At 38.0% G+C, this 512621-nt stretch overlaps 60 protein-coding genes, 2 long non-coding RNA genes, 1 other non-coding gene and 1 pseudogene across 72 annotated transcripts; 34 read left to right on the top strand and 30 right to left on the bottom strand.

Annotated features, from left to right (window-relative positions):
* Positions 1–18942: 18942 nt before the first annotated feature.
* Positions 18943–20457, top strand: LOC114516244 (protein FAM136A-like). Its single transcript, XM_028535666.1, has 3 exons — positions 18943–19032; positions 19585–19725; positions 20203–20457. The coding sequence occupies exons 1-3, from the start codon at positions 18943–18945 to the stop codon at positions 20410–20412; spliced, it is 441 nt and encodes a 146-aa protein (XP_028391467.1). The 3' UTR covers positions 20413–20457.
* Positions 20458–27602: 7145 nt separating this feature from the next.
* LOC114516225 lies at positions 27603–30812 on the bottom strand. The gene is made up of 3 exons (XM_028535647.1): positions 30260–30812; positions 29035–29145; positions 27603–28204 (listed from the first exon to the last, which is right to left on the bottom strand). The coding sequence occupies exons 1-3, from the start codon at positions 30809–30811 to the stop codon at positions 27833–27835; spliced, it is 1035 nt and encodes a 344-aa protein (XP_028391448.1). The 5' UTR covers position 30812; the 3' UTR covers positions 27603–27832.
* Positions 30813–31541: 729 nt separating this feature from the next.
* On the bottom strand, positions 31542–34349 carry LOC114515871. The gene is made up of 3 exons (XM_028535191.1): positions 33468–34349; positions 32211–32321; positions 31542–31916 (listed from the first exon to the last, which is right to left on the bottom strand). Exons 1-3 carry the CDS (start codon positions 34011–34013, stop codon positions 31542–31544), a joined length of 1032 nt encoding a protein of 343 aa, XP_028390992.1. The 5' UTR covers positions 34014–34349.
* Positions 34350–35020: 671 nt separating this feature from the next.
* On the bottom strand, positions 35021–38124 carry LOC114516258. Its single transcript, XM_028535682.1, has 3 exons — positions 37572–38124; positions 36197–36307; positions 35021–35614 (listed from the first exon to the last, which is right to left on the bottom strand). Exons 1-3 carry the CDS (start codon positions 38115–38117, stop codon positions 35243–35245), a joined length of 1029 nt encoding a protein of 342 aa, XP_028391483.1. The 5' UTR covers positions 38118–38124; the 3' UTR covers positions 35021–35242.
* Positions 38125–39099: 975 nt separating this feature from the next.
* Positions 39100–41035, bottom strand: LOC114516070. Its single transcript, XM_028535434.1, has 3 exons — positions 40326–41035; positions 40026–40136; positions 39100–39699 (listed from the first exon to the last, which is right to left on the bottom strand). The coding sequence occupies exons 1-3, from the start codon at positions 40869–40871 to the stop codon at positions 39328–39330; spliced, it is 1029 nt and encodes a 342-aa protein (XP_028391235.1). The 5' UTR covers positions 40872–41035; the 3' UTR covers positions 39100–39327.
* Positions 41036–48651: 7616 nt separating this feature from the next.
* Positions 48652–55707, top strand: LOC114516089 (rho GTPase-activating protein 19-like). 2 transcript variants are annotated; one of them, XM_028535462.1, is made up of 9 exons: positions 48652–48950; positions 51836–51916; positions 52184–52393; positions 52631–52818; positions 53041–53193; positions 53672–53833; positions 54237–54287; positions 54394–54600; positions 55100–55707. In XM_028535462.1, exons 1-9 carry the CDS (start codon positions 48734–48736, stop codon positions 55457–55459), a joined length of 1629 nt encoding a protein of 542 aa, XP_028391263.1. In that variant the 5' UTR covers positions 48652–48733; the 3' UTR covers positions 55460–55707. The 2 variants fall into 2 exon arrangements, with proteins under 2 accessions (XP_028391263.1, XP_028391262.1); XM_028535461.1 differs by having other exon boundaries at positions 53041–53226.
* A 312-nt stretch (positions 55708–56019) lies between these two features.
* On the top strand, positions 56020–58157 carry LOC114516082. Its single transcript, XM_028535451.1, has 7 exons — positions 56020–56347; positions 56844–56891; positions 56989–57049; positions 57265–57295; positions 57361–57416; positions 57623–57753; positions 58088–58157. The coding sequence occupies exons 1-7, from the start codon at positions 56148–56150 to the stop codon at positions 58092–58094; spliced, it is 534 nt and encodes a 177-aa protein (XP_028391252.1). The 5' UTR covers positions 56020–56147; the 3' UTR covers positions 58095–58157.
* Positions 58158–58722: 565 nt separating this feature from the next.
* On the top strand, positions 58723–66729 carry LOC114516081. 2 transcript variants are annotated; one of them, XM_028535449.1, is made up of 18 exons: positions 58723–58815; positions 58920–59022; positions 59415–59629; positions 59761–59927; positions 60294–60482; positions 60692–60965; positions 61090–61689; positions 62146–62344; positions 62689–62765; positions 62856–63045; positions 63266–63375; positions 63497–63682; positions 64007–64090; positions 64188–64253; positions 64481–64561; positions 65225–65459; positions 65775–65966; positions 66169–66729. In XM_028535449.1, exons 2-18 carry the CDS (start codon positions 58938–58940, stop codon positions 66528–66530), a joined length of 3312 nt encoding a protein of 1103 aa, XP_028391250.1. In that variant the 5' UTR covers positions 58723–58815; positions 58920–58937; the 3' UTR covers positions 66531–66729. The 2 variants fall into 2 exon arrangements, with proteins under 2 accessions (XP_028391250.1, XP_028391251.1); XM_028535450.1 differs by lacking the exons at positions 58723–58815; positions 58920–59022 and having other exon boundaries at positions 59543–59629; positions 59765–59927.
* Positions 66730–68363: 1634 nt separating this feature from the next.
* LOC114515870 lies at positions 68364–69613 on the bottom strand (annotated as a pseudogene).
* A 1758-nt stretch (positions 69614–71371) lies between these two features.
* On the bottom strand, positions 71372–77602 carry LOC114515923 (WD repeat-containing protein 91-like). The gene is made up of 15 exons (XM_028535240.1): positions 77409–77602; positions 76226–76490; positions 75938–76060; positions 75411–75588; positions 74717–75213; positions 74523–74564; positions 74295–74329; positions 74094–74188; positions 73719–73812; positions 73516–73610; positions 73245–73431; positions 72905–73013; positions 72718–72830; positions 72267–72464; positions 71372–71979 (listed from the first exon to the last, which is right to left on the bottom strand). Exons 1-15 carry the CDS (start codon positions 77529–77531, stop codon positions 71818–71820), a joined length of 2316 nt encoding a protein of 771 aa, XP_028391041.1. The 5' UTR covers positions 77532–77602; the 3' UTR covers positions 71372–71817.
* Positions 77603–77839: 237 nt separating this feature from the next.
* Positions 77840–81471, top strand: LOC114515924. Its single transcript, XR_003686256.1, has 2 exons — positions 77840–77964; positions 79093–81471. It is a non-coding gene; the product is annotated as an uncharacterized LOC114515924 (long non-coding RNA).
* A 2533-nt stretch (positions 81472–84004) lies between these two features.
* On the top strand, positions 84005–88131 carry LOC114515948 (ubiquitin thioesterase ZRANB1-like). Its single transcript, XM_028535269.1, has 6 exons — positions 84005–85437; positions 85524–85595; positions 85941–86136; positions 86425–86669; positions 86814–87043; positions 87311–88131. The coding sequence occupies exons 1-6, from the start codon at positions 84360–84362 to the stop codon at positions 87491–87493; spliced, it is 2004 nt and encodes a 667-aa protein (XP_028391070.1). The 5' UTR covers positions 84005–84359; the 3' UTR covers positions 87494–88131.
* Positions 88132–88215: 84 nt separating this feature from the next.
* Positions 88216–93248, bottom strand: LOC114515947 (trichohyalin-like). Its single transcript, XM_028535268.1, has 7 exons — positions 92788–93248; positions 90579–92318; positions 89895–90274; positions 89223–89506; positions 88756–88944; positions 88493–88613; positions 88216–88418 (listed from the first exon to the last, which is right to left on the bottom strand). The coding sequence occupies exons 1-7, from the start codon at positions 93014–93016 to the stop codon at positions 88377–88379; spliced, it is 2985 nt and encodes a 994-aa protein (XP_028391069.1). The 5' UTR covers positions 93017–93248; the 3' UTR covers positions 88216–88376.
* Positions 93249–99555: 6307 nt separating this feature from the next.
* On the bottom strand, positions 99556–102053 carry LOC114516067 (E3 ubiquitin-protein ligase TM129-like). The gene is made up of 4 exons (XM_028535430.1): positions 101766–102053; positions 101275–101434; positions 100687–101164; positions 99556–100032 (listed from the first exon to the last, which is right to left on the bottom strand). Exons 1-4 carry the CDS (start codon positions 101965–101967, stop codon positions 99784–99786), a joined length of 1089 nt encoding a protein of 362 aa, XP_028391231.1. The 5' UTR covers positions 101968–102053; the 3' UTR covers positions 99556–99783.
* Positions 102054–102150: 97 nt separating this feature from the next.
* LOC114516033 (rab9 effector protein with kelch motifs-like) lies at positions 102151–104219 on the top strand. Its single transcript, XM_028535382.1, has 7 exons — positions 102151–102508; positions 102831–102983; positions 103060–103218; positions 103309–103458; positions 103597–103752; positions 103858–103956; positions 104095–104219. Exons 1-7 carry the CDS (start codon positions 102271–102273, stop codon positions 104199–104201), a joined length of 1062 nt encoding a protein of 353 aa, XP_028391183.1. The 5' UTR covers positions 102151–102270; the 3' UTR covers positions 104202–104219.
* A 694-nt stretch (positions 104220–104913) lies between these two features.
* On the top strand, positions 104914–112254 carry LOC114516099 (pyridoxal phosphate homeostasis protein-like). Its single transcript, XM_028535473.1, has 8 exons — positions 104914–105118; positions 105422–105529; positions 105763–105798; positions 106079–106151; positions 106270–106404; positions 106832–106983; positions 107426–107524; positions 111938–112254. Exons 1-8 carry the CDS (start codon positions 105029–105031, stop codon positions 112019–112021), a joined length of 777 nt encoding a protein of 258 aa, XP_028391274.1. The 5' UTR covers positions 104914–105028; the 3' UTR covers positions 112022–112254.
* LOC114516098 lies at positions 107519–110581 on the bottom strand. The gene is made up of 4 exons (XM_028535472.1): positions 110498–110581; positions 109720–110020; positions 108603–109180; positions 107519–108199 (listed from the first exon to the last, which is right to left on the bottom strand). The coding sequence occupies exons 1-4, from the start codon at positions 110506–110508 to the stop codon at positions 107917–107919; spliced, it is 1173 nt and encodes a 390-aa protein (XP_028391273.1). The 5' UTR covers positions 110509–110581; the 3' UTR covers positions 107519–107916.
* Positions 112255–113659: 1405 nt separating the features above from the next.
* LOC114515802 lies at positions 113660–122649 on the top strand. Its single transcript, XM_028535111.1, has 4 exons — positions 113660–113784; positions 115650–115748; positions 116034–116114; positions 122266–122649. The coding sequence occupies exons 1-4, from the start codon at positions 113734–113736 to the stop codon at positions 122611–122613; spliced, it is 579 nt and encodes a 192-aa protein (XP_028390912.1). The 5' UTR covers positions 113660–113733; the 3' UTR covers positions 122614–122649.
* Positions 119946–120052, bottom strand: LOC114516393. The gene has a single exon (XR_003686292.1). It is a non-coding gene; the product is annotated as a U6 spliceosomal RNA (small nuclear RNA).
* A 328-nt stretch (positions 122650–122977) lies between the features above and the next one.
* Positions 122978–127820, bottom strand: LOC114515801 (tyrosine-protein kinase SYK-like). The gene is made up of 2 exons (XM_028535110.1): positions 127593–127820; positions 122978–125992 (listed from the first exon to the last, which is right to left on the bottom strand). The coding sequence occupies exon 2, from the start codon at positions 125958–125960 to the stop codon at positions 124248–124250; it is 1713 nt and encodes a 570-aa protein (XP_028390911.1). The 5' UTR covers positions 125961–125992; positions 127593–127820; the 3' UTR covers positions 122978–124247.
* Positions 127821–128444: 624 nt separating this feature from the next.
* LOC114515939 (26S proteasome non-ATPase regulatory subunit 4-like) lies at positions 128445–132289 on the top strand. The gene is made up of 10 exons (XM_028535259.1): positions 128445–128907; positions 128992–129132; positions 129609–129720; positions 129811–129897; positions 130310–130378; positions 130852–131058; positions 131145–131335; positions 131529–131673; positions 131845–131980; positions 132158–132289. Exons 1-10 carry the CDS (start codon positions 128882–128884, stop codon positions 132205–132207), a joined length of 1164 nt encoding a protein of 387 aa, XP_028391060.1. The 5' UTR covers positions 128445–128881; the 3' UTR covers positions 132208–132289.
* A 1852-nt stretch (positions 132290–134141) lies between these two features.
* On the top strand, positions 134142–141052 carry LOC114515930 (alpha-adducin-like). Of its 2 annotated transcripts, none has more exons than XM_028535248.1 (9): positions 134142–134703; positions 134975–135214; positions 137199–137249; positions 137812–137904; positions 138053–138151; positions 138629–138787; positions 139124–139444; positions 139782–140175; positions 140609–141052. In XM_028535248.1, the coding sequence occupies exons 1-9, from the start codon at positions 134260–134262 to the stop codon at positions 140758–140760; spliced, it is 1953 nt and encodes a 650-aa protein (XP_028391049.1). In that variant the 5' UTR covers positions 134142–134259; the 3' UTR covers positions 140761–141052. The 2 variants fall into 2 exon arrangements, with proteins under 2 accessions (XP_028391049.1, XP_028391050.1); XM_028535249.1 differs by having other exon boundaries at positions 139782–140176; positions 140622–141052.
* A 1212-nt stretch (positions 141053–142264) lies between these two features.
* On the bottom strand, positions 142265–144901 carry LOC114516117. The gene is made up of 2 exons (XM_028535499.1): positions 144863–144901; positions 142265–143955 (listed from the first exon to the last, which is right to left on the bottom strand). Exon 2 carries the CDS (start codon positions 143890–143892, stop codon positions 142783–142785), a length of 1110 nt encoding a protein of 369 aa, XP_028391300.1. The 5' UTR covers positions 143893–143955; positions 144863–144901; the 3' UTR covers positions 142265–142782.
* A 1711-nt stretch (positions 144902–146612) lies between these two features.
* Positions 146613–148807, top strand: LOC114515869 (protein BCAP-like; the record flags this gene model as incomplete). The annotated part of the gene is made up of 3 exons (XM_028535189.1): positions 146613–146723; positions 147461–148033; positions 148401–148807. Coding segments are annotated over 3 exons (1056 nt in total), but the record flags the coding sequence as incomplete, so codon positions are not given.
* A 649-nt stretch (positions 148808–149456) lies between these two features.
* On the top strand, positions 149457–151734 carry LOC114515868. Its single transcript, XM_028535188.1, has 3 exons — positions 149457–150008; positions 150602–150712; positions 151227–151734. The coding sequence occupies exons 1-3, from the start codon at positions 149457–149459 to the stop codon at positions 151593–151595; spliced, it is 1032 nt and encodes a 343-aa protein (XP_028390989.1). The 3' UTR covers positions 151596–151734.
* Positions 151735–151938: 204 nt separating this feature from the next.
* Positions 151939–154258, top strand: LOC114515867. Its single transcript, XM_028535187.1, has 3 exons — positions 151939–152736; positions 153401–153481; positions 153887–154258. Exons 1-3 carry the CDS (start codon positions 152185–152187, stop codon positions 154256–154258), a joined length of 1005 nt encoding a protein of 334 aa, XP_028390988.1. The 5' UTR covers positions 151939–152184.
* A 1186-nt stretch (positions 154259–155444) lies between these two features.
* LOC114515956 (E3 ubiquitin-protein ligase Mdm2-like) lies at positions 155445–165164 on the top strand. The gene is made up of 9 exons (XM_028535279.1): positions 155445–156126; positions 156788–156862; positions 159481–159614; positions 160464–160705; positions 160824–160973; positions 161217–161402; positions 161741–161948; positions 162112–162176; positions 162546–165164. The coding sequence occupies exons 1-9, from the start codon at positions 155965–155967 to the stop codon at positions 162818–162820; spliced, it is 1497 nt and encodes a 498-aa protein (XP_028391080.1). The 5' UTR covers positions 155445–155964; the 3' UTR covers positions 162821–165164.
* Positions 165165–165535: 371 nt separating this feature from the next.
* LOC114515955 (TBC1 domain family member 12-like) lies at positions 165536–172434 on the bottom strand. The gene is made up of 12 exons (XM_028535278.1): positions 171577–172434; positions 171023–171096; positions 170649–170772; positions 169948–170030; positions 169725–169842; positions 169393–169499; positions 168654–168835; positions 167904–167975; positions 167360–167488; positions 166758–166867; positions 166199–166302; positions 165536–165936 (listed from the first exon to the last, which is right to left on the bottom strand). Exons 1-12 carry the CDS (start codon positions 172041–172043, stop codon positions 165707–165709), a joined length of 1800 nt encoding a protein of 599 aa, XP_028391079.1. The 5' UTR covers positions 172044–172434; the 3' UTR covers positions 165536–165706.
* Positions 172435–172630: 196 nt separating this feature from the next.
* LOC114515959 (serine/threonine-protein kinase 32A-like) lies at positions 172631–180847 on the top strand. The gene is made up of 11 exons (XM_028535281.1): positions 172631–172714; positions 173221–173276; positions 175013–175338; positions 175776–175813; positions 175892–175984; positions 176219–176322; positions 176623–176739; positions 177031–177156; positions 177818–177928; positions 179058–179140; positions 179296–180847. Exons 3-11 carry the CDS (start codon positions 175046–175048, stop codon positions 179888–179890), a joined length of 1560 nt encoding a protein of 519 aa, XP_028391082.1. The 5' UTR covers positions 172631–172714; positions 173221–173276; positions 175013–175045; the 3' UTR covers positions 179891–180847.
* Positions 180848–180970: 123 nt separating this feature from the next.
* Positions 180971–189952, top strand: LOC114515954 (BTB/POZ domain-containing protein 16-like). Its single transcript, XM_028535277.1, has 22 exons — positions 180971–181108; positions 181871–181937; positions 182281–182437; positions 182738–182894; positions 183411–183583; positions 184072–184227; positions 184432–184596; positions 184864–184978; positions 185306–185375; positions 185459–185521; positions 185916–185983; positions 186237–186315; positions 186433–186473; positions 186907–186943; positions 187062–187116; positions 187561–187643; positions 187777–187857; positions 188111–188209; positions 188400–188474; positions 188821–188881; positions 188975–189024; positions 189796–189952. The coding sequence occupies exons 1-22, from the start codon at positions 180978–180980 to the stop codon at positions 189862–189864; spliced, it is 2052 nt and encodes a 683-aa protein (XP_028391078.1). The 5' UTR covers positions 180971–180977; the 3' UTR covers positions 189865–189952.
* Positions 189953–196449: 6497 nt separating this feature from the next.
* On the bottom strand, positions 196450–198493 carry LOC114515865. The gene is made up of 2 exons (XM_028535186.1): positions 198431–198493; positions 196450–197277 (listed from the first exon to the last, which is right to left on the bottom strand). Exon 2 carries the CDS (start codon positions 197221–197223, stop codon positions 196450–196452), a length of 774 nt encoding a protein of 257 aa, XP_028390987.1. The 5' UTR covers positions 197224–197277; positions 198431–198493.
* A 2649-nt stretch (positions 198494–201142) lies between these two features.
* On the bottom strand, positions 201143–202252 carry LOC114515961. The gene is made up of 2 exons (XM_028535283.1): positions 201915–202252; positions 201143–201439 (listed from the first exon to the last, which is right to left on the bottom strand). Exons 1-2 carry the CDS (start codon positions 202050–202052, stop codon positions 201209–201211), a joined length of 369 nt encoding a protein of 122 aa, XP_028391084.1. The 5' UTR covers positions 202053–202252; the 3' UTR covers positions 201143–201208.
* A 1605-nt stretch (positions 202253–203857) lies between these two features.
* Positions 203858–208645, bottom strand: LOC114515960. The gene is made up of 4 exons (XM_028535282.1): positions 208493–208645; positions 205420–206075; positions 204543–204709; positions 203858–204406 (listed from the first exon to the last, which is right to left on the bottom strand). The coding sequence occupies exons 2-4, from the start codon at positions 206051–206053 to the stop codon at positions 204146–204148; spliced, it is 1062 nt and encodes a 353-aa protein (XP_028391083.1). The 5' UTR covers positions 206054–206075; positions 208493–208645; the 3' UTR covers positions 203858–204145.
* Positions 208646–220523: 11878 nt separating this feature from the next.
* On the top strand, positions 220524–223147 carry LOC114515958 (mast cell tryptase-like). Its single transcript, XM_028535280.1, has 4 exons — positions 220524–220814; positions 221131–221284; positions 221690–221903; positions 222523–223147. Exons 1-4 carry the CDS (start codon positions 220524–220526, stop codon positions 223100–223102), a joined length of 1239 nt encoding a protein of 412 aa, XP_028391081.1. The 3' UTR covers positions 223103–223147.
* Positions 223148–224082: 935 nt separating this feature from the next.
* LOC114516272 (coiled-coil domain-containing protein 186-like) lies at positions 224083–233821 on the top strand. Its single transcript, XM_028535698.1, has 18 exons — positions 224083–225003; positions 226068–226428; positions 226629–226826; positions 227119–227223; positions 227554–227652; positions 227756–227842; positions 228460–228602; positions 228834–229014; positions 229369–229443; positions 229521–229605; positions 229851–229930; positions 230056–230087; positions 230194–230368; positions 230857–230883; positions 231062–231255; positions 231447–231516; positions 231891–232040; positions 232883–233821. Exons 1-18 carry the CDS (start codon positions 224597–224599, stop codon positions 232964–232966), a joined length of 2553 nt encoding a protein of 850 aa, XP_028391499.1. The 5' UTR covers positions 224083–224596; the 3' UTR covers positions 232967–233821.
* An 80-nt stretch (positions 233822–233901) lies between these two features.
* On the top strand, positions 233902–243046 carry LOC114516271 (titin homolog). Its single transcript, XM_028535697.1, has 8 exons — positions 233902–234866; positions 234979–235060; positions 235960–236100; positions 236583–237325; positions 237704–239198; positions 239316–239376; positions 239469–239606; positions 239835–243046. Exons 1-8 carry the CDS (start codon positions 234772–234774, stop codon positions 242519–242521), a joined length of 5442 nt encoding a protein of 1813 aa, XP_028391498.1. The 5' UTR covers positions 233902–234771; the 3' UTR covers positions 242522–243046.
* Positions 242999–244626, bottom strand: LOC114516274 (arrestin domain-containing protein 3-like). Its single transcript, XM_028535701.1, has 2 exons — positions 244298–244626; positions 242999–244057 (listed from the first exon to the last, which is right to left on the bottom strand). The coding sequence occupies exons 1-2, from the start codon at positions 244529–244531 to the stop codon at positions 243290–243292; spliced, it is 1002 nt and encodes a 333-aa protein (XP_028391502.1). The 5' UTR covers positions 244532–244626; the 3' UTR covers positions 242999–243289.
* Positions 244627–249206: 4580 nt separating this feature from the next.
* LOC114516273 (arrestin domain-containing protein 2-like) lies at positions 249207–251021 on the bottom strand. Its single transcript, XM_028535699.1, has one exon. It carries the CDS (start codon positions 250923–250925, stop codon positions 249618–249620), a length of 1308 nt encoding a protein of 435 aa, XP_028391500.1. The 5' UTR covers positions 250926–251021; the 3' UTR covers positions 249207–249617.
* Positions 251022–252567: 1546 nt separating this feature from the next.
* Positions 252568–254734, bottom strand: LOC114515818 (arrestin domain-containing protein 2-like). Its single transcript, XM_028535137.1, has one exon. The coding sequence runs from the start codon at positions 254431–254433 to the stop codon at positions 253126–253128; it is 1308 nt and encodes a 435-aa protein (XP_028390938.1). The 5' UTR covers positions 254434–254734; the 3' UTR covers positions 252568–253125.
* A 595-nt stretch (positions 254735–255329) lies between these two features.
* LOC114515820 (arrestin domain-containing protein 3-like) lies at positions 255330–256505 on the bottom strand. Its single transcript, XM_028535139.1, has one exon. It carries the CDS (start codon positions 256372–256374, stop codon positions 255586–255588), a length of 789 nt encoding a protein of 262 aa, XP_028390940.1. The 5' UTR covers positions 256375–256505; the 3' UTR covers positions 255330–255585.
* Positions 256506–256523: 18 nt separating this feature from the next.
* LOC114515864 (nuclear pore complex protein Nup107-like) lies at positions 256524–277183 on the top strand. The gene is made up of 39 exons (XM_028535185.1): positions 256524–256802; positions 256885–257301; positions 257642–257721; positions 257975–258044; positions 258268–258313; positions 258627–258761; positions 259428–259477; positions 259552–259626; positions 259814–259885; positions 260251–260317; positions 260483–260574; positions 260851–260915; positions 261019–261096; positions 261286–261352; positions 261458–261523; positions 261777–261871; positions 262228–262300; positions 262774–262824; positions 263007–263069; positions 263241–263334; positions 267604–267692; positions 267849–267908; positions 268320–268397; positions 269077–269146; positions 269322–269389; positions 269643–269687; positions 269948–269986; positions 270424–270520; positions 270802–270908; positions 271012–271062; positions 271853–271955; positions 272062–272150; positions 272505–272576; positions 272765–272818; positions 272988–273062; positions 275217–275261; positions 275368–275433; positions 275913–276080; positions 276564–277183. Exons 2-39 carry the CDS (start codon positions 257191–257193, stop codon positions 276666–276668), a joined length of 2931 nt encoding a protein of 976 aa, XP_028390986.1. The 5' UTR covers positions 256524–256802; positions 256885–257190; the 3' UTR covers positions 276669–277183.
* LOC114515819 (alpha-1B adrenergic receptor-like) lies at positions 265217–266962 on the top strand. The gene has a single exon (XM_028535138.1). It carries the CDS (start codon positions 265241–265243, stop codon positions 266180–266182), a length of 942 nt encoding a protein of 313 aa, XP_028390939.1. The 5' UTR covers positions 265217–265240; the 3' UTR covers positions 266183–266962.
* Positions 277184–280742: 3559 nt separating the features above from the next.
* LOC114515984 (histamine H2 receptor-like) lies at positions 280743–302017 on the top strand. 3 transcript variants are annotated; one of them, XM_028535313.1, is made up of 3 exons: positions 280743–280989; positions 289273–289512; positions 299490–302017. In XM_028535313.1, exon 3 carries the CDS (start codon positions 299531–299533, stop codon positions 300743–300745), a length of 1215 nt encoding a protein of 404 aa, XP_028391114.1. In that variant the 5' UTR covers positions 280743–280989; positions 289273–289512; positions 299490–299530; the 3' UTR covers positions 300746–302017. The 3 variants fall into 3 exon arrangements, with proteins under 3 accessions (XP_028391114.1, XP_028391115.1, XP_028391116.1); XM_028535314.1 differs by lacking the exon at positions 280743–280989 and adding an exon at positions 289070–289156; XM_028535315.1 differs by lacking the exons at positions 280743–280989; positions 289273–289512 and adding an exon at positions 293590–293697.
* Positions 302018–302846: 829 nt separating this feature from the next.
* LOC114516103 (sushi, von Willebrand factor type A, EGF and pentraxin domain-containing protein 1-like) lies at positions 302847–309263 on the top strand. Its single transcript, XM_028535478.1, has 11 exons — positions 302847–303201; positions 303583–303780; positions 304244–304441; positions 304904–305101; positions 305334–305588; positions 305791–306030; positions 306416–306661; positions 307047–307526; positions 307826–307984; positions 308701–308878; positions 309087–309263. The coding sequence occupies exons 1-10, from the start codon at positions 302937–302939 to the stop codon at positions 308868–308870; spliced, it is 2409 nt and encodes an 802-aa protein (XP_028391279.1). The 5' UTR covers positions 302847–302936; the 3' UTR covers positions 308871–308878; positions 309087–309263.
* Positions 309264–309832: 569 nt separating this feature from the next.
* Positions 309833–322725, top strand: LOC114515883 (exportin-7-like). Its single transcript, XM_028535203.1, has 35 exons — positions 309833–309869; positions 309968–310114; positions 311074–311167; positions 311767–311837; positions 311969–312064; positions 312199–312264; positions 312341–312376; positions 312729–312836; positions 313028–313154; positions 313329–313402; positions 313526–313645; positions 313906–314052; positions 314177–314296; positions 314797–314849; positions 314972–315029; positions 315345–315480; positions 315948–316056; positions 316536–316578; positions 316738–316830; positions 317077–317150; positions 317245–317325; positions 317788–317851; positions 317943–318096; positions 318235–318305; positions 318402–318490; positions 318801–318991; positions 319123–319177; positions 319646–319805; positions 320304–320393; positions 320487–320535; positions 320937–321097; positions 321250–321300; positions 321386–321433; positions 321556–321683; positions 322046–322725. Exons 1-35 carry the CDS (start codon positions 309858–309860, stop codon positions 322137–322139), a joined length of 3270 nt encoding a protein of 1089 aa, XP_028391004.1. The 5' UTR covers positions 309833–309857; the 3' UTR covers positions 322140–322725.
* An 86-nt stretch (positions 322726–322811) lies between these two features.
* On the top strand, positions 322812–328286 carry LOC114515884 (ectonucleoside triphosphate diphosphohydrolase 4-like). Its single transcript, XM_028535204.1, has 10 exons — positions 322812–323048; positions 323581–323987; positions 324104–324358; positions 324654–324710; positions 325059–325159; positions 325473–325642; positions 326235–326541; positions 326957–327039; positions 327144–327305; positions 327929–328286. The coding sequence occupies exons 1-10, from the start codon at positions 323038–323040 to the stop codon at positions 328161–328163; spliced, it is 1788 nt and encodes a 595-aa protein (XP_028391005.1). The 5' UTR covers positions 322812–323037; the 3' UTR covers positions 328164–328286.
* A 4045-nt stretch (positions 328287–332331) lies between these two features.
* Positions 332332–339058, top strand: LOC114516072. Its single transcript, XM_028535436.1, has 11 exons — positions 332332–332416; positions 332859–333046; positions 333340–333488; positions 333982–334057; positions 334184–334357; positions 334511–334669; positions 336376–336690; positions 337408–337532; positions 337857–338032; positions 338427–338490; positions 338565–339058. Exons 2-11 carry the CDS (start codon positions 332875–332877, stop codon positions 338709–338711), a joined length of 1557 nt encoding a protein of 518 aa, XP_028391237.1. The 5' UTR covers positions 332332–332416; positions 332859–332874; the 3' UTR covers positions 338712–339058.
* A 508-nt stretch (positions 339059–339566) lies between these two features.
* LOC114516179 lies at positions 339567–358214 on the top strand. Its single transcript, XM_028535581.1, has 20 exons — positions 339567–339712; positions 339982–340056; positions 340437–340532; positions 344571–344715; positions 345083–345213; positions 345281–345420; positions 345699–345914; positions 346074–346113; positions 346470–346510; positions 346921–346985; positions 347248–347471; positions 347761–347837; positions 348023–348063; positions 348164–348259; positions 348378–348416; positions 349130–349249; positions 349820–349949; positions 350566–350645; positions 351635–351705; positions 356400–358214. Exons 1-20 carry the CDS (start codon positions 339648–339650, stop codon positions 356485–356487), a joined length of 1980 nt encoding a protein of 659 aa, XP_028391382.1. The 5' UTR covers positions 339567–339647; the 3' UTR covers positions 356488–358214.
* LOC114516180 lies at positions 351713–354891 on the top strand. The gene is made up of 7 exons (XR_003686277.1): positions 351713–352576; positions 352677–352758; positions 353179–353364; positions 353509–353583; positions 353895–354061; positions 354195–354283; positions 354371–354891. It is a non-coding gene; the product is annotated as an uncharacterized LOC114516180 (long non-coding RNA).
* An 8611-nt stretch (positions 358215–366825) lies between the features above and the next one.
* LOC114516096 lies at positions 366826–372879 on the top strand. Its single transcript, XM_028535471.1, has 6 exons — positions 366826–368077; positions 369940–370749; positions 371269–371346; positions 371498–371593; positions 371889–371942; positions 372106–372879. The coding sequence occupies exons 1-6, from the start codon at positions 367180–367182 to the stop codon at positions 372144–372146; spliced, it is 1977 nt and encodes a 658-aa protein (XP_028391272.1). The 5' UTR covers positions 366826–367179; the 3' UTR covers positions 372147–372879.
* A 106-nt stretch (positions 372880–372985) lies between these two features.
* On the bottom strand, positions 372986–377057 carry LOC114515848 (putative methyltransferase NSUN6). Its single transcript, XM_028535171.1, has 10 exons — positions 376871–377057; positions 376272–376418; positions 375481–375679; positions 374814–374970; positions 374498–374658; positions 374175–374215; positions 373935–374073; positions 373701–373858; positions 373410–373535; positions 372986–373261 (listed from the first exon to the last, which is right to left on the bottom strand). Exons 1-10 carry the CDS (start codon positions 376949–376951, stop codon positions 373091–373093), a joined length of 1380 nt encoding a protein of 459 aa, XP_028390972.1. The 5' UTR covers positions 376952–377057; the 3' UTR covers positions 372986–373090.
* A 50-nt stretch (positions 377058–377107) lies between these two features.
* On the top strand, positions 377108–386084 carry LOC114515846 (mitochondrial proton/calcium exchanger protein-like). Its single transcript, XM_028535170.1, has 14 exons — positions 377108–377343; positions 377677–377740; positions 377908–378517; positions 379499–379642; positions 380193–380333; positions 380604–380807; positions 381412–381531; positions 381717–381851; positions 382213–382383; positions 382982–383029; positions 383597–383740; positions 384172–384329; positions 384574–384715; positions 385027–386084. The coding sequence occupies exons 1-14, from the start codon at positions 377265–377267 to the stop codon at positions 385132–385134; spliced, it is 2268 nt and encodes a 755-aa protein (XP_028390971.1). The 5' UTR covers positions 377108–377264; the 3' UTR covers positions 385135–386084.
* Positions 386085–386194: 110 nt separating this feature from the next.
* On the bottom strand, positions 386195–389601 carry LOC114515845 (metabotropic glutamate receptor 3-like). Its single transcript, XM_028535169.1, has 2 exons — positions 389100–389601; positions 386195–388978 (listed from the first exon to the last, which is right to left on the bottom strand). Exons 1-2 carry the CDS (start codon positions 389569–389571, stop codon positions 386967–386969), a joined length of 2484 nt encoding a protein of 827 aa, XP_028390970.1. The 5' UTR covers positions 389572–389601; the 3' UTR covers positions 386195–386966.
* A 4193-nt stretch (positions 389602–393794) lies between these two features.
* Positions 393795–398677, bottom strand: LOC114516058 (metabotropic glutamate receptor 4-like). Of its 2 annotated transcripts, XM_028535417.1 has the most exons (3): positions 398337–398677; positions 396183–397122; positions 393795–395694 (listed from the first exon to the last, which is right to left on the bottom strand). In XM_028535417.1, exons 2-3 carry the CDS (start codon positions 397004–397006, stop codon positions 394122–394124), a joined length of 2397 nt encoding a protein of 798 aa, XP_028391218.1. In that variant the 5' UTR covers positions 397007–397122; positions 398337–398677; the 3' UTR covers positions 393795–394121. The 2 variants fall into 2 exon arrangements, with proteins under 2 accessions (XP_028391218.1, XP_028391219.1); XM_028535418.1 differs by lacking the exon at positions 398337–398677 and having other exon boundaries at positions 396183–397211.
* A 3797-nt stretch (positions 398678–402474) lies between these two features.
* Positions 402475–407828, bottom strand: LOC114515879 (metabotropic glutamate receptor 4-like). Its single transcript, XM_028535198.1, has 3 exons — positions 407677–407828; positions 404870–405809; positions 402475–404401 (listed from the first exon to the last, which is right to left on the bottom strand). Exons 1-3 carry the CDS (start codon positions 407780–407782, stop codon positions 402835–402837), a joined length of 2613 nt encoding a protein of 870 aa, XP_028390999.1. The 5' UTR covers positions 407783–407828; the 3' UTR covers positions 402475–402834.
* Positions 407829–410796: 2968 nt separating this feature from the next.
* Positions 410797–418692, bottom strand: LOC114515880 (metabotropic glutamate receptor 4-like). Its single transcript, XM_028535199.1, has 3 exons — positions 418534–418692; positions 412958–413894; positions 410797–412750 (listed from the first exon to the last, which is right to left on the bottom strand). The coding sequence occupies exons 1-3, from the start codon at positions 418637–418639 to the stop codon at positions 411184–411186; spliced, it is 2610 nt and encodes an 869-aa protein (XP_028391000.1). The 5' UTR covers positions 418640–418692; the 3' UTR covers positions 410797–411183.
* A 2546-nt stretch (positions 418693–421238) lies between these two features.
* LOC114515882 (metabotropic glutamate receptor 4-like) lies at positions 421239–423958 on the bottom strand. Its single transcript, XM_028535202.1, has 2 exons — positions 423404–423958; positions 421239–423055 (listed from the first exon to the last, which is right to left on the bottom strand). The coding sequence occupies exons 1-2, from the start codon at positions 423880–423882 to the stop codon at positions 421522–421524; spliced, it is 2013 nt and encodes a 670-aa protein (XP_028391003.1). The 5' UTR covers positions 423883–423958; the 3' UTR covers positions 421239–421521.
* A 3358-nt stretch (positions 423959–427316) lies between these two features.
* On the bottom strand, positions 427317–433133 carry LOC114515881 (metabotropic glutamate receptor 4-like). Its single transcript, XM_028535201.1, has 3 exons — positions 432938–433133; positions 429661–430600; positions 427317–429071 (listed from the first exon to the last, which is right to left on the bottom strand). The coding sequence occupies exons 1-3, from the start codon at positions 433035–433037 to the stop codon at positions 427511–427513; spliced, it is 2601 nt and encodes an 866-aa protein (XP_028391002.1). The 5' UTR covers positions 433038–433133; the 3' UTR covers positions 427317–427510.
* A 1714-nt stretch (positions 433134–434847) lies between these two features.
* On the bottom strand, positions 434848–439808 carry LOC114516325 (metabotropic glutamate receptor 8-like). Its single transcript, XM_028535764.1, has 3 exons — positions 439350–439808; positions 436802–437741; positions 434848–436639 (listed from the first exon to the last, which is right to left on the bottom strand). The coding sequence occupies exons 1-3, from the start codon at positions 439447–439449 to the stop codon at positions 435082–435084; spliced, it is 2598 nt and encodes an 865-aa protein (XP_028391565.1). The 5' UTR covers positions 439450–439808; the 3' UTR covers positions 434848–435081.
* A 779-nt stretch (positions 439809–440587) lies between these two features.
* LOC114516104 (metabotropic glutamate receptor 7-like) lies at positions 440588–448132 on the bottom strand. The gene is made up of 3 exons (XM_028535480.1): positions 447658–448132; positions 443548–444478; positions 440588–443193 (listed from the first exon to the last, which is right to left on the bottom strand). The coding sequence occupies exons 1-3, from the start codon at positions 447731–447733 to the stop codon at positions 441576–441578; spliced, it is 2625 nt and encodes an 874-aa protein (XP_028391281.1). The 5' UTR covers positions 447734–448132; the 3' UTR covers positions 440588–441575.
* A 10054-nt stretch (positions 448133–458186) lies between these two features.
* LOC114516165 (metabotropic glutamate receptor 8-like) lies at positions 458187–471701 on the top strand. Of its 3 annotated transcripts, none has more exons than XM_028535567.1 (4): positions 458187–458333; positions 468142–468289; positions 469296–469516; positions 470748–471701. In XM_028535567.1, the coding sequence occupies exons 2-4, from the start codon at positions 468214–468216 to the stop codon at positions 471597–471599; spliced, it is 1149 nt and encodes a 382-aa protein (XP_028391368.1). In that variant the 5' UTR covers positions 458187–458333; positions 468142–468213; the 3' UTR covers positions 471600–471701. The 3 variants fall into 3 exon arrangements, with proteins under 3 accessions (XP_028391368.1, XP_028391366.1, XP_028391367.1); XM_028535565.1 differs by having other exon boundaries at positions 458187–458386; XM_028535566.1 differs by lacking the exon at positions 458187–458333 and adding an exon at positions 464044–464183.
* A 2256-nt stretch (positions 471702–473957) lies between these two features.
* On the top strand, positions 473958–487324 carry LOC114516163 (centrosomal protein of 83 kDa-like). Of its 2 annotated transcripts, none has more exons than XM_028535561.1 (23): positions 473958–474250; positions 475153–475316; positions 475421–475561; positions 475865–475936; positions 478724–478764; positions 478841–478952; positions 479434–479532; positions 480714–480797; positions 481176–481235; positions 481413–481484; positions 481581–481636; positions 481965–482151; positions 482388–482500; positions 483071–483152; positions 483717–483794; positions 483869–483930; positions 484305–484384; positions 484649–484712; positions 485150–485261; positions 485619–485719; positions 485874–485922; positions 486297–486407; positions 487083–487324. In XM_028535561.1, the coding sequence occupies exons 2-23, from the start codon at positions 475161–475163 to the stop codon at positions 487215–487217; spliced, it is 2067 nt and encodes a 688-aa protein (XP_028391362.1). In that variant the 5' UTR covers positions 473958–474250; positions 475153–475160; the 3' UTR covers positions 487218–487324. The 2 variants fall into 2 exon arrangements, with proteins under 2 accessions (XP_028391362.1, XP_028391363.1); XM_028535562.1 differs by lacking the exon at positions 473958–474250 and adding an exon at positions 474392–474447.
* Positions 487325–488991: 1667 nt separating this feature from the next.
* On the bottom strand, positions 488992–501298 carry LOC114516168. Its single transcript, XM_028535570.1, has 3 exons — positions 501256–501298; positions 497187–497418; positions 488992–489695 (listed from the first exon to the last, which is right to left on the bottom strand). The coding sequence occupies exons 2-3, from the start codon at positions 497404–497406 to the stop codon at positions 489226–489228; spliced, it is 690 nt and encodes a 229-aa protein (XP_028391371.1). The 5' UTR covers positions 497407–497418; positions 501256–501298; the 3' UTR covers positions 488992–489225.
* A 5034-nt stretch (positions 501299–506332) lies between these two features.
* LOC114516166 (LRP2-binding protein-like) lies at positions 506333–510845 on the top strand. The gene is made up of 6 exons (XM_028535568.1): positions 506333–506692; positions 507101–507355; positions 508057–508108; positions 508880–509051; positions 509317–509482; positions 510539–510845. Exons 1-6 carry the CDS (start codon positions 506366–506368, stop codon positions 510602–510604), a joined length of 1038 nt encoding a protein of 345 aa, XP_028391369.1. The 5' UTR covers positions 506333–506365; the 3' UTR covers positions 510605–510845.
* The last annotated feature ends 1776 nt before the right edge of the window (positions 510846–512621 follow it).

Genomic DNA, 512621 nt, shown 5'->3' with positions numbered 1-512621 from the left:
AGTTACATCAATGAATAAAGATGCATTAATGAATAATATCATATTAATGAATACAAAATGTATAACAAAAAATCCCCAAAGTATGACAGACAACAGCTTGACAGGCAACAGTACAAAAAGCACCTCATTTTGTCACCTGTAGTGTTTCCTCACCTGCAGGCGGAGTAACGCCTTGAGCAGGCGTCTTGTTCTGTTTATGCTCTACATACACTTTAATAAGTTCATAGGAATTTATTCTTCGAAAATGACATACAGTAATCTTTTCAAAATGCCATACCGGTGTCCTGAACTTGTAATTAAATTATCTATAGCAAGTTTCCGTATGCGCCTTTAAGTACGGTATAGGTATAAAGAACCACCGCACCTTAGATCGATCGCACAATTAGTCAGCTTCAATGGTAGAGAAATCAATAAGCCAACATTTAAACAGCGTAATCAGACGAATGAAATCAAGATGAGTTTCAGGGGCCGGTTGTTCGAAAGGCGTTTAGCTTAAACGGTGGATAAGCCAAAGTTTAAAATTAGTCTCATACATCTTGTGAATGACCAAATCTGCATCTTATGCATTAATATGCACTCCCATTGACATGCAATTAAGCTATTACATCGAAATATTTCAGCTCAGTTGTTCAATAAATATATGTTTTCTTTTCCATTTTGAACTTATCTACCGTTTAAGCTAAACGCCTTTCGAACAACCGGCCCCAGATGATTACGAAGTTATGATACGCAATACGAGGTTTACGATATGGGGAATGCCATAATTTAATATTCACAGGCAAAAAAGGGTTTGAATTTTACCCATTCTTTTTACTTCTTGCATTTCACTAATAAATCAATTGCAAGGCATCAAGAAATGTTAAAAATTGAATAAAAATAATCCGAGATTCAGAAGTGGTACCTTATTGTATCAGGTGACGAGTGTAAATCTTCGAAGTGTGTTTGAGTAGGAATTTGGATACACTGCATTGCGACAAATAATTAATATATACTTTTTCGAAAAGTGAAACCTGATAACTAAGTAATACTACTATTGTTGATAATATGTTGAGCAATTTCAGCAGGATATTTTATCAGCAAGATATTTTATATTAAAAATTGCTAATATTTACTTCGAGATTTCGAAGTAAGCAGGTGCCCTAGCCGCAAGTATAATTAAATTGACATCGTTTAATTTATATTTCTGCATGTCTTTAACGGTTTTCATTTCAGTCTTGACTACGATAGCATAAGGCAAGTGTTACAAGTGGCAGTAAGCTTTATTTCTTCCAAAATGGCAACTGGATGTGACAATGGCAGGTCAAAGTCTAGGAACGCCGAAAGAAATCGTGGTAAATATTACTGCAATGATACATATATAATGCTATAGGAAAGTGGTTGATTTTTACGAGAAATAATTTTTCACGACATTATTTCAGCCACGCGCCGTAAAAACATCGGTGCCATACTCGTGGAGTGAACTTGAAAATTACTTAAGTTTCTGTACGCGCGTTTAAAAAAGGTATAAACTATAAAGAACCCAACGTCCCTTACGTCGATCGCACAATTTTAAATGGTAATGAGACGTATGAAATCGAAAGGAGTTACAGAACCACGAAGTACTGATTTTATTATATTTTTTGTCTGTCAGGACCAGAATTAGCTTTAAAAACCATGAGGGGTGTTAATATTAACAGGTATATACGAAGGAAAGACAAATGTATATATATATCGCAAATATATAGGGAAATTTTTGTATATGTTTCTTTATAATCCGTCGAGACGAATCCCATTATAAATTATTAAAGCTACTCCTTGAATTTCTCTCGTAACGTAATTCTAAAGCATCAAGAAAGGTGAACGATTTAACATTTTTAAATAAAACAGTTGACTGACGGAAATTGAGGAATAATCCAACCAATTTTTCAGGTTTTGAAGTGTGCTTTGTGATTGTATCATGTGACATGCATGCATTTGGCGTCCTTGTTTGCGGCAGTCTAGGTGTCTAACTCAAGTGGAACGAACATGAAACATCTCCGAGGCTATATAGTACTCTATTAATTTCCTCTCATGTGTACAGAAATAGTTGGACGCGACATACATATATACGGCAGGCGGCACCAATATATAGCTGCTTGCATGCTCATAAGTCGAGTCGTGCCTTGTTCGCTGTTTGGACACATCATAATAAATTTTGCTTGAAGAAGTTCCCTTGTCACATCTTTATTCCTCAAAGATAGCAAAGAGTCAGCACTGTCACTGTTCGCCATTCACATAATTTCCCTAAACAGAGTCAAGCTCAAGGATTCAAAATTTGTACTGCGCCATGAGTAATTGCTTTGTGTGGGTGGACTGAAAAACATCTCGAAATTACGACGGGAAGTACTATATAAATTCGTCTATAGGGCCTAGAATAAACTTAAGCCTAAGACCAGGAAAGTTTTTTAAAATGGCTGCGAGGAAAATAATCAATATGATACACTCTTTATGACAAATTCCTAATAGTAATCCCTTACAAACCACTATATTAACACACGTGGCATTTTCATATCAGCGGAATCATTTCTTTCTTATACTTCGAGAATTCGATGTAAGCGCGGGGTGCCAAAATTTGCATAATGCATTATTAAGTATTCAGAATGGTGTGAATTTACTGTATCCAATTTATTTGAACAGCTTACTGATCAAAAAGTCGCAACAGAGTAAAAGACTCAACAATGAATATTCGCTTCTTTTCAATAACATGAAGATCGTACATAGGTCCCTGCATAGAGTACACCACATCTGCTTGACATATCATTTGGATGTTAGATTAAAAGATTAATCATTTTTTCAATTTTGGGGATTATTTATAACACGTTTGATGAGAAATATCACGTACCCATGTTTCAAGATCCTGGCTGCATGACATTCCCCCAAAAAAGATGAAGTCACAAGGCCACATCCACATATATATGTTGCTTCTCTATATTCTCGTGTTTTGAATTTCATAGATTCAGAAAAAATCTCTCCGTTTATGGACGAATTTGTTCTCAACCATCTGGCAAAAAACAGAGAAGCTCGACATTTGATTACATTAAAAGAACCAGCCCGTGTTCTACGTTTTAACGATGTTGGTAGAATTATCCAGATCTACCATGACTACAAAACAGACTGCGGCAAAGCGAACAGCAACGATTACAAGAAAATGAAAGATAATTTCAAAAATACACTGGGGTTACATGTAAAAAGAGGGCTATTGGAAAAAGTTGGTGCTGGAGATGATCATGACAAAGAATTCTTAAAGTATGAAGTAAAAAATGACGAACTCTGGTATAAACTTTCACAAAATTATTCAGTGTCCAAAAAATCTCAGAAAAGGGTAAGAACTTTTACTTTTTTGGCCTATATTGCCAGTTATTTAGATAAGGAGCTTTCCAATTTAGCTATATATAATAAGTTCTACATTTCAGAACTGCATGTCATATCGTAATATTTTGTCTGAAGGAAAATAAGCTTTCCGCCTTCTTTGTTTGCTATACGCTTAAAGTCGCTACCTATATGCTCGGGACGCGGGGAAAGAATGGGTTGAAAGAATGTATGGCCAGGTGACATATAATCTGGTGTTCTTTGGCTATAGAAGTAACTTAAGCAGTCAATCTCGCAGGTGCATGACTTCATCAATAATTGTAGTTAAGACGTTTTGGAGAGTCAAAATGTTTCATGAGAAAAGCACGACGTGACAATTCTGGAAAAGAACTTATTATGAACATAATTCAAACGTCTTTTCAAATAATAGTTAAAGAATACAAATTTTGATTACATAATTTATGTATCCATACCCTTTATTTTTAATTCGACAGGGACCAGATATGTCCAATCAAACTTCAGATACAGGACTAGGTAATGTTTATAGTGACAATTGTTGGTACATTTTAATTTGTACTGTTTCCAAAGGAATGAAACTAGGAGTCAACCATACCAAGAAAAGAAGACACATGACTTAGAAAGTAAAATCGAATATGGCATGATATTCCTGAAAGCGCTGACTAAATACAAGACGAACTTACTCATGCATACATGTGTATATATATAACCCTAAATTTTAAGGTGTATAACCTCTGGTGGGGCTATAAAATTTATGAGTGGAATAGCACTAACAGGCTGGCTATATAGCTAATCGCGATATTATGTAATAATATGTTTCATATTATTATTTATACATAGGTACATCTCAGTCAGAAGACCAAGTCGATAATGCGGTACGGTATACAATATTAATATTGGAAATATAGTTAAGTATTATTTAAAACACGCGAAGGAGTGTTTTATCACATTTAATTAGATATGATAAAATGCGTGTTTAAGTGTTTTAAATTACTTCAAATACGCAGCATTGTTGACTTCGTAGGGTTGATTTCATAGGCTAAAATGCTTATGAATTATTAATCAGCGTTTATCAATAAAAATAGTTTATAATATTTGTCAGTGATGAATGTAGGCACTTAAGGCGGATTTCCATTCTGTGCAAATGTCATGCGATCGATCGATCGGATCGCTTTCTTTTAAAATACAAACAGTCAAGCGGAACTAATCCCATTAGATGAGCTTGAATGAACACATTTCAAAAGAAAGCGATCGCAAAAAATCGGTAGCGCGACATTTTGCCCTGATTGGAAATCCGCTTTAAGGCCGGTTTACACTAGCAAAGTTTCTCTGCGCACAGTGACGTCATCGTGTGTGAGCCACTAGCACAGTGTTTGAGCAGAACTGCTGACGTTTACACTGTCAAAGGTCAAAGCACAGTATTTCCTGTTGCAAATTAGGCAACAAGGTCAAACATGGACGACCGTAAACGGAAAGCGCTTCTTTGTTTCTTTATTTTTATCAGCAGAAATGAATGAAACATTGGTAGACATTTTAATTTTTTACTTACCCGCCACAAATACCGCTCTCATTTCCCACGCAATAGTCTCGCAAAATCCACGAAGTGGCGGCTTCTTTGAAGTCACAAAGTTAAGTTTACTACGCACAGAAACTTTGCTAGTGCAAACCGGCCTTAACGCTCATATAAAATTTAATTACGTTTGCAAATGTAAATTCTTTAACGAAATTGAGAATTCTTTAATCAACCATGAAATGCGGTTTCATCAGAAGGAAAATGCAGAGAAGATTTTGGTGAATATAGGAGCTGTAAAGCAGAAGTCGGTAACGCTGAATATCGTGATGGAGTAGATGAAATTCCTGGTAAGATGCATGAAAAGTATTTTACGATTATTCTTCCAAATATTATATACTGGACACTCTCTCTATATGTAATTTGCTTGTATATAGCTAAAGAAAATCCATAATCTTGAATGAGTACAACAGTAGCTATAACAGCAGGATATAATCTCCATATTTGTCTCATAATTGAATTGTTTTAAAAACGTCTGGCACCTGTGTCTCTGATTAGTGCAGAAATATGTATGCCAGGAATATGGTCATTCGGTTTGGAAATTGCATTGACCCGTCTTGTAACTCTTTATTCTTATAATGGAACAACAGTTTAATATTTGCAAGAACGGTTAATTTAACTGTATTAATTTTAATTTTCAACTTTATTTTAAATATAGTGCCTCCATCAGCAGATAAGCACATTGATGAGGTATATAAGGGATTCTAAATTTCTATATACTTCCATTGTATTTATAATAATGTATTTAGTACAATTTCTCCGGAAAAGTAATGGTAAAGTACCTGTTATATATATAACCCCCAAACCCCACTTATCAAGCTGCATGGGGACGTTGCTGATGAACTTCGACTGAGTAGCGATTCTTAATTTTATAATAGTTAAAAATGAGCCGTTATTTTTCAGTATTGAACACAGTACTCGTTGATATCTTATATAATTCTCTCTTGTTTTATATATGCATGTGTTTTTTTGTATAGCTTGTAGCAAGTGGTGATTCAAAAGTGAAAAGTTATAGTGAATCATGTTCCCGTTCAATAGGTATATTCTGATTTAATAAATAATATAATTTTATAGGCTATAAATATATAAATATAGATTGCCGAAAAGGTTGTCGTGTACGTCAATATATAATTTATGCGCCAGAGCGCAACCCTCCATAAACACATTAAAACCTGTGCATAATATAATATAAATCACAGCATGTCATTATGCCACTGATTTAGATTTTTAAAAATGGTACTTTTTGGAAGTTTCCATTTTCAAAACACTAAGCGCGAAAAGGTACTTTTTTGATGTATTTTTCTTATCACGAAAAAGGCTCAAAAAGTATCTTTTATCGTTGCAATAACATTTATAAGAACGTGAAAAGGTTTTCGATGATCTAAGAGAGTTACCTTAAAATTGTATAAAATTCAGCTTCCTATATTTTCACAATATAACGGAAAGCAAAATCGGGCAAATCATTTAACGTGATTACTCTCTTTTTTTAAATAAAATAAATCTCTGGTTCAGGCACCATCATGCTTTCTCCACTGAATATGCAATATAGGCAGTACAAACAGTCGCTACATGCACCCAACATGTATAACATTTGTTTTATTTTTATACTTTACAGCGAAACTCAGTGTAAATTGTGATGAAGAGAGTATGGCAGATGTTTTTTCTAGAGAAGGTAAAATATGTTTTGTGATCTTGCTCCCACAATTATGTAAACTTCATGTTAAAACTGCGTATAAACCTTTATGTTAGAACGATTGCCCATGCAACAGCCGTCCAAGGATTAAATTTTATACGGCGAACGTGAAATACACATGCCGGCAAACCTGAATTTGCTGACAACTTAACATTTTGTATAAACCAAGTGCTTCCAGCTGATCTGAGATTATGACCTCATGGGACATCACGACAAGTGAATAATCATGTGAGGAAAGGCATTTGTCAGTTTTCTTGCTCTTAGAAGTTTGAAGGGCACGAAATTTAATTTTCAGTATGCAATTGACTAAATATGGAAATCTTTCAGTTAAAAAGGCCTGGGGTAGATCTATTCAAGGTTTCGAAGTACAAAAGTTAAAAGATTTCTCTCTCAGATCGGCTGTCGCGCCCGGCCTCCTCACCGAACGGGTTCCCACCAAAATATTGTCTGGGCCCCAGATGAGCTAAACCTTTCGATGACACATAATCGTAGCATATCCATAGCTGTGTAAACCTAGCTAAATTGCGCGAAATGCGGGGGGGGGAAAGCTAATGTGAGTTTATGTATTTTAAGCTCCCCTCTATTCATTGGTGATGACTCCCGACCAATCCTCTGTGCAGGTACGTATGCCGCAATGCGGTGTTCGTTGCTTTTTAAATTATGTCAGGTCCTCTTTCCATCATAAAGGGTGTCCCAAGAAACCCAAAAGCATTGACATCACCATAACAATGTAATAGCTGGAGTTTGAATACCTAAGCACTCTGCTGGGACCAACAAGTGTATAAATGTTTGACATAAGCATTTTTATGCATGATGACAGTAAAATTTGTTTGTGTCCACAAATTACACACTTTACAAATAACTCAAGCACGATGATATTCGACATGTCCTTCTTCTCTAGCAAATTTTAAATTTTTGTAGGCCTATTAGGCATTTTATAAGTTGCGTTAATCCACAGAAAAACAAAAATCCAAATTGTAACAATAGGCGATTTCAATAGTGTTCGGTTTTTTGGGTACACCTTGTATATGTAGGCTAAGAATATAAAATTGAATTATCTTATGTTTGCAGTCTAACCGCATTTTGTAATTAGTTAATCACCAACCAGATATCAAAACCAGGGTTTTTCGGTGTGATTCTGTATCGTATAACATGCAGGGAGGCAGCACGTTTAATATTCACGACGAAAATAGAAAAGTTCTACAAGAAGGAAAATACAGGGTAGATTTTGGTACATATGGGAGCTGTAAAGCAGAAGGATCTGGTAACGAATATCTTCATGGCATAGATAAAATTCCTGGTAGGTTGCATGATAAGTATTTTGGGGAGCTCCAAACGATTTTATTACGATTATTTCTTCTAAATATTACTAGGCGCTTTATATTTGCCTGTATATATCTAAAAAAAGAAGGGTATTTTTATGTATCAAGATTAGGGCCCATATTAGGTGTTGCAATGGTCGTTATTGCAACTATATTGTAATATTGACTTTTCAGTGTGATTTTTTCTTAAGGAAACTGACATACCATGCATAAAATTAACACCTGTACTCTATATGCTCAGACTCTATCGTATGCACCTATATCATGTGTGGACAATAGTTGATTCAGGGTTGGGCAGAATATATTGCATATCTCGATTTTAAATTGTACCTTGTAGAAATACTATTGCATGGTTATCGATTTCTAAACAAAAGAAACGGGCTTCCCCGAATCTTAGGACAAGTGTGAAATAGGCGTAATGCTCCACTCATTCCAGTTTATTTCAAATATAACTTTATGCAGTTTAAAGAATAGATAATGTGATGAGTGATGACAAGCCTCGTAGCTATCACCAAGTCAATACATATAGCTAGATTTTATACGTTGAAGTTATATTTGATCAATAAATTGGAATAAACACTAATCGTATACATAATCATGATATTTTCTTATCTTTTAAGCCGCCAAACAGTGTGGCACACATGAGGTCGAAGTAGGGATATTCGATGAATCTGGAGCGATTATTGGTGTCACTTCATTTCTGTACAAAGATGACATTGTAGACTGCATTGTTAGCGAGTTGACCTCTGCGGATCAAGGCGGTTTCCAGTACGAGAGTCCTAAAAATGAACACACACAAGGGACAAAAAAACACCCAGGTATGACTTACAAGCATAATTATACGCTAGTCATGGGGAGAGGAGTCTGTTCTTTTTTTTGCTGACATTTTCATCAGTTAGAGCTTAGTTACCGAGAGGATCGGAGTTTAGGGGTCAGTAAATAGCGTGGAATTGGTCGGTAGATGTTATGTCATCATTTAATTTTATAAATACTTTAGAATTCAATCAACTATAAACGTTGATTTGACAGCTCTTTGCAATTTTTTCAATTAACAAGCTAGTACGTTTTATTTTATTTCCGTCGTTCCGTAGTGTTAAAACCTGGTTAGTTATCGTGTTTACAAAAATCGTCCATTTTTCATCATTGGGTGTGTCTGGTGTTCGTAACTATCGCGACTGCACATTCATGCAACACTTCTTTTGCTCAGAATAATTTGCTTAGTAATATAGGAAGGGTAAAGTTTAATGTTATCCAAAGTTAAAGAAAAACATTTTTTAGACTGCCATGTACACCCTTAAATTTAACTGACTTTGTTAGGTAAGACTACCGGAAATCCAAATTCTAACAAAAAATTCAAGAGCTGTGTCGTTGATATACCAATGCTGGTGTATTTGGGTGACAAAATGGCAAAAAGAGGCGATAGGCACTTTTTCAAAGCGTTAATCAACCTCGGTATTATGGCAAACGTCTTGAAGAATCGCAGTGAATATTTCAACGACTTTGCGGTGACTGCCAGAGAACGTGATCATGAAGAATTGGCTGAGATAATCGAAATGTCTTCAAGGTAGATGTGAACTTCGAGTGCTCTATTTTATTGTTTTATTCATGTACTGACATTAAACACTCCCCCCGGAAATATTTAAATTTTTGATGAAAGATTCTTGTTGATCTAAAATTTTTTCCCTTGTTATGCAATTTATCCGGACTGTGAATATAACATTATGGGTTTGAACAAATGATATCATCGCAATTATTATTTAAATGTTTAAATTCATTCACGTTTGTGTCGTAATATTGTGTTGGTGCTATTCTGAGTCACCAACAAGGCAAGCTGAAAAATTAGCTTTACCGCGGTGGGATTCGGACCCCCGACCTTTGGTTTGCTAGTCCAATGCTCTTCCAACTGGGTTACTAGGTCAAGATGGTTACATTACATTTACATATTAACCTTTTCATTCTATCCAAGCTATCAGTTATCAATGCATGAGATTCACCCTTCACGATATAAAAAGGTTTCATTGTTATAATTGTAAGGTAATATTGACCTTTTCAGCTCGTATGCAAATTAACCCATTTCAGATGTTGGAATAGCCAATAAAACGTCTATTCTGTTGTTTAAATAAGATTTTACGACAAAATAAATTTATTTAACTATTTTCAAAGTTTTTATAATGCACTTAAAGTTCAGAATAAATATAGTGTAATGTAATAGTGAATATTAGGGCTACACAATCCATTTTTAGTTTGCCCGAACACGGTCATTGGTCATAAACGTGTTCAAGTTTGCTTTTAGTTTTTAGTGATCATTATGTGATTTTGGCAAAAGAATTAATTTTACGATTCAAACTTAACTTTACACTTTTATTAATATAATAAATATATATCACACTAACCTTGTTAATATAACATTCAGCTTATCAATGACGATGCAACAATGCACTTGTCTTGTTTTTTAGAGATTTCTTAATTTTCACATGGAAAAAAATAAATTTAATCATCACGCACACTGCAATAAATGACTCATGCAATATTTGCCTCAAAGAGAACTGCTAGTAACTGATTGTATATTTTAGTGAGAAACCGCGTGAACATTCCACTGGAACACTAACAATTGGAAAACTCCTTGATGAAGTACAAAAGGAACGGTCAAATTCGCCCAAAGTTACAAATTATGGTAAGTGTTTTAAACGAAACTTTTTTTCACATGAAAATTTGAGACAATGTTTAAAAATTAGAAGAAGAAATTCACTACATTTCGTAATTATCGACACAATCTTTTACGTCTAGATTTCATTTCCGATTCAAATTCAGATGATGATTCTTGTACAAGTGGCTATATTGGTGATTGTGACTCTGAGAGTAAATATGATAGATAATATGCAATATGAATGAGATTTTATAAACTTACACTCTTCCCCATTCTCGAAATAAAAAACTTTTTCTACCTTTACCAAGTTTTTTCTAGATCCAGCCAGGGCCTTTTGAACTATATAATTGCCCAATGGACACTTAATTATTCTAAGCTTTGTTTAACTAAAGGCAGATCTGGACATATTTAACACAATTTTCTATGCCTAGGTTCCGTTTCTGACTCCGGATCAGATAATGATTCTTGTACAAATCTCAATAAGGATAACTGCGACTCTGAAGGTGAATGTAATGAATAATATAAGCATTATTTTTTTTCTCGCTGTCCGAATTCATATTTTAGTGTTTCCTGCAATCTGATTGGGACCTTGGGAAATATTTCCCTATACGGACCTCCAATCTGGTAAATAACATATATTTATTTTTTTTCATGTGTATTTCGTATTTTAGCGATTCCTGCAAGCTGATTGGCTACGCGAGCGGTCCGAATTCATATTTTAGCGTTTTAGCGAATTTAAAAGCACAGGGGCAATGTTTTTTTAATGCTTTTGCTGTTTTTAATTAGATTATTTATACATCTAAACCGCTTTTGTACGCATGGACCTTGTTTTGAAATAAACATGTCTTCCTAATATAGCGTCACTTAACATTCGCACGCATACACGAATTAAAAAAAATAAATCTATTATTTACCAGTTTAGTCGGTCCGTATAGGAAAATATTTCCCTCGATCTCAAAAACGTCCCTCGGCCTTTGGCCTCGGGCTATTTTTGAGACCTTGGGAAATATTTCCCTATAAAGACCTCCAATCTGATAAATAACATATATATATATATATATATATATATATATATATATATATATATATATATATATATATATATATATATATATATATATATATATTCCTATAAAGATAAGACGGGTGAGAAAACGGATGACTGAATACGGGCCAAAACAGGAGGTTGAATAAATCTTTGAAAGGGACATCATCTGTCATTTATAAGGACCTTTAATGAAGATAGATCCGTCAAAAAAGATTTCGGACGCCATATTTGGACGCGTTAAACATAGCTAAAATGAAACTTAGATTTTTTATCCGGCCCGCCTTTTAAGCTCATGCTTAAATGTAATTAATTTAAGCTCATGTAATGAATAATATAAGCATATATTCCTATAAAGATAAGACAGGTCAGAAAACCTGAATATGGGCCAAAACAATAAATAACAGGAGGTTGAATAAATCTTTGAAACGTTGGGAATATTGACGTTAGAAATGTTGGACGTTGGATGTTGAAAATATAGTCCTGATTCCTTTTGTTGAGGGATATATGCGTCTGTGCATAAACTAAAAGCAAGAATTAATCTCGGGATGAAGCCGGATCATACGTATGGACCGGCAATAATGTTGTATACCACAAAACGGCGAAATCGTTAATCATACGGTCTCTGCTCTGGGTTCCCTCGCAGCAGCGAAACACATTTTAGGGGATTATTAATATATAATAATTATATCCTTTATATTATTCGGTATTATATTATTAGGTATTTCTATTTTATTCTGCACCAGGTGTTTCTATTTTAGTAGATTCGTTGAGCCCAGACGATATGGGGTCCATTGGAGGCGTACTTGACAATCTTGATTCAGAAGCTTCATTCTTTCGATCCCGTGATACCTTCCTCGAATTAAACCAAAAACCGGATGTCTCTTGCACATTATTGCCATATCATTTTTATGATGACGATCGTCGGACGGAAGATAAGCGACAGGAGAAGCCTGAAGCGGAGAAGACAAAGAAGCGAGAAAAGTCGGAAGGTATACACAGGTTAAAAATGTATTTTTTAAATCTTTAAGATTTATTTAATTAATCTTTATAAGATAATATTAGACACTATTTGCTATACCTTTAAATAAGAATGATAATGGTTAGATAGCGCCCGACTAAATCGGTCCAAACTTCAAGCGAGTTGAGTCGTCTCCAGCGGAGTTCACACGAAGTTCTGTAAATTCTTAAGTCAGGCGTAAGCTGGGTAAATCGGTTTGCTCACTTCGGCTATCTTGAACCCACAACTCTGTATGACGTATAAAATTCTTTCCTGTATGACTTTGTTCATTTATTTAATGTCTCGTGTCACGGAGAATAATAAAAACGAAAGATAACCGACTGACAAAAACTATGTTTAAAACAGTTTAAAAAGTGTATTACTTTTATTTAGCTGTGAAGACTTGTTTCCATTGAATTTTTTCAAAACAAAATTAAGTAAATTAAGGATAAATTGTATAACTTTCTATCACTTGTTGTAGTGGACCACCTCTACCCTAAATCTCACCACTGGTGCACGGTAGAGGCCGTTTGAAGTGAAACTTTCACTGACAGGGTGTCGCAGCGCATTATAAACGTTTTGAAGATTGCCAAATAAGTTTGAGATTAAACGTCTTCAAGGACTCTCTCCCTGAAAAATGTACTTACCATTTTCAGTGGTTGACAGGGAGGAGAACAAGAGCGAAGGTGACTGGAACCTTTCATGTTTTGTTAATGCTTACGATTGGAAAAAAGCATTTTTGATGTCACCAAGAACACTTCAAACTGATGCCAAAGAGCTAGAGCTAGGTTTCACGAGAGCTAGGTTTCCTCGCATCTTATCATGCTACGGTCTAAAGAAGGATAAAGCAACACTTCAAACAGATGCTAAAGTTACTTCTGTATGGTTCCTGCAAAGATTAAATCAATTTATTCAAAGAAGAAAAGAAATTATGTTTAAATCTGAATCGTTTGTGCGTGCTGTTCGTGTCGTTGATATAACTGAAGGTGAGTAACCTTTTATATATAGGCTTAGCACAGCATAGGGAGGGAACAAAAGAACTACTGTACTGTGCAACCCGTATATTTTATCAGTTACTGGCTGCCGTTAGCAAGCTCGAAGCTCTGATTGGCTAGAAAATGCAATTGACTGGCTGTGCATGAATATGGTATTTATTGAAACATTGACTGCCTGCGTAATACAGTGAACTCTATATATATATATATATAGAGTTCACTGGCGTAATATTGATATGCGAGACAAAGATTTCTTTACTTGAGTAGTCCCACCGTATACGGTGCTTTTGGTGCTTTCTTAGTCGTTGGATCGATAGAAAAGTAAATGGAGTTTGCACCATCGCGCTTATCAATTGATGATAGAAACTATGCCCTTAAGTGGCTCTGAGGCATTCAGAATATTAATTTTAGGCGAAATTCAGGGACACGCAGTGAAGTTTGATCAATCGGAATGCAAGAGAATCAATAGTCACCTCGAAATTTATACTAAAGAGAATTAGTTTTCGGGATGTATAAGTATTAAAACGCGCTGTTAAAACACGGTTTGTGTGTTATTACCTATTCCTTCTTAATTAGAGAAAACATTTTTTTAAACCTGAAACGAGCATCACAAAATTGCTAAAATTTTAAAGTTCCTTAGAGAAAGGTTTTTAAATGTTGAAAAATTATATAGTCCTCATTCCTCTTGTTCAGGGACATTTGCGTCTTTCCCATTCTTGAAATAAAAAACTTTTTCTACCTTTACCAAGTTTTTTCTAGATCCAGCCAGGGCCTTTTGAACTATATAATTGGCCTATGGACACCTAATTATTCTAAGCTTTGTTTAACTAAAGGCAGATCTGGACATATTTAACACAATTTTCTATACCTAGGTTCCGTTTCTGACTCCGGATCAGATAATGATTCTTGTACAAATCACAATAAGGATCATTGCGACTCTGAAGGTGAATGTAATGAATATTATATAATAACTGCAATGAAACACGCAATTTGATTGGTTCGTTGGCGTGCAGTTTGAGACAATCCTGCACGGAAAGTTTACAATGCCGTTTTGCGCGGGAAATTTGACCGTCGTTTCATTGTAGTTATTTTATAATACGGCTCGTGCTTTTTCACGCTTTCCGAAAGTCGAGCAATTTCCCAAGTGCAGTATCACGCAATCTTGCACGGAAAACCATCATCATCATCATCATCATCATCATCATCATCATCATCATCATCATCATCATCATCATCATCATCATCATCATCATCATCATCATCATCATCATCATCATCATCATCATCATCATCATCATCATCATCATCATCATCATCACCTTTCTGTCCCAAGATACCATCAAAGAGTCGAGTCAGGAATTGGGTGCTTCATCCACATCGTTGAAACCACTTCTTACTGAAATTGGCTTAGATCAATCTAATGATGATAGGGAATTGAAAGTCACAGTAAACCAGATGATGATAGGAATGAATTGCAAACACTTAGAAAAGGTAATAGTATAAGGGTGTTTTAATTCAGATTTTTTAGCATTTGTATATAGACTGTTATAATGTTCTCCAAATGACCGCATAGATATATATTTTAATACTCCTTTCGCTCCGGCTTCTTTTCAACAACCACTATACAAAAATTGCTATTTTTAGAATAGTATTAATTCCGATGTGGGCGTGTCCGTGATACTTACTAACATTGCTATAACAGTCGGTAGCATCTTTTAGGGTGTTGGTGTCATGGAGGATGGAAATGAATTTGCGGATATGAGAATTTTGGGACAAAGTGAGGATAAGGCAACTGAAAAGAGAAAGGAATTCATAAATCGATTAAAAAAAGAAAACTATCGACATTTTCACCTTGACAAGACTGTTATTGATCCTATTGTTGATGATTGTCGGGAAATCTCGATGGGTGTTTGCTGTTTTGGGCATCTACAAGTCGCAAGTCAACGAATAATCAACGAGGAAGTTATTTTCGGACTTACTAGAGGAAAATTGCATAGAGATCTAAAACCATCAAACGTTCTGATTAATGACGAAGGTCGCATGAAATTGCCAGATACTGAAACAGATACTGAAGGTACCCTCGGATGGATGCCACGAGAAGTAAGTGAGGGCATGAACAAAAACAAAAAGAGTCCGAAAACAGAAAGAAAATCAGCGGAGACTGTTAAAAATGACGATTGTTGGACGCGTGGCTCACCGCGGGGGATATTTCAGGAGGAGTTGGTGGAAAAGCTAAAGAAAAGAAAAGGTAGTAGCATAGAAAATGAGCAAATACGAGCTCGATTAAAAACCTTGGCGAAAATCCTGTTTGGATTCTGTGAAAGAGTTTCAGTTGAGATTCAACACTAACTATTACCCACCATGTCGCCTTTTCATTTTCGATTTTTTTTATTTCATTTTCTTTATTTCATCAGCAAAAATTGTAAAGATCCTAAAACAAAGTCACTCAAGATTAAACTCGTTACGTTTCGACAATACGTTATCCGCCGGAAAGATACTTGACGACTTTGATTCAGGAACGTCATCCTCTCTGTCCCGAGATACCATCAAAGAATCAAGTCAGGATTTGGGTGCTCCATTCACGCCATCGACACTACTTTATGCTAGTATTACATTCGAGCAATAACTCCATGGAGCCGCTAGCGGTGATTGTTCAAAATGATGATTGTTTGACGGAAAAAAAGCGACGATTGGCTTTAGTACTATATAAAGAGCCATTTCAAAGTGAGCGCCTAATTCACAGTGAGCTAAACAACGTCAGTTTTCGAAGAGGATTATGGGAATGTATACAAATGAAGTGGGGTACTGCGTGCAGAATTTAAATATAATGTGATATACATAAGTTAGTATCTGCTCTGTTTGGGATCTTAACTTATTATAGTTTAAGATGTGCATTTAGAACCAGTCGAACCTTAAGTTTATAATATTGTTTACGTTTCTTGCAGTTTGCTCACTTGCTGAAATGGAAATGGAAATGAAATTACGTAAAATGGAATTGGAATTATTTTTTATGAATCAATACGAAATGCAATTTAAAGAGCTACAATTGCTCGCAACTTTGTTGTCTAAAATCCTGTACCAACGGTTCTTTGATACCGACATGTTAGTGATACAAGACGAGCGAGATGTTGAATTTCAGTCTTCAGTACCTGCCACTCTGATTGGAAAAGCTTGTAGCAATTCAGTCGAGTCGCAGATTTATCGATATTTAACACTCGAGTTACTTCGTCAAACAGATTATAATAAACGAGTATATAAACTTATGACTGAAAATATGCTGAAAAGCTTACAGTTGTTCCCATCTTCGTTTGAGTCGTCATTAACAATACTTGAAAATGTGAAGGCACAACAACGAGTTTATTCACTGGTCCTTGCAAGATTACATACGAGATTACAGCTGCTCTGTAACTTAATGTCTGTTGAGTTAGAAATAGACCACTCTGCAAGACACGTGTTACCTCGTCTACTGGGCTATGAAAATAAAGCTCCATTTATCGATTTAGATGCCAAAAATGAAAAAACGAATGACAATCCGTCAGTACTAATGGCTGTCGAACAACAAACTCTGGATGAACAGCAAATTATGAGCTACAAACCAATGTCTACGTTAACGTTTCGTGTTTGTTTAGCACCAGTACGTGTGGGGATTTTAAATATGATTTCACCCAGCTTCTCTTCTCTTGTTTCTCTCGCGAGATCCTTCAGCCTCGCCAGGGACGAGGCTGCCGATGTATCTCGAGTGACCTACGAACAGCTACTGGAGGAAATCCAAGGTGCGTTTAGGTGCCCCCAAATCACCCGGACACATATTGTTACACTCCTTTCCCAAGGGCAACATGATGCCGTTGAAGGAAAAAGTGACAATCAGTCTTCTCGTAATCCTTTTAAAACAACTTATAATAAGGCTATTGAGCCGCAGATGAACGAATGTGTGCGAGTTATTCAATCCCTCTCTAGAGGCAATGAAGCAAGATCAGCGACCCGCGTGTGGATAGCACGTAGGGATGACAAAAAAACTACTGCTGAATTAACGTTCTGGTATTACACGGAAACTTGACCGTTGTTCAACTATTAACATATACTTAACGGAAGAAGTATCATTATGAGGGTTGAAAGACTTTGTAATTGCCGAACATAAAAAACACTAGTTTGAACAGAAATTTAAAGTTGACAGTTATTGCAAGTAGACAGACTATTTTTAAATTTAGGCGTTTTTTGAAATTTTATATAAAAGTAATATTTCGGTATCATCTTTTTGATGCTGGAACGTCCAGGACAAAATGCGTACCTGGTATATATATAACACAGAATCTATATACGGTCTTCAGGAAGCCTTTTGTTTATAGTCTTTTTTTTATATATTATACATGCATATATAGTCAATATACATCAATATATATGCCACATGCATTACCAACAAATATTATTAAGTATATATTACTTCTATATCATTACGTAATAGCTATATATAGGCTATTATACAAACTGTTGCACGGTTTTGCACGTTTTTTTTTGTAAAATACACATATCATAGCTACATTTAAGCAAACTATCTAATTTGTATAATTTTATTAGTATATCTAAGTAATTTGTATATTAGTATATCTAAGTAATTTGTATATTAGTATATTTAAGTAATTTGTTTATTAGTATATCAGATATCTAAGGTTTGGGACAGTATGTATATTCATATTGCAAATCGTTGTAAACATTCAATTGTGAACATGTGAATTTTTTATACATTTTTAAAAACTATTCAGACTGCTGCTATAATAGAAACCTTATCGACCATAGAACATAAACACAAGTGTTTTTTACAATCCAAAACTTTGTCCCCATAACTAGCGTGCTATCTGTATAAATGTTACCACTGGTGAAGTCGATTTCCTCCCATGGAATCTAAAACATTTCTATCTACATTGTTCTGCCCTGTTTTAATTAACCCATAACAATCTGATAAAGAACGAATTTAGGCATTAGAGCAAGGGCCAAAATCACAATACGACGTGAGCAGCGGTGTGGACATCTTGTCACATCCAGCTCATGATTTCAGTTCATTCGTGCTCAGCCTCGTTCATTAGTATGGGTCAGTATTCAATATATCCGACGAAAATAAATGTAGCTATCAATATCTCGAACGAAAAAGCTGGCTTATAAACCTGGTTGATTAGACAATTTCACTTTCAAATCTCAAGCAGTACTATGGCAGTAACACTGGTAAGCAGGGGCGCACATTATATAAGGGTGTGCACAAAATATAGCATTTCACATGACGTATATGCTGTTTCAAGCCTGCACTGCTGACCAGATACGAAAGAAATCAAAATGGCGGCTTCCAAGGCACAATCTATGGTTCAGAGCGAAGCGGAAAATATGCTCACCTCTTTAGAGAAAGGGAAGGTCAGACCGATGCAGGTAAAGAAAACTCTTCCCGGTAAAGTTTATATCGTAAATTTCAATTTTACTCTTTAACGTTCCGGGGAAAGAATAAAATAGCTCAAGGCGCCAAGCGTGTCACTGTCATTTATACCGTAGGGCACTTCACTTGTGGTACAAAGATAGACTAAGCTAGACCCGTGGCTAGACCATGGGATGTATATTCGTAATTTCATGTTTATATACTATACAAATAATCGCTTTCAAAAGAAATCAGTCGGGCATAAGACGAATAATCGGATGTATATATATCCAATTAACTGAAATAAGCTTCTCCCTAGACCACTGCATGTAGGCTAGACCCATCACCCATGAAGATTATCCAAATCATATACTATAATACTAGACAGTAGATACGAAATTTTAACAGTGAAAAATTTTAATCTAAAAAATGTGAAAGAAAGCTCTTCACAGGAAGGGGGAGAGCATAACTAATAGAACAAGGGGATATATGTCACTTCATTCCACACCATTATTTTTCAAATTTGGCATGGTCTATTACCTAATCAGTAACCACTAGTTATTATTTAGAGGGATGCCCATTTATGTGCCGCACAATGTTGTGAAGATCAAATCTCAGGAACTCATAACATACAAAACTGCATCTCAAAATGTTTCCTTCCTCCGCAAAGAACCCAGGAGTATATCAATCAAGAAGTGAATAATTTTCAGGTACATAAAATTGGAGTTTTTTGGCAAGGCAATGTGACTGTAAATCTGTTTCGGTTACAAAAAGTTACAAAGCAACCCACAAGGCCTGCAACCATAAACATAACATATCATGCTAGTGATTCTTGTTGCACTTGGAATTCCTTGACAAAAATGCTTCTTGATGGGCCTTTGTCAGAAGAGTTGGTATCACCTGACGAGGGCCTTTGAATCAACACTTCAAGAAGTGCTTTTGTGTATTTTAGGCTGTTATTATACCACATTTGATGCAAAATTGTTAGGAGATGCTGACATGCTGTTTATATTGGGTCATACATGTAACCATTTACGTATTATAACATATTATAACGCAAATGAGATTACCTATGCATTCAAATTCTAAGCTGATGGACATAAGAGAACCATTTCTAAATTTCTCCCCTCCCCCTGGTGTTAGACCAGTTCTATAGCACGCGTTACCATTTGGCTTCTATTTCACAGGATCGTCTATCACGTTGTGCTAAGTCATGTCAGGATACAATTCAAGATAAAGTAAGCATTAAAACCACGCAATCAGAGGCTGGGAAACTACAAGAGGAGATGAACACTTGTGTTGACCAATGTTGTGATTCTCATCGTGAACTTTTACCCAGGATGTTTGAAAGAATGAGCGAGACATTGGCTCAACTGCAGCGCGCGCCGTCTGCCTAGTAAAATTACTGAAAATTTAGGAAATACATTAGTCATTATATGGGATCATGTTGTTGTCTTATTTTTCCTTCTTTTTATGTAAATACAAAGATTCGATCAGAATTTAAGAATTGCAAGTTATAATTGGAATAATCTATATGTGAAAGGCTTGTTTTCTTTATCTCTGTCCGCCGTTCTGATTTTTGAGGTGCTCTAATTGAAAATCTTGATTTTTCTGTTTTCTTTTCCCCATTTTCTGTGCTTATATATCGCGTGTTCCCAACCTACAGCTTAGAGATATGAGAGAGCTTAGAGAGGGTATGATGACCTTATGACCTTCGAGAAAAGGATAAAGTAAATTAAATAATCATAGCTGTTTAGCACAAGATCTCGTAGTCTAGTGGTGAAGACCGTGGTCTTCTAAGTGGTGAGTAGATGGTCGAATCCAGGAATGGTAACTGTTTTGATTATGACCTTTGAGAAAAGAAAAAGTAAATTAAATAACCATAGCCGTTCAGCACAAGATCTCGTGGTCAAGTGGTGAAGACAATGGTCTGCCAAGTGGAAAGTCCGTGGTTCGAATCCAAGCATGACTGTTTTTTATTATGAACTTCGAGAAAAGGATAAACTAAATTAAATTACAATAGCCTTTCCGTTCAAGATCTCGTGGTCAAGTGGTGAGTACAATGGTCTGCCAAGTGGTAAGTCCATGGTTCGAATCCAAGCATGACTATTTTTGATTATGAACTTCGAGAAAAGGATAAACTAAATTAAATTACCATAGCCTTTCAGTCCAACATCTCGTAGTCTAGTAGTGAAGACAATGTACTCCTAAGTGGTAAGTCCATGGTTCAAATCCAGGCATAACTGTTTTTGATTATGACCTTCGATAAAAGGATAAAGTAAATTAAATAACCAAAGTAAATTAAATAACCATAGCCTTTCAGTCCAAGATCTCGTGGTCTAGTGGCGAAGACAATTGTCCCCCAGTGCACGGTCGATGGTTCGAATCCAAGCATGAGTGTTTTTCATTATGACCTTCGAGAAAATGATAAAGTAAATTAAATAACCATAACCGTTCAGCACAAGATCTGGTAGTCTAATGGTGAAGTCAATCGTCTCCCAAGTGGTAAATCGGCGGTTCGAATCATACCATAACCCTTTTTCATTATGAACTTCGTGAAAAGGATAAAGTGAATTAAATAACCATAAACGTTCAGCTCAAGAACTTGAAGTCTAGTGGTCAAGATGTTAGTCTCATGTGTCGACAATCGAAGGTTCGAAACTCGTTTTAGATGAAAATTTTCGTTATTTAATAATACATGTTAAGCTTATGATGAAGAAGTTGGTGTGGGTTTCCAACAATCACCAGTTAGCCTTGTGGTAAAGTCGTGGACTATCAAGTGCAAGACCGAGGTATCAAGAACAGTATGGGACGTTCCTCATGGCGGTAGCAAAAAAAAGGTAGGTATGTTACTCGGGAGAGGTTTGTATTCAGTTAATCTTTAAGAATGAAAGCTAATCTTTAGGGAAATCAGGGGATAGTTAGGGTGAATGAGGGGTATATGAGTACAAAAAGACTTAGTAATTGGGCGGCCTCGGCTCCCGGGGCAAGTGGGAGGTGGCCTCGGCTCCCGGGGCAAGTGGGAGGTATAGGTGAGAAAACAGAATATAAATAGTTTAAGTCTTTTTGTACTCATTTAAACCTCTTTACCCCTATTTATCCTTCTATTTACTCCTATCTATCCCTACTTTTTCCTATCCTCACATACCCCCAACGATCCCCCAACACAATTAAATGTTTGAAGAAAGCTTGCTTTGAAAGTCAGGAAAGCCGGGGGAAAGAGAACCCCCCTCACTCTACTCCTCGCCCAAGGCGAGGGCATATTCGCCCTCTCGCACTACTCCTCTCACACTCACAAATTCTCACTTTATTACCTTGTTCTTTTTCGGTTTATCCAGGGCTTGAACCATCGACTGTATACTTGGCAGATCATCGTCTTCACCACTACACCACCAGTTCTTGTGGTGAAAGCCTACAGTTTTTTATTTTACTTAATCCTTTTTGGAAGGATCTTTGATGAAATAGAAGAAAAAAAATTCCCATCTGGGGCTCGAACCTTCGCCTTTAAACTCAGAGAGCAGTGCCTTCACCAGTAGACCGCACGATCTTGCAATGAAAGGCTATACTTTTTTATATTACCGAATACCTTATGGGTAGATTCTCAAATGAAATAACAATTTAAAGGAATTCCTTTTAATGTTCATGATTTACTTTCTCTTCTAAAACACGCACACAATTGTATCTTATGCGTAACTTGTAACTTAATAGTAGCCATTTGTTTTCTTACTAAAATACAAGTATCAAGTGCCTTAAAACAATATGTTTTATAAGTTAGTTGTTATATGCAGCCCAAGTGAAGCTAATGGTTACGGTGCGATTGTTTTGTATTTTTAATGAAGTGAAGTCAAAGTAAGTACTGGAATTAACAATGCATTTCAAAATAGGTTAAAAGAAAAAAAAGTACAAGAATTAAGAGTAGCAGAATTCATACTAGGGTTGGGAAACTCATCTTAGAAAAGATGAGGTAAAAACCCGTCTGAATATGAATTGGGATAGGGATAAATTTATACGTATATGATGGGTCGGGTATATAAGTAATCATTACGATAATAATGTTGTTTATTTTCGCTTAGCCTTGTTCTGTTAAGATGGCAAAGTTAGACGGGACGAGAGACCCGTCTGTGATTCACGTCAGACGAGTTCCCGTCTTCGATGGGTTTTCGGCCGTTTTCGATGAGTTTCCTGTCTTCTATGAGTTTTCTGTCTAAAACGAGTTTTCCGTCATGAATTCGTATATAACGTATAATGTATATAACGGTATAGTCATGAGGCAACAAGCATTACATCTGAAATCGCAAATGAAGCAATTGACTATGTATTTCAAGACTTTGTTGTATAAAAAGTCAAAATACTAGTTGTTCTAGCCGCTTCGTCGATTATAAAATACGCCAATCTAATACTTGAAGCTTTGGACTCAAGAGACCAACGTCTTAACTGCTTGACGACCACATCGTTTGTCGATAAGCTATTGTTCTTTATCAGTTGGCTTAATCGTTTCTTCGAAGAACTTTTTAAATGAAATAATTATGAATCGTTGGCGTAATGTTGTTGAGCTCGTGAACCCCACAGACGGGTTTCTCGTCCCAATTTTCCTGTCTAAATTAAGAGACGGGTAAGTTAGACGGGAATCCCGTCTGGAAGAGAAACTTGTCTTAAATCCGCATTTAGACGGATCAGTAAATCAGACAAGTTTCAGAAATATCAGCACGGTCAAGGACGGAACAAGGCTACGGAAAATAAACACAATTATTATCGTAATGATTACGCATTACCCGAACCATGCATCACACGTATAAATTTTCCATATCCCAATTCACATTCACATTCAGACAGGTTTTTACGGCTATCAACTTTCCAGTCACAGTAAGATGTGTATTCGGCTATTCTTAATTCTTGTACTTTGACTTCACTCATTAAAAATACAAAACAATCGCACCGTAACCATTAGCTTCACTTGGGCCGCATATAACAACTAACTTATAGAACATATTGCTTTAAGGCGCTTGATACCTGTATGTGATATTTTAGTGAGAACACAAATGGCTACTATTAGGTTACAAGCTACGCATAAGATACAACTTTGTGCGTGTTTTAGACGATAAAATAAATCATGAACATTAAAAAGAACTCCTTTAAATTGTTATTTCATTTGAGAATCTACCCATAATGTATTCGGTAATATAAAAATGTACAGCCTTTCATCGCAAGATCGTGCGGTCTACTGGTGAAGGCAGTGCTCTCGGAGTTTAAAGGCGAAGGTTCGAGCCCCAGATGGGAATGTTTTTTCTTCTATTTCATCAAAGATCCTTCCAAAAAGGATTAAGTAAAATAAAAAAGTGTAGGCTTTCACCACAAGAACTGGTGGTGTAGTGGTGAAGTCGATGATCTGCCAAGTATACAGTCGATGGTTCAAGCCCTGGATAAACCGAAAAAGAACAAGGTAATAATGTGAGAATTTGTGAGTGTGAGAGGAGTAGTGCGAGAGGGCGAATATGCCCTCGCCTTGGGCGAGGAGTAGACTGAGGGGGGTTCTCTTTCCCCCGGCTTTCCTGACTTTCAAAGCAAGCTTTCTTCAAACATTTAATTGTGTTGGGGGATCGTTGGGGGTATGTGAGGATAGGAAAAAGTAAGGATAGATAGGAGTAAATAGAAGGATAAATAGAGGTAAAGAGGTTTAAATGAGTACAAAAAGACTTAAACTATTTATATACTGTTTTCTCACCTATGCCTCCCCCTTGCCCCGGGAGCCGAGGCTGCCCAATTACTAAGTCTTTTTGTACTCATATACCCCTCATTCACCCTAACTATCCCCTGATTTCCCTAAAGATTAGCTTTCATTCTTAAAGATTAACTGAATACAAACCTCTCCCGAGTAACATACCTACCTTTTTTTTGCTACCGCCATGAGGAACGTCCCATACTGTTCTTGATACCTCGGTCTTGCACTTGATAGTCCACGACTTTACCACAAGGCTAACTGGTGATTGTTGGAAACCCACACCAACTTCTTTATCATAACCTTAACATGTATTATTAATAACGAAAATTTTCATCTAAAACGAGTTTCGAACCTTCGATTGTCGACACATGAGACTAACATCTTGACCACTAGACTTCAAGTTCTTGAGCTGAACGTTCATGGTTATTTAATTTACTTTATCCTTTTCACGAAGTTCATAATGAAAAAGGGTTCTGCTAGGATTCGAACCACCGATTTACCACATGGGAGACGATTGACTTTACCATTAGACTACGAGATCTTGTGCTGAACGGTTATGGTTATTTAATTTACTTTATCCTTTTCACGAAGTTCATAATGAAAAAGGGTTCTGGTAGGATTCGAACCACCGATTTACCACTTGGGCGACGATTGACTTTACCATTAGACTACCAGATCTTGTGCTGAACGGCTATGGCTATTTAATTTACTTTATCCTTTTCTCGAAGATTATAATGAAAAACAGTCATGCTTGGATTCGAACCATTGACCGTGACTTGGAAGACAATAGTCTTCACCACTAGACTACGAGCTCTTGTGCGTAACGGTGATGGTTATTTTATTTGCTTTATCCTTTTCTCGAAAGAACATAGTGAAAATAGCGATGCTTAGATTCGAACCCATCGATTTGCTGTTGGAAGACTATTGTCTACACTGAAATGACAACAAAATCTTCTCCTCAACGGCTGAACTTGCTCTTTAATTTACTTTTTCCTTTTTTCGAAGGTCATAATGAAAAACGGACACGCTTGGATTCGAACCATCGACCAACCACTTGCGAGACCACTGCCTGTACCAATAGACCACAAGATCTTGAAAGGCTATGGTTATTTAATTTAATTTATCCTTCAGCACAACATCATTTGCTGAAATTCGGCTATTGTTGTTTATTTCACTAAAGTAATAATTCGGTGGGAAAAATTGAATCGTTTCTTCCTTGCCCGAATTGGAACCTACAACTTACCAACTGAAAGACCGCGAGGCCACCAGGGGCCGGTGGTATGAAAGCCGGATAGCGCTATCCACCGGAGTGTTTTTTTATAATCGCTTTAAAATCACCCGTTGTTTGGTATAACTTTGATTAAATCTTAGTATTCCTAAATCGAGGATCATCTTTGATAATTGTTGGTCCCAAAGATCAAATTTTATCCGCTTTTCGAGCATTTTTAGAACGGTTGAAAAACGACTATCCGGTGGACAGCGCTATCCGGCATTCATACAACCGGGTGAACCGTCCCAGAGCTTTTAGTGAATGCCTTTGGCCATAGTTTTTTTATTGCTCCTAATCCTCTTCGAGTAAAATACTGCAAAGCTTTTGGTCCGTCAATCCGGGCCTTCATCATGCAGTAATAAATACTTACGTGGTGTACCTACAAGCTAATTTACTTATTTGATGTAAACATGCAAGGCCCTCGGGTCGAAACGTCGAGAAGTGTTTTGTCTATTCTAGGCAGTTGTTTTACCACATTTGAAACTTACAACACTATTATATTCCGTAATTCTCGCTCCGCACGTCGTAGCTACCACATGAATTTAAGCAATTACTTTCTACATCTCTTTTTTTCCTTAATCGTTACTGAGACAATCAGTAAAAATTAATCCCCAAAAAACGAGATTGTTAAATGATCTGAGGCTTTCTCCCAAATTGGATAATCGTGGCGTGAAATGATTTGTCCAAACCTGTCTTATGCAAGGAAAATTTGCCTCAACATTTGATCGCTTGTTTATTTGTTGAAATGTTTCCTCGGTTTTTCCGTTAAATACGTCGTTTTACATAAATCACCGGAGTATCCTGGCGGGCAGACGCACTCACAGTCAGTTTGTGTGGTTTTGCAGACACCGCGGTTGAGACAAGGATACTTGAACTCGCAACTCAGAACATAATATCCAGTTTTAGGATCGCAAACGCACGAAAAACAACGATATCCATCTCGACAGATGCCCTTGTTCTAAAATCTTGAACTGCCGCAATCCTCAGGGTCTTTCGAGAAGAAATGAAGATCTTCAGACGATCTCCAAGCGCTGTAATTCCTATGTCTTGAAGCTGTTGTAATGTCAGACTGCTGAGCACATGTGCAGTTTGGTCGATTTTGTGTTGTTTCAACTTTGCGGGATAAGATTGTGCGCTTGTTCGTTATTCCTGGCTAACTTGAGAAGATCTTTCACTTTGACTCCATAAATGTAGAGAGAAACCTGAGTGACAACACGACTAATACAACCGAACATTTCTCCATCGCGATGAGCGTAAAATGAGAGGAGAGTTACGTCAGAACACGTTATATATACTGCCTGCTGACGTGCTTGATGACGTCTCCCAGAATGAATAATAATACTCTAGAGTAACAATACAAAAACATTCGTTTCTTTTTGGGATATTATGATGGCTATGATGACTAAATCACTAAAAATAACCTTGCATGTGTAGACCATCTCACCATCACTGGCTAACTAGTTGAGCATCCTGAACAGGTTGTACTATCCTGGAATTGTCTTAAATATCAGAAATCTTGATAATTTTTCGTACATAAACGGTTCGTTTCTAATAAAAGGACACTGGTTACCACAAGTGAAAATCTGCGGACTCTGCCATTTATGACTCTGTCATTTATTCACAAATCATTTCAAACATTCAAATTTTTCATTAGGTACATGTTATGTAATCTCTTGACTGAAAAGTCCATCCTAGATATCGTTTATACTGAAGATTTAAAACATTCAAGTTCTTAAAATTGTTCTATAAAGTCTCTAGTGAGCTTTAATTAATCCTAAATCATCAACTCCATAAACTTGCAATTTAGTCGTCAAATATTTGTTTCATTTCACGGCGAAGTTATGTAACCAACCAAACGCACGCGATACCAGTTACGTCTGCCACCAGTGAGGTACGAATACGTCACCCTGAAGACCAACTCATTGGGAAGAGCGGTGTTCCAAGGTATCATTTGCTCGTAATAGAATGTGTTGGCGTGGACATCGTAATGAGTGTTGTAACCTTCTGCTTTGCCACCTGCGTTGTCGTTGTCTCTCTGGTAAGCGAGATAATTCAAATATGCATGACCCTGGTGGTTGTAGAAATGGCAAAATATCGAAATAAGAATGGCCTTGGTGTCCTTGGGAAGGGCGATTGGCACCCTTTGTGAGTACGTGGGTGCCTGTCTACTTATTTGAATCTGTTCCAATTGGTTTAGAATCTGCAAAATAAAAGGCAAAATAAACCTCAGATAAACTAAATAGATAGAATGCGTGGAATTTACCTTAGCTCTGAATATTTGCCATGTGCTGACGAGAGCATAGCCTTGCGCGCTAAGTATACATGGTTATGTTTTGGCAGCACATGCAGACGAATGATTTCAGCAAAAACTATGTACCCGACGCATGAGAATTCGATAAAAATTTGCCCAATTTTACTGTTGACGAGAGTTTTTAACTTAACTAAATTTCACGAAAAGGCAAAACATAAACACGTCATAGAAGCAAGTATTCCTATTGGCTATGAACATATTGCCAAGCACACATAGTTTGCACCACTGACCTGCATATATCACTGTTATTAGTTAATCTAGATTGAGCCCTCAAGGTAAAGTTCAATGCTAAAAGTGCCCTCGCAAGCGATGACAGATATAGGTGCATGCGCAGGCGGAACAATAGCACCACGGCTTGCCATTCAGTAACATTCGCTGTCGTTCGCCATGGGCACCATGGCTTGCTGGTTTTACAGCCTTTGAAACGCTTTTAAAAACAACTTGCCCGCATGCAGAAAGTGTTGGTATGTCGTTTATTTAGACATGTATTCGTCATCTCTCGTAAGTGCTCGAGGTCAAAATCTGTCAGTAGCCCAGATAAAGAACTCAAGACGCTAAGAGAAATATTGTTTAAAAGTATACCTATTGAACCATATTCTGTCATGGACTATCACCGTAGCCCCATCCTAGTTCTGTGTAGGTTGCGAAGAAATTCGCCCTTACAATTTACAGTACATGAGATCAGGATTTAGTAATCAGAGATATAGAAATTATCATACCTCATTTACGCGATGAAATTGCCAAGTTCCTGTAGGTCGCGATTGCAGATTTTTTATCAGAGCATCCTGACTCTTGACTTGCTGTTCGCTCTCTTCCAGCCTTGTTGTGACCTTTAAGAGATCAGAGAACCTTAACGCTTGTGACAGTGCGCCAATCTTTCTTGTTCAAGTCGACAATTCATGCTTTAGAATTGCTTTATTTTCGCTGGTTTAACTGATCCTGGGGTAATTTAAACTACGCGACCTTAAAATAGCTTTCTTATCCGTCCTCAATCATTAAATTATCTGATCCGTTTACTAAACGAACTTGTGAATTATGTAAAACACGGAAATCCTACTCATTCACAAAGATTATATGCTACGAAGAATAGAAAGTACATGTTTAAGATAAGTGGATAAAAACGAATTATAACATTCCTAGATTTCACCAAATGTATTTATTTATATCAGAGCTAGTCTTGGGATCTTCTGGGAATGAATTCCAGCGTGTAGTTTTCTCATGAAGCAAACTTAATTGAAGAAAATTTGTGTTAGTCCTGGTGAAAGATGAGGTTGAATTCAGTTGATCATGTTTCCTTTACTATTCTAATAATGCCGTATTCATGCGAGAGATCACAAGACCACGATTGTGAATCGTTCTATACATCAGGGTGTTTTTTTCGCCCACAAAAACAATCGATTTTCCAGTTTTGGCGGCGTTTAGAGGATCTAATCTTGTACCTAAAGTGGGTGATTTTTGACGTGCTCGGACAGTTAATATGGTACATATTGGAAAGTGGCCCAGGTGAATTTAAAGAATGAAGATATTGGAGACCTTTTATGGGACTAATCGGGTTAGCTATATTCCATGCAACGCAATTATTAAAAATATGTGTTTTTGATTTCCCATTGCGTGATCGCTTGAACGCGCAATTGTTTTTCCAAACAGACTAAATACGACCGGAATGCAAGAAAGGGTTTTAAAAATGTAAAAATATATTTTGTTTCATCGCGAAGCTTGTGTTCTTTGGCCTTCTTTGTTCACAAAGCTTCTTTAAGTTCTACTTGTTTTTCAAAATCGTCAATGAAACATTCCGGAAAAAAAACTCGAAAACCAGATTCCTAAGTAATATGACGTTACTCATCAATTTTTCTCAAGGAGATGATCGTGATCTTGGAATGCATATTTGTCCAAACAAGTCCCTATGCAAGAAAAGGCCGCGTTAATGTGTGACCATCTGTTTACCTGTTGCAAAGTTTTCTCAATTTCTAAGAGTCTTTCTTCCGTTAGATACTTATTATGACATTTATCACCGGAGTAGCCTGGTGGGCAGACGCACTCGTAACCGCCGGACTGAGTTGTCTTGCAAACACCACTGTTGAGACAGGGGCACTTAAGCTCACAACTCGGGCCATAATATCCACTCTTAGGGTCGCAAGCGCACGAAAAACAACGATATCCATCTCGACACGTGCCTTTGTTCTGACATCTTGAACTGCTGCAGTCGTCCGGGTCTCTCGAGAACAAACTCAAGATCTTTTGACGATCTCTGAACGCTGTAATTCCTGCGAATTGAAGCTGTCGTGTCGAAAGAACGCCGAGCGCAGTTTGGTCGATCTTGTTTTCCTTCAACTTTGCGGCATAATAGCCCACGTTTGATCGGCTGATTCTGGCCAGGTAGAGAAGATCTTTCACAGTAACCCCATAAATGCAATTAGAACGCCGACTAGCCGACGCGCAGATTTGCACAGCTGCCAGGGTTAAGGTAAGAAATAATAAGGTTGAACTTTTCTCCATCGCGATTAGCGTAAAATGAATGGTGAGTTGCGTCAGATCGCGTTATATATAACCTGATGACGTGGCACTGATCTATGCTATATGCTCTGGAATACGAACATCTAAATGGATGAAAACGAATTTAATTCTGATTCGTAAAAACTGGACAGGGGATTATAAAAAACAAAACAAATATAATTTCAAGACTACCAGAGCCTGCATGGATACGTGTATTCCTGCAAAGCTCTCACTCTGTTAACCCGAGCCTTCATTAGTGCAATAATAGTACAATTTATAACAATTCAGGCGAATGTAGATAACAACTATATATATGCAGCCACTGACCTGTATTTGTTACTATTATATATACAAGTCCGTGGTTGGGCTACTTGGGCACAACTTGTTTACTTCTGCACAAATCCTGTCCTCGTCAACCAGAAACTACTCAGGCTATTTTTATCCGTGTGTATTTTAGATTAGTTCGACACAAAAGACAACTGAAGCGACTGACTCGATTTATTTTTAAGTTTATTAGGTACTTCCCTTGCAATATCACTCGATATTAACTATTAACGTATTTTAAAATCTACAACGATTAAACAATTAATGATTATATGTTTATTATGTTATCCCAGTTTGCATTACTTCTTATATACTTTTCTTCACTTTATGGTCGCTGAAATCTAAGTATATTATGATTATATTCGAATAAGTAAGTAATATACGTTTCATGAAATTTTAAATATTCATTTCACGGAGAAGTTATGTAACCAACCAAACGCACGCGATACCAGTTATATATTCCACCTCTAAATTTGGACCATATCACCTTGAAGATCAACTCATTGGGAAGAGTGGGGTTCCAAGGAATCATTTGCTCGTACACGAATGCGTTGGCGTGGACATTCCAATGTCTTTCCTTGCCTTCTGCTTTGGCGGTCGCGTTGTCGTTGCCTTTTTGGTAAGTGACGTAAAACAAAGCTGCGTCACCATTATGGTTCTGGTAGTTACAAAATATCGAAATAATAATGGCCCTTGTGTTGTTGGGAAGGGTTATTGGTATCGTTTGCGTGTATGTTGCTGGTTGTTGATGCGATTGATCTATTTTCTCAAGTTTATTAAGAACCTGGTAAAAAGAAAAACGCAAGGAATTAATGACCAGGAATAAAGCTGTAGTCGTTAAGCCTATAATGTGTATATTATATCATATTGTGGGCTGAACATTTGAACAGAATAAAAAATACTATTTGTGTTGAATTGAAGTCCGTCTTGTGGAAAAGGGGGAAATGCAGGTAGTGAGTTACTAACTATTAAGCACATTCGCAAAGTACCAAACATAATAGCGAACAAACTGTCCTTCTACTGAACGGGCTGGCCCTTTTATTGAAGGGTGTTAAGTCTTCTCGCTCGTATACCGTACCTCATTTGCACGATAGAGTTGCCAGGATCCTGTAGGACGGGATTGCAGGTCTGTTACCTGATTTTGCAGATTATTGATCAGCTGTTCGCATTGATCGAGTCTGGCTTTTAGCTTTTTGGAAAAAAAAATGGTATATATTTAGTTACTTACATGACATATTGATAACCCAAATACTGATATTAAGCAGTATTTTTTTAACCAGCCAGTGCGGCACCGTTCAAAAAATACGACGCGACACCCTTTCGCCCATTTCTTTATACCCCGCACCCCCTGTCTGTGATGTTGTGTTACCAATATACCTTCCCAAAAATTACATAACCCTGAACCATATACACCTTCCATAATTTAAAGTGTTTTCTTTGTCATCAGCAGATTGTCATCTCAGATTACGCGAAGTCACCCAAGTGACACCTTCTCGCTCACCGTGACACGCTCCCAAACACTCTCCCCTAACCCCTCAAAGAGTCGCGTATTTTTGTGGACCGCCCCCTATAAGGTAGCTGGTGGTCGAAGGTGGTTGGGGGAGTACTATAGCTGTACGTGGGCTAAACGCAAGGGAAGTCGATAAACGCAAGCTGAGACAAAAGATAGAGGACATGCATGGATTATAGGATGTTCATATAAAGCCACATGTACCCAGACCATCAGTTCAGAACTATTCACTTGTCTGCATCTGTCAAAAGTAGAAAATCGCAGCACACTCGCGTCTGTGTAAACCGAATATGCTGTTGTTCATCGTTGCCTCCAGATGGCAAAAGCTTTCTGTGATTATGAAACATACTTTTTGACAACATGAGTGACTTCCTTGAACGTAATTACATCTTAATTTGCTTAATTCTGCATTTTGCACTTATGGCTTCAGCAAAGCACTTAAATTCCAACAGTATGTTATTGCAATAATTTTTTTTATCTCCGGGGCACCCCGTATCCATCTCTTTGTCGTGTCCCTTTATACGTGTATGTAATTAACTCACAACAGATGAAACGTGCATGAAAAAACAAGAATTAAATTTAGTTTGCATATTACCAAACTACTTGTCGTTTTTACGTTTTAAATGCTATATGTCCACGCAGCGTCTTTCGAGGGTCCTGTTTCTTTGGCAATCATTCCCCAAGAATACTGTTAGCCTGCAGCGGCATTGTGACTGTATATATACACCATTATATCCTGATGTATGTTCTAGATTTGAAGCATTCAAATGTATATTTAATAGTCACATGCTCGTTCGAATACATGTATCTCGAGAATGCACTTACCTCGTTTGCTCGAGTCTCAATGTTAACGATCCTATCTTCGGTCAAATACTTCGTTTTACACAGGTCACCAGAGTTGCCAGGTGGGCAGACGCACTCGAAGCCAGTTGGTTTTGTCTTGCAAACACCACCGTTATGACACGGGCATTTCTGTCCACAGCTCGGTCCATAGTAACCCTTTTTGGGGTCGCAGACACATGAGAAACAGCGAAAACCATCTCGACAGATGCCGTTGTTTTGACAACTTGAACTGGAGCAGTCGTTGCCATCTTTCGAGAAGAAATTGAAGATCTTCAGACGGTCACCAATGGGTGCGATTCCGATGTCTTTGAGTTGCTGTAGGGTGAGTTTACAGAGCACGCTTTGATCAACATTGTGCTGTTGAAGTTTTCTAGCGTGTGACTGAATGTTTCCTCGTCTAATCCCAGCCAACTTGAGTAGATCTCTTAATGTAGTTCCATAAACGCAGTGAGACACGTTTTTACCCGAAGCGCGGTTACAAACCGCGAAGGTAATAGTTAGGACGAAAAGTGAAGCAAGTGTTTTCATCGTGACAACCGGCTGTGAAATGACGCGTTAGCCGTATGGAAAACGTTTTTATGCTAAGAAACGTCATCGTTTCTTCACTCGTCATCAAGTTCTTCCTGGTTTTTTTACATCCGGTATGGAGCGGCAAAGAGAGCGATCCTCAGTGAAAAGCTTGTCAGCACTGTGAGTTCTGTACCGGCTTTAGGCTGCTTGGTGAGCACTATAACAATCGAACACAACGTAGAGCTAAGGAAGAGTTGCAATGATTATAAATCTATGAAGTTCCTCACTGCTTAACCTCCAGTTTCTACGAAAGAGTTTCCTGCCCTTTTGTAGATAAATCTTGTTCCCTAAACCTACGATCCTCCAGCGAGGAACTAGAGTATGGCGACTTCATGATGTAATGTCGGTGCCACTGATCTGTATAATACTGGATCACGCATGCTTTGAGCAGATTGAGCTAATTTGTCATTTCATTCCTATATTGAATTCTATACAAACCGAATTGTCCATATCTAAATTAACTTTACAATTAGGCAAATGTCTTTGCAAATAATGCAGCTGGCTGCATGGGGCGGTAAAAGATTACACATCCCTTCGAACAAGTTTTAACTTTTGATTGGACAGCCGTACCATGCTCATGTGACCTCGTTTATTATTCACAGGAGAATGCAAAGCAAATAAGAAGTAAATAGCGACTAATTTATATCCAGATATTACAATAAACTCTTTTAAAACATCTGCAATGACGCTCTGCATCACTTTTTACTAAGATTATGAACACCAGGTTTGTGATCCGTTAGTTTTCAGATCACTGGTAAGTAATGTCCGGATGAAGCTAGAAAAGTCTTCAAACGGCTGAGTCTGCCTCATTCATTAACAATAAATCGTAGTTGTGCTTTGATTATGAGGCTGGTTGTATAGCACAGCATTTTTAATCCTTTTTTCACCAATCGAAAACAGCAATGAGCAGTTTTTACCTGTGTGTTGTACATTAGAATAATTTAACACTACAGTCATGTGCCTGGGGTCTAATCATATTTATTTGCAACTTCCTTAATTATTTTCTAATCACACTGTTTCTTCAAATAAATCTATACTATCCAAAATTACCAGGCCCTGTGCGCCTCATTGGCGCAATAGGCCCGCTAGATGATGATGATGATGATGATCCAAAATTACACTGTTAATTATACGTTTCTTATTATTGTAATCATTTAAAGTTGTAGATCTGTTAAAATAAGACCATTTCACAGAGAGGTTACGTAACCAACCAAACGTACGCGATACCAGTTATTATTTCCACCAGTGAGATAGGACCTTGTCACCCTGAAGATCAACTCATTGGGAAGAGTGGTGTTCCAAGGAATCATTTGCTCGTACAGGAATGTGTTGGCGTAGACGTTGTAATGAGTGTTGTAACCTTCCGCTTTGGCGACGGCGTTGTCGTTGTTCTTTTGGTAAGCGACGTAATTCAAATATGCGTGACCATTGCCGTTCCAGAAATGACAATAGATCGAAATGAGAATGGCTCTGGTGTTCTTGGGAAGGACAATTGGCAGCCTTTGCGTGTACGTTGGTGTTTTTCGATGTAATTGCATTTTCTCAAGTTGATTAAGAACCTGCATGGTAAAAATAGACGAGAAAGTAAGAAGGACTAGTCAACGAACTGTAGTCACTTTACTTAGCCTTGCATTTATTATATACTGTGCTGAAAAATTTCATAAACAGACCGTATTAGAAAATACACTAAGAACTGATACACGTTTTGAACACCTTTAGGTTGAACATCATAAACAAATTGAAAAGCAAATAGATAAGTGGGACAAAAATTATTATTTCCTGTGGTCGACTGCAGGGGTGGTCCAGCACTAGTGCACTAATTCGCACCACAAAACAAAGTGGTTATTTTTAGCAGTTTTCTTGTGTCATGCAAATTAGTGCACTAGTGCTGGATCCACCCCTGGTCGACTGTGACCATTTTCGTAAGAAAAGGTCGATCCTGAACGCAGACGTTTTTTAAATGCGCGAAAATTAAGCAGATTTTGACAAAAAAGGACGTAAGACACTACTGAACACCTTTGCTGAATACTGAAAAAAAAAAGAAGCAAACTAACGGTATCTAAGTTCAAACGAGTGTGGCGGTTGATCGATTTTTTCGTGTAACAAAGAGGGTCTTAGGAATTCTCTCTCTTATCCCGTACCTCATTTGAACGATGAAGTTGCCACGATCCTGTAGGACGGGATTCCAGGTCTGTTACCTGATTTTGCAGTTTCTTGATCAGCTTGACGCTTTGATCGAGTCTGGCTTTTAGCTTTTTGGAAAAATGGTATTATATTTACTTACATTACGCATTTGTTCTATCGTTTCCATCTGTTAGAGACATAAGATCATTAACATTTATGTAAATTTGTAAATATCTCCATATAAACATGCAGCAAAGCGTGAAATATATATTTTTAGTGCATGAGTGTGCAAGTATTTGTGTGATCAAGTCTTGGCTCATCTTAGTTTAAGGGGCAAATGTAAAAGTTCCTTGGCGAACATAATGGACCTTCGAACCGGATATGTCCTTCGGGTGTCTAGTTGAATATGTCTGCAGTGAGTATATAGAAGAACAAATCGAAAGAGACGAGCGTACAAGACGAACAGTTAATCCGCCAGAAAAATATGCCGAAGGAATACGAGAGGAGAAAATTTGTTCTACAAAAGCCACCAGAGCTGGCAAACTTTTTGCCTTGACCGTGAAGAAAAATAAATGAAGCAAAAGATCTAATCGTACAGAATTACGTTTAATACCGAAAGTGATAACCGAGCGTTTATTTCCATTAAGGAAACTAACGAAGCGTTATTAAATTTATATGTTCTAGAAACTGAAAAATAAAAAGCAGAATGGTTCATGAACGTTTGCGATGCGAAACATTATGTTCACCACGGAACTTTTACATTTGCCCCTTTAACTAAAATGAGCCTAAACTTGATTACACAAATACTTGCACACACACTAAAAATATATTTCACGCTTTGCTGTTTATATGGAGATATTTAAAAAATTTACATAAATGTTAATGGTCTTATGTCTCTAACAGCATTTGTCAAAGGAAGTTAATCGCAACAAACATGTGTAAACAGTCAGCGACAACCATGTAATAGTATGTTATACATTTACCATTTAATCATGATGCCTACTCTTCGCATTAAAACTAACCGGTATAATATTATTGAAAATGCATGCGTTCTCCCCTGTGGATTTGCAAAATCGCAAGATTCCTCTTCGTGTGGTTGCTTAGGTAAAATGAATGTGCCTTTTTTAAAAACTCTGCCCCCGCCGCCCTAAACTAATATTGTTGAGTATGAATGGATGCGAATGAAGGTGTATAAGGTTGCTCGATTCGCTATGTCTGTTGAGTATTGGCTTTTTTGACACTTAATTAATTCAGTCTTTTGCACTTGCGGCTTCAGCAAAGCTCTAAAACACTTAAATTCCAACAATGCCGGCTATTTCTTTGTCGTCTTCCTTTATATTTATATGTAATTATCGGTAAATTCGATGAAATACATGTCGAGAATGCACTTACCTCGTTTGTTCGTGTCTCAATGTTAGCCATCCTATCTTCGGTCAAATACTTCGTTTTACACAGGTCACCAGAGTAACCAGGTGGGCAGACGCACTCGAAGCCAGTTGGTTTCGTCTTGCAAACACCACCGTTATGGCACGGGCATTTCTGTCCACAACTCGGTCCATAGTATCCCTTTTGGGGGTCGCAGACACATGAGAAACAACGAAAACCATCTCGACAGATGCCGTTGTTTTGACAACTTGAACTGGAGCAATCGTTGCCATCTTTCGAGAAGAAATTGAACATCTTCAGACGGTCACCAAGAGTTGTGATTCCGATGTCTTTAAGTTGCTGTAAGGTGAGTTTACAGAGCACGCTTTGATCAACATTGTGCTGTTGAAGTTTTCTAGCATGTGACTGAATGTTTCCTCGTCTAATCCCAGCCAACTTGAGTAGATCTCTTAATGTAGTTCCATAAACGCAGTGAGACACGTTTTTACCCGAAGCACGGTTACAAACCGCGAAGGTAATAGTTAGGACGAAAAGTGAAGCAAGTGTTTTCATCGTGACAACCGGCTGTGAAATGATGCGTTAGCCGTATCGAAAACGTTTTTATGCTAAGAAACGTCATGGTGCAAGTGCTTCCTGGTTTTTCACATCCGGTATGGAGTGCACTTTTCAGAAGGCAAAGAGAGCGATTCTCAGTGAAAAGCTTGTGAGCACTGTGAGTTCTGTATCGGCTTTGTGAACACTAACACAACGTAAAGCTAAGGAAGAGTTGCAATGATTATGAATTTATGAAGTTCTTCAGTGCTTAATTGCCAGTTTCTACGAAAGAGTTTCCTTCCTATCTGTAGATCAATCTTGTTCCCTAAACCCACGATCCTCCAGCGAGGACTAGAGGATGGCGACTTCATGATGTAATGTCGGTGCCACTGATCTGTATAACACTGGTTCACGCATGCTTTGAGAAGATCGAGCTAATTTTTCTTTTCATTCCTATATCAAATTCTATATATACAAACCGAATTGTCCTTATCTAAACCAATGTTTTTGCATATAATGCAGTTGGCCGCATGGGGCGGTAAAAAATTACACATCCCTTCGAACAAGTTTTAACTTTTGATTAATATTGGACAGCCGTACCATGCTTATGTGACCTCGTTTATTATTCACAGGAAAATGCAAAGAAGTAAATAGCGAGTAATTTATATCCAGAAATTACAATAAACTCTTCTAAAAACATCTGCAATGGCGCTCTGTATCACCTATACACTAAGATTATGAATACCAGATGTGTGATCCCGTTAATTTTCAGACACTAGACAGTGCTGATATGTCAGGATTAGGCTAGAAAATCTCTAATGGCACTTCAAGTGTTTTAATTACTCAGTCTGCCTCACTCATTAACTCATTAGGTCGTGTTTGTGGTCTGGTTACGAGGTTGGGTGTTAGCATAGGATTGTTCAATCCTTTTTTAACCAATCGAGAAACATGAAGCAGCGGTTTTTTTCCTGTGTGTTGTAGCTACATTAGAATCTCATGCCTGGGTGTAATTATATTTTAATTTGCAACTCCCTTTAAGTATAAAGATATCAACAATTAATATTTTTTCTAATCCAACTGTTTCTTCGAGTAAAGCTATAACTATCCAAAATTACACCACATTTGAATTCGAATCTTTCGTCTCTGCGAGAGCCTTTGTATCAGCCATAGCACGAAACAAAAAATGACGTTTTATTTTATTGTAAACATTTAAAGTTCTAGATATATTTCACGGAGAAGTTACGTAACCAACCAAACGTACGCGATACCAGTTATTGTTTCCACCAGTGCGATAAGAATTTGTCACCCTGAAGATCAACTCATTGGGAAGAGTGGTGTTCCAAGGAATCATTTGCTCGTACAGGAATGTGTTGGCGTAGACGTTGTAATGAGTGTTGTAACCTTCTGCTTTGGCAGCCGCGTTGTCGTTGTCTTTTTGGTAGGTGACGTAATCCAAATACGCGTGACCATTGGTGTTCCAAAAATTACAATAAATTGAAATAAGAATGGCTTTCGTATTCTTGGGAAGGACAATTGGCAGGCTTTGCGTGTACTCTGGTGTTTGCTGATGCAACTGGATTTTTTCGAGTTGATTAAGAATCTGTGATAAAGGAAAATAAGGAGTTATTTCACAGCAGTAGATTCCTAGCTTAAAATACGCCTGAGAAAGGCGAATGCCTCCTCTTTCTTTGCTCAGAACGAAAGGCATTTTGCTTCCAATGCCAAAACGATTTGTACTGAATAGAATTAGTAGGTATTGGTGATTACTAAATGTATAGGTATTTGTAATGATTACTACCTATGGCCACACCCATACTAGGTACCAAACAAATAACAGATCAACATGTAACAAACGTCAGAAGAAATTGGTTAAACGCCTTCATTGCAAACACTAAAAGGGCCCTAAAGTATATTTTTCTACAGTACCTCATTTGCACGATGAAGTTGCCACGATCCTCTAGGACGGGATTGCAGGTCTCTCAACTGATCTTGCAGATCCTTGATCAGCTTGACGCTTTGATCGAGCTGTGCCTTTATCTTGTGAAGAAAAACGCTATTTATAACCTACCAAACTTAATACAGTAATCCGCATTAGCGCGGTTAAAAAAAACGCGCTCGTTTTGAAAGATTTAAATTTGTATTTCGTTAAATTTTGGTGGGAAATTTTCAGCGAATATGGTGAATCAAACTATCAAAGGAAAAACATGCATCCTAAAATATGCTTACATCATCTGTTCGTGTCTCAAGGTTGTCGATCCTATCTTCAGTCAAATACTTTGTGTTGCACAGGTCACCAGAGTAGCCAGGTGGGCAGACGCACTCGAAGCCAGTTGGTTTCGTCTTGCAAACACCACCGTTATGGCACGGGCATTTCTGTCCACAGCTTGGTCCATAGTAACCGCTTTGGGGGTCGCAAACACACGAGAAACAACGAAAACCATCTCGACAGATTCCACTGTTTTGGCAGCTAGAACTCAAGCAATCGTTGCCATCTTTCGAGAAGAAATTGAAGATCTTCAGACGGTCTCCGAGCGCTGCGATTCCTATGTCTTCGAGTTGCTGTAAGGTGAGTTTACCGAGCACCGTTTGATCGATATTGTGTTTCAGAAGTTTCTTTGCGTAAAACTGCGCGTTTCCAGCTCTTGTCCCAGCCATCTTGAGCAGATCTTTCAAGGCAATTCCATAAACGCAGTGAGAAGCTTCATTAGCCGATACACAACTACACACCGCGAATGTAACAGTCAAAACGAATGCTAGCGCAAAATTCTTCATCGTGAACCACTGAAGTTAGATGATGCCTCAGGTGTAGTGAAACGCTTTTATGCCATTCTTTTAAGTGTCGAATTACCCCGCGTCATGTATTTTTGTCCTTTTCAAGCGTCATCAAGCGTCTTTTTACCATCCGGTATAAAAACGGTAAAAAAACCTGCCCTTTCGGAGGCAATGCGCTATTTAGTGTATTTTTTTGGATTTACGTTTTTACATTTCTCGTTTGAGCTAAATCACGCTAATGAAGACTGAAAAACAGTTAGCTCTAAGATTATTCAGGTTGGTCTGGAATCATTTCGGAAACCCACTTCTCCTTGAAGGACCTTCCTCCAGATCCTGCCACTGACCTCATTTAAATACGTCTTTCCGGTCATTGTGATTTAAAAGGTTAATTAGTGCTTCAAACTAGGTGTAAATGATGAATCCTTTTATGACAAATCTGTGGATAATCCAAAGGCATATTTTTGGAACTGCGATGCTTCAACAGATTTGAAACCACATCCTCCCACGTATATTGACGCATTTGCCGCTCATCAATCAATGAGACCCTCTTGTATGACTGATGCTTATATTAAATAAGATATTAAATATTTGCTCTGCTGTTGGTTATTGAATACTCTGTCAAAATGCGTTTCTGCTCCGTATATAATAAGTGTTCTTCACGCAAATGTGCGTCTTTTGGTACAAATATACGCGACTGCTGCGACTTCTGGTTTCGAAAGATAACAGTGCACTGGGAATTTAACCCAGTAACCGTGTGTACAGTTAGATTCCATTAAGCATTTTAAGGGCCGTCTACGCTACAAGGTAGAAATGCATGCATGCTAAACTATACAAAACATTCTTAAAGTTAAGACTTAACTTTGTATCAAGTAAGGTTTTCATAAAGTTCGCCTTATAAAGACTTTTGTTTCACATGATTTCATGTATGGATGCTATAGATCAATGCTTAACATGATCTTAATGAAGAAATAATTTCGCTTGCGAAAGAGTTCAATGTTTTAAATGGAAAACCAACCATAAAACGCGGTTCCGAACACACGGACACTGTTTTTATTACGAGGGAAACCAGAGTTCCTGGAGGAAAACCCTCGCCGAAAGCCGCGGAATCAAACACAAAATACCAAGGTTTTAGATTTTATTAACACAATATATCATGTATTACAAAGCGTGTGTGTTTTTTTCATGTGTTACAAAGCGTGCGTGTGTTTTTATAACTATGGAAATCAAGAGACATGAAACCGGATAATTATTTTCCCTACTTTTATTATACTTCACTGCGCATATGTTACAAAATAAACATATTTACATTTGATCAATTTGATAAACAAACATATATGATAAGTGCATATTCAAGACGGTTGTAAAGTAAACAGGTTTTAAATTACAGAGAAAACAGGCTGTTGTGTTTTGTGTGTGATAAGTATTATGCCTTAATGTTTCTTAAAATGCTCAAGACAATCTTAAACTCTTCATACGTTTGTTTTGTACAGAATTAACATGTAACAATAAACCATGCATATATTATGTTTATGTATGCGAACTATCGAGTATCGTGTATTTTTTCTATAAGGACTATATATATATTGAGAATAGCTAGTGTAATAGCTTTCGTCTTGAAAACGATTGGAGTATCTAGTTACCAAGTTCAGGACATTTTTATACACATCCTGTTCGTCGAAAAACAAATTATTCTGACAAATCACAGGCAGTGTTTCTAGAGTTTTTTTTTTCGTTTCTAGTCTGTGCAGCTAGTTCGAGAATTGGTTCAAAATAATTCAGGATTTTTTCCAAAAATATACAGCCTATAAACCAGCTGCCCTAAGAGAAGGAACATTAAAGTAAAAACTATTTTGCTTGAAAATTTTGCTGCACAATTTTTGAGCTAAGGCATATAGCCAGAGCAAGCTAGCCCAACAAAAACAGCATTTAATTGGTAGAAAATTAAATATTTTCCTAAGAAACGGTTTTAATTTTTAGGGCCTATATACCCAAAGTGACAAGGCTACAGATAACGAAAATTCAGCTCTTCGACTTCGTATAATTTTTTCTCACTGAAAACTCGACTCATGCACTTTTATTGCTCTATATGGCATATAGCCAAAGTAAGCTGCCCTTATAGAAACAGCACTGAATACAAATATTTTTTCTCTGAAAAACTGATTAAACACTTTTAGAGCCAAGGCATATAGCCAAAGCAAGCTGCCCTTATAGTAACAGCAATGAAAATAACACTGCAACGTTATTAGATATCCCAAGATACCTGCTAACACTTCGAACCACCAGCAAGGTCAAACAGTACAAACGAAAAGTGGCGCCTTTCTTTTCATAAGCACTGCTCGACGATGCTAAATGATCGGAAGTCTCACAGAGACCTTGGAAAAATAATAAAGTTACAATGCCACTGCCCATGATCGTCTTAGTTTATACTATATAAGAATCATGCATATATCGCCATGAGGATGACATCACACCCGGATAACATGCATGTATTAGAGATTTTTTTCATTAATATAAAATGTTATACAGATTCTGGCATAGTCATATAGATGTGTGTGCGTGTGTGTGTTTGATAGATATTGTGCAAAGAATGTAATTTAGATCGAAATAATAATAAGGTAGTAAAATATTATGTTAAATCTTAAATACCAATTTTTGTCGTACTTAAAGCAAGGAACAAGAGATATAGAAATATATGAAGCCTACTGGATTATGTGATTTATGCATGTCTGCCATTGAAGGCTATTGTTTGCATAGTTTGTATCAGTGTATACTTGCGTATGTTTGTCTCTTAGTAATGCAACTGCAATAACATGTGGTGATATCTTATAATGCGGTAGTTTCAGCTATTTACATTCTTTCTATTTACAAAACGTGTATTTTCCATATACAATGGTATGTACGCTAATTTATCACAAAATATAGAAAACAAGGATAATTGTATATTTACATCAACGTTTCCTACGAGGCTTTACAATTATTAGTAAATTTATAACCGAACCTAATATTTCGAAAGCCGCAATGGACCCGATCAGGTCAAGTTTAATAAGGACAAGAGAGAGGAGGAAAAAGAAATGGAACCAAAGAACTTAGAGGAAAGGTTTGCCATTCGAGGCTGTATTTTTTGTATGTATTAATACATTCATGTTTGTCTCGTACTTTACAATCTAGATTCAGAGCTGCTGTGACCCTAAGAATATAGAGTTCCGAGAGATGGAACCAAGGAAGAACCTATAATATGGAATCAGTATGTTTGCCATTCGAGGCTATAGTGTTTGTACATATGTACACATATACATGTTTGTCTTATATTACATAATTCAGAGGCGTAGTGACCCAAGAGTAGAGTCCTGAGAGAAAGAAACAAGAAAGAACCTATGGGATTATGCTTGCCATTCTAGGCTATAATGTTTGTATGTATGTACACATCCATGCATGTTTATTTTATATTAATCTATATTAAGAGCCGCAGTGACCCAAGAATAGAGTTCCGAGAGATGGAACCGAGGAAGAACCTATGGGATTATGTTAGCCGTTTGAGGCCATATTGTTTGCATGTATGCACATATTTGTCTTATTTACTATAAATCTATAATATGCACATGTTAATTTTTCTTATATTACAATCTAATTCAGGGCGGCAAGTGGCCCAAGATTTATATAGCGTTTCGAGAGTGAAACTAAGGAAAAACCTATGGGATTATGTCTGCCATTTGTGGCTCAGTTTTAGGCTTATGTGCATTGCTTTTTAGCAATTTCTTATATGAAATGATGATGTATAACAGTTGTGACTAATAAGCCTAGTTAGTGATGCAATTTGTTTTTACCAACCCAAACTTTAATACGTCCTACGCGCAAGCGCGCAGCCCTAAACGCAAAGCCGGATCTTATAACCGAATAATTTTGATACTTGCATGCACACAAATTCATTATACATGCATCATGCTTAGCTATGTTCCTGGTGGCCAGAACTTACAACTCTGATTCTAGAAAATTGTTCATAGGTCTACAGTTGAAAAACCAAGCAATTTTTCGTGTGAAATCACACCATGCCCTGCATGCACATTTTTTGACCACCAGGCTACTCTAACCTGTAACGATGTCGGCGAACATTGTCGTAGCGCTGTCGTTTTTGGCGTCGTTTTTGGCGTCGTTTTATGGCGTCGCTTTACGGCGTCGTTTTATCGCGTCGTTTTATGGCGTCGTTTTATGGCGTCGTTTTGATTCATAGGTAACAGCTTAACTGAGCATTGGATTTATAATATATCATCAACCTGAAATAGAATGAAAGATAAAAATAAGCAAACTATTTTTTTTGTTAAATAGTCGCACACGTAAATGCCTACACGAAGCATGCAAATTAAGCCGAACCTATTTTAATAATTAGGAATGCAGCGTGATGAAAAATAACTTTATGATAATTGCAAACCAACTTCTAGACGTCCCGCATTAATTGTTAATACAATTTTAGTGAAATTGAATTGAGGGCTACCTTTAAGGTAGTTCTATATTTTCAACCGTAGTCTGATTTCAACTGTGTTGTATATAACTTCTTCCGTCTCACAGTAGAAGCATGCATTTGCAAACAAATTTGCATGCGATTATGCATAAACTTTGTCCTCGTGTATAAACTTATCGACTATTAATTTTTTCATTTTAGTGCATGGTATTTAAGCATATTTTACTATTGTTGTAACTACCCATTTTATCGCTTTATCTTAGATGTTTAATTGCCTGATACTTACATTTTATTCATGAACAGGTTTATCGTCAAATGGCTTTCTGCTGGACTCGCTAAATCTCAACCTGAAATAAAACGAAGAGTATAGCGATGAGTTAAAAAGTTCTATTCAATAAAAGAAGCATGCGAAAACTCGCGTTGAAGCGATTATTCAGCGGAAAGCACGTAGTCCGATCAACTCAAGCATGCAGACACGATTATTTATAGACATAAATTACCTGTTCATTTAAGCAATACAAGTGTGAAAGAGCAGCTTTGGACTTGCTGTCTCCCCAACGCGAGTCATCTCGGACAATTAATCTCATGGCGGAATCACAATCTCGTAATTTTGGGTGGTGAAATTCTTGCGTATGCCTGACCACCGCATTTCCTCTTGGCTTTACAGTGACTCTTAAACTCAACCTGAAAAGCATAAAAGGCAACGTCAGTTTTGCTAAGGCCTAGCTTCAGAAATCAATTCGAAGATATTACTAGTTTGTTTGAAACTAAAAAGCGAAGGTAGGTGGCCAGGATGTAGGTGGCTAGATTGGCTAGATGGCTAGATTGGTAGGTGGCTAGATTGGTCGACTAATCCCATGCACGATTAAAACGCCTGTAAATTCACGAACAATGTAACGTACAATTATTACCTTTTTCATTTCACCAGTAAGTTCTGAGAAGAAGCTAGTCGTGCTCTCTCTTCAAAGGCGAGTTATCTCGAGCCATTCAAAGTCAGCCACAATTTATCGATCATTAATCCCTTGTTCATAAATTTCATCGCCTGGCTTGGCTTTACGTCGTCAGAATTCTACGTAAAATGAATAAAAAGACAACGTTAATGTTATAAGGAATTCTTCAAAGCGAACACAAGGCAAAACACGCCTTTCAAGGGGCATTTTACACGAGGTGAAATCGAAGCATGTTCAGCGGAAATATTTCCCCACTATTTTGATAAAGCAAGCAGATCTTCGTAAAGCAAAAGATCATTACCTGTTCTGACACCAACGATTGCGCGGAAAAGATACTGAAGCTCTCTTCTGCAGGTATATAGACGGACGGGAACATTGATAGCAATTTCAGACGAAATTTTCGAGCGTAAAAGCAATTTGTCCTTATACTTCGAAGACCAGCGCTCATATGATGCCTCAAGTTTGAGACAGCGCTAGATGCATCATTTTACCCGCTCTTCGGTTTGGAAAATAAAGCCATGCTATTGGCTAAGCACGCCTGTTCTGACAGCTCAACTATGCTTCTGATTGGATAAATCGTATATTTTAAATAATATGATTAATTCTTCTCCTGAAGTGAGGAAAGATTGACAGTGAGACGTGAAGCCTTTTGAAATTTTAAATGCCTGCATGAGCATGATTGATGAAGCCAAGTACAATGGCTTTAATTCTTTTGTAAGGGGGCTCAGGGCTGTCAGTTCCAAACGTCGGTAAACAAGTAGAAACAATAGATAACCATTCCACTAAGAAGCCTGAAAGATACCGTACTTCACATGTTCTTATACAGGGTGTATCAAAAAAAACGCAACCACTTAATATTCATGAATATCTTCTTTGTTCTACAACACAAAAGACGTTTGGCCCCTGGAATGCGAGAAAGCTTATACTGATCATATTCTAGCGGCACAATCGTCGGTAAACAAAGTCGGGTGCGTAAACCAACGAGCTGAATTGAAAGTATTTAACGAGTAAAATTTTATTTACAATTTATCTTACAAGGTCGACAGTTAACATTCAAGTTATCATGCACGACAATAAAAACTCGTTGTTCGGTTGTTAGCTACACCATTATTAGTTTAGCTGATTTGACTATTAGCAGTTGAACTGTACGATTAGAAGCCATTTTAAAATCCCAGGGGCATAAAATCTATTGAGCTTATAAACAATATGAATTTTAGAATATTAAGTGGTTGCGTTTTTTTTGATACACCCTGTACATGTATATTCTTCAGTATCGGCAGAGACCGGCGAGACCTTCTTTGACTTTTCTTTCTTTCTCGATCAATGTCATTGTATAATGTAATATATAAGAATAAGCTTCATAACAAATGTCATACAACTCGTATTGATATGCAAATTTTAGAATATAAGTAACTAATTTCAGCGCGCTATTTTGCGTAAAGTTTCTTGACTAGCAAGCGCAATTTTGCAAAATTAAGATAGACCAGGCTTTTCTCTGTTGAATGATATGTTTTTTGGACCAAATGGAGAATTAACTAGCTGAGACGTGCTGGTTTGTTTAAATATCCTCAGTGAAAATCGCATATCTCTACAGTCTGTTCTAAAGCTAAACAAATTAAAAGAAAAAGGGCCTCCTTTTCTTAAACAATGCGAATAACAATGAACTATGCAAAGGCTACCGATAATAATGAGTGTTGAATTTCAAGAGTTTTTTACCGAATCTGCAGAAGTGGAATATGCGATTTTCATCATAAATTTTAATCGTTCCTGAATATAACCAGGAACCAACGTGGCTGCCGCAGCGTCTTCAAACAACTTCGCTTCAAATGTGGTATAACAACTGCCTAAAATAGACAAAAACACTCGGTTCTCGACTTCATGACGTTTCGACCTAAGGGCCTTCGTCAGGGGAGACGGTATCACTGTCACACACTAATTCTCCTGACGAAGGCCCTTAAACATTGTCAAGTTAAAATAAAAATCGTTATAAAGAAAGCAAGAATAGTTGAAATTGCCGAACTATGGCTTATTGTAATGATAAATACACATTTGCGTACAACTTGGGTCACTGGATAGCATAAACAACGAATGTCGCTTCGCCAGTGCGGCGTAGAACTAACTTATGGTGTGTTCCTGTCAGTTAACTTTTCGTGCTATTCAGTTTTTAATTTCCTTCTCAAACGGCGGTAATCTCAAAAAGGGGATAAAAAATGAAAGAAAAGGGTGAAATAAATTTAAAATGTCACCCGCTGAGGGGGTGGCTTGCCGTCCTTTGTTTCTATTGGTCGCTCAATTTGAAGAAGAATTCTCTTTGATCTGATTGGTCGATGAGAAAATTGAATTTACCCGGGGGATAAAATATTACAAATGGCGATAGAAGAACAGAGCGAAGGGCCGACGTAAAATGGAGAAATTTTCGAATTTGAAGGCCGCGAAAAGTTAGAAAAGCTTTGAAAATGAGCAAAAGAGAGGCTAAGGATCCAAACGCTGTGGTGTTGATCCGCCGGCTGCTACAAATCATTGATTTGGGAATGATTGAAGATTTACAAAGTGCCGAACAGACGATGAACGTGTCACGAAATCTGGAAATTGCTGGAGATCTTGGCGTCAAGAAGGGCAAGAACTTCTTCTCGAAATCGAGCGAAAAGATCAACAAAATCTTGCATAAATCAGGTGAGCTGTCAACAGCTTTTGAGAATTCGGAAATTTGACACCGGAATGATTGCATGATTGCAATACTGAGGGCAGATATATTTAATGTCGGTGTCTATAGTCAATTGTATTATCAACAATTTGTGTCTTTTGTTGCCTTGTTCAGTTGAATTTTGAAATGTTTATCTACATAAAAAGTTCATCATATTAACGGCTGGACATTGTACATATATTTCATATTTGTATTCAGATGACATATTTTGTTTGGTTTTATCGTGATGTTGGCTCGCGTGCAGTAATAATTATTGACCGCTTGACTGACTTCTGTAGTGGAACCATGCGCTCTATGCAAATCTAATTGTTTAACTCTTGGCAATGATTGTGTTGGTCCAAAGATCTCTTTAACACTCTTTCCTGTGAGGAGGGTTCATGCACATTTTGCTCTTTAAAATTCAAATAATATTTTTAAAATTTATATGAAATTAAAATGTTTTATAACATAATCAATAGATAATCAATGGTACCTGAATTCCTCCACTACTGTCAGCTATATCAGCGTAATCTGAAACAGTAAACATAAGTAATGCACAATCACTAAGTTTTGTGTTTTGCACTTTTTGCAGCAACAGTCAGAAGGCAAAACTGTTGGTTTAAGAGTACTGTACAAGTTTGTATCAGTTTACAAACAACCACTCATGTTTTTGACACCTGTAAACACTTAGGCCCCTTCAATCAACACCAGTGACAGATTTTTCTCATAGGATTGAGAGTTTGAATTCAAACTTGGGGTGGCATGAACATGCAATCACCTTTTTGTCGCCAAACTCCCAGTTCGTATTTTGCTTTTATACCACCTCAATTTTAATACTCAAAACTTAAAGTGACTTGTGTTGTTGTTAAATCAATATACAGCTTTATGGAGCAGTTCATGATGGCTGTCATCACAAAGATCACATCTTGGTAAATTTTAAAGCGATTGCCCCATTTTTTCGATCTTACCCCTGCAGTGTATTAAACTACTTGGCACATTAGGATCCTAATTTTCTTTAAAAGAACCGCGAAATTTTGCCACGTTAATACTTAGTAATAAACGTTTTTAGCCAAAATCTAAAACAGACAATAACCCATCCGACAACAGTAGAAACAATGCATTTCAAAACATTTAAAAACACCAGGGTGATTCCAGATCATAGAATTTCCTTCCTGGACATGTTTCTACAGGAACCTGAACGACAAACATTAAAGCGTGGCCTATTGTTCAAACCTTAATGGTGTATAGTCGCATCTTTATTGTTTTTCTAAATTACCACTCTTTAAAACTGCGTGCGATTATTGGAGCCAATTAGTATTCTATAACCGTCGTTGTAACAACATGTCACAGCGCCGTCGCAAAAATTCTCTATTGTCCCTCAATGATGACTCGAGGAAACCGGTTTACAAGCATAGAAACGTTTGGAGAAAATCTCGTGGAAAATATAGCTTTGGAAATGTCCATGAAGCCATTTACAGTGAGTATGTAGTTGATGGGTGGGGGAGGACGATTAGCGTGAGAAACTTCAGTAAGATTTACTATATACGATGTCTAACTGAGACCGCGACGTTTCTTGTGCAACCTTACAGCAGTTTAAGTGGAACGTGTATTGTGCAGTTTACGCATTTTAACGTATTTTTTGGTAGTGCATTTTCATTTTACATCACATGCGTAGTGCGTAAATGCTGATGGCGGTTCCCTTCTTTGAAGCAGTTAAAAGAAAAAGATGTTATCGCGAGTGTCTGACGAACTCGTTGCAAACACTGTTTCCTAGCTTTGTATGATTCTATAGCCTCCAGCAATGTTGCTATCTGTACCGTTGCTATCTTGCAACTTGTTGTATTAAAACCTGTTAAAATAAACAACTGTTGAACCTCATGTCTGGGTTCAAAAATTAGCCTCTTTTTTACGCTACGCAATTAACTATACGGCAGTTAAACCATGCCCTTGGCATGTCAGTTTTGCCTATTTGCTATCTTGCAACTTGTTGTATCGAAACCCGTTATAGTCAACAACTGGTGAACCTTATCTAGTTTGAAAATTATCCTCTTCTTTACGCTACGCAATTAACCAGGGCAGTTAAACGAAGGCCCTCAGGTCGAAACGTCGAGAAGTGTTTTGTCTATTTATAGGCAGTTGTTATACCCCCTTGGTATGTTAGTTTTGCCTAGTCATAAACATGTTCAACACGAGTAACTTCTCGTCAGATACGAGGCAGAACAAATAACAATTCTCGACTTTTCGAAAAGGACCTCAGGTTGAAACGTCGAGATTTTTTTCTGTCTGATTTACTTTTAGGCTATAATTGTTATATACATGTATGAATTGAAGTACAACTTCAGGGGCCAGTTGTATAAAAAGCTAGTTAACTTTTAACTGTAGTTTAGGGCAGAATTAGCCAATCAGAGTCGTGTATTTCTGAGTTAACTAGTATTTAACAATGCAAAATGTAGTTAAAGAGTTTTATTGCGTACGACATTAAAACACACGTGAGTGACAGTTACAATCAGCGCGCGGCCCCCTGCCAAGTTAGCGTGCTTTACAACGTGTTAATGGCACGTAACAGACCTTTCTCATATAATGACGTCAATAGCCTGATATAGCACAACGCTTTGTTGGCCCGTTAGTTTTGCGCGACCAATCAAAGCTAGCTTCTTCACGTGCTTGGCAAAGGATGCTTGATAAGTTCTCTTCAGTGATAGTGTATTCAGTGAAAGGTCTTTCCCGTAAGCTGTAACTAAAACTCGGAGACCTTGTTAATCGCTGCATGGCTTCTGTCGCGAAAACCTTGAAGATTACGTGAATCTCAAAGTTTCACGAATTCTTCAACAAACTCACTGCCTGCCTCAATTCAATTATCGTTTTCCTTCTTCAGGACCTTCGCCGATTTTTAATCAACCGTTGAGCGAGGCCAATGTTCACAGAGTCTCCGTGCTTATCGACTACCTAAAGAAACGTAAGTATCATTCGAACTAAGTTTCTTAATAAACGATATTCCTAAAACTCGATATTGACTCAAACGTACGTGGAGAAGTTGATTGCTGCATGGATGTCTCCTTTCGTGATCTTTTGAATGAACCAGGATGCATTTCTCTTGTTTGATCAAGTTGAAGGTTTTCTAAACCGTAAACAATGCTTTTCCAATGAATTTATCTCGTTTGATCAAGGTGAAAGTCTTCTAACAACAATGCTTTTTCAATGAATTTCTCTCGTTTTCCAACAGACGTAAACGCCGAAGGAATTTTCCGTATTTCTGGCAGCAAAAAACGACAGGATGAACTCAAACATCTACTCGACAAAGACATGCAGATCAACTTCGAGAAAGATACTTTCACGGAGCACGATGTTGCCTCGATATTGAAGTACTTCCTCGCGGAGTTACCTGAGCCCATCATCACCAGCGCTCATGTGAGAGTGCATATGCAAGTTGCCGGTAAGCCAGCTAACATGCAGCACCATTTTAAAATGTTCTCAATATGCAAAGCTCAAATGTCATTTTTTTATATGATATCGCTCATATAGTAAGTGGTCATTTTCAATGCATGGATATTTCGGGGCCGTATTCGACACTATTTTGAAACTTTTTAACCATAGCATGATTGGTTCGTTAGTTTTTGCGTAGCCAATCAAATGTCATGACGAGAAACGGCTCTATTCCATTCCTCTGTAGATCTTGGTGACGAGGAGAAACAGATCAAAGCATTGCAGTTGTTATTTCTCCTCATTCCGCCCGCGAACCGACATCTTCTCCAGCAGCTGCTGGAGTTACTTCATGAGATCGCGAACATCAAGGAGAACAAAATGAGCGCGTGCAGCCTCGCTCTCGTGTTCGCCCCAAGTGTCATTCAATACAAACACGTAAGTGAGATTGCTCTCTTCAATCCAACAACTTGTTATAGACTACACCAAGTAACTGCCAATTGGCAAACGTGTTTAAGAATTAACCGTACTGTGATGTTCAAGGTTTCAACTGATATGCATTTACAGCGCTATCCTAGTATCCAAAGGTATCCCAAGTATCCATTGGTACTCCAAGTGTCCTTCGTATCCAATAAAATAGCTTCGCTTTAAAATTTTCAGAAATCCTCGTCTTGTCTGAGCGTAGTTCCTGAGGATATCACGACGTTCACAGGTGCATTGGCCTTCATGATCGAGCACGTGAAACATTTGTTTCTGATACCGGACGACCTCCTGCAAGAAATCGAGCTTCAGAAATCGAAGAATTTAGCTCAGGTAATAAAACCTGCAACGCCGTCTTCCCGCAAGGTAAAGATAGTTTTAGACTCCCGCTAAAGTTACACCATGGGGAAAGACGAATCAGGTTAAACCTTTGATGTGATGGGCTTTTTACCTCGCCTACCCGGGATAATTCGCTCCATGTAAACAGGCCTAAACTATCATGAATAAGAGGTGTAAATGAGAATTATAAATGAAATCAAAAGAAACTGAAATGGACTATTTCCTCATGGCGTAACTTTAGTTTTGTAGTGTAGTTAGTGTAGCCGAGTTTTGACTCGTGTTAAGTTTAGTTGAATAGCTAGACGCTAGTTTAATTGTATACTCCTGCAGGAAGTCAACTTAGTTAGCCCCTTAACATTTCTCATGCATGCAGGACTCCTAGGAAAATCATTTGGGTGTTCCAATTAATCATTACTGACCAATCATTGGTCCATGCTTTGAGCTGTGTGTAATCGTTCATATTTCCATGCAGGATGTCGACACAGCGGTAGTTCGTAAACCATTCTGTGCACAAATAGACGCCAGGTTATACAGCACTGCAGGGAGTAAAAACACAGCAGATGCGTTGGTCGATCTCTACACTCAAATGGCAGCCATGGAAGACACGCCAATGAAACGGCAATTCCTTCAAAAGGTAAGCTAACTTGCCCCCCTTTGTTGACTGCAATACAACAGCTGAGTACGTGTCTTTCTGCAAACCATTACAATTGTTTAACTAACAAAAAGTGGAATAAGGTCAGGATTATCGCTCATTTCATTCGCACAAACGTCTGTTTAAACGTGCGATTTCCTCCGGGTTTTTCTTCTTTTGATAGATGTGAACCAGTCGATGAGATAAAGATACTCTTATTAGGGCACTTAGCCACTTATACATCGGAGTATTCATAACTACTCGCTCGTTTGCATCTACCAAAAGGATTTAAACCGGCCTTAATACTGCACTGAGGCTGCTGAACGGCTTGAATTGTTTTCAAACTTTTCTCCGGAATTGAGGTACAGGATTTACTTGCTCATGCAAGCTGTGCTTATGTTTCTAGTTTGCACAGGTGTATCCAGGAACACCGCCTTTCAAACCGAAGACAAAAAAGGTGATTAGTGCAGCATCATTATCAATATAGTTCAATTGGTCACGAGCGCCGGGGGATGGATGATTTTAATCAATCGATATAACTTGTCATTTCTTTTTTGCTCCAGTCAACAGACGAAGAACGTAAAACGACCTTCACTGCTCCAAAAAGGCTCTCGCCTCGCTTGCGTAATCCACTGCAGTCTGTAAATCGGACTGAAACAGAAAGTCTTTGCGACAGCCCGACCGGAAATTTCAGGCCATTTATCACCCCGGGCAAGGAGAGTTGTTTCCAGAGAAAGACGGGAGATTTGTCACGAAGGGATCTAGCCCAGGTGGGTAATCTTCAGTTTTCCACGTATTTGGGCGGGAAAACTTGCCAGCTCATCATAGTTTTTATACGACTACAGGACAAATAGAAATGTAGTTAACTTGAATGTTTTGGGAATATTTCAAATTGTGGGTACGGAAGAATAATTTTCTATAATTCCACCGATCTATTTAGTCTAATGGTGCACTGAATCTGACACTCAGTTCGGGGGTAGTACATCAACTTGCATCAGCCCGCGTCAATTTGCATTAACTCGTATCAATTTCCATGCATCAACTCGCATCACCCTACATCCACTCGCATCAATTTGCATCATTCTCCATCACCTTGCATCAACTCGCATCACCCTACATCAACTCGCATTAGTCTCCATCACCTTCCAACAACTTGCATCATCCTGCATCAACTCGCACTAATTTGCATCAATCTCCATCACCTTGCATCAACTCGCAACCTCGGGATTTAAATCAAACTAACGCAGTTTTCATTTCGTGAACTTGCAGACACCATCAACGCCGTCTGGTAACTTCCATCGTCGCTCACCATCAACAGGCAGCTTTCGAAATCCTTTCAAACGAAAGAGACGTACAAAAACTATCGGCAGTTCCAGCGAATCTTCGTGCGACGACCTCTCAAAACAATTCACCCCCAAACCGAGGCGGACATCGTCCAGTTCGGAACTGGAAAAACCTGTTTCCGTCCCTATCCGAGCAGCTACGGCGAAGAAGGCGAAGAAAAACGCGCCAACAGTTATGCCTGTTATTAAGAAAAGCCTAACAGCTGGGGACAATATTAGAAAGCTATATTCCACACCAATGAATTCAAAACGGATCAAGCCTTTTCCAGCATCGGCTGCGAAGTGAAATCCCATTAGCAAATTGTAAAAAAGTTGTAAATAAATGTAATCGTTCTTTGGGTATATGATTATATCATAAATTAAGCCTGGTTCTGCCTTGGTTAAGAACCAGACCCTAATATATATACACATATAAATACTTCTTAAAAAAGGTTCTTTGTTTGATATTCCGATAACTCTGTTCGAATAGATGTTATTTGATATTGTTTGAAATAATATTTAAAGGAAAATGTGAAAAAATAACTCAGTATTATATCGGGCTATCTTATTTTGATATTTGTTATGAATTTGAAATTTGATAATAAATATCTTTGAATACTTTTTTTGTGAATAAGATCTCGCGGCTACCTAGCCCAAAGAGTGGATAATATGGCCTGGCATACCAATTCTTGTCGCTCTCGTCCCCCAAAATTCCCTGCGCGCTCGCTCTGCTTAGCCACTGATCTATGAAAAAGCCTGTAGTATTCCTATATTTTTATTTAAAGCCCCTGGGAACGAGGCTGGCCATTGATATGGCACTTTGACACACACTGACCTCTATAATTGACCTCTGTGCGCCAGCGTTACGTGATCCAGTATCCACATTTTAATCGAAATTCCCCTCCAGAAAAACAAGATCACAAGACAACATGTTGTGGTATTATGGCAGTGTCACTTGATGTTTTCCTTCATTAAAACCAACACCAATAGCAAGCATGGCGAACGATGCGCCTTTTGTATCTAGGCCAACGTTAACGGACATCGACCCTGAACTACTGAGAAATATTTTTGCCCAAGAAACGAGATATTTTCAGCAAAACTGCACGGCAGTCGATAGCTCTGCTAGCCGACCATGCACGTCGCCCGAGGAAGAGGGCGATTCTCTTCTTATCAAAGTTGCAAACTGTTTGTTGAGGTTTGTTGAGCATTGTTTTTGTTATAATCAATGTAGCAAATTTGTAAATATTTGAATGTAACAATTCATTCGTGCTTTATCAGTAGTATCATTTCATCACTTATTTATCATAAAAATATAGTTTCTGAAGGTAAACCCACTTAACTGCAGAGTTGCCCTACTTTTAGTATTTTATTCTGTCTATAAATGCCAGGGATTTTACGCAAGTTAATGATCATTGGTGATATGAGGCATCCTTTATATAAGAAGCTAGTCTTCATTTTCATGATGTCAACCAAAACGTGAATATCCAAATTTAGTCGCATTGTTTTGACAACTTATGAATGGAAATACTGCACCGTATACAATCATAGCAAGCCAAACTAATTTAAATATCATATTGGGTAGCTTGTGCCTTGTGGAGTACAAATCAGTGGTATCCCTTCACAAAATTATAGTTATTAATTTGTCTGTAATTAATAAATAATGAAATTATTTCACTTGTACTTTTATCAAGACATGGAGATGGGATTAAAAAAGTTCATAGTTGCTTCAAACAATTGACGTAAGTTTATGTTTTTAAAAATTTTGTCCCCTCCTCTTTAAATCCTTTATATAAAAAGTTTCTGATTCTTTAAGCATAATCTCACAATTTTGTTTAGTCCTAGGCAATATTTGGTGCATGTGAAACCATGTCAAATGGAACCAGATAATTTCACAGTGGTAAGAATGTTAAGGCCAGTTCACACAGATGATTTTTGCCAAACTTTTCAGTGGAATTTTCTTTTGAATTTTAATAGATGTAATCACACTGAAATCTAAGCAAAAATTGACAGTGTGAGCAACTAGCTTAAATTTGTGGTTTACTACAGTAGCACCATGTCAAGTGTTTGCCATAGAAGTTCTTGATTATCTGAAGCAATATTTCATTTTTAAAGGTTACAGATGATTATAGAAGACCTTATTCAGGTATTAAAAAATTAGTATTGATCAACCTTAAATGTTTCAGTAAAAAAATGGCATCCTGAATTTAGGGAGTGAAACACCGGAAGTTACAAATAAAGAATCAGGCAGTCAACTCCATCCTCAGGCAAGTCTTCACTGAGAAGACCCTGCATGTTTCTTACAAAACATTATTGTTGCCAAATGCACACATTGTTTGTCAAAAAAATCTTGTGTATGGTCAGACTTGCTAGCCATAAGTGATGCAGATGTGTCCAGACATTTTCCAGCATTAGGGCTGGTTACAGTCAATACAGTGTCAATGTGTCATGGTATTTATTTGTTGCTATTCAGGAATTGGAAATTTATGAATGTGCCTTATTTGCTGCACAATACCCTGTCTTGGCGAACCCTGATGATTCTCTTGACATCACCGTCCGGTCAACGCGAAGACCAAGTGAAGTTAGTGATCTCAGCGGTGAGAGGTAATGCAATTTCCGTTGAACTATGTAAAAAGCTGTTGGAATCTAATAATAACTATTATAATTCCTGGGTTTTTTTCCAGTTTAAGTCCAGCATCCAAGGAATGCATGTCCTATGGAAAAGACCAGATTCGGAGATCCAGTGTGTTTGAAATTGAATCCGAAGATCTGATAGAGTTGGTTAGACAGGCATTTTGTCTTAGTCACAGAAGACATGAGTATTATTTGAGAGAAATGGATAAAATGGTCAATGGTGACCCAGCCAATGTACGAACAAAACATACTGGCGTCAATGTTAAGTACTTGTACTACATCCATTCCCATTTTCAATGTACAGGTGTTAGTCAAAGAGATGAGAGAACTCCAGTTGATCTTCAACAGCGACTGCCACCCGTATTTTAACGTTGATTTGTTCCGTCGGCGAGAAGATTACGATAGGTGGTTGAAAATGGAGAAGGAAACCCTGGAGAATATCATCAGAGATCGAGAGAAACACGTGAAAGCTGAGGTTCCATTTCATCCAACCGAAACCCCGCTCGTCAACAAGGATAAACATGCGTGGTTTAAACAACTAATAGTAAAGTTATTCAGGTTAGTTTAAGTCGGGGTTTTGGTATTTTGCTGTCCAATGCAAACAAAAGAACTATTCTTTTCAATTGTGATGAGCATTTGGACAAAACATTAAGATTTACTTGAGCAAAATACCCGTCCAAATTAATTGAAACATGCATTTTTATCGCGAATTTTCTTATTGAAATCTCACGTGTTCCAGAAACTATTCCTTAGTATTTTGCAACCAAAAATGGCGGACGTACAGTAGAGCCGGGTGACATAGCAAGAGATATTGTTTAGGTGTTTGTTCTGGATTCCTTTTATAACGTGCGTGATGGCTTTTTTCTCCCGCAGAGCGGAATCTGTGAAATGCAAAATAAACGTCGGCACGGGAGAAGCCATCCCGAAGCAACCTCTCTCTGCAGTTTCGTTACGACTTCTTGACGAGTTTGGTGAACGATACAGAATTGGTTTTCTATACAGAAGAGTTTGTCTCCTCGAATATATAGCAAGGTGGGATAACTTGATGGGATGCAAGATTCCAAAATGATATCGCGTTCACCTGGGGCCGGTTGTGCAGTAGAAAGTTGATGGCAGTTTTCTTTTAAACTTTTCAGGAATACCGAGTGTACAGAATGGTTTTGCAGGTACGTCATCACTGTCATCGAATCAATCTTGGAATTTGGAAAGAGAGAGGGATGCATTGTCAGGAAGGACGAGGTGTGTGTTTAGGCCCGTTCACATTTGCTATTTTATTTGCCATTTTTTTCTTTTGATAGATACGAACGAGGGAATTAGTTACAGATGTTCAAATAGGAGTCGTACACATCAGAGCATTCGTGACTAATTACTCGTTCACATCTATCAAAAGACGAAAATCGCAGCAAAACTCGCAATTGTAAACGGGTCTTATAAGTTGCAAGTGAAAGCATGTAATATGTCACCTTCCTATACCCCCTGTGGTAAATAATGAAATTTAATTGCTCACGTGACACGCTAAGATTCGGATCGGATTTGCACACCTCTATGTAACAGCCTTTGTAGTGCCCTCAGATATGCCCAATGAACCCTTTAAAACCTCCTCTCACAAACTCTGCTGAAACAATTTTCAGATAGAAATTGTAAGGACTGCAATGACGTATCTCCATGGTTACGTATAGAACACATATTGAGCAGAATCAACAAAGTATTTCAGAGGAACATGCCGGAGGGAAGGTTAAGCGAGCTTATCAGGGTACTGGAATGGTTGGTAATTGTGGATCATGATGATACATTCGGTGAACATAATGGAGTAACTGTGCGACAATTCCTGAAGAGATATTGTGAGGTGAATTCTCCCTTATTTTCATCACATTTGTGAATATCGTACTGTAATATCGTATTGTAATATTGTACAATTCAACCGTATTCAGTAGTCCGTTGTGGACATCTTATAAACTCGTTGATAACTCGTTTCAGGAAGAAATGCAGAGGAATTACGAGAAACAAAAAATCATTATCGCTTATCAACTGAGATTGGCTTCTTTTGGTCAGCAGTTAACGCCACGTATGGTCAACCGTTTAATTTTAGACATCAGCCAGGATATACGCAACTACAAAATGTACTTCAAAAAAGAGTTCATTGAGTAAGCTTTCGCAAATTTTTATCGCATAGCGCGAAAAGTTTTCCACTAGCGATATTTTTTGCGCGAAGCGACTTTATTCTTTTGTATTTGGGCAATTTGCGGTTAACAGCTCTGAAGTAAAAGTAAAATGTCGCTTGGCGCATAAATTATGGTTTGTGGAAAACCGGCCTTATTCTCCCTTTCTTACTCGGTAGGAGATCAGGCTTTATACGTTGATGCGTCTTTAAACGTCTTGCGAATAGAATTTTATCATATGTTTATGGCAGTGATATTTCGATATCAGTACGAATCAACATTGGTTGCTGGTTATCCTATGTTTATTGTAGTATTATGTATTTTGAAAGAGTTTTGTTTTCATTTCGCTAGTTATTTTGACATCGTACAGATAGCGGTGGAGGTATTTTACCGCCTTTTAATGGAGGATATTCTTCGACTATGCGATATTCACCCTGTTAATCAACAGCATCAAGATATCGATTATCTAATGATTGCATTGGCCTATCGATTAACTACGTTTGATCAAGATCCGACGTGGGAACATTATCTGACACTCGAGTAAGATGGTTTAACATCTATTTTTATCTTAATTTTGTTTCAGTTTCGTATTTGATCAGATCAATATGGTAGTATAGTCAAACAATTGTTTCCTCGCATATTCCCCACCTCTCTGGCATGTGAACAGGGGGCAGACCCCTCTCCTACCTCCTCCCGCTCAATCCCTTGAAAATATTTTCAAAAATCTCTCTCGTCTATGTCATTTTTAGGGGTCAAATATGGCGACCGGCATTTCTCAAACATTCTCTCGTCTGGATCAGTTCTCTCCACAGAAATCTTCAGAATTTGATCTGCAAAGCATTACAGGACGATACTTGGACAGGCCTGCATGTCGACGACTCCTTCACCTTCGTCTCTGCTGAGTCAACGGGTTCTCAAAGCTTGCGCCGGAGTCAACAGGGAAGCCGCCCACGGGAAATACCCAGTCCTCTCACGGGACCCTCCCGCGGTATCACACCTTCCCACAATTCCGCTTTTGTTCAGGTACAAAGAACTACTTTGACAAAAGAACCACTGTATTGTTTTTAGCTAAAGCAGTTAATCTCAATGCAACTTATTTAGCGGTTAAAAAATTTCAATAAACGCCTTCAATTTCAAATCTCTTTAGGTCCCTGGCCGAAGTGCGAGTGCCATTGAAAAAGAGTTTACAAATAAAGTTATCATTGGAGACACCTCAACGTCTGGTGCCGTTCAGCAATCATCGACAGCAAACGATGACGTCGCCAACCAACCGGGCCGTAGCGATATTGAGGTTCCCAAAGAAACGAACAAGACAGAGTCTTCAGAAACGACGAGGCCTAAAATTCCCAGCAAGTCTAGCACGTCAAATCTTCTAAAATACGTTCAAAGTACGCAGTATTTAGCAAGCAGCCACGCTTCCCTGTCTTCCGACAGTGTTTACACGGATGCCCGAAGCAATACGAGCGATGTCGAAGATTACACGTCTTGCAACGAAGACGAAGAAAATGAACAAGTACTGGAAACTAGTCACCTGGGCCACATTACTGTCCCCATTTCAAGTTCTCTCGTCGATACGCTCAGCGGTGTCAATCGTTTGATAGACGTTGTACGTCATTTCTTACATTTGTTGTGTCCTAAGAAGACGTCGACGCGTTGCGACTCGCTTCGAATGTCTCCCGAAGACGGTAACGAGATTTACGAAAAATTAGAACAAGGCCGTGTTGACATGGTCAAAATGCTGGGTGATGTATGTATAACTATCCTTGTGTGTAACTTTCCATTGCCAAATGCTAACTCTACCCAATCTAGTCCTTGTTTAATCAGGGAACTACAATCGATAGAATTACCAAATGGCAACACTTACTAGTCTTTGTTCACCAGGACACATCCAGTAGTTTATAGATCTGGGGCCGGTTGTATGAAGCCCGTTTAGCTTAAACGGTAGATAAGTTCAAAATGCAAAGCAAGTCTATCGTTTCATTCAACAAGCAAACTAAATGCTTTCAACCTTAATACAAAGATACTGTTTACAACTACATATTCCGTGTATATTCAAGTTGACTCATTCAAGAGAGATGTAAAAGTGTTATTCAATTTTGACTTATCCACCGTTTAAGCTGAACGGGCTTGATACAACCGGCCCCAGTTTTCCCAAATATGGTAAACTCGTTTCTGACTAGAATTATAATTTCTAATCCCTAAGATTATTGAGTCGCTTGCGCTTTTCTACGGTTATTACATCATCAGTTGTGAAAGTTGCGGAATGAATGAAGAAGTCCTGGAACCCATTATCGGACAGCGTTGCTCGACAAGATCATCTACTCTTTTTCAAGACCTTGGCGTCAGACCTTGTCGTCATCGTACCGCTGGCCTTCAAAGATGTAACAGTGCGGATTCGCAAGGTGATAAAATGGACACTTATCCTTCCGTTATGTCATGATTGTCGTGAACAAGTCTCTTTCATCGATGTGAAATAGTCCTAATGTAAATTCGCTCTTGATTTTCTTATGATTTTCTGTATTCAAATCGGTCATTGCTCACCACCCACACATAACTATACTTTATTCCATCAACCACAGTGACATGTTCATGAAACCTACAAATAAGTGAAAACATGCTTCAAGTAACTGAAATACACGTACATGTATCTCCATTGACAAATATATCAAGTGAATTGGAACCTGAACTTCTGAAGCATGAAGAAGCCCCATAATATAATATTATTTATACTATGTTTATTTTTCAGGAAATTGTGCTACATCTTGTGTTTCGATGTCACGGATTGAAAATAACACATCGCAAAGCGAAAGGGTTGTCGAAGAGGTTAGTTTTTTCATGAAAGCGTGTATCTTTGGTCGGTCTGTTCATTTTTAACTGAATTTTTAACAATGTTGTGAATCTTGCTTATTTCAGATGTGTGTCCGACTGAACAATGTGCGAACGATGAAGAACCTCCTCACAACTTTGATTGAAAATGCCGTTCAAAATGTTCTCTTCTCAAGCCCCGATGTAGAATGCAACCTCATGTCTGTTTCCGACATGTCAAACACATGGTCGAGCGTTGCGAGCACGAGCCACGAAAATAACCCGCCGTCATCGCCAGGTTAGTCCTTTGGTGTTTCATCAGGCCCTGATCGCTATTAAAACTGGATAGCGCATTAACGCGCAAAGAACAGCCTGGGGCAAGACTAGACTATATTGGAGAGTTGCAACAGAATATGCTTTGATGTTAAGGGAGGGGGGTGTCGAATAATGATTGAAGGATGTGGTTTAATATGGGTGCATGCATGTAAATATTGAATACTCTTGTTTTACACGCATAGCCTCATTAAACGCCATGCCAACTGATGTCATCGATAAAAACTCCATTGAGAGGACCTTAGAAGAACTGCAGGAAATTGAAGATGGTTTGGTTAAGATAATGGCATACCGGGTATGTATGCTTTGGTACACGCTATGTTGTTTATCACAATTTCGACCTGAATATTAGGACAGTCGATGCCGCGGCAAAGGTTTTTTTATAGATGGGTGAAATTTTGTTTTTGTTGACACAGGCAAATGATGTTATCAAAAAATTACTCCAACTTTTGTTATCGTTAAATCTACGAAGTTTCAATGCTCGAAAACGACTGCGGCCCGTTCTAAACGCGACAAGGAAAACCCTTCACATGTTGTCTTCGAACTTATATCCTGACTGCTACGCCGCTGTCCTCCGACACTTCTGGCTCGCTATCGTTGAGGTAACATATATAGCTGTGTGCATTGACAACTTCCAAATGACAAAGTTCTTTATTGCTCGATAGGCATGAAGCAACTTAATATCTAGCTCGTGAATATACTGTATTTCGGTTTAAAATCACTGATGTCAGCGCTATAGTTCTTATTACTAAACATATTCACAAAATTTCGACTAGGTTCATAAAGAATATGAAAAAGATGTAATCGATTAAGTACTGCAGAATAGATTTCTGTTTCTTGCTAAAATATGAGCGCGAGTTGTATGTCGGCGTTTATCAATATGTAGTATCACGTTAATTGTATTTTGTTTTTCCCATGTTTGTTAGGATTTTGCTGAAGAGAAAGATAAGTTAATTTTCCTAAGTGTTACTGCAATGGAACAAGCCAAATTGCAGCTAGAAGCAATATCGGTAAGACTGAGCTATCTATAATACGTTTCTTGAGGTATTTATAAAGGCAAACTTTATGTCCCATTCACTGTCACTTTGTTTCGTATTTTTTTGATAGTATTTCATTGAGATATTTCGTGCAGAAGAAGACTCAATACCTTTGGCGTTTGTTTCGACAACTATTGTGAGTACGACGGCTGAATGGAATAATATTGGGTTGTGCTAATGTTAATATAATGTTAATCTAAGACTGTCATGCATCCTCCTGAAGAAGTTTAGCAATTTTTTATCCAATTCTACCGAAATTCGGGTAAATTTACTGAAATCATTCCCCTACTCTCCAAAAATCGATTGCTTGATTGCTTCACTAATCGATTGAATTCTCAATTAATTTTGTTTCTCTGTTCTTAGGAACCTATTCAGAAAACATTGAATCACTACACGCTTCCAACAGCAAACCTTAGGACGATGTACGAAGCGTTAGAACAGCGGGTAAGATTATAAAACAGGCTTCATTAGATATCTAGTATCTATAAAGTTCAACACTCGTTGAAACCTCAAAACTGCATGTGAGAACATTTTTACCTTGTCAACAAGATTTGCTCGTGGGGCCAGATTACGACGTCTGGCATTTCATGTGCTGAACCTAATGTTAATAAGCTAATAATATCTTTGCTTAAGGGATCTATCATCACACGATCCATCTTTATCGGATCCAATGCACCTCTGATGCATAGAATGTAGTTTGTTATTGATAAAGCAGTACTGTATTGGCTTTATATAGTTCATTTCCTGTCCATATATACGTTTCAAGTTAACAGACTATAAAACATCTATCAGAAGTGAATTGGATCCGACAAAATTGGATCGTGTGAACAAACCTTAAGCTTATTTGCAGTCGATTCGTCACATGAAAGGTTCGTCGTCTAAAACGGGCCTAAGCCTAAGGTCTGTTTTCGACTTCAACCGTATCGTAGTGAACTGTAGCGTATACCTTTGTTTCAAAGTCATAAGTTCTATCCGAGTGCTTAGGAAAGAATGATATACTACTCTACGTGTGTCTTGAAGTGGAAAACAGTTCTAAGACACAAAGTTCTAGCGTTCATATGTTTTCTAGCATTTTTACAAAACTATTTTCATATTTGTTTTGCAAAGAACGCAAGCGCCGTGAGGATCTCGGACAGCCTTAGCACAAGATATCGTTATCAGCGACCGCCCTCGGGCATTCTAATTCAGCGATTACGCATCGAACTTCATTCCGAGAATCCGCACTTCAGTGGACAACGTTTCGTAGAATGCGTTTCAGACCGTATCAGACTCGAGGGAAATTTAAGTCTCGGCGTCTGCGCGGTTCCTGATGGTGGTGATGAGGCCAGTGGAAAAGCTTTGGGTGAGGTTCTGTTTTAGCAGCCTTTTATAAGAAGCCTTCTTAGATGTGTGCCAATAATAATCTGTTTCCAGTTTATAAAAACTAGACAACGATGAACATGGTTGCATTGAGAACAATGTTGTTATGTGTCGGACTTACGAATTACGACTCAGTTTAACGCAAACTGTTTGATAACCATATTCGTGCGTAATGTTTGATTAACCACATGAGTTTTGTTTTTTCCAACCCTAAATAGTCACTGCAAATCTATCTTAATTCGACTTTACCAAAAAGTCGGTATATGATGATTGAACATCGTTTTTCTCTTCTGCATAGGCGAATACTTGTTGCATGAAGAAATCTTGGTCTACGTCGGCAAACTTGTCGCCGAAACGGAGAACGAATCTGACGATGAACTCGATGCGGAGGTAGGACGTTACGCGCCCGAAAGGGGGATAATTATTCCCGGTGGGAGAAAACGACCTAAAATCTTTAATGGTGTTTATATTTTTGGTCCCGAGTCGGCAGGTAAGCAAAAAGCGAATTTACTTTTGAATATGTTGCTGTGTTTTTCTGACAAGTACTTACCAAGGCATTTCAACCAACCTACTATTTTAAAATACTTCGAGGTGCAACATCCTCCCCACCTTTCAGTAGCGACTGCAGGCACCCCCGTGGGGAATTTATGGCCTTTTTTATTCTAACGCAACGCCTCGCTGTCTTTTTGAAGAAACTCGGTCGAGTCTGAGCGCGGATGGATTAAAAAGCGACAACAAAATCATCACGCGAGAGGAAGGCGATACCCCGCAACATTTTTGCGATTCCGAGAACGTTTTGTACAAGTTCAAATCGTCAGATTTCGAGGAATCCTTATGCAGCCTCGATCCAGAGAATTATATAGATCAGGGCGACAACGACGATCAGAAAGACATCATCACGGTGCTGTTCACACGCAGGAACATCGAGCGAGATGCTAAAACGTTTTTAGACACGCACGAAACGACGTGCGTGGTGGAAGAATTGCAAGACAAAATAAAGAGAAACACGACGAATTGCTGTTGGCCGTCGGCGCCTCTATTGCCTGTCAATTAGTCTGGTGCAGTCTACCATTTAAGACGGGGGGAGAGTCACTGGTCCATTTGGGGTGAATTAAGGATGGCGGCCAAATAGCCGTCATTTATAAACGTCCAGTCTGAGTGAAATTAATCAATGAATCAAATAAAACAAGACGCCTACTAGGCGTTATATGATCGCGTCGTTCACAGCGGCGTAGCCAGCCCAGCTATGCAAATTTTGTGTCGTAAATGTTCTTAATAATAAAAATGAACAATATACCGAACTATAGTCGCATGTTGAAAGCAGGAGAAACACACAACAGCCCATTTCGAAACTGCTTGAAATCCTCTAGTGCAGGCTTACTCTGCTCGGCGTGTGCAGTTAGTTGTATGTGTAATGAGTGTAAAGATAAAGATAGCACTTGCTAGCATTTTGATCGCTTTATGGATTCTACTTTACTGCTTCGAAGTTCGAAGGTGAAACGAAATATGCCCAAAGTAGTGATGGGCGATACTTCGATACCAAGTATCGATACTCACCGATATTTATGATTTGCACTAAATATCGATACTTGACCAAGTGGTCGCAAAATTTCGATACTGAGCCTACAGTATTTTAGGTCAGCGTTTTCTACCAAAAAGTATAAAAATTTTTATTTATTTTTCTTTTGTTCGTCACTTTTTTGTTCTTTAGTTCTTTAATTATATGCTACCAATCAAAATAATTTCTGCCAATTTTTCATTTGCGAAAAACAAAGGGAAAAACCAAAAATGTGAGTGAATAAATGCACATTATGGTATGGTATATGAAATTACAAACGGTAAAAAACGGCTCAAATTTCTGGTATCGGTATCGAAATTTGGTATCGATACCACTACAAATTGTCTGGTATCGAAGCGGTATCGTATCGATTTGAAAAAGCTGGTATCGTCCATCACTAGCCCAAAGTGAATACAACACGTGATATAACTAGCAACTTACCTGTGCGCAGGTTCCCGATTAGGGTGATATGGCCCGCAGCTAGCGACGCTGGGGGTCGACCCGAGAGGAAAATAAAAAAAAACAAAAACCAAGCCGAAACTATAGATCGCTGTCGCTACGCGACGCGATCAATAAGAAAATTAACTGATTTATACTAGCTGCAAGCATTAATACCACTGATTTAGTGAAACAACCATTACTAACAGCCAATTAATTGACAAAATTTTCATTATAAAGTATTAAAGAGAAAAACGGTGGGAACATATTTTTTGTAACACTTTATATAGTTGGTTTTTACGCAACACATGACGTAAATTTCTGTTCAGATTCTTAAAAAAAATGAATATAGATTCCTTAAACAAAATTATATACACAAATAAACAATCAATATGTATATATAGTAATTACTCCGGCGCCAGCGACGGAGTTGAAAATTCGCCTCGGTTTTGTTTTGTTTTGTTTTTATTTTGTTTTTTTTCGTCATCGCAAGTCTGTAATGGCGCGAAATATACTATTGGAAATATGTATGTGACCATATTATCTACGTCACAGTTTTTTCTCTTAAGAGTTACGATTTGTGGTGCAAAGCTATGGCCTTTGGCTAATTTTCCGATGCGCGATTTGATTTCGCTCGCATGATACGGTAATTCCTCCAAGAGGAACAAATAAACCGTTCTTTTCATGCTGTTCGATTAAGTTTAGATTGAATTGGGGTAAGAATATATTTGATACATGTACATTCTGCTATTTCGCCGTTTAACAAGATGGTGTGGTCGTGTATGGGCGCGTTGACACGTCGTAGTTTGCACAGGATTGAAGATTTAATACAACTATATAAGCGCGAATTCCAAAGGCAAAGTGTAAGACAAAGCGAATGTATCATGCGGTTTATTTACATTTTTGAACAATTGAACTTCTATACTTTTTAAAGTACGATGTGCTTCTGAATTTGGCCTAATGGCTTACTGATAGATATCTACAGATTAGCTTTAATAACAAATCTGTCAAGCACTTCCGAAACCACGACTGTTTTTCATTGCAAATATGATAGCATCTTTGAAATCTTCGTACTCTTTATGAATGACTGGGAGATAAAGAATGCAGGCGTATGTCTTTGCCTTGGGAAACTAAGAAAGTTCGCCGTTCTCTTCAGGATCATGAAGAAATGCTAGTTCACGCAACAATCCAAGAGGGGGTATTTGCCTGGAAGCGGTGGTGAAAAAAAGGATTTCGGAGAAGCTAAATGGAGTCGGATCTTCTTCAATATCTTGCAATAGCTTCTTCCAATGTGAAAGGACGAGGTTTTTACCAGTCGTGTGTTGGAGCCCTCGGAATCGCGTCGAATACTTCCAAACAGCGCATCAAAACGGCTAGCTGTGCTCAACTCGGAAGAGTAGCAAAAGACATCAAGGAATGTACTCGGATGCTTCTTCATGGCTTCGAGAACTCGAGAACGCCTGAAGTCCATCAGTAAAACTGTTGTAAGTCGGCTGAACTCGGCCTAAAACATACTAATCGATCGTTTTTTTAACTACACTCTTGATATCATCTGTGTTTTTCATTACTTGTGATGTGCCAGCCATATCCAGAACAACACGGAATGTCATTCAAATCGGCATGAACGTTCTGAGATCCGGTTCCTTCAATTAAGGCATGATAGCAAGATTCAGCAAGACAGTGGATGCTAGGGCCACCTTCTCCTTCCTCCAAACTGTTTGCGTTTAATGACAAAAATTTGGAATTTTCGTTTCCGAAAAAGAGACGGGAACTTAGCAACCATTCCAAAATAAGCGTGAAAAATCCTCTCGTCTGTCCACCAAGGTCTACAGCGCCTTCGGACATGCCAATGTTGTCTGTAAATTCGACGGATATTTTATTTCGAGGATCAAAACTTTTTCCGTTAAGCTCTCTCTTCGTTCCTTCCCAGATGTGATTTCTGCTTATGGTAAACTTTGAAGTGCTATCACATGTATACGTGCTTGCGATAGCTCTTGGATGATTGCCTTCAGTGAAACAGTTTCGACTGTAAGCGAGTTTTTAATCGTTTGAGGCAGGACCTCAGGAGGGCAAATGGGTTCTTTTTCCGAGTCTTCGGGTATATCTGAGTTGGCTTGATTGAAAAAAACTGCTGCATACATCTCACCAAAATCGTGATTGTTGTTTCTTAAAAGATTATCACTCATCAGACGTGTCTGTTTCCTATAAAAATAACAATTTTGAAAACAATGAGCACCAGTCTTACATTACGGGGAATTACAGAGTCACAGCGATACATTGCATAATAAATAAGCATTATATAATAAATAAGCACTATATAATAAATAAGCATTATATAATTAAATAAGCATTATAATAAAATAAATAAGCATTATATAATAAATAAACATTATATATAATTAAATAAGCATTATATAATAAATAAACATATATAATAAATAAGCATTATATAATAAATAAGCATTATATAATAAATAAGCATCATATAATAAATAAACATTATATATAATTAAATAAGCATTGTATAATAAATAAAAATTATATAATAAATAAGCAATATATATTAAGTAAGCATTATATAATAAATAAGCATCATATAATAAATAAGCATTATATAATAAACAAGACTCCGGCGTGCCATGCAATTGCCAGTCTTCAATATAAAGCTCGTTTGTTCAAAAATGTAAATAAACCGAATGTAAATGATACATTCGCTTTGTCTTACACTTTACCTTTGGAATTCGCGCTTATATAGTTATACTGAATCTTCAATCCTGCATGTGCAAACTATACGACGTGTCAACGCGTCCATACACGACCACATCTTGTTAAACGGCGAAATAGCAGCGAAATTATTAAAATAGGACCAGAATCTACATGCATTAAATATATTCTGCCCCCAATAAAATCTATTATTCTAAATCTCCTCTTGGAGGAATTGCCGTATCATGCGAGCGAAATCAAATCGCGCATCGGAAAATTAGCCAAAGCTGTGCACTACAACTCTTAACTCTTAAGAGAAAAAACTGTGACGTAGATAAATACGGCCACATACACATTTCCAATACTAGTATATTTCGCGCCAAAACACACTTGTGACGACGAAAAAAAGTAAAAAACAAAACAAAACCAAGGCGAATTTTCAACTCCGTCGCTCACGCCGGAGTAATAATCATTGAAAATAATAATTAAAATAATAATATCTCATATACACTGATTGTTCTATGAACAAGTCAAAAATAAGAATTGAAAAATACTTATACCTGCGATCTATTATTTCCCAATATTATTTGATATTTTTAGCCGTCATTTTGTAATTTTTTCTGATTTTTTCCGCTGGAAACGCTTTGTACAGGAGGACTGGGTTAAATAATCACTTTTGTATTTTGATTCTATAATAAATAGATAAAATAATCATTCTAGCTAAGATTTTGTTTGGATGCGGATAAATAACCCTTTTAAGGTTTTATCATGTCATAAAATTTTTCTGTGAACGTTGAAAATCTTTTTATATTTAATTAAATTTTCTTTTATTGAATTATCGTGAAAATCATCTTATTACCATCTTTGGCAGAAATAAACTCGTAGCCGTACGTAGGCATTACAATGGCGCTTTTTATTCCCGAAAAAGAACCAGAGACTTCCTGCGCTTTCCTGTAACTATAAGTAGCTTATTCTGGTTCCATATGGTGCATGGGCTTAGCGTCAAAAATTACCAATATACATCAGACTTTGAATTCGTTCGTCAACTTCGTCATGCAACTTCTAATTTCGTCAACTTCGTCTAGTAATGAATGCGGTTTGGCTGTTTAATAACTGGGTTTTCTAATGTGATCTAACGATACACGCTGATCTGACCGTGTACGAAGAAGAAACCTGGAACTAAAGGAGTAAAATAGAAATTTATTTTGCTTCATTTATTCACTAGTATCTTTCGTTATCTTTCATCAAATTAGGTTAAATTACTTTAAAGTTATGTTTTATATTTAGCAATAAGATATCGATTTGGAGACAAGATAAAGTGTGCTAGCTTCAGGAGTTATTAAGTATTTTTTATCAAACGATTCTAATTTAAAAGCTCCTTCTGCTGTACAAGTTGTTTTTCAATAAAGAGCCTTGGTACGAGGTTAGTACCAGCGTGCAACAGGCCTATTACTCGACTGATTCATTTGGCTGCTAAAGAGAGAGATATTCTTAATTGTAGCAATTCCTTTTAGAATACCTACGAAGACTAAATAACATTAAATTAATTGCCAATGCTTTTTATAATTTAATTAATAATTTTCTGATTACTTATTTCGTTAAAAGGCTTCGCACGCAGAGCTGCTAAGTTTAATGATTTAGTTTAGCGTTTCATCAATGTCGTCATTCGTATGAGGCCACTCTGGCAACCCGTGACACAACAGGTAAAGGAATCCCCCGCGTTATTCCAATCAACGCTGGTCACGTGAGATTTCGATTCACCAATAGAAAATACTTGTGACAGCACGTTGTCATTCTCGTTGTACTGAAAACGAATGGAAATATCCATTAGTGACCAGACCAGACCTTTCCTTCGGCTCATGCGACGAGGCCGTTATGGCCAAATTTTTTTTATGGCCAAAAATTGCATGATCAGGTTGTCGCATCAGGAGTGAACAATGTTGTGCTGCATCTCACTTCTGTTTCAAACAACGTGCGTCAACATGACGATTTTTACGCGTGCATGCAAAAGTCTAGCGGTAACTGCATTTAAAAAATGCAGATACTGCTGGTCCGTAGTATGGGCATTGATCCGGAAATCAGCTTACATACCTTGTAGATTATCCCTGATGTCGGGGCGCAAGTTAACAAATGTTCTCCCTTAGAGTCGAACGTGAACAATCGAGTAAACAACGCTGGCCTGGTTTTTGATGACGTCGCCACTACATGATCACGTGGTCCACACATGCCGTCGTGTGCGGCGATGCTCGCTGTTATGAGACCCATTTTCCGTAAGCTCCACTGCAGAAACTAACAAAGGAGAAATTGTATACAGCACTATACAGCAACAAGCAACGCAACAAGCTTTTGTTCTCAATTCTAAGCAAACTACCACGAAAAGACATCTCAAACGCCGCAGTTCAGTTGTAGCATTCTATGTACATCATACTGTTTTTCGGCATGTCTTCGTAATTCAAAGCGTTTTTTTCGGGTAAAAATATATCATTACAGGCATTAGGTAAAGACCATAGCTTCTTTTCATATTCAAAATAATTCAACTCACTTGATTATCTCGACCTAAACTGAACACGGATGTTTCGTCTACACTGAATTGTACGGATTTCACTTGACTTGTATGCGCACGCCAGTTCATGAGACAATCGTATGACCGGGTATCTAAACGTGAAATACCATTACATCAACATAGTGAATCGACTCGCTGATGGGAAAAGTTCCCCATTTGTACATACCATATACCCTTATCATTCCATCAGCTTCCCCAGTGACCAGTAACGTCCCGTTGTGATTGTAAGCTATGCAGTTGACGCGAGTTTTATTGATACCCAGTGGTAAATGGCGCTAAAACAATCAAAGGATATCGTTAACTATTCGACAAAATAGATAATTTAGGTCATGGCGCATGGCAAAAATCAGAGTAGGACTGTATCTGTTACTGGTGTAATCATGCAAAGCACACGTGTACTGGTTTTTCAGAAACGGAAACATTGTCATCAAGTCAAAGTCACCATTTCTATTGGTCATCATTTTGCGATCGCAAAAAATCGAATCAAGCAAAAACGCAAAACATACTTCTAATTTCATCGTCTTTAGGTCCCACAACAGTAGCGTTCCTTGACCTGGAAGGTCAGTTTGTCTATCTGGTTCGGTGGTTAACGCGTGTTTTAACACAGAAGTCATGGTCAGTGAATGTTTCGTTTCGACCGTGGCAGAACACACAAATGATGTGCACGATGGACTGCAAGCCAGGGAGACAACTCTGCAATGTGTAAACAGGCAGGATCCTTACTTCGTTACTTGTGACGTTTTACTTGCATATGGGTTGCAAATAAACGTGAAATACCTCGAGTTTTGAGTCTCCGTAGACAATTCACTATGAGCGGTTTTTGTTTCTGTATTGTACAAACGAATCTTCCCATTGCTTGTTCCTAACAACAACTAAACAAAGACAATCCGTCGGATCACTTTAACTGCTTATGGTTATGATATCTGCCTTCATTTTCGTGAATTTTTCTTCTTTTGATAAATGCGAACGAGCGTACTCACCAGTCTATCATTTTTTGATGCCCATTCTGTGCACAATATTGCTGACTTTGACATAATCGTTGCCACTGTTGAGAGCGGACGATGTTTCCACACCCTATGATAGTATTCATGTGAGGTTTTTTTAAACTGCGACAATATTACCTCCCCCAATCTTCACCCCTACACTGATCTCACTACAATCAGCAGATAGATCTATCAACGTTCAACTGATTCAGGAAGACAATTCGAAATTTCTATAGTGAGTAAGGGTACCATAGTGGGAGTGCAAAAAGTGGGGAGCTTAGAATGGGGTAGGGGGTGATGTATTGTTGGGGTGGGACGGTGGGGGCGTGGCGAGTGACCCTGCTATAGACAATAGGTGTGTATCAAGCATACTTCACTACTCCATCCAGATCAACACTTGACACCATATTACCACTATGTGAGAAATCGCACTGCACAATAGGCGAACGATGTTCGGAATATACTTCCTAAAAATATGATGCAAACTAAATAAATTTATCATGATTACAAGCACAAAGTCGACGTTTTGAATCACGACGCTAAAGTAAGCCATTAAGTAGTGAAAAACCTTACCTCGCTAAGAACAAGGAAAGGATTTTCAGAGCTTTCTGTCAAACAGAAGCAAAAATTTGAATGACTATTAAAAAGTTAAATTGACGAGTTTAACTCAACAACTTTTGTTTTTTCATTTGCACAGATATCTGTTAAACATTTTTCATATCGAAAAAACAACAAAAGTCAATGGGTAAAATGGTTATCCAAATATCAATTAGTCGGCTATACAATCACAATTGATGGTACCTTTGAGTGTGGCACTTCTACGACCCAAGAGCGACATTTCGTCTAAAAATAAGTGGTCATCATTAAAATAAGCTGACGCTTAAAGCCCTTTTAAGTTACAACGAATTAATGTCACATACAATTACAAAGCTAAACCTACTAGGCTCTCCACTCGCACCGGTTCAGCGTTTGTGAGATTCATCATTGTAACTTACTGTAGTTACTAAACTGTGTGTTGCTGTTGGCCCTCTTTATTGGTTCAGGTCGCATTGTCGTCTTTGCTGACAACGAGAGACTTCGCTTGTCTTTGATCACTATTTCCGACTCATAATTATCGTTTTTAAACGTTAGGTTGCCATCATCTTCTGGAATCGAGCCAGTTTTTGAGTTTTGTGAGCTTTTTTCGTCTTGCTTGTTTATAGCAAGGCTACTTTCTTTTCCAAAACTCTGATTGGGATCGAAGTCTTGAGGCTGAGTGCTCTCCGACTTTGTTCTCCCGGGTGGCATGTCGAAATCTTTATTTTCTTCCTCCAAATTGTTCGTTTGCAGGGCCGGTTTTGATTGCGAGTTCTCAGTTTGCGATGTTGCATCTTGTTCCAAAAGCTGTGATTTCCGTTTCATCTGGTTATCCGCCTTGTTTTTACGGAATCGCTTCGGAATAAGTGTTGTCAGTTCCTTTCCATTCGTTTTCGGTTCCTTTAACACAACTTTCCTGCAAAAGAATCGATTTGAATTACAGAATTGTACAAAAATGCCACACGGTAGCATTTCAATTCAGTGGCAATTCCATTTACAGTAAACTGTTAAACATGGTGCTAAAACTTTATAGATAGACCTACTGAAACTCCGTCTTACAAAACACGATACAATAACTATTTCTAAAACTGACAAAAAATTATGCATTCGTACTTTGGAAGTGAGTCGTTTAACTCTTTGAGAGTTCCATTGAATTTCTTCTCTTGATTTTCTTGAAGTATTGATATCTCCTGTTGTAATAATACGATCTTCTCGTGCAAATGGTTGTTATCTCGCTTCAATTTCTCAGAAATAATCCTCTCCGCATCAAATTTAAGCAAGCGAGGTAATGCTTTGTGGTTGTTGTCAAGAAAAATCGAGGTGGTTATCTTGCGTTTTTCTACATCAATTTTGACCCTGTTTCTCAGCAGGTATATAAAATCTGCTTGAGCACTTGAGGTGCAGCAGCTAGATTCCCTAGAAAATCCCTGATTAGTAAGCCATTATGAAAAGGCCAATCCGATAGATCTTTAGTACAGAATTAGATGCATCTGATCTCTACGCTTATGAAAGGAACAACTTTCTCTAAAGTAATAATAATTTGTTGATAGTAGATTAATAAATATTTTAGTCAGCTATCTACCTCAATATTATGCACTGACTAAAATATAAAAGTGTCTACACATATTTAAAAAGGATACGCATACTTTGAAAAATTGCATTCAGAAAATTGTGTAATGACAATGGAAATGTCTCTTGCCATAATGGTGAGAAATACATTTCCAAACTTGGATTTTGTTCTGGATTTTTCAGGAATGGTAGCACTAAGATAAAAGTATTCAAAGTAGATAAGAAAATATTATCTAAAACTCGAAGATATATTAATTAAATTTCCTGATATTCTTTTGTTTTGTCTTCTGCTTAAAACAATTATGGTTACTAACTCATCACAATAAGGCTCAGTGACTGAAAAACAATTAATTCATTACCAAACCATTCTTTCCAATCAGCCTGATTTTGGAGTTCTGACGCCATCTTCTCAAAAAAATCAGTCACTTTATCAGGTCTCGATGTCTGCACTGCATTCACCAAATAAAATCGATATAAACACTTTTCTAGTTTATAAGCATTATGAAGATGAACACTATCCAAGCGTGAAAAGAACCGTCTCTTTAAATAACTCCAATACTCCCGAATGCCACCAAGATCATATTGTTGCACAAAACTGGTCAATTGTTCTACTATTTTGTGCACCTAAAAATGAAGTGCATGCTCATATAAAATGTCTATTAATATACCATGAGTATACTAATACTGTAGTCTATCATACCCTTGTCTCTTGCTATGCCTATATGCATGTAAGTTGTAAATGTTATACTAAGATTAATGACACATAGTTTAGTTATATACAGATTTTTTTTGTTGAAAGGTCTGTTCACAGGATCTACTTCTGTCAGATTTAATTTACTTTTGATGAATCATTTGTAGTCTGTTTAGGAAGCAAATAAACTAAATCAAATGCAGTGCTCCTTTTATTAATACATACTACTTCCTCTACATCAGAAGTGAATTGAATCCAATGAAATCAGTCCAGATCCACAAACAGACCTTACTGCCAGATCATTTCATATCAATCATTAAATGGTATGATAGTCAGTGACCAGATGATAAAACTGCTAATTTCCCTTGTTAACCTGCTCTCTCTCTCTTACACAAAATAAAAAACTAGTATTGGTAATTTAATGGAATAACTGATCAGTCATCAGTCTAGCCAAGTAAGTACAGATAGCAACATGCAATAATCACAGCTTTCAAATTTGTTACAAGTTTGGAATGAGAATTAATGTTTCAATTCGAGAACAAAGGCGAAGAACTGGAAACGTTCCATCCTAAGTCAACAATGTCCCAATCTCCTGACCTGCTAACTACGATCACTTTCATTAGTTTCCTATGCCAACAAAGCTGGCTTTGCAAGTTGCAACAACATTTACATAAATGATAATACTTTTCTAAACGGACAAGGAAAACGTTTCGCAAACAAGATTAAAGCAGATAACACAATGAATCATTATAGTATACGACGTATATAGAATTTTTCTACCAAACAATCATCCCGTCTGAGATTTTGGTGAAAACATATCACATTCTAGCGCGACCTTTATATGTACTCACTCGAAAACTTTTGTCTCTGTCATTTTTCAGTTCAGCCTCGAATATCTTCAAAGTGTTTGCAAAGCCGCGAAACAGCAAGTACTCTCTGATTATTTCATCTAAAGCCTGCACGGCAGCAGCCATATCTTTTTTCTTCTTTCGTTTTTACGGGAAAAAATAAATTACTTATATAAAAACATATTGCATTTCCTCACAACCGGAAGTTACATCTTCATTCCAAAGTTAGGCTACTTCCTTTATCCATATAATCGAAAGTTTACTCAAGGAAATGCGAGGAAATGGGGTTCAAATGGATTAATCCTATATACGTATGGCTTTATGTATTGCTTTTGAAATTGTTTTTATGCTTTTAAGCTGTTTTTTCTGAGTGTTTTGTGAAGTTTTCGGCATCTGATCAAGCGAGAACTTCTCCCTATATCGTATTTCGTCCCAGGTCTAACTCTAAAATTGTTCGGCCATGTTGCAAAGATAGTCGAAGAAAAACCACAGTTCTACGAAAGGAAATACTAAATTTGAGGGACGAATAGGTCAAATTTGATTGCCCCATCATGCTAAAGTAAGTATTTTAATACTTCTATTTCCTTGAGACAACTCACACATGCCGATCGGTGATGATATGCTGGAAAATTTGTCGATTCAATTTGAAAACGAAAGTTGATCTCAAAGTGAAAATATTTTAGGAACATAGCGGTATTTAGTTCATTTTATCATCCTATATGTATGGTGTGGTTTTTTCACTTCAACTTCTCTTATGCCCTAAATCTTCGTAGCTTCGAATTTGTCCGTAAATCTTCATAATTTGTGTCTTTGTGTCTGTGAATTTTGAAATCTATAGAGTTCATGTGTGGCTATGGCAAGAATAAATCCCCCTGGGAGAAATTTCTAAGGTTTCTAATAATACTAATTCAGTATTTAATTCAGTATTTACTTATTTTAACAATTTTAAAACTTAAAATTACTAATATATTTAAATATTAGTTATATTAATACCCAACAACATGTTTGAGAATGGGATAGTTCTTACAAGCAGCTTGTATTATCAAAGTTTCTGTAATCACAGTTGAAATTCTCTTTTGGGAAATTCTTGGTGATGGGTGACTACCAATTACTGAGTAATCTATACTACTCATTACCAGGCCATTAAGTAATCAATACCAGAATGGTATCAAAATATTTTCGATTACTTGTTAGATTTATTACATTTCTTTTTTTATCATTAAGGTTATTTTATAAAGCACGTATAATGGTGTACTAAAGCGTCATATTTATCACTTTGATGATACTTTTTATTTTTACCATCATTACACTATGAATCTTCAAATTATTTTAAGGGTGCCAGTCTATTTGCATTCGCAGTTTATTAAAGTAAAAATGGCCGGAATATTAGCAAAATGAAAACCAATCAAAACAATGTGGCCATTTAGTAAATTATATGTTGTAATGATCGTAAAAAAATTTGTAAAAAAGTTATTGTTAGAATGATGCACACAACTCAAGTTTTTGTGACAAATGTATTTTGGGAGGATTATGCAATAAGTAGTTTGAGTAATTGATACCATGATACTTTTTTCAAACAGTAATCGTAATTGTAGTTGAATCGATATTCTTGGTGCTGTATTTGCCATCACTAATTCTTGGTGGGAATTCCAGGACCAGTCTTATGAAACAATTTCGTGCATTTTAGGTCACATGATTGGTCACATGTTCAATGCATATCACCAAGTTTGGTCTCAGTCTCCTATTGGCTTTTATCCACAGCATCATTTCTTACTTGAATTGTTCTGACATGCTCTGCAAACATATGTTATGTGACCTTAACAGTGAGAGCTGCTATGGTTCATCTGGTATTAGAGTTGCTTTTGCTAAGAGGGATTTGACCAACCATGTTCCATTAGACCCAGCATAATAATAAGTACAGTCATATAGTCCTCTGCAAAAAATGTTGTGATTATATAAGATCCATGAACAATTCTACATAAAAAATTCTGTGCCTTCCCGAATCATATCTACATTGTTTGGCCACCTACCACTTCATGTCTTGAAACCTGCCTTGCTAAACTTCATCACCATTCCAGAGGCATTGTTTGAAGATGTCTGCCTTAAATGATCACAGAAACTGACCTGAAATACTCCATTACCAAGAATCTGAAAACCTGTGATCCAGCTGTAACTGTATATGCAACTAGTCTGATTATGTTAGCACTCCTTTAAAGAACGAGTTTGGCCTTCAAGGCACAGCCCCTTTCTTAAATATCCCGCAGGGTAACCATGTGTTGGTTAAAGGGCTTGACGACCCCTCGGCACCCGAGTCAAATGGCAGACGGGTAGGGACCGTCTGTCAAGAAACCAAGATTTTACATGACATAGACGAATATACAACGACATTATGGCGTGGTAAAACATGCTTATAACGGCATATACTTTTCTTGAAAAGGGGATTCCTTTGTGCACTGTTTCCCCCAGAAGAATCTGGTGGGCAAAAGCAGAGGGTCGCAATAGGTAATTCTACCGAAAACGACAATAACAAGGACATAACTTAGACAACAGTGCTGTGCCTGTGGATGTAAAGTATACATTTCAGGAGTACAAAACAACAGCACGATGAAATGAGAAAGCAATACACGATTTACATTGTTTACTACTTTACTTCAAGTTGATTAAGCAATGCATTCAACAACTATGACTGATATACAAAGACGGAAACCAAATCGACCAACTGAATTAGTTGAAATTTCGAAAAAAAAGTCGTGGCCCAAACTTTAGCCAAAGGCAAAAAAAACAAGAACTTCACAACGAACAAACGAAAACAACTTTAGTAAAGGGGAAGTAGGTAACTCACGAACGGCGGCAGAAAGCGTTCTGCTTTGTAAACAACGATTGGGATATACTTGAAAAAGCAAGAAAATTACCGCAGTGGTTGGTGCGAGGCATCTCCGAAGAAGCGATAGAGATGTTAAGATGACAGTTTATATACCGATTGTTGATTATAGAAGATTTGATGAATTAACATAGCTATGCAGCAAAAAGGTTGATACATTAGTCAAGTTTATTTTACAAACTGGAAACTACTTGAGCAAGTTAAATTGTGAATTACATCGACTGTAACCGACGTATAATTGGCCACTGAATTTGTCGATTCATGATGGCATTCCCGGCATTTTGTTGCCAGAATTTGGTAGCATTCAAACATTGTAAACCTAACAAAACAACGAACGAACAAACGACAATTCCTTGCAGAAGATCGGCAATGAAAGTATTTCACGCGGATTATATTCCGTGTTGCTAGGGGACAGAAGTTAGAAATGGTACAACATGGTGGAGAAACGAGCATTTGTTAGAACAGCGACGCAGTAAAATGACGAAAATGATGATGATGAAGAATGATGATGATGAATGATGATAAACAAAAAGAAATTATTTTAAAGAAGCGTTATTCCGCTTCAAATATAAACGACTCACATCCATTTATTTGGAAAACTATAAACACAACACGACGTACAACGACTGTTTAAACTCGGTTCCAGCGTGCGTTTGGATTGTCAAAACGGCCCCAGAAATTTTACGTCTTGCCTTGCAGCAAGCAGATTCGATGTTTTCTTTGCGATGAATGTCAGAGCATGCATTGCACTGGGATATGAAGACATAAATCCAAATGCAGCTTGAAACGGAGGGCAAGAAAAAGAAAACGAAAGAGAAGAAGATGCAAAAGAAGAACAACTTAGATATGAAGAATATATTTTTCTTTGTTTTGATGTTTAAACCGGCGTGTTTCTTTTTAAGTGCATTTAAAACTCCACAAATTGATGCCAATGAAATGCAGTTCAGTTTATTCTACATAACTCGCTGTTTGATCATCTAAAGCAAAGGAGAATGAATTAAATTAAACGACACTGACATTGACATTGACTTTAAACAATAGACTAAATGCAGTCGCTGGTGCATGTATTTAAATCAGGCCGAATGTAGAGAGCGGGCAGAGTACGAACTTCGGAGAAAGATTGTTGATTTTCTACAAGGAACGTGCAATCTTAACGATTGCATTAAAATTGAATATATCGACTTATAGTTACAGATAAAAAAAAACTTTAACTTAACGAACAATCATAGAACTTAATTGTAGCTTGCATGTGTAAGATTTGTGAGAAAAGCGTTTTAACCAACCTCGTTGCTGTAACTGTGATTTTCAAAAGAAAAAGAAAAATGGTTTGAAAAAACAGTTTCCGTGTGTTTTTATGCATGTCTGCCGGATTAATTGTTGTGCACTGCCAAGCTAAGAAAACCCGAGTTCTAACTTCTTTCTTAGGGGCAAGTAGCTAAGCCTTCACCGGCCAGTGTTTCGCATTTCAGCACCCGCAGGGTAACCATGTTTTGGTTAAAGGGGAGTGACGCCCCCTCGGTCCCGAGTCTTTTGACAGGCCAACAAAGTCTGTCAGAAAGAAACAAAGGACATTACATCAGACGAACTATTGGACAACAGAATTGGCACGTTGGTACGATAATACCACGTGTTTTGTATCCCTGTAATTGATGGTTCCACCGCTGACTGTGCTACAACAGAAGGATCGCTGTCAAAATTGAGGAGAAATCTCGGATGGCAGATGATTGGTGTGGCGGAATTGAATCAAAGCAACTCACATAACTCAACAAGGACATTAACTCGAAACGACGGTGGTCATGGATGTGAAGAGCAATTCGCAGCAACAACAAAAAACAACAACAAACAGCAACAGCAATTATGCAACAACAATTTAGGTCAGAACATTGCTTACCTTTAAAAGCAACGAAGCAACCATACGAAACATAGACAGTAGCAACATCAAACCTACGTAATGCGTTGGGCAAAAACGGAATTATATTTTGGCCGAGAAATGAGCCGAAGTAAACAAGGACTTGACTGGAACCACGAACAATCGACGAAAACGACTTTTGAGAATTGAGCATTGAAATGCGGACGAATGCAGGAGATGCAGTCCTGCTTCGGAAGCAATGGGTTGGAATAACATCAGAGTAGAGGAACAGAAATTGTATCTTCATTAAGCATGGTGTAAGTATAGAGAGAGAGGAGATTACGATAGAATTACATCATGCATGCATGACTAATAATATAAATAGCTTGACTGCAAGTGGAGGTGGATACTACGAAGCTATAGTCGTGTTACAAACTGTGTTAGCGAACGACATCGAAGTTTCTTCGACCCTTTTGTTTACTTCACAATTTCTGCACAAAAGTGCTTACATTGGAAACTAATGTACCTGGCAGTTCTAAGTTCAAAAATATAGAAAGTGTTCCATACACAAATGTATGACTGAAGGTGATTTTACACTTGTGTATATTATAGTACTTGCAAAGTAGAACTTCCTAATTCCGAACGAGTCTTAGTTTTTCAATGACGCATGCATTTTAAAATAGTGCACCATCATACTTATAGGCTAAATATTTTGAATTTATTTCTTAACTTTAATGCACAGACTTCTGTTATTTCCTGTTCAGTGTTTCAAATTCAAACGGACAAAACTTAGACGTTCATTCGCTGTGCTAAAAACGTTTTTTAAGGAATCACAGTTTATAACAAAGGCTTGGTTTTGCATCTTCACTTGCGAATACAAAGTAAACTAGTCACTTTTTGTAGTAAATTTTTCAGTAATAAGTTTTTTATAAGTTTTTAATGCAATCAACTTTTATGAACAGTATAACGTTTTTTAAGCCGGTTGTTTGAAGCTCATTTTGTCTTTCATTATTTATGGGATGATATAAGTGGGAAATATTGGTCTGAATTCTTTTCATTCATGAACTAGAATATTCTACCTTAACTGAATGCATCAACTACAATACGGTCCCATATAAAGTATACGTAAATTTAGTTCAATTATTCAATGAACTGACGTTCAGCTAAATGTGGTTCTCGGCTTCTCGCTTAACCGACATTTGAAACGGATTACTGCAGGGGCTTCAGTTGACGAGGTCTTAGGAAAGAATGAAATTACGTTACGTTCTACTTGTAAAGTTTGACATCACTGATGTTATGAAAAGGCCCAAAGTTGTCCTCTTAAACTGAAAGGCTCCAGATACATAGAAAATCCGGACGTTTCTAGTCTCATCAGACATCAATAAAGTTGTATTGTTAATACTGGTACTTGTAGTAGGAAGAACATGTAATTAAATAGAAAAATATAAATGGTTTCTTTTCTTTTTGTTTTGAAATTTGAAACTGCTCTTTTTTGTCAGTTCCCGCCCCTGCTTTCTAAATGCTTCCGTGACTGGTGGTCAGGTGATGGTTTTGTTCTCCACGGTTCCCTCCCCTGTTCTGACAATGGCCCACAGCCAAAATATTTCCTTTTATAGGCTCACATCACTCATAGTATGTCTTAACTCTTCGTAATGCGATGTCGAGTTTTGACATATAGACAGAATATATGACAGAATTTGCAGTTTATGGAACACTGGATGGATTTTAAGGGGTAAATTTACTCTATATTTTCTAATATAATCTGCCGTGATTACGGCCGCCATATTGTCGTCTGATATGACGTCACAATGCTCCTGCCTTCTGCGCATACTCGAATATATTAAAGAACATTCTTAAAAAAAACAAAATATTAAATATCATGGTGACGGGGAAGCGTTTGGCTTTTCTTATTTCCCGTTTGTTTTTGCGAAAATGATGACCGCTTTGGGTTCTTCATCGTCCTGACTACGTTCATGAAACATTCGGTAGTCATCCGGTATAAAGATCGGGCTAAAAAGAAACGACAAGGACAAACAATAGCCACAATACAAATTGATGTGTTGACATTTTTTTATAATATATTGTTATATTTGCTGTTGTAAAACTTGACGAAGGTTTTCCAAGATGGTTTCTTCTTATCACTTTCAATTTGAGGCCTAGTATCAATTGTCTTGTCGGCTACTCCGGATAGTTTACCTACGGACTTAAAGGTAACCGCAAGGATATGCCTAAGATTGAACAGAATGCAAGGTGGTCGTGTAAATATTGTACTTACGACAATTTTCCTGCTTCTACAAAATGTACCTTGTGTAACAGCAAACGGGTTGATAGTTGTTTAAATGAAGATTCCATGGACAGTATTGACGGGGAAGCAGCTCCTGAAGATGAGAAGAATAACTGTTCTGAAACGTCAGACCAAGCAGATTTGCTCCAAGGCCGTTGGGCTTGTCTTTCTTGCACTTACCTTAATTGGGAAAACTCTTTGAAATGTGTTATGTGTACGAACGAAAGGCCAAATGATTTTTTACCACAGGCTACAACCATTGACTCCTTGGCAAAAAATCAGGCTGATGATCTTACTGTAAATAACAATGAAAAGAACAGAGTGATTTCCAAAAGCAAGCCAAAATGGACATGTCCTCAATGTACTTTTGAAAACTGGAATAAATCCAAGAAGTGCTCTTTGTGTTCATTTCAAAAGTGGAAACCTGATGAATCGGCTATTCTGAAAACAAAAAATTCACATAATGTTTTAAATTTGAAAAATAGCCGTCAGAGATCCAGACCTTCGGCAGGCAAGTCCGTTGCAGCTGCTATTCAGCCTATCACAAGTGAGGACGAGGAACAATTGATATATGGGCTTTCGGCCACAAGCATATCCGCTGTTTCAAAGCAGTATGAAATCAAGAACAATTTACAGGAATCTGATTGGATGTGGCTTAGTGCTTGTATTGGAGTGGTCGAAGGGGAGCCTTCATCTGTCAAGTTGTTTTTATCATCTGGTGGTAGTGCAGCTCGGAAATTGACTCCGAACGAAGTTTTGGTTTTGAATCGCCCAGGTGTATTCGAGGTTGGGGATACACTGGTGCATTTGTCCATACGTTATCATCGAGATGATCTACTTGCTATCATGTTGCCCCATGATCATGTTTCAAGAAAGACATTTAAACGTATGCCATGTCATGTTAGTCCAGATCTTGCAGCAAGCGTACGGAAACAAGCAATGCAAGGCTTAAGGCAAAGGAAAGGAGACTGGCCATGTTATTTCTACACAGATTTAGTGACATTTACCTTGCCCGGGGGTAGGTGCAGTGATTGTTTTCCATTTGAATACTTTTGTCCCACACATTGGTAACATGTAATGGGCAATCTTGTTTCTTTAACACAGAGTTACAAGACCTGCCTGGTGCTGTTCAGCAATATGCACTTGAAGAAGTTGTTGACCAAAATGCTCAGAGAGGTTTGTATTACCGGTACTCCAAGTTAACTCGTAGAATAGAAAATCTACAAAACTATTCTCTACAAACAGTAACAAAGATGTATTTGACTTCCTCCCACCACACATGTTGATAACACTCGCCCACACCTTTTAATCAGTTTTGAACTCGTGTTCTAATCCTTGTGTGCCAAACTAACAACAACAGATGGTGTTTGTTACGTGATAAGATTTTTTTTAAAAACATGTTTTAATGCATCATTTTGAAGTAAAGTATTGTCTTATTTATTAAGCTCTATCCTTTACATATAGAATTAGATAGCAAGCTAACTTTGCTAGATATCATAATGTGTATCGTTCTATATTTAGTTTTGGAACTAGAATCGATTATCAATTGGAGTGTAGAGATCACCAACCAGCTGGATAGTAGAGTGTATGCCTTATGGAACAGATCAGCTGGGGATTGCCTTCTAGACTCAATATGTCAGGCGACTTGGGGTATTTTTGATCGAGAAAATGCTCTAAGAAATGCATTGTATGTTAGCTTGAGTGAAGGTGCCTCAAGGTACTGTTATGATAAAAATTATTTGTCTGCTAGATATACAATCCCATTCAGAATGAGGTATGGATTGGAGCATATTAGGAGATTGGCACATTAGGAGACCGTTGGGTACACTTAGGTACCCACAGAAAATTCAGGGAAAATTGAGTACACTTCTGTACAGATAGGCACACTTGGGTACTGATAAGCACACAGAAGATCTCCATGCATTTATTTGTGTTCTAAAATGTTATAACTATAATTCTTGAGGTCTTAAAACTCGAAATCTCAGTCAAAATCTTGGTCCATTAGGTTTTTCCCTCGTTGGAAAGAGTGGGAGGAGATGCAAGCCACAAACATGCAGTTCACGTTGGATGAAGACCAGTGGGAACAGGACTGGGCATCAGTCCTCTCTCTTGCCAGCCAACCTGGGGCCTCGTTAGAGCAGATGCACGTATTTGCTTTGGCTCATATTATCCGCAGACCGATCATTATTTATGGAGTGAAATTTGTGAGGAGTTTTCGTGGGGAGACCCTGGGACTAGCACGGTTTCAAGGTAAGGTCCACGTACGTGGCTATACGTAAAATTCAGTTGATAGCTAGAGTCATACGAGGGATTGTCATTCCTAAATCACGTCAAGTTACCACAGTGCGCTAGCTTGAAGGTGAAAATGACAAGACATTTGCTTCTTTTTGGAAGGTGTCTATTTGCCTTTGCTGTGGGAGAAAGGTTTCTGCTGGAAGAGCCCGATCGTGCTTGGCTACACGCGTGGACATTTCTCAGCACTCGTTGCTATGGAGACCGAACAGCATGGCGCAGTCGGAGCTGGTGCTCATACGGATAATAGCGACGAGAGTCACGTGACATATCTACCTTTGGTCGATCACGAGTGCAAGTTGTTACCAGTCCACTTTCTGAATGCTACCGAGGTGGGTCTAATACAATGCTCAATAGCTAGGCAAATTAAGCTTTATTTTTGAGCAACAGTATTCTACCGATCATTAAAATCGCTTCGTGTTAGACACATGCAAACTAGGTTATAAAAACGGGATTCCCGGATAGAAAAAGAGTAGCCTGGGAACAAGTAAAATCTTTCTGGCTTCAAACAAAATTTTTGCCAATATGTAGAGCGCAAACTAGTTGGTTATTAGGAAACACTAAAGTTTTCTTAACCTCTTCATGTAATCTACATTCAGCTTGGGAATGAAGATCAGTTGCTTCGTGAGTGGTTAGACTGTCATATCACCAACGCTGGCGTACTGGTTGCCGAACAAAAAGCAACGCCAAGTTCTGCACTGGTAAGCCAATTGATGGACGAATGGCTGGACAGATACAGAAAGATGAACAAAGAAATGGTGTCAGAAAGGCGTAAAAGATGACTGGGCAAACGTATTGTGTGTGGACGCCTTGTGTAGGATTTTTCAATTAAACACTCGAAATACTTCTCGAAAATAACTTCATGCCTTGCCTCATGGGTGCAATCCTGCGCATGCGTTAAGTCTGCAAGCGAAGGCCTGGTACATTTTACAAATCTTTCTCAGTGAACTCGAAATAATGATAAAGTTCACTGATGTCTTAAATCGCGCGATTTCTTTCTTTTCAATATCGTCAGCAGACTGATTTAGATTTCAACATTAGTTGTAATATGACCGGTTTATTCATGGGAATACCAGCTTCGAGCGTTGCTTCGGCTCGCATTAAGGCTTCCTTATTTTCTAGTGAAGTTTCCTTAGATTGTGGAAACCCAGGCTTTTCCTCTTAATTTCCATTCACCTGGGGCAAAAGCAAGGCAAAAAAACTTTTACTCTGGGATGTTTTCAGCAGAACAGGACTTGCTGTGCGCTGTTTTCTAGTTGGTTTGAATCTTGAAGAATTAGTTTACACGATCGAGCCTTCCTCGGCTCGTAGGGTACAACCATAAACAGATATTTTGATGGTTTTTTGGTTAGTGTTTACAGCAATTAGGTTTCTTCAAACATAAAAGTAGTTTACAGTTGTGTACATAACTCTTTTGTAAATATTAATTACGATAATTCAGCTTTGTTGAATGGTAATATTAACACCAAAAAACTGTGACCCCGAAAGTCTTACGTATTACAGTATATCAGTTTTTACCAGTGGTTTTTACATCTTTATATATAAAGGTTCATAATGGCATATGCGATTTGAAAACTGTCGGCTCCGAAATTCGAAGATGCATGACGGTTCAGCACCCGCCAATCTCGAACTGACCAGAGCCCGCGATGAAACCGTTTTCTCTTGTTACCAGCCTCTGCTCGATCTTTTGGTTGCATTGAAGGATGTCTGTGAAACAATACGACTGTGTTATGGCAGTGAATTTTAAAACGCTTGCACATAATTTTGCAAATGAACCTTACCATAGCTCGCGTCACTCCAGAAAATGATCGAGATCTGTTTAATTTTGGCGGCGCAATCACAGGTTGAACTTTCTCCGGAATTAGATTGCTACCCTTGGTCAAACCACCAGGACACCAGGCCCTAAGAATACAATGATATGACATTGTGCAACAAATCTTTTCACAATCGGTTTGAGTAAAAATTATAAAGTGTTTAGTCCTTAACTTTGTTGTGAACACATTTTTATACTTAGAGTAACATAACTAAAAAACAACTATCTTACCTTTGTGAAAGGGTTGGACTAGGGGGTGGTCTTCTGCCTGTGCCCTTCTTGCGAAGAAATTCCTGAAAGGTTTTTTCGCGCTCTTTTAGTTTGTCGAATTCAGCTTCCTTTTCATATTTTGTTTTCAACTTATCTGCCTGTCTGGAACTTCGAGCCTCTTCTTTAAGTTGTTCGTCTTTTCGCGATTTCCTTCCAAAGAAAAAGACACAAAATGTTATCCATTCGAACCCGGCATGCTTACCTTAGGAAGCGATACTGTGGAAATTGCAATTAGTATTGATATTGTATACTTCCATACTATTTCAAACTAGCATCCATACTATGTCCATAACATGGACTTTTTAAAAAAAAATTCGAGTGATTTCTTCAGGCAAAATATTTTTTTCTGATTTATCTACTTTCGGAAAAGGAGTCTAGAACATAATGTTTGCCCTTTGAAATAAGCTAGTCCTAAACATTACTATTACCATTTATCGTAAGCTTTCTTTGCAATGTCTATCTTTTCTTTGTGATCATCGATCTTCTTTTGTTTTTCTTCTTGCTCTTTACTTCTCTTGTCTTTATAACTTTCTTTTAACACTTCGTCTTTCTTGCTTTTCCAAGACTCGAAGTACTTCTTAGCGTCTTGTTTTTTCACAATTTTCTCTCGCTTCTCTTCCAAATCCTTGTCCCTGATTTCTTTCTTCTTTTTCACCTCGCTTTTTATCACCTCCTCTTTCTTCGAACTCCAGGCTTCGAAAGCTTTTTTTGCCTAAAGTTAAACATCGCAAATACAAGCGAAGATCAGGTATTTGATTGTCTATTTCTTATTTTGTGTTTTGTAGATATGCAAAGTGTAACTCTGAATGCTTTTGATACGAGCACAGACGGATTCATAACAGTGGCAGGACTTGTTTTGCAAAGGTAGGAAAACATTTTATCTCTACAAGACCCAAAATGAAACTAGAACATAGTTATTTTTACACTTGCTGTTGAAAAATATTTTTAAGGCGTTTTTGATTTTCTTCTTTTGATAGATGTGAACGAGTCAATCAGTTACTGATGTTCAAATAAGAGCCCTTATACATCAGAAACATTCGTAACTAATCACTCGTTCACATCTATCAAAAGAAGAAAATCACACATAAAATCTTCTATACCATTATTTCCTTTTCTTGTTTTTCCTTCAGCTTTTCCTCCTCTTTTCTCTTCTCTTCCACTTTCTTTCGGACATCTTCCTTCAACTTTCCCCGCTTCCTCTCCAGCCAATCGGCATACACGGCGTCTCTGATGCCACGCGAGGAGTTGAACCCAGATCTCGAGCTCTCCAAACTCTCTTCCTCACGATAGCCTTCGAACTCTCCGTTTTTCCAGCCATTCAGATCAGTCATCGAAGACGAACGTCCCTTGCTTCGTGCAAAGCTGTCGTTCAGAGGCGAGTCTCTGCTTTCGTACTTGAAATTATACATATCAGGGGATTTTGCCATTTCCTCCAGACCTCTGTGGGCTTTCAAAGGCGTTCGGGATTTGTTTTCGTTGCCTTGAAAAAACATAAAAGGCCAAGTTTACACTTGCAATTTTTGCTGCGATTTTATGTGCAATTTGTCTTCTTTTGATAGATGTGAACGAGTGAATTAGTTACGGATGTTCCAATAGGAACTTGCACACATCAGAGCATTCGTAATTAACTACTCGTTTGCATCTATCAAAAGAAGATAATTGCACATAAATCGCCTAATGCAAACATAACTTTGACAACAGCTACTATATAGAAATCAGTGGGTTAAAAAAGCTAGAGCGCGACAGAACTATATACTAGAGACTAGATAGTGAGAGAGACCTACCATGCGGCCGCCAGCCATGTTCGTTGGCCCTGTCTTCATCGCTATCGCCTATGACAATATCATCGCTCGCCGGTACGTGGTCTTCAAACATGTCAGTTCCGTTTTTTCCACGATCTTTTTCATAGCCGTGGTTACCTCTGGAATACCTCTCGCCTTGCCTGTTAAAACTATTTTCGTATTTTCTCGATTCTCGCTTAAGGTGTCTTTCCTGTCCAGGAGAACCATGTTCATCTCGTCTGGGAGTTCCTCTCTTCTGTCCAAGAGAGCTATCATCTCTCCCGAGGGTTCTTCTCTCCTGTCTAGGAGAACCATCACCTCTTCCCAGCTTTCTTCTCTCCTGCCCAGGAGAACCATCGCCTCTCCCAAAGGTCCTTCTCTCCTGCCCAGGAGAACCATCACCTCTTCCCAGGTCTCTTCTCTCCTGTCTAGGAGAACCATCACCTCTTCCCAGGTTTCTTCTTTCCTGTCTAGAGGGACCATCACCTCTTCCCAGGTCTCTTCTCTCCTGTCTAGGAGAACCATCACCTCTTTCCAGGCCTTTTCTCTGCTGTCTAGAGGGACCATCACCTCTTCCCAGGTCTCTTCTCTCCTGTCTAGGAGAACCATCACCTCTTTCCAGGCCTTTTCTCTGCTGTCTAGGGGAACCATCACCTCTTCCCAGGTTTCTTCTCTCCTGTCCAGGAAAACCTTCATCTCTCCCCAGGCTCATCCTTTCCTGTCTAGAAGAATGGTCATCTTGCCTGACAGTTTTTCTTTCCTGTCTTGGAGAACCTTCATCCCTCCTGGGAGTCCTTCTTTCTTGTTTTGGTGATCCATCATCTTGCCTCAAGGCTCTTCCATCCTTCGCTCGACTTCCAAAGACGGCATCAACATCTCTATTTCCTCCTCTAGCATTCTCACCTCTTGAAATCACTTCTTCATCAAAGTTTCCTAGATGCTGGGTAAACATATCATTGCTCCTCTCAAATAACTCATTCCCCCTCTCAAATAACTCATTTCCATCCTGTTCCAAATGATTTCCGGATTTATGACCATAACTATCATTTTCAAACAATTTTCTATCGTGATGCCTTGGTTGAGGCTGTGGACGTTTCTTACTCTCTGAAGTTTTTCGAAGTTCTAAATCCCTCTCTTCCGAAGTTTTTTCTCCCTTATGACTTGGCTTATTTCTAGGACTTCTTGGTGCCTTTTTTGGTGCAGTTCTGTCATTCTTAGAATCCCTATCATTGCTAGATACTTTTTCATCTGTTTTCAAATCCTTGCTTGAATTCTTTCTTTCTTTGAAATCACCAAAGGAAACGCTTTTACTGCTTTTTCCCATGGAATCAAAAAGCTTATCAGCACTTATCTTGTTTGAGTCTGTGGTTTTATTCTGAAAGTTAAATCTTTGGTATTCACGTTCGTGATCGTCTTCCTTTTGTTTTGAACGAGGAAGGGGAACTGGCCGGGGTGATGTGATTATGTCATCACTTTTCTCTTTTGTTTTTCCACCTGAAAATAACTTGTCAGCCCTGTCCTTTTCACCAGCAAAAAGGTTACTTGCCTTGTCTTTCGCACCAGAAAATAATTTATCTGCCTTGTCTTCTCTGCCAGCAAATAGGCCCTTGTCTTTTCTGTCTGAAAACAACTTACTTTCCTTGTCATCAGCTCGTTGATTTTCTGCATTTGCAAATCTTGTTTCATGCCGAGGTTTGGGTTTAGGTTTTCTTGATCTGTTCAAAGAATTATTTTCATCATCACCTGAAAAAATAGGATTACATAGTATGTTTAACCACTCTTTAATAATCTTAAGGTTAAGTCATTCAATCATTACAATAAAAATTGTTCCTAGGTCGACCACAACGCATGTGAGCAGTAAGGTTGGAGACTGAACATATGCTTCAAGGCTGGCAAGGATGTAAGTAACAATCAATATAATATAAGCAATAGAAAATACTATATTAAAAATTACTGTTAGGAACACCTTTACACTTTTATATACCTACCCGAGTAATTGCATGCATACATTATTAAAGGCGTAGAATGTGTGTACAAACAGTTAGGATTCACAAATACAGGATTAATCTTGCATGAACAAGTCTTATATTTTTAATATTATATATACATTATAAAAAGTACGTAAAAACCATACAAGGTTAACCCCACTGTCTTAACAACTTGACAGTATGTTTCTATGCTCAACTAGTATACCAAGCCTTTTGCAACTCACGTTTTAAATCTCCTTCTATTAGCCTCGACAGCGATTCATCATCTAGTGTCATTTCTTCTTGATCGTCTTCAGATTCCACTTCACCAGACTTTGTATTCTGTGACATCCACGCGTTCATGTCAATATTTTCCTTGCTCGAGCTCCGTTTCATCGTCTTAGAAAAAGTGTCGTCCGCATCTTTTGGGAAATCTGGTCGTTGCCAAGTTGATATGACAATTTCTTCCTCCATTTGTTCATAAACTACCCCCTGCTTACAAAATTCTAACAAAATCTTCGTTCGAAAGAACTACGGTTACTATATTAGGCGATATATTTCCTCTGAAATCTTAGATCGGTCATATTCTTCATTGCTTTCATCGCCAGATGTGTTGGATATGCGTAACTGTTGCTCAAAAGCTTGTAAAATATCCTAAACTATCGTATTTTCCTTCTATTTTGTTCATACTACACGTTAACAACAGACTTGTATATTTTGAATTTTAAAAATGTAAACAAACAGCATCGGCGCATGATAACACTATAATGTACCGCTGTGTGGCAGGACCGCCGTGCATTGACACTGACCGATAAAAATGTCCCGGTGAGCTCTATAAGGCCAGTTGTAGTTAAGGAGAAAGGACAGACTTGGCCAATCAGAGTCGTGTATTTCTGAGCTAACTAGGATTTAACTATGCCCAATGTAGTTAAATAGTTGTATAGCCAGGGATTATTTTAGTGTGCAGTGATAACCAATTTGTGCAGTGATAAATGAGATTTGTGCAGTGATAAATGAGAATATGTGCAGTGATAAATGTGGTATTTTTCGACAAATTACCAATATTTTTTCATAAATAATGTTCAAAAGTACAGCAACAATAATTTAATATTGTTAATGTTATAAAAATAGAGGATGGTGATATAGGCTCAGCTGGGATTTTGGCTCATTTGCTAGCATGTATATAGTGTAATGCATGGGTTGAAGAATCAGAACAAGTAGGTCAGTCAGAAGTTTTTCTGTAATGTGGGGAAAATATTACAAATTTTATCCTTTTTGCGCTTTTGTGCAGTGATAAAATTTCCTTAAAATAATCCCTGTTGTATACAACCGGCCCCTGTAGAATTTGCTCGCGAGTCGCAACTAAAGCTGTCTCAGCATTGATAGACCATTACTATGCGCACTTCTCTTCTTCAATGCCATTTTCATAAGTTGCTGACGCAAATCAAACAAAAATAACATCTAGTGAGACTGTCTACTTTGAAGCTACATATACAAATCAGTATTGCCAAATAATCAGTGACTGACCATCGCAAGGACCATCGCAGATATACTGCACGAAGTGTGCAATACTACTGCAGGTTGAAGTTGTATACTAATGTCAACAAATGCGCGTAAAATACAGTAACGAGATATCAAACGGACACCGCGGAAATTATTATCTCAATACTTAGACTTCAAACTTGGTGAGAAAAAAGATTTATAAATATTCAAGAAAATATGTCTTGCGCGGCAGAAGAAATATTTGAAGCTTGCACACGATAAAAACGAATCGTCTGAATTAATAACGTTATGCATGTATACCTTAAGCCTCAAAATGGCCATTTCACAGCTGTCATATGTGTATGATGAGCTTTCAAAAGATTGCAGAATGCGTATTCAGAAGAAAAATTGAACTGACATTTTTAAGATATTCAAAAGGTTTCTCTTTGATAGCGGTACAGAAATGCACAATTGCGTACCAGCGATTAGATTTTCGGGTTTAAACAATGGGTTGAAACGTCTTAAACACCAATTTCTGCGGTGTTTGTTTTGTTTTTCTACCTAAAATTAACTCAGTTGTCAGCCCTGTCCTATTCACCAGCAAAATGGCTATCTGCCTTGTCTGTCGCACCAGAAGATAATTTATCTGCCTTGTCTTCTCCAATTTCTGCGGTGTCTATCAAACATTTTAGGTATGCACGGCGAATGCTAATGTGAAACGCCGTACTTTCTGAAAAACAACGATCTTGTATAGGATCCGGTGTTCCTGCATTTCAGCATATTTGATTTACTTCGTAAACTTTTCTTTTTCACTACGAAACATCCTTAAAGTTGTAAATGTCAACAAATGTGCGTAAAATACAGTAAACAATATCAAACATTTTATGCATGGCTATATGCACGGCGAAAACTATGCAAATATATTAAACGCTGTACTTTCAACAACAACGATGACGAAATTAGTGTTCCTGGTCAATTTACAGGTTGTACTTAGAGAGTAAGAGATCTTAGTGGGTTGAACAAACAAACATTTAATCGGCTTTGACCACCTAATCTCGCGTGAGAGAGAAATATTGAGAAAAAAATAATTATTTACCGACCATCGACATTCACACTAATCAAAGAAGTCCACAGCTTCGCGAAAGGACTGAGAAACAGTATTCAAAAATCAGTCAGGAGGCGCTTATAGATGCCTGAAAACGGGCATCAACATCGAGAAATTAATTCAGTGGCATAGCTTTCAAATTGTCTGGTCTGTATCACCAGGCTTCGTCACTCGAGTAAATATTAGTTATGTAAACGATGGGTAGAATCTTGAAAGTAATAGTGAAGTACCCTTAAAGGCATGACCAAACGACGTTCGTTGCTGCATGTTTGTGAAAGATGCGCAGTTATAATAGGAGCTACAATCATGTGCAAAAATTATAAGACTTTACGTATTTTAAACACATTTTTTTCATTTTGACAACTATTTTGTCACGTATTTCGTTTAATTATTGACTATTTCCCCCCCCCCTCTCCCATTGACAATGTTGAGAGTGATATTTTCGGCAAATCAAATGGCTTGGTATCATAGAAACAACATTGTTTTGGGGGGAGAGGGGGGTAGATGCTAGGTGTAATGACCGTGTCTCAATAATTTTTGCACATGCATGATTGTATGGAAGATGTGCAGTTGTCATAATAGAGCTAATAATGCAGATAGCGATTTAATCAACTACTTTGTAGTGCCTAATGGAGTTTTTGATTGGTGGCCATGGGGGGTGAATACGTCCTTTGCTCTGTAGAAAATATATTCGTTTTTTACATCATGTTTTAATTCCTGTCCCCCCCCCCCCATGTACGGTGTGCATCAGTGCATGTACGGAGTTTTAGCAGTTTCGTTGTAGATTCCAGTGGGGATAAATCTGAGAGGGTTAGTCTAGATGTTGTTCATCTTAATTATTGACTTTATTCTAGAAGAGAATTATACGCCATTTCAAATGATTTGCCAACGCTTGTGTATGGCACACGCCTCCATGCAGATATTTGAGTAAACCCCCACTCGATTTATGAAATTGCCTGATGAAGTCCAGATAAACTTTCCGCGTTAATTGAGAGACGTGATGTTACAAAAACCATTCATAGCACTTAAAGGTATTGTTGTTGTCGGACATACGAATATGGGAAATACAGGAAAGTTTTCAAAGTGTCAATCATGAGACTTGTAGTTGTACGTTTCTGCGATTGTTAAGCGTCTTCAAATTCAACTAAGGTTTGTTTCAGACGTCGAACTTTTCATGTGCCGAACCTAATGTTAATGAGTTAAGCCTAAGTTTGCATTCGATTCGGCACAAGGGTATAACACAGACCGTTTATCAAATCTTTTATTCCTAGTACGGCAAGGAATGGAGGTGTCGAAGTGGCATATTGTAGTTCATAGTTCATTTTATTTTATTAAAGCATCTATCTATCCATTGAAACATCTATTTAAAATCAGTGCTTCTCACATTCAATTCTGCATGAACATGCACTTGAATTTCAATACGAATTAGTGTGCAATGCTGCACGTTAAAGTAACCCCTGGATTTCCTTCTTCTCCAGGAAGTTTCGATCATCAAAGTTAAAAACAGCACTGAGATTTTAGATAAAACAGATGAAGTTGCTTCCCGTATCTGAATGGCAATATAATTTATCAATTTTGCGCAAATTGTATAAATGGTTCACAAACTTTTGTTTATGAAGAGGAACCTATAATTTCCACCTCTGTTGTTGTGAAACTGTGGAAATTAGATAGTGGATTCTGTTAAGTTTTAGGGCAAGAAAGAAGACGTATGATTAAATAGTCTGCATGTATATAGATCTCTAGTGTCGATAATATCTGAAACATATTAAAACATATTACTCAAACAATCATACCACAAAAGTTCAACAAACTCCTCAGTTAACATCAAAACGCTTTGGTATTAATAGAGAAATATTTGATATATTTTAAAGAATACGCGACTTGTATATATCAGGAAAGCAAAAATAGACAAGTTAGGAAACGGATGTTGTTTAATAGGCAAATGTGAGCTACGCGTCCGTTGGTTTCGTCTTAGCAAACTATATTTTCTTTCTTGTGAGTCAACTGCCACTTCTATGGATAATAAGAAAATATTCTATCAACAACAACGTAATCATGGAAATAGCATTTTACCTGTTACTATATATATATATGTATATAAGTATATGAAATTAACCGGTATAAAAATGCTCGCCTGTTTTCATGCAGCTATATAGGAAGATATCACGGTCTCCATGACTAAAATAAACTCGTGAAATGTTTAAATCTTTGCAAAGATTTGTTGTATGAATCAATTAGAGCAAATTGTCGACATGCATGAAAAAATAACAAAATCGCAAAAAGGCCCCCAAATGCAAATTTACTGACAGTTAATTTACTGTTATTTTTTGAGATTATCAAAATAACATTCTTTGGAGAACAATCAGTGTAAAGTCAATAACACATTACTCGAAAGGTTATCTATGTCTTCCTGAGTTAAGTGGAGTGGCAATGCATGCACCTCCGTTTCAGCAAATTGCTTTTCCTGCATGGTCAATGTTGGAATGAAATGAGAGTCGATGTAGGCGATGACGTTAGATACAAAAAAGCCATCGCATTGCACGATAGCACACAATCGATCAGACGTCCAAGCAGCAAACATCTGAATCAAAACAGCAAGACTTAATTTCAAGACCGAGTGCCAGTAAGTATGAAAAAACAAGTAACGAATCGAATCAAGTTGCAATTAATTCCTATGCAATACCGAGGAAATGGATATCACTAATAGACGAGTCATATTTTGTCCGTTTTGCTTTAGAACGAGTTTAAGAGGGCATGGCAAATTACATAAACCTGACGGTTTTCACAATTCTTGTCAGTGGTTGGTTAGTTTTCATGGCAGAAGCATGCGTACAAAAGAAAGAGTACCACTGCTGTGGTTGGAAAGGCTGGTGGACAGGTCGCCGTTGTAATAAATTTTGTGGAAAGTGGGTCTGGTACTGTTCTGGTGAATGCAAAAATTCTGGAAAACGATCGCAAACATTCCAAGATACAATCGAATTTCCATGCAAGTTTGCCGCCTATGACCTCAATGGCGATGGTAAGATTACCTTCGAAGAGTTCGTGAAGACTCAGAAACTGAACGCACATGACAAGGGTATTCAAGAAGCCTTTAAATCGACCGACAGAGACGACGACAAAGTTCTCACATGCGAAGAGCTTAGCGAAGCACCGCTCAGGTTCGCTTGCATACTTGAGTGTCCATCCAACAAAGGTCAGCAAGATGTTGAGCAAGTTGAGGAGATGATAAATTCACTTGAAAATTGATTTCGACGCAAATAAAAGGAAACTGTGGAACTTTATAATCAATAATGAGAACTTTCTCAATTGTAGACTAATGCTTTATATAATCACTAATGAGAACTTTGAGTCTTTGTATAGACTTAGGCTTTATATAATCAGTGAAGAGAACTTAATGTATAGACTATCGGTATAGTAAAAACTTTGACTTTGTTAAGTTATAGGCTTATAGTTATGCGAGCATGTATTTCGCACAATTTTGTAAGAATCCACAAAATAAAATCCGTTAACAGCAACAGTAAACATTTCTAATTCTATATATCTTGCATGTCAACGATTGATATTTTAAGCTTGTTATAATTACTCATGCATACTGGAAAACCTTGTACAGTTTTACACCAACTATATATATGTTCATGATACGGAAAAAGAGCCTAGTTCAGGGCCAAAAAACCCCGAATTTCTTGTTTTTAAGCGAGGACTATACTCTATAGGTTTTCGTGTTATCAGAAGCAATTAAATTTGTTAGCCGTATAATAAAGGTCTCCTTGTTTGTTTGGAAACAAGACGTATATAAGTAATTTAGCTTGTAGGTAATTTAGTAAGAATATATTAAGGTATTTCAGGCCTTGGTGGTAGTATAATTAGTAAGAATATTAAGTAATCGGTGATTCTCCATCACACAGTCATAGTCGAAATTACGAAATATATCTGCCAAGGTATATATTTATCTTTTATGATCTTATCACAAGCGAAGCAATTATTAAATGCATGAATATAAAGTAGTATACAAACGAATCTAAAATTAACTCCCGTGACTGGTATATACTGCATGCAGTTTAAATTTTGAAGGTATCGCGCGATTAAATCCTCATCATGTATACATGCATGCATATATACATATCAATTAACGCTTAAGTATGTTTTAGACCAAACTTGGATGTAAAAATGTTAGAAATGGCGAAACACAATTTTTAGTTGAGCCCACTGAGGTTGAGCCTCAAATAAACGGTCATTCTTGGGAGTAGGCTTAGTTTTGCCGCTGTGAGACTCTTGGCGCTGATAAAGCGTTATCCAACGGCTCTGGAAGCTACCCAGTGAAGGGACCTCGTACTCAGTCGTCTCAGGTTTTTTCCTCGTAGGGACGAAGTAGAATATGAAACAAACAACACAGCTTGCTAAATAAATGAAATATGTTACTTTTCTCAACTTCAAATATGCGTTCACAAACAGATTTAATATAGTATAAACATACAACATCCACTGCTATTCTGAATGAAAAATTACCATTTCAAATTTAAATTACTTTGACTATCCTGGCACAATTAAGTTCGTCTATAGATGCTCGTCTTTTAGATGCATACTTGAGCCGTTTTGTATAGTGTAAATATAGTGTCATTGGCGTGTTAAAGTAGGAGCATAGTCATAGTCTTGTCTAAGTTATTAAACTAACGTCGAGAACACAAAATGTGGCTCTACACGTGGGGCAAGGTGACGTGCTGGACATCCAGGTTCCTGGCGTACTCTGATCTTGGCGACTTGCAAACCATTTTCCCATGCAATCTAAACACCACATCGGCCGACAAAAACACTGTATGCAAGTGCCGACATCTGACGATGCGCACAGTTTTTGAAGTTTGATGTTCGACTCCCGTTGCATACACCCGATGCACGACTCGGGAACCTAGGAAACACAAAACAAATTCGGATTTTTAGCAAAAAAGAGTTGCTGGAAGTGTTCAACTTTGGGAGGATTCAAAGCGATATGCAGAAGCTATATGGCCTTCCTTGATATTATGTGATGGTATTGCGCTAGACATCTTTTTTGATCATTTATTTAACGTACTACCAAAAGAAAACTAGAAAACTCTTTTTTAAGTATTTCAGTTTTAGCCAATGTTTATCCAGTCACCCCTGGCTTGCTTTGCCAGATTTCGTTGCACAAATTTGTTTTCGCTTCTGTCTATACCTACTACTAAATGATGTCTTTCATTTAACATTGAACCTTCCTCGAATATGGGAAAATTTTCCTCCAGAGGTAAATGCATACATTCAGCTATTTTGTAACTCTAGAACTAATGTTCTAAAAACATAGTCTCAAGGTCAAACTATAGAAAGCCATAAAATGATAGACGTAAATTACACCAGTGAAAAATACTAGTAGATACTAGATAACACTTGTGAAAACAGAAGACTTACTACAGTGACTACACACACATTTTAAACAGAATACTAGCTTTGGTGATCTGATCAGAAATAGTAATTAGCTTTCATAATTATATTGTTAAACATTATAGCCCGCTTGAGCACCCAAAGGAATCAATCACAGACAACACACCTCTGTACTTCGATCAATATGATATCTTTGATTTTGTTCAACTTGTTCTTTAAATGCATTCACAAACTGATCGCTGAGCGACTGGCGTATGACAACATTTCTTGCATTCACTATAGGCGCCTGAATCTTTTCTTTTAGCTCAGAGTAATCCAATGAATTTAGCCTTATGGTAAAGGATTTCACAGCTAAGTTTATACTTGAGACTTGGATATTAAGGAACTGCACAGAACTGTTTGTTTCAATCGATATCTCATGGTTTTCTGCTTTTAAAATATTCAAATGAACATCAGGCTTGTGAGCAATGTCCACTTTGTATGCAGAACATTTTATAATCCATGCATCAGTAATGTAGATGCTTGTTCCACCAATGTGACTTGAAAATTTATCAATACGACGGAATTCAATGTTTATTCTGGCAGCAACATCAATCCAAGGGCTACCATGATGACGAAGGGTGTTTACTAAGGGATGATTTTTCCTGGGAATATAACAGAGGAATAACTTAGTAAAGCAAAATTGAGGAAATGCAAATTATTACATACCAGATAGATGATATGTACTGAGATCTCTATTCAACCTCAAAATTACCAGTTATTTCGTGACCAATATAGAATGATCAACACAGCAGAAATAAACACAGTTAGAGAGAGAAGCAAGAAAACTGGAGCAATAAGTCTTAATCCATGTCTCTCCTGTAGATTGAACAATTGAAGCTCAGGCGATGCTAAACCCAAGAAAATGTAATAACCTAGAAAGAAAACAAAGACACAATGAAACAATCTGGATTTTTCAAGATGAAATATGACTTTTTAGGGGAGCAAATTAGGCATCTGGGGGGCATATTTCAATGCCCTGAGCGTAATTGGCCATGTATCTCTAATGTATTTCAGCAGGTAGTAATTGCATCTCCCTAAATCTCTGGTCAAAACCATCGAGGCAGACAACTAGTAGAGGGACTGAAGTAGGAACTTTTAACTGACCTTAATATTTACTGAAGTATTATACTTTTGAGTGATCAAGTGTTCACCTTTATTGATATTATTGTAATGTATTCAGACTCATACTACAATCAAACTCACCAAGAGGTAGCAATGAATGAACGAGTATCGTGACGGATGTTCTCTTCAAATGGAACGGAATAAAATGAAGATCTTCAACGCCAAGGTAAGGTGAGAATAGGTTCTGTACAGTCAGACCTAGACTTGCAATCTCCTTGGGTGGAACAACAAGACAAACAGCTACAATAAAATATCCTAGGCTGAACAAAAGCTCCTCTTCCATTCTTTTTCACAAACGATTTATACGGTTTTATCAAAACATGGTAAAAGTGTCTTCATGCAAACGCTACGTCATCACTTTTTCCCAGATCAGATCACAGTTCTCATCTATACACTATACAGATCAGTGGCGATTATACTTCGGAAATATTCGGATTCCGTCGACTTCGGAAACGAGACATTCGAGAGTGGAGCATTTATTTACAAGTCATGGAAACACGTTGTTTTTGTTTACAAACCTAACAGGCGTTCATTATACTTCATATTTATTAACGTCTTTCAAACAAACGGCATCATGCGATAAACTATGGAAATAAATGCAGTTCTTGACAGACATGGGCTGGCTAAGTCGGGACTTTGGTATGTTTTATCTCCAGAAAACGAAGGACCTTCTGCAAGAGTCGGTCACACTTGTTGTGTTCTGAGAAAAACTGCGGGCATTTTGAAGGACTGTTCTGGTGAGGAACAGGACTCTGAAAGTTTGCTGATCATCGGTGGAGCTAATCCTGATGGAGCATTTAATGATGTTTTTGTCCTAAATCTCGGTGCGTTTTATTAGGTCCAAAAAATGTTACCTGCAGTTTTAATATTTAATGATATAATATTAAATAATATAATAAAAGTTTATCTAAAACTCATGTTGCATGTTCCTTGTCTTGCTAATTTGTCTCATCGCGTAATCTATTTCACATATATAACTTTTTTAAGATTTGTTTTGCCCAATCTGCTTGTGAATCAATGTATATATTAAACCTTTGCAATCTCACAAACAAATTTGTAAACTACAAATTTAATACCTATAAATATTTAGTTAGATATTGATGTGTTATTGACTTAGTAATGCAAAGTACATATTTGTCCAAATAGAACAAAACAAGTGGTTCAAATGCGAGTGTGAGGGTTTGCCGAAGAGATACGAGCACTCAGCCTTCATACCAGAGAATGCATCGAGTGAAATCATTGTATTTGGCGGAGCACAGATGGATAACAACCTAAATGATGTTCAAGTTTTTGACACAGGTATAAACACATTTCTGCGCAAGAGAATCATGTATGCTGGTGGTATAATTAATTGTATATGATTATGTTAATTTAGATGCAAAATCATGGTGTTTGTCGGTGCCATCAGGTGAAGCTCCATCGCGAAGGACCTGTCACTCAGCAGCAGGCATTGATAACAGATTGTTTATTTTTGGTGGGTGTCAATCAGGGGCAGAGCCTGTTCATGATGATAAGTTGTATGTTTATAATGCAAGTGAGGAAAACTTTCTGACAGTGCAAAATTTTTGCAAGATAAAACCTCATTTAGGTGAAAATGTTATACATTGCAAATGTTTACTTTCAGAGGAGAATCATTGGTCTCACCATGATGTGAATGGTGACCGTCCTAAAGTTAGACATGGTCATGTCATGATTGCTGTCAAAAATAGCATTTATATTCATGGTGGGATGGCAGGGACAGAAATATTTGGTGACCTCTGGAAATTAACAATAGGTATGGGTGTGATTAAGCACGATGATTTCTGGATGTCATGCCTGTTGATTCTAACCATCTCTAGTGATAATACTTTGCCATTTTTTATGGTAACATAATGTGTTAGACCATTTCATTTATACTACTCTATTGGTTTAGATGATGGAGGAATGAGTTGGTCTCAACCGGCAGTCACTGGGGATGTGCCAACCAGACGTGCTGCCCATGCTGGTTGTTTTGCTGATGGTACACTGTATTTGTTTGGTGGAATGAATGAGAGTGGTGCATTGGATGATCTTTATTCCCTCAATACAGGTACCAATAATACACATTTAGTTCCAATACATAAGCAATGGCAAATCAAATGGATTTCACATTGCAAAAAATCAGCTCTGAGAATATGTAACTAAATTTGTATAGAGTCCAATGTTTGGCGGAAGATCCAATGCGATGGACCACCACCTCATTGTCGTCTTGACCACACCATGAGTTGTGTGACTGTTTTAAGAAATGCAGACGGTAGGAAAACTGATATATATATATATATAGCATAATATACCATAGCATATATTTTCATCTGTGCATGGAAAGCAGTGGATTTAGAAAGGGTAGAATATCCATCCATCTATACTATCCATTTTTCTGTTTCCTTAACAGATAATGATGAAAGGACAGTCAAACAAACGCTTCTAGTTGTTTTTGGTGGAATGGACACAAGTGGACAAATATTTGATGACTGCCTTGCCTTTCTTGTGACAAAATAAAGAAATATTTTCCATCTATGCAGTGCATTTCCCTGAGATGATTTGAAATGACAGATTTGAAATGTGAGATCCAGTGTTTCAAAACCTGCATTATAGATGGCTGGGAATTGCTCAAATGCCAATGAAACTGCAAGGAATGACTGACAAGCAAATATTTTCAGACTTCCAGTGGAATGCATGTTCATAAAAATAACTTGTCCTTGGTTAAGGCTGTTTACTGGAATTAAAATTCTGGGAATCTTGCCTGAATGGCAATTAGGTGACCAGGCCCTTGGAATAGGGGGGGGGGGGGTGTTGTTTTATAATTTGAACTTCAATGATACATCTTATCATATCATATGTTTTAATTCTACCAAACTCTGTCTTAGTACTAATTTATAGTTAGCACAAAACCATTGATACTTTCTTTGCAAATAAACGGGGTACAGTTGTTTAGAAATGGAATGAAAATAAGCATTAAGCGATGTTCAGATTTGACTACCACTACGACTGCCACAACCTTTGAGGGAATATAAACCAATCAAATGCGATAGGTCTATCAGACTAACCAATCACGAGCTTAATAGATTAGCGAGAGGTAGTGGTAGTGGTAGTGGAAGCTAAATCTGAACCTCGCTATTTCTGAGGTCAGTGCCGTCACTGCCGTGAGATCTTGGAAGTTGGAACTTACAGTGAACATTAACATGAAGTAACTGAACATTCGATAGTTTCACCAATTCCAGAAATTCTGACATTTATTTTATCTTCATTCGCTATTTTTGTCTAAATTGTGTGAGAAAAGATGTATTGATTATTATTTGGTGATTGAGAGGGGTATTTTTCCCCATATGTTTCGCGTCATGGTAGATTCTCCACTTGGGCCATCGCTGAAACTGATTTTAGGACGCATTGAAAATGCTGTGCAGAGAAGGCCCCCGGTAAGTTCGTGAAAATTCTTTCAACCAACTAACCCAGTGGCCAGTTCGATAGAGTTATTATATATAAAGTCTTTTTTACTAGGAATTTCAACAAAAAACAAGTTTGAAAAGTCATTCCAGATATTATAAACCAGATCAACCTCCTGAGTCCTGACTTCTATGAGGCCTTTATGTTAGGGTTAACTTTTAATATTTTGTTAACGTTTTACTTTTGTAGGAACTTGGCTCTTTTTTGCCACAATTAGTTGCAGTTAGTATGGTATGGTTAACTTTTAATATTTTGTTAACGTTTTACTTTTGTAGGAATTTGGCTCTTTTTTGCCACAATTAGTTGCAGTTAGTAAAACAAAACCTGTAGAGTCCATTGTAGAAGCTTATAAGTGTGGACAAAGACATTTTGGTGAGAATTATGTAAGTTGATTATTTTATAGTACCAGAAAGGTAAAGCAGTCTAACTTCTCATAGAAGATGGCTCTATGGCAGGGGTGGATCCAGCACTAGTGCACTAATTTGCATGACACAAGAAAACTGCTAAAAATAGCCATTTTCTTTTGTAATGCAAATTAGTGCACTAGTGCTGGATCCACCCCTGCTCTATGGGACAAAAGAACTTCACAACTGCATGTGTTATATTTACATTTTAGGTCCAAGAAATTGTGCAAAAAGGGAGTAATCCAGAGGTAATTACATGCTATACTTGTATTAAGCATGCAAGTGGTACCAAAGCTGCTGCAAACATTTAGGAATGCTTTTTCAAAGGATACTGAATCAGGATGTGTTCCTATATAGAAGTACAGCTTGTTGTACAAGTTTGTCAAGTTGACAAATTGAAGTTGATTCATGCAGTTCCTTGAACTTCAGAATTGAAACAGATGCTTGGTTATTAATACAGCTGATATATTTGCAATAATTTGTGGTACAGTTAAACATACTGCATGCTAATCATGATTTTTTTCAAAGATCAGCAACTTACAAGACATTAAGTGGCATTTTATTGGTCATCTGCAGAGGAACAAATGTAATAATCTGACAGGTACTGTCTCATAACTAAATTAATTTCCCAATAATTCATTGGATCTTGCACCAAGGTACACATGGTGTACAACCATTAGTAAGTAAATTACTGATGAACGTTTTCCTTCTTCATGCAGCTGTTCCAAACTTGCACATGGTACAAACGGTTGACACACCAAAGTTAGCGACAGCTTTGTCCAACTCTTGGGAGAAGCAAAACAAACCCAACAGATTGAAAGTTATGATACAAGTTAACACCAGCGGAGAAGAAAGTAAGTGAAAAGCAAGTGAACTATAAATTGCACACAAACTTTTTGGACACATGTAGACAGCTTTGTTAACAGTTAACGTGCAGGTATATATATACATGAGACTAAATGGTATAAGTTAACTGAACATTAACAAAGCTGTCTACATGTGTCCAAAAAGACTGTCTGCAATTTATAGTTCACTTGCTTTGCACTAACAATTTGATTCATTGAAATGTAAATGTGTGCATGGCTAACTAGCAGATAAATGCTTGCAATCAGGCTGAAAGATGATGTATACCCTGCTCTCTGCCATATTAGACTAAGTTCGAAATCAGTGCAGTAGAAAGCATTATTTGGAGAATTCCAGTGAATTCTTTAAAAAGGCCACCAAAATACTATTGCAGGCAGGTTTAACATCAAGTATTGACTGTATTGTTTTTATTCACAGATAAATCAGGATGTCCTCCTGGGAATTCAGTAGAATTAGTTAGTCATATTATAGACAAGTGTCCTGGTCTTGAATTCTCGGGGATTATGACTATCGGAGCCTTGGCACGTAGTGTACAACATGCACCAGGGGAAAGAAATGAAGATTTTGAGGTATACATACTCCAATGTTTCAAATCTCTAATAAAAAATCACACATTTTATTATCATAAAGTTTTGGCTAAATTATAAAACAATTATACCATTCACTCTCATATATATATGGCTGATAATCTCAGTGGCAGTTATAGGGATAGTCAGAATAAATTATGCAGCACCTTAATAACAACGCTATTGGGATTTCAAAAGAATATTTTCAAATAAAAATCTACCAATGCAATTGCAATTTTAAGCTGTACTAATATATTCTTACTGCTTCTTGATCCCCCTTGCCTACCAGCCCCCTTGTCTACCAGTCCATATACGGCTCAAGCTCATGTGATATAATTGTAAATTATAAGTTTGGAATTTTCGAAACTGCTCCAAGTATACTCAAGTAATTTGGAGCTTGAGTTTGCTATTTAATTTTCATATATTTATTTGCGGATATCTTTAGTTGCTACTTGCGTGCAGAAGAGATATCTGTGAAAGACTTGGACTCGATGTTGAGAATGTTCAGCTAAGCATGGGAATGTCTTCAGATTATGAACATGCGGTAAGTGAGAATAGACCTTTGGCATTTTAGACCACATTTTGATCTATGCGAGAAAATGCAATCAATTGATCACAGCTGAAAAGAGCGTAGTAAGATTGGTTGCAGAGTGTTGTAAAACGAGGTATATACAGCCTTGAAAAGTTTGCAAATTTTCTATAGCTACTCCGGTCTTACCCACGGAAATTATTACCCACGGAAATTATTACCCACGGAAATTATTACCCACGGAAATTATTACCCACGGAAATTATTACCCACGGAATCTTCGGTCCGAATGTGCTCCTATATAAAGTTCAGTAGCTAAGGCAGCCTATCGCACCCATGGCCCGCTCTCTTTAGCCACAGATCTCTATACAGTACCTGAATACATCTTTGATGTTTTTACTCATTTTCTACCCTCCTAACCATGCTGACGTCAAGGACGCGTTGTGCGCCGAGCAGCGATGTTTTGTACTTCGGCAATCGAAGAATCCGAAATCATCTTCTCCGGATTTTCCACATTTTTTACTTCCATTTCTGGCGTTGTGTTCGCACGAGAACGACGGCCCGAGGAACGAGTCGAAATGGAGACCCATGTAGTACGGATTCACGTTCTTGTTATGCGACTGCAAGACGAACGCCGTACAGTTCGTGCAGTTCGTCCCACGAATATCGATGTAGTCGACCTCAACACATCTACACCGATAGAATGATAGCACAATGTTTAGCATTGGCGTTCTGGGCCCGGTTGTTCGAAAGGCGTTTAGCTTAAACGGTGGATAAGTTAAAAATGGAAAACAAAAATATCTATTAATTGAACAACTGAGCTGAAATATTTCGATGTAAATAGTTTAATTTTCAATGAAAGTACATATTAAATGAATAAAACGCAGGTTCAGCCATTCACAAGATCTATTCACAAGAGTATTTTTAAACTCTAGCTTATCCACCGTTTAAGCTAAACGACTTTCGAACAACCCTCAGAAAAAAATAAGAATTAGCAGGAAATGGTGAATTAAAAAATTTCATGCCAAAAACTAGACGTGAAGCTTCACTTAACATTAGTGAGCATTGCTCCAGGTATGTGTATAGGTCTCACCTGTTTCCGTTGAATGTTAAAATATCCAGATTCGTCAGCGATGTTTCCACATAATCTATGTATGAAATTTTCTCTCCTTGTCGAAAATCACACGTGATACGCCACTTAGTGCAATTCTTTGCAACCGACTGCATTCTGGCTTTGGACATTCTGTAAGCTTGAAAGTTGGGTGCGTCCTGGTTACGAATCCTATCCAGTACAAAAGAAGGCTTGAATCTCTTTCTTTCTTGAAATGCAAAGCTCTGTATTAATGTCCAAGATCGCTCTTCATCGAAGTCGCAAAATACTGAAAACAAGTTATCATTTTTGTCAAATACTTTGAAGATTTTCCCAACCCGACTGCTGTTCTTGTATCCGCTGCAGGATCTCGCTTTTGTTTGGCATAGGTGACCTGTGTAGCCGTCGGCACAATCTTCGCATCGCTCTCCCCCGCGGTAGTGCGTGCATTTGCAGGTGAAACGGTTCTTGTCGACGGTGGAGTATTGTGGGACACATGTGCCCCCGTTGAGACATGGTTGTGACGTAAGACAACAGTCGACGCCTCTTGCACAACCGCTGTGACATTGCTGCTCGCCTGTCTGGAATAGGGAATTTCTTTTAATGCTACGTTCTTTCATCTTACCTCCTTGTTGTTAGAATAGATTTGGTGTACATAGATATCTTATCACAATTGATTGTTTCCTTTTAATCCTCCCCCGTTCGTCTATGCGTTCTTCATTCGTACATCCCCTCCTTCCAATTTCCCACTTTCAGCTTCATTCCCTAACCTTCTTCACTTCATTCCTTAATCCCTCCTCCTTACAATTCTCTCATTCCTCTCTTCATCCCTCCCTCCCTTCCACATCCCCTTCCCTTTATTCCTTGATCCCTTTTTCCTTATAATTACCCATTCCTCTCTTTTCCCCCCGTACCTTCCAACCGCTCTTTTTCCCTTCATTCCTTGATCCCTCATTCTTCCCAACTCTAACATTTCTCTCAGTATTCCTCCGTATTATCAACATTTTTCTTCCCTTCATTCCTTGATCCACTCCTTTCAATCTCCCCTCACACCCTTCCTTCATCCCTCGATTTTCTTTTAACTCTCCATCTTGCCTCCATTATCGACTAGTAATACTACCTGCTCATCACTGGCTGTGAAATTGAAATACGAGCATCCTTCTTGATCACCCAACATCCCAAGTCTCTCCTTGTCTTCAGAACACAGCTGACAAGAACCGTCGCAGATTTGAAATGACGTGCACAAACAGTTGCCAAGGCAATGTTGAAAGCAATTCGACATCGAACTTTCTGTGATGTTTTGAAAGCACGCATGTCTATCTTCTAGGGCTTTATTGCGATAACCATTTAATTTGAATTCCGAGAAACTGTTTCCGAAAAGAGGAGTGAAAATAAAGCACGCATATGCAGCGACAGCAAGTCTAAAAAAATTAAACAACACGTATTCCATGGGTCGAAAATATAGTGTAAGCCTTCAATATGTCCGTGTGTTTCTATCCTATTCCAACAATGTAAGCACCTATAACTGCCTGCCGTTGTTCGATAGGGGCTAACCTTAATTTGGATAGATTTTTTTTTACTTTTCCGGGAGGACTTGTACTTTCTAATGGTCTTAAACACAGGTATACAATCGAGTGTATTGCGTCCCTTTTCGCCTGAAACATAAACCATGTTTCCCCAGCTGGCTGAAAACAAACTTAGGCCGACCGAAGATTTATTCACAGAGCGATGATGCAATAGTGATTTAGCACTCGTAATTTTTTAAAATATCTATATAATCTTGCTTTTCATGCATTAAACGCCAAGGAACTGCTTGTTCATATATATAGCAGAGCTTTCATATTTAAATACATTAATTAAAACCCATGCAATGTATGTTTGTCTTATCATACACTTACTTTAATATCATTTCGTTGCCGCCAGCTATTCTCGATGACTTTTCACATGCAATGTAATGAGAATGTAATAAAAATCCTGGAGCTACATATAAAAGCTCATACCGTGCATAGGAGGCGGTCGATGATTCTTTGTCAAGGCTTGATTATTTTTTCATTAGCATGCACGTTAAGATTAGAATGCGCGGACAATTGAACAGGTGCGTGTGCACCTGTTCAATATTTTATGTATATTTTATGTTTTATATATATATTTCAATATATGACATGGGGAAAATACGCTAAGATAGACTGCATAAGTTTGGATTATGACCTGCTGGAGGGCGAATTTGTTGCGAGTTATATAAGATGTAACCATGTCTGGTTAAAATGATAAATTGTGAAACGACATTCAGACGCGATACTCTGTTTTAACGCTTCTAGGAGCTCTCCTATTTTGGCCTAATTAAAACGTCTCAGTTATAATTGGAAAATATACATTTAAAATCGAGAAATCTTATCAGCCTTTGATATCACAGACAAAACGGCCCGGCTTATTCACAGCAAATTAGACGCCGCTCTTAGTATGAATGAATATATAAATGCAGGTGATTCAAGAAAGTTGCCGACAAAAAATTCAAGTACTATCGTATTCAGGCTAATGAATATTTAAGTTCCAATATAACCAAGGAGCAGCGTGGCAGCGTCTTCAAACAACTTAGCATCAAATGAGGTATAACAACTGCCAAAATCGACAAAACACTTCTCGACGTTTCGACCTGAGTGCCTTCGTCTGGAGAGTTATATACCGTGTATATTATTGTATGTTTATCACAAGCTTGGAAATAAGAATTTTTTCCAATAGGACCAATGAAAATTGGAAGTTACCCATTCTTTAGTTTCTCAACTGAAGACAAAGGTTTAGGGTTTCAAAAGGTCTTATATATCAAGTACTTATATGTAAAGGTCTTGAAGAATATTGAGACATTGTCTATTATGAAGGTTCGTGATATTAACGGGAAACATTGAGCTGTTGCATATTATCGAGGCATGAACTCCAATTTCCCCCTGTGCCTGTGGTTGTATTTTATACAAGCCCTGTATAGCTCTCGTTAAATTTAACGTTAATTAATATTGACACCCCGCATCCAATCTATTGCGAATGATTTCAATTTCCTTATAACGGACAAGTGACAAACATAATTTACACGCCTTAACTACTATATGCATATCTACTTCAATTAGTTCTATTTTAACACCTTTATTGGTGTTATATATATATTAACGTGAAAGCTGAGGTTCTTGTCGGATTCAACCCATCATCAAGCATATGCATACGTTTCACTGGCCATTATATAAACTGGAAGCATATATGTTTAATTTCTAAAGGATTTCCCGTTTCTTTCGCGGCATTTCCATGCATGCACATTCCGACAATTTACTTGGTATCTTCTGCGTCTTTAGATTGAAATGGGCAGCACCCATGTCCGCATTGGCAGCTCAATTTTCGGTGCAAGAAATAAACCTAGTAAGGAGGGAGGAAAATAGATGTATTCTGGCCCACAAGACGAATATTATGGCCATAACATCATGCAAGAGGAACCGAGGAAGACAGAAAATAACTTTGACTCAATATTCTGTCATAAAAGGCAGAGATATCATTATAATAACCTCTGATATACTGCTAGTCTTTACGCAGAAAAAACGCTCAGTTTATCATGTGTAGTAAATTTGTAATAAGATTAAACAAGGTTGTCTTGTGATTTGTAACTTAACTTAGCTGTATTTAAATGTCAAGAGTATTTTTCCGACCGGTTGCCCATAAGCTTTGCGTTTCTGCTTTGAACCAAAATTTATTGTGGAAACAAATTTTTCTAAACGCGCTGTTGTGAATATACCTATTCCCCCTACTATATATCCAGCGCGAACCGTTGCGCTGAATATGCTAATGCTATTGTCGTTGTCGCGGCTAAATTAACATAATATTACGCGTGTCGGAGAACCAATCATAATCAGTCTTTTGTGTATGGTAAACTAACAATGATCGATTAGAAATACCTGACCAGTCAGGGAATGGTGTTATTTGCTTGGCCGAATACACCCGCGTGACCGTAATTTTAAACTTTTAAGAAGCTGGCTGGAGAAGAAGAGGTACTTAAGTTCTGTTTGAGGGCTTTGTGAACAGGCTTTGCTCGCCAAAACCAGAAGTAAGTGAATGTTAACTATATAGCTGTGGTTTGTTGAAAAGACGTACCATTTTTGATAAAGTCTAAGATTTAGCGGTTCAAATTGGGTTGGCCGATTACTATTCTGGCTTAATTCTCTAAATACTTTTGCCAATATATATATCTCTGGTTTTGCCAAATAGTAGCTACTACCACAGTGTTTTGAGAACATTTCTAGTAAATGAATTCGACCAGAAAGTTTATTCAAATGTAGTTCATGATAAAAGCACGCTCTGGTGAACACATAGTCGATCTTAAATGCTTAGGCCTGTTTCAAACGTCGTACTTCCTATGTCCCGAACGTATAAAAAACAATAAAAAGTCAGCCAAAGATGTGTCTATCTGTTGTGGTGAAATTTGATTGCGTTCACCACATGACATGAGAAGCACAACGTTTAAAACAGGCTTTGCTGACTATGTCTCTGATATTTCAACCATATTTTTTTGTATCAAGGTTACAAAACATCCAAAGTTCTACCTAAGTAATTCCTATGATGGTCAAACGGCTGAGATATTTGCAGTTCACTATATTCAGTCAGGACATCGTGACGTAAATAAAACATTTTTGGCAGGTTTTACTTTACATTTTAAGGTCTACATATTAACACGATCCAATTTTGTCGGATCCAATTCTGTTCAGACCTGTAAGTCTGTAAGATACAGTTTGCTATTAAAAAAGAAGTACGCTCGTAACTGATTTGCTTCGCATGTTCTAGACTCTAGAACATTCAATTGGATCGTGTGAACGGATTTTTATATCACTTCAATGTCAAACAAACTTTTTCGGTGGCTTGAGGTGGATTCGTGCATCAGGTACAGCTTCTGTCATGTTCTGCGCATCTGGTTCTTGCATGTACACTCTCATTCTCTCATATATATTAATTATTACTCCAATATGCACGTGCTTGTCCATATTAATTAAGTGCCATGGCGACGGTAAACAAAAAAGATAAAATGACAACAAACTAATTCCAACGAAGCGTGCAAACTTCTTGACCAAGTAGAAAGCATATTTTTTCGTGTGTTTGCAGAGAAATGGCTAAAGGAAGAAAGTTTGCGCCCTCGACTAAGACTGGCAAACATTGGGTAAGTTCGTAGGAATTTTTGCTTCGAGAATTTGTGACATCAATTGATGTCTGAATATGGACTATAGTCTTTGCTCTTAATGAAATATAATGATCTGTGTTTACACTTAATATAAGCCGTGTTCACACAGCAAACTAAGGCCGGGCTTGTTGTATAGACCCAGGTTTGAACTACATTTTCATTGACGTACAGTGTAAATTCATTACGGCGAGTGCTTGCGCAGGAGACCAGGATTGCCTGTTCTGATTTAGGCCTAGCCTACATGGTCGATGCCTTTCTCCTGCAGAGATCAAGTTCGAAAACAGGATATATAGGCCCGTAGGCTCGTAGCGTAAACACGGCTATGTAGTCGAATCAATCGAGTAGTTTGCTGGCTTAAGAGTGACAATGTCATAAACTGATTCGTCAAGCCTTTCTGCCTTGTTATATATAATGCATAACGGCTAAAGCGCTCTTTATTCGTATACTGATCATGCATGTACTGACTGTCCCGAGAAATAGAATTTCAAGATTACCACAGACAGACCGACCGACCGACCGTCTAGACGAGCTGGTACGGCCACTGAGAAAGGCTCGTCAGTCCAAACGTCTGTTCGTCTTTTCGGGTTATTCGCCTTTTTACAATAGTTCATAGATTATACATGGACGTATATCGTCAAAGGAATTGCACTTTCCACTTGTCCACTATGAATGATCTTGTCTCTATTGTAAACTAAGCCATCAACAGACTTGCCGGCATGCATCTCCCAAATAAACATCGTAAAAAGTTAAAAAGATTTTTTGTCTAAGGCCGGGTTCAGAGTGCCCGGCACTGATGCCCCTTCGCTTTTTCTGGCGCCTAAGTTGTTGCATATGACGCTTCCAAATGAATTTTAAGAACGGGCATTACCTTCAGAGGTAGTACTGATTGATGAGACAAAAAACTATACTGCAGCACCTCTATATAGGAGGTCCGTTTTCGGTATACTTTCGACCTTATAAAATATTTACCGGTATATTCGACCTTCACTATTTATACCTTTCCATAAACTAGTTACCCGATCGAGTGTACTATACAACCAGGGGAGGATCCAGCATTTTGACTGACTGATGTGACATAATTCATAACACTATGCGCATGCTGCATCACCTCTTGGCCCAGAGCCTTAGAGTGGTCTATCATTAGTCCGTTATCACATTCCGGTATATTCGACCTTTACAACTTTTTAATGTGTCAGTCTGTTTATACCTAGGCCTTTCCAAAGATTAGTTAATCTGCCCGAGTGTACTCATACAACGGTATCTCAACCAAGCAGTTTAGCAGAAAACTAGTCTTCTTATTTACTGTCCATTTCGTATAATTTTCAGTTGTGAAGTTTTGACTGATGCGTTTTCATCAGCCAGTCACATCAGAAAATCATAAAACAGCGTGGTTATCCATATCAAAATATTTGACATCATAACCAAAGCATGGTACTCATGGTTATATTGTTTAATGTTCGTATATCATCACCAAATATGCTTGTAACTTTACATAGGACAAGCATTTGACCATTAAAACAGCGTGGTTATCCATATCAAAATATTTGACATCATAACCAAAGCATGGTTATATTGTTTAATGCGGCGCTTAAAGAGTTCCGGTAAAAGTGTTGGAATTGTTCACTATATGACAATTGGGGACATGATTACCATTGAGCTCGGTTACACCATCATGAGACAGGTGTGTGCCAATGAATGAAGTTATTCAGTTCTTCACCCCCCTGGCCCGTACGTCTATGCAACCGAAATGTCTCTGACTCTCTGCGTTTTAAAAGGGGTAAAGGTACCGTATAATTTTTTGTTTAAACTGATGAATCATTCCTACGGGCTTGTATTGCTTTTAGTTTTGCGTAAGACCGTGGGCGGAAAAGTTGGATAAACCTCGATCCAACACTTTACCATCTGTTTCCCAGCCAAAAGGATTGCCATCCACAGCTAGCGAGGTCAGTCGGAGAATATTCTATAATTATATTGTATAGGAATGTTCGTACTTGTTGGCGTTGAGTGGACTGCTCTTTAGGCTTTATCGCGACAGATTGTGGCCACGACAAACCGCAAAGCATCTATGGACTGTTTGGAAGGACAAATGATTTCAGACTTACATTTTTTGTCCTTCCAAACAGTCCATAGATGCTTTGCGGTTTGCGATTAGACCCAGTACCTTGCTCAATTGGGAGATGGCTCATTAACATGCACCGACTTCTGTAATCTTGGTATCATTCCTTTAGATTTGCCGAGGTGGATTTCCTTTTTCAAGACACGACAACCGCAATGCATTTCAAAGTCATGGAATCAGTTTTTTTGAAAATGTACGTATTTCTGTACCTAGTGATACCACGGGTTCTTAGAAAGCACTCGTATTCGAATTTTCTGCCTGCCTTGCATCTTTTATATTAGCGCGATATCCTTAATAGCGTCCTAATACGAAATTTTACTTGGCGGCAAAGGGAGGAAGTCTGGGAGAATAACCATGTATCCCCCTAGGTCAAATAACTTGAACTTCCTTAATCACGGTCCACCCTCTTCAATTTACAATATAGTAGTCAGTGGCGTAACCAGCGTCGATAATATATGGATATGGGATAGCTGTGGGATAAATTATGGGATGATGAGTTTTAAATTTCAATAATGCGTTGCGGAACCATTTAAGCCGTGTTTACACGAAGGGGCTGACATTTACCTGACATTTACCCGTACCTGAGAAGTACCTAACCAAGTTTTACAGGGTGTGTTTACACCAGTTACCTAACGGGACTTATATACATACACGCAACATAAAGTACTCCGAGGAGAATATTAAAATAAGCTTGCAGTTCTTTGTTTGTTTATTTCGTACAAGCTACAAAGCCTCGTAAAAGATTACGACGTATATAATAGTGATATTACTGGGATTACTGGCAAACAACGATTTCATGCAAAATTAAAAAATATATGATATAATTTATCGGCAAGTTCCGAAATTCGCCATGTAGCTAATTTATCAACTCTGAATTTCCCCCTAATTATTGCAAAATCGCGCTGAAATTCCAAGACAGCTAAATGCTGACATCAAAGACTCGAATTTACGTTTGTTGTCATGGAAATTAGCTTCGATCACATTTAGGTCAATGAAAATGTGTTTACACCGCCAGACTGACCTGAGACTTACCTAGGACTTACCTAATACCATGTTTTCAGGCCACCTCTAATGCTTGGCCTGAAATCATGGTCTTAGGTCGGTCCTAGGTCGGTCTTAGGTCAGTCCTAGTGCGTTTACACTACAGGACTAACTGCTTAAGTTAGGTCTTAGGTCAGGTATAGGTCTCTAGTGTAAACACTGCTATAGAGTCCGACGGTGGGGGAAGGGCGGACACCGAGTGTGTAGGGTGCGTTTGGTCCACATGAATATTTGAGTAGTGGCAACAGCTATGTGCCTACACGCAGGTTGTAGTATGTTATGGCACAGTCCCGGGGAATGAGTTTGATCCGGCTCAGGGCCCCCACCGAAAACTCACGGAAAGTTATAGAGGTCAGTGTGAGATAACGCTATGACGTCATAAAGGTAGCGGTCCTGAAGTATTTTTACGTAATTTGATATTCTGCGTTAATTTCGCCACAAATGACTGTGGAAATTTAAAGCCCCGAATGGCCCGAAAATGGCACTTTTACCGAACACAGCAAAGCTTTTTCAAGTGAAATATTTCACCGGAAGGTATGATCATTATTTTCTTTATAAATAAAAGCTTCCCGGGGTCCAAACAGATGCGCATTTATTGCTAAATTTAAAGGTCGTGCCCTCGTGGTAGTGTTATGCAAATACAGTTTGTTACACATGTTTTAAATGGTATTTAAATTCCCACATTCTTAATATTACAACCAAGAAATGAGCTTTGTTTCATATCCTCAAAGTCTCAAACAATTGGGGTTAACGAAGCATAAAGCATGCTTTAATAATATGGAAATATATTGAGAGAACTGAATAATAATATTCAATATTTTGCCTCAGGGATGGAGCCCCCCAGCTGTTCCATTGAAAATATTGTATTTGTTCCCAGGATAACCTCTGATTCCCTTTATTGTGGACTGTCTTTTGAGTTGGAATTCCTCTCCGGTTGTGCTTAACTTTATGGAAAGCGGTGCTTTGGGCTTTGCTCTATTTTTTTGTTAAATTTTGTACCGGTACCTATCCCGAATTGTTTGATGATTGATCAAGAATTGCTATTGGGAAGTCACTAAATTATACACATAAGCTCTTTTGATTATTTCAGACTCTAATTCACTGTACTATTTCTAGAGAATGTGGGCTAACGACTAATTGCCATATGTATGATTATTTTAAGATGAAATTCTTCTCCTGTTGTACTTTATTACTCTTTCTGTGCCTTACAATGGTATATTGTAATAGTTTTCTCATTGATCAAGTGAGATAACACTTGAGAATGCCCCACTGGTGTAGTGAAGCATCTATTATGAAAGGAATAGGCTCATCTAATATGTGACAAACATTGGCTTCTGAGTGCTTCTGTGTGTGTTTGCCTTGTGGTGACAGCTGTGGAATGAGTTGGGTCATCCTGTCGGAAAGTTGATGTCCCAAAAATCCAAGTATAGTTTGTGCTCCATTTTGCTTACAGTGCTATCCTACCATACAATGGTACATTTATTAATGTTAAATATATATTTGAGAACTCTTATCACATTTTGTACTGCGGTTATCTATATTTCTTACAATCATCTGGGAGTTAAGGTGCAATGAAGATGGTTTAGCCACTGCCTACAATCAATGCTTCAAGTTGTAATGCCTATTACTGCAAATACCACACTGGCTCTTGCTTATATTCAGATGTTTTACACTAAAGTAAATTGGACTGAGTCTTAATCCTTCTTCGATAGCACTCAGGTGTATGCAATGTTTTTCAACAAATGTGAGCGACTTTATTGTTGAACAGTATCTGCAGCCATGAATGGATGCATCTTTGACACTAATAGCGACTGGCTTTATTATGGCTTTGATCATCAAATGACACATTCAGATTTTGAAAATATCAGATACCGCCATACCTGTACATCATGGTATCAACCCACCTGAAACGTATATTAACTATGCTTGAAATGTGAAGTCCTTGAAGTTAAAGTCTACTGTCTTGGATGGTTCTTGTTTTAAATCTTAAAGCTTGATGCTTTACGGTCATAGACATGCATAAGCGTTCGATGTCCGATGTCTAGATAGCTACTTCATCAACATGGTCTTGTCAAATATTCTTTCAAAACAGTCTGTTTTGACAAGGCTGACAAGGTGTTAATTTTCGCACTTGAGGTTTTGCAGTGGGAAAGTGTACGGCCGAAGTGAACAATATAATCGACGTTTCGTAGAATGCTGGGTCACACTCATACGGAACAGCCAGAAAATGAGGATCTGGTACAACTAAAGGTGTGAACTGTGAACTGTCAGCGTATCTATAGTCCTTACTTAGCAACAATTAAAGTTCGACTGCATCGATCCATCGGAGAAGACCATTAACAGCCTTAAAGGCTCTAGCTAATGCCTTTCTCGTTTTTTTTACGATATAAATATCTATTAGGTATATAAATTTTACCATCAAATTTTCTTTAAAAACAGTCTGTTTTGACGAGGCTGACAAGGTGTTAATTTTGGCACTCAGAGGTGTTGAGGTTGGAAAATGTATGGCGGTAGTGTTCATGCAGTTCGACTGCACCTCGCAATGAACGATATAATCGAAGAATGCTTCGTAGAATGCTGAGTTACAGAACAGCCGAAAACTAAGATTTTGTACAACTAAACGTGATCTGTCAGCGTATAGAGTCCTGAGCAACATAGTCGATGTTGAATTATATCGATCCATGGGTGAAGACCATACTGGCATACAAGCGTTGAAGGCTCTTTCTGATGCCATTCTTGTCGCTTCAAGATATATATCGATTAAGTTTTAGTGTCCTCAGTAACTCTGTTCATGGCTCCGGGGTTATCAGATCCATACACTTGATCATCTTGTTGAAGAAGACTTGGATCCATCCATACACAACGATCTCGAACATCTCGTTAACGCTCGCATAACCGAAGAAAACAACCTCAAAAGAACTTTCTCAACTTGTCCTGGGCAGGCCATACGTCGAGGCAAACCTTTCCCGAGGTGGAAAAGTTTAAAAATTTGGAACGCTTCACGAATTTGCGTGTCATCCTTGCGCAGGGGCCATGCTAATCTTCTCTGTATCGTTCCAATTTTAGTATATGTGCTGCCGAAGCGAGCACGTCTTACACTCTTTTTGCTCGGTATTTATCAACGTGGTACCCACGGATCCTTAGAGTCGTGGGTCGAGTGTTTCCTATGCAAATTAGGCTCCCCCGATGAATTCTAAACCCGTATTTAACCCCTGAATTTCCTAAGCACGATCACCACAAATCTGACCATTTTTACTTTGAAAAGTTGGTTAGGGGTATCCCTAGTCGATTGAAGTGGTAGGAATGATAGATTTTATCAGAAAGAAGGTGATTTTTCCATCTTTCTGTTCAGAAGTTTCTGCGCCTGCTCAGTGCGTCGTTTTGTAAAGCATCCAAGTGCATAATGTATGCATCGTTACGCTGACAACGCGTGCGAAGGCTCAGAGGTACGTATCGGGAACGTTTGGTCAGCCGTTCGTGATGATATCGGATTTCCCAGACCCCCAACCAAGGACGATTGTATGGAAGTCTCGACTACATTTCGAGGTAGTCCTTATCGTTGTTAACTCCGAAATGCACGTTTCTATCGACCACTCGCTAAGCGTAGATACACTGAGTTACCTATCTTTTTATACAACCAGCCCAGAAAGTTAGTTTCGACCTGGTTTTTGCGATCAATGATTTGTTTAGCGACCGGTAGGCCGGCGATCGGTTTCACCTTCGAGCAAGTTGAAAATTGACAAATCATGGTACTGCCATGCATTAGTAGTCTTCAAAAATGAAGGAAAGCGATCCATAAGCTTCTTTGAAGCCAGCTCAGCTATGTGGGAACACTGTCTTGGATGTGGATTTCGTGAGGCAGTTTGCTTTACCCAGTTTGATTTGGTATAGTCAAGAGTTCGTGTTAGACAGTTTTATACTGTGAGACTACCAGACTACCGAAAGTATTCTATACGATAGCCTGTAGTTACTAACATTTACAATACAGTTTTGCTGCTTGAGGATTCGCAATGCCGACACTGCAGGGTTGGGTATAAGTATAACTTGCTGTTCAAACTCGTTAGAAGCTGTTTGGCTGTGAAGCTTTGATATTTGCGAACAGAATTTTCCCCAGGACTACAACAGAGCTACTAATTACGGAATGGAATAAAATTTATTCTTTTTGATAAACTAAAAGAATTATTGATTTATGTCATGGATACACACGATTAAGTGATATTGACTCTGAGGTAATTTAAGGGTTTGACAGGTTCCTTCTTGCATCGAACTTCGGGGGTTAATTATAGTTAATATATAACTAGGCGGATCGATAGCCTGTGAGATCGCGGAACTTGCTCGTCTTGGGAAAGACGTGGTGAATGTAGTGTCGAAGACGTGTTTGCAAATTTGCATCACAATATGGGCAATGGTTAATGTGGGCTGATTTTGTCTCATCCAGTATTGTGCAACCGGGAACCCTTACTTGGCATCATTTCAACAGTCCTATATATACACATTGTGAAACGTGACTTGACTGGATGCGGAAAAGCCAGGGTGGGAATTCTACATGCAGACAATATATTGTTTATATATCGGAAGACCGTTTTTGCCGATTTTCTGTGTAGCCTTTTGACCCCATCCATTGTTTTGGATTCTGAGTTTGCAAAGCTAGCAATTATCGCACACGGATGTGTTCCCATAACACACCCAAGTGGATACGCATTCGCTTCCTAATCTGTGAATGTGAAACTTTGCTGAATAAGTTACTATGCAAGAACTTTCTTTTTAAACATTTCCTAAACCTGTGTTCAAGATTTTCTCCCTTCATGAGCTAAATCAAGCCTTCTCGTTGAGATGTGGGATACCGTTTATTTGTTCTGCTATACCCACATCAGCATCGCAAAGACATTTGATTGATAGTTAAGCTAATTTTGATAATTTCTATATATATAAGCTCGTTTTTGTAAATAATTTACAGGACTTAAAACGTAAGCTTATTCATGTTAAGACATTCTGACTTCGAATTCAATAAAAAAGGCGTAATCCAGTTGTAGTTTTCAGATCAGCAGCGGCTGTAGAAGTAGTAATTGTAGGAATGTTTTGAATGGATACAGATATAAAGATATAGGCCTACTTTCGGACTATTTGTCATGGGTAAAAATGACTTGCCCGCGACAATTGCGACCAAATGGAACCAGGTTTTTCTCTCCTTCGCTTCTCGTACCCAGTCCCTCGTTGTCGACAATAACTCTGAGAGATTCTTACGTGTGTACATGCAGAGCATTTTGACTCAAGCTAAGTCGCATTTCTCATCTCCTGCACAGGTTTCCGGGAAGAAAATGCTACCAGCCTTGAAATACAAGTGTTCCGGAGACGGCTTGCTGCCTTCGCTGATGACGGAGACGCCAAGATCTTGCTACACTGCCTCGTACGGTAAACCAAGACCAAAAACGCCTCTAAAACATGTTAGATACCCGCACGAACACACGGTTAGATCCAGCGACGCTCAAAGACGATATGATCCAAAAAAGTCGACTATTTTGACCTCGTTCGGGGCCCCTTACACAACCCCATTGCACGTTCTTGCTATCACACAGGAACCCTTCCTTAGAGCAAACACCTGGGTCTATTCACACAAGCCCAAAGTATACAATAGATTATTGGGACCCTGATTCTTGAAACTGAAATAAAATTTTGTATTACTCAGACTCTTACTTAGAATGATAATAGTAAAAAACATTTCAAGATCTAACCGCACCAAGACACCGACCATTCTTGCGATTTTACTGCGATTTTATATGTGCGAGTTACCGCTTTTGATAGATGTGAAGGTGTGGACTACTTAACGATGTTCGGAAAAGAGAACTTGAACATCCGAACGTTTATAACTATTCACTCGCTTGCATCTATCACAAGGAGAAAATTGCACCCAAAACCGTTTCAAAACGTCGAACTTTCGTGTGCCGAATCGAATACAAATGAACTTAAAGTTTAATATAACATTAGTCATTAGGTTCGCCCGAACCCAGTGCCCGAACCGCGTTTGATTTCCCAGCCTTTCAGATACCAGTGATTTACTATCGGTCAAATGAAGTAACATAAAAAAACTATAGTAATCCAGTCATGTTCTTCAGTCATCAGTTTCACACACTTTCAATGTATATACAATATTAAATTGGTTTTAAATTCAATACTAAACTACACAATATTACTAATATTAGTGACGTTTGATCAAGCGTTCAGCTGGCCTATACTTAAAATTATCTACCATATGCACGATACTTGATAAAAAAATCTTAAAATTTTATTACACTGTTATATTCAAGCTAGCGTATATATGTCGTATGCCTGACTCCTCAATACGTGTACCCGCTCATGGGTTCAACTTTTAGTTGAATCGAGCAGACTTTTATTAGGAGACGAAACATGCAAAATAGCAAAGCCGTGACTTCTGCATGAGGTATTTATCTTATATATTTCACGATTGGAGAATAAGTTTTCTAAAAGTACTATGCTGTTCTTTCCTAAAATCCTCAATTCCCTATCTCCATTTCTTTTCAAGGATTTAATTGTATGATGTATAAAGTCTAAAGCCACTAAAATTAAAACAGGTTGCATGTGATATATACAACCTATGCCTATGGTAATTTCCGTAAACAGTCCTTTAGTTCGTATGACCCCAAGTAATTTTCGAAAATTGAATTACTTCTGACTCGATCAAGGTAAAAATCATTTTATATCATACAATTATGAAATTTTAAAACAAGTACTCGCGCATTTCCGAATGCTTCACTAGGAAACAACTAAAATATACCTGCCAGCTCAGTGATATAAATTGCATTAAAATATATATAATAACTGCATTAATTTTACCTAATTGTCTGTTTCGGTCTGGCTCGCACGAGTGAACTGGGGAGAGACATAAATAACTGGTTATATGAAAAAAAACTTGGAAAATAACCTCGGAGTTCTACAACAAAGGCTGGCAAAATTTGAGTATAATTCAACCAGCTTTTAATGTACTGTATTTCACAGCACGATGTTTACTACCAATTTAAATCATCGATAGACGGATAAGCCAAAAACATACATTTCGTGCCAGATCGAGAAAACTGGTTACAAATGATCATAAATCTGCCGCGTTAATAATATTTTGACTGTAGTGCGTGTATAAATAATGTTATGTGTTTAATAAATATTTTTCCTGAGTTTTGAGGTGCATGATACCACGCACTTTATTATATGTATATTCAATGATATCTGTTCGTAATACACTCGTGCGAACCAGCCGTTTCACCTCAAGCGCCTATTGCATGAAGTGTAAAATAATGTCGGACAGAGCTTCCTTAACTAGCGAGAAATCTGGTCGCTTAACTGGTTCGAACTCCCAGCACGCACGCATCAGGCTGTACACGCTCTCTGGACAATGCAGAGGACACGTCAACCTGTCTTCTTGCTCCAAATACTGAATAACCTGCTGGCCCTGCAAGCCGTCGTAGGGTTTCCCGCCATAGGTGAGCGCTTCCCACAGAGTGATTCCGTACGACCAGACGTCGCTCTTCGTTGTAAACTTGTAGTAGTAAATGCATTCCGGCGCGTACCACTTCAGAGGCCATCTTCCAGCGGCCTCCGCTTTGTAGTAATCGTTTCCGACGCCCATCGCGCGGGACATCCCGAAGTCGCTGATTTTCACGAAGTTCACGTCGACCACGAGCACGTTTCGAGCAGCTAAATCCCGATGGACGAAATGCTTGCTGTCGAGGTACTCCATGCCTTCGGATACCTGAAGCATCATGACGAGAATCTGTCGAATGGTCACCTCTTTGTGTTTGCGAAGGAACTTGTGGAGTGGACCATTGATGGCCAATTCCATCACCAACATCATGGTGGCTTGATGAATCATGCCGATCATTCGAACGATATACGGATGATCCAGCTTCAACATGATACGCGCCTCGTGTTCGATCTCCGTCTTCTGAGCGGCCGCATCCGTCTTGAGCTGCTTGACGGCGACCTCAATCTTTTTTCCATTCGAAAGCGTATAGACTCCTTTCAGGACGGACCCGAAGTTTCCTTGCCCGAGTTTGTTCTGCAGTGCCAGCCTGTTAGAGTCGAGCGCCTTGATATCTTTGAACGCGTTGAGGTACACGGGCGACTTCTTGATGGCAACCGTATCGTAGATGGTCTCGGTGCGAGGGGCGGATTCCCCGGCAGCACCCGGGGGAACGGGGAGCGGGGCCTTCTTGTTGAACTGTGTTATAGGAGAGGGTTTTAAGAGCTTGCAAACGAGCCCATCGGAACGGTTAAGGTAGTATTCAACACACTCCATCAGATTCAAGAATTTCGGCCCGGATGGAATCGACAACCTTCCGCTGCTGTCAGCACTCAGGAGGTAATGGTAGACCATGTTTTCGTGACAGAGTCCGATCGCGTAAGTCCCCTGGGCTTTCTCCCGTTCTCGCACTAAAAACATTCCGTTCTTGCAGCCGGATTTCTTCAGCCGCGATTCCGCCTCTTCGCGCGAGATGACGCCATGAAACCAGGATTGCTTTGCGTGGAGTAACATGCCCAACATCTTCTCGAACGGAATGTGATTCTTACCAAGCGACCGTCGATCTTGGATCCCGAGTTGACTCAAGGCCGCCTCCTGGACGGCCGCAACTTCGCTGTAATTCACGTTTGTGAACACCTTGGGTTCCACGCCTGGCGGTCGGTTGCAGGGTTTGGTAAGGTTGGTGAGAAGGCCACCCTGGTTGGCACGATGGTAGTCGATAAGCTCCGTAGGACTCGAAAAACGAGGACCATCTTCGATGCCGTACTTTCCGTCCGAGTGATGCTGGATGTGATAGTGGATCACACCGCGTCCGTGGCACAAGGAAAGCGCAAAACTTTGCGATTCTGTCGGACGTTTTCGTAACAGAAATTTACCGTTCTCCCGTCCACCCCGTTGAAGATATCCTTCGGCTTCTTCACGTGATATTCTGCCGTAAAAGTATGGCTGTTGTACTGGGTCGTCCATGTTTTCACACAAGTTTCAATGAGCTTCTTCGTCTACATTCATAACAAGGAAATTCATGAAGTTTGTTACCACACAATCACTTATTTTTAGAGTACTTGGCAATCATTCAGGGCACGCCTGTAGTATTGCATTATGGCATGCTGACACAGAGGTGGATCCAGCACTAGTGCACTAATTTGCATGACACAAGCAAACTGCTAAAAATAACCATTTTGTTTTGTGATGCAAATTAGTGCACAAGTGCTGGACCACCCCTGTATTAACACTACATTAATGGAACAGAAGGCCCAATTTTTCCATTCAAAGGCTTATTAATGTATGTTAATGAAAATCTGCTTTAAAGCCAGGCTTGGGCAAGTAGTGTAAACATAGCTTAGGTTACTGTCTAGTGACAGGCAGTTTAATTTGTCAGTGAAACAGTATTCGGAAATTGGTATCTGGCTCATAGTGAGTGTCTTTGTTTGGTACTTTCATGAACAAATTGACAGACTTGACTTTGTTTAAAAATTTTAGCAGGTTTGCCCAAACATGCAACCCTCCGAATTATAAATTGAGACAGATTAGAATATTTTTTTAAGGTAATGCCTCTTGTTGCTGTCTACATGCCCAGATGCATCTACCTGAGTGGTCAAGTATACTGAACTTTTCACTCTAACATCACCTGACATACCCATCTTAGAATACACTCATTGGACATTAGGATTACTAAATTTGCTCCAAGCCCATTGTCTTATGTTGTTGAAAAGACAGTTCATAACCACCAATTTTCACAAAAGTTATTGTTATTAAGAAGACAAATCAAGAATACAATATCATTTTCAATGTTGTTTACTTCAAGTATCTGCCTGGCTTTAATATTACACATTTGGTTGGAATGTTGTAACAGATTACAACCATGTTCACCACCGAAAAACAAATGTTCTTTACGCAATATGGCATAGAAGCACATGGGGACAGGGAAGGCATTGTTTCATCTTGTTAATGTTGGGGGGTAGGTTTCCTGGATGTGTATGTTCATAATCCCTGCAATCATATGATATCTAGGACGTTCCCAGGTATAGAGCTTTTTTGGACAATTGCCTCAAATGATAGCTCATATAGTTGTCATGGTGGGAAATAAATGAGTAGAAATAAATATGATATATTGATGTAGTCTGTAGCAAGCATACCATATTAAGTTCAGCTCATCATAGCTTCTAGTCGCACATTGGTTAAACAATATAAATAATTAGATATTTGCGTTTCCTTCAGCAGGGGGGAAAACATTTATTATTTTATTACGAAAGTAACACGCAATTTTATGGTCCAAATCGTAATTACTTGGGATCCTTTAGCGTACAAACTCTGGGCTGTTCCCCGTTCTCCGACTGTAAATAATCCCAGGCCTGTCGCCGGCGAAACAAATTACCCACAAGACGCATACGTTCACGTTTCAAATAAAAAGTGAAATAGATTCTAATTTCATCCGGTACATTTTGATTTAACTTTAAAAAATAAACTAAGTTAAATGCAACTCTCGCTCAATGTCAGTATTGAATATCTTTAAAATCTAGCGTGGACCATGTATTGTCCAGCGTGTCGGTATTCATTAAAAAAGCCGATCGATAAAGTCAACAATCTAAAAACACATACCTTTGGGAATTTAAAGCATACCAAAGAATACGCAGCAGCGATAGTCACTATTAATTACCCTGTTAGTTTCTTTCTAACATTTACCGAACGTCATTATATTTTGTAACTATTTGGCTCAATATTTTTGTAAATAGACAAAAAATATCATATCATTCATATGTGCACTTCCTTGATCGTATTTTTTTCTCTTGACCGCGCAATGTGGAGACTGGGTCGAGATACCGTAATGAGTAATGCATCAGTCAATTCCAGCTGCGACCATCCCCCCCCCGGGACACCCCCCGGGCATTGGTAAATTTTTATTTTTTCGCTGCAAATGCCCGGGGGTAGGGCAAAAAAGAAGGAACAATGCCCCACCCATGGGACGAAAAAGCAAAACAAATGCGCAAAATGCCCTACCCCCGGGCCAAAAAAAATATTAAATTTCAAAGAACGTACTATATTAATTACAACTTATAAAGGACAAGCTTATTAATTACAACTTATGAAGGAACATTTTTAATATGCAGATATATTTATAAATATTGGAAAAACAAGACAGCCTACCTTTAAATACATTCACCAGCTTATCCAAGCCTTCATTCTTCAACCAAGATTCAACATAGTCCTCGTCTTTTCCAACGAAGCCGTCCATTTTGGAACGCGACAAAGGAAACTCGTTGATCATAGTCTTTTCTCCGTGAGCGACAAATGCCCGGGGGTCATAACCCGTGTTGACAAATGCCCGGCCCCCGGGAGAAAATGCAGCTGCAAATGCCCGACCGTGGGGACAAAAAAGTGTGCAAATGCCCCACAGTGTCCCGGGGGGGGGATGGTCGCAGCTGGAATTGACTGATGCATAAGCAAAATTTCCAAATTTCACTCCAAATATTCGAATAATTTCCGTATATAGTGCAAGCGAATACCGAATAAGGATTACCAAACGCGATTTTAACAAATTTGACTTTCGTACGAAATGATAGAGCGTTTCGATTTTTAAAAAAATTAGATATATTATCATCCATTTAGATAAATTCCTGCAATTATATAACAACGGCAACTTGTGAAATTATATAATAATACGGAAAAAGATCGTGTAGTGTCGTATTTGTAGTACTGTAGTAATTTTACTCTGAATGGAAGATTAAATAGATAAATTGATACTTTCAATAAACTTATGTTTATCCAGTTAATATAAATATCAGTAAAATTATAATTTATGACGTCATAAAGAAGGGATTGAGATTAGGAACCTGGGAACAAGAAAGAAAAAATAGAAAATTTACCAAAATTTAGAAGTTTGATAGAAGATGGTGTTGGAATCAACCGTGATTTGGTAGGTTTTTGACATCTTGTTGACGTTTTTGGCCATTTTATGTGGTTCCGTAATATCTAACCTTTTTCCAAACTCGTTTTCCAGCGTAGACAACAGCGAGTACATGAGAAATGGCGATTTTTTGCCGACGAGGATTCAAGCACAACAAGATGCTGTGAACTTAGTTTGTCGCTCAAAAGCTCGACAGAATCCGGAGAATAATGTAGGATTAATGACTCTGGCAAGGTAGTAATTATTCTCAGAAGACAGTATCGTCCGTAATTTTAATATAAAGTTTGTACAATGGCAAATAGCCCCATGCATAAATACATCTGTAACCTGTTGTATTAACTTAGTGATGTCTTCTCCCCCCGGTTTGTCAAATATGGATCACTAGTGACTAGATGGCTGCATGGCCCAGGCTGAGTTAATCAATAGACTCAATACTGTACCATATTACACTTCAGCCTGCATCTGAAGCACCATTTATACTACACTGAATTGGTCCTGCATAACTAATAAACTAAATAACACATGTACCAAACATATCTTTGCTCAGCCTTTTAATATGTAGCTAGCCTGAGCATGGATAGAAATTTCTATAATTTTAACCCACATCTAGACTTTCTTTGTACTTTTCCTTGCGGTGAAAGCTATTCTACTTTGGGCTCTTTTCATGTTAGAACCTAGAAGACAATCTGTTTTGCTTTTAAATTTTATAGTCTTGAGGTGTTGGTAACATTGACAACTGATGTAGGCAAAGTTCTCTCAACGTTGCACAGTGTTAAACCAAAGGGTGCCATCAATATTGTCACAGGCATTAGGGTTGCACATGTGAGTACAAAATCTCATTCACATAGTGGTTGCTTTTCTGGGGATCTTTGATTTCCTAAAACCATTCATAACCTTTCTGCACATTTGTAGCTTGCATTGAAGCATCGGCAAAGTAAGAATCACAGAATGAGAATTATAGCATTTGTTGGAAGTCCTTTAGCTAATGATGAAAAGGAGGTAATTCATTTACATTGTATTTGAAGTTTCATCATATGAAAGCGACATTGCCAGCACAAAATATAAATACCATAAGTGAGAAATTTGAAGCATCAAGCAAACAAGAGGAAAAAGGGGGACTGTTTTTTATACTTAAAGCTGTAATCCACCATAAACATGGAGTGACCAAGTTTGGAAAAAAATGTAGTAGGATAGATTGAGTTAACCCTTGCACACAAATGTGAAGCCTATAAAGTCCCTAATAACTTTGTTCCAGACTGGAAAGTTTGCAAATTGAATGCACAATGTAAATCACATGTCACACTGCCAAAATTTTCTCAAAAGGATAATATTTTTGTTTAGGATAATAAAAATGTGTTTATTAGCATATTGAACTTGCATATTTATTTCATTGTGTTATTAAATGTTTTAGCTTGTTAGATTAGCAAAGAAATTGAAAAAAGAAAAGGTTAATGTTGACATAGTCAACTTTGGAGAAGAGGTAATTAGATTATTACTTATAATTAGATTAGATTATTAATTAGATTATATTCACTTTCAAATTGTCTTTAATAGCTTATTTATAAGAGCAGCAGTCTTTAAACCCAAAGATTCAATAATAATATGAATAAATACAGGAATTCCCTGTCATATATGCATAATAAAAAGAATTTCGTTTTAGACCAAGCAGCAAGTTTGTTTACATTTTCATTAACCCAATCAGAATGCATAAATTTTGACTACTTTCAGTAAAGGGTACATGATTTACCATTTTACATGAAGTATTAAAATTTTAGGCATTCTGATTGGCTTAGCTTGAAAAACGTAAGCAGTTATGCTGATTATCTCAAAACAAAATTCCTCCTTGTTTATGTGCGTACAATATAAACAACCACAATTTAATGATGAACAATATTTGATAAGAAATGAATGTGAGAATTGAGCAAGTGAAAGATGGTTGTTGCTCTTTTGTAGGAGACGAACACAGCAAGTTTAACAACTTTTATAAACACTGTAAATGGTAAAGATGGTACATCTAGTCATCTTGTGACAGTACCTCCTGGCCCAATTCTGGCTGATGCTCTCATTTCATCTGCCATCATTGTTGGGGAGGAGGGTGCCCCGCCTTCTTCTGGAGGTGATGGCCTCTTTGATCCTTCAAATGATCCTGAATTAGCCTTGGTAAGCTTCGTTGTTTTAGAGGAAGTTGTCCGAGTATTGGGTAGTAGAAAAAATGGAATTTGGAATGTAGAAGTATTTTTTTACAGGCCATTCGGGTTTCCCTGGAGGAACAGCGTCAACGCCAGGAGGAGGAGAACAAGAATACAGATGCAGAAGGCACGGCACCATCTGAAGAGATACCAGACAGTGAGGAAGCTTTGTTACAACAAGCTTTGAGAATGTCTGGGGCTGTCTCAGACACTTCTGTTGGTTCGACACCATTTCCAGATGACGTCAGGTACTGTAGGACATGACAGAAACCCTCAACGTTTCTCTTGGAGGATCACTGGATCCCAAATTATATTTATATTAGACCTTCTTTAAATTATGTAATTCATGTGCTCTTGCCGCAAGCTCATATTTTAGCTAACCAGCGCTAAAAAGGCTTTTTACAAATTTTACATGCAGCATCTTCGTTCATTTTCCTCTAGCATGATGTCTGAGGCAGACCAGATCGCATACGCAATCAAAATGTCCCTTCAAGGAGACGAGACGGGAAGTGAAGCGGAAACACTAAACATGGACTCCTCAAGAGAGACCACACCCATGGAGACCGACCCCACACGTACAAGCATGGTGAGGCTTTGAGAAAGTCCTAAGGGGGAGGGGCTAGGGGTGGCTGCTAATCACCCTTTGTGTCTGAAATCATGCAATAATTGACCGTATATTATTCAACACTGATGTCACAAACAGTTCATGTATTGAATTCCTGCAAGTCTTATTTGTGTCTGGCGTATTTACTTATAGGATGCAGACATTCAGGATTTCAGCGAAGAAATGGCAGATCCTGATTTTCTTCACTCTGTGTTGGGCTCACTTCCCAATGTTGATCCGGATAGCGAGGCTGTGAAGGCAGCCATTGGACAGGCGACGCAACAGAGAGGTAATGGTTGAATATTTGATCGTGCCACTAATATATATATATATTACTCTAAAGTTTTTCTTCTTTCTCTTGGGGTAACTGTGGCTCACTCGGCACAGCAAACCCTAGTACCGCTATCGCAATAATATAGAACTGCCCAGTGATTTAAAGTAACCCTATCGGTTTTTTCTCCATTAGATTCCAAGAAAAAAGACGATTCAACGGACAAGGAGGGTGAAGACAAATAAACCGACTCACGCAAAAATACATAGTTTATTATTAAATCGCTCGTCAGTAATTCATGACAGAAATACTAAAGCTCGACCATCATGTGCCTATGTCAAGATAGACGTTTATGCATGTGTGTTCAGTTTGTGTTTGGTAGTCAAAACCACCTCCACGTGGTCCGTGGTGAATGCATTGTGTTTACAAGTTCTGTATTGTATTAAAACTGTGATCAAGTCCTAGAACTGCATCGTCTGACAGTTTTGACAAACTTCTGTTCGTTAATGGCGAATGTTGGTTGATGCAGTTTTAAAATCATCAGCGTGCAACTATCTCGGCTTGGCAATTTACCGCGCGAAAACACTGATCACACGTTGATTGACCCAGTGTCCTGGCTTTTGCCCTTTTCTGATCCCTATAATCACTGGAATACGATTTAGGTGACCTTATACGCCGGCTAGGGTAACTACAAAATACCATCCAATCGTTGTTTATCTTGACTGGCAAAAGAGAAGCATTTGTCTATTTCCACGGCGAAACCTTTTTTTTCAGCTTCCCCGTGGGATACTTGATTATACTTGAATCAAGTATATTTACCAACACACATTTTAGCCATTTTAATTGCATTTAATACGATGAAGCTTAGGTTGTGCTCTGAAGAGCAGTTTGGATTAATTTTCGGATCTTCTAAGAACTTTTTGTTTACTTTGAGATTAGTTCATAGAAATTCAGACAGCGTCAATTTCCTTACAAGACTTCTCGTTTTTGATTCCATAGGAAGTAGGTCAAATGATGATTAGAGATTTTCACAATGGTTTAAGGAGTTTTCACAATGTCTGACTTGACTTGTAGTTTCAACAATTTCTGGAACAGGCGCGTTTTCGACAAGAACTTAGCATGCTAAGAATAACGTTCTTATAAGCTGATAAGAACGGAATAAACTTTTTACACACTGCGAGCAAATTTTCTTTGATATGAAAAAAATCCGATCTTTTGCCATAACAAATTTCTCACAGATTCTTCATTCACACGGAGAAAATATATTTCCTTACATAAACTCATCAAGTTTCTCAAAGAAAGTTTGTCCTGTGGACCCGGTTTAAGTCTACGTTTAGTTGTTCACACGGGACCTGACGAATTTGGTATCGTGCTCGAATCGCCCGGTTTCCTCGTGTGAACATGAAAAACTGTCAAATAACTCGATCCATTTCTGCCGTGTAAACACCTGAACCGAACGATTTCAATTGAAGCATCATCATAAATTGTCGGGTTCGTCGTGGGTGTAGCCTAAATCGCTCCAAAGGGGACTGCTTTTAGTGCTTTAGATTTACCCTAATTCTGCAAAAAAAGAAACGCGTGGAATCGCTGCTAAATAGCAAGGTGATGTGATCTGGTATTATTCTTATTCTGGTAAATATCTACCTCCTCCGCAGGCCCTTTTCAGGCAAATATGGCGGGCGGTGATAGGTAGATATTGGAGGTGATCAGGTAGATAAATATTATCTTGCACTAGCGCCGCTAATATCGTAAACGAATAAAGAGTCGAGTTGTTTGTCATTGATATTGCTCACAACCAGGCAAACCAAATACTCGACCACGATTTCCCCTCTTCATGCGTGAGTACGTTTTCAAGCACACCAATCAGAACAGAAACCTTGCACAAAGCTGGTTCCTAATCGTCTCGGCGCGGTTCATTTTTTGTGGGAAAAATATAAGCCGGAAGCGAGAATTGCCCCAAGTGGGAGTCACGCAAGGATTACCGATTATAAAGTTTTGCTTCCTAGCCGAATTTGACGTCCAAAATGCCTAAAAAATATAGATAAATCCCAGGTAATTTGGATCCCTCGAAAAAGCGAAGATAGAAATCTCAGAAGCTTATTATCGTCATCGCTGTGAACCAATCACGTTGCAGGAATCAAAACCTCAGTAAAACCCGCTCATGCGCATCGAACACAACGCATTCTAATTTGCACAGACTGCTTGTGGGGCGTTGGAAACGGTGTCGCTGCGATTCAGTTTGCGAAGTAAACACTTTTTACTCCCTGTTTTCGAGCAGTTTGAAAGCGAAAGAGAATATGCCTGAGCCTACGAGGACCGGTGGACAACATTTGACCGAAATGAAGGCGAGAAGATACTCTGAGCCGGCTATGGGGAGACGAAGTGTACGTCGCCCGGAAGATATACAACGCGATGTTCGTGGCTTGAAGCTTCGCCAGCGAGTCTCTTTGGTCTTGAAAGACGAGTACCTTCGACATGAGCTGGAAGATACTGTTAGGAAACACGGCGAGGAAGGCGAAGAGCTTGCTTCAGTGCGAACCTATCAAGATTTTCTTGTCCCTACGAGCAATTATTACGGCGCTGCTTCGGGCTTATCGGCTGTGCATCCTATCAATGATATACGAGGGACAGACATGCTGAATTATACAAAAAGCGAACGCATTCTTCGCTGCAAATTAGCTTCTGTTTACCGTCTTATCGATCATTTTGGCTGGACAGAGAGCGTTTGGAATCACAGCACGGTAAGCACCAGTTGATCGTCTGATTTGTGATCTACTTTTACAAACGTGAAGAGCTTGTTTATACGCGCGACGAAACTAGGTCAACAACATGTCTGCCTAAATATTGGCTCGGTTTTAGAGCGTTGTATCGAATTTTTAAGCACAGTAAACAACGAAATCTCCATATATGAAGCTATGGCTTTCATGTTAAGATATTCTGGTAGAAATTGGATGAGAGCTTCGGGATTTTAGAACGTAAAAATAACAAACAAAACTACTCCAATTTTTGTAGGTTCGGTGTTCTGGTGAACGCGGGCAGGGCGAGAGTTTTTTGATCAATCCTTTTGGATTGCTCTATCACGAGATCACCGCTTCTGGCTTGGTGAAAATCGACAGCGAAGGAGAGGTTTTGGACCCCGGCAGTACAAATTGCGGCATAAATAAATCTGGATTTGTCATACACTCTGCCATCCATCAGAGTCGAAAAGATGCCAAGTGCGTCATCCACATCCATGATCCAGCAACAGTAGCCGTAAGTTTTTGCGATCGCTCATTAATTTTGCATGGCTTACATCTATCCAAGTCTTCATGCAAATCTTAGTGTGTGTGAGAAGTATTTCTCGGACGTTAATGCTCCAATGAACTTAGAAATTTTCTTGTTCAAAAGCTGCAAACGCTAACAAATTACGTTACATTTCCGAGTTTGGCTACATCAAAAAATGTTCCAGAGACAGCGAAATGTAACATGATATTATATACTTTCATCCTCTTCAGAAAAAAATCAATTTCGTTTTGTTTCAATACAATAAACTAAGTACTCTCTGTAAAGTATGTTTATTTCTCAACGTCTCGTCGTATTTTTTTGGCGAGCGCGTGGTTAGCATCTAGCCGCTGCTGTTGCTATTGTATTATAATCGCGAATTGTCTGCCACATCGCAAGGCAACAATTATCTCCTATGGCGTTGAGAATATGCCTGATATGATCCCTCGCTTTTAAAGTTTTTCGTTTTGTCCGGAAAACAGCCAGCATTTTGTGATGCCACCGTCTCGATGGTCCGAGAAAGGTTCGTGTTTACATTTGTTTGCTATAAATGTGCTATTACGAGACGTGGTTATGTAAGAACTTAAGAAATATGAATATTTCGACATAATTATAGGCTGTCTATAAAATTAAAAAACCCTGTCGATTTAGAGTCGTTCTAGGTGTCATATGGCTGCTCTGTTGATAACAATTCCTGTTTGTTTGTTGGGGGACTATATTACACAGTAATGCTATTAGGAGTTCTTCTGGAATCACCCATAAGATGGTTTAATCCAAGCTGACATAATATCACTTTTAAACGTTTAGGCTGCATATCTTCATATTTATAATTGCTTTGATATGAATGGTAATGGTAAAATGTAATTTTTGTAAACAATCCAGCAGGATTTAGGCACATAGTCATAGCCAGCTAGTCTATACATATTTTTCTAGTTTTCTGCTTTCCATTAAGTGATATTAGTATTAAATATTTATGACATTTATGCAGTTTGATCCATAAAGCTCATTAAAAATTTACCTATTTAAACATCATTACTGTGACTTCCTGCCTGTGTTAGGAGATGTTTATATGGGTAGACCTGACCAAGTTTGCTAAATGCTCACAGGCAGGAGTGTGGAATGAATTGGCCTTTGTATAAATTTGCGGTGAGAACATTTGCTCTCAATTTCTAGCACAATCCTTTTTTGAAGTGTTTTGATGACAGCTCTCCACAATATAGCATCTTGACAGCTGAGAATATATTAATACCTGCAAAATAGATCATGTCAGTTTCACGGAGGTCTCATCCATGGAGCCTAGCATCTATATAAATGGAGACTAATGATGCACTTGATATGTTTGTTAAATTGGGTGTAAAATATCATTGCCTAAAACAAATTCTGATGTTGTATTGTTTTTTACATTTTGCAATATAATATCTAAGCTATTTGGATTGGGGCAAATAGTTTTTGTTTGTTTTCATGAATTGCAATCAACAAATACTTCAGTTTTAAACCACTTTTTAAGGAGAGTACTTCATTGACAATGTTTTTTGGCAATTTGGCCAGACAAAGCAATATAAGTGTAAAATCTTGTTGTTAGAATTGCTACTATTAATTGGACACTTCTCTGATTTCAAATATTTTAATTTTCATTAGGATAATAACTTGTTTGAAAGATTATGCCAATTTATACTGTACACATGCAAAACTATTTATAGGGAATGCAGTTGAAGCAAAGCAAATACTTAGGAGTTAGGATGCTTTCCTTTTATACAGTAGAAATGGCTAGACTAGTCCAGTTGAATTTCAAAACAAAATATTCTGACAATCTAATTTGACCATTTTGGCTGCTTTAAGGAAAAGTATCTTTAGACTCCATGGTGTCATCATCATATCAATATTTTGCATTATCCTGTAATATATTTGTATACATTTATCCTATATGTAATTTATCACAAACTACTGATCATCACTTATTTTTCTATCCTGTTAGGTTGCGTCAATGAAACAAGGTCTTTTGCCTCTTTCAATGGCGTCTGCTTTGGTAGGTTTTAATGCTTATTGATTATCATCAACATTTATGAAAAGCTATTAAAGGGGCTGATGACATGGACCGGCCAGTTTTCGAGGCTGGAACTAGCAAACTATTACATGAGTGATTTCAGTATGAAGTATTTCAGTACAAATTTTTAAAGAAAATTTATCATTTAGCTGTAACAATTAATGTTACCATGTAATGAGCAAATTTATCCTTTAGCTGTAACAATTTTAGTCCTTCTTGGGTTTAATAGTATTTAATACATGTTTGTGCTTTTTCAGTCATGCAAATTTCTGCCCCAGCTAGCCAAGCTAACCTGGGTTTGCATGTAATCCAAATGTTAAAATTGACTATAATTACTATGGGAAATAGGCCAGCCTGGTCTGTGTAATCAGCCCCTAAATGTAAGATGAGTTGTTGAAAAATCATTTTGCTATTGCTTGTACTAAAGATAAAGCTATCAGCTACTTTTTCTTGAATTCTGCGACATAAATGTTGTGTTGTTAATAAAGAAAATAAGCATTGTTTGACAGTATTTCACATTTAAAGCATTGACTATTCATTGTAGCTTGGTCCAGTCTCATACCATGACTTTGAGGGGATCTCTGTTAACCTTGAGGAGAGAGAGAGATTAGCTGCTCATTTTCCTGCACCATCCAAGGTATGACAAAACCTAACATCCCAGGTTCCCAGTTCAAATGTACACATGCGTGGTTGATCTTAATTAATGCCAACATTTAACATCAAAGATTTGTTACGTACCACATAATCTCTTCATTTACAGTATTTTCTGTCTCAATTTCTTCCAGGTTTTGTTTCTGCGTAATCATGGAATACTTTGTGTTGGGGAGACTGTTGAGGAAGCTTTCCTTCTTACGTTCTATGCAACAAAGGCCTGCGACATTCAGGTATGCCCTTTTCATTTTAACTTGTTGGGGCTTTGATGATAAAGATCTTTTTAAAGGCAAGAAGTTAATTTGCTTTTCATTAAGTATTTTTTAAAGATGCTAATTTTAAAAGCTAGTGCTTTGTGACTGAAGGGAAGGGGAGATATTACCTCTTCATGTTCACGTATCTTTTTGATCAAGTGAACATTAAAGAATAAAAACTTATAAGATCATGTCTAAAATGCTCTTAGACTCTGCCAAATTTCATTTGAAGTTCATTTGTTGTGTTCATTTCTTGTGAAGTTCATTTGTTGTCATTTCATTTGTTGTGTTAAAATTAAGAATTGAAATAGATACGTAAGTGGAGGGCACCATTGTTGGGCAAGTCGGAATGGACTTTTGGATAAGCTTCAGCCTCATTTTAGATTGTGCTTCAGAATATGCGCTGATACGCTCCGAAACCTAAGCTAAAGTTGTCTTCACTACCATTTAATTCAGATAAAAGCCATGGCGGCCGGTGTTGATAATCTGGTTTTGCTTGACGATGATGTGCTCAAGCAAGTTTACGAATGTGAAGATTTGGACACTAAGAAGAGGGAAAATATTACACCAGGAATGCATGAATTTGAAGCCTGGATGAGGATGCTTGATGCACAGGTAATGTGATGGAAGATTCAAGACGATGCAGCTCTTTATCACAGCCACAAAAGAGCGGCAAAATCGGGTACCCCTCTCAGACAAATTTCATTACATTAATGGAAGCTCTAGTGTAAAATGGTAGCAGCTGTATAAATTTGAACTACTAAATCATAACAGCTCCAGTCAGATAACTAGTTGAATACAAGTGAGTGACTTGTAAAAGAGTTTAATAGCTCTTTTGCAATTAAATTATTAATGACATATTTAACTTAACTCAACTTAACTTAATTAACGAAGTACACTGTATTACGTCTTCAAATTCGTTTCGTTTGATTTCGCATCCTCGTTACTTAGGGTTACCGAACAGGTTACGTGTACCGTCAACCTGACATTTACAACAGGACGGTCCAGCAGCCGAAATGCGAGGCGAGGTCTCCTGCAACGATGACGTCATACCGTTACGAGATGCTGCACGGGGATAACCAGACCACGCCGGCATCGCGGCGCGCCAGGTCCCAGGGCAAGGGCAACACCTACAAGAACCGCGCCAAGTGGTTGAACTCCCCGGTAAAGGCCACGGAGTACAGAAAAGAATTTATCCACGATAGCCACACTGAGCCTGCCATCCTGAAGGACAGCAAGCCTGAGAAAGAAACAGTCGTGAAAATCTTGGAGGTAAATTTCTTAGAATTCTTTAGAAAAATAAATTTCTTAGAAATTAAACGTGCAATTGTCGAGACATTCGTTAATGTTTAAAAAAGTATTTTTTCAAGAGATGAGTTCTGAAATAATCACTTTAACAGGTATACAAATAGAATTATAACTTATCACAAAGAATTTAGAGTCTCTGATTAAGTTATAGCTGTGTGTACAATGGTCATGTTCAACCAGTTACGCCATAACTCGGGATGAGACGTTTTTCATAATATGAAAAAGAATCAAGCCTTAGTTTGTCGTTTTCAACCCGTATTCAATAATTGTTGATTTGCGCTTTTATTCTGGCTTCGAAAAGGAATCCAAGGGGCCGGCGCTAAAGGAGAACTATGTCCAGGAGACGATCACGTCCAGCAAACCAGCGGAACAGGTGATGAGCGAAATACCTCTTGAGAGCATTTTCAACGAGGAGCCAACAAACGAAGTGTTTATCGAGAAAGGGTCGAATGGTGGCGAGACGAAGGAAATGAAGCTTTCTGATGATGGTGATGCGACAAACGTGGTGACATCCACGAGTACCAGGGTTGTGACCACCAGTCGTACTGTGGTGAAGAGTGATGGTGGCGCTCCCGTCACGACCATCGAGAAGAAGTTGATTGTGAACGGCGAAGAGCAGCCCGTGGATAGTAATTTGCTCAGCCCACCTCCCGTCGAGGTTGAGGTTGAGGAGAAAGAAGATGTCAGCGAAGAAGGTAGGTTACGTTGCTATGTCGTCATTGTCGTGGCGACTGGTATTAGTTAAAGAAACTTGTTAGGCTTCAATTTGCCCCAAACTTGATATAATAACATTGTTCATCGGGTGCAGTACAGCATTGGGAGCCATTATAGAATATCTGGCCAACCCAACTCTTAACAGTGAATGCCATATAGAACTACCTTGTTTTATCTTACTTGATGCATGAATCGGACTTTTACAGAACAAGAATAAACACTATTTGTAAAGAACGGGGCAGCTCTTTACATTTTAATTGATCCTCTAACAGAACTTTAACATAATGTACTATTGGGTCTGTATTTTATAATTTTACCCAGCATTGTCCTGTTTCTTTCCTCTGGGAAACACTTAACGTTTCCTAAGCGTGTAGTGTGTTCTCGCTCGTTCCGTTGAAAAACTTTTTTTTTTAGGAGACAAGGGTGAAGGTGACAAAGACGAGGGTGAAGGGTCCGGAGGCAAAGCACGACAGAAAGTGAAGAAGAAGAGAAGCTTTAAGAAATCCTTCCAAGGAATTATGAATAGAAAAAGCAAATCCGAGAAAGACGATGACGACAAGAAATGAACTTAATTGTATTTTGCTGCATAGCAATTCTTGGCAAATCTTGAACTCTAGAGAAGCGACTGACCAATGCAATACTTTTGTGAGGTGGCATGTGTAACTGCCTTTAATTGACCTGCATGCCTGTGCGTTTATTGGTTACCTCTGTGATATAGGGAAGTGCATACTGTATACGAACCGTTTTTCAATTTGCTTACGAAAAACGAATCCCGTAAGTTGGCAAACTGATTTTACAGATCGTGCGATCTGTGTACATGTATCATTAGTATTTTTGGTAAAACTTCAGTTTGTTTAAGACGAAATTCATCTTCCAGTAAGAAAAGCAGTACGAAGATTGTTAGTGTACTTTATAATTTCAATTCGGTTGCAATATGTCACTTTATTTACCACTTTATTTTTAGTATTTTTTGGTTCAACAGAAAATAGTTTTCTCTATGGGGATAAATAATACTACACAAGTAAAACCGATTACAATGAGGTTGCAAAATTAATTTTTTGAAGTAATTTTTTTCTCTTACTTCTTTTCTCTTAATAGAAGTGCCGTTTAATATGCGCCATCTTGAGTTAAAAAGTCTATAAATCACCTTCAACAAACTGAAGTGCTTTTTTGTTTTTTTTTGCAAAACGTACAGGTAGTCGTTATGACGTCGGCGTATCTTTTGAATGATTTTTTTTTCTTATTGGGTTACTAATCCATCGGCAAGGCCGTCTTCTGATAGTTAACATAAAATTTATGAATATCTAACAAATTGCCTTGTTAGTGGGTTGTCGTGTAGTATTATTCGACTTAGCACTGTAGTATATATAATATTAATTAAATATTTTAAATTAACGAGTTGAGGATTTTGTGTGAGGTCCTGGGAACGAGGTTGGGTGGTGAATCGAGCAACCGTGGTACTAGGTTTCTGCGGATTATGTTTCTGCGCATCGCTGGGCGAAGTAATCTGTAGCATAAATCACGCATTGCTTACAAACCCAAGGCCTAATTTCGCTATCGCTATTTTGTAACTGCTCAAAAAAAGGGAGTTGTCGTCTTCACGGTGACCATGATATTGGGGAAATAAGATTTTCCCCATTTCGACTATACTAGAGACTTTTGTTACAGCAGTGAAGTTAGTATGCTATTTGGTACAAATGTTGTTGTGAAGATTTGGGTTAAATTTCGTGAAGTTTTGGGTTGAATTGCAGAACTCTAATTTTAAAGCTATAGGTTAACTCACCGTTAATAGAATATACATGGTTTGGAGACTAAATAAAAGTACAATACAACTCGTTAACTATGTTATTGTCCAGGTTTACGCAAAAAATGGTTCCTTTCTCGTCACGTGTCTATTGTATTTTAGCCAAGCGTACCAATGGCATTCGTCTTGCTAAGCTCATCAACCTTGACTTGAAAAAAATTAATTTTCAGTATCTTTATGGAATTCCTTGCCAAATGGTATCATCGATAAAGTAAATTATTTCACACTATGTTCTCGAACATTTTAATATATTGATTGTAAATATTCTTAATATAGTTTAATTAACATTCTTGATCTGAAAAATCAAATTATTATAGTTCACATGGACTACAACTAAAACACACCGGTGGCTAAAATCGCACAATTTGCTTTTCCGGAAAATCCAACTGATGACAATGGCTCCAAAAAGCTATAGTGAGCATTTGGCCTGTTCACACGACCCGATTTTGTTGGATCTAATTCACCTCTGACGTATGGAATGGAATGTGTTACTGATGAAGCAGACCGCAGTAGCTTTTGTTGAATTGCTGCCGCGCCCATGACATGTACATTGCAAGTTCGAAGACTATAAAACATCCATCAGAGATGAATAAACCGACAAAATTAAATCGTGTGAACAGACCTTACAATACAATACAATACAATTAATTTATTTACTGATATGGTAGTAGTAACATGACTAGGTCGATACTCGTATAATGTTAGCTAGCTTTTAGTTATGCATGCAACTAATGTTTTTAAAGTTGTGAGAAATCGCACACAATGTTGAATTTGTTTATAGCTTCTAAACAGCATATAAATCGAAATTATTTTGGTTAATAAAACAGGCTTGATCAAATTTATCCCAGCTGTAATGCGGATTATTCCCGATGTACACGCCATCATCCATCCCGCGTCTTACTTTACCGTTATCAAATGGACGAACAGAGAAGTTTTCCCCTGTACCATAGTGATGAGGGAAAGCCAGTTGTAGCAGGTCATCTCGGGTATCCTTCACAAAATCGACAAGGCGTATGGCAACTTCAAGAATCTTTTCTTGAGTGTAATCTCTTCTCGGACCAAGAGGAGGAACTGTAATCCAACAACCGGGATTACTCGGAAAACTTTGCCAAAGTTCCGGATTATTCTCTCTTTCGGGTATTTCGCCTGGCTTAACTTCGTGGTATCCTTCCCGACGGTTGAAATATAACTTACCGGGTTTGACATTCACAAAAACCAAATTACGGTGAACTGCAGTGTTGCGTAGAATATGGAGCGTGTTGAAATCCCTCGCTGCATCATTTGGAGTGCCTTGTTGATCGCATAGTGATCCACTACCATCAATCTTTGTCTTTATTTGACAGCGTAGGATTATTTGTTTAAATTCATTTAACATATTTTGATTAGGCGCTGGACCTCCTGCCTCTGCTCCAGGCGCTGGACCTCCTGCCTCTGCTCCAGGCGCTGGACCTCCTGCCTCTGCTCCAGGCGCTGGACCTCCTGCCTCTGCTCCATCCAAGGGACCGAATATTGTCTCGAACCTTTTCTTTGCAAAGTTGTTTGCTTTTTTCTCGCAAACCTCTCTCTGCCCCCCCGCAGTAGTTTCCCGGAGGATTTTATAAGGAAAGTTCACATTTCTTGCTTCCTGGGAATAACTAGGTCGACCTTCGTTCTGGTAATGGCAATGACAAAGGTAACATAAATAGTCTAGAGCTGAATAAAGGTCTGTCGCGAAATATCGCAATCTTTGCGGTGCACGATCTTGGATCATCAATGCCAATGGATCGACACCGGCGTTTTGAGTTAACATGAGATGTTCTCTCTCGAAAGCGAACATTCGTAACTTGCACTTGTTAATCAGATTATCTATATTTGCTATTGCACTTTTTTCCCACTCTGTTATATTCACTGCCATGATGTCAAGCTTTGTTTACGGTAGCACAGCTTAACGATTACTCTGTGGCGGGGTAGTGAACAACTGCAAATTGAATGTAAAGTAATTTATTATTCATTGGTTTCGTATCACCGTCACGATTCCCGTCTTCCGTATCAGTTGCCTAACTACATGCAAGGAGGAATTAAACCACATGGAAATAACATTCATGGGAAAAGCAAAATGTAGGTTTCATCATATTTTTTTTTTTCTCAACTACTGCATACAACAGCTTTTCTCCACAATAAGTATAGTGAATGTGGAATAGTATATGACCCCCAATAGTGCAGGAGATCTAGTACGTTGCGATTAAGATCTCGGACTGTTTTTAAGACATACTTCATCCTCCCCATCGTTATAATAAATGAACGCACGAAGTTGGACAACATTTTGGTATTCGGCATTGAAACCTTGTAATTATTATTGTATATTATTGTGTTGTGACGCGAAATAGCCACGTGGCCATGAATTAAGCACCATTGCTTCGTTCTGACGAACATTTCGATACTACATTAAAGTGGTTTGATGGGAAAAATGTGGCCAAATTCAAATGTCAGCCCGCCAACGTAAGCGCATTCGTACGTTGAGTAAGTCGCTGATATTATTATAATGCATGGTCAATTCGTTAGGTTATCCTGAAGTAGCTACATTTCTCGCGTTTGCAACGCTACGAATCTCTTCAGGAATAATAGATTTGTTGGAATATTTAGCGCGCATACCAAGCTAAACTCTCCAGTTTAAACTTAAAACTTATATAAACATGTATTAACAACGAAGTCATCAAATTCCTGCTCGCCCACAAATGTAAATTGATTTTCTTTCACTAAATCGTATGTTCTCTGTGTGTCAAACCGAGAGTATAGACTGTATTTACTACATTCGTACTTCAGGTTTCATGTTTGGAAAAGACTCACCCGCTGCGACAGCAATTAGGATCTGCAATAAAACTTACCTTCGATCAACGATATGAATAAAAACCTTTCGCCTGAACACACACCACGCAAATGCACGAAATCATCATGGTATATCCGATATTAAAATGTCAGGCCGAAATGCATGATGGTAAAAGTAAAATGGAGAGTTTAGCTTCTTTGTTGGTATAAGACTAGGTTTCCCATGAGTAGAATGCTGGTTGAAAGCATGCCGGTCAGTGTTCTGGTTGCCATTTTCGTTCCCACGGGAATTCTCTACGAAGGCTGTTTAGGGAATTTTCTACGAAGGTCATATTGACACTTGACAGTTTCCCAAATCCCAGTGTTTGCTATTTTGGTTGCTATTTACTTATAGCGTAGAAGGCAACGAAAACGCGGGTGGCAGAGCAGAGCCAGAAGGCTCAGTAGTATAGTAATGCTCACAAGAGATTTCGATATATTGCAATGAAAGAAATTACTGTATGTAAAGCAATTCTACTAGTATAGCCGTATAGGCCATTTTGCCAAGACGAATACAAATATACATACATAATACTTTATTTAAACACGCTAGCCTCATATACAGCCGATTGCTATTTTTGATGAGAGGCGTATTTAAATTGAACATACTGTACAGGGATAACAAACAGATTATACAACAAACATGCAGGCAATAGACAAAGAACGATATGAGAATGAGGACAGGTCAGCTTCACCTCAAAATAGATTTTATTATCCGTTTAAATGATTGACTCGAATATAAAATCGGTAGTTTTTGCTTCAAAAGGTAAAATTATTCCAATGGAAAGCTCCATTGTATTTGAAAGTTCTTTTCAGAAATTCTTTCTTAGGTTTTAATAATACTAAATCCGTTTCACGATTTCGAAGATCATAGGGGGAATCGCCCTTATTACATCGTCGAAATAAATGTTTTAAATTTAGAGCAGTATATGATGATTAATTATTTTATACATGTAAATGACGTCTCACGTCTAGAGACTCCCAACCTAACAAATTCAGCACATCATCATTCATCAACACGAATTTACATCACATGCATGCACTTTATGTCTTTATCAAAAGAGAAACACAATAGAAAGTGAAATGTGCTGTGCTCATTTGACAGTTTAACGCAATGAAATGAAATTGAAATGTGTTTTAATTTCATGAAATCTGTTTTAAAGATCTGTAGCCAGTAGCTTCGTTTTCATCTCGGTTATACCAGTTTAGGAAATGAAACGATATTTTTTATTCGTTACTCCAGAACATATGAAATAGTTCAGTGGCACGCACGTCACCAGGTAGTATACATGACACATTCTTATACGTAAACTCACCTCTCATTTCGCTCATCGTGATGGAGAAACCTTCAATCGCATTTTTTCTCCGCTTAGTCTTTGCCGTCGTGCATATTTGCGCGACGACTGGTGAGGTTTCTCACTGTAATTCTGGAGTTGCAGTTAAAGATCTTCTCAAGTTAGCCAGAATTAACGAAGCAAGCGTAGAAACTTATGCCGCAAAGTTGAAACAACACAAAATCGACCAAACTGTGCTCGGCAGTCTGACATTACAACAGCTTCAAGACATCGGAATTACAGCGCTTGGGGATCGTCTGAGAATCTTCAATTTCTTTTCGAAAGATACTGACGATTGCGCCAGCTCGCCATGTCAGAACGAGGGCTTGTGTCGAGACGGCCATCGTTGCTTTTCGTGCACTTGCGACCCCAACAGTGGATATTATGGCCTAAGTTGTGACCTAAAGTGTCCCTGTCTTAACCGCGGTGTTTGCAAAACTACACAAACTTCGAGTGCGTCTGCCCGGCAGGCTACTCCGGTGATTTATGTAACACGCAGTATTTAACTGAAGAAAGATTGGTGAAACTTGAGGAAACATTGCAACAGGTAAATGTGTATTCCTTCTTGTATTGGGAAACGTTTTGGCACGTAGTTGCACGCCAATCAACAGTCTCGTTTCCGAGAATTTCATTTTCCTGCCTGTTTCAGTAAGGAACCGTTGAGCACAACTAAAACTATTAATGAAACGAAAAAAGACCAAAGGAACGCATTCTTTACGATCGAACAAAATATATTTGCGCAGCTCACAGACACATATGTTCCTCGTAATAGGATGATATAAAAATATGTTTGTACAGTATATCGCGCACTCAAAAATACATATTTCAAATTCTTGCGTTGCATGAGATGGCTAGGCTGGTTAGTTCTACAGTTGCCGATAATCAGTTATTTCATGTGGGACAATCCATAATTTTATATATAGTAGGAAATGCTGTTTGAGAATTACAGATTACAAATGTTACCAGAGAATTCGGTCCATCGGCGCTCTATCCAGAAACTTCGCTTAATTGTGGGCAAAACGAATTTTATAACTTGTACGTTTTTGTACTTTTTTCAAAAAATTGGTACCTTCAATTTTCTTAAACGGATTTAAACAATGAAAAAGCAATCTTTTCAGTACTCTCACTGCAAAAGATCGCCACGCGTGTTTGCTGAAAATAGGGTAGAGATGAGTAAAAATGAAACAATTTTAACTAGATATAGTTGCCTAGTAGTCTTAAAATTTGATGTGGAACACAATACTGACATTTGCGTTTCTATTTTCTGACCTTCTCATATGCAAGCTGACAACAAGACTAGAACAAAGTGAAGAACAAATTAGGAATCAGGGAGTTCAAATCAAGAATCAGGAGGCTTTGATAAAGGCTCGGGATGCTAAGATCAAGACTCAGGATGCCGAAATCAAGGATCAAGATGCTCAGATCAAGAATCTAGATATTCAGTTCAAAAATCAGGAGGCTCAGATAACACGTCAAGATACTCAGATCAAGGCGCAGGGTGCTCAGATCAAGAATCACAAGGCTCAGATCAAGAATCTAGATGCTCAGTTCAAGAATCACGAGGCTCAGATCAAGACCCAGGATGCTCAGAACAAGAATCAGGATGCTCAGATTAAGAATCAGGATTCTCAGATCAAGAATCAGGATGCCCAGATTAAGAATCTGGATGCTCAGAATAAGAATCAGGATGCTCAGATTAAGAATCAAGATGCTCAGATCAAGAATCAGGATGCCCAGAACAAGAATCAGGATTCTCAGATTAAGAATCAGGATGCCCAGATCAAGAATCAGGATGTTCAGATAAGGGAGCTACAATCCCGTCCCACAGGATCTTGGAAATTCTATCGTGCAAATGAAGTAATGTAGTGACAATTTTTATGCTTGGCTCTTTATCCATATTTTCAATGTTTGTTTCATGTACTGCATGAGACAAAGGCAAAGCTTTCGGACAAAGAAAATTAAAGCTTCTCCTCAACTTATTACTTGTATAAGATGGAAACACCAACATTTCTCAACAGATATATTTCCCGGTTCTTCTCCTATTCAATATTCAGGACCCAAAGGGGGTAGGGGGGGGGGTAGACCTAACAAAAAGCAGTCAAGAACATCAATTAAACAGCCACTCACATTCCGCAGTGGGGATTTAAACACGCGACCTTGCGATCTCAGCGCAGTATTCTTTCATATGTGTGTGAGTTCTTACTTTTTTGCTTTTTTTATGCAGGTTCTTAATCAACTCGAGAAGATGCAATTAAATGCACAAACACCAACATACACACAAAGGCTGCGAATTGACCTTCCCACAAACACCAAAGCCATTCTCATTTCAATATATTGCCATTTCTACAACCACCAGGGTCACGCATATTTGAATTACGTCGCTTACCAGAAGAACAACGACAACGCACGTGGCACAGCAGAAGGTTACAACACTCATTACGATGTCTACGCCAACACATTTTATTACGAACAAATGATTCCTTGGAACACCACCCTTCCCAAAGAGTTGGTCTTCAGGGTGACATATTCCTCCCTCACTGGTGGCAGACGTAACTGGTATCGCGTGCGTTTGGTTGGTTACGTCACTGCGCCGTGAAATGAAACAAATATTTGATGACTGAAGTTTGAAGCAGAATTTGAAACACAGATTTAATATTTGAGGATTAACGCTCACTAGAGATTTTATACGATACATTGCTATAGGCCCGTTTACACTTGCGATTTTTGCTGCGTTTTTTTGTGCAATTTTCTTCTTTTGGTAGATGTGAATGACTAATTGTCTACGAATGCTCTGATGTAGAAGAACTCATATTTGAACGTCAGTAACTAATTCACTCGTTCACATCTATCAAAAGAACAAAGTCGCACATAAGATCGCAGAAAGAAATATACTATACAGTATAGGCTATTTTGGCAAAGAAGAATTTGCATTAAATGTGACAATGAAATGTGATTTTTATTTGACTGAATCGGAAATAGCTGTGAAAACCAGGATCTTCTCATTTATCAAACCAAACTCCTGATATTCGCAACATCATCAAGCAATTATTATTAAGCCGAGATGTTTGAAGCTGACCCTGCATAATTTGCGATATATGAAATCCGTTTTGAAGATCTTCAGCCAATAATGAATGACTAGTTCGTTTTCATCTCGGTAATATCAGTGAGAAAATTGAAACGAATCTTTTTGTTTTGTTACTCCAGAGTATATAAAATAGCTCAGTGGGTAGTATATTACGCGTTCTGACGTAAACTCACCTCTCATTTTACGCCCATCGCGATGGAGAAACGTTCAATCGTGTTTTATCCCAGCTTAATCTTTGCCGTCGTGCATATTTGCGCGACGATTGGTGAAGTTTCTCACTGTAATTCTGGAGTCACAGTGAAAGATCTTCTCAAGTTAGCCAGGGTTCACGAAGCAAGCGCACAATCTTATGCTGCAAAGTTGAAACAACACAAAATCGATCAAACTGTTCTCGGCAGTCTGACATTACAACAGCTTCAATACATCGGAATTACAGCGCTCGGAGATCGTCTGAAGATCTTCAATTTCTTCTCGAAAGATACTGACGATTGCGCCAGCTCGCCATGTCAGAACAAGGGCTTGTGTCGAGACGGCCATCGTTGCTTTTCGTGCACTTGCGACCCCAATGGTGGATATTATGGCCTGAGTTGTGAGTTAAAGTGCCCCTGCCTTAACCGCGGTGTTTGCAAGACAAGCCAAAGTGGCGGTTTTGAGTGCGTTTGCCCGCCAGGCTACTCCGGTGATTTATGTAACACGAAGTATTTGACTGCGGAAAAATTCTTAAAACTTGAGGAAACATTACAACAGGTAAATGTGTGTTTTTTTGCGCATTATAAGTGCATGTGTATTTTACATGCTTAGGCAAGCAATTACCCGCACAATACCTGCGTCATACCACTTAGCAATCTAGTTCTCCAGAATTTTATTTTTGCTGACTGTTAAGCAACTATTTTCTGAGCATATAACTAAGTTCAAGAAACAGACCATAGCAATTATAGGAACGCATTCTTTACGATCGAGCAAGGTATATTCCCACAGGTCACAAATATTCTTCGTTTGGACTTTGGGGTCACTATTAATAGTCTGCTTGTCTCAGTAACACGTACTTCCTAACGCGGTCAAAGAAGCATTTTCAACATTTTTGCATGGCATGGGATGGCTAAACTTTACAGTAAGCTGTCTAAACAGATCGGAAAAGCAGGAAAACGATAAAATGAACGATAAAGATGTCTTCTCTTTTCTCTTTTCTTTGGGCGTGGAGATCAACAAATTATTGTAAACAATCAGAATGAATTACAAGATATCGTGATGCATTTGCTATAGTTATCTCTATATAGTTTTGATGCGGGTGTCACACCTTCATTACCCGATTATTTTCCGATTTACTTTAATTTTGAAAGCTACAAACAAGACTAACAGAAAGCGAACAACGAATCAAGAATCAGGATGCTCAGATAAAGGAACTACAATCCCGTCCAACTGGATCTTGGAAATTTTATCGTGCAGATGGGGTAATGATTATACGTGTTAAAACAAATCTATTGCGCAAACTATAAGCAAGCTGGTGCCGTCTGCAATGCATACTTTTTTGGACAAAGGCAGCGTTTCTCTTCGAACTAAACAAAATTTAAGACGAGGCCGTACGGTCAACGCTTACAAATGCATTGTTCAAAACGCATATAACGCAGTAAAAACAAGGTTTTTTTGGGGAAACTTGTTAGCTGCGAATGATATTAAAGGATCTTCTGGAAGAGTTATTTTTCCTATCACAAAAAACATGCAATTCGTTTGAGTGTTTTCTTCATCCTATCAAAATGTCTTTGTTTTGATTTTCATTAAAATGCAGTGAGCTTGTGAGTGCATGGTTTTTGAGATGAGTTGAAAAGAAATCGGACATGCGGTCTTGTGCATGATTCTATAGTGAAGCTTTTTTATCAGTCTAAAACATCTATATTGAACTGTGGTGTAAAATGCATGCTTTATATATGATTGATCTGAAGTTCTTATTATACTCTTCTTATGCAGAACCTTGGCCCACTCGATAAGATTCAACCACATATACCAAGACCGACCTATATCCAAAGGTTACCAATTGACCTTCCCGTGAACACCAGAGCCATCATCATTTCGGTATTTTCGTATTTCTTCAATGGCAGAGGTTACAACGATTTGAATTACATCATCCACCAAAGAGACAACGACAGTCCGACAACCAGAGCACGAGCCGAAAATTACCATCACAACATCCATGGTAACTCATTCCTGTACGAGCAAATGATTCCTTGGAACACCTCTTTTCCCAATGAATTGGTCTTCAAAAGCTGGAGGTCAGTCATTTCTGCTGACGGAAACTGGTATCGCATGCGTTTGGTTGGTTACATAACTTCTCCATAAAATGAAATACTTTGAAACAAAATCACTTAATGTATGTTGGTATAATTGAGGAGTATAGCTCATTAAGGAATTTGCATGTAAAATTCGTTCCATAGTTAACGAACTAATACTACGAATAGAAGCTCACTCACTCTCACTCATTGAGTATAATTTCATTCACCTCGTAACGATTCCATGACAACGTTTTTTCGCACGAAGAACTTGGTTTTGAATGTTTCATAATAAAGCCATGCCATTGCATGTGAATGATGATTTCTATTCTTTTCTTTCGAGCTGGTTTTCGTAGATCCATATCACCAAACCTGCTGATATATTGGAGTTATTAGTTTGTTGTAGATATAGCAATTCTGTGGAGCAAATCTCAAACCACGATTTCAGAGTGGAATATTGATGAGATATCGAGGAGTTTTTGAGGATTTTTCAGTTGAACCTTTCTACACGCAATGCCATCAAGATCCCTGTGGTGTGAAATGGATCTTTTCCTTTTGTTACTCCAGGCTATATAAACCAGCTCAGTGGCAAGTCAGATGATAGCTAGTATATATAATGTGTTCTAACGCAACTTTCTTTTTATTTCACACTAATCGTGATGGAGAAACGTTTAGTCGTATCATTCCTCAATTTATTAATCTTTGCCGTCGTGCAAATCTGCGAGTCGACTGGTCAGGTTTCTCACTGCATTTATGGAGTCACAGTGAAAGATCTTCTCAAGTTAGCCAGGGTTAACGAAGCAAGCGCACAGTCTTATGCCGCAAAGTTGAAACAACACAAAATCGATCAAACTGTGCTTGGCAGTCTGACATTACAACAGCTTGAAGACATCGGAATTACAGCGCTCGGAGATCGTCTGAAAATCTTCAATTTCTTCTCGAAAGACCCTGACGATTGCGGCAGCACAAGATGTCAGAACAAGGGCATCTGTCAAGATGGATATCGTTGTTTTTCCTGCGTTTGCGATCCTAAATCTGGATTTTATGGCCCGAGATGCGAGTTTAAGTGTCCCTGCCTCAATCGCGGTGTTTGCAAAACTACACAAACTGGCTTCGAGTGTGTCTGCCCGCCAGGATACTCCGGTGATTTATGTAAAACGAAATATTTAACTGAAAAAAGATTTGTCAAACTTGAGGAAACGATTCAACAGGTAAGTTTGGGGTCACATATTGAAGCGACACTTCTTTGCATTAAGGATATGTTTGGACAAGTCTTGCATGCCACGATTATATCTAATTAAAGTGAATTACAGGAGTAACATAAAAAAACTGACAATGATCTTGTTCTCTGGGGGTTAAATTTTCCTGTTTTGAGCACAAGAAGTTTTCTTATAAAAAAGTGACCATATATAGGAATCCTTTCTTTATCATCGAAAAAATCTAGTTTACTTTCCACAGCTCACAGCTATTTTTTGTGTAAGAGTATAACTGGTCAGTTTGGACAGGGAATTGCATGTCCCATTCAAAATGATTGCTTGCAAGATAGCTCATCTGATTACATAAAAAAAGGTTTTCAATAACGCTGTTTCCATTCACGCTCGCCTGATCCTAAATTGTCCGAAAATGGCGGATCGAGAGTTACTAGAATTAAAGAACTACGGAGAGCTGATATGAGCGACAAACTAAACAAACGAACGAAAAAATGTTTTCTTAGCCTTAGGACAGCAAATTATAACGGTGTCAACTAGAATAGGTTAGGCATCAGTATAATTAAGCGATTCTTTCACAATATACACCTGCTAGGCGTCTTCTTAAAATTTAATGCAGAACACATTGAGATTTGCGTTTATATTTTCTGATCTTTCATATTCAAAGCTGACCACGAGACTGCAGCAAAGTGAACAACAAATCAAGAATCTACAATCTCGATCTTGGCAACTTTATCGTGCAAATGAGGTTTGTAGACAATGATGTCTATTGTGTAAGTCTTGGCTCGGTGGCTGCTTTGTCTATATTCTCTATTATACGCTAATTTCGTGTACTGAAAATTTGTCTTCGGTGATGACAAACGTATATCCTTTGTGACGATGTATAAGAAATAATATATGCATGGAAACATTAAAACAATTTTTTTCAAAAATGAGATTGTATCTATACGAATCTACGATCAACTGTTGTAAAAGCTTTATGCATGTATTCTGGTTTCAGCTAGATGCAAGGCGAAGAAAATTTGATATTATATTCTTCAAAGCCTAACCAGCAGCCGGCCCTGTACCATACATGCACGCAGTTCATCTATTTCGCAAAGCGTCCACCGGTCAATGGTGCAAAAAAACCCTTTCAGTTTGTTTTTTTTTGCAGATCCTTAATCAACTCGAGAAGTTGCAATTAAGCGGACAAACACCGACATACACGCAAAAATTACCAATACTCCTTCCCAAGAACACCAAAGCCATTCTCATTTCGATATTTTGTAAATTCGGAAACGGCAATGGTCACGCATATTTGAATTACGTCACCTACCAAAAAGACAACGACAACGCGGCTGCCAAAGCGGAAGGTTACAACACTCATTACAACGTCTACGCCAACACATTCCTGTATGAGCAAATGATTCCTTGGAACACCACTCTTCCCAATGAGTTGATCTTCAGGGTGACGTATTCCACCCTCACTGGTGGAAACTATAACTGGTATCGCGTGCGTTTGGTTGGTTATGTAATCTCTCCATAAAGACGTTTTCACGCACTAATGTAATAAATATACTAAATGTTTAGAGCAAAACGTACAGGGCAATTATTGTTGTGCAATAAGATTTCCTTCGCAATCTGTTCAGGGGCTGAGCCCGTGGATACGTCAGTGATGTTGCACAGAATGTTTCATAAAACGAATTTTAACTATATTTTATTCATTTCATCCCGCTTTTTGAGGTGCAAATTACACATTATATACATTCAAAGATTAAAATACTTGATAAGTTATAACTCATTAAGCTTCGATTTTGAGCTGCTGCGCGCTTCGATTTTAATAAAACTAGACTTTCTACTATAGAGGTTTTCTCCCAAAAACTGACGTAGCTCTTCTCATAATCATATCGTGAACATGACGAGTTCAAAAAACTTCCTAACATCTTCATAATGAGAGAGAGTTGCGTCTGGGCGTGGTCGTTAAGGGACATGGACGAGGTTTGGGCGTGGTCCGAACATAACTCTCCGAAGTTCTAAATTCTCCAAGATTACTCTCCAGGGGCCAGTTCAGTTGTTCAAACCTGGGTTAGCGCTAACCCATGCAGGGTTAAATTTCAATCCACTGTTTCGGTTTAACTGCTTTTGAAGCGCTGTTCGTTTTAGAACCTTTACCAAATATGTCTTCTGTCGGTCCAAAATTTTTTAAAAAGATATTCAACTTTGTAAACAAGCGATTAAAAAAAATGATGTAAAAATTCGCTTTAACCCAGGGTTAAGCTTGGCCTGTCAGTCTGTGCGTAATACAGGCTGTGGACAGGCTAGGTTTAGCTAAACAGCTTTTGAACAACCGTCCCCAGTTGGTAACTCTCTTTCGTCACCAGATTCGGTGAACATTTATCGATAACTGGCTATTAACTGCTGAAACGATGGGGGGAAATCTGAGTATTACAGCGTGCTGCAAAAAGTTCCGTTTTCCACGAGGACGCTTTCAGTTTCCGACATGCTGTCACTATTTACGTGCGACCTTGAATAAAGCTGAACGCGAACGGGCCTCCACGGTATAAATTTCACGTTTCTTGCACACGACCACTTAAAGCGTGTATCTCATGACTGCGTTTTGTCAATATTACCGAACAAACAACGTAGAGGATTTATGACGCTAGAACGTAGCGTGCCGTGACTTGCGTCTAAGTTTCAAGCTACGGCGATGTTTGTTTTGGGTTGTAAATCATGCCGCGTACAGTTTGAACAATGAACCATTGAGGATTATATGCTGATTTTTAGCGGGAAAGAAGCGACTTTTTTAAGCACCCCACACTGATTTACAAACACGTTTAACCAATGAGAAACATGCCTGGCCACGTTTTCATTGATCTGTCGAGACATGTTCATACGAAGATTAGCATCTGTAAAGAAGACTAGAGAGAATATTGTTGCTGATCATCAACCCGTGACTGTTGATGCACTTTTTTAATGCTTTCAAGAGCAATTTACGAAATATCATACGTATAATATCTTTCTTATACAGGCTTTGAAGTAACATTTTTGTCTTTAAACAAGACGAAGGGTTTTGTAGAAATTGTATTTACTCTACATTGAAATACGGTCGGGAGCGAAATTCTCCTCACGTTGTCATTTGTATATGAGTGAGTACTCAACACGCTTACTTACAAAAGGCAAAGAATTGAACTTTCGTCTCCTAGTAAGTTCTTTAGTGTTAAGTATATCGCGTTGTTTTTAAATTCCTATTAAATGGAGCAACCATTGCAATGCAGACAAGACGTAGAACCCGTGCGAAAGAGGAAAAGAAAGCGCAGACGGCGATGCAAAAGGCACCCCCAAGAAGGGCCACATTCACCGACTTGTCGTGGACAGAAAGCCAGCGCTAGTGCTGTCACAAACGGCCCAGCATTGGTAATTTATTCTTTGTTTCTCTGAATTTTTAACCGATACATGTTAGTTTTTTCGGTTGTTTCTCGGCTGAGCAGTGCGAAAAAGTTGAAATATCGAAATCGTTGCATGCTATCGTTAGAACTGTCCGACATACATGAACCAAATTAACGATTGTATAAAATTACAGTTGTTAGTTTCACAGGAATGATTAACGTGAGAAGTTTGGGAATGTTTAAAGTATATTTACCTATTGTAGTTTAGTCGGTTTTGCTCAAACAATAAGGGGTTTATTTTTTTATTTCCACAGAAGAACCAACGTGATTACATGATATAGCCACTGTAGTATAAATTTTACATTGCTTGACAAAATTGTGAACAGAACTTAATCTTTCTGTATGACATGTTATGCTTGAATTAAAGTGTGGCTGTGGTTCATTATATTTACCTGTGCATGCTTGTGGGTTAGGTGTGGTTTCTAAGTACCCCCAAAATAGTTGAACTTGGTCGAGCTACACCATATACTCAGTTACAGGTTTAACCACAATTACCAAAAAAACCCCCAACTCCTTGAGCTGTGTGATGATTTATGAATCTTGATTAGATGTCAAACAGCGTAGGTTCACTATGTGAACACTCGATAACTAACTTCACCAAATAAATATGATTTATTTTCTATTATTAGGTAAGAATATTACCACAATTAAAACCTGTTCTCGATTTTCTTGAAGTCAAGGGTGACACATTCACAAGAGCTCAGGTAAGACTGCAAACCATGCCTTGAAAAACGTATTTTCATCCTCTAGGATTTACCATAGCTGGCCGGCTTATTCACAAATTTGCCGGCAAAGTCACCTAGTGACGTTTAATTCTGTCACATTTTTGTCATCACAGACATTGTAAGAACATGCTGTATTAGCCGGTTTTTTGTGGTAATTGAAATCCATTGGTAGCGTGAAGCCTAGCAATCTGTTGGGAATCACATTTGCAGTTGTGGTTAAAAACGGCTTTAATTCCATGTCCATGTTGACAGAAATGCTGCTTTCTCTTTTAAAATCCCGCCTGACAGTGCATGCTTCATGCACGTAATGACAAGCCATTAGCTAATACTACATATTGAGCATGTTTTGCTTAGTAAGGACTGGAGGTGAACCTATATACCCTGTAATACTAGTATTCAATAGTTAATACCAACCAAAGTTTTCCAGCAAAATAAATGTTCGGTCCAAGCAAATGCTAGAATTTGCTGTGCGTTGCGATGGAACCTGTGCACAAAAGCGTGTCAAACAGGAAGTAGATTAACATTTCAAGTGTTCAAGCACAAACATGTTCCCTAAAGAATCCTAAAAACATTTTCACTATTCAGCTTCTGTTATGGAAGGACCTTGTATGGTTGAGCTGATCTTCTTTTGTGTACATTGGGAAGCAAACAAAGTTGTTATCTTATCATTATTCATAATTAGACAGCATAATTGTTTTCATTTGAACGGTCAATGTTCATAGATGTGATATTGTAGTAAAGTACCTATTGTCATGTGATGACAATAATGTATGTTTTGCCTATAATGTTACAGATAATGCCCTTACTCGAATATGTCTTCAAATGAGGGAAATCCCCTTACATATTTCATCTCACTAATTAAGAAGCATATTAGATTAATCACTTAGAATTCGCCGCTATTTGACCTTCTTAATCAGGAAATTAGAGCCAGTTTCAGATTTCTGTATGCGGAATTCAGTTTCACAATCGTGCCTGGGCTTGCAGTACTCTGGAACAATCTCTGTCTACAGTTCACAGTTTTGTTTTGTCTACAAAAATTTTTGTTTTCATATCTTAGTTGGCATGCCTGGGCCTGTCTTACTGCATGTCTGTGAAATGTTGAAATATTTTATGTATAATAATTGACTTATACTGGGTGTATCATACCTTTGCTGCATTAACTCATTGCCTGCTAAATATTTTAGTATATTTAGACTATAAGGCATGAATGTAACTGGCATATTAAGGGTTAAACACAAGGGCAGGCACTGCATGATTTTATCTCTTAACTATCAGGTTTTGAGGAGGTAAATTTGTGGCATGAATATCTGAAATATTCTGCATATTATCCTTAATAAATTTTTCAAATTCTTCTTGTAATAAATAAATACGCTTTGCTCTATTAGGATATGTTCAATATACACCATATTCACTATAATATTATACCATTCATATAACCTAGTATTTGTTAGTTCTTAATTTGACTGCATAAAGTGCAAAAATAATCGGGGGAAATTCCTGGTTATAGTTATTTGGAAATAATCGGCAATATTAAAATAATAAAAGTGTTCATAAATTCACATGGCCTTTTATGACATTTTCAAGTGCTCCATACGAAATGTCAATTATTCATCAGTTTGCAATAAATGGGCCATAATCACCTCATTAAAATTGATATTTTAAGCAAAAAGCTCATAAAAATTACTATTTCCATATTAAATGGCTTCAAAAGCATTATATTATAATAATTCTTTCTGCTATAATTGACAAACAACAACTCAGTAACCTTGGCAAGTTCACATTGGATTGGGACTGAATTTGTGATGGACATTTGAAAGCTTTGAACAAGGTTGGGTCAATCTTTTGAGTCAAACCTTAACCTCACAGGTGGCTGTCTCAAGTGATGTTCCGAGTACCTAACCAAAGAACCTTTGCCGAGGCAACCGATAATTAAGCCACTTAAATAACTTAATGCCTCATAACTCAAGATAATTAAATGTTAATCACAATAAGGCCGTACGGAAAGATGAAATTGAATATTTATAAGGTATTTTTCCCAAGCAGTATGCATCGCTAGGTATCAAAATATGTAAAAAACCCATCATAGTATCATCAAGATTGACTTGCTTTAGCTATTTAGGGTCTCATAAATCTTATCACAATTACTGTCTGATTTATATAGGCAATTACATTTTGTGGTCCATTGGTTTTGCACTTTAAAAACATTGTTATAATGAGAGGTTCTACACAAAACATCCATCCCAATTTGATCGATGTTAATGCATTTCACTTTAGATAAAGCCCTAATCCATTTACATCTAAGATAAATGTTTTCAGAGAGACTTTTTATTATATAAATGCCTATTAAATTAAAGCCTAATAAAGGCTTACACAGACATAAAGGATCTTCATACAAATGTTGTCTGATTTTCCTAACATCAATATTCATTACAAATTGAGAAGCAAAACAAATTTTTCCTGTTTGATATCCAACATTGTGGGCATATTCTATATGGCTCAGATCTTGCAGTTATATCTTCCCAGTGTGGTAGTTGCTAGTTTGCAAGACAATTTTCCTTAAATTACTCTAATATGAAATTGTCAAAAACCTTCTCCAGATAATGGGTCACCTCACTGACTATATAAAAAAGAAGTCATTATACGATCCTGTTGACCCAAGAAAGGTGTATTGTGATAATGATCAACTTGGAGATATATTTGGATGCAAAGAATTCTCAACTGCTAATGCATGGTAAGCTTTGTGTGTTTTATTTACGTACTACAACTTTAAAGGTCCGTTCACACGATCAAATTTTTTTGGATCCAATTCTTTGGATTCCGCTCTGTTCTGTCACAAGACACGGGTGTAATTACCTGGGCAAATTAGTACCCCTGTTATGTACGGCACTCGCTACTAGAGTATTTAATTAATACAGTGAACATATAAAAAGTGACATATAAAAATTTTGTCTTTGGGTTGGGGGTGCAACTACCCAGCCGCCCCACCACCACCTGTCTATGGCTCTGCTCGAATGATGTGGAAAATGTAAGCAACAACAGGAATACCCCCTGACAATCTGGCAACCGTCACCCTGAAGTGTGTAAGGCTCTGGGACCGGTTGTGTGAAGGCTGGATAGCGCAATCTAACGGCATCGGATAGTGATTTTTTCAACCTTTGTTCACATGCTTGAAAAGCATTGAAATTATAGATTTAGAACTAAAAGTTATGAAAGAAGATCCCTAATTTAAGAATACTGTACTAAGGTTTAATCTAATTTATACCTAACAACGAGAAGTTAAATAGCGATTGAAAAAACACTATCCGATGGATATTGCTATCAAGCTTACAACAAGGCCCTTAAGGAATATACAATTACTTAATGGTTTTCGTGTTTGGATGGCCTGATCCAAACAAGCGGGAATGTTGCGAGAGTTAAGAAAAGCGCGCGAAACACGAGCCAAAGGCAATTTTAAAACTTTAAATTTCCGTGTTTGGATGGCCTGATCCAAACATGGGCTTCGACCAATCAGAACACGTGTTATATACATGTTATTTTGTAATGTATATGACACTAATACTGTGAATGTGTTCTCCTCCAGTGACCTGCTTTTGCAAAACCTCGAGAACGTTTCCGCGGCAACAAACAGTACGGAGTCCCATTCCTCAAAACGGGCAAGAGGCAACTACCCTTGTCCACCCAGGCCGCTGACATCCGTGTCTACCACTGATACGTGCTCCTGCAGTGAAAGCGACCAGCAGTCGACCGGTGATTTCCCGCTCTCAGCCATATCAGTATTCCGGCCCCCCGGTGTCAAGCGAAATGTTGAAAGTTCCTTTTCAGGTGAGATTCGATTTAACCATGCACTAGTGGGGACTTTGGCAACATCACGGGGGGTGGAGCCAAAGTCTGAAAAAGGGGTCTCTTATGTTTCATATTATATCTTTATCGTTTATTCCAGGAACCGGCAGTACATCGCCTTGTCTGCCAAGTACCTCTTGTGTGGAAACAACAGAGAGCTTGACAATATACATGCAACACTACAAGGCAATTTCCGAGAATGCAACAGACGTTGTAACAGATACTTCGGACGATCTGTTCTTTTTAAATGGTACGTTGCTTTAATAACTGACATTGCATTCCATTTAGTCGTGAGTATCGTGAACATGTCAAGGTGGCTGATGTGATAGAATATGGATGCATTATGCCAGAGACGATTTTTTCAACTCGCTATTGGCTGATCGCCATTCGACAACGTAGCCATTTAGAACAGAACAGAGCATTTGCGATAGTATTCGACTAAGGTTTTTACATTGTTACCTTCACTGATAATTTTTCCTGCAATATTATTTAGAAACGGACGAAGAGCGTGTCGTGAGACAATTTGTGAGCGAAAGCGAAGTTAGTTTGACCGCTGATACTGATGATGAGAATATTGTGAGACGAATTGAAAGCGATGGAGGAAGGTTTGCCGTGGAATATGAACCGATCTCATACAGCGAGGAAGAAAGACTGGTAGCAGTACATGGCTTTGACACAGGTCAGTATTATTCACTTATCTACTGTGAAAATTCTCTATACAAAATAGCAAAAACACAAATCACGGGTTGCAAGCTTGTTGTCCGAATCGAGTAGTGTGTTGCTACCTACAAACTTGGCAACACAGGATTGTAGCAATATTGTTAGATCATGTTTCTACCAAACTTGTTGTAACCGCCTTGTAACAAGTTTGATGATTCAGGAAGTTTGTTACAACTTTTAACCATACTTGGCAAACACGAACAGAACTTTTTGACAGCGTGTTTTGAGACTTGTTACAAGATATTTTTACGCGCGTAGCGTAGAATGGGCGTAACCACATCCCTGCTGTCGTTTCAGAAGGAACAAGCGACTCCATGGATACGGAGGTGGACGAGGGTGAGGATGGGGGTGATGAGCTGGGGAATGGGGATAGTTCGGACTCGGAGATTGAGGAAGATGATAAATGGCAATGTGAATTATGTGAAGAACGAAATCATCCTATGACGAGACGATGTGTCCGTTGTTGGTCTATCAGACAAGATTGGTTTCCTCCTACTTTGAATAGGTACGTTGTGAGGTTACCAGCTAGCTTAAATGGTGAATGCTTCGTCCTGTCTGAATGCCTGGACCTACGTGGTCTTAAAACTCAACCAATCCCAAAGTTTAACTTGACTTTATGAGAAAGGTCTAATTGCTCAGTCGTAACAAATTATACTTTCTCTTAACAGAACATCGTCGGATCCAGGCCGAATTCAAACTGAGACCTCGCAGCCCCAGATAGACCCAGTAACCGGTAAGTTAGTTTTTCACACAATCAAAGGCAAATTCTAGTTAAATGGGGCGTAATAGTTTACAATTTATCATTCCTTAGTATTGTGATTGCTGACAAACCAACGGTCACGGGTTCGATTCCTACCGTGATCAGGCTAGTTTTTCAACTTGCCCGGTTGGTAACTCAGGATAGCACCATCACATGTAGTGTTTATTCATACACCTTATATAATTTATAGTTATATTATATGCACAATCACGACAACAAACTTACTAAATTATCTCTAAGAATAACATAGCTGAATGGTTTTTGAACTTGGAAAAATATATAGTCTTTTCTACACGAATGAAAAATTCGATGAAAATATTCCAAACATACCGCTGTTTTTAGTATCTGACTCGGCATCTACCAGCCAGAGCCGCGTTACTCCTGTTGTACCAGCGGCAAACGATGCTACGGACTCAACTGCATCGGAGACGAAGGATAGTTATGGTCGGTTGAAGTGTATGCTTTGCCGTAAGGCACCACCTGATGGCTGTATCGTTCACGGAAGGACTGGACACCAGGTATGCTGCCTTGTGTGTGCGCAAAAACTTAAAGATGACAATAAACCATGTCCAGTGTGTAGGAAGAAAATCGGCAAGGTGATAAAGAACTTCATGTAGCATCCGCTTTTAATCAAAGGAAGATGTGGAATTTGACCGTTACGTAACCCAATTCACAGCTTGCAACTACACGGTCTCTCTCTATTTGCATCACGCGAAAGTCTAACCACGTCCATAGACACCAAATGCTGCTTGGCTTTTCAGAAATGTTGAGCGCGAAGCCTGGGTTAAATTTTAACCCACTGTTTTGGTGTGTGAATTTTTGCAAAGTCACGTGGTTCGATACTTTCGAGAAGAAAACGTCAGTTGACTCCTGCCTGAAACCTCAATTCGAAATTAGGCCAAATTGGTCCCAATTGTGCGAATTTGTAAATGCAAATACTTCGATGACACAAGATTATTAGAATCACCTTTACGAGAGACCAATCTTCAATCGAAAAGTTTGTGATTCGTGTTCAAAAAGAGAGTTTCTAAAAAGAGTCCCCCCCCCTAACATATGTGAGGATATATAACTCTACTCTATATCATTCGATGACTGACCGGGGGTGACCCTCTAAAGTGGTGGACGTTGTGAATAGCGTTTAAGAAATTTCTTGTTATGGTCCCCACCAACATTCACTTGGGCGGGACGAACATCAAAGTTCTACCAAAGGTAGTAGTGTAGTTGTGTTTGAACTAAGTTTGAACTCTATATGATAATATAAAAGCATATATATTTATTGACTAGGAATTTAAATAGATCATAATATAAAAGAATATACCACCCTGATATGGCCCTCGAACTACGAGAGCTGGAATCTCTCCACATTCACAAAATGCACACGATTGACATCATCCCCCCCCCCCATTGCAGAAGCGCTAATATTTTATTTGGTACGTATTATATTTGTAATGTATTATGGATTTGGCGTTTAATAATTTCTATCAGGAAAATATACAGTGCTCATGTTTATGAGCAAAAAAAGAGATATCACGGTCAAAATACAAGATCCTTTCGGCTTATGCCACCTTTCTGCGATTCGCTGTACTTCATTTTGTTTTTTTATCCGTCTATCAACAAGGATATTTATGGCGGTAGTTACTCGTAAATTCGATAAAATAACGCGAAACAAATGACTGGTAAATCGAAAGAAATTTCGCTCACCCCCCTGCGCAAGCCCGTCCAAAGAATCTGTCCATGTCACAAAAGCGAAGTTAAAAAGGTCCTTGTATTTCGACTGTGAAAGTAATGTGTATGTTTTAAAACATATGTCCAGGACACATTCGTTATAGAATTCATAATATATTTCGCAATTTGAGTTTTCGGCTGCAAAGAAAACAAGAGCCAAACTCGAATTTTGTGTGCATAGTTTTACCATAACTTGTGATAAAACCTGTTTGTTTTCGTAATTTCAATCATGGTTATTTCTCATAAGTACAATGCCTCGTTTACACTACACTTAATATTGACAGAGCACAGATAAAATTGGTACCCTAGCTCAATTTTATCCATCCTCAGGCTACCAGTGTACAAAAGCTGAACACAACTTAGTACCATAATCATTTCAGTCTTGCCGTGCATATAAATCAAGTGTAGTGTAAACGGAGCTCTCTCTATATATACACCTTAAGTCAAGTATACAATACGCATGCGTATTTATGTCTATGCCTCTTAACTAGTTGAAAAGAATATAGAGAGGAAAATAATACATTACGATGCTATGTAACATAGTTGGTTATTTTGTGGATAAGGCCTGATTATTCCAGGCCAGTTAAAATTACCTTATTTTGGTAAGGAACTTAAGTATTATTGTGGTGGTGGCCGGAAACTATTAAATTGGTTAGCCACGAATACTAGAATTTGGGTGTGTGTGTAACTGCGGGGGTGTATTGGAAAGAGGGTCAGGCATGTCCAGGTGGAGGAGGTAGCCCAAAGGGAGGTGACCCCCGCCTGCATAAATCAAGATAGATAAGTTTTCTGAATCTGATTATTGAATGCGATTTTTAATTCGCAACAATATGGCATTATTTGCCCTGCATGTGACATATATTAGGGTTTTTGTTTAAATTTTACCAATACACCCCTGTTTAAATGTATATTTTATCTGTATTATTCAAGGCCCGGTTAGTCCCAGTTACTGGTTCAGCCTGGGGTGAAACATTAACATGGTCGAATCCTAGCATTGTAGCTAAGGTTTCTGCTTTATGTAATTAGACTGTAGTTTGCAAATGCACATCGCACGAATATAGCGAGGGTTAGGTTTATATATTGTATCATTATTGACGTTTCGATTGCATCCCAATCGCATTTTGCTATCGTAAATAGCTTGCTGTAATATGACGTTATATTGTATTGTGTTATGTTGAAATGCTCATTATTTATAAAGGAAAAGTTAACCTATTTTACACTTGTATTTTTCTCTCTGCGGTCTTAGTTTTCGTCTCCTGAAGAATGTGAACGAGCGAATGTTGAATGAGTTATAGAATGCCTTTTTGAACGTTAACATCCGTATCTTTTTCATTCGCCTACAAAATCAAGCAAAAATCGAAGCGAATGTTGCAAGTGTATGCTGGCCTTAAATGAGTTTGGATGTTATAAAAAAAAATATACATTGCCGTCGTATAAGGATATGTATATACCCAGTGTTTTTTTGGTAGGCCGGTTGTGTTGCATTTTCTTCGTGCTCCGCACCTGTTCTTACAACTTGTGTGAATTATAGATGTAAGCTGCAAGCATCTTCGCAACTATGCATAAAATTTCCACAAAAACGCAATTCAATTTGTTTTAATGTTAGTAAATCACTCTTATTTTACACAAAATTTGATCGCACGGCTCTAAAAACGAATTCATAAATTCTATAAAATGCATTGTCCGTGAATTCATGCTATATACGAATGTCATCAATTAAGGCCCTTTAATAGGCGTACAAAAATTTCTGCATAAATCTATCTACATTCTTAAGGACGTTATTTACGAAGCGTTGGATGTTGTTTCAGCTTATCTGCTGGGTAAAGTTGTAAGACTTTCTGTGTCTGTTCCATGAGAGTCTCACTGAATTTCTCTCTAGAGATGGTTATATTTGAAATGCTTTGAAACAGGTTTTCTTCCGAGATATTTTCGGGTAGTTTCGTAAGAAATTGTGCTAATGTAATGAACTCCATTTTCATCATCTCGGATGAATACATTTGAAGAATTCCTGCAAAGGAAATACAGAAACCATGAATTTAACATCTTTTAACTTTGTATTTTTAAGTCAGATCGGTATGCAAGGAAAATCTTAAAGTCTAAAAATCTTAAAGTAAGACATCTTAAACTATATTTAAAAAATTCAAGATAGCAATGGCTGGTTTTAAGGAATATCTTCATATAGTTTTTATAATTTCCCCGGAGGAGGAGGAAGGTCAAGGACTTAAAGTCTGTGGTTAGGCAAAAACTACAAATGCTACAAACATATTTACCTAGCGCAGTCCTAAACAAAAATTCGTCCCCATCTCTGCAAAAAAGATCCCACACTCTGCTTGCTACGTCCAAAGGTAACGACTTACTATACAGCGTGAAAATCCTGCAAAAAAATGGCGTGAATTGGATCATCATGGAATAACGATTAGCCTTAAGACCTCGAATTTTTGTAAGACTTGTAAGGGCCATTCGTTGGAACCCATTCATTCCCAGACCCACAAGATGGTGTCTCGACCAGGGGCGCCGGAAGCAGTTTAAGGCGACGGCGGCAGAGTTTTAGAAAAGGGCACATTCATTTCACCTTAGCAACTACACGAAGGGGAAACTCAAATTTACAAGTACATGCGAACTTGCAAATCCACGGGAGAACGCATTTTCAATCATATTACCGGTTAGTTTTTGTGCGAAAAGTAGGCATCATGATTAAATGGTGAAATTATGATGCTTTTACATGTATGGTAGCAAAGGGCACAGGGCTGTTCCCGCTCGCCACCGTAAGCAAAGGGCAGCGGGGGCAGCTGTCCCCGTGGTTCCGGCGCCCCCAGTTATCGTACATACCAATCAGTAAGGTAAAGATCAGGCGTCAGGCCTTGTTCACTGAAATGGGATTGAAGTTTGGGAAGATGATCTTGTAGATGGACTTCAAACGCAAGAAAATACGCCCGCATCTGATGAAAAAAAGGAAAGACGTTTATGAGGAGCTTCGCCCTGAACAAGTGATTTACACCAAAATAAAGTAGGTCAAATATTTTGTCATTAATACCCGCTTCAGTCTGCATCGACATTTTCATGAGCCAAATCCAATGTAAACGAACTTATACAAAGACTTTAGCTCATTAACCGCATTAGTTTCCGCACATGAAAAGTCGACGTCTGAAAATGGCCTTAGTTAAAGAGTCTTTTTGAAGACCAACGGGTATTTCATACAACGAATATATTAATGATGGATGATAATTCCAAACGCATCCAAAAACCTCTTCTTTGCATTTTTACATTCCTGAAACGTTTTTACATTCCTGAAATCTTGTTTTGGCGAATTCCCAATCTTTAAAAAATACGGTTAAAAGTCTGGGCGGAACAATATTTCGGAAAAAAAACTTCCTACTCTACACTCTGCGCGGTCAAAACTCCCTACTCCATAAACGGAACATGTTCATTACCATTGGTTGATCAACGCTAAAAAACGCCATTTGCATTGGCCTGTTTATTAGATTCGCAAAACATATGAAAGCGTCGATTTCCTCCATGTTGAGCAAGAGAACCGCAGCTAAAAAAGCCATTCCTTGTACCTGCAGATAAAGATGAGTCAGACTATGTCTCCACTCAAGGTAGTAGACGGGGGGGGGATATTTACTCTACCAACTATGTATACTTAATAATGCCTGTGTGCGCCCCCCTGGCAAGGAATACCGTCTATATATAAGTCGTTTTATACTCCTTAAAAGTTTGGTCTTAACTCTTAAGTAGGGTGGAGTGTGGCCTTGAATACAAATGTTTCATAGTATTGCGTAATAATGATATTGCTGTTTGTCTAAGAAGTTATAACATGGCTGTGTGCTGACCATATTCTCCAGTTAATCTATGTTGTATTAATAATATTCGCTTTAATTGGGAGCTTTTTTAAATCAGAAGTGATCATGATAGAAATTCAATACGAGTAAATACAACAAGATCATTGGCAAAGTGCACCGCCTCCTTACTTACATAGCCAATGTCAGGTCTGTAGCACGAGTAGGCTCCGAGTACTTTATATAAGACGTTGTGATAAGGACCACCCTAAAACAAAACAAGTGATAGAATGAGTGGAAATTCCACCACGCGTAATGCAAACTTTGCGAACATTATAGCCAATATAGGGCTGCATTTTTTTCACATTTCGCAACTATACTATGTATATAGTTTCAAAGCTAATTTATACGTGCGCGACTTCATTTTCTATTTTCTTCTTTTGATCGATATGAACGAGTGGATAAGTAACGGATGTGCAAGAAAGGCATTAAACAACATCACAGCATTCATAACTGTGCACTCGTTCACATCTATCAAAGGAAGAAAATCGCAATAAAAATTGCAAAACGAGACTTTATAATCTTTCAATGTTGGCCTTCTTAGGTTGTGATGTTAGTCTTCAATCTGGCCAAGGTAAAATGCAGTCTATAGCTGGAATGTTCCAAATTATAAACCAAGGAGCAATGTCGCAGTGTCTTCGAATAAATTCTCATCAAACACAGCATTTCAATTGCAAAAATAGACTCCTAGACGTTTCGACCCATAACTGAAGGCCCTCGTCAGGAAAGTTATTTTGAAGTTAAAAACTTTACTCCCTAGGAAGGCCATTCGGTCGAAATGTCGACATGTATTTTGGTCTATTATAGGCAGTTCTACTACATCTATTCAGCCACGTTTGATGAGAAGCCTATATTTATACATGCAGCTGAAATCAATTTCTATTACTTTTTGAAAGATTCCAAGCGAAGGAAACGTTCTCGAAACGTCCATGGTGATAAGGTCCACGACAGAATCCGTGACAAAATTTTGCGACTTCGCTGCCAGATCTTCAGACCGCATCTTCGACTTGCTGTTTTCATTATTCAACAGCTTCTGTTCGGCGTGACAACGAAATATTTCGAACAACTCTAATATGGTAAAAATATGATATACACTTTATAAATTTCCCTTCAAAATTGCACGCATATTCACAAAAATGAATGGTTTTCAAATGATCTCTTGTTTCAGCGTTTTTGCACTGGTCGAAAAATCACTCTATCGAACTTTAGAACTGGGGCCGGTTGTATCAAGCCCGTTAAGCTTAAACGGTGGATAAGTCAAATTTAAATAACACGCTTACATCTCTGTTGAATGAGTCAACTTGAATATTATGCACTGAATATGTAGCTGTGAACAGTATCTTTGTATTAAGATTAAAACATTTAGTTCACTTTTTGAATAAAGCGATATAGACTCGCTTTTTAACCACAGTTCAAGCTAAACAGGCTCGATACAACCGGCCCCTAAGCGGCCCCGAATTGATACATCATGCAGTCATCAGGCTGGTCACACTACAGGACGTGATGCCACCGGCCAAAAGGTCACGAGAATTTTTTGTAAGAGTGCGTGCCCCACTTAGCATTTCTATAGTACCCAGAGTATTGTGGGAATAATTCAATCTCTGAATATCGAGATATAAACACACCTTGTGTTATATGTAGATCATTTCCAAAAGCTAGCTTCCACACTCTGCCTCGGACGCTTGGCGGTAAACCCAACCACCACAACTCCTGGACTTTCTTGGCGTTTTTCCTACAATTGAAAGCGTTCGAGTGAAAGAAACAAAAGAGAGATAAAGAACCTTGGATGTTAGTAAAAAGACGCGTGCCCACACAACAGGTCAAACTATATCAAGCAGTTGGCGTGATTTCCATGTGTATTATATATTGAAGTTGTTGCACCGAGATATAAATATACAAATAACAAGGTCAAGGTGAGAATATTGTACCAAGTTACAATACTATTATGTAAACATACATATTATCCCAGTTAGGTAATATTTCTTTATTCCACGTTGCCAAGGCATTCACAACAAGAGTTTCATGATGACTTTGATCTTCTTGTTTCTTTTGTTGTTCTTGAAGGTCGCGAAGTTCTGCGTTGTAAAGAGGGCAATTTGTAAAGCTCTTTCAGCCCACAAAACTCCATGTTCTTCTAGTTTTAATTATTCAGTATTGGAGCCAATATATTTAAAGCTTACCCTTCTTTTTTGCAACCTCAATCATTTGTTGGTAAAGTTGTCTGTGTCGTTTTTCCTCTTTTGGGTCTTTTGCAGGGAGATTTCTGTGAAAATACATTCAGAGAAGAGCATTTTTTGTCTCTAAGAATCAGCAGACCCTAATTTCATGATATTAGACATATTGTGCCAAGTGAACATTTTTTTTTGCCAGAGCAATTAGGATAAAAAACAATTTGACTTGCTAATCCAATGCTCTAATGCTTTTGAGATTGCATAGCCTGCTGTTTGTAGTAGATGATATTTATATCATATTTTTTACGCTTTTCATATGTAATCCTGAAGTTTGCAAACATCTACTTGGTCACTCTTTACAAAACTGAATTGTTTTGCCTATGTACTTTAGGCAAAGTGTAGAGCATACATTATATTGAGGGGGGGTGGAGGATCTGCTTCAAACATATTGAAAGGAGTAGATAATTCTAAAAGGAATACTGCATGTTAGTCCATAAACTGAGGGCACTAAAATATATAAAAAGAAAAGAGTTCGGTACTTGAGAAAGGTGTTAGCTAGACATTAGGTCGTGGTTTAAAAAGTAGCAATATATGGAAAGAACTATATTTGTCTATTTATCGCATGTTGGGTACAAGATAGTGAGTGAAATGCACTTGAATTGTCTGAAGTGGTCAATTAAATATCTTTACACCAAGAGGACTTTACGCACCTTGGTCTGTTTTCGAATATCAGACCAGTTGTTGATAAAACAGGCGCAACACCTCTTGGCCTTGTACTTGATACTCTGGGTAAGGTTGAGCTCCTTTCTATAGTCACTGGGGGTGGGTATGGCCCTGTGTTAAAAAGATTTATGATATGAAATGAACTGAGATGAAAATGTTGAAAGCATTCTCACTTGTCACCAACTTTTGAACTTTTGAATTCATATGAAAAAGCTTTCTTTAGGTGATAAAACTAGCCTGCCTTTTCATTTGTTTAGTCACTGTAATACATGTTCACTTGCTAAACTTAATAAGTAGTCTGTCTAGGAAATTACTCTGTTAGGAATGGCATTGATAGCAGGTATAGTATAATGTGACCAACCTTGACTATCTAATGATGTTTGTGAACCATTGTTGGACATTGCCTTTGGTGCATTTGAACGACTGAATAAATTTCTATAAAATGTAAAACCATTGAGTGTATTTGATAAACAGCTCTTCACAAGTAAAGTTGTCCAGCATTTAGCACCATGTTCAATACCATGTACTAAAACTTTTGGCTACCACTTAGCATGGATGAAGTATTTATATCTTCCATGGTCAGACTATTATACCAAGTTTAGGCCCGGGTGAAGGTGGTATGGTACCAATTTTATCTGTGCCATAATCCATATTAAATATATTGTAATTTAATGGGATCTACTTTTAATGAAAAATACAGAATTAAAATTAACGTTTACTTAAGGGTTTACGCAGGATAAAAAACTAAAAATACGGTGGATTAAGAGCAAATGAATTGACAGGGGCCATTGGCAAACTGTGGTTAATGGGTTGACCAAAAAGACTATTTGTCAGATCTATTAATAAACCCATCCATCAACGATGGCTGACGCAGTCCAATATTTACCAAAATGACTATATGATCATCATTACTACCTTAACTTTCCACGTGTCTTCTTTCCTTCAAAATTTGACCCACTGTCGCCATCCATCCGCCTTAATTTCTCACTTAAAGAATCACCAAAATTAGCAGCATCCACCTCATCGCTGACATCTATACCAGCATTCAAAGGTATATCTTCAAATCCATTTAGATCCTCCTCGTTATGAGGAGTCGAGCAAATGCCGCTGTCGGAACAGCTAGCCACTGAGCTCGTGGTACAATTTTCTGCATCCCCTGCCGCATCGTAAAACAATGGCGGTGGGGATAGCCCATTGGTCATCACCCCTTGGTGATCCACGGCTATATCCTGAGGTTTATGTTCATTCATTACTGAATTATAGCATTTTTCCTGCAGTTGGGCAGATGATGAGTGAGGCTCTATATCAAGGCTATGGTCAGTAGCCCCATCTGGTTCTGTTCTGTCTTGCATAGGCAAGGAATTTGACTCTCTTTCATCCATAGATCTCTTGTAAGATTACTTCAAATCGAATTCACTTAAAAAACAGTATGTATATACGCCAGTATCGGACATCAAAACTACGACTAACGGCACTCACAACAACAAATACGATCAAATACGATAATATAAAACGCGATATAAAATCTCCAATAATTTCGATACAGTTGACAGATGCTATTGTTCCATTATTGTACGTAAAAATATCCTTTAATATTTGAGAGAAACAATTCTTAAATAAACGAGAATTGTCTAATATATCCAGGTGGGTTTTCTTTCTCCTTTCTGTTTTTATTTCATTGCCATTTTTGTACAATATCTTTCATAATTTGTTTCCTTGTTATGCGAACCGTATTGTTTTCATCCATCCAAATTGAAGACGGATGTGCTTCGAAGCCCCGGCACATCGTGCCCGCGCCTCGGATATCGTATACACCGTCCAGTCCCGGCTTCCGGCACTTGTTTCCTTCTGCTCTTCTTCAATATCGCAAAGACAAACGGGTGTAATAGATTTGTGTTCGAAGTCGTGCGATATTTTCCATTTCTTCTCTCGTTGTGACTTACATGGAAGCCGCGAGCGGCTTAAACAGGAGCCAAAATAGGCTGTCTTAATAGTGTCAGCGAACGCACGCCCTCTGTCCATAACCTGTTGAACGAAACAGCGGACGCTGAAGGTAAGGCCATCGGTCGACATACAGTACACTAACATCGGCTGTTTTTTGTATTACACGAAGGTCATGCTTACAATGGAGCACCGAATGATTAACTATGTGCATAGTTAAAGACCTGGGGAGCCTGTCTTCTTACCTTCGTTCAAAAACGACAGTATATTGATCGTGATAGCTAATGCAGGCTTATAATAACACCTTTTTACCTCTTTGATTAGGGGAAGGGAATTGCCGTGTGCACAGCCGCCAGCCGGCCGTGTAATAATTTCTTCATGCAAATGGGATTTGCCAAGGAGAGATTCATTATTTTTCAACGAAATAGGATAGTGAAAATAATATATACAATATCATACGACTTTTACTTCATCGCATCCTAACGTAGCTGAGAAATGTCAGATGTGCCCAGATTGTTACATTTTACAATAGTAAGGGGGGCAGCGCGGTTCCGACAAGTGAGATGTTGTCCCTAACCTTAAATATTTCATAACATGTCTTAATTTCTTTCCTTTTAGTCGGGTTTGATGACTTTAGGGTACTCAGAGCGATCGGACGGGGCGCATTTGGGAAAGTAAGTTGGCTGTCAATTATTTTGAAGTACTACTAATTTCAGTTCCATCTCTTATCTCCCTCTTGCATAAGTTATTGTGATTGATATTTTTTTTGCCCACTTAAGACTGTCTTCTAAACGTCTGCACACTGCACACAGCCACACACACAAGATTGGTCACTCTGTGATTACTTTTAAATATTGTACCCAAAACATTAACTATAGAATTCATGGTGGGGCATCTATTATTCATCAGCATGCAATTGCTGTGTTGCACTCTTAGTGTTAAGTGTACTTTTAGTGTATGTGTAATAAATGCTGTTCATTTCAGACATGTCTAGCTAAAAATAATGCTCAAATTGTTTCTTGACAAGGAGAGGTTGCTCAAAGCCTGTCTGGCTGGGCAGGAATAAAAAATGCAATATTTAAAAAAATGTTATCCAGCTGCTCAATGAACATACATTTCTTTTATTTTTGACCCATGTACTGACTACAGTTTGTCCTAACAATCTGGACTAATTTACCCTTAACAGAAACCATAATGTTAACAATTAAACCAAAGTCGGTTTTGCAAGTTTTGAGGCAATTCGGCCTGTTGGATTAGGCTAACCTATCTAATTCAAAATATTTTAGTATTTTTACATAAACAATGTACATTACAGGCTATTTTTTATCTTGGTAATAAAATAACATTTCTATTTAAAAAGCCTTATAACTAATGTTATTGAAATTACATGCCTTGGTTGTGAGATGTGAAAATATTGGTTTGTAAAATTTCTGAATATTGTATACTTTGGTATTACGCACAAAAAATTGTTAACACATTTGTGCCATAAATGGTTGCAATTTCTGTATGCAATACCGAAGTGTGTAGACCTTGCAAGTCTATATTTTCCCAATTTTAAAAACATATATCACAGCAGTCTTTGCAGTTTTAATAATTTTAGTATGCTAATTCCAGCTGTTTTCCTATTGATTTGCAGCTTCCTAGCCAAAGAGATAAATAGTTTATAATGCAAATTGTCCATTCAATATGTGTTTACTGTTTCAATAAATATGACAACATGTTTTTGACATTCTAATATCCATAGGTATATTGGAGTGTCATAAAGAATGTCCATATTAGCTGTCTGTCTTATGAAGGAGGCAGCATGACATAACATTATTGTTTGAGTATCTCATTCACAGCACCTCCTACTGTTAGTCTCTTTTCACTGGATGCCAAGAAAGAATTATAAAAATTAATGGCATTCCTTTGTTGTGGCACAAGTGATATTTTTTTTAAAAAAGTGGTTTCTTATTAAGGAAGGAGCATGAAATGAACCTACTGTATAAATCTTATCTAAAAGCACATAAATTAGTGTGGGAACAAAGCCAGCTTCTTTGATGGCAGCAATTCTGCCACTGAACAATACTAGCAAGTGACAAACCCCTTGGAAAATTATTTAATTTGAAGTGGTCCAGAGTGGACAGTGATTTTGTGACAACCGTTGTTATGAAATACAACTATATAGAAATAACTGTTGCTCAGCGAATTAGAATGTGGCAGTGGAACAATCATGGTTTTATTCTAGAAAGGCTTTGGGGGAAGTTCTAAACATTTTTTCAATTAAAATGCCTAGCCTGTTTCTGATAAAATAGGTGAAGGTGGTAGTAATGCCCTAAATCATTGATTTGGTGTTTGAAGTACATCCTTTACACAGGATGAATGAATATTTTGGTTCATTAATATTAAACCTTTCTTTCATAAATCCTAGGTATGTATCGTGGAAAAGAAAGATACAAAGCAAATGTATGCAATGAAATACATGAGCAAGGCAGTCTGCATCGAGAAAGATGCTGTTCGAAATGTGCTTCGAGAAATGGACATCTTGATGAAGTTGGACCATAGTTTTCTTGTAAATTTGTGGTTCACCTTCCAAGATGAGGAAGATCTCTTTGTTGTTGTCGACTTACTGCTTGGAGGGGACTTTAGGTACCATCTTCAACAGGGAATCAAATTTAGCGAGGATGTTGTGAGGTTTTACATAGGGGAGATTGCATTGGCGTTGGAGTACTTGAGAAGTCACAGGATAATCCACAGGTACAGTTTATATCTCATCTTGGTTTAAATTGACATCTCTCTAATGGTTTGAATTAAAATATTTATGCAGTTATGCCTGGTCTTCATCACTTGATCATCAGCGATGCTCTGTGATCCATTATCAATGACAAATGAAGTAGAGTTTTTTTTCAATACGCAAAGCATTTTATGCATCAATAAGCACCAACAATAGCAATTAACAATTGCTGTCTGCGAGTTTTAAAAACAAGGCTGTGTAGACTCGCAATGTACGAACTATGAAAACCATTTTCATAAGAAATTGTATTAAACAGAAGCCTTTAATGTTGACATAGAAAACTCTATTGTCAAACAAATTTCCTGTTAAACAATATAGGAAGTTAAATGTTGTGTAAATTATGTCCAAACTAAACTTGTTCAAACTATAATATTTCTGTTTTTGCATGGACATATGTTAGGGACATCAAACCAGACAATTTGCTGCTTGATGTGAAGGGTATGTACATTATAGTTTATCAACACAGACTATTCTGTGGTAGCAAAATCTAACAATGAAGATATGCTTGTGTTTTAGGTCATGTACATCTTACAGATTTTAATGTTGCTACGGTGATGGAAGATGACAACACTCTGGCAACATCAATGTCTGGAACAAAGCCATATATGGGTATGTTGAAGTGGTGGTTTTATTTTAAGTGTGTTTTTTATAAATAGAAAAAGCTGCAGGCAAGGATGGATCTAATTTGGATTTGTAAGAGGGAGGGATATGGGCCACCCCCTGGCTATGGGGTGATGGGGCCATGCATGGTTTGTAGGGGATATACTAGAATATACAGGTTTTTAGTAAGAATTTACGTAATTAAAGTAAATTTCTTTTTTCCACCCAAATTCATGCTTGAAGCTCCTGAGATTTTTAAAACCTCGCTTGGTAAACAACGTGGATATTCCTATGAAGTTGATTGGTGGAGTCTCGGGATCTCAATTTTTGAGATCTTGAGAGGAAAGGTGAGATGTCTCTGATTAAAAAAATGAAAGAGGAAGACTTTGAAAAGAAGCAGACTTCGAAAAAAAGGCCATCTTTAAAGAGAGAAAAGTGAATTTTCTCATTTTATGTACAATTTTTCGACTTCAAGTCAAAAGACTGTCGGTCAAAAAGTTGCCAAACATAGATTCGCATTTCTTGACTTCACTCACACCTTGAATTGGAAGATGGCTTTATTCAGTTCGGAATTTATATGTCTCTGTTTATTAACAATGTTTTTTTTATGTCAAGAAATTTCGGCAAATCTGCGTCTATTTATTTAGAGACCTTATCACATCAATTCGAATACAAATTTATCCGACGTCATTCAGATGTTTGAGTCGTCTTGTCTGATGTGCCCTTCTTCTTGGACAAAAAACTTCAAAAATCTTATTCAAAAGGTAAAAGCTTCAAGAATCAAATCTTGTTCAATTATCAGAGCATCTTGATCAATATGACTTCCATTGGAGTATTTTGGATAAGGCCCGATTATCTTCTTTTGGTAGATGTGAACGAGTGGTTAGTTACGAATGCTCTGATGTATAAAAGCTCTTATTTGAACATCCGTAACCAATTCACTCGTTCACATCTATCAGAAAAAGAAAATCGCAAGTGTCTATAGAATGTGTAGAGAAAGGACTACAGGAGAATTTACAGTAATTTTTGAGTTATTGTGTTTTTGCTTTCTCTAGCTTCTACACATCGATCCTAAGATAAGGCTGAACACTGTCGAGCAACTCAAGGAATGTGAATTAATGCGGTCGCTTGATTGGGAATCATTGTCCAGAAAAGAAATCAGCGTTCCGTTTATACCCTCTGTAAGTGAATGCTTCAGCAGTTGAGTGGGGAGGAAAGGGTGATGGGGGGAAAAAAGGCAATGGGGGAGAACTTTGGGGCAATAAGGGAGAACTTTAGGGCAATGGGGGAGGAATGGCAATGGGGGAGGGATGAAAGGCCGGTGAATTGGATATAACTGAGTTAATGGGAAAAACGTTTTCTAACTCCTTTTGCGTTACAATAAAAAAGAAATTAAGAACAATAGTATATCGAATAATTTTAAGAAAAGTTTTCATATTGGAATGGAATAGGCTTGAAATACTCTCGAAGACTCTTTTGTATAGTAATTATTGCTGCGGTTTTCGGTGAGATTTGAAAGATGTAAACGAGTGGATACATCAGAGACCCTAAGACTCCCCCAAATTTATCAAAAGTAGGAAATCGTATATAAAAACGCAACACTGAACCCTCAGACTGCCAAAGGGCAGGAACAGCACAAATCTGCATTTTTTCTTAATTAACAATATTTATACGGATTTTCTAAAAGCCCTTTAGCAATTTTGAGTGATACTCCTCGTCCAAAGACTTCTGTCTGTACCGACCGCCTGTTGGTCTAGGTTTAACGGCAGCCTGGCTAGGACCTGTGCATTGCTGTGATTTTTCTCATTCGTTTTCTATGATTCAACATTTTCTCAAAAACAGAAAGACCATTTAAACTGTGATCCGACCTATGAGCTCGAGGAGATGATCATCGAGCCGAATCCACTTCACAAGAAAAAGAAAAGGCTGGCGAAACAAAACAGCAATAAAGTTGTAAGTCGAATCGATGCTCTGAAGTCTCCTATTAATGGACCTGCATAATAGACCAACTTCTAGATCTAGGTAACAAGAAGGAAATAAATCACATAAAAGAGCATACCGAAATTGTATAATTGCCAAGTTTGACTTCGCATGGTTATATTTTCCGACTTTACAATAATTCGCGGCCAAACTTTGTAAATTTAGTATGCACTTTTCGGAAATTCCCTTTTTGTTGCCAAAAGCAAAAGTAGGTCTATTATGCAAAAGGTCATTTGATTATTTCAGCTTCAGAGTAAAGTTTTATCCTGGTAAAAACGAAATCCAACATCACAACGAGAGAAAGAGTTGCGAAATATTGTAAAATAACTCAAATTTTTCATGATTCTCGTTCAATGAGGTAAAATTGCCGGTTTTTGATCCTGAATAAGTTTAAATTCCAAAGCCTATATTTTCCAAATTTTACAATATTTCGCAGCGAAAATTGCTTTCGTGTAGCGACTGCGCCGCAGTGTATAGCCAGCCTGACGATTTGTCCCGCTATGCTAATATTTTGGTGTTCGCTGACTGTGGGAACAATGAATTTCTAAAAACATGACTTATGATATTATGATAGGTAACCTAAAATTTGCATGTTTGGATTAAATTTTTAGGCTGGCTACGCTACTGGGCAGCCCAGTGTGGCTGTTGACTGAATTTCGTTCTTACCAGAGTAAAAACTTTCGACTGTTTATCTATAGCTGAAGCAGTGATGGATAGTGATAAAAATTCCTATATTTGCCTAAAGACAAAGTTTTTCCAATTTATGAGCTGAATACTTACAATATATTGGAATTAAAAAACAACTCCAATTTGTCAAAAGTTGCTAATTATTTTTTACTTCCCTCTTCCCGCTAAAGTCTTAAAATTTCAACACTAAAATAGAGTTTTCATTAGCTTTTGTAAAGCGTTAGTCTTAAGTATTTCTGCTTGTAATTCAGTGGAACTAAATAGCAGTAGTTTCACTCTCTCTCGCCGCCTAGGTACAAGGTCTCCTCTGGGTTAGCCCTCCAGTTTATCTATATAGTTCAGTGGAGTGAAATCATTCGTCGCGCTCTAAGAAACCACATCGCTTGATTGATGTGACGTAATTTCACATTTTCAGTGTACTGGTAATGTCGTGTTAACTCCGATGCAGATGAAATTGGAAACTCTGAACCGAAAGTTTATACCATATAACCGTGAAAGGTAGGTTGGATTCTAATTAATGTATTGTTCATACCGGCGATTTGTACTCCCGGCTATTTTGAATGAGGCAAGAGAAACTGAATGTGCTTAATATAGTCCATGCAGGCGGATAGTCTCTGTTGCCTTATTTTAAACGGCTGTGTTTGCATGTATAGAGAGAAACATATCAAGGAACAAAGGAATTTACATAATTTTGACGATGACAAAATTCCGGAGGAAAGTGAAACTGTGGAGACGGTGGAGTTGCAAAATGGAGTAGGCACGAAAGAAAAAGCACAAACAAATTTTCTAGAGGAGAAAAGTTCATGTCATGAAGATGAGATGAAGCTGGTTGCTGATGTAAAAGATCCCGAAAAGGTGAGTGAAGAGACTAAGGTTAAGGGAGAATGTTTGTCTGAAAGCCAAGCGCCGGAGATCCCTGGAATCAACGGTAAAAGTTTGGCGGGAAAAGTAAGCAAAGATGCGGAGGTCGAGAGGAAAAGTTGGCCGAGGGAAAGCGAGCGAGATGAACTTAGATTTAAAAGAAAAAGCTTTCCCAATGAGAAAGCGAGGTTGATAGAATTAGCCACAGAGCGGGCGAAAAGGCAATCAGACATTGTCATTGAGCAATCAGAAAACAATGAAAATAAAGAGATTGTAGATAAGACTATGGAAAGAAAGGAGTCGGTGAAAGAAGACAAGGAATCGTTGTTGCAGAACGACCAAGTCGATGCAGAAAGTCAAAAAAACCACACTGTCCCAACAATCTAAAACAAGATGTACCGATATTCTGATGAGAAATGTCTTGCCAAGCTCTTTGACGTTCCTGGTTCCCCAAAGAATTGTAAATTTTATGTTTATTTCTAAATTGAATAGTTTAGTCGTTCTATACATACGGACCCGTACCGGGCCCAGTTTTAATTTAAGATGATAATTATTTACTCGATATGGCTGTACAGCAATACTCTGCCTCTGGTCCATGTACTTTAGTCTTTACGCCACGAGCCTCATTCTTATCAAAACCCCTAGTTGTATGAAATCTGTGGCGTAATCCTATGAGAGAGATGTATTGTAATTTTACTTGCAAATACTTTTATGATAAGAAATGTAGCTATACACGGTGTTCTAAAAAAGGACTAAAATTTCGTGAATCTTTCTAATGTTATCATTTTATTAGTCGCTCCGCTAAGCTTGGACACAAAATTCCGTGAAACATTTTGCATTACCACTGCAGTATTGCATATTTAGTGCGATAACTGGCAATAGTCAATAGATTGATTTCAAATGCCTTTTCTGGGACACCTTGTATGGATGGGTTAATAAGTATGAATCTTGATATCATGCATCGAATGGCAGTCAACTTCCAGTTTTCAGAACGAAATAGTAAAGAAATTGTTTAGTAAAATGTAAAGTAATTTGAAAACCCGGAAGTATATACGGAAAAGATGGTAAGTGGACCTTTTTCCAAAACGTGAGTCGTCCGAAATTTAGTTAACTAGGCACTAAATCACCAAAATGACTTGTGTATATCGGCCATCTTTACTGTACTGAATACCTGGGATATACATCCCCATTTTCGGCTGGGGAAGTCGATAACCATTCGTTGTAAAAAGCTCGTGAATTTCACCTGACACCTCGACTTGAAGAAAGCACTATGTGCTAAAAAATTATTCGAGCTGTTACATAGTAAAATGAATTAAGAAATTGAAATAAAAGGTTAGTAAATGCCATGAGTAAATGTGAGTCGATAAAGTATTTTTGTGCCTTTTCTTGGGTGCCAATGTCCTTGCTAACGTGACCACTGACCAGAGATGTGGTTGTTGCTATGGTTACCAACGCTTTGGAGATGAAAACAAATATGGCGGCCGCTCTGAGGTGTGTTTACGATAATTCGAACATGTTTCTTCAAGACGGTTCGATTACGCCGCTTCCAAAGCCTTACTTACCTTCAATACCGCCTGCAAAAACGCAGAAAAAGTCTTACAGCAGGTATGTATGGCTTGTGCCTTGGTGTTTTTAAATTCAAGCACTGAGCACCGATTATTTTAATAATAAATAAAGATTTGATTCGAATCAAATCAATTCCGAACAGACCTAATGTTCCCGGTTTCCATATTACAATTTGTTCTAAAAACATGGAGTTTTTTAAAAAAATAATGAATGTTTTATCACCGAATTATGTGTATTTATAATACATGATTGTGCGAGTAAGAATATATTAGAGACAGTCTTTCAATATCGCTCTCTCGTGCCTTATTTGCGAGGCTGCAGTTTATATTACCAGATTTTCTACAAATATATAGGCTTGATTGAACTCATTCTCAAATCAGCTTGCAACGCATGCAAATAATGTATATTAATTATTTTAATTAAAGCCTGTAACATGGATGCCAGCTGACAGTACAGAATTAAGCCATTATATATAGAGCAGCATGTGGTGACATGGCTCTTTGTAAAATGAAAGTACACTAACTGTCAATTCTTCACTTCAAACTGAAATAGCTGTTGCCATTATACAACCACTTATAACTGCTTGATTCACTTCCAGCTGACATTGCTTGTAGCTCAATCATTGCCAAACTCTTACCCCAAGACCGCTGGATTAATTTGTGCTATAGCGTTGCCAAAGGCAGTAAAACTGTAATAACATCCCCTCAAAATAGTTATTCAATCCACAAAAATATGAGCATTAATGCATTAATTCATTTAACAATTAACTGCTTTGTATTTTGATTGCTTGGTTTTTACAAGGTTTATACATGAAGCACCTTGGCTGGCTTTATCTGGGACAAAATATGACACTAAACCTCCCCCTAAGGTACAGTATGTCAAATGCATTAGGTATGGCTAATTCAGGGTGAATTGGATCAATGAAGGCATTGCGTTTTAAATCCTAGATTTAGAATAAATTGCCCAAAATTCACACCCGAAAAGGTTTCAATGCATATCTCAGTCATAGACAGCACAATAAAGACAACCTAAACTTCCTGTGCTTCCCAATCCAAAGCAAACAATGCCTTTGATTCAGTTTCAAGCAAACGATTTTTTAATCCATTGTACTCCACTGTTGTTTTCTATCAACTTATGATGTTAAGCCCCCCTGAAATATTTGTCATCTTGTTAATGAAGCCTGCAAAATATATATTTTACATCTTTTCCAGGCCCCGTCTATTCCAAAGTGTCAAAAACGGGCTCTAGTTGGTCTGACCAATCGTTGGCGAATACCCGAGAATGTTGCTTCCGATTTACTCGGCTCTTCACAAGCTATGAAGTCTGTGTTTGTGCCTTACAATGAGAGTTCAGAGTCGATACTTTCCGGTACAGTCATGAGAGATTGGAGTTACATGTAGCACTTGGCGTTTCTGCAAACGCTTGCCCTTACTAGTAAAAACTTTCCGGCTAATTTTAAATTGAATCTGAAATAAACGAGACTCGTTTATGTCATCCAACCTGTTTTGAAATAATCATTCATCGTAGAGATGACTAAAACGTTTTTATCATGACGTCAAATATTCGTGTTTGGAATCGCATCAATCTTTTTTCATTCCCTTTTTTCCATATCTCAACGTAAAAAATAGCGATGAATCGTTTGATATTCTATTCTTTCTCATCGCTCAGCGGATTACACGAGAACTTCTTTTAACCACACGGCACCACAACTGTCGCGATCTTCACACAAAGACGTGGCGATGACCGACGTTCCCGCCATTGGAAGCAGGGACCATCTACGAACGGCACCAGCTGACATGTTAAACTGTGAACATCGAAATTCTCGGTTGGTATTCTCTGCCCATAAAGTTTGTTTGCTTTAGAAAAATTTGATGTGCACAGGAATGGATTTACTGGGGGACCAGGAGGGGGGGTAAAAATAAGGGGTCCACTCTCCAGTTTAGGTTTAGGAGCATGGGTACAAATTATGCTAGCAATTCAAATTTGAAGGACTTGTTAATAGAATGTGGTACGTCCAATTACTAAAAGTTTTGTGACTAAGTAGCATCACTTTTCTTCTCAACTTCTATGCCCCTCCCCCCTTACAAAACCACACTGAACCATTGAGACTATGTGCACACGGTAACGTTTTCGAGCGTTTTCATTTTCGTTTTCATGCCAAAACGGTTCGAAACACCGTCAATTTACAATAGAAGTTGAAGCTAACTTATAAGATAAAGCATATTTTTCCTTGGAACGTGTGGACAGGGCGTCAAAACAATAAAATGGACAAAAACGATTTTGAAAACGCTCGAAAACGACGCTCGTGTGCACATAGCCTCAATCCACGATTTATTTTCAGTTGGCAGGCAAACAATCGTGTGTCGCGAAGCCAGGGGAGGAGTTCAGATCTCAAGACTCAAGTTCAACAAGTTCGTTTCAACAAAAGTGTTCCTCCCTTAGCGGCTCACGAACCCACTCCAATGGAACTGTTCCTCTATCACTCACAGGCCACGACGTGTGCACGAGGTGCAGGTGAGTCGATCCAGACTTCGCGCATCGAACTGACGTCCTCTTGACGTTCACGTCCTCGATCTAAAGCCGGTTTTCCACTAGCGATATTTTTCGCGCGAAGCGACATTATTCCTTTGTATTTGAGCAATTTGTTCCAGATGGTTGCAGTTGAGAGCTCTGGAACAATAGTAAAATGTCGCTTCGCGCGAAAAATATCGCTAGTGGAAAACCGGCTTAAGTCTGTCTAATATCGCTTCCTAAACACCACGCGATGATTGTATCAATCAGTATCAGGCTGCGATCCAATGGACCCCCGTAAAAACCCCCGTCTATCCTTTCGGCAACTCCAAAAGGAGGCAATGGCTTTATTCATGAGCTATAATATTTATTCAAATGTAGAATTTTACCAGCACTCCAGTCCATTACCGACTTTAAACGGTTTGTCCCGGGATTGGTTCTCTCGCAACGTTCAATCTTTCTCAAATTTCATCACTGGTGACTGTTTTTAGATGTGATTCTGTACGCGCTGGGCACTGCATGGGAACTGCACAAGCCATATTTTCAAAAGTCCGGTTTGCTAAAGAGAATGGTAAAGGAGGCAAATGAACAATCTTTGGTTGCGGAAATGATGTCAGACAGCGACAACGAGACATTGGAAAAACAAGGTATATTTCACTGACAGTGCTGCGACATGTGCACTAATGTTGACTGGAGTGATAACTCTGAGGGTGTCTCCCAGTTGACGTGTGCACTAATGTTGACTGGAGTGATGACTCTGAGGCAGGGGTAGCCCTCTTTGTCTTAGGGATAGCGTAATCTCGGAAAATTTCATAATTAGCATTTTCATCATTGTTATCATGCCTGCCTAGCACCAAGTCGCTCAGCAGTTGATCTTCATGCGGTCAAGAGTGCCGTGGGGGTGTCCATACCCACGGAAGAAAAGGCCTCGGCGTTAAAACTTGTACGTACACCATCGTTTGGACATGCGATGGTTCTTAAACTGAAGGTGAAAGACCCGCTGTTGACGAAACAAGGTAGTCACAACTAGTCGCGCTTTTCAACATTTTGTCTTGCGGAGAATCTTTGCTACAAACTGAACTCGAGTCTAAAATTCTCTGAATGCATATTTAACTGAAAGTAGTTTATGAACTGGAGTGGTTACGCATTTCCAGGACTTCCAGCAGTTTATTCGCATATTCATAGGAGTCAAATAAATGAAGTTTCGTTGTGAAAAGTTGTCTGAATTAGTAAATGATTGTTTGTGGTTTATTTTAACGTGTATTAAAACGTCAACGTTATAGCTTTTGCTTTGGCGCTCGGCTCGTTATACGTGGATCACGTGAAAATGGACGACACAGATGTTGTTGGAGTGCTTGCCGCAGCTAATCTCTTGGAATTTGGAGAACTGAAGAAAACGTAAGATTTCTTGCGAAAGTACCTTTCCGTGATCACCGAGATTTTCCGTGATTCCGAGTGCTCAGTTAAATATAGGCGAGCCGCGAGCATGCTGCATGACTTCAAAATCCTGGTAAAGTCCGAGTTCAAATCCTTCAAACTACAATATATAAGATGCACTTTGGAAACCTTATATGTACATTTCAATGTGTCCTAGTATAGGAATTCAATTTCCATGCAGATCCTAATTCATGAAGTTTCAGGAATATGCAAACTTTGCAAAGTGTAAACAATTCCCAACTAACTGTGCAAGAAAAGTTTTTTAACTATCTTTTCAACTTTATTTAGTTGTGTCGACGCAATGCTGAAAACGATTTCGGCCTCGACTGTTTGTGCCTACCACAGCGTCGCCACAAAGGTATTGTATAGGATTATGTTTCATCAGTTCAGAAACCAGTCTTTCCTGAATTGCCATTTATGAATTAGCTTTCATCTTTTTAGTACAAACAGCTCACGGTGATCGATGCTTGTGAAAGATGGCTGGAGCTAAATCTTGTACCACAGGTGGGACTAGATCAATACGAATTCCATATTTCATATCTCAGCATGGCTCTGCAATACGTTTAATTATAAGACTAAGGGGCTGTTTACATGAGCCCGGTTACCCGAGATTCAACGAAGCATGAGATGATTTTGAGGTATTGAAATGAGCAGATAACATGATCATGGCAGTCGTATAATCACCACAACAATAGCATGTTCTTTTTTGGTGTCATAAAGACTTATTTCAATACCTCAAAGTCCTCTCACACTTCGTTGAATCTTGGGTAACCGGGCTCATGTAAACAGCCCCCTACATTATTAGAATAAAACGGATCATCCTTGTATGGGTCGCGTGTGATTGGTTGAAATGAAACTATAAACATGTCCCGAAAACCTTATATATTTTCCTCTACAGCTCTCCCTGCAAATCTATCTCAGTCATCTTCGTCAGGAAGTCCTCGAGAAGCTGTTGAAATCAAGCAGGTGCGCTGTGAAGTTATTTAAAATGCTGTTAAAGGGTTTTTGAATCGCGTATACAGGGACTTGTATGATTCCATATTTATGTTAAAATTATAAACTAAGAGCAGCGACGGAAATTTTAACTATAGATCCTCTTGAAGGAATAGAATCTTCGACCTATAAATGCCCTCTGCATGTAGTTGTCGCTGTCTGTGTGCACAGGAAATTTCTAAGGGTTTTTAGATGTCATGAGCGTTTCGTTTTTACTCCTCAAAAGGTTGTTCACTTGGAATGAGTATTCGCTGTACAAAGTTCTTGCTTTTTGGATCTTTCTTCACCAACATCCAAAATTACGCGTAAGTAAATAAAACGAATTGATCTGCAGAAAAATTATTTCAATAAATGGACAAACTGCATTCTGAATGGCAAGCTCGGTCGACAGAAATATTCATAATGTAATTCTTTTATTCAAGGTTATGCCATCCTGGGGCAGCGTAGTAACTTGGTTTATGAGGTAAGTTAAAACGACTGTGAAACGAAGAAACTGAAAAGTCCTTGAGAGTCCTCGAATTGACTAGTATAGATCCTGGTCCTTGATTGTGTATATAAATATTAGGTGCTTGAAATTTCAAATACCTCGAATTTTTCTTTTTAATATTGTATTTATTTTTTTTAAACTCGTCGATATGGTTCAGAGCGGTAAGCGGTAGCCCGTTTGCCGCGATCCTTTGGGAAATTTTCAGTTAAAGGAAAGGCCGCTACGAGACTAGAATCCTGTCTCAGTATATTAGTCAAAAACTTTAAAACAAAAAACTCAATTGGATAGACCTTTTAGGCGGAATGAAGTCTTAGTCTTTCCAAAGCCCATAAAATTCAATTCCCTTTGCACCAATCGCACCGGGCAGAAATACACTTCAAATAAACGAAATGTTTTTACTGTCTTTCAGTCTTTCGAAGACCAGTGCATTTCTTGATCGAGCTGAGGTAACTGCAATATCCTAGCAACGTTTACAATTCTATACTGTTTATTACAATTCAAACCGTTCTATGTGGAGTTGGTAAATTTTAATGATATATAAAGCATATTTTTATGCCATTTTAGGGTCAGGGATACACTGGCTTACTGCGGTCTCTAAGACTAATATCTATCACTGATAGTAAGTGCTAACAAGAGGCGTTAAATATATTGCATGATGCCAGTTTAAGAGAGGTTACACGGGAAAAGTTAAAATTTCGAATCTCAAGTCTGGAGTGCGCATTGCATCTTGGGCCATGTATATTCGTTTTAATGATTGCCATTTTAAGAGGGGGTTACAGTCGTTTATGCGCATCAGTTCTGCCCATAACACTGGATAGTCTCTTGTTTCAAAATTGCTCAAATTTTGCATGTTTCGTATATCTCTGAACGTAAACTCATATGTTCTCTCATATTCATTTGAAAGTATAGCGGAGTAAAAACGTGTCAAATATTTTAAAAGTTCGTGATATTTTAGGAAATATACGGATTCAAAATATAAACTAAGCGTTTGTTTATATTACACACTGTACCCCACCTTTATTATGACGTTTTCGAATCGTTTTAAAATGTTGTTTACATGCAGGTATACATCTTGACGAAATTTACAAGATGAACATCATACCTCATGCCTGGCTTCTCCATATTTACAGTCAAAATTACCACGCTGTAAGTTGTACACTTGTAGTTTTATACAAGCCAATTTCATTCGCAATTTTTGCCCCGTTTTTTCAGGTGCGATTTTCCTCTTTTGACTGATGTGAACGTCGTAGGTTACGATAACCTTTTCTTTTCTCATAAGCTCCAAGGCGGTGGTGGTGATATGTCTTTGTTGACAAAATTCGATCAAGGTGCTGTTCGAGCTGGGTTCATTTTAGACCAGGTCTGTGATATTTCAAATTCAGTTAACTTTCAAATTCAGTTACTCGCAAAGTTTGGGGCGAAATAATGCCAACATAGACCTCTAAACTCTTTTGTATAATTACGCGCGGAAATTGATCCCTCTGTAAAATGTAGCAACTTCTCGCGCGTAAAACCAAAGTTTACAAAGTTTGCTTATATTCTCTACATGCGCTACGAATTCCTGCCAAACGTAACGAAACGAATAAAATCGAAATGTATTATTGCAATTGCAGCACATTCATTATCATTCAAGTATGTTGTCCCTCCACGGTTTTCACTTTGAACTAAAGGCAACCCAAGAGGAAGATGGCCGACATTTGTTTTATCTACAGGTCAGGACGACAAATCTTCACTACTGACATATTAAGCGAAAAATATGCCAGAAAACGAGTTATTAGTCGAGTTTACCTCGCCTGCAATCGTTTTCTGGTACTTTGTGGTCGTTTATGTTCAAACTGAATCGATATAATATTATTTACCTACGATAATTTTGGCGCGAAATGTTTTCCTGTGAATTTTTAGAGGTTACGTCCCGATGATCCGATGTCCTACAGTACAACCGCGCGTCATACGTTCTCGCTAAGACAAGACAGGGAGGTGAGTTGAAAAGCGTTTTAGTTCATGCTTATCATTCGGTCAGTGGTAGAAGACTATGTTTGAACTCTCTTATGGCAAAACATCCTGCGTCCGGAATATTTTTAGTTAAATAACGATGGATAAATACCTACCTTCAAAGTTATGAAAGACAACTTCCTCAATAAACTCTTATCTACAGGCGAAGTCGATATTTCCCAAACAGTAACTAGAGACCTATAGAAAATCGTACTAACACTATCGCTTACCTATGATGGTCAACCAATATGGCCGCTATTAACTTCAGTTATGAGGGAGACCACGGCTGCTGCATGCATCCAGTGTTTTCAGGTCAACGTCTTATGTTTAGGTTCGTTACAGTATTCGCGTCCAATGGGAAGAGGACAATGCAACGCAAGTTTATTCCAGCGGTACGATTAAGTTCTCGTAGATTTTGAATGTGTTTTTTATGTATTTTGTTGGTAACATGCTCTTGAACTTATTGTATTCTTCTTTTACCTTAGGAATACTCAGCCAGGCGTTCGGTTTTGATGCAAAAACAAATAGGAGTGAGGTATGGTGAATATTTAGAACGAAATAGCGCCTAAAGTGATAGTACAAAGCGTAATTTTCGGCTAAATTTTTATTTTCAATGACATTTGCCGTCTCGAAACGTTCACCGGAAAAAACCCCGTCTTCTTCAATGGTTTTCAGTGATTTTAGTCACTGATAGAGAACTCCCCGGTCAATTTACTTCGTGTAATCTAATAGAATTTTACTCCGTTTAATACAAGATGATTTTATTTGTGATTGGAAAAATACTAATATTTAATATGATAAAACAAAGATATCCGTCAACAACCTTTTTTGTTGCCTGCAGCCAATGGCCTACACCTCCCCCCCCCCCGACACCGCGGAAATTGGTATAGGCTTAGCCGCAATTCTCGATACTTAGACTTCAAACTTGGTGAGGAAAAAGATTTATAAATATTCAAGAAAATATGTCTTGCACAAAAGATTTGAAGCTTGCTCACGGTAAAAACGAATCGTCTGAATTAATAACCTTGTGTATACTTTAAGCCTCAAAATGGCCATTTCACAGCGGTCAGATGTGTATGATGAGCTGTCAAAAGATTGCAGAATGCGTATTCAGAAGAAAAATTGAACTTTTTTAAGATATTCAAAAGGTTTCTCTTTGATAGGGCGATACAGAAATGCACAATTGTGAACCAGCGATTAGATTTTCGGGTTGAAACGTCTTAAACACCAATTTCTGCGGTGTCCCCCCCCCCCTTCGGTGTAGTATGTTATCAGTGTATTTTTTCATTTTAATCTTTCTTTGAAGGTGATAACTTTACGTGATCTTCCATCGCCTGTCTATGTTACCTTCTCTCTCGTGTTTCCAACGTCATAACAGTAAAGGGACTAGAAACGAGTTTTCTAGCAAGCTATTGTATTTATGTACATAACAATATATATATTACTGTTTCAAACCATAATTTACCGTGTATTCAGCCGCTATTTGCAATAATTTTTCAAGTAATGCGCTTTGTTCTCGAAGCACAGCGGAGTTTATTTTACTAGCATTTTAGGGGCTGTTTACATTAGAGTGGTTCATACTGGTTTCATTGTATCACATTCAAAACATTTTGCTCACTAGTGTGCTCGGAGCCTCGGACAAAGAACTGTGGACAAAGCAAATCCCAGATTCTTAGGGCTTGTTTAAACCAGCCTTAAGCCTGGTCCATACTTATCCTAAGAATCTGTGATTTTCTTTGTCTGAGGTCGCTGGTGCGCAAAATGCTTTGTCAGGCTGTTGGAAAATAATACAATGGATTCCCGGAGCCAGTGTGAGCCAGGCTTTAGGCCTGTTTCAGACGTTGAACTTTTTACGTGCCGAAGACTTTAGCTCATTATAACATCAGGTTCGGCACATGAAAAGTTCGTCGTCTGAAACAGGCCTAAAGCCTGGTTCACGCCAGCTCCTAAGAATCGGGGAGTCGGGGACCCATTGTGTTATTATCTGATAGACAAAGGATCTTGCGCACCAGTGTCCTCAGACAAAGGGAATTCCAGATTCTTACGATAAGTGTGAATCCTAGCTCTTAAGAATCGGTGATGCATTGTGTTATTTTCCGATAGACAAAGCATTTTGCGCACTGGGGAATTCAAACAAATGGAGAACGCCTTAATCCCGCTTACCCGAGAAATAACGAAGGGAAAGGAAATTTATGCATTGCATATTCACGCTGCATTCTTGTTTTCTTCATCAACCCCTGCCTGTGGGATTTGAACCAATAAATATTTTAACAAAAGCCAGTCACAGGATAAAGCTTCTTTGAAATAACCAACCAGAACGTCAAAGTCTGCCTAATGATTCAATTTTATATAATATGCATGTGATTGGTATGCAAATTACTTGCAAATTCTAGATGCATGCTGCCAGCAAGTTCGAGATGAAATCTTGCACGTATTCGGCTATCATTCCAGCAGTTTTCGGGTAACTTTTAAAACTTTTTGGTGTGAAACTTTACCCAAATGAACCTGGCTAAATTTAACAGAACATGGTCATGGTCATCTCAACAGGTTAGTGCTAAATAAACGATTCTTTAAGCACTTGGGGTTGTACGAACGCTGGATAGCGCTAGCTACCGGATAGTGATTTTTCAACCGTTCTAAAATGCTCGAAAAGCGATAAAATTTCATCTTTGGAACCAACAATTATTAAAGAGGTCCTCGATTTAGGAATACTAAGATTTATTCAAAGTTATAGCAAACAACGGGCGATTTTACAGCGATTATAAAAACACTATTCGGTGGATAGCGCTATCCGGCTTTCATACCACCGGCCCCTGATATTTGTTACCGAGGTTTATTATTTATCCCTAGCTCTGTGATACGCGGTCACGATTTGAATATTTGTGTCTTGCTGTCATCAAAACTCGGCATTCTGCCTAATTAACTTTGTATTTAGAAACTTCAGAGGCTGGTCTAAAACGCGTCCGATTTTATGTGTATACTGACCGTTAGGATTAGCTTCAAACATGCTGGATTGATGGTACCCTTTCACTCGGTCAGTACAAAAATCTTTCGACTGAAAAAGTCGCGTCGTGTGCACCTGGCTTACGGTTATCAAAGACGAACGTTTCTTACGATCGGCTGACGTTTTCATAGCATTTCGAACACTTTTTACAAATAAACATCTCTAAAAATTATAATTGTGTTGCAAAGAAGATTGCATTGTGTAACAAGTGATAGATAAAAGTTAACGAATTCAAGTCATTTTCCGTCAATACACACAGGTCGAAGAAACTTGTGGTGGGCAGCCTTCTTTGCTATTAGAGCGGTTTCGCAAAATTAATTGCTGAGCACTTCATTTGCACCACGTGAGCTTCATTGTCCAATCGATATTTGACTACGGTAGTGACGACTTCCAATACAATTGTCCTCGGGCTTTTTGCGAGCACAGCGCATGCGCAAGACTTGTTGGTATTGGTATCGGAAGTCGAACTTAAACTCTCCATTGAACTTTGTAAGACAACTGGTACAACAAATCTGGATCGTGCTGCTGATTGGCTAAATTGGCCACGTGGTCCAATCTGAACATTCTTTGTCAACAAACTACGTGATAACGCAAATTTTATAAGAGGTCATGAAAAATAACACCCTCCCCCCAAAGAGTAAGTCCTTTCAAGCTGACGAATGCACTGTTTATTTATAAAGAGATGGTGTCTACCGTTGAGCTTATTTTAATCGCCTTAACTGTGTTATTATATCTCTTTCTGGCGGCGTTCATTAATCTGTTTTTGAATCGTGAGTCTTGGCCGCTTGTACCATCTTTTTAAAGGAAACTGGTACTAAGATAGATATAAGAACTAGAGGGAAAATAAGAGCCCACGATGTTCCACTCAGCGGTCTTCCTCCGGAAAGTAAGATGCCCGCGAGCGCCATGGCCATTGATAGAATATTATGCTGACTGCTCCAAAACGGATTGTCGAATTTCCAAGGGCGAATGAAGACGTTGCGTACCTGGAAAACAAAAACTAAAATATTACATAATTTATATTCATATATTCATGTTTATATACCGTAGGAACAATAGCGTACAAAAGAAATCAGTCGAGCATAAGCTTCTAGCCACAGCCCTCAAGTCAATTTTCAACAGTGATTTGAAACGAAGATTTTTTAGATACAGTCATGCGATATACATTTTTGAAACATCGCTTTTTGCATGCAGGCATGGTCTAAAATCTCATTATGTTGCCTACTGTCGCTTAAAGCAAAAAAATCCGCAACCAACTCTTCGACGGACGTTTTGAATGTATGGATTATACATCTGCAAGTTTGCACTCTTGGGAGACCAAATATCAAATTTTCTCTGGCATTTTTTTAAAAATTGAAAACGTGAATCAAAGTATCAAACTGGCCCTTATTCATACCTGTCGTAGTCCAATCAGGGCAGGTAAAAGCATGAGAAGAAATACGACTGTAGAAAGATATCCATAAATATACAACCAGACATGTAAGATGTAAGCAAACACGATACCAATGCCATGAATCACACACGATAGTTTCATTCCAATCCTCGCGACCAGCGTAAGTTTCCCTATAGCATGAAATGGTTGTACGCGAAAATAAGTTTTGTTGATAGAAGTTTATGAAAGCGTATAGGTGCAAGCCTGGTCAAATTCCAACTGAAAGATCTTAGTTCATTAGCAATAGGAAGTCGACAACTTACCTGTAATTTTGTCAGGTTCCAGGTCAGCCATGTTCATGACCATTATTCGAACATATTGTATTGGCAACAGCGGGAGTAATATTGGCCATAGCAACCTATTACCGAATGGTGAACTTGGATCATGTGAATGGTAACCAGCCAACGGTACTAGAATATTCAGAACGAGGCATACGGTTGCTTCTCCCAGACCTCTACGCGAGGTTTTAAGTGGCCAGGCGCTGTAACCATGACCAAGAATGACACCAAGTACTATAATGATCGTTGCTGGGATATTTCCAAAGATTCCATGATAAATGATCGCGTTTAACAACACTATCAATGCCAGTAGTCTTCCTATCACCAACGAGACTTCCGGTTTGACTTTTGTCTCGACCAACACGCGCGAACCGCCAGTCCAGGGGCTTGGGTTCTTGTTAGCGCAATCAGCCTCGTAGTCGTAATATTCGTTGAAATAGTGAGTCATCGCGTGGACAGCGTGGACCAGGAGACAAATCCAAATGTATGACCAAAGATGAAAAGGCAAGGTGGGATTTGATTTATACGACGCTGCTACACCCACGGTGTAGATGACGTTACTGTACATCAAAAATTTCGGCCGTCCCAAGTAGAACATATCTTTTAAAGAAGGTACCATGATGCAAATCGAATTCCTCGCTCTGAAAAAAAAATTATACTTGGCAAGTCTTTGTTCCTACGGTTAGGTTTTTTATCAACCAGATCAGTTTTTTGTTCCACGTCTTTGTTGTTTGACTTGTTTATGTTCGATGAGTGTATTGAGTTACGATGGTCCACCCCAGTCATGGCACCGACGTCTCGATCGTCTTATTGAACTAGCATTCGTATTTGCTCGTGTATGAGTCAGTGATAATTTGAACAAGCGACTGACGGCAAGCAGACGTTCTTTCAACAGATACGCCGGGAATATACACGTTTATAACACAGTGCTTATAAAAAGATATAATTATGTTCGACAAGTTAGTCAAAACTATAAGAATGCTCAGCGTTTGCATATGATTATCCTGCTATCTTACGATATTGATACGCTATACACTTTTCAAACAATATAAAAGGCTGCTTTTCGCAATAATGAACTATATATTTTACAGTGGAAACTCATCTTGTGTTATCAGATATGGACAGGAAGTTTAGGATTTCTTCAGATTTTCTTTTATTTATTACATTAAGACTTTGAACTCCGTAAAACTACTGGTACAACCTTTAAAACAAGTCTGGGTCGTGCTCCTAATTTGGCAAGCGCGTTGTCCAATCAGAATCATTCTTTGTCAACATATACGTCATAACACAGATTTGCATCTGATAAAACATGGACTCACACAAGTAAACGTTTTTTATAAGATTCTTGTAATTGTACAATGACTAAAAACGACGCATTTGACGCAGCCGAAAAGGTATAGCTTTTTTCAAGCTGACGAATGCACTGTTTTTTTTAAAGAGATGCAAGATGTCTACGGTAGAGCTAATTTAATCGCCTTAAACTGTTCCATTATATTCCTCCCTGACGAAATTCATTAATTTGTTTTTGAATCGTGAGTCTTTGCCGCTTTTACGATCTTCTTGAAGAGAACTGGTACCGAGGTAGAGATAAGAACTAAAGGGAAAATAAGAGCCCACGATGTTCCACTCAGCGGTCTCCCTCCGGAAAGTAAGATGCCCGCGAGCGTCATGGCCATTGACAAAATGTTATGCTGACTGCTTCAAAATGGTTGTTGAATTTACAAGGGCGAATAAAAACGTTACGAATCTATATACAAACAATCAGAAATAAATATAACCATTATGTTAGCTGATTGACTATTTCTGTCGCAAGCTTACGGTTCGCGTTCTTTGCGAACCTGATCATGCAGGAAATAATGAATGAATCAAATAGCCTTATGCATTCATACCTGTCGTAGTCCAATTGGGGCAGGTAAAGGCATGAGAAGGAATACGACTATTGAAAGTATCTACAAATATACAACCAGACATGTAAGATGTATGCAAACACTATACCAGTACTATGAATTACACACGATCGTTCATGAAGCGAATTGACATTTCTCTCTTTTTTCAATTGATCTTTCCAGTTTTGGGTCTAATTTCTGTCGATTTCCAATGCTTTATTGACAATTTAGAAATACAATTTGCGTACCTGCGACTGTCGTCCTACCAGCAACAGCATGCAAATGCAATACCAACACGAGTCATGATCAGAAAGGCGCTAAGTGTGAAAATTGTTTTTTCAGTTTCACATTTTCATCCATATATTTTATAAATTGCATATTTCTTGCTAAATTTAATGAAATTTCACATAGAAATATTTTGCAATGTCGACTCCAGTGAAGCTATTCAATGCTACTGCGGGAGGTATAAGCCCTGCTAAATTCTTATTGAAATGAAAAATCTATTATCAGATCTGCCAGAAAACAAATATGACAAACTATATCTTCACTACAATAGTTCACAGGCATTCCGAAACGAAAGAAATAATTTCTGCGTGTGTCGTTAAATTAACTTTTAAGGGGGGAATATTTTTTATGCAAAATTTCATTAAAATTTTATATGAAGCAATGCTGCATTGCGAATGAAAGAAATATTTGTAAATGTGAATGCCTTTAAATTAAGGCTCAACAATTTTTGAGTGCATGATAGTCTGTAAACTGTAGCCTAGACGATCGCCTTGTACTAGTAGGTAAACTGTAGCCTAGTGGATCTCCTTGTACGAGTACAAGTACTAAACTAAAGGAATGAAAACATGATGAAAAAACAAATTCGCAAATTTTTTTTAAAAGTACATCAGCGAATGCTGATTAGGAACATGTGTATTTTTTTGTTAGCTCTTCGTTAGCAATTGAGAAGTTGATACATGCACATAGCTTTTTATATAGCCTTTAAGTTGATAAAATTGCCATCATGCAGGTGAATGGCTGTATCAAGTTTTCCTACATCGGTCTCCTGCGTTCGACGAGCTGCTTTTTCTCCAAATACAATTTCTCGTCGCGTCGTAAATGACAATGATGTCCGGAACTGCTGAGCGAAGATGAGCAAAGATCAATGGTTTCCCAGCTGAATAACATAGCTGGAAGGAATCTCTAACAGTATCTATGCGCACTATAAACAATGATTTTATATTATGGAAAATTACGCTATTCAGCGCCTAAAATATAGATCAGGCAACTGCATGTACACTAATATATGGAGTCTGCATTCAACTATATTCCACATGCAAATACTAAATTACTATATTTGTCACCATAATGGTTGCTACTTTTTGTCTGGAATGTCTGGTACATTATCCATTTCATCTTCTAATTGTTGTACCAGGTTTTGAATATGTTTAACCGCGTCCGGAATCGATCCTTTGTGAACCTCAAGAGCCGTTGCAACGATTGTATGAATATCAATTGGTAACGTTATAAAGCTGGTAACGAGGCCGGCAACATGAAGTACTCTTGATGCAGTGCCCAATGTCTTAAACAAAGTTTCTCCTGCCTCACTCACAATTGATTTAGTCAACTGTACCGTTGCACCAATCACTCTGCCAGTTTGGAATCCCATTTTTACACATGGCTTAGCGAAATCCTTTCCCGAGAATTTAAATTTCTCTGCAAATTCGTCAATTTTTTTTAACAGATCCTGTAGGTTTTGGGTCTCTTCCCTGTCGACTTCTAATACTTTGTTAACCATTTTCACGTTAGTAGAACGCAACAAATGATTTGCAATTTCTGCACCAGCGACCGTCGTCCCACCAGCAACAGCAACAGCAATTCCAACACCGGTTAAGACCAGAGAGGCGCCAAATGTGAAAATTGCAGCAATTCCACCTCCGATGGCTAGACCTGTACCAACAATCGAAGTTGATGCGCCCGTTATCTTCGCAATTCGGCTATTTTTTTCATGCTTGTGTATCACATTAGCAATTTCTCTCAGAAGAGATATTAGTTTCCTTCGCTCGCGTTTCCATTTTTGACTAACTTCAGCTAACTCTTTCTCGTATTTGTCGAGTTGTTTTTTCAAATCCTCGGGATTGGTATCCATATTCAACTTATCACGACCGTATCACGAACAATTAAGACTTTCGTACCATCATTTCTGTCAAGTGAAAGAAAACAATAGTAGCCTAAGAAATACAGAGTTTATACAAAAACTGGCTAAATGACTAATGACATTATGAAAATGACTATATTGTTCACGACAATGTCGAATAATTAGAGCCAAGCCGGCTTAACGTTAACCGTATGCGCGTGCCATTATATAATGCACTTACCATTTACCGCTTATATATTTATGCTAAAAATCTAGGATAGCTCTGAATAGAAAACTGAACAGAAGAATCTATGATTCGCACTGTAGGTTTTCTCAAGACTGTATAAAGGAAGATCAGTGTTGACCGAGATTCAATATGCTTAAATATGGATGTAAATAAAAGCAACTACATATGAATTGTCAATCAAAATTAGTGAACATACGCGTAGCTACAATCTATCTAGCCACCTGTTTAGCTACCATCGTTATTGCAATGAATACTTTTCATTGAGAAATAACTATATATAGTTCAATTTTGCCTGTTTTAGCAGTCTAATTTGGCTTGCAATTAATTTTACGTTAAAGCCTCGTTTAAATGCTTAAAGTGTATGCATCTCCAATAATAGGAAAATGTTAAAATATCTTTATTAAAACAGTAAATACGGAATAAACAAAATAGACACCTATATATATCCGTTTAAAACACTTGGTAGATTATATAGATTATCACTTCTTTTATCGCTAAATCTTTAATTTTATCCTCTTTTTAAAAAAGCTTTCCCCGTTTTAGACAACATCCATAATGATCCATAACGTGAATCCGCTTCGATTTGATTATTTAATTATAAAAAAACTCATGCAAAAAATTTCGTTTGAGTTCGAAGAATTCCGCCTAGAAGAAACTTCCATGCGCCTCAAAGAAGTAGAACTTGAAAACAAAATTTTTGAAACTGTAATGGCAATAGTCCTTTTACTGATGAGCAAATATCAAACAGAAATAGTTCTAGCTATATATACCTTAGCTGCATGTGCAAGTGGTCTATAGGTATTTTGTAGTCCTGCCTGCATGTAAATCTATACTCAATACAGTCCAGAAATAACCTAACAACCAACAACGGTTCGACCTAGGTTTCTATCGGTCGACCGGAACCGCAGTGTTAGGTTATTTCTGGATAGTACTGTATCGTGAGTATTAATTTTCATAACCTTTCTTACTTACCATCAATGTTGGCTACAATGGCCTGTATTGAAGAACTAAGGCTTTGAGACTGACTTTGCGTACATGAGAAACTGTCTTTTTATCAGCAATGCATGTCTCCCATAAAGGCGATTCAATTCTTGCAGAGGAGGTATAATAATTATGTAAACGTGCTGATTTCTCATTGAAATGGAAATCCATTATCAAATCTGAGAGAAAAGGACAAAAGGTACATTATCATAAATTATCTTTACTATTCCGACGGGAGAAAAATAATTGCTTCGTGTGTGGTTAAAATTTGAGTGAGAAATTTTTTCATACAAAATTTCATTAAAATTCTATTAATAATATCAAACAGAACTGCATGTTGCATTAAAAATAAGTCCGTGAGGCCGCGGACATGCGCCCGCTGTCCACAATTTGGCTGGGTCAACCTAAGCAGAGGCTTGAACTAACATCAGTTCAACGTGATGTGAAAAACTGTAAATACAAATTGAAATGCATAATTGAACTAACAAAAATTAAATCTCTGTTGGTGTCCGTTGTTCTATATTATAGCGTTATAGCTGAAGAAATAAATACATTATAAATACATCATAAATACATCACCATCAAATGACTGACTATATTGTAAACGGTATATTACTTCATCACGAAAATTAACCAATTGAGGTACTGTACGTTATAGTTAACTGTAGTAAGTCTTAATATTTATTAACTGAATTACTTAACTGGTATAAAGGCTATCTCCACGCAGTAGATAGTAGAATTACCGAATGGTATCCAATACTGATGAGTTCCACCCATTATACCCTGTATTTCACTGCAAACTATTGCTCTCAAGGACATAGCAACACATTGCTTCCCAGCATTTTGTCCAAATCTGACTTTATATGCTTGGCTGAAACCAGCACAGACAGTATTAGTAGCATCAGCAATGTCATACACATGCATTTGGCCCTGCATGGGTTAGTTTCAATATCATTTGATAGCCTGCATGAGCAACTCAGGTACATAAACTTGGTTTTTAATGAACCAAACAACTACCTGAAATTGGAAGAGATAAAAATATCAAGAATCGAGCAACAAGTGAGGCACTCATAGAGTGCTTTAATCCTTAAATATACTTGTAGCACAGGAGAACAATAAAATCTTGTTAAGTGGGTTATAAACAGAATCCAGCCGTTTTTTAAAGATAAATATCGTCGCACTTATAATTACCATTGAAAGAAGACTTTTCCAAGTCCGTATATAGCATATTTCCTGAAAATACTACACTACAATGGAAAAAACTGGTCGGTTATATTCGGTTGTATTTATCAGTGGTATTTTACAGAACATAAAATTATGTACGTTTACCATTCTTTTTTTTCGAGTTTATTTAGTAATTTTATTTATTTATAAAACATGCAGTAGGTCGTCACAAATAATTTAAGGTAATTGTTATTGCCTGTCTGCTCCTGTAGTACATGTGGCGGTACTCCATGCACAATTCTGGTGATACATTTGTTAAAGTATTACTTCTGGAAAGTGGTAGTCGCAACCGTGTTGTCGCCAACGTCACATGGTCAGGATTGCATGATCGCGTTTCCCTTCGATTGTTAGCATTGGCGGGTGAAAATGAGGCAGGAAATTTTCATATCAAAACGGTTTCAACCACCGTCAACTTAGAATAGAAGTTGTATCGAATAGATATCTTGTCTAATTCGTCATTAATATTCATATAATTATTCGCTCTGTCCGATCCACAGATTCACGGAACGTAGCTACATGCGTTTCCAAGAGAAATCCGTCGGGCAGAACAAAATATATATGAATGTTCATCCCAATGAATTGTCACTCTAGTCAGCCTTACCTTCATATTGGTCTATCCACAATCCTGGCCAAAACCATTGACTACACTCTGAATGATTTGTACTTTTTTTACGCAAAACATTAATATTTCTGTTTCGTTTCCCCCCCTCGCCCCCCTAATCAATGTTGAATCTATGCTAAATGCTTGAATGAGTTCTGACACATCACTCAACATTGATTTGTGAGGGAAAGGGGGGAGAATTTTGAAATAAATCCCGCGACTGCTGACTGTAGTGTCAATTAACACGGAGTGTCGTCAATGTTTTGACCAGGATTGCAGATATTAAAATGAGCTTTCATTTTAGTTTAGAATTACGGAGGAGTAGATTATGCGCAACTTTAATTGAAGATATGTTTCGACCATGTGCAAACTCCATGGACTATTTCCACAAGGAAAAATTTATTCGTGTGATCTGATGAAAATCCCGTAACTCGTTTTTACAAAATGCTCTTCCGGAGAGCCCTGAGGGAATAAAAATAGAAATTTAAAAAGACACTAAATACTACTGACTGCTCCAAAACGAATTGTCGAATTTCCAAGGGCGAATGAAGACATTGCGTACCCAGAAGACAAAAAAACTAGCTAGACTCCTTAATTGGGGGCCCTCCTCACCTTACAATTTTCAACAATGATTTGAAACGAAGATTTTAAGATACAGTTAAGCGATATACATTTTTGAAACATCGCTTTTTGCACGCAGGCATGGTCTAAGATCTCATTGTATTGCCTACTGTCGCTTAAAGCAAAAAACTGCGCAACCAAATTTTCAACGGAAGTTTTGAATGTATGAATTATTCATCCCACACATACCGCACACAGCCAGAAAGGTATAGCTTTTTTCAAGCTGACGAATGCACTGTTGGTTTCTAAAGATATGGTGTCTACCGTAGAGCTAATTTAATCGCCTTAACTGTGTTCATTATATTCTTCCCTGGCAAAATTCATTAATTTGTTTTTGAATCGTGAGTCTTGGCCGCTTTTACGATCTTGAAGGAAACTGGTACTGAGATAGATATAAGAACTAGAGGGAAAATAAGAGCCCACGATGTTCCACTCAGCGGTCTTCCCTCGGAAAGTACGATGCCGGCAAGCGCCATGGCCATTGACAAAATATTATGCTGACTGCTCCAAAATGGATTGTCGAATTTCCAAGGGCGAATGAAGACGTTGCGTACCTAGGTATAATTAACTTAATCATCATGTTAGCCTATACTGCCCTCTAAGAATTAGGTGAATTTATCGGCATGCACGAACCTGAATTTTTAACAGGGCGCTTTCCTAGGCTTCAACTGGTCTGGGGGGTGCTAAGCTATGCAGGAAGGATGAAACTTCAAATATTTTCCCGACAAATAAAAGCAAGAAAGCCGACCGTTTATTACAGTATTGTTCTTACTTTCGCACTGATTTAAGAGTATGATTGATGCAGAAAAATATTGGTGAAAAAACATTCAACTTTAAAAAATAAAGATTGATTGAAAGATATGCACTAACCCAGGGTTAAAACTAACCGGCGCAGCTGCGAACAATTAACCGGCCCATGAAGTCTAAGGCGTAAATTGAACGTCAATTACGTCTAGCTACCGGGCCATGCATGCGCTCAGCCTCAGCAGATTCTGAAATGCCATAGCTTTATGCATTCATGATTCATACCTGTCGTAGTCCAATTGGGGCCGGTAAAAGCATGAGAAGGAATACGACTGTAGAAAGATATCCATAAATATACAACCAGACGTGTAAGATGTAAGCAAACACTATACCAGTACCATGAATCACACACGATAGTTGCATTCCGATCCTCACAACCAGAGTACGTTTACCTATGATATGAAAAGGTTGAAAAACTGGTCGGCTTTAGACAAAGTTCAAAAACAAAGTATGCGTCTTGGCTGGAACTCATAACTTGTATTCGAGCGAAAATCAAAAGTTTATACTTTACACTGATTTAGCTGAAGGAAGGAATACAGACTGTAGGTTCGATTTCTCCCGGAGAACCTGGATCGCATTTTCCACAACGTCCGCTGTTTGATTCGGATAAAGACTCATTTTAAATGGAGTACATTTTTTTGACTGTACATGGAACATTTTGTTTACTGTACATGGATACTGTACATAGAATTGATACACAATTAAGCTGATTTAGAATCAAAATCCCGGCCGTCATCTTGCCTGAAATTTTATCAGGTTCTATGTCAGCCATGTTCATGACCATCATTCGAACATATTGTATTGGCAACAGCGTGAGTAGTATTGGCAACAGCAACCTATTACCGAATGGTGAACTTGGGTCATGTGAGTGGTAACCAACCAATGGTGATAGAATATTCAGAACGAGGCATACGCTTGCTTCTCCCAGACCTCTGCGCGAAGTTTTGAGTGGCCAAGCGCTGTAGCCATGACCAAAAATGACACCAAGTACTATAGTGATCGTTGCTGTGATGTTTCCAGATATTCCATAATAAATTACCGCGTTTAAAAGCACTATCAAAGCGAATAGTCTTCCTATCACCAACGAGACTTCCAATTTGACTTTTCCCTCGACCAACACGCGCGAACCGCCCGTCCAGGGGCTTGGGTTCTTGTTAGCGCAATCAGCCTCGTAGTCGTAATATTCGTTGAAATAATGAGTCATCGCGTGGATAGCGTGGACCAGGAGACAAATCCAAATGTATGACCAAAGATGAAAAGGCAAGGTGGGATTTGATTGATACGAAGCTGCTACACCCACGGTGTAGATGACGTTACTGTACATCAGATATTTCGGCCGTCCCAAGTAGAACATATCTTTTATCGGAGGTGACATAATGCAATTTGAACTACTGATTCGCTATGAAGAACAATAAAAAGTCGATTGAAGTACACTGAAACACAGGAACTTCCACAGCAATTTACTGATGATTGTTCACTAATATTCGCTTACGTACCGTTCGTTTACGAAGTTCAAGTGTCGTTGCGTGCGAGCCAGTCTTCGAGTAAAATACACGACAACCGAAGCTCTTTGATTGCCCGGTTATAAGGCAAGTCCGCGCTGCGCAAGAAAAACAGGTGCAGTTGAACTCAGCGGGCAAAATAAGCTGCTGTTTACACAGCTTAACTAAAACTTTAGTCAAATATGAACTGTAAACAAGAGTGACTTTGTGACGCATTATTTTTTTAAAAGACTTTTTATTCAAACCTGCATTAATATGGTGTTAATGCGCGTTCCATGGGTTAAGTATGCTCATTAAGACAGATCAGATCATGAAGATTGATATATTTTAAGGTTAATTGCCTTAGGTTAATTGTTTTTGGTAAAACCTAGCTTCAATGTGAAATACCTGGATCCACCTTCTGGCAAATTTATTGCATGTAAAAAAACAGGGGTATGAAAGCCGGATAGCGCTATCCACCGGATAGTGTGTTTTTCAATCGCTTTAAAATCAAATAGTTGTTGGCGTGGTATTTAATCATGCATAATTTCTGATCATTCAAGAAGTCATTTCAAGCACTCGAGTTCAACACAGAAAAGTCTCAGTGTTGTTTACGGCTGTTTCGATATAAAGAGTGCTGTAAATGCGAGCGCATAAGAACTTCAATCGTCCAAAGTTCAAGCTGATTTTTTTTTTAAACAAATAATATATATAAATTATACTATTTCGCACCTATCTCCTGGTCATTAAAATTCCTTTCCATGAGAAATTTCAAGTTTTTATCAACTTTTATCAAGTATAACACTGTTCTCAATTCCGTTCCTTCCTTTTATGACAGGATTGTAGAGGATTGTAGAATTCAGTTTTAAAATATACGACGATTTAAATAAAATATAAGTAAATAAGAATGCATAACAACTATCATTACAACATTTACAATTTTTTGTACACCTTTCTAAATATTCGGCTTTTCCATTATTCCTCTCTTGCAAATTTCACTATATTACGCTTGAGAGAATCGTGCGCCTTGGCCGCTTCCACGATCTTCTTGAAGAGAACTGGAACCGAGATAGAGATAAGAACTAAAGGAAAAATAAGAGCCCACGATGTTCCACTCAGCGGTCTCCCTCCGGAAAGTAAGATGCCCGCGAGCGCCATGGCCATTGACAAAATGTTATGCTGACTGCTCCAAAATGGATTGTCGAATTTCCAGGGGCGAATACAAACGTTACGAATCTATAATACAAACAATCAGAAATAAATATAACCATGCATTATGTTAGCTGATTAACTATTTCTGTCGCAAGCTGTTCGCGTTCTTTGCAAACCTGATCAGGAAATCACACAGGAATCAAACTGTCTTTATTCTTACCTGTCGTAGTCCAATCGGGGCAGGTAAAAGCATGAGAAGAAATACGACTGTAGAAAGATATCCATAAATATACAACCAGACATGTAAGATGTATGCAAACACGATACCAATCCCATGAATTACACACGATAGTTGCATTCCAATCCTCGCGACCAGCGTGAGTTTCCCTATAGCATGAAATGGTTTGACATCAGTCCAAGAATGTTTTGAAAAACATATGAATACACCGTATACAGTGCGTTTTGACATAGTTTTTGTATACGAAGTTTGAGACCTTCGAATCTCTTCGACATGTTCGTAGGTCGATAATTGAAGGTGTATGTTATGAGGAAGACGATAACCTTGGTTTAAGAATGTTGATATTCCTTGTTCTGCTTGAATATAATTGGCTTGTTAACTCCTCAAGCTGTGATAATTGTGTGCTTAAGTCAGGCGTGAAGGGTACGGACGTGATTTTGTGGATAAGGTTTGGCTATCATTGCGGAGATTTTCCCATATTCCCCTCGCATTCGTCTCCCGGCCAGAACCGTGATAATTTGTCAAAAATTGGCTAAAGATAAGCATTTGGTTTAATATATTCCTGCAATCAATTCTTTTGATGAAGGTCTAAACGTGTAGACAGGGCGTGACGCAACTATCTCAACTGGGGGCGTGTGCAAACACCTACGTTTTTACACACTGTGTGTGTGTGAACACCCACGTGTGTTTAAACACTACCGACAAACCCATTGCACTGAATATGTAGTTGTAAACAGTAGGATTATATTAGATTCGCTTGTTGAATAAAACGATAGACTTGAGTTCTGATTTGAGGTAAACGGGTTTGACACAACCGGCCTCAGAATGTTAGTATATCTAAAAGGAATCTACAGCTTACCAGTAATTTTGTCAGGTTCCAGGTCAGCCATGTTCATAACCATCATTCGAACATATTGTATTGGCAACAGCGGGAGTAATATTGGCCATAGCAACCTATTACCGAACGGTGAACTAGGGTCATGTGACTGGTAACCAACCAATGGTACTAGGATATTCAGAACGAGGCACACGGTCGCTTCTCCTAATCCGATACGTGAGGTTCTGAGCGGCCAAGCGCTGTATCCATGACCAAAAATTACACCAAGTACTATAGTGACCGTTGCAGGAACATTCCCAGATACCCCATAGTAAATGACCGCGTTTGACAACACTATCGCACAGATTAATCTTCCTATCAGTAACGAGACTTTGGGTTTGACTTTTCCCTCGACCAACACGCGCGAACCGCCAGTCCAGGGGCTTGGGTTCTTGTTAGCGCAATCAGCCTCGTAGTCGTAATATTCGTTGAAATAATGAGTCATCGCGTGGATAGCGTGGACCAGGAGACAAATCCAAATGTATGACCAAAGATTAAAAGGCAAATTCGGATTGGACTTGTACGCTGCCGCGACCCCAACGGTGTAGATGACGTTGCTATACATGAGAAATTTCGGTCGCCCAAGGTGGAACATATGTTCAAAATGTGCTACCATGTTGCTTTTTAAAATTTTCTTTCTAAAACACAATAATGAAATACATAGAAATGAAGTGAAGGAATGAGAAAAAGTGAGGTGAATCTTTACAGTGGTGACCTCAAAAATTCAAAGAATATCGAGGGACGCTTTTCCTTGATTATATAAGCGGCAATAATGCCCAAACCGCGTTAAGAATATATAGCGGTGAAACTGCATTTCCCGAGTTAGGCAGACGTAAATAACGATATACTTGAATGCAGAGCTCTTGAAACACTGACTGTAAAACACCAGTGGAACGGTCTAACAGTTTTTACTGTGTAAAGAATAGCTCCCTATATGACTGGCATTTTCATGTATAGTAGCTTGTTTTAAAAGACTTACAAGCTTTTCAAAATTTGAATCTGTGAAAAGAAAGGTCTCATTTTTGTTTCTTACAAGAGTATCAGGGCAACTGAGTTTACTTTCATCCACACACCCACGCCACATATATGATAATTGTCCAAAGTCCACACTATATCATTCTATCTCGAAACCAATCATACATAGTGATAATAGTGATAATCAAGTCTATAAAAAGTTTTTCTGGCTATACTTTGAGCTGGTATTTCAGTTCCAAGAAACAATATTTACATGACTGACGCAACATTACTATAATCGGGAAGGTTTACACCCATCCGGTGCTTGAGTTCGTTACTATTTCCAGCTTAAAATAAATTGCATCATTCGTACAGCCGAGAGAGACTGGGCAAAGCACATGCATTTGCAAAACCTAAAGCTCTATAAGGTTGGTTTCCCATGCACTTAGCGTGATCTATAGACATGCACACATGGCGTGATTTGGCGTCAAATTCGGTAGTTTAATTTAGTTCCGATCTGCATAGGGAAATACAATATGAATAATTATATATATTGGCTTTCCTATATAGCGCCAAACTTTGGGCTATGTATAAATATACTAGCATGTCGATTGTATGTATAGTTCGTAATGATTATTGTTCATATATGAACCATTAAAGTTCTCTGGCAACATGGAGTTGCAATCTTTTCAAAACTCTATCAGATCTAAACCATTACCTCAATAAAAATATAGATTATATAACAATGACAAATATATATCGTGACAAATTTCCGCACGGGGTTATATAACGTTATAATCACCTTATATGACAATTACACAATTTTTAATCGACCAATTATGCTGTCAAATTATCACGATAATACACGCTTAAAACGCGATATTTCTAATTTTAATCGTAGTCTGTACAAACAATTTATTGAGAGTCTGCAAGTTGAACAAGCTGTTATTTCGTAGCAAAGCTGGTTATTTATTTCTGAAATAGCCTTGAAATTACTGAATAGCCATTGATTCATAAAGATAATTATATATTTGCCACACTACTCTAGTTAATTCAGATTAAGCATGCAAATATAGAAATACGACAGAGCTGAACAAATATATCTGAAAAGTGAAAACTTAGAGAGTCAAAGTCCAATTATGTCATAAGCTGGCGTAAATTACTATTAATAGCTGTTGCAAGAGTTATAGCAATACATCAAAACGCTGAAGGCTTTGTACTCACAAAAATTTCATGATATATTTTATATAATTTTTGGTCATTCCTCTACATTTAGTCATAACACACAAGAGGACGTCAGAACCGAAATATCCATCTCGAATTCATTTTCAAACCATAGCCCCCATTCCGTCGCCCTCAGCTGTATCAGGATGTTCACTGTTCAGAATGTTCAGCAACGTGTAACAGGATGTTCCATGCATCCATATACGTTTTGCTATAGCTACGACACCCATGCAGGCATCGATCGATAGTTGGCTAGTGTCATTGAGACAGTATATATGTGGGGTTAAAAATACTAAATTAAAGCCTGTAAAACGATGAATTCACGTCATATAGTTTATATAACCTAAACCATACGCTATAGCTTAATTATTTCACACAAACAGATAAGACGTGTTACGACTGTATGCTTCATACAACCGACTCGTCACAAGTAGGCTATTCTGCATTGCTGCTGTTTTTCCAAAACGCTTTTATTTCTCAGTTAAATCTACCAGACATGAGACTTCTTCCTTCTAGACGTCCAATGCCTAGTTACATGCACAAATAGCTATTTTATGCTGGTAAATTTTTTAAAACCTCGAACCAGGAACCGTTTACATGAAAACTATATGGCTATATTAATTTGCGAAACACTTTTCGCTAAAGTCTGTACTTCGACCAGCAGTAGCTAAAATTTTACTTGTTTCATTAAACCGCCTGCACAGAATCACTTGAATTTCCTATAAAAACTAAATATACGACTTATAATATAAATATGTATATATATATATAGGTATCATGCAGTGTGAAGACACATGCCGTATATTGGTACGTATACCGAAAAGATTTCGCTTATAGTCTGTTATTCATAGAAACGGTTCAGTTTGCAACAACTCACCTGCAAGATTACTTTGGATTTTCACACCAAACGCCTCACGGAAAATAAAGTTCTTTTGAGTTAGATTCAGACGACGAAAATCGGTATAAGCTTGCTTGGAGTTCCGATTAAATTTAAAGAACTGCTTTACCGAAGTTCGTTGCTTGTTCCCGCTTCAGGATTCCAGACGAAAATGCACTCTGCTCAGTTGAATCGCGGCTATTTGAACGGCAGAGAATGAATTTAAATATTCATGAGATAATTCTCGATGATTTGTTGTTGGGCGTGCGTGATGCAGTGACCACCACTGAGTTCGTCGCCGACCTAGATAAACAGGCGCGTCCTAAGACTTCCCATTTTCCGAATGCACAGTTCTAATTGAAAATAGATAGTTTTAAAACCTAAAATGATCAGCTCTGAAGAATCCAGCTTAATATTTTTTTGTATGACACTGATCGGCCGGGCGATGACTCAGTTTCATCCAGTATAACTATTGATACAGAGAACCTTTGATATATGACTACGACAGGAAGATTGAGACCGGGTTTGTACGTGTGTCGGTATACCGTGAGTGGGGATATCCCTAGAAACAGGCGCGTCCCACGCTTAGATGGCTGTGTAGCTATGCAGAATCACGCAGTCTCAGTGCGGAGCTATAAGTGTCTCGCGAAGCTATGGCAAATAATTTCAAAAATAGGCTTCATTTTAAACAATGGTCTGAAATCAAAATTCAGTCACCGAGTTATATACATGCAACAGATACGACAATCTTTGCATGCCGGGACTTCGCTGGATAATTAAATGAGAATTTACCTATACGAAATTAATCATTAAATAAAGACCCATAGACCAATTGCGAAACTTAGTAACCGCGCCTTCGCATAACATGGAAGCGAGGCTTATTATGCAAAAAACAATATTTGTATTTTTTGCCGTACAAAGCTATCCGCCGAGTTATATCCCGGTTTTCGCCTTTGGTTTACATATTTTTCGATACCTTTAAAGCTCGGTTTCATCGTTGTTATCATAGTTTTAAGGTGAGGGAGTTTTGCCTTTCATTTGAGGCGTTTTTGTGATGTTTTCATTAATTTTTTCGGCTGCTTTCGTCGGGGAAATATGGAAAAGGCCGACACAAACTCAGGTAAAAATTCAGTTTTTTCCAAACTATTTCGTCTCAAGTCTTGAAAATTTATTTCATTTTTCTTCCTTTTATTTGTGCAAAATTTGGCGATATATATTTGGTGCAAAATCTATGTTTTTGTGACAAAAATTGTTGAAAACTAAATGAAAAGTGACAGTCAGATTTTATAATTTCACACCTAATGACTGAAATGGTTCAAATTTATTCACAAATATCACTATATTTTTTATCTTTATACCAGAGTAATACTGTGAAAATGGCAAAAAGTAACTAACTGAAATGTTTTTGTTTATTTCGTTTTAAAAAAGTACAGACGATGCATGGCTTGCATACCGACATGAAGGCCGAATTTTATTTAAAAGTCGAATTCGAACGCATCTGACGTTCTGTATATTTTGTGTCACTACAAAACACTATTCTTTCTATCTACTACCATGCAATAGATGTTTTAAATAAGGGTTAACCAGGAATACTTTAAAAGGAAAGGATTCCGTTCACCATCGCATTATAAAACGGAAAACACTTCCGAACTTCGGGGTTGTATATTTTTTTCGCCTTCGGCTTTGCCATCATGTAAAGGCATATCTTAAAAAACGCTGCTGCTCGCATTGTGGCTACCTTTATAGTATGATATTGTGGGAAAAGAAATATTAAATGGTAATTCAAAATAGAGAATGATATTATGTCTTGGTAATAAGTATTTTACTATCCATGTCATGCATGTGTGCCAATTTGAAGAGTTGTTTTGCTTTGAGTCGGCATGACATCACATGTACTGTAGTCTATATACACAGGGAAAATAAACCAAAAAACTCCGTTGTATATTTTATCTCCGATTGTTTCTGTCAACAGAGTTCTTCTAATTTTTCCTGAGCTGTAAAATTGCTGTGAAATTACAGCTTATCGATCGATAAAATTGGTGTAAAATAATTTTAAATGAGAAATGTAAACATGGTGGTGGTTCGACCGTGACTTTTCAACAATTTTTGTCACAAAAACATAGATTTTGCACCAAATATATATCGCCAAATTTTGCACAAATAAAAGGAAGAAAAATGAAATAAATTTTCAAGACTTGAGACGAAATAGCTTGGAAAAAACTGAATTTTTACCTGAGTTTGTGTCGGTCTTTTCCATATTTCCCCGACGAAAGCAGCCGAAAAAATTAATGAAAACATCACAAAAACGCCTCAAATGAAAGGCAAAACTCCCTCACCTTAAAACTATGATAACAACGATGAAACCGAGCTTTAAAGGTATCGAAAAATATGTAAACCAAAGGCGAAAACCGGGATATAACTCGGCGGATAGCTTTGTACGGCAAAAAATACAAATATTGTTTTTTGCATAATAAGCCTCGCTTTCATGTTATGCGAAGGCGCGGTTACTAAGTTTCGCAATTGGTCTATAAAACCATATATCTCAGGTTTTACGCCGTGCATGTGTATATAGAACGTTTGCATCTGAAGATGCAGAGAGCGGCGAGCACTATATTTAAAATCGGGCTCCATAGAATTTCTCCCAAACATAAACCCAATGTTTTCAACGTCTTATACCGCATTACGTAAATTCATACGATGAGAGTTAGACAGGGTGTCTCAAAAAAACCTCCAACAGATTGCTTAGTCATTCAAACTCTAACAATTACATTATTATGGGTAATTTCAATAGTTTTCGTTTTTTTGAGACACCCTGTAGAACAACTCTTTTAAGGGTTAAAACTCAGTCTTAATTACTATAGAATCTTCCGTCGCGTCGCCGTCATGCATGCATATACATACATCCTTGTGCAAGGACTGTCTTCCACTGTCGCGTTTTTTTTAAGTAAAAGCTTAAAGATAATTTTATACACGAAACAACTTTCAACATCAACTCGCAACGCAAGAATGTTTTGAAAAAGGTTTACGCGTCGAATATGATATATGCATGAGCTAGTTTGTAACACAGAAATTGTACTGGAAACAAGTTGAGAGTTTAAGAACTGTTTTATTCCACACAACATTATTGTTTAGATTTTTGCTTATTGTTGCGTTGCGAGTTGATATTGAAAGTCGTTTCGTGTAACATTACCTTAAAACTAGCTTCTAAGTTGTTGAATAATTGATTTTATGCCAGAAAAAGCACACCAAATCATCAACAGAACCCAACCCTGTGCGTCTATTCAATCGTTAATTTTCATAAGTTTAATTAAGCTTTACATAATTATACGTATACGTGCAAAAACGCGACAGTGGGAAACCGCCCACAGTCTCTTACGCAGACGACATGTTTGATTGTTTTTCAAGACTTATTCTTAAGTCGCTTGCTATATTAGTCTTTTGTTTCTCCTCACGTTCCTCTCATCGTCTTCCTCGCTGCACGCAATGTTAACAAGACCACAAAGCGTAGGCGACGTAGGTGGAACTTAATTGCTTCCTGACCTTGAATATAGAGTAAGCCATGTTGCCATTAAGACCCCGTTTACACTAGATCGAAAGTTTTCGGATTCATCACGAAAGCGGAATGTTTTAGTACCGGATTCATGTTGCTGTTTACACACGCAGCAACGAATCCGATAGAAAATGTACTCGGTTTTAAGCGGTATCCGGAAACTTTGAATCCGTAAAAGTTTGTGGAAACTTCGTATCCAGAAACATTTGAATCCGGAAAATTTTCTTGTGTAAACGCTTAGCACGACGAATCCGAAGAAATTCAAACGTGACGACCAAACAATTCTCCAAGAACAAGTAACGCGAGTGTAAACGGACAAATCCGCATACAAAGACAACTAAAGTGTGGTGTAAACACCTGACGAATCCGATACATGTGTGTAACAATGAATCCGGATAACTTTACAAATCCGGAAACTTTCGTTCTAGTGTAAACGGGGTCTACAGTCGCAACTGTTGTTACTATTAACTGTGGTTGTGAACATGCATGTCAATGTGCTGATGTAATAGATTCTTTGCTACGTGTATACGGTCATGCGTATGACAATTTGAATACAAAAAGTGAGACAAATTAGCATCCGAAGTACGACAATCACGTTGATAAAATGAAAACCAAGCGACATTTATCATAAACCGAGCGTCAATCTGCAGAGAGTTGCCGCTAAAATCGAAATCTAAACAAGTTCTACCTGATACGACTTTCTTCAATTGTAGGAAGTCTAGGAAGCGAGGCGTTTCATCCAATTACCAAACACATCTTTGTCGAAGAAAGATCGCTTTTTGTTAATCAATATTTTGAGGTTACGCGGAAGAGTCCCCGCAAAGGGTTCTCAGTTTTGTGAACCGGTAAACACTAGTTACCGGAAATGAAAGATATATTGGTAGACAACCACAACTTTGTCTTTGTATACGGTTTGCCAGCAATCATTTTCACAGAAAAAAGGCGCGTCTATATTTCTCGCTCATCCGTTTCGAAACTTTTCCTGTTTTTTATTTTACGACATTATAGTCACAATGTGTTACACGTTTTCGCAGTCTCTTTATACTGAGTGACGGATATATTTTTGCACTCTTACAGAGCCGTTAAAGCATCCTCTGTCCTTGACAACGTCTGAAAAAAGATATGTCTATAGCCAAAAATAATCTACTTTGGGTATCAACAATTATAGCTGCATCAGCTCGAGTCTCGAGGCAAAGCCTAGTTCGCTATCAGCCATGGTTATCACATATGGTATATTTGTTTTATGATATGGCCAGAACTTTATGGAATTAAAAAATGGAAACTTTTATCAAATTCTCACCACAAATTCTCACTGTATCATATTGGCTGTTTTTACCACCCACCATATACGCGTAGATAAGCAATTATAGTATGCACGGTGGGTATATAGCATTGAATATTTTGGTCGTATAATATCAGCTGTGAATATTTTCTTCAAAATAATAACTCGAGTCTGTCTACTGATGAAACTGAAACTGTTCTACAAGCTATATATCTTCTTACGTCTATGGAACGATCTATAAATATACTAAATATTATATATAGAAGTGTAAAACAAAACGTTTCACCACAACTTAATCATTATATTCAATATTGTATATAATCAATGTTACGTAACTACCTTTAATATACGCATATACTTGACACACCTCTGAATAATAATACTCCGCATGACCGATCACATGACACCAAAACATGTTTGTTTTGCTATTCTAGAAAACTATTAATACTTCTCAGAAATGAAATTTACGAGAAATGAATATTCAATGCTTGTACATTGTTATCGGTTTCACAAGTAAACGAAATGAATCATTAAAGGCGATTCATCATCACACAAAAGTCGCGCAGCATACTGCTCCAGCCTCGTACCCGCTTTATGGATCATAATCGACTGCCTCATCTACGTATAGAGATCAGTTGCTGATTAGAGCAAGCGCACGGGGATGCTTGGGACTCATATTAGTCTCATGTACACACGTAAAAACGCACGAGTTGTAACAAGCCTGCAGCACAGTTTAATGATATACAGTTATGGAACTCGCGGCGGAACCCTTTGATGTTGCTGTCCCCCTGCCTACGCCATTCCACGCGCCACGCAAATTGCTCTGGCAAGTGTATTTTGACTCTAAAGTAAGGGAAAAAGGTGTTCAAAAGACGAAAAATGTTAATATTTTAAAGCTGGCTCTATCGATCTCCATTTTTGCGCCTAAATTTTAAAAACAAACGGTAAATGGTTGTTTTTTTGTAAAAAATATATGCGTTAGGTTAAAGAGGTAAGAAATACAAGCGCGAATGATTTTCTTTATAAATATCAAGCTGATTGCCAACATCGTCGCCGATTATAAATTAGTCAGTTATTTTTTCATCCAGAAAACATCTGAGCTGATCTTAAAAAAAGCATGATTGATGTGTTAATATTACAATTCAAACACACGAAAAAAATCTTTGAAAATAATTTATTGTGCCATAAAACTAGCAAAAACTACATGTTTTTTATTCGAATCTTGAACTTGAATTCAAAGGATTTACAATAAACAAATGCAACTTTTACCTTTATATACAATACTTTTTACATGAGTATAAATCCAACTTCACACACAAAATGGTAAATGCTAACAGATATTAATTTCAGTTCATACATGATTGTAATATTCATGAAGGACTTGCAAATCAATTTCCAATCTAATCTATGCAATTCTGTGTGGCTTCTATGAGAAGATTGAAAGCTATTTTACAATTTTTGGATGTGAATATAATGAAAAATATAAATATTTTTTGCTCTGAAACTATAATATGGTGATGAACTCAATATGTCCTAACCTTCCCTTAATCCCTTTTACATGGAGTTTTAATGTTGTAGAATGTGCATTGCATGGATAGATTCAAAAACAAGGCTTTTGTTGAGATTAATTACATGAATGAATTTAGACCAAGCCTAAATAATTTGAGCAGTTAATGCATAAGAAGGGTAATATAAAAGCTTACCTATATATGAATAACTGAATAACATAAATTTCTTATACTAATATGCAAGCTATAATTCTAGAACCATTGTCTAACCTTGCTGCTGCTGCTAAATAATTCAGTTCTAGAATTTCCATTGGTACCAGCCCGAAGAGGGTCTGAAGAGTCCAAAGTGAAATAATAATACACATATATAGAGACATAATAGGGTTCACAAATATCAGAAAACTGCGTATGCGTTGTAAAACGTTTTTTAATAGCCATCTAACTTGCTATCTTCTTGAACAGTAGAAGTCAATGTCTTGATATGTCGTCTGCTCAAAAGTTAACTGAGAAGATTGTTTCGCCATCTAGAGAAAAATACGACTGCATGTTGGCGAAATATAGTCAGATAGACCTACATTTATTAGATGAAATACCAAACTTTGAATTTTTACCTGGCAGTTCTAGAAGCTTCGTGTGAAAATCGCACTCCTCGTAGTTGTATTTCCCTTTTTTTCCCGTTTTAATTCGTATTATCGCAGTCATTTTTAATCCAAAAGGAGCAATGTCGGATGGATAAATAAAATTTGTCAAAAAAACGAAGAGCAAAAGACCCTTGGCTTTAAAATTGCATTTTTTCTGCTAAAAAATCGAATTTTCCTTATTAAAAAGTGCAAAAACACTTGCCAGAGCCTAGCGCGTGCGCATTAAAAACAGGGGGACAAGATTTGCCGCGAGTTCCACCTCTGTGTAGTACTCTGTGCCTGCAGCAAGCTTGTCGCAAGCTCGTTTCAACAAGCTTGTTGCAAGATTTATTCGCACCGCTTGTCCCAAGTTGTTGTGACGGACGTGTAGCAAGTTGTTGTCAGACTTGTAGCAAGTTTGTTGTGACAATGCTGTACCAAGGTTGTTGCCAACAAGCTTGCTACAAGTCTGACAACAACTTGCTACAAGCTTGTTGAACTTGAGCTGTTCCAAGCTTGTTATAACAAGGCCGTTACAAGCTTGTCGCGACAAGCTTGCTGCAAACATGGCCGCGCATTAAATCTCGCTTGAAAACACGCGTGTTTTCCCGGAGATTGTGAAACAAAGAACAAACAACACAAAGTTTGATGTAAAAATCATATTATTTTAAAAACAAATTCAAAGGTTAGCAATTAAATACAAACTTCACATTTGAAGTACCAAGATTACTAAAGACTCAGTACAAGAACATATGTATTTTCCTTTTTGAGTATATAGCCTAATAATCAGTTCGTAAGAAAAGTTTCTTTGCATTCATACGGTAAAAATTAACTGGTGCATGAATATTCTTGTATAATACCAGTATTTTCAGTCACTTGTTGAATTGACTTCGTCATCCCAAGAATCAACAGCTAGCTGCACCTCTTTCCTATAATTCACTTTGTTTGATACGACTTTCCGGCCAATACCTCAGTTTAGCTCCAGTTTGATAATCAAATTCCTATAAAGTATAATATACAATGGCTTCAGGAATCAGTTACTTTAAAAAATATGCAAATATTTTTGAGGAAACTGGTTTGCAAATACGTTGAGGAAACTCCATCCTGTCTGCTGTGGCGAGGGTCTTGCTTGCCATCCAAGTCTAATGTCAAATAAGTAATGTACAAATACTTTATTACCATAATACGTAAATATATATTATTATTTCTAATCAGAGCATGCTAAAAACATACGCACAGATATTAAAAATAGGAAATTTTGCACTTTACCGTACACCTACTCGTCATTAAAAATATTTGAATTATTGAATACAAAAAACCGGCAAAGTTTCGATTTTGATAAATATCCACAGAAACTAACAGTTCAATGTTTATAAAAAAGCAATAAATTCAACAAATATTTTAAAAACTATATAGTTTTAAAAGGCTAGCTTGTGTACTATAATATTAAAATTGTGTTGCCGGCGTTGTGTACGCCATATCAAATATAAACGCACATACCTTTATTAAAACGTCGAACTGTAGTATTCTTCAAACTTTTTTAAGTTGCCCATCCGTTTTAACTGATATTTCAACGTTTATTAAACTTTTAAAGGCTTAAAAAATCAAAGGTTTTCGCACAAAGATAGCTCAATGACCAGGTGAATCAGTGAACTCTTGAAAAGAGCAGGGAAATTTGCAAACATACTGACGTATATTTCAACCAATAAGATCACTTATACATAGTTTAAACAGAGTCTGAACCAATGAGATTACTCCGTTGAAATCGTCACTTCCTCAACGGTTCAACGGTTATAGATATCCTTGAAACAAGGAAATGTTCATCTGTAATGTTTTTAAGGAATTCGGATTCTTTTCAAATCTTATTACTAAAAGAAGTTATGAACTTCGTTGCAGAGTGTTAAAGTGTTTAAAAGCTCGTTGATCTTGCTTTTGCCATTTGATGAATGGCAATGATCAATAAAATCATATTTGGCCCAGTTCAAATTGATTTTGTTGTTATCGGAAAACTTTTGCCGTTAACAATGTCGCTACAACTTGTTGGAACTGTCTTGTTACAGCATTGTCACGCGCAGACTTTGTACAAGCTTGTTGTGACAGGCTTGTTACAACTTGATGACTATAACAACTTGTCATCAAGTTGCTCTAACAAGCTTGGTACAGCTTGTTGTCGACAAGCTTGGAACAAGTTGTTCTAACAACTTGCTACAAGTCTGCAAGCCAACAAGTTGTAGCAAGCTTGATGTCAACAAGCTTGCTACAACCTGTTGTCTCAACAAGCTTGTTACAACTTGTCAACAAGCTTGCTACAAGCTTGTTGAGCTAACAAGTTGTCAACAAGATGTGAGATTTTTAGGTGTGTACAGCTTCGAATCCTCGTCGCGCACGTGAACAATGGATGACAGACCGTGCAGACCAATATTACGCATAATATTTGACCAGCAGTCAGCATTGCGTTTGCTTTGCGTAATCAGAAGTAAACCTTTTTTGATTATCTTCGACGGTAGATAATTGGCTCATTATGAAAATTTCTTATTATTCATCAACAACAATTAGAAGCCGATCGAGGTAAAATCTCTGCTCACGAGTCACGACCGAGTTTCCATGGCAGACCGTATTCATCGTAATTTGCACGAAGTCTATTGGAAGTGTGAAACTTTGGCCAAGGATATTTCAATGAAAATGGTTGTATACTCCATGGTATGGCCGGTACATTTTGTAACTGAATCAAACTGCGAGACTGAAGAGATATAGACAAACTGTAGAGTCCACTGTCATTGCGAAAGTTCCTTCTGAATTGTAAAACTTGAAGGGTGAAATAAATACTTCAATATTTTAGAGACACTTTTGAGTGATCTGAATTCCAACGGCGCATTTGCAATGAATTGCAAAATATAGTTGTACATTTACTACTCGAGCTCAGAGTTGCTGGAACTAGGAAAAGAGGGAAATTAAGGCGAAAACCTAAATTTTTCAATTTCATAATATTGTTGCCATTCCGAGATTAAACATTCTACAACAAAAGACAACCTTGTTTTTTTTACGAGACAGCTGAATAAAAGGGTTCCCGTTCTGTCTCTTGAATGAGTTGGCACTATGCCTACAAGATGAGCATAAACACAATTGTGAAATAAAAATACATCATTGAAATGAAATTTCATTTATCATTATTGCAAGGAAATTAAACAATTGGGGGCAGTTGTATAAGCGTCAGTTAACTTTTGACTGCATGTAGATATAAGGACAGAATTGGCTAATCAGAGTCGTGTATTTCTCGGTTAACTATAGGATTTAACAAAATGTAGTTAAAATTTTTATAAAGCTCGCCCTAACTTCTTAGGGCAGCCTTTTTTCTGTATTAATCGAGATCAAAGGATATATTAGATACCAACTCTACCAAAATACAGGTGCCCTTGCTATAAAACTCAGATGCGATGATCTATAAGCGGTTGGTTTGATTCCTGCCTTAAAAACCATTATTGTCCTATTCTGTACGAACAGTTCATTTCTTGCAAGTCCGAAACTAGAAAGATAATTCACATTCACTCGGGTCGCGTAGCATTTGAGGTAGAAGGACTATACGCTAATACAAGTCAGCCAAAGCACCAAACTGTTTCTGCAAACTGCGTAAAAAGGCAATTTTGTTTCGATTGTTCTACCAATCTGCTCCGTTTGTACAGATTTGTTGGCCTAGTTTTCAAAACAAACAGGCTGAGATTTACTCAGCCATTTAAGCGTAAACACTTTAGAAAAACGAGCCCGGATATTGTTGTATGTCAGTGATAACACCGCAGCGAATGCCGGACATATATAATTTGAAAGATTTGTCTTCAGCTGATCAGAACTAACAACGGGTCAAGATGATTTGGTTCGCAGTATTTTGCACAGTTTTGGCACTTTCCGATGAGGTTGTTGATCAGACACAAGGTATATCTTTTTAGCCTAAATCATTGATTAATATCCTATATAGTTTAAAAGATTAAAAGTAGCATTTTTATACTCTTAAGTTAAGTAAAACTTTGAAGTCATAACTTCACTTCAGATAAAAGAGATACTCTTTACTTAGTTTACGTAACCGTTAAATATCAAAATAAATAGCGAAACTGTTGATAATATATGATATTTCCGGGCCCAGTTTTGCCTTGCTTTCGGCTGTTTCTTATTTCTCCTTTACTTCCATTTTAATTCTTCAGCTCTGGATTGATAAAATAGCGAAACTGTTGATAATATATGATATTTCTCAGCCCCAGTGTCGCCTTGCTTTCGGCTGTTTCTTATTTCTCCTTTACTTCCATTTTAATTCTTCAGCTCTGGATTGTAACTTCGAATCGGACGACTTGTGTGGTTTTACATTCGATCTGACCGCAGAGTACAACTGGACTCACAGCAATTTTACACCGAGTCCGAACACTGGTCCTTCGTCTGATCACACCAGTGGAAACGGTAAATTTCGAACACCATTTGTACATTGCATCTTTATCATGGGACCCGCCCGATAGGCCTGTAAAAATTCAAGATAATTTCAAGATTTGAAGCATTGCAGTCGCTAAAAGATTTTAAAATTAGTCAAACGAGGGAGAATATATACATAAATGAGTTGGCTTGGTTGAGTCAATTTAGGCCATACATTCAGACAGAGTGCCTGGCGCTACACGGTGGGTGCGCCTTCTTTTTGGCGCTGAGGTTGGACACAACGCTTGGAAATGAAGTTGGGCAGGGCGCCCAATAACAGGGATTACCTCTAGACGTATAGTACAGGAGCACTGTGCTCCCCACGTTTTACCACTGAGGTGACGCTCAGTCTGAACGCAGCCTTACACACAGAAAATGGTTTTATCACCATCCGCGCGCATATTAAATTTGACCCGGTTTGTGTGATCTTGCACATTCAAACTAGAATCGATTGGTACAATCGGTACAACAAGAATCTGTTTGAAATTGTTGAGTTGCATGGATATAGTTAATATTTTTGTAAGCTAGTGCGTGTACAAGCCTAACCAGGAATGAACAGTTCCCTAAACTCGACTGTTGCCAAGATTTCTCGTTCTTCTATCAAGATTTAGATACTTATATGAACGTCAGTTCTCACCTTTTCTCAGGATGGTTCATGTATCTGGAGACCAGCGCCCCAAGACTCAACAAAGAGAAGGCTCGTCTTGTCTCCCCTGAACTCAATAGTTCCAATCACAACTGTATGCAGTTTTTCTTTCACATGCTCGGAGATCACGTGAACACACTGAATGTGTATTTGAAACGGACAGGCGTGAATGACAAATTGATATGGACACGATTAGGGGACCAAGGCAATACTTGGCGAGAAGCACAGGTGGCTTTGCTGCAAACACCTGGTGAGACATTTCAGGTACGTTTGCTTGCTTTTTTTTCAAGCAAGAATGAAATCAGCACCGCGTGCATGAAATCAGCCCGGGCTGTGAAATTTAGCATTTCGAATTCAACTGTGGCATAGCGCGTGATCACCCCTAGGAATAAGGTTGCGTTGCGTTAAATGTGGGTGGATTGTTTTTGATAAAAGTGTTTGCGTTTGAATTCCACTGACAACATTATTTTCCCCCTGCAACGATACCGTTATAGTTTGACGTCTGGTCAAAATCAACTATAGTGTTTTTATCCTCGGTATCTCCATACTATAACAGTGACGTGATATTTCACAACTTCAGGTAGTATTTGAAGGCGTCGTTGGCCCTGGTTACCGTGGTGATATCGCGATTGATGACGTCAGCACTACTTCCAGTTCGTCATGCGCAATCCTTCCTATTACAGCTGATCCACAGATACCAAAGCCGCCTCCAACAACAGCTCCCAAACTACGACGTAAGTACGAAACCTAGTTTTGACCAGATAATATGAAAACATAGAAATGACTTGGAGCAAGTTGTCTAACAGATATTTCGGTTATACTCGGTAACAGTTGTATACTCGACCATGGTAGAATGTACCGAAAAACGGTATACTCGACCATGGTATAGAATATACCTAAAAACGGTATACTCGCGACCATGGTCGAATTTGCCGAAAAACGGAATACTCGACCATGGTCGAAAATACCGGAATATGTCGCGTTGATTGAATGATTCACTTGTAACTATGAAAAATTGATTGTATGCAAAGTGTCTTCGAAAACTAAGTTCAAGCAGTATACTAAAAGTGTGTCAGAGAACTTGAAACGAGTTTCATTGAGTATCGACAGTCGAGACTTTCGTATCTTTTAATGTTTAGCTCAACCGAGATTCTGTGGCCGCAAACTTGAATCTCGTATTGTCGGTGGGAGTTCAACCAGGCCTGGTGACTGGCCTTGGGTCGCCATGCTGACGAACAAAGACGTGAATGGCACCTCTCGCCAGTATTGTGGTGGAACACTTATATATCCAAATGTTGTTCTGACTGCGGCTCATTGCGTGGTGAATACGCTTGACGACCTGGGAGGTGTCCGGTCAGTGTTTTTACCATATATGATATATAATCTTATCAGAAACGTCGGGTTTATCAGTTTATGCATGAGCGGGAATGAGGTTAAGCCTATCAGTTTATATACTTCCTCATTTTCTTATGGTAGAACGAATCAAGCTTTGGACAATCGGCCGTAGGCAGTTGAACTAATTCTTTGTAAGATATCAGAGATTTTAGGGGAGGGATTCCGCTAGACTGCTGTGTTTGTAGCTTATTGGACGCTGCTTTTCTACCGTTTTGAAAAACAAGTTTATAAACTCCATCCACCATGTTTGCCGGACAATTCGTTTTATGAAAAATGAGCCGTGTTCCCTCCAATGACCTCTCCTGATAAAAGCAGGCTCACTGTGCGTTCCTGTGGACGTTAAATATAAACTGCACTGAATCTGAGGCTGGTTGTATCAAGCCCGCTCATTACTAAACTAAACGGGCTTGATACAACCGGCCCCTGACCTTATATTGATACACTGTAAATACGCGACTGTCCGCGCGGAAGACTGAGCCCGCGACACAAAAAATAATAATAGCGCGAATAATAATCTTCTCCCGGCGAGGTTTTAAACACTTGCTAGAGATACAATATCTCTGCTCTTTTTATCTAGCATGGGGGCGTATTTCAGGGATACAACAAAAAGCATTGGGAGTGAACAAGATTTTGATGTGGTTAGGATCTTGTATCATCCCGATTATAACGCAGGGGCCCGTTTCAACAACGACATTGCCTTGTTGCAACTTGATAGAGACGTCGTGAGAAATTATAAAGTTAGCTTTGCTTGTCTCCCCAAATCCAACAATGATTTCCCCCCCGGAACGATGTGCTATATCGCGGGCTGGGGAAGGCTGAAATCCGGGGGGAAAAGCCCCGAGCATATGATGCACGTGGAAGTTCCCATCGTATCGAATGAAGAGTGCACAGCGAAGGACTCTTATCACGATTCGAAGATCACGCCCGAGATGCTTTGCGCGGGGTTAAAGGCAGGCGGAAAGGACACGTGTCAGGGGGATTCCGGGGGACCGTTAATGTGCAAGATTGGATTTAGCTGGCACATCGTGGGCATCACAAGCTGGGGCTATGGATGTGCTATACCTGACTATTACGGTGTCTACGCAAGAGTTGCAAATTTTCTGGACTGGATAGCAAGTGGCGTTGAATCAATTAAACAATCGTCAATAAATGCTTAAATTTATTATAAAACTGTCATGAAATAAATATACGGGTTAAATAAACACCACTGATGTATTTGCATACTGAGTCTATAATCTGTGTGTTGCCGAAATACTTTAACAGCAGACGATGAATGAAATAAAACGAAGTAAGTTAACTTCGAACAACATCGTCTTGGAAACTCAATATTTGAGTTATTAAAAACACAAGACGCAGATTTCTGCTGATATTTCGAGTATACCCTAATGTTATTGTCAAACCTGATTACTTTGCATGATGATTTTGAAGTAAAGGACGCTTTCTAAGATGATTCAGTATTCGGAGTTTGTTTCATTTTATATTCGTGTGTTTAACTTTAGGTGTTTTTTAATCCCCGCGATCAAAAGAGAAAAAGAAGAACCTAAGAACAGGGCCGTCGCTAAGCGGTTTAAAGTAGTGGGGGTGAGTATCGAATTTGCCGACAAAATGGGCGTGATCAATTGGTGTGAATTTTCTAAATTGACGACATTATTACATTGACTACTAGTTACAATGTTAGGGTTAGAAATCGTTTATTTGCCGGCAACTAGTTTTCAGGGGGTATCACACCCCCCACAACCCCCCCTAGCGACGGCCCTGCCTGAGACTCATCCAGTTTAGTTTATGAGACTGTCATGAATTTTGAATCTCTTAGCTTCAGCGATCTAACCATACTATCATCGCTCCAGATATGTCTTTGTATGCGCTTTCATTCCATCATACAATTGCAGGGGCAAGGGGACTCTAATCAGACTATCACTCTATAGTAGCTTTTTCCAACATTGTGCTTTCCGCCTGGTTACGAGTTTGTTACAGTAATGAGGCATTGACCATTGAACTGTCTATGACATAATGACAAGCGGCCAACCAAGCGGCCGGATATTTAACCCAAAATGCACCAGGATTCAAGATGGTGTAATCACCGTTGAGTTGATCCATTCACATTTAGCTATGCGTGTAACCCACGCGCGGAGTCCACGTTGTGCTTTGGGCATTTCGTTCAGAGACTGAAACTTTCACATCAAAATGTAAATTTTGGACTCAATTTTGAGTCATTTTTTGCCATGATTTCGCTAATTTGTCAACAAATATGAACGAAGCTCTTCTTTCCATTACTACAGCAGTTTTTGTTCACCAGAGAGAAGAAAAAAGAGAGAAATCCCTTGTGTAGTTTTGGTTCCAGACGTTCTAGCTGATATCAGTGGTATGATTCGAGGTATTTAAACCACGAAGATTAGTGTCAAATTTAAAGACGTGGAAATTTATGTTGAACGCCATCAACAGTTCGATATATTAACTTTTCATTACAGTATACTAACTTTGAGTCTAATTTACGTGAAATCCGAAGGATTGGAGTATTACAGCTATGCAAAGTTAAATATTACTCAATACAGCAAGTTGAATATTTCATCTTTGTTTACGTTTTACAAAGATCTGTACAAGAAGCTCATCGGCTTTTAGCCGTATTCTAGTTGCCTTTCCTAGCTTTACTCATGTCAGAGGAGGTTATAAATGATATTAATTCCAATGGATCGGACGTACAAAAAAATTGTACGGACAAAATGGATTCTGATATAAAAGTCAGTAAAAAAGACCAAAGTTTTGATGAAAATATTGATCCAACAGAACACAACAATCTATCAAATTGCAATGAAATAACCTCCTTGAAAACAGACGAGCAGACCTCGGAGAAAGAACATGAGTTAAAGAGAGAATTGATAAGGATCAAAGCCGAGTTAAAGGCAAGTTCGGAACGGGAAAATGAACTCTCGACAAAATTACAGAAAATTGATTTTCAGACCGTCAAAGTTGCTGAATTGGAAATCCTGAATGAGGAGCTACGGGAACAATTAAACGACTCCTTGAAAGAATGTGGATGTTTAAAACGAGATTTAGAAAAGTAAGTTTATAAATGTGTAATGTGGGGATTTGCAGCAAATTCTTACAGCATGCCACGTTTATATTATTTTGAAGTACTGCTTAGGTTACACAGTTCATAAGTGTATGTACACTTCAAAAGGTACAACGACGCGAAAGAACTGTGTTTCTATGTATATGAACTTGTTAGTTAACTATTTCTCAATGTTTTCTTTAAACCCTATTCAATTATTTAATTCTGTTCTGTTTGGCATAAATATTTATGTCTAGGTAACCACTGGGTATCACAAGAGACTCTGTTTCTCATTATAATTGACATAATTGATCCACTTCCTCTTTCATTACCAACTTCATTTGATCTGTAAAGTACAATGAATGCTTTGAAATTTGTTCTGTATCTGATTTCCTGGTGGGCACAGACAAAATAGTACCTCAAGGAGATATTCTCCAGCAAGCAGCATTAGAATATTGTGTTGCAGCAACACAAAAACAATTCACAAATGGCTTGACAATTTGTAACTAATTTGAGTTGCAAATTCAATAGATTGACAGCCTTTTTTGTATGTAAAACTATGTAGTTGTGCAGCTGTGTTTTTTACATTTTACATTATTTTGCAACCAAACTTTCCAAATATAGTAAATTTCAGTTATTTCTAGTCTTGCAGTGCAATATTGGTACATTTCTCATGTTATGACAGGCCAATTTGTAAACAAAGCCTACCATTGGTTGAGCATCAAATTTTGCTACAGATATAAATTTTTAATTTACAATTAGCTTTCCTGTGCAATACTGGTAAATTTCGTATTTCAAAACTGGCCAATTTGTAAACAAAGCCTATATTTGGATACTTAAAGCACAAATAAGCAATATATTTTGTTATAAATATAATTTTTCAATTGGCATACATCCATTACAACTTGTCCAAACAGTCTGTAAGCCAGTGTGGCACACCTGTTAACTCTGTCAAAAATCAGACAATTTTTCTCATTGCTAGACAAGCATTGGTAATTTAATAAATTTATTATTTGGAAAGGGTACCTGTAATACAATAAAGATGGTTAATTCACGGTAATTTCTTTAATTAGTGTTATTCAGGAGAAGAAAGATCTTCAAATTAAAGTTTCATCGTCTAATGATGAGAACGATACAAATTACAAATTACTTGAGGAAAAAGTAAAAACTTTAGAGACAAAACATGCCGATTGTGAGAAAGAATTAACGGTCACAAAAGATAAGCTTTATGCTCATGATATGGCAGCGAAGAAAGCGATATCCTCTCTTAAGAAAGAACTGACACTCAGGGTTGATCAGGTGACCAAAATGTATGAAGATTGTTTACGAGAGCGGGATGGTTTGACGCAGAAGGTCTCTCAACTTACTGAAGAAAAACAAGAAATTTCCAAGATGCAAGATGCAGTTGATAAAAAAATGTTGGAAATGGCAAAGGTGAAAATAGTAATGCATTAATACTGAGAGGGGCAGTTACATGTCTTTCCATGGGTGTACAATTCAACTAATCTAGATCAAATTGCATCTCCGATTTGCTTTGAATTGTGGTGGAGAGTGCTGGAATTTCCTCATAATAATCTCTCCATAGGGTGTCAATGATATCCCAACTATAACTGTTTCCATGTGTTTTTCTTCAGGAAAATGAGAAACTACAGCAACTTGTGAAGAAAATACAGGCAGACTACAAATCATGCCAGGCCTCGCTCCTTGACCAGGAGAAAGAAATCATTGAAAAACAGAAGGAAGTGGACAAAGTTCAGGAAGACATCAATGCACATGTTGTTAAAGTGAAATGGGCCCAAAATAAACTGAAATCCGAATTAGATGCGCATAAGGTTAGACGCGAGGCCCTTTTAATTTTATTTGTGAAGCTTAGTGGCACTTATTTGAGAAAATTATCAATATTGAAAACTGTCAAAAGTGGCCCCTTATATAGTGCCACCCCAGTTGGCAAGATCCCCTGTTAGTTCACTTAAAAAACAACAACAAACTCCTCATTCAAATCTTTTGGTGGATTTCCCAACACCTTGGCAGTCCAACACTTATCTAAGCACAGAAAGGAACAGAACATGCTACTCCTTGCTTTAAGATAGTTTCAACCTTGTGTGATATACTCTTTTCTCTTAGGAAACAAAAACAAAGTTGACGCAGACTTTGCAGAAACTGAAAGAGGCCAAGGAAGAAGGTGAACAGATACGAGCAGATTGCCAAGCAATGATAAAACAGTATCAGGTAATGTTGATTGTGGAAGGGAAGAAGTTTGCCTAAGTATTATAAAGATTGCTTTCAAGTTTGATGCTGGGGCGTAGGATTTCTGGGAGCAACCCCTCCACCTTCTAATAGTGTATTCCGGAGGCGAATGAATATCTTTTTAGCCCCCCCCCACAATAGTACAGTACTACCTAAAAGAAAATGGTTTCAAATTGAAACGTAGGAGACCTACAACCCCCGCCCTCCCAATCCTCAACATCTTCCTACGCTTCTGATGTCACTTTGTGTACAGTGGAATTTTGAAGTAAACAAAAAATATTAATGTAAACATCGTGTATGTTTGCCTTGAAGGAGTCAGAAGAGATGAAATCAATCTCCCTCGATCAAGAGTTGAAACAGAAAGAGTCAGAGCTTCAGAAACGTCGGATTTCCAGCGCAACACAAGACGAGGTGCGGTATAATAGGATTATCGCCTCAAAAGAGGGCGGTGAGAAAACTCCAAGTATAACAAAGAAATCGCGTGTATTTTGTGCTACATTTTTATTCTTTTTAGAACAATAAAAATCTTTCACAAGAACTCAATAAGAGGAAAGAAGAAGTTAAGAACTTGACCGAAGAGAAAAACAATCTGAATGCTAAGGTTTGTGTACTGTATTAGGTCAATCTGTCGATCACAATTTAGTACTATGACCGAGTCGAATAATCGGTGACTTAGGGACATCCACACCCGTCAATACAGGACTACTGATGAGATTTTACCAAGTATAGTCTTTTAGAGCAAGTAAACACTCCCATTTTGAAAACATCCGCAGGCTATTTCTCAGAGTGTCTGCGAGGAATTGATTGTAAAAACAAAAGATTGTATTCACTTGGCGCTACACCTTTGTAGACCTTCTCGCCTAGTTTGGCTTGTTAAATCTCACTTTGTTTAACTGTATATGAATCTGACATATCTGTTACACAAATTATCGCTTTCAAGTCATTTCCTTGTTAGAAAGGGCATTCCCCCTCCCCCCAGTGAAAGAATTGCCAGACGCCACGTATATAATATACATTGAGTATTGGAAACAACCCTATTTCAACTGAGGATTGACCCAAACTCTGTCTTCTATATCCAATATTATCATATGGACTCTTTTCATTATTGACCTCGCCTGACTAAAAAGCCTCGGTCTGATATTTCACAGTACAGACCTCACGCTTGGTCAGTAATCAGTTGTTATATAATGCATGTGTAAATCTATATCAAATATGTAGTTAAAAAATTTGGACGAGAAAGTTGCCAAGTATGCTCTCGCCATCTCAACGTATGAGAAGACGGTGGTGAATCAGAGGAAAGAGATTGATAACCAGATCACGAAGATTGAAGAGTTAGAAAAGTTAAGAAGCCTTCTGTTCAAGTAAGGATGCGTGAGAACTCAGCCAGTCTTGTGTTTGATAAAAGCATGCAGCTATTCCGTCCCTTCTAAAGATATGCCAAAGAATCTCAATCCTTTTCTTCTCAAACCCTTCTTTGCCTTTTCATTTTACCCTCTGCATACACGATAAGGGAGAAAGCTCTTTGAATTTTACCAAATCCCCTAGAGATATTTAGATAGTCATGACTGTGTCTTCCCTTATTTTTGCGCTAGTTCTGATGAAAGCAATCAGAAACTGATAATGGAAAAATTGCAGCTTACGGACACAGTTAATGAACTTCAATCGGAGATGGCGGCCGTTCACGCGAAGGAATCGGAACTGCTCGACTTCATGGAGAAAATGACGGCAAAATGTACTCAATTACAGTCGACATTGTCCGTCATTCAAGCCCAGGTTCGTAGAAATCCAGGTTTCTTTCATGGTAAATCAAAAATATGTTCAGCCCCAAGCTCAGGGAGAGAGAGTTGTTCGACCCATATTACGCAATCACCGTGGGCTCATACCCAGGCACCTCAGTACTTCATCTACTGTGTGAACACTTAGGATATTTATGTGATACACGGGAATTTGGCTATACAAATGGTGGTTTTTGTGGTGATCACCACATATTAAGTGAGACTGACTGGTTAACCGTTGACTTCCCTTTCTTGGGAATTACACTCTAAGTCACTAAGTGGTGTGTTTATGCTCTTGGAAATACTAACAGCAAAGAGGTTGGGAATAAATCTTGTTTCTTGTTAAAATTAGAACGAAGCAATGAACAAGGAGAACGAGGAATTGAAGACAAAATGCAGCGATCTCGAGTCGGACAACAAAAGATTGGTGAGTGCAGTCGCGTATGTGCGTAGCATGGTACTTGATGTTATACATCGTCATAAATAACTCCTCTGTTTTTGCAGAGTTCGTCCCTGAAGAGCGAAACTCAAGCCAAACGTGTTCAAGAATCTGAGCTGCAAGGAAAACTGGAGGAAAAAACGAAAGCAGGTATTTTACATGACGTTTCATAGATTTATGAGCCATGAAAATGGCATATAAATATATAAAGAGTGTTGCTCGGTTTGCACATACTGAACTATGAACACACTCTTTCGTTAACAAGGTCAATGGACCATTTTGAACACTAAATTTAAAACGAGGAACATTTATCAGCGTATATAGCCGGAGGTTAGGGTTCATAGGGGCTGAACCCAAGGCAATTGCCAAAATCTAAGTGTCCATATCTCCTCCAGTGCAAGAATTGGCGACCAGTTTGGAAGACGTAAAGAATGATCTCAAGGTGACGAAGAAGAAAAACGCGGCGCATTTAAAGGTATAATTTCGCGAGCAGGCCTCTTTTTAAAGGTGTAGAAACTTTACAATCTTTACAATGTCTTATACATAATGCATTTCTTACACTCATTTCCCTTCCTGCTAACTATAAGTTTATGGTTTTAGGATATCACAAGACAACTGCAACAGTCCAAAAGGTGAAGTATTCAGAATGTTATCAAGAAATATTTCTCGTGTATACCATGGCTCGTGTACTATTGCCACAACTTGACTCAATTTCGCTGTTTTTCATTTTCGAAACAGGAAAGTTGATTCTCTGGAGAAGAACTCAAACTCCAAGGATCGTCTGGATAGCGATTCTCGCACGTCGTCCAGCGGTTCACTTGATAAAGCTGACAATGTGACGCCACATTCGTCCATGAATAACACCCATTATCCTCCTGCGTCCCCTCCTGCTTATGGTATCAACAACGGAGGGGTGAGATATACATTGGAAATATGCTTTTCCGTGATAGAATTTCCGTGCATTTATCCTTGTACAAATATTTCATCCACGCCGGTTGTACGAAAGCTGGAATGCTGGATAACTCAATACACCAGTGACGTACCAGCATCAATAATTGGGGGGGAGGCGATATTCATATATAAGTGTTCTGCCTTATCAATTTCTTTTGAAATCTATTGTCTTTACCATCACTTAACATGAATATATAAATACCCCCCCCCCATATGAAAAAGAATCACAAATTTAAGGAATCCCAATTTTTAATCCAGGTTACACGGAACAACCCACAATTTTAGAGCGATTAAAAAACACTATTCGGTGTGTTGTGCTATTTAGCTTTCGTACAACTGACCCCAATACTCCAGTTCCAAACTTCGTCCAACGGGCTCCAGTAATTGCCTGTAATAAGAATATGAATACTTCTACATGCGTCCACTTGACTGTATTTTCTTTTCTTACAGGTTTCATTATACAACTCGAATGACCTGGTTAGTTGAAAATTTATTTCATTCATTTCATATATATTCGCTAATTTTGTTGGGAATTTGAACCTAATTTTCAGAAATGTATATATACCTGTTTGATTTAAAACTTTGCGATAAAACGAATTCTGCCCATATCTAGATTCAAATATATATTTTAATAAATCTTCTCTTTTTCATGAAGATGTCAACAGAAGTGGAAGTAAAAACGAAATCGTCTCATAACAAGATAAGCAATCATGAATTAGACCACGAGAAATCTATCATGTTGTCCAAAATATGTGAACTGCAGAAAGTACACGCGAAGAAATGCGAAAAACTCGATTTCTTAACGGAGCATAATAACACTTTGGTCGACGAAATAGCGAAAAAAAATAAGTAAGATTTGAAACGAAATCTATATAGTGAATCAAATCACTTCACGGCCCATGTTTATTATTAGAGGGCTTTTGCAAATTAGGGGCTGTTAATTTTGGTAGTATCTGATGATTTTAGAGAGATTGGAGTGGCTGAGTGGAGATGGAAAATGGGATTCGAAGACTTGAAAATATGTTGTTTTGCTTCTCTAGAATTATTCAAAATTACATGATGAAGGAGGACAGCGGGCAGCTAACATCCACCGACTATGATGAAAAAAAGGTAAACAAAGAAAACCTGATACGTCTTCTCTCTGTAGGGTAGACTATTGCCTGTATTTGAAAAGCTCACTCACACTCAAGCACATTGAGTGGGAGATCTCATAACTTTCCCATGGCGGTATTTCGAATAAGAGCATTTTGAAGAGAGTATTTTACCTTTAATCTTTTGATTAAAAAAATCTTTCTCATTGACCAGCATGAACGAAATTTATCTGTCACACCATAGACAATCCAAAAGACAAAATGTCTTTTGGATCGTCTCTATGGTCACACTCAATGAATGTGAGCAATCTTCTTGAATACAGGCGATTGTGAACAGAAGTAATGATACATGGACCAGTATCAATGACATATCTATTTCATTCCTCAACCTAGGCTAAACTCGCGAAGAATCGTGGCGTAATGTCGTCAGTGTATTCCTCGAAGGCCACCGACTCGACGATGACCCTTGAACTGTCTCTGGAAATCAACTCAAAACTACAAGCACTTCTCGAAGACACGATTCTGAAAAATATAACTCTGAAAGTAAGTTGAATTTGTTTGTTTGGTGTGCTCTTGGACCTAGGTAACCCCCTTGTGAAAGCGTTGAGATTGATGCTTCAGCGTGGGTTGCAAAATACCATATCAGATGAGAGGGAAAGCATGTAAAAATTGTTAAGGATGTTGAATTGTAATTGAAATTTTAAATACTGTATACTCGCCATATGCATGAACTGATTTCGTCTTCAACCCGTTTGCTTTCCTTTACATCCTACACGTGTCCCAATACTACGTCAAACCGTCTTCTTAAAATATATCGATACGTACCCTAGTCGGCCCATGCTGTGTGCTATTTTAATTAACCCTCATTTACATGGGGTTGATATTTTTCAAGAGCGACACGTACCCTACTTGGCCCATGCTGTGTGGTATTTTAATTAACCCTCATTTACATGGGGTTAATATTTTTCAATAGCGACACGTACCCTACTTGGCCCATGCTGTGTGTCAGTGTGTGAAATTTTAATTTCCCCCTTATTCACATGGGGTACGTACCCCACTTAGGGGCTGTTTACATGATCCCGGTTACCCGAGATTCAACGAAGCGTGAGAGGACTTTGAGGTATTGAAATAAGCCTTTATGACACCAAACAAGCACATGCCATTGTAGTGGTGATTATACGACTGCCAGGATCATGTTATCTGCTCATTTTAATACCTCAAAATCATCTCACGCTTCGTTGAATCTCGGGTAACCGGGCTCATGTAAACAGCCCCTTAGCGCATGACATGTGATTGAACATGTTGAGAAGCACTGCCAAATATCGTAGCACCATTCATTCTTTTTGTGTTTGTTCTAAAAGTTAATTAATTGTATCAAATTTCAGGAGAGTATCGAAACGCTGGGAGACGAAGTAGCCAGGTTAAGTACAGCTTTAAGCGTGGAGCGGAGCGAGGGTACAAACAGATAGCAGAGGATATAATGATTACTAAAGAAAAGTATATAATTTTAGATTTATAGTGTCGTGTGTAGGTAACCAACCCCCTTCCGCTTGTCCCATGAAGCATGTAATTAGCATTCGAAATCATTAATTATGCATGCAAGATGGCGTCGCATAATAATGAGGAGCGTAGGCAAGAGATTTTGCGTACAAAGAAAAGCATAAAAAGCCGCGTTCACTTCCCGCAGGCCAACGCATTCTCGCTCGTTATGGACCGAAGACAACGCAATGCCGAACGCGCCCGGTTGAGTCGAAAAGTTCGTCGAGAACGCGAATTAAAACTGCAGAGATTTCACGAATTTGTGAGGGACAACTATCCGCAGTTATTTTCTGAATTCGAGAAGGTTTTCGAAGCAAAGAAGAAAGATCTCGTACCGTACCAATACCCGACGGAAACTTTAGCGGAACTAGAGCATGGCTGTACAGTTGCAAGTGGTGTTTCCAACGATTACCCTGTCGCTGGCGAGCCAAAATATGGAATCAAGCTGGATGATGGGACAGTATTACACAACGTTGGGTATATTACGTTCGAGCAACCGAAAGAACAGTCGTCGCCAGATGACCAACAGGGTGTCATAACCTTAGCTGGTTGCAAAGAGGCGCCAAAAACAGAAAGCAGTCGGGTTATCGAAATTCTCGATGACTGAACGGCGGACCACGAAGAAGTGGAAGATGTCGTGTGCAATGGTATCATCGCTTACGTCGAATTCACACGAGAGGTCGGAGAGGACAATCTATAATCAAAAAAGTTAGTTAATTGAACGTGTATCTGTATTGATACGGTTCATCGGCTTTTGACTGTCATGCACTTATTGCTTTTTAAGTTATGAAATTGTAAAAACACGTATACTATGTCTCCGCATCTTCGATGTGAAGCCCAACAGTTTTCCATTGAATGGATACAATTGGTATATATATGTCAATGGGTACAATACCAAGTAACTTTTCGTAAAGTATCGGTACACTCCTTTAATAGCCGAAAGCACGCAATAATCACACCGCTTCAATAGCTGTCAGTGAAGAAAACGTTTAGACAACCTCATTCCAAGCCCTGGGTTTCGCTCTGTCATCATAGCGAATATCCGTGGAAGTGGAACGAGTTGGCCCATTTCGATACTAATAACAGGCTTGAGTGGGGATGGAGTTGGGATTAGTTGCCTACAGCCTACTTGTATAATACCTGAATAAAATTATACCTAAGAATCGTGAGCAAGTAATTTCTAAATCGTCAGCGAACTATTTGACTTTGAGAGGGCTTTTTATTGCATTGATCTAGATTATTTTTAATTAAAGGGTTACTTCTCAAAGACATTAAGTTATATTATTGTAATTCACGCTTCTAAGTGTAAAAAATGTTCATACTTTGAAATTTGAATGTAGAATGATTTTTCTTGCTAAATATATTAGAATGTATATATTTCAAGGCTATTTGACGTATTTTTACTAATGACAATAATTGAAACTTGAAATATATATTTATAAACTGGAAACACTTTCTGGAATGCTGAAGTTGTATTAAGATCAGCGTTAAATTCCAAATTCCAGTGTAAAATTCCCAAAGGAATAAATTACCCATATTGACCAATAAGGAAACGAGTTCGTGATATGAAAACTTTGAAATATTTTGGCGGTTTGTTTTAAATTTGAATAGGATTCGTTAGAGGAACATTGAAGAATTCCCTCGGGAATTTCGACTCTTTAAATTTCGGCTTTTTTCGGACATTCGAATGAAAAAATAAAAGACATTTGGTTTAATAAGGAATATAATTGCCGAGATGAGCGAGGATTATGCAAGTATTGTAATTATCAAGCGAACTGGAGCTGATGGTCCACGATTTCCCCTGCGACGAAGCGATTGCTTGTTTGGAAGGTGTGTATATAAACGTCCTTCCTTTATTAAAAACGTCGTCGAATCTTGCACTTCTTGTAATGTTTAGTTCTGTTTTGAGTGTTGAATTGGATTACTTTCTTTGATATTGTAGGGACACTACGTGCGATTTACGTGTCCAGTTACCCGGAGTTGCTTTGGAACACGCGAAGGTGTCCCGCTCTGAAAACAATAAAGTAAGTTGAAGTTCGTTGTAAAATGTAAATATTATACAAGCTTCACCTTCCTTGTTTAAATGTTTTGGTAAATACTTCATCATTTGCTCTAGCAGTTGTACTTAGTAATTGATCGCTATCTATGAGCTTAGCCAGTCAAAATTATATTCAGGTTTTATATTATATTCAGTGCAAATTATATTACTAGTAACTAAACTGGGCGTCAAAAAATTATCTATGATTGATAAATAGATTATATCAAAAAATCATAGATTATACAGATAACGTTGGTTTCTGTTGCCAGAGTTTTTTGGGCCAAATAAAACGTAGCAATTATTTCTGCCCCTGCTTATGCAGCCCTTTGAAATTGCTGCTAATCCAATCTTGGATTCCCAAAAGTTCCAGAATATTCTCCTAATTGGAAATTAAGGTCTGCATGTTATATTACTGTGTATAATAAAATTCATTGTGGCATATGTTTATACAAGACAGCCTGTGAATTATGGCCAGATTTAGATTAAAGATGGGAAAGTCAACAATCAGAAAATAGTGTTGTACATGGATAAAGGCTAAAGCATGCTGTTTGCTATTTTACGCTATCTTTGTTGTTCCTGTCCTTATTCTAAGTCTGCCTATAAACTGACAGCCCAGTGCAAATTTCTAGTGCAGTAAATATCTGTGATGTCAAAGACTGATGTATAGATTTTATACTTACATGATTTTACTTATACTGTTTGTGCTTCAACTTTGTCTCCATAGATGATATATGCCATAGATCTCATTGCTAAATCTCCCTATAGTGTGATTAATAACGTCCAATTTTCCAAAGCTATCCCCTCTGAATATAGGACTGCCACCTATACAAGCAATCTTAGAATTGAATTGGTAAATTTTCAATCTGCATTAATTTATTTTTCTAGTTTTACTTGGAAAATCTAACAGATAGTGAAACAATGATAAATGGTGACCCTATGAAAGAATCTGTTGGCCTTAGCAACATGGATGTTTTCTCGATTGCTGGCAGGTCATTTCGATTTGAATGTGAACAGCCGAAAAGAAAGGTGCGTACCATTAAAATGCAGAAACCCAGTTATCACATAAAGTTGAATTGCATGTTTCTTTAAAACTAACAGGCTAATCAAACTGCATTGATTTACTTTTTAAAGTTAGAAATTTTAGAATTGGTTCATTTTCATTTAAACATGCTGTATGCCGTAAAAAAACCTCAAGGGGGTGGGTGGTTGGTTGAGATAAGATCTAATGTAATATACTACAGGTATAAATACTAAGCTTGTTTTAAGAAGTTTTATTTCCAGTTTGTTAGGAGCTGAGCATGATAATATAATATGGTAATAATATTGTGGTGTTCATTGACTGTGAAAACAATGAATTTCTAAAGAAATGAATAATTATAATCATTGGAAATTTACATAGCCGGACAAAATCGTCAGGCTGGCTATGCCACTGTTTAGAAAGTATAAATGCAGACAAATTTATACCTAGAAAGTCTGGTTTTAGTGACTTAATTTTCCTTTCAAAACAGAGCTTAGGGAAGAAGAGGACGTCCTTGAATAACCCCGCCATCGGGCGCCTCGTTTCACCTTTGAAGGAAGCCAACCGTATCGTGAAAGACAGTCCACGTAATCCTGTGCAGCGTCGAGCGTCGCTGAGAGAAAGCCTGGGAAAACTCAGACGATCTTCCACTACATTTCAAGAGGTGAAGGAACCAGTTGAAAGAACTCCTGAGAAAGTGAACGAGCAACCAAATCCACCACTCCCGTGCCGGGCATCTTTGAGAGAGAGTTTAGGCAACTTGAGAAGATCTTCCGTTGCGCTCCTCGAAGTAGAAGAACCTTTGGAAAACGAGAAAACTGAAGAAGACTTCCTTCCCGTATCGCGTCGCTCGTCTTTACGAGAAAGCATTGGAGGATTGAAACGGTCATCGGTGTCTTTACAAGAAGTAGAGGAACCTTTGACAAATACACCTAAAGAAGAACAGGCCTTCGTCGGTATGGTGAACTCGGCTGTATCTAACTCCAAGGCTAACACTCCATTATCCACGAGGAAACTGAGGAAACGCGTGTCCTTTGGTCCAAAGTTAAGTCCAGAGCACTTTGATAAGACCCTGCCCGTTTCGACACCGATCAAGAAAGGTTCCAATCCACGGAGACTGTCCGCGCCGTTGTCGAAACCTTGCATTAGTCCAGCAAGAAGAAGATATAGTGTCGCCACGCCGTCGTTCGTCTCGAGGATCGAGGAAGAAGTTGAAGAGAGTGATGAAGCTAGGTAGGGAAAGGATTTGCATGCTTCGGCAAATCGTGTGGGTGGGAGTTGCGTTGCGAGTTGATGTTGAAAGTTTTTTCGTGTAACATTACCTTGTAACATTTCGTGTAACAAGTTAATTGTAAAAATGTATTAAAAGGTCGCTATTATCTCTCTTTCAAATCCCTCGACACTGAGTTTTCTAAACCCGAGCCTTGGATAAAATTCGTGAGCTGTAAAATTGGATTTAATCCTAGTCCCCCCCGTCTCACTTTCAAACAGGCACCGAGGTCTCAGCTACCACCACGGCTTACCGGGGGGGGGGGGCATGATTTGGCTGTTAGCTGTTAATATTTTTAAAATCCAAAACTTTATTGTATTAACCACTTGCATTTTACTTAGTGATGAAGAAGAGCATCCTGTGAAGCCGGACAGTCCTGCCGTCGAAATCGTTGAGGTATTCCAGACCGATCGACCGAGAATGGCGACCCCTTTGAGAGATGAGATCAAGCAAGGAAAGCAATTACGTGGGAAAGACAAGAAAATGGCGACACCGTTAAAGAATGCGATTAAGCAAGGTTTCCGTTTGAAAGCGAGCAAAAATAAGATGCATACGCCTTTGAGGGAAGAGATTCGGGCTGGTCGTAAGCTAAAACCTACCAGAAAGCGGTTAGGCACTCCGGTTCGTAAAGCCATCGAGTCCAGGCCGAAGTTAAGAACCACCAGAATGAGAATGTCAACACCACTTCGGAAAGAGATCGAAACGAGACCGGCGCTGAGGGAGACCAAGAAAGTGATGGCAGAATCTTTGCAAGATGAGATCAAGTCTGGAAGGAAATTCTTGAAGATTAAAAGAAGAATGAAAAGCGAGGTACAAGATGAAATCGTCGCCGGGAAGGAATTGAACCAGACGAAAAAGAAGATGGCGACCGAGCTTCAAGCAGAGATTACAAAAGGCGTTCAACTACGACCCACCAAGAGGAGAATGCCGACGATGCTTCAAGACGAGATCAAGGCCGGTGTCAATCTTTCCAAAACGAAGCAGAGCTTGAAGACTCCGTTAAGACAAGAGATTGAAACTGGCGTCAACTTGCGAAAGACAAAACGGCGAATGGGAACCATGTTGCAAGACGAGATAAAGTCCGGAGTTGAACTGTCTAAAACAAAACAGAGCTTGAAGACTCCGCTGCGAAAGGAGATTGAGTCTGGCGTCGACCTCCGAAAAACCAAACGACGAATGGGAACCATGTTGCAAGACGAGATAAAGTCCGGAGTTGAACTGTCTAAAACAAAACAGAGCTTGAAGACCCCGTTAAAAAAAGAGATCCAGGCTGGAATTAATTTGCGAAAGACGAAACGACGAATGCCGACTATGCTTCAAGATGAGATAAAGTCCGGAATCGAACTGTCTAAAACAAAACAGAGCTTAAAGACTCCGTTGAGAAAAGAAATTGAAACTGGCGTCGACCTCCGAAAGACCAAGCGACGAATGGCGACCATGTTGCAAGATGAGATAAAGTCCGGAATCGAACTGTCGAAAACAAAGCAAAGTTTGAAAACGCCATTGAGAAAAGAAATTGAATCTGGCATGAAGTTACGACCCACTAAGCCTAAGGAGGAAAAGCAACCTGACACGTCATCAAAGACACCCAAACGTCGCTTTTCCAACATCGATGATAATCCCACACAATCTGCAAGAAAGAAGATAAAGACTCCTTTGAAAATTCCACAGCGAGCGGGCTTTTTCCCCAGCACAAGATCCAAGACACGCTCCATTTCCCGTCGTAGAAAGTCCACGAAGAAGCCAAGTTACGCGGAAATAGTGAAACGTCAGAAGCTTGTTGCCAAGCGACGAATGTCCACGAAGAGTGTCCTCAACTTTGAAGCAGAGCAAAAGGTACGTCAAAAAATTACTTTCTACCATGCCGCAGCGAATCAAATTCGATGAAATTTGAAGGTATTTTATGTCAGTGATAATTAAGTGTTTAAAAGTTTTTATTATACTTATTTATAGGCATCGTCAACTTCAAATCAAAATACAAAACCGAAATCAACTACAACTGCAACTGAAAAAAGTAAGTTCTTCAATGTGTTGAATGGCAAATCAATCCCAAAGCTTAATAAAGGAGTGATGGTTTATTAAAATCGCAATTTTTTTGTTCCACAGTCAAGAGGAAGAGCAAGACCCCTTCTCGAAGAAAGAGTCTAGCCAAAAACGCTAAAGTTTTCGATGGTAAAACTGGAGGAGAATGGAACGTTGTGGTGAACAAGAGGAAGATATTAAGAATTAAAAGGCAAAGAGCAGGTGTGTATGTGAATTCACTTAGAGGCAGGCCAAGTCATTGTGTGAAAATATTTGTCCGACTTGCGAATAACCGCATATTCTTGATTCTGAAGGCGGTGGTTCTCCACTGGGCAGAATTTTTCGATTGAAGGAAATTTTTCGCTTGATTTTCTTAACAACGGTCGAGTGAATACGTCGACAAGTGATAAAATTTCATGCATAAACGTTGTATTCGTTTGAATTTTACAGTCAAGTTGCAGCAGCAACAAAACGATGAACGCCGCATCGGGACAAGATCCTCTTCAGGCGACGAAATCTTCTATGATATAGCACAGCTTATGAAGACGCCGAACGTGAAACAAAATCAAGAACCTGACATCGAAGGCGTTGCAGAGTTGTTTGAGGCGTTTGAAATGGCTTCGCCGATAGCGGCCACAGGTACACCATCCTTGAGAAGAACATCTGATCGTGTGAGCGTTGTCACTCCTTTGTCCATCGACAAAACGCCTTCGTTGCGAATGAAAGAAAGTGGGTGCGATGTCGTTGTCCCGTTACAACTTTCAAGCACTCCCTCTCTGCGAAAATGTCCCGACGTTTTGACAGTTGTGTCGGCAGAGGAGCCTCAACTTACTCCGTCACTTCGAAGAGTCTCGGAGACTTTGACTGTGGCGTTCGCAGACGAAGGAAAACTGACTCCGTCGCTGAGGAGAGGTTCGAATAATCTAACCGTCGTGGCAGCCGAGACACCAAAGCATACCCCGTCTCTGAGAAGAGCAGGAACCGCTGAGAAGGTAGTGCTGTCATCCCCACTTCACGTGGCTGTCACTCCGTCATTAAAGAAAAGTCCAGCTGCAGTTGTTGTCGAAACGACACCGGCTCAAGAGACATCCGCGACCATCCCTACAGAGATTGTCAAGTCTGGCTCCACACCTAAGATCGTAGCTGTTGTTTCCCCCTTCCCTGCAGTACAACCTACCTCCTCCGCACCTCAACTCGCGTTCCCCTTAGCAGAACCCACGCCATTAGAGATGGTAACCGCTCCTGTTACATCAGAACCTTCCCCAACAAAAGAAACCCAGTCCACGGAAGATTTATCATCCGAACTGCTCGACGAGGAACAATTACCATCGAAGAGATCCACGCGATCCGTTAAACGCAAAGTTCAACCCGATTCGCTTCCTCCAACAAAACGCCCTCGTCGCGCAACCTCGCGGAATACTGCCGCCAAAGTTGGCGAAGAAAAGTCCGAATCTAGAAACGTGCCCGTTGATGATGCCGTGGCGCCAAAACACCAGATTCCAAAGAGAACCAGTGCACGATCTGCTAAACAGCAGCGCGCTGCACTTGATACGAAAGAGAATGTTCAGCAGAAGATTGTTGAAGTTGTGGTCTTGGAACAAGAAGAGGCTGAAGGTGAAGTCGCACCGAAGGTTAAAAGAAGCACGCGTGCCTCTCGCAATCGCGCAATACAGCCCACACCTTCGTTACCAGACGTCGTCCCGAGTTTAACTCAACCTCCTCCTCCTGAGATGAAACCCTCTCCAACTATGATGGAGCCTTCGCTTCAAATGGTGCCCATCCTCTTCGCAGTCGATTTGAGATCCAATCCAGTGAAAAAAAGTGAAGAAATTTCAAAATCCAAGAAGACAAGATCGACACGATCGAAACACAGTGTCGAGCCGGATACCCTGGAGACAACGACACGCACGCGCCGTACCACAGCACGCAACAACAACACGGATCCCGATGTCGACAAAAAGAGCGAATCGCCAAGCGAGGTGTCGAATGGTAAGCGAAGTACGAGATCTCGAAAAACCGATGACAAAAATACCGTGGCATCTGGATCACGGTTGCGTAGGGGCACCAGAGAAAGATCACAACAGCCAGAAGTCGATGAGTCCGAGAAAATGGTCGAAGAAGCCGAAACTAAGCCAGAAAGAAACACTCGTTCCAAGCGTGGCAAATCCGCTAGTGGAAAGGGGAAGACGGAGACGCGGGGGAAGGCCAACCCAACATCTAAAGTCGCCACCCGCTCTGGGAAGAGCAAGAATGTTCCCGGGATACCAGAGACACCTCAGCCTTTGAGATTCACTCGAACACAATTGGAACCCATCGTTGAAGTACCGACACCGCTTCCAACACCTGCTTCGTCGCTACGCGGCAGCGCCTCAAAGAAGTTGTTCGTCCTGGCAGAAAACAGCTCATCGCGAAGTGGAAGGAACATCACTACAGTCGTCGAAGAACAAGCACAGCTAAATGACGAGATTTCGAAAAGCAATGCCGCATCAAAACTGCGAAGAAAACGTGCTGCTCCTGAAGGAAAAGTTGATGAGAAGAACGAAGCATCAAAGGAAGAGAACGCTCCGTCAAAGAAGCGTGTGACGCGTTCTAAGAGAGATAACGACGTGGTCGCTATCGAGGCAAGCCTGCCTAGCTCAAAACGACAGAGAAAGGAAAGCGCAGAGCGTGATGAGAAAAAAGATGACGAAGAGACTAAGAAACGTGTGACTAGACGGAAACGAGGTGCCCAGGAGAAGAAAGTTGTGGAAGAGATAACCATCAGCAACGTAAAATCGACTCGGAGAAACAAAGCCGCCGTTAAAGAAGTTGAAATCTTGGAGGAGACGGTCGTGAAGTACACAAGAACAACGAGACAGAAAGGAAAGCTCGTGCGGGAAGAAAATGGCAGCCCACAAGCACCGGTGGAAAAGGGGAGGAGAACCCGCAAGGGGAGCAGCAGTCAGACAACCGAGGAGAGCTCTGGTAGGAAAACTCGTGGAAAAAGAGCAACGGTAAAAGAGAGTGAAAATGTTGAAATACCAGTCGAGAAGAATGCGAAAGGTGGTCGAAGACAAGCCAAAGGAAGTAGGAAAACACCAGAAAAGGTAACTGAGCTGGTACCAAGAGTGACTAGGAGCCGTCGAGGTGCTCAATGAACTGTAGGTTAGGGACAACTTAACCATTTCCCCATTTGAAATTATTGGTTATCAAGCCATTAATCATTAAAACAACCTCGCAAGCTTCAAGCAATTTCATATTTCAGTGACTAGACTATTACAGTAATTGTTGACTGGGTGTTTTATTAGTATTCATATGCTCTTCTTGGGACCAATAGTTATTGAATATTTTGCCATGAAAGTAATCTTTAGGACTATAAAAGACACAAATAGTAACCAATAATTTTCACTATGAGGATATCTTCGGTTGAACAGATGGACATGCAGTTCTTGTCCAGCAATTCCTAGGGCTGTACAAAAAACTTTGTTCTTTACAATATATCTCATTCTTACCATTTTCAAACATCACTGTATATAAGTTCATTTAAATCACAGTAGGGTATTGTGGACTTCTAGTTGATATAATCATATGTAATATATACAAAAAAGGGGGAGAAAGGAAAAGGCTTTAAATATATTGAGCTTTCTGTTTGTAAATTGTTCAAATATAAGTAAAGTTTCTGATTCTCACTGTGTTGTATTCCTTTATTTCTAGGCCTAGTTTACAACTTCAAAGTTTCAGTGCTCTCAGGATTAGAGCATTGGGATTAGGATTAAGAGTTAGGATTGGGATTAGCATTAAGTTAGGAAAATGTTTGGGATTAAAATTAAATTCGGTATAACAGTTTTTCTACTTTTGGATTTTAATAGCCACCAAGTTTAATGATAAACATGGCTGTCACTCTTTCTGCAAATCAATCATTGCCTTCAAATAGCAGATACTATTGCCATGCCACTACCAAATTGGCCTGAAGGGTCAGTTGGTGGGAACTGCCCTTGGAATGGTTGAGCATAGGTGTACCTTGGCACATAGCTTTGATCTCCAAAGTGTGATCTGGCGTCTGCATCACCAACATTCACAGGCAAACCTCCAACTGCGACGGCATAGCTTGGTGGGGGCATGTCAGGGTAGCCAAGGGTGGATGTGGTTGGCCCAAATTGTGGTGCCAATGGCTGTACTTGGTGTGTGTACCCTGCTTCCATCACCTGATTTTCAGCCAGCTCATAGGAACATTGTCTGCCAAAGGTTCGTTTAAAAGGTATGGTACCCATAGTAATACCAAGAAAAATTTTTGGGCTAAGCCCCATGGGAACTTGAACATCAAACTTGATATGGTAACTGACACTCACAGGGTTGGTGTTAATTGTTGGGGCAACTGGTGGAATTAGGAATGGTTGGTTATTCCATAAGTCCTGGCCTCTTGCTGGGATTTTACCACCTTCAAAACGTGTAATTGCTATTGAACTTCCTGTTGTATGTCCGTCTGCTGCACGGAACAAAATATTTTGTATAAGTGTCGCCCTCATACAACGCATTTCTCGAGTTGACAAGTTCTCACACAGCGCATTGAGGAAGATTTGCTCACCAGGACAATAGCCTGCTCTATCAAGACTTGCTTGCATGTCGAGGTTGCCAGATACACAACAAAGGCATCCAATTTGCTTCTCTTTGCTTCCAACAGGAACTGTTGAATACTGAGGAAGATTAATATCGATAATCTCATTGACAGTGAAGGGCTTTCGAATTTTATGATCAAACTTCCACGGTCGATCGATTTTTGCTTCTATGTAATAGCGAATGAGACCAGTGCCTCCTTCGAACGAACTGGGTAAAGGCGAGGGAAGTTTAAATACGAATGGATAAACATGTCTTCCAGGAGGATGCTGCACTGCTCCGGTTGAACTTCCTCCGAAAAGAAGACCTTGTAGACTTACCAATAACTGATGGCCGGTGTGATGATCAGTCTGTGTTCTGGAGTTTCCTCTATTATCAGTGGTCGTCGTTGTCCAGTGGCAGTAAGAGGCTCCAACCAACATGACGTTTATTTGGTTGCATTTCATTGACTGTAAAACGTCGACGACAACATTGCCTCGTACATCTTCGCCTGCGTAGAACACCTCTTTGTTACCGTCAATTTCGACTTCGAAATTCTGCAATTTTCTGACCATTTTGCCCCCCTGCTTGTCAAACCAGAAACAGTCAAGTTTTTACACGCCTAAACCGGCAGGCAACTATAAAAGGCACATTGTGGTAAGTTGATTCGCATTGATCCGCATTATTCGGCGCCTCTTATTTTAACATATTCGACACTTTATTTTCCACATTTCGATTTTCGAACACTCATACGTGACAATCATTTATATTTATTTACATTTTATATATTATTATATATTCATTGTTGAACGATTATGGCTGTGGCAGGCGAACTCATGCCAAACAGATGGCTTGTTTTTTGTTGTGTTTCATAAAATGAGTGCGAAGATGGATAATTGCTCGGAATATGAACGTTTCTGTCATGCCCTGCTGAATCTGATAGTAATGATACCGGTACTGATAAAGTCTGAAAGCGCGGTTCATTCATTTTTTTGGATTCCAGTGATTCCAGGCAGTTGCAGTCCAGGCTTTATTAGGGACCTTAAGCACGTACTTAAGTTTATTGTACAACGTTCTTGCATATTATCAACTGTACTAATTTAATGAGATATAAGACGTTGAAAACATTGTGTTTACGTTTCGAGGTAGCGCTCACTCGGTCCTGAAATGCCAACGTTCTACATAGGACGTAATAAACGACGTATTGCCGTTGTAAACAGAACGTAGATCACGTCTAAACCTCCCATAGGTATTGACCGGACCAGTTCAGTCCAGTCCATATTTTGTACTATACCGGGAAAACAGATGCAAAGCTATCAACTACTTGTGCTTTTAAAAGGCATCTTGAAGCCTAGTTTGATCAATAACCGTGTTATCTAAGACCTTCTAAGAAACCTTCCATTTAAAGTTTTATTTTTTTGTAAATATGTTTTTATCTCTGTGACGCTTCTCAGGAAGAACATCAATTTAATGATGATGAGAAATTTGCATTAAATTGTTTATGAATGTTATGTATGTATGTATTGCCAGAATTTCGAGTATAGAATACCCGGTCACCGGCTGCGACGAATTCTGTCTTGTCCGGGTGGGGGAACGGCGTAACCTTCCACTCCAAGCCTCATAGTGTTTCACCCTTTTTAGTATTCTCATGATTTAAGAAAGAAGTAAAGTCTTTATGTAAACTTCTGTTCTTTTTTAAGTACTATGTCTATGTCCTATGTGAAAATATAACGCTATTTAGGTTTGCTACGCTTCTAAACGAATAGGAACTAAATCTTCTTTTCAGAAAAATTCAACTGACCTTGCAAAATTCGGATATTTTTTCATCAGATAGCCTTCGCATTGTTTCGAACAGAACCGATGTAATAAAGCTCATTTGATGTTCAAAGAGTGGAAAGATAGTAGGATTTTACGATCTACGACGTGGTCACGTCGCCAGTCGAGTATTTTGCTTGGAATAGCTATAGGGAAATGATTATGCTGGTAGGACTTTGAAATAATCGTACAAACGTTTCATTTTGCTAAAAACCTTTGATGTCTAGCTGATATTGCAGTTTCATAAAAGCTTTAAAACAGCTATTAGGTTGCCGCTGCTTCATGTCATCGAGAGGCCGTGAAAATGCCTTATTTGAAGGCGTCGTAAGAATGACAACGCTGTCGTGGGACCACAAATTATGCATACATATTATCTTGCGTGTGGTGTTTCTTTGTTTTGGAAGAGCGTCGTCGAGCTGCCCGCGTCGTGAATCGTAAACACGCTATTTGTGGCAGGGGTCAGACATCCGAACGAAGAATTCTGGCAGAAAAGACTAGGGCAGAAATACATTGTAACATGTTGAACACCGTTACACCGGTCGAGGACGAGAAGGTTGCGAGTAGCGGTCCAAGAAAAGCCAACGGAGACAGAAAAACACCATATAATGCAACTGAGCTGGTACCATGAGTGTTTTATAATGAAGTTTTAATAATTTAAATAACCATACAATGTTCAAACAATATCATATTTTGTGGTCAACTAAACTTTTACAGTAATCAGTAATTGGTGATTCAGCGTTTAGTTATTACTCAGTATACTGTTCTTGGGACCAATAGCTTTTTGATATTTGCCATGAAAGGAATCTTTAGGTTGTTTACATGCCCTGTTCTTACCATTCGTTAAATGATGTTTAAGAAAAGCAAATGTACTAGTGCCTTAATTAATGAATTAATGCCTTCAAATAACAGAAACTAAGTGTGCTTGAAAGGCATTTCTCTTTCAGCAATACCACGGTGGGGAACATACAAGTGTTTACACAAATCTTGTTGACTAGAAAATACTAAGACTGGTGTAACTTGTCTTAGATATATTGTTTAATTTATAGAAAAGCCGTGAATGAGGTGAGATCACTGAGATGGTATGTAATTACAAAATTAGACGTATAACAAATGTTGTTTGCGTACTCCCCAGTCCTCCTCTTATAATGATTTAAATATCTTTATACCATTTGCTATGTATTTCATGTGTGGTTGCTCAGGTTGTTTATAAGAAAGGAAATTAAGTCTGGGGTTTAGTGTCAACTATCAAACTTCTTTGGCACAGCTATTGCTGCAGGGTAACTAAGAGCAAATCACGAATGGTGTTCCAAAGGACTGCTGAGGTACTGTGCCAATGGTAATATCAAAATAAATTGTAGGGTTGATTCCCCATGGAACCCTAACATCGAACTTGACTTGGTAGCTCACACTCACGTGGTATGTCTTAACTGTTGGACGAACTGCCGGAATCCTTAATGGTTGGTTATTCCAAGTAGCCCGGCCTCCTCCAGGAATTCTTTCACCTTCAAAACTTGCAATTACTTTTGAATTCCGTCTGGTTCTTCGATCTATACGATACAAAACATTTTGTAAAAGCGTGGCTCTCATACAGCGCATTTCTCGTGTGGAAAAGTTCCTACATACGGCATTGAGTAGGATTTGTTCACCCCGACAATACCCTGATCTATCAAGACTGGCTTGTATGCTGAGGTTACCAGCAACGCAACAAAAGCATCCGATTTGCTTCTCTTTGATGGCAAAAGGAACCGTTGAATACGATGAATGATTAGTATCGATGATCTCATCCACAGCCAAAATCCTTATCGTTTTATGATCGGACTTTCGCGGCCGAACAACTTTTGCTTCAATGTAATAGCGAATGTATAACCAGTGCCTCCTTCAAACGAACTGGGTAGAGCTGGAGGGAGTTGAAATCGAAATCGGTACATATGTCTGCCAGGGGGATGTTCTGCAGCTTCAGTTGACCTCTCTTCAGAAATAAACTTATATCGATCCATGAGCAACAACTGACTGCCAGCGATGTCCGCTTGGTTTCCAGATCTTTCAAATTTACAATAGGAGAGCCCTGTCAACTCCACGACTATTTCTTTGCATTTAACTGACGTGGCTGCGTCGATGACAACATAACCATGTATCTCTTCACCTGGGTGAAACACCTCTCTGTTTAGGTATATTTCAATTTTTAAATTTAATTTTCCCATCATTTGCCTGGTTTTTGTCAAACTAGCAACGAATAGAAGAAACCTCGCCGTATCTGTTGGAACAAGCAAGCAGTTCAACTAAACTCAGTCTCAGTCCAAATGACCAGTATTTGCATCGGAGGCTGCTATCTCATACTTGAATCTTTGATATTGGCTTCCCTCAATGAAAATAACTTTCAAAATTCCAGCCACTCTGAAACTGGTAATTGAAAGACATGTACTGAAGTGAAGTACAAACTCAAAGACAGTTTGACATATCTAAGAATAAAGAACTTCAAGAAAAATTTAGGAATATTAATAAAAAGAACAAAGAAGACACAATCACGATTATATTGAAAACTACTGATTCTAAAAACTGAATTGATCATAGTGTAAAAACGAATAAAAATCGTACGGATGAAATTGAGCGATTGGACAGTTAGAATTTCACCCGTGCCGTCGGTTTCTCCGAACCAAGTTTTAATTTACCACGAAATGCATTGACGAGACACAAGAAATGGCTGCCCGGTGAATGGTGATTAGTTATTTATCGTGTAGACTCTATAACACATTAACGATTTCAATTTTTCTTAACACAGTGACCATAACTGATATAGGCTATATGAAAAACGCAGGCGACGCGTTTTTTATATATAAGGTAATAGGTGCTGGCCACGTTACTGAGCAGATATAAAAATTTATTGAGTTTTTGCACTGTGTGCTTGAGGGTGCAACCCCCCGCCTCGTACACACGTGGTTCGGTTTAGTTTTCACCTATGCCTATGGTTCAAACGTCATGTCGTGATAGTTTGTTTCGTCCATTTTCAGTTTAATTATGCTCAATGCGTCTCTCGATCTTTCATTCAGATTAATTTGAGCTGCAAAGGCGCAGTTTTCAAAGAATGGGTGGCCGGTAGGATTGGAATGAGGTGAAAGACAAATAAATCATTACTTTAATAAGCATTTTTGTAAATTTTTTTGGGCATGGGCGTAACTAGAACGATAATTGGGGGGGGGGGGGGTGGGGGGTGAATTTTCATATATACAGTTCTGCCAGACGAAATCCATCCGGTAGAACTTGATATATGAATATTAACCCCCCAATTATCGTTCTAGTTACGCCACATACTCCAGGGCTGCTGCTGGACATCTTAATTCGGGGGGGAGAGTGTACATTCATGTATTCATGTTTATATGAAAGGAACAAAGGAAATTAGTCAGGCATAAGATGAATATATTATTAATACAACCTCCCAATCAAGCTTCTAGCTATGGCCCTGGGCATTGTAAACACCCACAACCTTTATGAAATTGACATATTCATAAAAACATCCTATGTTCTATCCTATGTTCTATAACTTCTATTTACCCTTTTGTAAACATACACAATTCCAAAACATCACAGCATTTAAAATATATACTCCATTATAAATTATTAAGATACAGATATACAGTTATACCCAAACCATGTCTTACATAAACAGTTGCTTGCTGATACCTTGTTTCTCTTCTTATTGACTAATATGTGAATTAAATTATTTGGAAATGTACATCCTAGCTACAGCATTGATTGTTTATATTGAAGGGTCAAAAATGTAGAGAGGATCAACAGTTATGACAGCATGTGAACTGAATAATATAATATTACTAGCATAACTGGTGCACCTTAATGGGGTGCCTTTGACCAGGATGGCCAGTTTTCTGAAGATGTGCCAGGATAAGCACCAAAATGTGGTGGTAGATTTGCAATGTCACTACCAAATTGGCCTGAAGGGGCAGTTTGTGGGAACTGCTCTTGGAATGGTTGAGCATAGGTGTACCTTGGCACATAGCTTTGATCTCCAAAATGTGATCTGGCTTCTGTGTCACCAACATTCACAGGCAAACCTCCAACTGCCACGGCATAGCTTGGTGGGGGCATGTCAGGGTAGCCAAGGGTGGATGAGGATGGCCCAAATTGTGTTGCCAATGGCTGTACTTGGTGTGTGTACCCTGCTTCCATCACCTGATTTTCCGCCAGCTCATAGGAACATTGTCTGCCAAAGGTTCGTTGAAAAGGTACAGTACCCATAGTAATATCAAGCAGAATTTTTGGGTTAAGCCCCATGGGCACTCTCACATCAAACTTGATATGGTAACTGACACTCACAGGGTTGGTGTTAATTGTTGGAGCAACTGGTGGAATCAGGAATGGTTGGTTATTCCATGAGTCCTGGCCTCTTGCTGGGATTTTATCTCCTTGACAACGTGTAATTGCTATTGAACTTCCTCTTGTATGTCCGTCTGCTGCACGGTACAAAATATTTTGTACAAGTGTCGCCCTCATACAACGCATTTCTCGATTTGACGAGTTCTCACACAGCGCATTGAGGAAGATTTGCTCACCAGGACAATAGCCTGCTCTATCAAGACTTGCTTGCATGTTGAGGTTGCCAGATACACAACAAAGGCATCCAATTTGCTTCTCTTTGCTTCCAACAGGAACTGTTGAATACTGAGGAAGATTAATATCGATAAGTTCATTGACAGTGAAGGGCTTTCGAATTTTATGATCAAACTTCCACGGTCGATCGACTTTTGCTTCTATGTAATAGCGAATGTGACCAATGCCTCCTTCGAACGAACTGGGTAAAGGCGAGGGAAGTTTAAATAGAAATGGATAAACATGTATGCCAGGAGGATGCTGTACTGCTTTGGTTGAACTTCCTCCGAAAAGAACACCTTGTAAATTTACCAATAACTGACGACCAGTGTGAAGATCAGTTTTAGTTTTGGAGTTTCCTCTATTATCAGTCGTCGTCCTCGTCGTTGTCCAGTGACAGTAAGAGGCTCCAACCAACACAACATTTATTTGTTTGCATTTCATTGACTGTGAAACGTCGACGACAACATTGCCTCGTACATCTTCGCCTGAGTAGAACACCTCTTTGTTACCGTCAATTTCAACATAGAAATCCTGCAATTTTCTAACCATTTTGCCCCGTCCTCATCAAACCAGAAACAATCAAGTTTTTACACGCCTAAACAACGAACTACAAAGGCACATTGTGGTAAGTTGATTCGCATTGATCCGCATTATTCGGCGTCTCTTATTTCAACATATTTGACACTTTATTTTCCGCATTTCGGACACTCATGAGTGACAATCATTTTTTTCTTTTCAGGGAGATTGCAACGAATTCTGTCCGGCTTGTCCGGGTGGGGGAACGGCGTAACCTCCCACTCCAAGCCTCATAATGTTTCACCCTTTTCAGTCATTTCATGATTCAAGAAAGAAGTGAAGTTTTTATGTAAACTTCTGTTCTTTTTTAAGTACTATATCTGTGTCCTATGTAAATATATAACGCTCTTTAGGTTTGCTACGCTTTTGAATGAATAGGAACTAAATCTTCTTTTCAGAAAAGTTCAAAACTTGCGAAATTCAGGTATTTTTTCATCAAATAGCCTTCGTATTGTTTCGAGCAGAACCGGTGTAATAAAGTTCATTTGATGTTCAAAGAGCAGAAAGATTTCAAAGATAGTAGAATTGGAGAAGGTCAGGAACAAAAAAATGATTACTTGTATAAGTGGAGAGAAACTGGTGAAGATAGCAGAAGAACGCGCAATGAAGCAGCGGCAAGGAGTAACTAATGTGGCAGGGGTCAGACATCCGAACGTGCAGAATTCTGGCAGAAAAGACTAGGGCAGAAAGACATTGTAACATGTTGAACACCGTTACACCGGTCGAGGACGAGAAGGTTGTGTTTAGCGGTCCAAGAAAAGCCAACGGAGACAGAAAAACATATCTAAGAATAAAGAACTTCAAGAAAAATTCAGGAATATTAATAAAAAGAACAAAGAAGACACAATCACGATTATATTGAAGACTGCTGATTCTAAAAACTGAATTGATCATAGTGTAAAAACGAATAAAAATCGTACGGATGAAATTGAGCGATTGGACAGTTAGAATTTCACCCGTGCCGTCGGTTTCTCCGAATCCAAGTTTTAATTAACTACGAAATGCACTGACGAGACACAAGAAATGGCTGCCCGGTGAATGGTGATTAGTTATTTATCGTGCAAACTCTATAACACATTAACGATTTCAATTTTTCTAAACACGCCTACAACACAGTGACCATAACTGATATAGGCTATATGAAAAACGCAGGCGCACTCGCGTTTTTTATATATAGGTAGTAGGTGCTGGCCACGCTACTGTGCAGATATAAAAATTTATTGAGTTTTTGCACTGTGTGGTTGAGGGTGCAACCCCCCGCCTCGTACACACGTGGTTCTGTTTAGTTTTCACCTATGGTTCAAACGTCATGTCGTGATAGCGTTATCGTCCATTTTCAGTTTAATTATGCTCAATGCGTCTCAAGATCTTTCATTGAGATTATATCGAGCTGCAAAAGCGCAGTTTTCAAAGAATGGGTAGCTGGTAGGATTGGAATGAGGTGAGAGACAAATAAATCATTACTTTAATAAGCATTTTTGTAAATTTTTTTGGGCATGGGCGTAACTAGAACGATAATTGGGGGGGGGGGGGTGGGGGGTGAACTTTCATATATACAGTTCTGCCAGACGAAATCCATCCGGTAGAACTTGATATATGAATATTAACCCCCCAATTATCGTTCTAGTTACGCCACATACTCCAGGGCTGCTGCTGGACATCTTAATTCGGGGGGGAGAGTGTACATTCATGTATTCATGTTTATATGAAAGGAACAAAGGAAATTAGTCAGGCATAAGATGAATATATTATTAATACAACCCCCAATCAAGCTTCTAGCTATGGCCCTGGGCATTGTAAACACCCACAACCTTTATGAAATTGACATATTCATAAAAACATCCTATGTTCTATCCTATGTTCTATAACTTCTATTTACCCTCTTGTAAACATACACAATTCCAAAACATCACAGCATTTGAAATATATACTCCATTATAAATTATCAAGATACAGACATACAGTTATACCCAAACCATGTCTTACATAAACAGTGGCTTACTGATACCTTGTTTCTCTTCTTATTGACTAATATGTGAATGAAATTATTTGGAAATGTACATCCTAGCTACAGCATTGATTGTTTATATTGAAGGGTCAAAAATGTAGAAAGGATCAACAGTTATGACAGCATGTGAACTGAATAATATATTAGTAGCATAACTGGTGCACCTTAATGGGGTGCCTTTGACCAGGATGGCCAGTTTTCTGAAGATGTGCCAGGATAAGCACCAGAATGTGGTGGTAGATTTGCAATGTCACTACCAAATTGGCCTGAAGGGGCAGTTTGTGGGAACTGCCCTTGGAATGGTTGAGCATAGGTGTACCTTGGCACATAGCTTTGATCTCCAAAATGTGATCTGGCTTCTGCATCACCAACATTCACAGGCAAACCTCCAACTGCCACGGCATAGCTTGGTGGGGGCATGTCAGGGTAGCCAAGGGTGGATGTGGTTGGCCCAAATTGTGTTGCCAATGGCTGTACTTGGTGTGTGTACCCTGCTTCCATCACCTGATTTTCAGCCAGCTCATAGGAACATTGTCTGCCAAAGGTTCGCTGAAAAGGTACGGTACCCATAGTAATACCAAGCAGAATTTTTGGGTTAAGCCCCATGGGCACTCTCACATCAAACTTGACATGGTAACTGACACTCACAGGGTTGGTGTTAATTGTTGGAGCAACTGGTGGAATTAGGAATGGTTGGTTATTCCATAAGTCCTGGCCTCTTGCTGGGATTTTACCACCTTCAAAACGTGTAATTGCTATTGAACTTCCTGTTGTATGTCCGTCTGCTGCACGGAACAAAATATTTTGTATAAGTGTCGCCCTCATACAACGCATTTCTCGAGTTGACGAGTTCTCACACAGCGCATTGAGGAAGATTTGCTCACCAGGACAATAGCCTGCTCTATCAAGACTTGCTTGCATGTTGAGGTTGCCAGATACACAACAAAGGCATCCAATTTGCTTCTCTTTGCTTCCAACAGGAACTGTTGAATACTGAGGAAGATTAATATCGATAATTTCATTGACAGTGAAGGGCTTTCGAATTTTATGATCAAACTTCCACGGTCGATCGACTTTTGCTTCTACGTAATAGCGAATGTGACCAGTGCCTCCTTCGAACGAACTGGGTAAAGGCGAGGGAAGTTTAAATAGAAATGGATAAACATGTATGCCAGGAGGATGCTGTACTGCTTTGGTTGAACTTCCTCCGAAAAGAACACCTTGTAAATTCACCAATAACTGATGGCCGGTGTGATGATCAGTTTCAGTTTTGGAGTTTCCTCTATTATCAGTCGTCGTCCTCGTCGTTGTCCAGTGGCAGTAAGAGGCTCCAACCAACACAACATTTATTTGTTTACATTTCATTGACTGTGAAACGTCGACGACAACATTGCCTCGTACATCTTCGCCTGGGTAGAACACCTCTTTGTTACCGTCAATTTCGACATAGAAATTCTGCAATTTTCTAACCATTTTGCCCCCTGCTTGTCAAACCAGAAGCAATCAAGGTGATTACGCCGAAAAGCAAGCAGTTACATCAGCCTACATGAATGACACATTGCGAAAACGAGTTTGATTTCCGGATTATTCGAACTTCTTTCATGCTAATTCTTCCGCATTTCAGACATTCATGAGTGAAAACCATTTATTTATCTCAGGGAAAATCACGACGACGTGGCTGGGATACGTCTTTAAATAAATGTTACGGCAAAGCGGACGTTATATATTATCCTATGATATTAAAATCATATTATCAACGTATGGTAGAGCCTGATTCGAGGTAACGCTCGCTGGGAGTGATGAAATGCAGACGTTCTACATAGGACGTAATAATGATGTTTTGCCGTTGTAAACAGAACTTAGGACGCGGCGTCTGAAACTCTCAAAGGTCTTTAATTATTCATTTCTTTTGAATGAACCATGGTATTTATAGCGCCTACATGCTTAAGCTGCCTATTACCACATGTCTCTTCACCTGGGTGAAGAAAAAGGTGGTGGTTTCCGTCCATTTCTATTTGGAAATTCTTCATCTTGTGACATTAACCACAGTAAAGGTTCACGAAACAAAAATTACGGCTTGAAGCCTTGAACTAATAATATAAGGTCACTTCCGGGGTTATTCCCAGGGTTGGTAGATTTTATGAATAAATAAGCCAAATATATTAACATAACATTTGTTTTCTTTGTTTGAAACAAAGGAATCAAAGGGCCGCCAATAACAATGTTTGGCTTATTTATTCAGTAACTTACCAACCCTGGTTATTCCGAGAAACTTCAAAAATTGCATGCGAAAGCAACTTTTCTGTCCACCAGACACACCATGGGAATTTACAAATCAGAATTATTTAAAATCCGCTTCGACTTCGTACATGCGTTTACGCACGGAAAAGCTCATATCTTTTTATGTATTATACTACTAGGAAATACTTCAAAACACATTGAAGGATAGCCATGTCAGGGTAGCCATTTGTGGATAAGATTGGCCCAAATTGTGGTGCCGATACCTGTATCCTGCCGGCCAAGCCCCCTTCCATAAATTCATTTCCTGATGTCTGATATGAACGTTGTTGACCATAGCCATGCTGAAAGGGGACTGTACCCATAGTTATATCGAGTGCCGAATTTTTAGGTTTTCCCCCATGGCCATGGAACATTGACTTCAAATATGACTTGGTAACTGACAGTCACAGGTTTGGTGCGAATTGTTGGCGGAACTGGTGGAATAAGGAATGGTCGGTTATTCCATAAATCCTGACTTCTACTTGGGATTCTTTCTCCTTCAAAACTCCCAATCACATATGAAACATCTACTGTATGTCCATCATCGAGGCGGTACAAAATTCTTTGTACCAGTGTTGCTCTCATACTGCGCATTTCTAGAGTTGAAACGTTCACACACAGGGCACTAAGAGAAATATGTTGACCGGGACTGTACCCTGATCTATCACGACTCGCTTGCATTGTCAAGTTACCAGCAACACGACAGAGATATCCAACAATTTGCTTCTCTTCGGAGCCAAAAGGAACTGTTGAATACTGCGGAAGATTAATATCAATAATCTCATTGACAGTGAAGGGCTTTCGAGTTTTATAATCAGACTTCCACGGTCGATCAACTTTTGCTTCCATATAGTAGCGAATCTGACCACTGTGCCCTTCAAACAAACTAGGAAGAGATGAGCATCGATATGCATGTCTTCCAAAAGGATGTTGTGAAGCCACTGTTGAACTTCCTCTAGCAAAAAGACGTGCTTGTTGATTTACAAGTAACTCGTAGCCATTGAACTTCTTGTTACGTTCTATACGAGTAAAAAAGTTCCCATGGCTATCTTTTTCCGGCATTTCCAACAATGCTTTCCCGCTATAACAGTAAGAGTACCCTGCCAATATAACGGTGATTTCGTTGCGTTTCATTGACTTGGCAACCTCGACAACAACAGCACCACGTATTTTTTTCACCTGGATAAAACACCTCTCTGTTTGAGTCTATTTCAACTTGTAAATTCTTTAATTTTCCTACCATTTTTCCCGTTTTGGCCAAACTGCAAACAAGTGAGAATTTAAAGCGTTATTGTAGTGCCGTGGTAAAAACAAGCGCTTTTCTTTTGGCTAATGTCAATTCATATGTCGCCTGTTATTGCCTGTATGACATAGTAAAGTTCTGGTGGCATTTCACTCTTCAGTGACTTTCCAAGCTAATTTTCCAAATTCCAACCATTCTGAATATTTTTATTCTAATTTTAAATCTAGAACTTTTATGATAAATAAGTAATGCGGTCAGATTAAAATGATGGGCTGGAAAGGTGCAAGAAGAGTAGGAAAGGCCGGCGGGTTTGGAAAAGGTAAGGGGCAAACAAATTATCACTTTTGTAAATAAAGCTAAATTAAAAAAAGCACATTTGTAAATTTTCTCCTATTCCTAAGGAGCAAAGTTCAAAGTTGGACGTTTTCTTCGCTTCTTTTGCTGTTACAAGTGAACCGCCGTGAACGACTGTCCAACAAACCCCAACAATGGAATGAATGAAGAATTCAAGAGTTATTTTCCTTGATAAAGGAATTCATTAATAATTTCAAAGACAGTTTATGGAGGTTAAAAAGGAGAATTGGAACGGAATTTTTGTGAGGTGGAAAACCTGGAAATAAAAATGGCGGTCAAAACGCGTGTAAGGTATGTTTAAAATGTGTACTTTTTGAAAAATTATACGCTGCGATCTACAAAGATAATACAAGATGCCAATGACAAGAAGCGCTGCTGCAGGTCTTAGAAAGTCTCTGGATAAATCAAGAAGGAGCGAGGATTTCGCTAATGGAGCAGACACAACTGTTAAATACATTTGGCAGGTTCGATTTTTTGTGAAATCTAAATTATGTCATTTTGAAAGTAGCGTATTTAAACATAACGAACTAGTTTCATTTTCTGTATTTACACTATCTACACACTATACTTATTAATGTGGTGATCACTGGTTATAGCATCCACTTTGGAAATTAAGCAAATTGCGTTTTTTTCTCTGAGATTTACAATAGCATGCAGTTGTGAAAGTGTACAGTATTCGTTATATATACCAGACGCAGTTACTCAGATATTTGCCCTAATGCAAACTTAACCTTAGCTAGGCATGTTTATCTTAAAAATATCACCTAGATTCATAGTTTGATGCAGTTTAATTGTGATTTTTAGTATTCTGAAACGCATCAACGATTCAATCCAGCCGAAATGAATGAATATATTGATACAAAAAGAAAGGAACGAAACCAAAGGTATATGCCACTTTAAACCAGAAACGTTTGATGGCTTGTATTCTAAATCATGCATGCCCATCTCTTGAAAAATGCCTATCTCCTTACAAAGTATTTAGGCACCTCTCTCTTATTGTATAGGTTATAGAGATTATAGAGGTTATAAGAACAGAAAGATAGCTGCTTTTGAAATGCACTTAAATGTAGTGGTGATTGATAACTGTGCTTTGCAAAGGCTAATGTTTCATTTTTAAAATAATTCATTGTTCTGAAGATTATTTAGCAAAACTCATCCACCTGAAGCAGATTCTAATGATGCACCTTCCACAAATGGTTCTGAAGAGGTATGTATTGTAAGAAGTCTTGTCTTATACTGAGATTGCACTTTTATTTGGTTGGCAACTGCAGTTAATATTATGTAATAAGACTATCTTGACTGCATCTGCTTAATTTTACAAATAAACACCACAAATTTGTTCCACAAACTGATGCTAGCCTTAAAAGCCTTGTATTTATTGGTTGCAATGCTAAGTCCATTTCACTGTGTTTATATTCATTCAACATCAGGTAAGCCTTGGTAGAAATGAGCAGAGGAAACAAAATATAAAAAGATGTATCCTTTTGCACTTTACATTATTTCAAAGCTTTGCATTTTGGTTGACAATTTGATCAAACCGACTGTGTTCATCACTGCAAACGCAACCAATCTGATGCGATGCCATATCAACTGTTATCAGAATTGTTATGAATTCAGTTACACTTAGCAGTAAAGCCTGGTTGAGATGTAGGTTATTGTCCAAACATTCGTATGGGAACTGTTTCTAGAATTGTTATGAATTCAGTAACACTTAGCAGTAAAGTCTGATGAAAATATAGGTTTGTTGTTCAAACATTTGTATTGCCATTTTCTTAACCTGGTGTTACAGCACTGAAAATGTTGGATGATGCTGTCGGCAGCCCCAGGCGAATGGGGTCACCCTTGCATCGTACGGTTGGCACTCCAGGGTCAATATTGAGAGGAAATCATCAACAAACTTTACCTACACTCAAGCACAGTTCCTGTAAGCATCCTGTTCACCATTCTTAGAATCTACAAAATTAAAATCATAACAACTCTTTGATTCAAGCACAAAACATTGTGGCAGACTTGTCTCTAGGTAGCCCAGAAGTATCAGTCATATTACGGTCCAGTGTTGTATATTGCGATCAGTGACGCACGCATGCAATTAGAGTGTATGTACCAGGCCTCATCATATCACTATAACTTTTTATCAAATGTGGTCTTTGTCATATTGGGGTCCAGTGTTATATATTTCGGTCAGTGACACACTCGCAACTAGAGTGCATGTACCAGGCCTCATCATATCACTATAACTTTTCATCAAATGTGGTTTTTGTCATATTGCGGTCCAGTGGTATATATTGCTGTCAGTGACACACACTCCCGACTAGAGTGTATGTACCAGGCCTCATTCTATAACTGTAACTTTTCATCAAATGTGGTTTTTTAGCGTTTCCCCTAATACATAAACAAGAGTTAAATCTGATGTTTTGGCCTAAGGACCTTCATCAGTAGAGTTATAACAAGTTACAGATAGCGTTACAAATAGCCTTAAAACTAATCTGCACAGACGTAATGAAGAAGCCGCCACCTTTTATCGATTACTACCGCAGAAAACAACTTTTCATTTTTTCAATTGTGCCGTTTCTTGCTTTTGTTTTCTCAGACACTCCAAGTGGTCGCTCGTCCTTAGCCGAAGGTAGTTTTGATATTCAGGTATGGCGATGTTTAGTGCTAGTAAATAACGCTTTGGTAATTGGGGAAATAACATTTAAAAAACCCTTTTATAGAACACATCGTATTTGAATATGGTTGGAACGACGCCAGGACGCTCCAAACTCGGCCATTCTGGAAGACATTTTGATGTAAGTCTCCTCAAGGCTGTGAACGAACGTTTCTTTAAAGCAGCACATAAATAAGTCGGAGAATATGATCATTAATTGACTGTGCTACCATCTTATAAACAATTTCCACCTCGTAATAAGAGGCTACGTGTAGCTTGGTACTATTTCTTGCACGTCAGTTACCGTGGGCTTTTCATACGTATTTCAGGCCAGTATTTCCCTCATGGATGACAGTGGTTACACAAAACCGGTTACTCCAACTGGTCAATATTTCATTGAGGTAAATGTGCTTTCCCTTAACTGTATTTTGCTGTTGATAGAGTGACAAATTTGGAGCAGGGGGGGAGGCTAGGGGGTAAGGGTGACAAACACTGGGTAAAAGTGGCAAACTGGGAGTAAAGGTTGCAAACTCGGAGAAACCATGGAGACTAAAGGGTATGGGTGACAAACACGGGGTGAAGGCGGCAAACAGGGACCAAGGGTGGGAGACTATATGGGGTAAGGCTGGCAAACACGGAGTAAGGGTTAAGAAAAGGGTGAGACTTGATAAGGTTGTTGGATGAAATCCGTTTAAATTACTGTCATTTTAGCATAATTATTCTAAATCATGTATTTGTATCAATGTTGAAATGCAATGTTCTCCAGGATGAGAGAACGACTGATATTACGAGATCGACGACGACTTACGCAGAAATGGATGCGGTCGAAACAGGTAGAAATATTGTTGGAATTTCGTGGAAAGCGCCTTTCCTGAATCAATTTCTTTTTTCATTGACATGCTTTTGTCCTGTATTAATTACTACATAAATGAAACAAACATTTAAACTGTCAAAAGGTTTTCAGCGAAATTTTGCAGTCAGCTCTTTCATTCTCGCAGCATTTGACGTCCTACTGGAAGGCTTCACCAAATGCCTCACGACGCTGACACATTCTTCTCAAGTTTTCCAATTGGTAGATGAATATGAAAAGGTTAGATTCTGGAGATGTTTAACATTTAATAGTAAATTAGGCCAGTTGGTCAAAACTCGTTCAAATCTGTAGTTTATTGAGTCGCAATATACATCATTTTAATCTGAAAAAACAGTGATGCTTGCAACATCGAATTTTGATTGTAAAATTGAGGTTAACTAACCAACAATGTATTATTTAATACTTGGTTATTCATGTGTTTGTACATTGTTTTCTAAGTTTTCGCTTTTCACAAAATCACTATTAAACATGACAATGCTTTTGTTTATGCTGTAGTTGTGTAGCGATACTGCGTCCGCTATTTACAATTTTGCCAGGAAAAGCACTCCTGGAAGAGCAAGGTATCGTGTACTATCGGATATCTAATGCATACCCCAAACGTAGCAAAGGTAGCAAAGCAAATCAAGTTCATTTTAAGAGTTTTTGTTTTGAAATTTCTCGCAGATTTTCCAAACGAATCAAACATATGGATGCTACAAACCAGGAGAAATACACATGGCGGCTTATCGGCTACTTATTCAGGTTAGCGTTTATGGGGAGGCCAGGGTCTTGACGCATACAAGAATGTAGTTAAAACTATTATAAAAGTTCGCTCAGTTCAACGCCTGTTCACACTTGCAATTTTTAGTGCCATTTTAGGAGGGATTCTCCTCCTGATTGATGTAAAGAAGGCCATATTTCCTTATAGGCATTTTCCCGCTTTTTATTTAGGGACAGACTAGAAAGAACTGATAGTAATGACGAAGATTTGTTTTCGGAGACCGTGAGTAAAGAAACTGTAAGTTGTCAAGCTCTGCTTAAATTCAACTTTTATAGAATTGAACTAGTTAGGAATGATCTATATACATTTATTTGAACGATTAATTTTCTTTTTCTTGTGAAGAATAAAAGCGAGAGGGAAATTGTTCTGGAATTGTACAAAAGAGAAGCAAGCACACGTCGTAATCAGGTACTTTGTGTAGCTGGTAGATAATGTGTCGTTTCATGAGAGTGTGTATAAACTGATCTCCTAATGCCCACTGGATAGACCAATCAAAAGCCAATTTGGGGCAAGGCTTTCACATTTTTCAACGTTTTTCAACATTTGCAAACTTTCACATTTTTCGACGATTCTGTTCGAAATCAAACCTGTTTGCTGTGAAAAGCAATGGATTTGATACAACATCATAATATACAGTATGTCTATCTTCGTATAATCCTAGTTGGTCATCGATTGGTTGGAAAAGAACAGCGAAGATTGGCTGGAAAATTTTATCGAGTCTGAAAATGTCGAATACTTTGGGAACTTCTATAACTGGTAACTAAATTAAACAAATGAACATGTATCCTATGACTTCCAGCGAGAATGCCAGGCACTACTAGTAATGTTAGGGTCTGTTCACACGATCCAATTTTGTTGGATCCAATTCACTTCTGGTGGATGTTTTATAGTTTGTTGCGTTGTAATGTATATCAGCAGCAAATCCACCGAAGCCAATGCAGTACTGCTTTATCAATAACTGACTATATTTCATACGTCAGAAGTGAATTGGATCCAACAAAATTAGATCGTTGAACAGATCTTTAAGTATTGATGTTACCATGATTTAATATACCTCTACTTTACTTTGTTTAACACAAGTTGATATCCATCGAGCACTTCTTTCCTTTCAGGGAAAACACTCTTCACTCGTTGGAGCAGTCTGGTCCGACGACCGCTCCAAAACGTCCCTTTGTAACAGAAATGGTAAGTGCTCTGCAGTGTTGTACTAGAAAACTGACCCTATGGAGATGAGATTTCTGTTGATAAATATGTTGGGGTCAAAAATATCTCTGTGCGTAGTAGTGTACTCATAGTGTATCAATAGTTGATCGAGGCTGACGAGGCATGTTCTGGAAACTCGGGTAAAGTCTTGTTCATGTTTATGAAAACTCGTACACGATTAAGGCATGCCAAAAGTGAAGCAATATATATAATATGTTGGCTCAGTCGTCCTAAAAAAAATTTAATTTTAAAAAGTTTGTGCAACTGATATGCTGTTAATACTCCTTCTTAGTTATTCATGAATGTTTTAAAAATTTACCGAATTTCCAGGTGCATTTTCTATAATATGAAACGGTTGATTTTAGGATAGAAATAAAGAAATTCCTCATCGATGGATGTCTATATACGTTATCAAACGTTTCTGATTCTATGTTTTGTTGGTTTAAAATGTTTAGGATCCAGACGCTCCGGTGAGACAAAACCGAGCAATCGCTGATCTGGACATAGTAAGTTTCCCCATTATATGTGACACCGATTCGTTGCAGGAGAAAAACTTCAGAACCAAAAAATTTTTATGTGCGAGTATCATCGACAACGAGCACTCCCTTGAGTTATTGCAACCATACACTAACATGTTAATATGACTCAACCCCCCTGACAGGCCTGACTTAAAATTCTCCTATTTTAGGAAGACGAAAGGCGTCTCTTGAAGCATTTGTTCGCTTATATCCGTGCTGGTAAACTACAGCAGGTAAGGGAGTTTTAATTTCATACTACCTCTCTGAACGAATCCCCATTATCTGACCCCCCCCCACTTTACTCTCGCTGACTTTCGCCAATGGTCGCTAACTCCCGGCAACTGTTGCATATCCTTGTCTAATATATGTTGTCTAATAATGGCTTTTTAAAAATCGTGTCGTAGGCTCAAGAACTTTGCATCAAGTGCGGTCAAGCATGGCGAGCGGCTACGATGGAGGGCTGGAAACTATATCACAATCCGAATTCCAACAACAAAGGTTAGTGTAAAAGCTTGCTCGGGGTACTTTAGGATCGAAAGGGGACGGGAGAGGGACAATAGATAATAGTTTGCTTTCGAGCAGACAATAAATTATAGTTTCTCCTTTTTTATAATCTTAGTTTGTACCTCACTAGTTTCAAAATGTTTCTGGTGTTGAGTATGACTTATATGCTGTTTAGATTTTGATAATTCACTTTAAGATTGTTTTGTTCAAAATTTTTAACTTTTGGCGGGAAAATTTCCTAGCTTCTCTACGGTTACGCGTGCTAATGTTGTGTTATAAAATCATTTGCCATCTAAAAGCTAAGACTGTAGATGAATGCCCGAGATTAATAATATTTAAGAAAGTCTTTCTAGTCTAGAATTACGCTCAACATCACTATATACACAGCTGTGCAAATGATCGTTTACTGTAGTATGCATATCAATATAGCTACTATATCTCGTATTATATTGTCACTGCAATTGGACTGAAAGATTATTTAAGGATGCTTGATATTCATGCGCGTTTATATCGATAACGTGGCTTAATTTGGGGCGAAATCTATCTTGACTCTTTTAAAGAAGCCACTTAAAGCATCCTTAATTTTCAACCGAGATAAACAATCCAATGGAAATGTTTTCAGAGTGGTTAGTTTATCTTCGATGGCGATAAAGCAATCTTTCTGCGTTCAAAAATAATAATACTAATTCATAGTACTTACATAATACTTAGCATCAAATGTGGTACAACAACTGCCTAAATAGACAAAACACTTCTCGACGTTTCGACCTGAGGGCCTTCGTCAGGAGAGTTAGTGAGGTTAGTAAGTTAGTAACTCTCCTGACGAAGGCCCTCAGGTCGAAACGTTATACCACATTTGATGCTAAGTTGTTTGAAGACGCTGCCACGCTGCTCTTTGGTTATATTGAAACTTAATTCATAATACATTAAGTCATTAACATTAATTTAACGTTGAGCACTAAAAATGATCGGCTTTTTTCCTAATATTGACTTTATCGTTTTTTCCTCGTGTTTCAAATTCGGCATCTTCTGCATGGCGGTGAAATTTACCTGGTATTATACAAACAACGTAAACTCCTGGTAAAATACAGCAATATTAAGTAGTGAAGAAACTTTGCCGTTCACATAAACCTTTGCCGTTCATAACAATTAATTTTTGTAAGACAAGGACTAAGGGAGGCATCTGGAAGACAACTGTTAGAGATCGTGAATTAATAGGGCAATGGAGCCTATATTAGGCTACACGTGCCAATATACTGTAGTTGTCACCCATCACAATTAATTGAGGAAGCTGTAAGTTGCACACTCAAGCTCAAATCTTGTACACACAATTTACATGCAAGCTATCGATAAAAATGAAACTACGCTAAAAACGATTAGTGATTCAGATTTTAGATTAAAGATTTATGTGGAAAGTCATAATTTGAATAGTTTTACATTCGGTTTAGTGTTTCATATCTCTGGGATAGTTTGGAAATCTAAGAATCCTCCTACTTTCTATATATGAGCTGTCTATCCAATTGGTTTTATCCAGATTGTTCGGAATTACTCAACCATCAAGATTTAGACATTAGCATTAACATATTTCCATACTATTTGCCATAATCTATACTACCATGGCGACCTCGAACAGACAGTGTTTAAAAATATTTCTTATTTATAATAGCAATACTTTTGCATCGCCAATTACAATGAAACATTGACAGCATAACGCGAGACTTTGAGCAAGTTATTTAACATTTAACACCTCAAGGTAGAAATGTTTACGTAATACTGCATCTATTTTAATCGACTTCCTGTCATTAATTGTGCATGCATTTATAATGTATACGATTTCAATTTTAATGTATACGATTTCAATTTCCTTGTTCCTCTGAACAGTGTGTTCTCAACCTGTACTATGACAAATGTCAACGTATCTTCGACGGCCTGCACATGGTCTTGGGATTTCATCATTCCTGTCACAATCTTATTCACAATAACATCGTTTCTTGTTTTGTTTGAAAACATTTTAATATGCGTAGCCGTGGTGTGCTCACCTTTGCGGGAAATAAAATCAAACTGGTTCCTTGTTGGTTTATCGGTGGCCGACATGTTCACGTCCATTACGATAACACCTTTGCAAATTTTAGAAGTTTGGGCTTCTCCCCACTGGCCACTCGGTGCCATTGGTGTGGACACTTATAACTCGCTGTGGAATTTCTGTCTGATTGTACCTTTCCTCACAGTCCTCGCCATAACAATCGACCGATTCCTGGTAATCGTAAAAGAACGCAGCGTGTTTCAAAAACTCAGTTTAAAATGGGTATTTATCTCATTGACTTGTATATGGCTATACAGCTGCCTCATTGTCGCTTTGCTCGCGTTGTCTTTCGACCAAGCACCCAGCAATGAATACGCCTGGAACGTTCCCTACGAATATTATTACCCCTTCCTAGCAATACATGTCTTGCTGCCATTGTTGATAATATGCTACTGTTATATACGGATTCTTATGACTGTTCGCTTAACTAGCCAACAATTTTCATCTGTACTAAGCTCTTCGTTCCCCTTGCCGAATTCAAAGCGTTTGTACGAAATCAAGCTTGCAAAGACAGTGGGTTATGTCGTATTGGCCTTAGTTGTTGTTTGGATTCCTGTGCTAGCAATGGAAGTTGTTTACGCTTTGGAAAGCGGCGACTCCTGTCTCGTGAAGAAAATCGGCATTTTCAGCGTTTGGTTAACTTGCACGAATGGCGTCATCAATCCGCTCATATATTCCATGCGAAGTAAACAGTTCAAGATCGTTTTAAAGAAGTTGTTGAAGTGCGACATCAGTGGTGTAAAAAAAGATAGAACATAAAATCTAGAATATTTTTCATCGGAAGAGTGACTTAAGCCTGGTGGTTTCCATATGACGCGGGCCTGTCGGCGACTCATTGTCTGTAATCATCCAAGGAGAAAATGATTTCAGAAAGACAAAAGCTAGATTTCACTCCAATAATATTTCACTCATCACTAATCATCGACAATAATACTTTGTCGGCGTCGCATGGAAGCCAGGCTTAAAGCCTGGTTTCCATATGACGCCGACGTCGGCAAAGTATTATTGTCGGTGATTACTGATGAATGAAATCTTTTGTCTTTCTGAAATAATTTTCTCCTTGGATGATTACAGACAATGAGTCGGCGACAGGTCGGCGTCATATGGAAACCAGGCTTTAGTGTATTGGTTAAAATTGTAATTGTTAGCCGTCATAGAAAATAAAGATTTTCCAGAAACTTTGCAGTTGAAAACTTTTAAGTTGAAAGCATTTACACGATGAGCTTATAATTGGCGAGACTAAAGATAGCGTTCAGCGACTATGTAGAGATCTGTGACGAAGAAGATTTTGAAATTTAAAACCTCATTCTCCAGAAGACGGTCGACGGATATCCTTCTCTGCTTGTAGCCCGTGAGAAATCATGAAAAGTTATGGGTAGATGAAAGTAGACAACAGTTTGAGACTTCTATCTTTTTGTGGAAAGTGATCGATTGTCATTCCAGGAACGCGGACGTTTTTCCAATTTATTTTTTTCCATTTTATGTAGGCGGGGGCCAAGTTGGCTCTCATAATATTGCAGGAACTTTATAACTATGAAAATGTGCAAAGTTTTATTAAATTCTTAAAACAAATTCTCGCTGTATTGCTGGTTGTTTTGACTGCCGTATTTGAGCCAATCAGAGTGCGTAACAGCTCATATACAGCGGGTAGCTATATTATTTATTATAAGTACAAATAGCCTCCACATTTTATTTACCAGGGAATTTTAGAATGGCATGCTATGTTTCAAGGCTTGACATGCGCCAAAGAATTTGTTTGTTTCAGGAGATTTTTTCTTGTAATTAATTTGACGTTTTCAAGAATTTGTTGCAATATTTCCAGGAAAAACTAAAGCGGCGATTGACACCGAAGCACTCCTAATATTTACCAAAAACTCTTCAATCTTCATATTTGTCTGTAAACAAGGGGCCAGTTGATCGAAAGGCGTTTAGCTCAAACGGTGGATAATTTAAAAATTGGAGACCAAATTATCTATTTATTGAACAACTGAGCTGAAATATTTCGATGTAAATAGTTTAATTTTCAATGGAAGTACACATTAAATGCATATGCTGGAGGTTCAGTCATTCACAAGATATATGAGAGTATTTTTGAACTTTGGCTTATCCACCGTTTAAGCTAAACGCCTTTCGAACAACCGACCCAGCTGGAAGATTGAGCGATCCATCTTTGTCTTTAGACATAACTGACAACGGAAAAATAGAACCTATAGTGGGAAATCCCAATCGTGATATTTGGAAAAACTGCTGTTGGAATTTAAGTGAACAGGTATAAAAAGTCCATGTGAAAAATCTGAAATTGAATATCGGTCGGCTTCGCTTTTTGACAAACATGAGAATAACGTGAAAATATCAGGCATTTCTGTGGCTTTGCTTCTGTAAGAAACTCATCCAACTGACGAAACATTTTTTACTTCGTTCAAAGGATTGCTACAATGTCTACGAGAGGGCGATCTATTCAACTCTTGGAGGAAATTTACGTCAGGTAATATTTTACGTAATAGGATCTTCACAGCCGTCACTCTGAAGCTGGATTTCCACTTTCAGAGAAATGGTTAGCCAGTGCAATATTTGCATTTTTTTCTTTGAATTGAGATCAGTCAAGTTGCGCGCTTTTTTATTTGAAATTTACAAGTAAACATTGAATACCAGCAACCATTTCTGTGCAGGCGAAAACAACCCGACATTCGGGGGAGAGGGAAAAACATTCGGGGGGGGACAAGAGAACGCGAGTAGTTAAGATAATCAAACATTTCATTTTGTCAGCGAGCTCAGGAAATTTTATCACTTTGCCATTTCATTCTATCAAGCTTCATCCCATTTTTATAACTCCCTTTAATTTGCATTCCTTTATTACCTTTTTTGTCCCCTGTTATTGATAATTCCTTTTTTTCAGATATTACCTGCGTGCATTTCGTGGGAAGATTATTTGTGGGCTTATTTCAAAGTCATGGTGGACGTACGGGTGGAACAAGTAAGTTTGATTTCTTGTTTGTCAAGCTTTTCAGTAGCCAAGAACTTCACCATTGTTTAACACGGATGAAAAAACAAACGCGTCCTGTATAAGCATAACGTTTCCTTGATAAATATTTCGAATATTAGTTGTAGAGAAGTGTTTTTAAACTATACCGTAAAAAAATAACGTTTTAAAACATTTTACATACTTGGCATTTCTACTTCAACAGGAATTACCGAGAATTGTCCTACGCGTATTATTATTTGCTGACAGCTTTTCCTGTTTTCAAGGCAAATTTCTATGACAAGTGCATTTGTTGACAAGAAAAAGCTTGACAAATGATTGTGTATGGATGAGCCGGCGAAAATCGCCTGAAAAGTCAATGAAAACGTTTTGTCGTGTTAGAAAAGTTTGCTCGCCTGCATGTAAAGACGGCAAAAAACGGCAGAATTGCATTCGCGAATGTCTTTAATTGAGGTTTCGTTTCTCAGTCACTTAGTCATGTAGCGCGAACATATCGCTACCATTGCATGGTAATGTAATAAAATCTCCATTTCCAGACTAACTCAGGAGAAAATATTTAAAGAGCTTCATGGCAGCAAAAATGAGGTACAGTTCTTTAGAGTATTGCTTTCCTATTCATTTCAAACGCGAAAATCTATAGCAAAATCATTTCATTGTCGCTTCGTTTTTTAAGGCCGTACGGGAAGCGTCAAACACACAGTTTCATGTCATACAAAAATACATCATCCTCAATGATATAGATGGTAAAGATAAACTACTTGAAAAGAAAGTTAGACGAAAATTCTCGTTCGATCAATAAATTCCGCCTAATGGCAAACGCTCTGAGTGCATATTCTGTTCTATGCCTAAGTGCATTGTCTGTATAGGAAAATATTCTACATAACCTGTAATAAAAACAACATAATATTCTGTTCTTAGGACTTCTAGAGGAGGTGTTTGAATGGCTCAATGATCAAGCATTGCCTTCAGACATGCTGAGGTTCATGGTAAGCCACCTTAACTATGCTTGTATAGCAGAATGAATATAGAATCTCGTTGAAAGTTCGTTTATATACGATCCAATTCGCTTTTGATGGATGTATTGTAGTCCGTTGATTTGTAATGTACACATGCAGAAAATCAGTAGAAGCAGATAAGGTGCAGTTTATCTATTAACAGACCACTTTCCATACGTCAGAAGTGAAGCAGAAAATGATTTGTACTTTCAACTGTTTGAAGTTTTTTATTTGCTCAATTTAGGCTCATTTTATATTGTTCCTAAGGACTGTTGGCATGGAAACAAAAGTATGTACATAGTCTGAAATAGCATTTGTTCTTCTTTCCTGTTCCTTCAAATCGTTTTGAGACTTCGAAGTAAATAGTTGGCTCATAGTTATTACAGTAATTCAGGCTTTTCTTAATTAATACTTGCTATTGCTGTTGTTTTGACGGAGTCTGGCTGATCCTCACTTACTTTACAATGTTTCCCTTCCACATCCCAGTGTCGTATACAGCTCTGTTAAGTTAAAAAGACTATTTTGTAAATTCTGTATATCCTTCTCTAGGACACTATGTGTGTATCAATTTTGCAGTCTTTTGTTCAGGTGCGTAAATGATAAAGCATAAGGGTGGATTTCCACTTACAGCGAAAGAGTTCGCTAGCGAAATACATGTATTTGCATGTTTTCTTTTGAAATAAATGGGTCCGTACGTACCTATATATGAACAAGCTTTGCTATTGGTTGATGATAACAATAAAACACAATGAACTATAGAAATTGTTTTCTAAAAGAACGAATCATAAACACTGTTCACTATTGTTACCAAAAGCCAATCACAAAACTCGTTCGTATTTTAGTTCAACTTGACCATTCTCACTTCAAAAGACAATATGCAAATATTTCGCTAGCTAACCATTTCTCTGCAAGTGGAAATCCAACTTGGAGTCGATCAGCATCATAATATGCGCGATAAATAGGCATTCTTTCACATGGAAGTTTAGCCATATTCATTTCTATCACTTTCTAAAATCTCCCTCTAGTTACTGATAAAAGGCAGGCATTTGAAGTTAGTCGCAATTTATACGAGTCATCTTCCAGCTGATCTCCAAGTCACGCTTTATGCACAGTTTTTGGAAGGTATGGTGGAAATTATATTCTCGAAAATTTTCCTGTGAACTGAAAAATTGAATCCGTTAACCTAAGACAGCAGGTGACAGTGGGTCCAATTCAAACCAGGTGTCATCAACCAACTTCCAATGCACTTAAGTCTGACAATTGCCACAAGCTTTTTAACAAAAAGAAATTAAGATCATTAAGGCAATTTAGGTAAAATGGGAGGTGAAAACATTTGAGGGGGTCTTTTGAACCGAGCCTAACCATCAATTCTTGAACTGATCCGGAATCATCGATCGCTATAGATATCACTGATAAAAATGAAAGAAAACTTTGCTTCGAACTGGCTGAGTCCTCTGGCCTGGATATTGCAAGCATCACCAAGACTGTCGTGGAGAACATTCGTGGCAAGGTCAGTTCTGACATTATAGCTCTGTAATTTTTGTTTTTCTATTGATTATAATCCGACGGTGAAATGGCGAAATAACCAACAGGATATCTGTTTATCGTCGTAGGATGATTTTAAGATACAAGAAGACTCCGCTCTTGAGGCTGCTACAACTCAGGTAGGAACTGTATGTGCTTGGTTTGATCCAAGAATCAAATCACTGTAATGGTGTCCTGATTTATTGTAAAATACCTCGCTCCATAGCAATTTCCTCTTGTTCAATAATGTGTCTCATTCTGATAAGTATGTCTCCATGTACTAACTATGTACTAACTTTTGTTGTAATGTACCAACTTTTGTGCTAATGTACCAACTTTTGTACTAATGTACCAACGTGTGTGGCAATGTACCAACTTGTGTGGTAATGTACCAACTTTTGTAGTAGTGTACCAACTTTTGTGGTAATGTACCAACTTTTGTGGTAATGTACCAACTTGTGTGGTAATGTACCAACTTTTGTGGTAATGTACCAACTTTTGTGGTAATGTACCAACTTTTGTGGTAATGTACCAACTTTTGTGGTAATGTACCAACTTTTGTAGTAATGTACCAACCTGTGTGGCAATGTACCAACTTGTGTGGTAATGTACCAACTTTTGTTGTAATGTACCAACCTGTGTGGCAATGTACCAACTTGTGTGGTAATGTACCAACTTTTGTAGTAATGTACCAACCTGTGTGGTAATGTACCAACTTGTGTGGTAATGTACCAACGTTTGTGGTAATGTACCAACTTTTGTGCTAATGTACCAACTTTTGTGGTAATGTACCAACTTTTGTAGTAATGTACCCCTCTTTAACATGCATTGCCTTCTTTAATAGTACACACACTCTTACACTAAATACCTCTCTCTAACGTTTTGGAAAGAGGGATTTCATGTTCAAACCGTTCTCCTTTAACCCTGCAGGAGGACAGAAGAAAGATTGAGGCCATAGAATGGCTGATTTTCGATCCATCTCAGCGGGCAGAAGCCATCAAACAGAGCAACGCTATAATGAGATGCTTTATAGGTGGGTATTTGCAGCCTCTTTTGAAAGAGAACTATCTCCAGGCTAGAAAAACGCATCTCAAGCCACCGGGATGGTGGTAACCGAAGACTCATGTTGTTTTTTGCAGCGCTAAAAAAACACGAGGCAGCTCGAAGTATATTTGAAAAACTTCCCGAGGACTCAATCGATGTCGTACATCGTCGCTGGCAAATGAAGGTGAATGTCTAGAGATGTGGAAATCTTAGCTTTTAAGTCAGAACACTTAATAAACTGACATTTTCTAAGGTGTTACCCAAAGCTGGTATTCCCTACCTTATCGTTCCAGTTTTTATAGAGTTCAATGGCAGCAGCTCAGATCAGCTGAGATAAGATAGCATGTTCTAAGGGCCTGTTTACATGGAGCGGGTTATCCTGGCTAGGCGAGGTGAATACTGCATATGATGAAAGACTAATCAGGTTAAGCCTTTGATGTGATGCGCTTTTTACCTCGCCTAGTCGGGATAACTCGTCCTTGTAAACGGGCCTTAACCTAATCTTTGAATTGCGAACGTTTGAATTGTTGTTTTCTAGGCTGGTGACTCGCCCCTTACTCCTCAAGATAGTAATTCAGTCCGCGAATATCTTTGTATAAAGGCGTATCTGGTATGTTCTCTTTTCTGTGCTATGTTTTTAAAGCTGAATACCATGCAGATGTCTCGCGCTCATTTTTTACCCAATCACTGGTCAGAATGATTGTCGAGATGGACTTCACAACCTTTTCCCGCGGTAACAAAATGCCCATTTTTGAAGAATAAAATATGCATTTATTTTGATAACTTCGTGTTGTTAAGGATGCCTTAGAAACCTTCGATGCGTGGTTTGAACATTTTCATCGGAATGCTCCGGTGAGTAATCGTTATTTTCCGTTCAGAACTCGTGAAAACGTAGCCCGAAGGCAGGCCTAGCCTCCTAGGTTTAGCCGAAGTCAAGAGTTTACACGGCACGAGGAAAATCTAGGCCGGAGGCAAAGCCTTTTACAATAAATAACTGACAAACTCGTATTTACCTCGCCAGAAAGAACCAAAGACGAGAGGGGCCGTTTCGTTCACGCAGAAAGTCGCTTTTGAACAAGAATTAAAACATTACCAGGTTTGTTGAAGTTGAGTTTCATCTATATTTTCACACATGGGATGACAAAGGAATGTTTGGCCCTCTCTCATCACTACAGTCCACTATAAGATGTTTGCAGTCGCTTAATTTAGTTTATATGATTTAGTCCGTTTTGTTGGCTTTCTTCTGATGCTTGAACAACAGATTTTAAATCACATGAAATCCGTGAATTTTTAGTGCATACAATTTTGTTAGCAAACCACCCTCGTTAACTGAAAAATTCTGTCGAAAGATCGTCTATAAGCTGATAAGCAATAGGCCTTTGGGCTTTATATTACAAAATTCGGATCGGTTAATCGCTACAACTATAGGCAATAGCTTTGAGAATGGTTTCCATCAGGCGATATTATTATACGATGAAATAAAATTTTTCGCTCTATCTTTTCAATTGCAAGAGCCGACTGAAGCTAAGTTACATTTACTGGGTCGGTACCTACCTACACGAACAAGCTTTGCTATTGGTTTATGATAACAATAAAACACACGACTTTCAAAAGAACGAGTCGTTAACACCGTTCACTATTGTTACAAAAAACCAATCACAAAACTCGATATTATACTTACTTGATTTACTTGGCCGACAGTGTGTGGTAAAGGTTTTAATTAACAAGATCCGAGCGAATGCACATATAGATAGCCCTCACCTGATTTTAATAATTACTACATTAAAACCAGGAGGGGGCAGTCGAACTTGATTTGAGCGGCTTTGGTTATGCATATGACCGATAACAATTGAAAAGAAATTGATCGAAAAATGTTGTCTAATGGAACCCGCCGTAACATAAACAACATTATACAAATAAATTCTAAGTTGAATATCGATAGAAAAATTACTTTTTGGTGTTCGGTTAAAGCGCTCGCGATAGCAAGACGGTTATTTAAACTTGTGGTAAATATTTGATGCTCCTGCATAACATCTTTGGGAACTATTTGTTGTTCAACAGTGCACAGTCTAACTAACTCTGTCTATCTCAGCGGTGAAGCGCTCCGCGAATTTTTCCATATGGTCAATTTGTCTTAATTAATACGTGGGATGAGCGTTTTATTGCTGTGAGAACTCAACAGCTAGCGGAGAGATACACTTATCATGTCTGCCATTAATTTTGCAATTATCCACTGAGGTGATGGAATAGATAGTGTTGTAAAAATAGAAGCGCTTGCTTCGAGAATTCTTTTGTATTTCAAATCCGAATTTATCCATTAAGATAACGCAATTGCGCAATTCAGTCCGTGGAATGACAGTTTTCCGTCGTCTGACGCTAGATTCACGAGATCCAATAAAAATACTACCAAGATATTAATGTTCTCCAACTTTTGTCATGAATTGTTTGCGTTTGCGTTTGTTTTTTCGTGAAAACACAAATGGAAACGTACAAAAAGGCTGCCGTGTGTACGCGTGGTCTGAATTCTCAGGCACTTCAGATGTCATGTTGTAAATGTGATAGCGTGATTGTTATTGCCCTATTTAGGTGAAATATTTTCGGTTGGTTTGAGGCTTGAGGTTGGTTTCCATTAAATCGTGATTGCTCGTGAACAAGTCATCTTCACCGATGTAAAAAGGTGTGAAGAAAATGTGTTGACTGCAAACACGTACAGGGGCAGGCCGATTGAAAGTTCATTAAAGGGGGGGGAGGGGTTGTGTTCACAAATTTTTGCCCCCTCAAATCTCATTGGGTCTCCCAATTTATGGGTCAAACACATAACTTCATGTGGGTCGTGGGACGTGGAGTTAAACAAAAACATCCGAGAGATAACTGCTGCCAACTGGAAGATGTTTCATAAAACTAATTTTCACAATCACAACTAAGACAGCTGTTTACACGCTACCTGATCTTCTCAGCTTCGTTTGCCGTTATAGAGCAACGATTAGTAGAAAATACTTATTAATTTGATGGATTTAGTTTATTTTGTCAGGTTTCTGGCATTTAAAGCACTTTTATTACCTGACACTTTTATTGACCGCTTTCGATAGCAATCTGGTACTTTGTAAAAAGACCTAAATGAAGACCAGCCCTCAGAGCCTAAAGCGAACCTCGCACTTCTCATGCGCCAAACGCATTAAAAAATAGATAACGAGTTATTTTTCAGCTTATTATCTATTGTTTTTAATGACTTTTTTGCTTTGCAATTTAGGCGGAAAGAGACAGATGGGAAAGAGCTTTGGATCTGCATACAAAGGTATATTAAAATTCTGCGATTAACGATATGATATGATCAACTTTTGTATTCTTTCGACCACATGAAATCTTAAATTGTGTGAGTATACTGCAATTTTTTGTTTCAGGAAACGTCCCATCGAATATACAACGTTCTTTTGTTCCCTGGTGGTTGGATGATAGACCTTGATGAGGTGGGTTGAGTAGAGGTAGAAGGTGTCGTTTTTATAGATTTACCTGATTGAAGTAGGATCTCTAGGAGTAGAAGGTGTACTTTTTTAAATCTGTCCCTTTGAGGTGGGATATGTATGGGGTGGAACGGGAGTTTTCTCGATCTAAGAGATATGAATTTTAGCGGGGGGGGATAGTTTTATAGATCTAGCCGCGACTGAGTTGGTCGTGGGAAAACTATTAAAAAATGACTATCATCAGGTGATATAGTGTCGAGTTGAGAAAAATAAATCTGATCTGATTTGATTTGGGTAGAAATGTCTGCATTTATATTTATTGATATTTCATAAGTCACAAAATTATTTAAGCAGAGCATTTCATCAGTACCGCCCCGTACCAATAATGATCGCTTCCTTAGTATTTTGGGTTAGTGTTACCTGCAAGAACCTAATATTATTAGAAACTAGCTGGCCGAATTGCGAGAAAATGCTTGTCGTTTCAGGAGGACACTCCAAGAGAATCAAGAGCACGTCAACTTGGTTTACTTCGCCAGCTGTGCATACCTTTTCTGACATTCCTATTGCAAAGCGTTCTTTCCTCTGCCAATGAGCACAAGCAATGCCTGCAACTGGCAGATATTATTGCATCATCAAAAACCGCCTTGTATCAGGTAAACTTCGTCATTGGCGTGTTATGATGTTCGGAGTCTTTAAGACTGGTTTCCTCTCAGGAAATTATCCCTGGATAATTTTCTCAGGAAAAAAACAGCCTTCACACGGTTGTAATTGGTTTCACCAAAAGCAATCCGATAATACACTGAATATAGGCGAAATATCAGTTTATTTGTGAATCGTTCAAACGATTACTTGAAGCATTTTTTTTCTCTAAAACCGAAGATTGATAACTATGAAGTTTTTGAACCGTGAACGTCTTTGACCATCAGATTTAAAGTTCCCTATAAGGCTATAACTGAGCTCATCATTTCCGGGGGTTGATATTTCGTTAAATTCCAATCCCATTTTTTATAACATTAGATACTTTCTAAATATTCCAATTTCCTATTAACCTCCGGGATAAACTTTTCCCGCCTTTTTCATGTAGTCTAATCTGTCTAAATTTCACAACACTCGAATCCAAACGATATTTTTTTCAGGTGTTTCGCAAAGACGAACTACGCAAGCTTCTCTCTTTGCTTCGACAATCTTCGATTGAAATCCTGGAAAACCAGATTGATCCACTGGGATATGAAATGAAGTGAACAAAACAGGAATTGACGGTTGTATAATATACGTACTTTATTGATACATGTAGTTTCAAATACTTAATATCTAGGCTATTTTTTATAAGATCAATTTAAAAAGCACTGAATGACCTGGTCTGGACGTACTGTTTGAGAACTGCAAGACCGCGTTCTTTCCGCGTGTTAAAAAAGTAATGAACGTGTTCTAAACGCGTGTTAACACAACACTCCGCGTGTTCACGGGGCATTGACCGTGTCTTAACTGCTGGTAATGACCGAGTTCTTGGAACGTGTTTACACGAGATAATGACACCTTTTTTGCTGTGTGCTGACGACGTTTTCACCTCGTTCTGCCCCCGTGTAGGCGAAGTGATGTACGAGTTTTTATCGCGCTTTAGCGAAGCACTGACCACGTTCTTATCCCGTTTTAACGAAGTACTGACTTCGTTCTTACCGTGGCTGTTGACGAAAAACTGACCGTGTTCTTTCAGCGTGTTATAACTGCGTTTTTGCTGCCTATGGTTTTGAAACTTTTTATACAGTGATGAGAGTTATAGCCTAACCAAAGTTTAGCAATGCCAGACAAATCTTTTTGTGGAAATATTTTTTTACATGGCCATGGGGACAAAAAACTTGAAAACATGAAATGTTCATATTCCTCAGCACATGTGTTTATATGCATGAGTGCACTCAAGGTGTGCTCTGATCTACAGGTGAATATTACTGCTGGGTTCACAGTCCACTGGGTTCTCAACAATTTTATAAATACTAATGCAAATACTAACCAGGTTTTACTGGTGTCCCATTGAAGCATCTACTTTGAAGTAAAGGAATCTTGTAATGGTTGTTGATCAACCATTTCATTGTGATATGGTGGAGATGTTTGTTATCAGGTTCTGACTACAAACCTGAATTCACCTATATTGTGGACCTTGACATTATTTTTATGGAAGTGAAGAATTTGAGTGTTATTTGTTTTTTTTCACTATTCACACAAGAAAGTGCAATGATGACTGATTTTGAACACAATCATCCAACAACTAAGCTAAAATGTATGTACTGTTTAAAGCCTTCAAAATTAAAAAAAAAAACATAGACACTGAATAGTTTCCCCACACAACCAGTTGCCAAGTATAAAAGTTTAAAAACACAACATGGTAACTGTTGAACACCAAGTTTGAAGTTCGACCTTATTTAGGCTTCAATAACTGCATCTTCTCAATCAACAAACTTTTCTCTAATGCTCATAGTACTTGGCATAGATCTGTCTTCTCATTTCTTCCTTGACTTTCTGCCATTCCTCATTGTTGCTTGAAGTTGGTATGGTAGGCCCAATTATCAGTTTGTTTTCACGCCACCAAAACAAATAACTTGCAACCTTGTCACCATAGTTACTGATAGAGTTGCTGATGAAGCGATGGAGGAGCTCATCAAGTTTATTAGATTTGTATGCTTTCTGCAGCATCTTTTTAGACATGCCCATAGTATTTCTTGGTGGCTGGGAGCGAGTTGGGTCTTCAGCTAGAGATACATCAATCCTTATGGCTTGATAGAGTCCAAGCAATATTACCAGAGCTGTATAACCTTCTCTTGGATTAACGTCTTCATGGTAGTCAGACATGCTTTGAAAACCAAATTGCCACCAGACTGGATTGGTTGAATCTGGGAACAGATCTATTGCACAGAAGTGGAATAAGTGGTGAACCTCGCTACCTGCTGGTAGACAATTCCGTTTGTGCTGCGGCCAGTGGGCTGTTTGACATCCAACTGAACAGTATTTGTTAATCTTACAACGACTGCATGTTTTCACATCTTCGCGATCTCTTATGCAACCAAAACACGACATCGCATAAAACAAAGTGAAAGTAACAACTGACAATAGTAAGTATATAACAATTAACAACTGTATGACATTATATTTTCATCTAAATGAAGTACCCCGGTTGTGCACCTAGATGGGGACGCTAAATAAACTGGAGCAGTAACTATGCATGTAAACATGCTCATACTTGCCTAAATCTACTTATAAAAGCAATTCTGTATTCTTTGAACAAATGAAAACTGAATTAAGCGATGTACTCCGCTATCTATTATTTTATTTGGACCATAATTTTGGCATTACAACTTCTAAACCAGTTCATGATGATTTGTAGTAGTAACAATTATATTACATTCATTTGATTACGTGGTTACATTTTTTCAAATTGGTTCTGCTTTGCAATAAGAATTATCTTCTTTTTCTAATAAAACATTTTGTTAGACAAGAAAAAAATTTGTTCCCATCCTAAAAAAATATACTTTGCTTCATATCCAAGCGCTCATTATCAGAGGCAGATTGGTAGTCAAAAGATGGATAAAGTCACAGTATAGCGAGAGAACAATAGGGCAACTTCACTATGCAACCCGGTGATCAGTTATTATCTGTTGATTTAATTGATAAGTTATGGCTGCCGTTAGCCAGCTCAATGTTTTGATTGGCTCGACATGCAATTGACTGGCTGCGAATATGGTAATGCCATGCCTAATAATATATGGGTGAGACAATTTTTTTTCTTACTTAGAGTGGTCGTACTGTTTATTCCCCATTCCTTATACTTATCTACCGGATAGCGTTTGTTTGAAACGTTGACGCCCCCGAATGACACGCACGTATTTCATGACCACTCCCTTTCGATGGTGATGCGGTACGGTTGTACCATCGAATTTGAGATATCTACCTACCCGTGGGTTTCTCAAAAAGATTTTCGTATTTTGGATGAATTCACGGTGGAGATGTACCCGACACGCCCCTCAGGATGTGCGTTGAAGAGGCACTTTACTTTCACGTTGGCAAACAATATTTCATTTTGTATCTTTGTGTATTTTTGTTCACCATGAGTGATTATGTTAAGGCACTTGAGATAAAGGTCACCAACGAAAATAGACATTCCTCTTTGAACCGTCAAATAGAGTGAGTACTTTATTATTATATTTATAATTATCGTTCTATGCTCTTGTTCAATGTTGGAGACTGGTTAGATCTAGGGATTCGATATCCACATTAACAATATGACTTGACTAACAAGTTAATCTGTGACATAAACGCTGACGCAAATATCATCTTTCGACTTTCCTGCCACAGCTGGCCACATGAATGCTGTTTCCGAATTTAGCTTTAAATTCCGGTTCTTGAGCATATTGGCACTATTTATAGCAAAGTTGGAAGTGAAATCAGCTTGATACTGCCGAATATGGCCATTATGATAGGTTTTGTGGAAGCCTAACTTCGGCTCTGAAAGCCCCACGAGTCGCGAGTTTCCATCTCGTGGTTACACGTGATGTGATACACGTGTTCTTGCGGCAAAATGAGCTTCATGGTTCTGGCAGTCAAAGCACGCAAAAACACAACTCAAATTTTCCTGTTTGCCGTTTGCGATATTGCTTTCCAGTGATATTCGAGGTCACATTAAGGTGCGCATTATTACCTCTGTAAAGCCCCTGCGGGGGAGAGCGGGGGTTTTGATATCCTCCCATCTGTTAGTAGACTCCTTTTTGCGAACCTGCTTGACTTGCGTTGACAAGAAACGCCTTTGCAAATTGCGTCAAATGTTTGCATAAAGCTCATTCCATAAAGTTTGTTTTTAAAAACATTCTTCTAACATTAACTCTCAGCGCGCATTGGGTGCTGGGTCATTTCTTGCGAAAAGAGATAACTTGCGTAAGAAAATCTACTTGCTTTTGCCCTAAAGGCTAAAAGAACTTTCATGATTCAAAATCCCATTCGTTCAAAGTTGAAGGTTTGTAGTTTTGGAAGGGCAACTTATTGAATTACCCCGGCCACTAGCTGTGTTAACATAACAAAGAGCTTATTGTTACATTGCGCGCGTTAACACCCATAAATCGTGCGATTAATTAATTTATTTTTGTAAACACTTGTCCAATATATGAAAAAATCCCTGTTCATCGAACGTCCGTCCAGTCATCCGTACGTCCGCTCGAAGTGCATGCCGACATTACGAGCTAACATTGTTTATCTCTTTAAGCTGGTTTTACTTCATACGTGTTACGGTGGTCGATATGCAAAGGTTAAACATTTGAAAAATTCACCAGACCCGAGGACAAGGACATTACCAAAACCTGCCATCTTTACTGTCAGCACTTGGGCAAATATTTCAAGAAGAATTTCATTAAATCTTGATTTGTACACTCGCTTTCATATTTACACTCTCTCGTGTTGCGACAGTTACATGTGGCTGTTGTTGTTTGCCGAGAAAAGGCGAGCGTTTTACCGCGGGAATTTGGCTGGAAAAGAGCTTGTTGCCAGAGTGTTGACCAAAGCCGGGGAAAACAAACTGATCAGGTACGTCATTAGGTAAGATCGTCGAGATTAGGAGCGTGAAAAACCGTATTTTACTGGACGCTACCTAATTTGATGGTCGCAAAAGCTTATCAGGGCTCCCTGACATAGCGGATTGTCTTGGGCCTGTTTTTCGACCATGGCGACTCGCATGTGGCGAACGCGTTAAAAACAAAACTGATAACGGTGGTATTTTGATTTACGATCTATTGTTTTTGTCGCTTTCGAGTCGAAAATTTCGACACGCGGAAAATGCGACGGTTGAAATTCGTCTTGGGTGACCATGCAGGGAAACCTGATGCATGTATGCACTGATGGCTGGCCAAGCACCAAACACAATTCTACTCCAGTGAATAAAGAAAGCAGAAATGCAGCTAACGGTGCCCACCTCCGTGCCAAGCTTAGTTTAGCCCGCCATGTAAAGTTGGTCGTAAAAACCGGTAGTATTTAAAAATTAATTTGATACAGGCATTGTTCTATAGATAAAATGAAATCCGTGTTGAAATAAGTTGTTCGCTTACAACTGACGTTGGACAAGACACTCGGAAGCGGTTTGTCAGCCGCAAAAACGTTTTCTTTCTTCAACTCTGTCATTGCATTTAACGCAACAACCTAATCCCGTATGCATGATTATTAATTTATTATGAGGGCTCACGCGAGGTAAATTAAAATTCTCGGAGACTTGTCTTGTACCCTTCGAGTAATGGCCCCATGCCATAGCTATGGATGTGCTTGAGTTTACTACAACGTCAGTGATAGGAAATTAGGGAGCGTGATATAAGGATGTCTGCGAGAACACATTAAGATCGAGATTGGCGCTATGGAATTATGCTTAATAAAAAATGTCATGATTTATAAGGACATTAAGGGTCTTAATTCGGCTTTGCCATTTCCACTGACTAGGGGGTCCAACTGTGTAGGAATGCCAGGAGTCCAATAGTATTCGCCTCGAGGTACATACCGGCTAAAGACAAATTATTTTCCGTAGACACAAGAACAAGAAACCCTAATCAAGTTATCATCGACCATTCAAACGCAGTATAGACTACAGTGAAATCATCTCTTACCACTGGTTAATATATCGAGAGTTTTTTTTCGAGACTGTACCCTAACGATTAAAGAACTCGGTTCTGTTGAATTCAGCGAATCAGCGTGAAGCTCTCTTGGTTTAAATCGATTAGGCTAGGTAAGCAGATATTTTTCTATATGCCCTCTGTGAAATTACTGCAATATAGTTACGTTTACCGCTCGTAATATCACTTTAGAATAGTTTTGAATGCTGCATATAATATGGTCTATATGGCGGCCATTTTGAATTAGTCATTCACAGAAATTTAGGAAGAGTATAGGATGGTATTGATGATAAATTATTATCAGGGAAACAATTAAACTAAAGAACCACTTTAGACATCTTCAAAACAGCAAAAATAAGATTTAGGTGCACGGGACCATTTAAAATGGCCGCTATTACAGCATTACTTATTCGGTATATTCAATTATTCGTGATCCAGTCTTAGTATATATATCAGTGTTTTTTTTCGCCTCCGGACAATTGCGAGGACAGTTATGATGCTTGCATGGCTTTCGATTTCAAAAAATATGTTTACATCAGTTCATGCCAAAGATAAAATCTGGTAGAATTCCCCCATGCACTTTTTTAGACACTCGAAGCTTTTATGCTTTGACATGCTTTCAGATTACCCGCAAAATCTTGTGAATGGGAATATTATATTTCCAAAATACTTCTGTCATCCGCGACTTGATGGTATAAGTGCATGACGCACCATTTGAATTGAACACTTGTGTAAGGACTCGCGAGTGACGAGGGTATCATGACGCCTCGTGACCATATGCGACATTACTTATGTCAATCGATTCGACAATAATAAAGTAATGACGGCTGGTTTTTACTTATCAAAATTCCTAGTATTTGCTCGCAATTCCTTGTAATTTGCGGTTTTTAGGTGTCGTATCATGACCGTACGGGACATCACTTTACTTGTGTTAATCGATTCAACTATGAATCGTGAGGGCTCAGTGGTTTTTACTTGTCAAAATTCTTAGTATTTCCTCGCATTTCGTTGTAATTTGCGGTTTTCAGAAATCAGATTATAACAACGGTTTACAACGTATAAAATTAATTATGATTGAAATACGAAAGCCGACAGCTCTCATTTTTATGAAATGTTTTATCGTAAGGCTGTAACCGTTCGTTTTGCGTATGCGGCAAATTTATATAAAAGGGCTCCCAGTGTCCTTTATAAACTTTAAAGTTTTTGAAAATTTTAAGCCTATAGCCGGTGAATATTTCAGGAAACGATGAGGGGATTGCTTTAATTGAGAGATATTCATAATTCAGGTCTTTCAGAGATAGTCCTATAACAAGTTTCCACATTGAATGCATTTGGTGCGCTTGGAGTCTGGTTGAAGGTTGAGAGTTAAGTTTAAACCAGCTGTGAACTGCATGTAACTGAATCAAAGTTTTAAAACTAATGCACAATGAAGTGTATAATCATATATGTGTATATATATATATATATATATATATATATATATATATATATATATATATTAATATATATATATATAGCAGGAAATGGCTTGTTCTTTCTCAAGATATATAAAAAAATACAGTTAAAGAAAAAATGACAACAATGCCATACAAAAAAACTCTCGAAGTATGATTAAAAGCTTACCTATAGCCGGCCCTCGGGTAATGTGCTAATATAGTATTTGGATGGTAAAAGGTATTTCCGATAATCGTGATTAGCTGGGACGAAAGTGTGAAACGATCGGGTTTTCTCGCAAGATCATGTTATTCAGAATTTGTTTCGTTTTATATACTGACATACATGGACAAAGTTGACACAATTCTTTAGCGCAAGTTGTCGGACTAGAACCAGGCTGCTTATCAACAGCCGCGTAGCATTGTCCACCCAATCGTTCAAAAAAATCTGTTCAAAACGTTGAAATTCTTTCAGAAAATTTGAGAAGTGTCGCTAAAACGCCATGTTCCCTGCCAGGGATGGTGTCGAACGACCTTAAATGACGCACGCCCCCTTACCCCAAAGTCAAGGGCGTGGCTACGCCCCTGCTTATTAATATATAACCTCACGTCTACCTTCTACTAACCTCTCACGTTTACGTTCTACTAACCTCTCACGTTTACGTTCTACTAACCTCTCACGTTTACGTTCTACTAACCTGTCACGTCTACTTACACAAACATTAGGAACGATTGATACGTGCCTTGGACACCTGGAAACGGGCTACTTTTGTTTAGTTTGACACTAACCTTAAAAATATACCGAAAAAACCTTAGGATGGTCTCTCTCGTCTGTTTTAAGTATGTCTTTAAAGTTTATAAGATGAAACATTAGTTTGTTATTGAAAGTGGAATTTTATGTCATGCGCGAAGAGATATATAGGGAGTAGTTTCTCCTCTAAACTACAAAGTTCTATAGTACATATATCGGGAGTTTTAAGGATGTTTTAATTTGAAGCGGTGAAGATGGAGTGCATGAAGCTTTTTTTTTTATTTCAGTCACAGAGTTCCTGTAGGAGGGTCTTTATCCGAATTCGTGACAGTTTTACTTCATTTTATATTCAAACACGTTTCCTAAAAAATTCGGTAAAGTGTTTTGTTTAGTAAAGTCTTTAGTCTGTTTTTGATGTTGAAGCTGTGACTATGAAATGTTGCTGACATAGGCTGTATAATACTTTAAATAAATGCCCCTTATATTACTATATGTCTATGCACTTATTATACATTTTGCCGCCGAAATTTCACAAGAGAATAGTCATACGATTCACTGTTTAGAAGTGCTGACAAAACGAACAGGATACAGCACTGTCACTGACAACGGAAACGTTTAAACGTGCAGAACGGAGGATAAATGTTCTTGTATAGACCCGGTGAAGTCTAGTGAGTAATACTTTCGGCTTTGCAAAAATTAGTATAAAATACTACATAACAAACACAATCATTTGATTTTATACTGCATGCATGCACTAGAATATTGAGTATACATTCAAGCCAAAAGTTGTTCGAAGTATTTTATAATCAAGTATCAAGCGGCCTAGCTCTGCTTCCCACATACAATGACTGTATATATATGTAATGGCATGTCAAGACAACTTATATATATAGCCCTGTTTTGCGTAAGGCAGATGCAATGCGGTCTTGAATTGGTTCGCATTGGATGTGAGAAAGTGCACCTGCTGTTTAAAGAAAAGTCAAAATAGATCACGCATTCATATTTTTATCGTTTAATGTTATAAGGAGGGAATGAGGAAATTAAATGACTATCGACAATTTTCGTAGTATCTGTTGATCTGAATTATTTGAAACTATAGTGCTTGCAGATTTCCTAAGTTAATATCATGCATAGCTATATAGATTAGGCTTTACTATATATACATGCGTGGAACAATTATAAACGTTAACGTACGCTCGCCTATTTTTGAGGCTTTCCGGCATAGTCTAACAGGGGCGCCGTGGGTGTGCTAATATAGGGGTGGCCAAAGGCAACATTATTCCGACCAGCACATTTTTTTCCCGACATCTTTATAAGAAAAAAGTAACGAATATTGATAAAACTGACAGGGGGTTTTGGGCAAGGACGCGCATGCATTTGCTATGACAAAGATCACGAGCTACGTCTGCTAATGAATATGACCGATAAATATTCACGTTTTACATACGCTTTTCAATTGAGTAGTTGAATAATTTTTGATACAGTTAACTGTTTGTGGGAAAACTGTATTACAGAGATTTCTAATCCAAATGCATTAACAAATAACGCGATACGTTATTTCACGATACTCTATTATAGCTTTGTAGTCTTAGTGGATGAGCATACAGCGTATTCTATACGCAACATTTGTTTATAACTAAAATATAAACATATTCGCAATTGCTTCAATCCTCTCATCAGTTTAGTTCTTCCGCTGTACTGTCGTGGTACCTTATCTTTGTATAAACTTCAGGAACCGTTTGACTAAAAGTACTAACTTGAAAAGGATTTGCTGTAGCTCCAGCATTCTGATACGGAACATGCGACACCGCGGAAATTGGTAGACTTAGCCGTAATTCTCAATACTTAGACTTTAAATTCGGCAAGCTAAAAGATTTATAAATACTCAACAAAATATCTCTTGCACAAAAGATTTGAAGCTTGCACACGGCAAAAACAAATCATCTGAAAATGTCTGAAAATGTCTCAAAATGGCCATTTTACGGTGGCAGATGCATACGAAGAGCCTTCAAAAGTTTCCAAAACCGATATTGGAAGAAAAATTGAACTTGTTTTCAACTTATTTGATAGTATTTTCTTTGACAGCAGTTTCTGAATACTAGGATTCAAATGTGAGCAACTGATGAGATATTTGACTTCCAACACCAATTTCTGCGGTGTCGGAACATGCTGGTGTTTCTTTAGACGGTAACCATATAATGCAATAAACTGTATAAACTCATGCACTGAACAATACTATGCGGTCGAAGATACATCGCCATTCATGATTTTATCGCGCCAATCTCCGGCATTTCAAAAATTACATTCCTTGCATGCATAATGTTATATTAATAGAAACTATGTTTATCGGAAACCGGAAACGTTCAGAAGAAACAGCTAGTTTAGCCTGCGCGACAACAGTAGCTATAATAAAAAATTGGGGTAGTGATCGTCTATTTTCTGATAGTTCAAATACTTTTGGGTTGTTCAGCATAGCACAGCCACAAATGCAAAAATAGCTTAGTCTCTGTTATGATTGATATACTCCGACAACATGCAATGTTCGTAAATTTCCGACAGGTTTTAATCCTGGGGGGGGCCATGGCCCCCCCTGGCCCCCCCGGCCACGGCGCCCCTGTAGTCTAATATATATCTCCACAACGGAAGGTTTACAAATTGTCTGTGAAATACATGTCAATATTGCACCCATTTAGACATTATAATGTACAAGTAAATAGTTCGACTCAGTCACTTCCTATATTATACATACAATATATTATTAAACGGAGTATTCATAAATACATTGTTATATAGTTGTAAATAATATAATATCGTGGTAAATGTGAAAAATAAGACACGAATTCTTAGTCTTAGCAAAGGTTTAACATATATTCAGATTTATCTAGGATACTTATCCTAAATGATTCGAGAAATGTTCGGCGTTTTTTCGTCGCGTTGCATGGGTGACGTAAAAGTTTTTCGGTTCGTCAAAAATTTTCGACGGGAGGTATATTTTTCGCTACGTATACAACATAAGTGTGAATGTATCTCCCGTTGACAATATATACGTCTTTCCAATTCTGTTGTGATGCAAATTTAAGCAAATCGAACAAGATTGCAAGCAGACAGGTGATGTCGATGGACATGCAATTTTACGATTTCGGCAACCCGGCTCTTTAGATCAGATGCATGCATGATAAAGCGAAATGTGTACTATCAGATACAACGAATATAAAAAAAACTTAAAAAGCCTTAAATAAAATAAAATTATATAATTTTCAAAGCCAATAACTCTTTATATTTTTTGTATTTTAAATTAACCTCTACTTCGCCATTTGAAAAGTTACTGGCAAGAATTACAGCAAACATTTCGGTTGCATGAGCTCGTTGTTAAAATCACATGCAAACATGATGCGTAAAATTCGCACATGCATACATTGATATCAGCAACGCTTTGAAAATTGCGCTTGTTATCTGCCCTCAAAATATCCTTTGTTGATCGCAGGCAAACGGTGCCTTTTGAACTGTTGCATAGATAAAGGCAGGATACATATAAAGACATGCTCCGGCATGACGGGCCATAATTTCACGATGTTTCAACAATTCCAACGGTTCCACCCGAAATTGGCAACATTTGATGAGGGAATTTGTTGCCCGTGGTCGACACGAAGACAGATTTGATATGCCGTAAGCATATAATATTGTAGTGAACAGCCAAAACAGGTGCATATTGTATTAAGATAAAATCTTCTTGGAAACTTCTATAGCTTATTGACAGCGCTATAATTTCCCTTCTTATCTGATCTGCGTGAATAGCGACTTCGGCAAATATAGTCACGGCACAATATAGATATAATTCTTTCCCCCACTCGTTATTGCAATTAATGCTGTATGTATACCGTGTTTCGATATTGTTGTTCACCGTGCGTTTAAAAAAAAAGTGCGCAGTTGTACATGTAGATCTATTTTGCCGCTGTCCTGAAACTATAAATAAGCAGTTATATCTATACGAATTAATTGTAACCTTATGCACATCCTGAAAATGTAAAAATCTTCTGGGCACTCATATTTTTCTTTCAAAACACTCAGTATGTTAATCCTTCTCCTTAATTTGACAGGAATAATGGGAAATATAATGCTATATATAGCGTTAAAAAAAAAGTATATATATGTAGATATTCCGATTCTTTGCTTACCAGGTTGCTATTTTGAGCTCAAAAACGTGCCGAAACCTTTTGTTTGTTTTTGAATGTTTCATATTCATGAGCACTTGGGCAGTGTAAAATACCATGCAGTTGAACGTGCGAAATGTTAGTCATTCAAACATTACATAATCTGGCCATGCATAGTGAAGCAATATTTGGTCATAAATCGCTAGATACTCTTTGTCAAAACAAGCTGCCTAGCAGCGCTTTTTCGTATTGTCCAAAATCATGTCCAAATCAATAACGAAATCGTGTCTCAGCTGCCTAATGTGTGTACAAAAAAACGTCTTGAGAATCTTGACGTTTCAATCAACCCGTTTGAGGGCTTTCACAAGGTGGCTCAATTACCCGATTGCATGAATTAGTGTCAGTCATAGTAACTTTCCTATACTTGACTCGAAACGTCGAGAATTTTTTTTGAATGTTTGATATTGCGAGTTGATGAAATGGATATTTAATCATAGCCTTTATTAGTATTTCACCGGCAAATTTAGCACGAAAAACGGCTACAGATGATAAAATCTTATCTAGACAATGCTTTTGCTTCCACCACTCAAGTACCTATATATAGACACGTTAAATTAAAAGCCTTTCCAAACAAATATTTGGACATGTATACATACAGCCACTGAGCCATGATGGATTTGGGGTACAGAATGATTGCGTCCATTTTCCGCTACGCTGTCCAGTCTTCGTTTCCAGATCAGTGGGCATGCCCCCGATTCGTGGGTGCGTGTACGCCCGCATTAATTGCATGGCAGACCATATTTTATGTTGTCTAATTGTCATAATTGTCATAATATGTACGTGTAGGTGTTGAGTTCTGCCTGCTTATATCCACTTAGGTTTCATCCGACGCTGTGATCACATGCAGGGTTGCGAGTTTCCCTTGTCAACACCAACTATATACGTCGCGACCGGCTCGAATATAAACGATATAATACCTTGCCTCGGATAGTTTCACTGCATCACGACCACTACGGCGAATCTAGCACCGTCTGTTTCCATTGCCCTACAGGAACGACACACATTCTTCAGTCAGACGCCACCAAACCTCGTGGAATTCTAGGGTTGAACGAGTCGAGGTAAGATGTTTGCGTGTTTGCATGCATAGGAATTATTACGAAACCTTGCTCTCGTTCGTTCTTGAAGCTTCGAACATCACGCGAGATTTTGCTTTTGCGCTTTCGACACGGCGTGCCGTTTTAAATGGACGGAAATTATACCGGAAGATACTCGTAAATGGGTAATTGATTTCGGCAAAACTTTACGCCGTTAGAAACATTGTTACTGTAATAATCTCTAAACTATTTGAGCTCAGTCTTTTGTGTATATTCTGGGCATTTATGGTCTACAAATATAAATGCATGTTATAAATTAGGTATCCTTACTGATAAATGAAACGGGTATATCTAATTCTAAATGAATTTGCTTAAATTGTACCAATGTACATAAGTTTTGTTTGTGTCACCTAACCTGCCTAAATTCTATCGTATCTTGCATGCTTCGGGCATGAGAGGTCAATCCATTGTTAGGTCTCCACATGCAAGTAAAAGCGAGCTCGAAAACCTCAACGGTCCTTTAATTTTAGCGAACCCGGAGCTCTTTCAATGCAAACAAACAAACTTTCTCGTGTTGTAATAATGAATTTTTCAAACGTTTCTATTCCATAAAAGGCCGAAGCTTATCGCGTTGACGTTCATTCAACTGCAGCGGCCGTTACCTTGTCAATATTCAAAGGAAAAGTGCATTTGTTTTGAACCGCGCAAACATCCGCCTTCCTCTAGACTAACGGGAAGCCTGACCAGTGTTTGAAAACATTGCAAAAAAGGTAAAAACAGTATGACGCAGTGGAATTCATAATACCCTGAGCATATGGGCAATCCCAAGCGGAACGAAACAGATTCCAAAAGTATCAAATAAAGATCTAAAATCCAGATTTTACTGTTTTCATTGCTTTTTCTTTTTATCGTTATTGTGATCTCGGAGAATTCGCCAACTTCACGATTCTATTACGACTTTCATATATAGTCATATAGAGCCATGATGTTTGAGTTAAGAATCAGTGGCGGACCAATGGCAATGGCAATGTTTATCGTTACATCTCAAGGCCACTGTTTTAACAGTTTCTTCCGCGAATGTTCTCCTCAAATATACGTGTTCTATCTTGGAATTCATACCTGATTTGCATGAATTTTCGGCCGCAATTGGATCTGCGTTTAAGGTATATACGAAGCTATTAATTGACATGCAATTTGCTTTGGTTTTGGAGAACTTGTAACCACGTTTTAAGATGAAATAGGTCGGTTTTAATCGCTGTTTTGGTTCCATAAACTCCAAGCAACTGCTTCGAAACTTATTGTTTACCTAGGCAGAACGTAGGGCTGGTTGTTAATTTGAATTTCTTTCACGTCATGAAAGTCTATCAAACAAGCAAGTTCTGTAGGGTAGAACATTGTGGACATAACGTCAGCACCTACATAGACACATGATATGTATTCATTGCACGAACATTAAGTACGGTCATTCACAAAATGCGCGAAGCTGTTATTTAATACCGCCTTATCCACAGCTTAAGCCATAAGTGGCTTCGAACGATCGATTCCTGGTGGAAATACAGTTATTTACATCTCACTGACATGCCGTGAATATCCGTGGTTTCTGTGTATCTTTATATAGCTATATATAGGGCAAGAATTATATAATACCTTAATTCATTTAATAAGCAGGGCTAAACGAGGTTTTTGTGTTTGAAAAAAAAGGGAAAAGGATCTTGCACATCAGACGCGCATCTTTGACGTGCTATAATCTTTAAATGCCCTGGAATATATTTAAATACTAAAATTACTTCTGTGATTTTAATTTAAAATTACTGCTGGTTTAATTGTATCATTGACTCTAGTGCATGTGTTCGAAAGATTCAGCTTCCAAGACTCAGAGCTTCTTTTTTTCGCAAGGAACAACTTTTCAGCTTTATCTACGGCACTTCATTCTATAAATAAAGGCGCATTTTAACATCCCATTAATCTGTATATCGCGTTCCCTTGGGATGATAATTCCGTTTCTCTTCAGACACGCACGCCCTGACCACAGTGACTGACGTGGAACACTGAATGCTCAGTAAACAATGCATGACTGGCCGCATCAGTGTCGCATCCTGAGTACGTCATTTCCTCATTCTTGATCGTAATGTTTACTGTTTACTAGATGAATTTAGCTTCACACATTCGCAATACTGTCAACACGCGACCCGTGTACTTTGGAGGTTATGCCAATGCAGTATATAAAGATATGACAATATATCATGATATATATATATATATATATATATATATATATATATATATATATATATATATATATATATATATATATATATATATATTAATTCCGGTTTCGACGACTTATGAAGGGGACTTTACCAATAATTAATGCAGGCAAAAGGGTGATTTAGTAGCTATTAATACACTGGCAAAATATACGCTTGTCTTTCCTTACATCTTGTGAAAAGTGTATAGTAGTTTGAAAATGCAATGCGAATGCGTTTATGGTTAATCGATTTTGAACGAAATATACACAGCTGGTTGAAGGATCGATATGCTCCTTTTCTAAACGTCACATCGTTTGAAAACCTCGCTTGCATGCGACAAGTCGTTCAACGACAAAGCGCTGTTCACATGCATCATATTTCACCCGTCAGAGTTGATTCGGATCGATGGCTGTCAAGCGTCAAAAAAGTTGTGAACAAAAAAACCGCAGCTGGTTCACGCAGTAACGACTTTTAAGTCGTGTTTTCTGCAACTTTACGTGGGCAGATTTATATATTTATGAGAAAATAGCAAGCAAAATAAACTTTATAGGATTTTTCCTTTTTAAAAAAGCAAATAAAAAGATAGCGTGAACTGCTTATTAAGGATAAATTATAGATTTTAATTCAATACGCCAACCCTATGGCGACGAAATTTAGTGCCATTACGACGATATGCATTGCATACACATTTTACTTAAAACAAAATTATGAAAATTACATCTATGTAAGATATATAACGTTTTTCTTGAAATGTTTATTAACGAAAATTATGTATATAGATTTAAATTCAATCATCAATAACATATTATACAGTTTCCGCTACGGCCATGTGGCGTAACAGTTTTAGTAAAAAAATAAGTTATGAAAAATATACGTATAGCTACAATAGCTATAGGATTATGAAAATGAAAACAAAAATGATTAAAAAGCTTTTAAAAGTGTTACCCAATGATATTTGTGTCTGTCGGTTCGGCTATTTCGAACAAATGATTCGTTATCTGTATTTGTCGATGAAAAAACTTTCCTACACTCTAAACCCTCATAAACTAATGGTGCATGTATAACACTGTATCCGTATCGCTATTTTATCAATCACATGTGCATTAAATACAAAAAGCATGTGTGAAGCACAAAAGTTAAACGTGGTTAGTTTGAATTTCATACAAATATAACTATCGACTTTGGATGCGGTTTCGCCTTGTCCTTATCTGCACAAACGTTCATAAAATATCCCCCGTGTCGTATGTTTACATAGCTAGAAGTTTCCAATTCAAATTTTCTCTCTGTATAAATATGCTCAAAGCGGTGGTGAAGTGTACTTTTCATTTGCAACAAATGACTGGAACGATAAATTTTTGTTTAGTCATTCATCTCCGGTTAATTGCAGTGGCTTTTTAAAAAAGGTCCTTGATGCTTGCATGCATGCATGGATTAAAGTCTGAGAATATAATGATCAGTGAATGCTTGTGGGATACGCTTTCGCGCATATTACATATACATCTCTTTAAGTCTACAGCAGTCAAAAATGCCTGAAGAAGATGGCAGAAAACTCCGGTGAAATGTCGAGTGTGGGCATTTTCGCACCATCCCAACGCTGTCTCCACTCCAGGTCTGCAGATGAAACAGAAATTTAGCGCGTCTGCTTCGAGCGTAGCGGCAAAGTCAATGGGCTGATAAGATCCAAATCAAAATGTTATCGTACTAATTTGAGCAGTAATCGTGTAGTTAATCTGTTTCATATATACACACAATTTAGACATGCTGTTTACGTGCGGAAAAGCTAATCTGATTAACATACGCGCTAGATGATTAAAGCCTGACCTCAGACTAAAACACACGCCAACCTCTGTTATATATATAGACAGACGCATTTTCCTCCGCGCAAAATAGACTCTTTGTGCTCGCAAATTATACCGGAGAGACATCGTATCGAAAGGTAACTACACACGGATCCTTACTGGTGAGTAATTCTTTTATTCCTCTCTATCAAGTATCGTCAGATTTTTCGATTCACGGATGTATGAGACCATTTATAATCATACCCATATGTTGTTTGGCGTGTTCACCATTAGGCGTACGCCAACGTGTATAATGGCTAATAAGTTTTTACTGTGACTCTGTGAGTTCACAGATAGGCGATAGCCCAAAGAACCTTGGGGATTGCACCCTGAAACTTAAAAAAAAAGATACTTAACATAGATTCTGCATGCGAATAATCCTTGTTTATAAATATAGTACATATATATATTTATATGTATATATAGATGTATATATGATATATCGAAGCATAATATCGTAAACTAGTAGCTATATTGATTGGCCGGCGCGTCACAGCTTCATGCAGTCTTCAGGAGTTCAGGCCTTTTTTTCGAGTCAAACAAGATTTTCAGTTAAGACTGAGTTTGATCGTTCTGATTCTCAAATATCCGTTCTAAAACTTCTGAAAATACCAGTCTTGAGTTATTTAGCACCATCGTTTATCTACGTTTTAAACTATTTCAGTAGCTAATACTGCTCAAAACTATGCTGGTAGCTAGAGCTACATAGCTATATATACTGTCGTAATGATCTATCGTAAACACGCGAGCCTTGGCTTGGGTAATTATTTTATTTATCTCCGGCATAACAACTCGCTGGCTAAATTGAATCCACTTCTCAATGCGATTACGAGGCGTTGAGTGAATAACAAGAGCTGTTACGAAACCTTTTGAAACGTTTTGCTCGTTAAACATATCAAAACATTACATATAAAAACATAATAAGATTAACAACGATTCCTCGATGTCATTCAATTGTTCATAAAGCAACCAGCGTTAAACGAATCAGTCGAAAATTATAAAATGTTATGGGTCCTTCGTTTGAGCTCTTGTTTATTAAAAATCCTACTTGAATATTGTATGATAAGGACTTCGTATTTCCTCAATGAAGTTGCTCGTTAAAAACACTTGACACGCCTGGAAGCTTAAAGCGTATAAAGCAACGTCATACTCGGTATAGCATGTTTCAACCGAACGTTTCAACATTCAAGCTAAGGCCGGCTGCATGGCATGCCACGTCAGAGTTTTTGTGGCCCGTATTTGCAATGCGGACAGGCCTTAATTGTGGCCGCGGCTTATAGAAAATATAAGCCGATTTTAGCTAGAATCAAGCCATAAAAGAATTATGGCATAAAAATAATTATTTTCGAGGCGTACTTGAGTGTTTGGGATTTAGTTCGAAATTCTTCAATACCAAAAGTTCAAACCGAATTTGATTCGATATCTTGGATCGAATTGGCCCGATGCACGATTTGGTCAGCTGGACTGCGCGGTCAGCGGTGGGATTAGAAAAGAAAGAAACTGTGGAAAGTAATCGATTATTGCACAACCGTCAGAAATATATAAAAAAAATCGAGCAAAAAGCACTAATCTTGAGGTTTAGATTTTTGGCTGAAGCCTTTGGAGCTTTTTTTGTTCAAGAGTACCCCTTGAATGACACAATTCATGCTTTTTTAAGTGAACTTCCCTCACTGAGAATACTTACGCGGTTTTTTGTAATATTTGTGGCTAACGCTTAAGAGTAGTACAGTAAATTGAAAACATATTGTGAAGATTGTCACTTTTTATGAGTGATTATGAGGTGTAAAATTTAGCAACACGGTTGGGCACATTCCACCATGTTTTTTGCCATGCATAGTCCCCGTTGAATTCACTTTACAGTGATTTACAAGTCGCTCATTTGATGACAAAGCTATTGGTCATTGACTTCCAAAGAGATTTTCAAATCAAAATATACCAATGCAAGTCAGGCCGACTTTGACAACCCCCCCCCCCCCCCACCCATGCATTAAGGTCGACTTGTTGCATATGAGAAGCCAGAGCTCTAAAAATCCGAATATTTTTCACGACAAAAAACAGCTGGGTTTTTTTCTTCGAATAAGCTCGACTTTTCCGAACGTTATTTTGATATCATTATGAACTTGGGAGGGATGAGGGATGCCAATTCCCCTATTTGGTAATAGGTCGCAAGGCTCTATGCATTACTTGTTCGACTCATTTACTTGTTCAACTCATTTACTTGTTCAATTATTTTCTGCTAAACTCCAGGCTGACGAAGCGCATTCGATTTCCCACACTCCACCCTTAGACCTGTCACCCGATCAGCTTCGTTGATGACCTTTGTCGACAGGACTGGCGCAGGTGCTTTAAACTTCCCGGAAATTATTTTCTAGGAATAACTTGGTGTCGTCTAGAATTTCCACTGACACACAGTCACGGCGACGACTTGTACGGTTTTGAAATTTCCCTCTCGCTTAACGATTTTGAGAATTACCTGTGAATCTTGACTATCTGTTGTGAATTATACAAACTTCGAAGGTATAAAATCGTAATTAAAAACATATGTGGTTTAAAGTTACCGAGGTGAGGTGATTGTCAGTCATCAATCACGTACTTGTTGCTCATGCAAGACTCGTATAGTACAGTATAGTGCATCCATCAATTTTTGGGATTGTACACTTCAGAATCGCGATTGGACTGGGCAGGCAGAGCAGCAGGCTGGGCAGCAATATCAAAAAAAGCAACTCTTTAATTCTCAAATGTGCAAAAATTTTTATATTATTTTATGAGGTCCTCACGTAACATTGAGCCTTCTTCCGGAATATTCTAAAATTTCCCCCGCGGGTATGGTCACTTTATTCCCGCAATTCTTTCGCAACTTTGACTGCATGACTACGTGCATGGGCTGACAAGAACCATTAATCCATTTTCAGCTCGTGTTACTTTTAGTGACTAGATTGAAAAGTGACAACGGCTTAAAACGAGAACATAAATCAATATCATACTCCCGCAAACTGTATTCAAAAAGTGTCAAGTGATTTCAAACAAGACTACCATAAATCAATGCCTTAATGTATTTCTTAATTTCTACATTCTGGATCTGTTTTCCCGTGTCTAAGCAGTTCACACGATTTGGCTCAAGGATTGAGAGAACCGGTTTTACTCTTCCCCAGGAAGTATTTCACAATTGACCACAATTTTTAATTCTCAAACTGAAGCACGCGAGGCCTACTGGGTGGCAGAAGTTGAAACAGTTGTTAGATTTCAAAGTGCTATATTAAAAGTTAATTGAATGGAAACAAGGCCACATATGGCTTTGATTTTATGTTTACCAATGTGACTCATTTTATTGATACAACAGTAATGAGAAGTAAATATATCTTAAAACTCATTATACGCCATTGTCAGCTTTCCATAAAACTCGTCGCTGTTGCTATGGCAGTTCTTTTTCAAAATATACACGAATGTTATTTTTATTAAACCCTGTCGGATTGCAAACGTGTTGATGGGCTGTGAAATTCCCCACGTTCCGTCTTTCGAATTCGATGAAACTATTAAATCTACAGTATTTTTCCTGTACGAGTTTCAGCCAGATGATGCTGACGTCAGCACGCAACTGCTTCGCTTTGCCTTTGAAATTGGAAGCCAATATGGCGGGCATGTCGAAATACGATCTCAACTTAAATCTAATTTGTGGTTGTGGAGATGTCTGAAGAGGTTATTTAAGTTTCTAGGTGTTCATGAGAAAGAAAGAATGGTTCTCAAATGATAATTTGTCATCAATATCCTCTTACTACTCATAGTTGTGCGGATGAATCGCTAATTAGTATAATTCAACATGGCCGCCATATGCCTCACTTGGCCGTGTTTTAAAACACGTTTTAAACTAATATTGCGAAATATCGGTATTTACGTAAGTCACATAGGAATATGTATGTGCTTTGTAACTAACTTAAACTACTAACTTAATGTTAAAAACGCAAGGATTTACGTTCGTTCAGTATTTGACACATATATAAATCTGATCTCATAAAGAATATTCCGGCTTTGATTTTTTATTGTGGTCAGTGGGTGTGATGAACCTCAACTTGTACCTACGATATTGACCCTGCTAATGATGTGGAAAAAAATTCGAGCAATTTGTTGACATTTGCGAATTCATTTCCCCCTTGACACATCGCGAAAGGCTTTGAATCATGATCCCGTGAACCTTGAATCTCGGGCTTCGAAACCAGTGTCGTTGTTTTTTCGAGAGCTACAGCTCTCTCGCTTTAGATTTCATCCCAATTTTGCTCAGTGTTTTCGAGAAAGTATCTTTTAAAAAAATAGAATGCGCACTTGAAAACCATATTGCCGCACCTCAACTTATCTTCAAGATAATCTTTCGAAGAAATCTTTAGATCTCATCCCAATTTGCGATTAATAATTTGAGCTTCAAAACATCGTCCGAACTCTCGGAAATCTCTCGTAAATCGCGCCCAGATTGTCTCAAATATCACTGGAAGATTTCACAACTCCTCCAAAAACCACCTCCTTGCGACAAAACTGTTGCACTTGAACTTTCATTTGCAATAATCTGGAACATAACAAAAAAAATTAGATTACGAGAAAGAATGAAATTACTTCGCCTAACAAGTATTAGCACATTGCTTCCTTTGAAAATAAAATCTTTCCTGATCGACGCGCTTGAGTAGGATGACTTATATTCCCTCCATAAACTAAAGAACTGGCCAACATTTTCAATGCTACTTGATCTTGTTGATGGAAAAAAAGCGTTTCTCGCGATTCAACTTCATTATGTCTAAAATTGCATCGCAAATTACATCCTTTCCCACTTAGACTCTTAAGTCCACTACGAAAAAGATATAATCCGTAACGTTATCATGATGTACGTGCTTAAGCGAACACAAGACGTAATATCTTGCCAACTTTAGTCTGAAGACTGAGATAAACAATCGCTCAATTCAGCCTAAAAAATGCTAAACGATAATTTTTAACAGAGGCTCTTCCAGTGAACTTTATTATCCCGGTCCTAGATACAGTAGCGAAGGCGTGCAAGTTGACATGTGTAAAAAACATGTTTTCTGATGTAAATTGTAGTTGTAGCTATATCTTAATTCTTATTTTTTTTCCAGATTATCGAATTCCAATTGCATTTTAAAAGCTGGTTTAGTGCATGGTAAATAACAAAACAAAGATAAAATAAGTAAATCTTCCCGGTAAAGCGTGCGTAATATAAACGTAGATTCATACACAAAATTTGACTTTAAAATCCTAGTCGAAAGCTCAGTTATTTCTACGAGGAATATGATACAGTGAACAGTGCAAACGTACATTCTTGGGTTCACATGATGTCATAATTTAAAGTGGGGTCAACTCGAAATCGAGGCACGAGAATTGCAGTTAGTTGTTCGCTAGTGTTGACATTGTATTTGGGAGGAAATGGATGTGATTTCGTATCATATGCTCACATATTTGCACCGAAGCAAAACCGAACAAAGCTCCTCGCTCAAATCGCTGATTAAAATGACCAATAAAACCCCGCAATGAGACCACAGACTATAGATACGCGCAAAAAGATTTAAAAAACTCTAACGAGTCTCAAAAGAACTTGAGGATCAAAGAAATGCGCCGTAATATAAAAAAATGCTTTCATAAAGTACATTTTCAGTTTTGGAAACACACCAAGTCACTGGTATAAAATAAGACTTTTACTTATCTTTAGAGAGGGTTTTTTTGGATTAGCTGCAGCGATATTGTTTGAGATTTTCACACTGATTTCGACTTGAAATTTTCTCGCTTTTCTCGAGAGTTCCCGAGCGAGTATTTTATAAGACGTCAACGGTCCATACGTCATAGGTCGCGTGCCACAGTATCCGGGCTTCTCAAGGTTGATATTTTGTAATATGATGACCCTTGTTTTCCATTTCTTTAGAGATCACCCCAACAGTATCGCCGTCATTCTCAACAACAGGCATGAATACGACAGCGATGAATCTCAGTACGCCATCTGGCTATGACACCATGAACAACCCAGATGGTTTTACAACGGGTGGCATTATGAAAGCATTTTCTTTGGCGATCTTGATTTTCGCCTCCATCATCGGCAATCTTGTCGTGTCCGTCAGCTTCATGATGTTCAGGAATCTTCGATCCATGACGAATTACTTTCTGGTCAGCCTAAGCGTCTCGGATATTCTCGTTGCAATCCTGGTTATACCTTTCTATCTGGTATACCAACTGTACCAGCCACGTCAGTTCTTTACGCCGGACAGGATGGCGCTTCTAAATTTCTGGAAGATCATGGATTTCTTCCTCTGCCTGACAAGCGTGTGCACGTTGACTGCGATTTCTGTGGAAAGAAACCTCGCGATATCTCAACCGTTTTATTACACGAAGTTGATATCTCCGATTCGCGTCTACGTGACCATAGCCTTTCTCTGGATGTTCGCCATGACTGTCTCCGTTACAACCCGGCTCGATCCTTTTGGAGAAAAAAGCAATTTGAGTGTATTCATAGTGGTCACCGGGTACATCTTGCCTCTGATGATTATCCTGGTGATGTATGCACAAATCTGGCTCGTTGCTCGTCGTCAAGCGAGGCGCCTACGTCAGGACGGGGCCCTAGCAACCGACTTCAAGGCAATCAAGACGATCGCGATTGTCATTGGAACTTTCTTCTTGTGTTACACACCGAATATGGTTCTTGTTATCTGGTTTCATTTTTCTCTGAAGCCGGCTCCATCGCCCTATTTTGTCACGACGGGAAAATGGCTGATTTACTTAAACAGTTGCGTTAATCCTATCATATATTCGTGTTTTAACAAGACATATCGGAGAGGCTTTAAAAGACTCTTTCAAACGATCCTGGCGAAACTGCGCGAGCTTCGAACGCGGGCAGGCGATGAGCGTGCGCGCAAGATGAGACAAAGTCGGCTGTCGCTGAACATCACGATGCGAAGTAGCGCGGGCTCGCTGCTAGATGGTTCAAAACTGGTCACGGCGAGTTGTCATCAACGGGACTCCCTCCAGTCGCGTGCATCCACGCAGTCGTTCTCACTGAATGCGGCAAACAGCGTGGACGTCTGTAACAACGAGCACATCGCTATTAAAACGTTCACCAACGGCGTGGGACACGCCAGCGAGCCTGTACGACCAGCGGAAAGCGCAGTCGAGAATACACGGCAATAAACCACCACGTCCTTTTGGTCGAGCAATTACGACGCAACGCTCTCCCTTAGTTGCAGCAGACGCATTGTTACGTTGTTATGTTTTTTGGCTCTGGCAAGTTTGAAATCCAAAACACACAAAGTCTGCATGCACAAAATGGACTGTCGTATTTCGAGACCTGCCATTTTCAAGTTGATTTGATGCCTAAACTCGCAAGAAATGCGTGGGCAGCAGCAAGATATGGATCAAACATGCAGTCTAAATTGTATCCATTATATGTAGTAGCGATTTGGAACGAGAAGATTTAGCAAGAACTTAGAACTTGAATGCAGAACATTAAAGCCCGTCATCCACTAAGCGAAGAATTTATTCGCGCGACGCAAAGCGATGTCTGAGATCCGGTGATGTGATTGGTTTGCGAAAAAAATTCGCCACGAAAAAGTAGAAACGCTTCCTATTTTTTATATCTGTTCGCGCGAATAAATTCGCCTAGTGGAAAACGGGCTTAACATATTGTGAATATATAGATGTTGAGATATTGTGAAAATGAATCCGGTGTTGATATTTTTTACCAAAACATCTCCTGAAGATGAAAAAAACGGAAACGACTTTATCGTTGGACAAAGACACGAGTCATCATCAACATGGCTTTCGCTAATCCCTTCGCTTTAAATTTTCGCTCAAATTATGTATAAACATGTTTTTCCTGAGCATTTGTATCATTAGTGATGGCAGTTTGTTGCGAATTTCATTCCCGGAGCCGGTTGTATGACACTTTCAACTACATTTTGCGTAGTTAAGTCGTATGTAACTTAGAATTTCACGATTGGTCAATTTTGTCATTAACTGATAAACAAAAAATCTGGGGCCGGATATACGAAGGCTGGATAGCGCTATCCACCGGATAGTGATTTTCTCAATCGCTTTAAAATCGTTGTTGTCGGGTATAACTTTGGTTAAATCTTAGTGTTTTTAAATTCTCTTTAACAAGTGTTGGCTCCAAAGTTGTAATTTTATTGCTTTTCAAGCAAGCTGTCCGGCTTTCATACAACCTACCCCAGCCCCAGGTGTATAACCTTCACCATACCATCGCCCCGTCAGCCCGTCTTATCGGTGAGATATCTATGCACATAGATTATATACCAAGTACAAATCTCAGGTATAGAACTTTATCATGCAGGAATGTACTTCCTTCCTAGCTATATTTCGACAGGAATCATCAATGCATGACTGCAAAGCCAATTTATCTGTATAGTGCTGCTTTTGACTCAGTCTAATCTATTTTCACTCTTTGTACATATTTGTGTAATAAATATTATGTAAATACTATTTTACTGTGTCAGAATTGTATATTAAAAAGTTATAACACTGTTACAAACTCGTTGTAGCTTTCTCTTTAACATGTCCTAAAATACTATTTATAGTATTTTTTCCCCGGTTCTTTAAATATTTATCAATTTTATTCTCCCGAAGAATCTCGCCTTGAACGTACGTTGTAAATTGTAATCAGATATTTTTCCTGTAACTTGCAACGATCATTTATTGTCTTTATTTGCTCTTAAAATTACGACTTCAAAAATGCAATGGGAATTCAGGTTTTTCTCTAAAACTTTACAGGAAATTCCTTTTGTTGTTCTATAACATCCCACAATAAGGATAAATTTATCTTTTCTCTTAGATTTTGCAGTTCAAAACATCTCTCTTACCTCGTCTTGCGATAATTATTGAATTTTACAAAATCGAAATTAATGCATAATATAAAAGAGTACATTTTGTATTACTGTTCGTCTAGCTTCTTTGCAAATGGCTGATAGCTATAATTATCGTTTTTTAATGCGTACATAAACAGCGATATTGCCGCTTCATTATCATATTATAATTTGTAGTGATTTTGACGCATAAAATAGGTACATCTTGGCGGAAAACTACGACATTTTAATGGCCATTCTTCACATCAGCTGGCACGGAGACATTTCGGAATCTCTGTGATAAATTTGAGGCAGAATGGGGCCTTTTTGAGGTACTCTTGGCGATTAAGCGTTGGCCATTATTTGACCACCAATTACGAGACGAAACAGCTAAGTAAACACCTATTATAGATCTGATAGAATGAAAAAGACACTAGATTTATACTGTGTCTGTATTTTGAAGTGAATGAGCCAGACAATAAAGTGTGTTAGCTTCAAAGTTTTCGCGATATCCTCGACCCAAGATGTTAAAGGTTTTTTGGATTTGCGTATTCGTTCAGGTCCTAGCCCGTGTACAGTGTTGCTCGCGACGTCGTAACCCACCACCACGGCCTTGTTCATGGCGGACGTGCTACCACGATTGGAGAGACCCCTTCACTCCGGGCGTTCGTCAAGGGCAATGCGTTTATCAGTCTCGCTACTCTACGCATCTTTACATAACGAATCACGGCACGGGATCTTGTCCGGCTTCTTCCTCGTGTGATTGGAGGTGTCAAAGACGAACCCGATGTAAGTATACTTTTCAGTATGAGTTTTAAGTCTTCAGTAGTTTTGATTCGTGCCAACCTAACTCAATCTCAAATCTCATCTTTTATCGAATGAGATTTCAAGGAATATTAGATTATCTTTATTCTCTTCAACTAACTATTCTGACGAAGGCCTTTAGTCAAAAACCCAATACGTCGAAAAGTGTTCTTTTTAGTCAAATTGCGGTCGAAGTGTGGTCAAATTTATATAGCTTGATTTACACTACAAAAAGATGAATCATCGCTTTAAATATTTAAGGTAAAGCGCTAGAAACCAAGTTCTTATTCGAATGGAACTAAGATTATGGAATCGTTATGAGAAGATTGAGATCTCCCCCTCAATGAGTTTTTATTATTCATGCAGGTTCATGTCGCGAGGTTCAAACGTGTAACCGAAAAGTTTGGAGCTCGTGGTCCGGTCATATACCTACCGGTCAGTGCGCTCGACAGACTCGACATCGAGGCTGGAATGAACTCAACGTAAGATACAGAGAACAAGATAACAATTGCAACGGAATAAGAAGCAGCTGTGGAAGCACCGAATATGACTACAGGACGCTTTGTAAGTTCACACTTTACTGCCTATATGGACGCTGAGTTTGGGGAAAACTTGTATAAGTAGAACCGTATAAGAAGAAGGTTTTCTGGGAAAAATTCTTGTGCATTTTTAGCCTGGTTCTCGTTGATAGCGACGTTGAGTATTTATACAAAATAACAAACGTTGAGTATCAGGCTTGCAGCGTAATGCTTGGTTGCCATTAAATCGTGAACTGTCTTGAAAATGTCAAGGTGGCTGATATGATAAAATATTTCTATATTTGTGCAGTCAACAATGACCGATTTGAATACAGAAATGAAGATAAATTTACATATGGGCTATTTCTCATCGTTGAAAATGAGTTGTTCACGACAATAACGACGAAATGAAAACCTGGTTTACGCCTGGTTAAGCGCGGTTGCACTCACGACTAAATTGAAACCAGGCATTAAAAGGTCTTCGCTTACAGAATAACACTGTTTTCCAGGTAGCTGTCCATACGCCCGGTGCGAGACTCTGCCGTGGACGGCCTGGAGCACAATTCAAACCAGGCCTGGTCATTGTATCACCGTGGCGCGTTACCAACGACAGAGAAAAACCATCGTTTATAAAACTCAAGGAAGTAACTGTAATGGCGTCGGGCCACAAACATGTCCTGACGACGTCACTCAAGTGCAGGAAAAAGGTAACTACTAAAAAACTGACTCCGGCATCTGCAGACAAAACACGTCTGGTATTGATACGTTTTTATACATAGCAAATGAATTTATACGAATCGATTTAACAAAACTCTAAAATGATATAGCGGGGCTAACTCGTCTAGCTGGCAACGCCATTGGCCCATTAAATACAATGATGTATAAAATTCTGCGAGAAATGTCATTCAGGGAGCCGACTTCATTTAATGTCAATGAATTTAAGATCTTGATTTCATGTTCATGCAACTTAACTCACTGGCAAAATAAATCTAACCTAACGTCTTGAAAAAACATAGTATAGAGAGAAAGAAAAATACTTTTTCTAATTGTTCAAATCTGCGAAGAAGTTCAACTTCAAAGTTAATTTAGTCCTCGCTTTTCTATGTCATAAATTAGTTGTAACTGTCTGCGTGATGAAAATTATTTCTGACTCTTTTTCAATTGTAAAGTGGTGTACTGTCAAGCATTGCCAATTCCCGCGGCTGGAAGCTGGGACCGAGCTGAATGTTCACAAGGTCAACAGCGGTGCAATTCCCTCTGCACTCTGGAATGCTCCGGACTGAAAGGATATAATAGAATTGGAAATAATCCGACAAGAAAGTGTTTGAGCAGTGGATCATGGTCTTCTTCGAATGCCTATTGCAAAGGTAGGTTGCAACAGTCTTCACCCGGCAGTTTTCACTTTGCCCAAATAGCGCAGCAAATGCCAGTGCAAACACAAACTATCATTGGGGTATAGTTAAGAATGAAACATTGTATAGTATGTACAAGGCTGGATCAGACTACTATAGGTAGGAAAAGTCAAAAGTTTCAGGAAAAGTCCAAAAACCTTTCAGTAAGAAGGTTCGGATTTTCAAGCCTGGAATACCTTCTTTTCAGACGAAGAAGCACCGGTTATAACATGTCCATCACCATCAACGTTCGGGACCGATACAGGCAAGAAATATAAAACAGTCATCATGCCTCAACTGGTTTCCGCAACGGATAACAGTGGCAAAGCTCCGACTGTTACAACCAGCATCGGTAAAACTCAGCATCAATTTGCCATCTCCGCGCATGCCTACGAAGTTGTTTTCACCGCACGAGATGAAACAGGAAATACGAGAACCTGCCCTTGGTATGTTACTGTTAAAGGTGAGTTGTTGGCATTTCATGTTTTTTTACCTTTGCTTACGGGGACGAGCCGCAAGCGGCCTAGGGCAGCCAGGCACAATATATTACTGTGGTAATAGTAATATACATTCACACGATTTAATAATGATGCCCTGTACTCTTTGCATTAAAACCAACCGGTAAATTGATGTCGCACACATCATCAGTGCTTCCACATGTTTAGATATGGAGAAACCCAAGGTCCTCGAGTGTCCAAAAGATATCACCATCATTAGCACGAAAGACAAGGAGAGAGTCAGCTGGGATGACCCAAAATTCCAAGATAATTACGATCCCACGCCACGGATAACCTCTAATCGAGGGACTGGAACCTTTTTCAGTTTTGGTAAAACGTTGGTTACCTATAAGGCAACCGATGAATCTGGAAATGAGGCTATTTGTCAATTTAATATTATCATATCAGGTACAATATTAGTCTACCTAGCTACCTACCTACTTACCTAGCTACATACCTAAATACCTAGCTACCTACCGAAATACCTAGCTACCTACCTAAATACCTAGCTACCTATACCTACTTACCTAGCTACCTACCTAAATACCTAGCTACCTACCTAAATACCTAGCTACCTACCTAAATACCTAGCTACCTACCTAAATATCTAGCTACCTACCTAAATATCTAGCTACCTACCTTAATACCTAGCTACCTACCTAAATACCTAGCTACCTACCTAAATACCTAAATACCTAGCTACCTACCTACCTACCTACCTAAATACCTATACCTACCTATCCACTTACTTGCCCTTCATTAAGTTCATTTTATCGGTTTTATCTTTTTCTAGTTCTCAATTGCCCAGTGTTTGTCGCACCAAGAAACGGTGCACATACCTGTAACATAAAGGTGGATGAGAAATATGAACATCATTTATACTGCAGCACACATTGTCAAAAAGGTTACGCATACATCTCTAATGATGTCTATGAGATTTATCAATGCACGGCAGGAGTGTGGACTGGATTTGATAATTTCCCGCCAAAAATGTACAAATTCGTTGATACGTCAATGAGGCCTTGGGTCGATTGTGCTGGTAAGAATACTACACAACATATATATAGGGTTACCAAGAGGTCCCACGTCTGCAGGGACGTAGGATGTAGTTAAAGTTGGGGGAGGGTAATGATAAAGTTGGGGGTTAATAATTCCATGATCGGAATCCATGAAGTTAATACTTAATCTAGGCTAATCCTGCAGGGTTAGTGGTTGGGCAAGGATTAGAGTTAGGTTAAAGCTAGGATTATATTTGTGATTCGGACATTCAGTTGAATCAAATTTCTAAACAAAATTTCTTGGTCGGCGAATCGTACATAGTTAACTTCAAAATACATGAATCTGATTGGCCAATCCTTTCACTAGCTATAGTTAAAGTCAACTACCTTTTTGATTAAACGAGCGTCTGATCTTTTTTTACCAAGGTGAGGACACAGCAGAGGGCGTTAAGAAAGTTATCAATGCCTACGTTGGAACTTGCAATGAGAACAACAAGGAGGCCTTGGAAGCAATCAAGCGAAGGTTCATAGCAACCCTAAACGAATTCATGCTATCCAAGTTGATTTTCTGTGGAAAACATCAAGCAAACTGCGATATCTCGAACGTAAAGGTGTATTGTGGAAAGAGCAAGCGAAGCGGAGACGTCTCAAAACAGGTCGTCTCCGTTGAGATTGTGATTCGTGATGAAATGTCCTGGAAAGACGCTGCTAAAGCCTTAAAGCAACACGAGATGATGAAGATGGACCTGGATGCCACGGAAATGGTGGCCGACCACAAGATCGTCTCAAAGATGGGCATCGCAGGAATGCATTTAGAAGGATACGAGTCGAAATTAGCATGTAAGGCTGGTGAGATTCTGAAGGTTCGTGAAGGAGATGGTGACGAGTTGACCAGATCTTCCTGTGGTAAGATATTTTCAAGTGGAGTAAAGAGTTAAGACCTTTCCTTTAATTAAGTCATAGCTTCAATATTGTTAGCTTAGGACCACTTTTAAAATAGAGTTTATTTCACGTTTGGCAATGTAGTCTATATTCAAATTTTAACGATGAATGTGGCATAACGTAAGAGTTATGTTGGCGGAAGATGTTTTGAACATAGCTCGTCAGAGTAAAACGAGTAATCTATTTCAGTTTAAGTTCTTCTAAGTTGAAAAGTCTATTCCATGCATCAATCAAAATCTCTTTCATTTCTTTCATTTTTCCAGTCAAATGTCCCGAAGGCACATTCTTCAATGACGAAGAGGAGTGTATCCCGTGTCCCGAGGGGACATATCAGGACGATGAGGGTAAAATGGCGTGTATACACTGCCCTGAGGGGACATGGACACTTGGTAATCAAGCAACGAACCAAACCGAGTGCATAGGTATGACCAGTAATTATATTCACTGCACGATCTTACAAAAACAGTTATTTGTTGGTATCTGATCGAACACATCTCCCCTATATCACTTGGACAGAAATGTGGATTTCTAGCAAATTATATGTCGTGTCCGATCCATCTGACCCGAGATATCTGTTGGAGATATTCTGTATGCGTGTATGTAGTAAATGTGCGTGTTTGTCAGTGGGTATATGTAAATCATAAATAATATATAAAAAATTTTCCTAAAAATATACATATTTACTGTATAATGCATGTAACAGGTAGTAAATAGGATAAATGTAAAATAACAGGAAGCTTGGAAATGACCCTAATGGTAATTAGTTGTTTTTGCCAAAATCGATCGTGAGACGGGTATGATGGCCAAAGTTGTTTGGTTGTGCCAAATTAGTAGTTTTGAGATAAATGAAAGTGCGTCAGAACCGTTTCCGAACCGGGAATATATGTAATTGTGTATAAAACTGTTTTATGGTAATTGGATTGTCAGATAAAAAGTGGGTACCCATGCCCATTTCATTTGTGTTCGGCCTTTGTTTTGGTATGAATACAAGTAAAATTGGTATGGGTACCCATTTTATGCGTACAGCGTACCGTGCCAATAAATTGATTGTAGCGTAAATGGGGCTTTCAGTAGTCACTTAAATATTACCCAATTATGATTAGTAGCGTTACATATTCATTTTATGAAATTCTACTAGATGTGTGTGGTCCTGGGGAATACTCCCAACTCGGCAACGGTTTGGCAACATGCATCGCCTGCCCAGCAGGAACATTCCAGCCAAATTTTAGACAGTCGAAATGCTTGAACTGTCCTTCTGGAAAGACCACATCACTTCGAGGCGCGGCTTCTAAAGACGATTGCCAATGAACTAGACGGTGAGTGTTGGCCTAGGTTATACGTCGCATTTTGGTCGTGTCGAATGCAATTAAAACAATAGATAATGAGATGGTAAACCTCATTAAGCGTCATTATCATCTCATTATTTATTGTTCGAATTGCATACGACGCGACCAAATTGCGACTGCGCTTTGCAATCTATAGTTGAGAATGTCGAATGAATAATTATCTCTACGTTTTCCCCAGGTTGATCAAGACAATTGTCAAGTGGTAAAACTGGAGTAGTCATATCAAATATTATCGTAGAAAGCGAAATAAAGTTTAAGAATCACTTACAAGTTACAATCTTTCACTTTCATCTTGTTTACAATCGATGTCGCTAAACGAAACTTTATTGTTGATGATTGCCATGTTTCTCATTCCAAATTACGTAGCTGTGTCTCAAGAGCCATTGTTGGACATGTTTTGCCTGTTCTTTCACTGTTTCACACCTTTAATTGTCGTTTCAGCAAATGAAACATATAGTTGAACTAAGTCTGTTCTGAGTTTCCGTTATGCTCACAACAATGGGAGCCGCGCTAATGCTCAAATTTTTGCTAATTTTGAAATTTTTTGACGCGACCCCATACATTTAGAAGCATAGCAAAATTATATTTAGACCAATATTTACACCGGTTTATCTCAGTGAACCAGGGATGCTCTAAGATGCAATGACAACCATGATTTTGAGTAGTGATAAAATGCAATATATTTACTATAACGTACATTGCGTACATTATTTATACGTGTTTATTTGAGAGTATGGTATTACTACATGTTTATTACTGCGTTTAGGCTGCCGCATACAATTAGCCGCAAATTTCGTAAATTAAAAATTGCAGAAACGCTACATGTTCAGCGGTTTTTTACTGTAGTGAACTCACCTAACTCACCGGTTTAGCCCGATAAACTGGATATTACCCTGCAAAAACCTGTGTTATTTCGGGCGGGGGCATCGAATACTCAGGCAGTTCCAATATGGACGACCAGGTTAGTTGAAAGTGTAAAAGAAACAAGTGTTTTCGACTTCGTTTTGCTTCTTTCTTTTGCGATATACTGCATTTTATCTGTATTTCCTAAACCTGCAGGAACTTGGGCAATTAGAAGTACTCTGCAAGCAGCTTTATGAAAGCACCGAACCAGCGGTTCGAAGTCAGGCAGAAAAGGCTTTGATTAGCTTCACGGAGTCACCAGACTGCCTGCAGAAATGTCAGTACGTCCTAGAACGAAGCACTGTAAGTGTTTACATGCTGAAAACCTACATGCATTGCTTGTTTTAACGCTGTATAACATACTCAAACTTTGCACGTCATGCTCTTCGATCCATATAAACATCAACCCGAACAACTTTCGTGCGTGTTTTGTTTACATAATTTATGACGTGTGGTTAATACCTCGAAGCGAAAGTAGGAGAAATGGACTTTTAAAAGAGTACAAACAAAAATTGCACTTTTTAACCGTAGTATTGTGTCATGTGGTATCTTATGTCATCGATATACCCTAGTAATGACCGTTGAAAGTTTTTTTCAAGTAGCGCTGCACTACAGCGAGCACATGTACACGAGCCTTGCAGATTAACAGATCAGATGCTATCAGGGGACTTTCATCTTAGTTTCCTAAGAATGGATGAAAGTTTCTGTAGCTAAAACACAATCCTAGTGACATTTTGGTAACATACTCCTGCATCCAGGCATTTACCGCAATGCTCCTATTAAAATTCCAGCCCCAGTAAAGACCAATGTACATGGATATACACCCCCAATCAGACATCTAGTGATGGCCTTGGTGTCATTATTTTAGAGATTTTAGGTGGAGAAAAATTACTTCTCTGCACAACCTTGGAATAACTTATAAGCCTGCAAGTTTGACAGAACTCCAGCTTTTATATGCTAGCAAATCACTCCATAATGGCAGACCATTTCAGTTTTGTAGACAAACATTTCTGAAGCATTGTCATTTTTGTTGCTCAAGATACAAGTTGTTTAAATTTAAGATATAAAATTCTAAAGTGATATCTGGACTGTATTTTGAAAAACAACATGCAATTATGTGTTCAAAATAATATGCATGTAAACACAGAATTGCTGACCTGAAACATGTTCCTGGAAAGCAGCAGTATGCGCTGAATGCCCAAATTATTTCACTGTTACTAATTTCAAACAAGTGATACTTTTGGAAAATATTTTACATATAGTCCTCCTATTCGCAACTCCTGGCTGCTTCGTCCTTGAGCAAACTGATTTCAAGAAACTCTGGTGTGTTAACTGTTCAACAAAAACTTGATATTAGTAAGTATGCATCATCAGTAGCCTAACCAGCACGATTACATTTATTCCTGCTTATGCAAATTTTATGTTATTTTAATTATTGAATTCTTTAAAAATTGCATGCTTGTATCACATGTAATAAATAGCAAAATATTACTATATAGTAGGACTGATTCTTAAGGCTAGCTATAGCTAGACCAATAGTCTAATACTATCCACCATAATTACTTTTATTACAACTTTTATATATTAATTAATTATTGTTTCTTACCATTTATTTTAATACAACTGTAATTGTCCTTAGAGAAATTGTTGGGCAACAAGGCTGATATTTGTGGGACTGTAATTATTTATATTTCTGATGTAACAATTATTCTAGCTGATTTGACTTCATAGCTCACAGGGGGTATAGTTGGGCAAAAATAAGGGGGGGAGGTCAAAAGTCAAATAAGTAAACACTACAATGACAACCCCCCTCCCCCACGGCTATGCCACTGGTAGCTCAGTTGTAAAACATGAATTAGTAAACCATACATTGCCTATACATGACAGGATACAAGCGATCATTTTTCTTGCCTACTGGATTTGACTTAAGTAAACTGCACAAATGATGTTTTTAGGAAATTATGTGCTAAACTATTTGGGCTCAAGACCGAAACTACTCCCATTTGTGAGACAGTCTCTCATACAGGTATTGATAACTGTAAACAAATGTTTAAGTGAGAATATAGAGCAGTTATAAAACAATACTTTTTTAGTGACATGGGAAAAATAAAACCTAATTGTCATTTGTCAACAAAATTGATACTTCTATACGTTTAGTTACTGGCTAGGATAACCAAACTAAGTTGGTTTGATAGTCAAAAAGAGGAGTTTGTATTCCGAAAAATCACAGAAGAAATAAAAGAATTTCTTAAGGTCAGTTTTCAAACTGTGAAATATTACCTCGTGCATTTGGAGGTAGTAGCAAAGAACTGCGCATGCGCGTTGTGTCATCCGAAAACAACACAGAACGAAGTTCATGTTGAATTTTAAAAGTTTTTTATGTTTAGGGGTCGATAGAATACTGGATTATTGGTGTACAAATCTTGTCTACCACAGTGTGTGATATGAATCAGGTATGATTGTAATGATATCAAAATCTCGTGTGTTTTAGGCAAAATTTCTGATTTTTTGTATGCAATTCTTGTTCAGGCCAGTTCATGTCGTTCATTAACCAAGCATAGAAAAGTGAGTACCATATATTCATATTAAATATTTGAAGAAGTGTGTATCTCATGATGACGTCAAACGCGGAAAGACTGATATTACACGAAGTTTCATTGGCCCAGCAAAACCAGCGGACCAATGAAACTTCGTGTAAAATCAGGTTTTCCGCGTTTGACGTCATTATGAAAAAGGTCTATCAAGGCGGCGAACTGGGCGCAATTTTAAATCGGCATATCCATGCTGGATAGTTATCACTATCCAGTTTTCGTATAACCTCCACCAGCCTATGTACAAATGGATTATATATATTTCTAATCTAATTGATTTTCAAAGCCGTAACCAGCTGACTGTTTTTCTTGCTTTCGCGATGCAGATTGCTTCCTCGTTTCGCGACGTTGCGTTATACGACATATTTATTATGTCTTGCTCGCTGTTGAAAGAAGCGTTTGAAAAACACATCAATCTACAAGAACAAAATCAGGTGCGTGTTTAGACTTTACAGCGATTTGAAAACGAGGTCATGGCGTTAGGCAGATATAGTTTACGAGCCTTCTGTACATTTTACAAAAATTTCCAGAGAATAATCCTTTGAAAATAGCCTCGACCAATCAGAACACGTGTTATATTCATGCTATTTTGTAAAAATGTTATGTGTCACCATCCTTCTTATAGCACGTGTTGATGAGCGAGTTACTGCAGCTCACGTGCAATTGTCTTACGTTCGATTTCATCGGCACGGCCTCGGACGAGTCAGCGGATGAACTTGGAGCCGTGCAGATACCAACCACGTGGAGAGAAAGTGAGTTTCTGTAACCTCTTGCTCGAGCATGCGAGCGTGCTTCACTGACCGCAATATAAAACAGGACGCACTTACTTCTGAGCTACCTAGGCATAAATTTATAGCTACAGTTATGTTATCACCTTGCGGTCCTGTTGTTGTTTTTCAACGTATCTTTTTTTGTAATTTTTTCAGCTTTCCTCAATTTTGGATCGCTCCAACTGTTTTTCGACCTTTATCACGCTCTACCTGCAACACTCTCGCCTTTGGTAAGTAATTAGCTTACTGCATGGTTAAATTGTTTGAAACGAAGCTTTATGGCTTGCTTCCCCTCCGAAAACCATTCTCGATGTTTTAATATTTAATGATTGGCCGATTTTGTTTTGTTCCAGGCTCTGGGTTGTCTGATTCAAATCGCTTCGGTCAGGCGATCGCTTTTTAGCAATGCCGAACGATCAAAATTTCTGGATAAAATTGTCAGTGGAATTAAAGGAATACTCGATTCTCCGCAGGTAATAATATTCACGAGTATTATCTAGGATTTTATAATGTGCCTTAAACCATCTTTATTCAAAAAGTCTTTGAAAAAAGCCTTGTGAGAAAAATATAAAGGCTTCCTACTACACAGTAAATCACCTTGATGTTTGATAATTTCCTAAGGGTTATATTAATGGTCTTAATTTCCACTCGAAGTTAAGACCCGTTATATCCCTTCTAACGCATGCAGTAGATGTAACAAAGCTTGTTTTTCCTTTCTCTTTACTGTCCCCAGTCTTTGGCTGAACGGAACAACTACCATGAATTCTGTCGTCTACTCTCCCGGCTAAAATCAAACTATCAGTTGGCAGAACTGGTCAAAGTCGAAGGCTATTCCGCGTTAATTGCAACCATCGCGAAATTTACTGTCACCAGCTTACAGGTATTATTACTGCAAACATTGGTTTCATTTATATGCAGAGCTGATGGCAGATCATTTCCCCGAATTGTCTCAAGGTACGTACTACATACATATTGGCTTATACTTCATGTTATCTCTATTTTAGATGTGGCAGTTTTCTCCCAATAGTATTCACTATTTACTTGGTCTCTGGCAAAGAATGGTGTGTTCAACACCTTATATTAAGTCAACTGAGCCACATCTCTTAGAAACATACACACCCGAGGTAAGACCTGTCACCTCCCCCCCCGGTGTTTTTACAATCAATCTATATTTGATCGCAGGGAAGGGAGCCCATTTCCTGTAAAATGAGATGATTATTTTGTGCTAACATTTATTACATTATTCACGTTTATTTTATAACATTTCGAAACTAAACTTTGCAGTTTTACTTCTTCTAAGATATTCTTTCCAGTTGCGATGTCAAATTTTATAGTCTATATCGTAGGAATTCGAATAAATACTATTTGAAATAATGAAAGTTAGTCCTGTTTTGCTGTGAGTTCAGTGACCTCAGTGATCGCTAAGCATAATATATAGTTTTTTTATGCTTCGCGATCACTGGCGTCACTGATCTCACAGCGCAACTGGACCAACTTCCGAATAGTATTAAATTTTATTGGGATTCCTATGTCTATATCTGAAACCACTCATTCTGTGACTCACGGAGTTTGCTCTGTGAACTTTATAACCAATGTTTTCAGTGTGTTGTCCGTCGGTTTTTAGATAACCAAGGCATACATAACGTCCAGATTAGACAGCGTTCAAGCTGTTATAAGGTATTTACTGGGTCTCCTTGAGTCCAGCGCAACACTGCTTTTGGTACACACTAGAAATTCAATCTATTGTGAGGCACCGAGTACCATTCAAAGCTAAAACCAGAAGTAATTCTATTTTTTAGCGATAACATAGAAGATCCACTCGAAGACCTAGGAACGGTTTCACAGCAACTTGACCAGGTAACTGACGGCCTTGTGGATAGCCGTTTTGTTTTTTGAAATTATACAAAGTACATTCAGTTACTATGTAGATATCAGTGACAAAAAAGAAAGAGCGCGCGGGGGGGGGGGGGGGGGTACTTTGGAAAGTTGACAAAAAAAAACAAAACCTGCGGTTTCCTATCTTTCCCAACCGAGCTAGTTTCGCAGTCATCTCAGAATCAGGTCTGGATTTGGTTTTGAAAAGGTCAGGCGGGAGGTTTTGTTTTAGTGAAAGGTTCATGTTCATGTGGTTCATGCTTCAAGCTTCTTAACGACTTTTGTTTCCTGCTTTAGATATCGACTATTGGTCGATTTGAATACCCGAAAACCTGCACACTCCTAATCTCAACATTCGACCAGAATGCACAGTCTTTTGAAGAAGCTATCTTACCCGGTTCCTCGTCGTCCTCAAATATACCGCTCTATGAAGGTTGGTCCTTTCACTTTTAAATTGTACCTCGTGAAAAAAAACCTTACTAAAAAACTTATATCCCCGATTGCCAAGCCCATGAATGATACAAGCGATGAAATAAAACAAAATAAAATATTCCTCTTCTGACTTTAGACGTACTGAACGCTAAATTTGTAAATTTAATCCCGGTTTCCATTTAGTCGTAATTGTCGTAAACAAGTCAATGTCACCGATGAGAAATAGCATAGAATTTAATATTTTGTTTATTTCTCTATTCAAATCGGTCATTGTTGACTGCACACACATAGAAATATTCTATCACATCTGCCACCTTGACATGTTCACGACACTAAATGGAAACCGATGTGTAATATTATTCTTAAATTTTTGCATGGTGAATTAAGAACTCAAACAAGTATGTGCATATAGCAAATGCATGTGGTGTTTTCTACAAATATATGATTTAAGTTAAACGATATATTTAGGTCGGTTAACATGGCTCGTGTACATTATCGGAGCGGTTATCGGCGGCCGTGGTTCGACTTACACAACGTTTGAGGAATACGACGCTTTAGATGGAGAATTAGTTTGCAGGTATAATGACTAACCTAACACGGGGTAAATTTCGTTTTAGACCAATCAGTGAGTTGGTTTACATTTTCCATAACCCAATCAGAATGCATAAATTTTGATAAAAAGTACAATATATATCATTTTATATGAAGTATTTAAAATTTAAACATTCTGATTGGCTTTGCCTAAAAAATGTAAACAAATATGGCGATTAGTTTAAAACGAAATTAGTTTAAAACGAAGCGTATTTTTTGACAACGTCAAGATTTCAACGAATACTTTCTATTGGAAACGATATTCGAATAACCCAAAAAGGCCACAGTTGTGAAAACATGAATATGTGGGTATGTGCATACTTCCCATTCTGCCATTTTCAAGGAAGATTTAATGCAAAGAGAGGGACCAAATCTCATAGTGAAAATAAATAATAGCAAACATAATTTAAGAAAATATCAAGGGCAATCGTATAATGTTTATTAATTCCGATGTTTATATTGAAGGGTGTTGCAGTTAATGACTCTGACGGATAGTAAACTTTCTCAGGTACCTTTTATCGTTTTCTATAATAAAGTTCTTCCACCCCATGCCCAAGAAACTCGACCCAACCCTCGACTTAGTACCCTGGATCCTCGACAAAAAGCTAAACAATATAAAATCCGTCGCCTTGATACAAACATTCATTAATCATTCCCGTTTCCGTAGAGAGGGTGCGAGAGAATGGAGCTATCATATTTAAGCTTCTTCGACCAATTCAGAAAAATCTATGTTGGTGACCAAGCTCAGAAGACCTCCAAGGTTTGATATGCGACTATTTTCGCGATGAGTTTCGCTTACATGGGACATGTCGCAGCTCTCGGAAGCTTTCGTCCAATTGGATAATGCTTTTCTATGCTTTCTAATGAACGAAGCTATGCTATTGGTTCAAACAGAAATGTATTGTGAGGTTCAGCCAATGAAAATCTTTTTGCGAGGAGCTGCGACACTACCCGCTTACATGGCATTCATACGCGTTTATTGTTCACGGTTTTATTATTTTTTCAGGCGTACAGAATTGTATCCGAACGTCTTGGTCTGCACGACGAGTCGATGGTCTTGAGTGTTTTCGTAACAAAAATGTTAGTTTTCGATGCACTTTCTTAATGTTTTCTTTAACGTGTCGTGATTAAATTCAGTTTCTTGTATGTATATATCCATATTGCTCTATTTCAGCGTTACTAACATCAAGTACTGGATGCGAAGTGATGCCATTATTCCCAAGACTCTACAACTGCTCAGTGACCTGTCCGTTGGATATCCTTTTTAAACTGAACGAAATCCTAGTCTGACTTCCCTAGTCGCTCTTTATAGAGGACCGTAAATGAACAGCGCAGAAATTGGTGTCTATCAAATTGTGCATTTCTGTATCGCGCTATCAAAAAAGAAAACTATTGAATAACTTTAAAAAGTTCAATTTTTCTTTTGAATACGCTCCTGCAATCTTTTGACAGCTCATCATACACATCTGACAGCTGTGAAATGGCCAAAGTATACGCAAGGTTACTAATTCAGACGATTCGTTTTTGCCGTGTGCAAGCTTCAAATCTTTTGTATAAAACATTTTTTGTTGAGTATTTATAAATCTTTTTTCTCTCCAAGTTTGAGAATTGCAGCTAAGTCTTACCAATTTCCACGGTGTCCTGTAAATGCCAATTATAATTTTTCTTGCCTTTTAAATTGTCAAAAACAAATGAAATTTTCCTTAACCAAGTTCACCTACAGCAGTGTACGAAAACTACAGAAGCTTGAGGCAGTGCAGTTCATACTTAGAAATCACACTGTAAGTGAATGACCGGTCTCTTGCGAGGTCCAGTATAGGTAAAGAGATCAGTTTTCTCCCTATATCAAGTATCTATCTCCATATACTGCAGGCTGAACATTTTCCATTTCTTGGCGCCCACACTGGTGGACAGTATTCCGAGATGAGATGTAGAACGACCTTCTACGTTGCGCTAGGAAGATTACTGATCGTGGATCTCGGAGAAAACGAAGAAAAATTTGAAGAATTCATGATACCTTTATCAGGTTGTACTTAAACACCACTGGATATGTAAATGAATTTGACAGCCAAAATTCAAATACCCCAGTTTGGTTTTTAGTCCCGACTTCAACACTCCATCAACGAGAGATCTAATGTAAACACATCGTGTTTCTTATATTTAGGCACATTTCGTACGATAACCTCGAGACTTCTTAAAGGAGATCCGAATGCATTTCAAATTGACGAAACAAAGGTACTTCATGTCATATCGTGTGTCACAAATTTGCAAGTCTTTAGTAAAGTCATTCATTGGTAAAATTATTCAATTCCTTTTCCTCGGCTTTCTTAGAGAATTCTGGTCGGGATTTGCCGGGATCTAACTGGATTAACTCTTGCACTGACGAGTAAAACTAGTTATATGATGTTGTTCGACTGGATGTATCCTTAACTTCTACTATACTGCCCTTGGTACACTAGAAGTATTTTTGTCCAATTTAATATTGCGATCTATTAAGCGCATATACTACTACTGACCGCAGGATGAAACTGGACAAAATATGACAACTAGAAATGCGATTCTTATATAGGATAATATTTTATGTTTGACCCCACCTCCTCAAAGGGTGGAGGGTTTTCCCTGTAGTTCTGACGATTACACCCTGGACTCTTCAGTAGTACGTGATCATCGCCTTCATTTATTCATTACGTTTTCATTTATTCATCATACTACTTTAACACGAGATCCTAGATACCCCCAGTTCACCCCTGTTTTAATTCGTGCATTGGAACTCTGGTATCACGACCCAAACGTCACCACTCCAGTTCTAAAGCTCATGACAGAACTGATGCAGAACAGATCTCAGAGATTGCATTTCGGCGTCTCCTCGCCAAACGGAATACTTCTTTTTCGAGAATGCAGCAAAGTCTTAATCGCATATGGTAAGCTGACCATGGTTTTGCATGCTCTATGTCTATACCCAGAACTAGAGAACGTTCAAAGCTACCTTGTGCAAAATATGTTATAACAAAAGTTACCTGCTGATAATTACTTGCTCTGTGCCTCTTTTCAGGATCGCCTATTCTGTCAATCAATGACGTACCCGCGGACAGAGCATATACTTTGAAATATCCTTTTTCTACTATAAAAATTAATTTCTTAGTCCGGTTGATCTCTTTTTAAGATGTACAGAATAAGCGATTATTGTGAACTTCTTTGTTCCAATTGGATGTGCTAGAAACGGGGGGGGGGGCGGTTATGTTCTGTGTGTTTTGGCGGGGTGTAGCAGGGATGGGGTGGCGGAAAGGCGGCAAGGGGGGGGTAGCAAGCGGAAAAAATATCTGATGAAAGTCATGCATCACACTGCAATACATTACATTTGAGTTTTCCACCATTTCAAAGGCACATCCCAATCCCCTCTAAAACGGTGGTAAATGTTTTTTAAATAGATCGGGATGAAACCTTTTCAAACTACGAATTTTAGCTAAGTGGGAAAGAACTAACCATCGTGACGATATTTCCAGCTTGCTATGAGATATGTAATACGTATATGTATTTATTTATCTTCTCTGTGCTCTCCTTAACCATTTCTCTACGTTCAAAGGTATTTCGATATGCTTCAACATGCTAAAGGCTGCATTGTCCGGAGGATACGTTAATTTTGGTGTATTTAATTTATATGGCGACGAAGCACTGAATAATTCGCTCAATATGTTCGTAAAACTCGCGTTTTCAATACCAAGCAAAGATATCTTGGTGAGTGAATCGTGGACATCGAATATTCAGGCCCTCTGAGACTGTATACTGGTGGAATAATTTATCAACGAAAATTGACAAAACAAATCTGCAAAAAGATTTTGTAACATACTGAACTTTAATAATATTCCTGAAAGTTTGCATGTTAACATCAAATAAAGTAAAATAGCTTGTAGGTACACGACGTAAGTATTTGATACTGCAAAGCTTTCGGTGGTTTTCGCTTTATTTCACCGATGAAGGCCCGGGTTAACGGACCGAAAGCTTTACAGTATTGAATACTTACGTGGTGTACCCACAAGCTATTTTGCTTCTACTGAACTTTTCCTAAAAACAACATGATTCATGTAGTCAATGTTATTGCCAATGTCCTTTAAAAAGGATCTAACTAGGCCTGTTCTAATGTTGAAAATGCTTTCAATGCTGAAATTGAAATGATCCCCAATCCTAAAACGTGGCTGGTAATTGTATTTGTTTCTTTTACAATTTGTTGTACAGGATTATCCCAAGTTAAGTCACGCCTATTTCAATCTAGTAGAAGTTGTCACGCAGGATCATATGAAATTTTTCAGCAACCTCGAACCAAATGTAAGTTCAAAAACTGTTGCCTTTCACTGACACCGACCAATGATGTGCTAATGCTTGGACTATACATATATTAATTTGTTTTATTATCTTTAGATCTTCTTGTATATATTATCGTCCATTTCAGAAGGTCTGGTCGCACTAGGTTAGTAGCTATAGATAAGTAAATATTGGGAACTATTTAATTTTTTTCCATCTGGTGGAAAACCTCTCTTGCAACTTGCAATGCAATTCTACTTTTGAGAGATGTGAATTTGGCAACTACGAAACTTTTATGCTTATTTCACTCCATCAGTCTCCATGTACGTTTCTTACACTTAAATTTTAAATACTCTGTACTAATTTGCATATCTTAAAAGTAGGATTGCATTGCAAGTTGCAAGAAAAATTACACCGTGTAACATGGCCTTTAGACAGGTTTTCATATATTTTTGGGTTGTATAACCTCACTGCAGATTGAATAATGTATTTATTTGTTTCACATTGAAGTATTTGCATTATGCAACTCGTGTCATTCTCCACTGCAACAATTTTGTTGATTTTTAGACTCCATGGTCTCGACGAGCTGTTGTGCGACCTTAGATAACATTGTATCATATATATTTAAAATCCTATCCAAACGAAATAAGCAAGCATCTCAAGTAACGGCGACAGAGGAATTCTCATGTTTGACAACACTTGAGCTTAACCCTGACGTTTTACGACAGGCAAGTTTTACTTTAATCTAAACTGCACGTTGATTAGAACTGACACGTTCTTACGTCAGACCAAAGTAAAATGGTAAATTGCAATGCAATTTCATTAACAACATATATTTAGTGTAAACAATTTCTTCTATGGATCTTCTTATTTTCTTTAGTTACTCTCCACAGTTCTCAATATAATAATGTTCGAAGATTGTAAAAACCAGGTAATTTGATTGAAAATTCAGCGTTATTCGTTAGTAATATGCATACCATATATAAATTATATCTCCCCCCTCTTTATCTTCGCAGTGGTCAATGTCAAGGCCTCTACTTGGTTTGATTTTATTGAATGAAAAGGTAAAACTTCATGTTGTTGGTATTTAAATGTATCTGCACACTCGGCAGAGATTCAAATATACTAAATCATGTATGTAAACTTACTTTTCAATCTTTGTTCTATCCCTTTTTACGTTCAACAGTACTTTACCGAGTTGGAACAAAATATCGTGGCTTCGCAAGCGATGAATAAACAGCAGCCGATGGTTGAATGCTTCAAAGCTCTTATGCAAAATGTAGAAAGATCTCTGAATGGAAAAAATAGAGACAGGTACATCGTATATGCCACTATTCATCACTCGCTTGCAAAACTCTATCATTTATGAAAAATTGCACGATATTCTTTTTGCCAGGTGTAATGTGTTCGGTTTTTCCGCACAAATTTCAGCAGAAACTTGAGAATGATTGGTTGATTTTTTAACCAATTGCGAGACAGGTTGCAGTTTGGGACGCCACAAAGCAGGCTTAACTTTGCCATGCAGTTTCATATTTTAATTGCATTGCAAATTGTAAACAAGAAGTGTTACTAATCGACTGGTAATACCAACTATTGCATCGTGTGGCATTTGCCAGCCGTAGCAAAAATTGCGACGTATAACATGTTATAAGACATCTTTCATCATCATTTCCCAGATTTACCCAAAACCTGTCAGTATTTCGTCGTGACGTTACCAACTTGTCGAAAAATCCCAGCGAGAATCCAGTCAACACGGATATGATGAATTGAAAGCAAGTCGAACTTGGCGTTAGATCGAGCGAGCAGGATAACAGGAAGAGCCATTCGTGCTAAAGAAAGCCGAAATATGCATGAATGAGGTTAAGATAAAATAGAGGGTCTCGTCGAAAGCAGGTAGTATAAAAGTTTAAAAGTCAGTGCAAATTTTAGGTCTACTTAGAAATTTGCACAAAACGCAAGCTGTTTGGATTGGGATGAATGGTGGATATCGCCATCTTTGACATTGTGTTTTCTGGAAGTAGCTGCTCAGACCAGATCTCCGTTCCCTTTAATGTTTTTCCTGCAAGGAACTCAGTAGAATAAAAAGTAGAAATAGAAGGTCCTATCTATACATTGCAATTTATTTCGTCGAAAAAGCCGAAGCATGTTTTCTATAAACCAACATTTTTACGTAACAAAAATAGGCAATGAAAGAAAGACAAAAGATACAATATCTTACTTGTGTCAAATATTGAGACACTAAACTTCGCATATATTGACAAAGGACAGCGCACACGTTGACATTGTTACCGAGTACAGGTGTTTGCATTTTGTAATCCTGCAGGCTGCAGAATAAATCCTATCATTTCTTTCTCGATGCAATTCATTACCATAGTTGTAAAGTAAGCCTTTATTAGTCAAACTTTGAATATTTTCCGTCCATTAGACCTTATGAAAGATTTGTGGTTGAATTCAGCTAACCAGCTTAGATTACCGGTATATATCTTATTGTAGCATAATTTGATCTCCTTTACCCAACATTGTACCTTCTCCCAACAACCACGTACCCTAGTTATCCCTAATTCACCTACGCTGACGTGTCTTGTTTATAAAGTTGTACACTTTTTAAAATGACAACGTGAAAAAAATTATTTATAGTTTTTTCTAGCTGAGCAAGAACTAGTCGCAGATGCCGCGACGGTAAGCCTAAAAAGGAGTGTTTGAATCTATTCCGCTTTTTAAACAAGCAACTTAAGACTAGCATTAATAAACAACAGAGTTTTAATAATCGTAAAGACTTTCACAAGTACTTCGTATATATTATACAAAAGGTTTTTGTTCCAATATTCAATCTTTTATTATATACGCTGGTGTAAAAAAGCGATTATCGTGAAATACCATTTATGTATTAGGAAGATAGAAAATGCTTGATTTCTGTACTTTAGAAACGTTGTTTATGGTTTTCTCACTGCCTTGGTCATGATTCCAATCATGTTCCAATATACCTCTGAATAGCAGCATTATTTATAACGTTTCCTATTTGACCTTTTAGTACGTTTGTGTAGGAAAAAACTCAGATGCCCTGGAAGAATATTCGTTGAAAATATTTTTAGTTTTAAAACTTTGAACATGTCGCATACAAGTGAATTGTCTGATGGATAGAATTGTATGTGTTGGAACAAAATCTATTTGTTAACACAGCTGTTGCAAACCTTTGCAAATTTGTTTTCAGGTTTTTATGTCCCTGGACAAACTTCCCTGTGTCATTCAATTTCAAAATGGCATTCACCCCATCTCAGAATCAAAGTGCCACAGATCCAGCAAAGAAAAACAACCACAATGGGAGGTACCTTATCCTTGTAGCAATTGCCATTATCTTTGTGATAATTTTGATGATAACAATGGATGTTCATAAAGACAAGTCAAGACCAAAGTTTAATGTTGTTGCGGGAAACAACTTGTGGATACACAACAAGGACTCTAAATATCATTATGGTATAGTACTAGACTGCGGAAGCAGTGGAACAAGAGTTTTTATTTATTATTGGCCTGATCACAATGGCAACCCTGAACACTTGTTAAATATTCAACAAATGATTGATCGAGATGGAAGACCTGTTCGGATGAAAGTCCGTCCTGGTGAGTGTATACATGCATATTCTATACGATAACAAATATTTGCCAAATTCTCTAATGCATTCAGTCCCAACTGCCCTGAATTGGATGTGAATTTGATGTGTTCTTTTTCTTTCAAGGCATTTCAACATATGAAGACAAACCTCAAAATGCATCGAGTTACATCTATCCACTGCTAAGACATGCAGCAAATCACATACCAAAGTCAAAACATTCAGAAACACCTCTGTATATCCTAGCTACGGCTGGCATGAGATTGCTACCCAAGAAAAAACAAAATGCAATCATCAATAATCTTGTCACAGATATTCCTTTGCATTTTGATTTTCTTTTCTCATCCACTCAAATTGAAGTGATAACTGGGAAACAAGAAGGTAAAGTCTGTGTATTGGTTGTGTATTTCACTTGTTGACAACTTCATGTCACCTCAACTCTCTTCTGTGCAGAAGTCTCTCAGGGCCTAGTAGGCCTGTTTCAATAACTATATGTTACAGACAAGCAGGCTTCTGCTAGGAATAATCACTGCAGATCGAGGAAAGAGTCACTTGATTGAAAATGTTCTCTGTTTCAATCATGATTAAATTCTAAAATTAATGACACTGATTAGCTCAATCCGTGTAATCCTGGTTTGGTATCTCAATTGGTGTTCTAATATCATAATTTTAATAGGTATTTATGCCTGGATAACCATCAATTATGTTCTTGGAAGATTCAATCATTCCAATGGTAAATATCCTTTGCATAAAGGAGATTTTGTTATGATAATCCAACTAGATCCATGTAGCAGTCATAATATAGTTCAGTAAATCCTAAATATGTGAATTATTCCTTGAGATTATAGGGTCAGAATTAGGAATTTTAGGATTTGTGAATCTTAGATTAATCCTAAATCTAACCATGATTCTAACCTAATCCCAAGGATTAAATTCCTGTATATAATTACGATTTACTGAACATTTACTGAATTGTTATCATTTACAAATATATCCTACTAATCCTAGATTGCTTAATATGGCATTTAAAGGAAAACTGTACTGGTTTTCCTGTTCTAAGAAATTTCTGTATTTATTGCAGATCGTCATCATGGCAATACAAGTTCTACACGAAAACGAACTGTTGGTTCTCTTGACATGGGTGGTGCCTCAACGCAAATCACTTTCGAAGTACCTCAGTCGGTAAGTATTTTAAAAACTCATGTTTTTTTTTCAAAACTTCATCCATTGATCGATTAGAGCATCTTCGACTTCGATATTTGCTCCAACGTACAACGTCATTTCGGTTACGTTTTCGTCGATTTGAAGAGCAGATGTTGGAAATGTAGTTTTGTTGTCAAAGGTTTTGGGTGAAAGTTTATTTGACGTTCAAATGTACCTGCCTGGATTGCTTGTCGAAAGAAACACGAAAGAAATGAGAGCTTATATAGATTATAGACTACGACCTTGTCGGTCAGTGTACAACAGTAACAACATATTCATTCTTTGCGAACAGGAGAAGCTTCCAGCTCACCTAACAACGCAGGTGAACCTAGGATGTGATTCTCATATGACCACTCATAACTACAAACTTTATGTCGCGACGTTTCTCGGCTACGGCGCAACCACTGCCCGAATTCGATATCTGGATACGATCCTCAGGAAAGGAAATAATACGGTTCACAGGTGAGCTTTTTCCCAAGCCTTTTCTATTTAAAGTCTTTTTTTAAACAAACGTGAGAACAAACCACTGGAACAAACGGACATTGAATGTTATGAAAATTAACTGAAACTCTCTGAATTGACTGGGACTAATTCATTTCTTATTTTAAATATCTCAATTTCTCTTGAAATATACTTTATTTCTGTTTCAAATCACGTCAGAGCTAAAATTTTTATAACTAAACATGATCACAAAGTTCCAACCAGTTTGAAAAAAATAAGAAAATGGTATAATCGATTAAATTGCTACTGCAAAATAGATTTCCTTATCAAGAACACTTCTGAGCTCTGATTGGCTAAAATATTCGCGCGAGATCAGCTAGTTGTATTACGCGCGTAATACAAGTATGTAAACCATGTAAACATTTACCAACTTTGCATGGCTATAATTTTTTAATTTCACGATATTTCGAAACCAACTGACTTTTTGGTGTCACTCATTTGAAGTTGGTCGTACTAGCTGTGCTGTTTTACTTCCTTCTCCTATTACAACATGCAAATAAAAATAGTTTTATATAAATAAATAAATAAAGCAAGTCTTTCCTTTTCTTCCAAGCCATTCCCGGATCTACCACGATCCGTGTTTACCAGCGGACATTCGGATAAGAGGCAACCACGAGGGAATACGATATCATTTGAAAGGCACGGGGAACTTTGAAACCTGTCGGGAAAGGCTGCTGCCGTTGCTAAACAAATCTGAACCATGTCGCTCACCTCCTTGCTCTTTCAACGGCGTTCATCAGCCCCAAATTTCGTTCAACACAACTGAGTTTTATGGATTCTCGGAGTATTGGTATTCTGTTAACGATGTTTTGAGGTTGAAAGGTGTCTATAACTCGCAGAAATTCGATATAGCGTCCAAGGTATGACATCACATATATAGTTTATGTTTTTATAGTTTTAGAATACTATATGATGAAAAACCTACTCCGACGAAAAACAAGTTCTTCAAGAGAAGACATAAATTATTAGGTTAATTTATTACCAATTATAATTAGCTAATTATTAGTTTAAATTATTATCACGATTCTGGTTCATTGACAAACCAGCAATTTTAATTTGAGTCGAAATATCACTGTAAACTTGCTGTCTCAAATCTCAAATCTTGCATCTACAGAAAATCTTCTTTTGAGTATGTTCTTTCTTTTATTCCATCCAACTGCTTGTATTCCATCCAATTTGCTAGGAATAACTTTTTAAACTATATATTCTAATATAATTGTCCGTCAAGAATAAATATGCTTCTATATATAATTGTCGAGTTTTGTCTTTCTGTAGGACTTCTGTAAAACGACCTGGCCCGTTTTGTACAAAAGATTCAAAAGTCGCTTGTATCCATTTGCTGATGAGCATAGGTTTATGTAAGTATATGATTGTCTTGTTGTATTTCAACGGAGGATTTACTTAAGTAATTAAAGAAATAAAACAACTGTAAACAAAAGGTAAAAGCAATTGAACGTTTTAGGTATCAGTGCTTCAAATCAGCTTGGATGACGAGCGTTACTCACGACGGTTTTAAATTTCCGCGAGCGTACAGAAAATTACATCCGACGTTTATGATTGAAGGGAAAGAAATTCAGTGGACTTTGGGCGCCATTTTGTATCGAACGCGCTTTCTTCCATTGAGGTAAGCACCATAACGGTCGATAATCATATTGCTGCTTCTTCGTCTCAACTTCACGAATCTTTTAGTATACTTGAACCTCAAAACTTTCCATTAACTTGAGAAAAAATAATGCTATTATCAAAAGTAATTATAACTACTGCTGCTGCATGGTCCAAACTTAATCGAAATTCCAGCTTTAAAACAAATGCATTATCTTTTAACACTATATACACTTTTAGACGAGTTATATTAGTTTAGAGCGTTTTAAAAACGGTTTAATGAATCTTATGGCAGCAATGTTGAAAAGAGTCCCCAATTAGGTGCTCGCTCTTTAAATTGATATTTAGGAAGAATAAGAGTTGTTCGGTTGTAAAAAAGAGGTAATTAATCTTCACCACTGACCTATATTAGATAATATAGGTCAGTGGTCTTCACCTATCGTCTAAAACGTAAAAGACCTCTTCTGACATCTCCACAAGAGCGAATTATAATCAAGTGGGGCCGTTCAACGTGGCCCCTTTTAACTTCAGTAATTAATGGCATGCAGATGCGCGAGCCAGTGTCAATATTCATATCAGTGCCAGCAACCCATGCGTACGCCAGTCGCGCCATAAGAGGAGTTTGTAAATCTATCTTGTTTTTAGGGAAATGCAAGTGCAATCCAAAGTTGCATCGAACTCTTACCAATCTTGGGTGAATATTGGCGACTCCGGTTTCAAAGCAATTGTTTTTGTATGTTCCGGAGTCGTTTTGTTTTCAATTTACATCATATTTACTAGACCCAGACTCCTATCGCCTTCAGGGCGAGCTTCGTCTTCGTCGACCAAGGTCGTTAGTAGAACTCCAAACTACCCGACTGACTATAGGATATCATTGTAACAGTAGAATATCATAAAGAAATTACGAAATGTTTATATAGAGAATGATACATGGATGCGCGGAAATATGGAATTTATTTCGAGTGTTGAGAATGATAGCGAACAAGTGAGATATCTTTCTCAACACGAGAAATAAATTCCATATTTCCAAGCATCCATGTATCATTCTGTTTATTATACAATAAAAAACTGTGTTTTTTGAAAAGTTTTTTATCCCCCTTCCTGATTCCAGATCGGTGGATCAAACACGATAATCGCACATGTGTTATTATCATCAATAATCGCGCATGTGCTATTATCGCTTTTCAAAATGGCGGATTCGTCAATAAAACACTGCATATTATATAATAAATATATTTATAATACTTTAGCAATAGTTTGTAGGTTTATTAAAAATCATCCGCTGAGAATCAGAAAATTTACTAAATGGTTCAAAAGAGATTCCAATTTTAAGTATAACAATATATTTCAGGCACATATGCACGGCTTTTTACAGATTTTTATATTTGAATAATGATTCTGTATAAAAGAGACTAAATCGTCATGAAATATTTACAGATTATAAATAAGATAATCAAATTCTTTGCTTCCAAGCAACGGCCAATGTCACATTCTTGATTTATTACAAATATTTCATTAGCTTATCGCTTGTGGACTGTTCGAAGAATTCTTGTCCTTTTCCAAGTCATCAACAAAATTCTAAAGTAGAAAAATAAGTTTTCACTTTGTGTGCTTTTATGTCTTTTAAAATTTTAAATTACACCCTCCTTTCTTTCATATAATTAGTAAAGCAAATTAGTTTCTCGACCGAAGGTTAACAGAAAATAAGAAAACGTTTATTTTCTATTTTTGAATGAGAAATATATTTCAAGCTTTGGATGTTTAAAGTGGCAGATATACCTCAAATTTTTCATCGAAATTCATAGCCACATGTATTTTGAATTAAAAGAAATGGGTGTTTTAGTATTGTATTGTTTATGACTTTGAACAATTGCTTTCCTTTGAACCAAGCATAAACCCATTATATCTATAGAGTGATCTTTTATTGTGCACAGAGAATATTAAGCATTGGTTTAATGTAATACTTTCATTTTCAGAAACCTAGTCAACTATGAACGTAAACCAAGACCTAATCCTTAATCTAATCTAAGACTAATCCTAAACATTATTAAATTCGTGGATTTAGGATTTACTGAACATGGAATTATTAACCAAAATATCGCATACCTTGTCAATCACATCCATGCTGGTGCCTAACGTCTCCTTGATGTAGGTGAGATAAGCTACGGTCACCTCGAGTATGTTTGCTTTATCCGTCTTTAGACTACCGCAGGGAACTAAATTTCGTAGATAGTCGTAACATTTCGTCTGACGCAACCTACAATGATTTAAATTAACGATTTACAACATTTTCCAATAACACATTGAATGGCGTGAATGCTCCCTTGTCTACTGGGGGGATTAAAATTTGCATTAAGTGCGCTGTTAGCTTATATTGATCAATAGAAATATAAAAAGAAAGCATGATGGGAAGATTAAATTGGAAAAGTTGAGGATACTCTTCACTGGTGCTTTGAATTATACTCCCCTCCCTGCCGATAAGCCAAACACGAAGCCTGGGACTTAGGCAAGTTAAAATGGCTAAAATAAAAGTATGCTAACTATTTTGGAAATAAGAAGTCTCACAGATATTAGCGAGCTTTAGCAATGACTACGAGTACGACTACGAGTACGAGATTCGTCATTCTCGCGCGTTGTTTGCTTACGCCATCAGCCAAAACTCGTAGTCGTTGGGCTTTCGAGTACGAAGTTTATCAAAAAACTCGTACTCAAATGCCCGGCGACTACGAGTTTTGACTGATGGCGTAAGCAAACAACGCGCGAGAATGACGAATCTCGTACTCGTAGTCGTACTCGTAGTCACTGCTAAAGCTCCCTATTAAGAACTTGACTACCTTCTTTCTTTTTCCTTGTCCAAATGTTCCATTTTTCTTTGAAACGCGCTTTTGACGCCGTTGCTGCTCGTTCGTTGTCTCTTTCGGCTGTTTTCGCCAAACTTTAGCGGCAGTGAAATTCTCTGTGTCCTCGGGCCGCACAGCTTCTCGTCCTTCGTCATATCCGGCACCTTCTTCGTACTGTCGTCGGATTTGGGTGCGACCTCGTGAAATGACGGCGCTTCCTTCAAAACCCGTTGGGGCTGAAAGTATGACGTATGTTGGCCAGCATGTGGGTTGAACGTACTTTGAATTGCCTGTTCTTGGCTTTGAAAACTCAGGACGTCAGGCAACATCAAGCCTACATCTGGCTTTTTCAATGCCTCCTGCAATACCAAAAATCGCGTGTCATGAAAATAGGACACTTATTAAACTAAAGGCCCTGTTACACGGTGCAATTTTTCTTGCAACTTGCAACGCAACTCTACTTTTGCGAGATGTACAGGGTGTCCCAAAAAAAAGTCCCCGCTATTGAAATGAAGCTTTTGTTGGAATTTGAATGCATGATCAACGCAGTAGTGTGTAAATAGCATATTTATTAGGTTGAGGCATTCAAATAAATCGTCTTGCTTTCAATTGGGTTTATCATAATACTAAGGCAATCAGATTCGAACAAAGGCTTGATTTCAATAGAGGGGACATTTTTTGGGACACCCTGTATATTTGGGAATAATGAAACTTTTGTGTTTATTTACACTTCATGCACTTTTATTCTGCAAGACTCTTCACTAATTTGCATATCTTAGAAGTAGAATTGCATTGCAAGTTGCAAGAAAACTTGCACCGTGTAACATCGCCTTAAGTCCATAGTGTGTATAACGTGACGTAGCCCAGTGATGCGAAGTGAGAAAGTTAGTATTCTTATCTTTAAAAAATCTTTATAGTAAATTCATCTTGCGCAGGAACACCCCAAGTAAACAAAGAAGAAAAAGGCTAAAAAACCTCAATCCACACTGTTCCTAGAACTACGGTCCTATTCAGTAGTTTTCAGATCAGCGATCCATTTTGGGGACCCTTTGTTTAAAACTTAGTAGGCTAGTAGAAATTGTATGTGGATTGGCGGAATTACGGTCAGTATACGTATTTTATTATCTTACCTGGTGATACGGATAGTGTACTGGAATGAACTGCTCTCCAGTGTTGTTAAACGTTGTGGCTACAGTGGAACTGGCCAATGTAATTGTATCAGTCGCGCCTTTGGAGAGCGGCAAATTTAATATTGAAGACAATGGGCATTCGTGATCGGAGGTCAAAAGTTGTGAGTAAGTGACGCCCTCACTTGCTTCGCTAGATGTCACCGCTCTAGCTGGCGGTTCAGTCTTTTTCCCATCTGAAAATGGTTTTGAAGGTGTACCGGATTTTGCTGTTTCGCCACCATATGTGTTTACTATATGTATAAAAAGCCGAGACGTATTATGCTTTGCCTCCTAAATTATGTAACCCATCCAGTTACTTGAATTCAAGCCTTCGTTATCACGGGACCATTCGAGTCAGTTGCTTCTTATGTAACAATCATTTGACAAAATAAAAGAAAACGGAACGAGATTTTTCTTTCCGATACATCACACAACATGTTATGAGACTTATCTACGCTATGAGTTTAAACGATCACAGGCCGTGCTATTATTATTTGAATTAACAGATGCAAAGATACAACATTTTACTCTTGTCGATTAGATTACTTCTGGATTATAGAAAATAATTCATTGTTTTATCGTGTATATAATATAAAATATTTATTCCAATCATATAAAGGTTCATTTCATCAACAACACTAACCTGGTATCTTTTCTTTCATAATGTCGCAGGCAAAGAAATACCAAATAAAAGAAGCAAAATTTCGTAAAATATATTTCACTGCCTCATCAGTTGTGAATTAATGCAATTAATTTTTCAAATGCAGCTCCACGCCAGCACGCGCAATCCCAATGCTTGCGCCAACTTCAACTGTTTTCTCTTTCTTCACTATTTTATGAACTTTATAATTTGCATACCAAACAGTGAAAATCGCCTTAGTCTATTGTAAAGGCTCTATTACAAGATCAATGACTGTATATATATTAATTTATATAGATATAAAGCTTTTTTGTGAGGTTTTTACGTTGAGTTTCTGATTGTGAATTTTCAAATTCGAATGATTTGCATAATTTGCATACGTGTGTTTTTGGCGGATTATTCAAAATGGCCGTTTTACGTTTGTGTTTGTTTACAAAATCTTAGACAGGATTTTTTGCTTTTAGCCTTCCCTTCTCACCAAGAGGTAAGTTTGTATGGTAATTTTACGTCTCATAGTTATCTGTAGCCTAATGTAGGTATTTAACAATAGCATTTTCTGGACGAAATTTAATGATTGCCGTACGACGTACACATAGCATAAAACTCTAAAATGACAGCCAATATTAAAATACATGTATGGTTAAGTAATTTTTGTATGCTGTTTATATGAACTTGGGTATTGGGGACACGTACTTCCACGATCACCGTGGAACTGCGTCAATGCCACAAGTTACTTGTATAACGGGTGAAATTTCGTAAAGTTGTCCTTCGGATCATATATATTATTAGTCCCTAACAGCAAGTGACTGAAGTGAGGATGTTTTCTTTCGTGAATTGTTTATCACTTACCCAAAGGGCCGAAAAGGGATGACTCCACCTCCACCCACTGTTGACTCTAAGTTTAATAATTTCACATACACTTTCAGGCAGGTGAGATAAAGTATGAGCCGTGCCCGAAGGACGTCTAATAAGAGGAAACATGAGTCAGAAAATGAAAGGCCAACTAGAAAATCTGCCCGACTCAGCAATGCACGAAACGGTACTTTGCAGTCAACATCCTTTGAAATTGGGAAAACGACAGAAAAACATCAGAGGCATTTGGGAACCTCTCCAGGTTGGTGCAAGTCAATTTAATCAGACAATAGAGTTATCTGGTATGAAAGAAGGGCCAGGGAGAGGGTTGTATTGAACTGGTGTTACATGACCCATCAGTGGTTAAGGTCAATTATCATTTATTTGTAAAACCAGCTCATTTGGGATTTCCTTTTTGGACCATTAACAATTTAAAGCTTTGTGCAGATGTCTGAATGGCATGAAGTACATTGCACATGAAGTACATGCACATTTTCTGGTGAAATAATTTTGGTAAAACAAATTAAACAATTGCATGGCTACTCCCCTTTATAGTGATTACTCGCAGTAGAAAAAGAACTAGAAGCCATTACCTATACTGTCCCAAACCAGAGGCAATTGTCATTTCCGATGACAGCAGTGATTCAACAGATGATAATTGTGTGAAGGCTTTGACATACTCAAGTTCAGACAGCAATGCTAAGGTGAGTTCGTTTGAATTAGTTGATCTACTCATAAAAGCAGTAGCAAATATTTTGTCCCGCCGTGTAAATTTAGAGTTATTATAATTATTCATGTCTTACAGTCAATGAACACCAAAATATTAGCATAGCGGGACAAATCGTCAGGCTGGCTACGCTATATGTGCATAAAAGAGGCAGTCTGGTCCATTTGCTGATTTGCCTAATGCCTGCATGTAAAACTGCCTGCCTACAAGCTTACTCAATCAACAATGTTTAATGATAACTATTCATATCTTGTTTATAAGTTATATGTTTTGATGGAAGCAAATTAAATATTCTAATAGATTTTGCTACATTGACCTGATATCCCAGTGATAAATAAATGAAATAATCTGGCATTAGGCAACTTTAGTATACTCAGGCACATCTGGGTGCATGCATTGGCTGTCACCTAATAAGGGATTATATGTGCATGTTTGCATATATTTATGTGATATTTTTCTCCATTTGAAAGGTTTTGACAAGACACAGTTTTCATGGAAGAGTGCTTCGTAAGCAAAAGGTGAATGATGTCAGAATATCTGAGAAAGGTAGGTGCAATCTCATGCGAAGGCGTGAATAGTTTTTTTGGTGCTGGAGTTAGCCTTCCGGATCTCGTTTTGGGTTACTTGGTTTATTATTTTGCTAAGTTGTTGTTTCATGTTGATAATGTTCAGAGTGTGTAGAAATATCTGCCAAAGTTAAGAGGCGGGGTGCTTCAGGTCAAAACCGCTATAAATTGAGAAAGGATAAAAGCGTCGAAACATTGAATGTGGACAAAGAAAGGAAAATTGCAAAGTCAAAAAACTCGAGGAAAAAACAACTTGGAAATGGATGCGCCTCTGAAGAAGGTTCCAAATAAAACACTTTTTTGGTCTTTAGTTTGTTTGTTTGTTGCTGACGTTATCTTGTATTCTATCGTCGTATTTTGTGTATTTTCGCAGTGTTTTTTCAACAACCTCAATTACAAAAAAAGGTTTAGAAAATGTTATTTTTATTAACAGTGCGCAAAAGTACCTTCAGTTGTAAGTACAATTTACGAAAGAGCCCTCGACTGGCAGCGACCGTCAATGTAACACCTGATACATCAAGGCTTAACGAGGAGAATGAAATCGTTAGGGAAGAACAGAAAGCAGTTATCAAAGTTAGACAAATCCTTGAAGGTACTAAATTGATACGACTATTATGTTGTTGTTGATGTAATTGGTGTCGTAGGCGCTCGTGATTGGTTAATCTGATAGAATTATCGCATTTGATTGGTTCATGGTGTCTCAAACGTAGTGTTAGTGGAAGTAACAGCTGGGAAATTTGTTGTCGCTGTGCAAAAAATCGCTGGCACATAGCCGCATGTTTATTCGAATTCGAATTTTGAACGAAATTTACAAAGCGAAAGTTTTATGGAGATCTGAACTTCTTTCGGCAATGATCGAAAAGTTTAAAGTATGGAAGCTCCTTATTAGCTCACGGACATTGCTTCTGCTCCTAAAAATGGACTTTTTAACAGTGGATTTTGGTTAAATGTTGCCGACAAAGATTCCATGGCTTCGAGCAGCGGTTGTATTTTTCAAACTGCTGTGTTTATTTGTGAATGGCATGGAAACTCTCATGCTGAAGCGGTCTAAATTTACATATTATATAAATGGTAATTATATAAATTGTATTATATAATTTTCACATGGCTTGGACTGATTATGGGCGAGTGATAAGTACATTAAAATGCGGCAAAGTAGACCGATGGCTTGAACACAATATTGGCGCGCGTGAGTTTGAGCGATATCTATGGTTTGAGCAAAGTCTCTCGCCCCAACGTTGACTTCTAAAACGAGAAAAAAGTACGTAATATGTTTCTTACAACCTTTAGTTTCACTTCTCGTTGATATTTCCCCGGATAATTCCGCATTTTTACGGGAACATATGCCTAAGCAACTGTCAAGTTTGTAAACCTGAGTCACGGGTATTTATTGAGCAAGCCGGATAGCTCGAAATCTCAAGGAAATCTCCAAACTTTTTGCACTAAATTTGGCATCCACATTGTTTGTTGTTTGAGATGAACAGCATTTTGTTGATGTGAAAATTGCCCTTCCCAATGAAATCGTGGATTGTACTTGATATATTGAGTATTTGTGTGCTTTTACCGGTTGACGTGTTCAGCTAAAAAATTATGAAACTATTTGAAGAACTGCGAACATCTTTTGCTATATTCCTTGGCACGAATTTAATAATTTTTGTACAGAAAAGTCAGCCCCGTTACGTTCCGTCGAGCAAGAAATATTCTAAAAGTATGTCCTTGTATTTTTCCGTCCCATTCTGTATTTACGCGTGGTCTCTACTCGACCAGATTAAAAGAAAATTAGCCGAAATCTCCAAAATTCTAATTGTACTTTTGAATTCCCTGGAGGTGTAGAAAGAAAAATTTCATAATTGTTTTTAATTATAAATTGCCCCCATAAGTGTAATTTCGCATATAATCTCTGTGTCCGTACATCGTCGTCAAGCGAAGACCAAAGCAACTCTCCAAAAATGTGCTTTGCGGAAGGCTACTTCTTGCAGCATTTATTTTTTTGGCAGCATTTGCAACACACGGCACAAAATTTATCCCTTTTTATTCCTTTTTATTTTTGATGGCATTAAAAACAAGCAAAATACCGAAAGAAAGTTTGGCTACCATGTTTTTGTTTATATATTTAAAGGTCCCGCCGTGTAGTGCGCGAAATATATTCGTGGGTACACGCAAGCCGAACTAGCGCATGCGCAACAAATTTCCCAGCTGTTAGTGGAAGTTCGATCTGAACCTCGCTGCTATTGCCGCTGTGCTCGATGATTGTTGCACAACATTTCTATAATAATTATTCATTCATTTCATTCACAGAACCTGCAAAAATATTCACGAGCAGCGTCGTCTTGAGTGACGTTATCCACGAAAGGTGTTATCATTTGAGAAGACGAACAAGTCCCGCGAACGTTGAAAACGTTAGCGAAACATCAAAAATCAGCGAGAAAAAAGCGAAGAATAAAACCCCGAAAACAAAACTCAACGAACCGAGATATGAAAATATTGAAAAGCACTCCGGCACTGATGTGGAGAAAGTCAAACCTCGGGTGCTGACGCAATTTACCTGCGCATCATCATCAAATCCCTCCTTCGTGAACAAGGGGCAAGAAAGGGCCGTTAAAAAGACGAAAGGTATGTTAGGTTCTCGTGATATGTATGTTGGTTCTCGTGTATTAGTTCTCTTTAAATTCATGTTTAAACGTCAGGGCTCGCTTGTACGACTTCAGGCTGGATAGCGCTAATCAGCGTTCTAAAAATACATGGAATGCAACCAAATTTCTGCTTTGGAACTAACAATTGTTAAAGAGGATCCTCGATTTAGGAATACTACAAGATTTAATCAAGGTTATTCGTAACAACGGGCGATTTAAAGCGATTGCAAAAAAACGCTACGCTTTCCGGTGGATAGCGCAATCCAGCCTCCGGCCCCAGAGCTATGCATAGTGAAGCTTATATGGAAGCCATTTTGATCGAATAGTCGAATTTGTTGACAGCGGCAAATATTTGAGTCAAGTGGGAAATAATTTCATGTTCAGTGAATCCTAAATACAAGAATTTAATCCTTCAAGTTAGGTTAGGATTAAATTTAGGATTAGGGTTAATCCTAATCAAGCATGAACCTAACCTAAGGCCTAATCCTATCCTGAAAACCTAATCCCAAATTTTAGCGTACATCGTATGTATATATATGTATGAGTGGTCACTGATATTATTTCAGATTCGTGGAGATTATATGAATTGGCTAGAATGGGTGGAGTGGTAGTGCGTGAAAATAAGTAAAATAAATTACATTATTTAATCAGTATTATTAAATTATTTAATTATTTCTCTTATTATATTTTCATTTAGTAAAGAAGAAAGGTACGCTGGCTCGGAAGAAAGAACTCCGAGCGTTGTTGGAAAAACAAGATGAAGGTTATGAAGACGATGCATTTGAGGGAACGCCATTCAGATACAGAAAGCGACTTTCCAAGGTACCGCGCTTTCGCTAGACTCTAACCTAGGCTAGGATAGGATATATCATACCATTACCAGCCTGGAAAAATCTGCCTGCATGAAATCAGCAAAAAATCTCAAAATTTTAAAAATGGATAAGTTTTTTACAAACCAAAAATACAAAATTTTGGAACAGTTGGCAAGGCTAAACACGTTCTCGAGTGTTCAGCGACCTAATCTTGCAATTTTACCCATTTTTGAATGCAGAAATTTTAAAATTATGCCATAGCATATTGCTAGCTGCACTCTTATTTTGTTTAAGAGATTTTTCGGCATATCACTGATAATTGTTTTCATCCAAGTGCAAAGTGTCCCCAGTCGTTTTGGACACGAGCATACGATGTATAAACACAGATTCAGATCTCAAGACACCGTTCAGTAAGACTCCAGTGAATCGTCTTCGACCTGCTGGTCCGCTGTCATCTGGAACTTCCGAGAGCGACACAATGACCCCTGGTTTATTGAAAAGCGTTAATCGGTAGGTATTAAAGAATTAAAAGCCTGGGGCCGGTTGTATGAAAGCCGGATAGCGCTATCCACCGGATAGTGGTTTTTCAATCACTTTATAAATCTTCTGTTGTTGGCTGAAACTTTGATTAAATCTTAGCATTCCTAAATTGAGAAACCTGTTTATAATTGTTGGTTCCAAAGCTGAAATTTTATTGTGTTCTTCTAGCGTTTTTAGAACGGTTGAAAAAATCACTATCCGGTGGATAGCGCTATCCGGCTTTCATACAACCGGCCCCTGATAGCGTTCATTTTATCATCTCGTTTTCCAAAGAAGAAAACTGTTTTTTACGGCCATGCGCATGCATTTTGAAATTATAGCGTATATAGAACCTGTGCCGACTATTATGTTGTTGTCATTATAGAAACTATATTGATTGTTACGTAAATCAGTTGAAAAGAAGAAAAATTCATCTAGGGTGTAACAAGGTAAGAATGTGATAAGAAGTGAGGAGTAAGACGTTGATCGAAAATTATACTGAACTCATCTGATTTCTTTCCAGGTGAAATCTCGCACGCCTTTGTCTAAGAAACCCTTCAGAATTATGCAAAGCAAGTCGTTTGACTTTCTCACCAATGATATTGTCAAAAGATCTACGATGGAAAGTGAAAATTGCGAGGATGATTACTATTGGTCTGATGCAGAATAGTCTGAACCAAGAAGGGGGTGGACCATTGGGTGGTGATGGGACGGACCATCACCAGATCAATCATGGCCCCTATAACCATAGCCTCCCCCCATAAGCCCTTTCTCAGATAACCCACCAAATTTGTCTTATCCACACCCTTTTGGCTCTGGTGATGGTAGACTTCTTGAATGGTAAAGTAAAAAACCTCTTTCCCTTTGGCCCTTTACCATCTCAGGGTCTCCAAAATGAAGGGTCTGCAGAGTGGTCCATCCCTGGTATAATAGTAATTTTAAAAGTCACGATATTTTTTATCGATAAAAATATATATATACTCTAATGTTATTTATATGCATTCATATTCCAATTAATTCCGATTAATTACAATATAGAAATTGTTTTTCAAATGACTTAAACTTCGCTGTTTGTTTACATTATTTGAACTTCTATACTTCTTAAATTACGTTGTGCTGTTTGGATATCTAACAACATTTAGGTTAACGTTGGGACATGTCGAAGCTCTCGGAAGCTTTCGTCCAATTGGATAATGCTTTTCTATGCTTTCTAAAGAACGAAGCTATGCTATTGGTTGAAACAGAAATGTATTGTAAATTTCAGCCAATGAAAATCAAAATAGTTTTTTTGCCTTGAAAATAATTGTGGGCTTAAGTTTTTAATTTTTTGTGTTTTCAGGTACAGTATTTTCGTTAAAATAACGACTTTCTTCATATGTCACTTTGACAAAAACAATTCGCCGACATTTTTGAAAAATTTGCTGAGTACGCGTAATAATCCGAGATAGATCGACCAATCAGAGGCTGGAGTTTGCAATTGAATATTACTATTTACTAGTGCCAGGCTTCTCGAGTTGGAATTCAATATGGCGGCCAATTTGAAACTTCTCTCTTTAGCCGCTGGTTGAATTAAATAACAACTTCGTCGTTAATTAAGAAAAAGCTAATGTCTTCAAAGAGAAAACTTTACAAGCCGGCTCCTGCAGCCCAAACGCCACCTCAGGCTGCTAGGTGAGTTTGTAAATTACTGAATTTTGATATAGATATTCGGGAAAATAATGATAAATAACATAGATGTAACATTAACACATTATTAACATAGATGTCGGCGAATACAGGTTTTTCTTTAGATATTCGAAATAAACAAAACGGTTGATAGTATTAAAGATACTAATTCACATCGATCCCTCTAACAGATTTTTAACATAATGCACTATTGGCCTGGTATTCTATAATTGTACTGAGTAAATGATAATTTTGTTATATTTCCTAATTCCTAGGAGATCATTGCCCCAGGGTCATTTGACCTCTACTGATTCCAAACCACCTCTCACAGATTTCAGTCCAAGTGTTAGGTATGAAATGCTATTACTATATTTACCATATGTAACTGCATGGAGGCAATATAGCTTCAATGCCTCATGAAATTTTACTAGAATAAACATATGCTAGGTTAAAATCATGGCCAGTCAATGACTATGTTGGAAGCCAATGTATTGACATTGTTGAAGCATCATAATGAAGCGACCCAAAACATGTCAAATTGTCAATTGACAATGAAGCAATTGTTTGTTCAATCTTTGTCTGATATAAATTACAAAGAAAATGTTAGAGTATTGCCATTTTCAATGCACTGTAGCCCTCAACAATCAAACATGGACCAGCACAACTGCCTACCCTTTTCTAATCCTTGCATTTGACATCAGATGCCATGCCATTTATATTTATTTTTCAGTGAAGCTATTCAGTCGCCGAGTCTAAGGAGAGGAAAAACTCCAGGATCTCATGCAAAAAGATCTCTCGACTATAATTCAGCTATGGCTTCAACAGAGTATGTGTTATGCATTATAGATTTCTTACACACAGATGAGTTTAATTTAATCCAGAGCACTTTTTCAGTCTTTCACGATGTTTTTAGCAATTCTACTTTGAAGATATGTAAATTAGTGATGAGTGTTATTTGTATGGGAAAACATCCATGGAGTAAATAAACACAGAAGTTTCATAGTTTTGAATTCACATCTCTTAAACTGTGGAATTAACACAGCCATAAAATGTCGAATGAAATAATAACAATTATTCGCCGAAGGCTAGGTGAATATCGCGATACTCACTGAGCCTGAGGTGAATAATTGTTTTAGTGTAATTGCAAAGGTGTTTGTTTTTTAAAAATAAATCTGTTGTAGAAAATGCACGTTTTACAAACCGAAGCAAATACCACTTTTTACTGTGTTTCAAATAAAACGTTGGAAAATGTTCTACAAAGTAGTTTTTAACTTGAAAACAATTGTACTCCGAATTTTTTCACTTCTTTTGTGCTTTTAGTTGCAGTACTTTCGTTAAAATAACGTCTTTTTTCATCTGCCACTTCACTTGAACAAAAACAACTCGCCGCCATTTTGAAAAATCCGCTTAGAATATTATCGCGTCACAGTCGGAGATCGATCGACCAATCAGAGGCCAGGATTTTTAATAATCACCTTTGTAATTATACCAAAAGATATTATACGGTAAAATACAAAAATTAAAAAATTCTGCTAATTTAAAACTTTCCTAGATTTAATTAGTACTAATGTTATTATGCCTAATGTTTAAAAAAGTAATTTACTCAAACTAAAATTTAAAAAGCTCCTGCAACCAACCTTACCGTTCAGTCGAATTGCGACTAAATGACGAGGCTTCGTGGTAAACGGTACTGACACGTTTTTTCCGCAGCAAAATTGTTTGTAAATTTAATACTCACGCGTAAAATAGAACTAAAATAATTTAGGAGAAAAACATACCGTAAATTTGATCAAAAAATAATTTTTATTCAAACGTTTATATTCAAAGAAGAAATCTATTAAGGGCTCTTGATGAAATCGTCATATTTCCTCCGTGGCTGCCAAAATTTGGCGGTTATGACGTCTCCATATTGAACAAATATAGACGAACGTTTGACGTAATTTCGTGCCACATCTATGTTGTAAAAAATTATTGTATTCTATACATAATTTATTCTACGAAATGGTGCTTTTTAAAGCAAGTTTATGGTAGCTTTTATTGTAGTCTGCGATGTAAACGCTTCGTATTTAAAAGAGAGCGCTATAAGCGTTTGCATTGAAACTCCAAAACTTGTCACGTGGATATTTCCAAAAAAAGTGGGAATCGTATGTGATTGGTTTGTGGTTAATTTATGCATTAGAGTATAATTATTTCAAAATCGTCCCAAATTATTCCGCCATGGTGTTTAAATATCTCGTCGATACCGGTCCGATGTCATCCCAGCTGATTTAATTGCCGGGGCCGGTTGTAGGAAAACCTGGATAGCGCTACCCAGTATCCATCGGATCGTGATTTTTTCAATCGCTTTAAATTGCCCATCTATAATAACCTGGTTTAAACCTTGGTCCGCTTGAGAGTGCGTAAAGAATAATTTCTATTTTTGCGAACTTATGCCCAGTGGTAGTAGCCCGCGTGACTCAAGAACCTGGTGGAACAACCGCTTAAAATCGTATACCTACCACCTATAGGTTCATATAATGTGACCATGATTAAATGTGCCCTGATTAAAATAACCGAGGTGGAAAATATGCGATATAAAAAACGTGTTGTTATAATAACCTTATCCTTAAAATTAGTTCTTAAAATGTCTTGAAAAATAATTTTATTCTGGGCCAGAAAAAAGATACACTATTTTAATGACTTAGACGCGATGTATATTTTTTGATCTAATGTACATTGTGTGTATACTAGTAAGAATGCACATATACTCTATAAATGCAAATTAAGCAGGAAAATTGTTTGTGTCTATTCAACTAAAGTAAGATACATGTCACATAATTTGTGCGTTTCAACACCAATATCCATATCTTTTTACTACGCCTCCTGGACAACACCTTTGCATTCCGCGGTGGTAGTTGGTACTGCCGCAGCAAGAGCTGCCAAAGCGTCTTGAAAGAACTTTGCCACCACAGCAGACCGAGCGTCCAGCATTATAGTTGGTTTTACCACAACAAGAGCTACCAGAACGTCTTGGAAAAGCTTTGGCACCGCAGCAGACTGAATGTCTATCATCGAAGTTTGTGCTACCGCAGCATGGTTTACCAGAACTTCGTGAGAGAACTTTCTCAAGACAGCAAAGTGAAATGCTATAGTCGTAGTTGGTTTTGCCACAACAAGAGGTACCAAATCGTCGTGGGAGGACTTTGCCACGACAGAAAACTGAGCGTCTACGATCGTAGTTGGTTCTACCACAACAAGAATCACCAGAACGACGTGGAAGAACTCTGTTATGGCAGCACACAGATCGTTTACGATTGTAGATGGTATTGGCACAACAGGATTTCTTAGAACTTTGTGAGAGAACCTTGCCACGACAGCAAACCGAGCGCCTGTAATCGTAGTTGGCACTACCACAGCACGAGTTTCCGGAACTTCGTGGATGAACCTTACCTTTACAGCAAATAGATCGTATAATATCGTAGTTGGTTTTACCACAACAAGATCCACCAGAACGTCTTGGGAGAACTTTGTTACCACAGCACACAAAGTGCCTCGTATGGTAGTTGGTACCACCACAACAAAAGCGACCGTGACGTTTTGAGAGAACTTTGCCACGACAACAGACTGAGCGTTTGTGATCGTAGTTGGTAATACCACAGCAAAAGCCTCCTGTACTTGGTGGGCGAATTCTGCCATCACAGCAAATATGAGTTACCTCATTGTAGGTTCTGCTGCCACACACAGAACGAAGATCTCGTACTTTCGCTTCTTCGGTGGCCTTTGCTAAATTACGAAAAAAAGTCAGAGAGGAAAATTTATGGCCAGGAAGCAGTTCACAAAATATCCACTAAACTTACCTGGTGTAATATTAATGTCCGATGCACAAATCCATGTACAAACTATGAACAGCCACTTCATATTAGCAGTATATTTGTTGCTGATTTTCGACAAATAGTCAGACAAACTTTCCTCTTGCTGTTTCAAACGACTATAAGGTTATGCCAAGCTCTTGCATCATAGCCGCCGGTCAGATTGTTACTTGAAAAACTGACAGGCGAATCAGCGTAAAATATAAATAGTAAAAAATACTCTTTATTATGTGTAGTTCAAGAGTCTTGTCCGGCTGTAACATTATTGTGGAATATTGAAAACCAATATCCCACGCGTTCGACGTAATTTGGTTATATACAGGGTGGCCAATACCAATTTAACGGAAATTTGCGACGCATTAAGTGTTTAGTCATAGGCAGCCCGGTCAATGCGGTACATCATTACGTCATACTATCTTGATAGTGCGTAATGACGTACAATAGTATGCAATGATGTACTATTACGTAAGTCATGCTATCTTATACACAAGGCTCAGACTCAGTGAATATCGCTGAATATGTAAAAACCTCGTCTTGGTTTTAATTTTTTTCAGCGATATTCACCTTCCCTTCAGCGAATAATTGTTAAATAAACACAGGAAAAAAAGTTTTCTATTTATTTTATAATATAACTTATTAAATGTGTACATGTGTACATTGTTTTAAATTCAATTCAATTACAAATTCTCACTACATTACTTCGCTTGTCAATTTCGGCGGGAAAAATTCCGTGTTTCTATACAGTTACAGAAACACGCTTCTCGACCAATCAGCACCAGGGTTGCCATATTGCTGAATAAATTAGCCAAATATTATCACCATAATCGTTGATTGTTTTCTTTGTTTGAAAAAAATAAATCAAAGGGCCGACTATAACAACGTTTGGCTTCTTTTTTCAGTAATCTGGCAACCCTGAGCAGCACGTGCGTGCTATAAATGTTATATTATAATAACCAACGCTAAATAATTTTGCCCGTTTTGGAGAAAAATATAATCTTGAATTAATCTTAAACTAGGAAACCAAGCTCTCCTTCCCGCTACGTATCTCCTTCCATTACTCATTCTCCCGCCAAAGTTCAGCCATCCGCATCCTTGTCGCTCTCAGAACCTGAAGATGAAGTCAGAAAAACAGAAGTAGAACCTTCTGCTCCTTCTTTAGAGGTTTGTTTTAGGCTTGTACACAGATAGGACCATGCATGGATATGTGGGGTTATTTGGATAAGACTGCGATAAGTGGCTCCTATGGCTGTACGTCTGCGTAGGGCATTTGGCAAACCTGCCGTAGAAGCTGTTAAGGCCCGTTTACACTGGCAATTTTTGCTGCAATTATGTGTGCGATTTCCTTCTTTTGATAGATGTGAACGTGTGAATTAGTTACGAATGTTAAAATAAGAACTCTTGTACATCAGAGCATTCGTAACTAGTCACTCGTTCACATCTACCAAAAGAAGAAAATGGCACATAAAATCGCACCAAAATTGCAAGTATAAACGGTTTTGTTTTGATCAACCATTTCTGTTACGTTTAGTCGTCTGTTTTGGCGGTAGATGCCACTAATCGTCACGCCAGCCGTATCGACAGCGAGGTCCCAATCAAAGCAAGTTACATAAAGTCTCCTGCCAAAGTTGTCTGCCATTCGCCAAAGAGAAAAACTGCGAGGTACCTGTAAAATGTCTGCGTGCGTCTCTGCGCTTTCTCTCTTCCTAACTAAGGCTTTTCTTTGCAGTCACGTGAGAGGTAGTCCTCACCATGGCAACGCGGGCAAGTTCGTCATTCCAGTGGAAAGCGTTCCTTCTGTGAATGTTTCAGCTATTTTACCTCGTAAAAGTGAATCCCAATCATCTTGTAGTCCACCCCTAAGTGAAGGTATTGATATTATTCACTATAGCTGGTCAATTTTTATCATTGAACTCTATAATAACTGGAGTTTTTCTTTCTTTGTTGGGAGAATGGTAATGTATCAGGGGGGAAAGAAAATTTTCCTAGGGTAAAGGGGGGGAGTACAATTTTTTAAACAGGGATGAAAATTTACTCTTAGGGTGGTGCGCATCTTCGTCCACCCACCCAAATTATCCGTCCATGGACCATGATTAATACAAGCTTGGATATATTCTAGTTCCTAATCTCCAATACGCTTTATACAGATGGTTCTTTAAGCACGGTTGCCGGCAGCCCTGTTGATCCTCGAAGCAAGGCCGTGGAAACAGTTGTTGTTCAAGAGAAGGGCAATCCGAGATCGTTTGTGAGTTTTCTTGACAGCGGCTCGTGTTCGGATATGTCGGAACCTACAAGGAAAGATATACAAAGTATTTGTAACCAATCAGAAGTTCGCGCTGGGCAACCTAACTTTGACGAAACGGGTGAGCGACTATTTCGAAGGGAACAGGGACCCGATATTAACGGGTTTTTTTAGGCTGAATATCGCTAACACAATATTGGAGTTAAAAATTTTCAAGTAAATGAAAATATGACATGTTTTAAAACCTGTTTAAAATCATTTTTCACTCGATCGCATTTAGGTGTGTCAAGTATTGCTGGAAATTCAAGACTAGACAGTGGGTGGGTGAAGTTGTATTGAAGTATTTATTTTCGAATGTGTGCAAACAGAAATGCGCTTGACCTGCGTGCGTCCACTGCGTTGTTGAACATTTAAATTTTGAAAATGCAGAGCGTTAAAATTTGACCTATTTTTCTTCAATAGTTACTTCGTGAATAGTAATTTTTATACTTATCACTTTTGAGAAAGGAAAAGCAAACGAATTTGTTAAAATAGTTTCAGTAAATATACAGCGATTAAAATCAATTTCGAGGTAAACCTCAAACAGATGTGAAATCTCTTTATAAGAAATGAATAAGTAAGAATTTACTCGCCCTGATGTAACTTATTGTACATATGAATCACATGCGTTTTCCAGTTTCGACGAAGTCGCACGGAAGAAAAAGAAAAAGACAAGAGGTAAACGAGAGACGATTTAGAGATACATCATCACGATCTATCATCAATATGGTAGTACCTCGACTAGAGTTTAGGGTGACTTTACATAGGTGTAAGAGTTTATAGTTTAGAGTTGCGATAAAATTCTGTCCCTGGAAATTACCTGTAGAGACCACTTGATTCCAGGTGACTTTACATGGGAGTAAAGATTTTGGATTAGGTTTGGATTACAACTAGGATTAAATTCCGACACGATGAGTAGCTATAGATTTGAGAGTCTGGAGATCTATAGTCTGGAGTTTAAATGTCAGCAAATCCAGTTGACTTTAGAATAGAGTAAGAATGGTTTGGTCAGAGTTGCGGTAAATTCTGTATCAATTAAGTGCTAGTTGTTCGTACTGCAGACTGACTGGAATCATTTTCGTTTCTAGTTGTTCAATCCAAATACATGACCTCTGCGATGTCGAGAATTGGAGATAAACCTGGCGGTGCGAAGGTAAGAACGACTCCTTCTCTCTTTCTTATTTGTTATACGAGCAGATGATGTAATAATTAAAACACGCGAAGAAGCGTTTTATTATATTTAAAAAGAGTTAGTTAAAGTCAAATCATGAGGTTAGATTCTTAAGAATGGACTCACAATTTTCTAGCGGTGGTTCTCATCTCCTCTGCAACACCAGAAAACTCATCCTTGAGTTAAACCAAGACCCGAAAGTTTCAAAACACAGACGTGTTGTTTTATTTCTATTTTTATCCAGCGAAGCGACGGTCAACCGTCACGAAATGCACCAGTCACCAGAACTTCAGCGAAATCCAAGAAGCCCAGGGCTGCTGGGATATTGGTGGCCGCGCCGAAAGAAACAGGGAACGAGTCTATTGTGACGAATGTGAAAAAACCTCTCCACACATCAACCCCGGCTGAAGTGCCCCATCAGTTTGTTCCCGAGGATAGCAAATCCAATACTGCTCTAAAAACTGAGAGGTATATGCAAACAGAAACGCCTATTTCCCCTTTAAGTCTGATCATTGGCAATTTCTGCTGCCACGTTTAGCGTCATATTCTTCTTTTGATAGATTCAAACGAGCAAAAAGTTCTAAATGCCTCAGTGTAAGGTCGCCCCCTTCTGAAACCCTCTAATTTACACGCTCGTTAACATCTGCTAAAAGACGATAGTCGCAGAAATAATTCCAAGTGTATATATAAACGGGTCAAAAATTGCCTCTTGTGTAAACACATAGATTTAGGTTTACTGAAGTAATCTTTTCGGTAGGTCTTCTCTACCTGCTCATCTCACGCCTTCACACTTAACAACAAGTAAAGAAAAAGGGCGGAGTAAAGCAAGCAAAGGTAAAATTAGTTGTCAATTTGAATATTATAGGATTCACAATCCTGGTTATACGAGGATGGTGTGAGTGTTGGTACTCACACAATTAAAGGAACGCAATTGAGGGTTTTGCCTCGTTATTTCTTATATTGGCATCATGGTGTGTTGGTCTATGTGTGTAGTGTTGGTCTTAATGATTCCGTTTCAGATGTATCCAGCAAAGAGATCAAATCAGAACGGCCAACTCAGGTTAGCGCTAGAAAACCGCTATGTTTTGATCCAAATTTCCACAACATACTTCTGTGTCTGAGCTGTTGTAAATCATTCTGAAGTTGTTTAAACCTTTTAGACTCGATCTGGCAAGCAGACTGGTGTTGAAACCGGCCAACTTCAGCTCGACCTAATGCATGCCAGACTGTGTCAATGGCGGTTTTTGCGACTAAAGGTATGACACCACAAAATCTAGCAAAGTATGTCACTTCATCATGAAGCAAAGGGGAACATAGTATTTTATACTTAAAAAATATTTTTGATAAATTATGTTCATTCATTTAAACAACTAGCAAGAGAAAGCTTTTAAAGAACAAGAGAAGAAAGTTCAGGTAAAGGAAAAAGCTCGACTTTTTTATGCACGCAATACGTCATAACGTGGTGATAATAGTCGTATTCCATAATATGACGTCATAGCAATTACGAAGACATCAACGTCCCAAAGGAGGAGGAATTTGAAATCGACACAAATGCGAGCGAATCAAGTTTTTATGTTTATTATTTTATTATTTTATTAAATAATAAAACAAATATTGAATTCGTTTTTCACATCAATATTAAATATTATTAAGGCCACAGCCTTCGGTTTCGGTTGATAACAACAAATTTCAGCTTTATAATTCTTCATAAAATTATCATGTTCAACCTCATATTCAATCTCATAAATATCACGCGAAGCAAAATTTGGGTGTAAGATTGATGGCAATTTGGCTTTGTATTAAAATAATTTTTTATAACTGTCCATCTCAACTAGGGAGAATTTCGTTTTAGACCAATCAGCATCTTTGTTTACATTTTCAATAACCCAATCAGAATTCATAAATTTTGACTACTTCCGGTAAAAGGTACATTATTTACCCCTTTACATGAAGTATTAAAAATTTAGGTATTCTGATTGGCTTTGCCTGAAAAATGTAAACAAATATTCTGATTAGTTTAAAACGAAATTCCACCTTGTTGCTCATCTCAAGTTTAGATTAAAAACTATCCATTTACGTTTCACGGTTGAGTTTTTTTTGCTGTCTCATAATGATTTATTTTGTAGCAATGGTTTTATTCCATGTCAGAGATGACTCGGAAGGAAAGAGAAAAGAATCACGAGCTGCGAATGAATTTAAATAAAAAACTAAAAGAAGAAGAAATTGATAAGCAACTCGAGTTGCAGGTAAGGTAGTATGCCATGAATGCCCCCCCCCCGCTTCATAAGTTGAGAATACATACTTGGCAACAAACATAGCTGAGGAAGCGGGGGGGGGGAAATATGAAAATATGTTATTAAAACAAATATTAAATCTCAACTGTAAATCATCCAATCAGAAAGCTCGATTTGTACCACGTGATCAGTAAATTAATCATGGAGTTCCATCGAATTTTTTCACATTATGCTATAAAAGTCGAATACCCCTCGCTCCAGGACTATAAATGATAAGTATAGTATATTATCTATAAATATTTTGCAGTAGTTTTAAAGTATCCCATGTTTAGTGCCTTTACAAAGTTTACGAAATATTGTAACATGCAGGACATAGTCCTGCGGTATCCTTTTTTCGCGCGTAATTTTAGGATTAGGATTAACACTGATCAACCATAAACCTAATCCAAGACCTAATCCTAACCTAAAATCAAGGAAGAAATTCGTGTATTTAGGATTTACAAAATGTGATTTATTGCCCTATATTTTACTCTGTATACTGTGTTATATTCTTCAGAGAAATAAAGCTTCTCTCTTCAATAGTTGAAGGTCTTAAGAACACTGGATGAACAAACTCGTCGCCTGTTTCCAAACTACGAGAAATTCTACGAAGGCATTGACACAACCAGACATCACATCTCTTTACAAGACATTCTCATACCACAAAATGAGGGTAAGTCTGTTGATGTGGCCACGTCGTTCTTAAAAACCACCTCATTAGTTTAAGTTTTTTAAGGGGGCTAGCTTACATTGGTTTCTGCATGAGAATCGCTTCTGCTTAATGCCTGGCTTCCATTTACTGATTTAAACCCCGTTTACACTACATTCGATTTATTGGCACGGCACAGCTAAAATTGTTACCCGTACCCAATTTTATTAGTGTTCAGGCTACCAAAACAAAGGCCGAGCACAGATGAAATGGGTACAGGTACCCATTTTAGCCGTGCCGTGCCAATAAATTGAGTGTAGAGTAAACGGGGCTTTAGTCGTGCCTGTTGTGAATATGTCAAGGTGGCTGATGTGATAGAATAATATTATGCACTTAATGTATGCTCCCGAGGAAAATAGTGAGTTTTGTTTTCCCAAGAGTCTCAATGTTACAAACGATAAATTTTGTATTTAACTACGATTCAACTATTTTTTTTAACAATTCAACAATTTGAGAGTTCCATACATGTGATACAACGGGTCACTGATGGTATATAGTTTTGCATACGTTCAATTAGTTTTCGCGACGCATGCGTCATGCGACGTGTATATGTGTATATATTATATGCATTTTCTTCCAGACGAAATGCTAGACGCTTTACAAGAGTTTGAAAGCAACGCCGAAGAAGTGGCCCAACTTCTTCAAAACAACGAGTCCAAAGTACGTATACGTGGCAGGAATTTCAGACGCCGAATTTCTCATGTGTAGAACCTGATGCCTCAACTGTAAAACGCGGCTTGACGCGTTCACTGAGATTTCGCCGTTTGACGTGTGCAGTTCACGATTTCAACCGCTGAAAGTATATTTTTACGTATCATTTCAGCGTTTTCTTATTTCCATTGCGTTTCGTTTCACGTAAGACTGGTTGTTCGAAAGGCGTTTAGCCGCTTAAACGGTTGTTAAGCCAAAATTTAGAAATGCACTCTCATGCATCTTGTGAATGACTGAACCTAATCTTATGCATTAAATATCTACTTCCAATAAAAATAAAGCTGTTTACATCGAAATATTTCAGCTCATTTGTCCAATAAATATATCATTTTGTTTTCCATTTTCAACTTATCCGCCGTTCAAGCTAAACGCTTTTCGAACAAACGGCCCCAGTCCTATAGGCTATAATAAGCTTATTAGATATCTCAATTTTGTTACCGTAATTTCCTAGCCTGTTTTCAATAAAATGAACTTTTTTTTTAAGAAAGCGGCTACCGCTATATTTAATAATACGTCTGGCAATATGGCGGTTAATCGCAATATCGTAGTTCGATTGTCGCTTCTTTAAATAAAAGTTCTTTGTAAGCCTGTGAACGACGTTTGGTTATGAAAATAATGAAATATTCCGAATAACTGGAAGCAATTTCACAGCGAAACTAACTCTTTATATTTTATGTAAATGTTGAAACGTTCTAACGTGTGGTAAAAATAAGAAATTAAATTTCAAATTTTTATCAACGTCAAACCACTAACATGAAGGCGCAGTTTGTGGTTTTCCGTAAAGGTCAAACTAAAACTTTCTATTGAGTTTAAAGTCTTTGTTTAGGTTTATTTGCATTAGATTCGGCACATGAAAAGGCTCGACGTCTGAAACGGGCCTGTAATTATAGACTTTCCGATATCTCTACAAAGTAATGTTTATCTTATATACATTCTAGATTCTGTCATTTTCCGGTGAAATGCAAACACTGGCCGAAATCGTGCGAACGGAGGCTGAAGAACAGGAAAGGTAAAATATGAATTATAGGGCCGGCTTCCAGAGGATACACTGTTAATTTTGAGGTGCTAAACTAGCACCAACGTAGGTGTCAAATCAGCACAATGCAGTGGTGCTAAATAGAAAGTGCTATTTTGACACCAATTTCGGCGCTAATTTAACACCATCAAATCTGACATTACGCTAAAAGTGCCAATATGACACCTTTTAAATTCAGCACCATTGTAATGTGTTGAAATAACACCTCTGTTGCCGACGGAAAGTGCTAAAATAACGCTATATTGAGAGCTAAAGTACGGGGTGTCAAAATAACACTAAATGGCGGATAGGAAAAAAGCGGTTCTTTAAGTAATTATTGGAAAATAAGTCCGTATTTTCGATTCATGATCAGATGTTTTGGAACAAGAAATTCCTGTGCGTTTTGGCACAACTATTCATCTGAGTGATCTGACGACATGGAAATTCGGCTTGTTCTGATACAAAAAAAACGATAGAGACGAATACTAGACAAATGGTACATCGATAGTATCGATATTCGATAGTGATTCATTGTCCTTTTCATTTTATCAAACTATGTTATTCCGCGCTATATTTTCGGACTGCCTATGTATTGATTGCTACAAAGTATTTATTTCGCAATCGCCTGCGCTATATGTATGTCCATATAAGGAACAAAATGTAACACGTGATCAGCGCCTGCATGCAAATTTTTGAGCGCGTCGTTTGAAAACTCTTTTGAAACGTACTTCATACTGCCATGTTGAAGACGTTTTGAGCGTTATTTCTTAACTATTTTGGTACTTCTGAATATGCTGAACAACAACGAACTCACATAAGGAAATATCAAGACAATTGGCCATGACATTATCTCAGAAATATCTTGGTAAGTTGAATTGAATTGAATTTGATTGAGTACGGTGGTCCATGTTCGCTCAAACGGCCAAATCGCCAAACAAACAAATGTGTGTTATTTTTTATTATAGAGAAGCCAAATGAATTCTACTTTTAATACTGCGATGATCTCTTTAGCAATCTGGGTCAAAGAAAATATCATTGCAATAATAGGTATCTATTCATGTTTATTTTTTTTATCGTGATTTTATGAAGCATCTGCGCTAGTCTCTTATATTGATGTAATTTAACGATATTTTATCCTATATTAACATTTGACAATTTATGCTCTATTTTGATACATTTGATGTTAGAGAAAGTTTTTTGTTTAATGAAATATCAATGCCTGTGTAGTATATCTTTTGATAAAATTATTAAGAAGTATAATCTGCTACAGGTTAGCTGAAAGTACTATTAATAGCCTGCTGAAAAATTTGAGTTTAACATGTATTCTAACAATTATTGTCAGTCATTCAATTGCCCAGCTATTGATTGTGTTCTATAGTAACGTTGAATTGTGGACTGATACATTTATCAACTATAAATAAGTCTACAATATCTATATGATTAATTATTATTCTTTTCTATTTTAAGTTTTCACCAAGAGTGAACAAAGGCTTCAATGTGGAAAATTAAGGGGAAACTGTAATTCTAATGATTCACTAGGGAATAAGGGATGTGTATACAATTAATGTATCCAACCATGGAAGAAAAACAAAGTATTTCACCTATGAAAATTTAGAAATATCCCTTCCTTGCTGACTCAATTGTGGTGGAACAGTAAGTGATAACCTTGTTGTTATACATAATCTTTATGATTATCTATGTGTACCACCTCTATGATACCCTGGATCTGACTTGTTAAACATCTGGAATGGATCTGACTTGTTAAACATGTTGATAATTCAATTTATTTTGATACAGGGTTCATGGATCATAACAAGGGCAAGGGTAGAAACAATTTAAGAAAAATATCCTGCACTCCAGCTTATTACAGAGGTAAGTTTGCTTTTAGTTTACATCATTTATATTGATATAAAGTACCTGTTTGATTGATATCAAGTGCTCTATTTCAACACTTTGCCATAATTCTTGTTGAGAAACTATCCAAACAGATAATTGACTGCCAAATTTCTTTGTTCGACATAATACCCATGTGTGCTAGTTGGCAACTTTTTAGTTAGCCTGTCATATTTCGTGTAAAATTCTCATTAATATTTTAGTTAATTGACAGAGTATGGGTTCTAAATTACCAGTAGAATAATTTTCTTTCACAATGTATCTAGCATACTGTATTAATTCTTTTTTAGGTAAAAGCTGAATTTTAAACAGTAAACTACAAGTTGATCCATGATATGGTTGGCAAATTTCAATCCATTGATTCAGAAAAATGTTTTGGACTATGCCAAGAAATGTAACAAGAAAACTACATTGGTTCTTATAAACAGAGTGGAGAGAGCAATTGCTGGGAAATCAGGTAAATCATGCGATTAATAATAATTTGTCAAAGCCAATGGCACAATTACAATATTATAGCAATACAGGCTATTGCTACATGAAATATGGCCTATTTAGAATCTATCTATATTGATAAACAATTTTTTTAACAGACATCAAGAGCACAGTTGCTTAGATTTTGAAGGAACTATTGAAGGAGAATGCAGGAGAATCTCAGTCTCTCTTCTTTAAGATTTGTTCTGTAAGTGTAAGAAACTCTGCATGTGGGCTGATTTTGTTTTTTAAACACTTTTAAAGTCCTTTTAAAAACATTGGTTTCTTATTATAGGTTGTTGATTCCATAGATCAGGATAATTGGTTCAGAAGACCTTTCAGATGTTCAAACTTTGATGATTGCGGTGGAGGGGCAAATGTTAACTTATTCAAGAACAGACTCGACCCTATTTTATCTACTAAACATGGAGTACATTGCTGGTGTGGCAAATGGAAACTGCTCTCGTCAGGAAGCCTTAGCCTTAGGACAAAAACTTTTAAAGGACGTTAAGTACCCTAGACATTTTATACACTCTTGTACATAGATTTTCCTGTCACAACATATGTAGAAATAAATATTTTTAAATCGCATTTTGTCCACTTTGTATGATTATAGCTTATGCTATTTAGTCGCTCCATTGCTAGCGCTAAAAGTGCAAAAACTAAACCACACAAACTTCGGGTGTTAGATTAACACCATAAATTGGCGTAAAAGTAGCACCAAAGATCGTGCTAATTTGACACCTTATTTCGCGGTGTCAATTTAGCACCCGAAATGGTGTTATTCTGTACCTTTTTATCTGACACCTTTTTTGGTGTCAATATGACACCGCAAAATTAACAGTGTATATATAGGGATTTAGCTGTCGAAAACTATATTTGTGATCAACAATACCTCCGACATGACGACAACTATATAAAAGATATCGAAAACTAAAAAGGTCTGTCACGCATGTATAGTTGTCTACAACTAAATGTCAACTAATAGTTGTCGAAGCTTTCATTTTTTGGCGTTTTATATCGTGTGAAAACGTTTATTTTAGTTGCGGACCACTTTTAGATGGCCGCGCTAAATTCTGCCAGCTTTTGCATGTCAACCTTTTTAATTGCCGGTTGCTAAATCAGTAGCTAAAAGCCGGTTAGCTTAACCCTACCCTACATGGGTTAAAGCACATCTATACATCGATATTTTACTCGCATGTTTACAAAGTTGAATATATTTTTCCATAAATATTTTCTTGACTGACAAAAGTCGTATTTTGTAAAGGTTTTAAAACGTCATCAACGTTCGAAGAACGTTCGTTTATAAGAGCTTCCCATGCATAGCGTGCTTTTTTTACGTGTCTCATTATACTATGTAAATGTACCACCCGAAACTTATTTCAAGACAGTTCAGTTCAATTTATTTTTCGTTTTAAATTGCAATGCACTCATAAAAATTTTAAACCTTGGTTGAAATTAACAATGATTAAGCTAATCGCATATATATAGAGAGATACATATAGTTTGAATTGTCGGCACAATGAGAGGGGCATATATATAGAATAAAATCTGCGATGCTATTGGCTTTACGGTTATTTTGAATACGGAAAATTTTAAACCTTTAACACTACCTTGGTTATATAAAGATATTTTGCGATAGTTTTCAAGATTCATTGATTTTCATCATTGCATGCATGTTGGTCATGCACCGAAACATTTCATATAATATATTTTATCTTAAATTCGTATGATTAATATATATGTGATTGCCATTAATATAAGACACAATTAAAATACAAAACTCTCGATCGTTTCAAAGTGTTTTTCAAAGTGTAGTGATGCATGCGAAAAGCAATGAATTCGCATGAACTTGCGTTTTTATTTCTCCCAACTTTACAGACGTTTTCTTATATATTAGCTACACGCAATTCAAAAACTCCTCTGTCCAAAGTAGAATTGCATTGCAAGTTGGGAGAAAAATTGCCTCGTGTAGCACGACCATCAACAGATTGTGTTCTTAACAAGCGAGGAATTGCAGATTTTATTGTATATAGTGTACTCTCTCATTGACATGTGCTGACAAGCAAAGTTCTCGCTTATATGTGCTTGGCTTTACGGTTAATTATTTCTCTCATGCAGAGAAATAGTTTATATAGTTAAACTGGCATGCTCATAACTCAAAACCAGGCATGCACTGAAATATATATTAGCATGATATATTGTAATATATTCCTGGTTATATGGGATATATTTAGCATGAGCAAACTTTCTCTATACAAGTTTAGCTCCAACCTTGAGAGTTAATTTGTGTTCAAAAATGTCTGTATTTATGCACATTGCAGATGTACCGAGTTACTGGCCGCTGCGAATTCACTTATTACAACGGAACAAAGCCTCAAAGCTGAACTGATTGAAAATAGTGAACGATAAGTATATACCATATCTAGCTATAGTTCGTTACTTCCTATAAAGCTCGCCTGTATATTAGCGTCTCGTTCAGTCTGTCCATACTGCGCAGGCAAGCAGTTACCACTATATTTTTCGCCTTAATTAAAGGTTTGGCACGTTTGACCTCGTCGGTCTAGAAAGAATTTAAGCTGTGAGCTCCGATAACTTAAGTATATTTTGATAAAATTAGCTCTATATATATCTATCACGCGATAGATATCTATTGATTATATGATCCAGCTACTATAGATCAAATTTTGAACATGCAAGAAGACAACACTACAGAAAAAGAGCGGTTAAGAATATAGGTGGCTGTGAGAAGTTGTAAAATGTGGAAAATATTTGCCTAAAAAGTTTGCGAAAGTGAACTTGTTTAACGCGAATTATAAGTAACCTATTATATCTGCCATTATAATAAGGTTATTTTTCTGTGCGCAATGTATAAATATAGGCCTTATACATCTGCTACAACGTTACAACATTTCTAAACTTTACAGTTTTAATAATTTTAAGATGTTCTTTCAATAGTTGTAGGGCTGAATTTCAATGTGTCTCATTAATTCTAAGAAACTCGCGTGCTTCGTTTTCTAACAATTTATTATGTCAATTAATGGATTTCCGGCTGAAAGTTAATGTCTTTGTAATCGTAACATGCAGTTTCGCGTGTCGGGACCGCATGAAGTTTGAGTTGAAATAGATTTTATGATAAGCTAAAAGCCACACAGCATGGAAAAACAGCAACATGTCCCTTTCTTTGCGACTAAGTATAAACATATATTGTATGCTATTTTCATTCCTGGAGTTTGTTGTACGAAGGTTGGATATTTCTATTCACTATAGCCTATAGGTATATTGATACTTTTAACCTCTTTCAAGATGCTTGAAAGGCAATAACTACTGAAATGCATGCAGGCGAAAAAAATAAAGATAAACGTTGTCTCATGTGGTGTTTAATCAAGTTTTTGTGAAATACGGACAATTTTAGAATACTTTAAAAAGCCACTATCCGCTAGATAGTGCGCTATCCAACTTTCGTTGACGCCTGCCATGGCTAGTGGGGGGGGACAGGGGGGTCAACATCTCCCGCCTCCCGTACCTCCTCTTCTGCCTCCCGTACCTTTTTGCGAATTGTCTCCCGCCTCCCGCCCATTTTCTATTAACTTGGCTATGTTGCTATATTAAGCTGTCCTATGTAATTTTGCTCATGACTGGCATCATAGACAATCCAAAAGACAGGGACTGGAAACGCTATTGTTTTTTCACGCGTAGTCCGTGATGCGGACAGCAGCGACATCAATGGCGACTCAATTCTAAAGTCAAAAACATTACGCAAGCATTCAAACGAAGTTTTTCGCCTCTGTTTGACCCAATATAGGTTTAAAAACCGGAGTAATAGAGTGCATCCACATAGATAATAATAGATAATAGAGTGCATCCAAATAGATATTAGATTGCATCCACATAAATAAGTGCATCCACAGATTTATATTTGTTAAAAAGATATAAATTACAAAACCTGAAGTGTATTAAAACTATAGTTACAGGGTTCGAAATGAGTGCAAACTTTGACAAAAACAATGGCGACTCAGTTTTTACAGTCAAAAATATTACGCAAGCATTGAAAGAGGTTTTTTGGCTCTGTTTGACCCAATATAGGTTTAAAAATCGGTTAAGTGCATCCACATGTTTATTTTGGTTAAAAAGATGTAAATGACAAAGCCTCAAGTGTACTAAAACTGTAGTTACAGGGTTCGAAGTAACTACAAACTTGACAACAACAATGGCGATGTTTTTGCGGTCAAAAACAATACCCAACCAGTCAAAGGGGGTTTTTAGCTCTGTTTGACCCAGTATAGGTTAAAAATCGGTTAAGTGCACCCAAAGGTCTAATTTGTTCAAAAGATGTGAATTACAAAGCCTGAAGTGTATTAAAACTAAGTTACAGGGTTCGAAGTGAGTACAAACTTCGACAACAAGAATGGCGACGTTTTTACAGACAAAAACAATACGCAAGCACTCAAAGGGAGTTTTTAGTTCTGTTTGACCCAATGTATGCTTAAAATTCGGTTAAGTGCACCCAAGGGTCTATTTTTGTTCAAAAGATGTAAATTAGGAAGCCTGAACTTTATTTAAACTAGAGTTCTAGGGTTCGGAGTAGGGGAAACAGAAATATCCATTTCCGGTTGATGCAAAAGTAGTAGCGTGAAAAAGGCCTTAATTTTACCAAACTGGCGAATCGCATAGCTATATTGATGCGCTAAATGCACTCACAGTGTATTTAAGACGACAAATTTCTGATATAACCGATATGGGATTGCTTAATTTTCAAGTTTCAGGGTTCGAAACATATTTACACTCTCGCGGATTTTTTTTCGTGTGCCATTTTGATGTAAAGGTTCCGATAAAAGTTAAGATTTGATTGCTATAAACTAGAGGAAAAAATATTAAATCATACATACCTTGAGGAATAATATCTATTTTTACAGTAATATAAATTTTCAATGTAAATAAAAATTTAAAAAATGCCAAAAGGCAAAAAATATAAAACAGGTTTGTGATTATTTTGGTTAAATTAGGGCAGGTTGTCAGGGCAACAGATAATTGCTACGTGATTTAGCCGCATCACGGATTGCACGCCAGCATCGCTGCTTTTATCACAGCGTTTCCAGTCCCTGTCTTTTGGATTGTCTATGCTGGCATCGAGTTTCAGTTTAACAGCTAATACGCCGAAATTTTGTGGCAATTTTGCAACCTATTGATTTTGTAATATCACGTTTTGTAGTTTTCTCTTGTCAGAAGGACAATTACTAGCACCGCCACGCTTGGCCGCTTTGTTGTATCAGTTATAATATACTGTAACTCCGAATGGAATCTTAATCTTAAAGGGAAAACTCGAAAACGTGATGTTCAACACCATTCAAATTTCTTTGATATTGCCAAAGAATTTCCTTGAAATGAGACGCAATTTCTTTGAAATTTCCTTGATTAACTGAAGTACTATTGGACACTATTCGTCAGTACTCATCAATACGTATATAGAGCAAGACAGTCATACATTTTTGGCGCAACTCTTAAAATGAAAGTACACGAGAATTTTGAAAGCTCTGAAATGGACTAAAATGTAAAATTCTAGAGTTATAAAATTGTTCTCAACGGCTGGGTTTCAGTCACGTGGTACATTTAGACCATTTAGCGCTTGGTGTCGACTCCAAAAGACCAAAAGGAAACACAGTTACCAGAGCAAGTTAATTTTTCATTGTAAATCCTAATGACTTGCTCATAGACTGCAAAACAGTTTTTTTATACAAAAATCTTCAAAACAATTCAGTACAATTTAGTTACTCTAAAATTCCTTAGATTTCCTTGATTCATTTTTGGCCCTTTTCCCCTCCTTGAAACTCCTTTTTTCGGTCAAAATAGTTAAAAAGGAAATTTCCTTCAATGTGGAAACACGCCGACAGAACTCCAACCACCTGCGGATTTAGGCGACTTAAGCCGAATGCCATTTATAGACATTAAAAAGGACTAAAAAATGCCTCCGATGACTGTCATGACTGACAATAAAGTTTAATACCAGTTAAAATAGTAAATAGTCAATATTGTTTGGTTCTGATTTTTGATAGTTTGCTTAAAAAGGGACTAAAAAGTCATTTTAAAAAAACTTAACGTCCCTCATCTCTCCCGCCTCCCGCCCTCGCATGACTCCCGCATCCCGCCCCGTCTCCTCCCGCTTCCCGCCCACCTCCCGCCCTTATTCTCCCGGGTTCCCGCCCCCTGTCCCCCCCCACTGGCTATGCCTCGCGTCAAATTTAAGAATATAATATAAGGCGTTTCAAAAGTGTAATTTTACCCGACAAAACTGTCTGCATGTCCGCGTATACATGCATTGCCTTGTGGCATTCTGCCTCAATTAAACTACCTGGCGCTTTTTATATATCTTGCTTGTGGCAACCTTTTTGGCGGCTTTCATTACACTTCATGTGTGTCTCTCGGGGAAATATAGTTTTTGTTTGCCTGAAAACAAAACTCACTATTTCAGAAAAATGCATTAAGTGTTTTGCTGCATAGCAATGATACACCAGAAAAGACCATATATTCACACGATAGTTAATTTTCACAAATAATTTTTTGTTCATGCACTTATTAAATTGAATTACCGAACCTGTTTTACAACTTCGCGAGAATTCTTGTTCGTTTTTATGTATTTTCTGTTTAGTTTGACAAATCACATTGTTTATAAAGTTTCGCACCATATTTCTTTCTCTAAGCGAGCAAGCGGGAAATGTCGCATTTATCTAAGACACGTGACCACGAATCGACCAATCACAATTAGTATAAGCTCTAGCGTGTAACAAATAGCGCAATTTTTTACATACAACCCGGGATCATGGCATCGACTGATTTAGATTTAAAGGATGCATGCATGTCAGGCGAAAAACAGTCGAAGAATGATCTGTAGGGTCGAAATCCTGTTTGTCTTTGTCCACTAAAGGCCCACACAGACAGAACGCGATTTGGCAACGATTTTTTTCCCATAGGCAAATAAAGTTTAACTTATCATGATATTTTTGTTGATTATTTAACGATAATACATTAGCCTTTGATGAAAGTGCTTCTACCAACCTTCAGGAAAGATTTTTCTAGATTGTTATTGAAATTATATATAGTCACTACATATATATAGCCTGATATAAGAACCTCGAAGACTGAATATTGTACATCCAAATACAGTCTGTGCACAAGACAAAACATGCATTGTTGTCTATACCCCGCGGGTATATATTGGCTTGTTTACACGCTAGTAAAAATATAATAGATAGATAGAATTCTTTATTATTCTTACAAGAATAGTACTCAAAACACACGTTTGAGTTTACAGCGTTTTCTAAGATTAAATATATTACAGGATAAGATTTACTGTTATTTACATAATTTTAACTATTAATTACTATAAAACTAAGACAATAATTGGCTGTAATCTACAAGACCAAGACAATAATAAGTGGATTTATTATACAAATTTAAAAAGGCATCTGTTTATGAAAGTGCGTTTATAACGTTCGGTTCTTATTAGAGGTAACTCGAACTCATGTCCCCTCTGTCTTAATTGTCTATTTAACTTATTCGGCAACAATTCTTGTAATGCATTATTTTTATTGTTTGTAATATTCTTCCATAATCCTGTCTCTACAATAATTTCTTTAAAATCATACTTTTCTGATATGTAACCATTTCGATATGCACGGCCAATGAATTTTTCGATTTGATCAATGTACTTGCTATGGGTGCCTCCCCAAAGTTCAATCCGTAAACAAATAACGACATTATTAAGCTTTTGAATAAAAGGTCTAACTGTTTGGTTTGTATACCATAATACTTACAAACTCTCAATATGTACATTCTTCCTCCTGCTTTGCTAATCATTTCATTAAAGTGTAAGTCCCATTTATCAGGTACATTTTCCAACGTTATTCCCAATAATTCCAGCCATGATTTACGTACGATATTTGGAATGGGAGTCGGTAAGGGTGTTGGGATTTTACTTTGTATGACCATTTCATATGTTTTTTCCATATTGAGCTGCATTCTATTTCTTTCGGACCATTCTTTAATATTGCTTACCTCATCATTGATGTATCTCCATATCATACCCGGGGATTTCTAATGTCAAGTCGTCAGCAAATTTCACTAATTCATTTTGGGTGTTGACTGTTTTAATATCATTTACCATTATCGAAAACAGTACTGGACCCAACACAGTTCCTTGAGGAACTCCTCTATTGATGTTAACGTAGTTTGTTCTAATTCCATCAACCTTTACTCTTTGATGACGATTCCAAGAAACTAATAATCCAGTTAATAATATATGGATTAAGAGGAAGGTTTTTCAATTTGCTACAAAGGATGTCATGCGGCACACTGTCAAAGGCTTTCTTTAAGTCGAATGAAAACTCTCACATATCTGGCACCGTCTTCCAGCCATTTTAATGCCATATGTTGGCACTTAATCAGGGCCATTATAGTGTTGTGGCCGTTTTTATAAGCAAATTGGTCTGAATCAATAATGTCATGAAGAATGTGCAATTTCGGCTTTATATATACATTTCTCAAATATTCTCATGATTATGTCGGTCAAGGAGATGGGTCTTAACCGATTGCAATTCTCTACAGTCGATTCCTTAGGTATTGGTACAATATCAGCTCTTTTCCAAGCTCTCGGGACGTTAGCATTTCTCAAAGATAAATTGAATATTTGTGTGATGGTTGGTGCTAATTCGACTCCAAACTCTTTCCAAAACCAATGTGGTAAGTCGTCGGGGCCTGCCGATGTACGTTTTTGATTTTGAAGAAACTTGGAGACCATTTCTACTGTTAACTTAGGAACTCTGGTACCTTCTGGAATTTCTTGTAACTCTGGTGCCGTGTAAAGTGGGTCGGTACAAACATCATGGAAGAAATTATTTATCTCATCGGTCGATGAAAGATGTAACTGGTATTTTGTTATCAGTTCTTCCTGTAATTTTATTTATATTTGACCACCAGTCTTTTGTTCCAGATTTGTATTTTTTATTTTCATTCCGTACGGCGTGGAGTTGATTTCTTCGAATAAGTTTATTTATTTGGGTTTGTAACCGAATATTAGCCTCACTGTCTCTGGCTTTAATTGCTTTCTTCCTTTGTTTTAATAAATGTTTTACTAGGGGAGATATAAACGGCGGGTCTCTAGTGGATGTGCGAACTTTAATCGTCGGAAAACTTTTCTCAAATTTAGGCTCGATAATTTTGTAAAACTTTTCGACCATCTCGTCCAATGAATGTTCCTTATTTATATCATTCCAGTCAACATCTTCTAGTTCTTTCCACATAATTAGTTTTCTATGCTGCCTTACATCTCTGATATATGAGTCTTTTCTTTTTGCTTTTACAACATCTCGAGGGTATGCTATAATCATTTTGTGGTCTGATCTTACTAAGCTTTTTACAACTTTTACTTTTTTCCAATAGTGTGGAATGTTCGTGATAAAAAGATCTAGAATGTTATCTCCTCTAGTAGGTTTTTTAACTATCTGGAACAGAGATTGTTGGTTTAATAGTGAACAAATATTCAGTTTGTTCAAATCGCCTGCAATTATGATTTTAATGTTAGGCAATGACGATAATAGCTGTTCGCATGAGTCAGTCAAGAATTCAACAAGATCATCAGAGTTGTATGTATGATCGGGAGGATGGTATATAGAGGCCACATGAAAACTTGAGTTTTCAGTTGTAATTTTGGCCCATAGGCACTCAAAGCTATTTGTCAGATTTGGTAGCGGCTCCATCTTCCAATCATTTCGGCATATAATTGCCACGCCACCACCACGACGATTAATTCGATCTTTTCTTAAGATTGAATACCCAGAGGGACATATAAGAGAATTGCATACAGAAGAATTTAACCAAGTTTCAGATATAAAACAAATATCAATGTTATTGCTTTTAATGTCTGCATACAAGGCCGGATGAGCGTCTGGTTTTACAATTGATCGTGTATTCAGTACTAAGCATTGTGGGATTTGCTTGGTTTGCTAGGTTCACACTTTGCAATATTTACGTACTTAAGGTTGCGATGCCGGTTAGCTGTGTTCCGCGCATTTTGCCTAGATCTTGGCCATGAGCGCGAGAAGATATTCTGACTTGAATTGTGTGAGCCATTACACGTACGTTGATAAAATTCCCTTATGGGTTAAATTTATTTCACGCTTCGCAAGATGCTCCTCCTTTGGGCGCCAAGGCTTACAAGTAACAAATTTTGGCCAGAAATTATCTTCTTGCACGAGTGAACTAGCAGCCAGGGGGACATGGATCTTCGATGAAAGGGTTCCACTGCGCCGACTAGGGAAAATGGAGATATATGTTGGGACTATATTTTTCTTCTTTAGTAAGATAAATCTGATTTTCTTTCACGTCTTGGGCGATACCAGATAGAAAAAATTTCTTTATTTTTCTTCGCTTTCGCTCTACTCCGATAAAACCATCGGACTCGCTAGAAGGCACCTTGTTTCTGCTTGGTGATTTCTGCAGGTTTACCTTAGGTTTATTACTCGTATCAATTGCATGAGATGACTTTACAGTGTTTGCGTAAGTTAATTTACATTCTTGCGATGAAGTCGGCTCAGCACTTGTTGTATCATTATTAGGTTTTAACTGTTCGTTCTCACTTAATTTCACGACAACAAGGCTATCATTGGTATTTTCGCATGCATCATCAATAACAATGGGTTCTTGATTAGTGAGATCGTTAACAGATTCCGACCCATTGTTCATATTAGGATTTGCGGAATCGTTCAAGACAAAAGGCTTCACAATTGTTGCATCATTAATGTTATCTTGATTAACATATTCAAATTGTTCGCTCGCTTCATTCAGAGGCGCTGCCGAGTTTAAATCGTCTTGGCCGCCTTTATCTTTATCCATAAAGCTCTGGAAATGCGAAATCACCGATGTTATGTGAGAAATCGTCCCCGATAGAGCCCGAATCGCTTCCGAGTTTACCAACTGGCCTTGTTGAAGGTCATCTAGAATTACATTGACTGTAGACGATTGCATGCCCGACTGCCGAGCGTCCAAAATGGGAGCTTCGGAAGAGCATATCAGCTTACAAAACTTTTGTGTAATCTCGTTCGCTCTCGCACCATCAAGGTACAAAAGATTCTTATTCTTTTTCCACAATATGGTAGATTCATCAAAAGTGAAAAGTTTCCTATCCCCACCAGGCTGCGACCATATTCCTTCGAGATCTAGGTCGTCCTTTGTGAACTGCTTTAAAGATTCGTAGTCGCCACTCCATGCAAAGCATAGTTTTCCGCTGAATGTTGACGCCATAAAAGTTAACACATTTAGTTGATCAGATTTATACCAATTATAAACGATAAAAGATCAGTTTATTTGAGAGACTTGTGGAGCTTCAAAACACACGTCTGAACTCGTCTTCAACCTCAACAACCTCCGCTGGCAGACGTCGGCGTTTTTCATAATAGACCAAATTGTATATATGTACAGTATATATATCTATATACTCTTTCTTTTCCTGTCGTTTTTAGCTCAAATGCACGATTTATGTATGTTGTCAACAAAATATAACCAGTGCATGCCATACGTTTGGCAGTATATTTGGCTCCTAGACGTTTGCAAAACAGGGATTCAAATGCAGGAAGGGTAATATTATAATGATTAATGTATACACAAATTATCATATTATATAGTTAAACCATGCATATATAACACTCTCTACGACCATGAATATAGACTACATGATGATGATGGATAGGAGCGCACTTCACACAAAACAGACCGTTAAAAAAAAATTTCAGTACAATAGACATGCATTTAAAATTGATTTTTTTTTCATGACAATCGATACATTTTAGAATGTTTGTGTCATCTGTTGCTTGCATGCCTCAGCGTAAAAGTTATACACAAACTTCGAAGAACGTTAATTGAGAAACTGTAATCTGTATGTTTATATAATTCACGGCTTGTTGTGAATGTATTCTTCTGTCTGGTAAACGAATTCGCTCAGACTCTTGATTTAGGCTGTTGCAAACAATGAGAGTATACATTCGAGTATTAACATCCAAGTAATTAAAAAATGCATTTGAAAATATTTGCAGAATTCCCAGATTAGGTTAACGGTTGGGGCGAGAGATTCACACGGAGTTCCACTTGATTTTATCACGCTACCTGCAATGAAGTTTATTCTTGATGAATGACTAAGCAGTTGAACGATACCGCACTACCGCAGGACCATATATAGTTTATACAAATCTTCAAACTAAACTTAACCCACAGCTCGTTCACAAAGTGGAGTTTGTATTACATATATTTTCTGAATGGGTCAAAAGGATCTCCATTTTATAACGTTTGAAAACTTTCAAGAAAACTGCATGTCACATATAGATATTACCCAAATATCGGCAGATTTTAATCCCGCATAATTAATCTTGTCAACCGTCAAAAGTATTGTTACGGCTACATTACAGCAACCTATGTTATAGCTTTATCATTTTTTCGGTAACATTTTTACGAACCGAAAGCTGAATTGAAATTTAGCAGTTAAACGCGATCATATCATGAGTGCAACTTCGATACACAATAAAATTTCTTTGTTTACCAACGTTTGTTGTGACATCAAGGAAATGTACCCCAGTGACAATATCGATTTTTTTTAATGTTGTAGATATCGCGCCTTTGTTTCAAAAGCAAGCATGGCAAAAGCGTTTATTAATAGCGTTTCTTGCAGACCTAATCTCGCTTTTATCATCGCACAATGAACCAGTTCATCGATGCATGTCTAAAAGCGTAAAATCGACAGGTGTCCATTGCGCCTCGTGTGCTCTTAATATGTAACCTGCTTTGCCACCAGCGTACGCGGTATGTCAGTAGCAGGTCAAAACCTGCAAGTTTGTCGTTTAAGCGCCTAAATTTTACCGCGATAAACAGAGTTGGAAGGCCAGGAAAGCTGCGAAACGACATTCTAACCGCCGTTGGCTTTGAAATATATTTCAAATCCGGAATCCCGTTTCGAAAATCAACGTTCGCTGAGGGTTTTATCCGCAAGGTTGTAAAACGACGTTAGGTTTGATCGGACACTCGCGTAGGCAAGTACGGGTGGAAAACACAGACTCTCGCAACATGGAAACGGAAAGATTGATAAAGGATTACGAGCATCAGGAAAGAAAACGCAAGGGTGCACACTTGGAGGCGATATTCGATAAGGCTGTCAAGAAACCCAGCCAAGTTACGAACGAAAATAACAACAAGGACAGGCCGGTAAATAAATACTCCATGGAATTGGCGTCCATGAGCAGCCCCGAAATCCCTCCTCATACGAGCGCGTTGGAAATTGCTGGAAAATCGCCTGTCAACCCTACAAACCTTTTGGAAAATAGTGTAAACGCGTTGGTAATCAGTGCTAGCGAATCTCTTGGGAACACCGGAAATCCCATGGGAAACACCCGATGCTCCCCCACGAATAGCAGAAGTCCCTCGGGTGTCGGTGTAAGTCCGTCAAGGAGTGCAAGGGGTTCTATGGAGAATCGTATGGAACATTCTATGAACTCCTCGGGGATTTCTCGAAATCCTTTGGAAAAATCGCGCAATTCCTCGGAGAATACACCACGCAATGTTGCATACCATGACGACCGTGATTCGAGTTGTACGACGCGAGAAGCGAGGGACGAGACCTCAGATAAGCAGGTCAAAGAAATGAATGGTGGCCATTACCCTGGGTTTAAGCCCATTGCACCGTCTAATACGGACTTTAATGCTACCAAAGAAGCTGGGATTTCCGAGTTTCAACCAACTGTCACCGTGAAACAGGAAAAGCCCGATGAAGCAACTCCGGTCCAAGTGATGCCCGTTCAGAACAAACTGGTCGAGAAAAGCTCTGGTCGGGTAGACAATGCAGATATCGGTGAAGACTGTTTAAAGTTTTTGTTGTTTTCAGGAAAACTGTATCATTGTGAAAGAATATCAGATCTCACTCACAGTTTTTCAAGATTTATTGGCGACAGTGTTCTGGGAAGAAAAGGTATTGCCATGACTTTCTTTTGCGTCTCATTAGTTAGAATAAAGCCCGTTTTTCACCCCCATTGTTATTATTATTTTACTATTGGCGAAATTTGACAAGCTGCTTGAGTTATATAAGGCCAATTTATGCTGGCAATTTTTCTTTTTCGCTGCGATTTTCCTCTCTTGATAGATAAGAGGTAGATACCATTAGAGCATTCATAACTGTTTGCTCTATTGCATTTATTACGGGCAGACTTTGGCAAGTGTAGACGAGCCTATAAAATTTTGTTTGATATATTTCAATTATGAAGGTAACTTGGCAGGAATAGCGAACTCCATGTATGCAGCTCGAACGGTAACTGGGCATAAACATGCCAATATAATTTATACAAACTTGATCTGACACGTCTGTAATCTGTATAAACTAAGGCTATTGAGAATTGCTTTTGATGTGGAAATTTCAAGACTAGCAAAACGATATATAGGACATGCAAATTCTAGGAAAAACTAAAAGTCGCTGTAGCTTCAATTCCCCTTTTTCAATTTATCGTTCTAGTTTTACTGAGGCCCAGCTATTCAATCGCACACACCAAAACAGACACGTTCACGAAATTTCTTCGAGAACACAGCGAAACTTTGACAAGTATTCCCTCCACATAAACTAACTGTTTTAGGAACTAAAAACCAATAGTTTAAACTGAAATTTGAATGGCGGTTTCAGAAAACAAGTATTTCACGAGAAACATGACTGTTGGGCTACCTATCGTAAAACCGAAGTATTTAGACCCAAGTTGTGATATTTCGATATTTATTGAAAAATCATATTATCAGACTAACTACGACTAAATATTATTAATCATGAGGTGTTATTACCAAAAAAGGACCTCGTGTCTTATTGCAATATCGCCAGCCTTGAGGCGAGTTTTCAAGTATTGAAAGGATAAAATGAAAAAATATTTATATAGTATTGAAAATGTTTGTTGATAAAATATTCGAACGGAAATGTGTAGCGTATCTTCAGACCTAATCAGGAGCTGTGGCGGGAAACGAATTCCATTTTGTTTTGCATCACAGTTATAAATTTCCTTTGTATATAAGAGAACATTTAGTCTCGTATAAGTCACTTCACTGCAAAAAGTGATGAGAACACGTATGAACGCACACACAGTAAGAACATGATTATACAATTGGAATAATACTCTGTCAGAAGAAATCTGAAACAGCTGAGACCGGCGATAGACAGACGTGGGCGTTTAGTGTGATCAACATCTTTTAAAAGTTAAATGTGTGGCAGAATGTTAAAGTTACCATTGTTTTGTTTTGTCTCATGTAAAATACCCAGTCGTTCTAAAAATTTTAAAGCAAAGGGTAATATATTTCACAAGATATTAAAAACTAGTTCAATCTAAAAATCGATTTCTTTTCAAAACTGGTTCCAGTCCTTTTTCGTTGTCTCATATCATCTGGCACCAGCGTCTCAAACTAATTAAGCCGCAGATACCGGTTGCCTAGTTTGTACGTACCGGCAGATGTAATATAATTCCTTTGATGCAATTTTCGCTCATTGATCAGATAGTACACTGATTGAATCGTATGTAGCTTGACTTAATGAAACTTCCAGCGGCCAGAACAGAGAAAAATACTACCTAACAAGTGTCGCTATCAACGCAGGACTTTGCGTTTTAGAGCCTGGTTCTTTCTTAGACCCTAATCAGTAAAACAAGAGTTACCCAGATGGACTGTTTATGAAAATCGGAGTTTCTTTAAGTGGCTCTCCGGAAGTTTGTTAATTATTCTGGTTTTGTTTTCGATATGTATAGTTGCTACATCGAGTGATTTATGAGGACAGTTGGGCTCAACTTTGCTCTTTCGACCTTTTAGGTAAGGTCGTGGTTCTACTTCTCTTTCATAAAACGCTACACGAAGTACTAAACTACGTAGTGGGCGTGGTGGATCACTATACCCTGGAAGAACACAATATCATCATCAAAATCATTAAACATCACTCCTATCCAACGACGACCTCGATTTCCACAAAGGAGGTGCAGAAAAGCACATCAAAACTCGTGGTTGGAACAAAGAAGCTCCTCTACAACCTTCAGTCACTACACGGGCCTGTTTATGGGGAACTTGTGAAAATTTTAGACGGTTTTGGGGCAAACTCTGCTGTGGATCATGCGAAAATAAGCGAATTTAACGCCATGGTTAATGCAAATGCCGATAGAATGGATGGCCAAATCTCGAACATTCTCGGCAAGGGAGCAATGTCGTATAGGAGCAGTTATACCAATAGGAATTTTGTCCCTGTGACTTACAGTCCTATTGCATCTAGGCTACCTCAAAGCAATCCTAGGTACAGCCCCCTGGCAAATCAAATTAGTAATACTACTCGGTATTCACCTGAAAAATCGCACGGGGGGTCGACGCACGGAATCTCACACGATAGATCGAAGACGTCTGAAGTGGAAATCGACAGCGGTTACCAAAGAAGAGTGAACACGTCATACTTTAGAGACGGGCATCACGTGAACACTGTGTCGGCCAATCAGACTGTTCGGATCACTCCTCGAACAGCCAGCAGCAATGTCGATCAGTTGCGAAGCGTAGCGGCGATGCCTGTTGTGCCAAGTGCTCGATTTCGTTCGGCGCTAGAAGATGGAAGTCTTGTCTCGCAGCGACGAAATGTTGAAGGTATATTTCTGTTATTTTCTCATCAATAAGAGTCCAGCGTGGATTATTATAACGAGTATAGTCGTTAACGAGAAAATTTTGTTTCATTTCTTTCAAATTCAACTTTCTCAAAAATGTTTGAACCATATCGATAACTTCCATCTTGTCTGTCTGATAACATTCCAACTTTTATCTCCATGAGGTCAATACAAAGTATAGGAAATAAAACACAGCACACCTCTCTGCTTACGTAGAAATCTCCTATGTAGAAACCTACATAAATGTTATAATCATTTGATGGAATCTTAGTAATAGAATCTCTGTGTAGATATTTCATCAACCAAAATGTCCAACTAGAATAAAGTCATGCCGCCTATTTGTTGTTTTTCGTCGGCATATGCCCGATTAATCATAATCTATTACTAATCTGACTGACTGATGCTTTAGCAAGGTGCTGTATGCTTGAGTAAACGAACCAGTTTTTCAGCACAGTAATTCAGGATTTAATATGATAAATCTCTTATTCTTGGGTTTCTATAGATCTCCAAACTGTGGCAGAATTATGCAAAGAAAAAATGAAACGGGATATGGCTGAACAAGAATTGAAATCCATCAAAGGTAAAATTATATGCCCCAAGGGATATAGGCATACTTTTCGAATGTTGTGATCATGGATCATTGAACAACGGCCATGCAACATATTCTCAATTTGTAGTGTTATTTGAATATTCGCTATTTTCATTTACATCCATGTTCGTCAACTCTATAGCTGCCTTTGAGGAATTCAAATCACAGATGCAGCAGCATCTTTCCCAAGTTGAGGAACGCATGGTTTTGCTTGAAGCTGAGAACCGAACACTCAAAGGTATAGTACACAGCTTTGGAAGCAACCATGGTGCGAATAACCACCGCAAGTACATAGTTTTACGATAAACATTATGTAGGGGAAGGTGCATGCAGAGGCCTCGGGTAATTTCTATTAGTTCAACGCACATCAAGCTCCCATGCATATATGCACCCCTGCTAAAATGGAACCTCCATCCAAAACCGCTATCATCGGAGCCCAACCCTGGCGACTAGCGTGGTAATAGCAAGTATATTCGTATTATTTTCAAGGACTTTGTTTAGAATGCTTTAAATTTTGAACCCCCTCTCTTTAGGTAAACTTTCAAACATGCACCAAAATAATGGTTTTGCTGAAAAGAAATACCACGGTTCGTATCTTATACCTATCATTTGTAATTTGTATACAAAGTGGAATAAACATATATTCGCCCATGGCCATACGGCCGTAAAAATAGTTAAATAATATTAATAGTTAAAAACAAGGAGACGTCCTTGTGAGAGGCTCCTGAAAAGGTTCTTTATACATTTTAGAATTACGCAGTCAACTTGAAGAGCTTTTGAAATCGACATAAAGAACTTAATTAGGGACATTGATTCAGGAATCCTGGAGTAGATCCCTGCTAAAAGTTGTAAAAATATAGTATATTAAATGCAGGTATATTGTACTCTTTTTCGTTTGGGTAAAACTTTATAAACTGGCACAAAGCGCCAACCCGATTAATTCATCAGATTTAATATTGCTTTAAAAGCGCCAGTTCTAACAATATTTAGTGACATAATTTTTCAATTATGATCTACGATTCAATGCAGCTGGTTATAGGCGTTGTATACAACTGGCCGCAAGACAAGTGCCAACTTAGTTGACTTCTTTCTTGTTTATTTTGTAACTGTTCACGATGTTTACGCATCATTGGCATTGCGCAGCTGGCAATTAAAATACAACAGCTCCACAACAATAGTGAAAGAGTTATTTAAAACATTTCTTGAAACCAAGATGGCAGCCATTCAAACCACTTATTTTAAATGCACTGTGTCTAAAACTCAATTGCAATGGTACGTACATTGTACATAGAATATAAATATACACATGAATCAGGTTTATAAAATCATTTTTATGAATTGCATCCAGCACAGATGTGGTGAAAATTGTTTTTGAAGACACCTGTGCATCGTTTGTCAGCAGCAGTTTGGCGGGTAGAAGTGAAACCAACAATGTGGGATTTTAACGGTTTAAGATTTGAATGGATTTAGAAATAGGTTCAGAAATAGGATATTAATAGCAGTTCGCATTGTATATTTGCAACATGCGAAATCAGATGATTTTAAAGAATTTGACTAGATCAGACACCAACTAACAAACTCGTATTTAGCGAGAATTAATATCATTCAACATATCTAAAAATCATGAAATCGTTTTCCTTTAATTTTATATTATATTATGGTTTTCCTTTAATTTTATATCAGGCATCGTTATCGTCTTCTGATATCAAAATTTCCTAATATGTTTCCACATGTATCACGTCGTTTCCTTCTTATAAAACTTTGCAATAAAGAAGCCAATTGTATCACAGTCGGTCGGAGGTCTACATTGTTTATCTATATCAAGCGGATCAAATCTTTGAACTAATCGCCTTTGTTCTTCTGACAAACCGCAGTTCGCTAATCCAAAACCGCCAATGTGGATATCCTGAAGGTAAAGAATCAATATTAAACTCTCGGTTTATTTATTTTAGTATTTTGTTTATTAAATAACTCAGCTATAAATTAGCTTTTAAATGTTTTAGGAAAATGCTGTTGCTCATGAAAAGATTACGTATTCCGTATCTATTACTCACTTGTTTAACTAACTGTAAGCAAGGGAATTTATCTAGTGCCCAGGCCACTTGTCTTTCATTCTCTTCGGATGGTATCGTGCACGTGGAGTAGACTAAAGTTCCACCAGTTTTTAACAATCGTACAGCCTAGAAAAATCATTGATACTATTTATATGCCATGTCAGGAAACTGGTGTAGCTAGAATTTAAAAACACTCTGAGCTGTCATTTGTAATTGGTCAAATGTCTTGACAAAGCATTCTGGTCTGTGGGTAAGGTCTGAAATGTTGCATATTCCAATACATTTACCTACCGTGTTTAGGAGTTTTCTCTGGTAGATTGGAAACGACTCCAGTTCCTGACGGGATTTTCTAATTAATGAATGCTGAGGCCGCTGGCCCAAAGCACTGCAGGGGCCATCAAGGAGAATGCGATCAAATGTGCCGGCTGCGAAAGGTGGCTTGTCTAATTCTAAATTATTTAAAATTATATAATAAGGATTCTGCTGTATTCTTGGGGCTCTTGGTTGTCTTAGAGTTCAATTCACCTTTTTTTCCCTCGACATCACAAATGGCCTTCGTTGCATCCCATAGAAATGGCTTGATACTGGTTAAGTTTAAGTTCTGTATATTTCGTATGATTTTGTCAATTTTCGGTTTACTTTTGTCCAAAGCAAATATTACACCCTGCAGACACAATAAAACGATTGAAATGAATCAATTCGTTGGTATCGCTCATAACACATCTAGGGCTAGCCAGATGAATGAAGCTGAATTATTTTGCTCACCTTATCTTGCATAATTTGAGCAATGTGGGTCGTTTTTCCACCTAAAATGTTGAGTTTGATTCAAAATAACTAATATGCAATAGGTCGCTTTCAAACACGGTATGGCCACATCGTGTGAACACAACTGAATTTGCATCGATGGATAGATAAGCCCCCTCCAGATTTTTTTAAGAACAGATTCTGGACAAAATCTTAGATAAACCCACTTATTGGCCCTAATGAGAATCAACGAGCTTTGTTTTGGCTTTAGGGTTGAGTTTATCATAGTTAGAGTTTATATAGCATTTAGAGACAAATCAGTGAAGTATGGAATTGTCGCTCACCTGGGGCAGCGCACATATCAAGAATTGTCTCCCCAGGCCTTGGCGCGAGTGCATGTGACGTCACAACTGATGGTAGGTTTTGTAAGAACGCACAGTGTGATGAGTATCCATTTAGGGATGGCAAGGGATATAATGGCTCTGTCATGCTTACAGCAATGCCACTAAATCAGGAAAATGGCAAATTTTTCAGAAAGAGTAACATACTTAATACTTCTACCAGCTAGGGGCGTTTGAATTCAATTTACTGCTGTTTTACTGAGATTGTTCAAAATAAACCAGCCATAAATAAACCATAGTAGAAATCACAGCTATTTACCTGGGTGCAGTGTCAACACAGAATATTTCATTTCGTGCCAGTTCAGCTCTCCCATTTCCAACAAATATTTTTCTTCCACCAAATTTCTTAGTCAACCCTTTCCTGCACTGACCATCAACATCAGAATACACCGAGACAACGTCACCTCTTTTCATACCTGCGCAAATACGGCAGCGTTTGGCGTACATTAAATTTGCCCTTTTTTGGGGGGGGGGTTCAATATACCACCAGGTATGCCAACCAGAAACTTTTTGTTGTTGTAACCCATAATACTAGCTTGAACTCAGCCAACTCAGTGCTGTGTATAGTCTGACAAGGTAAGATATTTTATGAACTTTTAGCTAGACTATTGTCACTAATCCTATACTCAATCGACTAGTCCGGCACTTTTTGTTTCGTAACGTTTTATTTGCTATTAAGCCTATTTCAAATAATGCTATTTGGCAATTAGGAGCAGTTACCATAAGTCCGACTAACTGAAGAACAGAAGATTTAAACTAAATCTGTTGGAGTTTGCACTAGCGCCGTTGCATAAGCCACAGGAAATTGTGACGAATCAGCTCACAATTATGGATGCAGCTCAGAATGATAGATCAATGCAGCTGCTTACAGCATGCTTTGTGCCGCACTATATTTAAAACCCAGATTGTTTTATCTGGAAACTAACCAATAGGAGCTGCTATTACACCCGGTGCAAAAACGTGGGCTCCTCTCAACACAGCGGTACCGCACTGACAACCAACAATTACTTCATTTGGGCATTCTTTGGGTTTGCTTGAAACATCAACAGCAGACACCAGCAAAATATCTGGTATGTGTGGATGCCCTGTCGCGTTGAAAGATTGTCCTGACCCATAGGGGTACTCCTAAAATATGTCACGTAAGAGATGGAACGCATTTGAGGTGGGAAAATATTTTTTGTGTAATTTCATCAATAGACAGCCCAAATTTGCGTGATATTTTGAAGTTTGAACACGGTAAATTTTTCGGCAATCTGTCAACATAGTGAAATGATGACAAACTTGCGCGATAATTTGAACGCGATAAATTTTTCGGCAATTTGTCAACATAATATAAATATAATGGCATTATTATTGCTAAAAAATCTATCGTGTTCAAATTATGATGCAAGTTTGGGTTGCTCTTTTGTTTTATGTGCTAGCTGAATAAGTACAGCTGTTGGATGTTGAAATATGGCATCGTTTCCTCAGACTGACTGACTGAGGTATAGCTACAGGGGAGAATAGAGGGTTTGGACCCTCCCACTTTTAATTTGAATCAAATTTCTCATTTGTCTAATACAATATGGTAGCTGTAGTCAATCATGGTACCTGTAGTCAATTGGGACTATGTCCTGTGTGGCCGCCTTTTGCCAAATTGTAAATATTTTATTTCTGCAATAAAGTGATTAGAAAGAAAGAAAGAAAGAAAATATGTACAGGAGATGTACAGTACTACCTGTTCTAAATAATTCTGAAGAGATGACTTTGCTTCAGCAATTGAACATTGCAGGGTATTAATTCTGACAACTGTATACTTTGGTGGCTTGGAAAGGTTGTTAAAAATTCTCCCAAGAATTTCTTTTTTGGAATCAAGACCATTTTCCTGTCAATATTAAACAAAGCATATTTTTATGTTTCATGGGATCTGTACTAGCTGAGATGTCAGGAATCTGCATGACCAGCTATTTGCTTGATATTGCACACAATGGTCAAATAAAATGGGATTGTGACATGGATGTTGGGGTCATACGAAATGTAATAAATTTATAATACAAATGGGGTCTTGGGGAAGGTGGCGTGATCCAACTTGGTTCCTATATATAGCCTTGTTGCCTGCAGAGGCCTCCTTGCCACCTATAAACAGCTTCTAAAGATCTTGTTAAAGTCAATTTTAGTAGGTGGATATGAATTATTAATTAATAGCTTCAGTTTGATGATTACAAACTTCAGCTCAAATTCCATAAAACTATCCTAAGCTTCAGGCAAGTCTGGGCATGATTATCTCTAGTTATCAATTATAATATGCTACTATCCTAATATATACCATATTCAAACCTTATCTGAGCTTATTGTTGAATAAGTTCTATCCCACAAATACTCTTTCAGATCATCAGATACATCATCCCATGTTTCCATTTTAAATCATCACGAACACTCCATTCAAAACTCCCACTACCTTAGTACCCTTCCTTTCACCTTTTCATCCATTTAGTCATTACGTCATCAACTTTCGTTCGCGCTTACTTTAAGAAGACTAGGCCGAGAACAGTGGATTTCAAAATTCAAAATGGCCGCGATTTTGAAAAGAAAATTTCTGTATATTTAAACATAAGCAAAGGTCAATTGTATACCTTGTATAATTGTATTGTAACAAAACATGTAAACAAAAGAACCGCAAGCGTTATATATCTTCAAATTTTAAACTACGGTGTATCAAGTTAAAGTCGAAATGTTTGGCTTGAACAGAGCAATGTTGGGAAGAAGTTACAGCAGAATTATATTGGCACGATTTCGTCATAGTCAAGCGGGTAAGTGAAGGAATTTCGTGTTTATTTTTTGACTTTTTATAGTGTTCATTGAAGGAAGAACTTTAATTTGGCGATCTTCCATTGTTGTGTGTTATTCATGCAGTACAATTGTACAAATGTTTCATAAAATAATGCTGACTAAGCTCATTGTCTGCCATTATGCAACTGTTGTCTGCGGAGTTTGTTTTGCTACAATCGTCTGTGAGGATGCCAGAATTGTTAACGGGCAAATTACCTTGCTAACATTGTGTTCAAGCAGTGTCTGCTACCATTAATACCTGCCAGCATTGTCTGTTACTTTGTAAAGTCATTTTATCCATTCCATCTTTTCAGGATACCAAGTTAAGCATAGAGAATTTTTTGGGTTGCAGCATCCATATTATTCACTTAATTTGTGGTGAGTCCAATGAATGAAAAATATGAAATGATGATTAAAATTTTGGTAACATGCCATTCTTTGTATTGAGAGTTCAAAGTATAATTAATGGTGTTTGTATTGAATGTACACAAATGGCCATTTTCTCCAGAATAGTAGTTTACCATCCTTTGCTATTTTTGTTTCAGCTTAGTCTGTGGATATCACACTCAAACCATATCCAATGCTACCCTTATTGAAGATGGTATTAGATCTAAACATAACCTTAGTTTCCGCAATCTAACCCCTCCTATGATATCCAGGCAGAAACTTTGTACATACTGTAACCAAGCACATCATAATGGCAGCATTTTATCACACAATCATAGACTGAACAGCCAGCGAAATGGACTTTTGACACCCATTTTAAGGCTGGATTTTTCACAACTGCATGGTCAGGAAGGAATAAAGTCTGTAGAAATTCCCATTGCGGCCAAAATGAAACCTCTCACAGCAAAAGAAATTAAGCCGCTACTTAACCCAGAGGAGAAGTCAAAGGTTGAGGAAACATGTGAAAACCTTAAAGCCAAAAAACAGGCAGAAACAGCTAAGACTTTGATTGAGGCCATGGACGAAGCTTTTCAACCAAAGAAACCAGAACCAGAACCTGTCAAGAAATCATTAGTTGAAAGAATTGTTCATGAGGTCAAACATTACGCCAACGGATTTCGATTGTTGTTTATTAATATTCGGATATCTGTGAAAGAATTGTGGAAAGTGCTGAATGGCCAGGAATTATCAAGGAGGGAACGAAAACTTGTAAGTGATGATCTGTGTAAGAGAATCAAAAGAGATCAATGAATGATAGTTTACGCTGTTCTATAGATTTTTCATTAATTTTGATTAGATTTGCTTCTTCTCCAAAAAAATTAGATTTTGAACCATTGTAGAATTTATATTGTGAACGCTATGCCTTGGTTTTTTGTACCATATGTTGAAAAATAGCAAGTAGATATGACTTCATGGTTGACAAATGACAAGTGCGAGTTGTGAAGGATCGCTAAACGAACGAGTGAGCGCAGCGAATTAGTGAGTTTAGGATTTACGGGTTTTAAACACAAAAATACAGCGAGCAACAAAAATCGAAATTTTATGCATCAAAACATCTTTATTACCGTTTAGTTTCTTCGTAATTTTGTTCAACTGAAGTTAGATATTCTTTCTGGGGGGAGGTAAAAATGTCTTGATATTTTATAATAGAAATGAAGTTTTTAATCTCACCATTAGGCCTTATCTTTCGACGCCATCTTGAATAGAATGTAGACAAATTCCCGCCAAAATGACATACAACAATTTTTCAGCAATAAAATCGCTCGTCCAATCAAAAGCCGTGAACGGCGTTTTTCACGTGTGAAAAAAATCGTTTGTCCAATCAAATTGCATAAAATTAATTTACTCTGTGAAGAACGATTTCTATTTCATCATTATATTGGGCATAAATCCCTATACATGCATATATATACATGCAATAGACGAATATAGAATACCATATTTCGCATGTTTTTCTATCAATATAGGCATTCTATGATATTATGAAAATACACGTTCTTTCAAACGCTGGCTTATTTTAGGCCCAGTTTTCATATAGCTACTAGCGTTTGTTTTTATGTCACATTCCAGGTTCGCATCCTAGATATCGTGCATCTTAAGCTCGCTATTTGCACAAAAGAATGTGTTTTGTATTTTGGATTACCTATTTGAGACACGATGTATATTATTCACACAAATACTTCTTCCTAGTTTCTACGAACAGTCTCGGATCTTTTCCGTCTCGTTCCCTTCATGGTATTTCTGATCATTCCATTCATGGAGTTTCTCATTCCTGTTGCGCTAAAGCTGTTTCCAAACATGTTGCCAAGTACTTTTGAAGACAAGACCCAAAAGGTAAGGAAATAATATATATTCAGATCTTGCATATTTATACAGTTCTTAAGTATACTTTTCTATCAAGTAACCATGCTGTAAGATGTAGGTCCAGTCGTTCACAAAATGTATGAGAGTATTTAAGCTTTTGCTTATCCATCGTTTGAGTCAAATGCCTTTCGAACAGCCGGTCGTACCTAATTTTAGTGTGCAGTGATGACCAATTTGTGCAGTGATAAAAGTAGAATGTGCAGTGATAAAATGAGAAATATGCAGTGATAAATGATGTTTTCTCAACAGACCTCACTCTGCTGAGATGGATTCATCAGCAATTGTCCCCCAAAATGCCAGAAATTAAGTCAGAGGGACTGAAAAATGCAGAAACATTTCTGCAGAACCCCTACAATTACCAATCTTTAAGTTACCAATTTCCATTTTTATCATACCCTCGTCCCCTTGTGGTGATATGTGCAGTGATAAAAAATTCTTAAAATTAGCTATGCAGCCGGTCCATGAGTATTATGTAATGACTAGTGTATAACGTCTGTGTAAATACCCTATAATATTATAGGACAAGGCCAAAAGGAAGCAGTTGAAAGTTAAACTGTCTATGGCAAAGTTCCTTCAGGACACTGTAGAAGAGATGGCAGTGTCTGCTGAAAACCAAGAGAGCCAGGATGAAACAAAAGCGTTTTATGATTTTATCGAAAAGGTTTGCTTTCTGTTCATAAATTATCATCGCTGTGGCTGGATGTGCAATACGCGATAAAAATTTAGTTAAAAATCATTTATAGGGGTATGCTTTTCGCATTTACCCGTCACATCATGCAACCAAACTTTGCAGTTTTAGTCAGTGTAAGAAGCTCTTTCTAGTTCGCACTCTAGTTTGCTAACCTGGAATCCATCGGAAGCCTTAGGGCTCAGCTCCGTTTGAATTTCTTGCAAGTCTAGTCTGAACATCGCGTCGCTGTTTATACTATAGATTCGTTCAAGAGGAGAGCAACCCAGTAACAAGGATATCATAAAATTCAGCAGATTATTTGAGGATGAAATTACTCTGGGAAACATGACCTATGCCCAGTTGAAAGCCATCAACAGGATGTTGGCCTTGCCGACTATTGGTTCTAGGACGTACTTGCGTTTCCAGCTAAACATGAAACTCAGGCAGCTCAGAGCTGATGATGTTGTAAGTATATTACTGTTAGCTCGGATTGCTTTAAGTTTTGAAAGTTCAATATTTGTAAATAGCTTGCTAACGCCTCTATGTTCATCCGTATATAGCATAAATGTACATTACGGTACAGTAAGGTACATTAAAGTACAGTACAGTTCTGTATACAATACAGGATAGTTAAGTCCCATCACAGTGTCGGCTTACTGCAGTACAAAACGCTTTGTGCATTGTGAACATTACAGGACAATGGAGTGCATTTCAGGACAATGTAGTATCGTGTAGTACACAAAACAATACAATTAATTATTAAGTACACTGCAGAGTATAGTTGAGTTCATACCTGTACCTTTTAGTACGTTGAGACAGTAGCGTAGCCAGCCTGACGATTTGTCCCGCTATGCTAATATTTTGGTGTTCTAAAGAAATGAATAATTGTAATAGCACGAAATTTACATAGCGGGACAAAATCGTCAGGCTGGCTGCGCCTCTGCGTTGAGGTACAATTGTGTACACTAGATCACTATATATTTGGGCACAGTGTACTTGGTTATAATGAAAAGCTTAAAAATTACGGAGTGTTTCTTGTACTAACTGTGCTCGTCTATTTTGTTATCAGTTGATCAAGAAAGAAGGTATTGACAGCTTGACAGTATCTGAGCTGCAATCAGCTTGTCAAGCAAGAGGTATGAGAGCCTTGGGCGTCCCTACAGAAAGGTTGAAATCGCAGCTAAGTCAGGCAAGTATCCTTAAGGCCAAAGGCAATGAAAATAATGATCCTTCCAATGTTTCGCCGTGTATCCCACGGTAGCCCAACAGTGTTGCCGCATTGAAATTTACATTTGGAAACAGTGAAATGTTTTTAATATGAGTGGAAACATTGCTTCCCAAGAAGCAAATTTTGAAGTACGTATTCTTTTCTAGTGGTTAGAGCTGCATCTGGACGAACATGTTCCGGCCTCGTTGCTTCTGATGTCTCGTGCTTTATACAACCCTGAGAAGCTTGCGGATCCCGTCGATCAAATAAAGGCCACGCTGTCAACTTTACCTGAAGACGCGGTGAGAATATAGTTCTCGTTGACTGGGGGGTAGGAAGGCAGGAAACAAAAGATATTTGCCACCAAAAGACATTCATGCCCCCCCGAAGCTAGCTAAGCTCCTATTTAGAAGATTATAAAGTGCAGGTTCTTCTGTAGATTTTCTTGTCCTTTGACTTGCAAAAGTCTTGCATGAATTGATTTTTGAATCGTCTGTCCAGCGTTTATTATCACATTAGTGTAATATGAGATCAGTTATCTCACTGGACCAAACGAAATCCCTTTTTTCAACGGAAACTCCGACCCATGCATGTAAAGCTGGATTTCAGACTTAAGATCAATAAGCAATGCTCTGAGCTGTCATATTTGGACGATGATTTTAGGTCGAAGAGGCTGAAGTCTTGGCAGCTGAGTTAGCCGGGGAGGAGGCTGATCCACAAACGAAGATTGATCTGTTGAAGAAAGAGGAGTTGTTATGCGAGGAAGAGAGGGTCGAGGAAGAGATTTTGAAAGAGGAAGATATGAAAAAAAAGGAAGTGTTGGACTCAACTGAGGTACAAACAGCGTATTAGTTATTACTGCCCCCTCGTCTCCTCCCCCCCCGCTTCTGGGTATACGACGGACGACCCTCGTCTCCCTCCCCCGCCCCTTGGTATACGACGACCCTCGTCTCACCCCCGCCCCTGGGTATACGACGGACGACCCTCGTCTCCCGCCCCCGCCCCTGGGTATACGACGGACGACCCTCGTCTCCCGCCCCCACCCCTGGGTAACGACGGACGACCCTCGTCCCCGCCCCCCCCCTGGGTATACGACGGACGACCCTCGTCTCCCGCCCCCCCCCTGGGTATACGACGACGACCCTCGTCTCCCGCCCCGCCCTTGGGTATACGACGGACGACCCTCGTCTCCCGCCCCCGCCCCTGGGTATACGACGAGCCGTGTAACGATTAGAATAGTTTGATGCGGAATCTTTACAAAGATTGTTAGACAATCACACAGTCCTCATCAATACAAATCACATCGCATGGGTTTACCTTACATTAATCGCGATACATAAATTCGTGTAGCTATATCAAGTTTAATTAATACGTTTAATATGTAATGATGTATGTGCACAGTTAACATATCATGTCATTTTGCATTTAATAGCTAATGGAGGCCAGAGAGATTTTGTTTAACCAGATGGAACTGCTTAAGGTACCGTAAGACCATTCCTTTGGAAGCGACGTTTAACTTAAACCGTGGTAGAGCTCAAAAAGATTTCTTGAACGACTAAATTAAAAGCTAGGACCTTGATCGATAATATTACAGCTGCACATTCAATTTAACTTTAAAAAAGATTCGTCCGCCATTATATCCTTATAATATTTTCTAATGCAGTCCAAGTGCTAAATTACACAAGATGGAGCATTTTGATTGGTCGCTTGCTCTCGGCAACCTGCAGCGAGGAGAGCTCAGTTTTGGCGGGAAAATTTGAGTTTCAAGTTTATAGCAAGTTCTTTAATATTTTGCTTCAAAATTTTGCAAGAGCGGAATTGTAAAGTTTGAAACTTGTGTGAATGAACCAATTATTATCGGATTTAAACAAAACAAGCGTTAAAAAACTCTGTACATTTGTATTGTTTTGGAAGCAATATGAACTTTCATTTGGCCAGCGAATTGACCGAATTTTTTCGGTATGCACAGAAAGATACTGCATTTCTCATTGTTTTAGAAACAAGACTTTGCAGTATCTCTCAAATGAACCTCGTGTATTTCTTTTAGGAACCCAGTCCATTCTTACATCGAGATGATGATCAAATATCCAAAGAGGAATGGAAAACGCTGGACCAATCTTGGAAGAGCAGCCATGATGCGGCTAAAGAGGACCTCCATAGGATACGCGAGGATCGCGTAGAGTACCAGGAGGTAATATGAAACGCTTAGGTGTCTTGTTGTACATTATTGAACTGATTATGTTGGACGTACATTCATGATTAAAAATAACAAATATGCGTGCAAAAACAAGGAGGAATTTCGTTTGATTTAAACTAATCGGCAAATTTGTTTACATTTTTTCGTTTAAGCCAATCAGAATGCCTAAATTATCAATACTTCATGTAGAATAATGTACCTTACCTGAAATAGTCAATGTGTATGCATTCTGATTGGTTACTGAAAATGTAAACAGATTTTGCTGATTTGTCTAAAAAAGAAATTCCATCTTGTTCGTGAAAAATCTAACTGCTTTGATTTTTTACAAAAAATAGATTCAAACGTTTAAATTGAACCTTGCAATGCAAACAAACATGGTTAAGTCGTCGTTAAAACTGCAAAGTGTGAATTTTATTTCTCTATAGGAACTGCGGGAATTGAAATCTCTCGATGTCATGAACACGATGAAAGAAAGTGCTGCGTCAGTACGTATCGGAAAACGAGTTGATAAACTGATCGAAGAATTAGAGCAAGAACTGGACGATATAGAAGAAGATACAACATTGGTTCTGGATCAAGACAAGTATGTGAGACAGTACAGTAAGACTGCGACAAGCTTTCTCAACACCTTTTGTCAATAAGGAAATATTGTCACCTTGGTTGATATTAGGAACCTTTAGCTTACCACTTAGCCAACCGCTAACGGCAAACGCTCTTGTAGCCGGGGTTTGTTGTTCACCGTTTGTCAAAGTTACGGGATGTTCTTTACTCATGCTGGGTTATATGATTATCCGAATGATTGCATTTTATTTGGTTATCTTTTATAGAGATGGAGTCATTACAACAGCAGAGTTTCTCAATTACATGAAAGGAAGAGAAGGATGTCCTAAAGCCACTAAAATTGAGAAAATATCGAAGATTTTAGACGAAGATCACGACGGAAAGATAAGTGTTGCTGACCTCAATAAGGTACAGTTGAACTTTGTATAAGACGCTAGCTGTGTTTATTCACCTATGCCCGAAAATTGGAAACAGTATACTGCATCTATGATGGTGCTTGGATGGTATGGCCGTATGGTATTGTGCATAGTGTGATTTATAGCTATATCCTATATGGTGTGGTGTGGTGTGGTATGGTATATGGTGTTTAGTGTGATGTCTGGTTTGGTGTATAGTATGCTGTATGGAATGTTTGTATTTCTGTATGGTAGTTTGTAGTGTATAGAATATTATTAGCTGTGGCGTATCGCTAACCATTGTTTCCAAACAAACTGTATCAGGTTTTAGCTCTGATTGCTGAGCAAGACGTTGAACTAAAAGAACCGCAGATATCTGACATCATTCGCGTGGTTACCATGGAAAAGCAAGCTGAAACACAAGCCCCATGAAGGAATCTAACACCCAGCTAAGTGGAAACATCGTATAGCTCGTTTCTTCAAAACATACATTTTTAACGACCCAAATATGCGATAGATCATTCCACTATTGAACTAAATTTTGAATCAGGAAAGTTCATATTTACAGTTAGAAAGAGCATCTTCATTTAATAAAATTGGGAGCTTTGGTTACCGAATATCTTACAGTTGGTTTCAGCAAACTTTTCACACAAATATTTGGAACTTTGTTTGGAAATTCGCAAGTTCGTTACGAAGTTCAAATATTCCTAATTAAATTGCAATCCGTTTTGTAAACAAAGCTTTTTACTGGTTCAGAATTTGAAATGATCCAATCAAATGCGTTGTTTGCAAACCGTTTTAATGTTGATTTAATTATGAATTTTTGAACTTTCGAACTTGCGAATGAATTTCTAAGCGATATTCCGAATATTGGTGTGAAAAACCGACTGTCGGGCTGGATTTCAGCATGCAGCGAAGTGGTTCGCTAGCGAAATATTTGCATATTTTCTTTTCAATTTTAACAGCATAAATAATTGCTGTTCTCAATTAGAAAGGAAATGTGCAAATATTTCGCTAGCGTCTGGTGAACCATTTCTCTGCAAATCGAGTCTGCAAGGAAATCCAGAATAACATGCACAATTTTTTTCCACAAAAGCGTTATAACACTTCCCAATTTTACTAAATCTTGGTTGTTATTTCTCTGCTGTGCGGCTCTGTTCTGACGAATTTTCCTTGACCTTGTTTTTCAAAAGTGAGTTGGTGGAATGGTCTGTTAAAGGAAATAAAGGAAATAATAACTCAAAAGCAGACGTATTTGTGTAATGAATATATTATCATTTGTGGTAATATATTTGAAATACTATATGCAATGGAAATCTCTGATTGACTTTAACTTAATGTCTTTTACAAATAATTATTATATGGGAATCAATTATATTACACATAAATCGAAAGAACCTTGTGGAGAAATGCCAATTGTCTCGGGTTCTCTCGATCAATCGTTTTCAATCAATCAATCTTTTAGGCGATTTTAACGCATTAACAAAATGGCGGCATGTAAACAATTATTTAATTGGTCTCGGATCTGAGAAATGTCAACTTTTTTCTTTCCGCGCGTATTATGCAAAAACGGTAAGTAGTGAATATAATTTGAAATATATTAGCGGCGATTGCTTGTGGAAATATTTCATTCATAAATCTTGTTTGGAGTTAGGTACTGTAGCAACCTCGTATACGAGGGTATTTTGCCTCCACCCCAATGAGACTCTTTGATATATAATGAACATAACACAAACGGAACACCGTTTTTGGCACCGCGTTAGATATAGTTACATTCCTTCATTTCTTTATTTTCCTTCATTAGCAATCCATTGTTTTTTTTAAACGCGCCGTTTGCACAATAGGTCGCGTAAATTTCTTGCTTATATACGTTTATGATACCCACATTATACGATTATATAAACTAATATTAATAGTATTAACCATGTGATATTCTGGCAAAACAAATGAGATTATCAGAAGGTATTTAGTGTTATAAAATCCAAGTATCGGCCCTTGCTTTGCTTTGATGCTTGATTTATTCCATGTCTTTCAAAGAACGAGGGCGACCTAGAGAAATCTTGTTGATGTAAAAAATTGCAATTGAACAAAATCTCTCATAAAGTCAGGGCTTCTCTATCAAGTCGATTTCAAAATATGAATTATATGATCGGCCCACAAGCTTCTAGTACATGTGAAAAACTGATGTGAACGCATCGATCTAACCATGAAAGTGTTAGTCTTTTAGATGAAAGTATGAAAGTCTTTTAGATGTTATGTTTTTTTCACATTGAGTTTGATTTACCCGTCTTGGTGCACTCCGTGTCCGGTATTGTTCCTGGAATAGTTTCTTGAAGTACCATAGTACCCTTGAAGCTTTTCTCCGCGACAACAGGACTCCTGCTGATCTCTCCGCTCGATTGATTTCGAGTCATAAAAATGTCATCGGGCCGTTCACTCTTGACGCAAAATATGACGAATAGACGTTGTCCAAATAGCCCCGAGAGTGATACCAAACCTATGACCAACATCCCGATTGCGCTGAGCGCGGACTCCTGAATGGAGTCGCTCAAATTTAAATAGAATGCGAAGAATATTGCAAAGGTAACAAGCGTGGTGTAGAGGGTGAAGCCGATATACTTTGACTCGTTGAAATTTCTTGGAAATTTTCTGGTTTTGAAGGCGTACACTGTGCTGAGAATCATGAGGACTATGACATACGAGAGGCCACCAACATAAATTGTAGATTCCATGCGGCATTCGAGGATGATTTTTTCTTTGTCAGCGAAATAATATTCTGACGCTTGCGGGAGATGCGTGAGCATGCCCAGTAGGGTGATGAGAAGCTCGATCGAGATCAAGCCAATCGTAATGAAGACCTGGGACTTGGGGCGTACCAGGGGGGGACGCCGTTTCGTGATCTTCGCGCTGGTGAACACGCGGTATACCCGGTTGATCTTCATGAACAGCGCGGAGTAGATTATGGAGAGCGCAAAGCCCGGGGCAATGCTGCGCACGATGCATATCAAGTCTGTTGGCTTCACGATGAAGATAAAGGGAGTGGCAAAACAGAATAAGATTCCGGTCAGAATGATGCAACTGAGCTCGCGACCAGAAGCTTTTACTGTGCGGTTCTTGTGATGAGTTAAAAAAATCAAAAGAACTGCCACGGTTAGGATAATAGCAATCGCCGACACGACACCGATTAAAATAGGCACCGTATTCGTCCACTTTAAGTACAGAACTTCTCGCTTTATCCATGCATCTCTCCTCGCGTTCGGTATGTACCCCGGTAACCCCGATACACACGTGTTGTTCACGATTAATTGTAGCTTACCGCATTTGTGGCAGTTCCAACAGTAATTGAAGGGGTACCCCTCTCTCTCTTTTCTCACATAACCAAATTCACACTCCGCTGAACAGTAGGACTGCGGGACGCTGCCATTGCCGGCTTCGAACCACGTGACGTCATCGGTGTCCATTTCTAGTCTCTCCCTAGTCTTCTGTCCGTCCCACTCACCAATGACATTATATGTATACGAGCCACCGTTTTTCTGAAAATTGAGGATGTGATACATCGCCATTACCTCGCCGTTCTCGTTAAATTCCAGACTTGTGTTGAAAAAGTTCTCGAAAGAAACATTCCTAAGATGCTGTAACAATCTGTCGCGCTTGAAATGTCTCATTTCCGAGCACAGTCCTGACTTGTTCCCACACAATTCTTGTTGTAATCTATGAAGTCCATGCGCAAAGGCATAGACCGCTGACATTATTGGCTGAAGGGTGAATCCTCGTGTAACATTGCTCAGGCTTTCCTTCCCGGTGCACACTGGGTAATTTTGACTCGATGTATTCTTGACTCGACATTTGAACCAATCCTCCCAGAATTTCACGACATGAACATGTTGCTCCCATTTTGGATCTTGCATGTTTAATTCGTCGAGGTGCTTCTTAAAGCTTCCCGAAAGTCCTTCTTCTGCCATTTGAATGGTCATTATACACATGTCTCTGAGTTCCAAGGTCGTCGTGTCGAAGGAATCGCTTAAAATCCACACAAAGGCGGACGCCTTTGGATTTCTTTGAGCGGCCTTTGTAATGCCTTGACTGTGTTGAAGGCTGCAGAATAGCACCACAGTGGAAATTGAGGTCCCATCGGTTCTTTCTACCAGATTCCTGACGATGATTTCGTACTCCTCTTCATTAGCTATTCTCGTGATAGAGTCGATGTGATCTGTATAGATATTATTCTCTTTGGCAAACTTGTGAAACGCTTCGATCCCTTTTTCGCCATAAATACCTATAGTGTAGCATAAATATACGATGTGTATTAAAAAGGTAACCTAATTCAGGCGCGCTACTGTGCGAATTTGGTAAAGAACCATTCACACTTGGAGCTAAATATTGTTAAATATGCTTACCTGCGGAGTTAATAGTCAAGACGTACGTCCAGTTAAATTTCAGACATATATCGACCATCGACGCAGCTTGGAATGAGTCCGGTGGCACGGTCCTCATGAAATAACTATAAATATCTCTGTCGCTTAGTAACACGCTTGTGGACTTGTAGCTTATCTGCGGGATTTCGAACACTTGCAGGATGCTGGCGACTTTTGCTGAAACATCACTGACAGACGCTCCGATTATCCCTGCCAACTGGTTCTCTGGATCCGGCTGTAGGGTCATCTTAATGAATTCTTTCGTGTGACCCGATGCGATCGTTTGGCTTCGGCAAGTGTCGTAGATATCCGCCACGAGAGTAATATTCTGAAGGATGTCATCTCGTGAGTTCACTTGGTCAATGGCATTGAGCATCGCGTGTGCTAACATGAAGCCAGAGAGGCGCAATTTTTCCCCACATTTTAGTTCGGTGGTCAAGCTTTTGGTTCGCATTGGAAGCAATCCACCCAGTATTATCTTTTCTGATGCGCCCTCTGAAATATTGAAAAAATAATTTGTGTGATATGAACACCAGAAGTGCAGTGATTCTAAGAAAAATGATTAAATTAAGATATCGAGGGGCAGGTATCAAGATGAATAAAATCCTCAAAAGAAGATAAATGAAAAAATATTAAAATTCTCAAAAAGAGATAAATTTCTTGGAATCAGCCAACCAGCGCTACAACGCTGGACGACGCTTCCTTCTCTCAATTTAGAGTAAACTATATTCATGTTGCGTTTCATTTCGTTCATAATGTTTGTCCGAAATTTAATAACAGCGTATAAAAGCTTTCGGGGAAAAAAGTTAATAATATAAGTTCAGAATCTTAATCATTGATCTTAATAGTCATGGGCGCCTTGTGTAAATGTACAGTTTTAACGCCGTCTTCATTTTTTTACAGACTTTATAAGATTATTGTTTTAGAAAAAAAATCAAAGTAGAAAATTTACCGCAATACTTTCACGAATTCCACCTTTAACAATATTAACTTCACCGAAAAGCCACAGAAACAGAAAAATACTGCGATAGCCAGCAGGACGTATGTCCTAACCTCAATCCTTGACGTAATTTATATATTTTTTGCCAGTATTTATATGAAGGGTTTTAAATAATAAGACTCAAGCAAAATTACTCTTGTGGAAAGAAGCTATTGTAGAAAAAAAATGCAAATTAAAAAGATTACCGCAATACTTTCACGAATACCATCTTTAACAATATTAACTTCACCGAAAAGCCGCAGGAACGGAAAAAATAAAACGAGGTTAGCAGGATCTCTGTCCCAATCTGCTCAAACCGGCTCCTAATTTATTATTTTACTACCAGTGTTAGGACCTTTCTCATTCGCCCCCCTCTGTCCCCACCCACACGCGATCGATTTGGCCCTATAGTGATGATCGCCAAACCTTTTCTTTTCAGCGCCAACGCGACGCGAATTTTAAGTTTTCAGAGGCACGTACGTAAATTAAATTCTAGTGGCAAATTTTGGAATGTATCAACGTCAGAGCAGTCAAAATGTATTATAGTTAAGTAATCTACAAGATTAATTATGATTTTTGGCACTTCACTCGATGTATGGTAATTCTAGAGGTTGAAAGGGTCTTAATTCGAGTGGAATTATACACACTTCAAATTCAAGCCAGGAATAGTTGATGGAAAACGAGTCAACTATCGGTCCTCCGGCAGGAATCGAACCTACGCTTTTGCGATGCCGGTGCAATGCAATAATTCCACTCGAAATTAAGACTCTTTCAACCTCTAGAATGTAGAATGTAGAAGATTAGTATGATAGGTTTAAATCTATTTGCTTTTGGAAAATAAAAAACGTTGAAAATTCGCGCCGCGTCACCAAATCGCGTCCAGTTTGTGTGGGCCTTAATCCCCGGAGATATTCGTTTGTACGAAGGCTAATCTTTTGAGCCTCTTTAAAAGATCGTAATTCAGATTCTTCCAAGGGAACGTGGAATGACATCAAAATTTAGATTTTAGTTTAGATTTACTTTCTCTCATGCGGTTTTATTGATGGCGACTCGTCTCAATAAATTGAAGTAATCTTACTCCCTGTCGCGCTAAAAAGTTGGGAGGAAAAATACACGATAAATTGTGCAAACAAAGTGCAAATATATTTGCAAGTTATACCTTATACAAATTAAAATAATTTTTATGAGCCGGAACAATGGGGTTTGTTGTCCGGCGTTGCATATTATTCGGCGAATCAATCACACGCGATTATTTTACTGCTTTTGGCAGGAGAAAGATCGTTCCTCATTTTTTTAAACTCATAGATTATAAAATGTGCTAACCAATTAACCCAGCATCTCTCACCGAGGGTCAAGTAAAACACATGCGACCTGCAATTTTAAATGTAATATGTGGCTCGCTTATTGGAATCATAATTATATTTTTCTTCAGTAGATTCCTTCCGGCAAACTGGCGATGGCAATGAAATGTACACATCCAAAATGTATCAAAAATTAAATATTATTCTGCGAAAACGAAGCGGTTTGTTACTTTATAAAATTCTCCCAAAACAGCGGTTGTTGACAAAGGCGGGCTCTCTGTTATCGCCAATTTTTAAATTCAAACGCTTCAACAGCTTGTTTATAATAATGTTTAATGTGTTTTCCACAAATATTCTGGATAAATGAAGTTAAAAATTTTAGCTAAGGTTAGGCCGGTTTTTGACGAGCGATAATTTCGGGCGAAGCGACATTTAAATATAAGCCGGTTTTCCACCAGCGATATTTTTCGCGCGAAGCGACTTTATTCCTTTGTATTTGAGCAATTTGTTCCAGATGGTTGCAGTTGAGAGCTCTGAAACAAAAGTAAAATGTCGCTTCGCGCAAAAATATCGCTAGTGGAAAACCGGCTATAGCCTATTCTCTTTGCACAATGTCAATGAATAAAACAAATTCAGAACGCTTCAGAACTGTCAACTGCGCCATCTGTAACAAATTGCTCAAATACAAAAGAAAGAATTCCTTTCGCGCTAAAAACATCACTTGTGGAAAATCGGCTTTAGTACCGCTTTAAACAGAATGAGATGGCGATTTTTTCGACGTTTCAATTTCCTTTTGCGTGAAAATTACATGGCTTTACCATTGCCGGGTATTGACCTGAGCCTACCCGAAAAGTTATCGCCTGCCAACAAGCAACTTCGTTTGCGTTGCTGAAGATATCAAAATTACTCCATCACACGTTAATCGGCTAAAACTTTTGTAAGCAGACATTTATTTCACTCGACAGCCTAAAATTTTAATGCAGATCTCCTCAGAAAATATCATTATTAATTTCGATATTGAATCGTACCTTTGTTCAAATCCAGCGCATCAGCAAACACTGTTGACATAAAAGTTAGATACAGGCAAATAAAGTTAGACCGATTCCTCTGTTTTGTAGCAAACATCGCCTGGTCGAAATCCAATATTTTATCCAAGCAAACAGGGCGACATGATCGCGTATATGAAATATTCCCCACGGTAATCAATGCATTTTTAAAACAGTTTATACATCTAAGGGCAACGCACGCATCAGCATACAATTTGCATCGCCGACTGATGTTTAATTAAATCATTTCGTCCGTGTTCTAAGATTTGACAATAAATTTAAGCTTATATTGTAAAGGTAAGCAGGTAAATTGTGTTATAAATTATTCAAAGTTTCGACAGCGTTTTTTTAAAACCCGTCACCTTGCAATATTGCATGCATTAATATTTGATCATTCATATCGGCCCTAGTATGGGGCGCCTTTTCGTTAAATGAGCAACAAGAGGTTTATTTTTTTATCATTTTATGTGGCTTAACTTTTATATTGCGATATCAATAAACCTGAAAAGTGCTATCGTCGACCATGAAGGCAAGACAGTTGAAATGAATTGTGACTGGTACCCAATCCTCAGGTTTAAAAATGGCGACCGAGTTATGGGTCACTGATCTATGTATAGTCCAGGGCCAGTTGTTTGAACGGCGTTTAGCTTAAACGGTGCCGACGGATAAGTTCAAAATGGAAAACAAAATTATCTATTTATTGGACAAATGAGCTGAAATGTGAATAGTTTAATTTTCAATGGACTTACATATTTAATGCATAAGATGTAGTTTCAGTCATCCATAAGATCTATCGGAGTATTTTTAAACTTTGGCTTATCCACTTTTTAAGCTAAACGCCTTTCGAACAACCGGCCTCTGTATCTTAAACTAGCTCCAAATTGTCACTACTTGCGTTTATTGTGAATATCTTATTTTTCAAAAGTAAACGCGTCGTTATAAACACTTCCTGAAACATGCATCACCGTTTTTCATTTGTTGATCTTTTTTAAAAAAAATCTATTTCCAAGCCTGCAAGTTAAACGCGCCAGAACTTTCTCTTTTTAAAGACGCGGAGAAAGCACATTTACATAATTAAAATAAAATAAGCAGTCAAGCATTGTGATTGGGCTAAATTACTCGCAGCGAGTTGGTTTTTGCGATAAGTGTGTCAGGGACGCCTCTAAGACAAAATAAATTGGGTTGGACTTTCGATTGCTGTTTGTGATGGCCAGCAACAGTGTTTATTTGTCATCCCAGCCATGTGGTTTGGGTTCATTGTATATGGAAGAAGTGTGAGTCAACGCTGTCATATTAATCTGCTTTGTCTCATTGTTTATTTTCCTTTATTAAAGTTAATTTTTATCCCTGACATGTGGGTTGTAGAGCTTATATATGGAAAATAGTGTCATGCACTCAGACCTGGGTAATTATTTATACGTTGTCTTCGCTTTATTAAAGTATGACATCTCAAAGACATAAAGCCTATTTCACTTATTTACTTTAAACTATGTCAAAAAATCCGAAGAAAATCTAAATTTGACCTTCTTAAAATCCTTAATGTAAAAGAAATTACTGTTAATTTTATTTAGAGTTCACTGAAAATTTCCTAGTTATACAAAATAGCTCAGTGAATAGATCAAGTTAAACACGTTGATTTTAGTTAATAACTCCAGTTAAACAAGTAGAGTTCCGTTTCCTATCCACTCGATGTCTTGCTGTGTTCAACCACAGGTTCAACTTGAGTGTGCGCGTTCTTCCCAGACCGTGCCGTCATCACAGTATCTTCATTAGGCAAATCATGAACCAGATACACGACGTAAACCTTCGGGCCAAAGAGACCAAACAGCGTCACCAAACCAACGATGGTGTAAACACCCGAAACCAGAGTCGGGTGAATGTCGCGGTGACCAGCGTTGAGATAAAAAGGAAAGAAGATCACCCACACTGCGCATGTCACGTACATCGTAACGCCGATGTACTTGGATTCGTTGAAATTCTTTGGAAACTTTCTGGTCTTGAAGGCATAAACCGTACACAGGAGCATTAGGATCATCACGAAAGATAAGTTTCCGGCGAAGCCGAATGAATCAGTAGTGCACTCCAACACAAGCTCGTTGCTATCGCTATAGTAGATCTCTTGAGCCTTCACTGATTTGGCCGTCATCCACAACGCCGTGAACAGCAGCTGCACCGTGACAAGACCAAAAGTGATCAAAATTTGCATACGAGGCGTCACCAATGCCGGGCGCTCGATCGTCGATTTCGCGCTCGTGAAAATGCGATATATTCTGTTGACTTTCATGAATAACGGCGCATAACACATGGCGAGTGCTAGGCCAGTGAACACGTTACGTGTGTAGCAAACAGAATCTGCTGGCTTCGCGATAAACAGAAAAGGTACTAGGAAACACATGGCGATTCCAGCCAGCATGACAAAGCAAAGTTCTCTTCCGGTCGCTTTTAACAAACGATTATCTTTGTGCACGATATACATTATGGTAACACCCAATGTTAGCAACAGTGCAACGACGGAGAAGAATATCATTGCTATGGACCAGTCATCACTCAAATTTTGATAGACCAGTTCTCGTTTCACCCAGCCGGTTCTGTCGGAGTTTGGTACCCAACCTTCTGGACCATCCTTACAACTGTTGTTCACGACGATCTGTAATTTGCTGCAAGTTTTGCACTTCCAGCAGCACTTGAAGTCAAATGTGTGTATTGCCATTTTAGTTTGATCAGAAAAGCAGTTCTCAGAGCAGTACGAAGCAGGTGGACTGCTCTCCCCCTTTTGCCACGATATATTTCTGTCAAGTGCGAGCTTTGAAACGATTTGACCGTCGACTATCTCCCCGTCCCAGGTCCCCACGCGCACGTATTTTCCGACGCCATCTTGTTTTCTGAAATTCGTGATGTCGTACATGCCACTGACCTCGTAATTCTTGTCAAATTTCACAGTTCTGTTCGCCAACGGATCCCAAAATGTTACATTCTTAAGATGTTCCAAAAGTCTTGTGCGGTCAAACCTTGCCATATTTGGGCAAACTCCCGTTTGATTAGGGCAGAGCTCTTTTTGCAGGCTGTCCAAGGCGAAGGCGTAAGCTTTCACGGAATTGATGACGACTCGTACTGGACTGTAGTCGATGGCCTTGGCGACATTCTTTAGCGACTCATTGCCATAGCAATTTCTGTCGTACAACCGAGACCACGATCCGCTTTGTCCCGTCAACTTGCACTTAAAACGATTTTCCCAGAATTCGTGAAAGTATCTGTAAATAGGAATAATTTTGAATATTTTTAGACTATTGCATTGTTTATCACACGCGCGTATGTTCTTTCACATTGTACTGAATATATGTATCACAATGCTAATTTCATTGTTGAGTGAAAACCAGTGAACTGAAAAAAAAGTTGAACGATAACTCTGCCGTCATTTAAAAGCCGAAATTGTTCGAAAACTACCATCCCCCTTTTTCGTTCAATGTTTTCTCGTATTTTTATTCGCAATTGAAATAGAACTTCCTTCTTGGAGTTAACGTTGTGTTTGAGTTAACTGGTGTAAACAGATGCTTTATTTCTATCGTGTAGTACTATATATATATATATATATATATATATATATATATATATATATATATATATATATATATATATATATATATATATAGGATATTACACGGTTACGAGAAGATATGGTTTTTATGTTTAAAACAATATTTGTCCCTTATGTATGTCCTACTGCGCATGCGCAACAAACCTTTTGTTCTTAAGTGGATAATTGGTCAAATTGAAACTGGAAAAACGATCTTTAAATTTCTGCGGGACTGTTCCTGTTCTGAACATGATTGTCAAAGCTCCGAGTGCGGCCTCTTCTGCAGTTTCAACGACGTCGGGTCGATTACTCCAGCCGTCGCTTCCTATCCACGTGAAATGTCGTGGTGCACGTGAGGAGAGCTTCAGCGCAGCCTCTAGCAAATGTCGTATCACAGTCTGTGTGCTAAAAACCACGATTACCGACAGCTTACTTTTCTCTGCTCTTTTGAATACCCTCTTAATCGTGTTCTCGTAATCAGCTATTGTAGGAAATGCACTAGTGAAGCTTTCTTTTATGTCAATACAGATGCCATTTCTTTCAGCAGCCTTCCAGAATTCTTCCATGCCTTTTGTCCCATACGTTCCAGCAGAATTAACAGTCGCGACGTAGTTCCAACCGAATTTCTTTATGATGTCAACAATCGCTTGGGCTTGGAACGTGTCCGGGGCAACGACTCTTAGGAAATAGCTGTAGATGTTTTTATTGCTTAAAGTTATGCTCGTGGAGTCGTAGCTTATCTGTGGTATTTCAAAAACCCGTAGAAAGTTTGCGACTGTCTCGGAAACCCCGCTACTCGAAGCTCCTATAACCCCAGCAAGTTGGTCAGCACTTTCGCGATTCAAAGTTGCTTTTATGAATTGCTTTGCCGCGTCATTTGCAATGGTTTTGCTTTGACACGTGTCGTATATCTGAGCTCCAAGGGTGATGTTTTGTAAAATATCTGGATCATTATTCACTTCCTCGATCGCGAACAGCATCGCCGACATGTACTGATATCCCGGAACCTCGCTGAAATTTCCGCAGACATTTTCGTTTTCGGTACTTTTCTCGTGAAGTGGAAACAGACCACCTATTATGATATCACCTGGCACATCTATGGTACCTGCAAGGAATAAAAGATTTAGAAAGGCCCTACTACATAGTGCGAAAGAAAGCAAAGTTCCCCGGGAAAATTTTCATTAGTTGTATTAAGTCAGTTTTCACTGACATATTTTTCTTTTGCGGGAGCCCCTCAACTTTCCAAGGAGTTTCGGAAACAATCCTTCCGCCAATCAGCGTTTAGATATTACTTTATCTAGGTAACAAGAAGGGTAACAAAATCACAACAGCTAAAAGAGCATACTGAAATTAGTACAATTGCAAGTTCGCCTGCAAAATGGCATGTGGTACGAAAAATATAGCCATGCGAAGTAGGCAAGTTTTGTATTCTTTGAATTACAGGCGGAAGTGTATAATTATTTTAATTACACTCTTCCGGCCATAATACAACAAAAGTATACAAAATTTGCCAACTTGACTTGCCTGGTTATATTTTCGGTACTTCACGTTATTTGGAAGCCAAACGTGGTAAGTTTTCTACGTTTAGTATGTTCTTTCACTATAGACGTCTATTTATTCATTAGTGTCGAATTGAAGTCGAAAATTTAACCGGCATCACCAAGGAACAATATAGCATATCAGCTTGAGCTATATATATTTAAAAGTGTCAGCATTTCCAACTTGGTCAACCCAGATCAGATGACCATATTAGCTTTCACAGGGCTTGTTCATGTTGTCATTTAATTCGCAACAAACATACAAATTTGTTATTTTGGTATTTTACTAATCTGTCTGAAAGTTTATTGTTTGTGCATCTTGTACACAGGCACAGCATTTTTCAGTATATACGCTGCAAATGAAGTTATAAAATTGCGTACTATATAGGCCCTATATAAACATGGAATGAGCATGACTCATATGAGGCATATATCAGGTTGCTGTGTGGGAGTCAAAAACTGACGCTAAATAGAAAGCAATGAAGATAATTTCAAAGATTCAGGCAAACTGTTCCATAATAGGCAAAAACAGAGTTAGATGAGGTTGTTATAACCCATGCAGCCCTATTTTGTAGTTTTTGCAGTTTATCGCTAAACGATGCCATCCTAAACGGAGTAAAATGGGGGAAATGTGGCTCAATTGACACTTAATTGATGCACTCTCGCTGCTAGCTGTATCTTATATATCTAATATCTTTTTTCTTATTCCCGTTAGAGCAATAATTCAGGATGTCACCATGCAGTAAAACTGTATATTTGCTGTATATTTCATCAATATGACCTTTTCCAAATCACGTTTTCGTCAACTGTAAGACCAGCAGATTTTGATCTTGTAACTAACTCTTTCAAGTTGATTGTTGCTATTATGCAGTTTCATGATCATCAAATGTTGCAAGTCTTGGGCAATAACTAATCATCACGAATACGGTTTGCTGAAACTCGTATTCCAACGCTTTTTCGTGTCGACGTAATGATTCAATAGCATTCAGACTCTCCAGACACAAGTCTGACAGACACACATTCTTAGCCTAAAACGCATAGTCGACTTCCTCATCAAGCGATTGACTATCATCCGAGTCACTCTACGCAATGATATTGCTTGGCTTCAAACCTGGTTCGGTTTCAAATTGATAGGGCAATACCTCTTCTACTTGTTTATCATGGTTAAATTTTATTCATGTAATTGAAAATCCCTTACAAGAACTACGACATCGCGAGTTGCGCCTATAAAATATATTTGTTGTTTTGATCTCCCCTGCACCTGACGTCACAAGGGTCAAGTTACCAAAAGATTATCTTTTTAATATTTAATATTTCGATAGCTCGAAAGCAAAACAGTTTGGGTAAAAAATAATCACATATTCATAATCAGGAAGTCCTATTTCGACTACACGATATGTTGTGTGCAATTATCATTCTGACAGATGCAAAAGAGGGCCTATGCCACAATCTTCCTTCATATTGTTCAGGGTGAAATTAAAATTGCCACGTTTGTACGTGTGTTCATACGTTCACATACGCCAGGGTACGAATCGTATACGACAAATCGCGTAGTGTAAATAGGCCTTTAACGGAAAGGACATTTTCAAGTCCCATGCAGACGAAATAAAATCGAAAATCCCTGGTACGTGTCTACGTCGTGAATATATTTGGCATTAATTTCTAATGACACTTTTTTCCCTATTAATCGATGTATTTACTGCTGCGTCACGCGTGTTGATACTTGCAATTACATTACGAACGCATATACGATTACGCATATGATTACAATCAATAATTTGGTAAAAATAGAACAATATCGCATTTTGTGAGTAGATTTTGCGTGAGACGAGAACATGAATTGTAGAGAATTGAGTTTCAGTGAAACGTTTAAGTCCGATTAAGAGTGTTCTCGCCAAAGATTAAACTACCACTATCATTATTAATTCGATCCCTGCAGCTTCCTGGTTTAACTGAACTGGCTTTATTGAGAACTTAGAAAGCTTTTGTTGTTTTAAATTATTGCAAACTCTGGTTGTTGGTCGAACTCAACCAGTTTAATAAAAGTGTAAAGAAAGAAAAATCGGATGAGAAATTCAAAATTAAAAAGTAATATCTAAATAAACGCAAACTCACCGTTCTTACTCGAAGTCAATGCAAAGCGTATTCCAATATTGAGTATTATTACGATGATGCATTGAAAACTCGCAGATATTTGCTTCGTTGAATGTGAAAACGTCATGTTTCCCCGATGCTCGTTCTGCGCTGCAGTTCTGTGATGTTCTTCCTTCAGGTGCTAAAACAACTGCTTGTCTGTGTCTCTGTTTTTATGATGAATATGAAATGTTTGCATGCATAATTGCGTATTTATTGTAATGAATTTCATTATCTCGGTAAGCAGTTACTTTTCAATTGTGACTATATCAAGAGGGTGGGCGCTGAAGCAAACTCTAGTCCTTTCATAAGAACAACAATTATTATACAGGGTGTATAAAACAACGCAATCTTAATAATCCCCAGGGGCCTAAGATCTTCAGGAACGGTCTGTGAACTACAAGCTCTGGGGAGTTTAAACAGGTAGCCGTCTATTTCGTTTTTAATTTTTGCATCTGCCGTAGAGATGCGGTGTACCAGTTTGTCATTTTGCGGAGACATAAGTAAATATGAATAATGTTACAACGTCGCTTTAATTCTAAATGTGTTGTCAAAGCGTTGTTTAAATTTGAATTTTAATGAAAAAAATGTCAGTTCAATGCTTTGAAGGGTCGACTTCATTAAATATTAACGTACGAAAATTGACTTTTGAATTTTTACCAGTCACTTAAACTGCTGCGAAAGTCCATAAAATGCCTGCATGCTTTATAAATTATGAAAGAGAAAAACAGGTAATGTGAACTAATTTTTTTTAAAATGCATACTATGAAAATGGCAATTAGTATGGATATTGTATACTTCCATACTATTTGCCACTAGCATCCATACTATGTCCATAACATGGATTTAAAAAAATAATTCGAAATTAATTAAAAAAATATACCGAATTATTAAAATATATTCCAATTCATTTGAGTCACTTCATATAGTATAGGCTCCGGCCTGGATAACTTAGGAAGTTATTTCCTTGGTTTAAAAGGAGAGTGAATTCGGCATGAATTTTATTCAATCTGAATGGGCATAAACCAATCGCGAATAGTTATTTGAAATAAGACACTATAAATGATCGATACTTTAATTAATATATATGAACTAAAATTTTTATATATAGCTATAGTATAAATAAATGTGTTATAATGCAAACACATAAATAAATGTGTTATAATACAATTTGATTATAAGTATAATAATTATAAGTATAGTTATATTTCAATGAAATTCAAAAATAAAGAAACGATATCTTACATACTCCCCACAAACACAAATGAAACGCTGGTCAAGTATAGAAAGAACTATATAAGGTTTTGTTCACTTAACAATTGTAAGGCTGGATTTCCACTTACAGAGAAATAGTTCGCTTACGAAATATTTGCATATTTTCTTTAGAATTTTAACAGCATAAATAAATTATTTCAACATGACTGCTCTCAATTCAAAAGAAAATATGCAAATATTTCGCTTGTGAACTGTTTCTCTGTAAGTGGAAATCCACCCTAATGTTGCACACGTATGCGTTGAAAAAGATATACATGATTATAAAATTTATAAACATGACTCATGCACGAGAAAAAAAGATCTTAAGAAAGTGTCCCATGCTGGGAAAACTTGCCGAAAAACAAAATGTTATAGCACTTCGAAAGCAAAAAACGAAATAAAAAACTTAATTCATAAGTTATAAGATGAAATGCAAAATTATCATAAAACTAACAAGGAATCTTAAATGTGTAGTTAAATTCACAGAGATAAATGCATGTTTCTCGCACGTACAGTGGGAAAATGCAGCACCAATATCGGCGAGATAAAGAAAAGCAGATTCAGGCTTTACCTCGGCTTGGTTTTATTCAACGATATTCACTCGCTTCTGGCGAATACTGATTGTTAAATAGTGAAAACAAACCAGCAAGGAAGTAAATTTCACAGCTGGAGATCTGTTTAAAGAATCGTGAATTGACTAATTCATTTCTATAGCTTAGACTCTTGACTGATTCTTGTGTTATTATCTTTTGTGTTTGCGCGATTCGGAGGAACGGCTACGTTTTAACTACAGAGACGCTCGTGCACTCGTTTTGCGATGATTAACGTGTCAATCTTTTTGCCATAGTTCGCTTGTAATTCAAAAGGCGGTTCCACTCCTTAAACGGTGACGACGGATAAGTTCAAAATGGAAAACAAAATTATCTATTTATTGGACAAATAAGCTGAAATGTAAATAGTTTAATTTTCAATGGGAGTACATATTTAATGCATAAGATGTTGGTTCAATCATTCATATAATGAGAGTATTTTTAAACTTTGGCTTATCCACCTTTTAAGCTAAACGCCTTTCGAACAACCGGCCTCTGTATCTTAAACTAGCTCCAAATTGTCACTATTTGCGTTTATTGTGAATATCTTATTTTTTAAAATAAACGCGTCTTACACTTCCTGAAACATCACCGTTTTTCATTTGTTGACCTTTTTTTAAAAAATCTATTTCCAAGCCTGTAAGTTAAACGCGCCAGAACTTTCTCTTAGTTTCAAGACGCGGAGAAAGCACATTTACATAATTAAAATAAAATAAGCAGTCACGCATTGTGATTGGACTAAATTACTCGCAGCGAGTTGGTTTTTGCGATGAGTGTGTGAGGGACGCGTCTAAGACGAAATAAATTGAGTTGGACTTTCGATTGCTGTTTGTGATGGCCAGCAACAGTGTTTATTTGTCATCCCAGCCATGTGGTTTTGGGTTCATTGTATATGGAAGAAGTGTAAGTCAACGCTGTCATATAAATCTGCTTTGTCTCATTGTTTATTTTCCTTTATTAAAGTTAATTTTTATCCCTGACATGTGGGTTGTAGAGCTTATATATGGAAAATAGTGTCACTCAGACCTGGGTAATTATTTGTACGTTGTCTTCGCTTATTAAAGTATGACATCTCAAAATCATAAAGCTTATTTTACTTATTTACTTTAAACTATGTCAAAAAATCCGAAGAAAATCTAAATTTGACCTTCTTAAAATCCTTAATGTAAAAGAAATTACTGTTAATTTTATTTAGAGTTCACTGAAAATTTTCTAGTTATACAAAATAGCTCAGTGAATAGATCAAGTTAAACACGTTAATTTTAGTTAATAACTCCAGTTAAACAAGTAGAGTTCCGTTTCCTATCCACTCGATGTCTTGCTGTGTTCAACCACAGGTTCAACTTGAGTGTGCGCGTTCTTCCCAGACCGTGCCGTCATCACAGTATCTTCATTAGGCAAATCATGAACCAGATACACGACGTAAACCTTCGGGCCAAAGAGACCAAACAGCGTCACCAAACCAACGATGGCATAAACCACCGAAACCAGAGTCGGGTGAATGTCCCGGTGACCAGCGTTGAGATAAAATGGAAAGAAGGTCACCCACACTGCGCATGTCACGTACATCGTAACGCCGATGTACTTAGATTCATTGAAATTCCTTGGAAAATCTCTGGTCTTGAAAGCATAAACCGTACACAGGAGCATTAGGATCATCACGAAAGATAAGTTTCCGGCGAAGCCGAACGCATCAGTAGTGCACTCCAACACGAGCTCGTTGCTATCGCTATAGTAGATCTCTTGAGCCTTGACTGGTTTGGCCGTCATCCACAACGTCGTGAACAGCAGCTGCACCGTGACAAGACCAAAAGTGACCAAAATTTGCATACGGGGCGTTACCAATGCAGGGCGCGCGATCGTCGATTTCGCGCTCGTGAAAATGCGATATATTCGGTTGATTTTCATGAATAACGGCGCATAACACATGGCGAGTGCTAGGCCAGTGAACACGTTACGTGTGTAGCAAACAGAATCTGCTGGCTTCGCGATAAACAGAAGGGGTACTAGCAAACACATGGCGATTCCAGCCAGCATGACGAAGCAAAGTTCTCTTCCGGTCGCTTTTAGCAAACGATTATTTTTGTGCACGATATACATTATGGTAACGCCCAATGTTAGCAACAGTGCAACGACAGAGAAGAATATCATTGCTATGGACCAGTCATCACTCAAATTTTGATAGACCAGTTCTCGTTTCACCCAGCCGGTTCTGTTGGAGTTTGGTACCCATCCTTCTGGACCATCGTTACAACTGTTGTTCACGACGATCTGTAATTTGCTGCAAGTTTTGCACTTCCAACAGCACTTGAAGTCAAATGTGTGTATTGCCATTTTAGTTTGATCAGAAAAGCAGTTCTCAGAGCAGTACGAAGCAGGTGGACTGCTCTCCCCCTTTAGCCACGATATATTTCTGTCAAGTACGAAGTTTGAAACGATTTGGCCGTCCACTATCTCCCCGTCCCAGGTCCCTACGCGCACGTATTTTCCGACGCCATCTTGTTTTCTGAAATTCGTGATGTCGTACATGCCACTGACCTCGTAATTCTTGTCAAACTTCACAGTTGTGTTCGCCAACGGATCCCAAAATGTTACATTTTTAAGATGCTCCAAAAGCCTTTTGCGGTCAAACCTTGCCATATTTGGGCAAACTCCCGTCTGATTAGGGCAGAGCTCTTTTTGCAGGCTGTCCAAGGCGAGGGCGTAAGCTTTCACGGAATTGATGACGACTCGTACTGGACTGTAGTCGATGGCGACATTCTTCAGCGACTCGTTGCCATAGCAATTTCTGTTGTACAACTGAGACCACGATCCGCTGTGTCCCGTCAACTTGCACTTAAAACGATTTTCCCAGAATTCGTAAAAGTATCTGTAAATTGGAATAATTTTGAATATTTTTAGACCATTGCATTGTGATTACACGCGCGTATGTTCTTTCACATTGTACTGAATATATGTATCACAATGCTAATTTCATTGTGGAGTGAAAACCAGTGAATTGAAAAAAAAGTAGAATGATAACTCCGCCGTCATTTAAAAGCAAAATTGTTCGAAAACTACCATTCCCCTATTTCGTTCAATGCTTTGTCGTATTTTTATTCGCAATTGAAATAGAATAAAGGCTTCCTTCTTGGAGTTAACGTTGTGTTTGAGTTCATTGGTGCAAACAGATGCTTTATTTCCATATATATATATATATATATATATATATATATAAATATATATATATATATATATATATATATATTATATATATATATATGGTAAAAGCAATATATTAAAAATACAAAAACAATATTGGTCCTTATGTATGTCCTACTGCGCATGTGCAACAAACCTTTTGTTTATAACTGGATAATTTGTCAAATTGAAACTGGAAAAATGATCTTTAAACTTCTGCGGGACTGTTCCTGTTCTGAACATGATGGTCAGAGCTCCGAGGGCGGCCTCTTCTGCACTTTCAACGACGTCGGGTCGATTACTCCAGCCGTCGCTTCCTATCCACGTGAAATGTCGTGGTGCACGTGAGGAGAGCTTCAGCGCAGCCTCTAGCAAATGTCGTATCACAGTCTGTGTGCCAAAAACCACGATTACAGACACGTTGCTTTGCTCGGCTCTCTCAAATACCCTTTTAATCGTGTCCTCGTAATCAGCTATTGTAGGAAATGCACTAGTGAAGCTTTCTTTTATGTCAATACAGATGCCATTTCTTTCAGCAGCCTTCCAGAATTCTTCCATGCCTTTTGTCCCATACGTTCCAGCAGAATTAACAGTCGCGACGTAGTTCCAACCGAATTTCTTTATGATGTCAACCATCGCTTGGGCTTGGAACGTGTCCGGGGCAACGACTCTTAGGAAATAGCTGTAGATGTCTTTATTGCTTAGCGTTATGCTCGTAGAGTCGTAGCTTATCTGTGGTATTTCAAAAACCCGTAGAAAGTTTGCGACCGTCTCGGAAACCCCGCTACTCAGAGCTCCTATAACCCCAGCAAGTTGTCCAACACTCTCGCGTTTCAAAGTTGCTTTTATGAATCGCTTCGCCGCGTCATTTGCAATGGTTTTGCTTTGACACGTGTCGTATATCTGAGCTCCAAGGGTGATGTTTTGTAAAATATCTGGATTATTATTCACTTCCTCGATCGCGAACAGCATCGCCGACATGTACTGATATCCCGGAACTTCGCTGAAATTTCCGCAGACATTTTCGTTTTCGGTACTTTTCTTGTGAAGTGGAAACAGACCACCTATTATGATATCACCTGGCACATCTATGCCACCTGCAAGGAATAAAAGATTTAGAAAGGCCCTACTACATAGTGCGAAAGAAAGCAAAGTACCCCGGCAAAATTTTCATTAGTTGTATTAAGTCAGTTTTCACTGACATATTTTTCTTTTGCGGGAGCCCCTCAACTTTCCAAGGAGTTTCGGAAAACAATCCTCCCGCCAGTCAGCGTGCGCGTACTACAACACTATTTTGCCCGTGCCCAACACTATTTTTTTACAACAAAAGTATACAAAATTTGCCAACATGACTTGCCTGGTTATATTTTCGGTACTTCACGTTATTTGGAAGCCAAACGTGGTAAGTTTTCTACGTTTAGTATGTTGTTTCGCTATAAACGTCTATTTATTCGCTAGTGTCGAATTGAAGTCGAAAATTTAACCGGCATCATCACTGAGGAACAATATAGCATATCAGCTTGAGCTATATTTTTTTAAGTGTCAGCATTTCCAACTTGGTCAACCCAGATCAGATGACCATATTAGCCTTCACAGGGCTTGTCAGATGTTGTCGTTTAGTGCGCAACAAACATACAAATTTGTATTTTTGGTATCCTACTAATCTGTCTGAAAGTTTATTGTTTGTGCATCTGGTACACAGGCACAGCATTTTTCAGTATATTCGCTACAAATGAAGTTTACAATTGCGTACTATACAGGCCCTATATAAACATGGAAAGAACATGACTCGCATGACGCATCTATGATAATTTCAAAGTTTCAGGCAAACTGTTCCACAATAGGCAAAAACAGAGTTAGATGAGGTTATAACCCATGCAGCCCTATTTTGTAGTTTTTGCAGTTTATCGCTAAACGATGCCATCCTAGACGGAGTAAAATGGGGAAAAAGTGGCTCAATTGACACTTAATTGATGCACTCTGGCGAAATCCCTAACAAGAACTACGACATCGCGATTTGCGCCTATAAAATATATTTGTTGTTTTGATCTCCCCTGCACCTGACGTCACAAGGGTCAAGTTACCAAAAGATTATCTTTTTAATATTTAATATTTCCATAACTCGAAAACCAAAAACAGTTTGGGTAAAAAATAATCACATATTCATAATCAGGAAGTCGAATATAATTGATAGCAAGAATAAAAAAATTATTGCCAATACCCTTTAATTAAGGTCTATTTCGACTACACAATAAGTTGTGTGCAATTATCATTCTGACGGATGCAAAAGAGGGCCTATGCCACAGTCTTCGCTCATATTGTTCAGTGTGGAATTTAAATTGCCACGTTTGTACGTGTGTTCATACGTTCACATACGCCAGGGTACGAATCGTATAATGCGTGGTGTAAATGGGCCTTTATCGGGAAGGACATTTTCAAGTCCTATGCGAACGAAATAAAATCGAAAATACCTGGTACGTGTCTACGTCGTGAACATATTTGGCATTAATTTCTAATGACACTTTTTTTCTTATTAATCGATGTATTTACTGCTGCGTCACGCGTGTTGATACTTGCAATTACATTACGAACGCTTATATGATTACGCATATGATTAAAATCAATAATTTGGGTAAAAATAGAACAATATTGCATTTTGTGAGTAGATTTTGCGTGAGACGAGAACATGAACTGTAGAGAATTGAGTTTCAGTGAAACGTTCAAGTCCGATTAAGAGTGTTCTCGCCAAAGATTAAACTATCACTATCATTATTAATTCGATCCCTGCAGCTTCCTGGTAACTGAACTTGCTTTATTGAGAACTTAGAAAGCTTTTGTTGTTTTAAATTATTGCAAACTCTGGTTGTTGGTCGAACTCAACCAGTTTAATAAAAGTGTAAAGAAAGAAAAATCGGAAGAGAAATTAAAAATTATAAAGTAATATCTAAATAAACGCAAACCTACCGTTCTTACTCGAAGTCAATGCAAAGCGTATTCCAATATTGAGTATTATTAAGATGATGCATTGAAAACTCGCAGATATTTGCTTCGTTGAATGTGAAAACGTCATGTTTCCCCGATGCTCGTTCTGCACTGCAGTTCTGTGATGTTCTTCCTTCAGGTGCTAAAACAACTGCAGCTTGTCTGTGTCTCTGTTTTCATTATGAATAAGAAATGTTTGCATACATAATTGCGTATTTATTGTAATGAATTTCATTATCTCGGTAAGTAGTTATTTTTCAATTGTGACTATATCAAGGGGACTGCGTGGGCGCTGAAGCGAACTCTTATCCTTTCATAAGAACAACAATTATTATACAGGGTGTATAGAAAAACGCAACCTTAATAATCCCCAGGGGCCTACGATCTTCAGGAACGGTCTTTGATCTACAAGCTCTGGGGTGTTTAAACAGGTAGCCGTCTATTTCGTTTTAAATTTTCGCATTTGCCATAAAGATGCGGTTTACCGGTTTGTCATTTTGCGGAGACATAAGTAAATATGAAAGATGTTACACCGTCGCTTTAATTCTAAATGTGTTGTCAAAGTGTTGTTTTAATTTGAATTTTAATGAAAAAAATGTCGATACTTTAATTAATATATATGAACTGAAATCTTCGTCGTCACTGATAATGTACTTCTGTTGCTTTATATAGCTATAGTATAAATAAATGTGTTATAATGCAAACACATAAATAAATGTGTTATAATGCAATTTAATTATAAGTATAATAATAAGTATAGTTATATATTTCAATTAAATTCAAAAATAAAGAAACGATATCTTACACACTCCCCACAAACACAAATGAAACGTTACTTAGTCTGGTCAAGTAGAAAGATCTATAGAAGGTTTTATTCACCTAACAGTTGTAATGTTGCAAACGTATGAGTTGAAAAAGATACAAATACAGGGTGTATCAAAAAAATTCGAATCAAAATTTGGCGTGTAATAATGCAAAATATTTTGAAAAATTTGGTTTATTTTTGCACCATTGTTAAGTTCATTTATTTCTCTTTCAAATGACACGTTGTACGTGTCATTTAGTTGAAAAATAAAGGAGTCCTGGTTCGACAAAAAGAAGAACACAATGCCTCAATTAAGCAAGGAACAACGAACATTTATTGTAAAAAACATTTCTAATGACACTTTTTTTCTTATTAATCGATGTATTTACTGCTGCGTCACGCGTGTTGATACTTGCAATTACATTACGAACGCTTATATGATTACGCATATGATTACAATCAATAATTTGGCCTGGGTAACTTAACGTTGAAAAATGAAGGAGTACTGGTTCGACAAAAAAAGTTCATAAAAATCACAATTTTCCGCCGATGGGAATTGGACGTTTGTTTTATTGAAAATTAGTCCAAAGGGCTTTAAAATCTAATTATTACTAAAAACTAAAATGCAAATTTATCTTTTTAAAAATTCTGCTTATTTAATGATAGCTTTGAAGAACACAATGCCTCAATTAAGCAAGGAACAACGAACATTTATTGTAAAAACATTTTATGATACTGGTTCGACGAGCAGTTCACAGCATCCTTCGACGCTGTCAAACTTGCATAGACAGAAACGGAGGACTTGTTGAAGGCATAGGACCCTAAACTCGTTATTAAATGAACAGGGATTTGTGTAAATTTGCTACACAACAGTTTGTCGATTTAATTAAATTTGCATTTTCTTTTGTCTGGAGGTCTCACTTGGAATTCCCATCGGCGGAAAAATTTGATTTCGAGCAACAATTTTTAAAAGACGATAACTCGGCCAGTTTTGGTCGTGTCGATATAAGAACGGTATAATCGCAAACCAAATAAGCTAATCTTTGTTGCCATATAAAAATTATATCGTTTACTTTAGTATTTTATACACAGCAGCCTGTCAAAGTTGGATTCGAATTTTTTTGATACACACTGTATAGCTATACATGATTATAAAATTTATAAACACGACTCATGCACGAGAAAAAAGTTCTTAAGAAAGTGTCCCATGCTGGGAAGACTGGCCGAAAAACAAAATGTTATAGCACTTCGAAAGCAAAAAACGAAATAAAAAACTTAATTCATAAGTTATAAGATGAAATGCAAAATTATCATAAAACTAACAAGGAATTTTAAATGTGTAGTTAAATTCACAGAGATAAATGCATGTTTCTCGCACTTACAGTGGGAAAATGCAGCACCAAGATCGGTGAGATAAAGAAAAACAGATTCAGACTTTACCTCGGCTTGGTTTTATTCAACAATATTCACTCGCTTCTGGCGAATACTGATTGTTAAATAGTGAAAACAACCCAGCAAGGAAGTAAATTTCACAGCTGGAAATCTATCTGTTTATAGAATCGTGAATTGAATCATTCATTAATTTCTATAGCTTAGACTCTTGACTGATTCTTGTATTATTCTCCTTTATGTTTGCGCGATTCGGAGAAACGGCTACGTCTTAACTACCGAGACGCTCGTGCCCTGGTTTTGCCGTGATCAACGTGTCAATCTTTTTGCTATAGAGTATAGTTCGCTTGTAATTCAAAAGGCCGTTCCACTCAATCGAGTTTTACTGGTCTGTTGCTTCACCTTTTTACAAAAACAACTTTGTGACCTGTTGCCAAGCGAGTTTCGTGGACGCCACATAGACTGATAGACAGGATGTATACAAAAAAGAAATAAAGCTCTAACGATAAGAAAACCATATGTGGGTTAAAGAACTTATAGGCCTGTTTGAGACGTTTAACTTTTCATGTGTCGAACCTAATGTTAATAAGCTATTCGGCACATGAAAAGTTCGATGTCTGAATCGGGTCTTATAAATAATTGAAATAGTGTCACTCAAAGTTCTTAAATTATTTCTACGTTATCTTGATATTTACTGAAGCATGATATCCCAAAGACATAAAGCCTGTTCTACTTTAAAACTGTATTAACTTTGTCTATCTCAACTTTGTCCATCTTAAACTCTTTAACCAAAAAATAATTTACTGTTTACTATATGTAGAGTGCAATTGAATAACTTCAATGATACAAGTAAATAATAGTTAATAACTCTAGTAATACACGCTGAATTCAATTAATAACTGTAGTTATACAAGTAAATTTTAGTTAATAATTCTAGTTATACACGCAGAATTCATTAATAACTCTAGTTATACAAGTAAATTTTAGTTAATAACTCCGGTTATACAAGTAGAGTTTAGTTAATAACTCCAGTTACAAAAGTAGAGTTAAGTAGAGCAGATGTACAAGCTAGTAGATTCTTCTTAATAACTCTAGTTTTAGGAGTATATGTATAGTTCAGTTAACACCTATAATCATGCAAACAAAATCTCTAGAAAAATTATTTGAAATTTGCCCGTCTTAAAACCCTTAATATGAAAAAAAATACTATTAATTATATGTTATGCAGAGTTCAGTTCACAACTGTAGTTATGGAAACATAGTTCAGTGAATAACTGCAGTTATACAAGTAGAGTTCATTTTATAACTCCGGTTATACATTTAGAGTTCAGTTCAGTACTGTTCGCGTTCTTCTGCCTAGACCGTGTGCTCAACAGGAGATCTTCATTGCGCAAATCGTGAACTCGAAACACGACATAAACCTTGTGGCCAAAGAGACCAAACAGCGTCACCAAACCAATGATGACGTAAACACCCGAAACCAGAGTCGGGTGAATGTCGCGGTGAGTCGAGTTGAAATAGAATGGAAAGAAGATCACCCACACTGCGCATGTCACGTACATCGTAACGCCGATGTACTTGGATTCGTTGAAATTCTTTGGAAACTCTCTGGTCTTGAAGGCATAAACCGTACACAGGAGCATTAGGATCATCACGAAAGATAAGTTTCCGGCGAAGCCGAACAAATCAGCAGTGCACTCCAACACGAGCTCGCTGCTATCGCTATAGTAGATCTCTTGAGCCTTCACTGGTTTGGCCGTCATCCACAACGCCGTGAACAGCAGCTGCACCGTGACAAGACCAAAAGTGATCAAAATTTGCATACGGGGCGTCACCAATGCCGGGCGCTCGATCGTCGATTTCGCGCTCGTGAAAATGCGATATATTCTGTTGACTTTCATGAATAACGGCGCGTAACACATGGCGAGTGCTAGGCCAGTGAACACGTTACGTGTGTAGCAAACAGAATCTGCTGGCTTCGCGATAAACAGAACGGGTACTAGGAAACACATCGCGATTCCAGCCAGCATGACAAAGCAAAGTTCTCTTCCGGTCGCTTTCAGCAAACGATTATCTTTGTGCACGATATACATTATGGTAACACCCAATGTTAGCAACAGTGCAACGACGGAGAGGAATATCATTGCTATGGACCAGTCATCATTCAAATTTTGGTAGACCAGTCTCCTCTTTACCCAGCCGTTTCTGTCGGAGTTTGGTACCCAACCTTCTGGACCATCCTTACAACTGTTGTTCACGACGATCTGTAATTTACTACATGTTTTGCACTTCCAACAGCACTTGAAGTCAAATGTGTGTATTTCCATTTTAGTTTGATCAGAAAAGCAGTTCTCAGAGCAGTACGAAGCAGGTGGACTGCTTTCTCCCTTTAGCCACGATATATTTCTGTCAAGTACGAAGTTTGAAACGATTTGACCGTCGATTATCTCCCCGTCCCAGGTCCCCACGCGCACGTATTTTCCGACGCCATCTTGTTTTCTAAAATTGATGATGTCGTACATGCCACTGACCTCGTAATTCTTGTCAAATTTCAAAGTTGTGTTCGCCAACGGATCCGAAAATGTGACATTCTGAAGATGTTCCAAAAGCATTGTACGGTCAAAGCTTGTCATATTCGGGCAAACTCCCGTCTGATTAGGGCAGAGCTCTTTTTGCAGGCTGTTCAAGGCGAGGGCGTAAGCTTTCACGGAATTGATGACGACTCGTACTGGACTGTAGTCAATGGCGACATTTTTCAGCGACTCGTTGCCATAGCAATTTCTGTCGTATACCCGAGACCACGATCCGTTGTGTTCAGTCAACTTGCACCGGAATCGATTCTCCCAGAATTCGTAAAAGTATCTAAAAATTGATTATTTTGGGTATTGTTAAACTTTTTGCAACGTGATATTTATCACTGGTGGTACTATGCAGACGTGGTTTATTACATTATACTGTTTGTCGATGTATGTTTAAGCAGATTTCATAGACAGTAGGCGCAAATTCCAGGTAGATAAACTCGCAACTTATTCTGGCTTATGTATTTCCTACTGCGCATGCGCAACATACCTCTTGTTCTTCAGTGGATAATTTGTCAAATTGAAACTGGAAAAATGATCTTTAAACTTTTGCGGGACTGTTCCAGTTCTCACCATGATAGTCAGAGCTCCGAGGGCGGCCTTTTCTGCAGTTTCAACGACGGGTCGATTACTCCAGCCGTCGCTTCCTATCCACGTGAAATGTCGTGGTGCACGTGAGGTGAACTTCAGCGCAGCCTCTAGCAAATGTCGTATCACAGTCTGTGTGCCAAAAACCACGATTACAGACACGTTGCTTTGCTGGGCTCTCTCGAATACCCTCTTAATCGTGTCCTCGTAATCAGCTATTGTAGGAAATGCGCTAGTGAAGCTTTCTTTTATGTCAATACAGATGCCATTTCTTTCAGCAGCCTTCCAGAATTCTTCCATGCCTTTTGTCCCATATGTTCCAGCAGAATTAACAGTTGCGACGTAGTTCCAACCGAATCTCTTTATGATGTCAACCATCGCTTGGGCTTGGAACGTGTCCGGGGCAACGACCCTTAGGAAATAGCTGTAGATGTCTTTATTGCTTAGAGTTATGCTCGTGGAAGCGTAGCTTATCTGTGGTATTTCAAAAACCCGTAGAAAATTAGCAACCGTCTCGGAAACTCCGCTACTCATAGCTCCTATAACCCCAGCAAGTTGGCCAGCACTCTCGCGAATCAAAGTTGCTTTTATGAATTGCTTCGCCGCTTCATTTGCAATGGTTTTGCTTTGACACGTGTCGTATATCTGAGCTCCAAGGGTTATATTTTGTAAAATATCTGGATCATTATTCACTTCTTCGATCTCGAACAGCATCGCTGACATGTACTGATATCCCGGAACCTCGCTGAAATTTCCACAGACATTTTCGTTTTCGATACTTTTCTTGTGAAGTGGAAACAGACCACCTATTATGATGTCACCGGGAACTTCGATGACACCTGTAAATATTAAGGGATTTAGAAAGGTCCTGCTTTTCTAAGAATTCTGGCTAAATTTTATTAATTACATTAATTTGGTCTGTGTTTTCAGAATTTATTATATTTTGACGGGAGACATGGTATTTCAGAAACAATCTTTGTGACCAATCAGCATGCGCGCACTGTGTAAAGCCGGCTTTTCGTAAACAATTTTGCCGTTTGCGTGTATAATACACGACTATGTACATAGTCCTGATTTCATCTACCAAGCAGCAGATTCAGGATAAAACGACAAGGCTGGACGAAGAGGCCATACGGGTGGGACTCAAAATTAACGAAGAGAAGACAAAAACGATGAGGATCAATGCAAAAAACCAAGAAAAGATCACAATCATTGGACACGATGTTGAAGGTGTCGATGCGTTCGTGTACTTGGGAACCAAAGTTTGTAAAGAGGGAGGTGGTATGAAGGACTTAAAGAACAGGTTATCGAAAGCCAGAGGTGCATTTAACAAATTAAAGCAGATCTGAATCTGTAATAGCATCTCGAGAAAAACAAAACTGAGGCGCCAGTGTTACTCAATGGATCTGAGATATGGAAGATGAACAAAAGGAGATAATAAATTGTGAATGTATTCCGTCCGTAATAGGTGCTTGAGGAAGATCCTCAGAATCCTATGGCAAGACCATGTGAGTGTGGCCTCTGAGTGTGGAAGTGATGTCTGGTAGATAGAAAATGATTGGTCATACTATTAGGAATGATCATTGCAATGTTGATTGCAATGTTGCTATGAGCTGGGCACCAGAAGGTAAAAGGAGAAGGGGAATACTAAAAACTACTTGGAAGACGTACAGTAGAGAACGAAAGTCGACGTATATTGCTCTCTCACGTGCATTGAAACTTACAATCAAATTACGCACGCGTATGATTAAGTTCGATAACCAGACACAGTACTAAAATGCGGTGCTCGCAATGCTTGCCTAGAAATAAAACGTCCGCTCATTTCTAACGACATCACCAACTTACATTCTCCTGTCGGCCGCAGCCTGGTTGGTTGGTACATTAAGGTCAAAATTGCGCCGTTTTAAAATCTTCAGAAATAAAGTATTTAGGCTAAAAATACTATCTAAAAATACTATCAAAATGAAGAGAAACTATGGGCGGCCGTTACCACCAAAAATACTATAGTTGTAAAATGAAGCAGCAAAAAGTGAAATATATCAACAACAATGCAACTGGCTTAACCAAACGTTCGATTGCTCGATCTTGATGGTTAAAATAGCACAGCAAAAGTGTTAATAGCACAGCTTCATTTTAAACAGATCAAGTAAAGCAGAATAATAGAACAACTAAAAACGTGAAATCGCTTGGTCCAAAATAACTTGTAGTTCAAAATAGCTTATTTAAAAATAGCTTAATGTGAAATAACCTAATGCGAAATAGCTTTACGTGAAATAGCCTAATTTGAAACAGCCTAATGTGAAATTGCCAAATTTCAAACAGCCTAATGTGAAATAGCCTGTTGTGAAATAGGCTAATTTGAAATAGCTAACCTTGAAATAGGCTAACGTGAAATAGCCTAACTTGAAATAGCACGTTCAACGCGCTGAACTGGAGTTTGTACAACACCAAGTATTCGACTATGAGGCGCCCGCAAACTTTGCACGTGGTTTTTTCTTCCTTTCAAGAAGACAAGAAGATATCATCTCTAATCGGTATGTATTTTTGTTTAATTGCTTCTTTTTCTTGTATTGCATTAGTTCCCTACAAACGATTATATTCGACGCCTGACTTTCAATTATCTATGCTCGTTGTTGATTCGATGAGATAGCTAGTATCTTAAACGCATTATACGCGTTTCAAATTAGGCTATTTCACGTAAAGTTATTTCGCATTAGGTTATTTCACATTAAGCTATTTTCAAATAAGCTATTTTGAACTACAAGCTATTTTGGACCAAGCGATTTCACGTTTTTAGTTGTTCTATTATTCTGCTTTACTTGATCTGTTTAAAATGAAGCTGTGCTATTAACACTTTTGCTGTGCTATTTTAACCACCAAGATCGAGCAATCGAACGTTGGTTAAGCCAGTTGCATTGTTGTTGATATATTTCACTTTTTGCTGCTTCATTTTACAACTATAGTATTTTTGGTGGTAACGGCCGCCCATAAGAAACGTGAGACGAATAAACTGGTGTAGAGCCGGAAACTAAAAAAGCAACGATACAGAAGTCAAGGATTAAGCGTACTGCATTTTTATTTTGTTTAATAATTTTGAGCGGTTTGTCATAAAGTTCGCTTATTGAAACTATACTTTAAAACCTTCGAAATAGAGTATATTTGGCTCAAAGTACTATAAAATAAATCGTAATGTAAGACCGATCCACTTATTTAAGGACGAAAATTAAAAGAGAAAACCAACGATATGAAAGATATCAAAGACCAAACTTACTATCAGGCGCGGATCTAGACCGTATCGAACGTGGCTCGAGCCACGGTCAGATTTTCCCATCCAGAATTTCCCATCTGCAATCTAATATTCACACATTATTTAGAAGTACATATTAATTCTTTGAATCACACCAAAATTAAGGAAATATATGTCTAAAACAAATAATTTGAGAAATATCTTTCGTAATCGTTGTCAATTATACCAATTCCTGCTAAAGTGGGAACAAATTCCCAATTATTATTCCTTGTTTCATATACGATGTTCAGTTAACACGAACTATAAAATTCGCCGAAAGCTTGCCGAATTGTGCCGAGTATGTTCGGAAGCCAGTCGTGCATTCGAAGCTGCGATCACAGCAACTAGTTGACACGGTCAGCGTGCAGATTATTGCGCAATTGTTACTAAATATAGTAACGCTCGGACACGGTGCAGTGTAGCAAACCAATCACAGGGCAAGCTTTTGCCACGTGAGCCACGGTGCGACACGGTGCGACACGGTGGCCTGTTTTTGATTGCGCAATAAACATGATAAACAATAAAGTTCGACACTTCTCGACTTCGAACTCGGATATAGTTTATACATAACACGTTAAATTGGTCTGTTCGCTGCATCCTGGCTGATTCAGGCTGAATCGAATGCATTAATACATGAATCCGTCGAAATTTCTCAAAAGCAAATCTAAGCGAGCATATTTCAGGGGAAATATCGCTCTTCAGGCTACAACATGATGGAATTATTACTAAAGACAGGCTTCGCTCGCTCGCGTTTACAATCGCAACGACAATTTTTAAACTGCTATTTCCCAAGAGATAAATACTGAAAATCGTTACCCAATGTCCTTGTAAGGTAAGACTTTTAGGTTTTAAATCGAACTATGGGCGCTCTCCTTTATACGGAAAAACGGCCAGACCGGTTCTGTTGTATTTCGGTAGTCGGTACAGACAAAAGTATATCGTTATTTACATCTGCCTAACACGGGAAATGCAGTTTCACCGCTATATTCTTAACGAAATACTCTATTTCAATTTAAAATATGACCGGTCTGACCTTTTTGGCCGCTTAATGGAAAGCGCCCTATGATACAAATTTGCATTTACGCTGTGAATAATTTGTGTATGCAAATTTCACGTTATGTTGAGTGTGAATGAAATATCCGTAAATACCTTACCAAAAATTTTCAAAATGGTTTTGTGGTTTTATGAAAGTACAGGGATTTACAATATTCGCTTTTAAACGTTCCCTGAAGAATATTGTAGAACCAAAGCTCAGAAAATGTTTGTTTCGGAGGGTCCATAGCCCCTTCGCCATACGCCCCCCCCCCCCCGACCGGAAAATTTCTAGTCCTATATGACACGGTCAGATTTTCGGCTGGATCCGCGCCTGACTATATATATTACTAGTAAAGTATAGCATAGTAATTTTGAGCGATTTGTCAACAATTCAATTTCGTTTGTCTTTCAAACGTCATAAATCGCTGCGAATACTCTTATTTAGTAATATATTTAAGACCTGTAAGTATAATATCTTACGCTGAATCGAATGGTGGCATTTTTGTCCTTCTTGGGTGCATAAAAGCAGAGATGCACGCAATTATCAGAGTTTGAGATTGAAATTGAAAAAAGAACGTTCCCTTAAAAAAGGAATTTGGCAAACGTACAACAAGATTAATAGTAATAATTAGGAAAAAATTTCAAGCATTCTAAGCATGTGCAAGGAATTTTTACTAGGCGATTAAGGAAACGTATTGATGCGAACAAACAAACTCACAGGCAGAATATAATGCGCTGCCAAACTTGGCGCGGGCACCGCAATTTGGTAATAATAGAACAATATTGCATTTTTTGAATAGATTTTGCTTGAAACGAGTAAATCAAATGTAGAAGAGTTGAGTTCTACTGAATGACACTAAACTTGCAAGTCAGACAGTAAATATCCTTCTCGCGAAAGGTTAAAGCAGCTTTAGCTCAACTTGATCTTTTCACTTCCTGGTTCGAATAGCTTTATATACAACGGGGAGTGCAATTTTTATGCTTACAATAATAACAAAATGTTGTTACTGGTGCACCCAACCACCGTGAAGAGCCTGTTTACATAGAGCGAATTATCCCGGCTAGGCGAGGTAAAAAGCGCATTACAGCAATAGCTTAACCTGATTAGTCTTTCATTATACGCAGTTTTCAAAATATATAAGGAAATGCAAACATACCGTGTTCACTTGTGGTCAGTGCAAAGCGTGTTCCAACATTGAGTATTATTAAGATGATGCATTGAAAACTCGCAGATATTTGCCTCGTTGAATGTGAAATCGTCATGTTTCCCCGATACTCGTTCTGCACTGCGGTTCTGTGGTGTTCTTCCTTCAGGTGCTAAAATAACTGCTTGTCTCTGTCTCTGTTTTCATTATGAATATGAAATGTTTGCATGCATAATTGCCTCTTTATTGTAATGAATTTCATTATCTCGGTAAGCTAGTCACTTTTCAATCGTGTCTATATCAAGGGGACTGGGTGGGCTCCGAAGCGAAGCATAACATATTCTTATGAAATGACAAGAGTTCAATTGATACAGGGTGTATAAAAAAACGCAACCTTAATAATTCCCAGGGGCCTACGAAATTTTGTTATTGAATAGAAGCGAACATGTATGAATATTAAGTGGGTTAATACGTAGACCCTGTTTATGAAGAGAAAAATCATTATATAAAAATAATAAACAATTATTTTTGTATATTAAATCGTTTTTAAGAACTCTATACGAAATGAGATGAGGTGAAATAGGAACGGTCTGTATAATCAACAAGCTCTGGGGTGTTAAAACAGGTAGCCGTCTATTTCGTTTGTACTTTTCGCATTTGCCGTAAAGATGCGGTTTACCGGTTTGTCATTTTGCGGAGACATAAAAAAATATGAAAGATGTTACACCGTCGCTTTAACTGTTAAATGCTTTTTCAAAGTGTTGTTTTAATTATAATTCTAATGAAAAAATGTCAGTTCAATGCTTTTAAGGGTCGACTTCATTAAATATTAACGTACGAAAATTAACAGTTTGAATTTTTAGCAGTCACTTAAGCTGCTTGAGAGTGCATAAAATGCCTGCATGCTTTATAAATAATGAAAAACAGGTATTGTTTACTGCTTTTTTAAAAATATACATACTATAAAAATGGCAATTAGTATGGATATTGTAAACTTCAGTATTATTTCAAACTACCAACCGTACTATGTCCATAACATGGATTTTGAAAAAAAAATTCCAGTGATATAATGTCATGTATGGTCATATGGCTGTTTTGTATACTGAATTATTTAAATATATTCCAATGCATTTGAGTCACTTCATATAGTATAAGCTCAGGCCTGGGTAACTTAGGAAATTATTTTCTTGTTTTAAAAGAGAGGGTGAATCCCGCGTGTATTTTATTATCTCAATGGGCAGCCCAGTCGTGAATTGTTTATTTGAAGTAAGACACTAAAAATTATCGATACCTTAATTAACATATATGACATAAATGGCGCCAATTTTACTTGGCAAAGAAGCTACTAAAATCTTCGTCGTCGGTGATAATGTTCTTCTGTTGCTTTATAATTTATACACTGCAGGTACCGTGCATGTGAACGGAACTTGTATTACACTCATTTATTTATAGTATAACTATATATAACTATATATACGTACTATAAATATACTATAGTTATACTATAAATAAATGTGTGTAATACAAGTTGCGTTCACACGGTACCTGCAGTGCATGGAGTCTGAGCCATGAATAAATATACCAAATCTATCAATTATAATAAGCATTTACTAATAATCGTATGCCAAAGATAGCCGAAATTGAAGTGGTAGCTAAGGTACATACGAAATTTTCAATCCTCTTTATGTGCATGTCAAGTAAATTCATATTTTTGATATGTTTTTTTGCTTTTTTCTTTGTGCGTGAAAAATGAGAGAAATGCAGATCGCTAACGTTGTCAACGCTAACGCTCATCAGAAATGCAAAATGCAAACGTTGAACGCCAATGTTTCGTATTGGAATAGTATAATTATATTTTAATTAAATTTAGCAAGGAAGTAAATTTCACAGCTGGAGATCTGTTTAAAGAATCGTGAATAAATCATTAATTTCTATAGCTTAGACTCTTTCTTGACTTATTCTTGTTTTATTAAACGGCTACGTTTTAACTACAGAGACGCTCGTGCCCTGGTTTTGCCATGACTAACGTGTCAATCTTTTTGCCATAGTTCGCTTGTAATTTCGAAAGGCCGTTCCACTCAAACGAGTTTCACTGGTCTGTTGTTTCACCTTTTTGACAAAAACAACTTTGTGACCTGTTGCCATGCAGGCCGCGAGTCTTGTGGACGTGGCATAGACAGGATGTATACAAAAAAGAAATAAAGCTGACTATAAGAAGACCATGTGGGTTAAAGAACTTAACCGAACCTAATGTTAATAAGCTACTCGGCACATGAAAAGTTCGATGTCTAAAACGGGTCTTAAATAATGGAAATAGTGTCACTCAAAGTTTTTAAATTATTTCTACGTTATCTTGATATTTACTGAAGCATGATATCCTAAAAGACATAAAGCCTAGCTGTTTTACTTTAAAACTGTATTAAAAATCCACAAAATTCTATCTCAACTCTGTCCATCTTAAACTCTTTAACCAAAAAATAATTTACTGTTTATTATATGTAGAGTTCAATTTAATAACTTCAGTGATACAAGTAAATTTTAGTTAATAACTCTATAGTGATACACGCAGAATTCAATTAATAACTCTAGTTTTACAAGTAAATTTTAGTTAATAACTCTAGTTATACATGCAGAATTCATTTAATAACTCTAGTTATACAAGTAAATTTTAGTTAATAACTCTAGTTATACACGCAGAATTCATTTAATAACTCTAGTTATAGCTACACGCAGAATTCATTTAATAACTCTAGTTATACACGCAGAATTCATTTAATAACTCTAGTTATACACGCAGAATTCATTTAATAACTCTAGTTACAAGTAAATTTTTATACAAGCAGACTTCATTTAATAACTCTATTTATACAAGTAGAGTTAAGTAAATAACTCCAGTGGTACAAGCTAGTAGATCTTTGTTAATAACTCAATGCAAACATAGTTCAGCGAATATCTCCAGTTATACAGGTATAGAGTTCAGTTTCTTATCCCTTCGATGTCTTACTGTTGATTGGGCGCGTTCTTCTGCCCAGACTGTGTCGTCATCACAAGATCTTCATTGCGCAAATCGTGAACTCGATAAACGACATAAACCTTGTGGCCAAAGAGACCAAACAGCGTCACCAAACCAATGATGACGTAAACCCCCGAAACCAGAGTTGCGTGAATGTCGCGGTGACTCGAGTTGAGATAAAATGGAAAGAAGATCACCCACACTGCGCATGTCACGTACATCGTAACGCCGATGTACTTGGATTCGTTGAAATTCTTTGGAAACTCTCTGGTCTTGAAGGCATAAACCGTACACAGGAGCATTAGGATCATCACGAAAGATAAGTTTCCGGCGAAGCCGAACGAATCAGCAGTGCACTCCAACACGAGCTCGCTGCTATCGCTATAGTAGATCTCTTCAGCCTTGACTGGTTTGGCCGTCATCCACAACGTCGTGAACAGCAGCTGCACCGTGACAAGACCAAAAGTGATCAAAATTTGCATATGGGGCGTCACCAATGTCGGGCGCGCGATCGTCGATTTCGCGCTCGTGAAAATGCGATATATTCTGTTGACTTTCATGAATAACGGCGCGTAACACATGGCGAGTGCTAGGCCAGTGAACACGTTACGTGTGTAGCAAACAGAATCTGCTGGCTTCGCGATAAACAGAACGGGTACTAGGAAACACATGGCGATTCCAGCCAGCATGACAAAGCAAAGTTCTCTTCCGGTCGCTTTCAGCAAACGATTATCTTTGTGCACGATATACATTATGGTAACACCCAATGTTAGCAACAGTGCAACGACAGAGAAGAACATCATTGCTATAGACCAGTCATCACTCAAATTTTGATAGACCAGTTCTCGTTTCACCCAGCCGGTTCTGTTGGAGTTTGGTACCCATCCTTCTGGACCATCGTTACAACTGTTGTTCACGACGATCTGTAATTTGCTGCAAGTTTTGCACTTCCAACAGCACTTGAAGTCAAATGTGTGTATTGCCATTTTAGTTTGATCAGAAAAGCAGTTCTCAGAGCAGTACGAAGCAGGTGGACTGCTCTCCCCCTTTAGCCACGATATATTTCTGTCAAGTACGAGCTTTGAAACGATTTGACCGTCGACTATCTCCCCGTCCCAGGTCCCCACGCGCACGTATTTTCCGACGCCATCTTGTTTTCTAAAATTGATGATGTCGTACATGCCACTGACCTCGTAATTCTTGTCAAATTTCACAGTTGTGTTCACCAACGGATCCCAAAATGTTACATTCTTAAGATGTTCCAAAAGCCTTGTGCGGTCAAACTTTGCCATATTCGGGCAAACTCCCGTCTGATTAGGGCAGAGCTCTTTTTGCAGGCTGTCCAAGGCGAGGGCGTAAGCTTTCACGGCATTAATGACGACCCTTACTGGACTGTATTGGATGGCGACATTCTTCAGCGGCTCGTTGCCATAGCAATTTCTGTCGTACAACCCAAACCTCGATCTGTTGGGTCGCGTCAACTTGCACTTAAAACGATTTTCCCAGAATTCGTGAAAGAATCTGAAAATTGGAATAATTTAAGTATGCAGTTTAGACTTCAGACGATTGGATTGTCACGTCTTTAATTTTACTGTGTACATGTATTTACAATGCTAATTTGATTGTAGAGTGCAAACAGACCCAAACGGTAAATCCTATTATTTGTCAGGGTGTTTAACGCCATTTTCGTTCGCTCTACGTGAAAATGGGACAAAGTTTATGTTGAAAAAATGCGAAATTTGAGCAATTTTTGACGTCCCTCTTGTGGATTTTCTGTATGCATAGAAACCGCTGTAATCCCCCTAGTGGGTACCTAAACTCGCAACACCTTCCTGCTTATATATGTCCTACTGCGCATGCCCAACATACCTTTTGTTCCTCAGTGGATAATTTGTCAAATTAAAACTGGAAAAATGTTCTTTAAATTTCTCCGGGACTGTCCCAGTTCTCATCATGATAGTCAGAGCTCCTAGGGCGGCCTCTTCTGCAGTTTCAACGACTTCGTGTCGATTACTCCAGCCGTCGCTTCCTATCCACGTAAAATGTCGTGGTGCACGTGAGGAGAACTTCAGCGCAGCCTCTAACAAACGTCGTACCACAGTCTGTGTGCCAAAAACCACGATTACGGACACCTTGCTTTGCTCGGCTCTTTTGAATATCTTCCTAATCTTGTCTTCGTAATCAGCTATTGTAGGAAATGCACTAGTGAAGCTTTCTTTTATGTCAATACAGATGCCATTTCTTTCAGCAGCCTTCCAGAATTCTTCCATGCCTTTTGTCCCATACGTTCCAGCAGAATTAACAGTCGCGACGTAGTTCCAACCGAATTTCTTTATGATGTCAACCATCGCTTGGGCTTGGAACGTGTCCGGGGCAACGACTCTTAGGAAATAGCTGTAGATGTCTTTATTGCTTAGGGTTATGCTCGTGGAAGAGTAGCTTATCTGTGGTATTTCATAAACCCGTAGAAAATTAGCAACCGTCTCGGAAACCCCGCTACTCAGAGCTCCTATAACCCCAGCAAGTTGGTCAGCACTCTCGCGATTCAAAGTTGCTTTTATGAATTGCTTCGCCGCGTCATTTGCAATGGTTTTGCTTTGACACGTGTCGTATATCTGCGCCCCAAGGCTGATGTTTTGTAAAATATCTGGATCATTATTCACTTCCTCGATCGCGAACAGCATCGCCGACATGTACTGATATCCCGGAACCTCGCTGAAATTTCCGCAGGCATTTTCGTTTTCGGTACTTTTCTTGTGAAGTGGAAACAGCCCACCTATAATGATGTCACCCGGCACTTCGATTGCACCTGTAGATATTTAAAGATTAAAAAAAGTACCTGACTGAATTTTCTGTGATTATATCAAATTAGTTTTGTATTGTTATATTATGTTTGCCGGGAAATTCTCGACCAAACTGGCGAACGAGAGAGATATTGTTTTTGACACGAGAACATAAAATCCATATATTCGAGCGAACCGTGTAATGTTCTGTTTATTATATGGACCAAATTCAGGGTGACAAAAATACACAGAAAGACAACAGGTAAATAAGCCACGAAAGACCACTATAAAAGCGAATAGTTTTTAAATTATAGCCTAAACGCTAAAGTAGAATACGTTTTACATATCTAATTGTTTTCGTTTGTATATCCAACGTTAATTTCGCGTTAGGAGTTTTCTTGTTTTGCAAGCGCATCGTCGAGCTTGCATGCCGCGTCGTGAATCGTAAACTCCCTAATTTAGTAATTATAGTCGCAGAAGGCGAAGTGAATATATGCGCTGAAGACGAAGTGAATATATGAGCCGAAGGCGAAGTGAATTTAGGCTTGTAATCAACGAGCCTGAGGCGACTAATTGTTTTAGACTTCCAGGTGTTTACAAATAAGAATCAACACAGTTTTATAAAAAATTATAATTATATTTCAAATACTCATTTGAAAAACAACAACAGAAAGCTATAGTCACTCTTCGGAGACAGTGAATCTGGGTAACCGGAATGCAGGAAAATCAATAGTCACCTCAAAATTTATACTGAACAGACAACGATTCAATGATATATCTAATTTCAGTATTTGTTAAATCCAAAGCATTGCATAGGGATAAAAGGGAGCGAGGCAGTTTTGTTTTCAAATACATAAACAATTCCAATTTGACTATTGAGAAAAGATTGGACTTCGGGCGTTGAGTGACAGTTTTATTTAGACAGTATATTTAATATGATTCGACTAACATGTAGTTATATTTTAGCAAATTATTGGTTTGTATTATATTTTGATCGATGCACTATATTGATTACGCATGCAAATGATGCAATAAGCGGAACAATAATTCAAACGTAATAATATATTCATGCAGTAATAATCAAGGATGCAACTTGTTTAACTTGAGTTGTTTTTGAGCAAAATTTCTCCGAGTTTTTATGTTATATAGCACGTTTGGGCGAAACGTTTGCAATCCTTGGGATTAATCCGTTTCTCTGCTCAACTGTGACATTTTCAATTCCCTCGACGAAAATTATATTAACAAGCACCTGTTTTGTGTCCACAACGTGAGTGTTTGCATGACAAGAAACGTGAAGCGTTTGTGCAGAATATATACAATATATATACAATATATATACATAATATAGCATTAATATCAATTCTATTTCCATCCCACCAATCAAGTATTGCTTGACCACGCGTTTTTTACAAACGTGCATTTACACTTGCGATCATTAAATTGAATCATTTATGGTTGGTTATGCGAATTTTTACTCGTGTTAAACAATTCTATTACGATTGTAATAAATGAATTTCGAATAGATTTTTCTTAGAACTAGAATTGAATTGTTGGAGAGTTGAGTTTTGGTTAATGACACTAAACAGATAGTTTTGAATATTCTCGCCTTAAACTTAAGTTTAAACCATAACTAGCTCAATTCATACTTAATTTGATCCCTTGAGCTTCCTGGCTCAACTAGCTTTTTCAACAACGTAGCATTTGTTATGTTTAAAATGACTACAAATGTGGCTGCTGAACTCAACCAATCTAAGGACATAAATTATCCCTAAGAAAAATTAGAAAAAAATATCTAATGAAACGGAAACTTACCGTTCTTACTCAAAGTCAGTGTATATCGTATTCCAAGATTGATTATTAGTAAGATGATGCATTGGGAACTGGCAGATATTCGCCTCGTTGATTGTGAAGTCGTCATGTTTTTACTGAACCTATTCAAAAGTTGATTACGACTTGTAACAGTAATTATGAGTTATGATCATTCATCTCAGTCATGAGTGCTCAACATTTATTTGACGTCATACGATGTTTTTCAACGTCTTCATATTTCTGATTGGCTGTTCAGAGTTCGAAAAGTGCTTGCCACTCTCTATTTGGGGTTAATGTGACTATCCCATGCCTATTGTAAAAGCTGTGTTCCTATTGGTTAAGAGCAGGTGCGTTCAAACTCGAACCCACCTGCCGAACCCAATAAAGTTTCCAGCGTACCCAGGACCTTTAGGCAGCGCTTGACAGAAATAAAAAGCTCTGAAAAATCCCTCAGTTAAATGTCAATTTTTTTTACGTGCGAAGTTAAAATTGTCAAAATGACGATTTTTGAAAGGTTCAGCACGAATGTCTTTTGCTGATCTTTTATACAAAATTTCTATTTCCATGCAAGGCGATAATCAAAGTGTACCAGGGGCCGGTTGTATGAAAGCCGGATAGTGATTTTTTCAACCGTTCTAAAAATTCTCGAAAAGCGATAAAATTTCAGCTTGGAAGCAACAATTATTAAAGAGGATCTTCGATTTAGGAATACTAAGATTTAATCAAAGTTGTAGCAATAAATAACGGGCGATTTTGAAGCGATTGAAAAAACCACTATCCGGTGGATAGCGCTATCCGGCTTTCATACAACCGGCCCCAGAACTTTATCTTTTTAAGACTTAGCAAATCATGGAGAATTTAGCAAATTCACCTCTAACAAACTGTATAAATGAGCAAATCCACGAAATGAACATTTTTATTGAAGTGCGTTTCAAATTTGGTTGTGTTTCGTGTTTGTAAAATGCACCAGAACTTTCGATTGTTGTTTTTAAGGGCCAGCAACAGTGTTTATTTTTTATCTCATATCGACGAAGTGTCATTCAGCGCTGTCTAATAAACCTACGTTGTCTGAATGTTTATTTTTGCCCATCATTCATCAAAGTAAATTTTTGATCCCGGACATGTGTGTTGGGAAGCTTGTTGATTGAATAAAGTGTCACTCAGAACTTTATTAATATTTCTACGTTGTATTAGTTTATTAAGTATGATCGCTCAAAACCGTACAAAAATATCTCTAGAAAAGTTATTTCAAATAGCCCATCCATCCATAAAACCCTTAATCTGAAAAAAAAATTAATTATGTGTTATGCAGAGTTCAGTTCATAATTCTACTGTAGTTATGCAAACATAGTTCTGTGAATAACTCTCGTTATACATTTAGAATTCAGTTTCCTGTCGATGTCTTACTGTTTTCTGGTTGATTGAGCGCGCTTTTATGCCCAGACCGTGTCGTCATCACAAGATCTTCATCGCGAATATGGTGAACTCGATAAACGACATAAACCTTTTTGCCAAAGAGACCAAACAGTGTCGCCAAACCAATGATGACGTAAACCCCCGAAACCAAAACCGCGTGAATATTGCGGTGACCAGCGTTGAGATAGAATGGAAAGAAGGTCACCCACACTGCGCATGTCACGTACATCGTAACGCCGATGTACTTGGATTCGTTGAAATTCTTTGGAAACTTTCTGGTCTTGAAGGCATAAACCGTACACAGGAGCATTAGGATCATCACGTAAGATAAGTTTCCGGCGAAGCCGAACGAATCAGCAGTGCACTCCAACACGAGCTCGTTGCTATCGCTATAGTAGATCTCTTGAGCCTTCACTGGTTTGGCCGTCATCCACAACGTCGTGAACAGCAGCTGCACCGTGACAAGGCCGGAAGTGATCAAAATTTGCATACCGGGCGTCACCAATGCCGGGCGCGCGATCTTTGATTTCCCGCTCGTGAAAATGCGATATATTCTGTTGACTTTCATGAATAATGGCGCATAACACATGGCGAGTGCTAGGCCAGTGAACACGTTACGTGTGTAACAAACAGAATCTGCTGGCTTCGCAATAAACAGAAAAGGTACTAGGAAACACATGGCGATTCCAGCCAGCATGACAAAGCAAAGTTCTCTTCCGGTGGCTTTCAGCAAACGATTATCTTTGTGCACGATATACATTATGATAACACCCAATGTTAGCAACAGTGCAACGACAGAGAAGAATATCATTGTTATGGACCAGTCATCACTCAAATTTTGAAAGACCAGTTCTCGTTTCACCCAGCCGGTTCTGTCGGAGTTTGGTACCCATCCTTCTGGACCATCCTTACAACTGTTGTTCACGACGATCTGTAATTGACTGCAAGTTTTGCACTTCCAACAGCATTTGAAGTCAAATGTGTGTCTTGCCATTTTAGTTTGATCAGAAAAGCAGTTCTCAGAGCAGTACGAAGCAGGTGGACTGCTCTCCCCCTTTAGCCACGATATATTTCGTTCAAGTACGAACTTTGAAACGATTTGACCGTCGACTATCTCCCCGTCCCAGGTCCCCACGCGCACGTATTTTCCAACGCCATCTTGTTTTCTGAAATTCGTGATGTCGTACATGCCACTGACCTCGTAATTCTTGTCAAATTTCACAGTTGTGTTCGCCAACGGATCCCAAAATGTTACATTCTTAAGATGTTCCAAAAGCCTTGTGCGGTCAAACCTTGCCATATTGGGGCAAACTCCCTTCTGATTAGGGCAGAGCTCTTTTTGCAGGCTGTCCAAGGCGAGGGCGTAAACTTTGACAGCATTGATGACGACTCTTACTGGACTGTAGTCGATGGCGACATTTTTGAGCGACTCGTTGCCATAGCAATTTCTGTCGTATACCCGAGACCACGATCCTTTGTGTTCGGGCAACTTGCACTGGAATCGATTCTCCCAAAATTCGTAAAAGTACCTAAAATTGATCATTTTAGGTATTGTCACAGAGCATACAGAGGTTTGACTGCCGTTAATTTTGCGTATCCCTGGCTTAGCCAGTGCGCTCAAGAGAGGCCTTCTCCCCCCGGGAAAGCATGCATATGGCGGCGGTTTGAACACATGTATGGAATATGAACAGTCAAGACAGAACTATCTGGAGAAATCGTATTTTTGACAAAAACGTTGCTCAATTTTTTTCTCAAAACCAGATTTTGTTAGTTCTTATCCTTTAGAAGAGTATAGAAGTGGGAGCGATCTGTTTATTTATATAGCGATGGCTATTTATAATGTTCGGGGGGATAGGGCCTCTCTTTAGCGCACTGGCTAACAACATGGCCGCTAGGAACGCATAATTAATGCAAGGTCAAACCTCTGTATGCTCTGTAGTATTGTTAAACTTTTTGCATCGTGATATGTAATACCGTATAAATGCAGACGTAGTTCATTACATTATATTGTTTGTCGATGTATGTTTGAGCAGATTTCATACACAGTGGGCGCAGATTCAGGTAGATAAACCCGCAACTCCTGGCTTATGTATTTCCTACTGCGCATGCACAACAAACCTTTTGTTCTTCAGTGGATAATTTGTCAAGTTGAAAGAGGAAAAATGATCTTTAAACTTCTGCGGGACTGTTCCAGTTCTCATCATGATGGTCAAAGCTCCGAGGGCGGCCTCTTCTGCAGTTTCAACGACGTCGGGTCGATTACTCCAGCCGTCGCTTCCTATCCACGTGAAATGTCGTGGTGCACGTGAGGAGAGCTTCAGCGCAGCCTCTAACAAACGTCGTATCACAGTCTGTGTGCCAAAAACCACGATTACAGACACGTTGCTTTGCTTGGCTCTCTCGAATACCCTCTTAATCGTGTCCTCGTAATCAGCTATTGTAGGAAATGCACTAGTGAAGCTTTCTTTTATGTCAATACAGATGCCATTTCTTTCAGCAGCCTTCCAGAATTCTTCCATGCCTTTTGTCCCATACGTTCCAGCAGAATTAACAGTTGCGACGTAGTTCCAACCGAATTTCTTTATGATGTCAACCATCGCTTGGGCTTGGAACGTGTCGGGGGCAACGACCCTTAGGAAATAGCTGTAGACGTCTTTATTGCTTAGAGTTATGCTCGTGGAAGAGTAGCTTATCTGTGGTATTTCAAAAACTCGTAGAAAATTAGCAACCGTCTCGGAAACCCCGCTACTCAGAGCTCCTATAACCCCAGCAAGTTGTCCAACACTCTGGCGTTTCAAGGTTGCTTTTATGAATTGCTTCGCCGCATCATTTGCAATGGTTTTGCTTTGACACGTGTCGTATATCTGAGCTCCAAGGGTGATGTTTTGTAAAATATCTGGATTATTATTTACTTCCTCGATCGCGAACAGCATCGCTGACATGTACTGATATCCCGGAACTTCGCTGAAATTTCCGCAGACATTTTCGTTTTCGGTACTTTTCTTGTGAAGTGGAAACTGACCACCTATTATGATGTCACCGGGAATTTCTATGGCACCTGTAAAGAGTAAGGGATTTATAAAGGTCCTGCATTACTTATGTATTGAGAGAAGACAAAGAACTCCGGCTAAATTGTATTAATTACATTAAGGTGGCTCCCTAAGGTCTTGCCTAAGGTTTTGAGAATTTTATAAGTGGTTTGATGATGCAGAATTAGGCACCAACATTGTAAACTATAGATTAAAATTAGCCTTAACGTATTGATTACCATGTTCGAAATAAGAAAATATTGATTGGCCAATTATAGAAGCTGTTGCCATGGGAACAATGACGTTTCAATATGGCCACCAATTATCATTAAATTACGATTATTTCACAAACCCTTCGGTGAAATGTCTTCTTTTTCCACTGAACCTTTTTCCAGATGGTTAGTAATTGAAAGGACAATTTTAAGAAAAAGTTATCGATACAAAAAAAATTAAAGGGGGAAAATATGGTTTTACGCAATTAAAAAAAATCCTATCGATAACTTTCTTTTAAAATTGTCCGGTCGTTTACTAAATGACCTGCAAAGCATTCGGCGAAAAATAAAAAAAAATTCACCGAAGGATTCACGAAATAATTGCAATTAAATTATAATTAGCGGCCATGTTGAAACCTCATTGTTTCCATAGCAACGGCCTTCATAGTTAATCCGTCAACAGTTTCTCATCTCTAACGTACTCCACAACACAATCAAAAGTATTTTTGATCTTTAGTCTGCAATATTAGTGCTTAATTCGCCACAACAAACCTACTATCTAGAATTTTTACAAAACTCTAGGGAGCCACCTTAAATGGGTTTGTGTTGTCATTTCGCAGTGCTCGGAAGCTTTCGTATAAGTGGATAATGTTTTTCTATGCTTTTTGAAGAACGAAGCTATGCTATTGGTTTAAACAGAAATGTATTGTTCAGCCTATTCCCCTACCCTTGTCATATTATCCAGCTGATCTGGTAATAAAAATCAACCAATCAGAAGCCAGATCTTCGACAAAACTGAATTATCATTTCCGTCATTGCATATGACTTCGACAATCGAAAATATCCAGTAATTTTATTATATTTACGGCTTAAAACGTTTGTATTTTTCCAACTTTAAATTAGAATTTAAATTTTTCGCTCTTTATACTATTAGTTAGAAGAATAAGGACAAATAACACCAGGCGTATGGTAACTCAGTTTTGTCAAGACGCCTCATGACGTTATGATCTCAGATCAGCTGGATATCTTGGCGGGAAAAATGGTATTTCAGAAGCAATCTTTGCGACCAATCAGCAAGCGCACACTGTGTAAATCCGGCTTATGGCAAACAATTTTTGCCGTTTCTACGAAGTAAACGCAATTATTTATTGCTTTGTATCGTGAGTTCGCGTGGAAAAAATTTGATGTTTGAGGGCTCTTTCCTGCCGCAAAAACCTACTCACAACTTGCTCGGAGACCGTGCTTTCATTGAATTAAAATAAAAACGAAAGTATTTTTGTCGGATTAAAGCCCCCGCAAAGGGCTTCGAACTGCCTGAACTGGTATGAACGTTGCGATGGGTAAAAAATCTTGAAACAGGCCTATATTATATGCATATATCTCGTCTGAGAACCGTCGATTGTCCTCTAGGGTTTTATGAAAGCCTTCTTGATAATAATTAAACTCTCATCAACTCTCACACAAGCCTGCATTACAATAAATATAAGAAGTAACTCGGCTTCACATCGTACATACAATTCACACGTACAGTCAGAATAGCCTCTACTTTTAATTCCGATTTCCTAAAGAACTTCGCCGACTTTTTTCCGTTCCTCTGTTCGAGATTGGCTTTTTGAAGACCGCCGACGGAATATAATAGAAAATATCTGTGTGTGTCTATAATGCGATTGTTTGTCGTGTACCGTAATACATTTGTAAATACAATACAATATAAATACATGGCATTAATTTCTGTTGACATTTTTTTCCATTAATCGATATATATTGCTCGGTGACGCACATTGAAACTTAAATTACGAACGCGTATGATTAAGCTCGGTAATTTGGTAATAATAGAATATTGCATTTTTTGAATAGATTTTGCTTGAAACGAGAAAATCAAATGTAAAAGAGTTGAGTTTTAGCGAATGACACTAAACTTGCAGGTCAGACGGTAAAAATTGTTCTCGCGAAAGGTTAAAGCAGCTTTAGCTCAACTTGATCTCTTTTACTTCCTGGTTCAACTAGCTTTATTTACAACGTAGAATGCAATTTTTATGTTTAAAATAATAACAAAATGTCGTTACTGGTGCACCCAACCATTATAATTGCGGAAAATATCGATTATCCGTGAGAGGAATTGTGAGGTAAATATATAATGAAATGCAAACATACCGTTTTCACTTGTAGTCAGTATTCCAACAACATTGAGTATTATTAAGATGATGCATTCAAAACTCGCAGATATTTGCCTTGTTGAATGTGAAATCATCATGTTTCCCCGATGCTCGTTCTGCACTGCGGTTTTGCGGTGTTCTCCTTTCGGCTGCTAAAATAACTGGTTGACTTTGTTTTGATTGCGAATATGAAATGTTTGCACAGTTCCGCCTTAGTGTAATGAATTCAAAATTTTCAGTAAAGTCATTACTTTCGTTAGTGACGTGAAGGGGGGGGGGGGAGAGCGGATACAAGCGAACTCTTGTACTTTCACAAGAACTGCAAGAGAGCAGAATTACTCTGCTTATTTGAACAGGCAATCGTTAAGCAAACAACAATAAAAGCGATAATCACAGTCCTTACAGCGAAAGGAAAATACTTCTGTGAAATATTTATCCATGTCTAGCGGTCTAGTCGATCAGAGCGCGCATAAGACTGGGACTAGAGGCAGGATAGAATTCCCGCAATGAGACCACTTTAAACATTGAAGTCATGCAATGTAGTTTGAGATGTATAACTGATCAATCTCACAAAGCTTAAAGCAATGTTAAATACCTTACATCAAGTATATTTAATTAATTAAAGAATTTTTACACCACTCTTGTTTTCAAGGTCTAGCCCCCCCTGGACGTGCTCTGGTTTCTTCCCTCCCGGAATATTAAGAGGTGCTTGAAACGTCCTAAGGGTCGATTTCCGCAGTCGTGTTTGCAATCCGAATTTCACGCACGTAGAAACTCCAATCAATGTACGCTGATACAGGATGACGATTTGAAGTGAATATTATGCTATTAGCAATAATATTTATACGAAAATACAATATTTCGACCCTCGACCTTTCTTTCGAGCATCACTTCAAAGCCTCGACTCTCGACAAAACTCTAAACTTCGTAAACGTCATAAAACCCGTTTCATAGTTCAACCAACACGATTTGTTTACTTAAAAGCAACAGAATTACAGAAAACGTCGTAAAATCAATCAAGACGGTGTCTTTTGACAGATAATGACGTCATATGCACACAAGGAATGTGTAAAAGTAGGATACAGTCCGTAATGTAAACCAAAACTTTGTTTACAGTTTGAATCACTATACTTCCTAGTTCCTAGCTTGTTTAAACTTGTTTCTACGATGTTTTCCCAACAGCGTCATATGTCTGATTGGCTGTCGAAAGTTCGGAAAGTTCGTTTGTGCCTGTCACTCTATATTTGTGGTTATTGTAACTATCGTAATTGGTCCAATAATTGTCGAACATCGTCCTCTCTTATAAACGGAAAAGTCACGTCATATTCTCGTACCCAGGGCCTTTAGGCAGCGCTGGACAGTAATAAAAGCTCTGGAAAAGCTCTCTGTGAAATGTCAAAACTTTAGAGTCTTCCCACGTGCTATTTTTTATGACAACCTTACATGTAAATGACAATAATACACGTTATTTATTTTGCAAGAAAAGATTTTTGAAAAGCTTAGTACGAATTTCTTTCTGTCGCTGATATTTTGTTAAAAATTTCCAAATCGATAATCAAAGTGTACCAGAACTTAATCTTTTTAAAACATGGAGAATTTAGAATATTCACCATTGGAAAACTGTATAAATGAGCAAATCCACTTATTGAACGTTTTAAATTTGATTGTGCTTCGTGTTTGCTGTTTGTGATGGCCAGCAACAGTCAGTTTATTTTTTATCCCAGACATGTGATTTGGTTTGATTGTATTTGGAAGAAGTGTACTTCATCGCTGTCTAATAAATCTACGTTGTCTGAATGTTTATTTTTGAATAACAATTTTTTACCCGGACATGTGGATCGGGGAACTTGTAGATTACTGATTTCAAAATTGTGTCACTCAAAGCATATTTTATTATTTCTACGTTGCATGAATGTTTATTAAGTATGATATCTCAAAAAACAGAAAGCATTTTACTTTAAAACTATACTAACAACCCCTAGAAAAGCTATTTCAAATTTGTGCATCTTAAGATCCTTAATCTGAGATTCTTAACTTTAATCCTTAATCTAATACTGTTAATTATATATGTAGAGTAACAACTCTAGTTATGCAAACATAGTTCAGTGAACAATTCCAGTTATACAGATAGAATTCGGTTTCCTATGCATTCGATGTCTTACTGTTTTCTGATTGATTGGGCGCGTTTTTATGCCCAGACCGTGTCGACATCGCGCGATCTTCATTGCGCAAATCCTGACCTCGAAACACGACATAAACCTTCTGGCCAAAGAGACCAAACAACGTCACCAAACCAACGATGACGTAGACCCCCGAAATCAGAGTCGCGTGAATGTCGCGGTGACTCGTGTTGAAAAGGAATGGAAAGAAGATCACCCACACTGCGCATGTCACGTACATCGTAACGCCGATGTACTTGGATTCATTGAAATTCTCTGGAAAATCTCTGGTCTTGAAGGCATAAACCGTACACAGGAGCATTAGGATCATCACGAAAGATAAGTTTCCGGCGAAGCCGAACGCATCATCAGTGCACTCCAACACAAGCTCGCTGCTATCGCTATAGTAGATCTCTTCAGCCTTCACTGGTTTGGCCGTCATCCACAACGCCGTGAACAGCAGCTGCACCGTGACAAGACCAAAAGTGATCAAAATTTGCATACCGGGCGTCACCAATGCCGGGCGCGCGATCTTTGATTTCCCGCTCGTGAAAATGCGATATATTCTGTTGACTTTCATGAATAACGGCGCGTAACACATGGCGAGTGCTAGGCCAGTGAACACGTTACGTGTGTAGCAAACAGAATCTGCTGGCTTCGCGATAAACAGAACGGGTACTAGGAAACACATTGCGATTCCAGCCAGCATGACAAAGCAAAGTTCTCTTCCGGTCGCTTTCAGCAAACGATTATCTTTGTGCACGATATACATTATGATAACACCCAATGTTAGCAACAGTGCAATAACGGAGAGGGATATCATTGCTATGGACCATTCATCACTCAAATTTTGATAGATCTGTTTCCGCTTTACCCAGCCGGTTTTGTTGGAGTTTGGTACCCAACCTTCTGGACCATCCTTACAACTATTGTTCACGACGATCTGTAATTTACTGCACGTCTCGCACTTCCAACAACACTTGAAGTCAAATGTGTGTCTTGGCAATTTAGGTTGATCAGAAAGGCAGTTTTCGGAGCAGTACGAAGCAGGTTTTTTACTCTCCCCCTTCAGCCACATTATATTTTTTTTTAGTACGAACTTTGAAATGATTTGACCGTCGACTATCTCCCCGTCCCAGGCCCCCACGCGCACGTATTTTCCAACGCCATCTTGTTTTCTGAAATTCGTGATGTCGTACATGCCACAGACCTCGTAATTCTTGTCAAACTTCACAGTTGTGTTCACCAACGGATCCCAAAATGTTACATTCTTAAGATGTCCCAAAAGCCTTGTGCGGTCAAACCTTGCCATATTCGGGCAAACTCCCGTCTGATTAGGGCAGAGTTCTTTTTGCAGGCTGTCCAAGGCGAAGGCGTAAGCTTTCACTGCATTGATGGCGACCCTTACTGGACTGTAGTCGATGGCGACATTTTTCAGCGACTCGTTGCCATAGCAATTTCTGTCGTACAACCGAGACCACGATCCGCTGTGTCCTGTCAACTTGCACTGGAATCGATTCTCCCAGAATTCGTAAAAGTATCTAAAAATTGATTATTTTGAGTATTGTTAAACTTTTTGCCTTCGTTTATTATATGATACTTTTTTGTCGCTATACTTTTAAGCAGATTTCATGCACATTCAGGTAGATAAACCCGAAACTCCTTCTAGTTAATGTATTTATTACTGCGCATGCACAACAAACCTTTTGTTCTTCAGTGGATAATTTGTCAAATTGTAACTAGAAAACCGATCTTTAAACTTCTGCGGGACTGTTCCTGTTCTGACCGTGATTGTCAAAGCTCCGAGGGCGGCCTCTTCTGCAGTTTTAACGACGTCGGGTCGGTTGCTCCAGCCGTCGCTTCCTATCCACGTGAAATGTCGTGGTGCACGTGAGGAGAACTTCAGCGCAGCCTCTAGCAAACGTCGTGTTACAGTCTGTGTGCCAAAAACCACGATTACCGACACCTTACTTTTCTCAGCTCTTTTGAATACCCTCTTAATCGTGTCCTCGTAGTCAGCTACTGTAGGAAATGAACTAGTGAAACGTTCTTTTATGTCAATACAGATGCCATTTCTTTCAGCAACCTTCCAGAATTCTTCCATGCCTTTTGTCCCATACGTTCCTGGAGAATTAACAGTCGCGACGTAGTTCCAACCGAACTTCTTTATGATGTCAACCATCGCTTGGGCTTGAAACGTGTCCGGGGCAACGACCCTTAGGAAATAGCTGTAGATGTCTTTATTACTTAGGGTTATGCTCGTGGAAGCGTAGCTTATCTGTGGTATTTGAAAAACTCGTAGAAAGTTTGCGACCGTCTCGGAAACCCCGCTACTCAGAGCTCCTATAACCCCAGCAAGTTGGCGATCACTCTCGCGATCCAGAGTAACTTTTATGAATTGCTTTGCTGCGTCATTTGCAACGGTTTTGCTTTGGCACGTGTCTAATATCCGAGCTCCAAGGGTTATATTTTGTAAAATATCTGGGTCATTATTCACTTCCTCGATCGCGAACAGCATCGCCGACATGTACTGATATCCCGGAACCTCGCTGAAATTTCCGCAGGCATTTTCGTTTTCGGTACTTTTCTTGTGAAGTGGAAACAGACCACCTATTATGATGTCACCCGGCACTTCGATGGCACCTGTAAAGGATAAGGGATTAAGAAAGGTCCTGCTTTACGTAATGCCTTTGAGGGTACTAATTCCGCTTGGAGATTAGGAATTACACCTGGGTATGGTGACTGAACTTTGTGGAATCCTTAATTGTTCAAATTCCATTCTATGTCATGGACGGTGGACGGTCGACGCTCGACCGTTTTGTCAGTTTATGCGCATGCGCAAAAAATAAGCGAGTGAAGACTCGTTTGGTTTGTATTTTAATAATGAGAACGTCAGCAATTTAACTGTCGTCCCGTAACTCTTTTGTAAAGGCTTTTCATAAACTTTGTACAAAATAAAATGTGAATGATCAAGATATATAAAGGGTAACAGATAATCAGTATGAAAAGAAAACATGGATAGAGTTCTGTTCAAGGCTAAGAGAAATAAATCATAAGAGCTTCGAACTGCCTGAACTGGTCATTGCGAAGGGTGAAAAAGATCTTGAGACAGGGCTGCTAACATATATCTCGTCAGAGGACTGGTGATTGTCGTCTAGTGTATTATGAGAGCCTTCTTGATAACTGAACTCTCATCAACTCTCAAAAGCCTGCATTATGCATCTTGGACCTTAAGCATCTAGGGCGGGAACACGACGACGACGGCTATCAATACAATGGTTTATGAATAATTGAAGGCCTGTGGCGGGTTTTAGACGTCGTCTTTGTTCTGTTTACAACGGCGAAACGTCGTTTTTTACGTCTTGTGTAGAACCGTTGCATTTCAGGACCCAGCGAGCGCTACCTCGAATTAAGCTCTATCGAATTGTCCCTAAACATAAACACGATGTTTTCAACGTTTTATATCTCACTAAATCGGTACAATTGATAACATACAACAACCACTTTGCCATAACATTGATTTAAAGGAGTATTTCAGTCGCGTTGTCGTCGCGTGTTGCCGTCCTACATGTTAAGGCTTCTAATAAGTAACTCGGCTTGAATTCACGCATACTTATATATCATTGGACAGTGAGAATAGCCTCGATCTACTTTTAATTCCTTTCGATTTCCTAAAGAACTTCGAACTTCGCCTACTTTTTCCGTTTCTCTGTTCGAGAGTGGCTTTTTCGTGACCTCCGACAGAATAACATCGAAAATATACCCGTTGTGTGTCTACAACGCGATTGTTTAGCGGGCATCGTGATGCATTTATGAAGAATGTAAATGGCATTAAATTTCTGGTGATTTTTTTTTGCCATCATTAATCGATCCATTTATTGTTCAGTCACGCATGTTGAAACTTACAATTAAACTGCGAATGCATATGATTAAGTTCAATCGTAATAATAATAAAACAATATTGTATTTTGCGAATAGATTTTGTTTGAAACGCAAAAATGAATTCTTGAATAGTTGAGTTATAGTGAATGACACTAAACTTGCAGGTCAAACAGTAAAAATTGTTCTCACGAAAGATTAAAGCAACTTTAGATCAACTTGATCTCTTTCACTTCCTGGTTCAACTAGCTTTATTTACAACGTAGAAAGCATTTGTTATGTTTAAAATGATACCAAACTGTCGTTACTAGTGCACCCAACCACTATAAGTGAAAAACTATAGGTTAAATATGTAATAAAATGCAAACATACCGTTTTCACTTGTAGTCAGTGTTCCAACAACATTGAGTATTATTAAGATGATGCATTCAAAACTCGCAGATATTTGCCTCGTTGAATGTGAAATCATCATGTTTCCCCGATGCTCGTTCTGCACTGCGGTTTTGCGGTGTTCTCCTTTCGGCTGCTAAAATAACTGGTTGTCTTTGTTTTGATTGCGAATATGAAATGTTTGCACAGTTCCGCCTTAGTGTAATGAATTCAAAATTTTCAGTAAAGTCATTACTTTCGATAGTGACGTAGAGGGGGGGGGAGGGAGAGCGAACTCTTGTACTCTCACAAGAACTGCAAGAGAGCAGAATTACATTGGTTATTTGAACAGAGCAATTGTTAAACAAACAATATTAAAAGCGATAATCACAGTATTTACAGCAAAAGAAAATACTTGTGTGAAATATTTATCTATGTCTAGCGGTCTAGTCGATCAGATCGCGCATAAGACTGGGACTAGAGGCAGGATCGAATTCCAGCCATGACGCCACTTTACACATTGAAGTCATGCAATGTAGTTTGATATGTATAAATCAATCTCGCAAAGTTTAAAGCAATGTTAAATATCTTACACAATGGTTTTCACATCATCCTTGTTTTCAAGGTTCAGGCCCCCCTCGACGTGCTCTGGTTCTTTCCTCCCGGAATATTAAGTCGTCCTTGAAACTTCAAGGATCGATTTCCGTTCGTGTTTGGAATCCGAATTTCAAACACATCAATGTACGCTGCATGATGCTTGCAAAACGAGCAATACGAGCTGAACAGAATTAACAGAATGACGATTTGTGTTTTATCTCGTAGTGATTAATCATCATGATGAGTATTAATTACTGCACGCAACGGCTTTTCAAAGAGAATATTATACTAGTAGCAATAGTATGTGCATCAAAATACGATATTTCGACCCTCGAGTTCAAACCCTCGATCCTCTACAAAACTCCAGACTTGTCTTGTCACGAAACCCTTTTCATAGTCCAACCAACTTGAAAAAGTACAGAAATCGTACTTCAAAAGCAACGGAAAACATCGTGAAATCAAGCAAAACACGGACAATAATAACGTCATATGCGCACAAGGAATGATTAACGTGGGGTAGACTCCGCAATGTAAGCCAAGAATTTTATTTGTTCACATTTTGAATCACTGTATGTCTTAAAATATCAAGAGCAGTCAGAATGTTTCAATAACAAACATGCTAAATTTCAGCAATTTTAATTAAAGTAGCCTACGCATTGTTATGACCAGAACCGATGCATTAAGGCCTTAAGGGGAAGCTTAACATAACATAACTTCTGCCTCCCTTTATGTCTCGGTCTCTCTTGAAGACTCCTCTATCGTTTTAGCCAAAACATATCATTTTCTCTTCTTATTTCACTTATTATTAGATTTCAATATATATTAATAGTAAAAGCAAGCTTGCTAGAAAGACTATTTCACAGTTGGAGATCTGACTAAGGAATCTTGATTGGAATAATTGGCTTTTATTGCATACATAGACTCTTACTCTTCTTTATGTTTGCATAGTTCAGAAGAACAGCATAGTTCTATTTACAGCGAGGTTCGTGGCTCGTGTCTTCGTTTTGCCTTACATGACGTGTCATTCAAATCTGTTTGACCGAACTCTTGTAGCAGCAACACTGTAACAGTTCACTTGTAGTTTAAAAGGCGATCCGACTAAAGGCTAGTTTCCACTCAGGAAAAATTTCGTCTGGATTTTGTCGGTGAGTTCTCGGGCGGAGTTTATACAAAGGAAACTTTCCTGTCCTGTCCGATCCAAAGGAGAATTTTCCTGAGTGGAAACTAGCCTTCACTTTGCACACAGGATTTGTGGCCGTCGCGTTAATATGATGCACTCTATATGAGAACTGGAACAACCTAAAAGCTAAATTGGCTTGACGGCACCAGTTCTTTTATATTGGTTTTCGCCGCGTAGTTTGCAATGAGTGCATGCACAAACAAGCGATGACGCGATTTATAATCATGCATCGAGACGATGAACGAGACACGAGAACACTTTCGAAAATGTTCAGCAGGTATTTGCGTCTTTAGTGTAAAATATGATATATTTACTACAGAATTAGGCTCATGCGAAGTCCATAATGGTGAAAGCATATCTGATATACTTTCTGATGGACCTATACAAAATTTGTGCGCTAGTTAATACTAGATTTACTCGACTTTGAAACTGTTGAAACTTTGTTTTTCTTTTTAACACACGACCCCTTCATAATGGCCGTTCGCGCCACCATTCATCTTTTCCGTCATATCAATGTTCGCGGAGATCTCTCGCTTGTCTTCGGAACGCCTCGGAAGAGATCGCGACGTCATGACCAAATCGTCGGTGCGCAAGTCATGAACGAGGTAAATAATGTAGACTTTTTGCGCAAATAGGCCGAGCAGGGTGACGAGTCCTATCAAGATGCACGCGCCGGATACGAGGTAAACATGAGTCGAGCTGTATTTTGTGTTTAAGTAAAACGGGAAAAAACACGTCCAAGTGGCGCATGTTACGTACATAGTTATTCCGATGTATTTAGATTCGTTGAAGTTCTTCGGGAACGTGCGAGTTTTAAATGCATACGCAGTGCACAAAGCCATCAGCACCATCACATAGCAAAGATTCACGGAGAAGCTTAAGGCGTCGACTTCACATTCCAAAACCAACTCCTCCCGTTCGCTGTAGTACGTTTCCTTCGCCCGCACCGGCTTTGCAACGAACCACAGGGCTGTAAACATGAGCTGGATTGAGACCAGTGCGAGGGTCACCAACAATTGCATTCGCGGTGTTACCAGAGCGGGCCGAGCTACCGAAGACCTGGCGCTAGTGAAAATGCGGTAAATTCTGTTGATTTTCATAAACAGCGGTGCGTAGCACATGGCGAGCGCAAGCCCGATGACCAGGTTCCGCGCATAACACACAGGATCGTTTGGCTTCGCGATGAACATGAACGGTAAGATGAAACACAATGATATTCCAGCGAGGATCACAAAGCAAAGCTCTCTTCCCGAAGCTTTCACAAGACGGTTGTCCTTGTGCTTGAAATAGATTAAAACCGTAAATAAAGTTAAAAAGAGACATACTATGGAGATGAGAATAAAAGCAATTGATGCAGGATCGTTCCATGTTGGGTACAATACTTCGCGTTTGTCAAAGCCAGTGTAGTTTGCATTTGGCTGCCATCCGTCCGGACCAGATACGCACGTGTTGTTCACGTTCACGATCTGTAACTTGCCACACCCCTTGCATTGCCAGCAGCACTTGAACGGCCGTTCTGGCGAAGGCACGCGAATCGAGTTGCGTTCGCATTCACTTGTACAAAAAGATGGCGGTGCCGTTGGCAAACTCCGACGCCACTGTATTTTCTCCGTGTTTAACTCGAGCCGCCCATAAATTTTCCCGCCCTTTTGGTGACCGTTCCAGCCACCCACGCGAGTGAATCTACGAACGTTGTTCTTTTTCTGTACATTTAAAATATCATACATAGCGCTGACTTCTAAATTCTCGTCGAATTCTACAGTCGTTTTCAACGTTGGATCTTGGAATGAGACATTTTTAAGGTGCTCCAAAAGGCGAGGACGTTTAAAATCCTTCATTTCTTTACACATCCCTTCTTGCCCCGGACAAAGTTCTTTTTGAAGGCTGTCCAACGCGTGCGCAAAGGCGTACACTGCGTTAATAACCACGCGGACTGGACTGAATTCAGGGACAGTGTTTGCCAAGGTTTCATTACCGCTGCAGGTTTTATTGAATTTGTTTTTGTTAATTTGACTCTGGCTTCCAGTAAGATGACAATGGAAATGTTCCTCCCAGAATTCGTGAAAACACCTGTGTGTATAATATTTGAAGTTAGTCGAATATAATTTGTATTTGGTGTGGTAAGATGTGGTACGACATGGCGGTATGGTATGGCGTTTTGAGTCGTATGGTATAATAAGCTGTAAAATGGTGTGGTATAGTATGATATGGTGTGATATAGTATGATGTGGTATGGTATGGTATGGTATGGTATGGTATGGTATGGTATGGTATAGTATGGTATAGTATGGTATGATATGGTATGGTATGGTATGGTATGGTATGGTATGGTATGGTATGGTATGGTATGGTATGGTATGGTATGGTATGGTATGGTATGGTATGGTATGGTATGGTATGGTATGCAAAAAGATATTTACTCACCCCATATGTCCTCTGGGATAATTTGTTAAATTGAGGTTCAAGAAATAATCCTTAAACTCCTTCAGCACTTCACCGCGTTGTATCTCAATCTCGAGGAGCCCGAGAGCGGATTCACCAGCCTCAGCGGTGATATCTTCGATGTTGCTCCAACCATCGTTACCAATCCACGTAAACCGCTGTGCATCATCGTACATGCTTGCCGCCTCAAACAACTTCCTTGCATCCGTTTGCGACAGGAACAGCACAACCGTTGACATGTTGGTCTCCCTAGCGCTCTTCAAAAGAGCTTCGATAACATCCCTGTATTCCCGATCGGTCGGAAATGAACTCAGTTGTTTCTCCACGTCAATGCAAATACCTTCTTCCCTGGCAAGTTTCTTAACATTCCGTATGCCGTTTTCACCATATTCACCTGGCGAGTTAACGGTCGAGATGTAGGTCCAGCCGAATTTTTTTATGATATCTATCATCGCCCTAACTTGAAACGAATCAGGTGGCACGGTGCGTAGAAAGTAGCTATAGATATCTTTGTTGCTGAGAACCTCGCTTGTTGAAGCGTAGCTGATTTGAGGTATCTCAAAAACTCGAAGAAAATTTGCCACCACCAAGGAAACTTCGCTAGTAAGTGCGCCCACAACTCCAGCCAACTGTCCACTGTTGTTATCGACCAGGCTTTGCTTGATAAACTCCTTCGCACGATCTGCCGCGATGGTTTTACTGTAGCAGGTGTCGTAGATTTGTGTCCCGAGGGTAATGTTAGGCAGGATACTCTTGTCATGGTTAATTTTATCGATGGCAAACATCATTGCCTCCATATATTGGTAGCCGTTCAGTTCGTTGAATTCCCCGCATTCGTTTTCTGACTTTTTACTTTTTTTGTGTATCGCGAACAAACCGCCAATGATGACGTCGCCTTTCGTTACCATGGCGCCTGAGAAAATGAGAAAAACAAATAAGGGTAATGCTCTTAAGGTCTTTTCATACGATCCAATATTGTTGGATACAATTTACTTATGACGTATGGAACATAAGTATGTTATTGATAAATGAGCAGTACCACATTGGCTTCAATGCATTTGCCGCCCATAAACACAATAAGACAACAGACTATAAAACATCCATCAGAAGTGAAATGGATCCAACAAACTTGGATTGTGTGAACGGACCTTCACATAAAATCACCGCGCATAAACCGGAATAGCTTAATGAGGTTTGTTAAAAATAACTCAAAGAATCTCAAGGCTAATTAGTGGGTAGGCCATCTGGGGTAGCAAACTGACTATAACGGTCTTGAATTAATTGAAGTCATCATGATTACGACATTCAAATTACATAATTTTTTAAGGGAAGAATTGCGTTTTGTTCACTGACCACACGCTCAACAGAACCTTTGTCAACAGAGCCTTTGTCATACAAAATCACGCGAGAGGGTACAAATACGAACTATGACGTCATAAATTTTTTTTCGTCTCCGAAAATTTGAATTTTTGCTGACGTCAACCCACGCCATCGTGGCCAGTATAATCGGATCTTGTCCTTTGCAGAAATGCCAGAATGGCGTGGATCAAAGCTATTCTTATAAGATGGCGCCAGATTGCATATCAATAGCGTTATTTGCTGTGTCATGTAATATATAATAAAGAAAACTTGGAAATTTCTGGGACAGAAATTATTCTTTAACCAACATTTAAGCTCAATTTTCGACATATTCGTGAACGATGCCAAATTGTTTAGGGTGTGCCGTTGTAATGCAATTATGCTTGGTTTATATCCAAGTTGTAAAATTATAAAGTGGTTCAGTATTCAATTCGAGATTCAATTTATTATTGTGTTTTTCCGTTTTATTCTGCCGACGTTTCTATGGTCACAGTTTGACATTTGGCATAGCCATGGCATAGGTAAAATGACTTTTAAAAACTTGGATTCAGTTTTGATTCAGACGAACTTATCAACCATACTTGTGGCTTAGCTAGTCGCATCTGTTAAGGTGAAGCACACTTCATTTCTACGAGAACGGCGTTTTCATGAAAGTCTAAATCTAGAACTATCGGAACTTATATCAACTATACTTTTGGCTTAGCAAGAAGCATTTTTTACCGTGAGGTCAATTTTCTATTCTTAGGAGTAAAGAATTTTCACAAAAGTCTCAATCGAGAACAATCAGATGCCGGAAAATAGCACACTCCGCACTCGGAAAACACGCTGACGACCGGATTGACACAGTGAGAAAATCTTTGCTGCAAAAATTATCATATGTATGCTATTGAATACTGAGGGATTAATTTTAAACCTTTTGGCAAAGGTGCATGGACGTCCTGATGCTTTGGATCTTTGCCATAAAACTAATGCTTTTGTACACAAAACTGCACATGGAATACTTATTCAGACATGCAGTAGTTTGTGATTTTAGACGGTAATTTTATTTCTTCTTCGGTGCTTGTTTAAAAGGTTTCTACGCGTGATGCTATAAAATTATTAAACAAGTCGGCCATATATATATATATTGCATTTTGTAACAGTCCACGAATGGTGCTCGTTATAACGCGAACGACATTCCTGACTTCGATTGCAACAGCGTTCAAAAAGCCTGCCCACGCTAAAATGCTGTTACCATGGGGCATCCATCACGTCTACCTGACGGTATTGTTTCTATGTTTAAATCCTTTTGCCTTGGATACCTATAGTCGCAAAACGACGACGTATTAAAGTAAACTATTCTTGGAAGTCCCTTAAGCTTTCAGCGCCATATTCCTGGCGAAATATATAGGATATCTTTTTAGCCGCGTAATAACAACCTATTGTTTTCATCTCGGTTTAATCGATTCACGATTGCGTCAAGTTGATGGCGCGGTTATATTAGATCCTAAGACATTGCCATTTTTTTATTTTTGCCCGAAGCCCAAGGGGGACGATATGAGCCGTCTTTAATTTTCTTGCTTTTTTCATTAATTACACGAGCAGGCTTGCCGAAAAGTATTGTAAAATACATTTTTATTAAATGTTATCTTTGTTTCAAATATTTCACACAATTAAAGTCCGTGTATGACATAAAAGTCATAATGAATACTGTACACAGTCTTATTTTTCGACTTTATTGCAAACTTTACCGAAAGTGTTTTACACTTTGAAATAACGGCATATTGTGACACCTGTATACTGTCACTAAAACCTTTTAGTTTATATCAGCACGTTTTATTACTCTTTCATTTACACAGCTGATGCGTTTCACGATGAATTTACATAAAATACATTTCCTTCAAAGGCAATACAACTCGGTAATCGGTAATATAAGTTTAGAACATTGCAAATTGGAATTTCTTTCATGTCAAACGCCCTCGCTGATGTTACCATAATTACGCTTTAACAGTTCCGGTAAACATTCGTGCAGAATAGTCGAACAATAAATTCACAGCTAAATTAGACGGATATTTCTTGACAAAACGTTCCAGCCAATTTACAACAAGACTATATATTAGCTTGTGTTTCGTGACATTTAATTACATAGTTTGGTAGACGGCCTACCTTTGTGGGAAATTAAATATATATAGCTAGTCAGCGAGTTATACATTATTAATATCATTGATAATACATATTTGCTAGTGTAGCTAGTATTTTATTACCTCACGCTTTGATATCATAAATGAAACGATTATTTAGAATTCTTAGCCGTGTTTCTGTTGAAAAAACCGGTAGTAAATCGGTTGCTACCGAGAATGACCCGATGTGAATATGTCCAGAAGCAGAATAACATCGAGTGGAAAATTTGTGGAATTGAAAAAGAAACATTCTCTATATTTCGCGCGTTTGATTCGGTGTAACTTTTAGTATTGCGCTTCAACCTTAAGTCATTATGCATGCCCTATAGAATTATAGCAAAGATTACTTGATATTTCTATATTTTACTCTCAAAGTCGGCGACAAAACGCGACTTAGAGTCTATATTCGGTTTTGAAATCATCCCGATTGCTGATATTCGAATTCGTTTCTCCGAAAAATACCAGAGAACTTTGTGACAAATGCGACAGATTATATCAATGCATGTTTATAACACATAATTAATTAACAGTTGCAATACGTTTGTAGTCAAAATCGTCGTCCGCAATTACAAACCTTTTGCGTTCACAAGATTTGAAGGTCCATAAGAGAGGATCATCAACAAAGTGAAACCACATAACATTTTTTTCATCTTGTCTTATCTGAGTGATCTCGCACATGTAAAATGGTTGGTGAACTCTTCCTTAAGCTCTCCACGTTATGCCTTTCGACCTACAAAGGCAAATTCTGTGTTCTCGCCGAACCCTGTTTAATATTTATATGTCTTTTATGTCACAGCGCTATCAACATTTCCGGATTCGATATTACCCATTTAATTCGTTGAAGTAATTTTGCGCTGTGAAAGAGGTTGTTGTCTAAAGTGATTGTTGCATCACTCTAGCTTTGTCATTCAAAAAGAACCAATCCTTTTGTCTCGCGACACGCGGTCCGATCACGCTATCTTGAACACAATGTCAGGACGCCATGGTGAGTGTAAATTACCCGCGAGAATCCTTCACGAGTTATTTACTTACGCCATACGACAACATGTAACCACTTAAAAATACTGGTCCTTGACAGCACGCGCTGCTTCGCGACGTGACGACAGATATATACGTGCATACATCGCTAATTTGGCTCGATAAATCTTACTCCTTTGTATAGAAATCCCATAGTTCACATACTAACGATAACTTTAACGACCAGCCGACAACAAAGAAACGGAAATTTTTGACAACCCATGCAGAGACGTTATATAGTCCTATATAACAATGCTGATATGCATTTGGCGAGAGGTAAATAGTTGATATATTTTAACAAGCTCTATCAGGGCAATTACGTCGGCAGCTGCTCCGTACATGGTTACTCTCATATTGGGTGAGCCAACCAAAATCAACACTCGTTTTTGGAGGACTTTGCCAAGGGCTCGCATAAGTTTTCCGTCTTATATTGCGTTAAAATGCTACAAGCCTATAGCAAAAACTACTTTGGGGTATGACGAGTTTGCGCAAACTTGCGTGCGATTGTTGTTATGTGACCGAATGCATCATCATAGCCTGGAGTACTTGTATCAATATATGGTTGTCGACTGATAAATATGTTGTCGTGACGTCACTTACGAGACTCAGTCGTTTATCCAGTGTGATATAGAATTGATCTACAGTTTTTACTTTACGCGAGGTCCAACAGTCTCCAGCTTTATGGGACATCGGGTATAGTTTTCTCAAAAACCTCAGGTGAAACAGCATTAGAGCCAAAAGCCAATATGTCCCTATAAAAGTTCTGAAGGTCGAACAATCAGTGGATTAGGTCTTACAACCAAACCACTGTACAAGTACATAATACTCAGAAGCACTATGGAACAACAAAAGAGCTATCTCAACATATATTCGGGTCTTTTCAAGAAACATTACGGAACTATCTAAGCACATTTGGACATACACAACAGCAACATCACGGACGAAAGTCTCGTACGAATTTCATCGTTCATTTTTCAGTCTTTGTTTTACTATCCTGAGCTTGGAAAAAGTTCAATACGGTTATCAATCTGTTGACATGCATGCAGTGTCAACAGAAAGATTACTGATCCAGTGGGCACTTATGACAGAGCGGTGTTATTCACAAACGGATCGGCAATGTATCTATCTCGTAGGAGAATATAGAATCATTTTCAAAAATTGACCGCTTTTAATTAAAACAGACAAGTTCCGTCATTGACAAGTACCTTCGTTTCACAATAGATTAATGGCACAAAAACAGGATGTTTCAAATATATTGCAAACTCTTTTGAAGTCAGATTATAAGATACCCACGATAGTGCGTTATCATAGTTCTGACCTTAATTGCACTTTGTGTGGTTAATTAATAAAAATTAAAACGTATTTTGAATTTCATAAAAGCCTGCCTTGTTGGAAGGAGTTGAAATGCTTTTTGTATTATTTACTTATGCAAATTTTTGTGGTCACTACAACTTTTCCAGCACTTCCATGGAAACTGCCGTTTCCAGCACTTCCAAATGTTAAGGTTCCAGCAAGGCTGATTTTCACTCCGTGCAGAATGTTTTCATATTGACAGCCATATTGGAGTGACCGCGTAGAGACCTGCCACGAAGTCGTAATAGTCGAAAGTTCGGGAAAACGTCAGTCTGGATCGGCAGCCATATTGAAAAGTCGAGATGATCGAAAGTTCAGGAAGACTTCCCCCAGACGTTTTCGTGCCCTTTTTAAAAAGTTTTCATATTGGTGGCCATATTGAATTTGACCGCGCAGAGACCAGCTTTTTTTGCAGTTTACAACACTGTGATGCTGAGCAAGGCTACAATTTTTCTTTCTTGTCCAACTTTATTACAAAAAGAAGAAATTAACCGATTTATTAACGTAGAAATATCCTATATCATAAAATATCAGTGTTCATTTGCCGGCATATACATGCAGTATTATAAGTTTTTGCCAATTTGTGTTTGAATTGCACTATAGTGGCCTATGACTCAACCCCTCGTGATTCCAATTGCTACGCAACACTTTTGTTTAGATAAATATTATGCAGGAAAGAATTGCAAAAATAGTAAAGTCAATAAACAAATTGAATAAGAATCCAGCACTTATAGCACCTAATGCGTTGAATAACCTTGCAAACGTGACAACCGTAAGTGAAGGAGAAGTGTAGTACAGGTTTTAGTGTCAACCATTTTGTGCGAGCTGTCATTTCAAGGTAAACCGTGACGCGTGGTGACCTGTAACGTTTGCACACCTTAAAAAGCCCAAGCTAAATTCAACTCAGTTTAATCCTAAAAACAAGCAGGCTGCAGGTCGTCATGACAACATCCGCTCAGCTGTGATTATAAAAGCACCTGCACAACCTAAAGCCCGGCGCACACTGGAGGAATCAGCTGAGCTGAGCGTCACTCAGAATATGAAAAGAACACACGCGCATTCGCTCAAAAAGCTCAGCTAACAGTCACGAGTGATGCTCAGCTCAGCTGTTTCCTCAGTGAGCGCCGGGCTTAAACTCAGCGGCCAAACTTAGCAGTTCGCTCAACAGTGGACTTAACAAAATGTCGTCTTGTATAAACGTTTTGAACTTAATTTGAAAAATCCACAAATCAAATTTCAACCAAATCTGACCTCGTGCTTCAAAATATCATACTTTACGCTGTAACAAAAACCGCCGGTTTACCCGTTAAAAAACGCTCTAAAAAGCTTCAAAAGCATGGGAACGTGTCTTTTAAATTAACTTTTAATCAAGTTTTACAAGGCAACCAAAATTTTTGGATTTAGCACTTAGCAGTTTCAATACGTCTTAAACATGCGTATAACTTACAAAACGCTCAACGTCCATGACATAATGCCAGACCGTCCGAAGGACACTAAGTGTGTCAAAAACACGCGTATTATAATGCCTGAACGGACGACTTCAATTTCGCATTTGTATTCCCGGATGTAATGTCCGGTCGGAATTATTACCCTCGCCAAGTGGCTTAGCCCCGGGGATGATGCAGTTACTGACTGTATATGATCTGTTATACAATATGATTGGCTGAGCTACTCACAGTATACCAACTCATATACCAGTAATACAGCACATTGATTCTAATCTTTCTTCTAAAACTTTCACCTCTGTTCATTTTTGATTATATAATTTAATTTAGTTTGAACAGGAATCCACAAAAGGTTTTCATTTTATTTTAAACTGTTCGTCTTCAGGCTACAATTTGTAAAAAACTAGTTTTTAGCATTAATTTCAGATTTTCACAGCTAGCTCCATTTAAACCTAGCTGCGGTTGTGTACATGCAGACATTAAAAACTGAATTTAAAACGTATACACATTACCAATTTTATAGATATGAACTTTCCTCTTTAAAACAACACTTCCACAGCGGTGCTCGTATTGAAAATTTAGCCCAATACAGTTAGAAATTCCAATGGTAAACTTGTGCTATTAAAATATAGTTGCGTGGGCTTGCTTTGCCACCCACGTTTATGTTATTGATGAAAGAAAGACTCTTTATATCAAAACCACGGCAACATGACTATAGCCTGTCGCCATTCATTTGAAGGAAAATGTCGATTTTAATGTGTCGCGTAAATTTGAACAACATTGCTATTGCTTGGGTATGATGAGGCGCTATAAACTTTCCCACCAAATGAACTGACGCCGCCACCTTAAGTATCGAAAATATACATTTAATCAATTATCAATGATGAGCAACATAAGTTTTGTTAAAAATTAACCACTATGCTGTGAAATCATTGAGCGGAGTGGTTAACTTTGTCACAGATTCCAAAAAACAAATTTCAAGGCTCATTTTGATCAGGCTGTCAAAATACAGCTTCTGTAACCCCACGCTGACGTCATCACACATTTAGGGATTCTAAGTCGGCGTACCTAACCAATATCAGAAAACCAATAAGATATATGGACAGTCTGTAACTCCGTAACAGGATTTTGAATCTTTCAACATTGAACACTTTAAATGAAACGACGAAATACTGTTGCATGCCGTTGCCTTTTAAGTAAATTCTTTGAATACCTCCTACCTAAGATAATACTATAATAACATAAAATTTGCATAGCATAACTAAATCGTCAGGCTGGCTACGCCACTGATAAACATTTCTCATACACCTTCGTTACTCGTTAACTACTTGACACTTGTTGACGTTATCTTTCTCAGAATAAGTTGAAAGGCTATTCTCACAACTCAGCTTTTAGCTTCGTATGAAAGCAGATTGCAATTCTATTTCTAGCCGAGGTCATGCTGGCTTGATTGATCACATGAGTTGAAGGAATGCATTTTTTACCGTTTAAATTCAATAACACGCTGTCACAAAATTTCACTATGCTCACTTAACAAACATGTCTGAAGTGGTAACAGGTTTGCTGAAGCTAGCGGGCAGCGTACTTCGCACTTCGGCCGCTAAGAAACTACAAGATGGTGATCTTACGGACGAGAAGGTTAGGAAAACCATTATTAAACAATTGGACACAATCGAATTTAAACTGGACGGTTCGAACCGAAAAGAACTTTGTGCGAGCGAAAGCAGTCTACGCCAAGGAATAGAACATCTGATCATGTCTTTAGACGAGGCTGTCGAGAGTGAAAGCTCGCCTGCATCTGAATTACAGGAATACCTGGATCAACCGCAAGATACATTTACAACCGACGCTGGGGCAACTTCGAATGAAGCTAAACCAACTCGAACTTCTGCCAGTTACGCACTTTCATATGCTGAAGCCGTTCAAAAATTAAACGTTGTGTCAAATAAACGATTGGAGTCGGCTAAAAAGCATCTCGAGGAGACAGAAAAGACGGCGAGACTAGCTTTTCATAACGCAGCTTTGAGCACGGAAGATAGAATCTTAGCGAGTGAAATACGCATCACAAGTGCAATCCTTAAACTGCTAGACGACCCTGAACTTGTGGTCAAGGACTGCTTCCTGTATCTTAAAGAATTACATGATATGCCAGCAATTAAAGAAATATTTTCTGTGGAAAATAAACTTGGAACGACATCACGGCTCAAATCAAATTTCCACAAAGAATCCCGGGCTAAAATTGTGGAGAGAGTAACTATCATGAATTTGATCGTGGCTGGATTCATCTCGAAGTTTACAGAGCAAAGAATGGCTGTGCTGGATTGGCCGATGATCGAATGTGGAACTCGTTGTGTACACCCAATTCATAGTGGTTGTTATTTAACAAGACTGTGCCTAAAACTGGATGTATTTCCCCCCTGGGACATTGAAAACAATGACCTTGATGATAATGAAGCTCTCTTTTTCACACATGTACTAAAAAGAAGAGCCCGAAATCGCGTCTGTTACGAGCGTAATAGCCTTGGTTCTCAAATAATACTCGACAAAACAACTGGTAAACTGCAACCGTATTGTCGTACTTACTCAAGACGTGAACACAAAGATCACAACCCAAAGCGTATCATTGATGTTGCTGTCCATGAAGATGGCACTGCGTACGTTCTATGGTTTGATGGAACTTATGATGGTAATTACATGTTATCAAGCTACTATGCAGATAGCTTTTATAATTTTCCTCTAAACTTTTTCCTTTTTAATGTTGATACTGCAATCGCTGTGACCAAATGCAAATATATATTGGTTTGTCAGCGTTCTCTTGAACAAGGAGAAGTCTTCAGTATCAGTGAATGTGATGATTTTGGAGAATTGAAACACAGCTTTGCCTTCAACAAAAGTTTATTGAACAAAACCATTTACGACTTACAGTTTGTGTCTGTTTCTTGTGACGATGAAGTGATAGTTGCAACAAAAACGGATAATATGTATTTAAAGAATTCATATGTTGTCCCCATCTTCACCGAACAAGGAGAGTTGCAAAGGACTGTTAAATTTCGTCCTATTGAGCAAGCTGAGTGTTCCTGGAGAATAACTTACAACAAAGTTAGCAAGAGTTTCATTGTTTTCGGCACTGGGAGAGTTAGCGATTTATTTTTACAATATTTTTCTGATCGAACTGGTGAACTGCAACGTTCGTATGTACTCAGTAACAATAACATGCCGAAAGAATTCAATTATCGTGGAGTTGAACCTGTTTGCCATCCTAATGGTGCACTTGCTTGGGTGAAGTCTACTATTCATTATCACAAGTTCGATACACGATATTTACACGACAGTGATTCCGACTAGCCGCAACTGAATTTACATCGTGTCATCATAAGAAATTGTTATAAGTGCATGCGTTATATATTGTATACTACGTAATTTAATACAATTCAAGGAAAACCGAGACTTTTCTGTAAAATCGCAAAACAATTCGCATCCGAAAAATATCCCTGTGAAAACTTGTAGTGATGAGATAAAGAACATATAAAAAAAAAAGTTTCGTATTGGTAATTTCAGAATTTCTGAATCGTATTAGAAGAATGGCTTTGCTTTTTGTGGCAGGTTTTAAAAATTCCAATGACAATGTATAGGAATTAAACGTGTGGTTTTGAAACATTACGTAAGGGTGTTCCATACTATAGTATTAGCAAAACATGTTATTGTGGTGAAAGACTCTTTATGACCACGCAGCTATTTCACGTAAAAATACAATAAGTTATAGTAAATAAGGGCGTCCACAGACTAGGGATTTAGTTGTCGATAACTTTTAGTTATCGACAACTAAATAAGTCTGATCGATAAAGGATTTCACACACTGGCGCTCAAATACTGATTTAGCAACCGAAATAGCGCGGAGATTAAAAGTAGTCGACAACTAAAACAAAAGTTTTCACACACTAGAAAAACGCCAAAAAATGAGGCCGTCGACGACAACTACGCAGTTTCCCTTTTATCGAAAAGGGAAACTGCTTAGTTGTCGACAACTAAGAATTTAAAGTTTAGTTGCCGACAACTTGCGCGACAGACTACGTTTTATAGTTGTCGATAACTTTTAGTTGTCGACAACTAAATCCCTAGTCTGTGGAGGCCATAAGTTTTAGTAGCCGAAGTTACAAGATTTCAAACCAGTAATTTCAAGTTATTGTGGTTATTCTTAGCATATATATATTCAATTATGATACCGAGTACCCAAATGTTGTATTTTGTCCAAATGTGTGCGTTCATTATTGTTGACGCAGGGGGAGAATGAAAATGTCTTCCTAACAATCCACGATTACTAAATCTTCGGAACCTCCCCCTTAATCGCACCATAAAATCTCCAATGTCCCCCGAACTAATGACTACCAATAACCCTTTCCATGCACATTAGGAAGTATATATATATATATATATATATATATATATATATATATATATATATATATATATATATATATATATATATACAGTGTATTCAACAATATCTAAATTCGAAAGTCAATTAGGAAAGAGATAAATTCTGAACCACACTACAATGCACGGTAAATTTTACTCCAAAGGTTTAGATCATAAGGGTGGATTTCCACTTACAGAGAAATAGTTTGCTAGCGAAGAATTTGGGAGAATTTGCATATTTTCTTTAGAATTTTAACAGCATAAATAAATTAGTTCAACTTGACTGTTCTCGTTCCAAAAGAAAATATGCAAATATTTCGCTAGCGAACTACTTCTCTGTAAGTGGAAACAACTGGGATCAGGCGTTAGCTGAAATACGTACGTATATAAACATTCAACTATAGGCACTAGGTTGACTGGTTGACCGAAACAGCTTTCGTACAGGCTGATCTCCCGACATGTCTAACAAAACTGCAATCTAGTTCCTTCGGTATTACAGCATTACGGCATTATACGCAGCCGTTGGAACAAACCCAAACACTAACATCATGTTTCAGGCAGCAATGTATTTTTGTTTTAATTGTGGTGTCACACCCTCAGACTCCCCGGTCTCCACACCTCTAGTAACTCTCACGTACACAGGCTACGGAGGCGACACAATATCGCCTGAAGTTAGATGTGGCCAAAGCGCATAGTTTCATCGTCGTTTAGTCAACAAGTACGATCGTACTATTGGACCAGGAACTGGTGAAGTATAGATTCAATCTTTCTCTCCAGGATGAAATTTCAAATATCTATGAACCTAGGCAATCGTACGAACGGTTATGTTAAAATTATCGCTTTTCTACATTTTCTCATCTGCTTTCAAACAAAGACACTTAAAATGTCCGAGTTGCACATCTATGTCCTAATCTATGCCACTGTAGCTGGCGAGAAGCTAGCGTTGCGTGCATCGTGCCACTGTCATTATAGTCGTTTTTTATGTACAGTGTATATGTGTGCTGGGCAAAGCCTAAACAAATAAATAAAAAATAAGTAATGCCCTAGAGAGAAACGCATTTAACGCAATGGTCCCACAGTCATGAATATATATTGTGTACAAAACAAAGGAAATACACGACCTTCTGGCTTGAACTCATAGTATATGAATATTAATAATATTAAAATTTGCCTTCCCCCACAATCTGACATGGCTTGCAAATCTTCTGAAGAATATAAGCACAAACAATTTAACTCCGTAAGTCGATAGAGAATAACGTTTAAGATAGTTGTGTGAAGTTTTATCACGATCTGGTGCGAAATGACGGAGCCTTAGCTATTTGAACTTGCTTCAGTTATGCATACTAATATTGAATATAATCTATACGGATTACTACGCTACAATTTGAGTTGCTTCTAAATTTCTTTAAATGAGTTGCTTCTAAATTTCTTTAAAATAAAAAAAATCAAAATTATAACTCCGTCAATCGATGGGGAGTATCGCTAAGGATAGTTGTACGAAGTTTAATTGCGATCTGATGCGAATTGACGGAGCCTTAGGCTTTTTTAAAGAGCGTCACCCCCTAACAACAACAACAACAACAACAACAACAACAACAACAACAACAAGATTAGCCGCGTGTGGGGACCAGTTCCTGGTCCAAAAACCAACACGACTGAAAGTCCGGTGTGTCGAGTTGAAAGACTGTGAAACTCTCGCTCGCGCAGGATTGCAATTTATTTACCTGACTTAAACTTAAAATTAAAATTAATAAAATTATGTGTTTAAACACCGTAGCATATCAATCTACATACAGAAAATAAACCTATATTCACAAGGTTATAGTGATCATGGGTCTGACTCGTATGTGAATCGCTATGATAATAATTCATGTGAGTTTTATAGAAAGTTGTTTAAAAAACCAATCACAGCTTCAGAAGGAAGTTTTGCATCCTAACACGTGGCTCGTGAGAGTAGACTTCAGTGAAAAAATATTTCATTTAAGGTGGCTCTAAATTGAAAACGATGTTGTGACGTAAATATCCGGGGCATCTATTGAAAAAAATTTGCAGCTTATCTAAAACCTTGGCTTAAACAAAAATTGGAAGACCATATTTTGCAGCAAAATGACTGAAACTTCTCATAATTGTAATGCCAATAGTTTTTCGTTTTGGCAAAATCGACCTGCTATTGTTACCTCTACCTTTAATCAAAATATTTCTCGACTGTAATAACCTCGACAACTCGTGATCACGCGGGCTACTTAAGCATCCTATTGTCTTTTAGAGTCGAGCCAATCTCACATGCCACGACCTCAATATTGCTAAGAATTGATGAATAACACCAGGCAGTAAAATCATTTTCACAAGATTTCATTAATATATAGTCTCTACTCTCTATTATATTTTCTACCAATTCTGTCGCCGGAGAAAGAAACTCTAACAAAGATTTTCGAAAATTTGACAAAAATTGATCTCCTTATATGCTCAAATCAATAATATCAAAACAATTCTTGTGTTGAAAGAATCATTGTTCGGTGGGTTAATGAAAGGGCTAAGAGTTCGCAGGAGAAATAATTGGATATACTGAGTGTATGTATACTCGGCCGTATGATGACTGACTCTCGGATTATCAAAATCAAACCTGCTTGAGGGAGTGCAAAATATACTGTGACTGTGTTAGATTAGCGTATAATGGATGACAGTAGGCGGGAAAGTTCGTGAGTTTTACCTCTTCTTATTAACCAGTATTGCTTCTTTGGCAAACCTCTTTTAGGCTGTTTGAGTGAGCGACTTTTTCTCATAATCATATTCAAATATTCCACCTCCTGTCAGAAGCCATATAAGAGCCTTTTCCGTATTTGTTCACCAGGTTCAGAAAGATAATATTTGCGTCCTCTCAAAACAAATTTCAACCGCAGAGCCGTGGCTCGCGTCAAATTCGGTCGAGTTTTATGTCGATTTGGTCCTTAAAAGAAGATTAAAGATGCCTGAGAATTGTTGGAAAATCGTACGCTACCCGTGGTGACGATCGTTAAAGGTAGTTTGACTCACAATACTAGCGAAAATTTTGCGCTTTTCAAAACAACAAAGGTATAGTGTCATATTATATAATATTGGCTTGCGTTTGTCAAAATGAAACACCGCTTGAAAAAACGAACAATAAACTGCGCGGATTTCAGTTCTTACGGTTATTTTTTTGCTTCAATTACCAATCAGTAAAGCTGAATCATTCAAGATCGTTTTGGTTTGCAAATTGACCTCTTTTTTTCAAAGTTTTGTCGATGTTTGATTAAATTACGAAATATTGTTGAAGTTTGCATCAAGTTGCCGCCATGATATTTGTTTAAAAGTTAAAACGAGTTAAACGACTGGCCAGTGATTTTTGAGATTTTGGGCAGCAAAATATGTCGTATCCATATATTCGGAACTTAGCTACAATCATATAGCTGTTGCATAGAATCGCATGCAGGCTACATTTGTGCAAGCTTGTGGGATTATTGGGAAAGTGAAGTCATCTTAGTTGTTGGTGACAACCGAGTATATGAGTATAGGAGTACTATAATGCCATATGTGCGTCTGTATGGATAAACGTCTGATATCGTTGTGTATATCTCTTAGATATAAGAGTTCAGTCTAGACTAATTGCTGAACATCTAGACGGCTATATTGTTTAGCGTACCATCAGCAAGCGTTAAACCATGAACACATGCCCAATTTTGTTCAGTGTATCAAGGAATTAATTACCAACGTATGGCAATTTACTAAAGCAGGTTTTTCCTAACAGGATATATAGTCGCGATTTTCACCACGTCAAATAGTATTTGATTAAATAATTGATAGAACTAACAGAGAACTAAAAGTTTGTTTGAAATATACTTAATACATTCATTCGTGCGAAGTTTGTTTGTTTTCGCCCTCTTTGACTTTGTTTTAGGTTGCCGTCCGCAACCTCGAGATGGCTAATTCAGTTTTAGTATGTCACAGTATAATATAAATGCAACAACATGCTATAATAAGGACTGTTCGTGCAGTTTTTTAGATGATTAGATCAGCCAATTCAGCGTGTTTGTTCAGTTTAACAATATGTGATTTACTGGCCAGAGTGAAGACGAACGATGATGCGCAATGCGATTTACGCGTGAGCGTGAGAACGCTAACTTGAAAGGCTCCGACATGAGTGGAAATCTGTACATTCTTTATACTGATTCAGGTGCTGCGTCTGAGAGATTACTAACAGTTTATTTCCACGAAACTTAGTGAGTTAGTGGGATTTTTTTGGGTTCAACTGCATGTTTCCTCCTTTAGTTGTTGTAGCAGAACTAGCATTTCTATCAAAACAATATGAATGACTCGTGTAAACAAAGGCAGTTTACTTTAGTGATCTTCGGTTCTGTCTTTACTCTTATGTGAGCAAGCAGTGAGAGTTAAGTTGAATTAAAAGGTATTGACATAAATGCCAATATTTCACTGTCGCCCCTTACCGGGAGCAGTGACTTTTGTGTACACATCGTGTCATTTGATATTCCAATGAAAACTTCAAGCGATACTGCAGCAATTTCGCGATGTCTTTGAAGTTTATTAGTACAAATTAATTGTTTCATTTCAAAACCTAAAACTTTATATGAATGTTCATAACAGGATAATGATTGGATAAACCTGATATATATATCTTTGGGAAGTGTTTGTGCATTTATTTTCAATGTAAGTAAATTTAATGTCAACTTAAGTATTGCGCATATGTTTAATTAATAAACATGCCTAATTAATGGTCTATTATAAAAATTGAAGGATTTTAGCACCAAATTTTGGAAATATATATGGGAGTTGTTTGTTATGCATGTCTAGTTTATATTTCGAGTAGTATCATTATATATCTTCTGTTTCTTCTATAGAAATATATTAAAAAGACTTCTAGAAATCTATTAGTGAAAGACTTGCACATACGAATTCGGTATCATCTTGGCAATCTTACTAATTTTAGGCTTGAAGTTGCTACCTGGGCTAAACCTGCATGTTTTTCCAATAGGAAGATAATTAACAATAGGCCTTATTTAACGCTAATCAGTGATACTTAAGTCGTATTGTATTCAAACTTTTTCAAGGGTGCTTTCCGAATCCGGTATCTGGAAAGAATGATGTTTTCATCTTTATCTGATGTCTAATTTTAGTTTCCCCAAAGGCTAGATTCTGTTCCTCACAGAAAGAGAATTAATAATAGAACTGATTGTACGCTAATCAGTGATCCTAATGTTGTATTGTATGCAAATTCTTAAGATTGTTTTCCGAATCCGGTATCGGGAATGAATGATGTTTTGATCTTACTAATTTTAGTCTCCAAGTTGCCACCAAGGCTGAATCCTGTTTTTCCTAGGAAGATAATAATAGAACTGATTGTACGCTAATCAGTGACGCTAACAGCTAAAGTCGTATTGTATGCAAATACTTAAGGTTGTTGACAGTTTTTCTCAAGCGCGTGACTCTCACTTCCTGTCTCTGCTTCGGGGCCGCAGTGCTACAGCGGTTTACTTTATAACACGCACCATCTAGCGCAATACAAGGGGATAATCGGACCCAGTATAAAGAACATAAAGTAGGGCCATTCAAATTGGAACCTTTCAAATGTGTGTCCCCAAGCATATATTGTGTTTGTAACCCATCATTGTGCAGGGTTGTTTCTCTAGGAGGTTGATTTAACGCTGAGTGGCTCTCTGTATATTCTCCTCAACTTCCACACGGGCAAATATCTGTGTTTGTGATTGTTTTTAAACAATATATTTTGAGAGGACAATGTCTTCTCCTTTACTTGCATTTGATGATTCATAGAGCAATATCTTAATATACTAAGATAAAAATAATGAATAAATTTCTGAGTTCGGTAGGTAACTACAATAGAATTGTCATTATCACGTGACCCCCCCAAATCATGATTGTCTCCGTCGTGACTAGTCGTGACCTGTCGTGGAGCATGAAACTGACCGATGTGATTTTAGAATTGCGATTTTATCTCTTATAACCAAGGGATTGATCAGTTTGATACAACACACACTAAAGATGAGCGAGATCCTGATGATTTTACTCCGTCGATGATTTACTTTTTCGCTATTGTCAAGGCTTGTGGACACTTGTTATTTTTGCTGCGATATTCTTCGTTTAAGTGTCTTTTCACACGATCCAATTTTGTTGGATCCAATTCACTTCTGACGTATGTAATGTTGTGTGTTACCGATAAAGCAGACTGCGCTGGCCTTCATACATTGCAAGTCAGATTTGCTGCCTATATACATTGCAAGTCAGAAGACTATAAAACATCCATCAGAAGTGAATTGTGTGAACAGACCTTATTATTAAAATGATGTGAACAAATGCATTCACGACTATTCCCTTTCAGTTTACATTTGTACAAAAAAAAGAAAATCGCTCCCGTTGCTGCAAGTGCATGTAAACATGCCGGCCTATATATATTGTCTTTTCCTACTGTACACAATTACATATCATAATCAAAGGTAAAATCATAAACAAGTGCATACATATAAGCGTAGGCTATTTTAGTGGAATTGGTGGGTTTCACGTATTGTTTTCCTAGTGATTTGAATGGGAGACAACCTTCATTGCTTCGACCCTTATGCTGTACAGGAGTGAGCAAATAATACAAGATTGCGTATATTCACTACGAAGCACAAAGCCAACACATAGAGTGAACAATGAACTCACTCCAATTTACTGTGTCTCGATTTCGAGTTGACCCCCACTGGAATTATGACGTCACCTGAAACCCAAGAATACCCGTCAATTTGTAAACATCTCAAACCTATCACGAGCACGTTTATCTGGCACTTACAGGAACTCTAGCTATCAAGCTGTCATAATATATACTTCTCCCCAACTGCTGTAAATGAGCGAAGGAAATTCGTGATTGCGTTTGGCCGAGATGGCGTTTGTCTTTCAGTGCATGTCTGGTGCAATAATATGAGAGCAAACCTTCGATGATACAACTGGTAGAGAGAGAGTTCAAGTTGAAGCTTTTTTGTGGGTTAAGTCGATCCAACCAGGATTAACTTTGCAAGAAAAACGAGTAAGAAAGCATGATGTAGATCGAGAGATGCTATTAATAGTAAGTTATAAGGCGGGCACCTCATTTAAAACGAGTCTTTGCAGAGTTTTTTAGGAAGCTCAGCTTGAAATGTACGTGCCAGTTAAACGTGTTGGACTCAGGGCTGAGTTAAACAGACATGCCAGATTACTTAGGTAATACAAATTGCGTCTTTCGAATGCATTTCATGTGGATAATTTTTCTATCATTTTATAAGGGAAAGAGATCAATATTTGATAGGAAATATTTAGACTCGTGCCTGCTGATAAATCGGTTGGCTTGCAAGTTTTTGAAAATCATTATAACACCTCTCTGATCAATATATTACTCTGTATATATATATATATATTATATATATATATATAATTAGTTTAGTGCATGTAATAAACTGAAAAATCTCAATAACGCATATATTGGATATATCTGTCCTTGTGTTAAAAATTCATTAACACGTCCATATTAATATTTTCGTCGAGTCCTGTCAATATAATGAATACAAGTGATATCGCAAACGAATGGCTCCGCGAAAATTCGCTAATTTATAGCATTATTCATATGAAGCTTCGTTTGTAAATCAGACAATTTGTTTATTTTTTCTCAAATATCTCTGTCCCCTGACCTGAAATACCTCAGACTATATAATAAATCATAGTTAATATAATTGAGGATTTTAATCATATAGCAAACTGCTGTTCTCATATCACTTTGACACTATCATAGCAAATGAGTAATAACACACACGCGTGGAGTCAAAAATGCGTTGAAATTTTCAATTAAAACTTCCATTTCAATTTGGATTAAATTTTTTGAGCTTCTTTTCAAAATTCCATTTTTAATTTTTAATTTTTATCATTACAAACACTTGCTTTAGCGTATGGTCTATACACCTATATGATTTTCTCGGCTTTCTATGTATATCGTATTGCTCAATATTTCAACACTCGAGTTGACTGGCCAAAATTTTATTGTTAAACGAATTGCGGAATTGGCATGCATGCATTTACAACTGATTTGTACTGCAATCGCATTAAGATAGCTAAAATCAACGGCCTTATCGAGATTCTGCTTATCCGTTTTTACATATCACAAATTCTTTGTGGCCGAAATGGCTTAAGGCTACAAGACTATATAATCGCTCGCTAAGTTTATAAAATACGCCTGCATGCACATGTGATAACATATATTTAAATAATGATTTCATTATAATTCCCCGAAGGGCGGTCTCAGGTATATGATTATAGCCTCTAACGTCTCGTCTGATAATCAAGTAAATGTGACTATATAAACGTGCATGTATAAATATATTGAGGTTTTGTTCAGCGTATATTATATATACATGCCTACATTTCTATTGGCACTTTAGATCTTTTTGTAGCCCAAAGTGTATTGTCTATCTATACCATTTTTCAAAATAAACAACATTGACTCAAAGTGGGTATATGTAAGCATCATCGGTTTACATAATTGTGGGTTGATTGCTCCATGGATCCATCCATGACACTTTCAGTTTGACGAAAGAAAACGCAGCTGCCGAATAAGGCAACGCGATTGGACAACGTTCTTTCGGAAGCAATCACAATTAAAACTGAGTTATATTAAACAAACATAAGCGCTTATGAACGTCCTACAACGTGCAGCATTTTTCCGAATTTGATCTGTTCAATTTGCTTAAAATTTAAAGGTAAATTGAAATGGCCCACATTGGCCTAAATTCGTTTCCTTTCGCTGCTCAGTTGTGAAGAAACAATGTAGCTGTGTACTATATAGTTATACATAAGCCGAACTTTCATTAAAAAAGTAAGTACATTTGTATATTTTCTGTGGTTTGATGATATTAAATGTTAGTGTACATAGTATTTCATGTTGGTTCAAATGCAGAATAGAAAATTAAGGAGACATTTCAGCACTATATGTATAGCGACTGGGGTTTTTTATTTATAATTTATTTAGCATTTGTGGCATGCAGGTAAAAATCAGCACAAGACTATTTAATTAAAATATACGACTATTACGAGTTTTTATTTTTTTTTTTAAATCACGTTCACGTAACGACTAAGGGTTTCTAAAGCATGTTTATATGCTAAGATGCATGTTGTTAAATATATATCCGTTCATTTGTTTTTCCTTAGTTTTGAGTTGCATGCAACACAGCATGTGCAAGCGCATCTGCACCATGAGAGTTATCGAAAGTGAATTGTTCGATGTTATCTCTGTATAGATTACAATATTCCTATATTAGGATATTCGCTACGGCTTTTTCATTACAATATTCATTACCGCGGCGGCAAAGCATAAGCTACAGACTATAATATTGCCAGTGGCCAATATCGTCACTGCTTAGTTCGCGCGCTTTTTGTGTTTCGCGTATATCGCGACCTTCGGCAACCTGTCGTCCATGCATTGTCACTGCTCGCCGATGCCTTGTGTTGTGAGAATGTCGAGAGAATTTTCCAACATTGGTTTTAAACATCGCTTGAAAAATGCCGGTGAAATACAACACAAAGTATAGATTTCCATTTCATCGTTATATATATACTGCATGATTGGTCGTGCAGAATATCACGCGGCGTATTTCACTTATAGTTTAAATGTTGATTAATGACTTGTGTGCTTGAGAAAAGCCAAATTCGGAATTAAGGATTAACTTTAAGATAACAAACAAAAACTCAAACCTTGGACTTGGTATTCTTTGCATTTGTAAAATGATTTTTTCATCGGACAGTTTATTCAAGTTTATATATAATGTATATACCACATGCAGAATGGGAAGAAAATAGACATGCATGCTTAAAATGTATGATATTTAATGTTTAGAAAATGAAAAGTCAACAAGAAAGCAAAATGCTTTCATATCTGTATCGCACAGAACGAGTATCATGAGCCACTGATTTCGATTTCTTCGCAGGAGGGGGGCATCGGGCATGCCGAAGCGATCAATTTTAAGCCTAAAATCACCATATAGCTTTAGCAATATAGCTACAGAAATTGTCATCTACCATGAAATGGCAAAAGCTAGCACTATCGTATGCTTTTGAGAACCTATAAGTAACATGGCCTATACTAATTATATTGGCTTGTAATCTTCGTTATACGACTTCTCCTTTGAATGCAAATTTGCGGATGAGCTAACTAGCTAAGGATGTTTCATAAATTAAAGGGGAATATGCAAGCACCGCTTTCATAATTATTAGCTTAATTGTTTACATCTATATCAAAAGGAAAAAAAAATCAGCAAAAATTGCGAATATAAACGTCGCGCCTAATGCCTGGTTTCCATTTAGTCGTGAGTGTCGTGAAAACGTCAATGTGGCAGATGTGATAGAATATATTTCTTTATTATATACACAAGCGCCAGATATGGGTATGCTGCAATTTCATTGGTTGGCTACTAGACAGATATTAGCTCATATCTGCCTAGTAGAGAAAGTAAACAAAATGGCTGAAAGATTTGGGGAGATGAGTGAAATAGAAATCCAAGCTTTAGTTGATATAATAGCACACCAAAATGCACCGAAAGGGCGACAAGGTTTGTGTATATAATAAAACAGTTATTCTGCTCACTCTCGTCGTATATGCCCGATAGGCAACGAATACGACTCGAGTTCGCAGAATAACTGTTAAATATATGCGTGTGCAGCCAAAAATGACCAATTCGAATACAGAAATAAAGACAAGTTTACATCCGGACTATTTATCATCGGTAACATAAGTTGTTCACGACAATTACGATTAAATGCATGGAAACCAGATCTAACACTGGTCGCAGGTTGTCGCCGGTAGGATCAGTAGACTATATTTGCGTACATCCATGTGTGATATCATTGTTGGCGTTTATCGCCGCTGATTACATGAACCTGCGATTAACACGTACAGACACCCTCTGTTTTGGTTTGACAGGAAAGTTTAGCTTCGCCCTCACATTCTATGAATAAAACCCTCGACATCTTTATGCATATATACATCTATATAATTTTTATAATTATTATAATCTTTTAATCTAATCTAATTCACAGAACATCAGACACCTGCAAAATATAGCCAATTCAGAGTCGATTATCTCAGAAAATCCCTCGGGAAATCCGATATTATTCAGGGGCCAGTTGTTTAAAAGCCGGTTACCTTAACGCTAGGTAAACAAAATTTTACATCAATTTTTTTCATCGCATGAACATGTTTTTGAACATTTTTAATAGCTAAATATTTTCTGGATCAATAGAAGCCTTATTTTGCAAAGTCCATACATAAACCAAATATAAACGAAAACAGCGGAGTAAAATTTAACCTTAATCACGTACAGGCTTAGCATTTTGATATTGATTATTTTTCTTTTATGGGGGAGTTTAATTAACAGCTTATTTGTTTAGGGTGAAGGTTTTTCCTGGGAGAACAAACTTAGTTGAATCTAAAACCGCGTTTACACTACGTGCTTTGACCTGGCCTAGGCCTAGACGTAAACGTTGTTTATCCGGCCTAGACTAGGTCCAGCCCTGGTCTAGGCCACAAAATCCGGGCCGACGGTAAAAGGTAGACTCGACCTTACCTGGAGCACTATTTTGATATTGTGAACAGGTTTTACCCAGTCCTGAGAAATTTTTAACTTAATAGTATGATTTGTATAGGATCCATATAGTATTACCTCGGCGTTGCATGTCAATTATATACTTTGGCTATCAGATATTATCAACAAAGAAGAAAGGGTGAACGTTGCACATACTACCTAGACTTTTCCTAGACCTGTTCCAGGCCAGGTCTAGGCCTGTCGTGTAAACGCAGGCTTAATATAAGATCCCGTTTTCATGCATTAGCTATACAGGATTCGCTTGTCATGATATCTTCGTTCGCGTTGAAAGGGCAATGCATGGTTAGCAGCAATAGCTTGATTAGTTTGATAGATTTGGTAATAATATTTATTTCGATCACTGACAGTAAAACTTATTAAAATTTTCTACAGCCTTTCAATCCGTTATAGTGTAAACGGCGCCTAAGAACTTTAATGCATTATAGCAATCATAAACAACACATTTTGTCTTTCTTCTTGAAGCAATCCCCTCCCGGCATGGTTAGTAAAATTATACATGCATGAGTCTGCGCGGTTATACCAACGGATTCAACGAAGTGTGCATGAGTATTGAAATATGTCTTTATAAAAAAAAACAAGTAAGTGCCATTGTCTAGATGACTGCACCACTGGCTGCCAAGAGCATGTTTTATATGCTCATCTCAATACGCCAAAGTCATTTAACGCTCCGTTTAATGTCTGTTTATTGGGATCAGTGAACTGTGAACAGCCCTCACAAAGATCAGTGATTTATGAATCCCATCTCACTCATGCAAGGAAATAGTGCGAAAGAGGAAAATTTTCAACACTTCAAGTGGTCTCCAGAGACAATCGTATTTTTAAGTTGTGCACTTAAAGGCCATGCCTTTTGATTATATATTAAACGTGGGTTTGAAGGACGCATTGTTAAGAACTGCTTATCAAAAAGCTGTTACTATAGAACAACAACACAAAAACTAACTAAAGTGAAAGTGCCAACTTTTCTTTTGTTTGACACATGACATGAAGTATGCATAGTACATGAAAATTTATGCAAAACTTTTTGTTTACGACGATATTAATTGTTTCGATTTCGACAACTGTGCAACTGCCACCCGCCATATAGAAACTGACGCCACGCATCGAATGCATTGATATTTCAAAATGCATGAGATCTAGTCTTACGATCGTGTTAATTGTTGTTTTGTACTTGTACAGGACGAAAGCGAAACTCTCCAATAATCCAATTCACGTATACAGAAAAGTCAGTATTAGTTGAAATTTGAAAAGATGAAGTTGTTCCTGCTCTTGGTTTCTATGACCTTGTTTAAAATTGTTTTCGCCAACGTTGATGACGACGATGAAGGTACGTTCGAGTATTATTACAACAATCATGCTGCAATTGCAGAAGATGCTATTGTTAATTAGGAATTTAAGTTTACGCTTATGTAGTTATAACTTCGTGTTATCATTGCTAATGTCACCAATGGAATGAGTTTATTATCTCGTTTATTCTCCCACAAACAACTTCCCCAGTTGGCCGAATCCCGGCACAAACAGTTCCCCTTTCATTTGCCGTCGTGCATGGTAAGCTTTCGAATCAGCTTCTTTTATTGACCTTAGCCATTTTCTTGGTAAATGTTTTGCCGTATATACGCACAACATAAAAGAACGAATATGAAGCAATGACAATGTTATTGTCAAGGAAAAACTGTAAAGTTCCGATTAAATGTTTTTACGAGATGCGGAAATAGATCTTCGAAAACCGAAAATTTCCGCGGCGGAATTTGTTACAACTTAGGCTTAATTCTTCTTTGGCCCTGGCAATGTACAAAAGTCACGAAAATTGGAAATTTTCAAAGGCGATCTCTTCCGCATCTTACAACATCTTGTAACATCACTTATTTTAGCGACCTTTTTTTCTTCAAAATGTACTTTTTATGTCTACATAATTATAGACTATAGCGGAAGGATTCTCTTCCAAACGACTGAACCCTAAACAACATCCGTCTTCAGTTCGAAGTGCAGGTGCACATTACAAACTCTGTCAACTTAATTCATACAGTACATATTTCATTTTTACATTCAGCAATTAACATTGAAAAATATCCCGTCTTGATGCGATTAACATAAGTTATAATCAAATATGCACTAATTCAATTATATTCTGTCGACAGACGAAAAGTCTATCTGATGACAGTAGTTTGCAAGTATAACTGCATGCAGGTGGGAACGCTAGACGCTATTCTGCACCGGCTAGCTATCAGTCTCTTGCACTTTGAGATAATCTTTATTTTACATTATCTCCACGGCTACACGAAATCAGGTTGTGGAAACAATCCTTGACACGCTTTCATTTAACATATGTTTAGATATGTTTTACATAAACAAAGATGGCGACTTGATATTGGGCGGTCTGTTTTCCCTTCATTTCCGTGGGCATAACGAAAACACGTGTGGGAAGTTCGAGAGCATGCCGGGATATCATCTCCTTCAATCAATGATATACGCCATCGATAAGATCAACAATGACACCAGTATCCTTCCGAATATTACCTTGGGTGCGAAGATCTACGACAGCTGTTACAGTCAGGTATGTGTGAAAAATTGTATTCGATTAGATTAATGATAAAGTTGCCGACGGGGGGGGGGGGGTTAGGTAGTCCATTACTCCGTCACACGCCGACTTCTTCTTCCCTGGGTCAGCATAACTGAAAGAGGTAGAATAATGCCGCTCCTACAATTTACTTAAGAAAATCTCATGCGACACTTTCACAATATCAAATTCCTTTTCCATGTATACTGTTTCAACCCGACCTTCGGTGGAAATCTAATAGCTAACAAAATTCTCTGCAAAACCCTACCGTGAAACTGCTTAAAGAATTCGCGCATAAATGAAGCTCAGCCAAACAATAAGCGGCGAACATCAAAGGCATATTGGAATATTCCATGAGGCTCGGGCTGGTAATGTTTGACATTCAAATTAGTCGTATTCTATTCCATCAGAGGGACTGGCAAGCTAATTGAATGACGATAGCATGCCGGGCTAATTCGAATTTGATTTAGTTTCGAATTCGATATCAAAGCAGACGAAGCTAGTCAATCGTGAGTAACCGAGGGTATTTTAAAGATGATGAAATATTTCGATGTGTATTTTTTTCGAATAACATTTGCAAGTTTTTGTTCGTTTTTGTGCGTTTTGAGGGAGGAAAACTCGTCATTTGGTTGCATGGCAGTGTTTTGACTTATATTGCAAGCCTTATGTTTCTGTGCATAAATATGTTCGCCGGTGATCTCTAATACTGCTGGAGAGGTCAGTAGTGCTCAACAACTGCATTAACATGCTCATATTTGCCACATCTGCTGAAACTGCTGTTCGGTGTGAAATCATAGGTAGGCCTAGAAAAGCGTGCGCGATTGTTTTATGACAAACATTGATAATAAGACACGCTAATTTTCGGGCTGCTTGCTTTTACGTCATATACAAGCTTAAATGATGAGTTAAGATTGCAAAGAACGGCAAATTACTATGGACAATTACTTTGTGTGTGTTTTTTTTACATTTCCCTTTAAACTAAAGTCTCGAGATTTCTACATCAAATATAATTGACTTTTTCAGTGGCTCAAAATTCAAATTCTAATTTACAAGTAACAAAAAAACGAATGCGTTTTGGGTAGAAATAATAGAATTGCTCAAAATTCAGGTGCCAAAGTTGCATGAAGTGAACTAGAATGATGATCCAGTTTTGTCGAGGATCTGGCTTGATTTTTGTACCCTGATCCGTTGCCGGATGTACTAAAACTTATTTTCCTTGAATTTGTAGGTCATCGGAGCAAAAATGACAAAGAAACTAATAACGATGACCTTAGTTGAAACACCGGATAGCGGACAGCTGGTTGGAGTCATCGGTGCGCACTCCAGTGATCTCACCAAGGTCGTCGCCGACTTCCTTCGGGTGTTCGAAATCCCTCAGATAAGCTACGGCGCCACGGCTTCGGCGCTGAGCGACAAGACTATTTATAGCTACTTTTTCAGGACCGTCTCCCCTGACTCCAGACAAGGCATCGCGATAGCGGAAATCATTCAGAAACTCGGCTGGAATTACGTTATCACTATCAACTCTGGCGGACTGTACGGCGACAAGGGGATCGAAAATTTTGTCGCCGCCGCAAAAAGGCGGCATATTTGCGTTGCGGAAAAACTAAAGCTCTCCTCTTTCCCGACCGATAAAGAGTACGACGAGTTGGCCCGAAAGCTTGACGCTGTATCCCGAGCACGCGCTATCGTGATGTACACGGCAATTCGCGACACGCGTTTGATCCTGAAAGCGCTCCACCGGAATAACATCACGAAACGGTTCTATTGGATCGGAAGTGACGGATGGGGAAATAACTTGAATGCCGTCGAAAATTTCGAGCGTTTGGCCGAAGGCGCCATTACATTGACTGCTCTAAATAAACCTGTGGATGGATTCGAGGAGTATTTCAGAAACTTGAATGTCAACGACGCGAAGAATAGAAATAACTCGTGGCTAACAACCAACAGTACTGGGAATCTTATTTTCATTGCAACCTGCAAGGTTCGAATTCACTTTCAGACTTTGGTAAATACTGCCAGGGCAACGAAAGTTTGGAGTCCAGTCCAATCGAGTTTGCCCCAGTCCGACCGGTCGTGAACTCCGTTTACGCGATGGCGCATGCGCTGCATAATTACGTCAATGACTACTGCTATCTTAATAATTGCAGGCAACTGAGTATTGATCGCCCTACTCTGCTTGAGTACTTGAAAAATGTGACTTTCGACGATCAGGGAACTGGAGAAAATCTCACTTTTGATAGAAATCAGGAAATTCTCAGCGGTTACACGATTTACAGCTTTCAGAAACGAAACGGGCACTACAGGTACAGACCTGTGGGGATTTGGAATGGACACCTTCAGTTGAATTCGTCGCAGTTAAGTTGGCCCACGAACGGAAGCGACCCCCCTGATTCCACGTGTAGTGATGATTGCATGAATGGGTATTACCGTCATAAGAGAGGTAACCACGATATACATTGTTGCTGGACGTGCGAGGAGTGTCACCCGCGTGACTTTGTCCAAAACAATACGTGTTCCCCATGCCCGTTTGGCACGGTGCCCAACATAAACCAAACTGGCTGTGAAGCACTTCCGTCGCTGAGCGCGTTCTCCAGGGGTTCGTCACAAGCCATGCTAACCGTCTCGATGGTCGGCTTGGTGTTCGTCATTATAACAACCGTGATATTCTTCCGAAATAGCAGCGTCCCATTGATAAAGGCCTCCAGTCGTGAACTCTCTGGTATTATACTCATGGGTCTGGCCCTCCTCTTTATCTTCCCCTGGTTGTTGGTGGCGAAACCCACACCCTCGTTGTGCATATGTCGACCAATAGTCCTCGGCGTCGCGTTGGCGTCTTGTTACGCGCCGCTTTTCATGAAAATCCTTCGCATTTACCGGATCTTTAAAAGTGCGCGAAAGTCGGCCGGTAAGCCCATATTGATCAGTCCTGCATCCCAGGTCCTTATTGCAGTTGGCCTGATAACCATCCAGATACTATTCTCGCTTATATCGTTCTTCCCCACACCGCCGGAGCCTGTTGACCGCGAAATGCACAGCGGGAAATCCTTGTTCACGGAATGTTCGATGGAAAAGGATGTCTTTGCGACACTGTTATCTTACAACATGTTCCTTATGGTCCTGTGTACAGTGATGGCTTTCAAAACACGCAAGTTCCCGAGAAATTTCAACGAGGCAAAATACATTGGCTTCACAATGTACTTCACTTGTTTTGTGTGGATAATATTCTTTCCATCTTATCTCAGTTCTGGGGATGGTCTTCATCGGGTCATCTGGGAAAGCAGCGCCGTGGTCTTAATCGGTTGGATTACCTTAATTGGGTTGTTTGGCCCGAAAATTTGTCACATATTGCTTGGTACCAGTTTGTTGGACACCTCGGACCAGCTCGCAGTGACAAACAACACCGTCTCGCAGGCGGCTGTCGTGACGACAACTTGTAACAAAGATTCTACCCTGGATACCATGCATACAAAACGGGGTGATGAGTTGAACAAGAGTATGACGAGGGTGCAAAAGGTGAACATAGGCGAACAGGGAGCTGAAACGACCTCTTGTTAATAAGCCCCATTTGCACGAGCAGGTTTTCCAGGTTGGCAATTTTCTTTGGCTTTGAAAATTACCTTCGATCCGTTTCGTCGAAATGCATTTGGCATGACAAACGTCTTTCAGATCCTCCATTCGCAGACGGGTAAAATGTCATAATGAAAATTGTTAACGAAAATTTGCGCGTGTAATTATTTGAACAGGGCTTTAATGACGATTGCAATTTTACATAATCCCGCGATTTACCATTTAACAGCCTGGTATAATGCTCCCCTGCTAACAAATTATATCGTCGTTGGTTTATACATGATAAAATACCATACAATGGGCACTTGTGAACTTGTGAACGCATTACTTGCAGTGAACGAGTCCTCCTTTGAAATATATTGATGATGACTAATTAACATTGAGTAAAACCTGCTTGAAATGTGCTTGAAATGTGAATTACCGTAGCATGCATATGATAATAGACTTTGGGGGATGATTTTCATTATTCAATATTTATGAAATGTACAGTAATTGGGATTGGGTTACTAGCGGTGTATAGTGATTTTTTACTCTATTATTACAGTGGATATTACTACAAATAATAGAAGTTTGGGATTATGAATTTCAGGTCGACAATTTCTATTGATCTCTGTTAATTCCTAGAAATGAGAAGGTATGACGTAGCGGTATTGCGTAGACGTCCATGGTGTGCGATATTGCATTGTAGTATATACATTCTAATGATTTGTCTCATCCAGTATTGAATTTTTAGAGAATTTTCACAATACAATTGCATTTCCTAACGGCAAATAATGTACGTCACTTTTTGCCACTTTTGGTATTTTTTGCAACGATATTTGGGTTTATGGAATGAGCATGCGCAATGGTAGTCCCAACGGTTGTCAAAGACGCTTGTTTGGCGGCGGATTTCAAAATACTTTTACAACAAAATAGAACGTTCTGAAAATCCCGAGGGAACTTCTTTTGAGAACATTTTGTGAAGTGTAACATGTAGTTTGCACAGACAAGGTCTTTCTCTCAAATTTAGCGTCGCGTTTCCTTGCTAGACGAGACGAAGTATTGGAGTTTCAGGTGTTTTAAACTTCGACACAGTCTGGAACTTTGTGATCTTTGTACAAATATTTTGACTCAAAGGTGATAATGTCAGTAAAATCATAGCTTCTTAAACTTGTATAAAAGGTAAGACAGTTATTTCGATGAACTAATATGTTTACTAATGTTATAATTTGTTGAAAAAGTGACAATGTCCAACATTGTTAAAGTGACTAAACTTACCGGATGCTTTGAGTGTTTTATATGCCAATTTTTAAATTTAGAAATTCAAATCCATGTATTAAATATCATAGCTGGCACAATTATAGAGCACCCAGACTTAGGTTAGTTGATTACGTTTGGATTAAGATGTGTTTTAGGTGCTGTTGATAAATGTATCCAATAATTTTGGTCTCCTGAACTTCTTAATGAATATGAGATATTGGAGCTTAGAAAATTTGAAACATGAAATTCAGGACAATTTCTAAATCAAATTCTCTCTGATTGATATGATAGAACCAGTAGATCTTCCTTATAATGATGTCAAATGCTGAAAACCTGATGTAACAAATTTTTTGCAACATTAGACTTTTCATGTTCAAAACCATTATGAGAAAGGTCAAGGACATTAAAGCTTTGTTTAACAAGACCATTTACTTCATATGCAATACATGTGGCCAAACATTTATGCATACGCTAGTTTGCCGGCCCATGGATGTGCAGACAGGGCCGTAACTAGAACGATAATTGGGGGGTGTTTATTCATATATTCAGTTTTGCCCGACGGATTTCTATTGTAAGCTATTGCACTTACAAAAGAAACCCGTCAGGCAGAACTGGCTATATGAGTATAAACACCCCCCTAATTACCGTTCTAGTTACAGCCCTGTGCTCAGACAACATATAGTCTTTATATTTGCCTGATTGTGACTTCAGGGATAATTCTACTCTTGCTATGTAATGTGTGGCTATATGTAATATGCCGCTGTATGTTGTAATTTAACACAAATAAACCTTAGCAAGAATGACATCCAAATTTTATTTTACAGTCTGTACAATGGCAGGAGAACAACCATTGTCCCAGACTGAGATACTCCAAAAACTGGAAAGAGTTGGCAATTTGGAGTCAGTGGTCACAGAGCAACGCATGAGGATGGAAAAACTAAAGACAACATATGAAATGTTGAAAGCTGAACACATTCAACTTCAAGAGGTTTGCAAACATTATTTCACTAGTAAAGTGTAATCCTTAACCCATTACTGTAGTTTTGTAATATATCACATGTTGAATTTGGTTTCTTTTCTTCCATCCTGAAGCAAAAAGAACGAAGTGAGAGAGCTTCAACTGATGCAAGGGAAGAAATGAAAGAAATGCAAAAGCAATGTCAAGATCTCATCACAAGAACGAGAACAGAGAAAGATGCTAAGATTCAAGAATGTGAAGAACTCAGATCTCAGGTATGATTCATGAATTGATTTAGAGTTTCTAGTATTGCCATTTGTTCTAAAGTGTGGTCTGCCTTTAAAAAGCTCATTCCTGATCATTTAACCAAATAAATTAAGAGTTCTTTATTATTAAATGTGGGAAACTATTAGGCAGCGGTTTCTACCATTCCCTAAGAGGAAATTGTACTCCAGTGTAAATGTTTAGAAATATGAATGACATTATGTTTATTCTGCATGTATGTATTGCATTGAATTTATAACATGACATTACACAGCCTTGCCGAAAAGACTATTTATGCAGACCTGTGTTTTTAGGTTTTCACACCTCAGAAAATGGAAATCCTGAGGATGCGATTGCAAAGTGAAATTGAGCAACCCTACAGACAGGTACATTTAATTTTGAAAAGAATTTCTAGAATTTTTCCACTTCCACATGCAAAAAGGGGCATGATATAATCATAGGCAGCCCAGACTTTGACTTGCGCGTGTGATACTCGCGCGCGTGTCGCGCTTACGTTGTTTACTTCGTCTATATATTATGACGTCATAATATATAGACGAAGTAAACAACGTAAGCGCGACACGCGCGCGAGCATAGAGATTATAAATAAAACTAGAGGGGGCATCGAGGAGAAATTGGGGAGCGCGTTAATGGGGGGCAAATTCAAGTCCCGGATGTTCACTCATTCACGATGTCCGAGGCCAAAATATGTCGTTTTTAACGAGTTTTTTTTATTTCTAAATGGTTTTTTCCCATAAAATATCATTTCAGGATATCTAAGGTAGTAAAACCAGTTCCAAAAAACACTGTTTTTCCTTAAAAAACCGGCAAAGCGACCTGAAAAATGAATATAATTTTTTTAATACAAATTTTAGTTGTTGCTAACGTGGTTGCTAAGGAGGCATTGATCTAGCCAATCAGCGCTTGGCTTAGTATCCGGGACTTGAATTTGCCCCCCATTATCGCGCTCCCTTTTTTGACTGATGTTTCCACTGAGCTATATAATAATTCCTGGAGGACCGGCTCGTCATTTTTCGGTAACTTCGCCGCCATCTTTTTGAAGCCGAAAACATGGCGGACTTCGCCCTTCTGCGCATGCGTAGAAGCTCTGCTGACGCCACATGGTCCTAAATGGCTATGGTAGTTACCACTGACCAGGCTCAAATCTGAGCCCGCTTCGAAAACATTCCCCTCCTGGATTTTTTTAAAAAAATTTATTTTGTGCGAAACCTTGTTGTTCTCGATATATTTTATTAACTATGATACGAAAAAAAATTATTTCAAGATGTATACAAGTCGTACACGTTGTTTTTACCAATACCAGGCCAAATAAGTATTCATAACTTCAAAAAATATGGAAAAAACGTCAACTACCTCACCGGTAATTTTCATTTTTCCGAGTTTAATTGATTTATTCATGTTTAATATTTTACAATCCGCATGAAATCCAATTGATTTTTGAACTTCTAGAGGAAACATCTAAGAATTTCTAAACTTTTTGTATGCCAGAAATTGCTTGGATCTTTTATGGAGATAAATTGAAGTTTTCTAAACTCTAATGCATTTATCAACATTTTATGTGCAAAAAATACAATTTCAGCTAAGCCATATTTGATTTCTAGCATTGCTCATTTAGCATTCCTGACCATGGATGCACCTTGATACAGTGTAATACCTGTGATATTGTCCATTATGACAATGATTAGTACATATTGAGAATTGTACTTCAGAAATTATAGCTGATATGTTACCAACTGGTGTAGGTTTTCTTTTACTGCAGTTACAGTGATTTCATGTTTCAAAGGAACTTTCACAATGAAATGGGGCTTATTCACTCTCAATTATGCTGAATTATCCCCATTAACTAGCTCTTTTGGGGGGAGGAATGATTTAGGAAATTATTTAAGAAGGGTTACTTGTTATTGATTTGAGACACAATCCACACAATGAGTCAATGTTTGTATTGATTTATTTGAATTAAACTGTAAGAAAAAGGTTAAAATTAAATCAATATGGCATAATCAATGAGCAGCTAATGTGTATGATACATTGCATTTTGCTCTAATTCAATATTTCAGAACAAAGGAATGAAAGGATGCAAGCCATCTCTTGCTTTTTTCCAACTGGCATCATATTCCTGCAAAATAAAAGAAATCTGATAAGTCTCACAGTACTCAATTTAGTCCACCCTTTATTAATAGTTACAAAGTGAGTACAAGTTACAGAAATTATAGCTATTAAGTAAACCATGATAAATCCTGCCAAAGATTAGGCTTGAACTGCCACTCCACTGACTCCAGTGGTTGTTAAATAACCTGCCTGAACCCCTGCCAGGTCAGACTAGTATGTCTTGTTCAGCTAAAAATATACAGTCTGCCACATACCCACAAACTTATAACTTGTATAAATTCTACAATTCTACTAAAAGTTTGGCTGTTTGAAAAAATTGCATTATGAAAATTTACCAAAAAGGCTGACACAAAAAACTAGTTCACTGTAACATACCAATAAAACTTGAATTAATAATTATAATGAAATCAAAAAATGTTGTTGGCAAAAATTTTTGCTTTTCATAACAGAAGTTTTGATAGACTTACTGGCTTTGAGCTTTAATTTTGAGTCGTATATTAGTTATATACTAAAGTCCAGACGGAAGAAACGAAAATATTTCAAAAAGATTACCTGATTCTCTTCCGATAAAACATTTACTACATCACAAGAATTCATCACAAGTAGATCAAGAAACCACAGCTTCGCTTAATTTGTAAAACTGGGAAAGCCCGGAAACGAAGAAACAATTTTAATTTATTATTTTAAAAACAAAAAGTTAGGAAAAAATTATTCACCGAAAACCAAAAGTATTTTTTATCAAAAACCAGGAGGGAGATGACTCAATTTTTGTCTTTGGATCGCAGTTTGTCAGCGGTAACTACCCAGGCCATTTAGGACCATGTGGCGTCAGCAAAGCCTAAAATCCGCCATCTTTTTGGCTTCACTTGATGATGGCGAGCCGGTCCTCCAGGAATTATTATATAGCTCAGTGGATGTTTCTGATACCAATGCCTCCTCTAGTGTTATTTATAATCTCTATGCGCGCGAGTATCACACGCGCAAGTCAAAGTCTGGGCTGCCTATGATAAAATCAACTTTAAAGAATATTTGTTTTTTAATAGAGGCTAGAGGCATTGGAAAATGAACTTCAGAAAAGTAAAAGGTGATTATTAGATAGATGTTTGTTGTGAGAAATTATTGCGAGCAGGAAAATTTATTGTTAAATTTAAATCCTTCAGCAATTTCAACAAACTCCGTTACGACTATTCCTTTCTGAAGTCCGAATACGAACACGAGCATTCGCAATATCAAAGAATTCAGGACGAAGTAAAAAGTCAATATGAAACACAGGTGAGTTCCACGGTCTTTTGAGTTTAACACATAGCAGACCCAACCAGATTCATTACCAGTAAGTTTGATATATACAAACTAGCTGAGACTGCTGAGTTATTAAGAAAAGAGTTATATCTACTATTAAAGTACAGTACATAGCTCTTGCAATACATTAAATCGATGGTATATTGACATAATTTTATGGAAAGTCTTCACATAATATTATCTTACAATCCAGCCATGCAGAAAAACCCGAAAGGTTGAAGACTTTTTTGCCAATCTTCCTGAACATTTCACCTGAATATATATTTCGCACGGTTTAAGAATCAAGATTCAAGAACAACAACAACATATGAACGAAGGTTACACGGAGTTTGATTGGTCCGTCAGTTTTTGCGGAGCCAATAAAACTTCGTTTAACATCAGACTTTCCAGTGACGATTTTCTACGTAGTCGGTACGTAGAATACGGGAATAAAAACCTCGGGTGTTTTTCATAGATCGCGAACCTACAACGAGAACGCGATTCCTTGATGAAGAAACATGAAGACATGAACGATTCACAGCGCGTGCGTACACTGCAGAGAGAGAATACGCAGGTTTGTAACACAATAAACAGGCTCAGGCCCAATGCTCAGGCCCAATGAATAACGATAATCTGTCGTCGCTCCAGTATATATCCACGTCAGTGTCTGTGATGAACTGCACTTTCTCGCCTTTGGTATATTATAAAAGGCCTTGGGGTGGGGTACAAGCACAAACTATTAAAGCAATACTATATTCGACCATGGTCGAATATGCCATTCATACCATTTTCCGGTATATTCAACCATGGTCGATTATGTACCACGGTTATTATTATCCGGCGTATTCGACCATGGTCCAGTATACCGTTTTCCGGTCATATTCGATGCTTCCAAGTTGCAAGTTTATATAGATTTGTATATGAGCACCAAACATGCTTGAAACTTTACATAGGACCAGCATTTGACCATTAAAACAGCGTGATAATCCATGGTCGAGTATACCGTTTTCCGGCCATATTCGATGCCTGTAAGTTGCAACTTTATATAGATGTTTGTATATGAGCACCAAACATGCTTGAAACTTTACATAGGACCAGCATTTGACCATTTAACCTGCGTGGTTATCGATATCAAAATATTTGACATCATAACCAAAGCATGGTTATATTGTTTAATGTTTGTATATGAGCACGAAGCATGCTTGCAACTTTACATAGGACCCGAAATAGACCATTTAACCAGCGTGGTTATCCATATCAAAATATTTGACATCATAACCAAAGCATGGTTATATTGTTTAATGTTTGTATATGAGATAGATAGATAGTTTATTAAGAAACAATTACATTGCAGCTATAATAACTGAATTGCGTAATTGATGTATATGAGCACGAAGCATGCTTGCAACTTTACATAGGACCCGAAATAGACCATTTAACCAGCGTGGTTATCCATATCAAAATATTTGACATCATAACCAAAGCATGGTTATATTGTTTAATGTTTGTATATGAGCACGAAGCATGCTTGCAACTTTACAAAGTATCTACTATTTCCCAATAATCCCCCAATCGCGCGATAAAACTAAGCTGATTTTGAAAAAGTGCATAAGTCTTTTGTCATATGCGTTGATAATGTCAACTTCATAAAGTAGCTCAGTATTCCATGCATTGCAAAGCTATGAAATCTGTAAATTCATTGAACCTGCAGATGACATGACAATGACCATGACCATGACCATTTCTTTTGTACAGCTCAATCTGAAGGTGAAAAGTTTGTTAAATGAACTGGAGGAACTAAGAGAGAAGAGAGAGGCTGCTGGCTTGCAGTCCGATCATGTAAGTACATGCATGCACTATTTCAATTAACAATTTAAGAAGCTGTTTACATGAGCCCGGTTACCCGAGATTCAACGAAGCGTGAGAGGACTTTGAGGTATTGAAATAAGTCTTTATGACACCAAACAAGCACATGCTATTGTTGTGGTGTTTATACGATTGCCAGGATCATGTTATCTGCTCATTTCAATACTTCAAAATCATCTCATGATTCGTTGAATCTCGGGTAACCGGGCTCATGTAAGCAACCCCTAAGTGAAGTACATTTGACTCCGCTTCGAAATTCAAAGTTGAAAATCTAAGAGTTTTGGATGATGTCGTAAGCTGTATGGTGGACTCACGCATGTCAGATTTAACAGTCATATGATATTATTTTAGGTGTCTAAACTTCAAGCACGACAGCTGGCCGAATCCACGGCTCACTGCAAAGAATTGGAGGTAAAAAACGTTCTATAATAAGCTTTGGGGAAAACAACAAAAATTAAAAATTTAATTTTCCCGCCAAAACTGTCCGGACTGAGGGTTAGTAACATCTCAGGGACCAATCAAAATTCCCACTTGGACCAGCTTTCTATATAACAATAATTACGGTTACTATATATGTTTCTTCTATAGAGTGAAATTGAGTCGGTAAATGCCCAGTGTCGGCGTCTTCGAACCGAGAAAGAAAAGGGTGACAAGCAACTGGTATGTGAATGGACATCATCTTGACGTTAATGTATTGCATAGGTAAATCTTAAATCTTACTCTACATAACCATCATATTTTGTGATATAATTTTAGGACCAGACGAACAACCAGGTCTATGAACTGGAGAATGAATGTAATAGATTGAAGGGGTATGTATACAAAACAATTACTTACTAGAATAAGTCTATATATACATTTATGGTCGAGCTTATATTTTTAAAGGCATCGGTACACCCTCTATATACCAGGGACCGGTTGTTCGAAAGGCGTTCAGCTTAAATGTAAATTGTTTAATTGTCAATGGAAGTACATATTAAATGCGTAAGATACAGGTTCAGTCATTCACAAGATCTGAATGAGAGTATTTTTAAACTTTGGCTTATCCACCGTTTAAGCTAAACGCCTTTCGAACAACCGGCCCGAGTGTTTTTACATCTCTCATTGCAACTTACTTTATTTGTCTCTCTGCACGCAAAGCGGACTCCTGGACACAAATCACAAGCACAAAGTTGAAATAACAAACGTGAAAATGGAATTAACAAAGAACAGAGGGGATTTGGAACGCGATAGAGACAGCTTGAAACTGGAATGCGATTCATTGCGAAATAAAATTGCCGTCTTGGATAATACAGTTGAACATCTTAATGTTGTTATCAGTGAGAAGGTAGGCCTTTCTGAGGTCTGTTTACAACGGAATATTACTCGTTTATTTGCAAGCCGCGAGAATGATGCTTTATAGCAAATAGTTTCGTTCAACCAAGGTATTCTGAAGACTTGAACACAGCACCTGAACGCCAACATTTTTGCATGGCGTGACTGAATTGTCAAGCAATCTAAACTACATACACAAATTCACCTGGATTTCCACGCTTAGTTAATCTGTTGTTTCTCCTGCGCCAGGAACAGGACGTCTGTAAGCGGGAGCAAGCAGCCAAAGAAAAAGAGTGGGAGAAATTAAACAAAATGGAACAGAATAATTTGCAGTTAGAAGCTACAATAGCAGATTTAGAAAGGTACGTCTCAAGATTATTCATCAATTTTTTTAATCAATAAATTTTTAATTATTGTTTAATTTAACAGCTTTCAAGGAAGCTGACATACTAAATGATAACATTGCCGGAATAGTCAATCAAATTGAGCCAATGTGTTTAGATTTCATAATGAAAATGAGCCTTTTGCATAATAGACCAACTTTATAAGATCTAGGCAACAAGAAGGAAATCAATCACCACAGCTAGAAAGAGCATACCGAAATTAGTATAATTGCCAAGTCTGGCCGCAAAATGTCAAGTATTACGGAAAATGTAGCCATGCAAAGTAGCCAATTTTGTATACTTTTTTACAACGGCCGGAAGCGTTTAACTAGTTTAGTTACACACTTCCGGCCGTAGTAAAAAAGTATACAAAATTGCCAACTTCGCATGGCTATATTTTCCGTACTTTACAATATTTTGCAGCCAAACTTCATAATTTTATTAAATTTTGTATGCACTTTTCGGAAATTTCCTTTTTGTTGCCTGAATAAAAAGTTGGTCTATTATGCAAACGTCCATTAGCACATCTTTTTCACTCTTATTCGACAGAACAAAAGGTGAGGCACAAATTTCCCGCCACGAGGAAGTCAAGAAACTGGAAGAGGAATTGAGATCTGTACACGAGATTAAGGCAAGGAATAAGGATCATAACTGGACTGACTGCCCTACATGAATGACCTGCTCTAAAACTATAACAGCAACGTCCATTACCAAATCATATACCAAATGTTCATATATACCCACGTTATAACCTGTTATCCATGCAGTTTTTGACCTGACAACCAAGGGCATGTTGTATTAAGCCTGTTTAGCTTAAACGGTGGTTAAGTTCAAAATAGAAGGCAAGTCTATCGTTTTATTCAAGATGCAAACTAAATGTTTTTAACCTTAATACAAAGATACTGTTTACAACTACATATTCAGTGCATAATATTCAAGTTGACTCATTCAAGAGAGATCTAAGAGTGTTATTTAATTTTGACTTATCCACCGTTTAAGCTAAACGGGCTTGATACAACCGACCCCAGGCTTATGCAAGTGCATGTAGTTCTTTAATACAAAGTGCCATTATACATTTGTAGAGAGATATTGAACACGTTATACCATCTTGTTTCATTAATAATATTTTAATAAAAAAAATGAGAAAACTATTAAGTGATTGGTGTTGAATTAAAATCCCGTTTTAATTGAACAGGAAATTTTGGAACAAGAACTGTCCAGCATACGAAATCAGCTTAAACAAACGACAGACCGTTCAGAAGAACTAGAGAAGGTATTGCATGAATGACAGTCTTTAACATGTGAACGTCTTGGTTTAAATAAACGGAGGAATGTTGATTTTCCCAGGAGAGGGCTAAAACACAAGACTTGAAGGAGAAGCAACAGAAACTACAAACACAGCTTCAAAGGTATTTGTTTCGCGATGGAAACAGTGTGGCCGGGGTAATGGTGGGTAAAGAGTGATGCTGAGTACCTCTTTGTTAATGTACCTCTTAGTCCCGCTTATCCATTAGAATTTATTATCGTACATTTCAGGCCATGTTACACGGTGCAATTTTTCTTGCAACTTGCGATGCAATTCTACTTTTAAGAGATGTAAATTAGTTAAGAGTCTTTAAAATATATGTGTAAGAAGCGCTATAGAGCGTAATAAAGACAAAAGTTCGGTAGTTGCCAAATTTACATCTCTTAAAAGAAGAATTGCATTGCAGTAGCAAGAAAAATTAGACCGTGTAACAGGCCTTTTAGTCTAAAAAGGGGTTTCATTTCTTGACTACTCTAGTGTCCTCAACAGCGAGCAACAGTTAATGGCGGCAAATGAAAGACTAAAGAATACAGTTGATCTGCTAAACGATGAAATTGGTACGATATTATATGATGTTAATTTCATTATAATACAAGCTTATGTGAATATAAAGTTTACAGTCAGTTGTCATACATAGCTAAAGTGTAAAATAATTCTGGTGAACTTTTGGGCCTTGTTAAAAGTTATTCAGAAATTGTTTATTCAGGAAACAGAGCCTCTAAATAATGGGTGTTTTAAAACCAACCTTTTAATGTACTTACATCATTTCCTTTCTATTGCTTATTATACCGTAAATGCCATGATTCGGCTATTATATTTAGGCATCGCCCGATCAGATTTGCAACATGCCCAGGAAGACCACGAGAAAGAGAGAGAGCAAACAAGGTAAGTCACGCACACACTGATATGAAATGAACTATATATATGGAACTATATAACTGGAATGACATCTGGTGGTAATGTAAACATGCCCATAACTTTCTCCAGCTGAAATTGATCCGAAATATTGGATTGGACATCAAATGGAGCCCATCGAAAAATAGCTATTTTCGGTGGAAATTTGTCATCGGCAAAATTTTCCAATCAACTGTCATTTGGCCAAGAAACAGCAATTTTCTTTAAATTTTTCTATTAACAAGTGGTGTTTCTCAATAGCTCCTGTTTTTTAAATGTTGCATAGCGTTCAGCGTGTTCAATATTTGCTGCCCATTGTCCCACCTATTGCCAGTGTGCTCTATATCTAAAGAGGTTCCATATTTATGGTTGATATTCTGTCACACACTACTCAGCCTGTACCCAATGTCTACGTGTTCGTTTTAAAGGAATTCGTTGAACGTTGAAAAAGATGCACTAGAGACGAAATACAACGAGAAACAGCAAAAAGTGTTGAATGAAGTGAAAGACGCAAAGAAGAAAATTGATGCTCTGGCCAAGGTATTGTGAATATATTTTAAGACCGTGATGTCTGGTAAGGCATGCCAAGCCATGAGAAGTTGTCGAATTTTGTATACTTTTGTATTACGACCGGAAGTTTGTAACTAATTTAGTCACAGGGTCGTTACACATTCCGTGCGTGATACAAAAGTATACAAAATATGCGAACTTCGCATGGCTATATTTTCCGCATTTTACAAAATTTCACAGCTAAACTTTGCATTTGCACTAATTTAAGTACGCTCTTTCCAGCTGTGGTGATTTATTTTCTTCTTATTACTTCGATCAAAAATTAGTCTAGAGGGCAAGTCGTCCATTAGAGTGGTATTTCTAAATGATTTATGGGTGTTTTGATAGAAAAGACAAAAATACAAACAGGAAATGGCTGACATGAAAGAGTCTATGAAATTGTTGAAGGCGAAGGAAGAAATGGCGAGAGCAGAAACCGAAGCAGTAAGGTTGGTATATTGATTATACTGTAGCTCCTTTACAGTTTACGTTTACCTCCCTCGGCCCTTTTTATTATTTTCCTGTTGGTACAACCATTTATAGGACAATGCGCAATTTCAGCCCGTTTTCCTGCGAGGCTTAACGCTTCTTTTTCTCTTGTAGAAAGAATATGGAAGTTGAAAATCAACGATTACGGAAACAGTTCGATCGAGTAATTATAAACACGCTTATTACAATGAGTTAGGGCCTAATTCCACGGGCGGTTTTTCTCACCGAAATGCGAAATATTTCGCCTGTTTCTTTTGAATTTCGACCACTTAAATATATTAATTCTGCTTCATTGCTCACAATTCAAAAGAAGCAGGCGAAATATTTCGCATTTCGCTTGAAAATTTAGTCCACAACACTAACGACTAGGCTAAATGGAAACCAGGCAATATACATACGCAGCATGTATATAGAGGAGACTTGGGCTGTTTTTGCGCACTTATGTATACAGAGTTTCTTTGGGGTGTTTTATGAACAAAACACGATCTCAAGAATTCATCCTGATTTTTAATTGGTTTTTGTTTTCATTCACTTCAGCTGAGGAAACGCCAGGTGGATTTCAGGAATATGCTAAACAACACAGATTCAGCATTTCCTCAAGCGATCACGAGCACACCGCTTAAGTTTTCTTCTCACGTGTTCGATCAGGTATAATAATGTTCATACTAGAACCCTCAATGTTGAACAATTATAAATAGACGTAATATAAAATCTAATATAAAAAGTCCTTATTAGAGAGAGGTTTCTGTATTAGAGGTGTATTTTGGGGACGTGGCCATATTAGAGAAAGAGCCTTGTGTATCTATTTTAAAGAGGGCGTTTGTATTGGAGAGAGATCTCTGTATTAGAGAAAGATGTCTGTATTAGAGAGATGTCTGTATTTTAGGATGGTGTCCGTATTAGAGAAAGATATTTTAGACAGAAATGTCTGTCTTAGAGTTACTCCGTATTAAAGAGAGTCTGTATTAGAAAGAGCAGAGCTAGATCTCCGTTTTAGAGAAAGGTGTCCGTATTAGTGACGAGAGAGAGAGAGATGCCTGCATGTGTTAGAGAGACGAGTCTGTGTTTGAGAGTGTTCGTATTATAGGGATATATTGGTCATAATAAAGAGTTGCCTGTGTTCGAGAAGTCAATTTTTGTTAACGGAGTATCCGTATTAAAGACTTTACCTTACTCCAGAGAGGTTCTCGTTTTCATTTCATAGGGGGGGGGGGGGTGTCCGTATCAAAAAAGAGCCCGTATTAGAAATGTGGCTGCGTGTGGCTGCTTTATCACAGATTTTTCATAGCTTATATATTATGTAACGCTTTCTCTATTCCATAGGAGCAACAACGGCAAGAAATCTCATCCGTACGAGATCGCCTGGATGACCTGGCAGAAAGTCAGCAAAGGCAAGCGGATAATCTCTTAGGGATGTCTGAACTGACGACCAGGACTAACCTCTATGAAGTTAAGTGAATCTCGTATAGTATTTCCTGTTTACATCGTGTTTATATAGAATATAATATATATTTTGTACAGATTTTTAAACTATACATCGTCGTAAATATCTCAATGCGTTCAAACAAACCGGCATATATTGCATGTCGACGGTAACGTGTACTGAATATTATACACCTCGTACACACATTTCCTGGGCTCGATTTATAGATTAAAGATTTCTCAGGTTCCTGTACAACTCATTTACATATAACATTGTTCTTGTCAAACCGTCGTCCAGAGCCCTGCTATTAGCGAGCTTTAGCAGTGACTACGAGTACGACTACGAGTACGAGATTCGTCATTCTCACGCGTTGTTTGCTTACGCCATCAGCCAAAACTCGTAGTCGTTGGGCTTTCGAGTACGAAGTTTATCAAAAAACTCGTACTCAAATGCCCGACGACTACGAGTTTTGACTGATAGCGTAAGCAAACAACGCGTGAGAATGACGAATCTCGTACTCGTAGTCGTACTCGTAGTCACTGCTAAAGCTCCCTATTATATAAAATTTACATTAAAATGGAAAACGAATTCCTGTGAATATAAATTAATAGAGAGCTTAATATACCTCGGTCTGCGGGTACGAGAAGCCATTCTTTTATCCATCGATTTCTTTGATTATTTCGGGATTTACCTCGATAATGCTTGTTATACTTTGGGCCTGTTTACATAGAGCGAGTTTTCCCGACTAGACGAGGTGAAAACTGCATATAATGAAAGACTAATCAGGTTAAGCTTTTGATGTGATGCGCTTTTTACTTCGCCTAGCTGGGATAACTCGCTCCATGTAAACAGGCCCTTAAACTCTTGAGGCAAGCAGGATTTTGATCATAAACAAGGCTACTCGTACCCGTAGACCGGAACCAGGGTATCTTAAACACTCTAATACCAGCATTTCACGACGTGGTTTAAATGCCGAGTGGTCGCAAGTTCTCCCTGCGCCCGCAAGCATTTCCTGCTTGCCTGCGGTCGGTTCCACAAAGTGAACTCTTACAGCAACTGGAATGATAACTTTAGACAAACATTCCACATTTTTCAGAGTGAAATTCTTTAACCTATAAGATCAACTGGGGCTGTTAGGAATTGCTCTCAACGTGAAAATTGTCTCTGCAAACTATTGATAGATATTGCACTTTTCTTTTGGACAAAAACTTGCAACTTATCAGCGATTATTAGATATTTCTAGACGTTCCTAAACTGAATATAGTTCAGTTGCTTCATGGGGGGAAAATTGTCAGATTCAATGCCCTCTCTGCGTCAACACTCCAGTTGCACTTGAGTTCGTTAGTGTCAAATATATACTTGTGCTAGTACCCTTGAAATTTACAATAGTTAGTTAACAACACTCTGCTACAAAAACGTCTTATTGACCCGATGAGGTTTTTGTTTAAAAGGCAGCCTGACGCTGTTTACAAATGCACTAGGCTCAGTGTGACCATATATGCCAATTTTTTAAACATAGCTGGTCGTTCAAATCTAGTTGAACTGGCCCCTCCTAGCATAAATTATTAAAATCAGTTAGGGCGGTCTGTGGTAATAAAAATGACCAGATCTGGTCACACTGACTAGGCTTAGGGGCTGTTTACATGAGCCCGGTTACCCGAGATTCAACGAAGCGTGAAGGGACTTTGAGGTATTGAAATAAGTCTTTATGACACCAAACAAGCACATGCTATTGTTGTGGTGATTATACGACTGCCAGGATCATGTCATCTGCTCATTTCAATACCTCAAAATCGTCTCACGCTTCGTTGAATCTCGGGTAACCGGGCTCATGTAAACAGCCCCTTACTGTATTTTCCTCTTTTGATTGATGTGAATGAGTAAATTAGTTGTAATATTTACACATCTGCGTGCTCTCATCTGAACAAACCTAACTCATCTACTTGTTCACATCCATCGAAAGATGAAAACCGCAGCAAAAATGGCTAGTGTCCTTCAGGTCCACTCGAACGCATATCGTCCAGGTATTTTACAATAGCTTTTTCATGAACTTCCTCGAGTCTTTTTGCTAAGTATTTGTATGAATTGACTCGCGATCAGTCTTTTTTTCCTTAAAAATATCTTCCCTGGGTTAAAACGCAGCGCCAACGCGGGAACTTTGATATTTCCCTCAGGATAAAACGTTTTCAGGGAGGTCGGATAGTGTCCGGCATCCTTGACAGAAAGTAAAATTCCCTCGTTTGATTTCGGGTCCATTCGCCAGCGTTTCACTGTTCGTAGGAGGTTTTTTACCAGACAGAGACTGTCGTCTTTCGCTACGGTTCTGTTGTATATCACTTTGCTCGTGTTTATGTCCTTAAGAAGCAGTCTGTACGACTGTCGGTACAGTAGCATTTCCTGGAAAGAGGGCGCCCTACGATGAAGAATTAGATGGGCTTGGAATATACGTGCACGCGAGTTTATGCTTGACAGGTTGAAGTACACGCGAAGGTCCGAATTCCCCCAAGATACACCTAAAGAGATAATACTCGGTTTAAACCTCTGACATGCAAGGTTTTGTAGTTTTTATAACTGGGAGGTTTTCTTGTACACGGTCCAAGTTTGACATTTAAGAAATTTAATGTCATTTAAGTTTGACATTTAAAAAAATATTCTCCGTGTTTCTATATACTGTTATAGAAACACTTGTGGGAGTTTGGGAGAACGAGAAATAATCAGTGGGGAAAATACGGTCTCGTTCTCCCAAACTCCCACAAGTGTTTCTATAACTGTATATAGAAACACGGAAAACGTTTTCTATTTCTTAAACACGGGAAAAAATGTTTTCTATTTCTTTTATAACTCAATAAAAAGATTCTGTACAAATATTATAATTCGATTCAATTACAAATTCTGATTACATTACTTCGCTTGTCAATTTCGGTTCGTTTCTATACAGTTATAGAAACACGCTTCTCGACCAATCAGCACGCGCGTACTATAAAGGTTATATTACAATCGTATATAAGAATGTACGTTAGTTTCTCGCTATTCCCATCACCGAAAAATGATGGAGAAGAATCGTGCGCTAATCCAGGGCGCCCTTGTATCGATGGCTGGCTTGTTGTAATTCCGTAAAGTGCAGAGATTTTGAGGCTATTAATATAATTCAGCCGGAAATTACAAAGGAGGATTACAAAAGGTTTTATTGAAGGAGTGAGCTAATCCCTAAGCTTAACTAGATAGCTTTTGACATATATATCCATTTACGAAATACAAAATGGTAATAAACATGATACTAAAATTGGATGTTTGCTGCATTGACGTAATTTTTGGAGTGTCAGTTGACGAGCGAGTGTGAAAAATTGCAGTGTTTTGATTAGAGTAACGAGACATGTTTGGACCTACACGGGCGATTTTTATCGGTGATTTTCTCTTTCTAACGTATGTTATTGTGTGAATGTTGTACACAGTTGTATAAGCTTTGCGAAGTGTAAAGTGACCAACTCTGTTAAATTTACTTAATAGCATACACCAGGAGAAGACGATCGCCGTCAAATATTTGCCAATGTAGCCGAGGCTTAAGAATTATTCATGCACTATTCATGTTTCTTCCATAACTGTGGTCAAAAGAGACAAACGTTTTTTTATTGTCCGTCATTTGGGAATGAAACTTAAAAATCAATAAATGGTTTTAAGTTTCTATTTAATAGCATTAAGTCATGTTTATTTTGCGCCCAAAGTAAAACAAACTTCCTTTTGGGGGAAAATGTTATTCAGCCCCAGGGTTATGAAAAAGACGTCCCGAGCACAGCCTCTCGATGTTGTGTTCATTGATTCTTTATAACTATAAAGAATGCGATACTCTTGTTTTGTTTTGTTCAGCGTGCCTCTAATGCTTTTATTTATTGTCTCTACAGGGTGTCCCAAAGAATTAGCTCCTTTTAAATCAAGCTCTTGTGAAATTTGAATGCCTTGCTAATGTCATTATGCTTAATCCGAAGGTGCGCAAAATTGAAAAACGATACCTTGGCATAGCAGACAATGGAGAACCTTTTTTAGGATACCCCATATGACAGGGCGGTGTTCCCCCCCTCTCCCGTCTACAACCCAGGGTATATATTCATGTTCACATAACCAAAACAATAGCTTCAAAAATAATCAGTCGGGCATAATGTGCAATGCACACCTCCCTTATTAAGGGGCGCCGCCTTAATTATTTGCGTACGGCCCCCTACCTACAGCGTTATCGTTTTCCGGAGTAGTTATCTCAACGCCCGTTTATATTTGAAATTTTTGCTGACGCGGTTATTTATTAGATGTGAACGAGTAGATAGGTTACAAGGCTCGTTTACACTTGCAATTTTTGCTGCCATTTTATGTGCGCTTTTGTTCTTTTGATAGATGTGAACGAGTATTTGTTACGAATGCTCTGATGTGTAAGAACTCTTATTTGAACATCAGTAACTAATGCACTCGTTCGCATCTATCGAAAGAAGAAAATCGCAGCAAAAACGGGCCTACAGATGTTCAAATGAGGGCACTTATATACATCGGAGCATTTATGACTATTCACTCGTTTCCATCTGTCAAGAGACGAAGATCCGACTGAAAATCGCGGCCAAAATCACACTAAGCTACTGAGAACGCACTAAGATCTCTGCGACGAGACGAAAATTGATGTTTTCCAGTAATAACCGGGTAGTTCGTGGTTTTTGAAAGAAAGATTAGAATATATGATATGTATATTAGTTGGCAAGTAGCTACATATTTGATCTCACTTCAGTGAGAACCTACTTAACGTTCGCCAAAGGGTATGAAATGTCGTAATTAAACAGGACACTTCCTAGCTGGCATTTAAAACCAACCGACTCGCAAATTGCCCGCCCTGTTCTCTAGTGATTGCTTTTTTTTACCCAAACAAATTCGGGAGACATTCTATTCGGGTACTTGACCGTACAACATCCGTATAATTACTTGTGCGGAATGCTATAATCTCGGGTTTTTTGTTGTGATACTTCACCTTAATACACGTGACATCAAATGGGTTAATGATAGGCGTTCGGCTGTATTTTGACATTGAGAAATATTGTCCAGATTCACCGCGACGGATCATCAAAATCGCCACGAAATATGCTTTTCGATGCATAAGCTCGTGCACTGACCGTCACGAGCCGTTTAACAAGTTACCCAAACAAAGCGCTTGAAGATCCGCGTCGTTTTCGTGACTACCTTTCTCGAAGCGTCCGTAATAACGTGCTTGATTGAATAGGATTGGGTTAATAAGATAAGAGTTGACGATATAGTCTTCAATGCACTATAGGTCACGATATGCTTACTTGTTCTCCTGACAGTCACGATGTGTACGAAACACGTAATTGCGTGCGTGTATACAAAGTAGTAAAAGCTGTTGCTGAAATAACGCCGTGAACACCACGAAAAACGGCCGTTTTGAAGGAATGCTATAACAAATTACTCTCCCATGTAAATCGAGCAATATGGTAATATTTTAGTGCGGGAGATCGCGTTGCAGCTGTCGCAAAGGTTTACGCCTTATAGGGTACATGTACATCGATCTAAAAAAGTACATGACCTCAAAGACGATAAAATTTTGATGATCTCGGAACCGCAAACGTTTTATTCTAGAACCTACAAAAGGATCTTCATCCAAGAGGCACTCTTCAGGAGTCTGAAGATAAAATTTCCAGACTTGACTTTGAAAATGCTCTCGTAATCGTAGGCGTATACCGGTGTATTGCGAAATGGTAGTCGCGCGTGCATGAATGTATCGTAGCGATACAATCGTTCAATGATTCAGCTATATAAGATTAAATTTCCGCTTGTCGCTAGAGAAATTATCTTAAACTTCACACATTTTTTTTTGGAATCAAGTTTAGATAACTTATGTGTGCCATTGTTGTACGTACTAAAAAAGTCATTTTATCATTTTAACTCTTCTTGCCTCATATTTGCAGAGATTTTAACACTTCATGTGAACACAAATTCGTCCATATATAGTTAAGCCCGTTTTCCACTGGGCGAATTTATTCGCGCGACGCGAAGCGATATCTGAAAACCTGTGATGTGATTGGCTTGCGAAAAAAATTGCCGCGAAAAAGTAGAAACCGGCTTCCTACTTTTTTTTCTGTAGACCCTATACGGGCTTAAAACGGGCTTTGAATTTCGAATATGAGAAAAGAAATTTACATCGAATTAGGCTCGGAATTAGGTGCCTGTCTCACGATGGCCGAAAATTCCTAGGGTGGTCTTGTATAATTGTTAAATTTTTAGTTTCTTGATCTATAGGATTAACTTTTTTTCATTAAATTATATGCATCGATAATAGCGGGGAAACGAACGGCTTTTTTCCACTATTCGTGGGGGTTTTATCCTGACGATGGAATAGAGTTTCATTAGTCTACTCTGACACAGTTGCTTAATTAACGATTAAACTGCGTGTTGCAATTTTTCAAAGGCTAATAGGTTATCTTTATCGTTTACTTTGTATAACTCTTGGTGCATGGGAATAACTCTTTGTGGTTGAAATTCTAGTTCCTATCTGCTCGATGCCGATGCTTGTGGCTAACATGACAAGTGATAGATGTGAAGTAGCTTGTGTTTATCTGAAAATTATCACGTCTCTTGTGCGTTGTCACTCACACTAGTCTCCACAGACTGCAAAGATATTTCGACACACTCAATCCACTCATCCTTGTAACGAGGAGGAATGACCCAATTTTGAAACTTACTTCAGCCTTCATTCTTTGCTGAAATTATTGTACAACTCTGTCCACATGCACGACTTAATCTCGTTGACCCCTCAATGGGATATCCGTACAATTCACCTGTGATGGATGTTTTGTAGTCGATTGACTTGTCGTGTAATGACAGAGAAGCGACTGAATCAAATGCAGCGTTGCTTTTATCAATACCCGCGGCTACATTCTATACGTCTGGGGCCGGTTGTTCGAAAGGCGTTTAGCTTAAACAGTGGATAAGTTAAAAATAGAAAACACAATTATCTATTTATTGAACAACTGAGCTGAAATATTTTGATGTAAATAGTTTAATTGTCAATGGAAGTACAAATCAAATGCATAAGATTCAGGTTCAGTCAATCACACGATCTATGAGAGTATTTTTAAATTTCGCTTATCCACCGTTAAAGCTAAACGCCTTTCGAACAACCGGAGATTGTTGCTAGAACTCCTGACTACATTTTGGCTAGTTAAATTATAATTTACTCCCAATCCACTCACTCGTCGGAAATTGGTTCGTTTGAACCAGCCTCGAAACTGCCACTCTAATGTTTTTGATAACGCGTGTTGCAAAATTGAACTCAGAACAAAACGAAAGTTCTTTCAATAACAGTTATCTTAATTATTTGTCTAATCATGATCTCTCCACCGTAGAGATGTGTACGCCTTATCAAGGAAGCCAAATGTTTTTTTCTACTTAAGATTACCTCTCAATTTTATGAAAAAAATCTCGATGGGATTTACTCTTGTAAACTCGCGGGGGTGTGATATTGCATTTTAGAGCAGCACTGCATGGTATACCCCTTCCCAAATACTATTGAGTATTCGAGAAATCCTCGCTATTTCCTGGAATCAGAGTTTTTACAATTATACGTTTAACGTCCGTACAACTACAAATTAGGGACAGCAGAACGAGCGGTTATTTAAACCCCCAGAAATAAATGTAAAGAGGGAGGCAATGCCCCTCAAAATACACGAAAGATTTTTATACAAAACAGTACCAAATTTCGAATAGCTAGGGAGCATTTGATATCATATAGCTTAAAATCTATAAGTATGAAAACCAATAATTATTGTCGCATACGTTATAAAGATAGCGAAGGTTTAATAATCCTATTCAATGGAATCCGCCGGCCTGTCGGACGACCGAAACCTGATCTAAAAAATGAACGGGCAATGGTAATACTATAAAGCACCAAAAAATGTGACTAAAATTATCGCGTTTAATCACTAGCAGTTTGATGGCCAAACTGTTGACCGTCGCTAAAAAATTTAAGTGTGCATTTCAGCAGGGCGAAGATTCCTTTGTTCTCTTTAAAATTACGAGATTTTCTCCTTCGATTCTCATCAAAATGACGAAAGATACGAAACGACGTGGACTGTGCGTTGAAATGTATTCACAGGAAAACTGAGCGTTGAAATGCTTCACTTCCACTCTTCGCCGTAATTATATATCTCGTCTCAGGCACGTTTTGCCGTTCCACGCGTTTTGTTCAGTGAAAATTGAGGGAGATTTTGAGATTTACGGTATTTCGATACTTTATATGAAATGCTGCCGCTGCTACGGTGCTTTGCATGACGACGTTCACCCGCCGCCGTATAATTGGGAGACATCGCTTTCACAATTTATGCATTCTTTAAAAACGCTCCACGAATTTAGCAATGTTGCTTCAATTCTCTACCGTACGTTTCACTAATCGTACAAAATTGCGCTTAGGCCTTGGGGATGTTTTGTTGATAACGCAGTTTACGGTAGAAATTTTCTCACGTTTGAGTTGTTTGCAGGTCGCAAGAAGCTGTGAAAATGCCTCATTTGAAAGGCAAAGCTGTCGACTGAAAAACTTGGAATCTTCGAATTATTTATACCTTTTGACGAGGTATAAATAATTCGAAGATTCTTCTGCACTTGTAGCAAACTTATAGTCGTCGAGGTGGTAGATTAATTTTGTAGTCCGAAACATAACGACTACGAATTTCGTCAGATGGCGTGAGCAAACGGCACAGAGTTTGGCGCGAAACGGCACGAAATTGACGAATTTTGTACTCTGTACAGACTATATTTTACAAAACTCTGTACTTTACAAAGACGTCCATTACATCGAAGACAAATTGTGCGTAGCACATTTGGCGTGCATTTCACGTTTCGCATTTCACGTGGCATTTTAACATCGTGGAGGCTAGATCCCCATAAAGGCTGCTTTCCACGCGTTTTTTATACGCACGTACACGTACGGAAAATTTTAAATGCTTTTAAATTATTATTATTTAACATCTAGGTAAACTATTGCATACTAAAATATACACAAAACTAAGTTCCTTCGATTTATTCACTTAGTTTCTTCAAAGGTAACATGTATAAGGATTTAGACTCTCACGTGCGTATACGTGCGTGTGAAAAACGCGTAAGTGGAAAACAGCCTTGAGGATTTAGATTTTTACGTGCGTACGTGCGTGTAGGTTCGTATGAAAAACGCGTAAGTCGAAAACAGCCTTATTACGAACAAATGTACGGAATTTTGTGTTCCGCATGCGCTGGGAATTTAGGCAACTAACCTGTTAACTTATTTGTAAACTGTTATGACCTTTTGAAGTGTTTTCCATTCTTTGAGCGTGTTCGAATGTAGAACTCGCCGATGATATGAATGAACCAGCTTTGTCATATCCTTAAATGGCCCGTGCGAATTGATCTTACTAACCAACATCGTTGAAACCGACAGTTTCAAAGTTTTTGATCGAAAGCGTTGGAACAACGACTTTGGAACAATGACTCAAATCAAATATTACCATCACGTATGTGAAGGCTGCATGTAACAGATCAAAATAACTGATCCCTCTACCTTTTGCACAAAAATACTGCATCTTACCGCTGAAAAACCTTTCTGTTAACGAATTGTGACATGTAACATCCTTCTACCTCACACTGAGACGAATTTTTTTTGTAAATTAGGGGATTTTTGCTGAGTGACTTCCTTCACGTTGCGACATTAAAACTGGCCATTTGGGTTACATCTGATCCTGACCCGCAATCGTTTTATCCCAATTACATCGGATTTAGGGAGATTTTGATTGTTGATATATTAGATTAAAAACACTACGTTTGAAATAGCATTGACAATCATAGGCCATTGCCTTCTTTTCGACCGAACATAGCATTTGGTCGTGCTCTACTAGGCCATAAATATCGCGTGTTCGTTGGAACATGCAAAGCTAGGTTCTATTGCATAGGGACAAGCACTTTTATAGTCGCTATTTATTATACTGACTTACCCGATGTTGATCCTGCTCTGCCAGCGGAATACCTTCTTTTTGTGTTCTTTGAATATCTCGTGGTAGAGTACTCTCTTTTTATTGCCATCTTTCGGTACAAATTGTCGAGATCTTTGGGCACTCTGTCGCATTCTTGAATTGACGTGCCTTCGATGTAGCTCATCAGCGCTACAAGAATGGCCATTGTGAAAGACAAGGAAATACTGTTTATAGTATTCATTATGTGTCGGTTCTAAAACGGATATAAAACGAGAGGGAATATTGGTCATGTGAGTTTGGTTGCTACGCGCACGCTCAATTCCCGCTCGCGAGAATGGCTTTTGTTCGCACCTACCGTTGTGTTCGCCGATTCCGTCCTTCAACTGATCGAAGCTATAAATTCGAAATCCCTTGCTAATCTGGGCACTTTACTTTGTCATTTGGAACAAGATATGGTGTAGGACTTAGTACGCTGACATTTAAGAGCCCTCTCAAACAACTTGACAAATATCAAACTCGTGGCTCTGTGAAAAATGGACCTGATTAATCATCTTCATGCCAAGGTTTACGCATAATGGCGGCACGTCCCCGACTATGGCACCTTGTCATGATCAACTACGGGTGCATCAAAATCTGATTTTCTCGAAATAATCTTATTTTTAATAACAAGATCTATTTCTTTTGAGATACATTTGAACCATGATAACTATCGACGTTGACAGATTTATTATCCCCCGTTTGACTATGTGATTATGAAGTACCGTGGATTTATTAAGTAGTCTTTTTAATTAAATAACCAAATACACGTCCGTCGATAACGTTTTCAAGCTTAATATAAACTGTGGGGTGATACAAGAGCGGTCCAAAATATTGGGTCGCCCCCGAGCTAAGAGGCATGGCTAGAAGTTGGGCTTCGACCTAGCAATTTGGAGTCCAGGAAATTGTTTGACAAAAACCGCCTAAATGCAAATTTTCGCTGCACCATACATGGTAATTACGCTCCTCTGTTGAGATAACTGGACCTAATTAGTTTAGTCTATGAATTTCAAAAATGCCTCTGTCAAGTTTTTAACTCCAGTTATGCATAGGTCAGTTTAAAGCGGCGACACGAAAGAGACTGGACTCTAAGGTTCGGTCGCCATCTTGTAATTCAGAAAATATTGCAAGATTTTTTTAAAATACAGCGGTAAGTTCGATATATATTTGTCAACGTTTCTTCGACGTTTTATTTACGATGATATGACAATCAATTTAGTTGTTTCCTTCGGTTTCCTTTGACAGTTCGACCGAGTATTTTGTCACTTTGGCGAGCAATTAAATCTACCCAAGTTACTATGGTTGGTGCTGAAAGTGCAAATCTTAAAGGATGGCAAGTCTATTTTAACAACGTTACGGTGAAAGGCCGGCGAAATGTAAGTGATGTCCAATGGAGAAGCACAATTATTTCAAAATTCTCACATGTTGATAAGCCTTCAACGTTGTACATTGCAAAAATTAAAATATTAGTAATGCGCAATCCTCGATATTCATATTGGCAAGGGTAAATCATGATTAGGATTTTGCGGCACTTTGCTTGATGTGGTGTAAATTCAAGTGGAAGTCATACACAACAATGTTCCTGGCTTGAATTTGAGTTGTTTATGATTTACACTTGAAATTTGTAAGACTCATTCTTACTCCACTTAAAAACTTTTGTCTATTCATTGTACAAGTTAATGACCTAAAATAATCTTATCAACTGGAGTGATAACTTATTGAATAAGCTGTCGGCTTGGTTCTTTTTCCAAGACTTATTTCCGGAATCATGTTATAAAGACATAGTAGAGGTTACTCAGGTTAGCTAGTAGAGGTTAAGTTCAGAGTGTGCATTTCCGATACACATTTGCAAACAACAATTTTTTCTGCCATCTGCTTGTGATGTGTTCATGATAGCAGCCAGGTGTAACAAAAAGTTAATCACAGTACTCCTGTGTTGTGTTCTACTACTAGGTAAAGCAACAATTCATTTTAATTGAAATATTTCACTTGTATCTGCAATAGTTGACCGCAAACAGATTAACTAATAATAGGTACTCTGAATACTAGAGCCGTTACAATGGAAATGCTTCAAGGTCCATGAATCTACCTCAATTCAAGCAGTGACCGTCCTGGTCCTAAGTCAAGGTTTGGCACTTATAACTTGATGCCAACTTGTATCAGAGAATGTGTGTTGTATTTGTGACCATATATCACATTACCAATACTACTAAATTAATAAAACTACTTGATTGTGAAATTTGATAAAAAGTAAATCAGAATTTGTAACAACACGTCTTTAATAGGACCAAGCCTTGCCCAATGACAAGTCTCATCTGTCCACTCTAGTACTAAAAAGTTTTTTTTACTGTGGGAAACCACTTTTTTAGTTTTCGAGTGGATGGATTAGTTTGGCACTAACCGGCATGACTCATTCTCACAACTTATTCACAGCTAAATTTGATCTAGCTAGATCGGTCTTCCTCTCCCCACCAAGCAAATAGTGATGTACGCTCTGGTGCTTACAAAAATAATGCAACCGCTGACAATTGCAATGAGATTTTAATTGGCGAGTCATTAATTAGGCTTGTCCATAGTGGGTGAATCTATGCTTCATAAATATTGTGCATCTATGCATTGATCGTAACAACAGGAGGTCTGTGAATTGTAAATTATGCATGCTTGGAATATTTCTGGACTCAAATCATTTTGAAGCAGGTTAATATTGTGTTGTATGTGAAGCCAGTATATACAAAGTTACAAATTAAGTCACAAGGGAAGTTACAAAAAGCTTTAGCAAATAGCTTCTGCTCATAACAATTGGGGGGCCCTGGTGTGCTTAAAATTCACATATCAGTTTCAAACGTACATAGACTCTAACTCAATTTCATTTGGAAGTACAGTAATCAGGCCAAAATGGTGTTATGTATTCTGGTACTAGTGCCTGATACTTCATGAAATACAGCATTATACCCCCACTGTAAAGTATAACAGATTAGAGCAAATATAACGGATTAGAACAAATATAACATTCTCGTGTTTCAACTGCAAAACAGAGTAGTGTATTTTGTCAAAACTGACCCAAATTTCACAAAAATTTTGAAGAAGATAAGAAGACTCTTTCCTTGTGTCACTACTGACGATAAGGCGTTAATGGATTGCGTCATCATACATACATGTATTTTTTATCGGACGCATACAAGCAGTAAAAAAATAAATATCTCAAAAACGTTAAAATTTCAAATAGTCAGAGAAAACTGTTATCTGTTTCCGGTCATAAAAAGTTTGCCGACTTTAAGTTAAGGAAAAGGAAGAACCTTCTGCACCATTTATAGAATTTGATTCCTGCCCTAATTACTAGACAAAATTTGCCTTGGGGTAAAATCCTTACATTTGTCGCGTATTCTATTAAAGAATTCAGAAAAACCAGAAGTTAAAGAGCCGGGCCAATGTACTTATTTAGCGTTTTCATGCGAGCGAAACGGAAACGCGATTTCAAAGGGAAATGTTGGTTAATTAGAATGGCGACTTTTTCCAAGACTTCGAAACGGATTTTGAAAAATCTCAGACATGACGACCAAGGTCAGATTTCTGTCGCTGCTATTCGAGGTCTGAGCGTTACGAATATTTTTTTGTATAAAACGATATTTTACAGCTATAGCTTTTCATCGATATCCAAATATAAGATTTTTCTCGATAAAAATATTTTTCACACATGATGGAAATTCCCATTAGTCATAGAATTGTTAAAATGGTTGCATTATATACACTATCGTAAAATCTATATTTCATCTCATATCTTTTACCGGTTTGAAAAAATATAAAGAATTTTCAGTACTACTTGATCCAAATGAATAGAATACCCTAATGGCTATGTGTTAATTTCATGTTTGAATTCTGAAATAAATACTGTATTCCTATATTTTAGTTCATGTCTGCAAGCTACTGGTTTAAAAACATTTTAGCACAAACCCAACCCAAAGAATACCCCAGTTATTTACCTCTGCGATCTTACCAATACAGTGAAAGAATATAAAAAGATACATAATTATGTCGGAAAAAATTTAAATCTTACTTGATGAATTCCTTTATGAAATATGCAGTTTATCTTTGAACAAACAGCGGCCTCGGTTTCAGGAACTGTAGAATGTTATATATATGTAATATTTCTTGCTGCGAAGTTCTACACCAACTGCAGTCGACTTGCACCGACGAACTCTAATGAACGAACGAACAAAACCGGAACGATTACTGGTGATAAACAGGCCAATATTTGCCTGAAGCTAAAATAGTTTTTCCGAGTTTTTTAACTAATATACTTGACCCCAAACGTCTAGCTTATTGTCAGACTGCTAGCTGTTGAAAATTGCTTTTCGACGAGAAAATTTCAAGTCTACAGCAAAGGATGAGTATTTTGAAATGCTAATACAACTACTACATGTACTACAGTCGTTATGATTTAAAGTACTTGCGAACAGATTGATCCTGTCACCTGATGTTAATGGCAGCTTCGCTGAGGCCATAACAGTGACCTCTAATAACAACTGGAGTGATAACCCTTGGGATTGACGGCGATGCCTTTTTAGGGTTTTTTTAGTTTTAAGCCGAAATACTTAACAATGAACGCTGTGCTGTATATGAAATGATTCTATATTGAAATTTTTAGACTTTGTAAGGAAGCAGAGAGATAAACAAAAAATAATCTATATAAATTGCCGGATTTTGGCGGAATTGTTTGAATTTGCAGTTTTTGTATTTCTGAAATACCCACCTTTTGCCGAAGCTTTGAAATTTCGCACCGAATAACAATTTTCAATATCTTCAGTTTAAAATGCAATCCGACTTCTAGGAAAATATGTATTTTCTCTAAAGACGGTGGATTCTGTCTTTAGAAAAGTCACGTTTATCTGCAGTGATTAGAATTCACTTGATAACGTTTCCTAGCTGTCAGGCCGATTGAGGTAAAAGACCACCCAGTATACTTCAGATAGATCACATGAAAAATGTGACAGGGACTTTATTTGTTTTAGGTTGTGTTTGCTGTCTATGGTGGCTGCTTCGGTATTTGGGCCTTAATGAAGATGAGAAGTCGTGGGAAATCTTCTGCTATTGAACAATCAAAATAAACTATAAGAACATTGAAAGTTTCTAAAGTATTCGAGAGTATGTTGTATTAAATACTTTGCAATATTTTATATTTTGTATCTTATTATCTGCTCGAGAAGTTGATTGACCGCTTTGGTCTTGAAATTAAACCAAAACATTCCGAACGAAAGGTGTTAGTCCCTTTGACCTGCATTAAAAAAATGGCAACTATTTGTTGCATTGTCTAATTTAAAGGCTAGTAAAGATTCGGTTTGCTGAGCATTAGTTGACAGCCATCTTGGATAAGGAGAAGTAGGGTTAGCCTGGTAAAATCACTTGTAAATTACCGAGTAATAATCAAAAGTTGTTTTGAAGTGTTTTTGTCACATTCAAACAACGGAAAACAACTTTCAGCGGCATATCAATCACTATCCTTCGAGATTAAGACTCGTGCCTACGCCATTGCTGACGTCATCTGACGTATCCACAATAATGAAAGATTGCCGACTACTCGTTATTTCGCTAAAATATTTTATCACCAGTCAGGGCGATTCAGTTGAAGATTCAGCAGCAGGATTTAACCGGTGTTTCGAAATGGCCTCTTTTGATTTCTTTAAGTGAATTGAGCCGTAATGCTCTTTAAGTGAATTGAACAGTAATGCAGGTGTTCTTATCGCAGTGCCAATTCCGCCGGGCAGAATATATTTTTAGAATTGCAATATATTTTTAGAATATGCAATTTAGAAAATCGCTAGTAAACAACTAGTAAATTTACACAATCTCGCGAAGTCATCGACCTTTACTTCTTTCAATACATCAAAAGTAGCGCGGAACGATTAATCCGGGTGTCAAGGCGGTATTCATATAAGCAAGCCCCTCAGACATGCTCTAATATAGAAGCGTTACGAAAACGCGACAGCGTTAAGTGCGTCAACCTGTAACTTCTTATACATAGCCTTTCGCCACCTTTCCTGAAATGGGACATTTCCCGAAAAATGGCGAAAATTTGGAAACGAATTCAAAATAGAAACATATTGATCGAGCGCGACGCACATTGCCATAATTATGATATATTGCTGTCAGACTTCTTCAATAGCTCAATGTCTGAGCAACTGCGAATGTTTTCTGAATACCTCGTTAGACGATATCTGATCTTCTTTTGGCACGAATCTTGCACAAGCTTTGTCCCAATTTGACTATTTAGAAACGCGGGGGTGTGATTTACTGTAAAAACGAGCCGCGCATCAGTATACAGCTGCGCTTCCAGGGAATAGCGGTCGTTTCAACAACCACTTTGGGACTTTATCAATATTGAGGAATTTAGTATTGTTGTGTAGACAGGGCGTGTCCATATGTAGGGGGTATTGCGTATGTTGAGTTGAAATTTTACATTATTCGCAAAAAAAAATTGGACATGAAAAAAGTCTGAAAACGCGGTAATCTTTCAAGCTAGATCTTTGAAGATACGTTTATTAGACAAAATTAAAAGAATCCAAAAAAGGTTTTTAATGTAAAACCCCCAAATTGATGCTTTCAGAATTGCTCTATGTATATGCCTCTCGATGAAAGACGTTAAGCGTTTTGTGGGAATGACCCTTCAAAATATCGAAGATTCTGATTCCGGACCTCAATAAATCATCCTCAACGACGGCAATCTCTAATTGACTCTCGTCCCTATTGTTTATGAAAACGTAAAACTGGGCCGTGCAGTTGTCAAGGCTGTATAATTATAGCATCCGCAGCGTGGCAGTTTTTGTGGACACCGCGTTGAATGCTTGAAAGGCAAGGCGGTAAAACATATCGACTCAATAATTTATTAAAGAGTGCCATACATTGAAAATAATGGGGGTGGTTTAACTGTACATGCATGCTATTTTAATAGAAAATGCACGTGTGTATATTAAAAGGTACAAACGAACGCGAACGGAAATACAGTGTAAAAAATGAGAGGAATGAAACCGCTTCATATTGTGTTCAGGAGCCCTCGATGCATGTTCAACTTCTAATATACCTGCAGATAACTTTTGATTCAACATGCAGATAGGTCAGTGCCTAGATTTCTATACCATTCTATACCCTAAAGGCCCTGTTACACAGTGCAATTTTTCTTGCAACTTGCCATGCAATTCTACTTTTGCGAGAACGTAAATTTGGCCATTACGAAACTTTTATGTTTATTACACTCCATGTACGTTTCTTACCCTTACTTTTTGAATACTCTGTACTAAATAGTACTAAGTAATATAATCACTAAATTCACCAATCACATGTGTATGCACAATCTAATTTTTTTCCCTATCAAAATTGTGATTGGGTTAACGGGTTAAATTTGATCATCTTTTCATTCGCACTAACTTTTCCTTACCGTCCAAAGTATGTCCAGTGTGAATGGGGCTATACTAAATCAAAATGGCGCTAAATGCGATTATTCTTATTGTTCGATCGGCTTTACCGTTCGGCTTTTGTCGAAAAAACCGCTATATATTTATCACAATTAGAAGGTGTTGAGTTCATTTAGAAGAGGCCACGAAGATTAAAGTTTTCGTGCCGCCGAGATTTATTTTGCACCAGCCTTGCCGCCTGCATGGAGTAGCTCAAGTAGCTTCCTGTATGAGCTCCATTTACCAGCTAAAATTACCGAGAATTTCTGGAATGACGGAGAGTTTTCCTGGGCGTTTTCCTGTACAATTATTCTGCCATGACAAATCGAAGATACAGCAGAGTTCTAACTTTTTCATCATACCCACAACTTGCCTTCATTTTCGGTTATTTCGTTGGTTCGAAATTATTTTTTTTATCATCATGCCTATACACCATAGGCATAGCTTTTTATAGCTTGTTTTGTCTCTTATATACCAACATACAAATCAATAATAAACTATAGTACAACAGAGAGTAATTCAATTACGTTTTTTGGCACTTCACTTGATGCAGGTAAATTATAGCGGTTTTTAAAGGGTCTTGAATTCGAGTGGAATATACACACTTCAAGTTCAAGCCAGGAACAGTTGATGGAAAAATGAGTCAACTATAGGTCCTCCGGCAGAAATCGAACCTACGCTTTTGCAATGCCGGTGCAATGCTCTTGCTCTCAGGATATAATGCTCTCAATGGCAAGAGCATTGCACCGGCATTGCAAAAGTGTAGGTTCGATTCCTGCCGGAGGACATATAGTTTACTCATTTTTCCGTCAACTGTTCCTGGTTTGAATTTGAAGTGTGAATATTCCACTCGAATTTAAGACCCTTTAAAAACTACAGATGTATACTATAAATACGATGAACGATGAAACGGACTTTAAAATCTGGGAAAGAGTCAGTTTACAGGTTTGCAAGCATTTTAGCGGCTATTTTTTTGTAAAGTTTTCCTTTAATAATAGACAAAATCACTGGGGCCGGTAGTACGAAAGCTGGATAGCGCTATCAGCCGGATAGTGATTTTTCAACCGTTGCAAAAATGCTTGAAAATATTAAAACTGCTGATTTTAAGAATACTAAGCTTTAACCATCATTCATTTTGTGCACACAGTTGGAGATGTACAGTTGAGGACACTTGAGGATTACCCTGGATTATACTATACACCAAAAAATTGCATATTTTTAACCAATTTGCCGTTCGTCGATCAACAATTCAAATGCTGAGGGGTGTATGGAATTGCAGGTTTGGCGACCTGCTCTGAGCCTGTCCTGGTCCTGGATGGAAATTCACTCTGCCAGTTGTTCAACCCATTCAACCATGGACAGAGGAGTGCGATTTGAGCATTAATAGACGACTGCAGGGACACGGCGAAAAATTCAAACTTCAAAATTTCCCGTCGTGACTATTAAGACCAGAATTCCCTGCAAGTGTCACGGCTTGTTACGTTTTATGCGTAAGGTCTATTGCACCCTTTGGGAGTTGTAATTGCCGAACCGCACTTTTCGCTAATAGCCAAAAAAAAGTTAATATTTCAGTATGCACAACTAGTCAATCAACATTTAGAAATTAAATTATGAAAAATTTTAATAATTTTAAATTGTACCATTCACCATTGATTCTGTTGTCATGGCAACATATGGACAGTTTCAATATGGCGGCATGAAATTTAGTCCTTTTTGAGAATGGAGACACTTTCGGGTGGAAATGAAGTTAATACAAAGTTAAATCCGAAAACGCTGCGAGCGGAAAGCTTACCCAAATCTTCCTCGAGTTCCATTGCGTCTGAACAGGGCGATCAAGACGGCGTTTTAAGCGATGAACGACTTGAATGTCTTCTGTTGGCGAGAACTGATCATATTTCAAGGTTTCAGCTGGGACAGTTCTATTTTGAACGTGAAATATACGAAAAGGCGTTTGTAGAATTTGATAAACTCAAAGAGCGCGATGTTCAGGCTTTATATCAGTTAGGAGTGATGTATTACGATGGTTTAGGAGTTCGTGAAGATGGGGTAAGGGTTTTAATATTTATAGCGTTTTATGACCTTTTATTTCCCAAATTCGATTTTGCAATCTTGAATAAGGTTAGTAAAACCCTTTAAGGCTTTAACCTTGCAAACTGTCAACCAATTTATCATCTTTTCTAGGATGTTTTCTAGACAAATTTATAACTTGTATTCTTTCTTTGTAGAATGCAAAAAATAAGTCTTGTTTTACTTTGGTTAAACTCGAAACACTAGGGGTTGCATGTGACTATATATCTTACAGTATTTTCTTGGCCTTCTCGTTTACGCAGCCCTTTACTGATAATCCTATCCTAAACAGTATGATCCCAGATCATTGCAGCCTAATGATCAACTTGTAAAGGATTAATCCTGTATTATTTTTGCATTCTAACAACCTACTCACTAAAATTTTAGGAGAAAGGATTCCAAATGATGGAATCAGTCTGCAGCAGTAAAAAAAAGCAAGCAGAACCCCTGATTCCATATGCCCAATACAATATTGGCCGGGCTTATTATGAAGGTAAAGGGGTGAAACAGAGTGATGATAATGCTGAGTATTATTGGTTGTTAGCTGCCAAGGATGGATCTTCTAAGGGGTCAATCAGGGCACAAAGTATTTTGGGAATGTTTTATTCAAGGCTAGGAGAGGAAAGCTATGATATTAGCAAGGTATGCTTTCAACAAAATATTTTGATTTTGTACGCTTGTTAATGTGAAAACACTGTGTGAATCTAATTTTGTAGGGCTTTCGATCTGTAAAACTAAATTCATGTGGTGTTTTCAGTTCACACAAACAAATGTGAAAAATTACTATTATCTCTGTGTAAACATTCAAAGAACTTATTACCAAATATTTTGCCAAGCAACACAAAAGTAAAAAGTTTTACTCTATGGAGAAATTTGAAATGATTGAGACACTGACTTGTATACAGTACATGCATTACTTCTTCTGGACTTCATCTGTTGAGATAAAGTTTTAAATTGCCAAAAGTGTCTGTGTGAGTGATGATTAATATACTAGTGTGATACACACAAAACCAGCTGAATGATAGCTCAAGGACTCACCATATGTTATCATCTATTGTCCGACTCAGGTAGATTGTGCTTAAATTAATACATTGTTAGCACTGAGCTTGGAGGGAGAAAGAATAGGAGCATCTGTGTGATTTTATCAATGTACAAATCTTATTTACCACACATAATTGGTAAAATTTTGGTTATCATTGCACCTTAGAATAATCCCTGTTGTCAAGTATATCTGGCTTCTGATTGGTTGATTTTTGTACTCATATCAGCTTGGTATATATGCATCCCTAAATCAAGCTTTTCTGTGCATTAATTTATTTGTTTCAATACTTTTCATATTTTAGTCATATCATTGGCACCAGGAGGCTGCTGGAAATGGCAACATTGAATCTCAAGGTAATAATCATTTATTGAATAGATTATTTAAGACAGTATATACCTATTTTAGGCCATCCAATTTAGTATGGAAAAAGTTTTGTAAATAGAAATATCAGTTATGGAGAAGTTCAATTTTGAATGAACTTGCTGCTATTTATTTTTCTCTATGACCAAATTTGTTACTGATCTATATATAATAGTCCAGTAAGAGCATGCTAAAACATGAGTTTAACAAATACATAACATTGAACCGTTGTCTGTTCAGTTATATTTACACAGTATGACGTCATTTGTGATAAGAACGAAACAAAGTGGCCGGGGCTTATATGCTAAAATGTGATTGGCTGCCAAAATAAGCAAGCAATGACTGATCAAATTTGTTAAAATTTTCTGTGACGTCATACTGTGTGTCTGTTCTCTTAATAGATCATGGCTCTCGACCAATGAAATTGCTTATATTCTCAATGTTATTATATAATAGTCTATACATACATGTATTCTGTAGTCCCTAAAAACATGATTATATCACATTCTGATGCCTGGATTTCAGGGTTCACTGCATTGACACTGAACCAATTTGAGCTTGTGAACTATAGCAGCAACTGGAGTGATAATGGTGAAAAAATATGACATGTTTTCCTGAAGCTATAAAACAGTTTTTCTAGTTTTCTCAGTAGCTAAAATCATTGGCCTATATTTAACTGAATATCAATATGCATGTGCTAAACATGATTTTACCATTCACAGTTTGGTTGATTCGCTTATTTTGTTAACTTGCCTTTATTGCAGGGGCTTTGGGTGTTATGTTTGAGTATGGTATTGGGACTCAACGAGATGTACAGGCTGCGTTTGAATGTTTTAAAGCAGCATCTGAGAAAGGAAATATTTACGCCCAAGGGAATCTTGCCATGCACTATTATCGCCAAAAGTTGTACAATCAAGCTTATGAAATTGCAGAGAGGTAGGTACATAAATTGGCATCAATATATTAATAATTTAATTTGGCTATCTTCAGTATACCTCCTTCTTGACCAACCACTTTCCACACTGAGTCTTCACTTGAATTGCATCAGGATTGCATTTATATATAGGGTACTACTATATTCCATTCTGCTCGTTTTCATCGCAAAACCTACTCGCATTTCAATTGGATAAAACCCTCGTAGGCAGCAGTCTTTGTGATGTGTGAAAAACAGCCTAATTTCCATGGAATGTTTTTTATCCAGTGTAGGGAGACTTGAAGATGTTGAAAAGATTGCAAAAGCTACAGATTGCTTGATACTTTATGTCGCTAAAGGAATTGCCCTCGGTTGTTTTGTTTACGCTCGATGTCTGTATAAAGGATATGGCGCAGAAAAAAGCGAGGAAGAAGCGATTCACTGGTTTAAACGGGTAAATATAGGTTTTTTAATATATTATTTAAGAAATAGAAAACATTTTCCGTGTTTCTATACAGTTTTAGTATACACCCGACTATTGTCTATTACAAATCCTACATTCTGATTGGCTACTCATCCATTGTCTATTCGTGATGGTGAACGTTTGGGAAAAATTCACTCGCGCGACCGTATAAAATTGAATTAATTAAATTATTTTTCGCTGTAATTGCGGTGTGTCGATTATTTTCTCGAAATTAATATATCTAGGTACAGGGTGTGTACTAAAACAATAGACAACTCGTCTTCGTTGACTATTCGCTCATAGACAACTTGGACTCGTTGTCTAATTGTTAAATAGAAACACGCTTCTCGACCAATCAGCACACGCGTTCTTTAAATGTTATATTATAAATAATATTAGGTGGCTTGGGCGCTGCACAGTGCGGACGCTGTTATACATAGTTACTTTATGTAACATTACTTCACTATTGGCGAGTGCATGCGTACGGTTTATTTGTTCGCGAGTTGTGAAGGATCGCAAAACAAATAACACGCTTTTATAAATACATAGATACAGCCTAGGTAACCCAGTAGTGTGTGTCCAGTTTCATATTGCGGTCAGTGACGCAAGCTTGAGTAAATGCGTGCAGTAAATTTAATAACATAAGGTTTCGCAACTAAATTTATAATATCAAACACTCAAAACTATCAACAAAAAACATTGAAAATACAAAAAAAGCTTCATCACTATGAAATTTCGTTTTTTTACCTGCCACACCCACACGCCGTAAGGTTTTTTGATGAAAATCGAAAATTTTGCAAAGTTTTTCTTGTGCTGATATTTTCTGTGAAACGATACTGGTTTCTGCTTCAAATGACGAATCAATGATGAAGCTGCGATTTCATTGACTGAGAAATTTCAAACAAATTTCAAAACCTTTGGAATATCGACCAACCAACATACATATAGCGCGGATCTTTTGTGTATGCCTGAGGTTGTTACCTCGCTAAAATGCGTTTGACGGCATTCTGAAAAAGGTCTAACGTGTTTTCCCGTTGCATTTCACAGGCCTATCAGTTCGATCCAGAAACGGTGGCACGTTTTCAAGATGACATGACTTATGGTTACATTTAGGTGATACTGATGTGATATGTTTACATCAAAGCTTACCTACAAATACGTTTAGTACGCAAATTCATCTCAAGTAGGGAGGAGGAATTAATATCCCTGCCTGGTTGAATCTCTTTCCGTAACATGTAAATATTTATATATAGTTTGTTTATTGCAAACAAATATTTATTTATTATATAACTTTATTCTTTCGTCAGAAAATACGAAAGTAGATGTACTATTGTTGAAAAAATATTCCATTGTATTTTGCCCATATTTGATTTAGCTCCATTAGGCAAATGATTCCCTATTTTCGATCTAAACCTGCCTCAGAATTCAAGAAGAATTCTGATGGGCCCAACAGTTAAAGTGACGGCCTATACTGTATACGATGTGGTGAGCCTTAGGTTCGAATCTTAGGAACGTTCCATCTTTCGCAGCGAAGTCCTTCAAAATGCTGAAAATGGCTTCCTAAGACTAATATCTTTCATTTTAGAGCACATTTGGTTGGTTTTGGGAACAATGAAGAAGTGGTCAAAATTGGCCAAAATGCTAAGGTTTACCCCTTACCATTTTGGTCAATTTTGACGACTTTTTGAACTGTTCAAAAACTGTCTTAAAATGCTAAAAATGGCTTCCTAAGACTAATATCTTTCATTTTAGACCACATTTTATTAGTTTTCAGAACAATCAAAAAGTTATCAAAATTGGCCAAAATGCTAAGGTTTACCCCTTACCATTTTGGCCAATTTTGACGACTTTTTGAACTGTTCAAAAACTGTCTTAAAATGCTAAAAATGGCTTCCTAAGACTAATATCAAATAAAGAACAATAGCTTTCGACTAATGATGCGGTGGTCTAGTGGTTAAATGAACTAAAAAACTCTCGTCTTTCACCACCAGCAGCGGTGGCCGAGTTGGTTAGGACAGTGGTTAGTTAGTCCATAAGCTGTGGTGGTTCAAGCGCTTGCAGTGTCAAAACATGATTTGCGAATTCTTATTTAATTTCAAAGTCTCCAAAAAAAGGATTAAATGGATTAAAAAACTCTGGTCTTTCACCACCAGCAGTAGTGGCCGAGTGGGTTAGGACAGTGGTTAGTCCGTAGACGTTGGTGCTTCAAGCCCTTGCAGTGTCAAAAATTAAGTTGCAAATTCTTATTTAATTTAAAGTCTGCAAGGAAAGGATTAAATGAAATAAAAATCTTTCGTCTTTCACCACAAGCAGCGGTGGCCGAGTGGGTTAGGACAGTGGTTAGGACAGAGGTTAGTCCATAAGCGGTGGTGGTTCAAGCCCTTGCAGTGTTAAAACATGAGTCGCGAATTCTTAATTAATTTAAAGTGTCCAAAGAAAGGAGTAAATGAAATAAAAAACTTCTGTCTTTCACCACAGACAGCGGTAGCCAAGAAGTTTAGGACAGTGGTTAGTCCATAAACGGTGGTGGTTCCAAGCCCTTGCAGTGTCAAAAATTAAGTTGCAAATTCTTATTTAATTTCAAAGACTTGTAAGGATAAAGTGAAAAAATTCTAAGTCTAAAAATTCTAAGTCTCACTACCAGCACTGATAGCCGGTGGTGAAAGAAATTTAAAAAGTCTTAAGTCGAAGAAAGGATTAAGTAAAATAAAAAACGGTCGCCTTTCAACACCAGCAGCGGTGGCCGAGTTGGTTAGGACAGTGGTTAGTCCATAAGCGGTTGGGGTTCAAGCCCTTGCAGTGTCAAAACATGAGTTTCAAAGACTTTGAAAAATTTAAAAAACGGTCGTCTTTCACCACCAGCAGCAGTGGCCGAGTTGGTTAGGACAGTGGTCACAGTTGGTTAGTCCATAAGCGGTGGTGGTGGGTTCAAGCCCTTGCAGTGTCCAAGCATGAGTTTCAAAAATTGAAAAATTGGAAATTTGGAAAGTTAAAATTGGACGTTTCAAATAAAAATGGAAAATTTGAAATGGAAGTTTCAAAACAAGAAAAAAATCTTAAGTCCAAAAAAAATTCAAAGTTTCAAAAAAAATAGAAGTTTCGAAAAAAAAAAATTCTAAGTCAAAATAAA

The sequence above is a fragment of the Dendronephthya gigantea genome, unplaced genomic scaffold (genome assembly GCF_004324835.1).
Source record: "Dendronephthya gigantea isolate DGI-Jeju-01 unplaced genomic scaffold, DenGig_1.0 000005F, whole genome shotgun sequence".
In the NCBI taxonomy this organism is placed as follows: Eukaryota; Metazoa; Cnidaria; class Anthozoa; order Malacalcyonacea; family Nephtheidae; genus Dendronephthya; species Dendronephthya gigantea.
Note: the sequence above shows the minus strand (reverse complement) of the source record. Positions and strands in the feature narration are given on the sequence as shown.

Excerpts from the sequence above, each read along its gene's own strand:
- LOC114516244 (XM_028535666.1), top strand. The coding sequence starts at position 18,943 with ATGGCGGCTTCCAAGGCACAATCTATGGTTCAGAGCGAAGCGGAAAAT. Across the intron at positions 19,033-19,584 it reads GGAAGGTCAGACCGATGCAG|AGGGATGCCCATTTATGTGC; the intron begins GTAAAGAAAACT and ends GTTATTATTTAG. Across the intron at positions 19,726-20,202 it reads AAGAAGTGAATAATTTTCAG|GATCGTCTATCACGTTGTGC; the intron begins GTACATAAAATT and ends TCTATTTCACAG.
- LOC114516225 (XM_028535647.1), bottom strand. The coding sequence starts at position 30,811 with ATGGAGAAAAGTTCAACCTTATTATTTCTTACCTTAACCCTGGCAGCT. Across the intron at positions 29,146-30,259 it reads TTGAGAAAACTTTGCAACAG|GTCACAACAAGGCTGGAAGA; the intron begins GTAAACAGATGG and ends GATCTCTTAAAG. Across the intron at positions 28,205-29,034 it reads AATTTCATCGCGTAAATGAG|ATTCTAAACCAATTGGAACA; the intron begins GTATGATAATTT and ends TTTATTTTGCAG.
- LOC114515871 (XM_028535191.1), bottom strand. The coding sequence starts at position 34,013 with ATGAAAACACTTGCTTCACTTTTCGTCCTAACTATTACCTTCGCGGTT. Across the intron at positions 32,322-33,467 it reads TTGAGACTCGAGCAAACGAG|CTAAAAGCCAGACTCGATCA; the intron begins GTAAGTGCATTC and ends TTTTCCAAAAAG. Across the intron at positions 31,917-32,210 it reads AACTCTATCGTGCAAATGAG|GTTCTTAATAAACTTGAGAA; the intron begins GTACGGTATACG and ends TCTTTTTACCAG.
- LOC114516258 (XM_028535682.1), bottom strand. The coding sequence starts at position 38,117 with ATGAAAACACTTGCTTCACTTTTCGTCCTAACTATTACCTTCGCGGTT. Across the intron at positions 36,308-37,571 it reads TTGAGACACGAACAAACGAG|CTAAAAGCCAGACTCGATCA; the intron begins GTAAGTGCATTC and ends TTTTCCAAAAAG. Across the intron at positions 35,615-36,196 it reads AACTTCATCGTTCAAATGAG|GTTCTTAATCAACTTGAGAA; the intron begins GTACGGGATAAG and ends TTTACCATGCAG.
- LOC114516070 (XM_028535434.1), bottom strand. The coding sequence starts at position 40,871 with ATGAAGAATTTTGCGCTAGCATTCGTTTTGACTGTTACATTCGCGGTG. Across the intron at positions 40,137-40,325 it reads TTGAGACACGAACAGATGAT|ATAAAGGCACAGCTCGATCA; the intron begins GTAAGCATATTT and ends TTTCTTCACAAG. Across the intron at positions 39,700-40,025 it reads AACTTCATCGTGCAAATGAG|ATTCTTAATCAACTCGAAAA; the intron begins GTACTGTAGAAA and ends CCTTTATCACAG.
- LOC114516089 (XM_028535461.1), top strand. The coding sequence starts at position 48,734 with ATGAGCAAAAGAGAGGCTAAGGATCCAAACGCTGTGGTGTTGATCCGC. Across the intron at positions 52,819-53,040 it reads GTGTCATTCAATACAAACAC|AAATCCTCGTCTTGTCTGAG; the intron begins GTAAGTGAGATT and ends TAAAATTTTCAG. Across the intron at positions 53,227-53,671 it reads CAACGCCGTCTTCCCGCAAG|GATGTCGACACAGCGGTAGT; the intron begins GTAAAGATAGTT and ends ATTTCCATGCAG.
- LOC114516082 (XM_028535451.1), top strand. The coding sequence starts at position 56,148 with ATGGCGAACGATGCGCCTTTTGTATCTAGGCCAACGTTAACGGACATC. Across the intron at positions 56,348-56,843 it reads GTTGCAAACTGTTTGTTGAG|ACATGGAGATGGGATTAAAA; the intron begins GTTTGTTGAGCA and ends ACTTTTATCAAG. Across the intron at positions 57,296-57,360 it reads TTATAGAAGACCTTATTCAG|GGAGTGAAACACCGGAAGTT; the intron begins GTATTAAAAAAT and ends TCCTGAATTTAG.
- LOC114516081 (XM_028535449.1), top strand. The coding sequence starts at position 58,938 with ATGGTTTTGCAGGTACGTCATCACTGTCATCGAATCAATCTTGGAATT. Across the intron at positions 59,928-60,293 it reads TTCAAAAAAGAGTTCATTGA|TTATTTTGACATCGTACAGA; the intron begins GTAAGCTTTCGC and ends TCATTTCGCTAG. Across the intron at positions 63,376-63,496 it reads TTAAGATAATGGCATACCGG|GCAAATGATGTTATCAAAAA; the intron begins GTATGTATGCTT and ends TTGTTGACACAG.
- LOC114515923 (XM_028535240.1), bottom strand. The coding sequence starts at position 77,531 with ATGGCTGCTGCCGTGCAGGCTTTAGATGAAATAATCAGAGAGTACTTG. Across the intron at positions 73,432-73,515 it reads ACGGAGACTCAAAACTCGAG|AGTTGTCTCCCTGGCTTGCA; the intron begins GTATTTCACGTT and ends TACACATTGCAG. Across the intron at positions 72,465-72,717 it reads GTTTAGGTCGAGATAATCAA|TTTCTGCAGTGGAGCTTACG; the intron begins GTGAGTTGAATT and ends CTCCTTTGTTAG.
- LOC114515948 (XM_028535269.1), top strand. The coding sequence starts at position 84,360 with ATGCCTAAGATTGAACAGAATGCAAGGTGGTCGTGTAAATATTGTACT. Across the intron at positions 86,137-86,424 it reads TTGAGTGAAGGTGCCTCAAG|GTTTTTCCCTCGTTGGAAAG; the intron begins GTACTGTTATGA and ends TTGGTCCATTAG. Across the intron at positions 87,044-87,310 it reads ACTTTCTGAATGCTACCGAG|CTTGGGAATGAAGATCAGTT; the intron begins GTGGGTCTAATA and ends ATCTACATTCAG.
- LOC114515947 (XM_028535268.1), bottom strand. The coding sequence starts at position 93,016 with ATGGAGGAAGAAATTGTCATATCAACTTGGCAACGACCAGATTTCCCA. Across the intron at positions 90,275-90,578 it reads ACATGGCTGGCGGCCGCATG|GCAACGAAAACAAATCCCGA; the intron begins GTAGGTCTCTCT and ends TGTTTTTTCAAG. Across the intron at positions 88,419-88,492 it reads CTGGAGTGACGCGAGCTATG|ACATCCTTCAATGCAACCAA; the intron begins GTAAGGTTCATT and ends ATTGTTTCACAG.
- LOC114516067 (XM_028535430.1), bottom strand. The coding sequence starts at position 101,967 with ATGGAAGAGGAGCTTTTGTTCAGCCTAGGATATTTTATTGTAGCTGTT. Across the intron at positions 101,435-101,765 it reads TCATTCATTGCTACCTCTTG|GTTATTACATTTTCTTGGGT; the intron begins GTGAGTTTGATT and ends TTTTCTTTCTAG. Across the intron at positions 100,033-100,686 it reads ATATTGATCGAAGTACAGAG|GTTCCCGAGTCGTGCATCGG; the intron begins GTGTGTTGTCTG and ends TGTGTTTCCTAG.
- LOC114516033 (XM_028535382.1), top strand. The coding sequence starts at position 102,271 with ATGGAAATAAATGCAGTTCTTGACAGACATGGGCTGGCTAAGTCGGGA. Across the intron at positions 102,509-102,830 it reads TGTTTTTGTCCTAAATCTCG|AACAAAACAAGTGGTTCAAA; the intron begins GTGCGTTTTATT and ends TTGTCCAAATAG. Across the intron at positions 103,219-103,308 it reads GTTGTATGTTTATAATGCAA|AGGAGAATCATTGGTCTCAC; the intron begins GTGAGGAAAACT and ends GTTTACTTTCAG.
- LOC114516099 (XM_028535473.1), top strand. The coding sequence starts at position 105,029 with ATGTTTCGCGTCATGGTAGATTCTCCACTTGGGCCATCGCTGAAACTG. Across the intron at positions 105,119-105,421 it reads CTGTGCAGAGAAGGCCCCCG|GAATTTGGCTCTTTTTTGCC; the intron begins GTAAGTTCGTGA and ends TTACTTTTGTAG. Across the intron at positions 106,152-106,269 it reads CAAATGTAATAATCTGACAG|CTGTTCCAAACTTGCACATG; the intron begins GTACTGTCTCAT and ends TTCTTCATGCAG.
- LOC114516098 (XM_028535472.1), bottom strand. Across the intron at positions 109,181-109,719 it reads TCACAGCCAGTGATGAGCAG|ACAGGCGAGCAGCAATGTCA; the intron begins GTAGTATTACTA and ends TCCCTATTCCAG. Across the intron at positions 108,200-108,602 it reads TTAACATTCAACGGAAACAG|ATGTGTTGAGGTCGACTACA; the intron begins GTGAGACCTATA and ends CTATCGGTGTAG.
- LOC114515802 (XM_028535111.1), top strand. The coding sequence starts at position 113,734 with ATGGCTAAAGGAAGAAAGTTTGCGCCCTCGACTAAGACTGGCAAACAT. Across the intron at positions 113,785-115,649 it reads CTAAGACTGGCAAACATTGG|TTTTGCGTAAGACCGTGGGC; the intron begins GTAAGTTCGTAG and ends TATTGCTTTTAG. Across the intron at positions 115,749-116,033 it reads TGCCATCCACAGCTAGCGAG|ATTTGCCGAGGTGGATTTCC; the intron begins GTCAGTCGGAGA and ends TCATTCCTTTAG.
- LOC114515801 (XM_028535110.1), bottom strand. The coding sequence starts at position 125,960 with ATGGACGACCCAGTACAACAGCCATACTTTTACGGCAGAATATCACGT.
- LOC114515939 (XM_028535259.1), top strand. The coding sequence starts at position 128,882 with ATGGTGTTGGAATCAACCGTGATTTG. Across the intron at positions 129,721-129,810 it reads CAGGCATTAGGGTTGCACAT|CTTGCATTGAAGCATCGGCA; the intron begins GTGAGTACAAAA and ends GCACATTTGTAG. Across the intron at positions 130,379-130,851 it reads TAGTCAACTTTGGAGAAGAG|GAGACGAACACAGCAAGTTT; the intron begins GTAATTAGATTA and ends GCTCTTTTGTAG.
- LOC114515930 (XM_028535248.1), top strand. The coding sequence starts at position 134,260 with ATGCCTGAGCCTACGAGGACCGGTGGACAACATTTGACCGAAATGAAG. Across the intron at positions 138,788-139,123 it reads TGAGGATGCTTGATGCACAG|GGTTACCGAACAGGTTACGT; the intron begins GTAATGTGATGG and ends CTCGTTACTTAG. Across the intron at positions 140,176-140,608 it reads AGAAGATGTCAGCGAAGAAG|GAGACAAGGGTGAAGGTGAC; the intron begins GTAGGTTACGTT and ends TTTTTTTTTTAG.
- LOC114516117 (XM_028535499.1), bottom strand. The coding sequence starts at position 143,892 with ATGGCAGTGAATATAACAGAGTGGGAAAAAAGTGCAATAGCAAATATA.
- LOC114515868 (XM_028535188.1), top strand. The coding sequence starts at position 149,457 with ATGGAGAAACGTTCAATCGTGTTTTATCCCAGCTTAATCTTTGCCGTC. Across the intron at positions 150,009-150,601 it reads TTGAGGAAACATTACAACAG|CTACAAACAAGACTAACAGA; the intron begins GTAAATGTGTGT and ends TAATTTTGAAAG. Across the intron at positions 150,713-151,226 it reads AATTTTATCGTGCAGATGGG|AACCTTGGCCCACTCGATAA; the intron begins GTAATGATTATA and ends CTTCTTATGCAG.
- LOC114515867 (XM_028535187.1), top strand. The coding sequence starts at position 152,185 with ATGGAGAAACGTTTAGTCGTATCATTCCTCAATTTATTAATCTTTGCC. Across the intron at positions 152,737-153,400 it reads TTGAGGAAACGATTCAACAG|CTGACCACGAGACTGCAGCA; the intron begins GTAAGTTTGGGG and ends TCATATTCAAAG. Across the intron at positions 153,482-153,886 it reads AACTTTATCGTGCAAATGAG|ATCCTTAATCAACTCGAGAA; the intron begins GTTTGTAGACAA and ends TTTTTTTTGCAG.
- LOC114515956 (XM_028535279.1), top strand. The coding sequence starts at position 155,965 with ATGGAGCAACCATTGCAATGCAGACAAGACGTAGAACCCGTGCGAAAG. Across the intron at positions 156,127-156,787 it reads TCACAAACGGCCCAGCATTG|GTAAGAATATTACCACAATT; the intron begins GTAATTTATTCT and ends TTCTATTATTAG. Across the intron at positions 161,949-162,111 it reads TTTCCTCCTACTTTGAATAG|AACATCGTCGGATCCAGGCC; the intron begins GTACGTTGTGAG and ends TTCTCTTAACAG.
- LOC114515955 (XM_028535278.1), bottom strand. The coding sequence starts at position 172,043 with ATGGATGAAAGAGAGTCAAATTCCTTGCCTATGCAAGACAGAACAGAA. Across the intron at positions 170,773-171,022 it reads AACATCATTAGATAGTCAAG|GGCCATACCCACCCCCAGTG; the intron begins GTTGGTCACATT and ends TTTTTAACACAG. Across the intron at positions 166,868-167,359 it reads TTAGCGTTGATCAACCAATG|ATGCGGGCGTATTTTCTTGC; the intron begins GTAATGAACATG and ends TTTTTTCATCAG.
- LOC114515959 (XM_028535281.1), top strand. The coding sequence starts at position 175,046 with ATGTATGCAATGAAATACATGAGCAAGGCAGTCTGCATCGAGAAAGAT. Across the intron at positions 175,339-175,775 it reads AGTCACAGGATAATCCACAG|GGACATCAAACCAGACAATT; the intron begins GTACAGTTTATA and ends GACATATGTTAG. Across the intron at positions 176,323-176,622 it reads TTGAGATCTTGAGAGGAAAG|AGACCTTATCACATCAATTC; the intron begins GTGAGATGTCTC and ends CTATTTATTTAG.
- LOC114515954 (XM_028535277.1), top strand. The coding sequence starts at position 180,978 with ATGGCGGCCGCTCTGAGGTGTGTTTACGATAATTCGAACATGTTTCTT. Across the intron at positions 186,316-186,432 it reads ACCAACATCCAAAATTACGC|GTTATGCCATCCTGGGGCAG; the intron begins GTAAGTAAATAA and ends CTTTTATTCAAG. Across the intron at positions 187,858-188,110 it reads CTGGGTTCATTTTAGACCAG|CACATTCATTATCATTCAAG; the intron begins GTCTGTGATATT and ends TTGCAATTGCAG.
- LOC114515865 (XM_028535186.1), bottom strand. The coding sequence starts at position 197,223 with ATGGATACCAATCCCGAGGATTTGAAAAAACAACTCGACAAATACGAG.
- LOC114515961 (XM_028535283.1), bottom strand. The coding sequence starts at position 202,052 with ATGCAACTATCGTGTGTGATTCATGGTACTGGTATAGTGTTTGCTTAC. Across the intron at positions 201,440-201,914 it reads CCCCAATTGGACTACGACAG|GTACGCAACGTCTTCATTCG; the intron begins GTATGAATCATG and ends AATTATACCTAG.
- LOC114515960 (XM_028535282.1), bottom strand. The coding sequence starts at position 206,053 with ATGGTAGCACATTTTGAACATATGTTCCACCTTGGGCGACCGAAATTT. Across the intron at positions 204,710-205,419 it reads GGAACCTGACAAAATTACTG|GGAAACTCACGCTGGTCGCG; the intron begins GTAAGCTGTAGA and ends TTCATGCTATAG. Across the intron at positions 204,407-204,542 it reads CCCCGATTGGACTACGACAG|ATTCGTAACGTTTGTATTCG; the intron begins GTAAGAATAAAG and ends TTTGTATTATAG.
- LOC114515958 (XM_028535280.1), top strand. The coding sequence starts at position 220,524 with ATGAACGTCAGTTCTCACCTTTTCTCAGGATGGTTCATGTATCTGGAG. Across the intron at positions 220,815-221,130 it reads CACCTGGTGAGACATTTCAG|GTAGTATTTGAAGGCGTCGT; the intron begins GTACGTTTGCTT and ends TCACAACTTCAG. Across the intron at positions 221,285-221,689 it reads AACAGCTCCCAAACTACGAC|CTCAACCGAGATTCTGTGGC; the intron begins GTAAGTACGAAA and ends TTTAATGTTTAG.
- LOC114516272 (XM_028535698.1), top strand. The coding sequence starts at position 224,597 with ATGTCAGAGGAGGTTATAAATGATATTAATTCCAATGGATCGGACGTA. Across the intron at positions 227,653-227,755 it reads CCAGCGCAACACAAGACGAG|AACAATAAAAATCTTTCACA; the intron begins GTGCGGTATAAT and ends TATTCTTTTTAG. Across the intron at positions 231,517-231,890 it reads CCGACTATGATGAAAAAAAG|GCTAAACTCGCGAAGAATCG; the intron begins GTAAACAAAGAA and ends TCCTCAACCTAG.
- LOC114516271 (XM_028535697.1), top strand. The coding sequence starts at position 234,772 with ATGAGCGAGGATTATGCAAGTATTGTAATTATCAAGCGAACTGGAGCT. Across the intron at positions 234,867-234,978 it reads AGCGATTGCTTGTTTGGAAG|GGACACTACGTGCGATTTAC; the intron begins GTGTGTATATAA and ends TTGATATTGTAG. Across the intron at positions 237,326-237,703 it reads GAAGAGAGTGATGAAGCTAG|TGATGAAGAAGAGCATCCTG; the intron begins GTAGGGAAAGGA and ends CATTTTACTTAG.
- LOC114516274 (XM_028535701.1), bottom strand. The coding sequence starts at position 244,531 with ATGGTCAGAAAATTGCAGAATTTCGAAGTCGAAATTGACGGTAACAAA. Across the intron at positions 244,058-244,297 it reads ACACCGGCCATCAGTTATTG|TATTCAACAGTTCCTGTTGG; the intron begins GTAAGTCTACAA and ends AATCTTCCTCAG.
- LOC114516273 (XM_028535699.1), bottom strand. The coding sequence starts at position 250,925 with ATGGTTAGAAAATTGCAGGATTTCTATGTTGAAATTGACGGTAACAAA.
- LOC114515818 (XM_028535137.1), bottom strand. The coding sequence starts at position 254,433 with ATGGTTAGAAAATTGCAGAATTTCTATGTCGAAATTGACGGTAACAAA.
- LOC114515820 (XM_028535139.1), bottom strand. The coding sequence starts at position 256,374 with ATGAAACGCAACGAAATCACCGTTATATTGGCAGGGTACTCTTACTGT.
- LOC114515864 (XM_028535185.1), top strand. The coding sequence starts at position 257,191 with ATGCCAATGACAAGAAGCGCTGCTGCAGGTCTTAGAAAGTCTCTGGAT. Across the intron at positions 269,147-269,321 it reads CATCCTCAATGATATAGATG|GACTTCTAGAGGAGGTGTTT; the intron begins GTAAAGATAAAC and ends TTCTGTTCTTAG. Across the intron at positions 270,909-271,011 it reads TGGAGAACATTCGTGGCAAG|GATGATTTTAAGATACAAGA; the intron begins GTCAGTTCTGAC and ends TTATCGTCGTAG.
- LOC114515819 (XM_028535138.1), top strand. The coding sequence starts at position 265,241 with ATGACAAATGTCAACGTATCTTCGACGGCCTGCACATGGTCTTGGGAT.
- LOC114515984 (XM_028535313.1), top strand. The coding sequence starts at position 299,531 with ATGAATACGACAGCGATGAATCTCAGTACGCCATCTGGCTATGACACC.
- LOC114516103 (XM_028535478.1), top strand. The coding sequence starts at position 302,937 with ATGTTAAAGGTTTTTTGGATTTGCGTATTCGTTCAGGTCCTAGCCCGT. Across the intron at positions 303,202-303,582 it reads GTGTCAAAGACGAACCCGAT|GTTCATGTCGCGAGGTTCAA; the intron begins GTAAGTATACTT and ends TTATTCATGCAG. Across the intron at positions 305,589-305,790 it reads TTGGTATGTTACTGTTAAAG|ATATGGAGAAACCCAAGGTC; the intron begins GTGAGTTGTTGG and ends CCACATGTTTAG.
- LOC114515883 (XM_028535203.1), top strand. Across the intron at positions 310,115-311,073 it reads ACGTCCTAGAACGAAGCACT|TCCTCCTATTCGCAACTCCT; the intron begins GTAAGTGTTTAC and ends TTTTACATATAG. Across the intron at positions 312,265-312,340 it reads CAGTGTGTGATATGAATCAG|GCCAGTTCATGTCGTTCATT; the intron begins GTATGATTGTAA and ends ATTCTTGTTCAG.
- LOC114515884 (XM_028535204.1), top strand. Across the intron at positions 324,359-324,653 it reads GATAACTGGGAAACAAGAAG|GTATTTATGCCTGGATAACC; the intron begins GTAAAGTCTGTG and ends TAATTTTAATAG. Across the intron at positions 326,542-326,956 it reads AATTCGATATAGCGTCCAAG|GACTTCTGTAAAACGACCTG; the intron begins GTATGACATCAC and ends GTCTTTCTGTAG.
- LOC114516072 (XM_028535436.1), top strand. The coding sequence starts at position 332,875 with ATGAGCCGTGCCCGAAGGACGTCTAATAAGAGGAAACATGAGTCAGAA. Across the intron at positions 336,691-337,407 it reads GGCCGTTAAAAAGACGAAAG|TAAAGAAGAAAGGTACGCTG; the intron begins GTATGTTAGGTT and ends ATTTTCATTTAG. Across the intron at positions 338,491-338,564 it reads TTCATCTAGGGTGTAACAAG|GTGAAATCTCGCACGCCTTT; the intron begins GTAAGAATGTGA and ends ATTTCTTTCCAG.
- LOC114516179 (XM_028535581.1), top strand. The coding sequence starts at position 339,648 with ATGTCTTCAAAGAGAAAACTTTACAAGCCGGCTCCTGCAGCCCAAACG. Across the intron at positions 346,114-346,469 it reads AATTCAAGACTAGACAGTGG|TTTCGACGAAGTCGCACGGA; the intron begins GTGGGTGAAGTT and ends TGCGTTTTCCAG. Across the intron at positions 349,950-350,565 it reads TCTCATACCACAAAATGAGG|ACGAAATGCTAGACGCTTTA; the intron begins GTAAGTCTGTTG and ends ATTTTCTTCCAG.
- LOC114516096 (XM_028535471.1), top strand. The coding sequence starts at position 367,180 with ATGGAAACGGAAAGATTGATAAAGGATTACGAGCATCAGGAAAGAAAA. Across the intron at positions 370,750-371,268 it reads GCAGCGACGAAATGTTGAAG|ATCTCCAAACTGTGGCAGAA; the intron begins GTATATTTCTGT and ends GGGTTTCTATAG. Across the intron at positions 371,943-372,105 it reads TGCTGAAAAGAAATACCACG|AATTACGCAGTCAACTTGAA; the intron begins GTTCGTATCTTA and ends TATACATTTTAG.
- LOC114515848 (XM_028535171.1), bottom strand. The coding sequence starts at position 376,951 with ATGGAAACATGGGATGATGTATCTGATGATCTGAAAGAGTATTTGTGG. Across the intron at positions 376,419-376,870 it reads CAACAATAAGCTCAGATAAG|GAAAATGGTCTTGATTCCAA; the intron begins GTTTGAATATGG and ends TAATATTGACAG. Across the intron at positions 374,216-374,497 it reads TGATATGTGCGCTGCCCCAG|GTGGAAAAACGACCCACATT; the intron begins GTGAGCGACAAT and ends TCAACATTTTAG.
- LOC114515846 (XM_028535170.1), top strand. The coding sequence starts at position 377,265 with ATGTTTGGCTTGAACAGAGCAATGTTGGGAAGAAGTTACAGCAGAATT. Across the intron at positions 378,518-379,498 it reads CAAGGAGGGAACGAAAACTT|TTTCTACGAACAGTCTCGGA; the intron begins GTAAGTGATGAT and ends ACTTCTTCCTAG. Across the intron at positions 383,030-383,596 it reads ACCAGATGGAACTGCTTAAG|GAACCCAGTCCATTCTTACA; the intron begins GTACCGTAAGAC and ends TATTTCTTTTAG.
- LOC114515845 (XM_028535169.1), bottom strand. The coding sequence starts at position 389,571 with ATGCGAACCAAAAGCTTGACCACCGAACTAAAATGTGGGGAAAAATTG. Across the intron at positions 388,979-389,099 it reads CTTGACTATTAACTCCGCAG|GTATTTATGGCGAAAAAGGG; the intron begins GTAAGCATATTT and ends GCTACACTATAG.
- LOC114516058 (XM_028535417.1), bottom strand. The coding sequence starts at position 397,006 with ATGTCGGCGATGCTGTTCGCGATCGAGGAAGTGAATAATGATCCAGAT. Across the intron at positions 395,695-396,182 it reads TATCCACTTAAGAACAAAAG|ATACTTTCACGAATTCTGGG; the intron begins GTTTGTTGCGCA and ends TCCTATTTACAG.
- LOC114515879 (XM_028535198.1), bottom strand. The coding sequence starts at position 407,782 with ATGACGTTTTCACATTCAACGAAGCAAATATCTGCGAGTTTTCAATGC. Across the intron at positions 405,810-407,676 it reads ATTGACTTCGAGTAAGAACG|GTGGCATAGATGTGCCAGGT; the intron begins GTAGGTTTGCGT and ends TATTCCTTGCAG. Across the intron at positions 404,402-404,869 it reads TATCCAGTTATAAACAAAAG|ATACTTTTACGAATTCTGGG; the intron begins GTTTGTTGCACA and ends TCCAATTTACAG.
- LOC114515880 (XM_028535199.1), bottom strand. The coding sequence starts at position 418,639 with ATGACGATTTCACATTCAACGAGGCAAATATCTGCGAGTTTTCAATGC. Across the intron at positions 413,895-418,533 it reads ACTGACCACAAGTGAACACG|GTGTCATCGAAGTTCCCGGT; the intron begins GTATGTTTGCAT and ends TAATATTTACAG. Across the intron at positions 412,751-412,957 it reads TATCCACTGAAGAACAAGAG|ATACTTTTACGAATTCTGGG; the intron begins GTATGTTGCGCA and ends ATCAATTTTTAG.
- LOC114515882 (XM_028535202.1), bottom strand. The coding sequence starts at position 423,882 with ATGGTTGACATCATAAAGAAATTCGGTTGGAACTACGTCGCGACTGTT. Across the intron at positions 423,056-423,403 it reads TATCCACTGAGGAACAAAAG|ATTCTTTCACGAATTCTGGG; the intron begins GTATGTTGGGCA and ends TCCAATTTTCAG.
- LOC114515881 (XM_028535201.1), bottom strand. The coding sequence starts at position 433,037 with ATGATGATTTCACATTCAACAAGGCAAATATCTGCGAGTTTTGAATGC. Across the intron at positions 430,601-432,937 it reads ACTGACTACAAGTGAAAACG|GTGCCATAGAAATTCCCGGT; the intron begins GTATGTTTGCAT and ends TACTCTTTACAG. Across the intron at positions 429,072-429,660 it reads TATCCACTGAAGAACAAAAG|GTACTTTTACGAATTTTGGG; the intron begins GTTTGTTGTGCA and ends GATCAATTTTAG.
- LOC114516325 (XM_028535764.1), bottom strand. The coding sequence starts at position 439,449 with ATGATGATTTCACATTCAACGAGGCAAATATCTGCGAGTTTTGAATGC. Across the intron at positions 437,742-439,349 it reads ACTGACTACAAGTGAAAACG|GTGCCATCGAAGTGCCGGGT; the intron begins GTATGTTTGCAT and ends TATCCTTTACAG. Across the intron at positions 436,640-436,801 it reads TATCCACTGAAGAACAAAAG|ATACTTTTACGAATTCTGGG; the intron begins GTTTGTTGTGCA and ends ATCAATTTTTAG.
- LOC114516104 (XM_028535480.1), bottom strand. The coding sequence starts at position 447,733 with ATGAAAAAAATGTTATGTGGTTTCACTTTGTTGATGATCCTCTCTTAT. Across the intron at positions 444,479-447,657 it reads AAATCTTGTGAACGCAAAAG|GCGCCATGGTAACGAAAGGC; the intron begins GTTTGTAATTGC and ends TCATTTTCTCAG. Across the intron at positions 443,194-443,547 it reads TATCCCAGAGGACATATGGG|GTGTTTTCACGAATTCTGGG; the intron begins GTGAGTAAATAT and ends TTATACACACAG.
- LOC114516165 (XM_028535567.1), top strand. The coding sequence starts at position 468,214 with ATGAAGTTGTTCCTGCTCTTGGTTTCTATGACCTTGTTTAAAATTGTT. Across the intron at positions 468,290-469,295 it reads CGTTGATGACGACGATGAAG|ATATGTTTTACATAAACAAA; the intron begins GTACGTTCGAGT and ends ACATATGTTTAG. Across the intron at positions 469,517-470,747 it reads ACGACAGCTGTTACAGTCAG|GTCATCGGAGCAAAAATGAC; the intron begins GTATGTGTGAAA and ends TTGAATTTGTAG.
- LOC114516163 (XM_028535561.1), top strand. The coding sequence starts at position 475,161 with ATGGCAGGAGAACAACCATTGTCCCAGACTGAGATACTCCAAAAACTG. Across the intron at positions 475,317-475,420 it reads AACACATTCAACTTCAAGAG|CAAAAAGAACGAAGTGAGAG; the intron begins GTTTGCAAACAT and ends TCCATCCTGAAG. Across the intron at positions 486,408-487,082 it reads CTTCTCACGTGTTCGATCAG|GAGCAACAACGGCAAGAAAT; the intron begins GTATAATAATGT and ends TCTATTCCATAG.
- LOC114516168 (XM_028535570.1), bottom strand. The coding sequence starts at position 497,406 with ATGAATACTATAAACAGTATTTCCTTGTCTTTCACAATGGCCATTCTT. Across the intron at positions 489,696-497,186 it reads CAGAGCAGGATCAACATCGG|GTGTATCTTGGGGGAATTCG; the intron begins GTAAGTCAGTAT and ends TTATCTCTTTAG.
- LOC114516166 (XM_028535568.1), top strand. The coding sequence starts at position 506,366 with ATGGAGACACTTTCGGGTGGAAATGAAGTTAATACAAAGTTAAATCCG. Across the intron at positions 506,693-507,100 it reads TAGGAGTTCGTGAAGATGGG|GAGAAAGGATTCCAAATGAT; the intron begins GTAAGGGTTTTA and ends CTAAAATTTTAG. Across the intron at positions 507,356-508,056 it reads AAAGCTATGATATTAGCAAG|TCATATCATTGGCACCAGGA; the intron begins GTATGCTTTCAA and ends TTCATATTTTAG.